This window comes from Equus przewalskii, chromosome 19 (assembly GCF_037783145.1).
Source record: "Equus przewalskii isolate Varuska chromosome 19, EquPr2, whole genome shotgun sequence".
NCBI lineage: Eukaryota > Metazoa > Chordata > Mammalia > Perissodactyla > Equidae > Equus > Equus przewalskii.
The window spans coordinates 14793862-15259625 of record NC_091849.1 but is presented as its reverse complement, the minus strand read 5'-3'; the positions used below and the strand labels follow the sequence as shown (position 1 = coordinate 15259625).

Sequence of the window (465764 nt, the reverse complement as noted above, 5' to 3'; positions counted from 1 at the left end):
AGACTTACTTTTCTCCATTGTATGTTCTTGGCTCCTTTGTTCAAAATTAGCTGTCCATAAATGTGTGGGTTTATTTCTGGGTTCTCAATTCTGTTGCATTGACTTCTGTATCTATTTTTGTGCCAGTACCATGCTGTTTTGGTTACTATAGTTTTGTAGTATATTTTGAAGTCAGGGAGTGTGATGCCTCCAGCTTTCTTCTTTTTTCTCAGGATTCCTTTGGCTATTTGGCATCTTTTGTTGTTCCATATAAATATTAGGATTCTTTGTTCTATTTCTATGAACAAAATGTTAATGGGACTTTGATAGGGATTGCATGGAATCTGTAGATTGCTTTAGGAAGTATGGATATTTTAACTATATTAATTCTTCCAATCCGTGAGCATGAAATATCTTTCCATTTATTTGTGTCTTCTTTGATTTCTTTCAACAATGTTTTGTAGTTTTCAGTGTACAAGTCTTTCACCTCTTTGGTTAAATTTATTTGTAGGTATTTTGATCTTTTTGTTGAGATTGTAAATGGGATTGTATTCTTGATTTCTCTTTCTGGTATTTTGTTGTTAGTGTATAGAAACACAACTGATTTTTATATGTTGATTTTGTATCCTGCAATTTTACTTTATTTATTATTTCTAATAGTTTTTTGGTGGATCTTTTAGGGTTTTCTATATATATATTATCATGTCATCTGCAAATAGTGACAGTTTTACTTTTTCCTTTCTAATTTGGATCACTTTTATTTCTTTCCTTGCCTATTTGCTCTGGCTAGGACTTCCAAAATTATGTTAAATAATAGTGGTGAAAATGGTCATCCTTGTCTTGTTCCTGTTCTTAAAGGGATAGCTTTTAGTTTTTCACCATTGAGTATGATGGTAGCTGTGGTTTTGTCATATATAGCCTTTACTATGTTGAGGTACTTCCCTTCTATACCCATTTTATTCAGAGTTTTTATCATAAATGGATACTGAATCTTGTTGAGTGCTTTCTCTGCATCTATGGAGATGATCATGTGATTTTCATTCTTTGTTTTGTTAATATGGTATATTATGCTGATTGATTTGTGGATGTTAAATGATCCTTGCATCCCTGGAATAAATCCCACTTGATTATGGTATATGATTCTTTTAATGTATTGTTGTATTTGATTTGCTAATATTTTGTTGAGAATTTTTGCATCTATGTTAGTCAGTGATATTGGCCTATAATTTTCCATTTTTTTGTTGTCCTTGTCTGGTTTTGGTATCAGGGTAATGTTGACTTCGTAGGATGAGTTAGGAAACATCCTTTCCTCTTCAGTTTTTTTGGAATAGTTTGAGAAGGATAGGTATTAAATCTTCTTTGAATGTTTGGTAGAATTCACTGGGGAAGTCGTCTGGTCTTGGACTTTTGTTTTTGGGGAGGTTTTTGATTTTCACCTCCTTACTAGTGATCAGTCTATTCAGATTCTCTATTTCTTCTTCTTTTTTTTTTTTTTAAAGATTTTATTTTTCCTTTTTCTCCCCAAAGCTCCCCAGTACATAGTGGTATATTTTTCTTTTAGTTGTGGGTCCTTCTAGTTGTGGCATGTGGGATGCCACCTCAGCATGGCTTGATTAGCAGTGCCATGTCCACACCCAGGATCCAAACTGGCGAAACACCAGGCCGCTGAAGCAGAGCGTGCGAACTTAACCACTTGGCCGTGGGGCTGGCCCCTCTATTTCTTCTTGATTCAGTCTTGGAAAGTTGTATAATTCTAAGAATTTATCCATTTCTTCTAGGGTATTCAATGTATTGGTGTATAGCTTTTCATAGTATTCTCTTATAATCCTTTGTATTTCTGTGGTATCCGTTGTAATTTCTCCTCTTTCCTTTCTGATTTTATTTGAGCCTTCTTTCTTTTTTCTCAGTGTGTCTAGCTAAAGCTTTCTCAATTTTGTTTATCTTTTTAAAGAACTAGCTGTTTTAGTTTCATTGATCTTTTCTACTGTCTTTTTAGTTTCTATTTCATTTATTTCCACTCTAATTTTTATTATTTCCTTCCTTCTACTGATTTTGGCCTGGCTACTAATTCTTATTTAAAAATTTCAGTTTGTTATTAAGTGCTCTCACTCAAAGAGATTTCTACCTATAGTGGTTCAGAAGATGCAGTTTCTGAGATATACTTTCCCTAGGGGAAATCATTTATCTGTGGGGTACAGGATGTGGTCTCCTCTACTCATTAGGGTCCCTACACTTTGACGAATGGAGTCACTTGGTTGTTTATGAATATTTCATATATCATATAGATCCGAACATAGATTAACAAAAATAAAAGATGTTTCCTCCTCTAATGCACTGTATAGTACCTTTTTTTTTAATCTGAGCAAAAAAGACGAGGTTAGCTGCCTGATTACATTTTATTATAGTGTGATAAAATTTCAAAACACCAATAGATGCAGCTCAGATGCCTCTTACTGTTCTTTAATTTGGCTCATGGTGAAAATACTCATTCCCAACTTTGCTGTCCGAAGTGTCACTCCAGATAGTGCATGCCTTCTTGGGCTATTGGCTTCTGTCTCCAGATTTTGACAGCCTATGCCAGGCCCCGCCTCTTATGTTCTTCTTCAACCAGGCTCTGATCTTTGCCGCTGCATTTTGGAATTCCCCTCCTCCACCTCTCTGGTTTCTGTCTCTGCTTTCCTTTTCAAAATGCCATGCTGATGTCATCTTTCCAGCTTTATATATCTTCCCTTATTCTTAGAACTACTCATTGCTTCACAAGAAACACAGCTTTTCAATGGTTTCTTTTGGCATCTTTAAACTCTTAATAGTTAAATCTTAATAATTAAAGATATCAAAAATATTTCCATCTTAGCTTTTAAAAATTATAAATAAGTTAATAACAACACACCATGGATACCTTTACAAATCTAAAGTCTCTGTAACTCAAATGGTGACAATGCCTTCCAATTACTCTAAAAGACCTTGGCCAATAAAGTGGTGTGAAATCTTCTGGATTCTATATCTTCTTCTTTTATAGTATCTTTCTTTTGGTTCCAATTCCACCAAATCTTCATTTATCACTTTGTCTACTGAAAGAATCTACTGAGACCAGGAACCCCCTTTCCTTAGTGAGCGTCCTAGAGCAGTGCTTCTCAGGAGTTAAATGAATATGAATCACCTGGGGATCTTGTTAAAATTCAGACGGTGATTCAGTAGGTCTCAGGTGAGGCCTGAGATTCTGCATTTGCAACAAGCTCCCAGGTGATGCTCATGCTGTTGGTCCAGGGAAGCACCATCATAAGGGCTTCTTAGCAGCTTTGGTGCTTGCCCCAAATGTAATTATCACCAAAGCTTTCTCTGTGCTTAACTAATATGTTCTCAGATCAACTCTCAACCAACTGCTGAATTAAGATTAGGTCAATAGCCTCCAAAATTGATGTTGGTTCTCCAATTGTATTTAAAAACTTTGTTTTTTCATTTTGCCAGTCAATCTTCCTAGTTTCTAGCTGATTACTGTTTCTTAAATCAACACGTCACGTGCTTCAACTCTTGATCCTTAATCATTCCTACAAAACAACTCATGTGCAACAGTAATTTTTTCTCTGTTTTCATTTTTTACAATTTACTTTTGTTTCTTTACAATAGATTGTCTCTTTTTATTAGCACTTATAGAACTTTCACTGTTTGGGATTTATCAGACATGATGAGGTTAAGAATATTCATAAAACACCTGAAAGCAAAGCACAAACATGCCATAGACTAATAAACAGTGCAATGGTCAAGACAGAAGTGATTGGGCACAACAAATACAGCTATTTTTTAGTGACATGCAGAGTCTTTTTGCTCTGATTTAGTCCTTTGTTAGAGTCCATGAAACTTAGTAAATTGAAAGCTTATGAGTAGAGGAGTTTAACTGAATGAAATAAATAAGATTTATTATTTCCCAGTGCAGTTTCCAAATCTACTAGAAACTGAGGCATCTATCTTTATAGATTTGATCATTTGATCACTTACTCTGTACCAGGTATTGTTTCTGGAAGGTGGAGGAGGGCTCAATTAACAGCACCCCTCTCTCTTACTTGTGTGAACCAACTGAGATACAAGACAATAGCATCAGCGTAAAGCAGCCAAAACATCCCTTTTATTTCTGGTAAGGCTGATGAAGCACATGGCTTATATTCATGGGTAAGAAGAACTCTTATTACTAAACCTTAGGTTAAGACTTGCCCACCCAGCCACTGGTGGTGTTCATAAAACACCTCAAGATGAAGCACTGGAAGTCCACACTGAAGGAAGAGAGGGTGGGGCCAGGGCCAGGCTCCTTATTCCCTAGCTTACTAATCACCAGTCACCTCTCCACCAGGAAAGGCCCAGAGTGTTACACTATGGAGGAGCTTCCTGCAAATGGAAGAAAATATCAGCAGTGGGAAAGAGGTGTTGCCTCCAACCATAAGCCAAGTATTTTATCTTATTTAATTCCTACAACAAAACAATCGATATTTATTGATTGTTTATTACATGTCATTCACTGTTTTACATGCTGGGATAGAGAGTTAAATAAGACAGACAAGGCAGTTTATGTCTGGGCCTATCCTCATGCAGCCACCTCACCCACCTCATTCAATTCCAGCCCCATCAGGTCTGTCTTTATTTAAAATTTGGTATTTTGTTCAAAGGTTTTTTTCACTAATTTTGAACTTTTAAATATTTCTTTAAAATATTATTCATCTTGATTACTGAGCTTTTCGGCTGCCTCCTAAATCTTGCACCTGAGATGGATGCCTTATCTGCCTCACACCAGTCCCAGCCCTGGTTTTAAAATAAATGTGTAAATTAATTAACAATTTTTTCTTAATTAAACAATTATTAAATAAATTATCAGCTAGTAACATGCACTAAGTTGAGAAACAGGGTACATATAGAAAGTGACTGGGGTGGTAACTCGAATGATCAGGGAAGGCCTGTCTAAGTAGATGATATGTAAGCTAAGACCTGAATGCCAGGAAGCAGCCAGCCATGGGACAGTTTGGAGAAAAGCTTGTGAAAAGCCCTCAAGGTGGAAATGAACCTGGAATTTTCAAGAAACACACACACACACCAAGTTAGTATGGCTTAAATGTCAAGGATATGATCGGCAAATAGTACTTGCTTTGGATAGAGTATTAGGAAGGGTACAAATTTTAGGACTTTGTAACCCAAGTAAGAAGTTTGAATTTTATTCTGTACAGGAAGCAAATGAAGGATTTTAACTAGGAGAGCAACATGATCTTTATACCAAACTTCTTAATCTCAAGAGCATGTGTCCAATGGCCCAGTCAGCCAAACACTGAGACGTCTGTGCTTGGAGATGGAGAAAGCTTCATTCAACTTGGCCAAAACAAGAGGATGGGAGGATAGGTCCTCTCAAATCTGCCTTAACGAGAGAAGAAAGCAGGAGGGTTTTATAGAGCTGAGGGGCTTGGCAGGAGAAGTTTCAGAGAAACAAAGGGGTAATCTTTTACTCCAGAGAAGCCCTTGGGCAATCTGACCTTTTGGGCATCAGTGGCAGCTGGGGGCTGGTCATCCGGGGATTGCAACTTCCCCAAAGGCATTTTCTTTCTTCTGCAAAACAAACTCACAAGTCTTTGAGACCCCTGAGTCAACCCTCAGGTTCAACAAGAAAACAGCAAATTGACAAGATTCATCTATGTCTGTGTTGGGATCAAGGCCCAAACACCTTGTTCTTATTAAATATCCACAGTAACCCTCAGGTACTTGGCTTCAATCTGATTGGTCTTTTAAATAATTCTCTTTGGCTGCTGTGTCAAGGATGGATTACAGGGGTGTGGATGGCAAAAGAGTAAGATCAGAGAGACCTGACAGGGCTCCTGGTGCAAGATGGTAGTGCCTTCAACTGGGACGATTATAATGAAGATGGAGGAAGGGGAACAAGTTCCAGCAGTATTTCTGAAATAGAATTGATTGGACTTGATGGATTAAATATGGAGGATGAGGAAAAGAGAGGAACTAGGGTGATTTCAGTTGGCTTAACTTGAGCAACTTGGTGGATGGTGGTGCCATTTACTGAAACGGAAAAGACTCGGGGATGAGCTGGTTAGGTTAGTATGCAACGGACTTTTCAATTAGTGGTATGTTGGGTTTGAGATGCCTCATTGAGTAAGCGACTGGTATAAATTGGAGAAGGGCACGGGCCGGGGGTAGGGGAGTGGTAGGACAAGACTGAAGATAAGAGATTTGGGTGTCATTGGTGCCTCCATAGAATTTACAGCATGGTAATGGATAGGATAACCCAGGGAGACAGCATCTATGGAGAAGGGCAGGAGGCTAGAAATGTAGCTTTGGGAGCAGCTGTTGAAAGAGGAAAATAGGAGAAGGGGTGGAGAGGAAGGTAGAGTGGAAGTATGGTGTCCTTGGAGGCAAGAGAAGAACGTTTCTTTAAGAATCGGATAAGGAACTGCCTTAAGAGCCATTGAGAGGTTGAGAAAAAAATCAGGGCAGGCAAATAACAAACGGTATAGGCAATACGGTGGTCACTGGTGACTCGACAAAGGCGACCTCCGTTGGTGTGAAGGGTACAATAGACATGATGGGGTAGGGTGAAAAGAGAACGGAAAGTAAGGATGTTAAATAGTTGATTATTACTGCCATTTTATAAACGAAGAAACCAAGGCTCAGAATGATTAACCACCTCCACCAAGGTCAAAGCCAGTGGGGTCAGATCCTGGACCCAGCGTCCGCGAAACAGTTTGCTACAGGGAGGAGCACACAATGCAAGTAATTGATCCAACTCTCTTTCAAACCGTAAAAACCAACGCTGCACTCAAAAAAGCCCTCGACTTCAAACATTCTTTCACGCTGCCACTTCTATTTTAAAGTGAAAAACGAGACAGCCTGGCTCGGATTGCAAAAAAGCATCAGTCTCTCGCCTTCTCAGCAGGCAGACAAGGACCGCCCCTTTTCCGCAGCCCGAGCCCGGCGCTGCCCACTGCGCCTGCGCGGGCCTGGCGCGGAGGGGGCGGGGCGGGGAGAGAGCGCGCGAGCGGGGGGCGGGAACGCGGAAGGGGCTGCGGCGCGGGGGCGCGGGCCGAGCCGGGGGCGGGGCCGGGCGCGAGTGTGCGGGGCGCGCGGGTGACAGGTGCGGGGGCGCGGCCGCGATGCTGGAGACCCTGCGCGAGCGGCTGCTGAGCGTGCAGCAGGATTTCACCTCCGGGTGGGTATGCGGTGGGGGACGGAAAGGGACCCGGGGGTTGGGCCGGGCCGAGGAGCCGGCGGCCGCACGGGACGCCGCCTCCCTCTCCGCGCGCTGGTCCAGTCCTGTCCCATCCCGCGCCCCGCCCCGCCCGGCCGAGGAAAGTAACGAACTTCGCGGCGTGGGGCGGGCGGCGCGAAGTAACTTAGGTCCCGACAGGCTGCGCTGAGTCTCGCCCCGGGCCGAGGGGTGGCAGGGAACGCAGCGGAGGGCGCTGGGGATGCGCGGACCCCTCCCGGCACCGAGCAGGGGAGTCACGTGAGGGGCGAGCGCGCGCCCCGCTTCCGCCCCCCGCGGGACGGCGGCCCTGCGCCCCGAGCCCCGCCGAGCCCATTACCCCTCGGGCCGCGGCGCTTAGCGGGGCCCGCGCCTCCTCCCAGTGCGAAGGCCGCCGGCGCCGCAGCCTCCCCGGCTGGGCCGGAACCAGCCGGTCGTGTCTGGCTCTCCCGCTCGCCTCTTCCCCTTTTGCTTTCTCTCCACCTTTGCCCCTTTAACGCCTCGGTGAGGAAACTTGGGCAAGAAAAACAGCAGTCCACTAACGCTCTCTGAATACCCAGTGGTTAAGAGCACAGGCCAGGCCGATCCCAAACTTTACTTAGAACCACCCGGAAACCTTTTAACAATCCCGATGCCCGGGTCGCAGCCCAAACCAGTTAAATCAAACGCGGGATGGAGTTTTGAAGACCCCCCCAGGCGATTGCAGTGTGCAGTGAAGACTGGGAACCACCGGCGTAGAACCTGGCGCCAGACTGCCTGGGTTCTCGTCTGTACCGCTTAAGCAGACGTGTTTTTGCAATTTCCTTGAATTGTTTTGCCTCACTTTCCGCTACTCTACAATGGGGATAAAGATGGTACTTATCTCATAGGGTTATTGTGAGGATTAATGAATTAATATGTAAAACACGCAGTAAGCACTATGTCACTATTGTTCCTACTCTGCGTATTTCATCTTAATTTTTTCATTACTTTAGAAAGGGTGTCGCCCTTTATAAAGGATCTGTTACCTTTAGCCTACAGATCCTTTGGAGAATGCTCTGAATATGAGGACATCTCAATCATACTGTTTTAAATTTGTAATGAGAAAGATGTTAGCTGAAATTTTATCTCATGGGATAAAAATGTTTATATTGTTTGCCTTTTGGGTGCGGAGTCGTGACAAACTGGGAAATACTTGAGCGTTTACCACATGTAAAGTATTTTTGATAATTCTGGTTTGGTATTCTCAAGAATATTAATTATAGATGCTGTAGGAGTCATTCATTCGTGGTGTGTTTGCATGCTTGCATTCTTTCCCCCTTTAAATTTAAAAAGTAACTTCTTTTCAGAGTGTAAATTACTGAATTGAAAAATTTTGGTGTGATACTGGGACGATCCACTTGTAGCGTGAGGATGGGCATAGATAAACCCATCTGGTAAACCCCCGCTATCATTACTTCAAGGAATTCCTTGATAGGGTAACAGTCCCTCTGCTGGTAGTTACTCTATTTCTAGGTCATGTGGTTGCCTCGGAACCCACTCATAGTCCTGACCTTTGCTTTACAAGGCTAGATTTACCTAGGAATATGGACTGTGGACCCAAAACTTCCTGACACATCTGGATAACCTGAGTTTAGTGTTTAGTTAGGGAGAGTGTTGAAGGGATCTGGTTAGAACCCCTTGGAAACTGACGTGACTTCTTGAAGATTCCGTAGACTGGCGTCAGTTTGGGATTAGACATCCCGAGAGGGTTTTCATTCCATTTAGGCCCTTTGTTGGCTTCCTCCTTGTACAGGTCACTCTCAGCTGACAGACCCCTGGACTTCAGTGTGTGCCAGTAGCCTGTCACCTGGCAGAGAAATAACTCGTCTCCAAGTGATGTCTGTCTTCCGGGTGACTGGCAGCTCTAAACTCTGATGTTCACTTCAGTCAGGTGCACAAATTCCTATGCAATTCTTACCATGAAAAAAAACCCCACTTAATTCATTTTAGTAAACTCTTCCATATTCAGCTATTTTACGTAATTGAATATTTTGCCTTGCTGAGAAAAGATGAAATTAAACCCAGTACAGGTGTATATTGCATGAAGGCGCTGAGGGTTTCAAAGATGAAAGGGACGTGGCTCTCACCTCCTGAAACTGTCAAATTGAACCTGGCGTTCCTTTGGAACGCTTGGCGTTAATACCCATAGAAGCCAGAGCAGCTGGCTTCTGAAATAATTGGAAACTTCCACTATTCGAGTTGCCCCAGGGGATCCATAGAAGAAAGGCATAGTGCTTTTTCTGAGCTCCTTCAGTGTGACCAGTGTTGCTCTTCACAGTCACCCAGAACAGCATGCTCTCGTCACAGCTTTTCTGCTCGTTTTCAATTTCTAAAAATTCATAGAACTGAAGCTTAAATGTAGGCAAATTTACTTTTTTTTTTTTTTTTAAAGTAAGATAGGGTTATTTTTTATCAGCCTCAGAAGAGGATGTCACGTTAGTGGCTAAAGCATGTCTGTTGAAGACAATGAATTTCTACCTTCCATTCAAACTTAGAAAAAATGCAACTTGAGATCACTTAAGGGCAGTGGAGAGCTTGCTGGTGGCCTGTGAGGGCCTCTAGGTTGTGCATGGACTTGTGGCCTTTTTTGTAAATTTTTATTCATAACAACAGTTATGGCAAAATTGAGATGAACCTAGAAATTCTGTTACTTTCTGACTTAAGTGGGTGGCCGGCTGGCCCAAAGGCCACTGGCCTGAGGGGCTTCGTTCTGGGCCTCTTTTTCCTTCACCTGAGTGAGTCCTGATTTGATTCAACTCCCTCAGAACTCGGGGAGCCTTTTGGAGAGTTCACGTGGAACATCCGCTTGATGTTGGCTTGAGCTTGGAGGAAACTTCTGGATATACTGAAGCTCGTACTTCAAATCTAGTCTGGTCTTTGATTTTTCTCTTTTGAGCCAGTTATGAGCAAAGACCTCAGGATGGAAGTATTCAGACATGCAAAAACTCTTCAGGGAACTGAAAATCAGATTTACTGAAGGTTTACAGCCTCCAGTCACCGGCTGGCGCTTCCTGTTCGTAATTCTCTGGATTCTCGTGGGTAGGGATAGAAAACCTATAGTTATTACTTGTGGCAACTAGACAGTGGGTGTTTCCCCCTCAAAGCCGCCACTGCCCCTGACCTCCACCCCTGCCCGGTATGTTCCTTCTCTCTTCTCCGCTCCCATAGTATGACAACCTGCTCACAGGAGAGGATCTAATAATCTAATTCACAGTGTGGTGAAATAGTGAGGTTTTGCCTAAAATGTTGACTCTCCCAGGATTACTCACCTTTTTAATAAGCAGGAAAAAAAAATCTCAATATTGAATTTGATTCAGTAAATATTTACTGAGTTCCTAGGAAGTGCCAGACACTAGGCTAGGCACTCAAAGTGTCCATTTTCATAGAAGCTTTTTTCATTTTATTAAAAAAAATAGATTTAGGGGCCGGCGGCCCAGTGACGCAGCGGTTAAGTTCACATGTTCCACTTCTCGGCGGTCTGGGGTTCGCCGGTTCAAATCCTGGGTGCAGACATGGCACCGCTTGGCAAGCCATGCTGTGGTAGGCGTCCCACATATAAAGTAGAAGAAGATGGGCACGGATGTTAGCTCAGGGGCAGTCTTCCTCAGCAAAAAGAGGAGGATTGGCAGCAGATGTTAGCTCAGAGCTAATCTTCCTCAAAAAAAAAAAAAAAAAAAGATTTAAGAGGCCGCATGCTCCGTTTTGTGTAGTCTTTATTAAGCAGTACCTATATATTGGGCTAGATCCTGGGCCCGCAGAGTTGACTAAAACAGTTTCTGCCCTCCAGCTACCCTAGACTGGCGGTGCTGTAAAGCAAAGCAGGAGGAACAGAATGTCAAAGATACAGGTGATGTGGCCCAGAGGAAAGTCATTAATTCACATGTGTCTACCGAAGGCTTCAGAGAGGAGGTGGCTTCTAAACTGGGCCTTGAAGAATGAGGAGGGATTGTGATAGATTTGGGTGAGGGCATTTCAGAGATGGAAGCAGTCGTGGGAGGTGAAACTGGAAAGGAAATTTAGTGACTGATAATAGAGGATCTTCAATGCTTGGCTAAATTAATTCATTTATCAGCTATTTATTGAGCACTTCCTCTGTGGCAGGCACTACTCTAGGAGCTAAGGATGTAGCAGAGGACACACCAGACAGGAAATAATGTCCCTGCACTCATTCTAGTGGCAGGAGGCAGAATATCTAGAAGGTCGTAAGTACTGTTGTTAAAAATAAAGCAGGTTAAGCGGGCTGGGGGATGGGGTGATTGCTACTTTATATGGTGTGGTCCTGGCTTATTTTTAGGTTGACTGAATCTTTTGAAGTTTTTTGTGGAGGGGTGCAGCATGAACCTGCCTGTAGTTGTGGAAGAATAATTTGAGAGGACTAGAGATGGGGAACAGGGAGATTATTTAGGAGGCTATAATTATGGGCCAGATGAGAGATGATAAGGCTGTGCTGGTAGAAATTTAAAGGAGGGAGTGGATGTGACAGGCGCTGGTCGAACTTGTCAACAGTGCGATATAGGAAGTGGAAAAGGTAGAGAAATTGAGGATGTTAATTTTGGAGTATCTTAGATAAATGATGTCACTCACCAACGTAAAAGAATTTAAGAGTAGTTTTGAGAGAGAGGGAGCAGTTGACAGTGAATCTGTTGAGACATAACTTATGGCTTGACATCCAAGAAGCCATTGGAAATCTGAGAAACACTCAGGAGAGAGGTCAGAGTGGAGCGCTGTATTTGGGGTTAATTGGGATGGAGATAGTCTAAATTCCTCTCCCTTTCCTGAGTCTCGGCAGCTTTTGTGTGAATCTCTCAGACTTCAGAGCTCAAGAGTCATAGGCACTTCTAAGTGTGATTGATGCTTTTGTCTCCCTGATCTTGTTTTTAAAAAAGAAAGAAAAAATTGATAAATATTAATGGGAAATGTAATAGATTGGGTTTCTATTCGTAAACAGAATTTGAAGTCAGAATAATGGAGACTTGAACATGGTTAAAGGAATTGACCTTAAATGACAAAATATGCTAATTAATATATTTTTATGGTGTTTTAAAGCAATCATCCTTACCTTTCATAATAGCTGGTGAGGTTAAAGGAGTAGGAAATTGAGGTGCAAATAAATGGAATGCCATCATAGTCACCCCATGCAGTCAAGTCAGCTAGAGAAAGCACATTTTCTGCTCATCAGTCACTGTAGTGCTCCATATGTCATTCTGTTTATCTACTTTTTTAAACTTCTTGTCTAAGCAGTTTTGCTAATCACCTCCAATTCTTAATAAGCTGCTTCCATTTTAGTATTTTCTAAAAAGCTTGAAGAAATAAATGTGCTGGTGTCAAGTTAAGGTAAATCTTTGGAACAGTCTAAAAATAAATATCGAAATGTTATGATGAATTTGAGGGTTAGTGCTTTGAACTCAAAAGTATGCATTAGTTGCTTTTAGTGGAAGGTAATTGTCAGGTGGCTCTCTTACGTCTGTATATTAACATACCCACACAGCAGCACTGTTGTCTTCCTGGGGGTGTGTGGTATTACAAAGATTAGGAACGGTGGAGAAGCCTTTTATAGGAACTGGTGCAGTGGGCAACCTCTACTTTATTTCACCTTGGTCCAGTAATGTACGTAGTTTCTTACCTTTCTTGACGTTGATAATTTTTATCTATCTATCATTTGAATTAGCTCTGTAGTTTACAGAATGCGGTCAAAGTCATATTTAGAATTTTATTTAATTCTTGTGGCAAATTATTACGGTCAGTGTAGTATTACCATTTTATTTTCGAGGAAACTGGAGTATTACATCTAGATCAGTATTTCCTTCTCAGTGTGTTGTGACACTGTGGGACTTGAGACTTTATTAGTGGGTTGTTTCCAGCACAGAATCGCTGTGAGAAACTTAAGAAACTCATCTTAAGAAAAGATGAATATATAAAAGATTGTTTTTGTTGTTTAAAATTTTTTTTACAGAGTTTTAAACATATATAAAAAGAGAATAACCTGGGGAACCCCGTATATTCATTATTCAGATTCAGCAGTTCTCAACTGTTGCCACATTTGCTCTGTATCTCCCTTATTTATAAAGTAAATTCAGACTTGTCTATACATCGCTCATACGTCAGTTTGCATCTCTAAAAAAACAGACATTATATAAATGCGATGCCAGTATCATACCTAATAAAATTAACGCTAATTCTCTGATATTATCAATTATCCAGTCCATAATCAAATTTCCTGGTTCTTAGAAATGTCTTTTTACAGTTGATTTGTTCAAATTCAGATCAGATAAGTTCCACACATTACATTTGCTTAAAGACCAATTTTTAAACCAGCTGGTTGTTAAGGAGCCACATGGGGAAGCTCTTATTGACCCTTCCAATAATTTTATTTTCAGCTCCCTGTAACCTTCCTTTTTCCTCTTTTATTCCAAACTAATTTTTTCTTTCTTTTTTGGGTGTGGAGGGTGTGGAGGAGAACCCCATATTTAATGTGTTATAATTGAGAAATTAAAAGTTTATTTCAGAAATAAATATTTGAAGTACCATCCAAGAGATTTTGCAATAAGATTGGTCTAAAGAAGATCTTAGCAGTTACCTTTCAATATCCTCGTAACATCTAATCAAATGGAGTTTTCCTGAATGACTAAAAATAATACTAGAACCATTTAGAGCGTAATGCACTAATGTGTATGACTGTCCTAGTATAATTCTACTTGGGATGTCACACCTAAGTGCCTTTCTCAAATATTGGAGTGGAAGTGGTGGAGCATGGCTATCAAAATACCTTTCTCTAGCTGTTGTTCCCTAGCTGTCTTAGTTTAAACCGGATTTACTAGTTTCCAAGGTAAGCTTGAAAGTTTATATTGTTTCTCTAGGACAGATTAGACTTTTTAAATACAACTCCCTAGATGCGTCTAGAGTGATATATGCAAATTAGTTTTGTATTAAAGATATTACTGAAACTTTTTAACATTATATAGAAATTAATCTCATCAATGTTTTAGTTTTTGAAAAAGAACGTAGAACAATACAAAAATCTTTGTATGAAATTGGCATTCTAATATGTTCGAAAAAGGCATTTGATCAGAATTCCCATTCTGGTACTGATCCAGGCATTATTGACAAAAAACAAGTTGGAATCTTGTGTCAGGGCTTGTGTGTGTGGTGTACAATATGAGGCTGGGGCATTCCTGTGAGAGTCGGCTTGTGTGTTAGGACAGTTTCTGGCCGATGGCAGTAAAGTGTCTTGAAGAAGGACCACCTATTTGGAGTTTTACAAAGGCTTTCTGGGGACGAGCAGTGGTACTGTGGCCTACATATCAGAGTCAATTTAGAAATGAGTATGTGTGGAAGTAATCACATTAAGAACATGTACAACAATATCTCGTTTTATATGAAATTATCTCATCATTTAGCACTTGTTGTTTGGCACCCTCTATTGTATAGTACAGAGTCCATAGCCAAAAGAAGGTGAAAATGGGCCAGTGAAGTGAAAATAAATTGTACACAGTCTAGAATGTCGTATTTTATAGATAGAAGAGAATGTTTAATTTTATGTTGTATATGCATTTCTAGCCCATTTATGTTTTCCAGCCCAGTAATTTAAAAAAGCAAATAGAAGGGGAGGAGGCTGCTGTGGTGAAGTCGCTAGCAGAAGCAGTAAGTGATAGCTGATAACCAGATGAGGATTGGTGAGATGGAAAATGGAAACTTAGGAAAAAATAGACACAGGATCCCAAACAAACTCAGAAAACCACTGTGCCAAAGTTGGTTTCAAGATGGTAAATAAAAAGGCATTCCTAGCTCCAAGGAGAGTACTGTTTTGCCACAAAATGCAGTCAGTGGTATTTATGATAATGATCTGCAGTTAATCAGAAAATGTTAAATAGAATGTACCAAGTCTTCTTTAATGAAAGAGGTTTGTAAAATATTTTAGGAAGCTTTTTGTCAATAGCTAAAATTTCACAAAATATTGGTGCTTAAAGCGATTTGAGTGCCTGGCATAGTATCTACTAATAAAATGTGCTGCTGAGAGATCCTTGTCACCCGTGAAGTTCACCTACATGGACCACTTCTTTTTCCAATGATGCCAGATAAATGAGGTTTCTCTAGTCCGATCACGTTTGGGAATTGTTTCTAAAATAGGGATATAGGCAAGAAAAAGTATAAAAATGTTTGCTACAAATTTTCTGTTTGTGGTGTCTGATGTAATAGTAAAGACTCAAATATTTGTTGTCCGTAGAGATGCTTAATTCTGCTAAAAAAATTAGCTTATCCAACCCCAAATTTTAACAACTGTGAAATTTACTCTTGAAAAAATCTCTCGAGCTGTAAAAATATGATATTTTATACTTGTTGGATTATAGGCTGAAGAATTTAAGTGACAAGTCAAGAGAAACCAAAGTAAAAAGCAAACCCAGGTAAGCTTGTGCTGATTGAATTTACTGACACCAAGTTCATACAACTTTTGGTTGTAGTCATAATAATATAATTACTTTAATGGGTTTTACATCTGTTGAGCGCATCAGACTACAAAACAATTTATTGATTCTTTCTAAATGTTGTGACACTGGAAAATTTTCTGATAAAATTGTAAAATGATTGAAAAAATAGTGAGATGTAATTGTTTTCCTCTATGACAGTCATAGCTGTTGTTTGATCACCATCATTTTTATTTATAAAGAGCAAAGTGAAAGTTTTGCAGTATTGAGAAGCAAATTAATAATGAAATGGTGCTTAGCAAGTGAGCCTCTTCAGCTGTGTTACCTGTTTTGTGTGAAAACACTGGTATTAGTTGTGCAATTTTTTCATTGTTTAATAAAGTAAAGCATATGACCAAGTTTCACTTTAAACCTAAAGATGGGGAGCTTTTAAAAAAAAATCCTTCTTATCTAGCATTATATTAAAGTGTTTACTGTATCATGTGCTAAAAATCTATAGGGCAAAGTGATGGTTGATAGTATATTACAGTATATTAACTTTGAAGTAAAGCAATACATTTCCCTAAAAGTTTAGATAAATTGCTGGTAGTGATTATAAAATATTCCACGTTACAATCAACAATGTCGAAATTCTTATATGTAACTTTTTGTTGTTGTTGGCCTAAATCAGAAACCGTTTTGATAAAATAAGTGTTTCTTTTGGCAGGACTGTTCCATATTTGCCAAAGTACTCTGCTGGGCTAGAATTACTTAGCAGGTAAGTGTCTTCATTTAAATAAGAAGGTTATGCTTCTATTTTATTATCTAAAACATTTTTATAATTTTATGGATAGAAACCTTAAAATTTTATCTTAACATAGTGATTGGAAATTATTTACTTACTCATTTCCCTGAAGAGTTTTTACTTTTCACGGACTAATACAAAGTATTAATTAATTAATACAAAGTTTAATACATTCAGACTGAGCAGGTTGATCACTATTGTATTTATTAGTCAATACTTTATTATGTTTCTGGTTTTTTTGTTGTGAGAAAATTAATTCTGAATTTGAGTCCTCAGTAATTTGCTTACTTTGATTTTAATTTTATACCATTTCTTCTCCAATCCATTCCTATTGACATGCATATTAATATTGAAATACATGATTTTTTTAGATATGACATGAAAAGCATAAGTAACAAAAGAAAAAAGTAGATAAATTGGACTTTATCAAAAATACAAACTTTCATACTTCAAAGAACACCATCAAGAGAGTGAAACAACAATCCAGAGAATGGGAGAAAATATTTGTAAATTATATATCTGATGAAGGACTTGTATCTACAGTATATAAAGAACTTCTATAACTCTAACAATAAAAAGACAACCCAATGAAGAAAGAAAAAAGGATAGGGGCCTGCCCCATGGCCGAGTGGTTAAGTCTGCGCACTCTACTTTGGTGGCCCAGGGTTCGGATCTTGGGCACGGACATGGCACCACTCATTAGGCCGTGTTGAGGCAGCGTCCCACATGTCACAGCTAGAAGGACCCACAACTAAAATATACAACTATGTACTGAGGGGATTTGGGGAGAAAAAGCAGGGGGAAAAAAAGAAGAAAATTGGCAGCAATTGTTAGCTCAGGTGCCAATCTTTAAAAAAAAAAAACAGGATAGACATTTCCCTAAAGAAGATATACAAATGGCCAATAAGCACATGAAGAGATGCTGCACATCATTAGTCATCAGGGAAATGCAAATCAAAACCACAATGAGATACCACTTTACGCCCACCAGCTTGGATATAATCAAAAAGATAAGCCATAACAAGTGTTGGCAAGGATGTAGAGAAATTGGAACCCTTATGCATTGCTGGTAGGAAAATAAAATGGTGCGGCCGCTGTGGAAAACAGTTTGAAAGCCTCTCAAAAAGTTAAATAGAGGATTACCATGTGACCCAGCAATTTTACACCAAGAGAGTTGAAAATTTATGTTCACTTAAAATCTTGTACACAAATATGCTTAGCAGTATTATTTGTAAATACTTAGCAGTATTATTCATGATAGCCAAAAAGTAGAAACAGCACAAATATTCATCAGTGGATGAATGGATAAACAAAATATGGTATATCCATACAATGGAATATTATTCAGCCACGAAAAGGAATGAAGTACTGATCCATGCTACATGGATGAAACTTAAAAACATTATGCTAAGTGAAAGGAACCAACAAAAAAAGCATGTATTATATGATTCCACTTATATGAAATGCCCGGAGTAGGTGAATCCATAGAGATAGAAAGTAGATTAGTTGCAGGGGTTTGGAGGAGAGAGGGGAATGAGTAGTAACTGCTAGTGGGTGTGGGGTTTCTTTTCAGGGTGATGAAAATGTTTGGAATCAGATGGTGGTAATAGTTGCCCAACTCTCTGAATATACTAAAAAGTACTGAACTTTAAACTTAGGTGAATTTTATGGTATGTGAATTGTACCTCAATAAAGCTGTTATAAAAAATAAGTATGTGGTTTAAGTATGTTGTTATATACAGTTGTTATATGCGGTGGTATCACATATCTGACACATTTTACACGTATCTCACAGATAGATGTGTGCAGTAGAGAGTATGCGCCTTTTCCTTACCTGCATTTGTTATGACTCAAACATCTATACATTTTGCTTTCTCTTTTTTAGCTTTTTCTTGGGTTTCTTTTTATGATTGCTGAATCTAGAGAGTTTCTCCTTGTCTGGAATGAGAAGTGCTTAATTTGGTATTAATTTCCTGCTTGTCTATGTTGAGTGAAGAACATAGGTGAATATGAAAGGAGGTAGTATAGTAAAAATTAAGCAGTGGTGTATTGTTTACTATTTACATGTTATCTTTATTTTCTTTAATCTAGTTCTTTAGTTGAAAGAACTCCATTGAAAGATTTGTTTTAGAGGTGTGGACTTCTGTGTGTGGTAGGTTTTTGGAATGGGGTGCATTTTGGGGCTTAATATGAAAAATTTACAGCCGTAGGAGGATGTCTATAATGTGTCCATTCGTTGCAGTGAAGCACAGTCTGTTCTCATTGGAACTAATACTGAGTGGAGGAGACACCATTTTAAATAGCAGATATCTAAATTGTAAATTTTTTTTAATTGTTAAAAAATTGTGGTAAAATACACATACATAAAATTTACCACTTAACCCTTTTTGAGTATGCAATTCAATACTGTTACATACATTCGCATTGTTGTGCATCCAATCTCCAAACTCTTTTCATCTTGCAAAACTGAAAACTCTGTGCCCATTAAACAAAAATTCCCCACTGCCCTCTCCCCCCTCCCCCTGGCAACCCCCATTCTACTTCTCTTTGTATGAATTTGACAGCTCTAGGTACCTCATATAAGTGGAATAATGCAGTATTTGTCGTCTTGTGACTCGCTTATTTCACTCAGCATAATGTTTTCAAGGTTCATCTATTTTGTAGCGTATGTCAGAATTTCCTTCCTTTTTAAGGTAGAGTAATATTCTATTGTAAGTATACGCCCTATTTTGCTTATCCAGTTATCCATTAACGGACACTTGGGTTACTTCCAGTTCTTGGCTTTTGTGAATAATGCTGCTATGAATGTCAGTGCACAAAGATCTCTTTAAGACCTACTTTCATTTTTTTTGGGTGTATGCTAAGAAGTGGAATTGCTGGATCATATGGTAATTCTGGGGTATTTTTGGCTTTGATGTATTTATTTTATCATACCTGCATGATATTTTCATGGTATATGTATATGATTTTTATTTTGGTTATTATATTTTCAGTTTTATCATTCCCATTTGGTTCTTTGGGTTTTTTTGTCTGTATGTTTGTTTTTTATGTGTTTATTTTATTTATTACTTTATAACATTGTGTAATTTCAGGTGTGCATTATTATTTATCAGTTTCTGTATAGACTGCATCGTGCTCACAACCAATAGTCTGGTTTTTATCCATCACCGAACATATGTGCCCCTTTATCCCTTTTCTGCATCTTTCCCTCTAGTAACCACTAATCTATTCTCTTTATCCATGTGTTTGTTTATCTTCCACATATAAGTGAAACGTAGTGTTTGTATTTCTCTATCTGGCTTATTTTGCTTAACATACCCTCAAGGTCCATCCATGTTGTTGCAAATAGGATGATTTTGTCTTTTTTTATGGCTGAGTAGTATTCCATTGTGTGTGTGTGGGGAGGTGGGTGTGTGTATATATATATATATATATATATATATATATTCTTTATCCAGGTACTTGGGTTGCTTCCATGTCTTGGCTATTGTCAGTAATGCTACAGTGAACATAGGAGTGCATAAATCTCTATGTATTATTGATTTCATGTTGTTTGGATAAATACCTAGTAGTGGGATAGCTAGATCGTATGGTATTTCTATTTTTAATTTTTTGAGAAATCTCTACTGTTTTCCATAGTGGCTGCACCAGTTTGCATTCTCATCAGCAGTGTGTGAGGGTTCCCTTTTCTCCACATCCTCTCCAACATTTGTTATTTTTTGTCTTGGTAATTATAACCATTCTGGTGGGTGTGAGGTGATATCTCTTTGTAGCTTTGATTTGCATCTCCCTAATGATTAGTGCTGTTGAACATCTTTTCATGTGCCTGTGGGCCATCTGTATATCTTCTTAGGAAAAATGTCTGTTCAGATCCTCTGCCCATTTTTTAATCAGGTTTTTTGCTGTTTTGTTGTTGAGTTGTATGAGCTCTTTATATATTTGGGGAATTAATCCCTTGTCAGATATATGATTTGCAAATATTTTCTCCCAGTTGGTGGGTTGTCTTTCCATTTTCTTGATGGTTTCATTTGCTGTACAGAGGCTTTTTAGTCTGATGTAGTCCCATTTGTTTATTTTTTTTGTTGGTTCCCTTGCCTGAGTAGACATGGTATTCAAAAAGATGCTTCTAAGACTGGTGTCAAAGAGTGTACTGACTATACTGTATTTTTCTTCTAGGAGTTTTATGGTTTCAGGTCTTACCTTTAAGTCTTTAATCCATTTTGAGTTAATTTTTGTGTGTGGTGTAAGAGAATGGTCTACTTTCATTCTTTTGCATGTGGCTGTCCAGTTTTCCCAGCACCATTTGTTGAAGAGAATTTCTTTTCCCCATTGTATGTTCTTGGCTCCTTTGTCAAAGATTAGCTGTCCATAGATGTATGGCTTTATTTCTGGGCTTTCAAGTCTGTTCCATTGATCTGTGTGTCTGTTTTTGTACTAGTGCCATGCTGTTTGATTACTGTAGCTTTGTACTATATTTTGAAGTCGGGAATTGTGATGCCTCCAGCTTTGTTCCTTTTTCTCAGGATTGCTTTGGCTATTCAGGGTCTTCTGTTGTTCCATATAAATTTTAGGATTCTTTGCTCTATTTCTGTGAAGAATTTCATTGGGATTCTGATTGGTATTGCACTGAATTTATAGATTGCTTGAGGTAATATGAACATTTTAATTATGTTTATTCTTCCAATCCATGAACATGGAGTATCTTTCATTTCTTTATGTCTTCTTTGATTTCTTTCAATAATGTCTTATAGTTTTTAGTGTATAGGTCTTTCATCTCCATGGTTAAGTTTATTCCTAGATATTGTATTCTTTTTGTTGTAATTGTAAATAAGATTGTATTCTTGACTTCTCTTTCTTCTAGTTCATTATTGGTATATAGACATGCAACTGATTTTTGTAAGCTGATTTTGTACCCTGCAACTTTGCTGTAGCTGATTAATTTTCTCATGGATTCTTTAGGGTTTTCTCTATATAGAATCATGTTGTCCGCAAACAGCAAGAGTTTCACTTCTTCCTTTCCACTTTGGATACCTTTTATTTCTTTTCCTTGCCTAATTGCTCTGGCCAAAACCTGCAGTATTCTGTTGGATATGAGTGGGCACCCTTGTCTTGTTCCTGTTCTCAGAGGAATGGCTTTCAGTTTTTCACCATTAAGTGTGATGTTGGCTGTGAGTTTGTCATATGTGGCCTTTCTTATGTTGGGGTACTTTCCCTCTATACCTGTTTTATTGAGAGTTTTTATCATAAATGGATGTTGGATCTTGTCAAATGCTTTCTCTATGTCAGTTGAGATGATTATGTGATTTTTATTTGTCGTTTTGTTAATGTGGTGTATCACATTGATTTATTTGCAGATGTTGAATCATCCCTGTGTCCCTGGTATGAATCCCACTTGATCATGGTGTATGATCCTTTTAGTGTATTGCTGTGTTTGATTTGCCAATATTTTGTTGAGGCTTTTTGCATCTATGTTCATCAGCATATTGGCCTGTAAATGTTGTCCTTGCCTGGTTTTGGTATCAGGTAATGTTGCCCTCTTCTTTAGGAAACATTCTGTCGTCTTCAATTTTTTGGAATAGTTTGAAAAGGATAGGTATTAAATCTTCTTTGAATGTTGGTAGAATTCTCCAGAGAAGCCATCTGGTCCTGGACTTTTACTTTTGGGGGGTGGGGGCGTTTAATTACTGTTTCAATCTGTTTACTTGTGATTGATTGGTCTATTAAGAGTCTCTATTCCTTTTGATTCAGTTTGGAGAGGTTGTATAACTCTAAGAAGTAATCCATTTTTTCTAGTTTGTCCAATTTGTTGGCATTTAGTTTTTCATAGTATTGCCTTATAATCCTTTGTATTTCTGTGGTATCCATTGTAATTTCTCCTCTTTCCTTTTTCATTTTATTTGTTAGAGCCTTCTCTCTTTTTTTCTTAGTGAGTCTAGGTAAGGGTTTGTGAATTTTATCTTCTCAAAAAACCAGCTGTTAGTTACATTGATCCTTTCCACTGTTTTTTTAGTCTCTATTTCATTTATTTCTGCTCTAAGTTTTATTACTTTCCTCCTGCTGACTTTGGGCTTTGTTCTTCTTTTTCTACTTCTGTTAGGTTTAGTTTAAGATTAGTTATTTGAGATTTTTCTTGTTTGTTGACATGGGCCTGTATTGCTATAAATTTCCCTCTTAGCACTGCTTGTGCTGCATCCCATGAGAGTTGGTATATTGTGTTTTCATTTTCATTTGTCTCCAGGAATTTTTTAATTTCTCCTTCGATTTCTTCATTTATCCAGTAGTTGTTCAGCAGCATGTTGTTTAGTCTCCACATATTTGTGACTTTCCCGGCCTTTTTCTTATAGTTGACTTCTAGTTTCATAGCATTGTGGTCAGAAAAGATGCTTGATATGATTTCAGTCTTCTTAAATTTATTGAGGCTTGCCTTGTTTCCCAACATATGGTCTATCTTTGAGAATGTTCCATGTGCACTTGAGAAGAATGTACATTCTGCTGTTTTTGGATGGAATGTTCTATATATCTATTAAGTCAGTGTGGTCTAGTATTTCATTTAAGGCCACTAGTTCCTTGTTGGCTTTCTGTCTGGATAATCTATCCATTGATGTAAGTGGAGTATTAAGGTCCCCTACTATTATTGTGTTGCTGTCAGTTTCTCCCTTTAGGTCTGTTAATAGTTGCTTTATATATTTTTGTGCTCCTGTATTAGGTGTATATATATTCATAAATGTTATGTCCTCTTGGTCAAATGTCCCTTTTATCATTATATACGTCCCTCTTTGTCTCTCATTGTCCTTTTTATCTTGAAGTCTGCTTTGTCTGCTATAATTATGGCACCACCTGCTTTCTTTTGTGTCCAATTTGCTTGGAGTATCATCTTCCAACCCTTCACTCTCATCCTGTGTTTGTCTTTAGAGCTGAGATGTGTTTCCTGGAGGTAGCATATTGTTGGATCTTTTTTTTGGTGAGGAAGATTTGCTCTGAGCTAACACTGTTGCCAGTCTTCTTTTTTTTTGTTTTGCTTGAGGAAGATTAGCTCTGAGCTAACATCTGTGCCAGTCTTCCTCTATTTTATATGTGGGTCGCCACCACAGCATGGCTTGATGAATGATGTAGGTCCATGCCCAGGATCCAGACCTGTGAACCCAGGCCACCAAAGTGGAGTGTGCTGGACTTAACCACTATGCCATGGGGCTGGCCCCTGTGGTGTCTTGTTTTTTAATCCATCCAGCCACTCTATGTCTTTTGATTGGAGAATTCAATCCATTTACATTTAGAGTGATTATTGATATATGGGGGCTTAATACTGCCATTTTATCTCGTTTTCTGGTTGTTGTATATTTTAATTGTTTCTTTTCCCTTGTATTTCTGACTCCTATTTCAGTTTTGTGGTTTTCTTTGATGATTTTCTCAGTTTGCTTTATTTGTGATTTGTGGCTCTGCTCTGCTTTTTTTGTTTAGTTGTTTCCGTGAGGGTTGTATGGAAGATCTCATAGATAAGATAGTCCATTTTTGGATAGTGTCTTATCTTATTGACTAAGCCTCTTACTGACCTAAGCAGGTTCCATCTCTTTCCTCTTCCCCTTCTGGATTATTGTTGTCACAAATTGTTCTTTTCTGTGTTGTGAGTTTGTGACTAAATTGAAGTGTTTATAGTTATTTTTGATGCTTTCTTTCTCTTTGTCTTTTATGTTATAATTAATTGTTTACTAACCTATTCTGATATAAAGGTGCAATTTTCTGATACTGTCTGTGTAATTATCTCCTTGCTGAAGGTTTTGTAAACCTTTGCTTGTTAGTTGCAGATGGGAGGACTCCTTTCAACATTTCTTGTAAGGCAGGCCTAGTGGCAATGAACTCCCTCAGCTTTTATTTATCTGGGAAAGCTTATATTTCTCTGTTTCTCTGAAGGATAGTTTCACCAGATAGAGTATTCTTGGCTGAAAGTTTTTGTCTTTCAGTATTTTGAATATATCATTCTACTCTCTCCTAGCCTGTGAGATTTCTGCTGAGAAATCCACTGAAAGCCTGATGAGGGTTACTTTTCTCCTGCCTGCTGCCCTTAATATTTTTTCTTTGTCATTGAGTTTTGCCACTTTGAATAGTATATGCCTTTTAGGAAGTCTTTTTGCATTGATGTTTTTAGGAGTTCTGTTGGCTTTGTGTACTTGTAAGTCCAATTTCTTCCCTGGGTTTGGGAAGTTCTCAGCTATTATTTCTTTGAAGAAACTCTCTACTCCTTTTCCCCTCTCTTATCCCTCTGGAATATCTATAATCCTTACATTGCTCTTCCTAATTGAGTTGAATATTTCTAGAAGAATTTTTTCATTTTTTAAAAATGTTAGTTCTCTCTCCTCCTCCACCTGAAGCATTTCTATATTTCTATCCTCTCCATCACTAATTCTGTTTTCCATAACATCAACTCTATTTTTTATGGATTCTAGATTATTTTTTATCTCATTAATTGTGTTCTTCATATCTAGAATTTCTGTTTGGTATTTGTTTAGAGTTTCAGTCACTCTGGTGAAGTGTTCTTTCTGCTCATTAATTTTATTCCTGAGCTCAGTGAACTGTCTTTCTGAATTTTCTTGTAAGTCATTGAGTTTCTTTATGACAACTATTTTGAATTCTCAGTCATTAGATTGTAAACTTCTGTGACTTCAGATTGGTTTCTGGAGACTTGTCATTTTCCTTCTGCTCTGAAGTGTTAATGTAGTTCTTCGTGGTGTTTGATGAATTGATCCTTTGCTGGCACTTTGGTGGTAGCATCCATGTCACAAATTCCACCTGCCACTGCTGTTGGGGGCAGTGTGCAGGAGCTGTATTTTCTGATCCCACCCTGTCTGCTGGAAGTTGTGCTGGTAGGGCCCCTCTGCGTTTGTGCGCTGGCTGCAGCCACTTGGCAAGTCATGCATGCACGTGCAGGCAGGACCTCTGTGCTCCACCGGCAGGTTGCTCTGGTGTAGGACTGCTGCACTTGGCAAGGGACCGGCCGAGCTTTTGCACTAGGCAGGTGAGGAGGGGTGCTTTCTTTTGTGCACAGTCTGGCTCTGCGCTTGTGGGTGGCTGAGTTGCTGTGCTTGGTGAGGGCTCCTTTTCAGGGGCTGAGCCACACCATTCAGTGGGGGTCATTCCCGTGGGTGGGGCTGCTGTGTCAGGGTGGGTGCTCCTGCAGGTGGGGCTACCACTCCGAAAGTATTTGTGTGCAGGCTAGGCTGCCCCCGCCACCTCTTACAGTTGCCCTGGCCACTGTGTAAGGACCTGCGACCTGGATCGCTGCCTTTGGGGATGGGGAGAGATGAGTTCACCTAGTTCCACTGCTTCCTGGGGATCCACTCCCCCCACCTTTAGATGTATGGCTGTGTAGATCTCTCAGACGTCCTTTTGTGCTGTGTAGAATATCCTCTGTTGGTTAATGAATGTCAGTTTAGTTGTAACTTAGAGTGGAGAGACAAAGGGAACAATTCATTCTGCCATGATGCTGATGTCATTTTTTTCCAGTTATTTTGAGTCACAATGCACTCATGCATATTTGTTTTATTCTTTGAGTTGTAACCCATTATTATGATTAGTTCTTGCTCAAATTACCCCAGATTTGACCTTTGGAAACCCTTCAAATTGACTTCTGTGTCCTTGCAACATGTCCTAATTATTTTTGACCTTCTCTTTCTGACACCACAGGATGTTCCAGGTTCATCTTTAGGTAGTATTTTTTTTAATGTGTGGTTTGTATTTTGAATTATTTTTTGTTTTTCTTAGGTATGAAGATACATGGGCTGCACTTCACAAAAGAGCCAAGGAATGTGCCAGTGCTGGAGAGGTAAAGAATTGGCTACTCTTCTACTTGTGAGAAGAATATCATTTTGCAATGTTAAATGCTGGTTTTTCAGAAGTTAAATTTGTAATTGTATTAAAATTTTTGCAGGATATGTGAAATTGAATTTAGTAATTGATTATGAAACTCCTTCTACAAAGCACATTTTCATAAATCCTCAGTTAAGTAATTTAGTTTAGTTAGGCTTAGAGACTGTATAACTTTTATTCTAGAGTCACAAGTAAATATTTGGTTCATTGAGATATACTGCTGTGAATTTGAGTTTGATGCCTTTGCAGTATATGTAAATTATAAGATGTAATTTCCTTCTACCTACTATTTAAGAATTCCTTATTTGGATAAAAGCTTAACTTTGCTCAGTCTACCTAAAATGATTAATTTGCTTGGCAGATAAATATAAAAACTTCAGGAGTCATCTTCAGTTCTCTTAACTAACTGTTTTCTTGTACTATGTATACAGTGCATAATGAATAAAAGTGACTTGTAATTAAAATTATTTGGTTACATGTACTTAATGCTTTATTGGTCAAGAGCAAATACTCTGTACTCGTGATGTCAGTCAAACTTTCTTCCTTTTTAAAAACCCTTCTGTGACTCTGACTTTTAATTTAGACTAACTTTGTTTACCATTACCTAAATTAGTAAAGCTGTGGTAGTTATACAGACCACAGTGATACATATGATGAAATTTAGACAGCACTGTTTCTCTTGGAAGTTACTGCGAAGGGGGGATGTAGGTTTCTGGCAGTAAGGCAGAGTAGATACTTTGAAAAGCCCTATAGCTATAAAACACTTAAATGCTGGATAGACTTAAAAAAAATTCTTTTTAGTGTATTAAGCTCATAAAAATTAAGGGAGATCCTGAAGGGCCAAAAAAATGAACAGGGAACTGCAATCAGAGTGGCTAAAAAAAAAAATGGAAGCTGGGGTCAAATACTAAAACAGAAGTTTTAGAAATTTATGGGGAATAGGAGACTTTGGCTGTGGGGAACTGAATCTGAGCCTCCTGCGTAAAGCTCTTGGGTATTTGAAGTGGCTACATCCCTCAGTGAAAAGTTTCGCTAGGGGAAAAAATCCCAGAAAAGCTATTGGCAAAAGGAGGCAACAAATAAACCTGTCTGTCTTCATAACAACTTGGAATACATATATTCTTTTGGATTTGTTTCTGTGGCCTGGGCCTCATATGAGTGTGGGGCTCTAATTTATACTTCCTGCATGATCAAGGAGCCGCTAAATTAATAGATGCAAGGGCAACAGATGACTGCGTTCTCTGACACCCACAGAAACAAACACAAATTCTACATGGATGAAACTGTAAACCTAGGCCCCTCAAGGCTTCTACGGGTTAATTCCCCTGCCCCCAAAATGAGCAAACACACAAAGAAATATATTACCAAAAGTTTGAGAGTCACCAGAACCAGAGTAAGATTTAGCCCTGCAAAGGACTTTAGATATTGCACTCTTGGATATAGAGAATTAAATAGGTATATCCAGTCTTTTAAAGAGACAAAAGATGGATGAAAAATGAATGAGGAGTAAGACACTATCAAACATGACTTTAAAACATGACTTTAGGGGCCAGCCCGGTGGCGCAGTGGTTAAGTGCACTCATTCCACTTGGGTGGCCCGGGATTCGCCGGTTCAGATCCCAGCTGTGCACCTATGTACTGCTTGTCAAGCCATGCTGTGGTAGGCATCCCACATATAAAGTAGAGGAAGATGGGCATGGATGTTAGCTCAGGGCCAGTCTTCCTCAGCAAAAAGAGGAGGATTGGTGGCAGATGTTAGCTCAGGGCTAATCTTCCTCAAAGAAAAAAAAAACATGACTTTAAAAAGCACTGAATTTAGGGGCTGGCCCAGTGACATAGTGGTTAAGTTTGCATGCTCCACTGCAGGGTTTGTGGGTTCCGATCCTGGGTGTGGACCTACACACTGCTCATCAAGCTATACTTTTGTGGCATCCCACATATAAAATAGAGGAAGATTGGCTCAGATGTTAGCTCAGGGCCACTCTTCCTCACCAAAAAAATAAATAAATAAAATTAAAAAATAAAACGTTGAAATTGAAGACCCAAAGGATGTGCTTAACACCAATTATATACAGCTGAAGAAAATATAGTGAAGTAAAAGAGAAAGTCAGAGATTACCCAGAAAGGATCTCTGAGATAAGAAAATGGAAAATATGAAAGAAGAGTTAATAGAGAAGAGTTATAGAAGGTCTTTATGTTGAACCAAGTGAAATTACCAATATTGGATCAGTTTTGATCTGTAAAATTACAGTTTCATATGGGTCAGCTTAATATATCTAATAAACATTCTAGAAGGAAAATGAAAAGACAGTATAGAGAAAGATAAATGGCTGAGAGTTTTCCAGAAATGAGATATGCAAATCCTTAGATCCAAAAAGTACAACAAACAAGCAAGATAATTATCCACACCTAGAGACATCATATTGAAACTACAGAATACCCAAGGCAGGGAGAAGATCTCAAAGCAACTAAGGAAAAAAGATCACTTATAAATGAATGTTTCACAGCAGACTTCTCAAACTGTAATCAAGAATGAGGGCAAAGTAAGACATTTTCAGATAAAAATAGAGTTTTCGATCAGCGGTCTCTAATAAAGGAACTTCTAAAGAATGTATTTCAAGAAAAAGGAAGATGATTTTGGAAGATAGGTCTGAGATATAGGAAAGAATAGTGAGCAAAGAAAATGGTAAACCATAGATAAACCTAAACAAACAGTGACTGTAGATTTACATCAGTTATCTAATTTGTGGGATTAAAACTGATAGAACAAAGATGCTGGATAAAAATAGCATATGATCTGGAAGGCAGATTATTAACATTAAAGCATTGTATTACTTGTGGGGAGTGTGTAGATACTGATTAACCTTAGATTTAAAGTTAAATATGGAGGGTAGACTTTCAAGGGTAACCACTAACAAATAGAGTAGTGTTTATCTTTCAAACCAGTAGGAGAAGAAACTAGAATAATGAGAATGAATTCAGTCAAGCCAAAAGAGGGCAAGAAGCCAAGGGAACAAATCAGAATAAACAGGGGGAGAAAAGTAAAAATAAATCTAAGTATCAGCAATCACAGTAATTGTAAATGCACTAACCTTTACTGTTAAAAGACGCGTAGTGAGAGACCTGGAAAAAGAAATCTAGCTATAAGCTGCTTATAAGAGACACACCTAGAACATTTAGAACACAGAAAGATTGAATATAATTGGATGGGAAAGATATACTAGACAAGTACTAAATGAAAGAAAGCTGATATAGTTATATTAATCTCAGTCAAGTAGACTTAGAAAGAGAAAAAAAGCAGTATTAGGAAAAAGAGGATCACTGTATAATGATAAGATTCATTTCCCTAAGGGGGAAAAAGTCTAAATTGATATGTGCCTAATGAAAGTCTCAGCGTATATAAAGGACAAATAGAATTACAAGGAGAAAGTAGCTAAGTCCATAATCAAACTGTGGGGATTTTAATACATTATTCTTACTTGACAGAAAAAAAAATAGATAAAATAAGTATGGATATAGGAGATTTGACTAATGTGATTAACTAACGCAACTGCATGGACGAGTATAGTATACTGCCCCAACAAATATGTAATGCAAGTTCTTTAAAGCATACCTGGAACACATAAAAATTGATCATGTAAAAATTGGGCCTCAAAGCTGTTTTCAACAAGTTTCATATAAATGAAGACATACAGAATATTCTCTGATCCCAGTGCAAATGAAGCTGAAAGTCAATATAGGAGAACAATTTTCAAAAATTCCATATATTTGGAAATTAAAAATATATATTATGAAAATTTTATGGTTCAAGAAAGGAAAAGATATTGAAAATTTTAAAATAGAACTAAATGATAATGATTACTATGTGTAAACTGCAGAATTTGCCAAAGTCTACTTAGAAATTTTACAAAGAAAAAAAGACTGAAAGTTAGTGAGCTAATCTAACTTAAGAATTTGGAAAGAGAGCAGAATAAACTTGGAAGGCACAATGAGAGATAAGAGAAGTAAATGAAATTGAAAATACTGTAGAAGCTAAACAAAGCCAAAAGTTCTTAGAAAATACTTATAAAATATGGTAGATAAATCTCTGGTGATGTTGATCAAGGAAAAAAAAGCACAAATAAATAATTTTAAGAATTAGAGTGTAAATACAATTATAGCAGAAAGCAAAAAGATGAGTTTATGAACAATTCTATGACAAATTTGAAAACTTAGACAAAATGGCAAAATCCTGGAAATTTTTATCAAAACCAATTCTAGAAGCAATACAAATCCTAAGTAGTCTTATAGCCACTAAAGAAATTGTATTAGTGATTAAAAAAATCTTTCCACTAAGAAAGTACCAGGTCCACAGAGTTTTATAGGAGAGTTCTGTCAAACTTTCAGTGAATCTACCATTTCAATGGTAGACAAACTCTTGTAGAGAATGAACAAAGAGGAAACAAAGCTCAGCTCATTTCATGAAGCTAGAATAACTTTAATACTGAAATGCAACAAGGAAAGTATGAGAAAGTGAAATTGCAGTCCAGTCCTGTTTGTGAATACAGATACAAAAGTTATAAGCAAAATGAAGGCATTCTCTCTCGCCTAACTTCAATAATCCATCTCCGAAAATCAGATTTTCTGTGCAAACATTCTACCAGGAGCCTATTTCTCATATTCTAAATTGAAAAAGTTATAATATGTTAAATGTCAATCCAAAACCCGCAGCCACCTTCCTCAAATTCTGTAGTGTATGGCTGTGTTGGCAAATGAAGTCCAGCAATGAGTAAAAAACAAAATACCCGGGTTTATTCCAGGATTAAAAGATTGGTTTGTTATTAGGAAATCTTTTAAATGTGATTGACCATATTAACGTAGTAAAGGAGAAAAATAGATGATCATCAGATGCAGAAAATACATTCAATAAAATTGTCTATTCAGAGTAAACCATTTTAGCAAGTTTTTAATAGAAGATAACTTCTTTGTTCTGATATCTACCAAAACCTGCAGTATTTGACCTGCATTATGTTGTTCCCATATTCAACCATCTTGCTAAATCCTCTTATTCCAATAATTTGTATTTGGGAGTGGGAGTTGTTTTGTGTAGATGGTAGGTTTTGTTTGTTCTCTTCCAGTCTGTACAACTTTCATTTCTTCACGTCTTTTTATACTGATAGAACCTCCAGTATAACGTTGAATGAAAGTTGTTGAAGATCTTCGTTCAAGTTTTGACTCCATCAAACTTAAATGTGAAAAGGAAAACTATACATCTTTTAGAAAATGGTAGAAGAGCTTTAAGACCTCAGGGTAGAGAAAGACTTCTTAAACAAGGCATAAAAAGCACCAACCTGAAGTAAAATTATTAATAATTTTTATCAAAGCTTCTATTCATCAAACACCACCATGAAAAAGTTAAGGGGGGCCAGCCCACTGGAGCAGCAGTTAAGTGCGCACATTCTGCTTCGGCGGCCCGGGGTTTGCCAGTTCAGATCCCCAGTGAGGACATGGTACCGCTTGGCAAGCCATGCTGTGTCAGGTGTCCCGCAGATAAAATAGAGGAAGATGGACATGGATGTTAGCTCAGGGCCAGTCTTCCTCAACAAAAAGAGGGGGATTGGCAGCAGTTAGCTCAGGGCTAATCTTCCTCAAAAAAAAAAAAGAAAGAAAAAGTGAAGCAAGTCACAAGCATTTCACAAAACAGAGGACAAGTGTTCAGAAATATGAATAACCCCTACACACCAACAAAAAGAGGACAAAAACCCAATAGAAAAGTGAGCAAAAGATATGATCAGGCATTTTACAGAAGAAAAAATACAAGTAGCCAATAAATATGAAAACGTGTTCAGACTCAATTAGTAATTAAAGAAATACAAATTAAAACCACAAATTTATACTCATTAGATTATCAGAAATTTAAGAAGCCTTGAGTGTTCTGTGCAGATGGTCATTATTCGCAGATGACAGTTTTGTTTCTTCCTTTGGAAGAAACATGGTGAGGAACAGCTGGAACTAGGGGGTGTAAATCGATTGGTACAATCGCATTAGGAAAGTGAGTTGGCATTGAGTGGAAGTAGAAGTTTCACATACCTTTCAGACAACAGTTCCGCTCTTAGGGATATTTTCAGACACTGCATCCCAAGCTTTCCCCTGATCATATTGGTATGGCACGCATTTCCTCTGATAATATCGTATAATAAATAGATGAGACTGCGCGAAGTCAGAGGTGGCTAGGCTCCGGAGGTCTGGTTACTCCAAGCCCTGTGGCGCCTCGCTGGGAGGTGAGGAGATTAACACCTTGGACACATCTGTCTCTCACTGTGAAACATCCACGTGTGCACCAGGAGATCTGTGGGAGAATGTTTGTAGCAGGTTTCGTTGAAACTTTAGACAGTCCCAAAGTCCATCTACAGAGTAAAGTGTAGTATTATTTGTAAAGTCAAATACCATACAGCAGTGAAAATTAGTGAACTACTGTACCTATGTGTATCAACGTGGATGGAGCGCACAGTGTTCAGTGGAGACTATCTTCTGTAGAGGAGCTTTAACAGAAACTATTCTTTTGATTGTAAGAAGTATTTCATAATAAAATATGTAGGAGAAAGAATTTCCTGTAAGATCGGTTGTTGGCTTTATGCTATTTGGGGATCTTAAATTTTTTCATAGTTGAGGTACTTGGTTATTTTAAGACCCGCATCTGATCACAAGTGCTCCGTTGCTTTCCAGAAGTACACTACTCAGCTTTAAAAATGAAAATTTATTTTAAAGCCCTCTGTTGTATTGTTGAGGCATAATGTGAATATTTAAAATGTGTATTTTTATTATGCATAGTGTTAAACCTGTCATGTGTTTATTTTGTCAGACTGTGCTCATGTGTCTTTGGTGGCCTTTAACCAAACAGTTTCAGCCTTCTGGGACAAACAAATATACTTAAGGGCAATTCAGTCTTGTTTGACAAATTATTTTATTTTTTTATTTTTTTCATTTATTTGTTTATTTTCAGGTGTACATCATAATACATTTCGAATTCTGTGTAGATTACATCATGTTCACCACCCGAAAACTAATTATAGTCCATCCCCTCACATGTGAGCCTAATCACCCCTTTTGCCCTCCCCCCTCCCCCCTTCCCCTATGGTAACCATCAGTCCAACCTCCAATGCTGTGTGTTTGTTTGTCGTTGTTTTTATCTTCTACTTATGAGTGAGATCATATGGTATCTGACTTTCTCCCTCTGACTTATTTCACTCAGCAGAATACCCTCAAGGTCCATCCATGTTGTCACAAATGGCGGGTTTCATCATTTCTTATGGCTGAGTAGTAGTCCATCGTGTATAAATACCACATCTTCCTTATCCATTCGTCCCTTGATGGGCGCCTAGGTTGCCTCCAAGTCTTGGCTATTGTGAATAATGCTGCAATGAACATAGGGGTGCAGGACAAATCATGTTATACTCATCTACTTTAAAGCTAATTTTTACTATGTAGTCTTAAAATTCAGAGCAACATCATAAAAAACAAACAGCTATCGTCAGTGGTAGCTTTGTTGTCTAGGCTTTTTCTACGAGTCTTTTTACAAGTTCTTTGATTTTTTTTTCTCCCTTAGCTATATATAAATGAGTAAATAGTTAATAATGACTTAGGGGTTCAACTCCGAGGGCAGCTTTTTAAAGTTAGACTTCCACTGCTTGTCGTTCTTGTTCTTGTGAAAACTTTGCTCGCATTCACATTGAACTATTAAGATTCATGTTTTGTTAACTTCACTCTCTTCACGTTCCAGCGTGGCTCTCCTCCACCTGCGGTAAAAAGTGAACTGAACTGGGTGTTGGAAATCCTAGTTTCTGCGTAAATACATTCTCACTTTGGGCAAATAACTGAGACTCTCTGTTTTTAGTTTTCTCGCCTATAAAATCGTGTATAACACCACTTACTCTGCCTAATAAATTAAGCTGTTTGGAAAGCACATGAAATAATGTGCCCCAAATGCTGGACTGTTGAGTTATACAGACAGTCAAGTTCTATTTTTAGCCATCTTGTGAATCATTGTTGTTCCCTGCTTTTTCTTCATCCTCCTAACTTCATTGTCCACCAGAAGGAATTTTGGAATGAAGCCCTATGGGTTAGTCTTGCTACTTACACTTGATGTCCCGGTGTTATATCTGGGTTTATTCAGAATTGTTTACTTGAAGGTGGAAAAATTGGCCTTTTGGGTATAACTCATTTCTTATCATTAAGTGAAGTTTAAGTCCAGTTTTTCAGAATCCCTCTGTTGCCAGCTTTCCACTTTTCTTCTTTCTTGACACAATCCCTAGAATATTGATTAAGGGCTTAAGTGTCAAATTCCCTGGGATTGAATCTAGGGCCGCTGTGGGCCTTGGGAAAGTGACTTAACTTTGTTGTGCCTCAGTTTCTTCATCTGTAAAATGGAGATGGTAATATTGCTCACTTTACAAGGCTTCTTTGTGCTTTAAATGAGATAGACGTAAATTGCTTAGCACAGGGCTTGGCATGTAGAAAATACTTAAAATGTTTTAGTGTTATTACATAATTATTGGTAATGATTTCTGAGAATCCACTCAACTCCCATTCTTTTAAATTAAAATGATATTTTAGTGTATTCTGATATATTCTTTCTGCATATACTTCTTATGTTCTATATTCAGAATATAATTTTTTAATTTTGTGGGAAGCTATGAACTAAACTGTAGTTAGGTTTTAATATTTAATTATATTGCACTTTAATTTTCAGTAAGAAATTGTTAATATCCAAATAGTTTATTCTAGGTTTTTCAAATTATTAGCCAGAGTAATTAACCAGAGTAATTAAGATTTAACAGACTTTTTTAAAGACATGCCCCTTACTAGGGAAAATATATTTATCCTCAAGTCAACCCTGTGGTATAGGAATTATTTTTTCTTTTGTAGAGTTTAAAAACTGAAGCTAAGAGAATTTGTGAGATCTGCTGCCAGAATATAAGCATCAAGAGGGCAGGATTTTTTTTCTGTTTTGGTCACCAGTGTGTCTCCAGTGCCCAAAACCGTGCCTGGCAAATAGTGGTGGTCAGAGAAGTTTTTAAACTACTTTTAATGAATTTTGTGAACACAGATCCTTGTTTCAAGCCTTAGTTTCCATATTATTGCATCACAGCTATATCTCTTAACACTGCTCAGTATTTTTTAAATTACTCTTAGGGATCTTTTAAAAACCAGTTGGCAGTAGGCATTTTTAAGTAAAAAAAATTAATGAGAAATTCAGCTTGGGTAAGCCTGGTGTCGCCTCCCCAGCTCAGTTGAGGCTTGTATCTGAGATGCTGTGCTTATCTCTGCAGTGTCGCTGCCAGACCACAGGGAGCTGTGGGAGACGGGCACAGAGAGGAAACTCAGCAGCTTTCCAACCTCTTTGTCATAGCTTAGTTCTTTTATTTCAATGTCGTGAATCCCCTAGAATATTAAAAATGTAGAAAGGAGAATAACCTAGTACCACATACAAATAATTTTACATCTTATTTTGATATTTTTATTCTTTTAAAGTTCTTTCTTGATGTTAGTGAGATTCAGTAAGACTCAATTGTATTCATGTTCCAACTCTTGAAGAGTCTTAAACTTGGGATGTGTAAATTGCCTTTTATATATATACATGTAGCTTAGCTGCAAACTCTGCTTTACATATAACATTCAAATGCATTTTCTTTTGTTATATAATGAATTTTGCAATCTTTATATTTTTTGTACAGAATGTGGGTATCGATCACAGTTCTTGCTTATCATTGGTGATGTTTTCAAAAGATGACCTCTCCTTGCTCCTTCTAAATCTTATTCTTGGCCCTTTCGCCTCCCACGATGTTAAGACTAAAACAAAATTGTCTGGGAGAAACTGATGTCTGTCATTTTCTTTACAGCCTTTGGGAAAAGTTACAATTATTTTAGGCTAGTCTAGTATCTCACAACCCTGCTATTAGGAACCCTTTACATCTGAATTCTTTCCTTGTTAACATAAATCCTTGTCTCCTTTTTCTGGAATTGATCAGTTGCTTCAATAATTCCTTCATATCCAGATACCCTTTACCTTTATGCAATGTGTCCCTTTTTAAATGTAAATTGAATCATAGTGTATTCTAAATGCATCAGGGAACTTTTCTGTTAAAAGAATTCCTTTTGTAAAGCAAGCAATTACCTGTTAATTTTATTTTGGGTTGTTTTTGTTTTCTTTTCAATTGTTAGTGGTAGTTTTTGTTTTATTTTTTTCTAGATTTGAATTTTCAAATACATGGTTTACTTAAAAATAGGGTATACTTAGAAGTGATTTCTAAGGTCATTTCTGAACTTTCTCTTCTCTGGGTTAAGATGCACTGAGACAAGCAGTAATTTGAGGGTTTCTGTGCTGATAAGTTGGTTCTTTTCTAAGAAAGAAAACAACTTCAGTCGTCTTTAGAGTGTCCTGTTGTCTGCACTCAGCACAGGGGTTTTTAAAGATAACATTGACTAACTCTCATTGTGCTGCCTATAATTTCTTTGTGCCTAAAATCTGGTTTTGCTTTACCCTTGCCCTTCGGGGTTGCAGCTGGTGGACAGCGAGGTGGTTATGCTTTCAGCACACTGGGAGAAGAAGAGGACGAGCCTCATCGAGTTACAGGAGCAGCTGCAGCAGCTTCCAGGTTTAATAGCGGATTTAGAAGCCATGACAGCAAATCTGAGTAAGTTTTATGTTTGTATCTGTACAGTACTTTTAGGAATGAAAATAACTTGGAAAGAACTTGGTATAATGTCAGAGCTTTCTAAGAATATATTAAATTCTTGGTTAACAGGATTTTTTTTTGGAAAGCAGTGAGTTCTAGTTAATTTCATATTCTGATTAACAGATGAGACAGAAAAGGATGTACAGTGTACAAATGGTTTCTAAAATATACCACTAACTTTTTAGACCTCAGTTTGGCTCAGGAAACATAATTATAATTTTGTTGATTCTTAAAGTGACTCAGGATTGTCTTTGTGACATTAGATCTCTGTTTAAAAGTAAGAATGTAGCAAGTAAAAGGGATTAGAGTGACTGTCCTCACTGTAGGATATACTCTGGAAGTTGTTGCTTTTCTTTCTCTCTCTTTTTTTTTTTTAATAAATAAAAGTATGCTTGCCAGGTTGCAATTTCTTATCCTTGGTTTTTTTTTTTTTTTAAAGATTGGCACCTGGGCTAGCATCTGTTGCCAATCTTCTTTTTTCTTCTCCCCAGAGCCCCCCCAGTACATAGTTGTATATTCTAGTTGTAGGTCCTTCTGGTTGTGCTGTTGCTTTTAAAATTAGGTCTGTTTAGAACTTCAAGTCTTGAAATATGCTTTTTTTCTCTTTAAACTGGTGAGAGATCAAACAAATCCAGTTAAATGAGGGTAGCTGTTTGGCTAAATTTATACCTTGTGGAAGTTTATATTTATTTGCATTGGATTGAAATATGCTGATATTCTTTATTTCTTGTGTTTATATTCAGAAAATTAGCTTTTATTTTTTTTGTGTGTTTGTTTTTTGTTTTGTTTTGTTTTGAAGATTTTATTTTTCCTTTTTCTCCCCAAAGCCCCCCGGGTACACAGTTGTATGTTTTTTTTGTTTTAGTTGTGGGTCCTTCTAGTTGTGGCATGTGGGATGCTGCTTCAGCGTGGCTTGATGAGTGGTGCCATGTCTGCGCCCAGGATCTGAACCAGCGAAACCCTGGGCCACTGCAGTGGAGCGTACAAACTTAACCACTCTGCCACGGGGCCGGCCCCAGCTTTTATGTTTGACAGTGCAACATCTTAAGATAATCCTGTGGCTTACTGTTTTCTGACCAACTTAAGATCTTAGTGAAATGAGAAGTATGAGCTGTCTACACAGGAGATACACTTCTTGAGCTAATTACCTTGTCCAGTCTCATGAGTAAGAAATTCCTGTTTTTCAATATTACCTTTTTCCAAGCAAAACACAACTGGTTTACAAAGCAAATAATTAGCAAATCATAAAACAGTTTTTTTGTGTGAATGAAATTACCGGCATGATATTCGGAATGCTGTTGCTGATAAAAATAGTTAATATTCATAGCACCTACTATACGTCAGAGATTGTTGAGTGCTTTACAGACATTAGCTTTAATCCTCATAAGAACCCTGCAAAAGTGGTTTTTATTATTCCACTTTACAGATGAGGAAAGTGGGGCTTGGAGAGGTTGTGACTTGCTCAGGGTCACGCAATTAATAAGATGTGGGCCCAGGATCCCAGGCCAGTGATGTCATCCTCAGTGAGCAATGAAGCAGGTAGGATGCCAGCCGTCAATAGGCCTCGTGAACTTACCGTTATCTTATCTTAACGTTACTTATCTTAACGCCCTGGCTGGGACAAACGTTTTCTGGTGTTGGTGCTTTATTTCTGAAGGCAGGGCATGGAAAAGAGACTCTGGGTCTTAGGAGAAATGTAAGATAGCTATGGTTGCCCTCTGCATTTTTTCCCTTTTGTGTTATAGAATCATCCTTCTCAAGCCTTTGATAACTAACTGATAGAAAGAACCTCCAAGATATTTGGAATTTTCTTTTTAGCCAGTTTCTTTTAGCTTATCTTCCTGCATCTCTTTGAATTGCGTGCTTCTCATTGGTTGTATATTTCTTTGCAGAGATATTCTCTTTTGATAACCTCCTCTCTTTTTTATTTCTAGCTGAGAGTAAATTCTGTTTATAGATGTTCTTTGTTTGATACCACCCTGCTGATTAAATGCATTTTGCTATAATCACTTTTGTAGTTAATTTTGCTTAGGAAATGCAGTTTATATGTCTTTCTTAAAGTAATAAATTTATTTTATTATTATAAAATAAATATATTTATTTCTTAAATATGTATTTTAGAATTGTAAATAGAATAAAATAGAATTGAGAATATTTTCACTCTTATTTAGGATTCTAATATCCAGAAAAAGGTTTGATATTTAATGATGGATGACCTTCCTCTCTAGAAACTGCATTTTGGCTTCTTAAACGAGGGGAGCAGGCCACTCTGAATGCTCATTTGAATTCTCTGTCTTTACTAATCTGAGAAAATCAACCGCTAAAGGCAAATTAAAGCGAAAGGATTCTCTGAAATATTATTCTGGACAGGCAGTCACTTCCAGATAATTTGAATCATATTTTTTTTCTAGTCTGTGTCTGATCTATGTTGAACTCTTTTTGGAGAGTTAATTCAGTTTGTTTAGAAGATACCTCTAAAATCTAGACGGTTGGCTTTTATATTTATTGCCAGTCTGAATTACCATTAGCATTTGAAATATGTGCTACCTTTGTGTTTTAGTCGATTGCTGTTAATTGCCTGACATTTATGCTTAGTAATGAATGACTAGCTGTAGGAGATGGCAAGTCAGAACTGGAATTCCAGAGGCCTAGTGTTTGTTGGCCTAGAATGAACTCAGAGAGGTGTTTTGAAATTGTGAGACTTTTAGATAAGTAACTCAGGCTTCTTGGAATCAGTGCTGACATTACTTACAGTAGGAAAATATTTTGAAGCCAGATTTGGTGGAGTAGGTTGTAAAAACATATATCCATATCATTAATGTATTTTCTGAATTCATGTTAGTAAGTTTATGCATCATTCTAGCTATTAGAGCAGTTAGTGTTTTAAAGGTTTTATTTTTCCTTTTTCTCCCCAGAGCCCCCGGTACGTAGTTGTGTATCTTTAGTTGTGGGTCCTTCCAGTTGTGGCATATGGGACGCTGCCTCAGCACGACCCGATGAGTGCTGCCAGGATCTGAACCAGCGAAACCCTGGGCTGCTGAAGCAGAGCGCGCGAACTTAACCACACAGCCACGGGGTCGGCCCCAGAGCACTTAGTGTTTTAAATGTTTGCTCACATACTAGATTTTTAAATTTTTTTGGTAGCCTCAGAATAGCTCTTCTCATGACCTAAATTCTTTGGTATAATATTACAAGGTTTAAGTAGTCAAGTAGTAATAAAAGATAAAAATAACAGGAGAAACTAGTAACTGACCTACATTTAGTCACAGGCTTCCCCTAACTTCTTTGAACTTTTTACCCTTTCCCTGTGGGATCTGATACTGTCTGCAGTCAGTCCCTCTTTTTTCCAGGCTTCTTCACTCTTATAGTTTTGCTTTGCTCTCTAGAGGATCTTCCCTTATTAAAGAGTAAGGGATTTATATGATGTGAACAATTTGGACCTTTGATGATGCTTTTAGCTGCGTTATCCTATCGCTTAAAGATGACTCCTGATTACTTGATCCCTCAGGAATTAAGTAAGAATAGATAATCCATTCATGTTGGTTTTTGTTTAATGGGGTGTGATCCATCCAGATTACAAAAGCCAGTTTAATAGGTAATTACTGGTAAGGCTTGTCATTTAAAAAAGAAATGCTAAAGATGTGCTGAGACCTGGCAAACAAGAGCTATGGACTGACTCTGAGATCTGGGTTTGGATCCCAATTCCACAACTTCCTGCCTGTGAGGCTGCCTGCGGGTCCTTCACTGCTCCAAGCTTTAGTTCTTCATCTGCACAATGAGGGGGAGAGTGCCTGCCTCACAGGGAGCTTGGAGGGCCGAATGGGATGGCAGCCGTGAAGCTCTCAGCACAGTGCCTGGTACATCTGCTGTGGGCCATGTGCTCTGTGTGGGCTCTGGGGCTGCAGCAGCCAATAAGACCCGGTACCTGCCATCAGGATGCTCACGTTCCAGCGGGAGCCTCTCTAACCTTTACAGGTTTACAAAACTACTGTTCTTTGACAGAAGGGTTTGGATGGATGTTATGCAATTTAGCTTTTACTGTACGGCAAAATAGTTGAGGATGTAAAACCACAGCATGAAATGTGGTGAGACGAGGAGTGTAGTATTCCGTGCATTGAAAGACGGTATGTAAGGATAAAGCAGAATGTTGTCATCCAGATTCTATACACTTTCTCATTGGGTGTAATAACCACAGCATGCCTTAGGTCGTAAAACTCATACAGTGTTTGGAAAGTATTTGTTGAATTCTCTTGAATGTCCACTAGAGGGTAGTCTAATCCTGTTCCTTTATTGAAGTTTAAAATGTCAAGGGCTTGTCTGAATTTTCTCTATCGCTTAGTTTATTTTATATGACCTACTTTAACAAGACTGTTAGCTTCATCTAGAACTGAAGATTCTGTTACTTCGTAGATAACAAAGTGCTATAAGAGAATGACAGCCATATACTGGGTTTGCAGCTCTCTTATGATCTGACCTAGCCTGATGCATTATTGTTTTGCTTTCTTGTAAACGCAATTTGAGAGTGTATCCAGCAGGGAGACTGTCACAGCTGTCAGTGTTTCTTGAACTAGATTATTTTATTGTCCAGGTCACTTTCTGAGATTAGACCCTTGAAGAGTCACGTTAACTCTCCGTAGACACCTTTTAGTGTACTATGCAGACCTCATTTGTTCCATAATGGCTTTGGCAAGTTAATGCACTTCTTAAAGTTCCTTATTATCATACCATCATTACCGTATTACCTTATGACAAAAGAGTAGCGTAAGCATTTGAAGAATGCTGCGGTCTTTTAGTACCTGGCCTCTCTGACCTATGGGTTTGCAGTCAAAGATTTCTTTGTTCCTTGAGGCTAATTATTTTTGTTAGAGAAGTACTTAGTAAGTGTGAAATTATTAATTTTAGTGTGCCACTCCATCTTTCATCTGTCAGTGGCTACACTGCAGATAATATGTATTTGAAACAAATGGCACAAAGGAAAATTCCAAACAGAATCCCTCTTCCTCTGGGACCGTCTTTTCACAAAGATTTGTGAAGCTCTTTCCTGCACAGCTGTCAGGCGTTCCCAGATGGCTTTTCACAGTGAAATTCCACCTATCTTTTCCACTGATCACTAAATGAGACATATGTTGTTGTTACAGTGAGCAAAATGGTGAGATTTGAGCTTCTTGTAAAGGTATATTTGTGTCCATGGAGGCATGCTAGTGTTTTATGTACATGCATTCTAAGTTTGGTTACCAGATTTACTCAGATACACAACTCGTTTTGGAGCAGGAAATGAGCAGGTCATAATGAGGAAGTTAGATTTCTGCCCATTAAAATTCAATATAAAATATTCAGAATACACATATATATGCTTATAGTTATTATTTAAAGAGGTTTTTTAGGTTTTATAATATAAAAGGAAGAAAATTTATTTTTGTCAGTACAATTCTTTTGTATTTTATTACTGATTTCATGCCTGTTGAGTTAAAATGGGGGTAAAAATTTAAAATGGAAAATTTCCATTTATTCTCCTGCTTAAACTCACTGATAATGGGGCCTGGTTTGACACACTAAAAACAAAGTACCATTGTGTTGTTTAATGTTTTCTAAGTTCTCTGTCCTTTTTAAATTTATTCTTTTACAAAATTTAGCATGATCTCCTAATGATGTGGATTAAGGCTGCCCCAGCTAGAGAAGCCCAAGGTGACCTGGCCTACGTGCCAAACTATACGACCCAGTGGACTTTTTTTTATGGTATGAATTAGGACTGCCCCAGGGAGAGAAGCCCGGGGCATCCTCACCTGCATGCCGATCTATATGGCCAGATTCGTATCTAAAGTTATATGACCGCACAATAACCAGACCCCATCTGCACTGAAATCATTTAATGACTTTTTACATCATCTTTTCTTTTTTTCCAGTAAAAATAAGTCACGTACCCATGCCTTATAAAATTAGCCCTAACCCTCAACTCGGGGCAGCAGCAGGAGCTCTGACTGCCCATGGGTCCTGTCCCCATGCAGCGGCAGCAGTAGGAGCTCTGACTGCCCGTGGGTCTTGTCCCCACGCACCAGCTCTGCCTGCCCATGGGTCTTGTCCCCATGCCAGCGGGGGCAGCAGCAGCGGCTCTGCCTGCCCATGGGCTCTGTCCCCATGCCAGCGGGGGCAGCAGAAGCGGCGGCAGCAGAAGCTCTGACTGCCCATGGGTCCTGTCCCCATGCTATTCCACACTATTTTCTAAATAAAAGAGCACTACTGCCAGATCTTGAGAGTCTAAGAAATCTTTCTTTCGACTCCTCGGCTCACCGATCCCGCATCACTAATACATAAATCAGATGAACATGAATCATAGATTTGCTGTCTTTGATGTTATTTTACGTTTCCGGGAGAGAGACTCATTCTATCACCAGAAATCATTCTTAAGTGAATTCTACAGACTAGGTATTAGGGGATACAAAGATGCAAAAATACAGTCCTTACCCTTAAGACCCTTGCTGATTCCTGAGAAAGATGAGAGTGCAAGTAGTTGTGTAAAGTCAGTCAGGATATAAGTCCTGTGTCAGGTCAAAGGCCTGTGGAAGCACAGAAGAGGAGGTGAGTTCTGAGGGCTGCAGGCGGAGAGTGCTGACCTGAGCCTGAAAAGGGAGCTCGGGGTTGGGCGGTGGAGGCAAGAGGAGACCTCTCGGGACAAGCCGAGGCAGGGAGGCAGGAGCAGGCGGGACTCTCGGAGTATTGAGTGCTCCTGAAGGAACACAGTGGTAAGATTGGGAAAGTAGCTTGTGGCCAGGGGCGACAGGCCCCAGAATGCTAGGTTAAGGAGTTAAACTAGACTCCTAAAGTACTCGGAGGGCTTTGAAACTTTTTAAAGGGAAGAACATAAATATGAATTTGGCGGTAGCAATAGAATGACCACTGACTCTCCCTAGCATTTTAAATCTAGATTTGCCATTCAGAACAGAACGTGATGCTGTTGGCCTATTCAAAAGGATGTATGGTGTGTTTCTTTGTCATTAGTAGGTCCAGCTTGCTACTAAACTATTCATATGTTTTCATCAGGCCCCCATTTTATTAACTGAAGAGTGAGCTAGGGCAGCAAGTTCAGTTTGTACCTAGAACAGAATTTCCCTCCATGAGAAATTAATCGGCCTGCTGAGGGATCAAGTTCGTTCAAGTTCCTGGCCTCATTAGCTCTGCAGTCAACCAACAGAGCTGGACTCTAAATGGAAATTGCCATCTGTCCTAATAAAAATAAAAAAGGTAAAAAGAACATACATGTTTCCAAATATAGAGTAATTATTGACCCCATTACATGTTTTCTTTTTAGAAAAATCATTTGAAATTTAATCCCCCTCACTTATGAGGAATCTTAAGTCTAAGAATGTAGCCTTGACTAACATTTACAGGTAAGTAAGTTTGCCAGAAAAAAATGAAAATTTTATTAACATTTTGGTCTGTTAGATCCATAGGTGTAGTTTACAACATGATCATTGCTGGTCTACACAATTATTGGTTTTAAATGACTTTTACAAAACTTAGCTAAGCTTTACAAAATTTTTTCACTGCATTTTTATAGTCGGTCAATTATTTACTTACTGCCAGGTGCTAAGTTAGCTACTTTACCTACTTTGCCTCAGTGAACCCCTTTGACGGCTTTGCAAGAGGTGTATCGTTAGCCCTCTTTTCACTGGTGAAGTACCTCATCACCTCTCGTCTCATCGGTGAGGGGCTGCGCTGGGTTTCAAGCTCGTGCCTCGAAGCCCTGGTCTTCACCAGTCCCCCATATGCTAAAGGTACCATGCTTGATACTGAAGGAAGCAAGTAGCTTAGAGTTAACTGGATTCCATGTTAAATTTAATTATTCTGGTTCTTATCACTAATCAAAGTGAAATAGCCTTTTAAATAATCCTGTTAGCTATGATCATCTTTTAAGACCCTGTCAAACTAGTTTTGTAACAGAATGAGCTGAATCTTGCTTCTTCAGGGCCAATAGTACTAGCTGCCAGGCTAAGTCTCCCAGTGGTTTTTCCATTTAATATAATAACAAAAAATACTTTAAATAGGAACTAGTATAATAACATCATTTTGCCTATTTTCCCCTGCATAAACTCCTAATGTATCTTTTATGACATTATTAAAAATCTTAGATATAATTTTTCATTGATCAAAATTTAGATTTTACAAATTGTTTCAGGTTAGGCTTTCCATAATCACATATAGTAGCTGTTTTATGTGGCCCCTAAAGAAAGATTCAAAACCTTCATGAACTGCGTTATTACCAGCCTTTTCCAGATTTACCAGTGGTTTACAGTGATATAGCAATATGATAAAAGTCACAACCAAAAATGTTTTTGAAGAGGAGTGCTAAACAACTTGTCATCACATTTTTGCTTTTCAGTAAAATTTTATTTTCCCCCGAAACCCATGTCTTTAAGCCCTAGGCCCTACCAAATAGAAGAGGGAGTTTTTATAAGCATAGACACTTAGTAGAGTTAAATTTTAGGATTTTAGAAAAATGTGAATGCTTCTGGATTTAATAGATCTTTAGATGAAAAAAAGATTAATTAAAAACAGGCCAAATTTGCGTCTTAATAAACCTAAAAGTGCAAGTTGAAATTCGAGGAGTTTGTTCCTAACCTAGATGCTCCAAAAGCTAATTTAGAAAGTTATATGAAAATCCAGTGGATAAACGAAGGAATTAGACACCCCGTAATTGCATTGTGGCTGTTTACTTGAAAGCAAAGCTGCACGGCCAGCCTGCTCCTTCTCTGCTGCCCCTTCCCCGTTGGATGGGTGTGACTTCCAGACTTGGGAGTCAGAGCTCTGGCTGAGCCTCTCCCTCATTCATGTTAGGTGCCACTTCTTGAGTTCCCACCGCACCTCATGCCCAGCTCTGTCAGGTTGTGTTATCGTTGAAATATGCCTGCCCTCTAGGTGAGGCTCTTTGAGCACAAGGACTGTCTTGCTCATCTTTGTATTCCAGTGTCTGGCACATGTGGTGAGTGTTCAGTACATGGCTATGAGGCTGTTTGAGTTCTAAAACCTTTGACCTCTAAAACTTTTCCGTTGTCTGAGAAAACAACCAATCCTCGCCCCTACAACTGTGAAGTCTTGGTTTACTTAGTACCCTCTCAGTCAGAAATGATTGCAGTGTAAGAGGTACTCAGTGCGGATTCCTGATGGCCCATGTCTAGCTGGGTGACCTTGGGCAAGACACTGAATTAATTTCTGCAGGCTTTGGTCTTGAATCTTAAATGAAGGATTTGACTAGATGATCTCCATGTTCCAAAAAAGCTGCCGAGCTCTGTGGCCTCCAGGCAACGTAGAGTAGTGGAAGACCAGTAGACGAGTGAACAGAGCTCAGTCTCTGCCCACCAACCACTGACTAGCCCGGTGACCTGTGCTTACGAGTATTTGTACATCTCTACAGTGCCTTGAAGATTTATGTATATGGTGTGCTGAGGCAAAACAAATGCTAAAGTCACTTGAAATCTCAAATATTAAATTATGTTCAGTATAATTTGTGTTAATTATCTTTTGTTGTGTTCTCATTATTTGAAAATTGACTATTCATGTGTGGTATATGGGATCATTAGGCTATTGCATTAGATTAATCAGAATATTCTGTTTCCTCGTCATCTGGTTAATAAAGTATTTTGGGAAGTTCCATCTTGAAAATGTTTGAAATATAAAGATATACTCAAGTTAATTTGAAGTATGTTTTAATGTTGGTCAGTATATTTTATTTTGCTTCAAGAAAGTTTAGTAAAGAATATTAAATAACTGCAAAACAGTCTTAACAGTTTAAGCTTTTAAGTTTTGGACACTTTTTCTTTTCTCCATGATCAAGGATTCTGATTTTTGACGTTTGTTTGTTCTTCTGACCTTCTATACTTTCAGCTCATTTAGAGGCTAGTTTTGAGGAGGTAGAAAACCACCTGCTGAATCTGGAGGATTTGTGTGGACAGTGTGACTTAGAAAGATACAAACACATGCAGTCCCAACACCTGGAAAATTACAAGAAAAATAAGAGGTGAGTTTGAAAAATTGGCCATAATATTCATTCTCAATCTCAAAGTTTTCCACAGTACTTTACATGCTATTCTTTATAAGTTTGGACTGATAAAAAGACAAGTGTTTTGAAATGTAAAGCTCATTAATAAGCTTTCCAAAACATAATTTCTTTTGGTACCATTATCTGTTTCCATTTTATGGAGATGAGTTCAGAAAAGGTAAGGATAGGATGAAAGATGGAGGGGAGCAGAGCAATGGGCCGAGCTTTCCAGAAAGCAAGAGCCCTGACTTTGTTTTCTCCACGTGGCAGACGCCTGAGCTGCTGCTTTCCATTTCTTTCTTTTCTCCTTTATTACCAGAGCAGAAGGAAGAGGAACCTGAGCCCAGGCTCTGGAAAGGGGCTTGATGGGTTTGAATCTCAGCGTTGTCACATACTGGCTGTGAGACCTTAGGCAAGTTATTTAATCTCCATTAGTCTCAACGTCTCCAGCCTACAGTGAGGATAACAATGTACCCACCTCGCAGAGTGGTTGTGAGGATTAAATGAGATAATCGTTAGCAAATGCAATGAGTGCTCTCTAAGTATTAGTTATAATAATGATTGTCATCATTAGGCTGGCCTGAACTGGAAATGAAAGAAAAGTCTAAGGGTAGCAGCTTGCTCAACTAGCTATGGCATCCGAACCTGTACAATGACATCCTGAGCAGAATTGGGAGGTGCAGGGTGGGTCCCTCTGAAGTCCGTAGTGGAGAGGTCCACGGTAGCTGGTCAGAGTGCCTGAGATTGAGTGTCGTCTGTGCTGGGCAGAGCAGGAAGTGAAGGGGGCTTGACAGATGGAAGAAAACAGAGACAGGGAATTGGAGTCTGGCTGAGGCTGAAGAGCAGATTTGGTGGGAGAGAGAGAGGATAGGTTGGGCAGAGTATGCTATTGATTATAAGATCATTGATAAATTGAGTAGGCTGGGTCTAGGATGTGGCAGTAGGAGGAGTGGGTTGCTGTTATGGACAGGAAGTGCTAGTCACTGGCATACAGGAGATTAAAAAAAAGTGAAGCTAATGTACAGATATTCTGGATTATTACACTGGTGTTAAAGTTTTCTAGAATAGTGCCAAGGGTGGGTAGAGATGAAAACTGAGTATTCTGAAATTCTCAGTCAGGTCCATGTGTCCTTAAGGGATGGGTCTTAAATGCTAATAAGCTGTAAGAATCACCTAGAGAGAGTGTTTAAAATGCCGACCCCTGGATTCCATGATCAGAAAGTCCAATTCCAATGGTACTGCTTTAGACAAGTATTGTAGGTGATTCTGATAGGGGTGATTCAGGGATCAGCTTTTGAGAGATGGGTGGGGGTGAGGATTGGGTCATGTATAGGCTCTAAATGGAAGCACTTCAAAAGAGTTCCCAGGGGGCCTTGGATAAAATTGTTTACAAAAGTTTGTAAGTGTATGACTTTTTCTGGAGATCCTTTCTATAAATTTCATTTGACCATAAGGTTACAGGTGGGTATATTGGCAGCATTAAGAATGGCATCCTGGGGGTCTGACCTGGTGGTGCAGCAGTTGAGTTTGCACCTTCTGCTTTGGTGGCCCAGGGTTCACCGGTTCGGATCCTGAGTGTGGACCTACGCACCGCTTGTCAAGCCATGCTGTGGCAGGTGTCCCACATAAAATAGAGGAAGATGGGCACGGGTATTAGCTTGGGGCCAGTCTTCCTCAGTGGAAAGAGAGGAGGATTGGCAGCAGATGTTAGCTCAGGGCTAAGCTGCCTCAAAAAAAGAATGGCAGCCTTGTTAGAGGAGGGACTGTTGAATGAGTGGGCGAGCATCAGCACCCAGGGGATTCCAGACAGATGTGTGGGGCATGGGAAAGAAAGAACTTTCTCTCAAGAAGAAGGTAGCAGAGTTAGAGATGGCTAGGCTGGTCCATAATTTTAAATGAAAAAGTAGAGAAACATTCTGTCGTGAAGATGTTAATTATGTGACTGTGTTTATTTATAATACAACAAGAGTTTCAAAGATCATTGTAGGAAGGCTTAGAATTTTGAAAGGAAATTTTTGCAGGAAGTTGGACAGCTTGGGTACAGGTCGTCTGACCCTAGAAGTTACATGGCTTCCTCATCTGTAAAATGGGGATAATAATAGGACCTTAGACAGTTGTTTTAAGGATTCAATTAGTAAGTACTTAGAGTAGTGCTCAGCACATAGTGAGTGCTATGTCAGGTAGCCAGCACTGGCTGACTTGTATTATTACTTGTACAACTCTTAATAGATGAATATTCCATATTTTTAATACAAGTTATGTTTTTTAGCTAGTTGAACACAAGAATTATATGAATATTGTGGTTTTTCTATCCATATATGTTGAAATTTGATTATTTGAAACATATCTGATAACTAAATTTCGGGTTTTCATAAGTCAAGATGATTAGATAGCAAAGAAAGTAATAAAATTTAGAACTATGAAATTTTATTTGTCATTCTTTTCTTCACTCTCACCCAATGACTTAGATATAGTTTAATTAATGCATTATAATTTACATGTTATAAGATGAAAATTAATGTTTGGAAAACAGCATCACCTGCAATTTAAGTAAAAGCCTAAATGTACTGAACAAGTCTTACTATATTCCACATAATTGAAATGACAAGAGTTTTTGTCCTTTTAGAGGTAGAATTGTGTAGCAGAAAGAGCACTGTCCTCAGAGTCAGAAGACCCAAGTCCTGGCTTCGTTGGTTCCTAACTCTGTGCTCATGGTTAAACCATTCACTTTCCTTTATACCTTATCCTGTTGTAAAGTTTTGTTTGGTCTAGAACCTTCTTGACTAGCAGTGAAAGACTTCTAAAAGATTGCGTCATTTTAATAAGCTTAGATATGATAAACAGATTTGTTGATAAGTGCCTGTTAGTCTGAAATATATAAGAAAAAATAATGTGCCAGTTAAGGTCTACCAGTTGATAATAAGTAGCTTGAAATCTATAGGTAAAATAAGGATAAATATGTCATACTCTAATAGGCCAAATTTTTAAAAATTATAAAATTTACTTTCTGTTTCTCAAGGACAGCAGGAAATTAATGTAAAATGTCATAACAGTTTATAAAGCTAAATTTTGGTGAGAAATTTCAAAGGTGGGAAATTTAAATTAACCTGTACTTTGATTGACTTTCCAAGACTTTGTCTGAAAAAAAATTATGTCTATGTAGATATTAATTTGTTAATACTTATTTCTAGCATCTTTATGAAATATTTATTAATAAATGCCAAAGAATTTTGCATCTAATTATCTAGTAAGATGTTAGACTTGTGATTTAAATTGAAGTCATATGTTTATCCTGAAATGAATACTACTGGTTTAATTCAAAATTAACAGAAATACCATTTGTTTTGGTTATTGTGAAAAGTCCTTGAAGACGTAAGCTTGAATTTCTCCTCTGCCACTTGCTACCTTTATGACCTTTTGCAAATTACCTATCTTTGGCTTACTTATCTGTAAAACAGAGATAATGATACTGTCTTGCAGGGTTATAGAAGATAAGCGACAATTTTTTTTTAATGGACCAAATAAAAGCAGGCCCATTTGGCTCACAGAATCACTGGTAATTCTCAATTCTAGTTAACTCGCCTTTCTAAATACAAATAATGGAAATACCAAATATGAAACATTGCTTAATACTGTTTATAAACTATAATCTTTCTGAAACTCTTAACCTATTTTATTCAGCATATAGAAGGATGAAGTATCTTTTTCAAAGAAATCTTTTGGACGTCATTTATTTAGCCAAGCTGCGCACATCCCCACGTGTGTATATCCATATAGATGGCTGATTAAGAGTTGGTTGTAGTATAAGTAATTTGTTTGGGTTGACAACACTGAGAAAGTAGAGCAGTTTTATTCAGTTGTATGTAGTTTGATCAAAAACTGTGTTTTAAATAATAGATCATGTAGAACATTTATTATTCAGAGATGTTTTATTTACACTTTAAGCTCTTTCTTGGTTCCTTCTGTTCAGTTGTGAGGTATCAAAACTAGGAATATGATGAAGGCTAGTTTGTAATGACTCCAAAATAGTTTTGATTGATACAGAGCTTCCATTTAACACAATGAATTGAACACACTCACTTATCTTCACTGAAACTCTACTAAAATGATAATAAAGAACTTTTTTGAACTTAAAATTCAAAAGAACAAAATGTCTGGAAGAGGAAATGTGATCAACGTTTTGGCAGACAGAAGGTGGGGGTTGAGTGGGAGCTGACTCAGCAGAGCAGAGGAGGCTGAAGCCTGAGCTGAGCCTCAAGGGCCTGTGGAGGGGAGCTCAGACGTGAAGCACGCTAGCGTGTCCCACAGAACCCTAGGAAGGCTCACGAATTGAATGCACCAGGACCCTTAAAAGGCAAGGCATGTTGAAAGTACAGATATGGATAAGTTAGACTCCCTGATCCTCTGCTCAACCACATGATTGCCCCACCCCTAGCTCATTAAGCGACATTGGGCTGTCCCCGAGAGGCTCCAGACCGGAAGAGTCCAGACACATTTGAGAGCAGTAGAGCTACTGCTGTATTGGAAACAGGGGTTGAGTGAAACAGTGAGGCCCTCTCAGCCTCTTTCATCACTGGCTGCCAGAACTCTGGCAGCCAGACTTATATCTCCTGGGCAGAATATTGGAGGCTTCATCTGAGAAACTGACCAGCCCAGGAGGAAGGACCTGCAGGGGTGGACGTTGGGGAGTTCTCTGAGGGAACAGCCCTCTCATGATGAGCCCCACTCGTCTAGACGTGTCTTCTCACTCACCTTCTGGTGCCCCACTCTCAAATATGAATGGACAGCTGAGGAATAATATCCAATTGAGGAAAGCTTCTAAAATGAAAGGGAACAAAATAAATAGAAAATAAACTAATAAATTTTTAAAAACCCACAGAGGAATGAGAGACTATGAGGGAAGCAGAAGAAAACTTAAACACAAAAAGTAATTATAGCCTCAGATATGAGGCCATCTGGTAAAAGACCATTTTGCCTTTATGAGACATGAACAGGATACTATAGAGAAGGAATAGAGAACAAGAAAGAGCTCTTTGAAATAAAATATATGATAGCTGTAGAAAACTTCAACTGAGGCACTGGAAGATAATGTTAAGCTTCTGTGTAAGAGAACAAAAGGACTGAGAAAAGCTAAGAATGTTAAGAAAATTAGAGAATTAATTCATAAGTCCCATATCTGACTGCTAGGAAGGAGATTCAGAAAGAAAGGAGAGAGAAAAAGAAGAGACAAATTTATTAAAGAAATAATACAAGAAAATTGTTTAGGAATGAAGAATACGAATGAGTTTGAAAGGTACAAACTTGTACAAAGTGCTTGGCAAATTGAATGGAAAAAGATCCATTGTCAATACATATTTTTGTAAATTTCACTACCCTAGGAATAACGATCATAAAAGCATTCAGAAAGGTCTTATGTTAAAGATCAGAATTCAAAAGGAGCTTCAACTTTTCAGCAGCAACACTGGAAGTAGAAAATGATATTTACTTTAGCAAAATTTTCATCGTGTGAGAAAAGAGCCATTTCCAGGCATACAAGGGCTCAAGTTTAGCTCGCGGGCACACTTTATCAAGAAACTGCTGGGGGATGTGCTCTACAAACAAGGGAGTAACCCAGGAAGAAGGAAGATCACACCAGGAGAGAGGTGAAGTGCTCTGAGAGGATCCATCCAATCCAGAGAAACAGAGGGAGTTCCCAGGAGGAGTTTCCGCAGGGCTGGAGGGCCGGCCAGACTGAGGCAGGAAGACCTGCTGGAGGATTCCAAGGGTGGCGTCTTTACGGGGAAATAAAATGAAGCTAGTCGATTGTCTGATATGCTAGACCATATTAAGAGGAGTTTTATAAGCTCTATAGAGAGTTTGATGATGAATTAGTGATAAGTATGTTTTTAAAAACTAAGCAAACAAGGCAACTGTTAACACTAAGGGAAAACACAGTTTTAGAAGAAGGACACTACATGGCACAATTATAAAGAGTGTTTTTGTAACTTTGTGATAAACATAGAATGTGGATTTGAGCCAGAATTGTGGTGTAACTTATTGGGAAGATGGGGGAGAGGAAGCATGTTTGTATTGAGAGGTAGGAGGGGTTTAAGAAAGCTGATCCTCATCTTCCACTGCAGGAAATCAGTAAGTAATATTTAAAATAGAAAAAAAAGGAATAAATATTAGTATTGGCATATTATTTAGAAATAACGGAGGTAGATACCAGAAGAAATAGCTGAAAGAATTGAATGTGGCTGCTTGTGAAAAGCAGGATAGAAAGGTTCGGAGAGAGCTGGGGCAAGGAACCAATCTTCTTCCTCGTAAACAAACTCTTGTGGGTACTATTTGACTTAAGGAATGTACATGTACTATTTTGATAAATGTAAAAATTGAATTCAAAAATTTTTTATCTGAGCTGCAGCATTCCCTGAAGTGTTTTACATGGAATACTAGACCGAGAAGATAGCCACTGATGAAACAGTCCAGGATCAATTAAGTTCCAGAAACACTTTATCCTGTATTTGCCTCATGGAGCTTTGCAGTACCTGTCAATATATTAAGGGTTCTGAGAATTCCTATAGTAAAGAAATTTGTTTGATTCGGCATTTCACAACTTACAGAACTAATTACATGTTAAAATTCTGTGACTTGGTATTCTATATAACACCATTTGAGAAATTTCCAAATAGAAATTAAACTTTCTATTATCTGATCCACAAAGGAAGAGTGCCTTAAAATAAACCTCCTTCCTTTTTAACAAGATGCCCTACAAACTAAACTAATGATTTTCCTTTTCTTGCTTTAAAGAAGATAATGTGTGATGCAGAAGGTTGGCTATTTGATATGTGTGTTTGTGTTTACAATGTCTGCATGCTCTGTAGCTTTCTGGAAAATCTGGGGCAGACAACTGGATGGGGATGGAGAGAGTGGGGGAACGGTTTCTCACCCACCTCCGGTGCTGATGGTCTCTGCAATAGGCTCCCGTGCGTTTTCTCATGCATCTCCCATCAGAGCCTGTGGAGTGGGCAGGGCAGCAATTATTGAAGTTGAGGGGGAAATGAGTTACATGAAATCATCAGGCTGCTTAGGGGCCAGCATCCAAGCCTGTCTCCAGACGCTCTAAACTTGTCTTCTTTTTTTTCACTTTTCAATTGGAACAAACTGAATCAGTCCCAGATTTTGATATCAGCGCATCTGTAGTTGAGAATGGAGATAGTGATATTTTGTCAAACATTTGGTGGGCATGCCCAGCACAAAGAATAGATTCCTGCCCTTACAAAAGGAGGGGTAGGACCCATTTCCAGCAGTAATCGTGGCTTACCATGGCAGTTATTCTCGCAGTGGCAGAGGGAAACATCTAGCTTCAGAACGCTCCCAAGGAAGATTCTGAAAGCTCTTATCTACCCTCAGCAAACATTTGAATAGACGTTTTAACCCCATTATTCCTACAGTGAAGGACATCCTTCTTCAGCTGGTTATCTGATGAAAGTGACATATAGGAACTTAGAGTTGTAGGGGAAAATATCTATAAACAGCTTTTCTCATAGATCTTCTGCATATAAAGTGATACTACTGTTACTGATACCTTTTATGGACAGAAATGACACTGCCTTGACAGACAGTCAAACTGTGTAGTGGATAGAATACGGGTGTAGGCGGAGACAAGTGCAGACACCAGTGGCTAAGTTGTCAGATCATTCAGAAGACGAGTTGGCTATACAAGTCTAACTCATGCATCCCTTTCAGAGGCTTCCATAACCAATAGGAAATGTCTTTTCCCTCAAGTAAGAAGAGTTAATGTTTAGTATATGAACCAAAATAAGGAACCTAGAACAATTTACATGAGTTTGTCTAGGTAGCAGTCGGAAAAATTGACTTAGTATTTGGGAGTCAGCTTACATTTTTAGTTGCAGGTTATGGGGGGAAATAGGTGATAAATGTGTAAGAAAAAAAGGATAATTTCAGATAATTATATAGGCTCTGAAGAAAATTAATCCAGACAATGTTCTAGTGGTCAAGTGGGGGAGGGCTGCCTCGGCTAGAGTGAGCAGGGAAGGGCCTGCGGAGAAGACAGTGAGAACTAAGACCTGGGTAAGGAGACAGCCATGTTAGGATCTCGGATTATACCGTTCAAGCAGAAGGAACAACAGGTGCAAAGGCCCTGAGTCATAAACGATGGATAGGTTTGGGAGGTTGAAGCAGCAGAGCTACAAAGACATGTAGAATCTCAACCTCCTAAATTTTTAATCTTTCCGGTCCCGCCATAATATTCCTTGGAACACTTACTGAAATCCTCTCACAATAATTAGTTATATTATACTTAAAATAAGAGAGAAGTGTGTAATTTAATTAAAATATTTCTTATTTCCAAACTTCTGGATCCTTTATTTTCCCCTTCAGTATGTAGCATGCTGTCAGAATTTCTCTGAAAATAGCTACATCTTGAAGAACAGTGTGACTTTAGTAATTCTACTTAATTATAAATGACTCATAATTTTAACAGTCTTCTGTTGGCCTTGAAATTGGCTTAGGGACATACTAAACTCTAGAAACATTTTCACTGATTCATTTAGACTTTAAAACTTAAATCTTATCTCTTAGAAACCCTCTCCTGTAGGTGGGGGTCACTGCTTCTCTTGAGATTTAGTGCTCATGCACATTTTGAGAAAGTCTTTATTCCTTTTGCTCTATTTATTACAGCTAATTCTAGGGAGCTATATTCTTTTGGTTTGTGTTTGGTTTTGTTTTGTTTTTTAGTAACGTGGACCATAAACTAAGTTTAGAAAATCTTTAAAGTGAAGCATAACAGATTTATTTGAGATGTTGGCATATCTTTAGTAGTATTTGACCAGTTGATGGTCCAGAGAATAACCTGCCAAACTCCTGAGCTTTAAGAAGTGACTGTCCAGAGTAACCTTGACAGGTAGTGGGCCAAAGGTCTGACCTGTACTTCCAAGTCAGAAAGTTGGGGATGGTGATGGCCAAGGGGCTTGGCAGGAGTGTGGCACACAGGCCGGGCATTGCTGAGAATAGAACAGAAGAAATAAGTGGCATTCTCCAGGGTAAAGATGGTTCTGGAACCAAAAGAGGAGATCCACAGCTCCTCATCCAAGGGAGATAAGCAGAAAGGCAATAACTCGCGAGGTTCTGCGGTGGAGGTCGGTCTGAATGGTGAATGGAAAGTGGGTCAGGAAGACTTTCCCTCAGGCAATGCTTTCAGAAAAAGGAGAGTGGACTTCTGTCTCTGCCCAAGATGGAGTAACAGGGACCAGGTTTACTCTCCCAACTGATACATCCAAAAACCAGACAAAGTAAATAATGCTTTTTTAGACTTTGGACTTGGGGCAAAGAGGAGTAGTGGTCTTTAGAGCCAGGAAACAAGTGAGGTGATCCCTCTGATTGCCCCACATCCTGCGGTGATAAAGTTCCAGGCTACAGTGTAGGCAGGAGGAACCCAGGAAGAGCCTGGCAGACTCTGAATTGAAGAGACAGCTGAGAGTCTGGGAAGACCAAGGCAGTTAGAGTTTACAGGACACAGTACCAGAGAGGAGAGAGCTGCACAGAGAGAATCACGGAAATCTGCAGAGGTTCCCCTGGAATATCCAGCAGTGTACTGAGAATGCATGTGAGGAAACTACCTGAGGCGGAGGGAAAAGAACATCCAAAGGATTCGTTAACAGTGCCTGGTGTCTACACAGTGCCTATTCCTAATAGCTAGACTGGAAAAACTTATAATTCAAGGGAAAGAGCACTCAGGAAGGTCTTCCCTCAGTAGGGAGTGTAATCAGCCCTTGACTGAGCCCTGCTCCAGACCTGGTTAACAAATCAGAAAAGCAAGCACCAAAGAATCAAATTGTTTCCAGGTAAATTAACTGTATCCCAAAACAAAGCTTGAGAATATTTGTACAAATACAAAAATATCTAGCACCCAACAAGGTAAATCACAGTGTCTGGCATCTAATCAAAGATTACTAGGCAAACGCAAAGAGATAACCAGTCAATCAAAACCAATTAAGAACTGACACAGATGTTAGAATTAGTGGACAAGGACATTAAAACCAGTTACTGTCACTATTCTGTAAGTTCAAAAGATTAAGTAGAGACATGGAAGATATAAAAAAGGCCCAAACTTCTATCTCCTCCATTTTCTTCTTTTTTTCTTCCCTCTCTGTTAGATGCTAGATTTTAGACAGTTCCCAGATGGTTATTGATTGTAAATTATTATATTGATTACAATATAGTAATCACAACCTGCTAGGCCAGGGACCCCTAGATAAGAGACTGTGAATTTGTTGGTTTCATGAATGTGTAGTCACATCTTACATTTTATTTCAAAATGAGACGTAAGCTTATGAGTTGGCCAGGAATTGAACTTAACAAAATTCTTGTTCTAAAGTGTCTGTTAGAGAATAAATCTTGCAGTTTCAGACTTTATATGTAGTCACGAGAACAAACGTAGCTAGAATATTTAACAGGTTATTAGACCCACAGGTTGACAGTAAATATAGTTTAGGACTGATATTTAAATTCTTCAAGCTTTATTTTGAACAATGACTATCTGTTTACCATCAATATTAAAAAGCTCATGTCCTGACTTAATTCTTTAAAAATAATAAATGTTTCTCTAATTGGTTTACAGTACTCTTTTCCTGAACTTTTTCTCCCAGTTGTGTAAATGCTATTCTGTATATTGGGGTTCATAAAGGTTTTTGTTTTTTACAGAGACAACAGAAACCTAAAGTATATATTTGCAGTTGAGAGTAGTCACGATTAGACGTATAGCAATCTTGAGGAAGGTTTATTGAAATTCAGCAAAACAGGGGCCGGCCCAGGGTTGTAGTGGTTAAGTTCACATGCTCCACTTCCGTGGCCTGGGGTTTGTGAGTTTGGATTCCGGGCATGGACCTACACACTGCTCATGAAGCCATGCTGCAGCGGCGTCCCACATAAAATAGAGGAAGATTAGCATGGATGTTGGCTCTGGGACAATCTTCTTCAAGCAAAAAGAGGAAGACTGGCAACAGGTGTTACCTCAGGGCCAATCTCCCTCACCAAAAAAGAAAGAAAGAAATTCAGCAGAACATAATTATGATTATCCTAGGTTTTTAAAAAAGGTAATCCTTTTTCTGCAGATAGATTGGTTATAGCTTGTGTGTTATAATTTATAAGTCTGGAATAACTTTCAATGTTTAAGAATCAGTCTATTAAATTTGCACTAATATTTTACATCTTACATGACCCAGTACCATTTTGGAGTTAGTGTTTTCTCATCAGTTACTGTTTTTTTCAGAGGTGCTTTCAAAAATATTAAATCTATCAGTCATTTTAGTCTTCAGGTGAGCATGGTATAATCCTTTGCGTTTCTCACTTTTCTGGTATTCTTGGAGGCTTCTAGAGATGGGATAGGCAGAGACATACTCAGCAGGCTGCCCTACCTGCTCTGAAGTTGGTGGCAGGGAAAAACTATGGCAAAGGCCACAGTAGGATGGAGCGCTCCTCTGCTGCCGCCCTTCCTCCTGCCCTTCCGGCCGTGCGCCAGCGTGGTTACGTTGGCCCAGTTTTTCTGTGGCTGATAAACAGGTCTCTTTTGTTGCCTGCCTTCTGCCATTTCTCATCCTTAGTTCTGGCTCAGAAAGTTGGCACTGTAATTGTTTCAAAGGGCATGCACTGGTTTGCTACTGGAGACGTTGGACACTGGGTTTCAACGAGGGACATTTTTGCCCCAAGTGTGCAACATTTTCCTTTCTCTCTGAATGTTTCATGTCATGTTTTGTTATGACCAATTTTTATTCTTGCACTGATATCACAGTGCATTGTTGTCGTATAAAATACCATTACTTCTTTGGAGAAGAGAAAATAGAACTTGATACATAGCTCTCAAGGATTAATTCACTTAGATTTGAGAATTATCTGTCGATATCAGTATTCTGTGCTTTTACATGGATTAAAACAAGTTGAAAAGTATCCATTAAAATTATAAAGTAAGCATTGGACTGATTTGAGGAAAGTTAAAACACTATTTTACCTCATAAGCGAACTTTTTTAAAGATTTATTAATTAAAATGAATGGAAAAGATGCATGGCACACTAAAGTTACAATATTGCTAATAGAGAAAGATTGTATAAGGTTGCATAACACTGAAACATTGATAAAGACCAAATCCACGATGTACTTTAAATATTTAATCTATCTATTTCTTCTTAGCTTTTTAGCTAATGGGCTTTTAAGCCCATTGACAAATCAGTCCTTGTTTACCTGACCTCTTGAAACTGTCCCCTCTTGCCTTCCGTAGCACTGGTATCCTGAATTTTCTTCTCTACCTTAGGTTGGTTTTTAGTTTCCATTGTAGACGCTTTAATGTTGTTATTCTCTTGGATTCTGTTTGGTTAGTGCCCTCTCGCATTCTACATACCCTCCCTAGGTAAGCTCTTCCATATCCTTGGCTCATTTACCACCCATAGAGTGATCATTATCAAATCACTGTCTTCAATTTGGGTGTCTCTTTTTACCATCAGAACCAGTTGCCGTCTGGACACCTCTACTTGGATATCCCAACAGACATCTCAAGAGCAACATGCCCCAAATTATCTTCCACGGCAAGACTTGACCTCTTCCTGTCTCAGTAAGGCAGTACCATCTACAAGTTTGCCCAGTCTACAAACATGGGAGTCATAATCTTTTTCTTTCTCTCCTACCATCTCACTCAATTCCCAGTCCAGCCCAACATTTCTCAAATCTGTTCTTGCCTTTACTGGTCCTTTCCTAGGTTTAAGCTCACATTTTTGTAGCCTGAGTTACAACAATAGCCTCCTAATTAGTCTTCTTGTCTATACTCTTGTCCTCAGTCCATTTATGTTACTGTTAGAGTGTTCATTTTTTCCTAAAATGCAGATATAATTAAGGCTTATCATCTTCAAGGTAATTAAGTTGTGATGATGATGTGAATTAGATAACAGTAGCATTTACTGAGCACTTAGTATGTCCCAGGCACTGTGCTTAAAGACCTGAGTCTAAATTAATACATAGAATTCTCATAATGACCATTTGAGTAGGTGTACTGTCCTCTTTACTAAAAAGAAAAAGGCAACTAGGGGAGATTAAATAATTTACCAGGAGTTGCAGAGCCAGGAAGTGGCAGAGCTACACCAGATCCATGTTTTCCTGACTTAAAAGTCTGTTGAGGGGCTGGCCCCATGGCTGAGTGGTTAAGTTCACGTGCTTTGCTGCAGTGGCCCAGGGTTTCACCGGGCCACATTGGGACAGCGTCCCACATGCCACAACTGGAAGGACCCACAACTAAAATATACAACTATGTACCAGGGGGCTTTGGGGAGAAAAGGGAAAAATAAAATCTTTAAAAAAAAAAAAAAAGTCTGTGGATATGCTTTGTATTCTGTTGTCTCCGCACAAAGCTCTCCACACTCTGGGTTTGGATGCTGTGGAGTATGAAAAGGGTCTGGCTTCTCACAGTGTGTTGACCACTTCACCTCTTGTGATGGCTAATTTTAAGAATGGATAAGCAAGGTTTTTAGTGGTGGTGCCACTGGATCAGGAATACGTTTGGATGTGGGATGCATAATTTTTCCTTTAATCCACCTTCCGCCCTATCAACCATAAACTCACCATGCCTGTAAGAACATATAATTTCAGGTGGTGCGGCATGACTGTGGAATGGTGAGAAACGACAGAACACTGATTTGGTAATAATAAGTGATAGGGTAGTTCTTTTTTTAGGAAAAAAAAATTAAAAATTTGAATTAAAAAATCAGTAACATAAAGGAATTAGAATTCTTTTAATAATTTTATAATAAACAAATTTAACCAATCACTTGCCATGGGCTAGTCACTGAACACTTTTCAGTACATCAGTGAGAATAAAGGTGTTTAACAGACTTGGTTTTGAAAATCACAAGATGTCTTCAAGTGCATGTTGGGGTTTTCACTTTAAGTTTACGTCAGTGATGATGGCTTTCAACTTCAGTTTCAACAGTTTCCTTAAAAGAATGTACTTTCACAGCTGGATGGACCCAGATGTTGCCCAGAAATTTGGGGGTAGCTCCGAGTTTCATATCCATGACTTTGGTTTCCAATAGACTTGCTGGTCTACTTAGATAACTTTCTGGTGGGGCTCAAATATCTCAGGTGGGCCACAACCTGCATTCAGTAGGCTGTGTTTGGTCCTTGAGCTGCATTCTGGATGCTAAAGATGGCACAGACTGGGAGTCAGAGAGATGCAGGCTTTATTCCCCATCCTGTCATTTCTTAGCTGTGTGGCCTTTCATCCTCAAGTCCCATTTTTCTCATGTATTAAATGAGGGTGATGGTACCTACGATAGGGCATTGTGGATTATAAGGGATAATGGATGTAAGATGCCTTGTCTAATGTGTGGTATACGGTAAGAATTCAATAAATATTCTTTACATATGTCCCATCCTTCTTTATCCTACTTGCCTTAACCTCCCTCCCCCCCCATCCAAACAGATTTTCATGGAAATCAGGTTTAGGAAAGTAGTCTTCTTGCAAGTTTGGGGGGAACTTAATCCATACATAATTTAGTGCTGCCACTAACAGACCCATTTCCTAGAGCTTCATTATCTTTTTGGAGGCCCATTTTTTAAACTCCAAATCTTCTTTGTTACCGTATCACTCAGATTCTTTTCAGCTTTAAATGCCAAGATTCTAGGATTCTTTCATCTTATTGCTTTCTAAGCTGTTTGCCCAAAGAAGATAAATATATGAAACTGTATTTTATACACACACACACACACACACATCTCTCTCTCTCTCTATTATTATATTAATAGCATGAAAAATATGGATTTAATGCAGTTTTTATGATGAACTAGCAGCTTTTCAAGAGGTTTTGTTTTACAGATAATGTTAAAAATACCTTGTTCTTGAACATATCCCCTGGGCAGGATCTGTGTAAGGAATAAATGACATCAGATGCTTCTAAGATACAGACAGTTTTGAGGGAATTTACCTCAAGCTGGAAGGCCAACTTTCTCCCTCCAAATTCCTCTCCCACCTGCATCCGCCTCCTACCCTCAACCACAAACCTGCCAGGCCTGTAAGGATACACATTTTCCTGGCTGTAGAGTGCTGGGAGAAACAGCAGACTTGGTAATAATGAGTGGTAGGTGGTCCTTTTTGAAAGAGGTCCTGTGAGATCTTCCCTATGAACAGGTCGTCACGGTGATAGAGGTTGTCCATCAGCCATAATGAAGGGATGCTCTTCACGTGTGTCCTATACAAAAAGTATTACCGGTCGTATATAAAAAAATTTTCCCCTAAACATTTTCAAATGTGAAGAAAAATGTTAGAGTCGATTTTGCAGTTGGCATTTTGGACGTGGTGTTTTGCCGGATAGAATCTTCCATTGTATTAGCTTTTTATGACGGCTTTGTCCTAGGGAAGCAGTTTAGTATTGAGAGAAAGCATGCTTCCATCTGTGAGGTGATTGGGTTTATGGAGATATTTTTCCAGGGGCTCCAGTCTATTAAGTTTGCATCTGTGAGTCTCATTTAGTTGATTTCTGTGCATATACAGATTTAATGTACTTCTTGCAACATTCCATAGATTGATTTATTAGTGTGGTGCTTTTTCTGTTTTTATTCTGCCCTCATAACTCAACCCCTGTAGGGAAAATGATTAAATAGCAGTTTCACCCTTTGGAAATATTATTAGATCTTGAGTCTGATGTTATTTGTTGAATGTTTTAGTTTCAGGGTTCGTTATGCTAAATTTTGTAAAAGCATTTGCTGAATTGAGTAAATTTCAAAATATGGTAAAAATCTAAAGGAAAGCATTTCAATTCTTTTTACTTATTTGCTCTTCTGAGAATACTATTAAACTGTGGAAATAAGAGACTCAAATTTTTGAAAATGCAAGTGGAAAACAAGTTATTAAGTGAGATACTATGTGACCAAACTTTTTATAAAGAATAAAATACTCTATAGTTCCAGCGAGGGCTTCTTTGAAGAAGCAGATGTTCTTTGTCCTTCTGCAGCCCAGAAACTTGTTCATCATGGTTTGCTGAGGGTCTGCGGGGTCTGACTCTCTGCATATGTGTGATCAGCGGAGTGAGACGCGATGTCTGTGCTTCAGGAGCTCTGCTGTGTAATGGTGGAGATGGTACCTGTACAGAAATAGCTGCACTAGAGGCAGTGCCTGAGGTGTTGGAACTCTGATGGAGTTAGTGCTCTAGGAGTTTAGATAAGGGGAGGTCACCAATCGGGTGTCCAAGACGTCTTCTTGGAGAGGATGAACTTGAAGACTGTTTTACACTGATTAAGGTCATTATCATTTCTAATAGAGTCTGGAGAGTGACCAGAACTTAAGACTCCTCCTTGCGTATGCTTTTTCATTTAGTTAACTGAGAGCATGACATAAACAAGAGCAAAGTATCTGCCGTGTTCTCAATAAATGTTACCTGTCATCATCGGTTATACTTTCCTTCAAAACTCACTTCAATCCTTGCTCCTCCAGGAAGCCTTTTCTATCAAACCAAAGTGTATGAGTCGTTCCTCGTCTTTATTCCTAGAGAACCCTCAGCAAGTCATTACCAGAGCACTAACCTGTGACATTGGTTTCTGATTGTTGCGTTACTTCTCTTTCTTTCTCACTAAAGTTCTTTAAGGTTATGGAACACGTATATCCTAAATCTAGCATTATTTCTACTGCTATTCCTAACATTATTCTGTGTCTAAGGCTCAATAAATTTTTCTGAATGAATGACTGAACTCAACAAAGATTGTAAGTATAAGAAAGTATAAGAAAATGGATGGGGCTAGCCTGGTGGCGTAGCAGTTAAGTTCACATGCTCCACTTCGGTGGCCCAGGGTTTGCCGGTTTGGATCCCAGGCGCAGACCTACACACCACTCATTGAGCCATGTTGTGGTGGCATCCCACATAGAAGAACTAGAAGGACTTACAACTAGGATATATAACTATGTACTGGGACTTTGGGGAGGAAGAAAAAAAAAGAGGAAAATTGCCAACAGATATTAGCTCAGAGCCAATCCTCGCCAAAAAGCATACCTAAAAAAAATAAAATAAAATGGATATTTATACAAGGTTAGTGGCAGTGATGATGGAGAGAAATGGATGAATTCAGGATATGGCAGGATTTATTGACGGATCGAATGTGGAGAATGAGGGAGATGGATAAACCAAAGCCTGAGGAACTTGCTAATGCCATTACTTGAGATAAGGGAGGCTGGAGGAAGAGTAGGCTCTGTTTTGCAAGGGTTGTTAAGAAGCCTCCTCCACTTTTGAGTAGAGCTAGCAAATAGGCAATTGCATGTGAGTCTGGAGCTGAAAGAAGAGATCAAGACAGGAGATACAAATCAGGAGGTCAGTACCACATCGATGGTATTTAAGGCTACATAGCTGGATGAAATTGCCTTGTGAAAGAATGTAAGTTAAAGAGAGAAGAGAGCCCAGAACCAAGCTAGCAGTGCTTCAGCATTTAGTGGTCTGGAAGAGGTGGAGAAGCTAGAAAAAGAAACTGAGGAACTAGGAGAAAAACTCGAGGAAACTTGCTCAAGGAAATCTCCAGTTGGGTCAAATGCTGCTGAGGTGTTCCAATGAAAAGAGAGACGTGAGCATTGCATTTGGCCACACGATGAGCATTGGTGCCCTTGACTGTGCAGTGGTGGGGTCTGGAAGCCAAACTGGAATCGGTTCTACACTGAATGGGAAGTGAGGGAGCAGAGATCTGTAGGGGCTGAATCCTTGAGAAGGCTACAGGGGATGCGAATCATGAGCAGCCTTAGGTTTCCAGCCTTCCAGATGATTTCATCAAGTCCCAAACTCAGCTCATGCACTGCCCTCCAAAATCTGTTCCTCTTCCTAAGTGTTCTGTTATTAATGAATTCACCTTTCTTCCACTAATCCAGCTAGAACCCTCATGGCTAATGTGCTCGTCTCCTTCCTCCGCTTCTCCCCATGTAGTCAGCTGCCGTGGACTGTTGCGTCCTCTCCCCGGTATCTTTCAAATTGGGCTCCTCCTTTTCGTTGGCATTGCTGCTGATGTTGCTCTTGCTAGGCACTGATCAGCTCTTCTTCAAGCTCCTCTAATGGTTTCCTAAGTGCTCCCTGCTTTTCTTCTCCCTCTTGTCAATACATCATCCATCCGTCACAGCTAGAATGTTCTTCCTAAAGCACAGCTTTGCTCATGTTATTCTCCTGCTAAAAATAAAACCAGATCCTTTTAGCCTGGCACTCAGAACCCTCTGCCGTTTGAAGCGTGTCTCCCACTACTTTCTGTTCATTCAGACTCCTGCTCTGAGGTGTTTGCTCTTTCTGAAATGTAACCTGCAGCGCTTGGCTCCGTGCCTTCAGTGTCACTGTCGCCTCTGCTTGACAGCTTTCCCTCCCTTCTCTTAGATCTTCTGTGTTTCCAAATGCTCATTACGTCTAACAAGTGCTGGAGTCCACCCTAAAATTAGGAAATTCCCAGGCTTTCAGTACTACTGCTTTACTTTATCAGTTCTTTAAAAGTTTCATAACATTGATTTTTACTTGGAACCACACTACCTCAGCCAAGCTTCTTTTTTAGGAATTGGGTACAGGAGTGGTTTACTGTCTGGAAGGAGGTTTCTTGGAAACGTTGCTAACAGTTGTGGGTCGTGACATTCTGTAAATAGAGAGCGCTCTGCCGGGCCTCTCCTCTTTCCTCTGTCGCAGCTTCCCGTTGATTCAGTGAGGCAGCCAGAAGGTTTGAGAGGTGAGCATGGTACCTCCACATGAAAGGCAGCTTTCCTCAACTGGGCAGTTACTCACTGGCAGCATAGACACTGGCTTCCTTTTTATGGTTGTTGGTATTTGAGGGTGGGGAGCAGGGGACCAACAATGTCTGTGAAATTATTACTCTGACTTTCAGCTTTTTAAAACAAGAGGTGCCTTTTAGAAATTTTGTTCACTGTTACACATTCTAACAGAAGCAAAGCAGAGGCTCTCTGAAGATTGTGATCACAGTGAAAAGAATTACTCTTTAGAATGTTTGGCTGAGTGTTCTGTCATCCTTCCACCCATCAGTGGCCTTAGGCAATCCCTGCCGTGAGGGCGTCAGTAAGAAGGAAATTGAGGGTGTCTTTTTTTTTTTTTGAGGAAGATTAGCCCTGAGCTAACATCCATGCCCATCTTCCTCTACTCTATATGTGGGATGCCTACCACAGCATGGCTTGACAAGTGGTGCTGTGTCCACACCCGGGATCTGAACCGGCGAACCCCGGGCCACCAAAGCGGAACGTGCGAACTTAACCACTGCGCCACCGGGCCCGCCCCACGGGTCTCTTTTCAAGACGTTCCCTTATGATGCACGTTGCCTTTCTGTTAGGTATTTGGGCTTTCATCCTATTTTTGGAGTATAAAGTAGGTTTTAGGTATGTTTAACTTGTACGTAATTAATCTTTTAAGAATGAAGTTGGACTGTTGACTGAAGGGAAACAATTGCATGTTTTTTTTGAAAAGAGAATTGAAAGTAACATTCTTTTTCTCGGTTAATGAACTGTGGTGCTAGAGCCTTATTATGAGGAGTTGGTGTTTGTAGAAAAAGAGGACTGAGGTGACCATCTGCTGTAAGGGCCTTCACTGGCTGTCGCAAGAATACTATCTGCCTGGCCTTCCCGTGGCAGTGTGCCAGTCCTCCCACCAGCTGTTAATTGTAGGCAGCTATTTTGGAACTTGAGGGGTATTGTAATTAGCAGTGTGGAATACTGATTTGTGAATTCAAAATATCTCTATATTTTTAGTAGAATCTAGAGTGCAAATAAAAGATAAATGTCTCCTGTTTTGAATGAGATAACAAGCCTTTACTAAATAAACCCACCTCCTCAAAATGACTTTTTATTGGTACTGATGTTGAGAAAAAAATATATAGTTACAAAATTATGAAGGAAAACCTGAGAACAACTCAGTTTGACTTCTTTGCAAAAGATGTTTTGTTTTATGATTGTTCATGTCTTTCCTCCTGCTGTACATTTCCCCAGGAAACTTTATATTCCAGCATCCTTAATTGACACTGACAAAATTACAAACCAGAGAATTTCCTGGAGGCTTGGCGCTTTTGTGTCAGGATGCTTTCCTCTTTTACTTAAAAGGGAAAATAACTGCTCCTATGCAGGATGATTTTTAATTAAAGATCTTAAAAGTCTATTATTTACCAATGGATAATTGCTACATGCTTTATAAACTCACTCTTATATATACAAGATGGTTCATAGCTGACGTTAAAATGCTCTGTCTTTTCTTATAAGTGTTTAACTGTTTCAATAGTTTAAATTTTGGCAGAATTTTTCGAGCCGTTAATAAGATAATAGCAGAAAAACAGAAAATAGTATCTTTAGGCTAATTGTATTGTTAATTTGACTAAAGCGTAATTGATAACGTGAGCATCCAGAAATACCACTCTGAGCATTTAAGGTACATTCATTTTTATTATAATGTAAGAGCAGTTTCTATTAGGAATAGATTATTTTAAATTCGTTTTCTTTTTTTTTCTACAGGAAGGAACTTGAAACCTTCAAAGGTAATTTTGTGTTTCGTTCTTCACTTTAAAGTAGATGAGAGGTAATTGATGTCAGATGTTCTCTCTTGATGAAAGCACTCATTCCTTTTTCTTTAAATCAGACAGTTTACATCAAAAAATAAAAGTTTGCTTAATACTGTTTTAAGTTTTATTTAATCACAAGTGGTTTTGATATTCTCTTTTAGCTATAACACATGCACCAAGTGAGAGTTTCTGCTAATGACCATTATAAGTAATACGTTAGGACCGCATCGTGCTAACTTGGAGGCTGTTGAGAATCATAGTTTAAGAAGATTCCGGTTTCTGTTGTGCAGTCTGGGCCAGATGGAGGCGTGGTGATAGGAGAGATGGCCCCGCGTTGGCTCAGTTGTCCCTTGAGCCCCCTGGGAGGGTTACAGTGCTGGGTCCCACTCGGCCACTGTTTTGTAACTTCAGATAAATCTGTTACCTTTTTCAGGCTCAGTTTCTCCATCTATAGAATTAGAAGCTCTGATGAACTATATTCCAAGATACTAAAAGCACCCAGCATTGCTTTGTAATTTTAGGGAACTTTTGAAGGTGGAGCAGTGAAGAATAGTTCTCGGTCCTGGAGATCGTACATGGTCTTGGAGAAACACTAGTGAAAAATAGGGAAAACCACAAACTTTCCAGCAGCTCAAAGCCCTTCCAGTTTGCCATTTTTCAGTTACTCGTTAACAATTAACTAGCAAAATCACTATTCTCAGAGAGACTCATATCCATAACCAGGAAGACTTTGAATTCTTGCTTATATGTCACATATAAGGAGTTTTATGCTTGTTCTGTTTCACATTAAACTAATCTTGACTTTTAGATTTACTGAACGATTAAAGATTTTCCAGCATATCATTTGCAATTGAATTGTTTGTGTGTATGATCTGGTTGGATGTTTTAGAAAAAATTACTAACCCTCAAGATAAAAGGTATAGGGCCTTATTCTTGCTATAACTGTAATTAAACAGACTTGTTTTGGCTGGGTTTCTGTTTGACTGACTACAGTTATAGTAAATGATTCATGGCCAGTTTGTTGAGGGTTATGTCAAATGATCATGTGATATAGTTTATTATCATAGCTATCATTATTCTTAATCAATACACTATTTTTCATCAGTGGTTTAAAATAAGATTTGAAATCCTCATAAAATGTTCTTTTCCCTCTCATTCTTTTAGTTAACTAGCATCTTCTTATATAACAGGAGAAGGAAAAAAAATCAAGTTAATATTGAAAGACAGGCAGGGACACAGATTATGTAAAATGTCAACTTTATTTCCATCTCAGTACTAAGGCATTCTTTTTTTTAGTCTGAAAATGTTCACAGAAAAAGAAGAGACCAGCAATTTGCAAAAGGTTAGACATTGTTACATATTACCTGATAGAAAAATTCAATTTATGCTGAAATATCTTTTTTATACACACATCCCTAATTATGTACAACGTTCAACAGCACATCTAACCCACCAACAGGCCAATTAAAGCTCTCAAATTTGAACAAACCCTAAATTGATTATTGCATCATATCTAGTTTTTTTTGGTACCGATATTCATTAATAATTCTTTCCTTTTGAGTGTTTTGCTAATATTTCAAAAGCATGAGTAGCATATAATAAAAAAAGATGTAACTGCTCTTCTATTAGTAGAGAAAAAAGAAAAAAAATTCAAACAAGATGTAACAATTTCTTATTTTTGAATGTTGCCTTCCCCTTTGTTTTTCCCTTATAGGTTGCAGAAAAACAAAAGGTGTTACTTCCTCCAATTGTTTCATTCAACTTGTAGTTGTTTTGGAAGGTTTTTTCTAAGTTGGTGAAAAACTAACTTTTGGGGACAAAAACACAAAATTACTAACCCTCAAAGTTAGTAATATATCAGCATCATCCGCTGAGTTCTGGATTCTTCTATACCTCACTGAGGTTGATGAATTAAATTCACCTTTCACTTGTCCCACATATAGCACATCTCTACAATATTATTGGAACTAGTTATTTTTTGTTTGTTTTTTTTTTACTATTGGCAGCAGGAAAGTTTTCTGTGTTCCCCAAACACTGCGTTCGTTTCAACTTTTTAGTGATAGTCACTTGAATATTAGACAATAGAAAAAGAAGGGTAGCATCTTAAGCCTTAATTTTTTATTTTCTGTGGGGACACAATTCCATTATTGTAAGCACATGCAGAGTAAATAAGTTTTCACAGTCCTTAAAGACACGAGAAATTGGCCGTGAATAGACATGCCTGTTATTTAGGGATTTATTCACCATTTTTCCACTTGAATTTTTAAAATAGATTATCATTCCATGTATAAATCTTAAAATCATTCTTAAGGCTTTCTGAGTTTCGAAGTATTGCACTGCCGAAAAGAGAGTAGGGTAAGGAGGTCTAGGGTTGGGCCTTGTTCTTGCCTCCCTGAGACTCCTGGCTTAACATGGCTTTAATATGCAGACTTGTCCTTTCACCTTCACTGAAGGGCCTCACTAAACTAACTATCCTTCTCCACTTCCTCTCTCAAACATACCGCCTGACACCCGCAGCATGCTGGGTGCTCGTGGCTGATAGCCTGCTCGCCAGTACATCCAAATACTTTTGTTTTCGCCAGTTGTGTTGAATGATTACCGGGAGTGAGCTGTTTCCTCCTAAACTTATTCATGCTTGTTATTGTTATACATAGTTTAATTAAATATCAGATAAAATGACGAAACTTCAGTGTTAAGGAGAACTATTTGTAAGAAAACTAAGTTGACTGCTTTGGAAGACAACACAGGTAAACAGCTTTTAACAGTTGCTGCGAAAGGTATAATGAAGAATTAGAAAAGATTTGGGAAAAAAATTAGAAACATCCTCTAAGATTCTGTACACAGATTGTTTCACAAATCTTAAACTCCTGCTCTTCCTTTAAAAATAGATTGGAAATTTTATCCAGTGCAGTATGGGTGTTATGCAAGAATTTTCAGTCAGTGGATCTGATGATCAAAGAATTCCTGAATGAAATTGTGGTTGTATTTTAAAGTGTTTGTATATGTGTGTTTTAAATGGATTGCTATATTAACTGCTTTTTTAGAAGTTAAATGACCAAATGGGATCTAGTTGTAGCATGTAAAAGGACATCTATTGTGACCTTCCTAATGTAAAATTGCCCAGCCATGTCAGAGCTGTGACTGACCAGGTGACAGCATGCCAGGATTTAGGAGTTATCCCTGTCACTGTGAGGGGACCGTCAGGAGAGTACAGTGGGGAAAGGCAGCTAAGGCCAGCTTCACTTTTTTTCATCTCCTGTATGCCAGGTCAGAGAAGCAGGAGAAAGACCAAGATAGCTTAGTGACAGGTAGGCCAGAGAAGAGAAGGATTAAAGGAGAACTGTTTGTCAGTGATCTAAGCGATGCAAAGAAGTTGAGCAGAATGGGGAAATCCCTTTAGATTTGAAAATGAGTAAGTAATTGATGACCGGAAAGAGCTATTTGTAAAGGGAGAATTCAGATTGCAAGTCAGAAATATATGAGAAGTTAGGAAATAAAGGTGACATGAACTCATTCTTTCATTAATGAAAAGAAAGAAATGGAAAGGTAACTTGAGACAGAATCAGGGTCAGGGGAGAAGGTGAAATTGAGGATGTTAAGGAGTTGATAAGATCCTAGAGAAGGTGGAAATAAATGCTGTTCAAATCGGTTATCCTTGGAGAGGATCCAGGGACATCTCTTTCCCTGAGACCCCGGAGAAGGAAAGGATGGCTGGTAATATGGGAAAACGTTGACATGAGGGAGGGAGGAAACCATTTTCTGAGAGTCCATGTAGGGAAAGACAGTCTGAATTTGCAGGCTAGGCTCAAAAGTAGAAATAAAAGCCAAAACAAATATGCTTTAGTTAACAGAGAGTTGAGAATTGGAAGAGCATAGTGATATATCAGCAGAGCTTGGTAATCTTGGATGCTAACGAGTGCATGATTAAGATGATTGGCCCTGGAATTCAGGCTGGAAAGGAGAAGTTGATTAGATCAGTAAATTAAGCAAAATATGGGGTACTGGGGATGGTATATACCAGAAAGGTGAAGAACACTTCAGTGGTTGGGGTGGATCTTGAGGTCACAGAAGGAATTTCAGTTTGAGATCTTAGAGGTGGAGCAGTTCCCAGTGATGATGATGGCCAAATGTGAGTAAAAATGGAAGTGATAAAATTGAAGAGATCATCTGAATCAGAGGATTCTGAAACTGTTAGGAGGCTCACTTGTTGGATGATTCTTGGATATGGACTGTGCGTACTGCTGGCTTGGCAGCCCTTAGCATGCTATAAATCTGGATGTGATGATAGATGATAAACTTGGTAGAGTTTGTTGGTTCAATTCGAGAGTTTGCTTAACATGTAAGGCACACTATGCAGCCCCATTTTGCAATATTTAAGTGAAGGAGACTGAGGTTTGCTAATATCACTGTCCTCTGTCCTCGAGGAGTTACAGCACTGTGGCAAAGCTTATAGGATAGAAAGGCAAATAGATAATTTTAATACAATGTAAAAAATATTCTAATAGAAATGCACACACTAAGGCAGGAATAATGAAGTATTTAAAGAGAGGCAGTGGCACTGGATCTGGATCTGAATGATGAGTGCTCACCAGGCTGAAAAGGGTAATAAGGACATTCCAAGAGGAGGAAAGAGCAGTTGCAAGATGCAGAGAGGTTTATTTTATTTCAGGAATACAAGTTAAAATGTAACTTCTTGTTCAATGAGGGAACTACAAATAATTTGTTACGGCTGCAGCATATGGTGTGTGGGGTGAAGTAGTGAGGGCTGAAGTGAGATGTAGGCAGGGCACAGATGATACCCAGCCTTATATGTCTTGCAAAGGAGTTGAGACTTTTTCCTTTGGACCAGTGGTCTCCAAAGAGCGGTGCAAGTATGCGAAACAATACCGGTGGAGAAGAAAACTGGAACTTCTATTTGTTTCTTTGTTATATCATCCTTTTAGATTTCAGTTTTTGTGTATATTATATAATAAACTAGTACAGGAATTCATGTACATGTTATATAAACACCTTTGGGGTGCACATTAGAAGTTTTTGCTCATGGCGGGGGTGCAGGGTCAAAAGAGCTTAGAGGTTCCTGTTGTAGCTGGTAAAGACAGGGCAGGAGTAGGAGAGCCCAGAGGGTTTTAATGAGGGTTGCAGGGTCAGCTTTGCGTTTTGGGTCAAGTTTCCTGGGATCATATAGAAGATAGATTGGAAAAGAACAGGTCTAGAGTAAGAGAGATTAGTTGGAAAACTATTAAAAAGATTTGAATTAAGGCAGTGGTAGAATGGAGAGAGAGATACAGATTGAAGAAACTAAGTAGGTTGAATAAAAAGAATTTCGAGACTGTCGTAAGGGGCCTGGGACGACTCTTGGAACTCTGGCTAGGACATTTGGGTGGGAGGTTTTTTCATTTACCAGGATATGTAATACTGGTGGAAGGGCAGATCTGGAGAGAATGGCAGTGGATTCTGTTGGGTTGTGGGTGGGGAGGTAAAAGTATCGGTTTGTTGACTGCAGGCAAGTTCACAATAACTCCACGGAAGTTCAAAATGTGTTGGTATCTGATAGTTTGAGGAACGCTTTCTTAAAACAGCTTTATTGAGGTTTGGTTTATATAGCTCAAGTTTCATTCATTTTTAGGTGTACAATTCAGTGATTTTTAGTAAATTTGTTGAGTTGTGCAGCCATCACCACCATCCAGTTTTAGAACATTTTCGGCGCACACAGCCATTCCTTTCTCCCTGTCTGCGTTCAGCACCCGCTTGCACTCCCAGCCCCGGGCAGTCATTAGTCAGTGTCTGTCTCTCTTGATTTGCCCTTTCTGGACATATCATATAAGTGCAGTCATACAATATGTAGTCTTTTTGCATCCGGCTTCTTTCACTTAGGGTTAAGTTTTTGAGGTTTATCCATGTTGTAGCATATATTAGTAGATTGGTCTTTTTCATTGCTGAATTAATATTCCATTGTATGACTATATTACATTTTCTTTATCCATTCACCAGTTGATGGACATTTGGATTGCTTCCAGTTTTGACTATGACGAATAATGCTGCTGCAAACTTTCACCTGCAAGTCTTTGTGTGGACATATGTTTTCATTTCTCTTGGGTGTGTAGCTAAGACTAGAATTTCTGGATCATGTGATATGTTTAACTTTTTGAGAAACTGCCAAACTATTTTCCAAAGTGGCTGTACCATTTTATATTCCCACCGGCACTGTAGGAGGCTTACAGTTTCTCCTCAACCTTTTCAAGGGTTGTGATTGTTAACTTTTACATTTAGGTCTATGATCCATTTTTTTTTCTATGATCCATTTTGAGTTAATTTTTGTGTTTGTGTGATGGAGGAGTCTAAGTTTTTTTCCTCTTTTTATATAGTGATATCCAATTGTCTCAAAACTGGTTTTTTTTTTTTTTTGAGCAAGATTATCCCTGAGCTAACATCCACTGCCAATCCTCCTCTTTTTGCTGAGGAAGACTGGCCCTGTGCTAACATCCGTGCCCATCTTCTTCTATTTTCTATGTGGGACGCCTGCCACAGCATGGCTTGATAAGCAGTGCATAGGTCCGCGTCCAGGATCCAAACCTCCAAACCCCAGGCCGCCGAAGCGGAACATGCACACTTAACTGCTGCGCCACTGAGCTGGCCTGTCAGAACTGTTTTTTGAAGAGACTATCTTTTCCCTCTGTTGAATTGCTTTGGCATCTTTGCAGGAAACCAATGGCCATAAATGTAAGAGTTTATTTCCAGACTCTCAATTTATTTCCTTATTGCCAACACCGCATTGCCTTGATTCCTGTAGCTTTGTAATAAGTTTTGAAATTGGTAAGTGTGAGTCCTACAACTTTGTTCTTTTTTAAAATTAATATGGCTATTTTAGGTCCTTTGCATTTCCATATAAATTTTAGGATCATTTTGTCAATTTCTACAAAAAAAAAAAGCATGCTGGGATTTGACAGGGATTGTGTTTAATTTATGGGTCAACTTGGGAAGAATTTCTGTCTTAACAATATCAAGTCTTCCAATCCATGAACATGGAATGTATCTCCATTTATTTAGATCTTCTTTGAATTTTCTCAGCAGTGTTCTATTTTCAATATACAAGTCTTACACTACCTATGTTAAATTTATCCCTAAATATTTTGTTCTTGTTGAGTGAATTCTGTCCTGAGTATATTAAGTTTGGCAGGGGGTGTCTGTGAGTCATTCCAGGTAGAAGTGTCCAATAGGCCCTGGGATCTCAGGAGAAAAATCTGGGCTAGATTTGGGAGTAGTCAGCATATAGGAGGGAATGGAAGCCTTTGGTTTGGATGAAGTTGCTTATGGAGAGCAGGGAGAATTAAAAAAAGATGACCATGGAGAGAAATCTAGGAAGCACTAAAATTCACCAGGCAGGCATAAGAAGATAACCAGTTGCTTATAATGGAGGCTGAGAACAGTCAGCCACAGAGGTAAGGGGAAGAGTGTGGTGTCGCCAAACAGAGAACGTTTCAAGGAAATGTCAAGAAGCAGTGTCATGTGTTTAGTGAAAAATGATCTGAGAAGGGTCATTTAATTAGGCAATTAAAAGCTAATTGGTGGTGTTACTGGGAACAATTTCAGCAGCTCGGGTGTTTGTATGTGGGAGTGGGAGTGAAAGCCAGATGGTGAGGGATTGGGGACCGAGTGGAATGTTCTTCGTTGTTCCCATTATGACCCTGGGTGCTCGGCATGTTGGTACTTACTAAATATTTGAATGAATGAGGAAGTAGAGACAACGCTTTCAAAAGCTAAGGCTTAGGGAAGGAAAGAAGAGAGGTTAGAGGAGAGGGTTAGGTTGAAGGGAGGATTTTTTTTTTAATTTATGAGAAATTTGAGTACATTTGTATGAAAAGGAAAGAGGCTGTAGAGAGGGAGAGGCTGAAGATGAAAGTGGCTGATTGATGGAGCTGTGATTCAGAGTGGGCCAGAGGGAGTGGGGTTAGAGCATACTATTTTGAAACAGGAAAAGACTGTTGACAAGTGTGTGCAACGATTGGAATTGTGGTAATTTAAGATACTTGTTAAAAATGTATAGCACATACCCAGCCACTGGTTAGCATTGCTGAATTTGAAGGAACCTTTAGGCTAAGGCTGTGTTAAACATGAAGTGGGGGAAATTTAAAGATAACTTATGTGTTACTGAATGAACTATATTCTTAATCTTCATTTTACTACTTCTAGATAGCGAGGTTTCTTCTCTCTTTTGGTGTGTTACTAATGTATCTTTGTGCCTAGATGACAAATTTAGATGGATTTAGGATGTTTTCAGCTCCCCCCCATTTTTGAGCAGCATTTGGTATGGCCCCAGATCTGTGCATACATCTTTGCACACCAGAGCCCTGAGCGCTTGCATTTGGCTTTTATAGAGGCAGTAGATTCCGGTACATGTCTGCCTGAGCCATCAGCAGAAAACTAACAGGCTTAATACAATTTCTTTGGAAAAACCTGCTTCTGGCTTCAGCCTTGCTTCCTTTGTTCTCCATCCCAGAAGATGCACATCAGGGGAGCTGCCTGGTGACTGACGGTTCACTTGACCAGCACTGAGCTTCTGTTTACTTGTTCAGGTCTCACATCCATGTCATCTCCAGGACTCACCGAAAATAGTCAGAGGAATCCCTGTAGGTGGAACTTTATTTTATGTTTTTCCTTCACTGCTTTTCTTTAACATTTTTACCTCCATGCTTGGGTACACTGCAATATTTGCATGGTATGCAGCTGATATGTTATTAAAAAGCAGAAATCACATTTCAACTAGATTTGAACCTATAAGCAGTACATTTTAATGAAAACATTATTAGTTTCTTTATATTACCAGGAAGTAATAATTACTAAATTAATACGTAAAGCGAATCAGTAAAAAATATTGCATGGAAATCTAGGACTTTTGCTTTTATAATATTGGGTCTTAGCATCCATCAGGTAAAATTCACCAGACAGTCATTTTTATGAGGCAGCATTTATATTAAAAGATAAATAGAAAATACCAGAAAAGTAATGCCAGCTATTAGAATAATGAGTCCAGTTCTTATGGTTCAGCTCCATAAAACTAATTCAACATCCCTTGCTGCTTGCTGGTATGTTCATTCTCTAAGAAGCAGTTTAATAGAGTTAAGCGTGTGAGCCATGTCCAGTGACAATGTAAAGTTAAAGTTCATTCCATGCTACTGTATGGGTTCATCTAAAATGGTGGATTTTCCAGATGGATTTTGAAAATGTTATAATGCTGCATGCAGATTAAAAAATATATATTATTTTCCTAATTATACAGAACTTCAATGCACCCTATCACCTGTTGGCTAGAAGCCATGGTTTTAGTTATGTCTGTATGTGGCATTTTTATAAATACATATACAAGGGTATTGGACTTGTGGAATTTACTGCAAAAAAATTATACCTTAAAAATTAATTGGTGGCTTTTTTTGTTTGTGTAATTTATTATTCTATCCATGGAGATAATTGAAGAATAATTTTTAATAATTACTGCATTTTTTAAAACTCTATATTATGCCTTTAAGGTGGCACATTATATATACATGTTACATACCATGCCCTGTCACACAGAAGCCCACTTGTTTTCAAAGGGAAAAAATGAAAGTACGTGTTGTCCTTAATCTCTTACTCCATCGTGATTATTCTGTTTTTGAGGTTACAAATTAGAATAAGGTACATCAAACTTGAATTAAAGGGAAAGTTCCTTCTTTCTCTCTCTCTCTCATGTGCATCTTGTGTGTAGTGTAGCAAAACCCTCCAAGCTCTTTAAGCTTAGATAGACATGTTAACTGAAGCAAAATGATAGCTCAGGAATTCATTGCAATGTTGGAGCATTAATGGAATGAAATTCCAGCTTGAGGTATTACCACATTCTTATTCATTATTTGTTAAGTGTTCAGGAATAAACTGGTAAGAATGGAGGAAGTGAGAACTTCAGTGTTTATTTTTACAGTATTTATTTATAGAGAGTGTATAATAAATGGCGTTTTCTCTTCTTCTCTCAGTCATACTATAGTAACATAGTGGTTCTGAGAGTAAAGGTTTGAATACAGATGTAATCTGGTATTAAATTTAAAATTTTACAGTTATTCATTTCAGAAATTACTCCCTGAAAATCTTGGTTCGTTGGTGAATGCTCGCAAGATTTTTTAAGTGTCTGCTCTTTTGTCTCACTTGTCAATATGTGTAAGTGTTTATTTCTTTTTAAAAGCCAGTTTATATTATATAACAGTGTCTAAATAAAGTTAGTATCTATGTCCTGTAGTACAGAAATATTTATATCCTGTCTGTTAATTTTGGTTCTAAGACAGTTTATTTTTTAAGACTTAGTTGATTCTCTATTCTAATACCCTGTCACAAGATGCCATCCTGTGGCACGACCTGGAGCTCTCAAAGATGATGTTTCATCTTGAAAGAAAATTGGAATTGTAACAGCTTGTTTTGGTATGAAACCACACAAAAGTAGAGCCCCCGGAGGAGGGTTGTGATGTTGAAGTGTTCCCTTTCTGTCATTTCTTATAATAGTTATGTAGCACTATTGTATAATCAATCATTAGAGCAGTAGGGTATTTTAGAAATGTATCAGGACAACTTTTTGTTGTATATCATATATGTTTGGTATCGTGAATAAATACAGCTGTTCTGTTTCATTACCTTTTTGCTGGAACATGGTATAAACTTGACAGCAAAAATTATACCTTTCAGAAAACTAAATTCCAGTACCACAAAAAAGCAGAGTTGTGTGAAAATTTTGCCTGACAGGATCAAAAAGAGATTTTATCTGTTGAATTCATATGGAGCTCCATGATGTTGTCTCAGTTTTTTGGAGGTTTGTACTGGAAAATAACCTATGGGATCTTAGCTCTGATGATTAAACAGTTTTGGACAGCTGATGGAGTTTGACCTTCTCAGAAGCCTGGCAGTTGCCTGATGATTTTTATAGATGTCCAGGCAAGGGAGAAGTCAAGCCGAGCCCTAAGCTCTCTCTTCTACTTAAATATTCGTCTGACTCTCCTTGTAGAGCTATGTCCGTGCTGTAAATAAAAGTATATGAAATTTGGTTGATTTGACTACAGTTGAGGGATAAAACAGTGTTTACCCTAAGACTAGGGAAATAACTAAAGAAACATTGGAACAATACTCAGGTATTTAATTGACTTTCCTATTTTTCTGAAGGATTATTTAAAGTATTTGTATAAGGCAGAAAAGATTAGCATAGGATACTTACTAATATGCTAGTCACATTCACATCTCTAATTACAGTTTTGAAAACTTCTGAAAGAAGTACTGTAGTTGTAGAGAAGATGGAATTGGACAGTCAGAAACTTACTATGTGAAGATAACTCATCAGTTCAAGTTATGTTTATTTTTAATTGAAAGTAACAGTATTTGTAATAAGAATTGTCACAGTAATTTCAATGATGCGATCAATAAATAAATGATAGTTGAATATATGAAGTTGCCATCAAGAATTGTTCTTTTTTTTAGTAAAATTAATGTGACAAGAATACCAGTTTTACCATTATAGGTATGTAAGTATAATCTTGTTATTTCTATTAAAATTATAATAAAATTGGAGAAAAGAAGGAAACTACTACTTATTAAGCATCTGCAGTATGCTAGCTATCTGCTTTGGCTATCATAGTTAGTCCCACAGTATCTCACTTAGTGTCATCATAACCTTGTGAGATGAGAAAATTGAGACCCAGAGAGGTAAAACGAGTCACCCAGCCACGGAGCCTGTGTGTGTTTCTCACTTCATTGCAGGGACTCCCGGGAAGTGCTGGAAAGTAAACAATAAAATTTACACTAATTTTCTGTCGTGTTTCTGTCGCCCCTTTCTCCCATTCTCTTTCTGTACCAGATAAATTTAAATTCACAAACTGTAATCGCTGAGTAGCTCATTGGGATTTCATCTTTAACTGCGTTTTGACTGCTTATTGTTCTTGCCGTGTAGCTGTCCTTCAGTTTTACCTGACTATTTTAAGGACAAATACAAGCAAAATCCAGTGTGAGAAAGACTGCAAGCTGATGGATGTTACAGAGCCCTGGCCAGCCGCCTCTGAATTTGGGATGTGGATTGAGGCTCGAGACAGGACTGACAGACAGACTGTTACTGCCTGCAGATCCCTTCCCCGCGTTGTGCCTGGATCTGACATGAACTATTGACTGTTCTTAAAATACAGACTCCTTTGCGGCACTGATTTCTGCATAACAGTTTTAAAAGAATTTCAGACAGTGTCCTCTTTTCTACTTCTAGAATCATTTCTTAAAAAGCCCTGTAAGTCATATAATCCAACAGCCTGCCCTACGTAGAACCCCTTTTTGGGCAGTTCTGCAGGATGTCTCTGTGGCGTTTGCTGGACGGTCCTTATTCTCCAGTAACGCTCCTAAGTGTCAGAGTCGCAGTTCGCTCAACCTTCTGTTCATAATATCTTGTTGGAGATGCTTTATTTTCCTGGTCACCCTTGTCTAGACACACTTGAATTTTCCAATCCCCCCCAAGAAAATGGTGTTTGGAACGCAGTCCTCTGGAAATGGTGACCAGTATGTAGTTTTTTAGTCACTTTTTCACCTGGTTACCTCATGTTTACCCACAATACCCAGGTCTTTTTAACGTGAGAGTGCCCCATATCTTTATTTTTAAAAATGACTAAAAAAGCAGTGTATTCCCATAGTAGACAATCAGGAAAATACAGAAAGCTACCAAGAAAAGAATTGAGTCACTAGTCAGAAATAACCTCAAAAATTTTGGTGTACACACACACACACACACACACACAAACATGCACATGCACACACAGTATACATATATAGAGACATATCATCCAAAGGTGGGATATCATATAAACCATTTTGCTCCTTGTTTTTTCACATTATGTAATGAGTATTGCCTGGTGCCATTAATGAATTTTTGAAAAATACCGTTAGCCTATTATTGGAAATTTAGGTAGTTGCCCATTTTATGCTAATTGTAAATTCTGCTGTAATGAGCAGCTCTGTGTACATATTTTCTTAAGGTCACTTTTTTAGGATGTAAGGGTATTACATTTTCAAGGTTCTTGGCATGTATGGACCATTAGCTTTTGAGAGAGGTTCTGCCAGCTTGTACTTTGACCAGCAGTGTGACTGTATGTGTTTCACGTGCCCTCACGGGAGAGTTCTTTTCTTGTCTTTACTAATATGATAAAAATAATATTCAGTTATGGTTTGAGGCATAGTGGTGAGGTGGAATTTGATTTATTGTTTGATTTATTTCTTGTTGTGAACTGTTCGTGCTTCTGGCCACTTTCTGTTGGATTTTTGGGGCACTCATTGATTTGAATGAGGTTGTTACATATTAAGGGTATCAAATCCTTGTCATATATACTGCAGATATTTTTCTTAGCTAGTTATTTGCCTTTTAGTCTTGTTTGCTTTTTTTAATTACACATAGAAGTTTAATATTTTTATATGTTCAAATGAATATTTTTAATGATATTCTCCATTGCTTTTATGCCTAAAAAGTTGTCTCCCAATCCTAAGAAATAAATGTTAACTTGTAGTTTCTTCCAGTTGTTATTCTTGCTGAGTTTTTATTTGCTGATTTTACATGAATTAACCTAGAACTTATTTTGATGTGCAGTGTGAAGTGAGTGCTCAGTTTTTTGCCATATAGGTAATTAAGTTTCTGGTCCTATGGAATAATCCTCTGCAGTTCTCTACCTCTGTTGTTGGCAGAGTTTCATTGGTTCAGTTAAACTCTGCCTGCCTGGTGCCTGGACCTGAGCAGCTGAATGAAACTGGAAAAAAGCATACCACCTCTCCCTGCGGTCTGACTTTAAATTTTGTCCACAGTTCCCAGAAAGCCTTGAGCACCAACTGGCAGTTCTTTCACGTTTCCTGCTCCCCTCTTCACAGACTGCCAGCATCCCATCCTGCCCCCTCATTCTTAATTCATTTTTTCTGATCTCACTGAGGAAACAGAAACAGTCCGAAGAGAGCTTGTGTGTGTGTGTGTTGGTGTGTGTGTCCCCCTTGGCTCTCCCTGCTCCCTGTGTCTGCTTTCTCTGTCTTACTCCCTGACCCTGGGGAGTTCTCCCTGTTCTGAAGCTACCCTCTCCTTTCGTGCACGCCATCCCATCTGTTCTCTCCTCCTCAAGGACTTTGCTCTGGCAGTTTTTCCCTCTCTCTTCCTACATCATCAGTTTTTACCTCTCTGCTGAATCATTCCCAGCAATTCTCATTTTCCCCATAGTTCAGTGTTCTCTGTCTCAGTCTCCTTTGCCTTGTTGTCCTTTCTACTCCCCCATCTGAGATAGTGAAGTGCCTCTGGGCTCAATCCTTGGACCTTTTCTCCCGCCTGCTGTGCTATCCTCTCGTCCCAAGGCTTTAAGTACCATCTGATGCTCATGACTCCCTGATGAAACGGCTCCCATCCTGACCTCCCCTTTAAACTAAACTGCTGTATCCAGCTCCCAACGCAAGATCTCTACAGCTGTGCTCACGGCATCCTAAACTCAGTGTCAAACCCTAAAGTCCCGATTCTCATCCTGTACCTTCTTGGCCCCTCGCTCCTCCCCATTTCATTAAATGATACCACCATTCCTTCCGGGGCTTAGGCCAAAACAAACCACAAAAAAGTGCTGCTTGATTCCTCTCTTACTCTCACAACTCACATCCAGTTCCTCAGTAAATCCACTCAGCTCTACCTCCAAACGAGATCCCAAATCTAGCCATTTCTTAGGTCCCTCCCACTACCATCTAGTCCAGGCTGCCATCGGTTCTCGTTCCACGGCTGCGGTGGCTTCCTCACTCAGTCTCTGCTTCTGCTCTCACCCTCCACACAGCCTGTCCCTCCTTGCTCAGAACACTCTTCTGGCTTCCCATCACACTTAGAATACCATCCGAGTCCTTCTGATGGCTTGCAAGGGCCTTCATAACACGGCCCTTTGCTCCCTCTCTGACCTCATCTCCTCCCACTCTCTTCCTGGCTCGTTGGTTCCAGCCTCACTGGGCTCTTTCCTCCAGCAGGCCCAGCACATTCTGCCATGGCCTTGGGCTTCTCTCCCTCTGCCTGCGCTGCTCTTCCTGCAGAGAGTGGCCTGGTTCATTCCTTTCTTCTGCCTTCTGAAAGATCTCCGCCTCTTAAATTGTACATCCTTCTCTCTCTCCCTTTACCTGGCTTTATTTGATTTTTGAGATATCTTCTTTTTTTTTTTTTTCTAAAGTGACATACATTTATCTGGCTTTTCTCTGCTATAGCCAGTGTGTCTAGAACACTGATTGCACAGTACTCAGTAAATGTGCATTGGATGATGGCCTGCTATGATGACAGCGTCCTTTCTCCTTGCTGTCTGGCTTGCGTTCCTTTCAACTCTGTTTTCCAAACACTTGCAGAGCCATCAATCTAAAAGTTCAGATCCAACCGTATTATTAAACCTTGAAGTGGCTCCCCAGCTCTTACAGCAGTGTCTCCTAAACATCAGTCATTTGAACTTCACTTTCACAATTTTTGTCATATCCATGTGCAATCTGTACTCTTTTCAACTGATTTTCTTTAAATCTCCTCATTTTTGAAATGTGTTTTAAAATACACTTATTATAATAAATGGAAAACTAGCATCACTTGACACAAATAGAAACAAATTGTAAAAGAACATAACTATTAAAACTGTCTATACGTCCCCAAATGATCTTGTCTACAATATTTTGGAAAACTGAGTTGCGGGATTAAAGCTCTTTAGCATAGTAGACAAAATGCTTCTCGAAAGCCCATGCCTGCCTCTCCAGCCTCATCATTTGCTCCTCTGTGTCTCGGGCCTCATAATCCAAAAACACCACTTTATCCACCGTCTGGCTTCAGCATTTGTTCTGGCTCTTCTCCTTGGACTCTTTCTTCACCCTCATGCCCTCATCTGGCTATTGCCCATTTACCTCTGAGGACTGTGCAGGCGCCACCTCCTCTAGAAGGCCCTCCTTGACTCTTAAAAGCAGGATATCTATGTGCCCTTCTTTTCTGTTTCCATGGCACCCTTGGGGGCCCCTCGTCTAATTCATGGTATTAAACTGTAGTTGTCTGTACAGTGTTTTTTCCTCCGTGAGTACACTGGGAGGTCCTCATGGACCAGGATCCCATCATATCCATCTGTGCAGGCCAAACACCAAGCCCAGGGCCTGTCAGTGAAGAAATGGCAGATGGGTGAACATGAGCCTTCAGGGTGAGGCATGAATGCAAATAAGGGAGAGTGGTAGGGCTTTTGGGTCACAGTTACTCGAGTAAGATTGGCTTATTTCAGAAGATCCTTAGACATTTTACCCGGTGGGTGTGGGCGAGGAATGAAGGCGGGGGTTCAGGAGGCCGCTTGTCGTGTAGCTGCTGAAAAGGAGAAGTGCCAGGGAAGGTGGGTGAGTTACAAGTCTGTTCTGCCTTGGTCCGTGGCCATCGCTCACTTTGCTTTTGCAGACACTATGTCCAGAGGTGAGTGGAGAGGGAAGCCTGGGGTCAGAGAAGGGCGTAAATCCCCAGCAGGAGTGTCAAAGCTCAGAGAAATGTGAGGAGTAACATAGGGACAAGGGCTGGGAAAAGCATGCACACAATCTTCCTGAGTGCAAGGAAAGGAAAAGATGGGGGAAAACATCGGATTTCTGCTGGGAGAGAGCTGGGGAGATAGAAAAAGGCAGCTGGAGGAGGACAGAAGAAGGATTTAGAGGGAGAGCACAGAGCAGAGGTGGTAGGAGAAGCTGGCCTCTTGTATGTGTGTTACATGGCCAAGTTGAAAATCAGTTGTTTTTTGCATTGAGGTTTTTGAGTCTGTGTTTCCAAAGTTTCTGCTATTTGCAGGACTTGAGGGTTAAAAAATAAGAAGCATAAGATATTCCCCTAAAAAGCATGAAGTGTACCCATTATAGGGCTTACCTAAGAGAATAGAGCTGCCAAAAATGTTTTCTGTACCAAAAACTTTAAGGATATGTACTTTGCTGGGGTTACCTTAAACCAGACTGTTTTTTGAAAAGTGATTTTCTCGTTGATCTATAATAAGTTCAGAAGGAAAATATGTGCCATCCTGGGAGCTATTTTGCCAACAGGCTCCACAGCCTTGGCAGCTGCTCCCCTCTTCTTCCTTTCGGGGCCCCTTTCTAGCAGTGGCTTTCTCACTGCTGTTCGTGCCAGTCCCATTGTTTGTGCCCCTGTGAGACTAAGTAGGAAAGGCCAGTCACACCTGGAAATGTCACCGTACGTTAAGGAGAAGCTGTTCTGTGGGCTCCTGCCCTTGCAAGTGATTTTGGAGAGTGGTGGCAGCATCACAGGGGATGAGGGGGTTATTTTCTTTTTTACTTTTTTGTTTCTCTTTTATTCAACCTCTTCTCAGATCGCCTTGTCCAGCATCGAAAATTACCTTCAGAGGACTTTGTTGTATTATACTCTAAAGAACAAGTGTGTTTTGTTTTCTCAGAACTGTGGTAAGAAGGCTTATATTATTGTACACCTTTTTTCAGATGTAACACTGAAATAGCCCAAAGAAGTGTTAAAAAAAAAATGCCTGCATGAAAGTCAGATGAAGATCTGCCTTTAAATGGCTGATGTGGTTTCTGTCAAGTAGAGTGAAGCCATTGCTGTTTTCTGGAATAAAACGGTTGTGCTCGCTTGGCAATGTTACGTGCATTGTATTCAGAGAACATACAGCAAAAATTATGATTATGTTTATAAAATGTATCTGTTTTCAGTTCTCTGTTCGGAACAATTACTTCTTATAGCCGCATGGTGGAAGGCATTCCACTAGGATCAGAACCCTCCTGCTCCTCATTTGGGGTTGTGTTGAAGAATATTACAAAGCTTGGTGACGCTCCATTTTGATCGAGAGAAATATTAGAGGGTCTTACCACTAACTAAGAAATAGATTTGTGTTTTTTCACTTCCCAGTAACTCCAAGGAAACTCTTCCTTTGAATGGTTAGACACTGCTTTGCCCTCCTCCTCCCCCAGGACAGCTTTTGAGGTTTGGGTGGACCAGCTTGCTGAGTGTGCAGTGCTCTGTGTGCTGGAGGATGCTTATTTCTGTGCGCATTAGAGGGTGTGATAGAATTTTTGGTGAAAACGATATGCTCAGAGCGGACTGAAATTAATGTATATAAGACATCCAGAATTGTATGGATGATTCAGCCTCAGTTCTCTAAGGGGCCTTGTTTCCCCCAAAATATCCCCTCAGGTTGAAGTGCTTTTGATTCGTGTAGTGAACACCTGTGTTCATTCTTGCCCTCTACTCTAGCCAGTGCTAGGGATGTAGAGATACCTGAGGAAGAGTCCACTGGTACTTGCGTCTCTAGCATCTGTTGCACCATCTGGCACACAGTAGGCCCTGGGTCAGTGTTTGTGGAAGGGAGAGGGGAAATGTCATCCATTTATACAATAGCTATGTTTTCTTCTTGTAACTTTTTGTTTATTTGTGACAATGCAAAGAATCGACATGGGGTTCTGGTTTTGCATATGTGTTCGGGTTCTGGAAATACCCATATCTCCAGAGACAAAATATCTTTGTACCTTTGAAGTGCTTCATGGTCTGGATTTATTGTCTTCTTGTTACAGACCTTTAGCGTTAGGAGCAGAGACTCTCTTTTATGTTTTAAAATATTAAGTGCCGAGACTTTGTGTTAACTGCGTACAGCAGAAGAAACTTAGAGAGCAACCATTCTCTGTTTTTCATGTTTAAGAATTTTTCAAAGTTGGCTCTTCTCAGTGATTTATATAAACTCAGAGTTGACTAGCCCCAGAAATTTTATTGATTCGATAAATAAAATTCTTGAATTTATAAAACCTTTGCTTTAGTTTCCTCTTGATATATAGCATGTATCAAAAGTTTCCTGTGTGGTGATAAAGATGGAAAAGAACAATGTCTACTTTTGTAAATTAGTGTTGACCATTGCAGTTTTCCTAATTTTGTTCTTGAAGACTAGACTACAAAATGTAGTTGGAAAAAACAGTGTAGGTGAAAAACAGTAACTTTGCTCCTATTTAGGGGCTGTAGAGGGCTGAGTCCTTGAACTGCACATTTCAGGTTAACCCAGGTACACGTGTACCTGTTAGGCAGTGTAGCAGGCGATTAAGAGCCTGGACTCTGGAGCCGGACGAGGAGTGCTGAGGTCCTAGCTTGGCCACTCACTGGGTGTTAGGTAACCTCTCTGAGCCTTAGTTTCCTCCCTGAAAAAGGAAGATGAGAGTAGGACTTACATCCTTGAATTGCTGTAAGGATTAACTGAGTTAAAGGGTTTCCAACAGCGCCTGGTATTTACATAAAAGAGCCTGGACATAGCAGGTAGCTACTGTTACCACAGAGACAAGGCAAACAGGCTCAGTGACTTGTTTTCTGTTACTTGCTCTCTGTGTCTTGTACTTGTAAGGCATAAAGATAGAGGAACAACAGAAATGTCAAGTCTAAGCCTCCTAGGTTCCAGAGCTGAGTTTCTTGTGCATAATGAGTGTGAGTGGGGGTGTCCGCAGTTGAGCGCACAGGCTGGGCTTAAACCAGCTTCATCCCTTGCAGCTGTGCGTCCTTGGCTGTGTGACCCAGCCTCCCGAGTCTGTTTGCTCATCTATAAAATAGGAATAATAGTAGTACCTACCTCGTAGGGCTTCTGTGAGAATAAATGAAATAATAGTAGTGCCAGCCATCTAATAAATATGCAATCAATGTTAAGCTCTTTGTAATTCTGAATTTATGCTAACTTTAATTCTTATTGATGGGACTCCTAACTGCACATTTTGATTAGCCGTAAGCTGTCTCTTTAATGAAAACAATGGTAAAGCTCTGTAAATTAAGGTGATTGTTCACTGAAAATATTAATTGGCTATTTTTATTACCAGTATATCTTCAGGACTCAACCTTTGATTTCAGAAACAGCTTATTAACAAGTGTGCAATAGTAAGATTAAACTAGGATATTAAAATAATTTGTGGACATTTTATATGTATATTGAAATTATAATATGAACAACCTCAAAATATTTAGGGTTTTAGAATGAGCTACTAATTTTGAGGTTTGCTTGTCATTCCTCAAACATTTATTTTGTACTTGCTTAGTCTAGGCACAGGATGTAAAGATAAATAAGACCAGGTGTCCACCATCACGACGTTCACATTGCAGTTGGGAGACAGTTAGAAGTTACGGTCCCATGAGTGGACTACGGGGTTAGCGTGGGCTGGTACAAGGCTACAGTGGGGGCCCAGATGTAGAAGGATCCTAGCCTGGAGAAAGGTTATCAGACATCCTTGCAGTCATATGTCACCAAACCTGTGGAATTCTGTGTACCTGTCTTTTGAGTGTACATGTATCTTGAGAAAGATCCCACATGGCTATTGAAACCCCAGGAGCAGTGGTTACAGTGAAACTACAAGAATAGAGAGATGGAGGGAGAAACAGGGAGGGAGGATTCTTCACAGATTAGTGATTTACAGTCTTGAAAGAGTGTTGACCTTCAACAAATAGATGGCCAGTTATTTCTCCAGCAAAAATGAGTTTATTTGGGATCAGTAAAGAATTGCAAGTCAGGGTCTGCAGCCATGGCGAGCCACTTGCAAGTCTTCCAGCAGCAAGGGAGTCTCCTCTTTGTAGAGGAGAAGAGGAAATTGGGAAGGCTCTCGTAAACATTGGAGGTATTGAGAGTTCAGGGTGTGGCGGCTTTTCATTGGCTGAGTGGTGACAGTCTCTCATTGGCTGAGCTTCTTGCCAGTCAAGAAGAGGAAGTCTTCCTCCTGTTGAGGTCTGCTGTTGACGTAGGGTGTGAGAGCTCCCCCTTTTGGCCTCCCAACTCCAATTTAATGAGGTTTCTATTTACTAATTTGAGGAGAGAGTACAGTAAAGTTTATATGAAGCTAGTATACCTTTTCAATCTTTTAGTTTTCAGTTTTTTGAGTAAATTTGAACTGACTAGCTGAAATCTCTTTTTTTTTTGAGGAAGATTAGCCCTGAGCTAACTAACATCTGCTGCCAATCTTCCTCTTTTTGCTGAGGAAGACTGGCCCTGAGCTAACATCTGTGCCCATCTTCCTCTGCTTTATATGTGGGACGGCTACCACAGCAAGGCTTGCCAAGCAGTGCCATGTCTGCACCCGGGATCCCAACCAGTTAACCCTGGGCCGCCGAAGCAGAACGTGCGCACCTAACTGCTGAGCCACTGAGCCGGCCCCTGAAATCTTTTCTTTGATCAAGTAGACAGTTAAAAGAATTATTATGCTTCCTCCCCTCCCTTTTTGTTACACAAGTTTTCAAACACATACAAAAATAGAATATACTGAAACTCCATGTCCCCATCACCCAGCTTCAACGGTCCACACATGGCCAATCTCATTTCATCTCTGCCCCGCCTCTTCTCTCCCTCACGGCATTGTTTTAAAGCCAATTCCATATGTGATTTCATTTCTGCAGTAAATATCTCAATGTGTACCTCCAAAAAATAAGACTTTTTAACATAACCACAACACCATTATTATAACTAAAATAGTATAATAATTATAATTTCTTAATACCATTAACACAGAAAGAGGTTGTAATGTTAGGTTTCTTAGATTGATGAGTGAAACAGATGTTAAGCCTTATATTTCTATAACACGTAGTTTACTAAGAGTATGGTTTTGAATTACTTTTTATTTTCCTGTTGTCTACAATTCAGTGAACAAACTGTCTTAGTTCACATTCAAATGTTATTATTTTATCAGAAAGTTTTACCCTCTCTAAGTGGAAATTTGCAAAAAGCTGTGAGTATAGCTGGCTTATTTAAAGCACTCCCAGAATAACTTGAGAAAGAAAAGTGTTTACTTTGCAAACAGAATTGGCTTGTCTTAGGGGTCTGCTGAAAGAGAAAGGAATTTTTAAATTTTTTTATCTGCTGCTGAGTACCCTGGTTTAGAAGGTGGGGTTTCTGGCGCCTGCCCAGAAAGGAAGGAGTAGGCAGCTGCAGAAATAGGGCAGCGTTGGGGTGCTTAGTTCATTGTCCTTACCCAGCCTGAGAAAATAACACGTTTTCAGGTTCCTCGACTTTATCCTCCTTTTGTTCTCTTGGGCAGCAAGGTTAGGCTCATGAGCAGAACTATTTCTGCTGTTTTTATAATAATTTTTCAAAAGTAGGCTATAAATGTCGCACAAAAATCTCAGTGTCTCATTTGCTGTTTCTTGTTGCTGTAACGTGTTATACTGTGACATACAAACGCGTTTGTCCTTGTATAACAGAAAAATAGTAATGTCTTTTTCCACCTTAAAAAAATTCTTTTTGACCTCTATTGCTACTAATAAGTAGAATTGATTTTGTAATTAGCACATTTTAGTTTATTTTCCTTTGCTTCTGCTCGTGATACGATTTTATTCTAACTGCAGGGTTTCGTTGAATCTTCCTGTTGTTTGAGGGTACAGGATGGACACAGAATGGGTTAATAAGTAAGACTTCTCAGACTAAGATACTCTTATGACATTTGCAAGGGGAAAACAGCCTCAGCTTTGAGTTTATACTTAAACTGGAGGAAGAATTGGGTTGCTATTGTAATTAGTTTGGAAAGTTTTACAGTATTTTGTTAAACATACGGATTTCAGCAGCATTGTGGAGTAAAATATGAAACTGCCTTTTTTCTTGTATATTTCTGTTTTCTGTTCACAACATAAAACTGTTTAGGAACTCTTTTATGATGTTAATAGTGTGTGAATTGATTTAAGAGGAAGGGATATTTTGGGTACTAGTCTATTCAGTACATCAAGTAAAAGCATGAAACAACCAAAGGAAGCATTCATTCCATCACAATGTATTTTTTAACAGAATTATTTTTTGCAGAAAAGTGGTTTAAATCCTACATCTTACATTAAGTCTTTATTTGCGAATATGATTCCAATTTTCTGGGAGGGTCTTTTGGCAGAGTGTGCATGGGCGAGGGGGGTTGCTTTTTTTTTCTTGGCTTCGTTTGTATCAATTTCAATTTTTAGTTTATTCCAGAGATTATTGTTAGTAAATCAGGAATTGATTTAGTCAGAATCTAGGCCAGAGTAGATCACGATGCTAAAACATGATTGGGTGAAAATATGGAAAAAGTGTAAACGTGTGGGTTTTTTTCAGATTTTTTTAATTAAAAAAATAATTATTTGGAATTAAATTACACATATATTATAAGTGTATTATACGGAAAGTGAAAGCAGGCTCTTTGGAGATGATGTAGGTGATTTGGCTTTCTTTTCTGATTAACTGTTTTTTAAGCATCCAAGTAAAACCATACCATTGGTATATTGGTATCTGTAATGATTGCCCAAGTAAAAATCAGGTTTTTAAAAAATGAATTTCTGCCATAATCAGTGTTTGCTGATTCAACAAAGATTTGTGACTGTTTCTTTGTTAAGCATTGGGAATTCAGACTTGAAAAGACTCTTACCTTCAAGGAGCTGAGAGTCTAGTGAAGAGATAGAAAAATAGTAAGACAGTTGCTTTAATAAGAGCACATACAAGTGCATTTGGATCCAGAAGGGATCTCTAAGTTGTCTTGCGGCTGTTGAGAATATTAGCAGATATTTAGCTTTGTCAAAAACATTGGTAAGACATCTGGTCCACGCCAAAAGGTCCTTGACATTGGGTCCTGTCCATGGACCACCTTTGGTCCACGCCAAATGGTTTTGAACAGGAACAAATATCAGGGATCTTTTGGTATGGAGCAAATGTTTTGGACAGGACTAAACATCCTGCAAGGGTTGGAAAGTGTACTTGGAAGACTTGGGTTAATGGTCATTTTATTCTGTAAACTTTAACAAAAAGTAAATCATGGGATTCATTTGTTGACTGCCCTCTATGTGCTAGATGCTGTGCTGGTTAGTAGGTATACATATATATAATAGATACGCATGTATATACTAGGTGTACACACGTGTCTATGTGTGTATGCACATATATACGTGTACATGCACGTTAACAAATGTATGTATGAGGAGACAGAGGAGATACCCTCATGGAGTTTGGTCTGGTGGGAAGAGATAGGCAGTTTACAACCATCATCACAGTGGCAGGGTTTAGATTGGTGACAGGAATGGAAAGGGCATGGACTACCCAAGGTAGTAAGTGTTAAGTCTGAGACTAAAGGATGAGAAGGAGAAAACCAACGTGTTCAAAGGTTGTAAGGAAGTAAAGAACTTGGCAAGTTTGAAGCTACTGAAGGCGGCCTGTGTGGCCAGAATGCAGTGAGGCTGGAGACATGGGCAGATGCCAGATCCCAGAGGGCCTTACGGAGAGATATAAAGAGTTCAGACTTCATGTTTGTTGCAATGGAAGGCCAACAAAGGTTTTAAATAGAGTATTGGAGGAAATATCATCTGATTTATAATTTGAAAAGATGAGGTAGAATTAAGAAAGACTTAAGTAGGAGCAGAGACACCAGGGAGAAGGTATAGGAAATGGGACTAGGATGGAGGTAGGAGTGATGGAGAGAGGTGAAAATGCATTCAAGAGGTATTTTGGAAGCAGCATTGATAGAATTTGGAGTAATTAGATACTGGAGTGAGTGGTCAGCTGTGTCGTCCTCACAGTATCACAAAGATTGAAAGATGTCCATTGGAATTGGCACTATGTAGACCCTGGGTGACTGTGAGAAGAGCAGCTTCAGTGGCGTGAAGGGGGTGTAAGCTGTACTGTACATATTTTATTATTGTAGTTCTCACAGCAACCGTAGTAGTCTTGCCCCTTTTTATTGCATTTGAGTGATTTTAAATAACTTTCCGAAATTGCCCAGCTAGTAAGTGGTGAGACAGGTGTTTGAACATTATCCTCTTGATTTGAGAGCCTGTGCTTGTTCTCCGGCGTTAGCGGCCTCTTAGAAAAGAAGCACAGCGCTTGCAGAGGACTCTGTATCTCCCCTCCGAGTGCCTGGCATGCTGGACGCTTCAGAGGGAGTGCTGCAGAAGAGCCACGCGTTCACGTGAGGTTTAGTTTTTGTTTTTTAACAGCTGTATTGAAGTATCATGTATATATCATAAATTTTCCCATTTTAAGTCTACCATTCACTGATTTTTAGTAAATTTTAGAGTTGTGCAACCATCACCACCGTCATCCAGTTTTAGAACCTTTCTATCAGCCCAGGAAGATCCCTTTCTGCATTTGCAGTCAATCCCAGCTCCCAGCCCCAGACAACCATTAATCAACTTTCTGTCTATGTAGCTTGGCCTTTTATGGGCATTTCCTGTAAATGTAATCATAACAATATGTGTAGTCTTTTGTATGTAGCTTCTTTCACTTAGCATGATGTTTGAAGTTGATCCATGTTGTAGTGTATATCAGTACTTGGTTCCTTTTTGTTGCTGAATGGTATTCTACTGTATGAATATACCACGTTTTATTTATCCCTTCCCCAGTTGGTGGACATTTAGATCGTTTTCAGTTTGGGGCTATTATGAACAATACTGCTGTAAACATTCATGTGCAAGTCTATGTGTGGATATATCTTTTCATTTCTCTTGCAAAGATTCCTAGGAGTGGAGAATTGCTGGGTCGTATGGTAAGTTTACGTTCAACTTTTTAAAGAAACTGTCAAACTGTTTTTTTGTAGTGGCTTTACCATTTTACACCCCCACCAGCAATGTATGAGGGTTCCAGTTTTTCCTCATTCTTGACAACACTTGTTATTGTCTGTCATTTTTAATATAATCATTGTAGTGGGAGTGAAGTGGTATCTCATCTCATTTTGATTTGGACTCCTCTGTTGACTAATGATGTTGAGCGTCTTTTCTTGTGTTTATTAGCCATTTCTATACCTTCTATGGTTAAATGGCTGTTGAAATATTTTGCCCGTTTCTTAATTGAATTGTCTTATTATTGAGTTGAAAGAGTTCTTTATATATTTTGGATACAAGTTCTTTATCAGATATATGACTTGTCAATATTTTCTTCCAGTTTGTGGTTTTTCATTTTCTTAATTATATATTTTGAGGCACAAAAGTTTTTAGTTTTGATGAAGTCCATTTTATCAAAAATTTTTTAATGAATTGTGCTTTTGCTTCCACATCCAAGAACTCTTTGTCTAACCCAAGGCCATGAAGATTTTCTCCTGTTTTCTTCTAGCAGTTTCCTATGAGGTTTATTAATAGGTTGGGTTTCACTTAATTATGGAGGTCGTAGAATTCTTCTTTGAGGAAGTGGTACTTAAGCTGAGATCTGAAAGTCGAGTAGGAACTAAGAGGGAAAGGTAGAGATTCCAACTAGAGGGAAGAGCATGTGCAAAACTGAAGGCTGGTGGGATTATGTCAAGTTTGAAGAGATCGAAGAAGGCCTTAAGAGCTGCTGGGAGTGAGTGCAGGTGGTGGTGACCTGATGAGGTGGAGAGGTGATGGGACCATGCAGTCCTCCAGAGAGCAGTGGAGTCAGGGAGGGGTTTGTTAAACAAGGGATGACGTGATCAGATTTGCTTTTCAGAAAAGTCTCTCTGGCTGCTGTGCGGAAATGGATTGGAAGAGGGCCAGTGTAGATTCGGATTGACCAATTAAGAGGCTGTTGACCAGCTAGTGAGAGATAATGGCAGCTCGAACCCAGGGAAAAATGAAAATAGCGAATATTAGGGACGTTTGAGAGCCTGCCTGCCTTGAATTCTGCATGGTCAAGCTTCCCAGCCAGGGGATAATAAGGGCGAGTAAGCCAGCGTCTGTGGCTTCCACCCCATCCCCAGCACACACCTCTTTGTGTTTTTGGCATTGGGTTTTCCTTACCAGGAGCTTAGCCCTGATGGCCTACACACAGCAGTTTAGTTTAAACATCTTCCTGCTTTCCTCCTTCTTCATAAGACTTTGGGAAAAATCACAGACAAGTTATTTATTCACTCATACATCCATTTCATTAAAAAAAAAAAAAAAACTAAGTACTTACTATAGGCCAAGCACTCAGCTGTACACGGGGAAGGTCACATCCCTCTGTTGTGGGATGGGGAATCTTGAGGTGGAAGTGGCTTATAGTCTGGGTTCAGGCAGTCTAGGATTGACCCGCCTGTTCTGTTAGTTCATGAAGTCATCAGGGGAAATGTAAGTGAGTCTGATGAATACAAGAGAACAATCAAAGTGACACAAACTGTGAGCTGTAATCCACTAATTCAACGAAAGATGATTGTAGGACATTTTCAAGGACTACAGTGTCAACTTTAAACTCTGAGCTTTTATTTTAGTTGTGAAATACAAAATGTGGAAGAATCTTTTCTGTGATTTTCCCAGTGTCCTTTAATTGACTCAGTGAATTAATAGAAGCAAATTACCGTTTCTCAAAGGGATTATAATAAGTCTAATTCATTTTATCTTTCAAAATACAGCAGAAAGCACTGGGATTTCCAGGCTAATGGTGAGAAGTGTCTTGCTCAGAAAACTAAAACATGTATTATTTTTACTTAGTGCTTTCCATTCTGTCTGTGAAATTGACACCTGGGAATATGTTTCCTTTTTTACAATTTTCTAAATTATACAGAGAGAATCAAAGGTTCTCTTAAGTTATATAAAAAGGTAACGAAATGCTGATATAAAGAAAGAAAAATAAAACATGATGTTGAAATCATTTGCTGGATCATTGTAGCTTCTTAATGCCCTGAATGGTAAATGTCAGAACTTTTTCACTGTCATAGTTAAGAGATTCTAGTAAGTTGGAAATGATTTCATCTTTTGTGTACGTACCCATGATCATAAATAGAAGGCATTAGGTTTAGGAAAGGAAGGGGCAAAAAAATGAAAAAGATGTGAGAAATTAACTATCAGACTTCTAGGCCTTTTTCTAGGAGACCCACATCTGTTTTTATAAGTAAATTTAAGAAATGGCAAAGCTGTCTGAGCCAAAAAGACAAAGCTCATCTGATGCCAAGAGCGTTCTCATTAATCGCCTTGAGCATGAAGCATAAACAGAGTTGTTCCTGTGCGTACAAGGAAGGGAGTGGAGAAAGAACATTGAAAGGCCTGAAACGATTGAGGCCAGAATGCTGGTCAGACCACTTCTCTCTCTGGAGTACCTTGTGGTTCTATCTTACCTGAATTCAAGACAGAATATTTTCTCGTATGGTGCCAACTTACATAATATGAAGTTTGTTTTTAAGTGTTTAAAAATCTTGCATCTATATCTAGGGCCTTAGTTCGTATGCTAACATATTTAAAGGATGTGCAAATATCACAGAGTGGTGATCCTCTTACATTACGAGCCATCTCAGAGTAAACTTGACTTGTTTTACTAGATTTTTAGGCAGAACTTTTTCATAAGATGGCAAGAGTTTGGGGGGTTTTTTGGTTTGTTTTTCTCTCCTGCTTATGATCATATACAAAAAGACAAAGTGATGAAATGAAATCAATTCTGTTTTGGCTTAGACTAAACTTTTTTTTGAGAGGGTATTTTCTGAATGCTGTGCCTTCTGACTCCTGTCTTGGAATTAGTCATTGATTCATTCATTTCACATCACTTTTGAGTTCCTAGTTTGTGCTTAGAACAGTGGAAGACCATGAAGTACCCCAAGAAAACAACTTATTTCAGTGTAGTGCATAGGTGGGCAAGTCTTCATTCTAAGGAATATTGACATTATCTGGAGAGTTCATGTAAAGGACATTGTTGCATCAGTTTTCAGAACACTCTGGGTCTTATTTTAGGAATGTTCAGCTTGTAAGTTTTACTTTTCTTACAACAGAATAGGCTTCTTGTATATAAATTGCTGTCATTTTAACTGAGTACATATAAGAGAATTTCCATAATCTCTCGCATGTGTTGAACTTGTCGTTGAATGGGTAAATATCCTTGTAGGTTGTACGCTATTCTGAATAAAATCTCAATACTCCTTCAGTTTCTCTGCCTGCTTTCGGCTGTTGTCCACCCCAATGACAAGTTCACTGCATCATTTTGTAAATGTGAATTTTGGGGAGGGATTCAAGGGCTGTATTTTGTTGACCAGTTGGGGGTGATTTATTATTTTTGGAATGCTATTTTTAATGCTTTACAGGTTTCTTGGCCAACTTTTCTGTAGTCCTTGGGTAATGGTGTTTTTGTACTCAAATGGATGTTGTTAAGCTTAGGTGTTTTTGAATGAGTCCTGCACTGATTATATGGACCAACTTGACGTCATTGTCCATTACCAGCCCTGGAAAGCCTGTTGTAGCCACTTCCTGCTCCCACTTTTAGCCGTGATAATTGTATATGTTGTTCTCAGCCCATATAATGGCAGGCTAGAGTTTCCTGTCAGCCTTGCTGCTGTTTCCTGAGCTGCTGTGTGCTGTTTATCTTCTGCATCACTGCATCTTGAACATCTGGCCTGCTCTGACCGCCTTCTGCAGCTTTGCAGTCAAGCAACCAACTAAAAGCTGCTGCCATCCACTTGTGCAACTGGTGCTCCCCTGCTCCCGGACGTTTGGTGTTTACTATGCAGGCTCCCTGTTAGGATTGTTACCAGTTGATTCATCAGACTTTTGCTGAGCACATTATGGGCGCTAAAGCTGCCGAATTGAAAGTGTAGAGGAGGAAGAACTTTCTCCTCTACCTCCTACGTTTAGTGCTCAGGGCCCTGAAAATTAAACTGACAAAAGACCGATTAACAGGAGAAAAGACACACACATTTCATTTGATGTTAATATTTTCATTTTTACGTGTACGTGGGGGCCTTCAGAGAAAAGGAGTGAGGACCCAAAGCAGCAGCTCTTACAGTGGCTTCTAGACCGTTTAAGAAAGGGCGACGCATTGTGGAGAAGTAACTAGACCGGGACAGGGAGTTTGGGCTTCTGGGGTGGTAATTTGCGATAAGGCAGACATGTGGGCGAACCTGATGGAAGGTAAAGGTGTGTAGTACGGTTTGTGATGCAGACTCGACTTGGCGCCTCCTCCGTTGACGAGTGACCCCCAGTGGTTGAGAGTCACCCTCCTCTTTCTGGATTAGGAGACCGAGACACCTTCACAAATGAACATTTCTATTTCCTTTACAAAGGGACATTTATACCCTTCTTTTAGACAGCAAGGGGAAGGTCACAGAGCTTGTCCGGCATCTGCTGTTTCTCAAATGCCTTCAGCTCGAAACAGTCCTTATGCCAAAGTGGCATGTTTTAGGGAGGCGTATCCTGATCTCCTTTACAAGACCTAGTGTCTGCCTTCAAGGAACTTAGGGTCTGGTGGAGCGACAGAGGGCAAGCATGTGGCACCAATGAAGATGCATCTGCCACAGTGGGAGCATGGAGGAGAGAGAGCCTAACGTTTCCTGCGTTTGTCAGAGCAAGGAACAGCCGAGCCGAGACCTGGAGGATGGCAGCTATTTGCTCAGTGCAGGCCTCTGAGCAGAGGCCACATGCAGTCGTGGGATCAGGGGCGCGAGAGGAGAGATGGTTTGCTTGGAGGACCAGAGGATGTTGGCCGTCAGTCATTTGTGACTAGAAAGCAGTTGCTTAGGGATGCTTCCTGAATAGCGGTGTAGTTTCTAAACTGTTCCTACAAAAGTCTTCACTGCCCGTCACGTAGTTGAAGAGCCGGGAGAAACAGGAAGAGCAGAGGGTAAAAGAATCTCTGAACACGATTTTGAATCAGGAATGGTGTATTTTTGACATTTCATGCTTGTCTTTTTCACTTTCTGGTCCCTCTTTCTGCTAGGCATTCCTGTCATGGCTGAAAGTCCCTGCTGAGCCCCCACTATGGCTGCACACTCCTCCCACCTCCACGGCTCCTTTCTTCAAAATCATCCTTCTACACATTTCTCTCCATATCTATACAGCAGTTAATCTGAGAGAAATATTAGAAAGCATAATAAACTAATTCACGTTAAATTTTGAATATTAAAATTTCTCAGAGCTCCCAAATACAGTATTCTACTTGCTTAAAAGGGATATGTTAAAACATATAAATCTCTAATTGGTGAAATTTCAGGAAGTAATACAAAGGGAAGTGAGAAAATTCAGACGACTCAACAGGCTGCCCAGATGTTGCCAGCGGCACCCCCCGGCCCCGGCACTGCTAGTCCCCTCTTCCTGCAGCTTCTTCCTCTGCCTCTGGACTCGTGGATCTACTCAGTACCTGTTCCTGCCAGCCCCGCTGGCCAGACCACCAGCCTGTCTGGGAAGCACAGAGCCCGCGTCTCATCCGCATCATGTTAGCTGGCAGTGAAGGACTTGTGGTGGAAAGAGGGAGGGGACCAAGGCAACCATTCATAACACTAATTTATTCATGTAACTCATTCATAAGCCTTCACTAGCTTGTAATTGAAAGTAATAAATCCCACTTCTAAAATATTTTCTGGAAATGATGAGGTTCCAGCAGATATGGTCAGCTTTCAAGCATGCTGAGATTTGACTGTCACTGAACCTTTTAGAGGCAGAATGTTTCCAACTTGTGACATGAGGACATTAATGAGAGGCCCTTGCATCCAAAAGCATGTTGAGCTTTGTGTCCTATGTGGTAAATATTTTGTATTGCGAATATATGTGATATTCTATTTCAGATGTGTGTAAAATAAAATTGAGTCATTTTTAAAGTGCTACTGAATTCATAATAGATTTTTGTTGTCATGTATTTTTTCAATAAATTGTCAATAAAAGTACATCTACTCAAACTGGGAAAGGTTTGAAACCATAGTTCTAGATTTTAGACTAATTCATTTGAAATCAAGGCAGCATAGTAAAAACATCTGTAAAGATGTTTGTTTTGAATACTATTGAGTATTCTTCAGAGATATTTAAAGTCTAAAGCAATCTAACGTCTGAATTATTCCATCAGCACGGAGAATCATTCTGCTGATGTGTAATCTGAGACTGAAGAGGATTGTGATCTCCTGGCTTTGCACTGATGCGTTGTGGGGAACTTCCCGACAAGAAGTGGGGTTCTCTCACCCTGGGACAGCAGAGTTCCTGGAGTGGAAGTGGGATTGGCGACGTCAGGAGCTGGCTCCAGCGGTGGTGTGACTTGGGCAGTCATGGGCAGGAGCCCCTCCTTAGAAAGATCAACAGCAATTCCTCACTTAGCTTTTACTCCTTGAGCTTTAAAGGGTTTGGGATTCTACAGTGTCCTGTTAAAATGCAAGTGTCCCCGGGAGATACTAAACCTAAAAACACAGACTCTTGGCTCTAACAAGCTGAAAGGATCTCGTCCTGTAAAAATTTTCTGCAGAGCTTAGTTCACAGCTAGCTGAGTGTAAAATGCTGGTAAAAAAGAGAATGCCACCTACTGAGGGCAGGAAAATTAGCTCCAAGGAGGAGGCCCAAGGTAGCTGTGGGGTGCCCAGGGAGTAGGGAGGGCTGACAGAAAGGGGCCGCCCAAGGACGGCCTCACTTGTCGACCACATGCAGCCTGTGTGTTTCTGGACTCCCATATTTCAGATCCCCTGTAAAAGGAAGAAAAGCATTTTTGTTCAGATAGAAATGCTCAAATTATAGACTCTCAGATAGCATTCCTTTGACACATTCTTTGGGGTCAAACATAAAATTGTAAGTGGCGGTGTCAGACTGCATTTTTTTCCATCTGACTTAAGCAACCAAAGTTTATTTCCTCATTCTGATAGTGAGACTAATCTCAGGGGATTGCTGTCAAAATAGTTCACATTTGTCAAATGGTTGCTTGCTCCTGGATGAGTAAGATACAGAAATAAGTTTTTAATAATGAATGAAAATTTAAACTTGGTATCTATATCTCAGATGGTTTTCTCATGATTTAAAAAAAAACCCAAACTGTAGGCTTCCACACCAGGCCCACTCACTACCAACAGGTTTTTTTGTTTCATTTTGTTTTGGTGTTTTTGCTGAAGAAGATTAGCCCAGAGCTGACATCTGTTGCCGATCTTCGTCTTTTTTTTGCTTGAGGAAGATTAACCCTGAGCTAACATCTGTGCCAGTCTTCCTCTACTTTACATGTGAGGGTCACTGCCACAGCATGACTGATGAGGTGTAGGTCCACGCCCAGGATCTGAACTTGTGAACCCAGGCCACCAAAGCGGAGTGCACCAAACTTAACCGCTATGCCATGGGGCCAGCCCCTTTTTAAATTCACATTGCCTTACTTTTAGATGTACTGAGATCTCACTGCTTTCTTTCTCTTTTTTCCCTCCTCCTCCAAATCTCTTTAGACAGGCATATGAGTTTCGTTTTTGGAGATTTCTCAAGATTCTTTTATAAAATAGCAGCCAGTCTAAATCTGTCATCATAGGTATGAGAACTGTCTTACTGAGAAAATTCCATCGACACCACTTTTTACTGAAATCCAAATGTTAGGAGCAAGGGGATGCTTTTAGTTTTTGTGTCCTTAAGTTTCTGTTTGCGTAAATGTTATTCCTTCCTTCCAAATGTTGGAAATTGGAAGAACTTGTTTTCTTTTGTTTTGAAAGTTTAGAATCTGGGAATAGAAAGTATTGACGTGAAACCTTAGGTGTGATCTGTCTTAACCCATGAACAGATTATGTTTAGTGACCATGAATTTATAGCAGGTGGAGCTATTCCAAAACTTTTAAATATGTGATTATTTATGTTACATGACAAGCATATCAGGTTTTCAAGGTTGTGAAGTTTCTGATTAATTCAAACCTTTTATCCATTGATATTTACCATTTAGTCTGTCAAAGATTACCAATTTTCAAAGCAGTAGAATGTATTATAAAATTTTTTACTAATTCAGAAAGGTCTTTAAAATCTTTTAGTGCCTTAGCTTATCATTGTGATTAACTACTTATATTGATGAAGCTCAAAAATGTTGATTAATAGAAATTTCTGGTTATAAAATTTCCAGATAACCCTAAATTTTACTATAGTATTGTTATAAAGTAGTATATTTTAAACTATGAACCAATAAGTTATAGGGAGTTATAGGCACATAGTAAATGTGTTTATCAAATGTACTGAATAAATTAAATGCATTGATGATAGCACATAAGAATAAATGACTAAATACATTCATACATTGAATATTTTTAAATAAGAAATTATTTAATTTTATAACACCACCAAAACCAGTAAAGTATTAGTTGGATAAGTCAAAACACGTATTATTATTATCATTATCATTATTATTATTATTGTTATTATTGGGGCATTAAGATATACTTTGTGTATTTATAGAATCTTATGCTTATTTGAATATTTACTTCTAAATCTATATAATAACATTCCTAAGAGGTTATACCACTGAGGACAAACAACCATCCACAATCTCACTTTATTAGTGAAACTATTTTTGGGGGGAGTGCCTACTAGTCTTTTTTCATATGATGAGTTATACATATTTATCTTTTTATTCTTCTTTCACGTAATCTTATAACTATCCTAACCATGTTTGTTGATGGCTACATGATGGCTCATCAAGTGGAGGTGTCATTTAATACAGAAATGAGCTTCTTTATGTAGATGGCTCTTTTCTTTTTTGTATTATGTCCTTAGCATATATCTTCAGAAAAGCTGTCATTAGGTGAAAGTGTATGAATTTTTTATAGGTTTCGATATATGTTATCAGATTGCCTTCTAAGAGTCTTTTAACAACTTATGCTGTCACTAATGATGACAATGTCTCACCTCACTCTTATTAGGATTGTCTGTATTTGGCTAATATTTAATTGGCCAGAAATGTTACTTCGTTTTTAACATAGGCTGAACATTTTTTTCTTCTCTGAATTGTCTGTTTCTTTTCTATCGAAAGGGTTTTATTGGAGTCTTAATTTTTTCCCAACAGTTTTGTTCCGTTTTTCACTATGGTAAAATAATAGTCTTTTGCCCCTCATGGCAACTTTTTCCTCAGTCTGTCATTTCCCTTTTTATCGTATTTTTTTAAACATCCAAGAGTATTTACTGTTCATGTTACATAAGATCTGTTGACCTTTGGTAGTTTCTTCAATAGTGTGTAGGATCGCTGTGTTGGTAACGTTAAAGATTTAATTCAGTTTAAAAAAATTTTTTTCCATGTATCTTTTTTGGTATTCAATTATTTAATTCATCTGGTATGCCTCAAAATTAATTTTGTAAATGGTCAGCTGGTTTTCACAATACCACTTATTACAAATTTCTTTACTTCCTCATTTGTTTCTGACAGATCCTTTATTATGTTTGTTTAGCATACGGTCGAGTCAAAATCTTTTGGGGATATTCCATTTCAGTGATCTATTCATTTCTTTTTTAATAATGTTTAAATTGTGGTTTTAGGAAATGTTTTAATATCTGGTAGGGCTAGGCTCCCCCAGCCCCGCATTTTTAAAAATATATAATCAAGTTGTGATATCAGAATTACTAGGAAAAATCCATTAGATAGCTTTTCATCCTTTTCCATAGCACCATGATCTTTGAAAACTTGAAATGATTTCATTTTCTCCATCAGATTTTCTCCATCATTTCTTGTGTTAATTTTAAATGGAATTATTAACTTCACTGATGCTTCAAAATGTGTTAGCCTATATTTGGCATGGTAGTGTAGGGGAGGAAACAAAGTTTTCCTTGACCCTCTTAGAGTTCCTGGCTGGGTCTGAAAATTAAACTGACAAAGACATATTAATAGGAGAAAAGTACACAGATTTATTTAATATAAGTTTTACGTGACACATAAGGAAATGAAAACCCAAAGAAAGTTAAACCTGGGTGTATTTATGCTGGGTTTGATGAAGAGTGGACGGTCTTGGAAAGATCTGACAGGACAAAGGGTACTTGGCAAGTGTAGTGAACTGGGGGCGCTGAGCAAGGCCTGTGTGCGCAGATCCTTCTCGTCTTTGGGATGAGGACGCTCCCTTCCTCCAGGGGTGGGGAAGGCCCCTCTCACATGAGGGTCTAATGCCTGCTTCCGGGGGAGAGGCAGGAGGAAGGTCAGAGCGAACTTCCTGCTTCTGCCGTTTTCTCAAACTCCTTCAGCTTGAAATATTCAGTATGCAAGGTGCCAGATTTTGGGGTAGCATATCCTGAACCCCACCATTAGTCACCTGTTTTTACATCTCTTCTGCATCTGTTGGCATACCTTCTCTCATATCTTACTCTGGGTTTGTGTACTTTTCCTTCGCTTTTCTTAATTTTTATTTGGCAGAATTTTATCTGTTAGTTTTAAATACAAACATAATTTTATATTGTTCACATGAACCTTTCAATGGAGATGATTGGAACACCTCTCCGTGTTGTCTCTGGAAATGGAGAGGACGAGGACCCACCCTTGGTTAGATCTGGGTTCAGGACAAAGAACAGATCCGGTCACAACGTTTTGTATGAAGCCACAAGCCATTGAGCCCAGGGCTGGTAAGCGATTCCGCAGAATGGAGGGAATCTTGCCCTGAAGGCGCTTGTCTCTCATCGTTAAAGATGACTGTAGATCGCGCTTGTTTACAATTATACATTTTGGTTGCTGCTGGAGATTTTCCTTTTTAGATGATTTCATAGATATTTTAAAGATGAGTTAAAGAGAGGACGTTTCTGTCATTTCCACGAATTGTGCCAGCTTCCCCATTTTATATTCATTCTTTTCCAATGTATAAATATTTGTACAAAGTGAAAATGTGAATGAAGTGGATGCACAGATAGCATTCCCCTGGCGCAGCGGTTCTCAGAGCCTGGTCCCGGGACCAGCAGCATCAGCATCCCCTGGGACTTAGTCAGAAATGCAAGCTCTCTGGCCCCACCAATGACTGAATCAGGAACCCTGGGCATGGAGCCCGGCAGTCTGTGTTCACCAGCCCTCGAGGTGATTTTGATGCCATTAAAGGGTATGAAGCACTGGCCTGCTGTCTCCATAACCCTTTGAATGGACTCTTTCCTACTTCATTGTCACACTTAGACCTCGGCACCGCTTTATACTTCTTTTTCTAGAGTCTTCTATGTACTAACAAGGAAACACATTTGGGGTTTGAAAGGATTCCTGTAGCGGTCTAAACCTCCCCCATATCCCCCCCCACAAAAATTATTATTAAGTAGATCAATACTCTAAGTAAAATTCAGGAAAATGTCGGATGTAACTTAAAAATTCTAGGAAATTAGGCTCTTGTCTAAATATCCACAACAGAGCTTCTAGCCTGGAGTATTTTTAGTCTTACAAGAAAAAATTGGAAACCATCCAAAGAAGAGGATAACATGATATACGCTTGATTTTTTACAGCATTTTTATGTATTGTTCGGTGAAAAGTACCTTTGGTCGACATATCACAGAATAGTACTTTCACGTGGACTTGAAACACTTCTTTAGCCTGTGGCTCATCTGCCTGTTTAGTTGTTTGCAGACCCTGCAGGAAGGACAGCACATCTGGGTGCTACTTGGACTCGTTTCAGGCTGTCAGGCTCTACTGTCAGCCTCCCAACCTGGAGCCCCTGAAGGCGGAACAGGTTAATAACTTGTGAAGCCTCTGGCGATGGATTGAGTGCACCTCACTTAGCCAGTAATCTTAAGCTTTTTGGTTCTAATCATTCTTTAAGCAATAAAATGACCAGGAAAATGAATGCAAGAATACCTTCAGGTTTTTGTTAATAGTTGAATCTAATTTTCCTGAAATGTCACTAATTCAAAAGGTCCTAAATGCCTTACTGCTAATCTGACTTTCATAGCATTTTACCAAAAAATAGACAGGATTTGGGGTGACCTTTTCCTGCCCCAATCAAAAGTAAGTAAAAATAGAACCATAGTATTTAAGAACTGGAAGTGACCTTCTTATGGATGTCATCCAGCCCCTCCCTTTGACTGATGGGGAATCCAAGGCCTGGGGGTGGGGGTGTGAGGTGTTCTAGGCTGCCTCCCCACCCCATAGAAGGTACGGTGCCGTGGAGCATCTCTAGCTTGCTGTTTTCGGCAGTCCTTGTCCACGTGGTGTTTCTGCAGTGACTATTTTGCCAGTACTCTGGTTAGTGGTCATTTCCTCCAGAGCAACTGATAGGAATTTTAAACGTGTTCCAGAAGTTTAGAGACTAGAATAGTGTTTGTTTCCTATGACATGGATTTAGGAAGCAGCTGTTCCCGGAGCTGCTCCAAAGGACTGAACTTTGTGACTCCTTAGGAGTTGCCATGACTTCTTTGTTGTCTAAAAGAGTTGTTTATTCCGACTGTCTGCAAAACCTGCCAGTATTCTAAACTACTATATTTTAGGTAAGGAGTATCCTTTCTTGGTTGCGTGTAAAAGAATTAAGTACCATTTGGTTCTTGATAAATGTGTGTAAGGGGTGTATGTAAGCGTACATGTGCGTGTTGGAGGGAGGGTGAAAACAAGTTCGGTAAAAAGTCTTTTAACTTTCTTTCAAAAAATAACTTTAGCATGCACAGGAGAATATTTTTCCAAATACCAATTCTGGGGAATAAGGGCTCTATAATACTTTGGAATACTCATAGAAATAATGTATGGTATAAAATAATTATAAATCTGTTTTGGAAACTGTTGATGTAGGCTAGACAGTAAACTTTTAAAAACTGTAGAAACATAGGGTACAGAAGTTGATATTTTTTAAATGTATCTATAAAAAACCCAATTTTAGGAAAATGTAATTAAAGGTCTCTTTTTGGTCTGATCTAAGACAATTTGTGTTCATTTTTTAAGGTGGGGGCAGGAGGTAGGGAGACTTTAGAAATGGTTGAGTGTGCCTTATTTTGAAAACTAAGGTAGAAATAAAAGGTAACTATTAAATGGTAAATAGGTGGGTTTTAAAACTGGAAGGAAATTTTGTGTATTTTGTCATCGTCTGACAAGTCCTCAGTTCATGAACAGAATTTTTCTAAAATTAAACATATTTTACTAAGTCCAAATGTAAAGAAAAATAAAGTAGGGGGAAAAAGTCTCAAAGAACTAAAAATACCTTTGGAGAACTAGAAATCATTGAAAATATTTAAGAGGAAGTTGAGACTTGTTTCTGACAGACACATACTCTGGGGAGGAGGAGGAGGAAACGGGTCTCACCAGATGCCGGCGAGAACGTGGCGGGAGCCGACCACCTCCCCACCCATGACGGGGATAGAAAATGGAATAGTCACTCCAGAAAAGAGTTTGGCAGTTCCTTTCAAAACGAAAACATGTACTTACCATCTGACCCAGCGATTGTATTCTTGGCCATCTATCTCAGAGAAATGGCTTATTTTCATTGAGGAACTGGTACACAAATGTTCATAGCAGCTCTATTTAAAGTAGCCAAAAGTTGGAAACAACCCAGATGTCCTTCGGTGAGTGAATGGTTAAACAGACTGGTACATCTATAACGTGAAATTGTACTCAGCAATAAAAAGGAACGAAGTAGCCCATTTGCCGTGTGAAGATGCAGTGAAAAGACTGCCATTTATGAACAAGGAAGTGAACTCTCACCAGATACTGAATCTCATGGTTTCTCCATAGGAAGACAAGGAAGAGATATTAGTCACAACAAATGTTTTCCAGTATGTTTTCTGTGAATAATATAGAATTGCTATCCAGCAAACGTGACTACCTACAACTTACCAGGTTAACTTCCTTATACTCTAGACCGTCAAGGAAGTCTGTCTCCTGAAAACACCTCTGCATGTCTTGGAAGCACAAATAAGGAGGACTTGCCCTGACCTAACATCTCTGCCCATCTTCCTCTGTTTTTTTGTACGTGGGACACCTTCACGGCATGGTTGGTGACATGGAGAAAAAATTTCTTGATGACAATTGAGCAAGATGTGGGGACTGCTATTTTCCATACCATTCAGTAGAGTCATTCAGTAGATTTCTTTCTTTCTCCAAACTTTGCAAAAATACTGATTAATTTACCAGTTAAATCACTTTCCCCCGTAACTTTAAGAAAGTTTGTAATGAATTTCTGTAATAAAAGTGTTTTATATCTAAAAAAAAAAAAAGGAACGAAGTATCAATACATGCAACAGCTTGTATGAACCTCGAGGACATTATGCCAAGTGAAAAAAAGCTCATCTCAAAAGGATATATATACTGCATTTATGTAACATTTGTGAAATAACATCATTATAGAGTTGGAGAACAGATTAGTGGTTGGGGGAGGAGGAAGGCAGAGAGTGGTCACAAGAGGGAGCCTTGTGGTAACAGGACAGTTGAATATCTTGATTGTGGTTATTACACAAGACTGTACATGTGATAAGACTCCGTGGAGCTCCCCCCAACACACGCTCACACAAGCGCGCGTAGGACTGTGGCATCTGAGTCAGCTCTGTGGAGGGTACCAATGTCAGTTTTTTTGCACTGGATGGATGGTGTGGATGGATGCACCATAATTGTCTAAGATGTTATTACCATTGGGGGATGGTGCACGGGACTGCCCTGTACATGTCTTGACAGCATCCTGTGAACCTATAACTATTTCAAAGGAAAAAGTTAAAAAACAACAATGCAGCTCTTCCAGTGGTACAAAAAAAAGGAATATCGAATATTGCAATTTCATATAGTTCAAGGAAAGAAAAAACCTGATGAGTGTACACCAAAATGCTAGTTGTGGTCATCTATTAATGGTGATTACAGAGGGATTTTTGTCTTATTATTTGTGCTTTTTTAAGATTAAAAATTGTTTATGCATTGATGCATTGTTTATGCATCAAAAAAAGCCTAATAAATAAATGCAAATAAAAGCATAAAAAATAGTGGGTCCCAATTTTTAAATTGTCACACTGACATAATTTAGTGTAGTCTTTAGTGATCATGTAGTTTGACAGCCTGTTGGCAGTTAAATTTTTATCAGAAACAGTTTGGAAAGATATTTGTTTACTAGTTGTATTTAGAAATTTACAGTGATTTCATTTTTCTCCCTTAATCGTATATTTTAGTATCACAAAATTCATATTCTCTAATAATGTAAAAACATCTGAATTGTAAATATTTAAATTATAGATTTTAAATTTATTCTTGGTCTTGTCTTGAATGAAAAATGCTCTTTTTTCTTTTTTGAGGAAGATTGGCCCTGAGCTAACATCTGTGCCAATTTTACTCTATTTTTTTGTATGTGGGACGCCACCACAGCATGGCTTGATGAGCAATGTGTAGGTCTGTGCTCAGGATCCAAACCCGCAAACCCCAGGCTGCCAAAGTGGAGCATGAAAATTTAACCACTCTGCCACCTGGCTGGCCCACCAATCTTTAATATTATGTAGAGATTACCAGAATCTCTTTTTTAACTCTTTTTCTTAACTCTTATTTAATTAAATGTTATTGTTTCTCTTTTAACATTTTTGGATTAAAGAGATTCTCATTAACTCTTTTAACAGAGAGGTTTATCCTGGTTTTCCTCACGTCAGCCATTTCCTTCCTCCCAGCAGCTTTGGGGGCCATTTCAGTCATTAACACCTCACTATCTTTTATTACTTATCAGCTCTGTTAAAAGGCTTAGTTGTGAAATAGGTTGAAAGTGTTCCTGAAATGAACTTGATGGATTTTTTTTTATATTTCATATATCTTCTGCTATCCTTATGCCCCATTAAAACATATAATTGAGAATTGATTATACCATCTTCACTGGTAATAGCATTTTTTGTTGTGTTGAATAATTATCCGTTTGAAATTGATAGTGGTGGCTACAGTGGAAGTTGCAGTCAGATGGAGCTTGAGCAGTGATCTGCAGTTGAGATGAAAGGAGACACAGACCTGGGTTGATAATGGAATTAAGTGATTACTCCTGACTCCTGGTAGAAACTAACTACTGCATCTTTTTCATATTTTTTTTCTTTATAATCTCAAGGCTATTTGTTGAAGTTCTTTAAATCTTTGTATTGGTCTGGCTTTCCCCAGTACAATAAATGGCATCTTAAATGTGAACAAGGTATCATTTTTCCTTGTAGAAAATGTTCTGTGATTTATATTTTTCCATAGTCACTCTAAAATTCAGGTGCTGTAAACCTCTAGATTTGAAATATTCCCTCAGTGTCCTTCCATCATTTCACTGCTCCCAAATGTAGTTGTTTCTTGGCGAAAGCTGGACTGATGATTCCGGGACAAACAGCATGATTAGAGCATCCTCTCTATCGCTCAGGCGCATAGCTGAGGGTGAGTTGTCTTAGCTGCTGAACGGGACGGTTATTTTTCATGTCACTGAGTGCTTTTTCATCATCGTCCTGAGTGGGCGCTGGGGCAGTGTAGTGTCCTCAGTTCCCAGCGATTCCAGCTTAGTGGTCAGCCCCGAGACCTACAGGGCGCTCTGAAATAAAGTGGAGTTGGGAATATTTCAAATAACTAGTGTGGAGCATGTTTTAAAACTTAAACAGTGATTTTTCTCTAAGTCATTTTAAGTTCTCTAATCCAACCCTCCCTTTTGCGAGAGTTGAGACATGATTAAATTTCATCCCAATATAGAAAACCTAAGATGAAAAACTGCAGGCCTTACCATTCAGAAACATGAGAGAATTGAACTTTTGAAGCAGAAGTCTTGAGCAGAATGAGTTTCCAAGTTACATAAATCTCTATAGAAAATCTTAATTCAGTTAAAACAAGATATGCTTTAATGAAAACACCTTTGATGATTTCTACATTGATCTTTGTTTTTGAGCTGCTTATTCTGGAATTATTTTTTTTTAAGATTAATTGAACTTCGTTTGAAGTGTTTGAAGCATACTTAAGCTATTTTAGGGTTGACTTTCCTAATGCACTTGGCAGTCGTGAAGCATTTGAACAGAGAGGTTGACAGCTGAAGTGAAACAAATGAAAAGACATCCTCTTCAGTTCCATTTTTTTCCCCCTCTCACAAGTACACTCTAAATTCCTTACCGATTTATTAAGGGCACCAAAAGGGAACTAATTCTTGAGTGTCTGAGTGGAGCTGAGAGAGTTAGGGTGATCCTCAGTGCTGTACTCATCCTGGTTCACCGTAGGATTTCATATTATTTCCTTTGCAAGAGTCTGTTTTAAATAATGCTGGTATTAATATTAGCTGTCAGCCATGGTCAATGCTCTGTGCCTGGTCATTCTCCTATGTTACCTCATTTAAGCCTGCCAACACCCTTAGGAATTCGGTATTTTTACCTCTTGTACAGTGGAGGAGGTTGAGACTCGGAGAGGTTAAGTTAGTTCTAGCTAGCAATAGATGTGCCAGCATGGGTTTCTCGGGAGCAGAACCTGAGATGAGGATTTTGCGGCGGGTAGTTTGGGAGGTGATCCCGGGAAGTGAGAGTGAGGAAACAGAGAGAGTGAGAGAAGGAAGGAGAAAGAGTCAATAAAGCGATGCATTCTTGAAGTTGCTGCCATAGCCAAGGGGCTGCAGTTGCCCCAGGATCTCTGAGAAGTGTTGAGGGTGCCTCCTCAAATTGTCCATTCAAAGGGTGGGAGACTGGGGCATTGATCCTTCTGTCACCCATTGGTTCAGAACTGCCTCAATTCCCCAGAATGTCTGGGCTCTGCTGCTTGTAGGTTCTCTGGGATTCAGAGAATACTCTGACCAGAAAAACATAGAAATGCATGGGCATGGCCTCGAGGTGGGACCTTGTAGGCACATGAATGAGCTCACCTGGAGCTGCCTTCCAGAGCTGCAGTTCACATCAGAGGGAGGCTAAAGGCATGTGATAGGAGGTGCCAAAAGGGATAGGACCCGAGTCCAGACTCATTCCAAAACCTGTGCTCTTTCCAGACCATCTCCCTGTAAACCAAGATATGAGGTGGGGGTGTCAGTTAGGGCGACATGGAAATATGGCGAATGCACATAGTGATTATAATAGTGTGAGTAGAATGCACATTGTGAGTATTATACATGGAATTACATGTAGTCAGGGAGATTTACTTTCCTGTTTGTGTTGCTTTGGTTAATGTTAGTTTGTACTCCCTGCATATATGTAGAGTTGGATACAGGAAGAATACCCAGAATGTCCTAAGTACTGGGGAGTATAACTGATCTGGGATTAAAAATAAACTCCATGATCGAGTCTTTAAGATATACGCAGACAGAATTACATTGTACTCAGGAGCTGTGAAATGTGGTGTTGGGTGTTTGTGGGGGTAGGAGAATGACAAGGACGACCTTGGAGACCATTGTTTATTGTAAGTTCTGCTGTGGGTTTTTTTGTTGTTAAAAATCACTTCATAACACCCCAAAGATTTTTTATTGCGATATAATTGACATAAAACATTGTGTAAGCTTCAGATGTACAACACGTTGATCTGATACATTTCTATATTGCAGTGTGATCACCACTGTAGAGTTAGCTAACACCTCCACCATGTCACATAAGTAATTCTTTTTTGTGGTGAGAACATTTAAGATCTAGTCTCTTAGAAGCTTTGAAGTATGTAACGCGATATTGGTGGGCTGTCATCACAACGCCGTGCATGAGATCTCAAGAACTACTATCTTCTAATGGCGGGTTTGTTCCCTTTGACCAACATCTCCCCATTTCCCCCTCCCAGCTGCTGGTAACCACCACTCTACTCTCTGTTTCTGTGAGTTCGGCTTTTTTAGTTTCCACATTCAAGTGATAATCATATAGTATTTGTCTTTCTCTGACACATCTCATTTAAATGTAATGCCCTCAGGTTCCATCCATGATGTCTCAAATGGCAGGATTTCCTTCTTTCTTGTGGTTGAATAATATTACATTGTATCCATATTCCACGTCATCTTTATCCATTCATCTGTTGACACACTTAGGTTGTTTCCATGTCTTGGCTATTGTGAATGATGCTGCAATAAACGTGGGAGTGCAGATAGCTCTTCAAGATGTTGTTTCAGGGGCTGCCCCGTGGCCAAGTGGTTAAGTTCTTGGGCTCCGCTTCGGCGGCCCAGGGTTTCGCCGGTTTGGGTCCTGGACATGGACGTGGCACCACTTGTCAAGCCATGGTGGTGTCCCACATGCCACAACTAAAAAAATATACAACTATGTACTGGGGGGATTTGGGGGAGAAAAGGCAGAGGAAAAAAAAGAAGATTGGCAACAGTTGTTAGCTCAGGTGCCAATCTTTAAAAAAAAAAAAAAGATGCTGTTTCATTTCTTTTGGATATGTACCCCAGAAGTAGGATTGCTGGATCATATGGAATTCCTGTCTTCAGGTTTTTCAGGAACCCCCGTACTGTTTTCCATAGTGGCTGCACCAATTTACATTCCCACCAACAGTGCACAAGGGTTTTCCGTTTTCTCCATATCCTCACCAACACTTATTTTCTCGTCTTTTTTATGATAGCCATTTTAACACTTGTGAGGCGCTATCTCGTGGTTTTGATTTGTGATGATTAGTGATGTTGAGCATCTTTCAGGTACCTGTTGGCCATCTGTGTGTCTTCTTTGGAAAAATGTCTATTTGTATCCTCTGCGCATTTCTTAACTGGGACGTTTGCTTTTTGTTATTGGGTTGTATGAATTCTCACACTCCAAAGATGCTGGCACTCCCCAGAGATGAACCAGAAGGAATGGTGCCGTGGGTGAAAGTATTTTTCAGTGTTTTGGGCCCTAAGGCTATCTCAGGACAGTAAGGTAGCTGAAACTGTCCGTTCTCCTGCCTAACTCACCCTTGCATAGTGTCTGCCACTGGGTAGGTGTTGCGAAATATTTACGGGAAAGAACTGAGGTGGTCATTTTTCAGTTCTCCAGCCAGTCGGATTTGGGCAGGGGCAGGAATTCATACAGACGGCTCATTTGGAGTATTCCCACATGGCTGCACAGCAGACCACCACGAACTCTGTGCTCACAGTGACACAGATTAGCTCACAGTCTGCAGGTCAGAAGTCAAGGCCCAATGTGACTGGGTTCTCTGCTCAGGGTCTCACAGGCTAAAATCAGGGTGTCGGCCAGGCTGCATTCCTTTCTGGAGACTCCAGAAGAATCCACTTCTAAGCTCCTTCAGGGCATTGGCAAGATACCAGCGCCTTGCAGGGGTGGGACTGAGGCCTCTGTTTTCTGGCTGGCTGTCAGCCTGGGACTGCTCTCAGCATTCCTTGCTATATGGTCCCCTCCATCTTGAAAGCCAGCAAGGGAGAATGTTCCTTGTGTCAAATCCCTCTCACACTTAGATCTCTTTCTCTAGGAAAAGCCCAGGCCCGTTTAAGAAGCTGGTAAGTCAGGCTCAGCCGGATAACTCTCTTACTTAAAGGCACATACTGTGCCACATGGCATAACCTAGTTGTGGTTGTGAAGTCGATCGTGTAACAGTCCTGGGGAGTATGCAGGGTGTGAACACCAGGGAGCAGAGTTCTTGGGAGCCATCTTAGAATTCTGCATACCACACCCCGTGAGGTACAAAGGCCTTGAGAGTTAAAAGCGAATTTAGAAATAACCCTTGGCCCATGTACCAGGTGAATAATGGTCTATGCCTGACCCTTATTTCATTTTTGTATTCTCTCTGCGTGCCTTGAGGAAAGGTTATACCACTAGAAAGTGATTACGGAGGTGAATTTGGGGTTCTTGTTTGTATGACAAGGCCAAGGCTGTTTATGTTAATAGTTCTTGCCTGGTATTACTAACTTGGCCCTAATTTGAAGGGTCACTGCTCACTTTAATTATAAAGTTGTTTTACATTATTTCATTTAAGTTTCACATCAATTTTGGGTTAATGTTTCTAGGCCAAATTTTCAGATGAGGAAGGTGAGGCTCAGAGGGTTAACTGACTCAGCCGGGCCGCAGGCTATAGACAGCAAAGCCAGGAGCAGACGCTTGTCTCAGACCACCTGGCCACACACCTGCTCTCCAACAAACCTCGAGTCCTTTCTGTGTGCCCAGCTCTGAGCTGGGAACGGGAGAAGTGCAGCCAAGTGGGGAGAGGAGGCTGCTTCTGTCCCAGTCAGAGTGCCAGCCCGAGTGTGACGCTGTCAGCCTTGGAGCGTGGACAGGAGTAGGTATTTATACCCTGTTCCTATCTTAGTCCCTTCCCAAACCCTGACCCCAATTCTTTCTTCTTCCTTAGCTGAACTCGATGCAGAGCACACCCAGAAGGTCCTGGAGATGGAGCACACCCAGCAGCTGAAGCTGAAGGAGCGGCAGAAGTTCTTTGAGGAAGCCTTCCAGCAGGACATGGAGCAGTACCTGTCCGCAGGTTACCTGCAGATCGCGGAGAGGCGAGGCAAGTCTGGGGAGGGCCGCCGGCAGAGGGCGTCGCCCTGCGTGTGCGGAGAGGGGAATAAAGTCCTCACAAGTCCCATTCTGTTACTGGACCCCAAAAATCAGAGTGGACGCATCAGGCCGCTTTGTCTGGCCGTTCTTTTTTGCCTCTTCCTATAGTTCCAGGCTTTTGTTGAAGATACTTAGAAAATGTGGAATATGGAAAAAAAAAGAAGCATTACCTATGATTCTACAGCACAGAGTAATCTCTATTACCATTTTAGGGTGGTTCTTTCCATGCTTTGTGTGACAGAGAGTCTATTTATGTAATTGGTATCAAACTGTACGTATATCTGGCTTTCTAGCTAACTTTAAAAATTCTTTGAAAGGGTATGTTTCAAAAGCTCCATCTTCCTCGTCAGGACGGCTCCTAAGAGACTTAGCCAGTTCCCTCGATGAACATGTAGGTTCTTTACCTCTGTAACTGGTGCTGCAGTGAAGATCTGGATGCATAAATGTCTGTCTGCATCTCTGGTCGTCCCAGGAACGAGCTGAGTTGCGGGAAAGTCAGGCGCCCGCTCCTTCAGCCACCTCTCCTTCCCAAGACCTGGGACCAGGGAGGGCAGTTGGAGTGGGCGGCTGCCGCGGCGTTGGGCAGCTTCCCGGGTCCCTCCGCCAGCGCTGAGAGCGCAGGAGCAGCTGGTTGTGGCGCCCAGTCCGAGGCAGGGGACAGGTGTCCAGGGCGTCCCCGTTTCCCTGCCCTCCTATCCCCCTCAGCGTCTGCTCACCTCCTGGAGACCCCCCTCCTCCCCAGATCTCCAGACTCAACCTTCCTCCTGGGCCCTGGCCAGGCCTCGGCTTATGTTCTCTACGTGCCCCCCACTGCACCCCCCCAATTCATCCCTGTTACCCTCCCTGAGTTCCTTCCTCATCATCCACTTCTATGTCCTCCCCCGGGAGAGGTGAAAGAAATCAGAGAGGAAGGAAAATAGTGTAGAGAAAGCAGATTAGGGGCAGTAGGTCAGCACCTCAGGACGCCCTGAAGGGGGTGTCGTGTGGATACGGCCGTTCACACTGGCAGTGGATGCGTCGATCCAGGTTTCACTCTGTCTCCACCGAGTCAGCTCTCCCTCTCTCTGTCCCACTCGTCTGGACTCCATCTTCGTGTGGAAAAGTCACACTGCATATTCCCTCAGAGGACGTTGAGTTTCTTTAGTGTCTGGTGCTGGTCATGGGGCAAGCAGTCCCTGTTTGCTCCCGGGGCCTGTGTTCTGTCGCGGGCAGGAGCTGAGAAGGACGCCGGCTTGGTCTGCCCGGGCTGCCGTAACGAAGCCCCACAGGCTGGTGGCTTAACCCCCAGAAGCTGATTCTCGCAGCTCTGGAGGCTGAGATCCAGGCGGAGCGAGCTGGCCACTTGGCTCCCCGGCAGAGCCCTCCTTGTCCTCACAGGGCAGAGAGCTCTCACTCTTCCTAAGAGGGTGCTAATCCCAGCAGGGGGCCCCCCTCATGACCTCATCTAACCCTCATCACCTCCCAAAGGCCCCGCCTCCTCGGATTAGGGCTTCGACATAGGAATTTTAGGGGGACACAGACATTCAGTCCGTAACAGACACACGCGCAGGCAAATCTGACCCACAGATTGAGCGTTAGACCGAGAGGACATGGAGGAGGGGGGGCAGTGGCGAGAACAGTGATAGAAACTCTCATTGCTCAACAACTGAACTCTGTCCTCATTCAGTTTAGTCCAGCAGACATTAGGTCTGAGCATCTGCTAAGTGTTCAGCGCACGGCTAGGCCCAGCGGAGGCCGAGAACAGGAAGGTGCCCGGCAAGAAGCCCCGCTGTCACGGGGAGACCCAGAACCACGCTCGGAGAGTGGAGCTGAAGTGCGGGAGGCGCCGCAGGTTCCGGAGGCCCTGTCAGTTGGCGGGAAGCCCGTGAGACGGGGGGGACGAGTCGTGTGTGGCAGGCCCCGTTGTGGCCAGCACAGCACCGCACCGTGCTGGGCAGAGGGGTGCCCAGCAACACGTGCTGGACAGATTTCACCCAAATATTAAGAAAGTGAACTTTTGTGGTTTCAAGCACCTAAAAAACTAATTTTCTTGAAGTTTCAGAAAAGTGTTGGGCTCTTTTTTTCCTAAGGTGACAAAAACAGAGTCAGGAACATGTTGCCAACATGTGTGGCTTTGAAAGCCTCGAAGAAGAAATGGAGGACTTGGCCTCTTAGCTTTCTGCTGCAGCTGCAGCCGCAGAGGCGCTCACAAACAGCACACGGGCATCTCTCCGCAGGGCTGTCCAGAGCCGCCCCTCACACTGCCCAGCCTGGCGCGTCACACCCCCTCTTCCAGAGGGTTCGTCTCCAAGGATGAACACGGGGGTGTTTAATCTAGAGGAATCAATCAGAATTAAAAAGCTCTACAGTGAACATGATATTTTGGACTCATTCCACTAAGTCAGAAATAGTCTGAATTTTTCTCACTTTCCAAAGCATCATTTTTTAATTAAGACAAAGGCATGGAAAGTTTTATCGAGAAAGTTATCAGAGTAGAGGATGGAAGGACATCTGTGCCCACTCGGATTGCGGTGAGGCTGGAGAACCACACAGCGGGGACCTGATGTGCTTGAAGAGGGGTGCAGGCGGTGCAGAAGCCCTGGGGCCAGGGGCCCTGGGCCCCACCGCGGCCCGCAGTGCTGAGCGCCATCAGGACACAATTAGGTACTTGGTCAGCCCCTGACCCAGGTTTTGTCTTCCACCTGACGTGACTCCCGTCTTCTCTGAAGCGCGTTTTTTGCTGAGTGCCGGGATGTCTGGACTGCAGTTAGTTACAGACAGATCACCTGTAGACGCCTCCTCTGCGCCGGTGTGTTCCCGCAGCCAGGTCTCCGGTTCCCGTGGGTCTCTCTGACCTGGAAGTCCAGCAATGTCAAATGCTCTGGAGCCAGTGGGTGCCCTGTGCCCGCAGATGCTCTGACTCAGCCCTTGGGCTGCAGGGTGGACCCAGTGCCAGGGAGGAGAAGGAGGTGCTGCCCAGGCTGTGATGAACAAAGTCAGAAAAGAAAGAATCGATGAAAATGCACCTCTACTAAAATTCAGTCTCCCCCAAGATGCAGTCTGGAATGCAAAAGATCTCAAATAGAATTGCCAGCTTATGATCTTAACTTTGTCTGATTATCTCCCCATGAGGGTTTATTCAGAACTTTGACACTTACCGTGATCCATTACTGGTTTTCATTTTAATTAGGAAGTATTTTAAATATCCAGAGAAGAACTGAAAACACTGTAACGTAGCCCATGTTTCCAGATTTAACGTGTTAATATTTTACCATATTTCCTTTAGATATTTAAAAAATGTTACGAAATATTCCAGACATACAAAAAGGTATAAGGAATAATAAAATTATCCATGTACTGACCACGCAGCTCAAGAAGGAAATCACCACCAACAGTGCAGGCCCACAGCCACTGCGTCGAGGGGCCCGTCCCACAGGACCTCCGCCGTCTCCTTGACCGCACATGGGCATTTCCCAAGACAGTGCGTGGCAGGCTGTGCAGATTTTAAACACGTGGTAGAAACGGCGTCACCCTGTGTGTCTTTTCGCAGCTTGCTTTCTCGGGCAGGCATTTCGAGAATCATCCCTACTGAGACGTTTCACTCTAATTTGTTCATTTTCATTCTTAAATGTATTTATTTATTGTGATGATGAGTATTTTAGTTGTTTCAAGTTATTTCTTATTAAAAACACTGCTGTTGTGGACATTCTTAGAACACGTCTCTCCGGGTTAAGAGTTTTGTCAGGGCAGTGGGTCTCAAGCCTGAGCTAGCCTCCCAGCCTCCCTCGGTGCTGTTCATAGCAGTGCTGGGCCCCCAGGCTTCCGATTCCGCAGGTCAGGGCGGGGCCTGAGGATGTGCGTTTCTAATCGGTTCCCGGGGAAACCACTGCTGCTCTGGGGCCCACACTTTGAGAACCACTTCTTTAGGGTATATAAGTGGGACAGTAATTCCTGAGTCATATGACATGCATCCTTTTCATTTTACTAGATTCTGCCAAATTGCTTGCCAAAGTACCTGCACCACTTGACAATCTCCCTAGCTGTATGTGCCTCTTTCAGTTACTCCACATCTTTGTCAACACTTGGTAGTGTTGGATATTTAAATTTTTGCCAATCTCTGGCTGTGAAATGACATCTTATTTTGGCTTTAATTCGTATTTCCTTGATTGTCCATTCTTCTCCTGGTCGTCTTCCTTTACTGAGTCTTATTCCCTTATTGTGGCCTGGCCTTTGCTGATTACAGCTGATGCAGACGCCCCGTCTCAATCAGTGGCTTTTCTGGAGGGGCCTTTGACAAATGTTTTTATTTTTAATGTGGTCGCTTTACCCATCTTATTGTTTATGGTTTGTGCTTTTGTGTTGTTTAGGAAATCCTTCCCTCCAAGTTACGAGGACATTCTACTATGTTGTGTTCTAAAAGTTTTGTTTTCCACTTTATATTTGGCTCTTTAATCCACCCCCAGTTGATTTTTTTGTGCATTGTGAGGTAAGGATCCAATTTTCCTTTTCTTCCATAGCAGTGACTATTTGTCTCAGCCCCAGGATTCTCTCTCCGCAGCTTCACAACGTCTTCTGTCACTTTCAACACATGGCGAGTCTTTCCTAGGCTCTCTTTTCTGCTCCGTTCTTCTGTCGTCCAGCCTTGAGCCAGATCTACACTCGCTTAACTGTAATTCTTCATTAAGCGCTGGTTTTCAACCGACAGCAGTTTTGTCCCCTAGGGGACATTTGGCATTGTCTGGAGAGTTTTGCTTGTTGTGACTGGGGTGGGGTGTGCTCCTGGCATCTGGTGGATCTAGTAGAGGCCAGGGATGCTGCTAAACACCCTACAGTATACAGGACAGCCCTACAACAGAGAATTATCTGGTCCAAAGTGTTGTTGAGAAACCGTGTTTTATAGCAAGTCTGGTATGTGGTGGACGATTTCTCCATACCGCTACACATAGCAATACATTCTTTTTTCTTCAGAGTTGCCGTGGCTTTTCTTGGCTCTTTATCCTTCTGTATACATTTTAAAGTCAGATTCTGAAGTTCTATGACAACACCCTGTGCAGAGTTTGATTGGAATTGCGTTGTGTCTGCTGTGAGGGAGAACTGGCAGTTAAGTGTTAGTGGATTTTTCTGCACACGCACATGGGCTCTCTCATCACTTGTCTCCTGCGTGGTGGGTAGAACTCGCCTCTAACACCGTCAAGGACCAGGGATTTCTCTGTGGGAAGAGCTACCTATTCTTTTTCTCTGAGGGTTACAGAGGTTTCCTATTTTTTTCTTTTTTTCTTTTTTAGATTGGCACCTGGGCTAACAACTGTTGCCAATCTTTTTTTTTTTTTTCCTGCTTTATCTCCCCAAACCCCCGCTGTTCACAGTTGTATATCTTAGTTGCACATCCTTCTAGTTGTGGGATGTGGGATGCTGCCTCAATGTGGCCTGACGAGCGGTGCCATGTCCGTGCCCAGGATCCGAACCCTGGGCCGCTGCAGTGGAGCACGTGAACTTAACCACTCAGCCACGGAGCCGGCCCCTCCTGTTTAATTGTAGCAAGTGTTCCGTGGAATTTGTTCAGCTTGTCTTTAGTTTTCAAATATATTAGCATAACATTGTCCATATTTCTCTTTTCAATCTTTGTAGTATTTGGGGTTGGGTTTGCTTTTGCATTCCACAAATTGTTAATTTGTGTGTTTTCTCTTTCTCAAATCTTACACAAAACATATCCAAATGTTCTCTCAAAGACCTAACTTTTAGTTTCGTTGTTCCTCTCTATTATATCTTTATTTCATTAAATTCTGGGGTTTTGTTTTTTGGTCTGATTGTAAATTTAAATATTTAGGCTCAATTTTCAGCATTCTTCTCTTAATATAAGGAATTCAAAGCTATGAATTTTTCACTAGCGTACCACATTAACAGAATTCTACAAGTTTTGATAATAGTTTCTGGATATTTAAATTTTTCCATTAGGATTTCTTATTTGACTTGTGAACTGTTTAGAAGTGTGTTTTTAAATAATGCATGAAGGTCCCTTTTGTTACCAATTTCTAATTAAATTTCATTGTGGTTGGAGAATGGGATTTTGGTTTTTTTTATTCAAGACTTACTTTATGGCCTGATTCATAGTTTTTTCCTACATGTTTCATGTGTACTTGAGAGAGAGATTCTAAATGAGAGACATTAAGTTCCATGTGTCAATTTCATCAAGCTTCTTAATTGGGTTGTTCAAATATTACCTATTATTACTAAAGTTGAATTGCTTAATTATCATCAAAGAGGTAGATTAAGCCTTCCTTCCCCCCATGATTATGGACTTGTTACATTTTCCTAGTCATTCTTCCATTTTTTCTTTAAAAACATAGCCACAAAATATATAGTCACACAGAAATTTTGAATTGCTTTCATGGTGAAATGAACCTTTAAAAATTCCTGAAGTCCTGTTTACCCCAATACTGCTTTTGTTTTCACTTAAAGTCTATTTTGTTTGATATTAATATAGCTGTGTCAGCTTTCTTGAAGTTAATTATTTGTTCGCCCACTTTCCATTTTTCCTTACACTGTTAATGTTTGTGTCCTTATGTTTTAGGAGTGTCTCCTATAAACAGAATATAGGTAAATTTTATCACTTTAATTCAGTCTTAAAATCTCTGTTAACTGGTAAATTTGGTTCATTTACATTTACTGTAATTACTGATGTACCTGACTTTGTTACCATCTTATTTGGTGCTTTCTATTTTCCTGAAAGCTTTTCATATGTTTCTTAGTCCGTTTTTATTCTCTCTTGTTTTAAAAGTTAGACTCCTGCCCTCTTTAAGAGGATGGCATGGACAGAAAAGGGAGCCTCTGCTCCTTTCAAAGCAAGGTCATACAGAAAGGCCCCCAAAGCCACAAAAGAAAACCTGCATGTCAGCCCCCAGCAGCCCAACCCTGGCACAGAAGATGCTGAGAGGAACAAGTTTGACCACTGTGCCCTCAAGTTCCCCCTGACAGTCGGCCTTGAGGACACCCCAGGACAGCACTGCCTTGGTATATCAGGGTCAGTCAGGCTGTGGGGCAGCTCTGTGACATCAGCGTGGCCACAGCCAAGGTCAGCGCCCTGGTCAAACTTGATGCAGACCATGCCGAATTCAGCTGGCTCCTGACTACCTTGCTTTGGATGTTGCCACTTCGAGTGGGATCATCTAAACTATACTAAACCTTCCTCCAGCTAAAAATACAAATTACGTACTTATTACTTCTTATTTTAGTGCTGAATTTTAATGATTTTCTGTGCCAAAAGAGAATCAGATTCTGATCTTCCCCCCAAATAAAACAGAGGTCTTGCACTGCTTCAGCTCTAGCACACCAGCCTCTCGTGTGTGTCACTGTTGCTCAGTGCTTTAATTCTGCCAGACTGAATTCCCCAAATTTGATACTGTCATGACTGGTTTATTCAGTTTTATATTTATTCACAAATTTAGAGGTTTCTTCACTTAACATGCTTTCTTGCATCTTAGCCCTTCCTTCTGGGATTCATCACCATCTTCCTTCTTTGTAGTACCGTTAGTGAGAGTAGGTGCATGGTGAAGTGGGTTTTGCCTTGACAGTGCTGGTATCTTATACTTGATCTTAAATGCTATTTAATGCTATATAATTTTAGAGATGACATTTATCTCACCTCTTTGAACTTCCTATTCCACTGTCTTCTGGCTTTTATTGTTGTTGAGAAGCTGTCAGTCTAATTATTTCCTTGTCTCTCCTAATCTGCCCTTTCTCTTTGTTGTTCATCAGTGTCACTGCAGTTGCTGTCACAAGTTCTTTTATCTATCTTGCCTGGAATATATTTTGCTTCCTAAATCTGGGAAGTCAGGTCTTTCAGTAAATCTGGAAAATAATCAGCCTCTTTGAATACTGCTGCTCCCCACACTGTCTCCATTCTCATTTTGGAACTGTGAACATCTTAACCTTTTGCATTTTCCGTCTCTCTTAAGCTCTTTCATACTTCCCATCCTTCTATTTCTTTGCTGTGGAAAATTGATTCAGTCTGTCTTCTGGTTTACTAATTTTCTATTTGGTTGTCACTAATCTTTAGTTTAACTCATGCTTGGAGTTTTAAATTTTAGTGAATAAATTTTTCCTACCTGGAAGTTATTTGGCTCTTTTTCAAATGCCTGCTTTTATTTTTGACACCTTCCGTGTTCGTTTTTTTATTCCATCTTGAATTTTATTAAAATGTTTAGTCATTTAAGATTCTTCGGAAAGGATGCTAATACTGAGATTGTTTCTGCTGACCATCACTCATAGTGACGTATTTCCATGTGCACACTGTAAATTCTGGACTGGATTGGATTTTGTGTCGACTTTATATTCCTGTGAGACCCAGGGTTAAGGGTGTGTCTGCATCCATAAATGCTTTGTATTTGCTTCTGCCACGCACCATCATAGCTGGGGTGACTTAACTGGCTTGTAGTTTTCTGGACCACAGCGACGGTTTACATAGGAACTCCAGATCCAGGAGGCATCCCTCACCAGGGCCCACGCCGAGACAGACTCCTAGGAATCTTGTGCCTCCTCTTCCTGGTGGGATGATTTTTGTTCCATAGTCTGTGCTTTCACTGCAAGGAGCTCTTGGTTCCAACTCACCATTTACGGATGTCCAAACTTTGCTGTGAAGATTGAAGACTAATGTCACAGGGGCAGTGAAAACTTCAGTTGGCATATAATAGTTTGGGGGCAACTGCAGGTGAGGCCAGAGGTGCATCTGGCAGGGAGCTTGCTAACCTCGTGCTGCTGCAGGCATGTCTGCCTCTTGGAGACGGCACCCCACTCCCAGCAGCCAAGGTTTGCTTAATGCAGAGATGGGTTTGTCCTCAGCACCTGCCAGGACAGGGCTGAAGGGGAACAGGAAAACTTCTGTGGACGGGATAAAAGGTCATAGTCACCAGGGTTCATCTAGGAGGGATATAAAGTACCAAAGTGGCTCATGCCAAGTAATAACACAGTGCTTCAAATTCTATTTTAAGAAGTTGGGAGAGGCAGGAGAGATTTTATACCTAGAAAACACAATGCAGCTCGCCTAGCGCAACTGAAATTCACCTTGTTAAAGTATTGGTAAAGATAAAACCTATAATTTCTTCCTGTGCTCGTCTATTTGCAGAGCCCATGGGCAGCATGTCATCCATGGAAGTGAATATTGACCTGCTGGAGCAGATGGATCTGATGGATGTGTCTGACCAGGAGGCCCTGGATGTCTTTTTGAATTCAGGTGGAGAAGATAACACTGTGCTGTCCCCTGTCTTAGGTAGGGGGACAAATGTGCACAAATTTAACCATAGTTATTATTTCCCTTCACAGAGCAAACGTCAGAGTAACGTGAGCCATCACGATGTTCAGATCTCTGAGCTCAGGCACCTCCTGCTGCACTAACCCCGTGTCTGCGCTCATGGGGGCAGGCAAATGGGGCATGACGGTCGCAGTCATGAATGGCTCAGAGATTTAAGTGCTCTACCCAAATGCCTTCAGAGAACAGACAGTGGGGCCAGCCCCATGGCCGACTGGTTAAGTTCACACGCTCTGCTGCGGCGGCCCAGGGTCCCCGGTTCGGATCCTGGGCACGGACATGGCACCACTTGTCAGGCCACGTTGAGGCAGCGTCCCACATGCCACAGCTAGAAGGACCTGCAACTAGGATATACAACGATGTACCAGGGAGCTCTGGGGAGATAAAGCAGAAAAAAAAAAGATTGGCAACAGTTGTTAGCTCAGGTGCCAATCTTTAGGGGGCAAAAAAAAAGAGAACAGCTTTCTTAATTCATGTTTTACTGCCTCCTGTGGCAGAGAAATTAACGTTGATTGGGTTTGTGTGGTTATCTTAAGGTCTGGACATGGGAGCTCCCTGCGTGGCTCACACATCCATCCGTCTTCTTTAAACTCCCCGCCTTCATTCAGCAGATGTTTATTTGATGTCTGCCATGAGCAAGGCCGAGATGTGTGCTCAGCACTTGGCTTCTGTTTTACAAATTAGTTGCAGCCCTGTGTGCACTTTCACGCCATTTAATACCTTTCCAAAATTTCATTTCACATTCACTTAGCAAATATTTACTGCAGCTCCAGCCCTGTATCTGGGCTCAATTTCTTTTAAATTTAGACCACTCCTTCTGGGTGGGTCATCTTATATATGCAACATTACCAAGAAGGTGTTTTAAGTTTTCCACATACAAAAAAGGGGACAGGCCTTAAGCTCAGTCCTTCAGCAACACTTTGTCCCCTCTAGACACTGTCACCAACCACAGGCTCCACTTCCTCTAAAGTCAGATCCCTTGGGTTTCTTGTCCACTTGGGCTGTCTTTAACATCTCAATAAAGCAGCTACATTCTCCTCTCCTGGAAAATATGTGAGAACAGTGTTGTCGTGGGGCAGGGGCCCTGCCTGTCCTGAGAAGGCTGGGACACTGGAGATGGGAATGACACTGGCCCCTCTCCTGGAGTCAGGAAGAGATTTAGAACAGTGACTCCGTCATCTGTGTGGTTGGGTTCCTTTAAGCTCTTACTTAGCTCCCATGAAATGGGAGAACTGCCAAAAGATCAGCACGAGTTTTCTCTTAGCATTGATGTCTCGGAGTTACTTCAAGAACGTCAAGTAGCAGATATGGATTATCCAGGATACATGGAATGCTTCTCACAGAAATGCAGTGTGTGCCCCTGGGCCTGCAGCACAGGATCTTACTGGATATCGACAAAAGGGTTCTGGATCTTTTCATCTGTCACAGGTGCAATCAGCTCAAAAAACCCCTGGGGGCCTCTGGCATCACCCGGCTCAGCATTTCTGGGGACAGTCCCTGCACTGCAATGGGCAGCCTGCTTCTGCAGCCCCCAGACACCGCAACAACAGAGTTACACCCCTTTTATTCTATGCAGGTTCAAACAGTCATCTTCAGTGGCAAGTCTAAATGGCAATACTTTTATGACGAAGTTTTTCCTACTTTATTTTGCAGGGCCTGAGTCGAGTATCGGCCAGAGTGAAGTTACGCTGCAGGTTCCAGATCCCTCTGAGTTCCGAGCTAAGCTGCCTACCCTGTCCTCTGCCAGCCCCGACCCAGCCACCCAGGACCCCAGCGAAGGTGGGGAGTCCCCCGTTGTTCAGTCTGACGAGGAGGGAGTCGAGGTGGACACTGCCCTCGCCACTTTACACACTGATGACAGTGACTCCTAAATCCGGGTGCTTGCGTTCTCTGACCACCCGAGGAAGACGCAGCTCATGCAGAATCCCACTGTGAAAGCTGGGGGTCTCATGGAGGCGCTTGATTTTGACACGTGCGAATAATGTGTGCGAAACGGACTGAAAGAGCAGGTGACAATAAAGCTTGAGGCCTGGAACCGGGCGAGTGCAGAGCCGGTTTGTAAAGAAAACCTGGTCCGTGCGCACGTCCTGTGTACGCAGGAGGGCGGCTCGGGGTCCCAGGGCCACCGGGGGGGCTGCGCTGGGCCGGAAAACGTTAGTCTCCACATCGGCTCTGCACTGGATATAACCCTTTTACAGACAGAAAATCCTGCTGCTTCTAAAATATAACTGTAGTCCAACCCAGCTCTAACAAAGCGTGGGTTCTCATCTGACCATTACATAATAGTCCACCAACCAGCCCCCACTTTAAACTGGAGCACACGGTCTGGGCCCAGAGGGAGAGACAGGAGGCCAAATCAGTCAGTAGTCACTATTCCTGCTGACGAGGAGCTGCTCACGCAGAGCTGTCTGCCTATGCCTCCACTCCTGCAGCCCAGCACCCAGCGGGGATGGCAGCCTGCTCACAGCAGGGGCAGTGCAGTGGGGGAGGGCCCTTGCTCAGGTGAAGGCCAGCTGCAGGGCAGAGAGCCCAGCCCAACCCCACCTGCTGTCACAGTGCTGCATCCCGGGGAGCAGGGCCACAAGCTGGGTTCCCATGGGCAGCACCGAAAATACGGGGAAAACAGCAGCCATTTGGGTTTGCTCCAAGGGGACTCAGACCATCACCAACAGATGGAAAGTGAGCATGATTAACCTGTGTCCTCTGCTCCACTCCCTACCTGAGGGGAGAGATCTCAGCCCTCCGCCCTCTTAGCAGAAAAGAAAGAGCTCATTTCATTCACTCATCTTCCACAAGACAGACAAAAGTCCAAAAAACTTTGTTTTTATTATTAAACCTTGTAGTACAAACCTGAAAAGTAAACAAAAAACTGGCAATAAACAACATGAAGTCTTCCCTCCCAAGGGAGGAGTGCAGAGCAGCGCTAATAAATTAAATGTCAAACTGTAAGCCATAGGCAGAAGTTTACTGTCAAAAAGAGGGAAAGTACACAGCAAGGCCATAAAAACCGGACAACCACATTGGAAAACACTTGACTCTGTTCATGTCATTGTTAAATATTCCAAAACAGTTCAGTCTTCTGCAACAACAACCAACAAAGTGTATCACAGGACGTTCCTGACAGTCCCACTGGCGAGCTCAGTGCAGTATGGGTAGCTACGGGATCGATGAGTCCAATCATGAAACAAAGAACAGCTTGTGAAAACAGGTTCCCTTTTTTATTCCACACATACTGTACACACAACCGGAGAAGGGCAACAGCTACTCCATTATTATTTTTTTGTTGTTGTTCAGTGATGTAAGCAGCACTTATAAATGTTACAAGAAAAACCCTGTAAGCATCCAATCCAACCGATGAAGAAACTGAAATGTAAGGCTTTTCTTCATCTTGTCTTCTCACCCCCCTCCCCACCCCCCACCGAGAAAAAGGCTCAAGTATTTAAAACAATTTACAGGCGTATGTACAAAAGGGATGGGAGTCTTTTTTTTTTCTTTTTTTTACTTTTTGTTAGAACATGAAGAGAAAAAATAGACAAGATGAGGGCAAATGCATTTTCACATTCAACAAGAACTGCAGGCCTCCTAGTGGCTCTAAATGTGATCACAAACGAAACAAATTTAAAAAGAAAGATTAATGCTGACTTGTGACGGTGTCAAATGACAAGCGGCGAGATGAAGATGGAATGTTAGAAAGATTGCACATCTATGACAAAGAAGCACTTAACGGCTTCAATCACTTTTTTTCCTTTTTTTTTCCTTAAGGATGCTATTGAAGGGTTTTTTGATAAAGTAGCCAACAGCACCAAAAAATAACAGAATGGATTTCCTAATGAAATCAGGCACAGGTTTTCCTCACGTGACCCCTCCAAGGCAGGCAGTCTTTTCCTCCCTCGCTCTTCTCTCCCTTCGACAGATGCATAGTGATGTGCTGGTAAAGAGAGCCTAGTCAGCCCAGTCCCCTCAGGTCGCCTCTGGTTAGGAAACGACGTCCGCCTCCAGCTGCCGCGACCGCCCGCAGAAACACAACGGCGGCTCTCCGGTTTAGAAATTACAAACTCATCTTGCACATGACAGAAGAAAAGACAGCCAAAGTAAAGCCATTTCTTTTCAAGTTTTTTGTGTGTGTGTGTCTCCTATCCCTTTTCCTCTCTAGAAAAATCTGCTCACATGACTGATGGTTTTAAAATTTGTTCTCCAAACTTCACCCTCTTCAAAATTGGGTTAAAAAGCCTTTTTTCCCCCAACAGTTACAAAAAAAAAAAAAAAATCAAACAAACAAAAAGGCTTTTGTCAGCCACAGGGGCAATACAAATTAATACAGCCCCTCAAGGGTTTTAAAACAGTGAATATACGGCAGTTTCAAAAATCTGACTGCAGTATCTAGGTATTCTAAGTACAAAAAAAAGTTCAACAGTTTAATGCTAAAACAAAATTAGTTCTCTAAAACCAGAAGAAAATCTTCTTTAGAGCTAGTGCAAAGACAGCTTGTATCCTACAGCAAGTACTCCAAACTAGAATATAATAATTACAAAAAAATAGATCTCGCTTGACCACGGGGGCTGGATCTTCAGGAGGAGCTCGAAGCACTTTTGGCTGCGCTGGAGGAGGAAAGCCGGGCCGGCGGCACGTCCACCGTCGCTCTCTTGCGGGGCCCTCTTTTTGGTGTAGGTTTACTGAGACAGTTCTCAATGCTGCCGTTCTTACCAGATACCTTGCCACAGATCTGATTGACCAGACTGATAATTTGTTCCTGTTGGGGGTTGAAAGGAAGGCAAAGAATTATTAAACCAAAAGAATGTGTCCCCAGAACCACCCAGGAGACATGTAAGCCAAGCTGGGCTGTGCAGCTGGGCAGCCAGTCACCTTCATCAAACCCAGTCAGGACTGAGATTTCTGAGCACCGACTGCCTACAGTTCGGGAACTCCTGCTGGGAGGGCCTCTGAATATCTCCCCTAGCGACTGTGAGATGCAGCCGGCTTGAGGAGTTAGAACACCACTTCATGAGAACGATGCCCCTAACTGGGCCCCTAAAATAAAATGCTTTCCTTCCTCGGGAGAAACTTGCCATCTCTCATCTGAAAGCCAGCGTGACACAGGGCAGGCTCCTAACCTCCCCTTCGTCATCCAAGACTCGAGGGAGCCTGCAGCACCCCCCAGTGGCCGTGAGGTTTAAACACACTGACAGGCTAGGAGCCCCGGAATCCAGGAGTCCCATGACGACACACGGGAGGTACGGAACCGGCTCCTGGGAGCAGCATGCCCCTGGGTCTCCACAGAGCCCCTCACCACGGAGCCAGATCACACCTGAGACGGACGCGGCCAGCAGCTACAGCTGGTCACTGTCCTACTGCCAACCACCAGGGAGCCTCCGTGGGTCACCCCTACAACCTTGGAGCTCAAAGATGTCAACCTACAATGAGGTGTTTGAGAAGACTCATGGGCTTGAGAGCTCTAGTCCTCTCGACTTGGCCCTGGATGGTGACAGATGCCTGCTGGCTTCATAGCTCCCCTCACACTCGAGCCTACTTCACCTGGTCTTGCACATGCAAACATCTGTCTATAAATATTTCTCCTCCTCAGCGAAGGGGAGATGGCAAACAAAACAAGCATTCTTATAGTTCACTCGAGAGAACCATCTAGCTGTTGGTATCAAAAATATTTCTAAGTTTAACACAACTCGTAACCATCTAGTTTTAAAAGAAACCATGGAAAGAGTATCAAGATGGCAGGTGGCTTGACATGCATTTCAGGAGCCTCCTGCTCTGGGCCAGGGACGGATGGAGCCCTGGAGACCCGGGGTGGAGGCTATTCCTTTACTCAGAGCCTGGGGGCCACATAAGGCCCAGGGCCTGCGCTTTGTCCCTCTGGAAACGAGCACCAGAGGCTCTCATTACAGAGACGTGGGAGGTGTTGAAGAAGTTAAAGGCAAACACGGGAGAAGCGAGTGAAAAGAAATACGGTTAAAGGCGCCCCGGGATGGGGCAGGGCTGGGTATTGTAAAAACAATCTCTGTGGTGTTTACAGCACTTCTGATAAACACGCTACTAAAGGATAAACAGATGAACTTAGTAAAAACCCAGTTACGTGTGGCAAAAGCCCTCTCGACAGCAGGAGGAGCCAATGTCGTGCGGTCAGTGGAGGACATACTGCCTTCATCTGTGTGACCAAAGCACCGGGACACAGGATGTACCTGCTGGGCACACCAGGGCTGAGAAGAGCAGCCTATGAGGGCTCATGAGCGATTCCTGAAACCCTACCCTGAGCCAGAAAGTCCCCAGTTAAAACAAAATGCACAGTTCAATTCAACAGGGAACTGACTGCAGACTCTCCTGCAGGAGAACAAGTGAGGCCACAGGCAGAGAGGCGGCTCCGAAGCACCCTTTCTCCTCCTCTCGTCCACCCAGTGAGGAGGCTTCAGACCGACAGCCCCTGTTCACGTGATTCACCTGCCAGATCTGGTCCTGTCACCCCACCCTGCTACCAGATGGGCCGTTTGCAGAGTGTCACAGTCGTGCTGGAGGAGCCCAGGGCCATGCGGACTCCCACCCAGGAGGAGGCGGGCTGGGAACTGAGCCATGAGCGGCCACGCCTTTGCCGAATGCGCTCTTGACAAAAGAGGAGACGCAGAAATGGGTTTCCAGCGTTCTCATCCTACAAGTGACCCAAAGGCCCACCAACTCTGCCCCTCGGCCTGCGCCCTGCAGATGCACGTCCCCTCCCTGGGGCTGGGATGTGTGCCGGAGGGCACGGGCACCTGCCACAGGACCAGCTCCTCGGATCCCGCAGGGCAGGGCGGGTTGTGCCCTGCACACGGACCGGCCACCGCAGATGTCACAGCGAGGGGGACCCCGCTCTGGAAAACCTGGGACAAGAGCCTGGGGCCATCCCGGCGCCCTCCACAGTGGCTGACCAAGGTGGCTCATCACCAGAGACTCTACCAGACTGCAGGGACCGAGCCGTGACACAGAATGGGCTTCAAAGATGCCGTCTCTGACGATGACAGGTTTCCAGTAAAGACACAGCGGGAAAAACCAACCCCGGGCAAGGGGATGGGGTGGGTGGCTCCTCACACTGGGGAGGCAGCACAGCAAGCAGTGAGGACCGGCTGGACCAGGGGCTGAGGCAGCAGGCGGGGCGGGGAGGAGCTGCGGCCTTGAGGGAGAGAAAGGCCAGCCTTAGAGCGGAGGGCCCTCGGGTGAGGACAGAGTCGGCTGGCAGCTCCACCTGCTTCTGCCGCGCTTGCCCTCAAGATTGAGATTAGACGACAAATTCCTATGAAGATAAAGATGCTGTGCTGCTGTCCGCAGGGGATCCACGCAGGAGCAGGCGGGCCTCTACCGTGCCGGCACACAGCTTTCACTCGCCCCTGCCCCCTCACCCTGGCGGACAGCTGGACCAGTTACAATGGTCACTGTGTGTGGTGAAAGGGCAGCAGGCGTCACAGTCGAACGCGCCCTGGGATTCTAAGCTGGAGGGAAAGTGCCCTCTCCTCTCCTTATGGGAGCTGGTTCGGCACACCCTGGCCCGCAACACAACTTCGGAGCACAAACTCCCTCCCGAGGGCTGCCAGCTGCCACTCCAGGGAAGCGATACCAAGATGTAGTTAGCTGTGGCCAAGGGAAGGTACTAACTGATGTCTCAGAGACTCCGTGGGGCTACAGCCAGGAAGACTCCCCTGGCCCAGGACCTGGGAATCCGGCTTCTCTGAGGTCAAAGAGCCAGCCTGGAGGCCCTCAGAGCAGGCACAGCTGCTCGCTCAGCGTGTCCCGTGTCTAGACGGCCCAGGGCCTGCAGCAAGGGAAGACAAGGCCTATATCTTCCCTTGCTGATCCGAACTGGTCACCTTCACTTTGGGTCTGTCCTCTGACAGATGTGCATAGGCAGTCCACTGTCCCCTCCGAATCTGGGCCTTGACCTGGGCCATAGAGAACAGCACAGTCACCCATTTCCTTAGCAGCCTGGCCAGACAGGGTGGTACTCTGGAAACCAGCACCCAGATCCTGAACCCACGTCCCTGGTAAACTGAGGCCCGGGTGGTCAGGAATACTGACTGTGACACTCTAAGAGCTCAGGTGGGCAAGGCAGAGGCGTGGGCCCTAAAGAGCTGCAGGCCGGCTGCAGGGCAGGTGGAGGGGTGGGCAGGGCCCACTGGGACGAAGTGACAGTTAACATGAAGGAGGAAACTGCAATGAAACAAACCTTGTCAAAGTAAAGAAATTTCTACAGTTTCAGTTCCCGGGTGTCTGGAGGTCAGGTGGAACACGAGCTGAACCTACCCATTTCCCCCGTGTGTGGGCAAAGAGCTACCTCCCCATCGAGTCAGGCTCTGTCTGCCAGAGAGCCCCGGGAACCACGCTGGCTGCATCGGGTCCTAGGCTTGCCAAGCTTGCCAAGCGGTACGGACAGAGGCTCACTCGTCCCTATGGTAACGAGGGCAGGTGACAGTCACCTTCCCCTACAGAGGCCCTGGCTGCCTTCCTGGGCACTCGGAACACTAGGCCCCAGAAGCTTGCCTCAGGCAGGGCCCCCCTCGTCCCCCGTGGGGACTGACCTCATCGTAGCGGTACATCAGCTTCAGTCCTCGGCAGGACTTCTGCTTCTCCACGTGGCGCAGGGCACACTCCAGGCAGAACACCACATTCTCGTTCTCCTGTACGACCTGCGGAAAGAAGCACTCCTGAGGCCCCGAAGGGGCTTGACGCACTGCTGTCCAGGGACACTGGTGAGGACAACTGGAAGAGGGAGAGAGTTCCCAGAACAAGCCAGGAAGGCCTGTCCTTGACATCGACCGGCCAAGCTAAGGGATATCATGACTCAAAAACATCAGAAATGGATGAATAAAAAAACAACAATTGTGTAGAACAGAGTCTTCAAGCAGGAAACAACTGACCGTCTCCGAGTTGCAGCTGAGGGCGGCCGTGAGGCCCCTCCAGGTTTCTGCTGCACGTCCCCAGGGGAGGTTCTAAGCACCATCAATCCAGTGAAGACGGGATGAAATAGTGATGCTTGTTTCTAAGTTCTCGAATTCTAAGGGTTTCTGAGACTTTTTGTGCAAAAACTACCCTGGCACAGGAGGTGCGAGAAGAGACCCAGAGCGAGGAGGACTAGACACTGGGGCAGGCGTGCAGGGAACACACCCCGGACATGCAGCAGCCACGTGCTGTGTTCTCAACCTGCTGGTCAGCGGCTCAGTCAATCCAGCTGGTTACATGGAAGCTGCCCCTACACCACTGGGAGGGCCACTGCCTCCATGCGAAATCACCCCAATCACAAGCTCTTGATCCTCTGCAACCCAGACAGGGTCCCCGGCCTGCCCCATAGAAGCCTCCGGGCTGCTGTGGGAAAGCATATGCCAAGTCCTGAGGCCACACGGAGCACATGCAGACAGCACGTGGACAGGCCTTTCTGCTTTAGACATGGGGAGGGAGGTGCGCCGTGGCTGGGCAGGGGCTCCCTCTGGACGCGGGAGGGCCTGGTCTGTGTGGGAAGTGCTCACCCGTCACCCTGACTTCTAGTCCTGTTCTCATTCTGTGTTAAAAAAAAAAAGGGAAAATGCTGCCTTAACACACAAGATCCAAGAGCTTCACAGGCCTTTGTCATGAAGATTTAGGGGAAAGACAGGATTCCCATCTTCTGAGTTTCTAAGCAAAGACAAGAAGAGCTGTAGGAGAAAGGAAGAGACACTTATCGGCAGAAACACATCACCTTTTAAAGACACCTGGGGCTAAGGACAAGAATAGACAAAAACACTAAACAGACTAAGCAGAAATGCAAGAACTTAGTAATCCAAGCAATGAAAATTGTAAATATGAATAAAATCTATTTTTACCTATGAATTTAGGATATAACCTTTTAAAAACACCAATCAGGCTGATGATAAAAGACTGGTCAGAAGTGACAACTCTCAAGGCACAACGTTCTGAAGGAGAGCTTGAAAATAAGCCCACAGGAACAGACCAGGGCCACACACAGAGCTCATGACGGCGTCACTCACGTTCATGGGAAAGAGCGTGGTTATTATTTCCCATGGGAGTAACTCCATCCAGCACAAGGAGAAGGGACATGGAGTTACCCAGCTTTCGTGAGTGATGTTTATGAAACGGTGTTAAGATCGGGAGAAATGCTTGTGACTTATTTTTTTTTTAAGACAGCATGGTTCTCAATTATATCTTTAAAAAAGCACCTGGAAAAAGAAAGACTGGACAGAAGAAAATATGTAAAGTGGGATGCAGAGTTGTTACCGTCTGAATTATGCCCCTCCCCCAACTGCAATGTTGAAGCCCTAACCTCCCAGGACCTCAGGATGCGACTATATTTGCACACAGGACCTGTGAAGAAGTAATTAATGAGGTCTTAGGGTGGGCTCTGGACCAACAGGACTGGTGTCTCTGTAAGAAGAGAAGATGAAGACACAGACACACATGGGGGAAGACCACGTGAAGATGCAGGGAGAAGGCCATCTACAAGCCAAGGAGCGAGGCCTTAGAAGAAAACCCTGCCAACACCTCCTTCTCGGACTTCCAGCCTCCAGACTAGGAGGAAATAAACTTCTGTGTCGAAGCCCGTGGTCTGTGGTGCTTTATTATGGCAGCCCTGGTGGCTATTCCAGAGGCCTCTCCCCTCTCCCAGTGTTCTGACCCCTCAGATGCTACAGTGAGCATCTGACTCAAACAGGAGTGCCAGCCAGGTCCCTCTTGTCTGCGGGGAAGCCGGGTAGGGGCCAAGACATGGGGCTGGGAGTCAGATCTGGGAAGCACTCACGGGACACTGCTGCCATGCCAGGTTTGGGGTGGGCACTTACTATGTAAGCTTCTCTATCTGGAAGAAGGATCTGCACAGGCGGGGAGAGGGCACTGGACCTGCAGGGCTGTGAGTGCCAAGCCGAGGCATGTGACAGTGGAGACAGCTTGAGTGGGAGCTGGGTGTATCCCACAGACCTGTGTCAGGGCAGCTGCCCCAGGGGAAGGTAAGAGACGAGCTGGAAGAAGCAGAGGAGAGGGCTACACCAGTCCAGTTGTCCACTCAACCAAGGTTTTTCTGGCTGCCACTGGCCTGCGATGAGGGTGAGGGGTGGCAATATGGACGTAATTAAACCAAGGCTGGGTGGGGCAGGCAGACCTGAGAAGACTGGCTGGCATGTAAGAAGTCCTTGAAGGGCACTGTGGGAACAAACCAGAAAGGAGGGAAGTCGGACTGACTGTGTTGGCAGATGGAGAGGCAGGAGGACGAGCTGGCTCAGGGAGGCCAGAGCAGAGCCCTCAGCAGGTGCCATGGGTGCACCCGAGAAGCAGCCACGACCAGAGGCTGGGAGGCTGGAAACAGCAGAGTGTTGCTGAGGAGAAACGTTAGTTTTAACCAAAGACAGATTCCAGTGTCCTCTGGGGCAATGTGATTGGTCACACAGCTGAAATGGAAACTGGAAACAAGGAAAGAAAGTGGGGCCCCCACATCTTGTCAGGGGCAGTAGAAAGAGGGAAGCCCAGCACCGCGCCAAGGGGTGGGACGGGGGAAAAGCTGGGCCCAGGGACAGGGGGTGACAAAGCAGTGGCACAGAGGGAGGGCCACTTCTTCCAGCCATGTGACTGTGGGAAAGGGACAGGAGGGGACAGCACAGAGCCAGGGCCTTGCTCCGTTCCCACCCTCGCCTTGGGGAGTTGCGTGCTGCAGGCAAGGGCCCGAGCTCGGGGGCAGGGCTCACCATAGACAGGTAGCACAGATGCTGGCAGATCTGACACCTCCTCTCTGAGGTCTCCAACTGCAGCCACTTTCGAGGCTTTTTCTTCCCATCCGCCACGGTGCTGCTGCCATCGTGGCTGCCATAGCGGGCAGAGGAGTGGAGGCCGGCCTCGAACAGCTGCCGCCGCTGCCGCAGCTCCGTATCCCTGGGCAGACACCGCGGGGGGCGGCTGTGAGGTGCCGGGCCTCCTCACTCACCTTCCCAAGGTCCCAGCTGGGGACCCATCTTTCTAGGCAAAACGTCAGACCCCTTGTTTCTAAGGCAGCTCTGGTTACTGGCCTCTGCCTGTGGTTAATGGGGTGGAGCCCCAGGACCCACGGCAAAGACAAGCTAGCATTCCATCGGGGCGCCCTGCACCCCGAGCCAGGGATGGACTGACACACTGTCTGCCGGTATCGTCAAAGGCTCAACCGACACTGTGGACATCCTGTCCCTCAGCACTGCGGACTCTCCCTAGAGGAAAGATCATGAAGCCACATGGCAGGGAGAAGGGGGTGACACAGGAAGCCGAGCCAGACAGGCATGCTGCAGTTTCTGATGCACAGCTTCCACCATTAGGCGGGCTCCTCTGACCACCACAGGATCAAAGCCAGGGGAGGGCCTTGGACTTGGGCCTTGGACTTGGGGATGGGCCAGCTCCATGCAGGTGCCACATCTGCTGTAGCTGATGCCAGCTGCACGGCAGTGTCACACACACACACCACAAGCAGGTTTTGCAAGAAAACAAGTGGTGACACAGTGAGACCTCTCCAAAACAACTAGGTGCAGGCAGTGACTTGAGGCTGCAGGTCACCATTTCCTCACTGGTGAGAAGCTGCCAAGATCAGTGGTGCTACAGGGTCAAGAGCCCTCAAAGAGAATTAACCTTTTGCATCAGCACATGAGAAAATTCTGACTCCAAACATCAAGCACGAAGAGAGATGGGGAAGTTAATTAACAAAGTAAAACAAACTACACCCAAAAAGTCTTCCTCCATGTGGCTAAGCACCAGGTGGGCCGTGCAGCTCTGAGCAGTGGCCAGCGAGATCCTACAGGGGACCAGCCTTCGCCTGCAGCTCCCGGCCTGGCCCTCTCCCCCCGAAGCCTGGAGGGGGCAGGTCCCGGCCTCCGCCTGGAACCAGCGCCCATGTACCTGAGCTCGTCCAGAAGGGCTGAGATGGTGCTGAGAGTGGGACCGTTCTCCTTCTTGGCTTCCGCCTGGGCGATCTGGTAGAGTAACTTCTCCATGGAGAATGGCTTAGCTATATGGCGACGCTTCATTTCCTGCAAGAGGGGGGCACATCCTTGAGGGTGGATTTCCATCAGAGGCCAAGGCTTTGCTTTATTGGGGAGGGGGTACCCTGAATTTTCAGTTTGAATTCCATCTGGATTCAAAGCAAGCGAAACTCCTACAAAGATCCTGTTCGCCTGTGAGAAAGGCACCAGACACCAGGGAAAGGCATCACTCGGCAATGCCAGCCACAAGGGAGGTGCCACGACCTAAAAGCGGGTTGTGATTTTCTCTGCATTTCCAGTGTTTGCTTTCAGCACCCTCGGTACAGTCATCTGAACACTGCAGTGGCTCAAGAGTGGAACTCAGACACTTTCACGACACAAACAAACCTCGACAACTCTCTTGACCTAGAAACACCTCAGGCGCCTCGTAAAGGTTTTAAGACATATTCTGAAGTGAAACAGTGCACGTGCAAGGCCCTGTGCATTCATGTGCACTCACACATGCACTGCGGGGGCGGTGCAGACGGGCTCCCAGGCTCACCTTGGCAGTCTCAAAGCCCATGCTTGTCCACTGCGTGGTGGCAAAGTGCACGGTCTCAGAGACGCTGTAGCCGCAGCACACTTTGGACACAAAGGATCCCGGGAAGCAGACAACGAACTGGCCGCTCTGCTGCACGGTCCTGTGCACCTTGATCCCCTCTTTGCACAGCACCTCCGGGGAGATCTGGGGAGAGAGGCTTGGGCTGAGGCGCACCCCCACACAGCTGTACTCTCGGCCTTTCTCCTGCTCACTCTCCAGTTTCCTATGCCCCACCTGCCACAGTGACCCCTTCTGTGCAGTTCTGAGAACCAGCCTCCCTCCCAGCAGGGGAGTTAACCTGACACCTGTCACCGAGGTGGGGTAAAGACTTAAGAAGGGGCCAGCTCCCAAGGAGATAGATTATGTGTTTTATTGAAGATTTTTTGGTGTCTCTTCTAGAAAAACAAAGATAGATAATTCCTAAAAAAAGAAGGAATTCCTAAATTGACACTGGCCCAAGAATGACAACAGCCGTCACACTACATGGGGGCCTCCTCTCCCCACCTAGCACTGCAAGTGTGGGAATAGGATGAAGTCACACACCTCCTGGGGAGCTCCTGGGCTGTCTCCAGAGCCAGGTGGAGCCGTATGGGTGCAGGCGGGGGGCCTTAGACCTGGCACCTCTGGATGGGCTGCTGCTCACCTTCTGAGCAGACCAGGTGGCCCAGCAAAGACAGAAGACCCAGAGAGGAGTCAGCAGAGGCCAGGGAAACCCTGACCTCAGGCATCGGAGCACAGCTCAAGGCTAAAAAGACGCCCAGGAACACAACAGCCCCGTGACTTTCTGAAAATGGGGCCTTTTGTGCTCATTCCTGTAATGTTGAGTGTTCCTGATGCACACAGCCGAGGCATCCAGGTGCCCAGCAGAAACAGCAGGCACCAAAGAGGGCCCCAGAGCAGCCCCCTCACAGCACACTCTGCCTCCATCAACAAAACAATCGGCCTGAGAACAGATTCAGGGGCCACCATGGGCATGAGCCCCAACGTCCTGTGCCATCTGAGGGACACGCTGCTTTAGGCTGGTTTTCATACAAGAGGACGTTTCAGTTTGGAGGACTGACCCTGTGGTATTCTCTGCCTCAGAGAGGCAGGTCGGCAAAGACGGCAGCTGTATAAACAACTCTGAGTCAGGCCACTATTCCTGCACCTCCCTGCCCATCACGACCCCAGGGGGCTGCACCCAGGCAGGGAGCCGCACCATGACGTTGCTCTCCAGCATCTGCAGCCCTGGGGTACCGTTGGCCTGCAGCAGGGTGTGGACCACGTCCTCCAGCTTGCTCTCCTCCTCAGCAGGAATGCAATACCTGGGTGTTGGAAATAAGGGCAGAAGCAGTCACTCGACAAGGACCCTCTGCCAGGCAAGCGCGTGCTAGGCCCACCCGCCAGCCTCCCTCAGAGAACGAGCCAACACAGGCCTGGAAAGCAGCCTCAAGCGGCAGGAGAGGAGCACTTTAAACGCAGGAGGAGGGACCCATTCCTGGGACCCAATGGGCATGCTTGCTCGGTGATGGCACCGTGGTTCCCAGGCCCGCGCCCACTCCACTTTCTAGGGCTGCAGTGCTTCTGCCAACACAGCCAACCCGCAGCTACAGCAGCGGGCGGACGCACTCATTTCTTACGTAGATCTGACCTATATGTAAGCCAAAAAGCCTTCAAACCAAAAACAGATGTTTAAAACCTCTTATAAATAAGACCCAGACACATCTGCAGACTCAATTAGCCCCTCGTGAGAGCTCCAAAGCGGCGTCTTGTCACTGTAGCAGAAGCTGCAGGACTGGGATGAGGAGCTGGAAAACACAGGTCCCTTGGCCCTCCAGCCTAGCCTAGCCCACCTCTGCGCCCGAGGTCGCACGGACAGCTAGGGGCTGTAGTGGCCAGGAAAAGTAAAAGAACCCCTCAGTTCTTCAAATTCAGAGAAGTCAGGAAAAGAGTCCAGTCTGTGTACCCACTGCCTCACAGCCAACACTCAGGGTGACACTGTAGCCACTGTGAAATTTCAAAATGGGGGGAGGGCACAACCAGGGGACACGGCCATGCCCCTCACTGAGGCAGCTGTGTGTGCCAAACCCAGCCAGCCGGGTCTCAGGCATGGCCAGCTAGACACAGGAGAGCCAGCACCGGAAAGGCCTGCGTCAGGCAAATGGAGGCGCTGAAGGTGGGTTGAGCCAAGGATGTAGCGGCGGGAGAGGGGCTCAGCCAGCACAGACCCCTCTAGCTGGAGCTCAGCAGCCAGCAGGGAAGAACAGCGGGAGAACAGGGCAAAGATGTAGGCAGAACTTAGCTGAGAGAGGAATGCAGAACCTCACTGCATCATGAGGCGTGGGGGACTGTCACTGGCTCTCAGGAGCACCTACTAGGGCCACACTTGCCACCTACGGCACATGACAGCCTCGTCCAGGCAGTCAGCAGACACAAGGCAGATGTGTGAGGCCTCCTCAAAGGCCCCCATGTCTCTCCAGGGCTGGGCGGGGGGAGGTGGCCCTCCTCACCCACGGGTGACCCCTGCAGAGTGGACGCCTGGGCCAGGTAACATCAGAGCAGGGCCTGGCCTGCATTCCCAGAGACAAAGGACTTTAGGCTGCCAACGCAAATGAAGCCACTGACCACCAGTAAAACTCAGAGCAGCAACAGTAACTCTGGAGGGGGTCGTGACCCCGGCACCTCACTGGTCGCCCCAGGAGCCAGGAGTCCTGACCCTCCACAGGCCTGCGCAGAGGCGGCGTGATGCATCTCCACATGGGGGCCACATCCCCATCTCAGTTGCTGAGCAAAGGGAATGCCAATCACCACATTCAAGGTTTTTTGCTAAATGCTTATGTTATTTCAATGCCAACATATTCTGTTTCTGATTTGTGATTTAAATCCAGGGTTTCTAACCTAAATCACATGTTTTAAGAAAAACCACACACCATAAAGTTCTCTGATCATATCCGGCCTTCTCTTTACTCCCCATCAATGAGGTTCCAAGAATTAGTCTTCAAAGAGCCCACAGAATCTCACATTTCCCTCCCTCTAACTCAACGGTCAAGCAACAAAACCATTCTTTCACCACAAACCCCTCACACACCACAGTCAGGTGAAGAAACCAGGGCTCAGAGGGGCAGGGTGGGACTTCAGGACTCCCACAGGGACGGGTGGTTAGGGCTCAGCGGTTCCCGGAGGAGCAGCCGCTACCATCCTGGAAGCATCCAGCTATCCTCTCTCAGCATCCTCTGCCCGAAAACCACTGTCCCTCTCAGGTTCCAGAGCCCTGCAGCCCCGCACAGTCTCACCACCAAAGACCAACCACAGGGCACCAAGGACCACCGGCCTCCACATGGAGGCTCCCCACTGGGGTCCTGCAGGCACCACCCTGCGTCAGCAATGACTGCCACTCACTATGATGTGGCCTGAAAGCAAGGAAGTCACAATGACAAGACTGCTACAGACACTGTAGCACTGCTCCTTGAGGGGAGGGCATTAGTCCTAAGAATTTGTTCATTTTAATAAAGAATGCCTAATCACCCCATCAGGACAATAACCAGAGTTGGTGTGGGGTGAATGCGAGGCCTCTAGACTGTCAGACAACAAGATATCACATTATTTGTAGTAATTTCCCATCTGCCACCAAAAACAAAGGAACCAGAGAGCCAGCCCCGGGTCAGGACTGGGGAGAGGTGACAGTTAAGGAGCACGGGTGGCTGCTTCCCACGAAACAGAGGAATGTGAGCAGGAGAACAACATGTGCGTCTCATACAGCAGGACCTCCACGTGCCAGGAACGCCTGCTCTCTCTGTAGCCGTCCCTGGACTGTAACACTGACTGCAGAGATGGACAATAACCACTGCCGGGAGGTCAGGGCAAGAACGGTTCATACAGCGCTAGGAGAAGGCCAGTGACACGGTCACCGTTTCTGTCAACTTTCTATGATATGCCTACTGGTTCTTATCCCTAATATGGAACAAACTCTCAGAAAGCAACACCAAAAAAGAACACCCCAGAAGAAAACACAAATGTGCCAATAAGCACATGAAAAGATGCTCAACCTTGCTCATCATCTGAGCAAATTAAAGTGTTCTCTCCCACCTCCAACACATGGAACATGGGACAAACCCACAAAAGCTGCCACCCCAGAGTGAGTAAGAGGAGCTGCCCGGCGCTTGCCCTGCCTCTTCGCTCCCACGGCCACCCCGAGCCCCGGGGGCCGGTACTCACCAAATGCAGTCAGCACCAGTGTGTAAGTAGTCAATGTAGGGAAGGTGGTTTTGGTCTCGAGACCAGCATGAGGTAGAAAAGACCATGCCAATATTTAGCCAGGGAATTGTCACTCCTGAAACATAAAGGGAGAACAGGCATCGTGAGGACGCAGCATCTTCTCAGGGGAACACTCATTAGAAATCGCTTTCCTGTCCCCAAAGAAGAAATAAAAATGAGATTCAAAAACACACAAAACCCAGTGAGAAGAAGGTGCTTGCTCTCTCCTGCTTGCTATACAGAAATGAGCCAGGTGATGGACACAGTTATAAACAGTAGTAAAAGGACATCTGAAGTCATGAGTACAGTGCAGGAGCACAAACCCTCTTTGGTGGGAGAGGCCTGGAATAATGCCTCCCACCAAGGTGTGGAGGGCCCAGGCCCCCTCCCGCAGGGGCCCAGCCTTCAGGGACCACTACTCCCAAGACACCTGGCTTTCCCCAATTATCTGCGAAGAGTCCATCACTTAGAGCTTGCAGTTACCCTAAGAAGCCAGGACTTGAGCTCTGAAAATATCAGTATCAAGGTGAAAACTTGGCTACTGTGCGTCTGCCCAGCTTCTAGATTCTGCAATTTGGCTCAACCTCTCCCTATTTTTGCTGACTTCAATTATGATCCCATTCCTCTCTCTTTCCTAAAAAATTAAGGTTTTCAAAACATATACTCTATACCAAAATTGCCCCGGCCCTTCCCAGCTGTGCTTCAAAGGAACTCCCAGCTCTAGTTCCCAGCGGGGTGGAGCTCATCTACAAGCTGCCCAAGGCAGAGGCCTTGGGACCCCAAGGACAGCGGCTGCATCAGGCTTACCAGGCACAGCACCGAGGTGACGCAGGATGGACCCTGTGTTATTGGGGAGGACGGTGAGGTTCCATCCATGCCTGCAGAGGGAAGCAGAGAGACGTCACACACTGGCAGGACGGGTGCTGTCTAGTCCCCAGAACAAGGACAAGAGCATACAACGTTACCTTGAAAATGGTTCTGATTTTCCCACTGGGAATCCACTGCCGTGAGTGTTGGTGTCCACTTTGCCGCAGTGCACTGCCACGTGGCAGTCCTTCTCTTCCACTAACCTCCAGTACTCTTGCTGTGGGCAGGAGGAAAGGGCTAGTCAGCACCCCCACTGTGTTTGAGCCAGAACACAGTTCTGCCTAACATGGTGACACTAATGCGAGACAAAGGAGCCCATCCCAGAGCAGCTGCCCAGTGCCTCCAACAGAGCACTGAGCAAGAAAGCCAGGAGCAGATCACCTCTGGGGGTGGACCCAACAGAAATAAAAGCAGGGATTCCAACAGATACTTGCACAGCCACGTTCACAGCAGCAGTCTTCATAACAGCTAAAACATGGATCAACCCATGTCCATGGATGAATGAATGGAAACAGAAAAAGGGGACGGTCACAGCAGAATATTATTCAGCCTTTAAAAAGGAATGTAATTCTGACACATGCTGCATACAACCTGGGGGACATACAACCTTGAGGACATTACATTAAGAGAAATAAGCCAGTCACAAAAAAATAAACACTGTAGGATTCTGCCTATATGAGGTATTTAGGATTGTCAAAGTCACAGAGAGGAAGAAAAATGATGGTTGTCATGGGCTGTGGGGAGGGAGGATGGGGAGTTAGTATTTAATGGATACAGAGTTTGGGAAGATGAACAAGTTCGGGAAATGGATGGTGGTGATGGTTGTACAACAATGTGAATACACTTAATACTACTCAACTGGAGAACTAAAAATTGTTAATATGGTAAACTTTATAAGTATTTTACAATAAAAAAAAAAATCACTTCTATGAAAGGGGGTGGGGGAAGCAACAACAGGAAGACCGCTGAAGATATCCCACTGTGATCCACAGATTATAGTAAGTAACAGCTGCCCCGTTTAGCATCTCGGCAGACATGCCTCCATACCTCCAGTAGCCAGCAGTCCTGACTTCTACGCAGGGGCCTCCCCCTGGCTGCATGTTAGGGTTGTCCATGGAGTGAAGACTACGTACACACAGGTTGTGACCCAAGCCATGTAAACCAGAGGACAGCTGCGGTGAGGGCACTGGCTGGTTTAAAAGCTTACCAGGTGACCTTAATGAGTCCTATCTAAACAAAGATGGGGCAAAGCCTGGAGTGGGAAGGCGTGTTGCTAACAGGGAAGCAGGCATGCTCGGCTCCCTGGGAGGCACCTCTCCCACCTCACGGGCACATTTTCATTTTGTTTTCAGTTACCATTCCAGAAGCATATCATCTGCCTGAATCTGGGCAAACCCTACGACCTGGAACCACATGTAAGGGACGAAGCCTAACCAATAAGCACCCGGTGTCACCAAGTACAACTCAGCTCAAAGAAGTGCTGCTGGCAGCGCCACCACACTGTGCAACGTCCACAAAGAGGAACCAGCCTGGAGGTGTCAAAGGGTGCCAAGTCAAGAACGAAGTCCACGTCACCACATGCCTGGATTCCCTCATAGATTTCCTTTAAGCAATGAAGCAATGGTCTGTTTGAAGGGAGTGGTCTGCGTCCCGGCCCTGCCACCCATTCACTAGACTGACAGAACCTCTGGTAGATTAATAGAGACATAGGGGGCGGGAGAGGACCCACCGCTAAGTGAGGGCCATTCCAGTCGCTGACCACCGGCCCAGAGGAAGGCCCCGCCTTTTTTGTGGAACCCAGAAGCCAGAAAGACTCAGACTCAAGAAGTGGATTGTAGTGAATCTTCCCTTTGTGTTTAAGTATTATGCAAATGCTAGAGCAAAAGCAGGACTTCCAAGGAGAACTAATTCCTGAGCAGGAGAGTAAGGAAGCTAGGCTTTCTCTACACCATGGACAGCAACGAACCCTACACCATAGGGAGAACCGCGTAAGTACCGACACTGGACGACAAAGGCCTCTTTTTCTAAGAGTCACGTTCCTTCCTGCTGACATCTCTACCACAAATGCCATGAGCACTTGGAAAGCAACTGTGACGGCCACACATGTCGCAGAATCAGGGCCCAGCTGACATCATGGTTGATGGAATGCAGCTTTAGCAGGGCCAAAGCTGGGGGAAGGAGTGGGGGTCACGACACGATGTGGTGTTCAAAGCTCACACCCGGGTACAGAGCTGGGGCAGCCTGTGCAAATCAGCAGAGACCTAAGGCCTAAAAGAGATGCGAACAGTGCCAGCAGCAAATACTGACTTCACCAAACTAGGAAACCAGGCCTCAGCACCGGGCGGGACCTCCTGGGCTTCTGACCATTTCTATCAGAGGCGTGGCACCACAGAGCACAACTGTAGGTGACCAGGCATCCTAGTTTGACCTGGACTGTCCTGGGACTGTCCTCAAAGTCCCACTCCCAGGACACCTGGTCAAAGCAGGATGGCTGGGCCCCCTAGTGGTCAGCATGGGTTTTATCTAGAAGAGGTGGCATATATCATGGAAGAAAACATTTTTAAAAAGTGGTCTGAAGCTTGTTACCCATCAAAAGATCAGGCTGCAGTCCACACAACCGCCTGCTGCCGCCAGCAGCTGCCCTTAACCAGCGGTCCAAGTTCAGCGGCTCTCCCTGACAGGACCAAGTGCTGCCGAGGGCCCACCCACCCCAGCATCTGGACGTCCACCCTGACCCAGCCGGGCCTTGGCTGAGGGGCGGTAAACAAACAGATCCGGTCTCTGCCCTATAGCGCCTCACAGCGAATCCCCCTAATTGGTCTGGGCACAGAAGTGCTCACTGTCTGTCTGACCTCGTCCTAACTCAAAGAGCAGAGTTGGCAGGCACACAAAAATGGCAACCTGCCAATCCCATTAAATAAAAATAGGAGAGAAGAAAAAGCACAACGGTGGTTTCAAGGGATTCCAAACATTCTCTTGCATAACAGACACATGGAGGATGGGGGAAGCGGCCGGCTGGGAGGGGGAGAGGGAGGGGGCAGCCGGGAGCTCACCCCCAGGACTCGGTCTCACGGCCTCAGGGTTGGGGTCCTTTGGGGCGAAGGAGGGAGGCTCACGCTTCTCATTCTTTCTTTTTCGGCTTGGAACACACTTGGATTAATGTAACACTTCTGGCTGCCCCCGGCACACAAACACGGAGCCAGCCACTCATCTCAGCACAGCAGGCCCAGGAGGGCAGGGGAGGCTGCGACACGCAGGATGGGGGCCAGGGTTAGCTTCACTCACCTCAATTTCAGCTGGTGCAGGCTCCTTGCTGAAGCACATGTTCATGATATTTCTTGCTGTTCGATAAAAAGTCGTTAAAGAAACAGACCTTCCCTGAAAACAAAACAGAACAGAAGAGTAAACCTTAAGAAACAAAGCTGATTCCTCACCCCAGATCAGGCCACACCTATCATGGGCCTCTGCTGTTGCTGCCCCGTGATTAGGGGCTGCTCTGTGTCCCAAACTAATATGAGCAAAGAAGACAGAAAAATATGCTCTCAGAAGGATCCTGCAGGCCGACAAAAGGAGATGGAGGACCGGCCACAGCACAGGAGCAACTGCACCATCCTCCGGCAGAACCAGGGCTGTCCCAGGCAGCTTCCAGCAGACACATGGGGGAGGCCAGAAGGACACCGCTGAGATCTTCTGTGTAAGAAAGCGTCGGACTTTCACTTTATGGAGAAGTGGGTACAATGAGGGAAAAGGGGCAGAATTCCGCAGTTTGCCCCATGTAAAGGATAGGATTAAGGTTGTGGGCCAGCAAAGAAACAAGGGAATCAGGACTCTGAAAGGCTGGCCCTTATGACCAGGAACCCCAGGGCAAGAAGCCAGGAGGACCCTGCAGGACAGAAACCGAGGGTGACGACTTCTACACCCTGAGGAGCCTTGACATGTGGAACCTGCCAGATGAGCAACGGAACCTCTTGGCTCTACGAAGACAGGTGACCTGGTCACTCTCTTGCCACAGAAGCCACTCGCTGTCCCACTTGCAGCTTCTCAGGGAGGGCACCGAGCGCCTCTGATGTCTGATATACGTTGCCCTTTCCAAGTAATAATCGAAATGATCTGCCCACGTGGATAAAAGAGCTCACTGTGTTAGTCTGGGCACCCCAGTTTGGTCCTGGTGTTACCTGTCATACAGAATATGTTCTATTTTACAGAGATGAGCCATCTAAGATACATGCCTCTCCCTCTTTCGTGACCAGGCACACACTGACCCCATGATTGCAGAATCATTTACTGAGCACCTACTGTATACTAGGCTGAGTGCTAGGGACTGGAGACAGAGCAGTACTCAAAACCGACATCTCTGAGCTTGTGTGGTTCACCTTCTGCCTGGAGGGCACAGCCCTTAAACATAAGTACAACGGTGAGGTGGCGCTAAGTGCCAGAGCCAGAAGCAGAGTGACAGGAGTGGCAGGGGACGGTGGCTTTTACCTGAGGTGGTGAGGGAAGGTTTCCCTAATGAGGTGACCCCGGAGCATCCCCAGAATAAGTAACAGGTCTAGAACGGGGGCAGAGTCTTCTTGCCCTTGGAAGGACACTCGAAGCAGTAGGCATGAAGAGGCTGGATTTATTTTGCTGTCCAGCTTTGTAAGTGACTGTGTGGGGTTCAAACTAAAAGAAAATACTTCTGTTCAATTCCAAACTTCTCCCAACATTCTCTTCATTACGAAATAAAAACCTAACTACTAGGAGGGACCTAATTTTGCACTAAGGCAGAGTGCCCCCAATTGGAGAAGGTAACAAACACCAAGGCTGTAGAGGGACCTTGAGAATCATGAGCTTCCAGCCTCCCAGTATGCACACAGCTGCCACTATGGCCAACAGACCACTGCCACAGCCAAGCTCTGTTAGATTGTTGTGATGAAATCTAAAAATACCCTTTACAAAGCATGTTAAAAAAAAAACCTTTTACTCAGATCCAACTCATTCTCATATAATTGGCCCTCTTAAATAAAAAGTAACCAAAACAGAAAACATCTCATGAGGTGGCTATTCAGAGTTACAAGATTCAACAAGTGGGCTTCTCAGGTGAACATTCAGGAATCACGCCCAGAAAGTGCTCCTGAGTTTACAGTCCATGGGCCACCTTCTCCTTTTCCATAAAATGTTCAAAACGTGAAATACAAGGAGGCCATCAGCAGGCCGCAAGTAGCCATTCCCCACCCCCACCGTCTGCAAGGGAGCACTGGACAATGACAATGGGACACCAAACCCTCTACAGGTCTAGTAATAGAAAAAGTAGTAGGCAAGCAGGGTGTCTCCTACCAGAAAAGGGTGCAAGGGCTAAAATAAAGCAGGAAAATCAGAAGAGTGGCAGAGGGTGTATCTTCCAAGCTTGGAGTGAGAAAGGAAAGAGGCAGGACTCAGAGAAGAGTCACAGGCTTCCTTCAGGTCATGGACAGGCCCAGACATGCCCACAGGTGGCAATGGGAGCCTGGGGGTGTGGGTGGGGCACAGTGATAACCCACAGCAGATTTCCAAAAAGCAGAAACCCACCATCCCCTCAAACCCAAGTGCCAGGCTCCGCGGGGAATGGGGGCATGCGGCTGGGCGAGGGCCACCAGGACCTCTCCAGAGCACACTTCCCTCTTGGCGCATCCAGAACTGGGTCACCGGGGGCAAGCCTGTGCCCCCTCAAAGCCTGGTCAATTCAGCCTCTAGAGGAGGTCGCAGCTGGGCTCTGCCACCGGTGCCCCAGTGCCCGGCTCCCGCTGGCAGGCAGGCAGAGGAGGTGGCCTGAGCCTTGCTTTAGAACCAGCCCCGCAGGCAGCTGCAGTCTCTGTGGCAAAGCCCTGGCAGGCGGGGTGCGGGCGGCAGGCAGAGAGTCCCAGCACCTCGGTCTGCTTCCTGGAGGAGCAGTCTTGTCAGGAGGGGTGCTGCTGCAACAAGACTTGGCAGAGGCATGGAAAACACTGTGCATGCCTCAGTCTGCAGGCTGGCTCGCTCCCGCCTCCTCCCCGGCAGCAGGTTCCCGGGTAGATGCGTGTTGATCGCTTTATCAGGGCCTACTCTCCGCAGGAGAGACCTGGCAAAGGTGGCTGGAGCTGGGCGGCAAGCTGTGCAGAATATTAATAAGGAGGCAAACAAAAGGAGTGCTCCAAGCCATGGAGGGTCTGGGGCAGTGTCTGAGAACCGCAAGACCTGACAGGGTAGCTCCCACCTGCCAGAATGAGATGGGGTGTTCCGATGGGCAGACTTGGAATTGTGGATGTAGGAGAAACTACATGTGCATCCTCAGTACTGCGTCCCAGGCATGTGGGCGTGGGCACATGGGCACGTGTGCACACACACAGCTCCTTTCACGCAAAGGAAACCCAAGGTCCAGAGCAGCCAAGCAAATCAGCCAGCACTCATGGCTGGCAAGGGGCAGTCAGGGCTGGCCACAGCTGGCCAGATGCCCCGAGGCCTGTGTCCTGACCACCCAGCCTCCCTGGAAGACCGCAGACGTTTCTCTTTATGGCCAACACTTCCCAGAGGAAGCTGTCTGGTGGCTGTAGGACGGCCAGAGCCCATCACTGCAGCCAGACCCCTCAACTCCATCAGGCCCCTGAGGACCTCACTCAGGCCATTCCCTGCCCTCTGCAGAGGACCCCTACCTTATATATACATTTGTGGAAGTCACTGAGGACGCCTTTGTCCTCCTCCTCCTCCTTCACCACTTCCTTTTCCTGAGCAAAGAGTCGCCGCCGGCCCGTCTTGAGCTGGGCCTGGCCCACCTCTTTGAGCTTGCTGCGGAAGCCGTTCCTGTGTGCCACGCCGTTGATGAGCCCGTTCTTGGGTTCAAAGCGGGGCAGGGGGTGGAACTTGTTGTAGTCGTGCTCCGTGTGGCCCTCCAGGGGCCCCTTCCGCTTCTCCAGGATCTCCTTCTCCATCAGCACCTCCTTCTCTAGCCGCCGGTGCTCCTCGGGGGACAGGGAGTCGTAGGAGAGCAGGTACTGGCAGTAGGCCTCCTGGAGCTTGGCCAGCCGGTCCTGGGCAGTTTTGGGGATGCGCAGCATGTCTGCTAGTTTGTTCCATTTTTTGAGGTCAGTCACTTGCTGCATGCCGCCCATCTCGTTAATCAGCCGGAAAAAGCAGGCCAGGTCGAGCTCACAGCCTCCTGGGATGGTGAGGGGAGAAAACAAGGACAGTGGGTAAAAAGGATCATGAACAAGACCTTCTTCATTCAACCCACAGGCCACAGGCACCCACCATGTGTCATGGACACTGCTGAGCTCTTGGGTCAGAGCAGCAAAGAGAATCATTCTTGGCCCTCAGGAAGCCTAGTCTCTGAAGAGACAGACTTCAGACAATCTTGGATGCCATGGACATAAACAAAACAGACGAAGAGCTGGAGAGGAACAGGGGCCACCACCTTAGGTGGGATGGTCAGGGAATTGTGTCCCCAAGCACGTAGCATTGAAGCAGAGGCCTGAATGGAAGAAGAGAGCTGGCTGTGTAGATCTGCAGGGAGAAACATTCCAGTGTCCGCTGGAGCAGAGGCAGTGTGTACGTGCTGGCACACACCCTTCTCACACACCAGGAGCAGGTGTGATGAGACAAAGAGCAGGGTCCCATCCCTGGTGAGGGGTGGGCAGGGCCTGGGTTGTGCTACCCGGCCATACTCACGTCCCAGCAACACCTAGAACAGCTGTGATGTCAGCAATCATACACAAACAGCACATGCTGTCAGTCCCAACTCCCTTCCAAACCCCCCCGCACACTTGGTAACACACACAGCAACTCATTTTCGTTTGTTTGTTTTTGAGTTTTTTGGGGGTTTTTTTGAGGAAGATTAGCCCTGAGCCAACTACTGCCAATCCTCCTCCTTTTCCCGAGGAAGACCAGCCCTGAGCCAATATCCATGCCCATCTTCCTCTACTTTATATGTGGGATGCCTACCACAGCATGGCTTTTGCCAAGTGGTGCCATGTCCGCACCTGGGATCCAAACCAGCGAACCCCAGGCCGCCGAGAAGTGAAACGTGCAAACTTAACCGTTTTACCACCAGGCCGGCTCAACAACAACTTATTTTCAATCCCACTGGATTTCCACAGTGAAAGGCAATATTTGCATGAGAGCACACGGCTGTCTGTCTGTCCCTCAACTCCTTCCATCGCCCATTCACAGGGACTGCTACCCCAAAAGGATGTTTAGGCTAGTTCACATAGCATCCTTGATCAAGTTATAGAATTGAACAAAGGCACATAAACTCAAATACGTTTGAATGTCCTCCCAATGACTTCTAGATGGGACTGGAAAAGCAATCTCCCCCTGGCCAATAAAGGGGGGGATATCTTCCAAAATCATCAACCATGGGCTCTTAGGAGGAAAACATGCAACAAGACGCTGGGTGAGCAAAGAAAAAGTAAGACAGTGTTAGATCTTTGTGGGTAGAGATATATTTACATCCAAAATAAAAAGGAAAAGTAGCAGGACTCCCATCAGACTCTAATGGCCACCTGAGAGCAGCACCACCATGCAGGGCCAGCTGGCACTGCAGGACTGCCGGGTGAGTTCCTGGACCACCTCGGCTGGCTGTGCAAGAGCAAGTCCCTAGACCCTCAGTAAGACCAGGGATGTGCGTGTGGCAGCCTGAATTCCAGTTACTCTACTTGGTGGGAGGCTGGATTTGGTTGGTTGTGGCCAACAGAGCAACATCACTGAGGACACCTGCCCCGACCTCAGCCAGGAGGGACCTAAGGGCCGCACATTCTCTGACTCCCTCTAGGTCTCTGGCTCTGAGCCGGGAGATGTTCCGGGGCTGGTGGCACTCTGCCTGCACTTGTAGACGTGGAGAGCAGAGTGAATCACACCAACCAGGCCACAGCTGCTCAGATCACAGGTCTCACTAGAAGGGAGGTAGTCTATACTTTTGTCTTTTTCTCTAAGTCGATCATTACAATCCAACAGCACTTACAAATTTACAGTTGCAGCAAATCCATTGTTTCACAGCTCCTCACCTGCCATGATCAGCCCATTCACAGGGCCACCAGGCTGCTAAGTGGCAAAGCGCCTCCCTCACCTTAGTCTGTGCTTGCTCCACTCCCCCAGGGGCTGGGGTACCCATCTACGTCGGCAAACGCAGACGGAGCATCCGTTTTGGTGGGTTCTGGGAAACTGCTTCAAAATTACTAAGTCCCTTGTGCCTCAAGATGGCTGAGTTCAGACCCACGGCCTGAGGCCTCTATGGGTAAGAGGCCAGGTCAGCACCCCTTCTACGAGCTGTGATGAGGCTTCACATTTCCAGACAATGGCAGAGAGTGCGAACACATACATGACAGCAACACATCCGCGTGCCTTCTGGGGCTACAGGAACGAGCCACGGTTAAGAAAAGCTACTCTAAGAAACGGTGGCTGGCTGTCATCATGACGTCACCTGAGTATCCCACCTGTCTCTAAAAGGTTTCCCCCAACCCCAGCAGGATGGAGGGACTCAGGACCTCTCACTGCAGCCAGGAGGATTTGGGGGCTGTTCTGAGTCACCCAGCGGTCCAGGTAAGCACAGGGTGAAGCCAGCACCAAACTGAGATGCTCTCAACTGCTCAACCTGTTCCCGCAGCCCCATGTTACCGTCTATCACGAGCCATCCCTGAGAGCAGGCCACAAACCAAGAGTTCTTTCAAATAAAGTGATTCACACTCAGGCACTAGCCCTGACAGGCACCTGCTGAGAGAAATAATGAAACCTCCATCTTACGAGGAACCCTATCTTACTGCCAACTCTTGACACTTAAATGATGGTTAAACATCTCCTTTCCTCCTGCCTTTGAAAACTCAGGATCTCCACAATGGAGGCAGGAAGACAGGCCGCTTCCTCTCGTGGGTCTAGAGCTGAAGGGAAGTGTGTGAGCTTACCTGGCTGTCCCAAAAGGAAACCCTGCTCTGCAGAACCCACTCGTGCCTGACAGAGTGAGTTAATCCTAGAAGATCCAGGAAAGGTAGGGAAGGAAAGGGAGCTCCAGGAGGGTCTGTGAGTGCGCTCTGCCTGGGGGCCAAGGGTCTTCACAGTTACCTGGATGGACAGTCACTAGAGGAGTCACTGAGGCAAGCTTGGCAATGCTCCCAGCCAGAGCTGTGCCTGCCCTTGGGACAAACTTAAACACGTTCCCAGACTTGTGGGCTCCACAAGGGCCTGGTTGGTCACCAGGGAAATAGAAACTCAAGTAAGAATGAGGAGTATAGAGAGGTAAAAATCAGACAAAGAATGTGCTGAAATCCACAAGAGCTTATGGGCTGAAATGTGTCCCCCACCAAATACTTACTGCATGTTGAAGTCCCAACCCCCCATGCCTCAGAATGTGACTGTATTTGGAGACAGGGTCTTTAAGCAATTAAGTTGAAAAGAGTGGGTCCTAACCCAATATGACCGGTGTCCTTACAACAAAAGGAAGAGACATCAGAAATGTGTGCACAGAGGCAAGACCACGAGAGGACACAGGGAAAAGAGGGCCGTCTACAGGCCAAGCAGAGAGGCCACAGGAGAAACCACCCTGCCGACACCCACACGCCCCACTGAGACAGGAACTTCCCGCAGGTTAAGCCCCAGCGTGTGGCGCCTGGTTAAGGCAGCCCAGCAGACGAATACAGAGGGCAGAGCTCTGTCTCCCTGGATTCTGCTCTGCCCTGCATGGGGAGGCCGTGCACTGCTGGGCAGCAGGTGCCAGCCAGCTGGGAGAACCCGGGCCCAATAGCACCCCTCCTCTGCCACCAACGCCCAGGACCCGAGAAAAGGGGCTTCAGACTCCTGCTGCACAGCAACTGTGCCCAAGCAGTGGCCCTCCGAGAATGGGGAGGAAGCCCTTACCGATGAGCGGGAGCTCGTCCATGGTGATGCCCTGAGATCTGAGGTGCTTCTTGATGCAGGCCAGCCGCTGCACGTTGGGGCCCCAGCGCCGGCCCAGCTTGTGGATGTGCTGAATCTGCGTGACGAAGCGCATCTCGTCATTGAGCTTGCACTCGGGCCGCCAGTCCGGAGGGGGGATCACCCTGCACATGCCGTACTTCTCCACCTGAGCGCGCACCGACTCGATGTAGACGAGTGGGTCGTGGAACTCCTTGGCCGACGGCCGGAGCACGGGGATCTCGTCCATGGCCGCCCAGCCGGCCCTGCCGCCCCCCTTCTCGGGCCTGGCCGAGGTCTCGTGCGGCTTGTGCAAGGTCTCCGATTGCGAGGTAGAACGATTTTCACAGGAGGCGCCGTCCGGCTTGCCGTGTGCTTGTCTGCCCGGCGTGCTCTTCCCGGCCGTGGCCCGCTTTGGCCGGGTCCGCTCCGCACTGCGCTCGGGCACGTCCTTCTTCCCAGGGCCACTCAGGAGGGCCCTGTCCGCCGGGGCTGGGGCCAGGGCCGGGGCTGCCGCTGCCTTCCTGCTGGGGGCTTCAGCACAGGCAGCCGCCCCTTTCATCTTCTTGGGGGGCGACTGCGGCTTTTCCGCCTGGTGGGCCTCTTCCAGTCTCCTCTTGGAATTCCGCAGCCCCTCCCTCAGCTGCCGCCCCCCCACCTCCTTAGTGCATGACTTTGGGTTCAACCTGCCACTGACCTTGAGGCCATTGACGGCGGGCCCGGTGGACTTGGACGCCCCCCCGAGGGATAGCACCTGTTTGCGGGTTTTTGCATTGCTACTTTCAGTTTTCCCTGAGATTGTGTGGTTGACAGCTGAACTGGGCTTGTGGTGATTGGGTTTGGTTTCCTTGACCAGTTCTCTCTTGGCTTTGGTGTATGTGACAGTCCCCTTCGTCACCGTTGCAGTATACTTCACAGTTTTGGACGGTGAAGGTCTGACTTCGCGCATCTTTTTGGCACTGGTTGCACTTGTACCCAGAGATGACATTCGAGTGACTCCGTTTACCTTAGAAACCTGAGAGGCAGCAGGAGAAGCAGAGGGGGAGAAAGCAGAATTAGTACCTGCCAAGGGGAGCTCCACACGCTGGGAGCTCCACAGAACCAGCGCCCGCTTCAGAGAGAAGACACGGGGTTACTGCAAGAGCTAACGAGATAGATGCACAGCCATCAACTACACTCCGATATTCAGTTTTAGAATCTCTGTACGACTGTGTGCCTATCCTCCTGCACAAAAACACGCCACCGGACGTGGTGCAGCCCCCTGGGGTTTCCTGAGTGTGTTTTAACATTCATGTTTGTTCCCATGGCTCTTCCAGGAAATCGGATGCTTCACAATGAGGACCACTCCAGGTGCCTGCAAATCACCTGTCTCAGGTTAGTAACACTCACAACAGGAACCTCTCACCCACTGGGGGAAGAGTGGGACACAGACACATACTCACATGTTGATGTCCCTGTTCAAGAAAGGACATGCCTGCTATTCTTTGTGTGCTCCCCATAACAGCATGAACTGCCCACTGAACTTTTAAATATATGTGCTAAAAAAAGAACAAAACAAAAATACCATGGCAAGAAAAGAACACGAGCACTCGTGGTTCAGCTCTGATGCAAGTCAGAGACCAAGCTCAGGTGTCATGGCCGACTGTCGGGATCTTCGACTTCGAGGCTGGACCCCATTTGGCGCCTTGCGGGGAAGTAAGATGGATGTACCTAACCTCATCGCTGAAGCAAACACACCCAACCCTCTCCTGCACAGGTGGTTCCTATTTTCCCAGCCTCAACAAACTTCCATTTCTGGTTCTACTGGAACTGGGTAAACAGAAGCAGCTTCTCCGCACAGGCCGTCTTATAGCTTGGACGCCACTGTAATTGTGTGACACATAAAAGTCACCCTCATTTATACAGAGAAACCAGAGAGTGACGGGGTGGACACCAGAAATGCATTAACTTGAGAGAACAATGAAGGGTCCACAACAAGAGCTGCTGCTGGGCCAGCTGGTTTGAGGTGGACATCGCATCGCAACTCTGCCTCTCAGAGGCCTTTGACACGGCAGTATCTTGGGTATCAATTTCTCATCTGCAACATCAACTGAAAAACAGGGACTTCAGGGTTCCATAAACACCACCACCTCCAAAAGAGGCAGACTAAAAATTGCAAAATTACTGGGCAACACAGATCAAAACAGGAGCCCTCTTTTCTCACCAAAAACCCCTCAAAAGAAGGTGACAGGGTGGAGGGAGCCTGAGCTCCGGAGTGAGGAAAGGTGAGCAGCCACAGTCATGCAGAAGTGCCTCCCCGCCTCTAGGCTGAGCAGACAGCTGAAGCAGCAGGCTGCTTTTGACACCCAGGGCTCCCACAAGCTGTACAGCTGCCTCACGAGGGCCTGGGTGCCTGGAGGACAGAGCCTGAGTCTCAGTGACCTCTGCACTACGGCCAGGCCCAGCCCAGGAATATACACACTTAGGTTAAGAAGCAAAACACAACAAAAACAAAAATCCAACTTTCCCACGGGTACCCACACCAGTGGCTCTCAACATGCCCTGGAAGGCCTGTCAAAATAGGTCACTGGGCCCACTCCCAGAGCTTTTCACTCAAGTAGGTCTGTGATGGGGCCTGAGAACTTGCATTTCTAACAAGGTCCCAGGGGATGCTGCGGCTGCTGATCCAGAGACACACTTTGAGAAGCTAACTATTAGTAGAAAGTTCTGAAAACAGAAAAAGGAAAGAAGCCACTGACATTGTACTTCTTTATATGTCACCAATTATACACATCTGATCAAAGCCACAAATTCTCTGTATGAGCTTGTGCTCCATCAGCCAACCCCAGGCCACAGTGAATCAGGTTTCAGGTGAGCCAGCCTCGACTTCTGGACTCAGTGAGCTCCCAGGCCCCACAGGAGAGGCTGCAGGGAAGGCCCAAGATTACGGCCTGGATCCTCCACTGCTCGCAGGACTGACAGATCAGGTGGGAAAGAGAGGGGTCTGGAATAAATAATGGGAAATTAAAACGGACAAACAAAAACCCAGCAGCCTGGCAACAATAAATTAAAAACAAATCTTAAAAACCAGAGGTAGGGGCAAAGACAAATTTTCCATAGTAAGTAGCACTAATTCAGAATAGGAGGCATGGTGAGGAATGCAAATATCTCTAATTTTTATTGTTCTTTCAAATGCTTCCACTGACTAAAAACAAACCAAACCATTTGGGAAAAACAAAAGCAAACAGTGAAATCCTGCTGTGGCTCACAGAGAGATTCTTCCATCATCAAGACACTACAGGGGCCTCCAGGAATACAGTATCTTCAAAGAGGGCGCCACTTCCAGAAAGTAGAAGACACCGCCCCTTGAGGCCTCAATCTTCGGTTAACCATTTAGACTACAATCTGTTCCAACTCTTGACCCAGTTCCCTCTTAAACAGATTTCACAGGACAGTGTCATCTCTTCTTGAAGATGAGGACTCCCCTGTGAAAATGGCAAACGCCCTATGGTGCAGGTCAGCACCATCTCCCACCAACAGACAGTTCAGCAGCTGTCAGCTGTCACCTCCTGCAAAGCTAGTTCATTGCTTCTCAAACCTGGGACCTGAGAATCCCTGGGAGAGCTTGAAAATAACGCCGGATCCACAGTGTAACCCCCTAGATTCTGATCTAATCGGTGAGGGCAGAGAAAGGGGATCGGTGGGCAAGGCCCCAGAAGGCTTAGTGTTCCCAGAGATATTTTGCCCTGCCCTTCCCCAGCATCAGTGCTCACCTGCAGGAGCCTGGGAGGCCAAATTCCACATCTCTCTGATTCTACCTCAAGGAAGAGTGTAAGGCCCTTGGGTCCGTCCATCCTGGCTTCAGGGGGCACCTGACCTCCTGGCTTTCTCTGTGGCAGGGAGGTCAATTTTCTGCATAGTGGAATTCTATGTATTTCACCATCTTCAATGCCAAAAGGATCACTTTCTTGTTTATATATATCTATAATCTTAAATACTGGCTTTCTGCGAGGATGTGCAGCCAACTCACTGCCTCTACCAGAAGAATGAGTTCCTCTATTCCCTTTCTTCCTCACTGTTATACTGTTATCTTCAAAAGCATCCAATGCTTGTCCATCTAACAAGCCCAACGACTAATGTATCCCCCTTGTTACCCGTTAGAACTCTAATTTACAGAGAAATCACAAAGATTGGAAAGGGCACGTTTCACTAACGGTATCCCTTCTTCACTCTGTGTTTTAAGCCTACCCGTAGAGGCCATGATGCAGCTGACAAGCTAAGAGAGGAATTGATCCATCCCACCAGCTGTTCCATGTGTCCTAAAGGTAGGGATGACAAGGAACCAGCAACCCAGGAGGCACCTGTCTAACACAGAGATGCCTATTCCTTGCTCTGTACTTGCCTCTAGGGGTCTAATGCTTAATTGGTTCCAAAGAAAACAAAGGGATCGAGGAAGGCATTGTTTTACCTTGCTACTGGGGGTCTCCCCCCAACCACCACCTTATCTAATTGAACCAAACACTGAGTTTCAGCTTAACACCCAGGTCACTCAGCCAGCTCACCAGACGGGGGTCTGCTATCACTGTTGTACATCCTGAGGAAGTGCTTACACCGAGCACATTGGATAGAGGCCATTTTAATTCATTGATGAATTAACACAAAGTTGGCTTATGGCAGAACCTTCAAGTGTGCAATAAAAACACTTTAGCTGAATAACTTTACACACACCTCTTCACAATGTTCCTTCTCTCAGCTCTGGTATGGATTTCTGACTTTGCTTCACAATCCCCACAACTCTCACCTGGCTCTGCAGGAAGTGGGGTGTCTGCGGCTTGTTTTCCGTGGCCCACTACCACCCAACCTGGTGCTCAGGTTGCCCCAGGCCCACAGCCAATAGGTTTTATAGCAACCAGTCCTAGTCAAGGAAGCTGTCCTTAGTGCAACCAAAATTCAATAGTCAAGCTCTTATTTTCCCCTAGAGGGAGCCATTGAGTCGGATGCCTCCGCCCATCCTTTCAGAATCCAGAGGCAGCTAGGGAGCCCAAGAGAGACACATTTGTGGGTTGGGGATAGTCCATTTGGACTCTAACACTTGAATTAAAAAACAAAAGAGCCTGAAATGAGCAGAACTCCACTGGGCAGCCAGGGAGTTAGGGAGGGGAGGGAAGGCCTGCTGGTATGGCAGGCCCCTTCATTACAGAAAGGGTACAGACCCAAGTTTAGGAGGACAACAGCATCAAAACATTCACCAAAGCAGCAGGACAAGGCTGAGGTTTAGCTCCACTCTCAACAAGGAAAACCTGGTTCTGGCGGGAGTTCCAAAATCTCTTTATTACACCTGCTTCCACTACAGGCAACTTAACTGAGTCATAAATAGCACATGACCAACACGTACAATTCAAATGACACACGTAACCTGATGAGGAGTTGTGTAAGACCCTAAACATTCTTGCAGCCAAGGCAATTTCTCACATTTTCCTCTCTGGATATTCACTTTTCACTTTGCAGAACTTTAAAAGAATAGTCCCAATTCTTTGGCTTAAACAGAGCTTAAAACTCCTCTCTGAATCTTAGGAGGCCAAGACTTTTCAGCTACCCCCGCACGTTTTCCCTTGTGGCAGCCTATGCTCCAAGGTAACGCAGCTCAGCAGATATTCCGCCTGAGCGTGTCTGCTGGCTGCCCAGGCAAGTTGCTGATTTTCTTCTCCATGCTTCAGTTCAGCCACAGTGCAATAAATACGAACAGAGAGGTGACAGTGTTTGGCACAGCCTAATAATCCACATCCTGGCTTACCCACCACAGAAATTTCTATGCAAGTGAAAACCTCCTCATGACACTCTTGGAAAACTAGCATTTCAAAACCCTCTCTAGGTGTAAGCTCATTTGTTTTACAATCCTAAATTCATGTCTCTTAATGCATTAAAACGGAAGTTTAATTTCTATTTTAAGGAAATGAAAAGCAAAACATCATTAGCCCCTTTGGCAAACACTTACCTCACACCCACATTATTATACAGGGACAACCACCGCCCTGACAATTCCAGGGGCTGTTACACATGCATGTGCATCACAACAGACACAGCGTGTTTGGTATTATAAGGCTCGAGGTATGGCAAGGGCCCTCACAGTGAGAAAAAGGCAGAGGCAATGCACTTATCCACATGCTCTGAGTCTCCGAGCCTAGGACCACACACAGCACTGTGCGAGGTGGGGGGAAGCAGATATTTAGGTAAGAAGAGCAAGTTATCAGAGAGCGCTTCCTAGTACATCAGAGCCAAGAGGATAAAGTTACTTCTCAACAGCAGCCCATGAACACTGCATACCTCCATCCTGCCCATCCACACTCCATACAATCACATTCATCCTTTTCTTTTAGAGCGGAAGGAAAAAACTAATCATATTTGGAATTAAAGACCAGAGTATCCTTTGTCTTCTATGTAGTTGAAAAGATGAACGGTCAGATTCTAACCACTTGCACCAGGCAGTTAGAAAGGAATCTTCAATTTGCTTTTAGGGACCTTATTTTCAGAGTATAGCTGTCCCTCGCTATCCACAGGGGATTGGTTCCAGCATCCCCTGCGGATACTAAAACCCACAGATGCTTGAGTCCCTTAGTCAGCTCTCCATATTCACAAATGCAAAACCCATGAATGCAGAACCCATGAATACAGAGGGCGAACTGTACTTAATTAATGGGATTTGATGGTCTCAAAATTACTCTTTTGTTTCTCACACTATCCCTGTGAGAGGGCTTGGCATGACTGTTTCCAGATGAACAAGAGGGCCCAGGAGGGGTAAGCATCACATCAAAGTCTGAGTGAAGGTTGTGGTCAGAGCCAAACCAGAACGGGGAGCCCTGGGCCACCCCTCCTGGGTTGATGAGACAGGGAAGGGAGGGCAGGCAGGGAGGAGTAGGGCAGAGGAAGGAGTGATGGCAGGAACCCCTTGAACACCTGCACAAGTTACACCCACCTGCAGACGCGAATCTGAACAAAGCAAGCAAGCCAGGCTCCTGCGTTCACTCATGTGACAAGAGTCTGCTCTGTAAGGGGCACCCTGGATCTCCCCTTCAACTCCAAGCCTGTGAGTGAGACAGGCCACACCTGCACGCCATGGAGCAGGGGGCAGGGGTGATCCCAGAGCAAGGGGTACCTTCTGCTCCCCTCAACTCTTACTTCCCACTGTGAGAATTCCTCTTGTTCCGTTACAAAGTGGAATTCTGAATTGAAGAGTAAGTACTCAGAGCTGAAGATAACCTGTGACCTACTGAGACCAGAGGTTACTCAATCCAGCCTCATACATGAAAGTGAAAGAGAAAAGAAGGGGTGTGTGTGTTTGTGTGTGACTACAGAGTCACATATTCATCCCTTACCTGGGCCCCTTACAAGCCCTTCATTGCTGCCCCACAGATTGGTCCTCTCCCCCTCTGGGTCCCTTGTAAATTATTCTCTGAATAAACACCCGTAGAAGAACTCTGCACAGTGCCTACAAGGCCGACACTGGAGTGGGAATAATTCATCACAGACAGAAACCAAAGGGCTGGTGCTCCCTACGCTTTGTGCCTCTTGGTCCTGAAAGTCAGGCACCCAGGCTTAGGGGCCAATTCCACAATGATGCTCAGTTGGTCTCGCCAAGAAAACTGTGAGGTCTGCCTTTCAGGAACAGTGGAAAATGTTTAAAATATGCTAAAAGCACTTGGCTAATGTCAAGATAACACTGCAAAGGATGAAGAAGTCGCTATCTGAGGCCTGCAAAAACGTAAAGCTGAGGGATTCTACCTCATCCAACCACTCAGGCCCACCTCATTTTATCGTGCTTCACTTCATTGTGCTTCACAGATATTGCATGTTTTACAAACTGAAGGTTTCTGACAGCCCTGCATCAAGCAAGACTATCATCACCATTTTTCCAACAGCATTTGCTAACTTTGTGTCTCTGTGTCACATTTTGGTAATTCTCCCAATATTTCCACCTTTTTCAATATTATTACATCTGTAATGGTGATATGTGATTAGTCATCTTTGATGTTACTAACTGTTCTAATTGTTTCGGGGTGCCACAAGCCACAGCCATAAGACAGTGAAGTTAATCGATAAATGTTGTGTGTGTTCTGACTGCTCCACTGAGCAGCCCTTCTCCCATCTTTCTCCCTCTCCTCCAGCCTCCTTATTATAAGCACAGTAATACTGAAATTACGCCAATTGATAACCGTACAATGGCTTCTAAGTGTTCAAGTGAAAAAGAAGAGCTGCACGTCTGTCACTTTAAATCAAAAGCTAGAAATGATTAAGCTTAGTGAGGAAGGCATGTGGAAGGCTGAGACAGGCCAAAAACTAGGCCTCTTGCGCCAAACAGCCAAGTTGTGAATGCAAGGGGAAAGAAAGTTCATGAAGGAAATTAAAAGTGCTACTCCAGTGAACACACAAATGATAACAAAGTGAAACAGCCTAACTGGTGATGTGAAGAAAGTTTTGGTGGTCTGGATAGAAGATCTCACCAACCACAACGTTCCCTTAAGACAAACCTAATCCAGAGCACGGCCCAAACTCTCTTCAACTCTATGAACACTGAGAGTGGGGAGGAAGCTGCAGAAGAAATGTCTGAGGCTAGGAGAGGTTGGTTCATGAGATTTAAGGAGAGAAGCCCTTTCAAGAAGATCAAAGTGAAGGTGAAGCAGCAAGTGCTGCTGTAGAAGCTGCAGCAAGTTCTCCAGACGGTCTAGCTAAGATCATTAATGAAGGTGGCTACACTAAACGACAGATTTTCAATGCAGACAAAACACTGGAATTATATTGGAAGATGCCATCTAGGACTTTCACAGGTAGAGAGGAGAAGTCAATGCTTGGCTTCAAACGACAGGCTGAGTCTCTTGTTAGGGGCTAATGCAGCTGGTGACTTTAAGTTGAAGCCATTGCTCATTTACCATTCTGAAAATCCTAAGGCTCTTAAGAATTATGCTAAATCTACTCTGCTTGAGCTCTATAAATGGAACAAAGCCTGGATGACAGCCCATCCATTTACAACATGGTTTACTAAATAACCCAACAGATCTGCTCAGAAAAAAAGGATTCCTTTCAAAATATTACTGCTCATTGACGATCCAGCTAGTCACCCAAGAGCTCTGATGGAGATGTACAATGAGATTAATGTTTTCATGCCTGCTAACACAACATCTATTCAGCACCCCATGGATGAAGGAGTAATTCTGACTTTCAAGTCTAATTATTTAAGAAATACATTTCATAAAGCTGTAACAGCCATACGATAGTGATTCTTCTGATGGCTCTGGGCAAAGTAAATTGAAAACCTTCTAGAAAGGATTCACCACTCTAGATGGCATTTAAGAATATTCATGATTCATGGAAAGAGATCAAAATACCAACATTAACAGGAGTTTGGAAGAAGTCGATTCCAACCTTCACGGATGACTTTGAGGTGTTCGAGACTTCAGTGGAAGAAGCAACTACAGATGTGCCATAAACAGCAAGAGAACTAGAATTAGAAGTGGAGCCTGAAGATGTGACTGAATTCCTGTCATCTCATGATAAAACTTTAATGATGAGGAGTTGCTCCTTATGGATGAGCAAAGAGAGTGGTTTCTTGAGATGGAGCCTACTCCTGGTGAGGATGCTGTGAAGATTGTTGAAATGACAACAAAGAATTTAGAATATTACATAAACTTGGTTAATAAAGAGGTGGCAGGCTCAGAGAGTAGTGACTCCAATTTTGAACAAAGTTCTACTGTGGGTAAAATGCTATCAAACAGCATCGCATACTACAGAGAAATCACTTGTGAAAGGAAGAGTCAATCAAGGCGGCAAACTTGATTGCTGTCTTATTTAAGAAACTGCCACAGCCACCCCAACCTTCAGCAACGACCACCATGATCAGTCAGCAGCCATCAACATTGAGGCAAGACCCTCCATCAGCAAAAAGATTATGACACCTGAAGGCTCAGATGATGGGTAGCATTTTTTAGCGGTAAAGTATTTTAAGGCATGTTCATTATTTTTCTAGACACAATGCTAGTGTACACTTGACAGACTACAGTATAGTGTAAACATAACTTTTACATGCACTGGGAACCAAAAACTTCATGTGACTCGCTTTATGGTGGTGGTCTGGAATGGAAACTGGTACCTGCAATACGTATGTGTACACACAATTCCCTCTCTGTGTATTAACATAGTAGCATATTCAGAGAGAAATATTTCAAACATTACGAAGCACAGAAGGACCATGGTAAAGAACATTTCAACAACAGGAGGAATTCCACTATTTTCACACCATAATGACCATCTTTTTAGCCATTCTACAATACTACCAGTCAAGAAACCTCTTCAGTCTACCCACACCTTGCCCTGAATCAGTCTTTAAAGATTACAGCCTCTGGTCTATTCCAGGGAAAACTTTAACTCTAAGTTAAAATTCCTGGTGAGGAGAGTGCATCTATCATATGATCCCCATAGCTAGCACACTTTAAAATGGACTGAGGAACAGAAGCATGAGGGGTCAATGAAATGCCACCTGACCCGCTGTCGCTGTATGCCCCCAGGTACGTGTCTTTATCCCTACGATCTCCCTCTCAGAGTCCAGAGAAATCACTGTCCAAGGACATGAACACTGTGACAGCAACAAGGGCTGAGCCCCAGGCCATTCGTAAGAGTGTCCCCAACAGGATCTGTGTTATCTAACCCGACACTGCAATGAGGGGCAGTGGGAGCACTGAGCACAGTGTGCACCTGCCCTCAGCTGATAGGCAGGATGCAGATGCACTCAGCTGAGTAAATGCCCCACTGCACCCTGAGGCCCACCACATGCAGACCGCTTAGCGATGTGTGCACCCACGTGAGTCTTCTGCTCACAAGTCTTAGTGGAGAGATGGTAACTTGTCACATTGAGAAGAACAGATAAACAGCCCAGGACCATCTGCTGACAACACTGGGCAGTCTGCAGGCCCATTTCAAGGTGGAACTTATCAGCTGTCTGCCTAACCTGAGAAAACAACCAAATCCTCCCAGCACTGTGGAACTCATCTGGTGCCCAGGGCGCATGCAGTGGAAGAAGCACAGTGAGGAGGCAGACTCCCTTCCAACCCTCCTAATACATCCCGACACACACGATTCAACAGATCGCAGCACTTGGCACCTGCAGCATCCTCTAGAATGAATGCAAATCCCCCCACAGCCCACGCAGATCGATCTTCACAGGAAGAGAGGTGTGCAAACTCGCATCTCTGTGCAAAGGTACCTTCCTCTCTCCCGCTCTCACCTCAGAGCATCACTTCCTGCTTTTAGAACCCTCGAAACACGGATTTTGTCCGGCTACCACTCACATGTCCCCTTTAATTAACTTGGTGAAATGACGAGGTAGCATCTGGCAGGCATCCTTTGGGCCAGACTACAGTCACAGGTGCGGCACGGCCAGGCTTTACCTGTTTCCGTAAGTCCTGAGCCGACCGATGCAGAGGGGGGTGGTGGTGGTTAGCAGCGAGCCCCTTGGCCGAGGAACCCGGGGAGGGGGCCGCTGGGGGATGGGTCGCTGAAGCCTGCTCCCTCCGGCTGTCAGCCCGGTGATCGCTGTGCTTCTCCTTGCCGGGAGTGGCCTCTTTGCTTTTGTGTTTTTGAACAGGTTCTTTCTCCCGTGATGACCTGCTGGAACCATTGAAAACTGGAAAGGAAGAGAAAGGAAGAATGAAGTCACTACACTGATTATGAGGCCATGTAACCTAAACATCCTGATGTCAAAAAGAGACACAAAAGGAAAACATTCTGGAAGACTATCAAGTCTCATCCACTCTCAAGAGCAACCCCAAGTCAAAACACAACCACCACCAAAACGCAAAGTACAGAATAATCCTAAACACCTAGAGACCACAAAAATTTATGTTTCTAAGTCCCTACTAAAAAACCCCAGCAGCCCTTAGAATATCAACATCACACTTTAAACAAAAAGAAATGAAAATGAAAAAACTAATACAAATAGTCACATACCAAGAACAAGAGTACCTTGTGTATAAAGATAGAGGGGACCTGAAATAATATATTCTCAGATTTAACAGTTACACATTTTGAGGCTGCAGATGTGCTGACAGTTATGGGTCAGGCACACAACTGTTTTACCTGACCCATCAGTGACCACAGATGAAGGAGAAAGAGACATGGTAGCACTGAGCCAGACCCTTTTCCTATTCCAGAAGTCAGAAGAGCAGTAACAGCTAACACGTATTAAGTGCTTACCATGAATTAGGTGAACCACGCTAAAGCTCTGAGGTGCACTCAGCCTCTGAATCCAAAGGGAGAGGACATTGTTGTCATGCCCATTTTACAGATGAAGCCCAGAGGTGTGGAGAAGGTGAGCGCCTCGCCCAGGCCATCACCAGCACACCCAGGTAGGTCTGGCGCCCAAGCCTCCTCCCCTCCCCAACGCCCAGGTGGTTCTTGGTGCCAATGTGCAAAGTGTCTGTGGGATTCCACTCACTTACGGAGTTCAAAAGAGAAGGGTGATGCTCAGGGTTTCTACAGTAAGCTTCAATTACAGTGCCGTCGTGAGTTTTCTCCTCTGCTTTACAGCTGGGACTTGCAAACGTGGACAGACTCCTCAGGTCTGGCTCATCCATGGAATCAAGGAGCCTTTCACATCTGTTCCCCTTGCACCCACAGGGCCCCCCACTCCCCTCAAACCATCCCAGCAGACCTACTTCTTCAGGGAGGGAGGAAGGACACCCATGCCTGGTGCCTGGTCTGCTCCACCTCACAAGCTCCAGGCAGAATGCTAAGGGGAAGCTATAGTAAGCCCTTGTAGCTGTCATTTTAAAAACGCTCCTGTGCATTTCGTCACAGATGAAGCTTGAACAGGTCATTGTGTCTACCTGTCCATCAGGCACCTCCACTCCACACCCTCCCCACCCCAGAAGGGACTGGCAGAAGTCACTACCTGACCAGGTAGCTGTGAAGAGAAAATTCTTCCTCCTTCAAGTTGAAATCTCTTCCTGCTGGCTTGAAGAAGGACAAATCAAACTCACCCACTTTTACTGGCCCTTCAGACAGCTGAAAAAGGACATCTCTCTTTTGAGGATGCCTCCTCCAGACTTCTATCTACAGTTCCTTCAACACTGTCTCTCACCTTGATTTGGAAGGATCCTTTAAATTACGCTCATGCCTCACAGGCTGCAAACACTTTCCTCTTATCTGTCGTTTGATTTTGCATCTGCTGTGGTGCTAAATCTGTAACCCATTTTTTAAAGTTTCTCTCTTTGCGTTTATGCTTAGAAAGCCCTCCCATATTGTCCAACGGTAAAATATTCCTCCAAATTTCCTCCTTTCTGATTCAATTGCTTAGATTTACTGCTTCAGTCCACTTGTTATTACTTGGGGTATGGTACCACAGAGAGATTTACATTTTCCATATCTAGACTGGATGTGAACGTTGATTGCTACAGTAACGTTCAGTGCCAGTGATTACATATTCTAAACAAAATTTCAATACTGAAGTACACGTCATGCCACATCAAAATAAGGTATATGATCCCGTGTTGTGTGTGGTTCTACTGGATACTCTCAGTTACACAGAAAATGGAGAGCCTCAAATGGCTGGCATTTATGCTAAGTGTAAGTAATGACATATTGTCAGAAACCATCAATCATGCCCAAGCTGGCAGAATCTGTGCTTGCTTTCAAGACAAATTAAAAGCAACATCCGTAAGAAGTCATACTTCAATGTGATCGAAAATCAAGCTAAGAAACATGAATCCAGGCAATTCTTGACCGTTCACCAATTTCCTAAAGCAGCGAACACAGCTCCTTTACTGAAACACAGCACAGGAAGTTGTCGCATTTTTTTTTTTAATCTCAAATATCCCATACTCCTCCATGCTTTGTTACTACCACGAAAAAGTACCAGTTCTAAAATTACTTTCTCTTTGTTCAGTTAATAAAAATTGTATCCTATGGGTTTGTCCCCTTTAGTAACACCGTATTCTAGGAGGTCAATGCCTAGCCCTGTTGTCTGTAACTGGACAAGTTATTTAACCCTCAGTTTTCTCACCTGTAGACTGGGGATAACAGACGTTCCTATGTAGAGATTTGGGAAACCTTATTACTGCAAGTTCAAAAGAACCATCTCAGGTTACCATGTGATCCGACTGTGGCAAGACCTCCTCTTGCCTCTTGTGCACCCTGCAGACAGAGTACCAAGAAGGGCTTCCACACAGCCCAACAGCTGGCCTGAGCAGACTCATGGCAGCCTCTCCCACTTGACCCCAGCTGCCTCCCAGCATCCATTTCATGAGAAAAAGAAATGTTGCTAATGCCCTGACCGAGCCAGGAGAAATACAATACTGAAAACACATTCGACATTTTCTACTAGGTTAATGAGTGACTTGTAGGACCCTTGTGGGACCCAGAGACCCTTTCAGGGGATCCTGTGAGTCAAAACTATTTCCATAATTATACTAAGACAGTAATTTGCCTTTCTCACTGCAGTGATATTTCAATAATGGTGCAAGACCAAAGGTGGATTAGCAGTCAGGGAAATGCTAATCAAAACTGCCACAAGACAACACCTTCACTCACATCCACTAGGATGGCATCCTCAGAAAGACAGCTAAGGGGGGGTGTTGGTGAGGACACGGAGAAATCAGAACCCTCACACACTGCTGGTGGCAATGGAAAATGGTGCAGCTGCTTTGGAAGACAGGCTGGAAGTTCCTCAAAAGGTGAAACAGAGTTACAAGACAACTCAGCAATTCCACTCCCAGGTATGTACAAGAGAAATGAAAAATATGTTCACACAAAAACTTCTATACAAATGTTCAAAACAGAATTTTTAACAATACTTAAAAATTGTGGGGAAAAATCCAAAGGTTCATCAACTGGTATTTATATAAACATAATGGGGTATTATCCATCCATAAAAAGGAACTAAGTACTGATTCATGCTCCAGCTTAGATGAATGTTGGAGACATTATGGTAAACGAAGAGAAGCTAATGACAAAAGGTCACATACCATATGATTCCATTCATATGGAATGACTCAAACAGATCCATACAGAGAGACAGAAAGCAGCTCAATGGTGGCCAGAGGTGGGGAAGGTTTCAGGAAAATGAGAATGACTGCTAATGGGTATAAAGGTGTTCAGGGGGAAGGTGATGACAATGTTTTAAAGTTGATTGTGATGATAGTTGCCCAACACTGTGCATATATTAAAAACTATTCAATTGTACACTTTAAATGGGCAAATTTTACAGTATGTTAATTACATCTCAATAAAACTATTATGTTTTTAAACAACAGCAACAAAAGGTGGGCAAAACTGTAGTTGCCTTAACAGAAATCAGTGCAGTGGCACCAAACCATACTAATAATTATTGTATTCTTCATCACCAGTTATTAGCAGTTAAAAAAAAAAGCCAGTTACATTTAAGGGTGGAATGAAGCAGTACCAAGTGTTAAATGTCTTCTTCTGCATACCAAAATCCAATGGCTGTTTCCAGGGAAAAGCCCTGTTGTAACTGTTTAAGTTGCAAGCTGGCTATACTTTTTTATGGAATGATATTTCTATTTGAAAGAAGGACTGCTGCAGTTATTTGTCAGTCATTTTCTCAAAAATGAATAAAGGGAGCCTGTCAAGGAAAATAACTAACAGTTTTTGCAAAACTGCCACTGATAGCATTCACAATTTCAGGCCAAAATTACAATTTTGGAAAACCTTTATCTGCCATCATGAGTTTGACAGCCTCTCAACACTTAAAGACTTTTCTGATGAGGTCAGAGGAGAGGAGCTACGGGATCCTTTGATACTGTATAAGGAAAGGAGCCGACAACGGGAAGAGGTACAGAACTCAGCAAACCATTATTTTCAAATGATCAATACAAGATGTTACAAAATTGTGCATGGGTAAGAGATCCACTCAAAGTGGAAGGCAAACTGATGGACTTTAATGTAATGGAGTACGAAACGTTCACCCATGAGGTTCTCCATGAACCATGGAGGGTCAGACTCCCATTAACAACTGACCTTTAAGAAACGACCACTGGATGAGTCTGGGTGTAGTATAAAAGAATAACACCATCTACAAAGGCTCCTCCATTTTCCAACTGCGTATTTGTCCAAGATTGATTTTCTTCATATACGCCAACCAAATCTATATACTGCAGACGCTGGTGCAGAAGCAGACATAGAATCTAGTTGTCTTCTACTAAGGCAGACAGCAAAGAGATTTGCAAAACTGAAAAAGGATGCGACTCTTCTCACCAGTAGCTTTTTGGTTTAGGAATATAGATACTGTTCATAAAAATGTTGTGTTAATATGTAATGGGTTTTAAATGAGTATTTTTAAATTTTGTTTTACTTTTAATATGGTAAATAACAATAAAACAATCCACATTAACAAAAGCCATTTGGGCATCACTCAATAGTTGGTAAGAGTAAAAAGGGGTCTTGAGACCAAAGGCCTGAAACTGCTGGGCTACATCAATCTCCATCAATCTCACGGTTTCCCGGGGCCTTTGATGGACCCTGTACTTATGTCTATACCTACACATCCCGCAAAAAGCTCAGGCTCTGAGATGAAGCTACCTAAGTTTGAAGCCAGAAAAATCATTTGCTGACCATTTGACGCTGGGCTGGTGACTTGTCCAAGTATTCGCTTCCCCATTTACTATCTATCTCACAGACTTGCTCTGAGGACTCAGGGAGAAAGTATTAATGCAGAAAGGGGCTGAGCGGGGCATGAAGCAAGACCTGGGTAAGTGTTAGCTTGTTAGGATCACCACACTAATTCCAACAGAGTCAATGACCAGACCCGTAACAGGGCACTGCAGGAACCAGTGTTCAGTTCTACATCACTCCTTTCCAAATGAACCAAGGGGCACAGCCAGTTCCTAAAGTGAAACTTAAAGGAAATGCATTAGGAGCGACACTGTGGTTAGCCAGCAGTATCTTCCTGAGATCTAATAGAAAACAGAGGCTTCCTCAGCATTATCTGTACCTGAAATGGAATGCACAATTCTTGGATCCTATTCTAATGCCTTGGAGGAGTTTTAACGACCACCAACATCACCAAACCAACTCCTCAGGAAAATGCTCTGGAAAGTAAAGCCCTGCAAAACAAAGACAAATCTGTGGGGTTCTGGGATTAGACAAGAAAGTGAATCAGAGGGGAGAGGGGAGGCAGGTGCCACCACCAACACAAACCAATCTGGCTGCTCTGTGAAAGGCAGCCCTATTCTACTAAAGACTATGTTGATCAGACAAACAGAAAAGGAGAAAGTTTTCAAGGATACAAAAATTAAAAATTGAATAAAATTAACTTTCATTTGCAAACAAAGAGAGAGTTTTCAAATGAATCTACTTTGTCATCATCTTGCTATTTTACAGCAGCAATAGAGCCAAATGGTAAACACAGCCAAAAAGTCAAATCAAGTGTTAAATGGGAAGGGGGAGGGGCGGGCAAAGACGATGGAGCCAGAGACAAGGTATATTTTGTGCTCAACAGCTCATTAATTTTAAGTGTCGTGGGAACCTGCCAGTTTTGCCCCTCTGAGTAATTATCTTTTGTCTTAATTTGTAAGATTCTCCAGAAGGGGAAAGGAAAAAATACTCACTCTCCCAGGGAAAGACTAAACCCCGTGAACATGAGACAGACAGACAAAGTTGGATGTATGGAGGACCTACGCACATGGACCCAATTAAAAGGAATAATAGGGCTTGTTTCTTTAAGGAGAGAAAAAAAAACATTTATCACAGAGAGCCACATTAGGAAATTGTATTGTACCCAGATACAAACAGCTTTACATTAATGAACAGAGACAAACATATTGATTTGTATACACATACTCTGAAAGTTAAATGGCCTATAGACAAATGTTTCCACACCAGGGCAAGCAAAATCTTTAAATCCAAAGGCTGATATTTTGATTTCAAGTCACTTCATGCCTGAGAAGGTAAGATTTGCTCCCAAGAATGGATGAAAAAGAAATGGGCAAGAGAAATTATTTCAGAAACATCTTTACAGCAATCCCATGATCATCTGAAAGGTGGAAAGCTACCCTCTCCAAGGAAGAGCCCACATTTAAAGCTCCAGGGAGTTTGTACTAAAGGATGTTCCCCATATAAGCTCTGTTCACACAGTTGGACCCCGACGAGATTCCTGCGGGAGACCCATAAGGCAGTCTATGAAAAGCCAATCACGAGGTCTTTAAAAGCCTCCCTAAATACACGACCTCTTGCAGGGCTGTGATTTCTAGCTCCCAGATCAGCGAACACATCTGTGCCTCAATTCCCTCAACTACAAGCCAGCTGCCTCCCCTTATCTCGCCTCCAGGAATCACTGAAGAATTCAAAATAAAGTATATAAAATGCTTTGTGTTCTTCAGAGAAAGGAGTTATGCAAATATAAGAAGGATGATCTTTTTGAAAGCTCCTGCTGCAATGGCAAAGACAAGAACCACGTGTGAAAACAGTAATTCCCTTCAAACAGAGCTGACAGGGCCAGCAGTCCACTTCTGCTTGTCTCCACACCCTTCCCATTTCCAGATGCCCCGATCTTGCTAATTATCCATGCTAATAGGGGCACCTCATCTAAACACCAGGAGACAATCTGGACATTTTTTATTAGGTATGAATAGGAAAGCAGTCCTCGTTTGGCATCTGACAAAGTTACATGGTACCCTGAGATGACTCAGTGTCTGACCTGAGCTAACAGGGTTCTGAAGCCCTTATCTCCTCGAGAGGGAAATAGGGACAGAGCCTGTAATGTCTGCTAATAGTGACACAAAGGGCAAGAAGGAAAGGATGAGAAGAAGGCCCGAAGACTGGACTAAGCACAAAATTACAGAAAATAAGACCCGCTCCCTGCCCCACCCCAGACAAATCAAAGGGACAAAACCAATCATTGTAAATACAGAAGAATGGCTTACAAAAAGGAAAGGAGAAGCACGCCAAGTTTCTTATCTTGAGCCAGACATTTAAGTGTAAGCTTCATGTCATTACATGGCGTCCCTACTTGGGGAAGACAGACTCCATCAATTGGCTGGTATTAAATCCTTGTTACTGTACAAAAGCCACACTGGCTCCCTGGAGCCAGTTCAACTTTGAGTCACTATTGTCTGAAAACAATGGCATGTCTGCCAACCTGTGCCAAGAGTTCAAAAGGATTTTAACGCAGCATGTGTGAGTGCTGTAACCCGGTCTGCCCTGGGCAAAAACAGCTCCACTAACTTAGCCACAGCATTCATGTGTAAAACTAGGAAAGCAGCAAGGACATGTTTAGGTCAGCAGAAGCTCCATTATAATCTCGAAGGGAAGCTCACACTGGGAGCCCACGCGAAACCTACCGCGGCCTCCATGCACCCTGATTCCAGTATCACAAGCAAGCTCTGCTGGTTTATGCGGTGTTTGTGGAGTACCACTGGAATTTCTGCACGGTGAAATCTCTCCACCACTTTGGTTATATATAAAAAACAGGAAAGAAATCTATACACATAAATTTTAAAGCAAATTGAATTTTCTTTCCAATCAGAATTTGGTTGCCACAATCCCAATATATAAAACTGTGAAAACATTATGTGTAATGATGTAAAATAACTAAAAGAGTCAGATTTGCCATAAAACATGTTTCTTACATATGTTCCTAATAACTTCTGATACTGAAGTTTAAACGGGACACATGACCTTTATGAGAATATAAAGGTCAGGGCAAGAGAAAGACCATAAATCAGGATGAATGGCTTCTGTCATTGAAAAATGGTTTCCTGGCCCACTTGGCCCCCAAAGGACTCAAGGAAACAACCAGGCTGATGGCCTGATAGTGACTAACCCTCCCCCAACTTCCCCCCACCCCTGCCCAAATCCCCTAGCCTGTGCCCACATCAGGTGGCTCTAAGGCATCTGCATTCTCCAAAGGATGGGGGGGAGGGGCGGGGGGGGGGCCGGGGGTGGCAGCAGAGGATGTCTGAGAAAATGGCCTTTTAGGACAGCAGGCAGAGGGCTAAGAGGGACGTCACACTTCATCACTCTCAAGAAACAAGACAAGGAGTACAGAACTATGGGTTATACTCAGAAGAGGACATGCATTAACTTTTGAACAGATGATGAATAAAGTGTTTTTCCAGTTTGGGTTTCATAAAACCTTGTACAGTCAAGGATGGATGGCACATAATGATGGCGGTCCCATAAGATTAGTATCACACAGCCTAGGTGTGTAGTAGGCTATACCATCTAGGTATCTGTGAGCACGCTCTATGATGTTCGCACAATGACGCAATCACCCAATGACACATTTCTCAGAATATACCACGGTCATTAAGCAACACATGACTGTATTCAAGGGGATGAATTCTCAAAGACCAACTACATCTGAAGTAAATGGTAAGATTTCTGGCCCACCTCTGAATTTGAACAAGGAATCTGTAACTATTCACAACACACTAGGAGAGAGAGATCTTAAAAACGTGCACGAGAGTTAAACTGGAAGGCACCCCATATACACAGTCAATTATACAAGTTATAGAAGAATTAGCAATTTTCAGAATAAAAATATTAGAATGAAAAACTAAATACAACAATATTTGCATTATAGTAAGGATTGTTTTCAAGGTTCTCCAAATAAATATTATGGATCCACTATTCTATCACATACACCTCCACTCACCCTCCAGGAAACAGATGACTTTCAAAACTTCTATACACACATTTTATAGTCTCTGGGAACAGCAAGACTTCCCAAGTGGACTAAAAATTTCCCTTAAGACAGCTCAGATGAATTTAGCTGAAAATATTAAATACTGAGCAGTTTGGTGAACAGCTCACCAATTCAATTTACAATGTGCATAATATAAACATATCCCACCCAATTGTGGACAACAAGACTAATTGCAGATTCTGAAAATCTAATACATTATTACTAATTTCTTTAGAACTGCAGGGTATTAGAGTTCTTTTAGAAGAAAGAGTCATGGAGTGTGAGGCCAGGAACGGGACAGCAGCCAGCCTCCACTTTTTGAGAACTTACCAAGTTCACCACAGTGCCTGGCTCTATGCATCTGTCACTCATTTAGTCCTAACAGATTTTAGTTTATCTTTAATAAGCTATAATTCACATATCATGTAATTCGCCAATTTAAAGTGTACCATCCAATGGATTTTTGCATATTCGCAGAGTTGTGCAACCATTACAACAATCTAAGTTTAAAACGTTTTCATCACCCCAAAATGAAACACGATGGCCAATAACGGTCACTTCCCCTCCCCCCTTCCCAACCCTAACCCTAATGGAAAAAACTGGGTATTATCAGCATTTTACAGACAGGGAAACTGAGGCTTTAAAAGGTTAAATAATTGGCCCAATGACAGCAGATTACGAAGACACATCTGAGCCGGGAGCTTCTCGTCCATCATCAGGCACATTGACTAAGTGGGCTGTCACAGAAATCTGTATGGGCATCTCACCATAGAGGAGAGGGGCTCTAACATTCCCAGGAGGAGACATCCCCAAACCAAACACAAGAGGTGCAGGCCTGCTGTTCTATGTATGTCCCTAAAGGTCCTGCGTGGACCAGTGGAACCAGTGCTTAAGGAAAATGAGAAGAAGCAGGACAGGCTGATTATACTGATGGACAGGTGTCACTGGGGACCTTCTACCACACTTGAAACAGCTCACTCTGGTATGGTCAATAATGTCACATACTCACAGTGGTAAGAGTCACCTCTCAGAAAGCCCTCACTGTGTGCCAGGAATGTAAAAACACTAACTTTCCAGGATTCTCTTATCAATTACAAAGTTATTCTAGGCTTCCACATCTTTTTAATCACCTGTGGTGTTAATGTAACAGCCAACAGGCAATTTCTACCAGTTATGAACTCTTTCAACATAAAATAACTCATTTAGTTCTCACAAAAATCTATGAAAAAGGCACTCCTATTATCTCTTCTTTAAAGGTAAGAAAACTAGGGGCCGGCCCGTGGCGGAGTGGTTGGGTTTGCACACTTTGCTTTGGCGGCCCAGGGTTTCACCGGTTCGGATCCTGGGCGCGGACCTAGCACCGCTCATCAAGCCATGCTGAAGCGGCATCACACACAGCACATCCAGAAGGACCTACAACTAGAATATAAAACTTAGTACTGGGGGGGGGGGGGGAGGTTTGGGAGGTGAAGAAGAAGGAAAGAAAAAGAAAAGACTGGCAAGAGATGTTAGTTCAGGTGCCAATCTTTAAGGGGAAAAAAGGTAAGAAAACTAAAACACAGAAAGCTGTCCCAAAGTTGCAGCCATAAATGGAAAGACAAGATCCAGCACTATGCTCTCAACCACGGTGCCAAGTGGCCCCGAAGGCGGAAATGGTGGATGGTTAGGAACAAATACTTTCTAGCCCAGCTCCATGTGTACTCCTGCTCTTAAAAAAAATGCTCCTAGACCATATTTCAACTTTTTGGAATATTCACTTGCCTCAACAGGAAAAAAATGGAGCTGCCAAGTTAAAAATAGTAAAAAGGATATCTTATGAAAACACCTATCAAAGAAAACAGCATTTGTCAATGACAGAGTGTCTCCTCACTGAGCAGGGCTATGGCAAGAAATGCTGGCCCTGCCTGCACATCCCACGCCTCCACCAGCAGCTAGAGAAGGGGCTGAGTGCACCTTGAAGGCAACCACAGAGCAGAAACATGGTAAACTCATCCAAATGATTGCTTTCCAGCCCTTACACAACACAACCCCAGTGTGAATCCAAAAGCAATTAAATCATTCCAGCTGGGAGGCCCATGATATGTTGTTTAAAAGGTCTTCTGAAAAATGTCCCACTTCAGAAAGGGAGGAGCACAAAAAAGAACAATGGTCTCTGCTCTTCCTTCCACTTACCCTAAGTGCACAAAAGCATTTGAAGAATATACAAGAGGTGGTGATGGGAGCAATGATCTTTCACCAAGTTCTCCACAAAGGACCATGACACCCCTCCACAATGACAACACTTAGGAAAAACCAAAGCCAAATTCATTCCAAACAAATGTATCCATTCCTCCAGTCTACCTCACTTATCACACTAGAAAAAAATAACCAACGATGAGAACTTTTGAAAAACTAGGCAGTTTCAAATATTAACTTGTAACGTAAATACCCACAGAACAGTGTTTTGATTGTGTTGTTTTGTTTCCAAATAGTGATTACCTAAGGACTCTATTGTTAGGATCATTTGAGGTTCTGTGTATGCAAGAGTATTCTGGAAACTCTGAAGAGCTATCAAAATAGAAAGTTGCTGGAGGCATTGTTATTGTAACCCTTGAGTGTTAACCCAAGGTTAAAAGCGTGCGTGATGCTGTCCATGTCATTTCAGATTATGTATTTTAATAAACAAATCCATTTCCATTAGGATGCTCAGTGGATTATAAATGAGGACATTAGAGTCCTGTGTAATGTTTACGAAACTGAACATCTGCCTGGGGACACCAGGCTCTTGCAAGAGACTATTGGGGTCAGGGCTCCCACCACCAGAAAGACATGTGCTGTCACAGACAGGCCCGATTAGACATGACGGCAGCACAGTGGCAGAGGGCGAGTGGGGAGTGTGTTCTCTCTTGGCACTTCCTTCCCTGAGCCAGGCCACTGCTCTGCAGGGAACCCTGCTGCTTCACTCAGGGGCAAGTTCGGGGAGAAGCAAGATAAAGAAGGCTGCCAGTGGCAATTTGGGTTCCAGTTTCTTCAAACTAGCACTGCCTAAATAAAACTATAGACCTGGACATGCAGCCTAACCAGGGTGTTGGCCTCAGCTACCACAGTATAAAGTATTCATATCCCACATTTTGTCTTCTGGGCATTTATTTCCCCACCTTTCAGTGAGGGTGGTCCTCCTGGGTAGGATACAGATGTTGCTGATTTCCCAACATACCTCAACATCTCCACCATGCAAGGTAGGGAAAAGCGTCACTCTGACAGGAGAAACACCCTGTCGGGAAGAAGCATGAAAAAGCAGCTGGCTCTCCACCTTCTCAAGTGAGAAAGCCAAGAATTCTGAGGATGTGCTGGACCACACAATTACTGTGCCCTCACCCAGGTTCTTCCTGATAGAAAAGTGATTTTAATGCTTGCACATTCTTCTCCCAAGTGAGAAATCTAAAGGAAACGGAGATAATCTGTCTCGAGACTTTACTTTTGGGAAAAAGGAGGGCCCTCATCTCATTCCCAAACTAGACCCAGCCTTTTCAATCTGGGCAGGCAGATAACTTAGGGGAAGCTCAAGAGTGCTTCTTTTTCTACTTACGCTCATGAGTGCCCTCTAAAATCAGAGAATGGGGGTGAGGGGTGGGAGAAGCCTGGGGAGCAGGACAAGGGCTTAGAAAGGCTCCCAATGTCACAAGTGTCACACTGCAGGGCCCTCTAACCCATTCTGGGGACTGGCAAGTCCAATCACTCACCCACATGACTCAAGACCCTCTCACAGCAGCCTGCTGTTCCTGAGGGGCACCAAGCCACTAGTGCCTTGCCTTACAGCTCTCCGCAAGCCTGGAGCTCTGCAGGTGCTCTCGGAAACCAAGAGGAAAAGGTTCAGTCTTCTGAACATGAACTAGCCCTCCTCTGAACCCCAGACGGAAGAAAAAAGCTGGCTGGGGCAGGTCCTGGGTGAGCCTGGGGTCTAGCATTTACCTCATACACACAATCACCTACCATCTATCCACTTTCTTTAAAGATAAAACTACTGGTCCAACGTCATGCCAATAAACTAGGTAAACACCTTCTGTACTCCCACAAAGGACTTTCTATTTCAAAACAAGTGAACCCTGCAGGAGTATGTGTCTCATTCTGTTGTCATATATCACATGTACACAACCCCTTTTATAACTAGTAGGTACTCATAATGAAATCCTATCACAAGGAATTAAGGAATTCTGCTCTATATTCACCAAGAAATGGGTTTCAGTAAAAGCAAAGCAGGAAAGACAACTTCTAGCTGCCATGGGAATTGTTGCCAGCGTTTGACCTGTAGTTAACTGTAAAAACAGAGTTCTTAGTGATCCTTGCCTCACCACTTGGAGGACTCCTGTGTAAACCACCAGAGTCCTGGGTTTCCCCGCTGACATTCTCATCCTCTGGAGGAGGCACCGTGTACCAATGGGCTATTACAGGGGCAAGAAGACCATAGACAGGAATGTGAAGGAGCTGAAAACCGGGTGGGATATAAATGTTTTTAATTTGAAAAAGGCACTGCAGTCTCAGGGAAAGAAGAACGGATTACAGAAACAGAATTTTAGTTAGGGCTCTTCACCAGGCAAAACAGGTGATTTTGGAAAAGCCACTTCCCTTGCACACACAGCAACGCCCATCATCCATTACAAGAGATCTCAATGGTAACCATTCCTGTACATGAGACATGCAGTAATGGTTTCTTAATGCTGGGATATAAACGAATGAATGAACAAATGAATGCTAACCCACTCCATCCTGCTCATTTTATGGAAGAGGAGGAAATTAAGAATCAGAGAAGTTAAATGCTTCACCCAGGAACACACAGCTAATTAGCAGCTTTAAAAGAGACATTAAACAAAGCTCCTGGGGACTATTAATGCTGATAAGGACCTTTGCAGGAAATGAACAGACAAAAAAAGAAAACAAACGTGTTGGGCAACGTAGTATTACAGCATAATTTCAATTATCTAGAAATGGTTGGGGAAGGATCAATATTGAACAGGAGAATACTCCACAGCTGAAAGCTCAATTTTCAAAGATTATGACATTTGAGTTGTACCACTTGTGGGTGACGAGCTTCTGATATCTATAACTCCTTTCGCCATTGTTAAAAATAATACCTTCAGGAGTGTCATTACATTCTCCTGTCTGGGGACTGACTCCCAAGCATTGCTAGGGCTTGCTTTACTAAACTGCTGACAGCAGTTTGTTTCCTTGTCATCTGCCTTCTTTAGATAAAAGCGGACGCAGAATAAAGAGGGTGATGCAGCACACCTAACGAGGTGAGGAGAGCTCAGTGTGTTTCTGAAATACTGACCTAATCTGAGGCTGAAACTGGCCTTCTACAAAGTTAACTTTTCTTTTATCTTTTTTTTCTTTTTACCTTTTGACTTCTCTTTTTCAACAAATCACCATCTTCCTCTGACTCACCCGAAATTGGAGGAGCATTCCTAACAGCCAAGACATTTCTGAGCTGGCTTCAACTCCCTCTCCTCCACTGGCCTCACAAAGAAGACTGCAATCCTGTGGGTTTTCACCATTTGGCTTCCAAAGACAGGAACACCATGTGGCAAGAGCACCAGGAGACCCAAGCAGAGCTGTGTATCCCAGGCCGTGGCATATGGAGCTGGCATTTCGACGTTGTCTACCTGACAGGAGAGCGGTAACTCCACCACCACAGCGCAGACTCTACCCAGCCCAGAGTGCAATTGTTCACACTCTCATCCTTACAACAGAAAGTGTGTGGGCCCAGAGGCATTTCGAAAACTTTGATGCTTGGCTGCAACCTGCCACTTCTGGTGAAGGGTGCAAGACATCCGATCTTCTACTCCCTCAACTGTAGAGCAAGAAAAGCACCCGCCCTGACCACCTCAGGTCCACGCCGTTGTAGAGCAGATAGAATCTAAAGAGATAATGTAGGTGAACACATCCTGAAAACTCTAGTATTCTTATTGTCATGCATGGAAAACAGCCCTCAATCACACCCTCTCACAAAGGAGCAGACTTCTGAGAGACCACCTCCTAAAATAAAATTAGAAAAGCTACCCACGAACTATGAACACCCCTGCATGTGCGGGGAACAGACAGCCTACACACACATCTCACTTAATCCCCACCTTACAGAGGAGGAGCTGGAGGATGAGAAACGTTAGTACTTGCTCAAGGGCAGGTAGCTGGCAACCGGTAAAGGCAGAATTCAAAGCCAGGTAGGCCAGAGTCAGAGGCCTATGCTTTGAATCACTGTGCTATTCACTCCTCACAGCCTCATCTCCCAGTTTTATCATAAATGTCAAAGGTCAAAGGCTGACTTAACTAAATTGGAATAAGCAAGAATGACTCAAGAGCAGGAAACTTCAACTAATTCACTCACAGCCTCATCCCATGTCAGTTTAGCCCACAGAGCACTGAAGACTGACATTTCCAACTGCACTTGTATTTCCAGTGACACCAAGCCATCCCTATCTGTCAGCTATCTGTCTGCTTTGACCTTTCCGGTTCATTCCAGTGATGCCTCCTTGATTAAAACTTTGGAATCATGTAAAGATTAGTGCAGCAGTCTCTTCACGGTTTTTCACCGCTCAGCTGCGCCCATTCCCATCTATCTTTAAGTTCATCCTTCCAAAATACAAGTGTGATCACAGTACACCTTTGTCAAGAAAAGTCCTTTCCTTCAGAAAGGAAGACAAAGAGGCAAAGAGAGAAAGAACCAACATGGTAACCTTTGCATTAGAAGACTCCCTAGCACTAAAAGTCGGGGCATACTTTCTTTTCATAGGATCTTATAAAAGATTTGGTATTCACATGCCAGAAAGTGAAAACAAACTCAAAAACCCATGAAGACACACAAAAACCACAAAACACCATTTTTAATAGAGCCCAAACACTTGAGAGTACCTCAGCTGCTTATACCCGACAGCTCCTTTTTATGGAGAATGTTTGTACCTGAGTATGAGAGAAGGCTTATAAAAGTCATATAGACAAATGGCGTGACACAACAGGGGGACACATCGGAAGTGACAGGAAGTGACTATGTGAGAAACACAAAGTGACAGGGGCGGGGGGGGACGGGACGGACGGGTAGTGTCCATGAACCAGACATTAAAACCTGTGTGATCAGGACAACACGTGGCTGGAGCCTGAATGTCTTAGGGCAGTTCTGATGGGTTTGCCAGGTGGCATCCCATACCCTAAGCTCCTTTAAGGAAGAGCATATATGCCTTGTTCATCCGGATTATATTCCAAAGCACTTAAACTAGCATGGGGTCTTACACTGATTTTTCACACGCACAGAAGTTAAACTTATTTTATGTTAGAAACAAAAGTTAACTCCATAAAATTCCATAAGTGGTTAATATGGCAATATCTTACCCTCAAAGAGTCTACAAATATATTTTAGTGCTTTTCCCAATAAAATAATTCCCAAAGCTCCCTTCCAAATCCTCCAGAACTACAGTAACTTCAGGGGCACGCAAACACAATATCTTCTCCAATACTTACAGGCATTAAAAATGCACAAACTAATTTTGCTTTTCTAGTGAAGTTGGTTTGGTGCTTCTATTTGACTTGTTTGATCTTTTGAAGATCCCAAAGTGGAAAGACTTTACTGACTATGGTGTTTGTTTAGGATATAAAAGGATGTGAAAGGTCTTCATGCCCATGGCAACAACAAGAAAACCTTAGACAAAATACAAATTCATACTTTCCTACAGGGCTACTGAAGAGCAGATGAACTGAATTCCAGAGGGAAATGCCCACAGGGGCCAGGCCCTGGTGTGGCAATGGGCACACTTGTCGACTGAGAGACCATGCACGGATGAGCTGGGGCATTAGACAACAGTATGGTATTGCATACTGGAGTCTGGAAGACACTCAAACATGAGGACAGATCACTTTGGCCTGCAGTAATCTCCCTCTCAGCCATCCCCCAAAGTTTAGGTGTGTGCATAGCCCCATGGGTTCTCACTATGATGGGTTCTGGGACTCTACTGGAGCTGAATCCAACAGCAAACTTTGGAAGTGCTGCCAACTCCTTTCCAGCTCAAATACTGACATGATCAAAAAGGCAGAGGCTTGGGGTTTGGGAGCTGAGTTAACTACAGATGAACTCAATGTAAGTAAATATATAAGGCAAACACTCTAGGGGAAATCAGAGTGGTCAGCTCTTCGTCTCACCTGCCAAAAAAGGAAAGAGCTTCACTCCCTGAGAAACAAAAAATTATACTGTAGAATACAGCACACAATACAATTCACAATATCTGAATATAAATTTTTAAAAAAGAATACAAGACATAACTAGGACTCATAATCAAGAAAACACAGTCATTAGAAGTAGATCGGCAGATAAGAGAGTTACTAGAATTAGCAGATAAGGACTTCAAAAGGGCCTTGAAACTTTGCTCTCTACAAGACTCACTAATGAAAGCACAGAAATGTTGGTAACTATGAGTGGAGTTAGTGTACTGATGAAGCCCAGCTGGCTTGGGGATGGTCCCCATTGTTCCTCTATCTTACGCTGTATCTCTCCAGAGGCACAAGAGAGGACACCAGAATCAGGGAGTAAGAGTGAGGAAAATGAGAAAGAGAAGAGAGAGTAGAAGAGCAAAGTCAGAAAAGGCAGTAAGAGGAGGCCTGTGGGTTCTCACACTTCAGACTCCCCCCATCTAGTCCTTGCAAACTAGAACAAAAGACACACACCATCCTAAGCCGCCCCAAGTGAAGAGACATAAAAATTCATCAGTACACAAAAGGACCCAAGGGTATTTCTGACAATATTTGAAATAAGAAGCAAATCCTGCAAGTGAAACTTTCAAAACCTTCTTAATTGCCATGCTATTTTTTCACTCACACAGTACTATTTAAAATAGTAAAAATCTCATAACATTTTTCAAAAATTAGAAGTTTACCTCTGTGTTCATGCATGTGTAAATATATGTATCTGTAGATACAGACACACCTTCCTGGACTTCTAATGACAAGAATGGTCAATGCAAAATTGTTATCCTCTTGCCTTAGATGAGAGAACACAGCTAATTCCATCACCCTCATTCCACCCGCTTCACATAACTCCCTGTCATGTGCTGCCAGATACTCATGGCCCCTTCACATCATCACCTTTGGAGCTCATGGAAAAAGAGAATTCAAGATAATAAGATCCACACACATGAAAGATGACAATTGTTGACTCTGGAAGGAGAATCTATGAGAAAATTATCTAGTGAACCAACAAGCTCAAATAAGCAGGAAAAAGAAAGGTTTTGGAGAAGCCACCAAAACTGCACAGGTACACATGGAATTAACTCACCTGATTGACATGACTGAGGAATTCACCTACCAATCACAGTAAGAGAATGAAAATTAACATCTCAAGGAACCATTCTGATACTGTACTGATGAAACATATGTCTATCATGGACAAAGACTAAGAGATACGAGCCTAACTTCCTATTTTGCTCGTATTTATCTCTCTTGATTCATATAGAAACAAAAGTAAAACTAGAAAATTAAACCCTCTAAAGAACTTTTTTGAAAAATCCCTAAAAGTCTGCTTCCTTGCTTCACTCTATCTCAGAAAGCTCACCCATTCTGTCCGCTTCAATCAGCAGCAGCTCGGTGATGATCAATTCCCAGTCTATTCTCTGTATTTCTCCTGTCCTTCGCCATCACCACAAACCTAGCAGATGATAAACTTCTTTACTACCCCTACACATCAACTCCCTTCCTAATTCCCTTTCTATTCCCTTCAACCCTGCCTCTCTAGGCAGCTGTGAAAAGCTGATCATTTTTGCTTCAAAGGGTCTCTTGAACTCATCAAACCACTGTATGTCCTTAAGTTCAACCTCGCATCAGCCAGTTTCCGGCTGGAATCCTTGGACTCTCATCATCTTTCATTCCAGACTAAACTGTGTTGTGGGAAGAATCATTCTGCACTTGATCTATGTCATCTTACTTCCACATCTAAAATCATCAACAGTTCCCTATTCTCTACATTTGAATTCTTCTTCCTGCCTAGCAGAACATCTCATCAGCACTATCCTGTGGCTCCCAGTCACCCGAAAGGACACGTCCCACACTGGTGAGTCAGTGTGCCACCACCCCCACAACTAGACAACATTCCACATTCCACAGTTTATGTGGAATTTCACCATTCATTACTTCCCTAAAAAGTTCATCTTGACACCCGAACCTGTATTCCAACTCATATATGCAGCTCTCTTTCAATTATCAAGATTCCTGATAACCACAACTCCAGGTAAAAAAAACTCTCTTGAAGGGTTAAAATTAAGTCACCATTTTTAATTATACACTGGGAGTGTTAAGTCCATCTCCCAAAGTAAACCCTAAGTCCTCAAAAGACGGTCACACCTTTACCACGTCTATATGCCACTGCAACAGCCATAAGCAAGAAGCAGGAGACATGAGCAACCACTAAATCGACAAGGCAGAAACGCCCAACAGTAACAAAAGCTGGACCCAGATTCCCACAGTGTCTAAGCTATGCTTGCCCTGAGCCTCTATTTCCCATGGAATCCAGAAAGACAAGTGGTAGCTCAGTGCATAGCCGTGGGGTGAAAAAAAATGAGTAACTTTCCTTTGCCTCAATCACATATCAACAACACTGATTTTCTGCCTTTTGTAGATGGGGACTCTCTACCTCATAGGGTCTCTCTGAGCCCTATATGAAATATGTTGTCTAGCAGAGAACCTATAGGAGCTTACTAGAAAACAGCCATAATATCTCCCTACCACATTCGCTCTGCTTCACTCTCCTTTTCTTTCCTCTTACTTCCTTTCCCCATCCCATGCTAATCCAATTAGTTATCAAGTCCTATCAAAACTACCCCTGCAAAATTTCTGTATCTACGTCCTCATTTTTGAACTTATAGCCTCCTCTTTATATTGCCATAACCAACTTCTAGTCCCTTGTTACCTACAGCCAGGTAATTGCCTGTAATTACAGCTTTTGAATGTGTTTCCTCTTCTTCAAATCATTTTCCTTTATGTAATCCTCATAATCGATGCCAGCTTAATCTTTTCAAAACACAACTCTAATTAAATCACTTCCCTGTTGAAAAGCCACTGGGCACTTTCCACACTCAACTTATTTAAATAGTTTTCTCTCTGATACCCAACCTTTTGTCCTTCTCCTCTTCCTCGACACCATAGCACTCGAGGAAAAATTGGTCTGGTTCATAATATACACACATTTACTTTATTTCACATGCTGAATAATGGTTCTTTCTACATGTGTTAAAATCACAAAAACAAGGTGATAACAAGTTTCTACACAAAATCTTCTTGACCATCCCTATTTAGATGTGATCTCTTCCTCTTCCGATTCTACGATCTGCAGCTCTTATGAACTTTATCATCTCCAAAACATAACAATATCTATACTCATCTTAACAATCAATTTGTCTAGAACATACTGTGTTACTCTAATCTCTTTGCCCTTAAACATGTCTGGCACTTAGAGAGTATACAGAACTTCCTTTGCCACTAACCAGCTATGAAGTGTTCATCTTCATCATCTTCTCAACAGATGATCTATTCTAGCTCTCTACCTAAAGCTTTGGATTTTATAATTTTTGGCCCAAATTCAACATTAGACCTACCATGCCCATTGTGAACATGCTTGTGGGTTTTTCCTTTCCTGGGGGTTGACTGGCATGAAGATGAAGCATTGTTGGTGGCTGTTTTGACGTCTTCCGTCTCATCATCTTCCTCCTCGACGTCCTCCTCATCCTGAGAGCTTCCGAAATATACCATGCTGTTGGGCAGCGCAGGAGAACCTGGTGGGTTTAAGAAAAAGGCTCATAAACACAGACCTTGATCCTCACCCCTTCCAGGAGGAGAACTAAAAACGAAGGCATTTATTGAGTTACGAACCCAAATCCTCATGACTAAGCAGATGAAACAAAGCTATTTATCTCTATTGCCATTTTTAATTTATTTTTCAAATATCCCCCAGGAAATATAACTCCATCTGTGTCCTTAACAGATTTCGAGCAAAACACCCCAGCAGGGGGATGCTGCTATTCACCAAACATAACAAACCACAATTTACAAAATCTCATCTGAATAGTTCTTGTGAGGAGGGAAAATAAAAACTACCAAGGATTGAATTGAACAAGAAAAATCAATAAAATAAAAAACATCTACCCACAGTGTTGAGTAAGAAAGATTATTTCCTAATGTAAGGTACTGTCTTGTACTCATATGGGGTGAATGACAGACACAGAGTCCCAAAAATCGTAATATATTTGGAAGTTACTTCGATATTATGATCAGGTTAATAGCATGTAAAATTATTAAAATAAATTCCTACACAGCACTATCTAAAGTGCTGATTAAAAAGAAAAAAAAAACTCCTCATAGAAGAACCCACATTCCTTATTCCTTTATACCTTAACCTCCTCATCCCCAAATGTTTTCATTTCTGAGCTGATCTTAGAAGCAATAACACCAGAAGATAAGTTCAATATTATAAAGACAGACCACACAATTCTTCCTTATCAAATAACAACAATTTAGAAGTAGATCAGTGAACTCATTGGTGTATTATGTGGGACAAAGAAAATCCCCCAAATTAATTTCCAGCAGCAACTTCAATCTTCTTTCTCCTTCAGTATTTTTCGGAGAGCTAACTACAAAGCAGCAGCAGAACTAATAAATGTGAAATTCTTTACTTCTCTTGCTCACTTTCCTGTGAATCTGCTAACATTCCAGGTAACATCAATAAAGATACAAGCAACCAGTTTAGTCTCCTTCCCAAATACAGATCTCAAACTTCAAACACAATGGTTAAAACCATTCCTGTCTAATTTCGGGGCTATGAGCTCTAACAAGGAAATGGAAATGAATGAGCAGCAATAGGGAGCTGAAGTGGCAAACCAAATCCCATCGCACAGAAATGCAAAGACAAAACAGATAACCTCCAGTCCCCTTCCTTCTGTCACAGTCATGACCTACCAATAGCCAACACGGTAAAAAGTTATGTGGGTAACACCAGTAGGTGGAGATGAAGGGATCCAAAAAGGGATGTATGTGGCAAAAAGACTCTTAGTGGAAAGCAGAGGTGGATATAGTTTGACAATAGCCATTTCCTTTGTTTTGTTTTCTCCCCTTTGATCATTTCCAATTAGAAGCAGGTTTTCAACAGAAGAAAGATTCTTAAACCTGACACAGACTTTGGGGGAAAATCATTTAATCAAATAGGAGTTAAAGATGAAATAAAAGAAGGAAATATCTAGCCATATTTCCACTGGAGCAACGCATTTACTCTTGTTTCAAGAGGTTTTACAATTAGTGCAAGACTGACTAGGGAAAGAGGAGACATCACCCTTACTAGCTTCCTAGTCAGAGGTTGTCAATCAGGACTCACCATTCACAGGGAAAATACCAATACTGTTTGGTTCCTTCTTCCCCAAATCTAACTTTCTAGGTACTGCAGAAAAAGCAGGAGAAACTATTTCAACACTCAAAAGAGACTGTGAGGAAAAAAAACACAGAAATTTATTTTACCATAGGCTCCAACTCATTCTAGCATGTAACACAACTTAAGGTGATAGGTCACATGTTGTCAGACAGACACAGCAGGGAACGTAAAACCTTCGCAAGTGCAGACTCAGCCATTAAAATTTCCCTCTTCAATAAAATGAAAACATATAGGTTGAACAATCTCTTCAAGTTCCTTCCAAGTCAAAATATACATGTCAAATTCCTCTAAAGAAGAGCCTCCCTACACCCTGGACACTCTGACTTGCAGTTAAAATCAAGCTGCACTGGTATTAAAAAAGGCCGGTTTCTGCGTAGAGCCTGTGGTAACTTCCGCAGCCGGCTCTGCCATCTATTGGAGGAAAGCAGTAAAGCGCCAAGGGAAGGACCAGAGGGCGTTTCAGGAAGTAGGCTACTACCCTCGCCCTTCCTTTCTCCCCTCAGCAGAAAATGCAACAAACTCTGCAACTGAGGCCATTCGGGAGTAACGTGAAAATAGGGGAGAGTTAAGATTGATAAATATATTCTGTTTCAAAGAGAAACTGGTAAAATCTATGTGGAACACATGAGAAAGAAACAAAGAATGAACTTCCACTAAGAGAATCTGTTGAGGATTTTTTGAAACTCAAACCTTGGATAAGCAGCATGAAGCAACAATCACAATCTTTACACGAGATTTTGAGAAAATGGGGTGAACATTAAGTTCATGTTCCAAAGAACGCAAATGGAGAAAACGTCTAACAGCTTCAGGATCCAAGTTTCACTAACATCCAAAGAAAGTGTATAGGATCATTTCTTCAATAAAAACACAAGTTTAAGTACTTTCTCAGCAAATATAAATAGACGTAACCTGCTAGGTATTCTAAACGAAAGTCAGAGGCTAGTGTAAGATAGGAAATAGAAGACCAATAAGGAATGGGGGGAGGCAAGGTGTTTCTGAAGGACTCACTCTCAAACCAAAACTTATAATAATACAAAGTCCTTCCAATGTAACCGACTCTGCATCAGAGGTGGAAAAGGACACGATTTCTTCTAAGTACGGAAGCATGGAGGATAAAAGGAAAGTGCTTTCACACTAAAAGGTGATTTGGATTCATGTTGGTCTGGACCTAAAGATAAAGCATCAACAAAGAAAAAATGGTTCTGAAGGGTCTCAAACCAGATGGGGATTGGAGAAGCTGGCATGATAAAGGGAAAGAAAACTTCTGGGAGGGGGGAAAGGATCAATGCTCAACAATAATGAATCTCAGATGGAGAGGTCAGTTAACTACTAACGGAGGCAAGAAGATGCCCTTAGTTCAAATATCAGCCTTGCAGCAATTGTCTCATCCGGCAGATGCCACTCACTAGGAGAACCCATCTCTCCCTGGGTATGGCCTCACTGCCCTTTCAGGTCTTGTTCAGGAAGCCACTGCCAATCCAGAACCTGCCCGCCAGGAGTGGTCTCATGAACTATTAGCTTCTCCCCCAGGAGGAACTGACCTCCAGAATTTTACTGGGAACCCTCACACCTGTACACTCAGAAACCTGCCAGTCAAACTGAAGCAAATAAAAAAGACTAAATCCAACAGAGTCTAATGCCATTTACGCCAAATCTCTGTTACGCTGTCACTATTGTAAATCCTCTAAGACCTTGCTGGCATGTCCGTTTGCAAAGTAATGGAGAGGCCAAGCTAGCATTACAGACCAGGAAAACCACAGCAATGGCAAAACTGAAGCAAAAGAAGCTTCTTTCCATCTCATTAAGACAAAACCAGTAAGATCATCTTATATTTCATGCCAAAGTAAAGATACCCAACATGATAGGGAAACACTGACTGTTATATGCTAATACCTAGAAAATCACTATACAACACCCTCAAATACATAAAAGAAGACATAAAGCACCTGAGAAACCAAAACTAGTACATCGACATTGATGTAGACTGTATTTATTTCTGCTTAGTCTAGATACAAGCTCGATTATCGCATTTACACTTAAGTTTAGAGGAGGAAGAATCTGCTAGACAGAAAAAAAACATGAAGGAAAGGATATTTTAAAGCCATAAAAGCACACAGCAGTCTTGGTTATTTATCACGAGAGAAAACTATCCTATATTCTTCAGTATAAAACGGGTGAATGCATATATTACATAATCATATTGATGCTGAGTCAACAGAAAGTTAAACCAACATCTAGTATTTGAAACTGGAAGACTGTATTTTTTAAAAATTTTTCATTAAAAATAGTTTGCAACTTAGAGATCCTGGCACAGAAGAGGTAAGCTTCTTCATCTCTAGAAAATTTATTAGGGGAAGGCTTTCCTCCAAAAGTCAGATGAAGCACACTTTTGAGAAGCTCATTGTGGGTCCAAGCATTCAGGAAAATGGGGAGGGAGCTCCAGGGAGGAACTAACAGGGAGGGTGAGCTGGGAGACAGGGGATTCACAACTTGAAAATGCTTCCTCAAAACACCCTCTCTTCCACAGCACGGCTCACCACCACCTGCTGCAGAACACCGGCAAAGGTGGTACAAACAGGGTCTCCAAGAGGGCTAAGCTGACTCATTTTGACTCACGCCCTGGTGTCCTCAGGGTGGCCTCTCCCTGTTGAGGTACCAGTCCCATTCATGCAGTTCATTAACACGTGACAGCTGCTGACTTATCCCATAGAATTACATCACACGTCTCTTGTACACACTGTAGTTTTAGACAAGCAATCAATGAAAGGTGAATGTTTTAAGAGGGTTAAGGATGGTGTAGGCTATTTTGGGGGGAGTTAGAGGGGGGATTTTATATCCAATAAATTATAAAAGTATATTTAGTATATAAAGTTTTCTATTACAATTACAGGCAGATTTTCTCTCCTGATTATTCAAGTGCATTAGCAAATGTGAAAAAAAATCTGAACTTGGATCAGATAAGTGGAGTCGGGAGTACAGAACGCATCTGCGCTTTGCCAAAGCCGTATTTCATTACTTTTCAGAATTAGCTGGCAATGTCTCCACAATATTTACTGAAGTGAAAACCAAATGTTTTCATCTGGACAAAAATCAAACTGTGGTATGCTACAACCACAACAGAAATCATTTTAATCCAAAAGCTTGCTTTCTCTAATTTAGGCTGTGGTTTCTATAAAATTGGATTCTTTTCCATGAATCATGTACACATACAAGCCCTCCTTCCCATTATCTTCCCTCCCCGATCAGTTCTTTATCTTACCAAGCTAAACATAGCTCAGCTCTATTTTGGAAAGACCCTAAAGGGATTCCCTGCACACTGTCACTGAGCTGGGGGTCAAGTTCTGTAGCTTCGCCCAGGAAACCCTGGGCTGGTCCACTGAGTTGGTATTTTCATGGATGGTCTTCAAAAGGCACAAACAGAATGAAAAGCAATCAGCCACTACTATCGTATTAAATTACAAAACAAAACTTCAAAGTGAACAGGTAGGGATGGGGAGGGGCACAGACGCAGAGTTAATTACTACTTCCTAAGTTAGAGGAAGGGAAAGCTCCATACATTGAAACTAGAGGGCCGTAGAAGAAAGTAGTTGCAACAATTGCCTTGGTTCATTAATCCAACTATGCATGTCCCAAGCACTGTTCTAGGCACTGTGACCCACACAGAGCAGACGTCTACACTCATCCTGCACACTCATGCACCCACACACATTAACAGCAAGTGCTTTCAAACACTGTGGGACTACTGTAACACTGTAAACGGCAATCTCTCTCTGTGTCTCCCAGTTCGGCCTTTACATTTTACCAGGGAAGAAGAATTTACAACAGGATTTCCCAAGCTTCATCCATTTCCATGGGCCCTAAGATATTGTGCCATATCCAGATACTCCAGGTGCTCCTACTTTCTTTACAGTGATTCCCATTCATGACTTACATGATTTATCTCTATTATATCAATTAACTCTCCTAAAGGAAACGTAACGAAAATTACAATAAAATTTTAAAACATTCAGTTAAAGTCACGTCTGGCACCACCATGGGCACATGCCACAGGGCCTGGGGAACAGCCATCCAGGCCAAAAGCCAAATACAAAGGGAACGCCTATTCCTTATGAGATAAGGAACTGCCTGTGCAATGATGCCCCCCCACCAGGATTGCCCTTCCTTTATATGTGCATGTCCACAACAAAGATGCCAATCATTGACAGGAACTCTACAGGGAATCCAAAAATCTAGGGTGACGTGTCAGCTCGACAGTCATGTGCTTACTTGTCATGAACTCAGTTTACTTATCTGTACAATGAGCATGTCTTCAGCCACAACAATTGTGATGACCCTGAAGACTGTGAGGTAACATATACAAGAAAGTAATGTACCATAAGCCACACACAATTAAGGCAATATCATTCAGCTAATGAGTGGCTTCACTGACAAAAACAGCTCCTAACTATAAAATCCCACTGTCACTTTACTTAGGTAAGAGCAAAGGCAGTTTATTTCCTATCTGCTTTCCAAAGTAGGAAAGTAAGTAGACCGGTGAAAAGAATCTTGGGGGGTGTGAAAATGCAAAATGAATTCAACAGTTACAATTTCTGGAACTTGGGAATGTGCCTCAGGAGAATGCCATGTGACAGTTGGAAACCTTCAGCCATGAAAGTCTTTGTTAAGAAAGAAGGAGGGAGAAAGTAATGATCTTCTGGCAGCGTGGCCTGTCTTTCCCTCAGCGTTCCTCCCCTCTTCAATGACAACTCTTGGGCACTGGCCTGGCACATGTGCTCCTAGGTGTGCCTATCTGACTCCACATTTAGAAAATTACCCACCTCATGGCACGTGTTCTGTCTGCAAGAGCCCTAAGAGGACGGACTCAGCATCTCCTAACAATGTCAGCCCACATGCAGACCTGGCCTATAGCAACGGGAGAAAAGTATCTTTTAATTAACAGCTGGAATACTCCCCTTACAATCTTTTCCACACTGTTATCTATACACGTGGCTTAAAAACACACATCTAATCAAATGCAATGAGGTCTCTGGATCTCTTTATCTCAAATGAATGCACAAATCACACCATAGAGCAACCACTAGGAGCTCAACCTACTTACCTTTTGCCCATCAAGTTTAGAAGTGGAAACAACGTAGAAAGGTACTTCAAATAATGGCTGTGTGACCTTGATGACCACCACAATCTATACTCTCTTCCCCATGCAAAGTGTCCACAAATCCTAACAGAATACCAAGGGAATCTCTAGAAACTAAGGAGAAGGCTGGAGATGACTGTGAAAAGTACTACTGAGCCTGCACCAGCAGCCACTGGCAGGGAAAAGGGTGCCAACGTTATCTTCAGGGAGGGCAAAGCCTGATCAGAGGTCAGCTGGCCTGGAGCAGGGCCAAGCCTCTGAGCAAAATGTCTTGGAGTCTGAACAACTGATCAAGGTCACAGAGCAATTAAAAGGGATCCACCCTTCCCCTACTTGGGGCTTAAGAACTCCACGGTTTCATATTTCTTCATAACTAGCCTGATAAACTATCCTGGCAAAGAAACTGTAGCTCAGCAGGACTCGGCCAAGTAACACAGACTTGATTGGAAACTAGGCATCTGAGGAACATAACGCTGGTTTGATTTGGAGGAAAGAGAGGGTGGCCACTAAAACCCTCAAGGTGGCATTCTGGACCACCATTATGGCTCTCAGATATTAAGATGCAATGCCACTCAGAAGGATCCCACAGATGAAGTTGTGTACCACTGTGACGGTATGCCTTCCTCTCCAGAGAGTTCATATAATGTAACAGCATTTCCACTTTGCTCAAGGAAGTTCATTATTAGCACCACAGTGTTCCTTGCAATTGGAGGATTACTTAATTGCTTTCTAGCAGGTTAATCCCCTTTCACTCTGTGACCTCTAAATCACCCCAGGCTTTTGCATTTGCCCTACTTAGAATTTATTGTCCTCCATACCAAAAGCCAGTACTGTATCCAAATATGCGCTCCTTGCCAATAAAGCTGGCAACTGTCTTTAGAGAAAACTCCACGGGTGGGATTCTTGTCTAATACCTGCAGTCTAGTAAGCTGGTCTTCTAGACTGTTCCTCTGAAATTTCAAACCCTCCTCTCCTCTCTGCTAAACAGCTGCCTAACCTCCCTGGGAAATAGTTACGTAGTATACTGGGCTGACCACCACAGGCTTCATCTGGGGCTGTTTCACACCCATTAGCTTTCGTTCACCACCACAGCGACTGTGTGCTATAGACACTACATAGCCACTTTACAAATTAAACTTGAGCTGAGAGCCATGTAAGTCATCTGCCCAATATCCACCAGGCTTCAGCCTTCAGCCTCCTGCCTGTGTTCCTACAATAACCCCTAGGATGGCCTTCCTATAGCCTCAATCCATTTTCCTTTGCTGCCAGAATCATCCTCCTAAATAAAGGTCTAGGCATATTAACCCACCTATCAGCTAAGGAACCTCGACAGTGCCCTACTGTCTAGCTCAGGGACCACAGAATCCGACACATCTAACTTCCTTCCTCTAACCTGGGACCATCCAATCAACATACCCCAACACGAATCCATGCCTTGGCGGGGGCTTCTGCAGAATTTCCAAGCCCCACGCCGTTTCTAGAAGCCAGCTCAAGCGTCCTGTCCCTTCCAGAGCCATCTCAGGCAGGCCTGGGCAGAGTGCCCCTGCCTCCCTGCATGTACATGCTGTGCACCTCTACCCTGGCATTTTCACATGTTTACTGTTATCCTCTCTTTCACCTACCAGACTGATACTACTTTCCTGTTTCTAATCTCTGTCTTCTAGGTGTCTAGCATATAAAAAGCGTTCAATAAAGGCTGGCTGGCTGAATTAATTAGCAGTTGAATGACAGCTGATCACTGAAGATTCTCTAAGACTTGGGAAACAAAAGGCAGGCAGGCCCAAAACAGAAAGCAATCCTTCACAATGGCTGCCAGTGCTTTCTTTACTAGGAATTCCCCAAGAAGCGCTCTTTATCTGGCTGAACTCTGACATCCACGGTCAGAAGAACCACAGTCAGAAAAACAAGCTGTGTGTAGGTGTGTGTATGTTTCAGGAATCGCCTTTGGGAATCCCCCTTGTTTGCAGTGCCCCATAAAAAGAAAAATGTAAATACGAGAATCATTTAACCTGCTACTGCTCTGCTGTGTTAAGCTTTTTTAATCTGTTAATAATCAGAGTCAGAACAAAGAGAAGACGACAGAACTCATTAAGAATAACGAGAGAGGTGACAGCAAAAACAGCGAGAGTACGAATTGCTGCATGCAGCACACGACACGTACCCTCTTCCTCGCATGTACCTGGGGAAATCCTAATTATACCTCTGGTGGGAGACATGTGGACCCTGCTTCAACACAGCTATTTAAAGATAAATACACTGCAGGCAAACACTTCAGGCCCGACTCCACTATTCATTCCATTCTCCTTTCCTTTAGAAATTTTAGCTCATGATATTAAAGAGGAAAGGAGAGAGCCTTGTCAAACTTAGCTGAAAGGTCTCTGAGTGCCTTGAAACAGATTTTAAAATCTCTGAAGATTTTTATGTCTGAATGACTGGCTAGTGTGTTTACACATACACACTAATCCCAGTATTATTAGTGGCGTAGAGTTTTTATTGCTCACCCAAGGTTTCCACTGAAGATACTTAAATGGAGTTATGTGGAGAAAGCATGGTCTGGGGCTCACTGGGGGTCATTAAGGGACAACAAAGAAGAAGGCTTCAAGAACTCCATTCGCTGTCTTTCCCTCAGTCTCAAGCTTTATTCTCTTCCATATTACAAATTACTGCTGAGACGATTACAAGTAATAATTGGGGAATGGAGAATACAATGATCGGTAATCCTTGGCAACAAACATCACTTGTAGTTTTTGATTTGATATCTTGACTGTTTTTGTAGTCAGACTTTCTTTCCTATAAATAATGAGCTTATTAAAGACTGTCCTCTTTACCCCTAACAGTGACTGCTGTCACCCAGGGGTGATGGAGTGACTGGGCTCTTGATGCTGAACATGAAGTCTGGGGCTCTGATAAGCTCTATTTGGTTTGGAATCCTCATCGGAAAAGAAGACACAGAATTAGAATGTTAATCGGATTCCCAACTGTCAACTCCACTTGAAGAGTCTTCAGACAAGGCAAAGATTTCAGTGAGGCTATGCGTCATCAAGCAGTTGATATCAAAAAGTTAGGAATACATCTAAATGTCAATAAGGTATTAAGCAGATAAATGATAAGACATCTGCAAAATGAAATAGATATGTATGTGATACAGTGAAGTAAGAAAACCAGACTGCAAACATAAAATATACTATAATTCCACTGGGGGGAGGATACATGTATTCTACATGCATGCAGAAGGCTTAATTTTCACCAGGAGCTGGTTAACAGTGGTTGTCTCTGGGAGATTGGAGGGAAGGTATTCTGAGGTCACTCTTTTACCTACTTCTCCATCTTTTCTGCTCATGTTCCCCAGAGGAACACGAAATACTCTTAGGAGTAAAAAAAAAAAAAAAAAGTTTAACACCTTATTTTTCTTTTCTTTTCTTTTTTTCTTGAGGAAGATTAGCCCTGATCTAACTGCTGCCAATCCTCCTCTCTTTTTTGCTGAGGAAGGCTGGCCCTGAGCTAACATCCATGCCCATCTTCCCCTACTTTATATGTGGGATGCCTACCATGGCATGGCTTGCTATGCAGTGCCATGTCCGAACCCAGGATCCAAAGCAGCGAACCCTGGGCCATCAAAGCAGAACGTGCGAACTTAACCACTACACCACTGGGGTGGCCCAAACACCTTATTTTTCTTAATTTAAAACTGAAAGAAAATGATTAAAGTACCACTACAACAGGGATCATCTATTTAACCCTCATATGCTTCAAAGTATTAATTTTTATTTAACTCTTGTATGCTTCAAAGTATTAACTTTAACTACCTCATGCAATTACATATTAAAATATGCCAACTAATGCACCAAATCATCAGATTTCCAGGACCATGAAGGTACTATACAAATCACCTACGTAGGGGAACAAAATTTGCCACCCCGCAATGTGTCTCTTTGTCATGAGGAAGTTCTTCTTTTACTTTTCCCCTAAGTGCATAAAAAAACATTCAGACAGAGGACCTGTTTCAGGAAGGGAGATATCACCACAGATTACTATAGTATAACATGAAGTAGCGTGGCAGACAGGGAGGAACCTAGCAAGACTTGCTTGATCAAAGTTCTGTGTCCCAGAGCCAGCCCTGATGGCCTAGTGGTTAAAGCTCGCCCCTCTCACTGCTTCAGCAGCCTGGGTTCGTTTCTAGGTTGCAGAACCACATCTACCATCTGTCTGTTGCCATGCTGTGGTGGCAGCTCACACAGAAAAACTCACAACTAGGATATACAAAACCATGCACTGGGGGGCTTTGGGGAGGAAAAAAAAAAAAAGTTCTTTGTTCACATTGTTTCTGTATGACTCAGTAAACATTTATTTACCAAACATTTACTCTTTTCATTCTTTCTGTGAATTGCCTCCCTTCCCTTTGAAAGATGAGAGGTGGGTTGCACCTGAAAGGATAGATCAAATAAACAGATACCTTACAGACAAAAGGAGCCAGGTTTCTCAGTGTTCAATGTGGAAAGGAAGAAAAATCAGAAAGAATTCTTTGGGTTATACTGAACTTGGAGGTACCGGTGCTGATTTACAGATTTTAATACACATGGCTATACATCTAGACATATTAAATGAGCCTATGTGTACATATACACATATATGCCCTTGTATGCATGCATGCACGCACATGCGCATGTGCACACACACACACACACACACACACACTACATGCAGTCATAGAGTGCCTAGGAGAAATGACATTCCAATAGATATGAGCACATCTCAGGCCCAGATCGTGGCTTCTAAGTAGTAGCTGTCATTTAAAAAGACAAGGGTTCTTAGAGAACTGGGTGATTCCAGGGCTGAGGGAGGGAATGTACAAGATGAGCCTGGAACATGTTGTGCCAGGAAGCATGGCTGGAAGGATGACAGGGACATGTCAAAACGACAAAGAGGCTACCCTGAAGGGGCTCCACTGATAAAATCTGGGATGATCTAAACTTCAAAATAAATGATAGTAATAGATTATAACCCTTTGAATAAAATAGTAAATGAGAACATACAGATACCCCAAAAATGGGTAAATTGAGATTGACGAGAAATGGAATATGGAGTTTCAAAGAACCTCCCAACAAAATAGTTATAAATTACAAAGGCAGAAAAGGGTAACTTTACAATGGAGAATACCGACAGACCCACCTTAATCGAGCGATCAATAGGAACACTATCAAGAAAAGGATGGACAAATTTTGTACCACCCAACAAGACACAATGAATTCTGTGATATTCTTCCCCAGATGCAAAACCTGAATCTACTCATGAGGAAACACCAGGCAACCCAAATTGAGGGCCATTCTACAAAACAACTGGCCATTATCTTCAAGTGTTAAGGTCAGAAAGACAAAGACTGAGAAACTGTTCCAGAATAAGCAACAACGGACAACAACTAAAGATAACACCCAAGGCTGAACGGGATCCTTCTGCTCTAAACTCACTAAGACATTTGAAGCAATCTGAGATGGGGGGTTGAGGATTAGACTGTAGTATCACTGAAATGTCCTATTTTTGATGGTTATGAGAATGTCCTTAAAGAAGATACACACTGCGTTAAGGAGTGAGGGGGCATCAGGTGGAAATGATCTCTTGAATAGTTTAGGAAAAAAACTCTTTGTACCATACTTACATCATGCTGTAAATTACTTCAAAAAAAATTGTTTTTCTTAAAGTACATAACCCTGAACCTCAAGCCCACCCCCTGCACCCAAGCAGTGACCAATAGCAAAGACCCTCTCCTGCTGCTCACCTTCCCTCAACCAACCTCAGCAAAGGAACTCTCCAGGTTCATGCATTCTAACACTCCTCTCCATTTACCATTGCCACAAGCTCTTCAATTTCTTTGACAAACTTTTGTGTTCTTCCTTCACAACTGTTAGAAAACTTAGTTCCTGTAGTAAATACTTTCCCAAATAAGGCCATGTAAATCCAAACCCATACTCTATTACAAAATTTTACCTCACCTTGCACTATTGGTCCTGGTCACATATATGGACCAATATTTTCACTGTTAACTACACTTGGAAAGAACAACAACTCTTTTTCCTACATAATATAGGGCTGGGAGAAAGAGGCCCCTCCGTCAGAGTGGCTTCTCGACACTTAGGACACTTAGGAAAGGCAAGCAAACGAAACTTCATACTCATCCACAACTCCTCTGCCAAAAAAAAAAACCCAATAAACAAGTCAGCAGGGCATGTGTGTCATGGCGATGGGAGAGGTGGTAGGGGTCTTAGAAGGGTGACAGGAAAAAGTCAAATTATAAAAATTAAAACTAGAAACTAGAAACCGTGAAATTGTGAGTTGAGAAGCCAAGAAAGGAGATTGAAGAGTCAAATGAAAATAGAAGTAGAAGTATGAAGACTCAAGTACCCTCTCAGGGGGATTTCTCACTTGAAACTCTCCCTCAAACCAGGCTGGACACACAGACACCTAAGCTAACATCTATCCCTATGTGCAATGTTACTCCTTTTCCTTTCAAATAGGCTGTTCCTTCCAAACTGATGGGCAACACAGTCTTACCTCGAAGGCAGAGAAAAGTAAGAAAATCTTCTGTCTTAGGCTTCCTTTTAGAGAGGTCAGAAATTTGAGTAGCTGGAGGGGGTAGCAATGGCTCCACTATCTTTACTGGAGTTGTGCTGGGACTGTTCGGCTGAGATTGAGCAAACTTCCTTTGTGCTTGCAGCCTGGGCCTGTAAAAGCAGAAGAAAATTAAAAATAAATTAAGCAGAGATCGGAGGATATAGATCTATGTGCGGCAATAAAATCATGACAGAAAAGGGAAAAAAAGACCCTATTTCAAGCAAACTCTTTCTTTCTAATTAAGGTTCTATATCTCTCACACTCTCAAAAACCACAGGCTTGCTTTAAAGGGCAATAAATTTGGTTGAAGGGCTGTGTTTTATACACTGATATAAAATACACACCATGAGCATTGTGTATATGTGTGTGTACCAGCACATGCCTGAGCACAAACCATTTGTGACCCTGTGTATTTCAAAAACCACATGTGGTGATTGATGACATAGGTTTAATGGCTTACGTGTACTTCTGATTTAGCTCATAGTAAGGAGGAAAACGCAAATCATCCAACCACATTTATACAGTATTCTATGCTTTAACATGAGACGATCTCAAATATACACATGATTCCCTTCATACTGTGTCCTTACAACCAATCCACCTTTTCCTGCGCATCCATCACTGACCCAGTCTTATACCTCACACCTCTAATCTCTTCTGACTCCAATTCAGCCACACAGGTTCACTACACTAATTAAAGCGTGTAATGCAGAAAAAAACTTTTTCTGAAGTCTATCTAAAACCCCTCCACCCTCACCAAATTATGGATTACCCTCTGCCTATAGGGTAAATCCAGACTCCTTAGTTAGGGATTCAAAAAGCTGGCCTTAATCTACCTTTCAGGCCTCTTCCCAGTGAAAATCCTACCTCGATAGTGACCTAACTTACCCACTTCGTGTCCACACATCATAACTTTCCTTAACTAGACATCTTTCATTTACTAAATCTCACATGTAAGACATTTCTATCAATTTGAATACTAATGAATCTTGCAAAAGTTTCTTTATGAGTTTCTGAACACCATAGCTAATAGTTAATTTCCCTTTCTCTAAATGAGTAAGTATCCTAACATATTTCTTCTTTATGTATAACTAACCTTAGATTTACCATAAATTGTCTCATATGAGCAATTTCTTTAATTGTAAGGCTTTCAATCCATAATAGAAGCGAGCACCACTGAGGGTGAGAACCTGTGTGTGTACACCCTAGCCTGCTCATTCGAGATGCTCAAGAAACAGTATTTCGGGGGGGGGGGAACAAACAAAGATGAACCAAAAAGCAGCCCTGCAGCAACAGAGCTTTACAGAGATCTCATCAGAATCCCAAATTAGAATCAAGCACCGTGTGGGACCGATAATGCCACCCCAACTCAAGGTTGCTTTGAGTACTACATAAGAAATTAAAAGAAATCAGATACATTTGTAAAGCATGAACAAGCCTTCCCTTAACTATTGTTGGAATTATTAAAAATAGTAATCATAGTATCCAAAACTGCTGATGCTCAAAATATATAGCATTTTAAATTAACATCCTAGTATTTAACAAAATACTACAGCAAACAACACACACCACGATTTTCTGCTTTGTAAAAACTAGCACCTCTAACTTTAACCTCCCGTGTCCTGACCAGTCTCTTCTTCTGCCTCTCCTACCACCCACCAAAAATACTACCATATAGATCATATTCCCAATACAAATTGACATTGGATCATAAGGGAGACCTCATGACCACTACTTATTTACTGGGTAAACGTCAATCCATAAAATCTAGAAACATTACAGCTAATCAAAAGCACTTTAGAACCCAGGAATAACCAAAATGAAACAGCCACATTAACAAGGTATCTGTGGAAAGCTAAATAAGTTTAACAGAATTGCCCAAACGTTATAAATGGTAAGGGAATAAGGCAATGCCACTGTCCTCATGTAACGGGGAACAAACAGCTTTTTTTGCAACCAACTGATGAGACAGACCAGAAGTGTGTGTGGAATAACCCACTCGGCCCAGGAGTGACCCGCAAAGAGGGATACTGAAGAATCAAATCCGAGGGGTAGAGGGGTGGCACTGAGCCTTTAAAGTGTTGCTTCTCAAACTCTGTGGGATGAGGATCAGCTTTGTGTTTGGTTATTTTTCCAGCTTTCAATTTTCTACCTATTGCAAATGGGTATTTTTATAACATAATTAAACCAGGGTAAAAATGAAATAAAAGACATAAAATACGAACTCAAATGTTTTACTAGATTCAACAGACATAAAATCACTCTATCAAACTGCTTTAAGCTTCTAAAAACCTCACTCTCAATTTCTGTATTCAACTCGGTGGCACCAGGCAGCAGCCCACAAGTTGAACAGCATGGCTTCGAAGAAGGGACAGACAAGGCTAAATAGAAAACCGCATCCCAACAAGGCACACCCTGCAATGCAAGGCCACCACCAGAGCAGATGGACCCTAGCAGAGCCATCGTCCTCTTCTAACCTAATTTCTCTCCATCAACCTTCTCTCTCTGTGAAAAGAAAACTCATTTTATTCTACTAAAAAGTGTTTTTTGGGCAATTTTATAATGTTTACAATCTTCATTTAAATGGATACAACTCATAGCGAACATTAAAGGAATTTTACAGAAATACTGCGGGCATGGGAACAGGATGCTCAGTGTTTATTGCTTTTTCAAAAGTCAGCAACAACAAATGCCACACATTATAAGAAGGCGGCGCAGCCATAAAGGAAAACAAACACACAAACACAGATGAAGCACAGACGATGGAGCGGGACACGGGAAAATATTCTACAATTTCAGGACCTCCAAGATAAACTGCTCTTACCATTGTTCAAATAAAAGGCACTTTCTGCCTGATGACTTTCTCAGGGAGACTTAAAAAGAAGGCAATAACAGATTAAAAAGTGGCAGTAAAATAAATTACCCCTCAGAGGAATAAGCCAAGCTCCCAAGTGATTAAGTATTTGCGAGACCCAGATGAAAGCAGGAGCTAAAGAACACGACAAACCACTATCTTTTTTAAAGAGACCAGAAGAATCCGCGCTTCGCAGGAAGGGCAGGTCTGCGGTTTGGCTTTTCATCCTGCAGGGTCCCAGGGGATTACAAAGGTGTTGGCTTGGCTCTGCTGGCCCCACACAAGAGTCTGAACGACACAACTGAGAGGCCAAATCCGAGGAGTTAAGCGCGCTTAGCATGCAGGCATGTTTGAGGGATAGGTGATTCATTCTAGAATGTTGGATACAAGGAAATGAGTGTATGCCATTTTAAATTGGGGGGGGCGCGCTTCGGGGCAGGGCAAGGGATCCAGATGTGGTGAAGAACCAGAATATCGCATGTGGAGATGTTGGAAGAAGCAGGTTAGCGCGTGGAGCTGAGGCGCAGGCCAGACCAGACACCAACCAAAGGGTGAAGAGGTGGGGGGTGGGGGGTGTGCCACTGGGAGGGTCTGCATTCAACTGCTGGTCCTCAGCAGTGAGCAAGCAAGGTGGTCCATCCACCTACTGCAGCATTTACTTCGTCCACCCCTTCCAATAGCTGACTGACGTTTTAACCAGAAACAACATCTTCTGTTACATTACTAGACCAAAATGCCTTAACAAGAAAATAGTGATTGTTTGAACTAAAGAGGTTCAGAGTCACCTTGGGGGTGGGAGTAGGGAGAGCATGGGGTTCCTGCTGTTAAGGGAAAACAGAATGTGGTGGGTTTCCCAAGCCTTTTTGGCCTTGCCATTTAGCCAAGATAGCCAGTACTGGCCATTGGTAATACACAGAAATGCCAGAATACAGAAGATACAGAAGGTGTTTGTCCCTCATGGAAACCACAGAAGTATCAACTAGAGCACTTCCGTGTCTGTATTTTATTAACTGCTCGAGGAAAGAGTTTCCCTTACAGAGGGAATCCTACATTCTAGGAACTCTGGGTGAACCTCTACATCAACAAAGCCTGTTAAATCAAACTCTCCGGCAAGCCTAGTTAAACAGATGCAATAAACTTAAATCAACTGAGGAAGAAACGAATAAACTTATTTATATATGGAAAATACATCGAGGGTAACATTTTCTTTACAGTACGTTAAAATCTAGGGTTGGGGGCAAGTGGTTTCAGATCAAATCATTGCTGCCACTCACCTTACCTGATGTAAATGCATGCTGTGAATTAAAGGACTAAGAAACTCAAACGGCAAGCTCTCAGAATAGAGATATGGTCTGCTATTTCTGTTTGGTGTTTGAGACAAATTCTAAAAGCTAATGGCTTTACTTTTTTGAGGGATCTTAAAAAGATCATCCTCACTGCAAAGACGAATCAACTGCGAGCAGGGTGAGAGCTGCCAAGGGTCACACAGCATGGATGGAAGAACCAACAAGACCAGAAGTCAACCTTTGGGTCCTCAGGTTAGAGTTTTCTCTGTCAAGCCACGCTGCATCCAGGCGAGAGGTGAGGCATAGCCTCGCCATGGGCAAGGCCATCTGGCATGCCCCTTCTCTAGAAACTCTTGGGTCCAGGCGCCACAAGGTAATTCAGTCACAACAAATAGCAGCCATACTGGTGTGAATCTCATTTAAGCTAAAATGCCCAAAATGGGGGAAAAAGATGTTGAAATGAAAGTCAATTTACTGATCTTTTCCCACAGTTTCACTATATGTAGAAATAAATGCCCTAAGATAGAGGCAATGGGGGGAGGAGACCTTGCTTACTGGAGGCTGCTCTCTCCATCTAGAATGCTCTTCTCCTGCATCTTACCATGGCTGGCTTCCTCCCATCATCCAGTGAGGGGATTATTACAGGTCTGTTACTTTTTATGGAAGTCACTTCTTCATGTGGCTGTTGAAAAGTCCCCTGCTCAGAGACTGAGCCATCCTAAAGTAGAACAGCCCTGTGACCTAACACTCAACCCCAATTCCACTCCTCTCCCCCACTGTGGGCCTCCAGAATGGGCTCTACTGCAGTCTCCTCAGCACACAGGTGTCACTGTATACAGAGGACAATCCTCCCTAAATACAGGGAAGGAACAGCAGAAACACTATGCTGCTGTATTATGTATGAACTACACAATTCATCATTCTTTCTTTAGGAATCATACAATTAAACACATGAACCTTTTTTGAGCAGAGACAGACTGAACAGCAATCCAGAGATGCCAGGGAGATAGCTGGATAGATCTGAAACAGATCCAACAGCAACGGGAAAAGAAGCAAGTGGTTCTGCCCCAGGTAAAGTTACTGGCCATTCCAGTGTAAGTCTACTCAAAGGTCGACTAGAACTCACTTTCCACAGGAATCTACTAAGCATCTGTCCATGTGACTACAATTTCTAGCATCACCACGCTCAACACTTAATAAGAATTTGCTGAGCCACTTACCCATTATCAGCATCATCTAACAAAAGACAAATCAGGCTGGTTCTGGCTTTAAAGCACCATGTGCCACAAGGTGCCATCACATCCCTGGGCACCCAGGTCACGCCACTGCATTCCATGTGCCCTCACACAGTACAAGTGCCCAGGGGCCACAATCTGCTGGAACCAAGATAGTCCTGCCTCAAAACCATGCACACAGGACTACCATATATCAGAGATTATTTGTATTTTTTTATCAAGCTGCATGAGCTCCCAGGTGGAAGGTCCATATTCTTCCTCTTATCCCTTCCCCCTCTAAGGTACACAGGAGGAGGCATTCTGTTTAGCCTGAGCCTTCTCTCATTTGGGGTTGGCTGGCATGGACTGCACCCCAAAGAATGTTTTGCTTGCTCACTTAAAATTCTACCCAAATAAGTCTTCAAATATGTTTCATATTTAGGTTAGGGAAAAAAAAGTATAGCACCTTTATGGAAACAAAGAAGCACACCAAAACAAACAGTAGATTATTTTGAAAGTTAACAAATGAATTGCAAGACAGTGCTTCTAAAGAAACTCCGCTGATGAGCTGACAAAGTCCTATGCCAAATATTCTTTGTTGTATAATACCCTCCCTGTGCCCCCTCCTGTCCTCCCCAAAGCATGCATTTAGGAGCTTCCTGGGCAGGCAGCCATTGGAAGCCACAGAAGAGGGTGGCACTGTTTCTCCAGGCTTCCTCTAACGGTATCAACAGGAGAGACTTAACCAGCATATTGCTATCTGTGCAATCTTTAGGGCCGCCCTAAACATGGCACAACAGCAATTTCTAGGTTAATTCCATTTCTGTCCAGGATTTCTGGTAGTTTACAAACCCAAGGAGAACACAGTGTATGTACGCACACAATTCGATTGGCGAAAGCAGGAGCAAGGGGCACGAGGCAATTTAAAGAAATGCTCAGCTGGTCCCTCAGGGAGGGGCGTGTATGCCAAAACACCATTTTATTAACTCAATTTTCCAATATTAAAAACCTAAGCTGGTAAATCCAATTATTTAGATTACATCTCAATTCTAAACAAAGAGCAAGGAATGGGTGGGAAGGGAGGGTCTGTTCATTCAAAAAATAAGACATGTTGTGTCTGGCAAATGCAAAATGACCAGCATGGCTGCGCTCTTTGTGCCGGTGTGGGAGCCGGCCCTGAAGCTTTGCCAGCTTGCTGAAAGGCCTATTCAAAAAAAATTTCCTGTGTTTCCACCCCCAAAATAATTACCCACTCTATTCTACCCCCAGACACACACACTACAAACCTGGCAGCTACTCAAAGAAACAAGAGAGTGCGTGTGTGTGTGTGTGTGTGTGTGCGCGCGCGCGCGCACGCGCCCGCGCGTGTGCAAGTGTGCGTGTGTGTGTGTGTGTTGGACATTGTGGGGGGTCGGGCAGGGGATATCCCCTGCTCAGGGCAAGATGCCCACCAAATTCAAATGCAAGTGCAGTTGCAGGCAAACCACACAGGATGGCTGTAAACATCCTGTAGAGTAAAGAGAAAATAAACACATCCTCAAGTGAACCCAGAGGCTAGCAGAGACCAACTCATACTCAACTCCATAACAAGAAATCCTGGCAAAAGACTATAACCTTCTATGCTCATGTCCCACCCTCTCCAGAATTTCCACCAGTGTTTGTGTAACCAGGTTGTGAGGACATCACACAGTGACAGAAAAGGGAGGTTGGCTGGCTCCAAGAGAAGAGGTTTGCTACAAAGACTGCCTGCTTCATGGTATTTTTGGAGAGCTGGCCGCACTGATTCAGAGGCCTCATTTCTTGCTTTACATATAAACAGATGAAATAGTTTGTTTATGCTAAAAACCGCAGGATGTTAAATATTTGCAGCACTTGTCTTAATTAAATTACATAGGCAGCTATTTAGAGTAGAAGTTTGCTATTAACCAGGTTTACCTAAAGGAACTTTGTTTTGGTTGAATCCCCTCAAGATGAATCTTTCGAAGTTTGGCTTGGTCAGAGACGAAAAGAAGTGCTAACACAAACCTGGGCTTTAGTTCAACTAACTTGTGATCCAGGGCAAGCTGGGCCTCCATTTCCTCATTAAAAAGGGGGGGCTACAAAAAGGATAAAAGTGGGGTTCCTTCCAGGTCAGTCTTGCATGCCTTCATCTACAAAACTTGAAGATAGTAATTCCTGTAATTATTCCTTTTGGATCTATGAGTTCATAGTTCTAGATGAGAAATACTGATCTTTTTGGCCTGTGCCAAGCAGAAAATTAGACCCTAACTCTCCAAAATGCCTGTGATGCAAAGCTAAAGATTCCTAGTACCAACTTTCTCACTACAGGTTGTCAGGCAAAACAGCAAATATGACAACTTTCAGATTTAGAGATAAGTATATGTGTTGCCCTCTAAAAGATAGAAGTATATGTGTTGCCCTCTAAAAGATAGCGGTGGAAAAATTAAAAAATATAAACTCTTTTAAAAGATGGAACAATTCCAAAAGTCGTCCCACAATTCCCTTAAATTACTAAATAGTAACAATAGTATCTATACTCTCCTGCCTTAAAGCTTAATCCTGCCAATTAGAAATGAACCACTCAGCGAAACACACTAACCTCCTTCAGAACCCCTTAGCAACAGTAACAGAACTAGTTGTAAATATATTCATCGGCTCTACCCATCAACACGCTGGGTCCAGCACTGCACACCCAAACATCACCACCACTTGAGAAGAGCTTCCAGTGGCTCACCAACAGTGCGCTCCCTCAGAACTCAGGCACTGGGAAACAGACACCGGAGGGAAACTGAGCCTTCATCTTCCTTCACTCAGGGAGAAGATTAGAGGAGAGTGAGGAGAATATCGAAAGTCACTCACAGCCCTAAACATCTAGAAGCTCCAAGTGGCATCTTCCCAAGGACAACATTACCCAGGCAAATACGTGTCTGGGGGATGGTGAGATCCCACCCACAGTAAGAAAAGTCATATGCAGTCAAGCTTTTGATTCAATTAATTAAAAATTATGCAACTATGTTTTTTAAAAAGCTTATGCAGCATCTTAAAATGTCAAAGAACCAAGTCTGCCTGGAAATCACGACTCTGTCATGAACAAGGTAATATTTGACACTGACTTCTTCTGTGTTCTGGAAAGCAACCATGTCAAATTTGAGAGGAATCATCATTAATCAACAATAAGGCGGCAACAAAGCCCTTTTGTTCTGTCAGTCACCAATGTCGCATGTGCTATAGTTTACCACCTATGGAAAGCGGCCTGCTTTGCCACCCCTAGGCAGCCCAACTCTCTTCGTATCAAGGATCTAACTGCTGCAAATGCTCTTCTACGCAAACACTGTCCTGGCAGGTCAGTCTTGAGCAAAATCTATCTTACAGCATAAGTGAACAAGGATAACAAGAGTCAGAAGAACAACATACGGAAGTTAAGTATTTTAAGAATCCGGCCCAAGAAATTACTAATACATTATTGTAGTTACAAGGTGTGAACAAATTATCTAAAGTACATTCAGTTTTAAAAGTCTCAAAGAGCCAGTTAAAATGTTAATCTGTCTTTCCACTCTCTCGAGATGAAATTGCCAATTTTGTCTTTAAAATATTATTTCAACAAAAACCCCAGACGTTTCTCAATTTCAGGTTACCCAATACCGACTGCAAACTGCCAGAATCTCCCCAAATCCTGGCAAAGATGAAGGTTGGGAAGGGAGAGTGAATGACTCTGTGAGGCGAGAATCATGTCGTACTTTCTTCTTTCAAGGAAAAAAGAAAAATATATGAAGCAATCACATCCTACAATGCTATACAGCTCATTTCTTTAAAAACCAAATCCAGTGGAACCCTAAGAGTAAAACTGAAAAGTCAGTCCTGTAGAAACTTCCCACCAGAAACATTCTCAACGGAGTTGCGCAGTGGGTGAACTTCTAAGCTTCAGGGCGTGACAGACCAAAGCACTGCAGTGGCACTCAAAACGCCGACCAGTCCCAACAACTAGTCCTGCACCAGGGTCTGGAGTAGGTTTCAGCTTCTCACATTGTCTGCCTCTCAGACAGTAAGTCACCTAACAGAGATCTGCTTTCTCTACAGGGTGACAAATAGAAAAGAGATTCTGGACAACTTCCCCGCCCACTGGAAATCCCATGAAGTGGCCACCACCCACCAATAGATGGCATTAAAGAGTCTTTAGAATCTAGCTCTGGGAACGCCACTGAAGAGAAAAAGAAATTGTGACTTTCATGAAGTTATGACAAGCCTGGGCACTAACCAGTGTTAGTACCTATGCTAAAATCTGATGCCAGCTAAGAAACTAGCCACTAGTTTTACAAAAAGTAGTACATGAACCATGTTAGCAAGACTCTTTCATCCCATCAACTCAATTACGCTCAAGTTCCTTGTGTGGAAAATACATAGAAGCTCACAATCTAGCATTTTATACTGTAAAAATATGCCTAGAACAAAAATCCAAAGGATTGTTGTCTGAAATATGCCCCTCTCAAAAATGACTTTTATCACCAAGAAAAGATAAGAAAAGGCAAAAACTAAAGCAATGGACCATGGTTCTAATGTTTCTGTCACTAAGAAGCACTAAGTACTCATTTGGAGGCCCTGAGAGAAATTTATTTAGTGGGCCAAAACATAATCATGAGTAATTTTCCAAGTACGAGGTGTAACTACCACCAACCCAAATGCTGAGAAGTCCACACATTGTCTCTTCCTGACATTTACAAAAGAGGTCTAGGTTTTTATGACAACTACCGGAAGATGAGGAAGCACACTCATAATTAAAGAATCTGTTAAGAGCTAATGAATATAAGAGGAGCAATTATCTCCCCTTTTACTGTTTGTGCTTTGTGACCCTGGAGGAATGGCACATTCTTGCACTGGAAAACGGGAGAGTTCATGCAGCATCCCAGACTCAGGAACTCACCTCAGCCTCCACGTCACTGACGGCTGCCATGACAGATCTAGGAGACACATCAGTGGCATGGAAATTTAAATAAAAACCAAGGAAATTGTATCAATTCAAAGTAAGCAAGAGGGAGTCAAGGCATGGAAATTACCTTCCTTTCAACAATGCCCAGAGCATCCTCCAAACAATGCTGGCTTTCTACCCATGAGCAAGGCTGCACAGAGTAACCATGTGTCAGGCCAGGCAACAGAAACATCTTTCTGAATGCCATCACTGAATCAAACCAAACCAAGGGACCCCATAAAACAGACCAATACAAGGGAATGAATGGGAAGGAGGGCCGACTCATACCTTCTAACGAATTCACCATATTCTATCTCTTTTGTGTGCTTAATAACCATCCTAAGGCCTAAGACATCTCTCCCCCCAGTACAAAAGTGCTCCCAGTTTTTCCTCATCAGCTACCTGGCAAGCCCAGTCTTGACTTTGCAGGATATAAACCCACAGGGCCTTAGACAATGTCACGAATGCACTATGTGGAAACAGGTCAGGTTTGTGGACGGCAGCAGCAGATGACGAGCAGATCTCAGTTAACATCTGCAGGACATACACGTCCACCGTAGCTGTGGGTGGCTTAAATGAGCCTTGAAAATCTCTGGGGAGAATGTCTTCTGACTAGACCTCACTGACATCACAAAACAAAAATTTGTCCAAGAGGGGAAAGCCATTCTCTGACTCAAGAGGCGGCTTGTCGTCAAACATCTTATCTTACAGCCACTTTACCAACAAGACCCTGCTGTTAATAAAACGAGTGACTTATCACTCTTTTCCAGAGACATCAGCATTTGTATTTGTTGTGAAGGTACAAAAATAGTTCAATGGACTTTTAAAGGATTTGAGTAAAGCCTGTAGCAGAAACCCCCAGAGATGAGACCAGAGGTATGCAGAAACAAGCCATCCCCTTCACCCAGTGCTGTAGCTGACTACTTACTCCTTCCCTCTGAGCATTTAAACTCCTGACAATTTCTGAACCCCATTTAGTTCCAAGAAACAACCAGAGAAAAGTCCAACCTCTTATGGAGGACTCAGGATAAACACACAAGCCGTATGCACCACTTTAGCAACATGGACAGGCTGGAACACCTCTGTTCAGGGAAGCCCTTCATTAATCCCTACTGCTTGAGCCCGTCTTCCTTGTCTACAAACAGGAAATGACAGAGCTACAAGGTCAGCCTCTTTCAATGAGGCTTACACCCTCCCAAGAAAGCCAAAGCCTAGATCTGTCCTGGGTGCTGTCACAATACTTCAATATCGTCTGGCTCCACTCATTTTCTCTGTATGGCAGTACAAAAGAGAGGGAACAAGGACAAAAAGTAGAGAAAAGAGTGAAAGAAAGGGCAGAGAATCCAAAAGTTCTCCATGATGCTAAAACAAGGTGAAAAAACCAGGGGATATAAGTGGGGGAGGAGGGTAGAGATCATGCAACAGATGTAAATCTCCAATAATAAAACACGTTATCAATAATTTCGATCAGTTACAAGTTTAAGAAGTGACTAACTCCAAAATCTAATGGGGGGGGGGGGGCCACACCCCAGCATGTGCAGAGTCAGAGACTGGCCCTGAGCTAACATCTGTTGCCAATCTTCTTCCTTTTTTCTCCCAAAGCCCTGGTACATAGTTGTGTATAGTTATAAGTCCTTCCAGTTCTCCTACATGAGCCACCACCACAGCATAGCCACTGACAGACAAGAGGTGTGGTTCCACCCCAGGAACAGAAGCCAGGCCACCAAAGAAGAGCGCTCAAAACTTTAACCAGTAGGCCATCAGGGCTGGCTGCAAAATCTAATTTTTATTTTATGCGTTTATTTTTGGTGAGGAAGAGTGGCCCTGAGCTAACATCTGTGCCAGTCTTCCCCTATTTCGTATGTGGGACGTCGCCACAGCATGGGTAGACAAGTGGCATATAGGTCCATGCTCAGGATCTGAACCCACAAACCCCAGGTGGCTGAAGCGGAGCAACAAATTTAAACAGTACATCACCAAGCTGGCCCCCCAAAATCTAATTTTTTGACCCCCAGTCTCAAACCCAGCTTCAGTGTGTCCTTCCACAAGTCAGGAGGAATTAATTTTTCTGATGCTTTCTATATGATCACCTTCTCTCCTACTCTACTGCCCAGCCAAAATTAGAATAAGCTATTTCAATTGCATGGATGAAGCACTCTGTCAAGGGAACTCTTCCTGGTCCTCTTCAGCTAACCTGCACCAACACTACAAGGCAAACCACCTGTGAAGACAAAGGAGAACCCAAGGGGCATTTTTAGGGAGGGCACAGGTAGGGACCACACAATGAAGGAGCAGGTGGGAGATTGAGAAAAACTGTCCTATCTTCCCAAACATTCAGAAACAATGACAGATATTGAGGAATCATGGAATAAACCACACGCTTCTCTCCTCTGCAATCCACTGATTAACTCAAAGAAACAGAAGCTAAGTGAGCACATGCTCCCTTACATCTGGCTTCAGCAAAGGGCTATGCCAGCAAACCGGGCACATCAGAGTCATGTTCATAAAGATGTGGGTGGCAGGCACTGGGGGCCGGGAGGTGCGTAACTACTCTCTTTGTAATGAGTCTCTTCAATTCCACCAGCCTAAACATGCCCTCATGGGCTCCCTTTGATCTAAGTAGCATCCATCTTCAGCTGTGTCAATACGATGCCAAACACCACACTCCCAGCCATGCATCAGGCCTGGGAAGGGTCAGTAAGTGAGCAATTTGTAAGTGAGCCTGGTAGGAGAACATTTCCACCTGGATGTGTAAGGCTTCCTGCCACCACCCGTTCAAGATATCCTCAGAGAGCAGCTATGATAACCTCACACCCAAGACAGTGGCCCCGGGGAAATTACTGGTTTCACAACGGCAGGAATTCGCTTTCCCACCTTATTCCTTCAACAGATCTCTTCCTCAAGTTTATCTCTGGTCTCATTTCACAAAATTCCAGGTATCCCAGATTTCATCCAGTACTTTCTGAAATGGACATTTCATCTGAGATGCAGAGTACAGTAGTTTAACTTCATAGAGGTTTGTTTTTTGTTTTTCAAATTACTGTTTTTGTCTGCTTTTTTATGGTATACGAATTTAAAAGCAGAAAATGTTACACAAATCAGTACTGCAGGTAGAAACGGGACACACCATTGGGGCTGTTGGTGCCACCAGGTAACTCAGATTTCCTTGTTCTAAATTTCGGTATCTCTCAGTTCTAGGATTATAAAGCACCAACAACCTTGGGCTAGGAATCATAAAACAAAACACTCAGTGACAGAATCAATAAGCAATAAAAACTGTAAATATATTTCACAGAAGACTAAGGCAATGACTGAACAGGAAAATCAAACACAGAATAATACCCATCCTCTCCTCATTCAGCTTCTGCTTCAACAAAGAACAAGAAAAGGATGAGCCCAATAACTAATTTAATAAGGCCTAGGGAGGACCCTCACAATGTAAGCACCAGTAAGGGTGCATTTGAAAAAGGAACTGAGGCAAAGAAATCATGATATGACTGAGCAGGAAAGAAAAGGGACCCCAGGGACTGGGCAAATCAAGGACACACACGTCCTGTGTTCCAGTTCCACACAAGAAGCCTTAGGTTTTAAGAGTGCAGTCGAATTCAGCCACAGCACGACAGCATAAAACTTGACCTAGGCTACACCAGGGAGTTGGCTGGAACTTGGGTTTTTGCCATTCCCTGCCAGCCCCTGAAACAATTTCCCTCTGAGATAGAAACAGACTTGGGAACGCAATCATTCACCACTAGAGAACTTTCCAGGAAGAAAGGTACAATTTATTCCTTCCTGACCTCCCCTTCTCAAAGTAAGTAACTACACAACAAAGACAACCTCACACCCCAGGGCTTCCAGGCTGATTGGCTCAACAATACAACAACCCAGCTGGAGACAGGGGCAGGGCAAGCAGCTAGGCTCCTAGTGGGCCTGGAGGACTCCGGAGGGTCCATTCAGAGCTCCAAAAGTCCCAAGCGCCAGAGCCAGACCTAAGAGGCACCACACAGCAAGCGGGGAACCAAATGCTATCTCAGAGGAGGACAGTCCCCCAGAGTCTCATTCTCAATGAGCTGAACTCATTTTAAGTGAATGTGAAAACACAGAATATAAATATCATAATAAGAAATAACTATGGGGGGCAGGCCCAGTGCCCGGGGTTTTGCTGGTTCGGACACAGCATCGCTCGTCAAGCCATGCTGAGGTGGCATCCCACGTGCCACAACTAGAAGGACCCACAACCAAAAATACACAACTATGTACCAGGGGGCTTTGGGAGAAAAAGGAAAAATAAAATCTTTTAAAAAATAAACAAAGAATTATGAGAGAAAGAGAGAAGTGCTGGCAAGGATGTGGAGAAAAGAGAGCCCTTGTGCACTGCTGGGAATGTAAACTGGCTCAGCCACTATGGAAAACAGTACGGAGGTTGCTTAGAAAGTTAAAAACAGAATTACCATATGATCCAGCTACACCACTTGTGGGTATTTATCCAAAGGAAATGAAATCATTATCTCAAAAACCTACAACTCCATGTTTATTGCAGCATTATTGACACTAATAGTCATGACATGGAAACAACCTAAGAATCCATTGAGGGACAAATGGATAAACAAAAGGTGGTGTAAACATGAAATGGAATATTATTCAGCCATAAAAAAGGAAATTCTGCCATTTATGACGAAGTGAGTGGACCTTGAGGGCATTATGCTAAGTGAAGTCAGTCAGACAGAGAAAGACAAATACTGTGTGACCTCACTTAAATGTGGAATCTAAAAAAAAAAAAATCAAACTAACAGAAACAGAAAGTAGGCTGGCAGTTGCCTGTGTGTGTGTGTGTGTGTATGTGAGTGAAGGTGGCCAAGGTACAAACTTCCATTTGTAAGATAAATAAGTTCTGGAGATATAACGCACAGCATAGTGATTACAGTTAATAATGCTGTATTATATACTTGACTTTTGCTAAGAGAGTAAATTTTAAAAGCCATTTACCACACACACAAAAGGATGGTAACTGTGTGAGGTGACAGATGTGCTCACTAACCTTACTGTGGTGATCAGAATATATTCTCACATCAAATCATAAAGCTGTACATCTGAACCTTTACACGATGTTATATGTCAATTATATCTCAATAAAGCACGCACAGGGCGGGGCGGGTAGTGACACGGTAGTACCTAACATTTGAATGCAACCTAACATCCAAGAAATCTAAAATACACTAGCCAGAATTAAAGATTTTATTCGGTGGTAACTTAAAGCACTTTTATATTGAAACAAACGCAAATCTATCTATGAAGTAGAAAGTAAAACTTTGATGAATTAAGACAGACCACAAGACTTCAAAGAAATGTCCCGCGAAGGAAGGCTCTCTCTATAGACCCTAGATACAGAAAGTTCAGAAATATTGTTCTCCTGTCGAGCAGCTTCTCACCTACGCCCTGAGAGATGAGGAAACAGAGGTTCAAGAAGGATATTTGGTCACTTGAGCACAACAAAGCTACTATTGAATACGATTAGAGAATACACAGTAACATTCTATCAAAATACTTGAACAGTCCATGGAATTCACATAATGGAATTTTGAAACACTTGGATAAATGAATGGGTTCATTTCTTATTGTGGGTTGGGGGGGCCAATGGGGATGAGAGAGCCTCTGTTGTCATGGCAATGGTAAACCAATGCATTCCCTTCCACACTTCACAGTGGTTAAAATAAACACAGATGAGAGCTGACCCTATTTGCCCTTGCAAGAATTTTGTGGAAATCTCTCTCCCCATCAGCCCCTGGAGGGAAGTGGCTCCATCCCAATCTCTATGCAACACTCTCTGGGAGATACCACCAGCCCTAAAAAACCCCATAGGCTAAAAATACAACAAATTCCTTTTTAAAAGATAAGCCACTGAGAAAATGTTGATCAGTGTACAGAATTGCCCTTCACAGCAAACATGACTAGCAGCGTGACTTCTGTGCACCGAGGGACAGCTATAGTGTTATTTAATGTCATCTCTCTTTCTCTGATCTCAAACACAACTTGCTTTGTAAAACACAGAAACGGTTAGGCACATAGTGAAAGGTGGAGACAGACTTATGGAGGTGTGTGTGTTTTATGAGTACATTCCCCCGCTGGGTATAAATTAAATTAAATCTTGTGCAAGCTGAAGCATGTGAAATAGGGGAAAGAATGAGAGGTACACTGGCACACACATATGTACATATTCTCAAGCCCATTCTACCTCTGCCATACACACACATATTCACACATACGCCCTGGAAAGGGCTATGGGAAAAACTCTTAAAGTCTGGAAGAAACATATAAACAGGGATATGATGGATATTGCATTGTCTGACTGTCAGCCAGAATGCCATCCATGAATACTAAGTATAAGACGAAGAAATAACTTACAGGGACATAGTATGGTTTTCAAGTTTTCCTTCCCAAATCCCCTGAAGAATGGTGGAAAACATCCCCAGACAGAGCTGTGGATGCATCTACGTGGCCAAAAAGAACATCACCTACTGTAAGCTTCAGGGAGCTGGGAATAATCTGAGAGAGACAGAATTAAAATCAGCCTACGCCACTCCCTTGCAAAGGGGATCCAAGATGAAATCACCGTCTGCTTTGATGAATTACTTGCAGCAGGAAAGCACTTCCACTCAGATAGCATGCCCTTAGGTAGGGCATATGAAGAGAAGCAACTATCTACAGTAAAATTACACCAGAAAGAGGAGGTGGGGGGGTGGGGAGGAGGCAGCAGGCAGCCAGAGACTGGTCTATAAATAATTTCAAATAAACCACAGGGGAAGGAAAGGCATTATATTATTACTCTTCTGCTTCTGCACAAGGCAGATGAACATGCTGAGGAAGGAAACATTTGGAGCCACATAAAGAAAAGGGTCCCAAAAGGCATGGTCTCAAGTAGGCAAAAGGAGATCTGCTAAGGGCCTAAACTCAAAATCTATGAAGGAAAGAGGAAGGCAGAAATAGATGGATTCACACCACACTTCACCCAGGGGTCTCAGTAAAGGTTTGTACAAAGGAGAACCAAAATCAGAAAACAACAAAATGATCACAGAGCACACCAAAGGGGGGGCGGGGGGGGGGGGGGGTGGAGAAGAGAAAAGAAGAAAAGAGAAAAGGAAAGAAAAAAGAAGAAATCAAATGAATTCATTTAAATTCTTACCTAAAGGAGTCAATATCAAGCAGAAATACGAGAAGAATGTTCCTGTGAGATCAAGCGTCCTGGGATCAGAGCTTCATCTACCTGATAAAGGCTAATTGGTCCAAAAGACCCTAACCAGAGGGGTAAATCACTGTCTTTTTACACAGCAACTGTACAGAGAATGGATATTTACTTATTGAAGGACAATAATATGCCAGGGGCTTTAAAACATGTACAGTACTTAGCCCTTAGAGTAGTGTGATCCTCAAACCAGCAGCTGCAATCACTTGAGAACTTACTAGAAATGCAAATTCTCAGGCCTCACCTCAGACCTAGTGAACCAAAAAAACTGGGGATGAGACCCACCAAGCTGCGTTTTCACAAGTCCTCCAGGTGGTTCTCACGCGTGCTCAGGTCAGAGAAGCCCTGGGATGGAGCCACCCCTACAAGGTATTACCGATGCCATTTATCAACAATGATTTGGAAGCTCAGAGACTTTAAGTACCTTTCAAGAAACATCTGCCGTTGTCCAAAGCCGATGCTCCTTCTATTCCACCACATCAGAGGGCATTCTGTCCCTGGTACTGGACACGGAGACTGCTTTAAGTGTCAAAGATATACTTTTTAAATTTTACTTTTTAAATTAACAAGAACAGATTTGTCCAAAGTGATTTAATTCTGGATTTGTCCTCTCACTTTCTTTTTATTTTTTTTTTTTTTTTTAAAGATTTTATTTTTTCCTTTTTCTCCCCAAAGCCCCCCGGTACATAGTTGTGTATTCTTCGTTGTGGGTTCTTCTAGTTGTGGCATGTGGGACGCTGCCTCAGCGTGGTCTGATGAGCAGTGCCATGTCCGCGCTCAGGATTCGAACCAACGAAACACTGGGCCGCCTGCAGCGGAGCGCGCGAACTTAACCACTCGGCCACGGGGCCAGCCCCTGTCCTCTCACTTTCTGATAAATGCTGCTCCCAAAAGTAGCACCATAAAGAGTGCCACACTGGTGCCATAAGAACTGTAGGGTCCTAGTTTGCTCAGCAAACTCTCGGACACTGCTCAGCAGGGTTAGCCTGCTTACCTCGCCAAGGAGGCCTGTGAGCTGGCCCCTGCTGGTTTTATTTAGTAAGAGAAGTGTGTCCGTTCCCAATGGTGTGTCTTCATCGGCTACTGGTTTAAGGGGGTTTCAACAAAAGCAGTTTCAATGTTCCACGATGGAGCTATAACCTCTTAGGAAAACCATGGTGTCACTACCCAAAGTGCTATCTGGAAGTTTCTTCATTTCCTAAAATGCTTCCTTGAAAGTAAAAAACTATACTGGCGGCCTTAAATACTTTCTTTGTGTGCTAATTTGATGTTTTTAAGTAGGAATTTAAAAACATCTAGATGAGCAAACATAGGAGACTGGTAAAGATGGGTCTTTTTGACTGAGGACCAGAAAGCGCAAATGTTTGTCCTCGAATAGGGATAAAAGTTTGTCCTGCCCATCTGAGACTTAAATCAAGAAATGCAAACAACACGGACAAGCACTTGTTTATACCAAAGGAAGTGGGGGCAGAGGTAGTGGTGGTGGTGAGGTAAAGGGCAACACAAAAAGTGACATGAGCAAGCCTCCAAAGCACCTGCTGTCATCACTCTCCCTAACCTTCAAAATAACCTGGTCTCCAGAAGAAAGGGAAAGCTGTACCTGCCACGCCCTCCTCTGGCTTCCAACAACAGCTCCTACTCACAGCAGGAGGGCATCTTTCAAGAGACATGGGATTTCGGCTCTATGGAAAACATCAATGAGAATTTTGATTCCCAAATCCTTTCAAACAGTAGACATCCTCATCGTGAGGACTCACAGCGCCCCAGTCCTCTCCAAGCCTTGTGTTTCTCATGTATGGAACAGGATGATCTCACATTCACATCATCTATAAGGGCGTTATTTATCCCAGCCTAGTTCAATGAGCCTGGACGGTAGGAGGCATAAGAAATGATAATCAGGAGAGAAATTATGGCAAAGGCAGCTGAAATCTCTGCAAAGGGGAATAACTACAAGCTCCAGAAAGGCCAAGTGCCAGTCCACATTACACAATGGCATTTGCCAGAACAACAAGCAGATTACAGCCCTGCAATGTACCAGTAGTCTGCAGGCTGTCACCGTGAATGCAAACATACTTCTTGGGGGCAGAATAACAGCCTGAACAAATCTGTAACTCTGTTCTAGAGAAAGAATGACTCTGAAAACAACGTACATTTGAAAACTGTTAGAATCTCATCCTGCACAGTTCCAAGTTGACAGAATTAAAACAGAAGAAAGTTAATGAATATACCACAGGCTAATTACAAAGTTCCCCCCACCCCACCCCCACCAAGTTCGGCCTTAATCATGCCCCCTTTACTGGAAGCATCTTCTCAGGACATTCACTCCCCAGGAGTATGCAGGTGCTAAGGTGTGCTTCAGCCTGGAAAGAACGGCGGAGCAGTCCTACTACTCCCAGAGAAGTAGGCAGTGACAAAAACAGCCTTCCCACAAGATAATAAATAACCACTACACGGATTTACATCATACTACATCACAGCTACTATTGGCTTCGTGTATTTTTTAAATTATATTATCAGAGAACAGTTTACTTGATTCAGTAAAGCACCTGGCCTATTATACTATTAGATACTCAACAAAATAGTGCATCATATGAAAGAAGCAACATCTTAAAAGGACTCCATTCATTTCAAAATATGTCTGAAAGCAAATGAACAACTGGACAGACTCATTTTTAACACCTGGTTTTATTTTCCATTTAAATGCTTTGATCTTTCTACATTTCATATATGGTAGCTAACAGAAATCAACATTAAAGCTAATTCTACATAATCAAAGCTTTCTATAAAGTGGTCATATAAACTTTACAGAAATTTTCTTTAAAAACTAAACTCAAAGAACACAAAGAAACAAGAGTTAAGTTCTACTTCTACCTCTGGGAAGACCAAAATCTGAGAGCCCAAGAGAAAAAAAGGCTGGGAAAAAATGCCTATCATTATCTTTATGGGAGAATAATGTTTATTACCATAGAATTAGACAATCACAATAAATATGTTAAAATTTTAAAGTGACCAGAAAACTGTAGTCAAACTTAAGTTGGCGCCACAGGAAGAACCACAGAGCCTTTGGCAAGAAGACATTTTCCTTTTTCCTTCTCTTGGCATCACTAATTAACTACGGCTGATGCAAAGTCAGTGCCCTTATACTGTAGTAGTTTGAGGACTCCAGAACCTACTGTGAAACTAGAAACAAGCACGTCCTTATATCCTAATCAGATGTCACAAGAGAGACCCCAAGGAATAAGTTTACAAGTTATATTTTGGTTTCTGTATAGACCAATGTGAAATTCTGGACCCAGGGAGCATTTACAGAACCAGAGAGAGATCAGAAAGATGGAGAAACAAGTTGGGGAGGAGGGAAATGAAAGAGAAGAAAATTAAATTACTACTAAAAAGCAGTCCACTTGGTTCTTTCCTAACCCTTTAAAACCAAGCAATTAACAATGGGTAATACTTGAAAAAACACACAACACACAGACACACACATATGCACACATCCACCTTCCAATATGATAAGATGGTGTGAAAGACCTGGACAATTCTAAATAGGAAAATATGCTTCTCAAAGATAACACTCCTCTAGGAATGTTTCCTTTCCTTAGACTTTATTTGGCTACTCTTAGAATTGGTTTGCATTCAGAAAAACAAACAAATGTTTACCGCATACCAGATACTCTGCCAGCCACTGGGGATATACAGATAAGAAGGATGATCCCAACTCTGAGGAAGCAGAGGGCCAAACCCTTTTAAAGCTTGAATGTCAAGTGAACCACACACAGCTTGCCGGCGATGATACCCAAATCCCCTTTCCACGAAAACACAAGAAAATCAGACTGATGATGCTGACTCTACACACAGTCTGGGGACAGGCTTTAAGCTAGCAGGACAAACTTATCAAGGTATTTTGTGAGGATTACACACTCTAAAAGATTCTATCTTTGCAAATCAAAGCAATCGAGCCCAAAGCAAAAGAGAGAAGAAACTTGCCTGGTATTTAATTTACTCCCCTAAAAAGCCAACTTATTATCATGATCTCTTCTTTCAATTTCTAATGCCGAAATGACTCCAAACCTCTCCCCTAACAAGTCACTTAGGTTGCTGCCGACCCCCCTCAGCCTATACTTTAGGACCTCTCCAGGGCCGGCCTGGTGGCGCAGGGGTTAAGTTCGCATGTTCCGCTTCTTAGAGGCCCGGGTTTCGCCAGGTTGGATCCTGGGTGCGGACATGGCACTGCTTGGCAAAAGCCATGCTGTGGTAGGCGTCCCACGTATAAAGTAGAAGAAGATGGACTTGGATGTTAGCTCAGGGCCAGGTCTTCCTCAGCAAAAAGAGGAAGATTGGCAGTAGTTAGCTCAGGGCTAATCTTCCTCAAAAAGAAATTAAAAAGAGCCTCTCCAGCCGACAACTGCCCCACCCCCGCCCACTCACCCTAAAAATGAAAGGGAGGGAACACAAATGTGAGGTGGTGGTAGTAAGAACAACACTCTATTCCCATCTGAGTGGCAACAATGTGCACCACTTTTAATTGAGCTGCTGAATAGCCAAGTGAGTTACTGACATCAAGGAACATTCTGCCCAAGAAGCCATGTCTAGCAACCCCTGCAGAAGCACTCACATGTGAACCACAAGTGACACTAATGGCTGTCACCCTCTTCACAGACAAGGTGACTCTAAACCCTCACAAACCCAGCATCTAGTGCCTTTCATGTGAGACACCTGGAACCAGTGTCTATGTGGTCGCTGTCCATTTCATCAAGGAAGATTTACGAACTGATAAGACGGTTTGGGGAGGGTCATACACTACTGAAAAGATCAGGGCCATGTTTACGTTTGTCCTTTGAGAGTGTAAAAGGCAAGGAGGGCAAAAATACGTAACAGAAACATTCATATTTAAAAGACTAGGAAGAGCCATGATACAGGAGGAAGGAAAGACACTGGCACCCAGTTTCCGTGGCAACCACAAAGCATGCTAGACCATCATTTGCATGGGAGGTGGAAGTGATATCCCTGCAATCAGATCTCCGAGGTAAGAGAAAAAGGAAAAGGCCAAAGCAGTAATAAAACTGCCTCAAATGAAGTTCTAGCCAGTTTCCTTAAACAAATACACGCAGCAGAAGTGTGCGTGCTTACCAGGAGCCTTAAGCAAATTATGGGGGCAGATGCCCATTCCTTCAAGTGTCTAAAAATTTGTCCTCAGCAACAACTAAAGGACAATTAAATCAAATGTATTTTGCCTATCTGTAACCATGCCTAGGACACACGGCTCTGGAACAAGCTCCACACTTCCTGTTCCTTCCTTCACACCAAGACCCACGTGCACTGACCTCTTAGGACCGTGAAGTCCGTTTATGCAGAACTGAGTATCTACGAAGACTTCTCTAGACAGAACTCCACATCGAGCAGGAAAAACAACTTGTTAAGGAAAGAGGACCCCACTGTCAATAATGAAAAAGCTTAATACACCACAGTTCCAGGAAGGTAAGCATTGACAGTAAATTTAAGGAGACACTGCACAATGCCAGAAAGGCCCGATCATCTCTCCCTGCTTTAGATTCCCACGCAGTGTTGCTTCACACACACCGAGGTACCGCCCCACCCCAAAGTACCCAGGCCAGACATGTGGCACTGTAACACACACTTCTAAATGGAAATTCCAGGATAACTTTAAAACTCAAGATGGGATGGAGCCAATGTAAATTTATACTAAAAGCCTTCTGATCAAAACCAGAAAACGACAGTGATAAGCTTTCAAATAGTACAGTCCTCCTGAATCCCTTTTAATTAGCCAAGCACTTCTATGTTTAAGTCAACTCTTCCTTTGGTATAAAGAAAAGAAATCAAGATTAGGGTTTGTTTTCCACTTCCTAAGGTGAAGACAGACGCCTGTTCCTTCCTCTAACAGACAGAAGCTAATGCTGTCCTTCAAAACGCATTCAACAAATATGAATTCAGCGCCTCTAGGCACATCTTAGCTTAGACTGATTCGGGGGTCAATGCTAAAGCATACCAGGCTCCTACCCAGTGCTGATAGGTTATTTCGTTTAATTCTAAGAATCACCTGGGTTCTTGGTAATTGTTAAGTCTGCCTACCTGGGCCCATCCAACCTGGGGCCTGTACTTGAAGCCTGTGAGGCCCCCAGCCCACTGCAGTCCCTGAGGGCTGTCAATGTGTCGTTTCCGACCTCAGGAAGGTGTGGTGTGGGCATGTGGGGTTCGCCCTGCTCTCGCTGCGGGTGATTCTAACACCAACTACAAGAATACTGTGTCAATTCTGAAGCTTTTACAAGATAGAAAACTGGACTGGGACCTAATATTTTCTCCCCAACAACCACATATGTCCTTTCAAAATATCAGCTAACCTCTTGTCTCAAGCTCACCACCTTGGGAAAGAAAAGTTAGTAAATAAACAGTGCCCGCTCCCGGCCCTCGCATGATTCGGTCAGATAAAGCACTGAAGCACCCAGGCAGCCTTCGACCAAGCACAAAGAACCACTTCATGTGTCAGGGCCCAGCCCCACCCAAGGATAACCAAGAGGCTCGCAGGCATTCAGTGCTGGCCCTTCCTGCACTGCAGGTCTTGGTAGCTGTCGTCTCCTCCCACAGGCAAGCAGCCCAGCACCCAAGATGCTCATCATGTTATTAATGTTGCTCCACCACATGCAGCTACCGGGCTGATGGAGCCCTAGGCACTGGGCCTGTCTCTCTGCATTATTTTGGCTGATAAGCCCACAGCTGACTCACATCACAGTCTGTCAGGAAGTTACAAGAAGAGCTCCACCACAGGGTCCAGAGGACAGCAAGAGTTAACATCTCCCTCACTCTCACTTCTCCCCACAGAAGGAAAAACTAAGTGCACAGGTCATCTTACTGAAGATGCCCCAACTTCCCGACACATTCCCTAGTCAGTGGGCCCCTGTGTCCCACAGAGGTCACATCTTCTGTGGCACTCTCCACGCTACATTTGAAATTACGTGCTTCTCTGTTTCTTCTCTCTGAAATGGTGATTTCCTGCACTGCAAAATCCTTAGATCCATCCAAATACCTGGCAAACAACTCAAATTTTGATAATAATTTAGCCCCACTGGACACTCCTTCCTTGAGGGTCACCCTCCTCTGAGGGTTACAGTGGGATCACTTTGCTCAGCTCTCAGAATCCTCAGGCCTCCCAAAATATTTTTGAAAACACAACTCTTCCATCTCTCATCATCATCAGTGTTCCATGGTGGCTCCTCACTAATTTACTCAGGGTGAATAGAAACCATTTACTGAGTCCTGACAATATGCCAGGAGCTTTATCTCTTAGGCAAAGTACAGTCTTCTGTGGCTTACTTTTCACACCTATAAAATGGGGGTGATAATGAAAGACCTATCCCAAAGGGTTTGCTGTGAGGATTGAATAGGCTAATATATGTAAAGAATTTAGAACAGTTGTCAGCACATCACTATATTACGTATATAAGCACTATGTAAGTGCTATACAAATATTTGTCACAGCAATTCTGCAAAGGGGGACTAACTCTCATGGACAGTTAAAAGTAGGAATTGGGATTTAAATCCTATGTGATTCTAGAATCTTAAAAATTTTCTCCTTTCTCCTGAATGCGAATCAAGGACCTTGTCATAAAATTGTGCCAGAAAAAAAAAAAAAGTTCCACCTTAAACCATCTCATTCTGAGGATCACTCAGGGATAAGTCTCCCACCCTGGTTGTCACTTGCCTTAAAATCAGGAGGCCGTCAGGTATGGATACAAAATAGTCTACAGACGCCTGTGAGGTCCCAGGGACCCAGAATCAGTCTGACAGTTTAGAGAACCTCATGCACACCAAGGCCTTGGAAGGCTGTCTACCTGTCCCAGGAAAGATGGCCTCATGGAACGTGTGGGAGACAGCTGGGCTCAAAGGGAGCTTTCTCCTCCTGGAAGGTCAGGGAGCTCCAAGGGCCCAGGCTTGAGTCCTGATTCTGGGGACACATCTATTTTGGGAGTGCCAGGCAAGAGGCAAAGTTAAAAACATGGGCTGAGAAGGCTAAGCAACACATCCTGGCCACACTGCCTAGAAGACAGAAGGGAGGAAGACTGGTCACTAGGAAAGGAGAGTGAAGCTGCAGAAAAGCTCTCCAAGGAGACTGCCTTGAGGAAGCAGATCTGGACACTGCTCCAAGAACAGGGAACTTGGAAAGGGCAATTGCACCTTAAAGGACAATCACAGTTCCAAGAGCCCTAGGACACTGCTCTTCATAACTATTTCCAATCCCCCTCCCGACCACGGCACTAAGGAAGACAAGGCCAGTAAGAGTCCGCGGGAGTGGAGATGAGAAGTGACAACCTTCCCGCAGCTCCTGCGTCGGGGATATCCTCTCTGGGAGGATGTCAGTGCTTTGCCCAGGCGGATGTCAGGCACACAGAGGCACCTCTCAGCCCTCATCATCCTGGTTTGGGTAATAATTTTCCTTTGCTTCAGCTGGAGGCAAAGGGTAGAGGGTGCGAAGAAAACACTCCAAAGGGAACCTGCAGTCGACCCGCCATTTAAACCAAACCAATCTACCCATGGACATACCATCAGAGTAACCCCAATACCAGCCCAAGTTTAGTCAATCACCCAGGAACCTCATTAGCCACCCAATTCCACATTCTTCCTTCTTTAAGTCGAAATCCACCCCTGACTTTAATCCTCTGGACTTGCATCCTCTAACAACCAACTACACCTCCCACCCCTCAAAACCACCTGGCCCTCAGCTTTCTTTCTTCTAAGAGGTGACAGAGCTGTACCTTTAGGCCTCCGTAAAGGGGTCTGCCTGGCACCTTTAGACACTACTCATGTGCACAGAGGCCGAAAACATAAGAAGGAAGACACAGATGGACGCCAGAAGATGCTTTATTGATGAGAAAGAAGATCTGCCTCTTGTAAACTAAAGCAATGCATAAGGTTGTTTGTTAACCCCCAAATCGTGCTATACAAGTAATTAAGTAGTTAAAATTCCTCCAAGACAGGAAGAGGAGATGGGGAATCCCACAAACCTCCCATAAATAACTTCATGTGCAAAACCAGTTAGACGTTATGTTTATTACAGCAGCTTCCTTCCTTCTGCAACCAGGCTCTATTTCACCATGGGGACAGAAGAGAGGGGGTTTCACTTTAATAGAGACAACCAGTGCCTTGGGGAGGTGAAGGGAGCGTGGAGGGGAGGGAACTCATGAAAGTACGATGTGAGAGGTAGGAACAGAAGCCCAGGGGATGTGGCTGAAGGGAAAGAACCTAACCATGAATGTGAATGAGCAGCATGTGCCATCACGCAGTAAACAGGACACGCACGTGCTTCAGCCAGAGAGAATTTCTAACACAATCAGAAATGCTCTCTCGGCTCTCTGCTATCCAACTTAAGACATTTTGACCCTCAGTTTCACCTTGGAGACCATTTTATCTGGGAAAACACTTAAGATCAAGGTTGGTGTAGGGAGCTGAGAGATACAAGCTCCCCTCCCAAACCTGAACGGTAGGAAAGGTGAAGTACATCCATAAGCAGGCACCATAAGGTGAACCAATACTTTTACTTTGCCCCTCTAAGCCACCAACTCCAGCCAGCTGAGCGAAAAGTGAAGAGTATACTCCCAGAGGGACGTAGGACAACCCACTAAAATCACAGATCTGTTTAGAACAGCCACCTGAAACAGAACAGTCAGCTAGGTCCGGAATGTTCTCACATTCAGGGAGAACAGCTCTCCCCATGCCCTTCTGCATGAAAACCGTGACCTTTAACCTCTAATATTGGAGCACTCCAGAGATAACTGCAAAAGTAAAACATGTTTTGCTCAAGATAAGCTAAGTCTTCCGCTTTCCTTCTACTGCTAGGTTTACAGTGAAGAAAAACTTGGTTTCATTAAAGAAGGAATACAAATACTGGCAGAGAAGAGAACACGTACTAGGTTTCATAATCTGAGGGGCCACAAGGGATGTGCACTGCACAAAAGGTACGCAGCTGAGGAGGTGAGTGGGGCTGTGATCCAGCCATGGTTGAGCTCAATAAGCCAGGTGCTGCTGGCCCAAAGGGAGTGCCATTCTGGAATCTGTCTGTCCAAGAGGTACCTGAAAGAATAAGACCTACATGTGACACCCCTGACGGAAAGTGACACGGTGTAGTGGGAAAGATCAGGCATTACAGATATGAAGACTTGGATTCAAATCCTGAATGCTACTTATAAGAAATATGTCATTAGTCAAGTATTTTGAACACTTGTTGACTCAGCTAGAAAACAAGGATAATAAAACCTTCCAGGTGTTTCATGAGGATTACAGTATGATTTATTAGTACACTATGTTTTATTCACTAAGGGGAAGTTCTTTTAAAGACAGAGGTTCTGGAACTTCAAAGAGGCTGAAGGATTTCTAATAGTCACATGCTCTCTGGTGGAGTGAGATTTTTCTATTTATAGGTTAACTGCTTCTTTATTTTGAAATTTTCTTTTTCATTGCATCAGGGCTTACTTATGCAATTCACTTTTTTCTCTTTTAATGACTAACAAAATTAAATGAAAAGGTTATGGCTGTGACTAAGATAAAGTACAAACGTGGTAGTTCCATTTGCTGGCAGGGCATTTCTTTCTCTCTTCCAAACATTCAAAGAACAGACAGAACTTCTGCTTCTAGTTTAGATAGAGGAATAGGGACAAGATTTACTTCCTGCCTGACAGAACTAAAAATCTACACAATGACCATCACAGAACAAAGCACTGCAATCCCTGAAAGATGGGAAAAAATAATTGCCCAGGTTACTGACTTTACAGAGTTTCCAGCCACAGCACATGGAGCGGAAATATAAGCAAGGTCTAGAGGAATCTGAGTTGAGATTGTGGGGAGGCCAAGATATTGAATAGAATCTCTAGGTCAGAGTACTGCTGAGGGGTAAACCACACAGAAAACTCTGGAATCTGCCATGGGTCCTCCTCAAGTATTTGCTGAGTACTGGGGAAAGCACATGTGTGTGAGGAAACTACCCAAAAGGAAGTATCACAAGAAAGGATTAGAGGGTAAAGGCCCCAAATCCTACTCAGGGCCAGGAACAGTGCCTGTACCTACTAGCCAAAACGGTAAACATCATAATTCACAAGTCACTGAGTACATTACTCGTTCGGGTTTTGCCTGAATAGTGGGAAAAACTTAGCCCAACACTAAACACTGCTCTGGCCCTACCTAACAAGGCTGAAAAGCCAAGGCCCAAAAGTAACTTAATCACATCCTAGAGGAATGCTCAAGAACAGGTAGAGAAATACAAACATATCCAGCACCCAACAAAGGAAACTTTACAATGCCTGATACCCAATAAGAAACTACCAGGTAAGCAAACTAGCAGGAAAACGTAACCAAACTGAGGAGGACCATCAATCCAAACTGGCCCATAAATAGCACAGATGATAGAAAAGAGTAAGCATATTAGGAGAGACACTGAAGATTAGAAAAATACCAAAATCTAACTTCTAAAGGTAAAGACAACAATCTCTGAGATAAAAATTACATATCTGCAGATTTTGGATAAAAACTATCTAAAATGAAACAGAGGAAAACAAGACTGGGATAAAACAAACAGAGTATTATCGAACTGGGAGACAACTTAAAGCAGCATCTGAAATCCCTGAAGCAGGGAGGAAGGACACACACAAATATTCAGAAATATTGGCTCCAATCTTTCTGAAACTGATGAAATCTACAGATTAAGATTTGTGTTAGGAGCTCAATGAACTCAAAACTCAAGAAACGTAAGTGAAACTACACCAAGAAACATTGTATGATAGATTAAAAGAAAATCTTAAAAGGATGTAGACTGGGAAAAGATAGAAAAGCTAGACTGGGAGAAATGACACTTCTTGGAGATGACGCTTCTTGGAGAGTCAAGAATGACTGTCAACTTCTCATTAGAAACAATGCAAAGCAGGAGACAGGGGAGTGGAGCAGTATGGGGGCGGGGGCTGGGGGAGGGTTCTATACGCAGCAAAAATATCTTGTAAAAATGAAGGCGAAATGAATTTCTCACAACTCCAAGTGATTCCACGTTCTCATAAAATAAAAATATTTTCTTTAAATGAGAGTGAAATAAAGACATTTTCAGACACACAAAAGCTGAAAGATTCATCCAGCCTTAACAGATCTATACTAAAAACTTTAAAGTCTTTCAGGAAAAAGGAAAGGAAAGGGGTACCAGAGAATATAGGAAAGAAAGAAGGGCTCCAGAAATGGCAACTATTTGGGAAAATAGAGCAGATTGGCTGGACACATCTACATTTACTTTACATTTAATTCCACGATTATTTCCTGGGGTAATTAAAGCTGTCACATAATATTCCATTCTTCAATTTTGTCCCTTCTTTACCTTCTCTAAGTAGAAAATATGTTTCAGTCAAGATAGCTCTAGATTTTAAAAATTACAACAGTACTAACCTCCACTTTGTAACATGCTCTTCATAGCTGTAACAACAAAACAATCTGCAAATAGCCTGGTCCAGGAGGCAAATAAACATAACCCAAAAGTTAAAAGAAATATATCTGAGCTGTTTGTTGCTTGCTTTGCTTTCAAGTTTGGCAATAACAGCAAAGTGCATTTAACATTAAACTACCCTACTAACGCATTTTGTTAAAGGGAAATGTAAAAATTATTTAGGCTTTTAAAATGTAAATTCCTAAGGATGTTCACATTGAAAAACTCCAATTTCTAACACCGCATGCTGCCAAACACGAATCCTATGCATTTGGGCCTATCTTCCTTCCGAACTTGGAGGTATGAAAGTATTTTATATCAACAAAGTAACTCAGAACAAAAATAATAAGGAAATATTAATACTGACAATTCACCTGTGGCAGGAATACTTATTAAAAGCCTAGAGAATTCTCATAATCTTCAACACGTATTCATATCCAGAAACAAAACTGCAATAAGGCATGGAATCCTTGCTGTTAAAATAATTCCTGACATTCCAAATCCAATCTACTGGAACAGGACTATCTATCTTTGAAGTCAGTGAGTCGTATACTGTCAAAGGCCGAACTAAAATACAGCAAGTCTTTAATAAAAACAAAATAGTTATGTCTCTGTAGAGGCACAGTCTGCCCTTTTTCACTAGTTCAGTAGATTCTCTTGGAGTTTGTTTTCAAAAGTGTGTCAGTGATCTGAGCATTAAATACTAGCAAATAGGGGCCTCGCCCCTAAGGTGAGGCAATGAGTCATGTGTGAATAGCTGGGATGGAATCTGCTCACCGACATCCCATCTTTGCAAACTACAACCTCACCCCACTCGTGCCTACTCCATGCAATCAAATACCTGGTCACACTAAGCTTTGCAGAGGAAATTCACACTATACAGCACAAGGGTCCTTCCTGTGACTCAATTAACGTCAAAAGAGGGTCACGCGCCCACACTTTTCCAGCTGCCCACAAATGGCTGTGATCATGGTGTCATGGAGGGAGACATAAATCACAATTTGTATAAAACAAACTTCCTCTAACACACATTTGAGAAGTCTTCAATGACTGTGCACGTTCTCATGTAGCAATTCATGTGTCACATACACAAATGATATCTAATAACGTCTAACACATTATTCATTATAAACCTGAGTGCTCTTCAAGAATTAACCTGTTCAGTATACAAAACCACCATGAGGTGGTTACTATTATCAGAGAAATTTTACAGATGAGGAAACTGGGGCCCAACAATGTTACAGAATCTGCCCCAAGAGCATGTAACAAGTAAATGGTGAGCCAGAATAATAAAAAACACATGTGGGGCTGGCCCCGTGGCCGAGTGGTTAAGTTTGCGCGCTCCGCTGCAGGCGGCCCAGTGTTTCCTGGGTTCAAATCCTGGGCCCGGACATGGCACTGCTCATCAAACCATGCTGAGGCAGCGTCCCACGTGCCACAACTAGAAGGACCCACAACGAAGAATATACAACTATGTACTGGGGGGCTTTGGGGAGAAAAAGGAAAAAAATAAAATCTTAAAAAAAAAAAAAAAGAAAAAGAAAAAACACGTGTTGCACCAGTCTACACTCTTAACCACTATGGCACACACAAGGTCCCCATGACACATCCCTAAGAATTACCACTGTCTACATTTTTCCTACTTATTCCCTCTACCCACTCAAAGAAAAAACAACATAAATACACACAGTTAATTTCGGTATACATTTGGGTGCTCAACTAATGTGACCCCCGCTGTGGACTACTGATTTTGGGTCTTCCATTTACTTATACCTAAAAGCATACAATAACCAGCTTCTTTGTACAACACCTTCCTTTCCACTGGTCACACAGATACTCCCTATCTCCATAACCATTATTCCAGAGTTTCTCAAAGTCAGTCCCTATCTGACTGGCAAAATCTGTCCATTCTGGCTTCTGAACTTCCTTCACGAAACATAAATTTTACAACAACCAAGTAGAATGGGATAGGCGACATAAGTGTGTGTGTGTGGTGGGGGGTGTATGGAGCTAGGCACAGCCACTATCAAATTCAAAAGGGGCTGATTAAAGACTGAAAGTCTCTATAATGTTTCTACTCTAAAATGTAAAAACTACATTAATGTATAATTTTTAAACAAAAAACTTTTTTTTGACTCACCTACCACAATGATCAAAAGCAAAAGAAAACCAACACCTAGGAACACCCAAGAGTGCCAGGTCTGTCAGATATTCGATGGCTGGGCTGCCCTATCAATCAAACAGGCAAAGAGCTTCTAGAGAGAGGTGGGCTTTCCTTTTAGAAAGAGTGATTTTAGATGATGACCTTCTAACGGCTAGGTAAAAAGACACCTTTTATTTTTGCCTCAATAAACAAAAATAAATCCTATCGAACTCTGGGTTCTACTGCTTTCTGTGCCAAAAAAGATTCCCAACTTCAATTAAAACAAATGGCATCAAGTACATAGAGCCGAACACATCTTAGGGGGTTTCCTGTAGAAAAATAATACTTTCTAAACATGAGGGATTGTTTTGACTGAAGACTTATCATCAGAAAATGGAATCAGTTCAATGTGCACTTTGGGAACTCAAGGAAAGATCCAAACTGAGGCTGGCATAGTCTACACTTCAGATTTTAATTTTTCTTAACATGGAAGTCAAATACATGAATTCCCTTTCTTTCTTCCCCAACCAAAAGGCCTATTAACTGAAGACCCTAAAAACATGTACCTAAAAGACTAATTAACTGTTTGAGAATAGGGAGCAATTCGTATCATTCTACAAAAGAGAGAGAGAGAATGCATTTTCCAAAGCAAATACACAAACCATGACTCTGGGGTTTTAGGATTCAACGATTTCTCCTAGAAAGTCTAAATGCCAACACACAATGCAAATGGTTTAACTATGAAACATGCTCTTCTCATGTATATATGAGGCTTAGGGAATTTTAGACACAAGGTAAAAAATAGCATCTAGTCAACAATCCACCCAATGCTTGAAGCAACATTTCAAAATAACCACTTTAGGTAGTTACTCTGGCCTTGACTTACCAGCAGAAATAGCACATTCTAAGGTGCCACATATGTAAGATGATGTATTGTAGCTTGAACAATACAATGACTAAGCTCCAAAAATTCAGGCGCCAGTTCATACATCCTGCCTTAGAAGGCAGGATTCATACAAAATTACTTATACCAAATACCAATGAGAGATCAAAACAAATGAGCTCTTAAAAGTTGGAAAGTCTTGGGGCTGGTCCAGTGGCATAGTGGTTAAGTTCGTGCACTCAACTTCTGGGGCCCAGGGTTTGCAGGTTCAGATCCTGGGCACAAACCTACACACCACTCCTCAAGCAATGCTGTGGTGGCGTCCCACATACAAAACAGAGGAAGATTGGCACCAAGATTAGCTCAGTGGCAATCTTCCTCATCAAAAAAAAAACACAAAAGTTGAGAAGTATTAAAAGTTATTATTTTGTACTAGCCATGTACCCTGCAACAGGGCAACAAATGTATGCCCTAACTAAAAACCCCTCTTCCTATAATCCAGGCCACCCACAACCAGCCCTAAATCTAGCCTAACCTGTCAAAAATCCTTAATCTATGTTATGTCCCTGATGGATTTCACTAATAGAACATGACCATAACCAAATAAAATGCTGCTATGACTCATTACTTCAGTAAGGCACTTGGCACACTAATAGTTAAAGCAGATTAGCAATGGTTAAGTTTTCCTTAAATTCACCCTGAACAAGGTTTCTCTTTTCCACTGTCCTGGAGAACTAAAGTTAAACGACTGGTTTGCACACAGCTGCCAAATACTACCACAAAGAGGAAGCCAGCAGCACTGTCATCTGAGATAGGCACTAGGAGCCAGGGACAAAGGACTCCCCTGCAAGAGAAATGAAACCTCCTCTTCCGTCATCACACTCCCATGCTGATTTTACCACAGGTGAGGGTCACAGCCAGCCACACAGCTAAAGGATTGGGTACTGTCATTTCCCACCACACACTCACACAATTTTGCTCCCTAAACAGAGATGAAAGAAGACACGAGATGCATGACCACCCACCCATGTTTGGAAGCAGAGATATTATTATTACACATTCCAATATATTTACTGCTGTGATTTTTTTTACACACACTGGAACTCTCTCTCTTGTGATGATGCATTTTCAAAGTGGCGCAGGCCGAATTTTTCTTCCAGGGGATCTGAACCCTAACACGCTTATCACTGAGACACTCACCCAAGTGTCTTCAAAAAGAGTGACACACAAAGCACACTCAGTACACTGCAGAGAGGCTTGGTACGTATACCTGCTAACCATATAACCACAAACCTAATGATGCCTTCTAAGACACGGTGCTAATGATTAAGAGAAAAGGAAGATGGAAGTTAACACAGACTCTGTTCAAGGGCTTTTTAAACAAAGACACTGCATAATGGAGGAAAATAAACTAAGACTGAGCTACGCATCTCAACTTCCAGATCCAAAGTACAGTTCTCTTAAAGATTTTAAATATCTACACAGGGCAAATCTTGTCCTTTCCTCTTAATTTTCCACCATATTCAGTTCTTCATTACATTACACACATCTAGATAGTTTCCAAAAAGTAACTAATTCCGTAGAAAGAGTAAACAAAGAAGACCAGATGAGGGGAATTTCTTTTCCTTTCCCCAACCTTTCAAACTAAGAGATTCTAAGAAAAAGTCGTTTATCTAGTCCTCCAGGACAACATCGAGTATGAGAATGGAAAAGGAATGAAATGAAATATAAATGGGGGGGGAACCCCCCCCCCACACACAACACATGAGAGATAAAGCAGACAACTAACAAAGGGTTTTAAAAACACCCAATTAAAAGCATTATTATACAATGTCACTAACACTGTTTGACCATGAAACCACAAACTCTTACCAAACTACCATAGCCAACTTCCTTATCAAACTATCTTATTTAGGAAAGTCACATTTAAGAAAGAAAAAAAAAAAAAAAAACCTGCTGGTAAATTAAAAGTTTTAAGAACAAATTCCACAACTACTAACTTGGCTAAACATGAAGTGGATTTTTCCTTTCCTGATGAGGAAGGACAAAATTTCAGAAAATACCACATTTAATTCTTCAAGATTTTTAGAAGCATCTCTCTTGAGAAATGGCAAAATATCACCTAATATACTCAAGCATACTACTGATGAAAATCAATTGAAATGAACAGTTAAGTCAGGAATTACAAGTTGGCAACTGTTTGACCATTTTTTATGACAGGAACATATTTTGTTTGGCCCACAGCATTTTTTTTGTTTATTCCTCTTTATTTCTAATTAGCGGACAATATTTAGAAACCAGGGCTTTCGATACAAAACTCCAGAATTCTGGCTCTTCTATGAAAAATTGGGAGATCAGGCGAGTGGGGCCAAGTTTGGCCCATGTGTCAAACACTGGCACCTAGATTGAAGTCCCTGATTTAAGGCATCAGTTATTTCAGCCTTGAGTACTAACCTTTTCCTCGACGGCCCTTCTTCAAAATCTGAAGAACTAACATCGTTGCTAGTAGAGGACACTTGGGATGCATCGTCCTTCTCATTCTCTGACTGTTCTGATGCTGGTCCTAATCCCTTAGACTGGCCATTACCAAGGAGCCCTACAGGTGAGAAAAGGGGACAAACACTTCAATACATGACATCAGGAAGCAGCACTTTACCACAGGTAACCTACACAATGGCTGATGAGGACAGACAAGAATTTGGACAGAGGAGAATTAAAAGGCACATATCCCTTTTGAAGAAGGAAAAAATTCACACTTCATCCTACTTTAGACCTTTTAAGAGAATGAAATGCCTAACAAGGAAAAATTTTAACAGTCAGAAGTTCAAGGAGAAATTGGTAATCATAATGTTCTGCAGGGTTCTTTTCTGAAGTACATAAACATCTTTTTAGGGCTGGGGCGGAAAGGAAGAAAGGCATCTCAAGTATTACCAATTCAAACTAGTTACGCTTCAAGGGCTAAATATTTAGTCTAGAAAAACTGGAATCATTTTTGGAATTGCCTTCAGGAACCAGAACCTGCCGCAAAAGAAAAAGCATCATTACTTTGTAGCCATATCTCAGTTTAACCAGAAATCCTACTACACAACTTTCACTTCATGGCAATCTATTATATTAGACAGTCACCATATGTGCCTTTGATTATCTCAAAGAACAAGGATTCTCTCTGACTGCATATATGGCACCAAGCACAAGAGGGAGTCTTGGGACCCCAGGATGTGTTTTCAGTAACCAAACTGGAGAAAGGTCCTAGGGAAGGGGCTGTGCCAAGTGATATGGAAGTATTTTATCCAAGTTATATGGAAGTATTTTAACAAGCAGTAAGGCTACACTAATGAGTGACAGCTGAATAATAGCCTGGTCTTCTAGCAGTTGGATGTCCTTGCATCTAGGGTTCTGCATACAATTCAGGTTCCACCAATGGGAAGCATCCACAAATACAAGTGTCCACAGCAACTGGCCACCAATGTCACTGTTTAGTCACCAGCCTCGTGGGCATCAGAAGCTAGGCATCAGGAGGAACGGTAGCAAGGGATCTGCATTTTCACAGCCAGAGCATTTGGCTTTAAAGCAAAGACCAAAGTGCAGGGCGGCCCTTGATTTTTGTTCTTTCAACTCTTCCATCAATTTTGTAAGCACTTAATTCCCTGTATTAAATCCCTTTTTGGATCAAACATTTAACAGTAGCTCCTATTGGCTGCACTAGACACTATACAGAATATAGTATATATAGTTGGCAAAATTTTCTGAAAGAACATAGTACACTGCAACAAAATCCTGGCACTTGGGCTGTTCAGGCATGCATGTCCCCAGGTATCTGTTTTTCCACCATTTCAGAGTATGAGGTTAGAAATCTAATACAATGCAGTAAATAAAATCCCATGGCTATCATATAGACATGTGGCTTTAGGAGTCGTGACTACAATATGGAAATGAAAACACATACAGCTTCCCAAAGAAAGACAAAATGTAGGGAGTTTGCACTATGAGGAGAAAAGAAGGCATAACTGTGTGAAAATCTGAGTCTACGGGGAGAAGTACACCCAAGAATTCAAAAATTAGAGTTGTTCTATGCAATACAGTGGCCACTAGTCACATGGAGCAACTAAGCATTTGAAATATGGCTACTGTAGATAAGAAAATAAATTTTATTTTTATTTAATTTTAATTAATTTAAAATTGAATGTAAGTAACATTTCATTAATAATTTTATATTGATTAATTCTTGAAATATTTTGGGTGTATTACTAGGTTAAGTCAACTATATTAAAAGTAATCTTACCTGCTTCTTTTAATTTTTTTAATGCAGCTGCAGAAAACTAAAATTACATATGTGGTTGAAATAATCTCTGTATTGATCACCACCAAATTAGAGCACTTTAGTAATGTCACACTGGGTTTGCTGGCCCATGCAATCACTAGGATGACACAGACAATACTTAACCAAGGTTAGGAAACTGGCCAGGGACACAATATAAATCATATTTGTAAAAACTGGAGAAGATGGATGAATCGCCACACTTGAAAAAGATGGGAAATTCAAAGTAAAAATTCAGGTTAATCAGAAAAAAAGGAGATATACATCTTAAATATTAAGTGTGCTCTTGGTTGAATTCAAATTTTTCAATAGTATGTAAGTACATAAAGGAGAATAAGCAGAAAAGGAGAGAGAGAATCTGACTTCATTCATTCGTGCAACACCTACCACATGACAGGACACTGGGGATACAGGCATAATCAAACAAAACCTAAATTCTAGTGAGAGGAGATAATCAACAAACCACATGTATGAATCAGTTCGTAGTATGTGCCAAGAAGAAAGTCTGCACTTGTAGGGCAAGGAAAAAGTGACAGAGGAGGGCAGTGAATATGAAATAATGGAACCAACAAGCAAGCGTGCAATACCAAAAGAAGACTAGCAAAGTTGGGATTTGCAATGTGCCTAAGAAACAAAAACCAAAAGACAGGTGATGGTGGGGGTGGTGGAAGTCCAGGAGGAGAAGGAAGAAGAAGAGGTGATTGTTTTGAAGCTCAATTTGGATCAAGGAGGAAATAAGGAAGGACTAAGTGCTGCTAGGTGAAGCCAGGAAAGAAATGCTGCTGTACCCTTCGGCACACGACAGATCTTAAGTATTTGCTGAGTGAAGCAGCGACTGAGTGAGTGACTGAGTGAGTGAGTGAAATGATTCAGCAGAGAAAAGTTAAGCTATTCAATACCCTTGTCCTTCTGACAAGAATGATCTCAGCAGATTGTAAAGGTAGAGATTCTCAAACTTGTCCATGAATCAGAACACCGGCAAGCCTTGTTCAAACAGCCCCCTAGGCCTCAGCCCCAGTCTATCCTCTTCTAACAAATTCCCAACTGGTGCTGTTGCTGCTTTCACTGCTCCGGGGAACACATTTTGAGAACCACTAGTGCAAGGGAAAGCAAGGTTCAAGTCAGTAAGAGACCTAGTTGCCCTAAGACACAGTAAGGCCCTGGGCAAATGTGAGTTAGAGCCCAGGAAACCAATTATGATTGCACAGTCTATCATAACACAACTCAATAAGGCATCCAAGTTCTGTTGGGGCATTCTTCCACTTTTTATCGATAATTTTATGAAGGGGAAGAAGATTGCTTACAAAACTTGTCACAAAGCTATAAGAGTCAGCTAATGACAAATACAAACTATAATAAGTAACACACTGGAAGAAAGTGTTCATATCTAAGAGGCATAAATGTAAAAAGGTATATAATGTTTCTTCCCTTCAAAAAACTCAACTGTCCAAGCACAAATTCAGGGAAACAGGATTATGAAATTTGACATGAAAAGGGGGGACTTTAACTGTACGTGAGCTCAATGAGAGACAAAACGGATGGGGATGCTCTGAAACACTAAGGCATGACTGAGCTACATTAAAAGGATGAAAGTGGTAGGTCCACTGTCCCAAGCCCTCAAGCAGACTAGGATCTTCAAAATCTTTCACATTCCAAGGATTAATAATGACTGGTTTACCTGAACTAGAAGAGACATGGGTCGTTTGATTCACTTTCCAAATAAGAAAATGGGTCCATACATAGGGAATTGATTGCCTGGTATACAAACTGAAGGACCTCTGCTTTTCATAGCTTCTATTAAGAGGCAGGACTGACTTGTTCTGCTTATGATCGACTTTTTCAATTTGAGTACTTCCATCCTGTATATATCAGCACAGAGAAAATTTACATTTATTTTTAGTTAGTCTACATGGCTGGATAAAACTGGGCTTTCTCTTTTTTGCACACTTCCGCCCCCTTCCCTCATATCTCCAGTGTACTGGCTACCCCATTTCATTTTGAATATTTTAATCCAAGTCGCACAGCCTGCCCAATCCAGAAGAGCCAGGTCAGCAAGATGGAACATGATGCCACAGGGCAGGACAGCCATTATTATACTGTTAGACAAGCTAATGGGCGCTGTCTTTTCTTTCCCCTGCCTAACAAAGCCCTGCCATCCAGTTTTTAAATTACTATTTTTAGTCAATGAGAAATAATGAAACGGCATCCCCTTCTTCAAACATACAAACTGATTTTTCTCCCAAACCCCTCCCCCTATCAATACAAACCTTTGTTGGGGAGAGGAGGTTAAACGAGGAAACTGAATGGCCCAGAGATTCAGTCTCCCCACATTAGCATTTGTTCTCCTCTATTAATATTCAGTAGGTCGAACTTAAATTAAACCCTGTCTATTGTCTTTCACAAAAGCAATAAATATGAGCTGAAAATTTCAAATCACTGCCATAAAGACAGCTTGGAGACTGCCTGAAACCTGGGCTAGTCACCATCATCTGACAGGAGCAGCATGTCACAGGCCCGAGACCACTCAGCCACCACAAAGGCAATGCCCATTCTCACAGCTGAGAACTCCAAAGAAATCAAATACAGCAGAACCCTGCCATCCACGGGGCTCTGCAAATTCAGGAGTGTTTTATCTCATCTCCCAAATTAGCAAGAAATGAAAAGGATTTCAAGGCAATACACCAAAATTGGCTTTTTCTCTGAGCCTGGAACAGCAGCAGCAAAGGGGAATAAGAATTCTTGTTCTTGGAGGCTGGAGATATATGGGCACGATCTTCTCCCTCCTGCCTTAACATAAAGGGGGTTGGGAAAACTGAAACAGAAACGAGGCCAAAGATTTCTAAGCAATTAATGAGAGCTACAGATTTCACAACCCAAACATATAAAGAGAAGGTAATTCTTTTCTAACATCTGAAAAAAAGGACTACAATGTGCGGCCCTTGTAATTTTATGATGTTTGAGACACAAAGAAGTTTCACCAGTCCTCCCATTAGCTATACATACATGACAGAACACGAAACCAAAGGAAAATTTAATGCCTCTATTTCACAGAAGCAATGCCTAAAGAAGGGTTAAAGAGAAAGGAAACACAAGGAGACCTTTGAAGCTGTTCCCCAGCTTCCAAAACATCTGGAGCACACCAAACTTATTAGCATATTAGGGAGAGTCAATGTATTTTGCTTTGTTGTTGAAGAGATGCACAAAAGGTAATTCTGTATTATAGAGCCAACGCCGTCTGTCACCCTGTCACTGTGAGACAAGGTATCACATTACATATTAAACAGTTAAGCATCCAAAGAGAGCTTTTATTTTCAGCAGTGTGTGTGTGTGTGCGTGTGTGTGTGTGTGTGTGTGTGTGTGTGTTGGGGGATGGGGGTGGCTGCAGCACTTCGAATTGAGAGAAAAATTATAAAAGCAGCCCCCTTGGTTGAGGTAGAGACCCTATCTGAGGTATTCAGAATGCAGAGTTTGCTGCCATTACTAGTAAAAAATAAAGCCTATTTTCACTCAAATTTTGAAAGAAAAATTGGATTGCTTGCTTTTTTGCATTTTGATGTCCGGGAAAATTTGGCTCAGGCCAGTTTTGAATGTTCACCGTGAATATGGACTTCAAACCCAACTGTACACACTCAGGTCAAGCTTAGCTCTCACATGAATCCCAGGGTCCCAGGGAAGGGGTGAGCAGTGCAGAGAGATCTGCGAAGCCAAGCCCAGGCTGGTCCACTGACATCCTCTCCATATCAAAATGCTGAGGTGGTTGAGAACAAACGACGGTAGTGAGGCATGATGTGCTTCCATGAGTGTGGCAGTGACAAATGAAAGTGGTTTAATACCTCTGCTTATGGAAAATAATTATTCCTTTCCCTCAGGAGAATGGCCCCTGAGCAGACTAGGGCTCCCCTTTGTCTGCTCTCAAATCAGGTATGGAGATTTCCCATTCCAGCCAAGAAAATGTAAGCCCAAAACAGTCCCAATGACCACTCAAAAGAGCCTCAAGATAGAGCACCAACACAAGTTTTTGTTAGTTTAACACCCAAAAAGTGGTTAGACAGACAGATAAATCGATAATCCCACAGGAGCCCTTCACTGCCACTAGACTCTTGCCCCTCAAAACCTTCCTGAACAATCTAAACCTTTTTGGCCTGGGCAATTTTTTGATAAAAGGTTTTAGAGAAAAAACCGGACACACTGATAATTAATAACATGGAAAAGTTGAGCCACTGGGTAGGCAAGGATAAAGGCAAGACCCTATCCTTTTTTCCTATTTCAGAATCAAGCAAATGGCTAAATTTGAGAGAGACAAGCAAGAAAAAACACAGACAAAACCCTCAGCCCAGGAGGCATTTCCTCACCTTGAGGCACAAAGGAACAAGCCCAGCAGACATGTCACATTTACACACAGGAAGGGTGGCCAGATTGCCGCAATCACTAAAACAGGCCCTATTCTAGCTGTCTAAACCCCAAGTGAGTGAGCACCACCAACGAACAAAAGACTTCGCCTTCCCGCGGCCTGACCAGGAGTCACAAGAGGAGAGAAAACACTCCTCCTAGAGTGGCCCCAACAACCCAAAAAAGCCGCAGCTGAACTTCATTCTTTATAAGAACCACTCAGTGAGAAAGATCCATGATCTCGAGGAAAGCTTTCTGGACCAGCCCAGAAGCTACTGAAACTCAGATGATCACAATAGTGAGCAAAACACACAGTGCATTTTGGCACAACTCCCTTACCTCTTTGGCACAACGGTTCTTCCTCCCTACACTCTCGCACTTTTTATTCATTCTTCATCCTTGACATGATTTGTATAGTAATCAGAACAGGTACAGTATCTTGAATAATAATAATTAGGGAAAATATCCACATTGCTCTACAGTGACAAGTTCTGCTTGTGCATCCAATCACAACTCCTCTATCCCAGGCCATAACATTACTTCTAGGTCCATGCCCCATCCCAGCACCTGTTTAATTTTACACTGGCAAACCAGTCCAATGCATGCTTACCAGGCAACCTAGTTGTAATTGTCCATCAAAAGCATAAATCTTTGGGATCCCCCAGGACATGCAATTCAAGGTTTTATCAGTGAAGTACAAGGGTTCCACTGTACAGATGGCCCAGCACTGAACACATCAGAGCTGGGAAACTGCTTTCCCCAATCAGAAGAAAAGTGACTAAAGACAATGTTGGGCTTAGGCTGGTGTGGAAAACGAGCTACAGAACAATGGCATCACTGCAGAGCACGGGAACTTAGAGTCATACATAGTAGAGGTAAACATGGAGCATTTTTAAAGAAATTCTTTTAGAAAGATAGATGAGACCAACATGTTCAAAGTTTTATGCTCGGGTAACCTGACATGCCAAAATCTCACTTTGCAAATAATGGAATTTGCACTTCTCAAAGGGAAATTTCCATATACGTAGCATGTTATTAGACAGCTAGTGTCTACCTTTAAGTAATTACAATGTACGTGTGTACACAAGTACATATCTTTAAAGGTTCATATCATCACTACATTTACCCTACAAATCTAAGCACCAGGCTCTTCAAATATTACCAGGTCTTTACAAAGGTGAGTAAAGCTGGCTTTAACACAAATCAACAAATCCCATAAAGTTACTAGTTTGTGTACTAGTCTGTGATGATAAGAGACTCCAAATACTTTGTGTCCAAACATCATAATTTGTGGATAAGTAGATAGCCAAACCCTTACCCCAAAAACTCTCTTGGCTGCCTTTATTCCCTAAGATGATAAAAATGGACCCCACAGAAGTTCTAAATTATGTTTGGTTTGCAGTATGATTGGGAGGGGCAGAGGCTGCCCAGTGCCCTCATTACCTCACTCAAATATTGACAATCAACTGCACATCAACTTTTCAGATGAATATAATAAGAAAGGATTAAGTGAGCTATTCAAAGTCAAAAAAATCTGCTGACAGCAAGTTCAGAGAGGCCTACTGCCTCCCAAGCAACATTCTTCCCCGGACTGAAACCTAATGGAAGCAATGCAGAAAGCAGAACTCGAGGAATGTTGCCACAGAATCTGCAAAGATTTGAGGCACCTAAAACTGATGTCGCATAAAATTCATTTGTGTTTATATCTAGAAATACAAACATGGATTAACGCATGAAATATGGGAGAAGAATTGAGAGCACTTGAAGTTTAAAGCTTTAAGATCTAACCTAGAATCACTCAGTATCTATTTACATGCCTCAGTTTCCTCCATCTTTCAAGGAAAGAAGAGGTAGAGAAAGAAAATATTAAGGGAAATGAAACCATGCATGCTTTTTATAAAGGAGACCAAAGCTATGGTGAGAATGAACTAACTTTAATCAAATATCTATTTTTAAACACTGGGAAATGATCACATAAACTGGCAATAAAAGAAAGGGACCAGCTATAGCTGGATGGCATTCAGTCCCCAGAGAAATGTCTAAATTCATACAAGCTAAAACTACAGATTTGGCCAAAATGGTCAACAGAGCTGAATGCTTTAAGAGCGACATTATTTCTCTCTTGTAAATTTCCATAGTGCCTTTGCAGGAGCCACCACTGCCCCTAGGGAGGATATCAAAGCTAAAAGAATATTAATATTAAGCAAATTGCAACACTTTTTACATACTCATATATACATATAGACACACACATACCTTGCCATCCATAATGGATTTAATCAGAACCCCAGCAGGGAAACCCACAAAAGGCCTATTTCTCCAACAAAAGCCATACCATCCTGAAACAAATCTAGAGCTATTTGGTTTTTATTTTATTATAGGAACAGACCTTCTATCCCAGGTTCCTCAAGATAAGCCACCAAAAACTGCACCTGACAGACCCGTGGAGCAGCCATCCTCAGAGCTGGATCATTGCAGAGAGACAGAGAGGAAGAAGGACAGAGGGAGGGAGGGAGGAAGGAAGAGCGCGGCGAGGCAGGCTCCAGAGCACTTGTCAACAATCCTCCCCTGTACGTAATAAGCAAGCGGCAGTGCGGATTCCGGCAGTGCAGATTCCGCGCGGCAATAGGACAGCCAAACAGCACTGGGGCCGAGGGGGAGGGGAGGCGCCAGGGAGAGAAGGTTATTTATGTGGATGGGAGGGAAGCTAACACTGAAGAGGAGGGGTCTGGGGCTTTTCCCCCCATCCTGATAAAATGAGAAAAAGGAAATGAGCCACTAGCTTTTCATCCTGCAATTTCCCCAACCTGCAATGCACACAAATCCTTATTTCAGAATTTCGACATGGGGGGACACCTTTGAAGGGGGCAATCAGTTTAACTGTCCCCACTTTTGTATGCCCAGTCTGTCAGATCACAACCCCCTCCATGCACACACTTGACCCCCATGGACAGCAGGGTCCAAGGCACATTTTCAATGGCATCCCTTTTTAATATCATAATCTGTGTCATTCAGCACTTGCCTTTTATTTATTTTTATTTGTTTTTTTGGCTGGGAAACCTGGGCAGCTCTCCAGGCAAACTGCAGAAATCTCTTTCCACATGCTCCTCCTCCAGCCCGCCCCCTCCCTCCAATTCCAGCTACTAGGGAGCTTCATTACTTATGTGATGACCACATGGGCCATGGCTGCCCTCCCCGCCCCCAACACACGGACACCCCGCCCCCAGGCACATAAATTCATCTAATCTAATAAAACAGAAGCTGTTTTCCCTCATTGTTTCTTGAGGATCTTTCACAAAACAGGCTCTGTGGCCTGGCAGCTGCAGAGGGGGAAAAAGGCAAGAATCCCACAGGGCTGGCCAGCTCCCTGGCCTCAGATAGCTGGAGCACACATCCCTCTTCACATGTCATAAATTTTTTTATTTTTAACGTTAATTCTTTTGAAGCTTTTGAACTTCAGCTGGCAATCATAATGTCCAAAACACACACTCTGAACACCATCCCACAATCTTCTTCTTTATGCTTTTCCAAAGAGGAAAAAGGATGATGGCAACACCCTCAAAGAACTCACAAGGCACTGAAAGTTTTCCTCACAGATTCATCCAAGGGAACGGGGAAAAGAATGCCCCTTACTATTACTTTTAGTTTGTTGTTGTTATTTAAGCATTGAATGAGCTCCTTCTGGGCTTTACACAGGTTAAGTTATTTAGACCTTACCAAAACCCTGAAGGCACATGGTAGCTTGGTCAGGGCACCTAGCTGACAGTTACCAGGGCTGGTGATTGTTCTTTCTGCTGTGGCTAACTCCCGTTTCCTACATCACCAGGGAATATCTACGCGCCTCACTTTCAAACAAAAGAAATATCATGAAGTAGGTGATGGTCTTCCCTAATCTCTACTTGATATCCACCACTTTAAAATCAGAATTACAGATAGTAGTAAATCCCCCGCTTTATAGATGAGTAAACTAAGGCATAATTATGCAGGTATGGTTCTTAACCAAGATCACAAAGCTAATTCCTTATCATAAAGCTATTTCCTTATAAGGTCTCAACAAACAGAAGAACATCCAAGAACCCACTTCTAATTGGAGACAGGGAAAGCTAACACATTGAACAACTTCATGACACAGTTCCCTGTAGAACACGCAGGGTTGGAAAACCCCTCTCCGATTATTTCATGCCCAGTGTGAGCCGTCAGGACAGACCCTCATTCAGTTCTCTCCACTGCAGTATAGCCTATAATGTTGGACAACTGTCTGGCATGTATTCCACTGCAGCATAAGTCACACACAGTCAATTAAAGGACATTTAAGGGATGACTATTTGGCTTTTTTCCTCTTCCTTCTACAGGGACTTGTCTTTTGGCACCTTTGCTAATCAAAAGCACCCAAAACAGAGAACTGGAAAGGAGACGTGAAGCAGATATTCTGGAGATATGGTAATTCTGAGAAAAGGTTAATGAGAAAGTAGAAACCACGGACACAAACAACTGGCCAGAAACAAAGCTTGAGAGTCATCCATGGATACTGGTCATCCTTAACATCCTCTGCTCCAACCAATCCCATGAGAATGTACACAGGCAAAGGAGTATTTAGCCATCAGCAGAAGGGGTATCTGCTCTTTTCCTACCTCTACTCTCCTCCACTTCACAGCTGCTTCCTCTTCCCATCAACTAAAAAAGTAACCAAGTATTTAAATTAAAAAAACATAAGATGTTGGCCTCAGGCTTCTTTTACTTCCAAAACCATCATCAGCATCTGAACATGCACTCAGCATTTCCTAAAATATATGCTGAGTTAGCCCTGTGCTCTGCTGTTGAGCTGGGAAGGAGAGTCCCAAGACTGTTGCCTATGAACATCAGCAGGTTTTGGACAGTTGAGATAAAATGCTGGTTTAACAGAGAAGCAGCATATCAACAGTGCCAAACAGACCAACCGCACTCTCTGTGAGACACACAATGAAACTGAGAAGTGGGTTCAGCTTAAGAACGGCAATACAACTTTCCATATTTAAATTCTGAAAAGAAGAGACGATTAGAAGAGTGAGACTGGCAAGGACTCTTTCTCTGCTCCAAGTTAACATGACTGACAGCACCACGAGCCAAGTTTCAACATTCAGAGTTCAGAGCAAGTCCCAATCCTTCAATGAAAACTCCCCCAAAGATTATCAACTTCAGTTTCTTTACATTTTATTTAATTTTTAATAATGTGAAGAACAACTGCAAACCCACGGCCAAATACAACTATTAGAACATTACCTATGTCCTTCCTCCCACCCATATTCATTATTTTCTAAACTATAGCCACAAACACATACGCCTATTTCACTGTGCTTGACTATGAACTTTATAAAAAGGGTATCACACCGTGCTAAGTCTTAGGGGACTTGTTTTTTCCCAAGTCAACCCCAGGTTACTAAGATGCACCCGTGATTTTCCTTATACTTTACCCATTCATTTTCACTATTATTTATCTACTCTATTTTATGACTACTCCACAATCTATTTTGATTCTCTTGTTCAAGGGCATCTAAATGTTGTCAGTTCGCTATCACAAACCATGCTGCCGCCAAGATACTTCTGCTTGTCCCCTGGAAAGAATGCACTAGAGTTTCTTTGGGATACACACCTACAAGCAGAACTACTGGAAATCCTTATATATGCAAATACCCAAATTCACAAGTTAATGGCAAACTAGTTTCCAAAGCAGAGATCAATTTTTGCTCGTGCACCTGCAATGTATCATTGTAATCTCTAAGACTGCAGAGAACAAAACACTCCAACTGCTACTTCAGGAGATCAGAATTTCATAAAGGATCTCCTATTCCAAGAACTGCCAGGTAGGCAGACAGGTACATGGCTGCCATCTACCCAATTATCACCTAAACACCAGGACATCCAAGGACACATTGTGCCTCTGAGAGCTTCAGAATCAAGGATCTACCAACATACACAACCATTTCATTACCTCTAAGTTGGGCTAACTGTGCAGCAGCTACCAGCTGCACTTAGCATTAAAAATATATGACTGGAGCAAACCCTAGTCTAGGATTTGGGTAAAATACGAGCCAATTCATTTGGAAATTGAAGAGGATATCTAATAGTATCCTGTGCTGATTAATTAAAGAACCTCATGCCTCAGAAGCAGTAAGACCTTGTTTTATTCATATATCCAATCAATGTTGTCAGCCCAAATTGAGTTGGGACCCACCTCATAAAGGAAAGACAAGCCTTACAGAGTACTCCTTATCACCCATGACTCCTCATCCATGATCTGCTTACTAAAGCTCTCTGATGTCCTGCTCTCCATACAAGTTACTCTGTATGAAGGGGGCACCTTAGCATTTCAGTTGCATGCAACTAATAACAATTTCCCCAAAAACACTTATTATAGAGGAGGGGTAGGGTGGAGTGGGCTGCTGTGTGTGAGAGAAAGGCATATAAGGTTGTGCAGTCTGAGAATTTCCTATAGGGGAAATAGAGGATTTTAATGATCACACTGCATTAGCCATGTATTCATAAAGATATTTCTCTGTTGTTTGGGCTGAATTACATTGTATTGATCCTATCACCTACCTTGTGATAAAAATCCAACAAGAAAAGTGATCCACGGTGCTAATACTTGACTTTCAAAAACATTATCAAAGTGTGGGCACTTTACAGCAGCCATCATAATAATAATAAACATTACTTGTGAGAATTATATTTAAATAAAAGCTAATACTCTGGCAATACACCAAGTAGAATTAGGTACACAAGGAGTCTGGCTTGGACTCTTTCCAAGAGGGCTTGGTAATTCCTGAAGCACCAACAGCGCTCAACTGTATAATGCATGTGGCTGGCCCTCTAGCCAACGTGACTTCAAGGCCACACTGTACAATTATAAATTAATACCAATAATTACAAGAACACAGTAGAGAGGATCCGGGCTGGGTGATCATGTATTAACTAGTGAAACAAACCTGGTTGCTATGGATTTTACTCACACTTCCAATGAAATAGCACTACAATTAAACCAAGAAGCTCAAATTAACAAGTCATCAGAAAAGATAACATTCCATCAGATTTAATTAAAAACAAACAAACAAACTGGTTTATTTGGTAAGCATCTAGCACTAACAGCCTTAATGGTTCACAGCAAAATTTGGAAAAGTTTCCCTGGTTCTCATCCTACTCTGGCTCTTCATCAACTGTGTGCATTTTAAGGAGAATCACCAAAAGCACTTTATGCCTCAGTTTCCTCATCTGTTAAATGGACATAAGGACAACCATGGTTGGTTAAATTAAGGCCAAATATATATGTAGAAGGGTAAGTGGTACATAGTAAGCACTTTATGATGATCACCTATGTGCCTTAATACACTTGGGTTCTAATAAATTATTCATAGAATTTTTGCTCAATATATACTTTTAATTATTTGGTTGTAAAAAGAAACAGAAGTTAAAATACATTTCAGCTTTTAATGTATTTTAAGATGGATTCGGGTGATGAATTTGAAAAGGTAAAACAGAGACATGAGGCCAAGTTAAAGAAGATTATCAACACAGAGATTACTGTGAAACCACGAACCACAACAGCATAAAGTAAAATTTAACCAGAATCATGACATGGTTGTTTTACGTACCCAAGAATAACGAATAATAGAAAACAATGTTTGAAAAGTACTGAAACGAAGAGCTGACTCAGGTTACAATTGAAGTTGATCCCCTTTTCAAATGACTGATTCCGACAAAATCTATACTCTCATACACTGCGAGTATGGTAAGAAAATGATAAGACATTTCTGGAGAGCAACTTCGTAAAGGATGCCAACAACTTTTAAAAGTTTAAGTCAGCAATTTTACTTCTAGAAAGTAATACTAAGAAATTAATCAAAGAACAAAGATTTATGTAGAAGGATTTCAATAGTTTGTTTTAATTACTTTGTTGCTTCTTTTACTAGTTTAAATTCCATCTGCATCCATTTTAAAAAAAGAAAGACAATTCTTCTACATCAGCCTGCTGAGCAACGCAATAGACTGACTAGCACTGCTGTGGTTTTCAGACCTGAGGACACTCCATGACAGATAGTCCGTGAAGGCACTGAGGCAGCTGGCTTGGGTCCTACACATATGGGAAATGACACATTCTCTTCATTACTTGATTTCACAAGCCTCAGTGCCCTTGCACATGCTGTTCCCGCTTTTGGAATATTCTCTCCTCTCTGCCTGCCTAGAAAGCTCCTATTCACCTTTCTGCTCAGTCTCCAGTGACACCCACCACCTGCCCTGCAAGGGATACACTTCACTGTAATACCCATAGAGATGAGCAAACGTTTGCCTGATTGTCAGGTTTCCCAAACAAGAGAATTTAGTCTTGCTCATCTTAATAATCTTCAAAACCTAGCTCGTGCCTACAGAAAATGGCTGAGGTCCAACAAATACTGTTGAGAGAGTAAGTTGCTCCTTGGGGCCATTTCAGGGCCTTCATAAGCCTGAAGTGCTCATCCTTCAGAGGCCCCACTCTACAACCTACCAAGCATTCCAAAGCACCCTTTCTTCCTGGAGAGCAAAATGTTTCAACGAATTACCTCTGTGTTTAAAAGTATGTGGCTAAGATTACCTCATGCAATTTGTAAAAAAATGATTTCTCAGCATTCACTGATCAAAATTAGGAATTCTTGAAAAGTAAACTTCAAATTTTAAACTAATGAAATAAAATTAGAGCATTCATAAATTTAACACTCAATAACCTTCATTATATTATATTATGTCTTCCAGACATTTAACCTCTTATTAATTTGCCAGAACCATGTGCCAATGACCCCGGAAGCACCTGCCGAGCACACCAGAACCACCTGCTCGACTCGCCAGAACCACCTGCCGGACACGCAAAAATCACCTGCCGGCTACGCCACAACCAGTTGGGGAACACTTCGGAATCACCTGCCGGGCTTGCTGGAACCACCTGCCGGTCATGCCAAAATCACCTGCCAACTACGCCAGTACCACTTGGCGGACACTGTGGAAACACCTGTCGGGCCGGCCGGAACCACATCTCAGACGTGCCAGAACCATGTGCATGAGATGCTGGAACCACACCCCGAACAGACGGAAAACACCTGCCAGACCCGTCTGAACAACCTGCCGAGCACGCCGGAGCCACCTGCTCGACTCGCCGGAACCACCTACCTGACATGCCCAAATCACCAGCCGGGTATGCCAGAACCACTTGGCGGACACTCCGGAATCATCTGCCGGACATGCCGGAACCAGCTCTCAGACACACCAGAACCACGTGCCGGAGGCGCCGGAAGCACCTGCCTAGCATGCTGGAGCCACCTGCTCGACTCGCCAGAAACACCTGCCGGACACGCCAAAATCACCTGCCGGGTACGCCAGAACCACCTGGCGGACATTCCGAAACCACCTGTCGCGCATGCCGGACAATTAAAGTTTCCTTTATTTGGAGTGAATAATTTCTTTCTGTCTCTAAAGCTGTTCTGTCTTTCTGAAAGTATTTACCTTTTATACCCTGCTAACTTAAATTCTTTTTATTACTAATATGATTCAACCAAAACTGAAAAACAATAATCTTCCTTTCTTTTTATAAAGTGAAACTAAACAATCACTGTTAATTTTGTATGTATTTTTCATAGTATTGTCCCGAAAAGTCTCATGTACCATACTGAAGACTAATGCTAAATATGAACATATTTTTTAAATATTACATGATTTTGAAAAATCACACTTTCAAAAACTTAGCAACATAAGACTCACAATGTTTAAACTGTAGAGATTCCACTGTACAAAATATGTTTTAAGCATACAGAAATCAGACCAGAGCAAATAGAACAGACTAGTAATTTTAAAAAACAAAAAAACACTGTATTCTCCCCAGCAGCAATCTTTATAATTTTCTGAAATTTCCACATTTTACACAACTAAAATAACCTACTCCAAATGCACAGTAAAAAGGGAATCTTAAAAATTATTTAAATGGTATCACAGGGAAAATAGGTGTGTTGCCATCATAGTAGTAGTACCTAATCACAAAAAAGTGGTCAGTGATGAAAAGAGCCCACATTAAACACTGCTTATGTGGAGCTAAGAAAAAACCTGAATAAAGTAAATGAGAACAGCAGACAAAGACAATTTTGAAGCCAGTAATACATTGATAAATTGAACTCAAGGATAATACAAATATTGTGACTTTAATACCCTGGACAAAAATATTCTGAAATTGCCCAAAACAGTAAAAGGCATTTGAATAAAATATTAGTATTTTTCACTATGTCAGAACTGTCTCATACCATGAGGGTAGCTAAAAGAGAATGTTTCCGAAATCAACAACACTGGCTATCTAGAAGGACCTACTGCCAGAAACAACAACAAAGAGCATGAGGATCAAAGAGAAGAAGTTCCCCTCTATGCTCATCCTGCCTCTAAGAGAGGTACTGTCTAACTCGGTAGCCTCTAGTCACACATGGCTTTTTAACTAAAACTAATCAGGCTAGCTACATAACAAGGACTCATGAGTCACAAGCGACTAGTGACTACCATACAGGGCAACACAGATATAAAACATTTCCATCACTGCTGAAAGGTCTACTAGACAGCACTGATGTATAGATTTTTCACACATTTAGTCTCAAGACCCTGTCGCCAAGTGTACAGGAGCAGCAGTCCCTGGTTTCACTCCTGTCCTCTGCTAGGAGCTTAGACCCAGCAAACAGGGAAAGTCAGACAGACGGTAACTTCTTTTCAGAATGCAGGGTGAAAGGGAGAGGAGGGGCACACAGAGCAGCAAGCTGACAGATCCCCTTAATTCAGCAGCAGATGGCTCACGGGGCGATCAGTCCAGCTTTTACAAGACGAGAGAAGGGAAAGCGGTGCTTGAAACCATTAAAAAGCCGCAAGCTTATTCAGAACACTAAGAACTGTAGGAAAACTTTCTCTTTGCAAAGCAATTACTCCAAAGGGTGATTTTTATCATAAACGGCTTTAGGTGATCCTGATGCAGCCTGAGGGTAAAAGGTCAGCAATCCCCAACTGAGCCTCACGAACAAAGTGCTACATGAAATTCTTCTGACTTAGACTCACATTCTGCCACCCTCAAGGCTACCAGCACAAAGGCGGAAACCCACACACAGATCAGTCTGGGCTTACATCCTTGGTTCCTACACACACAGGAGACCTCCAGAAAGAGGTGGGAGGAGGATGCACACACCACAGGAGAAAAACAGTGACCAGATAAGATACACTTCCTCTAGATTACCTCCTACCCACTTCCCTACAAATTCTGTAAAAGCATCCAAATGCTTTCTAACCCAACAGCACAGGGGATCCAGCAAGTTGGAAGCAGAAGAGGAGCATGCCATAAACATCAGACAGCAACACATCACGAATCACCAAACACAACCAAATGGGACAAAGGGATGTCTAGTGTTTTATTTTACATAAGGAGGAAATCAGTGAAGGGATGATTGCTCGCAGTGATACCCAGTTACTGGGAGAACAAGAATTATAACCCAATGTCAGTGCTCATTACAACGTATCAATTTTTTTTGATGCACACAATATTGCTTAAATGGCTAGAATCCAAGATTTTTGGTTTAATATGATTTGACAGATTGCAATGTGAATGGTTACATAACATAGCCTCCATCACTTCTAAAAAGCTGCTCAAAATATATAAGCCTTAGAAATTTTATTTCCTCGACCCTAACTAAAGTTTCATCACCATCCTGATGCACTCCATAGTCACTCTCTCCCTCTGCCTGCCTCAGGCCTCCCCCTTCAACCCAACTGGCACAGATCCATCTTCTTTGGCATACCACAGGCCAGCCCAGAAACTCTCCCCTTGGGCTCCTCAGAGACTAACAAATCAAGTGGTCTGTGCACTGGGAAGAGCATGCCACCGATACAAACAAACTCATCCTATCCCTATAGAATAGGTTTCCCAACACCACTGAGGAACGAGGTGGTGGGGAAAACTAAAGAGGGATCACTTCCTTTCTAGCTCAGTCACAGCTCCTGCTCTCCAAGTCCTAGGGTGAGGTCTAATTACAGGGTGCTGGCATCCAGACCCAGAGGAATGAGGCAAACTGATTTTAATACAGTCCCTTAAGTGTGGTGCTTTGTGACACAGCTACAGCTTTTATGGAAAGCAGTTAGATAATGTATACCTAGAACCTCAATAATAATTACCCTTTGAATGCTTACTTTCTGCCAGGTTCTAAGGACTTTAAATAAATCATCTCATTAATCCTAAAACTATCACTTCTGAGAAAGAAATTATTACTCCATTTACAGAGCTGAGAAACAACAAACAGGAGCCAATAAGAATGGCTGAATTGGGTTTGTTAGTTCTTTTCACCCCTTGTGGGGCTGTGGGGCCGGCCATCCTCTCAGGGATGACAGTATGATCCTCCCTGCCAATTTCCACGAGTAGAGTTGGAGGGCCGTGGCCTCCGGGCCAAGCACAGGCAGGAGGATGAATGCTCAGCAGTTCTCTCCAGTGAGCCTCCACATCAACTGGGTTCACAGCTCCAGGGCCCACTGCAACTGAGCCTACCTACAGTTTCAGAGTCCACTGGCAAGGTACAGTTTTGGTTCACATAGATGCCCTCTCTGAAGATGTACAATATATACAAATTCTGAGCTCTCTTTGCTCCCCTGCCTCTGCAAAAAGAACAAGTCAATTCCTCAGAGAGCACTCCTGAGCTTGATTATTCTTCACAGAGGGGTCAAGAAACTGAGGACAATGTGTGATGACTTGGCCAGCAGTGGTGGCCAGTATCCTCCCATCCACTACCAAGAGCAGCCACTTGATGGCAATCTTAACCTATTCCCTTGGAATTCTTCCATAAAGGGAGACCCCAGGAGGGTAGAAGCACTAAGAGTGGGTTGCACAATGTGGACACTGCTGGAAAAGGCATCTTTGCTTGACCTGAGTGTGCAGCGACAGGGGTGTAAGGGGATGGATAAAGAAACTGCCAACATTCTCCCGTGGGTTATTCCCCATGTTCACAACAGACTTCCCTGGGGCCTAGGTGGAAGCGGTTATACAGGGTCTGCAGTTAGACAGCTCAGAAAGATGGAAATCTCTCTGGCCCCATGGCACGTTCACATCAGGCTTTCCATCAACAGATTGAAGTGCGAGGCAGACATATGGTAACAAACAGGATAATAAATCAATGGCAAGCTCCTGCTTCTTATCTCAGCACCTTGTTCCTTGAAACCATAGGAAAAAAGCCAACAATGAAAAAAGACAACTTTCCTTAGTAGAAGGTGCACTTGTTGAATAAAGCAGCCCTGCTCTTTCCTTCTTATTTAAATTGTAAAAGAGGGAAAAAAAAGGAAAAACACTGCATCTTCTGGAGAAAAAGACTTCCTACCAAAAAAAAAAAAAAAAAACACCAGGAATACACTGTAAAGTGCATTCACTACATGCTTCTATTTTTCAGAGGCAGGAAGATTAACACCAAACTGCAGGGCGAAGGGAGAAGGAAACAGTCTAGTATCTCAGTATGCATAAAGACATGTTCCCCGGCCCCCTTCGCCCTCACAGTTCAACCTGGCCCTGTGTGACGGCTTTGGAACTCTTGGCTTCTCGATTTATAAGAAGAGTTCAGGCAGAGAGTGGAGAGTTTGCCAATATTTTCCTCTGAGGGATTCACAAAGTGCCAGCTGAGAGCCTTCCAGCTCACCCTTTAAAACTCTGTAACACTTTCCAACTGAGTAAACTGGAAAGGCCCTTTTCAAATAACACTAGTAATGTGAAGTTGGGTAAACTGCTAAGTGAGGACAGGGTAAAGCCACTAGGGTACAGGCTGGGCAATTTGCAACATAGATCCCTCTAGACATTACCAGGCCTCCTGCACGCCAAAATGATAAATGCAGAATATTTCTACTGGCATGTCACCTCCCCTCATCATGGCTGAAGAGGATAGTCTAGAAGGTGAGATGCAACTTTCAAAAAGATGGACTTAAAACCATGGATCCCTTCATGAATACCTCAATCATATCAGAAGGAAGGAGAGTGTCAGAAATAACAGAGTTAAAGGTTTCCAAAGTGGAGAGACCTTGAGTTGCCTTCATGCATCAGAAGGCAACATAACTTGTTTAGAACAATGGAAAATTGGAAGGAAACTGCCACTTCAGACAGCACCAGAAACTGGCCTGGGAGTCTCAGGCCCAGATGGCTTTCCTTGTCATCAAGACCCAGTGCCAAGCATGACCAGGACACCTACCTACCTGCCAAAGGGAAATGTGGACCCAATTAAGGAATAACCCAGAAAACAATGGTGGGGCAGGTCACACAGGAAGAGGGCTTGTATGCAGAAAGAGCTGAATCCTTAGATCCCAAGTGTGAGTGAGTCAACTACACCAGTGACAGGTCAGGGAACAGTGCAGAGAAAGGAGGAACTGTGTCCCAAGACATCGGGCATGAGGAGCCCTAAAGCTCTCCTTGGCACAACACAGGGACAGCCTGATTGACAGTCTGGGCTGACACTGTTGACTCCTCTCCTTGACAGGCAGGTCTAAGGTTATAAAATAGCTCATGTTTCCCTCATTGTCCCCAAACCTCCTCGAATCAGAGACCTGTACTATTTTATGATCTTTTGAAAATATATTATGAGAAAATTAATTTGGGGACCTAAGCCTATAGAGAAAGCCAAAAGGATATATGAGATTTTGGCAGCAGGTGAGATTAAGTAACGAATTGTAAATTAAGGGATTTATGGACCGCAGGATAATTTGCCCAAAACATATCTAGTTATCACTCTTCTGGCTTTAAAACTATACCACACAGGACTCTAAACAATTAATGTGGTTCAAGTAATAACAGGTTATTTCTAAGAGCTAAGTAAAAGACCCTCTAAATTTGGGGGAAATGGGATCTAAGAAATCCACAAGCAAAGCAGAACTGCACTATTCCATTGCGGTAAATATGATAGTAATTAAAGCTCCATAAATACACATGGCAGAACCCGCATCATGCAATGGGTCAGACTGAGCAAACACATGAAGTCTTCCTCCAAGTAGGAGGTGGGTGACACTATCATTAACAAGAGTGAACACAGATAAATTTCATGCCTGAGCAAGTCACCTCTGGCTGAGTGCAGCCTTATCTGGTGACCCACAGGGTCCTCTTTTCTATACATGTTGCCAAGTAAAAATGGTTGGAAAGCACTGCCCTTAATTACATTTACAGTATAATATTCAGGCAATAAGATGAATTAGTATATAACAAATAGGATTCCCTCAACCTCAAATACTTCCACGATTTTTCCCAAATCGACAATAGAAACGTCCTCCCAGGGCAATCTCAACTGCCATTCACCTCCCAAACCCTTAGCGCGTTTGAAAGTCCCAGTGTTCCCTTTCTAAGGGCTCCCCTTGCACATGAACCATATTTCAATCCCCACTGAAGTAAGGGACTTAGGTTAACCCAGACAGGCTCACAAAAGCAGGCACTCAATAAATCAAAATCCAAGTTTAAGTCCATCCAATTGAGAGGAACAATAACTTCTCTAAAGTCAAACAGCTCTTAGGATTTCCTGACATAGCAGGAAATTGCTCTAGTATCACATAAGCACAAAAGGAAATATGTTACAGAGTAATATGGAAATTAACTTAACCTAAAATTAAAATGAAATAAACTTGTCACCATCTCAAAGCCCTATAGAGTACTAGACTGTTATGGACTGAATGTGCCCCACTAAAATTCCTTTGCTGAATGAAGCCCTAATACCTGATGTGACTATTTTTTAGAGACAGCTTGTGCAGCGGTGATAAATGTTACACGAGGTTATAAGGGAGGGGCTTAATCAGATAGGGCTAGTGTCCTTATTTACAAGAAAAGGAAGAGACATCAGTGTACACTCTCTCTCCTTCTCTCAGCCACATGGGGACACAGCCAGGAAGCAATCCCTCAGCAAAACTGCACTGGCTCGCACCCTGCATCTTGCACTCCCAGACTCCAGAACTATGAGAAATAAATTTCTGCTGTTTAAACCACCCAGTCTATGCTAGTCTCTTATGGCAACGCAAGCTGACTAAAATACAGACTTTCACCAAAGCCACAAGAAAATAAACAATGATTAGCAGTCTTATCATGCTGCTGCCACCATGTTTCTGCATCCTCCATTAGGAAGACCATGGACTCCTCACAAGAATTAATCTAACTGAAACCACACTATTGGCAGAGAAAGAACATGACCTATGGATGACTCCTTGGCTTGCCTTCGGGGGAAAGCCGGGTTTGGGACCCCAGTTCAAAAATTTCTTGAATTACAACATTAAGGTTAAGATTTCTTAACATTCACAAACTAACAACAGTGCCACAAGAGGAGGAAAAAAGTGACACTGAGGAGGATGAGAACTAAAACTGTTCAAAAGCCCATTTGGTCTCAACTTCTACAACAGCTCAGAACCCCAACTGTAATGCCAGTTTAAGACAGAGCATCTGACATTCCGCGAACGTCACTGCAAGATGCTGAATCTCATTCACGAGAACGTCCAATTGTGGGGTTCTTATTCAAGCCTGGTTTATGCCTACCTAAGCTAGGGGGCTCCAAGAGCTGCACAAGGGCCTCTGGCTTTGAGGCAACTTTCAAGTCTCAACAGACACTCTCAGGCATCTGGAAAATTCCAAGGAACACCATAAACCCGTGTAAAATCATAAAAGTTTCTAAAAACAGAGACAGCCATGTAGACAAACCCCAAACTGAGTACATAGTTTAAAGATTAGTCAAATGAATTGGAAGAGGCAGGAGAAACTTCTCTAGGATGATGGAAAAGTCCTCTATCTACACTGGAGCATTGGTCAAACTGGTCTATGTGCGCTTGTAAACTCTTCGAATCGTACACTCCAGATAATGTAATTTCACGTAGTGTAAAGTTTTCCTCAATTTTAAAAAAAAGCAAGATCTGGAGTCAGAAGCCTGGGTTCAAAGCCTGACTTGACTACTTCTTAAGGTATATAGCCTTGTGCAAGCTGCTTAAGATCGGAGACCCACTAAACAAACCGACAAAATGATGACGGTAATAGTATGATTATCATAATGGTATAAGAATTGAAAGTGGTAACATTTTTTTCTTAAAAGCTCAATTTTAACTGAAACTACCAAGCAATGTATCTTGTACCTAAATACACATTCAACAAACGTGGCTAGGAAAGGATACAAGGGTGACCCAATTCCAAGAATCTTTATGGCGAGACTTCTAAATCTATCACCATTATGAATAAACATGCACTTTGGGGACAGGGAAAATAGCACGGGCTGTGAGCTGGGGCTAGAGTGTTAGAGTGTGCATTCCCGAGATGGAATCTGGAGTGAGAGGTAGAGGCAGAACACTCTCAGACCACTGAACAGGGAGGAGACGGCAAGAGCATGGCAGAGGGCTGCTGGGGAGGGGGAGCGGGAACTGGGCCAGTGTGCAGGTGACCTGCCTGCACACTGTTTCACACAGCACAAGCTTCAGAGCACCCAGGAATTGTGCATACAGCAGCAGTCAACAAGGACAAAGCTTCTCTCAAATGGAACTTACAATATACTGTGGGGAGAGAGCTTATCATAAAAACAGTAACACAATGTCGGGCAGTGAGAAATGCTATGCAGACAAATATTACAAGGGAAGGAGCTAAAAGGGTAGTAGACAAAGGCACGATTTTTAATAAGATGCTCAAGAAAGGACTCTCCAGTAAAGGCTCATTTGAACCAGAGCCTAAAATAGAAAAGGATCAAGTCACATAGGTATATCTAAAGGGAGAGAGTTCGAAACAGAAGCAGCAGCAAATGCAAAAATTCTGGGGGAAGGGTATTCTGGGTATTTGGAACAGTACGAAGGCTAGACTTGGGGGACAGAGGCTAGGGGGAGAGGAAGATGAGACTGGGGACCACATCTAGTGGCCAGGGGAAGGATGTTTAACTTTCATGCCGAGAGAGATGGGGAGACACTGCAGAGGCAGAATATGTGCTAATTGGCATTTATCAAGGAATGGTTTGGCCTGAAGGTGTAAACAGGCAGAAGCTGAGAGAGCATTAAGAGTCCCAGCCCAAACCAGAGGTTACAGATCAGTGGTAGTGGCGCAAATTCAGATTCAGAAGATATTCTGAGTTTAGAATAAGGAGGTTTTGCTAAAGGAGAGAATGCAAAGGCTGGAGAAAAAAGAGACCAAAATAACTCCAAGGCTTTGGCCAAAGCAACTAGAAGAATGGAACTGGCATTTATTAGCAATGGGAAGACAGGCAGGGCAAGAGCAGGAAAGAGTGGAGAGAGAAAGCTGGCTTTGGGACAGCTCAAGTTCATGAGGCCTACCAAGAAATCCAAGTGCACAAGGCAAGCAGGCAAGTGGGGTCAGGAGAGATTCAATCACGTCAAATGCTGATGAATGGCAACTACGGCCTCACTGACTGAAAACTGGATTTGACAACCACGGTCATTATTAGCCTGGGTTTGTAGCCTGACTGTGGGTTCAAAAAGGAATGAGGTAGAGAGAGAGGATATTAACATGAATATAAACAGTAAGGGGAAACAAACTGGTTAGACGTTTTCTTTCAAGGAATTCTGCTAACCAGTAAGAGAAATGAGGAGCAGGAGGAGATCAATGGAGAGAGTTTACTAAGGGAGAAATTACAACATGTTTTCTTTACGGATGGGAAGGATCTAGTAAAGAAGTAAACAATCATGAAGAAAGGAAGGACAATTTCCAGAGTAATGTCCTTGTAGAGAGGAGAGAAAGAGATCTGGTGCACAGAGGGAGAGACTGACTGAAGACAGAAAGATCCTTATAGGTAGAACAGCTTTAAAAACTATCCCAGACCACAGTGGATTCCCATCCTCTGGCTATCTGCACCTCTAACAACTGTGACAAGCAGGAAAACACTGCAGGGCAGTCTCAAGTTCAGAGATCACACACATACCCCACGTCTACCCTAGCCACAGACACACTCTCCTGGATGACACTACCTGTGTTGTATGCCCTTCTTGCTGAAGAGCTCCAAGATTTCATGACATCAGTGATGTAATCAGGGAAACAACCTAGAGCTTACAGAATTGACAGAGGCAGGCTGAGAGAACTGGAGGGGGAGCAGGCCTCAAGCACAAAGAGACGGGAAAGAGGAGCATGAAACACATTAACCTCCACGGGCACCTCCATTTTTAACTCTCCATGAAATCCTTGCAGGCAGCCATGCCTACTGGGAAGTGTGGCGCCTCACTGTCACTTAAATTGGATTTCTGGTTCCAATCAGTCTTCAGCATGATCCATTCCTTCCAGTTAAGCTCATCATCCAGGCTCAAAATTCCTCATCTGTAAAATGTGAGTCTGACCTATATACCTCTAAAGGTCCCTTCCTGCTCTAGCAATCCATAATTCTGTGGCCAAGAGGGCTGCAGTTATACTCACCACTTCCTTGGTGCCAGAGCAGCATAAGGAGGCTGGCCACAGAAACCTGCCATTGCAGCTGGACTCTGAGAACAACACTCCTGTCAAATATCTATTTCCTGGTCCTCACCCCTGCCCCCAACACCACCCTGATCCGATCCCCAGCCCTCGCTCACCAAGTCCCACAGCACTCAAGGCTCATCAGGATGCAACTTCTTTAGCTAGGCTTTTCCTGGTAGCTAGGCACTGGGCCTTTTGCATCATCTACCTCCCTGCTAGCTTCTCACACAAGACCAAACACAAAGTCACACATCTCTCATTTTTACAGCTTTGCTCCTTCAGGACTATTCTATGCTTCACTGATTGTGGGTCACACTCACATTTCTCATGTTAAAACATGCATATCTAAAGTTAGAAAGCATCTTACAAATTATGATGGCTTACACTTGTAATTGGAAATATTTTTTCCCTTTCTTATTAATACATAAAATAATGGTGCATCTCTCAAGGGCATCTTAGATGGGGTGAAATAAGGCATTCTGACTGCTCCAACATAAGCCACTTGAGTTCAGTTTTATTCTCACAATACCTCCTACATACTAAAGACTCTATCAAGTATTGATCAGATGGAAGCTCTATCCAGAAATGGCCCAGCTGCATTACTTAGGTCATAAAGAGACTGACCACAAGAAAGCTAGAGAGAAAGAAATCAAGCCTTCTCAACTCTACCTTCTTCCTACATACACCTAGCTTTGTTTTCAACAAAGAATGGACTTAAGCGGTTTTCAACAAAGTGTGTTTATTCCCATTTCACCCAGCTTTCTTTCACGTGGAGTGTTGTCTGATACATCAGGGGAGACAGGGAAGAAAAGTCTCAGTGATTGCAGTGTTCGAGTAAACTTAACAAACTACCCAGCCTGCAGCAGTTGCCAGGAGAGCAGCCTGAGATGGTGCTCCCTGCAGCTTACAGAGGCCACTGCACTTACACCCCAGCAGCTCAAGTGGAGGAAAGCGTAAGGGAAAGCCACTTTCTCCGGAAGAAAGAAATGGTCATTTTTGTTGAAGTAGGGGCCATCTTTAGAAGAGCCAGACCTGAAAGCTTCAGGCTGAGGCAAGGCAACCATTCAACCACAACCTCCATTTCAAGTATAGACCTCCATAAATAAACTTCCAGGCACCACACAAGGCGCCTTGACTTTTTTGATTTTGACTCAAGTCAATGTTTTATGCTGTGAACAATGAATTTGCAGCAGTTGGACCAATATTTCACTCCACAAACATCAGGAATCTGCAAAAAGGATTTTGAAGGGAGTCCAAAATTCTACTCCTTCGAAACAAGGACGGGGACAGGGGTCGTGCATCTGCACTTCCAACTTTGGTCCCTGGCTACCAGCTGCTGCCAGAAAGGCTACTGCCCTCTCTCACCACCACAATGAGATGACTGGTCGCCCTCCTGTGATTTCCAACCTGCTGGTTCGACAACAGCACCTCTATCGCTAGGTAAGGAAATGGAAGGAAATGATGAGTGCATTTGCATGCCTGTGACTGAAGTAAAGAGGGGAACCAATCCGAAGGAGTACAATATTTTTATTTCCTCTGACTACCCATTCAATTATGAGCTCTAATGAAGCCTAGAAACCTGAACACATTAATAAACACTTTCGACTCTCCCCTCTTCTGAGATCTCTTTCCCAATGAAAGATTTCACGTATCTCCTTCAAAGGAAATTGCTACTAGAAAAAAAGTCCTCCTACAAATTCTTATTTTTAGAATCCTATCTACATGGAGGGTTCCGCAATTACTTCTATTTATCTAAGTGGTGGTTAAAAGCACGGAGCTCTGATGCAGAAAGCCAGGGATTACATCCTGGCTCTGCCAGGTACTACTTATGTAGGCAAACTGCTAATCGACTCTGGCGAATCACTTCCTCATCTATAAAATGGCTGGTTCTGAAGATTAAATGCTAGAACAATAACTGGCAAATACTAAGCACTCAATATGGGTTAGCTATCACAACTACTGTAAGATTCTAAGAAAAAGGATGCAGGTTCCCTTAAATCTAGTCAAGACTCTGTAGCTGGCCAGAGGGCTTGCTGGATCTCAGATGACATTTATAGGAAGCAAATGAAATTCAAATACAGCTAATAGCTCCCCTCTCTTACTATGTAATTATGTGTACTCATTATTTGTGTAGCATGTTATTATTTAAATGTCCCTAATTTCAGCCCCAGCGGGCCAAGGGCCCTCAAAGAGTGGCCGAGCCTTCAGCCTCTGCCAGCCCTTTCCTAAGCTTTTGTCAATTTATTACAGCCAGAAAAAGTGGCATTATCTACAGCAGGAAGTAGACAGAAGGCTCACAATCAGCAAAAATCTTAGCACCGCCTCCCCACTAAGCCTGGCTATAACCAACAAGCTGCAGTGATGGCTTCAATTCCTACACAGGCAAATCCACAAGGCTGGACAAGACTCACATTCTCCACCTCTAGTAGGACAAAAGAAATTCATTCCTTGTCACTTTAGAACCGCGAAAGCAAGATTGATGGCAAACATGGATTTTATGACATAAAATATGAGGTCTCTCTACTATCTTCTGTCTGTTTGGGTTATTACTACTATCCCAGACCTGCAGAAACAGGGCAGCTGAGCTCAGCAGCTCAGATACAAGCTGCCACTGTTTTGACAGTTTTAACAGACACTCAACCCCCTCTCCGACAAAAGCTAAGGGCAAGAGGCTGCTTGCTCATCATCCTAGCACGCCAACGATTTAGCAGAAGTCATGTCAATAAGTTTTCAAATTAGATAAAAAAATTATATCGACCCCATTCTAATGTTAATGCATAACATTATTTTCAAACTGAATTTTCCCAGGAAACTCTAGCAGGGCCAAAAACCCAGAAACATCTTTGTCAAAAAGCTATAGGGAAGAAAACAAAACATGTTGAATTCAATACCACTGTTTCAAAGACATAGTATAATTTTCATCCAGGCTGTGCTCTAAAGTAAGTACTGGATTCAAAGTTACAGACTTGAGAGGTAATTCTGATTCTGCTACTGTATAATAAACAGATGTGTGACCTTAGGAAAGTCACTAACACATATAACACTACAAAGCCCCACAAGGATGCTTTATTCAGCTAACAAATGAAAACTCTAGAGGTCTCAAAGGTATGTCACTACCCAAGGTCCCCAAACTACAAAGCATGAAAGGTACGGCACGAGACAGAAGTCCCCCTGCACCACCATCTCATCACTACAGGCACATGCTCTCACCCTTGCCCCATACAGTTTCAGAGCCCACCTCCCAGTGAGGGCTCCGTACTGGACAGTATCAAAACCTTACCACTAGACAAATTTGTCACAAGTAAAACTGGATCAGTAGAATTATTTCGACTTTTGAAAGGGAACCTCAAAGAGTTGAGGAACTAACAACTAATCAAATTAAAAGAAAAATATGTACCTTGCATGACTATTGAAACAGCTCTCCCCTACTCCCTTTGCTCATCTATCTTCACTTGCCACCCAAGGAAGAACACCAAGATAGTGTGCTGTGACATACAGCTTAAGACAAGATCATTCTATTGGAGAGTATATGAATGATGATCTACTATAAAGCCTTCAAACTCAAGTGATGCACACATACACCCGCATATGCATGCACATCAAAGATGACACTGCTTGCCATTACCCCAACTCCCAACCTCATCAGCCAAAAGAGTCTTGGATGCTCCCCGCTATTTCAGCTTTCTCTAGGTCACAACCCCCAGGAGAGCACTGCTGAGATTCTGGGACCTACAGCAAAGGGGTTATTCCCATGGTAACGACTGGTTTCTTGGGCTTTCCGGTAGCCCCCAAACAAGAAAGCACACTTTGTTTAATGTGTTCTCAGCCTTTAAAAAAATTTTTTCTTAAGACACACTTAAGTTTTGAAACAAGAAGATGTGTTTACTTAGAAATACTATTGAAATCCAAAATATGGAATAACAAAAAGGTGGCCTTGGCATGTTGCCTGCACAAACAGCAAACAGGAATCAGAAAAATGCACACTCACAGCAATTTCACAACCAAAAGAAGCCTTGGAGTCTCAGGACTTCAAAAAAGAGAGAGAGACAATTCAGTCTTCATCAGGGTGAAAGCCAAACTACCACAACAAAAACTACCTTTTCTTTATGAAGGTGGTACAGGAATTACCTGAAGTCTTCAACGATCCCGATACAAATGTCTTTGCCAAATTTTGTCAGAATTCCTTTCTCAGTTATCATCAAAACCCTTGACTACGTCAATAAAAACAAGAGCTGGCAGTGCTACTTGCTTCTTGAATGACTTGTTTTACCCAAATTCAATCTTTATTCAATCCTGGATGCCTGGCTAACTTCTTATCCTAAAAGCTGATTATTCCCAGTTGAGTTGTTTTTTAATTGTTAAGAGATTCCAAAAGCAGTAAGGCGTTACCACTCCTGAATAGCAGAATGAGAGCATCCCTTATCACACAGTAAACTCTGAACCCCACAGCAGCCATGGTCCACTTTAACTCCAGGTTTCAATGATATTCTCCCCAGTCACCATCCTCCCAAAAAAACTCATCATCAAGCAAAACACTGTATTCAACGTGAAGCAATGACAACAAGAACTACCACATCAAATGCTCTCTGATAAACACAGGGCTTAGAGTTTACTGTATCACAGGCAGCCAAGGAACGAATGGGGTCTCTACCTGTTAGAAACTCATGAGCATATAGGGGACCAAATTATATACTTGTGGCAACAGATTTCACTACTTATTTTGCTTCTGAGATTGTGAAAGAAATTCAGAAAGACTCTACATGTTGGTTCAGATATCAGGGGGTTCCGGTTTCCAGTCACACCATACTAGAAGGAGAGGGTGACAGAACTTAGGTGGTGGTATGGCAAATCCAGGTGGAGTTCAGGGAGGTCAGCTCAGAAAACCCTGCCATGGCCCCACAGAAACAGAGCAGCAACAGGTCCTGTCTGTCTGTAAACACTAGTTCCAACAAGAGGCTACCAGACAACTCACCTGCAACTGAGTAGACTGGAAAGAAAGTGGAAGCACTGAATGGGCCTGTGACTCTGCACTCTGGCAAGCTACCAAGTGCCCATGTGTGATGACTTTAACCCCATGACCAGAGCAAGACTCTAAAAGTGGCAGAAACTCCTCTTCCTCGACTCATTGCTCTAAGCAAGTACAAACCAGAACATGGTCAATTCATTCACATTTATCTATAATTCTAAGAGATTAATAAGTACAAGCGATACTTGGAATGTCACCACAGCCACATCCCCTGAAATGCAATAACTATAACCAAATGCTTGTCCTGAAATGGTTTTCATTGGATGATTTCATCTGAATCATACTAACCCTGTTAAAAAGAGACATGAGAATAAACTCAGAGAGGAGCAAGTTTCCTTCCCGGCTTCAAAGATTCATTTAATAACCAGACCCAGGAAGACCACTTATGGATGCAGAGGAATTCTATGCCACTGTACACCTGCTGCCATGTAGCAACCTGCCCAGGGTGATCAACAAGGAAGGAAACAGGTACTTAGGAAGCTGCTGAGCCACAGAGTAGGAAGGACAGTAGGTAGACAGTAGATTTAGACTACTTTCTATACAAACAGGGGATAAGAACCAAAGTCTCCAAATTTCAGCAAGACCAAAGGCTTCTGCCGTCATACTTGGGTAGAAAGATATCCACAGCAAACTCTCTAAGACAGGCTCCATATTTCAACCCAGGACCTAGCAGAAATCACATCGCAGCCCGGATCGTGTCTGTAAAAAACGGACTAAGGAACCTTGCCAATTATATTGTGCAGCGTATAAAGGACCACACACACAAAATCAATCTATAAACCCAATCAGATGTCCAGAATAATTGCCATTAGAGGCTTAGCCTGAGAAGCACAAGCCGCCAAAAACACATCCAACTCAAAAATGAAGCCATGCCTGAGACATCATCCAAATCCAACCAAATAGTCAACTCACCATTCACTGTTTTCAGACTCCCAGCAATGCCTTCGCCATGCTGCCTCTTCTGGGCATTCTTGAACTCCTTCAGAGACAAATAAAGAACTTTACGTACCACCCTTTCTTCTGACCATGGAATCCCATCACTGTCATCCTGAAGAAACAAGAAAGAAAGGGGAGAAAGGGGGTTACTTAAAAGAAAGCACCCAAACATCAAGGGCCAGAACAAATTTTTTTTTTAAATTCCAAAGAAGTATTGTGTGACTGAGAGCCAGTACTGGAGATCAAAATCCCATCATGTGGTAAAGGGACAGTACTGGCCCTTCCAACATCTGGAGAGACCTCAGGCAAAAAACTACCCCACAGGCTGTAGAAGGGACTGGAAGACACGACCATCTCAGTTCCTTTATTACATACTCACACCCAAATACTTTCATTAACCGGTAATCATGAGGTTTTATATTCCTGGCGAAGCTTAGAAAAAGGAGTTTTTACACCTACAACCAGAGGTGTAAAGAACCATTATACTGAAGTCTTATGAAGTGAAGAGTGATGCCAGAATGTATACTGCCTTACAAAATAGATGCTGCGCTCCTTGGAAACTGTTATCGTTGTCATTGGGGGTTGGTGCTGCCTTCAAGGAATTTACAATTCAGTCAGAAAATGAAATTGGATCTGCAGTGGCCTCTTAAGGAAATGAGTCAGAATGAGAGAGAAGAGAGAGACCACTGTAGAAAAGGGTAACAGATCTTGATGAAGTGGGGGAAGGGCACGATTTTTTTTAAACAAGAAGAAATACACACAGGTTAATAATAGGTCTTGAAGGTCTAATTTAAAAGTGTGGCTCCCTTGATGGAAGGACATTCCACGTACATGGATTGGAAGAATAAACATAGGTAAAATGTCCGTTCTACCTAAAGCAATCCACAGATTCAACGCTATCCCAATCAGAATCCAATGACATTCTTTACAGAATTAGAACAAAGAATCCTAAAATTCATATGGGGCAACAAAAGACCCTGAATTGCTAAAGCAATCCTGAGAAACAAGAACAAAGCTGGAGGCATCACAATCCCTGACTTCAAAACATACTACAAAGCTACAGTAATCAAAACAGCATGGTACTAGTACAAAAACAGGTGCACAGATCAATGGAACAGAATTGAACGCCCAGAAACAAAACCACACATCTGTGGACAGCTTATCTTTGACAAAGGAGCTGAGGACATACAATGGAGAAAAGAAAGTCTTTTCAACAAATGGTGCTGGGAAAACTGGAAAGCCACATGTAAAAGAATGAAAATTGACCATTCTTTTTCACCATTCGCCAAAATAAACTCAAAATGGATCAAAGACCTAAAGGTGAGACCTGAAACCAGAAGGCTTCTGGAAGAAAACGTAGGCAGTACACTCTTTGACATCAGTATTAAAAGGATCTTTTCGGACACCATGTCTTCTCAGAGAAGGGAAACAATAGAAAGAATAAACAAATGGGACTTCATCAGACTAAAGAGCTTCTTCAAGGCAAATGAAAACAGGATTGAAACAAAAAAGCAACCCACTAACTGGGAAAAAATATTTGCAAGTCATATATCTGACAAAGGCTTAATATCCATAATACCTAAAGAACTCTCACGACTCAACAACAAAAAATCAAACAACCCGATCAAAAAATAGGCTGGAGACATGAACAGACATTTCTCCAAAGAAGATACACGGATGGCCAATAGGCACGTGAAAAGCTGCTCATCATCACTGATCATCAGGGAAATGCAAATCAAAACTACACTAAGATATCACCTTACACCCGTTAGAATGACAAAAATATCTATAACTAATAGCAACAAATGTTGGAGAGGTTGTGGAGAAAAAGGAACCCTCATACACTGCTGGTGGGAATGCAAACTGGTGCAGCCACTATGGAAAACAGTATGGAGATTCCTCAAAAAATTAAAAATAGAACTACCATACGATCCAGCCATCCCACTACTGGGTATTTATCCAAAGAGCCTGAAGTCAGCAATCCCAAAAGTCCTGTGCACCCCAATGTTTATTGCAGCATTATTTACAACAGCCAAGACATGGAAGCAACCTAAGTGCCCATCAACAGGTGAATGGATAAAGACGTGGTATATATATACAATGGAATACTACTCAGCTATAAAACGACAAAATCATTCCATTTGCAATAACATGGATGGACCTTGAGGGAATTATGTTAAGTGAAATAAGCCAGTTAGAGAAGGATAATCTCTGTACGACTCCACTCATATGAGGAATTAAAAAAAGTGGACAAAGAGGACAGATTAGTGGCTACCAGGGGAAAGGTGGGGTGGGGGGTGGGCACAAAGGGCGAAGTGGTGCACCTACAACATGAACCACAAACATTAATGTACAACTGAAATTTCACAAGATTGTAACCTATCATGAACTCAATTAAAAAAAAAAAAAGTGTGGCTCCCTTATGTCTGTTGTATTAGATCCAATGCAAGTTCCTGAGAGAGGAAAGAACAAAAGGAAGGCCGGGCTGGGAGGGTGGGGGTGGGAGAAACCAAAGAACTAGCAGCCAGCACAGAAATCATTCCAGCAATACCAGTAGTAGATATAAAGCAAGATTACAACTGAAGAAGCACTGGGGGGCTGGGTGGGTTGGGGGGACACCAGCAGGGAACCGAGAGAACATGAGCCAAGTCTGTGAAGATGGAGATGGTTGATGCTGATGACTAAACTGAGGTAACTGTGTCAGGTTTTTAAGGTTTAAAGTGTTGATGCACATGGCTAAGGAAGGTTCTCTTCTGTGAATCTGTCTACTGTTTGCTAATCAAAGACGTCTTCACATTCACACACCTACTTCAAGACTTAAAGCATTTTATAAGAGAGTTCAATTTAGAGATGGAAGTATTTGAGCTTCTCAGATATTCTGGGCCTTACAAGAATAAGGAAATCATTAATACTTTAGGGAAAAGCAGATTTTGGATATTCAGGTTTCTTTTGTTCAAACCGGAGGCTGAATACCTCAGAGTCGGACTGCTGCTGTTGTACTGGATGTCCAACAGAATAGGTTTTCACTCCCTGCCACTAATGGGTTACACAAAACCTCCATGAGACTCGATGAGGGGACTAGATGATCTGAGGTCTTTTCCAGCGTAAATTCCTAAACTCTGCATAAACACAAACGACATCTTAGAAATCCAACCACATAGAGACTCTAAGCCCTAAATAACTTAAGCTGCACTCTTGTTAAGCTTCCAGGATTTCCTAGAATGAGAGTAATTCTCTATCTTCTATAATAAGGGGAAGAGAAGCCCTGGGAAAGGAGAGAGCTAGGATTTCCACCTTCCTCTCTGCATCCTTTGCTCCTGTAGACCTGCCAAGTGAGATTTCCGTTACCTCTGGAGGAAGATGACACATCCTGTCTTCCTGGTTGCTCTCCTGAGAGAGCCAAGACATCTACAGACCAGGGTGGTGGTCAAGGTTCAAACAAGGCTCAAAGAAGCCAGCAAACTCTGCCTCAACCTGACAGGAGGAACACAGACAATTTCTTAACGAGTCAATAGAGACCTTCCAACTACACAGTTAAAAATCGGAAAAATGGGGCCGCCCAGCGGCACAGCGGTTAAGTGCACATGTTCCGCTTCAGCGGCCCAGGGTTCCCCGGTTCGGATCCCGGGTGCAGACACGACACCGCTTGGCAAGCCATGCTGTGGTAAGCGTCCCACATATAAAGTAGAGGCAGATGGACTTGGTTGTTAGCTCATGCCCAGTCTTCCTCAGCAAAAAGAGGAGGATTAGCAGCTGACGTTAGCTCAGGGCTAATCTTCCTCAAAAAAAAAAAAGGGAAAAATGAAGTACTTTGACCAGACCCATTTGAGGAGCCCAAATAACCAGCCTGAGTAAAAGGCAGACAAGTTAGCTACACAACATATGAAAAGCACAATGTAGTTGAATTTACTCTTATAGCAACTCCCTTGAGTTTGCATGAAAGCTCCCCTAGCTTATTTGTTGCAACTGAATGACAGTCTTAACTTTAGGAAGAGTTAATACTCATTAGGCTGAAATCCACCTTTTCAGCATCCACAGTCTATGCAATATAGGTTGTCTAGCAGAATTCTCTTCATCACGACCAGGTTCCTATTCTCATCACTTGCATCTCTGCAACAAACAGTGATGTGACCATAAACTACCATTTTCTTTTTTTTTTTAAAGATTTTATTTTTCCTTTTTCTCCCCAAAACTCCCCGGTACATAGTTGTGGATTTTCACTTGTGGGTCCTTCCAGTTGTGGTATGTGGGACACTGTCCCAGCATGGCCCAATGAGCAGGGCCATGTCCATGCCCAGGATCCGAACTGGCGAAACCCCGGGCCACCAAAGCGGAGTGGCCATGGGGCTGGCCCCCTAAACTATCATTTTCTACATATATGCAGAATATAAATTATAAACCCCCAAAATAGCTTTCGATGTAAAACTCCTGTGATGATTTACTGCATCCTGTTCCGTATGGTGCCTTCATTCTGACTTAAGTCGCCATGAGAGAATTACACCCCCACAACTAATGTCTAATTAAAACATAAACCATGTGAGATGAAAAACTCCTGGAAAGGAAGACGCATTCAAGGTTTACTTACTCACACAAGCAGCTTCATTACACTCATAAAGTACTTTTACAGAACAACCAAATCCATGACACAGATTACGGTGTTTCAAATTCTAGACACTAAAAAAAAAAAAAAAGGGCAACTTTTTTTATTTTTTAAGACAAGTGTTCTTTTATAATCTAGAGTACTGGTCAAGACTTGACACCTGCCTCAATGTTGATGCAAGACACAAAACTAGTAGGTAATAACATGGCTCTGTTCTGTTTCCAAAATTACAAGAGGTAGGAAATAATTCAGAAATTAAAAATTGACCTGCCTTTCGCAGCTAGAGTCATGATGATTCACCCAACACTAAGCTTACACCCCTCCCTAGCAGAATGCTAGATGCAGAAAGCAAAGGTTGCCGGCATGCAACCAGGAGGCAACACAGGGCTATCCACATCTGGTGTCATGGAAGGCCATAAATAAGGTACTTCAAGTCTAACAATGGCTCTGCTGTGGCCTTATCGCTGTCAGAACAGCTCAAGGACCCAGTGCTCTAGCAGACAGCCCAGATATAACTCTATCATTAGAAGGCAGGCAACTGAAAATGCAAACACCTCCTCTCTCTCTCTAAGAGTTTATATGACCTCTAAGTCCAGGCCTTCCCTTTTATTACCCCTTTTCAATAGCTGTCTTACTTAATCAGCCTTTAAACAATGTCTGCATGGGGTCCAGAAGCTATTTCCCCTGTTCGCCACTGTTAGCCTAGCACCTAAAACATGCCTGATAGAGTAAGACCTCAATAAGTATTTCTGGAAACAGTAAAAACTCAATCTCACACCTCTCACATACTTTTACCCAAACTTGGCCCACCAGTGCCTACTCTTACCAACACCTAGGATGTTTTAAGTGAAGTGGCTGAAATCTGTGCCACTTTCTTGACTTAAATCACTGCCACCCCCATAAAACACGCCCCACAGTGACTAATCCAAAAGGGCCAGGCTTCGCCTCTCACTCTCAGCAGTAAGCTCGTTGAGGTACTAGAGACATCCCTACACAGTGGCTGCACCACCCCTTCCACAACCACCCAGCTCCCTGGGAAAAAACACAGTGCCTGTCTGAAAGTCCACATGGTCTTATAGGGCTCAAACCCTAATAACCCTGCCACAGTCCCTTACCTTCAACTAAATACTAACCAATTCTTTCACAAAATACCTCTTTCAGGTTCTCATTGTTCCTTTCCCTACCATCCTCATCACATTTACACAAGCAGGATCTCCTAGTATTCTCATTATAGTCTCCCCTCCGTTATCTATATTCAATTATTCATTCCCAAATTACTATTTTCGAATCAACTGATATCGCACTCATGCCTCAGTGTTGGAAACTCCACATTTACCCGCTTCTGACCTTCCCAGAGCACTCTAGGGCATGTGGTTCTCCCTCATCTCAGATGGCATCATTCAGGATTTGAAGGAGGCACTGAACAGAGAGATCCATTCTCGGCTTCCTCCAGAATGGTCCACAAACCAAGTACTCTGTCCATTCTGGTTTACGGGTCAGCTTAATAAAGGAGAATACAAGAAGAGTTGGAGCCATTGAGACAGGAGTCCAGCAGGTTTACTCTGATACAAAATCATTTTCCCAGAGTGTATGTCAGTTCTTATGAACTGCATTAAAGATCGGAAAACAGCTATTGCCATCTTGAGTTTTGGTAAGACCTAGGTTAAGAGCCCATCAAAACTTGGGGAAAAATGATACAAGCTCCCAGAAAATGCAACATCTTTCTTGATTCCCATCCCCCAATCTCTTCCTTGTGTGTCCCCAACCCCAAAACAAAAGCTTTGCAAACGGTGACATAAATACAAGTATTTGGATCAGCTGACAGGAGGGGAAAAAAACAGAGAAAAGAAAGAGAAACCCATCATATAGATCTAGATTCACTTTGCTATTAACTGCTAAAAATCACTTCTTTGGCAAATGGAAGATTGACTAACAAGGCCTCTAAAAGTAAAGGTGACAGGGTTTTCTCTTCCTTTGCAAAATGTTTGCCATCCTTAAAAATAACCAAATTTCTTAACAAAAATGACAACGGGTCAGGAATGAAGCTTGAACACTTACAGAAAAGGAAGAAAAGCAAAACATCACCTCTAGCTGCACCAAGTTTTCTAAGATATGGAAGAAAAAGATGCAGAGAAAGTAAGCACAAGAATACACTATACTCCTTGTAGCAGACAGCAGCCTCCAACAATTCTCCAAAGTTCACAGTCCAGGTTAGAGATTAAACAGCCTTATACCACATCTCCTTCCATATCCTCGCAACTCCAAATGTGGTCCAAAGACCACCATGCCTTAACCACTTGGCATCTTCTTACAAATGTTGACTCTTGGGTCCCACCCCAAACCTACTGAATCAGCATCTGCACTTTAAGAAGATCTCCAAGTGATTCCCACACACATCAAAGTTTCAGAAGCTCTGCTATACACACTGGCTCCCCATACCATGGCCATTTCATATCACTTTCTAATTTCCCTCAGAATACAGGCAAAGGTAAAGGCGACCTAAAATCCCAAGATTAATACTTCTAACATCCATCTACTATTGCCATTCCTACTGCAAGAATTAAGAAGTCTGTCTATTAACATACCCTGAGAAATCTCTTTGACTTCTCTTCAATGAGCTAAAATAAGTGATCAAATAGCACAGGTGAAATCAACAAAAAAGAAAGACACTAAGTAATGCTAGTTTCTTAAATCATTCCTTATATGACATGGTCTCTCAAACCTTCATCCTCCAATTACCCAATGTGGGACAAATTCTCTCTAAAATGAGTCACCCAGAATCAAACACACATTCCAACATATGAATAATACTCCACAACAGGACCAACATATGCAATAAGACCATTTCTATTTCCATGCACAAATCCAGAAGTTAGGATAAATTTTAGCAGCCACATTACACGGTAGGATCTCACTAGGCTTGCAGTTAACTATACCTCCAGGGTGATTTTATTTGTTTCTTGGGGGCAGGGGGAAGGAGTAAATTTTTTTCATTACAATGAAATAAATCCCAAAGGAAGGCCCCAACCCAATGAAAATCACAGCTCACAGCTGTAGAATTCTTTCTCTGTGATGCTCTCCTCACAACTAAGGCAAAAAACAAACAAACAAAACCAACACAAGTCGCTAACAGAAAGCCACGTGTACATCATAATATGAACCAAGTTGTGCTCCTTAACCAGGTTTATTTTACAAGACAGAAAAGAAGGTATAGGATCTGTTGGGTGCGGGTTGCCATGCCTTCTATCTACCCACACATCCTCATGGTAAAGGGATGGAGTTGTGGGCATAAAGCATGAATAACTTAAACTGTGATTGTTTTCAATGTATTTGAGTACCTACCCCAACCTACACTGGATGGTGTAAATTAAAATCAAGGTTAGTTTAAATAAAGCCTGGAATTAGGCATCCCAACATAAATAATAAATTCGGTGACCATTCAAATTGTCTCTCCATGATCCAGTTTAACACACAAGGTTACTGATAATGACAAACTATAACTACACCAAGAGGTCTTCTAACATACTGTCTTAATACTGATCGGATCACTGATACAGTAAAGTCATCCCTCCACTCAGTCACAGGCTTTGCTCTCCAGTGATAGCCAGCTCTTCACCAAGAAGGGCCTTCAAAGACTCTTCAGAGGGCTAAAATACCTTAGAGCAAAAAAACAGAGACATCCAGGTCAGTCAAGCTTGCAAAACAGGTGCTAGGCAGAAGACAATACTCTTGGAGTCATAAGGGGAGAATATAAAAAGCGATAATAACAATAAAGACAGCAGATGTCTGCTGGCTGCTGACTATGCTATTGGCCTCAGCACTTACATGCAATTAAAGTTCATGATTCTCTCTGCTCAGCCTCCCCTTAACACAAGGGCCACACCACTGCTTTCTCCCTTTAGTTTAAAATGTGTGGGAAAGGAAGTAATCATGAAACTCTTAGTTATTTTTTTAGAGATGAGTTTCAGTGCCTTGCCCAAAGGTCATACAGCTGGAGAGAAAAAGGAGCTGGTGCACACAATCAGGTAGCCAGTCGGACAGGCCACTATATGGCGGTGCCAGACTGGGAATCGAAATTTCAAAACTCAGAAATTTGTTAATAAAGAGAAAAATATCAAAAATGTGTAACTCGCACTGACTCCTAAATAAAAGGAAAATTGAAATTACTAATTTCAAGAGGCAAACATAAATGTTGTATGAAAAAACGAAACACTTCATGAGCAGCAGCTCTAGCCAGAGACTAGGAAAGAGAAGGGGAGAGGGGAGGAGAGGGGAGAGGGATGACTATTCTCTTACTGGCCTCTATGACCACCCTGTGTAACAGAAAGAATATCAATTCTAAGGTCATCTCTCAAAGCATCCTTACGCAATTTGTCCAAGTCTCGGTTTTTATTATGGTTTCAAATTCAGGTCATCTTGATTTACGAGAAGGAAAAAAAGATTGAAAAAGTATGGGTTAGAGGGAAGCACATGTCTAAACAATTCAATAAAAAATTTCTTTCTAACAATTACAACTATTTAAAAATGATATTGGGCCCAACGGAAGGTGGTTAATTTCCTATCACTTGTGAGCAAACTTTATAAGAGACTCGCGCATCACAGGTAAAATGACTAAGTAATGTATCAACCAAGGGCACTGTTAATGATGCAGGGACAACTGGTGGAAACTGGGACGTAGGTCAACCAATTGCACTAGGTCACTTCCAGCAAATCTGAATCCATAAAAAAAAAATGTCTACCACAGCAGAGAGACTATTTTTAACCACATCACCAAATAAAAAGCCAATAACCAAGATATACCAGGATTGAAGTGTAATACACACCTGTGTTTTAAATTGAAATCCAGAACCTCCCACTAATATTTTAAGTGTCAGTCTGCTTATAAGGAGGGATGGGTGGGGGACAGGGACAGGCACAGCTACAGATGGCATTACATTCCGCAGGAAACACTCCTGCTTCCAAAGGCAGGGGCACAGCAAGTCAAATGCTCCTCACAGCCTCTTGTAAGTAATACAAGCAGCTGCTGGCGTGGGGGTTGGGAGGGAAGAGAACATTCAGGTTCACAGTTAGAAAGACCTTCTCCTAACATGAAACTGCTCTTGTTAAAACTTACACAAGTGCTAAGACAAATGATTATGTGTTTGGATTACAGGAGCCACAGGATGAGTTACCCATAGCACCATGTGCATATATTCTATTTCTGTACACCATATCAAGGCTCTGGGCGTGGAGGGATTTGTGACTTTCCACCCCTTTTAAAAAGAAAATGAAGTGCAACGCCCAATTCCACTGCTCAACCTTACCCTAAATTAGATTACCAGGAAATGCCACATCGTAGGAGGAGGACAGTGGATTTGACTGACAGGTGCACAGAGCTGACCAATAAGAAAGCAAAATTTGAGACTGGGCCCACACGGGAGGTGAGGAGAAAGAATTGACAGCCCTTTCCTCCTTTCAAGGAAAAATGACTGGAAACCTCTACATGGATGCCTCTTATTTTCAGAAGAACAAGTTCCACATATACCTACTGTTAAATCATCCTACTTAATACAATTTGTTGCTGTCTACAATGCCAGCTCCTCCAGCAACAGTTTGAGAAGAGAACAATGAAAGCATCAAAAAAATTTGTTGGGGATGTTGATTCTTGGCACGAATTCAGTGTAAACAAGGATTTACAGAGCCAAAACAAGAGAGAGAATATTGAAGAAAAATGTGAGAGAGGTACCAGGTAGACTTACGCTAAAACTATTGTTTCTTCCCTTTTAACAAACTACTATTTCTCCGTTAGAAATGAACTCACTTTCTCCAATCCCCTCGATACTAATTCTTCTTTCCTTAATTCCATACAACAGTTCAACTGTCAATACTCAAACATCAAAGAGAAAGCAGGGGGAATATTCACACCAAGAAATAAGGTAAGTGGCCAGGAAGCCAGACTTACTGAACTTGTAAATGATGTTCCCTCGCCCTGATTTTAAATTAAAAAGTGCTTTTATAAAGCACTTCAAGCAGCAGATTTCCTCAAACAGACCTGCTTCCCAGGATAAAGTAAACGGTCTGAAAATGCTTATGCAAGGAGAGTTTTACTTCTTCCAAACTCCCATTAAATAATGTGTACTTATCTTTGATTACTGCCTATTAAAAAAAAAAAGCTACAGCTGAAATTGGATTAAGAACTTCTGCTGAAAACGATTTATTGCATAACACAACTCTGACAGCCTGAATCTCCGGCCACCAACTGAGCCTTTATAAAAATCTGCTGGGCAGCTGCCAAGTCAGCTCTTTTGCGTCTGAGCCTGTCAGACATCGCCGTTGTCAAGGCAGCAGCAGCATGGGCTGTGACATCCGCACGTTCATGGTTAAACGGTGCAGTCAGGGAACAGCAGCCAGGGCCACGCAACACAGCGTTCGATGCTTCTGCAGCTCTTCGTCTGACAGTTTGTTGTTTCAACATAATCAAAAAAGACCCAAGATCTCTAGCAGGATTATCTCTTAAGAATCCAGCAGAAATCTGGATTGATGATCTACCTTCAGTGGAGGGAAAAGGGAGAAAAAATTAAATCAGGTTACAAATAGCTACTTGGCCCACATCTTGGAAGAACCAATCACAATGAAGGATAATTCAGTATCAACAAGGCCAACATGTGACAAAAGAACAACTTCATTTGGGAATAGATTATTAACAAGCAGGTTCCCAAAAGAATTCTAACTGATTTGGATCTTTCAATCATCAAAGCCCTTTTGTTAATAAGAACACCCCAAAAAATCCCCCAAATGGCATATCCTAAGCTGCACTAGCCAACAGAGTAGCCACTAGCCACATGCAGCTATTTACAATTAACTTAATTAAAATTAACTTCCTTCAGTCTTACTGAATACATTTCAAGTACTCAATAGCCATATCTCCCAAAATGGGCAATACAGTTATAGAATGTTTCCGTCATCACAGCAAGTTCTCTCGGACAGCACTGTTCTAGAACATACATTTGCATTTATTGCATAGGGTTTCAACTGACTGTGTTACTTGCATTGCACTACGTCCCTGAGAGTCTCCAAAACATGTAACTTTATGCTCTATTCAGCTTACTAGGAAAATTCTGAAATATGAGAATATCTTGCACAAGAAAATCAGAGTCTCAAGTAGGTAAGAACTATTTGAATTACACGTGTACACCCATGCAACTCTCAGGAAAGTGGTTCCAGTCCTCTCTGCTACATCTGGCCTTTCAGTTTTGCTGGAAATGTATGTGAAATTCTGAAGATGAATATAAGATTCTTCAGTTTCTAAGTAAGCCCTGAAGATACTCACTGCTTTAGTATGCCTTCAAATCATTTTCTAAGGAATCCCCTACAAAATAAATCCTCCAGGATTAAGACCAGACAAAAGCTGGTCCTCCACCAGGCAGGCTCGCAGCACTAACAGAGTAACCCAAACCGCTGAGACCGATTGCTGCCCGCCTCCTGCTAGGGCCAGTCAAGGTCATGGGCCTGTGAGCCAAGGCAAAGGGTTAGGGCAGTTTCTGTCCCTCAGGCCCTAGAACACTGCTGGAGTCATTTTACGAGCTGGATCAATAAGCTGACTTGCTGGCTTTTTGGGCTCAACTGCAGTAACCCCCACAACCAGGAAATAAGCATAAGTGTACACACATTCCTAGGGGACTGGTTCTCTGGTCATGCCACATTAGAAACCATTAGGTTTATTTTTGGTCATTTTATGAAAATGTTCTAATTATAGTAAAAGATACAAATAAACCCTGCCCTTGAATTTAAGACAAACTGACACTACACCAATGTTTGTTCTGATATGCCTTACCCCTTTTTCTTGTACCCTCCAGTCCTCCCCAGAGTTAAGGACCACCCTGGGACTGGTTTGTACCCTGTCATTACAGGTTTGGGTCTCCAGAAACAATTTTAATGTCTGTTTTCCCTCCAAATAGCACTACCCACTAATGATAAATGTAGACCATTGTGTGGCAGGCGACATACTACTTGTTTCTTGTGCACATTCTCCTCTATGTTTTACAACTTACCTATGAAGTATTATCACACACACATTTCTAAATGACGAACCTGAGGCGCTGAGAGAGATCACAACTACACTAGTCTGATTCCTCGGTACCTAACGAGTGACTTATTCACGTTTGCGTTTCCAATACATAAAGTTGAGTCTAGCACACAGTAGGCATTCAAAAACATTTCATGAGGGCGAACACTTATAAACAGTTGGAAGGTGTAAACAGAACAGTGGCCTCAAGGTAAAAGAGACCTGGATTCCAGTTCTGAAATTCTGTTTCCTCACGTGCAAAACAAACGACCTAAGGGAGTGTTGCCTACTTGAGTATCCATGACAACCAACCAACCAAGGGCTTGAAAAACCCCAGACTGTGGGGCCCCACCCCCAGGCTGTCTCCCAGGTGGTGCTATCGCTGCTGGTCTGGGGATTGCCCTCCGAGAACCACAGGTGTATGCCAGCCTTGCAATGGATGTGACTCCCACCTTGTCTTTCCATGAAAGCTATTCTCAGTGCCATAGAAAACATTATAATTGCCAGATCTAATGCAAACTTTTTACTGGCAACCTGACTCTCCCTGGTCTTCCTGTTTCCACTGCCCCAGCACCTTCAATTCTGATTTTCTGCCCTTCCCAATCTCTAATGATCTAAATACTGACAAGTACTAAATCATTCTCTGGACAATCTCCTCCCTCTTGCCCCCACCTTCTTGTGTGATTCTGTCTCAATCAACCACCTACCACCCTCCTGGCTACCGCTGTTTAGAATTCTGAGTGGGACTTGGCATCTTCTTTCTCACTGTTCACGTGAACTCTCTAAATCAGGTAATGCTCTCTCGCTCCCTAGTTCTCTCTCTCCAGTTCTCGAATACAGACATAAAAGAGGCTCTCATCTCCTATCTTACAGAATAAACCTTCCAAAATGATTGCCAGCAACCAATTCCCATTCCAACCACCCTGCCAACACTGCTTCTCTGAAAACACAGCCATACTGCAATGAGTTACTTTCTAAAACCATCAATCCATGTCACTCCTTCCCCTACTCAAAATTCTTCGATGGGGTTCCCCAATAGCTACTACAAGGGAAATTTCCAAACGTCTTAGCATGCCCTACAAAAACTCTTTTTTATAATCAACCCAACTTACCATATAAGCTGTAATCCCCTCACCACTCCCAATACCCCTAAATGACAACATGTGAGCATCAGAGGCAGAGGCAACAGCTCTCATCTTTATCCCCATCTCAAAACAAATACCAGGGAACAGGAACATTGGTGCTTATTAACTCACTACTGATCATGACTTCAACAATATTTCAACAGTAAAGAGCAGCCTTTCTCAATAATCAGTTGAAAGTCCATTCTCAATTCTCTTTTTTCTATAAATACTTTGGCACCAAGAAATACATAATCAACCAGTTAGGCTTGATTTACCAACTACGTCTGTTTCAGTACTTATCACAGCTCTTGGATTTCATACTGCATAGGATGCATGAATTCTATGTGACCAGGACCCTTAGTACTAGATATCAACTATATTTAAACTGCTAAATGTCCTACAAATTAACCTATTCCTAGTCCAATGACAAGATTTAACTATAATACTATTTCACAATGGTTTGCAAAGACCACAATTATTTCTGCCACCTAAACAAAACTGGAAAGCTCACTGATTCCTGCATCCAAGCCAGTTCTAATATTGCTTCTTTTGTGCAGAATGAGATTTCCTGCAGTTATTTCGTTCTATAAAGCCTGATATACCAGTGTGTGGGTTTAATGAAAAGATTCATGCTTACCTAAAGAGTGACAAAGCTCTCACCAAAGTTATGAAGCCTGACCCCCAAAAAGATGACATGGCACATGTACAATCTCATTTTAAAGCAACGGTTTAGGGAAAGCAAATACAGCTATCTAGAAGCAAAGTCATGATTCTTCCTATGTTGACACTTCATAATGATAAGAGCACAATGGATCTAAGTAGAAGTTTACCACTTACACTTCAGGTAATGCGTGTAAAAGAATAAAGCAAAAGTGGGAAGATGAAAATTTTACTCTAAATGGGAAACTGCTGGAGAGTTTTGAGCAAATAAGTAACAGAATTTGATTTACATTTTTTAAAGCTCCCACAGGCTTCTGTGTGGAAAATAAACCATGGGGGGTGGGGGGAGGAGGTGAGGATTAAGTAGGAAAGCTAGGAAGGATGTGACAACTGCCTACACAAGATGTGAGGATCTGGGTGGCAGCAAGTGGCTGTGACAACTGGTTACATCCTGGAAACACTCAGAAGGCTGAGCCAACCAAGGGCTGCTGGAGAATGTGTGAGAAAGAGGAGTCAAAGAATAACTCCAAAATTTTTCATCTCAGTAAATGTTTTAGCCTCTGGTGAAAAGGAGGGCGCTTCTGAAAAGAGCACTTTGGAGCAGAGAGAAGGGAAGGAGGAACCAAGTGTTTAGTTTTTAGACATGCTGAGTTTGAGTTGCCTATTACAGCTGCTAGGGGAGAGGTCAAACTAGGCCATGTGTCACAGCTAGAGATCTGAATATAGCTGGTAGTTAAAAATCAAACCTAGAATCCAACACTGAAGGGCAGAAAAACAGAGCTTGCCTATTCATTTAAAAGTTAGATGTGAAGTCAGTTAAGGGTGGGCTGACCTGGACATGGACAGCTCATTTGATAGCTAAAAAGGTTTTCAGGGCCTTAGGAAAAATGATCCTTTAAAATAAAGAGTGAATGAAGACAGAGAACTGAACATGGAAGGAAGCAAAGAAGGTTTCACATACTCAAGAGTCATTCTATAAAAATCTACATTTGACATCACTGCCCTAACTCGTAAGTGATGGTGTTTCAATAATGTGGCAGTGGAGGCCTTAGAAATCCACCACTCAACACGGGCGATGCCTTAGCTCAACAGCTGCTGCTGGTAAGGAAGTTCTATTTAGCCACGTGAAGTCATAAATCACTCACTCAGTCTATCTGTCTCTGTCTGCATGTATGCATGTCTCTCTCTCACACACATACAGATACGCACACACACAGCTTCTTATATTTAGGCTGTACATGCAAATAACAAAAATGACTGACAGCCACTCCTAGGCAGAAGCAGGCCTGAGGCCCGCTCTTCACAGGTAACCAAAATACGCTCACAAGATACCCGACAGGGCAACACTGAGACTATGCTGACAAGTTCTGGAGTGGTCATGAATCAGAAAGGTGTGTGTAGAGGTGAGACAAACTGCAAGCTGTTGTCTCTCAAGTGAATTCTGGAAGCATCCAGAGCAGTTAGTTCTGGATGTCAGCTACTGGCTGGGCCTACACACAGGAGAATGTCACGGCCAACAGGGCAAAGCGGTACAAAATCCAAAGGAGTGTAAACTCTAAGACTCAGAGACAGAATACAGAAAACAATTCCCACTAAGTAATGAACATTATTTTTTCTTTTACCCACCTATGAGTTACACACCCTGTTGCCATTCCTACGCTGTGCTTTCTCTTTGAATTTCTCCTTCAGTAAACCTCGAGGCTCCTGAAGCAAAGATTTGCTCTCCTTACAACACTCTTCACAGGGGCTACTGGGAAACCATCTTCCTACCTTCCTATCGAGTCCTTCCCATCTCCACTGCTGGTGAGTCTTGTTCAAGTTTGAACAGCACTAGATGCACTTCTCTAGACGACTAGCTGTTGAGCTTGGCTGACCTGGAAACCCCCTGGGGAGCGTTATCAAGCCCAGACCTCACTACCATTCTGACTTAACCGGTCAGGGTGTGGCCTGTGCCCTGAGATCTTGATAAACTCAGAAACATGGCTGAGAACTCACTCCTGTGACTACCCATATATTGACACCCCTGCCCTTGATACAATCACAGTTTCACAGCATTTAAATTGGGAATGACAAGAAGTTTTGGCTGACGCTAAAGGTTTTGCTTTCTGAAACATAAAATGAGTCCCTTACTAGTTCTTCAAGGAACTGAATAAAACTGCTATAAACTATTCGAAACTTCAGTGCCTCCAACTGAATGAGGAAAATCCTGCACATCTATGAGTCAGAGACAAGCGATGATTTGCTAATAACATGTACAAAAATAATGTCTCAACACAAGCATCAGGAAACTAGGTTGAGATTGCTCATTGATTCAATTATACTGGGGAGGAGAGATTTGAAAGGCAGATCATCTTTGACCCAATATCCTATCCTTGGGAATTACAAACAAATTAAGGTCAATTTACGGGGGGGGGGAGGGGGGGGGACGGGACTGCGGCGGCACCTTCTTATGTTCTCTGAGGTGTTTTTTTTTTTCCTTTTTCTCATTAACCCAAAACTCAAGCTGCTGCAGAACAATTCCAGCCTCAAGTTACCTGAAGGACACAGCTAAAGATTTTGTTCCTCTTTTTGAGCCATCAGGGCAACGACTGTCACACTCTACCCTGAGAAATCTCCTGCCCACTTTAACATACAATTCCATTTTTGTTTCTGAGCAAGTAACCTCTAGAATACATCAAGAGACACTGAGCTGCCTGCCCAGTCTGTTTTTGTTCCTAACATTCCCCAGTTAACAGAGCAGCTCTCAAAAAGACCTTTTCCACCCCCCACACACACGAGAAAAGAGATCTCGTCCTTCCAACAAGATGGTAACGGACTGATTTTATCCTTAAAGTTGATGATGCAACGCTCAAAAGGGAAAAAAAAAAAAGAGAGAGAAAGGAGGAGGGGAAGGTTATCCTACACAAGACAAAATTTTTTTTATGGCCAGTTGGGGTTTGACAAACTTTTTCAGTCCATTTTACAAAAGCCCTGACCTCAAAGAAAACACTTTCCAATTTTAACATACATGCCCACACAAAGAAACACAGCAGGCACTCCCCGAGGGCCAAAATAAAATGCTCTCTAGTAATTACCATAAATAGAAAAGGAGATGGGCTTCCTGAGGCAGAGTACAGAGCACAAGAAAAACCACCAGCAACAAAAACATCATAAACAAAATTACATGGCCAACAATAAACTGGGAGGAGAGTGCAATTGCTTCTCAGTGAGAAGGAAGGAAACACATCTGGAAGATGCTTCAAAAAGAGAAGGGTGCGCATTCATGAGCCTGCAGACGCAGAACACACTGCTACTTTCCTCAACTACAAAAACAGAATCTAGTCACAATTCATTTTCTGTAGTACAAACAGGAAAGTTTCTGAAAAACCCAACGAACAAACTATACCTTAATAAAACATCGGAGAAACGATTTCTCATTACTCTGGACATTTATTATTTCCCCTAAATTTAGTACAAAATTTCTCAATCAACTCTGATTTCTTGCAATTTTTTCATATCAATAAAATCAATAAATAAAATTACTTAGAGTCTCCCTAAAAACCAGTGTGAGAGCCTCTGAGGACCTCTCCAATGAACACGTACGGCAACTGTCCATCCTTTAACCACACTAGCACCCAGTGTGATTATGATGTTATCAGTTTGAAATTATGATTTAAGTTCCCTGACATGTACTGTTTAAATCTCATCCATAATGAACCTGTGATTAAAAACAGGAAGCACAGAAAATACTAATAATGATAGCATAAACATAAGCCTGCTCATAAGCATACTCATAATCCTCACCAGTCTGTAAACCGTAGCCATGTGACCAAGAAATGTTCTATTATGAAAACTAGGATCTTCATTACTGCAAAATCCAGTGTTATCTCTCCTTCTGGTTGCACTCATTGAGCTTACTGTATTCTGGGCAGCCTTCTAAGAGATTCACATGAAACAAGGCCCTGATAAGGAACCAGACATCTTGCCCAGGGTGTGAAGTAAGAGGCAGCGGGGGCAGAGCCTGTGGTCTGGCACTCAGGGTCTTAGGACCTTCTGAGGCCTCTCTCCCTAGTGATGAGCTTTCTGAAGCATTCCCTCTTATCTTAACCTTTAGAAAGAAAACTCTGAAAAGAATACACTTCAAAAGGATGATTTTCTATTATATGAATTTCAGCGTCAACAACAAAACAACTTCTGATACACGGTTCAATTCGCTAATCTCAAAGCACAGTGTACTCTAACTTACTGTATCTTGACATTGAGCATAAATAAATTATTAGTATTTTATTCCCATGTGAAAGTTGTAGAAGTAATGTTACTGGCAAACTGGGCTTTAGTTTAAAGAGGCCTGGAAAACCATCCAAACAATATGCAAAACACAACCATAATCACTTTTTACTCAGGAAAAATTTAACAATTTCTGAATACAAAATATATCATTAATATTGCAACCTGAGCGAACCGAAGTATCAGCTTGCTGATTTTGATTTTCTCTTGTTCATTGGAAACTTCTAACAACACATAATCATCAAAATAAAAATCAAAGAGGGCCAGCCTGGTGACGTAGTGGTTATGTTTGCGCACTCTGCTTCCATGGCCCAGGGTTTGCAGGTTCAGATCCCAGATGTGGACCTACACACCACTCATCAAGCCATGCTGTGGCGGTGTCCCATACACAAGTAGAGGAAGACTTGGCACAGATGTTAGCTCAGAGACCATCTTTCTCAAGCAAAAGCAGGAAGACTGGCAACAGATCTCAGCTCAGGGCCAATCTGCCTCACAAAAATAAATAAAAATAAAAATCAAAGAAATGTACAGGGAGACAATTCCTTTCTAGTTTATTCTAACTACGTTTTGATGTTTTGTTGCTCACAAACTTCCTATTCACAAAGGGCAGGATGGGGTTGTGTGGGGTTTGCTCCCTCAATAACCAGTCTTTGCCTGACAAACAGCAGTGACCAAACATATACAAAGGGAGTATTCCTGTCATTTATTGATACAAGGGTCTCGACGAACATTAGTCTCGATTTTCACTATTTCTTTCTTTGCATCCATGCCATTATCTGCAATGGTTTGAAGCCATATCCTACATAACTCTTTTGCACTGTGTTACCTCTGTAACTCTCTTCCTCTTGATCTCCCCTTATTACAATATTTTCAGCCAAATGTCACCTTCTCAACAAAGCCGTCTTTGACCATCCTACCACAAAATCTAAATAACTGCTTTAACTTTCTTCAGCATATATCACCCATAAAATTCTCATTTGTTGGGAGTATGTACTATACAGTTCTCTAACTAAATTACTAGCTGAATTCCACCAGTAATATGGCCAAACCTGTATATGCCGCATTCAATACATTCAACACTTGGTTTCTCGAGTGATAGTTAATTACTTTTCACCCTAAAAAAATAACGAGGGTCCCAGAGAGAAGCTAACTCACATAAGTGAACAAATTCAAGCTTCAATCCCAATCTGCCTATGAAAATGATGGAGCCTGGAGCCACTTACCAGCTGTGTGATCTTGCGTAATTTACGTTACCTATATATGCCTGTTTCCTTATCTGTAAAAGGAGTACCACAGCTTCCGTAATAGTGTGTCTTGCAGAGGGAAGGTATTTAATGAGCGGCAGCAGCAGGAGCAACTCACATGTCCACCCCTCTGTTAATGAGGGACAAAGACAACATTTAGCCTTGTTTCCTATTGCTGCTGTTAACAATTACCACAAACTAGTGTATAAAGACAAAATTTATTCCCTTACAGTTCTGCAGGTCAGAAGTTCAAAATCAGTTTCACTAGGCTAAAGTGGAAGTGTTTGGAAGGGCTGGATCCTCCTGGAAGCTCTGAGGAGAAAATCTAATTTCTTGCCTTTTTCAGCTTCTGGTGGCAGCCAAGATTGCTTGGTTTGTGGCCCCTTCCTCCATCTTCAAAGAGCACCACTCCACCTCTGGGTCCTGTTTTCACAGCTCCTTGTTTTGTCTCTGATCCTCCTGCCTGTTTTATAAGAAGCCTTGTGATTACACTGGGCCCATCTGGATAATCCAGGATACTTTCTCCCTATGAAGATCCTTAACTTAATCACATCTGCAAAGACTCTTTTACACCACGTAAAATAACGCTTCCAGGGATTAGGGCTTGAAGATATTTGGGGGGGCCATCTTGCAGCCTATCAGAAAGTACATGTTGATATTTTCACATCTGAATAAGAGAGCAATTGCTGCAGCTGAAACACACCTCATTGCTCAACACTGGAATGCACAGAACGGATGTGCTAGGACAGAGGGGAACGCTATCTTAAGCTGCGTATGAGGAAGTACAAGGAAAATGAGTGGCAGAATTTTTTCCCTTTTTTTTTTTTTTGTAGATACACAATCAGTTCTCTGGGTCGCCCACTAATGAAGTGGGAACACCTGAGTAGGTCAACAATAACGGGTGGAACTCCTAGGCTGATGCAAAACTACCATCTCTCGAAACTTATTATATGTTTCCCTAGAAAGAGAAAAGTAATTGAGTGTTTTGATTGAATAGACTTTTTTCTGTATTGAAATCATAGCGGGTAGGGGATTCATGAACTGGTTGAAGGGTTTTACTATTGTTCTGACTCCTCAATAAAGAGGAACGTGGGGTGCACATTACGAGCTAGATCATTTAATGTGATAGGTTCTTCCCTCCTAAGCCTGCAACTGATTGCTAGAACGTTATTCTTAATTTCCCTGTATCAAATGGCATTAGATTTGGGGCTCTAATTTTACATATTTTTACTTTGTTGTTCAAAAAGAGCCCTGCCTGGATAATGATTTTTATCATTTCCTAAATAAAGCATTTGTTTTCCATCTCCAAACTGCTCTTTTCAAAAGTAGCACTAAAGCAGAAATTTAAATAAAGAAGATACGAATGTTGAAACTTTCTCAGAGGTAACAGGATAATAATGGATTAACCTCAAGATTTCTACCCTAAGATATACAAATGGATAATAAACACATGAAAATATGCTCGACAGCATTAATAATTAGAGAACTGTAAATCAAAACCACAATGAGATACCACATCGTGGCCACTAGGATGGCTATAATCAAACAGGCAGACAATACCAAGTGTTCACAGGAATGTGGAGAAATTAGATCTGTCGTACACTGCAGTAGGAATGAAAAATGGGCCAGCAGTTTTGAAAAGGTCTAGCTATTCTTCAAAAAGTTTAACAAAGTTACCATACAACCCAGCAATTCCACTCCTAGGTGTCTATACCCAAGACAAGTGAAAACATCTGTGGACACAAAAATTTGTACAGGAATGTTCCTGGCAACTTTATTTGTGAAGGCCAAAATGTGGAAACAACTGCAAGTGATTTGTCCATCAGATGATGAATGGACAAAATGTGATATATCCATAAATGGCACTGTTTAGCAACACAAAGGAAGTACTGATATATCTGAATAAAAGTGCCTTTTGCAAATAAATAATCTCTGCTGTGTTATACTGCATTTATTTGCAAAACTTACTGTACTCTGCACATTCAATGTGCATTTACTCTATAGTGAATGCAGACTTAGAATCATGTCTGACAGGGGAGAAGCTGGAATTGCATGCTACCTTTCATCTGCTCTGCCAGCTGGAAGCATGCCGTCCATTGTCTGTTGCCTACATGACAGGACCGCCAAGGAAACTACATAACAGACATTCAGAGAACCTCATGTTTACAGCAAGTTAGGGGAGAGAAAAGGAGAGAACTAAGGTGGGGAAGGGAAGTAAGCCTGAAGATGCAGCAATTTCCTCTGCATCCCAGACACAGACCTCCCACCCATGCCCTGCTCCGGGAACAGGCAGACAGGCAGGTGTGGGCCTCCTCAGGGCTCCTTTTACGAATCTCTACCAGAGCTGGGACAAGAATTTCTCGCTGACAGTGACAGTGCATGTATTACTAGGAAACAATTCACACACAGAGGACAATGTGACATTAATGTCCAGGAAGCAGGTTGGGGGAGGGGAACCTAAAAAGAGTTTCCTGTTAACAATCCAGAGAGCTTTACTTGTGAAAACCCACAGCCTCACAGGAATCTCAGCTAAACATGATTGCTCAGATTTACAGCAGCCTTTAGTGTTTTCTGTTATAAAGAATTACATGTCAATAAATTAATTTGACTGCAAAACATAAGTAGGATTTCAGGGAGGAGGGGAACTGAGAAGATAAGCTAGCAATAATGAAGACTACTGAACTCCTGCATATCCAGTCCTGTTAGGAGCTGGTGGGCAGAGTTACTCCGATACATCTGAGAGAAATGAGGAAAACTATTCATGAAAAAAAAGATAAAAAGAAAGATCAACACAGACTTTAAATACCTCATGGCCTCAGACTCAGCACAGTAACTTCCCTTTTAAAAAGGGACAGATACTGGAGTATCTGCTCCTTTTTACCAAACTCTCCAGCCAAGCCCATACTAGTTTGCAGAGACAATCTCCTGGGATGTGATCAGCAGAGGGGAGCGAGGAGCAGAGAGAGCTTGGAAGACGCACCAGGGCAAGTGACTCAGGCTGTCTCTCTCTCCCTGCCAAGCCAAGCAGCTACTGATGCCAAAACATCCAATTTATAAAGCTGCACAAAAGCATGTGCATAGAGGGACCACACAGCAACTTTTTAGAAGCCTAGAATAACTTCCAAGTTTAACTCGCAAAGTGATCATTTCTTTAAAAAAAAAAAAAGAAAGAAAGAAAGAAAGAAAAGAAAAGGAGGGGGATAAAAGTAATGGTGAATAGGATTGGCCCCCATAACACCGCTGCTTCTCAAAAGCTACAGTATCCAGGCTGGTGAGATACAAAGGCACCTCTTTCTACCCAAAGAACACACTTGCACCAAGATTTACACACGAGGACCCTGAGACCTAGAAAGCCTCAACAAAGGTGCGAAAGGCTTGTTTAGTCTCTACCAAGAAAGGTGGGGATGAGAACTCAGACCTCCTGCATCATTATTCCACTGTCTGTCCATGACACTACACCGCCCCCAGCTAGAAGAAAGGTTTTCTGTTTGACTATTTAACAAAGTGATCTCCACCTGGTAGCTATCCAGGGGGGTAAAACACTTTTACCCAAACTCTACCAGCTTTTCCCCTAATTAACTCATATTCACCTTTCAGGTACCCGCTAAAAATGTCTCTTTGCATCAGAAAAGTTTTCCTCAAAGGCAAGACTATTAGTACGTTGTTCGCCTATTAGAACGATATATTTCAGAGATTCTAATCAAAGCTCAGCTCCCCCACTAGACGGTGAACCCTGTGGGGTGTGTCAATTTTCTCATTACTGATAAGCACAGTAAATACTTGTCAGTGTTCACACTTAGCAACATCTCTTCCTTCTCCAAAAAGGTACCTTCAATTAATGGTAGACAAGTATGAAATTCACCATTAACACTAAGGCTGAAAACACTACAGTCAATAACTGTGTCACAATCCCTTAATCATGCTCCAAGATATCAGATTTTTGCTTTGAATTTTCTTTAAAAGTCCCAAGATGGTGGCAGTTTCTCCTGCCTTCAGGTGCCCTGGAATGGGCAATCCTTGTAGACGTAACATAAACTCATCTATTTGGGGGTCACCTTTCTGTTTTCAGGTTCAATAAAACACTTGGTAGTTGCTTTGCAAGAAAACATGAAATTTGGCCACAACAAATAGTTATTTCACTAATATCAAATTTATAGCCTGCTGCTTCATTTCTATGCCTTTGTTTAAAATAACTTTACAATATGATCTGGCATTGAAGTGAAGTCTTTTTTAATCTTGTTTAAATAGGAGTTAACCACAATATATGAAGACCCAATAATGCAGGTAACTTGACTGAAGTGACGGCAATATGAACAGTGATCAACTTCACTCATACTGTGGAAACTATGTCACAGGTACCACTTGGTTATTTCTTATTTTAGGCGTTTAAAATATGAAAACTAAGTACATCTTAAATCAATGAAATGTAATAATTACTGAGCACCACTGGTCAGTAACAGTAACATCCCTCCCAACTAGCTATATGGTCTTCATGTTATTAATAAAGGACTATCTGCCAGGTGGACACGTAATTAGATACATGTTTTCATAGAAGTCTCCCGACAGAGATATGGAGAAACAAAGTGAGCTAGACCAGGAAGACAAACGGCTTGCCTTCATCATGGATACAGCAAAACGTAACATGGCCACTTCAGGTGCCTGGTCATACATGCCTCAAAACAGAAAGGCAATCATATATGATGGCTGCCCAGTCTACCATTATCTTGCTGACGGTGAGTCTGAGATGTACCTTTGCTCATGCCAAAGTTTGATGGAAGGGCTATCCATCTCCCCAAATTCTGAACCTGCGTTAGAACAGATGCTATATATCCAAAGAGCTAAATAAAATAATCCCGCTGATTTACCCAACGCTGAGCTCTAAGATAAAGTGGGCCCAGTTACCACCTGTGAATCAATCTCTGTAACTTTCATCATCTCATCAATGATGGAAGGTCACTAAAACTTAAGAATGACCAGATTTGACATCTGTGACAAAAGATCAGGGGTCAAGGTCTTGGCAGGGTAAACACATGAAAATGGTGTTTGCCTTGTCCCCAAAACACAATAGCGGAGGATTTTAACTAGGAAAGACATGTGTCAAAAGGAAGACGACCAGCTCTTCAGCTTTCCCTCGCTCTCACTGATATACCAGCACAACTGCAGCCCAGGGAGGGGATGTGGGGGCCTTCATGTTTCCTCCCTACTTCAGACCTCCCTTTATGGTCTCCCTTCCTCTTTTCTTCAGTGTTCCCTCAGGAGCTCCTCATGTCTGGCGAGCTGAAACCCATCAATGATCTTCTGCCAAAACTGCAATTATCAAGCGGCCAATGCCAAAACCCAATCCCACTTCTAAAATAGTGCTCTTTAATTTGTACTCTACCTCCAGACTGAACAGCCCTGGAAATAGAAACGGGAATTTTCCAACCTGCAAATAGTGCTGGCTGAAAACTTCTGTCTACTCATTCTCTTTGGATAACCCAGTCAGGCCCACTTCACTCACATGCACCCAATTAGAGCACATACTGTGGTTGTGGCAGTGGATGGAGACACTAAAGATTTACCCACTCACAAGATTCCACTCTCAGATGGAACATTTTCACATTTTTGTTCAGTATCTTTCATCACTAGAGAGAAGTCACCATCTTGAATGAGAGAATAAAGGCTGAAGTGGTAATTAAGTCCTTCAGAACTAATCAGTACTAAGCTACCACATCACCCAGAGATGAGTTATGACCTCATGGAGATGGGATCTTGTTTTTGTTTTTTAGTTTTTTTTCTTAAAGAAAAGTGTTAAAGCAGGGAAATATAAACTGCAAGGTCAAAAAGAGGAGTTCACATTACAATATGGTCTAAAGAATCTCACTGAAAATGTTTTCCATCCATAATACACACGAATTAACATGAAAAAAACCTTTTCAACTATGTGCCTGGAGTTCCTTTCATGACCTTAAGGAGCCTTAAACTTCCACTTCCACCCTGTGTGCCCTAGATGGTAGACTACGTCCTGCCTCTTCCACTGAAATAAATTAAATGATTTTTCTAGCCAATAATTGGCTTAATGAGCCCCCAACCACCCACCCAAAGAGGCAGAAATAGTAAATGCTAATCCTCAGCAGCAGTGTGTGTTCTGGTTAGCTCTTCCCATCCTGATCCTCCTGATACAGCTGCTTCTTATCTAGCTGCACGTTATTTCTGTCTGCAAAGGGTGGATTGTGTGGGCTTTTCACTCTCTAATGGCTTCAATGAAGAATAAAGGGTAACTTCAAGTTTGACATTTTTATACTTCAGAAGAAATCAAGAGCAATTCTCTCTGCCCTTTCAAGTGTAACTAGAAAGGAAAAGAAAATCTACTAGGTTAACATCTGGAAGAAAATATTAAATCAAATTAAAACTTTAAACCATGTCTGTGAGCTTATGAAACGTTTGAAACCAGTCAATGGAAGTTTTCAAAACACATTTTAGAAAATAGTGACTAGCCTCTCATCCTGCAATAATCTGCTACAATGAAAATTCTGAGAGAAAACAACATACTGAAAGAGAAATAATTACATTACCTTGTCCCGTAAAACAGATTTCAAGTCACCACCACCAACATACACAAAAACGTCAATTTTTAAAACCAAAGAGAATGATATTTTTAAAAGTCATTGGTGTGATAAATAATGTCTCATTCTTTGTCTCATTTTTGTTCACATCCTCAAAAATAAAACATTACACAATATACCCAGGAATCTAAAACACACATAATGGGAACTGAAACATTTCTCACAAATGCTCACCAGCCACGTGAGTAATCAGGAAAGGCAAAATGGATTCTGAAGGCTTAAAAGGTTAAAATACTTAGAGGAATGCTTCCTTGCTTAAAACAAAAATCACCATTTCTCTCATGAGTAAGCAGGTGCCATCTTCTCCCTTTATTGCCACATCCCCCCAAGACGTTTTCATTAAATATCGCATTATATCAACAGTCACTTTCTAGCCTGAGAAGATTCAAGATAACATATTTCCCCTGGGTTCTGCTTTCCCCCATATCCTCATTCTCCACATAATTTATAGCTAAATTCTCAACCTCAAATCCTTAAAAATAGTAGCTACTGAAGTTTAGTTGCTTATCATGTGTTCTTGCTTACTCAGATTACTTCATCGCCTAATACTGCAGGGTGGGAGAGTCAAATACTGTTTTAGGAAATCGCTCTCCCTGGCTTTGTTCTGATATCGAACAGTTCAATTACATAATTTTGACCACTGTATTCAAAACTTAGTTGGAACTGCAAACATCCAAATGCATACGTCCATCGGGGCATATTGAGGACAAACGAAATCAAGCAATGCTGGTGGAGGCAGCCAGGAAAGTTTCTTTAAAAGATGACTCCATATCCCCTCTCCCAGAGAAAGGGAGGGGAATTCTTTTCTTAGAGACATGGACACAGATGCATCAACCAAATGCAGAAAAGCAGGAAGGAAGAAGGAAACAAGCCACACCAAAGCTGGCTAACGTACCCTACTAACCAGACAACCATCAGCATGGTAATTGAATCCAGAATCTGAGAAAGCCAAGAAAACTTAAAAGGGGTGCAAACATTTATAACAAGAGGAGGAGACTCATGGATTTAATTACTTCCACTATACATGACAATTAAGAATAAATGGGGGAAACCACAAGACAGCAGACAGTGAAGAAAAAAAGTGAAATGTTGATTGCCATTAGCGTTAACAACAGGAGTTTCTAACACCTGCTATAAGCTACTGTGTAATAAAACATGAATTACTCTCCTAATGAATAAATGAATACATTAACGTTAGCCAGGTTCTTTGGGAAGCACATTTAAACTCCCTTAAACCACCACCCAAGTAACATTCACCAAACATACTTCAATGCCCATTTAACGGGACGGAAAGAGGCTGAGCCTCTTCAAAGCTTCCAGTCTACATCTGACAACAAAACACAGAATGCAGTATGATCAGACAGGAAATTCACTTAACTAAAAAAATTTATTCTTTCAAGTACAAACAGCTGAATAAAACAACAAAAACAATAAACATTTATTGAATACATTTTACATGTATCGCTACAATTAATTCTCAGAACAGCTCCATGAAGGAAAGGCTTACTTGACCCGGACTGCAGTTCGTAAGTGGCAGAGGAGAGGAACAAGCCCAGGCAGTTCCCTTCCACAGCCACCTAACCAAGCGAGCTGAGTGAGGCTCAGCCTTCTAGTCTACCCAGGGTTCGAGGAGACCCAAACAGAACAGAGCAACCTGAGGGCTATATTAAACCAGACCTTACCCATGCTACCCCCCAAAAAACATAGAACAATGAAAATCCTCTTCAGAAAATTTCCATCTAAAGGGAATAAAGTCAAGCCAAAATTTGTAATTTTAAGGAGAGTAAATTTATCAGAGCCATAAAACTTATAAAATGCACAGATGGTCTAATTTCATTCCCAACAACACACTATTAATAAAATGTCAGCTACATTTAATTATAAATTGAATTTCGGTTGAATCACAGTCTCTCCAAGGACCTCTCAATTACTTTCCCATACACTGTCTAATTCACAGGAAAAGCTTTCTCAACTGAACAGGTGAAAGACAGGAAGCCAATGACTAGACCAAGATAAATCAGTAACCTTGACCTTCAGACTTTCAGTCCAAAGACTGAAATCATTCTCAAATTAGGGTGCAGCTCCAATCATGATACCAGGGCTCTACTCTAACTATTCCAAACCAGAGTAGCAGGGCATAGAGCTCATGCTGTAGAATTTTGTAGTTGTACAAAGGATTCAGATGCACATCCCTGGTCGTTAGACCATACGCCATGCATTCCTGAATCTACTCGAGCCCTCCTTGAAAAGGCTTTTGAAAAAAACCTGTCTACACATGTAGATAAGCGCAGTGTGTTAAGTCCCTAGAGCTTAAAAAAACAAGAATCTATACTAGAAGCTTCAGACAAATGTAGCAAGAAAGCAGTAGGAACACTCGCCAACTATCACCCCTGAGCCTGGAACACAGCTGCAACAACAAAAAAAAACAAATTATAAGCAGTGGCCATACAGAAAGCAATCACATTTGATGTGCATTTTATGATTTTTGCAACAACAGCAAATTTACTTTTCTAATTAAATTAGGCTTTGGCAAAAAAATTTTAAATGTGTCCTCTGCTATCCTTGGTAAGGACGGAAGATGATAATACAAGATAGCAAATAATCTAAGTCTTCAAAAATGTATTATGATATCAGTAGCATTTTTACAGCTTAAGTTATTAATAAAATTATGTATGTATAGATGTCCAGAGTGTTATAACAGTTGTAAGAGGTGACTGTTACAGAAAACTGAAGACCAGAAAGCAGCAGACAACCTGGGATTAAAAATTTTCTGCAGAGAATATACAGAAATGACATAAAAAGCAACACACTAGGTAGGAGAGAACTCATCAAAATAACCACAATCAACACTAAATAACCTATATTCATGGAAAGAAACAGTCATAGACAATTTACTTCTAAAATCAGAGAGACTGAGGGTTGGGAAGATGCTAGAACTACATTATGGCAATGACTGAAGAATCTTGAGAATTTACTAAAAATCACTGAATTGTACACTTTGAAAGGTGGACTGTAGGGAGTGTAACTTTTCTCTCAATAAAGCTGTTTAAGAAAACAGCAGATGGGGCTGGCCCCGTGGCCAAGTGGTTAAGTTCACGCACTCCACTTTGGCGGCCCAGGGTTTTACTGGTTCAGATCCCAGGCACAGACATGGCACCACTCATCAGGCCATGCTGAGGCAGCATCCCACATGCCACAACTAGAAGGACCCACAACTAAAAAGATACAACTATGTACCGGGACCTCTGGGGAGAAAAAAGGAAAATATCTTCAGAAAGCAGCAGAGAGCTCATCAGACTTTTGTATGAACCTCTTTCCAAAACTTCTTTGAAAAAGACAGTTTTTCACTACAACAGCTGAGTCACCCGAGCTACACATACTCCACGCTCAATCCTAACCCCAATGCAACTAGGAAAGTCTCTAATCTTTAATCTTTGTTACACGGAACATGACAGAATGGAAGAGAGGAAATTATATACTCAAGCACCACCCACTGAATAAAAATAGAGCATCAGTGAATACCTCCCTCTTTCATCTTCTTTCCAAAATTGCTCCAGGGTTGACCACTACTTTATAGAAGCAGGAAAGTCAGTTTCACAGCCACCACTGGAAACTACAAAACCACCACTTACTCCCAAGTGTGACAGAATATCATGTACTTCCCCTAAAACTCAAGCCAACTTTGCATTCAGCTCTATAATACAAATGCATTAAGTTAACATTAAGGAAACATTGGTTAAACCGAAGCTCCAGGACAAGTGCCAACAGTGAGGTGTCAGATAGCGGCAAAAACAACCAAATGGATGGTCGTCTCCGTGACCTCCCTGGAGCTCTGACAGGACGGCTGGCACTCACGCTGATGCCCACATCAGCAAGATCAGCAGCATGTTTCTTAATTCTCTGAAGCTATTTAAAAGATCCTCTCAGGTAAATCTAAATGCAGCATATATCAGAATGAATGGCTATAATGAGTCAAGGCCACCAAAGGTATTCTCCAATTATTCATTGCTTTGTTTCTTAATCTAACAATCCACCAACAGCTTTTCCTTGTGTAGCTGGCTTATAGTCTTCTGATTACTATGCCAAGATCAATGTGCATTAGTCTAAACAATCTGATCTTAACCAGACCCTGCTTCTGTCAAAGATAAGTGAAGGGCAACATTAACTCACAGAACATCTGCTAACTGTTGGAGGGCACAGTGACAGGATATCAAGCTGCCCTTCCTCCCCTCCAAAGACACTGATGGAACCATACTTAACACAGGCCTCTTTGATGTACAATAGCCTAATTTTATACCAAAGATGATCATACTCTCAACACACATCCATCCATTTAATGTAACCGCAACCCAGCTTTGGGAGAGGTTTTAAATGATATTCCCGATCTTTGAATTCCACCAGCAATAATGATGACTACCAAATTATAAGACTGATTTGGTTGCATTTGAGAAGAATAAATGACATGCTTCCTTTGGAGTTAAGTGGAAAAAATCCCAGAAATCACAAAACCAAATTTGAAAAGCATTTATAACAGCATTTTTTTTCTTTTTTGCTCAGGAAAATTCACCCTGAGCTAACATCCATAACAGCATTTTTCAAATCCTAAACTAGAACTGCCTAAATAAAGTGGTTATTCACCACCACAATCTTAATTATTTTGCCTAGGACTCAGTAAATGCATCTTAGAATGTGGACGAAATAAACTCTAAAATCAAAGCATCTAACTAATGACTAATTTACTATTATACTCATATTGGGGTAGAGACAGGTCACAGTACACAGTGATGTTCTTTTTGAAGTAGGACAGGTTATTTGAATAATTCTTTGTCAACAAAAACCATCTCCTAAATTTTTCTATAATTTTAACAAACGAGGAATCTTCCCAGGATATCTCCGTGAATTGAGAGTTATGTAAAAATAAGACTTATCAAAAGACATTTTTTTAAAAATGTATATAAGGGGCAAAATAGGTGAAGGGGGTAAGAGGTATCAACTTCCGGTCATAAAATGAATAAGCCATGGGGATATAATATACAGCATAGGGAATATAGTCAACAATATTGTGATAACTTTGTATGTTGACAGATGGTTATCAGTCTCACCAGGGTGAGTATTTTGTAATGTAAATAAATGTCAAATCACACTATTGTACATCTTAAACCAAATACAATAATGTATGTCAACTCTTTTTCAATAAAAAATAATAGATAAATGCGTATATTTTGACCAGGAACTTTACGCCTTTTTATCCTAAGGAGGTTAATTACGAAGATGCACTAAACTTTGGGGACATGCACTACTTTACTAAAAGCCAGGTGTTAAATTCTAGCAGGCAACAGCACAATGGCTGAACTGGGCCAGCTAAATGCAGGTCTGGGTGTCAGACCACCCTGAGTGTGTGTGCGCTCTTGCCCCACGTTCCCACAGCCACAGCTACCCTCTGGGGTTGTTCCAGAGTCTAAACAGGCTCAAAAGAGTGAGGCAGGGATCACACTGCACAATGCCTTGGGGAGGGAGCTTGTAATGATTCAATTATGCTGCACTGTGGAACACTATACAGCCTGTTACCAAGAAAGATGAAGAAAAGTATTTTAAAACAAGACGAAGTGAGAAGAGCAACATGTACAATATGCTTTGGGGACTGTTTCTCTTTTATTTCTTTATATTTCAGCCCACTAGATGAAAAAAGAGAAAAATTGATAAACACAAATGTTAACAATTATCAGAGTGGGACAAATGTTGCTATTTTTATTTTCTTTTTAAAGCATCCAAAGTTTCTAAATGTTCTAAGATAAAAATAAATTACTCATGTAACATAAAAAGCTACTTTAAATAAATCAAACACAAAACAGGGTGTCAAAACTGTACCAAGTTATACTCTTCCTCTTTCTGCAGTTCCTAATAGACATTCTCAGGACTGGTACCCTCCTGATAATATTTAATTACATAATTTCATTTCTTGAAACACTTATTGAGTATCTGTCAATGAAGGTACTATGAGGAGACTGTGGTTCTGCCCGTGCCTGGGCACTGCTCCAAAGCCAGCCTTTCATCCATGTGATTTCTCATCCCCATTTACTGAAGAATAATGACTAATCCAGCAATCAGGGGCAAAATTAACTGGCATCCTTTCAATAATTCCTAGAGTACAGTATTACCCAAAGAAGAAATTTCCTACGTAAATATAAACTTTACTAATGACAAAATAGAAGGTCCAGTCAATGCAGTGCAGTAAGTCTTGTTTATGGCAGGCCCAGGAAGACTCAGCAGCCTTTCTGGCAAATTGAGATTTGAGGCTGGGACCAGACTGTGACCACTTCCCTATCTGCTCTAGAGAAACTGAAAGCCTGTCTGCTTATGAAGGAAGCCTTTGTAGATCTCACGTCTGCTATTTCAAAGAAAGATCCTAACTGTATTTAAGAACAATTTTTTAATTTTCTACTCAAGATGTGGATGAGTGGGAAACACATATGGGAGGAAGAATCATTCATTCTGTAAATAATAGGTACCTATAGCAGAAAAAAGAAGAAATAGGATAGGGAGAGGGCACTAGTTCTTCATGAATATTTCATAATTTTCTATCGACAAGGAAGCATCTCAAAATTGCACAGAGGAAACTATCAAGAACTTTTACTTAAGAGTGAAAATAACACTTTTTCTAACATCACATGGAGCAGGAAGAATAGCGTGGGTATAGAAGAAAAGACTTCCTTTTGCAAAGAGTCTCTTTCTTTCACTTTTTTTTTTGTTTTTAAGACATAAAGGTCATTGGGTTTATGTGAAATACATTAGCACTGCACATCTGCCTTTTGCCTCAGGGTGGCCAGGACTCTGCCCATGTTTAGGTTTAAATTATCATGGAGAGACACACACATCCCAACACAGGACTTGGAAGCAAACTTCAGTTTACATCCCACAGGCGACTTCAGGCCTAGATGGGTCACAAGATCATCTGAGATCTGGGAGTGTTATCTACAACTATCTTACATTCACACTCACCTTTTTGCCTACTGAAGAGGAAACAAGATACATTTCCAATGTAGAAGGAACTAAGAAGGATTTTAATAAAGACCAAGACATCAACACTATCAGTCGACCTGCCCCATCACAGATACAATTGTAATAACCATACAGAACACCACTAAGTCACACAAATGGAAATCTGTCAGAGAGAAATCAAATGCTTCCTACATATCAATTCAATACCTCTTCCAATATTCATCCACTAAAGAGACCAGTCAAAGCAAGATGGAGAGAGGACTTTAGAGCCTGGAGGTTGGCACATCTACTCAAGGGATCTAAACTAGCACCAGACTGACTGCTCCTAACTACTTCCATGCAGTAGGTAAATTACACGCCAAATTAATGACAAGCAAAGTACCAAAAGTACCATTCATGTCATCTAAGTCACAGAGTCAGAATTAGGCTCAGAAACAAGCCCATGATTTTACCTGCCCTGTGACCTCAGTGGGCATCAGCTGCCTTCGCTTGTGAAGTAAAAAGTAAAGGAAAAGTGACATACAAAGAGGAAAGGTTATGCCAGGCACCTCACAGGGACACTAATCAGTTAGTCCTTACTCTTTAATAACTTTATAGTTACGGAATTGGAATATAGCATCTGCATTAGTAGAGATAACCCTATAATCTGTAATACATATGAAAGGGGTGACTAGAAATAACAAATTCAATATTAACACGTGATCTACAGAACTACTTTCAATGCTGAAAATAAGTTAACCCTTGCCTGACAAAGAAAATTTCCTAAAAGCCCACTGCTAGTTCCCAATCCTGATGCACATCACAAGTAACCTAGAGAACATGTTAAAATACATGATCCTGGTTATGTGTTAAAATGCATGAAACTCACATTTAAAAATTTTACTTCATAAATTTTTTTTAGAAACCATAATCCTGTCAACCACTGCTGAAATGGAACACTGAAAGGGGTGTGTTTTTAATAAGCTCCAGAGAACAGTGTTCAACATTTGGGAATCAGTACAACATTCTTTCCCCGGGCAAAATGGTTTACTTACAAAAGCCTTAGTATCTATCATGGTATAGAGGAATTTACAAATGTTGTTTTAAACGTATGCTTAACATGCATGCTACAATGCTAACTCAGGGTTAGCAATTATCAAATTCTGAGGTTGACAAAAGTAGTTCATTCCAAAATCTGAAAAGCCAAAATGCTTAATCCTTGGATTCCTATTTTTAACAACACACTGAAATGTTAGAATCAGCGTCATAAAACACGTAACTAAATTAGTTAGACTTGAAGTATTTTTCCTGCCCTCCCAAAGGCAATCTATCCAGACCCCTCGATGCTGTTCACTGCACGGTTTCTGCTGCCAGGATGATGAAGGGGCCATGCTTTGGACAGCTACATCTCCCAAAAGGAAGGGGAGGACACAGAGGGCCTGTTCTAACTGCTGTTCAACAGGAACAGTGGGCAAACAGGAATGGCTGTGGCTTGGAGAAAAGGCTGTCAACAGAGAGTCAGGGGGTCTTCAACACACTCTTGCAAGGACAGTGGACACCATGAGTAAAGAGATGCTCAGGGACACCTCAACATCAAGGGTCAAAGAGAGAAAGAGGAAGTGCAAGTAGAGAATGGTCAGAGACAGGAAGAGAACAAGGGAAAAGAATCATGGTGTCCCAGACACAAAGAAAAGAGAGAGACTCTCCAGGAAGAATAGCCAAATGTGTCAAATCCTGTGTTATAGGTAGCACTAGAGAATAGAAAGAGCCCTGCCCTAAGACATCTGGGTCCACAGCAGACCTCCGCCCTAAGCAAGGTGACCCTAGTGTCTCAACACCATCATGCACAAAACAAGGGGTGTGGACAGAATAAGACACGGGGATCCCTCCAGTTCTACAGAGCTATGATGTACTGACTTTCAATTACCATTTACAAAATCAAGAGAGAAAAGGCCGGTGAGTGTTTAATAGTCTGCATCGAGAAGAAATTAAATATACCCCACTGGTTTAATACCATTAATTTTTGAAAATTAAACCAATGAAAATAAATTAATAGCAACACTGATGAGCGTAGGTGGTGTCATATGCTATTATATTCCAGTTCTTTAATTGGCAGTAGGAGTCAGTTCTGAACAGGAACTAGAATTTTCCCATTCCCACATTAGCCTATATTGTTACTTCATATAGAGTTTCAAAAAGATCTTCTGTTCCTATAGTCATACACTAACACAAATATAATAGTTTTAAGAATGTAAGAAGAGACATATGGAACAAGATATAACATATTCCAGATGCTCAATGGTAACAAGAGCAAATACCTGCTTGACCCATCTGGTAGTCCATGGGCTCCAAATGCTGGCTGAAGGAGGAAGAAAGCAACAAGCACCTGCTCGATAATGAGTGCAAAAACTGCTGTGGAAGACAAGCCAGCCCAGCTTAAAAATTAAGAGGAGGTCAGGAAATTAGCGAGTGGAAATACATGGGGAATGAATGGAAAATTTTATTCCCTTCAATGTATATAAAACTCTTTAAAGTACTTATCCACATAAAACAAAATCTTCATATAAACAGAATCATCAGGAAGCATTCTCTAAGATCTAAGTTAATTCAAAGTAACTCAAGTGGGGCTCACGTTCCCCTTGCTGACAAGAGCCGTCACCTCGTAGGAACTCCTGCGATTACAAGGTCAAATTTTGTTCCATTATGCAGCACACTGACAATGACTCTTCAGAGACATGATCTGTTAATGTATGATTTATTGTAATTAAGCAACACAGTTTAATGTCATCAAGAGGCTTTAATTAGAGAAGGCTGCCGTGTCTTCACGCTGTCAGATCAATTCCTGTTTGCACATCCATACAGACTTACACATGCTCTGAGAACACCTCTGCTTGTACTGAGCAAGACTTCCTCTGGGGCTATGGACTTCCACGTTGTAAAACACTGTATTTTAAAGGTTTGCTCACTTAATGCGTTTTGTATGTTCATCGGTAACAGTAACCACAGATTTTAAAAACAAGACAAGAGGCTGACCTGGTGGCCCAGTGGTTAAGTTCGCACATTCTGCTTCGGTGGCCCAGAGTTCACCGGTTCTGATCCCGGGTGTGGACATGCCACCACTCATCAAACCACGCTGAGGCAGTGTCCCACATGCCACAACTAGAAGGACCCACAACAAGAATATACAACTATGTACTGGGGGGCTTTGAGGAGAAAAAAGAAAAAAACTAAAATCTTCAAAAATAAAAAAAGAGGAGGATTGGCAGCAGATGTTTTAGCTCTGGGCCGATCTTCCCCCTGCCCAAAAAAATCTCCTCTCCTCTCCAGAATGTCCTGCATTGTAACAGACTCCTTTGGGACTTGTTTGAACTCTGAATTACCATGTCTGTAGTATGTTACATTCCCATGTTATGGCACAAGCTTTGAATCTCATTTCTGCTAACACATAACCCAACCTCCATCTCCTTTCTCTTTAACCTACATGTTCCTGAACAAACATAGATGCTGAAGTAGCTATAATCCTCTCGGTTAATACCAAAACTCATTCATATGGATTTGAGAAAGAAGAGGCATCCAATATATATCCCTATTTCCATGACAGTACGGGAAGAAATTATTTGCAAATCATAATATATCATATACAGGACCTATATACAGAATACATTAATAATTCTTACAACTCAACCATAAAAAGACAACTCAATTTAAAAATGAGAAAAGGATTTAAATAGACATTTCTCAAAAAGATGTACAGAAGGGCTGGCCCCGTGGCTGAGTGGTTAAGTTCGCGTGCTCCGCTGCAGGCGGCCCAGTGTTTCATTGGTTCAGGTCCTGGGCACGGACATGGCACTGCTCATCAAGCCACGCTGAGGCAGCGTCCCACATACCACAACTAGAAGGACCTACAACGAAGAATATACAACTATGTACCAGGGGGCTTTGGGGAGAAAAAGGAAAAAAAAATAAAATGTTTAAAAAAAAAAAAAAGATGTACAGAAGACATATGTAGCTAACATATGACTATCAATTCCACTTCTAGGTCTCTACCCAAGAATATGTGAAACCTGTGTCCAGGCAAAATCTTGTACACAAATGCTCATAACAGCATTACTTGTAATAGCAAACAAACGAACACAACCAAATGTCCATCAACTGATGAATAAATAAAATGTGGTACATTCATACAATGGAATATTATCAGCAATAACAAAGAACAAATTCCCGAAAATCGACGGCGGTGAATGGTTACACAAGACTGTAAATGCAGTCAATGACAGTGAATTATATTCCTAAAAATGAGTTTTGTTACGTATATTTTATCACAATTTTTAAAAATTAAAAGGGAGGGGGATAGGAATGAAGTGTTGATTCACGGTACAATGTGGATGAACCTCAAGAGCATTACCCTAGGTGAAAGAAGCCAGACACAAAACGCCACATACTTTATGATTCCATTTATATGAAATGTCCAGAATAGGTATATCCATAGCAACAGAAAGGACATTAGTGATTGCCAGGGCCTGAGGGGGAGGAAGGGAATGTGCAGTAACTGCTAACGGATATAGGTTTCAATTAGGGGTGACAAAAATGTTCTGAAATTAGATAGAGGGGACGGTTGCAGAACTGTGAATATACTAAAAACCACTGAATTGTATATTTTTGTGAATTTTATGGTATATGGATTATATCTTAATAAAGTTATTATTTTAAAAGATAGTGGGAAGCAGCTTAAGAAACTTGTGCATGTGTGTGCATGTACAAAAAGACAAGAATGTATGTATTGAAAACTACTTCCCCAGTTTGGATTGGTTTGTTTTTCAGGGCAAATCCACACAAAGGATCGTCCCATTCCCAACTCTGCAGGGTCTTAACAAGTGCAACCCTCAAGTCCTGCCACAACTTAGAGGGCCCATCAGACTGGCAGAAGACCAAGGAGGCCAATGGCACTTGTCTAACTAGCATCCACCAATGCAGCAAGCCAAATCCTTTTCAAACACCTTGGTCCCTTCTTTTGGAGCTTTACTATAGGCCATTGTCACTACAACAAATAGTCCTTCAGAAGTATAGAGACATTATGGGATAATTTGGAAGACGGGTTTTAAATTTTGCTCCTTCCACATAATAAAACTGTTCCTATACAATGCAGCTTTCAAGAGACCTCCCGGTTTAATTAAACGAAAATAAAGATTTGGTTTTAACCTTGAGTCTCTTATGTTAACATATTACGCAATGTATTTTAATTCATTAATAAAAGAACTGTTTGACAAGTTTGAGCTCCAATTACTATTCAGATATATCTTAAAAATTAAACTCATGGGACAAATTGCTAGGTTGTTTTCCTGAAATAATGATTTGCCCTCCTCCTGTAAAATATCGATAAATTATCAATGAACTAGTTTGCAAGAATATTCACATCAGGCTTTGCAGGCCTTTTTTTCCTGGCCCATTTTAATCCTCCCACCTTCTTCTTCCTTCTACACTCTGATTATGGCTAAGTTAGAGCTGCTGGTTTTTAGTTTGGCACTACTTCTTTTTACCAGCCTTTCCAAATTTTTCACTCATGACCCGACTCTGGCTCCTATGCCAGAGCATACATTTGTACTGGATTACCCTAGCAGGTATGCTCCCAAATCTCTGTGGTATTTCATAAACTCTTGGTCAAATGGATAGCTTCAAGTACTGGGGTAGAGGGGCTTTTTCTGCTTTCCTTTCCCAATATTAGTCTACACGTTTGCTCTGCTTTTTAAATGGGGAGTGGAAAGGACAATGTATTTCAGAACCACCACTGATTTCTCAAGACAATGAAAATGTACGTTTCATTACCTACTGCAATGAATAGGTAAGCACTTATCAGACTGTCTTAAGAAACAATTATTCAATTACAGCACTTAACAATATTTCACAGAACTTGAATAAAGTCACCTTCTGAAAACATCTGACCACTTTGAGGTATTCAGTCTTCCCAAGCAGGAAAGTGGAGAGCTGATTTTTTTTTTAAACCAGTTTAAGAAATCTTTTGATGTCACTTTCCTAGTATTAAACAACACCTCTTTGCAATGCATGCATCTTTTGGATAATTCACTAAAAATAATGACTGAACAGCGAAGTTTCTGACTATCCTATTTCCACTATTCATGTCGTGGAGTGTTCAAAATGTTAAGTGTTTTGAATACTTTTTTATTTTATCTATTTTTGAAATACACATTGTCCCTTTAATAACACCATGAACTAACCTAAGGCTGTCAACGTAAGCAATTTATAATCATATTTCTGGTGAAAGAAAAATGCACTTAATTAACATTATTGGATATTAAAACAAAAAAAGAAGAAGAAGAAAAAACCCACATACTGACACCACATTTCCTCCGGTAATTTTAACTCGTGACCACTGTGTTGTATCAAGCGCTGGCCACACAAGTGGATCAACTTAACCATTCCGTTGCTGGCGGAGGATGTGGACGCGGTGGTATTAAAGAGGGCGAGAGCTTGTAGAGTAACCTCACCAGACCAAATAACCTCCTGGCCACACAAGTAGAAAATAATTAAAACAAGCACGATTCCAATTTAGCTTTGTAACCAGATGGTGAATGAAAGCAGACAAAGGCTCATTTTGTGAATAACCTGGAGAACAGCTCCTAACAGTTTCTTTTAAACTTACAGCCTGACTTGTGAAACAAAAAAAGGAAGGGGGGAGGGAGGGACCGGTGGTTTGCACTAGAATTCACTCCCAGAGCACATGCATGTCATTTTCCCTAGGTCATGACCAGAGAAATCACAATTTATTCCTTAAATGAAGGCCAAGTTTAATTAGAGTAAAACCCAAAAACTCAGTAAAAATTAAAGGACAAGATGCTGCTACACACCTATTTCACTGATCAGCACTGAGCTGTACATGAACAATTATACAAGGTAAATTTTTCAAATCAGCAGGGCTCTAAAACAACACAAAGCTCCACCAACATTCTACAAAGAATTTTCCCAAAGAATAAAATGAACAACATTTGCAACTTAACACAAAACTCATGTTCTGTATTTTCCTCCCCCAAGAAGGATAATGGTATTCCACGAGTGGGCAAAAAACAACTTCTTAAAATAAAACCCAGTAACTTTGCTAACACTGCACAAAGACACTGACATCAGTCTGGAAATGGGAAGACAAAATCCAAATGGCTGCCTGGCCTTCACAAACTAGACAGAGTGCAAGTGGTTAACCTGCATATTAAAGATGGAAGTGCTTGCCCATGAAAGGGAGATGCCAACTAATCTGTGTACCCTCACATGGGGACAGCAAAAGAGACCATAATCCTGTACAGAATGCTCCACCTACACACATACCCACTTCCCTTGGTTGACAGCGAGTCCGCCATGAGTGAAGAGGCAGAGACATAGAAGAGTTCATTTCAGCACATGACCACAATCATGCTCAGACCTCTGTGAGATCCCCGCAGGTTGTCAACTCTCCCTATCCATGAACAGTTGGCAGCAGCTGACTTCCCCAGGCCCATCACTCCCGGAATCCCACCCGCCCTGACTCTCCGTCCACCCTCCCACCCCGCAGGATTAATCACAACCACAGGGCAGAAGAATCCCAGGCCAGAGTCCCAAGGGATGGTAAGGATGATTAAGGAGGGAACTGCAGGGCTAAGGGGATAGCAAAATAATGCACACATACTAAAGGGACATTCGTTTCTGCCTCATTAAATTCCAGCACCAACACAGAGATTGTTTCTCAGGGTGCCTAAATTCTGTTTCAGACCTAGTTTGCTTCCTTGAGCCAATGGATTCACAATGGGTGTATGGACACTCATCTGGTCGCAAGAGCAAGATGAGAACCCAGCAAAAAGCCCATTTTGAGGGTATTACATTTGGAGGCCTAAGAGTCACCTCTCTAGCTTTCACTGCTGACCACTGTGCACCAGCCTTGTGAACAGGGGCTATGCCCCAAGCCCATCCTTACAGGGCTGGGGCCTCCAGAGCTATAGATCTAATGCACATCTGAGGAGTAGCCTTCCTACAGCAGCAACAGTCATGCCCCACAAAACACATGCTGCAGTGTTGTAAATGAAGTCCTTAACGACTTTAAATGGAGCAAGGGGGTCCCTGACAATTTGAATCTCTGCTTTGAGGTCACAGCAGCACACAGTCTCATTATGAGTGTATGTATGTTCTGAACATTAGAGTAACACACACTCCAGTCCTGGCTTTAGCACTTACTAGTTAGTTAATGTTACATTGCGCAGCTTGGATCAACATTTTTGTGCTTTGAATCCCTCTTCTGTAAAAACAGGAGTAAGCATTCAATAAATGTTAGCTATGTTCTAAGCACTGTACATGTAGAATCAATTAATCTTTCCAAGAACACTAAATAATAATAGTAATAACTAAAATTTACAGCACCTCTTAAGTAACTTGCCCAATTCCCACACACAGAGGGAGCAGAGCAGGAGAAACAGCCCCCTGCAAGCAGAGTTGAATTGTAAATAATACCTGTGAAGCACACCTCACAGAATGCCTGGTACACAGGACTCACCTAGGTAAATAGTAGCTACTAAGGTATAATTCCTGATGAGTTTTGGAGAGTTTGGAGACGCTCGTGCAAGTTCTGTAAGCCGCCTGAATTCCGTACCCCTGCGGGAGCATTGTCTGCTTCAAGAGCTCAGAACACGGTAAGGTTAGTGTACTCCAGCCTGTCTGTCAGGACCTCCAGGGGCCCACATGGTGCGGAGAAGCCCTCCCTGGGTGCTGCAGGAGGCTGGCCCTGACCTCACCTCTGGGTATTCTCCCTTCATGAACTCTCACTGTGGGTGATTCTTTCATTGGGCCAACATTTATTTAACAGCTACCCGTGCCAGGTCCGGGGTAAACAGTCACCAGCAGTCCCCTAACAGGGTAATGGATCAAAGGGGGCCATGGCAGCACAGAGAGGAAAGGCACCTCTGAAAACAAACAACAAAGAGGCTATGTAGTTCGTATTGTGACAGAAATATGAACAGGGCAACATGAGAGAAATACAAACATGAATGATACATCTAACTGGGGGGGACAGAGAAGGCTTCACAAAGAAAAGGACCTTAAATCTTGAACGATGAGAACGTAAAAAGGAAAAGGGTGGAGACCTCGTTTGGGCCCTGTTCATCTCCAAGCACATTAATCTGATTTTGGTAAAATTTGCCCTAAAACCACATTTCTAAAATCCTATGGGGGCTTGTTCATACAAGATCCTTCCTTCCACTGGCTTCAAGAGTGCTTGCAACCTCTCCTTCACTCAGAATCCTCTTTTCTCCTCCCCCAGCTCAGCCCCCAAAGCACCACCCAAGCCCCGCAGGTCAACCAGCATTCAAAATGAGCCTCACTGAATTCAGCCTCACTCACATTTACACCTGCCTAAGGTCCCATCATCAGATCTCACCCTCAAGACGGTTTCACTAGAGGTGCATTTCTGAGGCAATTATGAGGTCGCATTCGTGCACCCTCAATCACACTACTCAGCCATGTGCGAAGGCACTCACAGACCCAAGGAGTTAACTATTTTGCAGAAGTTGCCAGATACCAATTGAACACCATAAATACCATACACTTGTGCCCCCGAAAAGGTGCAGGTGAGGGACTGAAATATGAAAATGTGCAGGGGATAAAGTGGAAGCCATCAGAAGGGAAGAATGAAATACAAAAAAAAAAAAAAAAAACCCACAAGGATGGTCTATCCTCAAAGCAAAATCCTATCAACAGGATTTCAGATCTGCCCCAAAGGGTGCTGGCAAATTAGCCCACACACCTGCACGCACAAAAGTTATGCCCCTCAGGACAACTGACACTGTTTCTTCAACAAATTACAAATTGCAGAGGTGAGGGTAGGGACGGGGGTGTTAGACTGGTAATAAATTTGTTTTTATCAACCAATCTCAATGTATGCACCTTACTTTAAATCAACTGTTAAAAACAGAATGAGAGACAGCTGGGCAAACTGGAACACTGACTAGCTATTTGATATTAAAAACTATCATTTATGTTATGGTATCCTGGGTGTGTTTTCTTTCAATAGAATCCTCATCTTGGAAACATTACTTTATTAAAAAAAATTACATGATATGATGTTTTGTGATTGGCTTCAGTACAATCCAAGGGGTGGAAATAGAGGTATAAGTGAAACAAAACTGACCACGAGGTGGATGTTGCTGCAGCTAGGATGGGTATGTGGTAGTACAATATCTTCACTACTTTTGCATATGTTTGCAATTTGCTATAACAAAAGTTTCTTAAAGGCGGAAAGGTGTTTACTCCTCTAGAAAAAAGGTTTTAAACCACACAACATGTCAGTAGAACAGCAATTATCACAGTGTTGGGTCTCAGAATCTCACTGCACGCTGAAAAATTACTGAGGACCCAAAAGAGCTGTTATTTACTACTTGGGATAAGGATATTTAGATATTCACATTAAAACTGAGAAAATTTTTAAATATATACATATTAATTCATTCAGAAAATAACAAAACCATTACATCTTAACATAAATAACAGTCCAAATTTTTAACTTTCAAAATTAAAAAATTTAGTGAAAAATGTGGCAATGTTTTCTACTTTTGCAAATCTCTCTTAATGTCTGGCTTAATATACTGTCATCAGGATTCTCATAACTGAATTCAATCAGACGTGCTATCATGTAGCATGTAGGCTCTGGAAAGCCCCGCTGCACAACTGGGACGGAATGCGAGTGGAAAAGGAAAGCGATGTCTCCGTGCTCCTGTGATAATACTTTTTACCTTGCAAACTCCCAAAAAGGGACTCTGAGAACCCCAGGAATCCCTAGGTAACACTTTGAGAACCAGTGAGGTGGAAGAAAAAGTCTGTGGAAAAGGCAGAATTTCCTTGACACTAGGCCTATGGAGAACCCTGTACTCCTCTTTATTCTAAGTCCAATGAGGCACAAGATTTAAGTGCCCAGAGTTGGCAAAAAGAACACTGTGTCACACTTAGCCCTTGTGCACACAGCACCATTAGGAGGAAGGGCCTCTGTGTAGCAGTGACTGGCATAAAGTACCTTTAAACAGTGACATATATAAATCCAAGACAAGCTGTGAATATCTAAGAAACACTGTTTTCTAGACTGTTGATCCCTAACAGGAAATCAATATACTAGGTCTCCTGACAAGCATTTTTCTTTTAAGTGAAATAGAAAAAAACTGAACAGATCAGAGCATGTCATAGATAGTAATGACAGTAAGGCCAAGTTTCATGAAATTTGTTTCAGTTGTATGCGTGTGTACACAAATTTGGGTCTTAATTAAAATTTTCTTAGTGCAAATAAAAGTCAAAATTTTAAAACACACTATGCTTGGGTAACAAGGTACAGATTCTAAAAGTCTTTGAAAAGAAAGAGAAAAGGAAGAAAAACAGTATTTGAAGAGGAAACAAGTAAAGGTGGTGGGCCTGCTGACTAAATAGGAAAGAATCCAACTTCTCAGGGGACAAAACAGGGTACAGGGCCAGAAGAAAAGAACCTAGAGTAGTAGATTCTGCAACTCCTCCTGGAAGCAGCTAGCCTGTGAATTTATTTACTCAGAAAGAGACACACACAGAATTACACAGATAGATGTGAGAGGATGTTCAATGACAGAAAACGGGAAATCTGACAGTCAATAGCAAACTTTTTTATTAAGTACAATACACCTGCCTGCAAACCAAAGGCTACAGTGCAGCCGTTGCAAAAAGATGAAAGTTGAGCCATACACAGTACAAGAGACATCTACGATACACAAGGACCTGTCCTCACAACCTTTCAACTCATAAATTTTTAGTGTAAAACATGGGCACCCCTGCACCAGCACCAGACAGCAGTAGTGACCATCAGCAATGGGCCTCATGTAGGGGCCACCCGCAAGGGGCCCTACATTCTTCTATCACCACCTGTTGAAATGTAACCAAACAGACTCAGGGGCCTTCTGTAAATTAAGTGAAAAAAACAAGTTTCAAAACTGTGGTACGATCTTCACTTTAATAGGAGGAAAATGAAATTATACGCACATACAAATACAGAGAAAATCTGTGAAAGAATTTCCTCTAGCGAGAGAGATGGAACAGGATGGAGAATTTATTGCTTTAGTCCCTTCTGTACTGTTGAAATTCTGTGTCAAAGGGAATGGATTATTTTCAGAGTCTAAAACCAAAAATAAAACAACATTCATTTAAAAAAAAAAAAAAAATCACCTTTGACCCATACTGTGCACCAAACAAAAATTAATTCCAACAGTGGTCGTAGCATAAAGGTAAAACAAAATTGTTAAACTCCTAGAGGAAACATGGGAGATTAATCATTGCAATCTTAAGCTATACAAGATTTAGGACACAAAATAGGATGAATAAGATAAATTGGGCTTTATCCAAAAAAAAAAAAAGGTTCTGTTTCTACGAAAGACAATGTTAAGAAATGTTATGGCCTGAGTTGTGACGACCCCCCCCCCAACAAAAATCCAACTGCCCTAACCCCCAGTACCTCAGAATTTGTCTGTATTTGGAAATAGGGTGTTTAAAGAGGTGATTAAAACGAAATGCAGTCATTAGGGAGGGCCCTACAACAAAGTGACTGATGTCCTTATAAAAAGGAAGTCTGGATGTGTACAGAGGAAGAGGATGTGAAGGTACAAGGAGAAGACAACCACAAATCTTGGAGGCAGGCCTCAGAAGAAACAAACCTGATGTCAGATTTCTGGCCTCCAGAACTGTTGGAAAATAAATTTCTGTTGTTTAAGCCGCCCAGTCTGTGGTCCTTTGTTACGGCAGCCCAAAGCAAACTAATACAGAAAATAAAGAACACATGTGGAAAACACATCTAATAACAGACTGGTATCCGCAATACATAAAAAAACCTCAATACTCCATAGGAAAACAGCGCAATTTAAAAACGGACAAATTGCATGAAAAGATGCTCAGCATCATTAGTCACTAGGGAAATGCACAATAAAACCAGTGAGATTCTACATCATACCTATTAAAATGGCTAGAACTAAACAGCTGATAATACCAAACACAAAGGAAGCCGCAAAAGCAAACTGAACCCTCATACATTCCTGGTGGAAGGCAGGAGTACAGTCACTGTGGAAAAGTGGCATTTTCTTATAAAGTTAAACATGCATTAGCAATGAATACCTAGCAATGACCTAGGAACAAATACCACAACCTCACAAAAACCTATATATAGCAGCTCTATTCACAATCATCAAAAACTGGAAACAACCAGATGTCCATGAACTGATGACCAGATAGACAAACTGTGGTACATCCACACAACAGAATACCACTCACCAATACAAAGAGATGACTTTCTAATACCAATGACATGGATGAATCTCAAACACATTAAGAAACTATACTCACAAGGCTACATACTGCCTGATTCCACCTAAGACATGCCAGAAAAGTCATAGAAAATCTAGGAAAGAGATCAGTGGTTAGAGCGAGGATTAACTACAAAGGGGCAGTTGACCTGTGATGGGTTATACCATTACTTGCGTTTGTCAAACTACATAGAACTGTACACCTAAAATAGGCAGATTTTACTGCGTGCTAATTATACCTCAATATAAGTCTATTTTACTCAGGGCATAATGCCACAGGTGTGCCCCAAGATCCTTGCACATGACAAACCAGTGTTGTCCAACAGGTATATAACATGAGCCATGCAATAACTTTAAGTTATCAAACAGCTATAGTAAAATTGTTAAAACAGGTGAGATTAATTTTAATAACACATTGTATTTAACTCAAATATATACAAAAATTATCATATAAACATATAATCAATATAGAAACCAAGTGATTTAGTTCTACTTTCATAGTGCTAAGCCATAGAAATTTCACGTGTATTTCACACGTATACAGACCATGTCAATTCAGACCAGGCCTACAGTACAAGGTCTCACAGTGGCTAGTGGCTTCCTTCACATGTGAAGTAACTTTGAGCCCTAAAGTGCAGGACAAAGCCTATTTCAGAGGAAAAGCACAAAAGGGAGAAAAGGTAAGGTGTGTGACTGAAAGCCTCTGTTGCTCTTACTCTTCAGGGGCAGTAGAGAGTCACCAACATATCTACGACAGCTGTGGAGTCAAGCCAGGGAACAGGACTTCCCTGGTGCCGCAGCACACCCAAGCTAGGCTAAGATGAGTCACTCGGGCACCCGCAATCACACACACACACACACCCAGCTCACTCTTCTTATTGTAACAAAGGAAAAGCAAACAACAAGACAGAGCTACTCCTACACAATTCACATATGCTTAATGCATGTAGAAGGCAACACAGGAGAAATGGTTTTGGAAAACCAGGTTGAGCCTGCTTGCCTACCAGGCAAAAGCCCACCACCACCCACACGGATCCAAAGTTCCTTACCATGGCCTGGGAAGCAGAACATTCTGTCGGAATACCAGACAAGCCCCATGCTGTGGGAAAAGGTAACCTACAGTCCTGGTGCTTGCTACCTTAGCACTGAACTGAACTGCATTTCTAGAATGAGCCTGCCACTACAACCAAATCGCACAGTCCAATCTCAAATGAACCAGATAATTCAGACCAGCTTGCAACTTTTCTTTTTGTTTTAAGAATAGCATATGCTGGGGCTGGTCCCGTGGCCAAGTGGTTAAGTTCACGCACTCCACTTCGGCGGCCCATGGTTCGGATCCTGGACGCAGACATGGCACCGCTCATTAGGCCACGCTGAAGCGGCATCCCACATGCCACAACTAGAAGGACCCACAACTAAAAATATACGACTATGTACTGGGGGGCTGTGGGGAGAAAAAGGAAAAATAAAAAAAAATCTTTTTTAAAAAAAAAAGAATACCATATGCTATTAGGTTTATATGACAGTTACATCTGATATTCTGGAATGGGGGGGAGGGGGTTGGTTTGAAGACATAATCTGGAAGTAGCTAAGAAATCATCTATCCTTCTCTATCCTGAAATCTCCCCCTGCCACTCGCCCTTAATGTTACAGATACCCCATACAAAGGATCACCTCAAGAGAAGTTATCTTCTTAGCTAACTAAGAGAAAGTAAGCCTGGTTCAGCCACTGGCTGATTGCACATGCTCCCTGACCGCTGGCTGAAAACACTGCCCAGGACTGGGGTTTAGACAAATCCCAGAAACAGTTCTTGAACACTTACAATATATGCCAGGCACTATTATAAGCACTTCTCCTGTGATGCAACGTCACTTAATCCTTCAAGTTAGGTGCTGGTATTCAGTATCTCCCACGCTGCAGAAAGGCGAAGGACTCAAGAAGTGAAGAATGTTACTCCAAGCACACACTTAGGCATCTGTCCAGACCACCATGGGCACAGGGAAATATACAGGGTGATAAAACATTTTTTAGGCTACTGCAAATCAGTAATGCATACAGCGCTATTTGAGCACCCTGTTCTTTAACCAGATCAGAACCAGAGGTGCCAACACAACTTCTCCTTGCCCTTCTTAATATCCCTTGAAAGCTAAGGTCCAAGAAATGGTCATCAGATTATTCTATATGCTTCTCGGTATATCTGAGATTACATTTACAAGTTTTTCATTCTACCAACCAATCAGGACCTATGAAGATTTCCCACCCTCCCATCAAACCCCAGACACCAATTTTAATAGTTAAGAACCCTTTCAATTATAAAATTAGAGTGGTAACTCACGCTCTACTATTATTGACTAACTTCTTATATCCTCAAGGAAAGTATTTTTCTTGTTGTTACCCTGCTTAGCCATTGACCCAAAGAGAGCAGCAATTAGTTTGTAAATACAAGGGGCAGTCATACAAGATGCTGAAAAAAATGTGTTTTCTGCTGACAAGTTATGAAATACATAACTCCCCTGACACTCACGGTCTTTGGTTCTGAACAACTAGATTGGTTTCACTGCCATCAATATTTGATGATAGAAATAGAGCAGAAGCAATAAAATGATACAAACCAAATATCTCAGACCCTCCCAAAAAGATTTTCAACCTTGTTATACACTTCCTGGTCAAACATCATTTGAATTGCACTGCTGTAACACTTCAATCCTTATCTAAGTGTGCACTTTCACATTAACGAAATGTGTTCTATAATTAATATTCTGAACACTCACATGGGCACAGCGAGCCTCAGTTAATGTACAGATTAAACAACTCATGAATAACTATTAAGAATTAATTTATGGGGCCAGCCCTGTGGCCGAGTGGTTAAGTTTGTGCACTCCACTTCGGTGGCCTGGGGTTTCACTAGTTCGGATCCTGGGCGCGGACCTAGCACCACTCATCAGGCCATGCTGAGGTGGCATCCTACATAGCAGAGCCAGAAGGACCTACAACTAGAAGATACAATTATGCACTGGGGGGCTTTGGGGAGAAGAGGAAAAAGAAAGAATTAATCTATGATTTCTTTAGTCAAGGCAAAAAATGGCATGCCCTTTATTCCTACAACAAGAAGGCGGCTGATTATATTGATGATAAAACTTAATATAATATAAATTGGCAATGGCCTAGGTCTTCCACCATTGGAAACATTCAGAAATCAACCTAAAATTTTGGAAGAAATCTAGTCATTTTCTTCCCAAAATTCTTTTTATACATTTCTGGCATTTTCAATCTGCTCACAATATGCAACCAGTGCCCAAAATATTGCTTTGTACAATCAATATATATCTCGAGTAAATGTTACTCATGATACACTGCCTCCTCTCCCCAAATTAACATACTATAATTTCATAAAACTCCCCAAACAAGATGGGCGAATGCACCAATACTATAAAATTACTCCAAACTGGAGATCATATTTCATATGCAGTTTTTAAAAAAACACACAAACAGTATATCATCTTCTTGGGTGCCACTGGCTAAAAATACTATAGACTGTTCTTTATTGGTTTTAAATTTCATATGCAATATATGTAAGTTAGAGGCCATATGGTTAATTTCACAAATGAAATATAGTGGGTAATTATTTCCTATATTATCCATTCTGAATAACATCTAATCTAGCTGCTCAAGAAAGATTCCTGATTAGATAAGGAGGAAATGTTTTATGTCATTAGCTATACAGTTTCGTCTTGTTTAGGAACTGCACTGTAATGAGTACCAGATGAGTTTAAAGTACAGTAGGTTTCAAAACAGCCTCCAAATCACCTCTATGTAGCCTTTTCATAAGGAACAGTGAACCCTCTTACATGATAAAGGCCCCAAGATACTAATCCACTCCAAGATAGTACAGAGACAATCACCAAGTTTCTTAAAGTACATTTTTCCTATTTTCACCCATACATTCTATGAGCTGCCTAATTAAATTCAAGGTTTTCCTCTTTCCTTCTAAACCAGTCACAGTGGAAACAAACAGGGTTAACCTAGCTTGGATTACTGGTATATAACCAAGACTTTACCTGTGTCTTAATTAAATATTAAGTCACTGGAATTGTGGGGAAAATAAAAACAGCAATGACATTTTCTGTTCTCCTTTCTAGCCTCTCCAACCACAGTGTAAGTTTCTTCCAGTCAGCTTTCCCCGAATACTGATCCACACAGGATCAGACGCTACCAGTGAACCATACTGAAAAGGGGACGACAACAGTTTTAACTTTTGAGACATACTGAAAAACTGTGACAATGGAAGAAGCTAGTGAGCCGAAATTAACCAAGTTCTAATAATATAGCTGTGTCTATTTGAAATGTCCGACTTGTATTTACATAGAAACACTCCCTAAACAGGGTGTGACTGAAATATCTCAGCACCTAGCTCCAGTTCAAATAAGGAAAGTGTCACGGGGCTGAACTTCTCTGAAATCAAAATGTAAATGATGCAGTGGAGCAAGAAGCTTGATTATTGCATCAAATTTACATAATTTGCAACCGTTGATTAGGTGGTTTTTCTCATAGAAAGTTAAAAAGCCATCCCTCAGGTTCAACTTCCCCTGCTCCTCCCTCAAGTACAGACTCCATTTCCCAATTTTGTTCCAGAAACCAGACAGATAGTCCATCTGACTCACAACATAATGGTCACCGCAGAACTATGGAGGAAAAAGGTTCCACACAAGACAATGACTGTCAGACCCATCCTTATGTTTAAGGCAGCAGCCCCTCGTGGTCCCAAGTTTCCAAACAGAATCAAACATCTGTGTTTGAGTTGCACGAATCTCTTCAATGATTTATAACATAACATATATATATATATCCCTACTCCTCCAAGAAAGTGAATAAGCCAGAAATCCAGTCATCCTTTCTCTGAAATTACCAAAGGTCTGCTTTCTTTTTGCCCGTTAGCTCAGAAAACTGATTGGAACTGAACTTCTAGGCTGCTTCCTTATGCCCTTTTAATAAAGGCAACCACAGCAAAGAAAACAGAAATTAGTGTCAAGTACAGAGCTTTTTGCCACTGGGATTCACAGCAGCCTTTGGACAAGCCATTATGGTTGTCTGGCTCCAGCTCTCTTCTCAATAACCACTACCCCCTTTCTTGCCTACCCCACACCACCCTCCAAGATCAAAGGCAGCACTTACTGTTTATAACATCCTGAGCAATCCAGGAATCCCAAGAGGTTTTTGTTACCTTTCCCATCCCTTACTGTCTCTGCTCCAAAAAATATTTCCTAATGAGGGAGGCCAGCCCTGCCCTAGTCACTGGCCCAAATGACGCTCCTCTGAGATGCCTTATGCTTAACAGGGGGCTGTGGGGGTGTCTCTGGTCAATGTTAGGACAAGTTCTTCAAGAGCATGTGGTTCCCGGCCTCTACTTCCCAGCAAAGCAAGTTTCTCTCATTGTAGACAGGTGGCAACAACAACAAAAAAAAACACCAAGAAATCCCCAAAAGTTCTCGCTGGATAAATAAAATGTCCCAAGTATCCTACAACAACAAAATCCTTTGTGTGTGTTTCTGTAGACATTGAGATGCACCTTCGAGAGGAGGGCGAAACTGCAGGGAGCACAACCCAACCCGAGCAGCAGGGCCAGAACACTCCTTTCTCCCTTTCCTCCTCCATTCACCTTTGAAACCCCAAATGCTGGCTCTCTAGCCCTGACACCAGTCAGACCCTGGACTTCAGCTTTTTCTTTGCAGTTTAAATACAATCGCAGAGCAAGATGTGTTTGTGTACTCATTCTCATCCTCACAGCTGTCCTGTTCGCTTTTCAGGGTGTGCTCCATGCCCAGGGACATCAGCAAACTTCCCAGCGCCAGAGAAACAGACTTGCCTCGGCCTCCCTGTGCATTCTCACCTCACCTGCTGAAACTGGTTGGCGAGGCCCAGCCAGCAGCAAACATGGCAGAAGGGAAGCCTAACTACACATGTTTGGTGGGAGGAGCAGTGGTATTGAAAAAAACCCGACAGGGGGGGATCATCACCTCCCACTCCTGCCCTCAGTTAGCTCTGTACATCCTAGCTTTGTGTGGTGCCTTGAAGGTATAAAATGGCCTCCAAGGGCACATCCGCCATGGGGGTGAAAGGGAGGTGAGGGGGGAATGGGAGGGCCTACAACAAAAACCCAGACACAGCCATGGCATTTCCTCACATTAGAAACTCAGTAAGAGACACTAATTCAAACTGAAATGCAAAAAACGCACTCCATCTAAGGCAACACCTCAGACATTCACAGGGCAGTTCTGGTTGGAACTCTTGAGTCCACTGGTTACATGATAAGCGATCAGGTAGAGAGCTTTGAGAAAACTCACTTTTACTGATTTCGGAAGCAGGGCAAAACCTAAGTTCAAGAGGTAAAACTCCAGGTTTACTAAGTCAAAGGTAAAACTTTCCTAGGGAGTTTTGGGGGAAATTACTTAGCACAACGTTTCCTGAACATCTCAGATTTCAAACAAAGTGTATCTTTACCTGCAAATCCACGCATCACCTTTAAATGACTGCCAGAGTTACACCAAACCCTGACTACCTCAGAAGCCAAATTATTATCTAGGAGACTTGCATTTCCAAGTAAGAGAAAAAAACTGACATGTTAACATTCTCTCTACATTTTACAGACAGAGTATTTCTGAACTGGTTCTTTCCCCTTTCTCAAGGGGGTTTCACGGGGGGGGGGGGGGGGGGCAGGAAGAAATTATTTCTGACTAAAAAATTCTATTGCTAAACTGATCAAATCAAGTTAAATACTGCAACAAAGTACCATTTCTAATTATAAATAACTGCTGGGAGAAGGAAGTTTAAAATCACAACCGCTAATACTTAAGATGTCTACAAGGATTCATGCTAGACCAGACACTCACTCAAACCCCACAGCAATCCTAAGCCAAGGGTGCCACTAACTATACTCTCTCTATATGAGGAAACTGAGGCACAGACAGGCTAAATGACTTGCCCAAGGTCATTCCACTAAAGGCAGAGTTGAGATTCAAACCCAAGGTATCTGGCTCCAGCAATCCTTTTAACCAAATCATACTGCTCCAAGGGTCTGTTAAAAACTAACCAAGAGGGGTTGGCCCAGTGGCAAAGTGCTTAAGTTCACACGCTCCACTTCAGTGGCCCAAAGTTTGCCGGTTTAGACCCCGGGTGCAGACCCACACACCACTCAGCAAGCCATGCTGTGGTGGCATCCCACAGACAAACTAGAGGAAAATAGGCACAGATGTTAGCTCAGGGCTAATCTTCCTCATCAAAACAACAACAACAACAACAAACACTGAACAAGAGCTGAGCTCTTAAAGCAGATTACGACAATCCAAAAGCAGTACCTAGCTAGCTAGATAGAAGGATAATCTTTGCAGTGAGAGGAATTCTTCATTTCCTTCAGCCTCTGACTACGAGACATTGATTTCAAGTGCTTAATTTAATAGCAATTACAATATTGTGGCCTATGGGTTCACCCCAGAATCACTTAAGGTGCTGGTCTAGAGAGAGAGGCTCCACACACAGCTCACTCTCACCGGTTTCTCCCTCCTTCTCTGTCAACTGGCCCATGAGCGCAGCAAATACTAAAATATGTGGTGCTTCCCTGTTAGCACTATAGCCATCTCCTATCACTTGAGAAAGGGAAATAAAAGTGGTTCTCCATTTTTTCTGTGATACCACTACTGTTACTGGCAAGAACGGTCCAAAACATCTTCACCTTTAAGCAGTACAAAGCATAAGGAATTCCACTGTCCTTAGCAACAAACCTTAAAATTATTCAAGAAGCAATCTTTTTATAAGATATTCCTAACTGGTAACCTCTGCTGAATAGCAACACAACCTGTATTTCCTATCTTTTCAAGCAAGCAGCTCTCCTTTTAGAATCAAAACGTGCACAGGCCCCGGCCTCAGTTGTACTTTCGATATTAGTTGAGAAAATACTTAACAAGATGACACTTATGGAATGGAACCAAAAGAAAGAAAGCAGTCATGTAATTTATCTACGTTCTAATCCTAGCTCCAGTTTACGTCCTCAGTCACTAGGGAATCAATATGAAGATAGAAAGAGTAATTTAAAATTTATCACTTTCTTCTTCCATAGATTTGGGAACCATAAAAAAAATTTTATTTCAAAAGTCAGTAATAGCAGGTACTGACTATATCGACAGCACACTGTGTCCAGCTGGCACACACCACATGACTCACTTCATCAAAGAACTTTCCCAATTGTTGTTACAGTATCAGACTGAAAATTCAAACTGAATTAGACATGAAGAAAGAACTGGGCACAAACTCCACTTAATCTTCAAGTAACTCAGGACTACCACAACTAATGGGGACCTGCAGCCCAGAAGTGACCTGCAGCAGCTGAAGATACTTCACTCCTTTGGCCATATTCCATCCCAATTACTAAGGTATTCTAGTTGCACTATAGACACACCACAGCTCCTAAATACACAAGTGGTATGCGAAGATTCTGCTCTTCACTCTAGGGTTTATTGACTCTGCTATGCTCCCCATGCTAAAGATCAAAGCTATGTTTGAAACTAATTCTTCAAGATGAGGCAACAAGTCACACAGTCATTCTCATTACTCTGGGAAGCCTGCTGATACGGGTGGGGAAAAAGTAGGCATAAGCTTTGCTAAGCCGCCATAATGGAGTCAATCAACCCCAATTCCAAGGGACCAACACCGTTTCTGACCCTCTGTTGTCCTATAGAATGTCCACTAGCCAGCGTCCTAAAAAAGTGCTGTTTGTAATCAAAATGTGTAAACTCTGCTTTCTGACACAATCGACATACTTTAATACAACAATAATTTTTGGACTAGCATACTACTCTTCGGTTTCCTGTGAAAGGCTTTTACCAAGGCAGCCAGGACCGAACCAACTACACCAGATATGGACATTTTTTGCTTTACCAATGTGCTCTAGACACCAAGAATGATAAAAGTAATTAATAATAACTCACAATTTATTATTGCCAATTCATTTCATAGTCCCCCACGATCTACTTCTGACATCCGTGTTGTATAGATTCCCTTTGCCATTTTGCGAATTAAAACTTCCTCTTTCCTGCTACTCCAAGAGACCTCAACTGTATTCCCAGGGCTCTGTCAGCCGCAACACACAAGTACGGAACTATATGAGTTCTCTCTGAGGCATGGTTTTACTTAGCTCCCAATATTGAGAAAGCTAACACCAGAAGTCATAATGTGAACTAGAGCAAATTTCAAAGTACTATTTACTCTGTCATTCATTCAGCAAATACTTACAAGCACGAAGCACCAGGCTTGCAGTAAATCTGTGAGCAAGGACAAAAAGATTCCTGCTCTCATGGAGTTTATATTCGGGTAGAAAAAACAAAAACAAGTGAATAACAAATTCTGAGGTAGCGATAAATGTTAGAAATAAAGGGTAATGGGACAGAATAACTAGCAGGGGAGCAACACGAGTGGGGGAAGATGACATGGGCCATCCCAGGAGCCAGAGAATTCCAGTCCAACTTTGCCATTCAACACAGGGTTACGTTAAGCCTCACAGGTGTCCTTGCCTGTGAGCAATATCACCTGAAGAAGTACTATCCAGAATTAGTTGCTGACCTGGACCCAAATGCAGTATTTTCTCCCCAAACAAGACAATGAAGAGAAAAAAACAAAGTGGGGCGGGGGGGGGGCCTCCATGAGAGCTTCAGGGCATCCAGGGGCCAGCAGAACATTTACAGCTATTTGGGGAGAGACAGGCAGAGGTAATTACCCACTCCCACCTACTAGGCCCAGAACAGGGCTCTGCTGCCCTAAGAGAAAAGGCTTATGACAAGTGGATTTAAGGTACTTCTTTGTCTGAAAAACCCCACGTGGGAAGGAAGTAAGTTTCTAATAATCAGTTCTTAAAATGCAGTTAGGTCAACCAGTTCCTATCTATCAGACAGGGAATGTTTCCACCAAGCCTAGTTGCAGACTTCCTGCTCTTCTCCAGATTTGCAAGTCAAAAACTAATACCACAGAGAAGAACACCCAAGTTCTGAGAGTTCGTGCAAATTCAACAGTGGTAGGACTCAACACTGCACTCGCACACCCACCATTCTGCTGAAGCACCAATGACCTGCATGCTTCGGCCAGCAACGTGTATCATTTCAGTCTTGACAGCAGATTTCTCAGAAAAGCTGGCTCTCTTCAAAATGTGACGCCACCGATGAAGAGGTACAAGGCGAGATCTGTGAGAACTGTGTCCCAGTTCCTAGTGTTTGCACAGCGCCTCCTGGGCAGGAGCTGGCACACTTAGTGATGCCAAACCCAGGCCACCCCCACTGCCGCAGACAAGACACTTGCTCAACACACCACTTTCTTCACACAAGAGGAAAATGACAAGTTACCGTGTCCATCAACCAGGCACAGAGATCCAACGGCATGGGACTTGCTCATCAATTCAAACTACATGAGCAGAAATTATTAGCCATTTTCCTGTTTACTTAAGGCTCCGTGTTTAGTGTCAGTGCGCTTCTCCCTGCCTACAAGACGCAAAAAAGTAGGAGACAACTGCCCAGTGATAAACTCTGATGTTCAGCACTGAATTCTTTTCCAAAACAACTGTTTCAAAACAATCAATAAAATAAAAAAAAACTCACGTACTTTGTAGAAATGGAGGCTGCAGCCTGACTTAAGGGAAAAACAAGAAACAGAGTGAGAACTCCAGCGTTTAGTCCCAGTTCTGATACTACAGAACGAGACTCGGGTCTGCTGATGGTTGCTTGGTTTTTTCCCCTCATCTGGAAGGGGGAGGGTGCAATCTACCTGGATCATCTCTCCAGTTACTTGGCTTTTTCAGTCTACATCAAAGATAAAGGTTGCTATAATGCCCAGTCGAGAAACAGACCCTACACAGAATAATGGAAGAACAAGGGGAGGAAAGGAGAAGAGAAAAACAGAAAGAGAAAGAGAGAGGGAGAGAAAGAAAAAAGACTATTCAGCCATAAAAGGAAGGCTCAAATGACTGGTACATGCAGCACAGGCGAATCTCAAAAACACAGTAAAGCAACCTAGACACGAGAGTGCTTCCATTTGTATGAAGTTTTACAATAGTGCTAGAAATCAGGTCAGTGTTGGCCTGCAACTGTGGGACAGGTGGGGAGGACTGACTGCAAAGGGTCATAAGGGAACTTCCTGAGGGGATGGAAGTGTTGTATATCTTGATGGGGTGGTAATACCCAAGTGTATGCAGTTATCAAAACTTATCAAACTGTACACCAGAAATGGTTGCACTTGTAAACTGTACTTCAATATATTTGATTTTTTTAAAAATCTGAACTGATTTACAGTTGTTTCAAGAGGGGGGAGGGTATGAAGATAGAATGAGTTGTGAGAACTTACTAGGTTAAACCAATTGTTCTGGAAAGTGGCCACCCACATTAAATAAAAATCAATGCCAAAAGCCACACCTTTGGTGACACAGTTCAGGGACCTGGTCCAAATGTGGAAAATTCCCAAGTTTCATGCTGTTAAAAGTGACTTATTAAAGAAGTATTTACAATACAAACTCCCTTTCAGGGCTTGAGACACTTAAAGGAATAGCAGATTTTCATCATAAAAAAGACAAAAAAGTAAAAGACAAAGAAAGCTAAGAAGTCACTTTTTTGCGAGTTGCATCAGCTCACCATTTGTGGTTTGTGTTAAGGGACTTGCTTCGGGGGTTGTGCAGAAAAGCAAATCCCAATATTGACCTATGGACAGAAAAGGCTTGCTCACAGCTTTTCATGCTTTTTCAAACCCTGAAATTTACTCTGAGGGAGGCTCACCACACTCCAGATTCGCACTAGGTGGTGGGAAGCAGGCAATCAGCACTCCCGGAGGAGTTACCAGATTCAGGGTGGGGCAGCATGAATCCCCTGCCCCAGTCTATCCTCCACATGGAATGGTCTCTGAGCCGAGCAGCTTGTTGTTACAGAAATATTACAGAAAACTATACCAGGGCAACACAAAAAAGTACTGTGGTAAAGAACCGTAGCACCAGTGAAACTGAAATCTTGGCATCCCAAAGGAGCTGAGTCCTCGCAGTCACGTCAAGAACTCTGTGAGGGTTCCCACAAGGGAACTGTGGACAGACAGCCCCAGGGAGACACAGAAAATCAGAACATTCCCAGAGCTGGAATCAGCAGCCCACAAACCAAAGTCAGCTCAGTTCCTGGTACTAAATGATTTACAAGTCATCCTGGCAGGGGTCACATCCAAGATCTATTTTAAGACAATAATCTTGGTCTAAATCTCAACTCCCAGAACTGGGCCACCTCCAAGCCAAAGGGTATTTTCAAGGTTGAAATCCCATCTCCTAAAGGGTATCAGTCAGAAGACCTAGGCCCATACCCTTTTGGCACCTTAGCTTCTGCACATAGGTGAGGGCATCTTCTTCTCTCCAGAACCACTCTGAAATGCAGAGGGAGATGAATGGGGCAGAGAAGGGTGACCGGTGGGGATGGGGGGGTGGGGGGGGGGGGCAGGGTGTGTGCACTCAAAGAAAAGAGAGTCAGCAGTCGCAGCATAGCTTGTGCCATCTTGAGAATCCCTACACCAGAATTCAGGGCCACCTTTGTCTGACTTACCCGGGTGGTATTCTGTTGTGTAAACCACTGGTTCCATTTTGGTTGAGGTAATGTGGAAGGGGGCGACTTATTAATGCTATCTACAAATAGTAAGTTCAACAGACAGTGTTCTCCACTGTGATTTGTCATTGGAAGAATACTGATTTTCTTAATTTTATTCTGCAAAGTAGCCACGGCAGGAAGCATCCCTTTCACACCATTCTGCAGGATTATGATAAAAACTAATATTCAGGTATTTTTATAAATCACACACTTGTTTTGCTTCAACCAGTAGTAGGAGGCAAAGGCATTTAAGCAGCACTTCTACAAACTAAATTAGCTATCTAGTGTTCCTCTATTTCAACAGAGACACCAGCCCAGGAAGTCGGTCCGGGAAAACCTCCCTTGCCTCACTATGAGTCCACCGTCCACAGCTGGCTTAGCTGCCTCTCCTTAAGGAGATATGCTACACGGTCTTCCCACTGCTTCCCTGACTCTTCGGAAGAGAAAGAATTCTAGATATCATTGTTTCAAATTATGCTGTAATAAATGTTTCTTGGAGAAAATACAAATAAGCCTTATCTCCTGAGCATCCCTCCCTCTTTCCAAACTCCTGCATGCTACTCCTTGACTCTGGAACGCACTGCTCTCCACACTCGTCTTCACCTGGCTAACTCCTGCCCTCCAAGTCTCTACACTGTGAGGTCCAGAAAGTCTTCTTTCATCCCTCCGTACGTATTGGTTTTCGTTCCAAAGGAAGCCCGCCACACCTGGACCCCTCATCTATGAAAGCACTTATCTCTCCCTCTACAACGCCGGAACGGCCGCGCACCACCACTGAGCGCCTGGCATTCAGCACGTGCCCAGCATACGGCAGGAGATCAGTAAGTATTCCTCAGATAACCAAACAAACATAAAACAATTTACTCTGACCATTCAGAGATAAAACAGTGTTGATTTTGATATGTTTCCTTTTATGGTACTTTTCCTGAACAAATATACAATTTATTTAAATTTTACCCAAAAAAAATAAAAAATAGTAAGATTAAACTGCACATACTCTCACTTGCTTTTTTCACTTACTACATTATGTTATTAAATATCCTTGTACCATATCATTTTAATGACTGCATGGAACAGATGTTCCCTAATTTAACCAATCCCCTATTGGTTACAATTTTTCCCTGTTCTCACACAGAAAAATACACTTGATACACATCCCTGTGGCCAAATCTAAATAAATTCCTAGAAGCAGAGAGGTCGAGTCAAACGGTAGGCAAAATATGTTAGTTACAGTATATACCAAAAGCTTAAAACGGGTTATCATTTTGTAAGGATACTGGCAGGATCTCCACACCCAGAATAATGAGGCACCTGAAATCTTCATTTAAAAAATGGCTGAGGGAACACAGGGCTCTTCAGACCAGATGAACAGCCTGTTGGATGGAAGATAATGTTTAGTTACTTCTGAGGACAAAACTGGAACCAGCTGACAAGAGACGGAAAGAAGAACTCTGTTAAAGTCAAGAAGAGAACGGAATTTTCCCGAAGAGCTATCCCACATGAACGTTGCAGTTGCGTCCAGTACGTGGGCTGGGGCAGGCAGGAATACTGACAGGGGAAAGATATTGGGCCAGCGTCACAGGAAGGTCAGTCAGTCAACCAAAAAGGTCACTTGTGTTCAACTACTACGATTTCAACCCTCCAGAGGGCTCCCCACTGCATTCTTCAAATGAAACTGGAGAAAAGCTATGACGAAACTTTCCTACCTTAGCCTAAATACCATCAGAGCACAGGGCATATTTAACGCACACAAACTGCTTATGAGAGAACCAATTTCACCAATAAGCAAAAGGTCATGGCGGCCCAAACAGTGGATTCAGCCACTGACTACAGCACAGTAACACATTTTACTGTGTAGGACTCCCATGTTTTCAAAATGAGAAGGGTCTGACTTAGCCTCATTGCAATATATGTAATAAGACTAAATGACGCTAATGATAACATCTGTTGTAATAGCCTAATCTCCCTGATTTTTAAAGAAGGAAGGTACTCAACAGATCAACTGTCACTATTTAAGGGGGTTATGGGGGATCGGGTTCTCTCTTCCTCAATTTTTACCGCACAAATGAAGTATGTTTCTAAAAGATACTTGAAAGTAAAGGAAGGAGGAAAACAACATTGTATTTCCACTTCTATGAAAGTCTAGTTTCTTTAGAAAAGCAGGGGGATTAACGAAATGACAAACAGTGGAAACATCAAGTGCCCAGTGGCTACAGACAAGGCTCGGGAATCAGACGGCCTGTGATTTGGCCCCTCTGGCTTCTAGTCTGCATATCTGACACAGGCTAATAGTACCACGCTGACACGGATGGAAGAAGGATTCAAAGAATTAACATACGTAAAACTTTCAGACTAGTGCCTGGCACACAGAATTGCCACATAACTATCAGACACTTATTTTCACCATGAGAGTCATTTCGACGTGTACTTAAGGAGGGATAAAGACCAGGACAACAGTGCAGGACTTTAAGTAATTGAGAAGAGCTGATGAAGAAGTTAATTTAAAAATACAAGCAGAGTCGACTTCAAATAGCCCACCTTCTACAAGTTCATTTAACCACCAGCCATTGAAAAGTGAGAATCCATTTCATCGCAGAATGGACGTTTCAAATGGTGGTTGGGTGCCCAAACCAACACAAAGGAGTTAAAACGCACTAGGATAATAACGAACAAAGAGGGAGAAAAATCAAGGAAGATGACTAGAAGCTGTTAAGGGACATTATGGGGGTGGGGGAGAGCAGAATTCTCTGTGCTGATCCAGGAGACTGGAAAAATCCAAAGAAAAAGCACTGTCACCACCATGCTGTGGCATGAATATTAGAATAGAAACTCAGGTTTCAATGAGAAAAACCAAGTTTAGGAAGTGTTGTTTTAGCTGTCACTTGACTGGCTCCAGAGAAAATGAGTTTTAAGCTACACTGGCTGGGAGTCTGGATTTCTTGGACCTGATGAATTAAACACTATAATGAATTCTACAAATTAACTGAAACCAGGCTCTGCCATCATAGTAAATTTGGACAATGAATGTATTTCTCATGGCTAATAGTAATAAGCCTAAAATTAATCAAACAATTAAAGGGAAAAACAAGCTAACATACAGAAATATGCAAAATGTCCCCCCATAAACAAGTATTCTTGATTTACGATTTACGGAAGTACATCATCAGAAAAGGAAAAATATCCAGAGCAAATTCCCAAGCCTCAAATACTGTATAATGAAATTCCAAAATGGAAGGCCAAATTTGCTGGTGGAAGAGATACGTGCCATTTTTAGGAGCCACAACCTCTTGCCCAAGCAGAGCTCCAAGAAATTTTAAAGTCTGAACGTAAATGTAAATGTTAATTGCAATCTAGTAAAAACAGAACAACAACAAAAACGATATTTAAACTTCCAAGTATAAGGATGAGGTCAGGAGAGAAGCTGGCTGTCCATCTTCCCCACCTTCCGTTTGACCTCCCGTCCACTTGCCTCTCCTGCTTTGATTGCCACATTCCTTGTACACTGTTCTGCCTTGCTCTTGTGAAACGTCTTCTCAGGCCTGTTTAAAAGTCCAAACAATTCAAAACTAAACTATAGTGGTGAAGACAGCTGCTAGGGAGGAGCTGATTCTGCTTCTTGATGGAGGTCCTGGTGAAACAGGTGTGTTCATTATGATTTGTACACACTTCTACGTGTTACTTCAATAGAAAGTTTAAAGGTCTTTTAAAGTATCTGAGAATAAGTTTAAAGAAGACAGTATTCTTTTCTCTTTTCCTCAGAATTTGGACTAAACAGCATGACCCCTAAGGTAAACTACTACCAACCCACAACCACTATATCATTGCTAATGAGAAAGGAGGTGGCTGGGTGAGTGGAAAATCAGGACCAAGATTCTGTGGTTGTTGCTGCTGCTGGGGCTGACGTACTCAACTCCAAAGGACACTCGGGACACATCACACAACTCTGCCCCTCAAATATAATAACCTAACTGCGAAGCACTGAAAGCATCTGCCGTCTGTGATCCCAAAGTATGAAAATTGTATTTACTTGCCAGCAGAAACCCAGGAACAGTGTAAGCCTTGATTGAGAAACTGCTGGTGCAGCTTCAAAGAACCTGACATTTAGAAAGGAGACAGATTTGGTCCCACGAGTAGGCCTCTAGAAATGTAAACTGAATTCTTCGTTGCATTTTAAAAATTGTAGCCAAAACCACAACAGTGAATGCTAGTAAATTCCTTCCTTAAAAAAGTTCAGAATAATGTATGTATATGTATGTGTATGTATAGAACAAATACCCTAAAGACCTGAGATACCTTGTAAACATTCATACACTGTCCAAGTAATTCTTAAGACTTCATCTGAGCTGGTAAGTACATCTCTTACACACACAACAGTAGGTAGTGGAGGAGTACTCCAAAGAGACCAGAAAAAAACACCAAGGCCAAGAACCCTTAAGACCCCTTAAACTCTGTTTATGCTCAGTCAATATGGACATCTGCTTCTTTCTATTACCCAACTGCGAGGTCATAGTCTACAGGGAAATAAGCTGCTTTACTCACACATCAGAACTCCACTGTAGCATGAATCTAAACTCATCCACAGATGGAAGAAAAGAAGAAGGGAAACATCACCAGAGAATGAAATCAATTTTAACTCTAAGCTGAACTAGAGTTGTAGGAAAAGATGATGGTGAAGAACAACGGAATTTAGCACGGTGAAAACTGTAAATCAACGACCAAAGGCATCTAGCTCTTTGGGAGCAGCTACAAATAGTGGGGCCTTTACCCCTCCTAGTTGGAGTGATATAATTAGCCAGTGTCAGGACTCTCCAGCATCCCTTGTCCCAGCTCAGCCCCTGGGGCTGCTGCCTGCAGGGGAGAGCCCAGATTTGAACTGCTCTCAGAATAGGAAATCCCCTTGCATTACATCATATAAGGGGGGCGGTGTTCAAGACAACCAGCAAACAACAGCCAACTTTAAGTCTTCAGTGGACACTTTTAAAATCTTTCCTCACAGCTGCTATAACGATGCTAGCAATATGGCTAACATTTCAAAGACAGAAGGCCTTACAAAAAAGCCAGCGGCAACTTCCTCAGCACAGGCTCATTTTCCAGTTGGAAATTAAGAGGTAAGAAACCCTATCCAACAAAACCCCAGGGTTGTGCTTGCTCCCAGTGGGTGACACCTCCCACCAAATGCCCAGAAGGGTAAACTTGATAGTGGTGACCCAAAAACAGCTTTCAGATGTTGCAGCACAACTGGTCATAAAAAGCCTTCAGCCGAGAGATGAGACCTAATACAAGGGATGAAACACATGGTGAAGGGTTTGTTAGGCCACTCTCCACACCGCACCAGGCAGGGAGGATGCCCTCCACAAACCTGGAACTACTGGCTGCTCCCTTGCCAGCACGTACCCTGGACACATATATTGACTCTGAGGAAAAAACTGAGACTGCTCAGCTCCTGACCATAATCTAAAAAAATAGACACTAAATGAATTGGCCAGGGCTGCTGTGTGCTCCCTGGATGAGAGTGGGATTCAGGGCAGAAATCCAGAGTAGCCTGTGGGCCTACAAGGAAACGTTCAATAAATATTTGTCGATTGATTTTTTTAAGAGATGATTAAAGGGTTAGAGGGAAAAAGCCTCGGTACAAAGGTCAAAAGTACAGCATCAGTCATCTAGAAATGGGAATCCATGAAGGGCCATTTGATAGTGGTCTGGCTGTCCCCCACGAGCTGGCTTCTTCCCAGCGTCTGCAACATGATGGACTGGAACAGGCTGCCAGGGGCCTGGGAATTCTCCTGCTTTTGAGTCCCCTAAAACATGAATAAATTACCACCTCTCCAGGAGGTTACCAAAAGTGCAGGTTCATCTACCCAAACGATAGTGGGGAATCTAAACCACGTCCATTCTCTACCAACTCCACAAGGGAGGGAAAATGAATGGGGACAGAGAAGGGCGGGGACAAGTGAAGCTGGAAGCATGAGGGCAGAGATCCAGGGCAGGTGATGGCAGCTGGCTATCTGGGGGCATCACCACTACCACCTGCGTGGACTCCAGGAACCTTTACAAGCACCTGACACATTTATTACCTCCTTTAATTACCTCCACAGCAACCCAGTCAGGAAGACACTATCATCATCTCAGTTGAGGAAACTGAGGCACAGAGAACATAAGCCACTCGCCCAAAGTCTCACAGCTTAAACTAACGGTAGTTAGGATTTGAACGCAGTGCTCATAACTATAAATTATGCACTGAGTTTAGTCCTGGGTTCAAGATTACCCGCTACTAAATCTACAGCCAGGATTCACCCCAGATGAACATAAAGAAGGCATCTAACACAATACAAATAGAATAACCTGTGCACCGGAAATACCATTGTCCAAACAAAGTTGAAAACTTCTATTCCCTTCAACTACTGCTTTGTTCAACTAGCTTACTGTGTTTAATGGTGACTGGGTTTGGGGTTTTTCTTGGGGACAGGATGTTGAGACCAGTATTAAAAACACTACCATGATTTTAATCACAATCATTTAAATAACAACAAAAGGGGGCAACTCTTCTCACATTAGATTTTATTTGGGAAAAGAGGGCAACGAGCATTTTTTTTTTTTTTTTAAAGATTGACCCTGAGCTAACATCTGTTGCCAATCTTCCTTTTCTCTCCAAAGCCCCCCAACCAGTACATAGTTGTATATTCTACTTGTGAGTGCCTCTTGTTGTGGCATGTGGGACACCGCCTCAGCATGGCTCGATGAGCAGTTCCATGTCTGCACCCAGGATCTGAACCAGTGAAACACCGGGCCACTGAAGCAGAGTGTGCAAACTCAACCACTCAGCCACAGGGCTGGCCCTGGCAACGAGCATTTTAAACAGTGCTTTCAATAAATTAATGAAAGCAAACAAAACTGTTCAACTTGAGAAAATCGAGCCCTAAGGTAAAAAAGCATCCTAAAGAGAAAAGGCCAGCAGCAGCTGCTGCAAGTGGACTTGCAAGTAGGGAAACAGGCCACTGACACTGCCCACACCCACTGCTCAGGACCACTCAGGAGCTTGCTTGAAATGCATACTCTCAGGCCCTACCCAGGCATTTCAACAAGATCCCCAGGTGACTCTTATGCACACTTGAGAAGAGCTTCCCTATGGGATGTACGCCTTAAGACATGACCATACCTTCTACCAGAAAGCAAGTGGAGGCAGAGAGGTCAAGGAACCAACTGCTACAAGGCTGTCCAAATAAGCCCCAAATTTCTACAACTTACCTTCGTAGCTACAAACAAGCATTACTATTTTATTCTAACTCCTGCCATCAAGCGTGAACGAGAGGAAATTTACTGAAAATTCTTTATAGTTCATAACTGTCACCTATTTTGAAAATTAACCACCAGAAATCCTGTGATCACAATAAAGGAGGTTATCTGTTATTCTTTGCGTTAAAACTGTCCATCGTCGGGGGCCAGCCCCGTGGCGGAGTGGTTAAGTTTGTGCGCTCTGCTTCAGATCCTGGGCACAGACATGGCACTGCTCATCAGGCCACGCTGAGGTGGCATCCCACACGTCACAACTAGAAGGACCCACAACTAAAAATATACAACTATGTACCGGGGGGATTTGAGAAGAAAAAGGAAAAATAAAACCTTTAAAAAAATAAAAACTGTCCATCCTGGGCATTATGCAGGAAGCCCTATTTCAGATATTTAAGAAATTCCCAGTTACTAAAAGTGGACCACTATAAAAATCAATAAACCTAGCAAAAAAAAGAAAACATGGAAAAGAGTGAAGAAACCTAAGTACAGTGACCACACTAAATCAATATAAAGCATATACATAAACTATCCTGAATATCACCAAGGCAGAAAGAGAACTTACACCACTAGGTTTTTAGCTACTAAAGTTGCAGTGAACAGCTTTCTTCACCATTCTTTTTTTTTAAATATTCCTCCTTGAAAGGAGTCAGCGAGTTTGTTTTGTTTTGTTTTGTTTTGTTTTTTAAAGATCGGCACCTGAGCTAACATCTGTTGCCAAGCTTCTTCTTTTTTTCCTCCCTGCTTTTTCTCCCCAAATCCCCCCACTATATAGTTGCATATCCTAGTAGAGGGTCCCTCTAGTTGTGGCATGTGGGACACCACCTCCACATGGCCTGATGAGTGGTGCCATGTCCACACCCAGGATCTGAACTGGCGAAACCCTGAACCACCAAAGTGGAGCACGCAAACTTCACCACTCAGCCACAGGGCTGGCCCCTCTTCACCATTCTTAAAGTAATACATTCACAGTAACTGTAAAATGAAGGATTTGGACCTCATGAATCATTATTACTATTTTTCCCCCTGAGGAAAGACTACCCCTGAGCTAACACCTGTTGCCAATCTTCCTCTCTATGAGGGTCACCACCAGAGCATGGCAAACGAGTGGTGTAGATCCTCACCCAGGATCTGAACCTGCAAACCCAGGCCACCAAAGTGGAGCACGCCGAACTCAACCAGCATGCCACAGGGCTGGCCCCATGAATCATTATCTTTCATGTAAAACATCAAAAGGTATCCCCTCCTATGTACAAGGAGTTATAAACTTTTTTTCCCTTCAAACACATACTTTTCCATAAGTGACCAAAAAACACACCAACATACAATTTGCCAACACTGCCGATCTATGTTAAAATTTTTACTACACCAGAAAAATAAGGAGCTCTCCTTATTATGGCCTAAGTCACTAAAGCAGACATTTCCTTCCCAGGCTAATAATAAAATGTGTCCATCAACACACCCAGAGAGCAGCCTCATTTCCTGATCTGAATTTAATACTCAAGTATATCCATGTAATTTCCCCTTATGTTTCTTTTTTTTGTTTTTTTTGAGGAAGATTAGCCCTGAGCTAACATCTGATGCCAATCCTCCTCTTTTTGCTGAGGAAGCCTGGCCCTGAGCTAACATCTGTGCCCATCTTCCTCTACTTTATATGTGGGACACCTACCACAGCATGGCGTGCCAAGTGGTGCCATGTCTGCACCCGGCATCCAAACCAGCAAACCCCAGGCCGCTGAGAAGCAGAACTTAACCATTGTGCCACCGGGCCGGCCCGCCCCTTATGTTTCAAATATACAGGGCAGCTGTAGTTCTGCATTCATTCTTCCTATCAAACCATGGTGGGAAAGATAACAGAATCAAACCATTCTTAAGGACTTACAGGCTGTAGAGTTAATTCTATAAAAGAAACAAAATTTGGCCAACATTCCCTTTCAGTTATACTCTCAAGATGGGAAATGGATTGCAGTTATCCATTAGTGTAATCTAGCCTCCATAGTCAATAAATAAATGTCACTTCCAGTCACTCAGATGAACCCTGGGTGAGAGGGCTAGGAAGAAATAAAGATATAAGTGAGATTCTGTAAACATCTACGGAACATACTGTTGACTGATTTCAAGCCAAAATTGTCTAGAACTCGTGACAGAAACTGAAATGCCCATGATTAATATGGTCTCACTTTTAAATGCATTAAAGTTATGCTAACACTCTCATCACTCTGAAAAAAGAGAAAAAAATTTCTATGTGAAAAAGGGCTCAAGTGCCAATTTGCTAGCACAAGTCACACCCTATCATTTTGTACCTTTCCTCTTTATGTGGCCCTGCTGTTCCTTTGGAATTTTTTAAGACCTGAGATTTGAGTAATTATAGCCATTTCAGAAATAGTTACTGAAAACCTAGTTACCTATACACTGCTTTAAATGTTTGCCTCTGAGACTTCAGTTTGTAGAGACTATTTAGGGAACCTCACCTTAGTTCTTTTATACCCAGAATCTTCTCACCCTAAAATATTCTGCTTCCTGGATACCAAAACTCACTTGCTGAAAAGTTACCTACTGACTGACAAATGATAATTCTATCCCTCACAGAGTCTGGGTAATCCTAACCCTTCTTTAAAAACTATTTCAAATTAAGGATGCAAGTCTTGAGGGGCTGGCCTGGTGGCTTAGTTGTTAAGTTCACGTGCTCCCCTGTCAGCGGCCTGGGGTTTGCGGGTTCGATCCTGGCACGGACCTGCACACCGCTCATCAAGCCATGCTGTGGCAGCATCTCACATACCAAATAGAGGAAGACTGGTACGGATGTTAGCTCAGTGACGATCTTCCTCACCAAAAAAAAAAAAGGAATGCAAGCTTTGGGAAACACCAGAGGATTGCCTGCTCCCTTTCTACACCCCTCTTATACATACACACACACACGAACACAAGCAGCAGCAGTGACAACATGGGGGCACTTGGTCTTCGCAAACAGGCTCCACCATCCAGTAATTGGCTCATAAATTTCAATCATAACTTGAAACAGAAAGGGCTCAAAATGAGGGATCTGTAATTTTAAATGTTGTCATTATTCTCCTGTCTGCAAGCAGTTAAAGAAGGCCTTGCGAGCTTATGAATTACGGGCACAGTTTATTACTCTGAATGAGCTCAGAACAAGCACGGTATCTCAGGAAGCTGGTGATGAGAGGGGAAGGAGGTCGTTTGCAAGCCCAGATGCTTCCATGGAATGAAGCTTAAATGTCACTTATCCAATCATAGTGGAACTATCCTTTCTGCTCCCCGGCCCTCCTCCTTCCTTCATTGCCCACAGCATACACTTAAGGTGGAGAAATTTTACACACCTATTATGCATCTTCCCCTAAAACATATTTCACTCAGGCCTTGATAATTTATTAGTCTTTAAGTAGAGGTTTTTAAATGCTTATAAGAATAAAAGTAAAGCAGTCAGAGAATTAGGAATAACACACATCTAACCATCACTGCTGAAAAGTTTTCTAACGGGTTTCAGTCTGCATCTAACAGTTCCATACCATCCCCAGCCCAAACAGAGGGTTAAATGAACACACTCTGGAATCAGTGATTTATTCCTGCAAATACTAGACCAGTTAGAAATCATATTTCAGGCATAACTGGAATTCTGTGAATGGAGACATCAAGAATCACAGGTTTGGGGGGGGGGCACATTTTAGGCAGTCTAAAACTTATTCAGAAGCCCACATGTATAGGGCCTGAGATCCTAGCAGTAGCCAGACAGAACTCCAGTTCTCTTAAGGAACAGCAGGAGACTAAGTGATTATCCTCAAGACGTGCATGTCAGACCAACAGAAAAAATGATTCAATACTAAATATCTCATCCACCCACGCCCACACCCACCCCTTACAAGTGAGGAAACAGGCAGAGGTTGCCTCAGTAACTTCCGGCCAAATGAGGATTGCTCTGGAAACTGCAGCAGGGCCATCTGTGTGGCCCCCAAGCTACGAGGCAGTGGAAAAAAAGGGAACCAAGGTGAAGACCACAGGTCTGGGCAGAGGTAGGTTGACTTGCTCTTATTTCCCCTTACAGGCCTAAGTGAGCAGGAAACCAGTACTTCTGACTACAGGCCAACCTAACTCTGAATTCCAGCTCTACCCCTTCTCCAAACTTCAAATTACTTACTATAGAAAAGGGGATAATATCAATTTCTGAGAGCTGATGGGTGGGCTTAATGAGAAAAAAGCACAAGCGCAGATGGAGGACTCAACAAATGTCTCGGTTCCCTCTAAAACTGGCCCCCCACCCCTTCTCAAACAAAGTATTTCATCAGATGCACACCTTCTTCCTCATGACCCAACTCAGAGATCCGTGCCATTTCTTCCCCACGGCAAACACTCCTGTACCTCTGTTGTAGAGAAACCTGAAATTTGACCCTACTGACGCCTTCATTTTACAAATTAGTTGTTGGTAGCAGAGGCATGATTAGAACATAGTCAATGCTCTTTACACTACTTTACACTCTTTCCCATAGGGGGTTCCAGAGAACCCTAGGTCCATGGATATAATTCAAGATCGGAGTTCACCGATAAATTAAGTTTAAGAAATGTCAGGTTTAAACAGGTTTCTTTCCTTTAGGTTTGTTCATGGGCACTGAGACGCCACGAGAAAGCCCTAGTACGACAAAATTACACTGAAGCTTCCTCCCCTTGGCCTCCAAAAGTATAATATATTTCTCAGAACATACCTGGGATACACCACACTACCTCGTCTCATTCAATTTTGTTGGTGGTTTGATTCGGGACTCTATTTGGGGGGAGGGTGTTTTTCTAAGTAATACATGAATGAGTGTGCACTGTAAAAAGTAAACTATATTGAGTATATAGGGTAAAAATGAGTTTGTTTTCTACAGCTCAGAGAAACTGAAAAAGTCAATTATCCTAAGCCTTTGAGGTTTCAATTGTACAAATAAAGTTATTAACAAGACATAACTAGAGAAACTCATGGAATTTTAAGTTCTCATTATGGTAGTGAACTCTTAGGACCCTTAACTGACTGCATTACAAATTGTCAAACAAAAAATAGTAGTCACTTTTTAAGAAAATACTTTATTTTATCTTTACTACCCATAAAGATACTAGGAAAACAGAGGAAAGTCCTGAGAAGCTATCTAATAAAGCAAATTAACAAACTGAAAAAAGGACTTGAGCTACAATTTAAATGGAGTTTTGATAACATTGTGATTACCTCATTTTCTGTCGCCATATAAGAAAAAGTTGAATGAACTCCTCAAAATGTCTAGGTTACTAAGTTTCTGCAAAAGACTTCCTGAGGAGAGTCTTTAAGGAAAAAGTATTACATTGTAAATGAGATTTAACTGTCTTGGATCTATCTGAATTACTGTAAAAGAGCAGTAACAATATTCCATATATTTCCCCAGTGTTTTTCTACTTTCTGAATTTTCTGTACTACATATATATATGCCCCTTTCAAATGGAAAAACTAACACATTGCATTTATCGAGTAAATACAAGGTTCACTAAATAATCGAATACTTGCTTTCTTCCAAGTCTCCTGCCAATTCTGACAAATCAGTAGGGAGGGCTACCAGGAGTGCTGTGTGGAAAAGATTCCGAAAAGGAATCAAAGAGAGCTGGCACCTGTCACAGCCGTTGTCCAGAGGAAAGGAAAAGGATGAAGAGCACTTACCAACCCTGGGGGGTAGGAACCAAACATCTCTAACCAGACCTGTGTGTATTTTGGGAAGGATACCTGGGAAAGGATGTGACTTATAAAAGCATAAGCAGATAAATAGTAGATGGGTGACAGCTAAAAAGAAATACATAAAAACATCAAGTTGAAACAACACCTATGAAGATACCTTAGCTTAACTTAGTTTAGAAATTCTGAGACTCGCTACAGTTACCCAAACTGGGTGGACACTTCAAGGATGAAGATGGTCAGAGGATAGAAGCAGGAAGCCACGATATGACAAAACCACCCCTAAGGCGCTCTAAGTGCTGCAGCGTAAACCAAAATGGAAAACGAAATTTGAAAAAAAAGACTTTTACAACAGCATCAAAAACCCTAAAACGGTGAAGGTACATAAGGGGCTGAGAAGGTACAAGGTGAGCCTGACACCAAACTGTGTCACAGGAAGTGCTCAAGGAATAATGAGGACAAGTTACAGGGACACAGGAGGCAGCTTAAAGGGCTTCACAGCATTAATTTCCTCATTGATAACTGTCCTATGGTTTTATAAGAACATTCTTATTTCTAGGAAATACACACTGGAGTATTTGAGGACAAAGGGGTATTATGTCTGCAACTTACTCTCAAATGGTTCAGAATTAACTGTGTGGTGGAGGAGGGACAGAGAGGGAGAGGAGAGAGAACACAAATACAATAAAATGTATAAAGGAATTTCTTTATACTACTTTTGCAACTTTTCATTTAAAAATAAATTTTAAAACATACCACAAATGAAGGGGGAAATGCATGAAGGAGGAAAAACAGGCAGTGGGAGATCTGAGAGATGTGAGAGGCTCTCAGAGTCTCACCGCTTGAGACAGATGTGCTGCTGCTGTCTTCTCCAGCACAATCTACAAGCTCAAACATTCCAAAAATGATACCACTAGCACGTACACTACAAATGCCCAACTGCAGTAACTTATGCCAAGAATAATTTAAAAACAGCAGTTACTTCCAACTAACAGAAATGTTACTGACAAAGCCACTTATGAAAATGTTACTGACAAAAGCATCTCTTTTTGTAAGTTTTTTTAAGAGACAAAGGAAATTTCTCTTTCTGGACTGAAAATAAGCAAGATCAGAAAATGAAGGAAATTGAAAAAGACACCTTTCTAAATGAAGTTCTAGCCTCACAAGAGGGAAGAAAACCACAGGCCTGGCAGAAATAGTCCCTCTTTTGTATGTTTATGTGAGACAAAATGTTTTTTTCCTTTTTTTTTTTTTGAGGAAGATTAGCCCTGAGCTAACTACTGCCAATCCTCCTCCTTTTGCTGAGGAAGATCGACCCTGAGCCAACATCCATGCCCATCTTCCTCTACTTTATACTTGGGATGCCTACCACGGCATGGCTTTTGCCAAGCGGCGCCATGTCCGCACCCAGGATCTGAAGCGGCAAACCCTGGGCCCCCGAGAAGCGGAAGATGTGAACCTAACCGCTGTGCAACCGGGCCAGCCCCAAAATGTTTTTAAAACATAAAACCCTAAACAGCTAGAGAGTTATTCAGTAATGAAATAAGACATTTCTTAAACTATTCTTCATCATATAGCAATCTCCTCACAACAAAGACTTCCAGCCATACCAATGTTATGTTTATTATACCACGAAGCAAGTACACCAACCAGCATTCAACTACACAAGCTAAGATTAGTAAACTGCATGACTCTGGTATCCTACAGTCAATCAGTTTAGTTACTTAGATCACACAATCTTCAGTTAAGGGCCAGAGTAAAACAGCTATTCAATTAAAAACAATTTTTTTCAATTAAAATAGCCTTTAAATGCTAACTGCTTCACACTTCTTGAAATCTTACTACTTGCATTAACTTCATTAACATTAGAAATGACATGTCTCGTCACACCAGTAGAATGCATAATGCAGTGAGATGGTTCTATACCAGGGAGAATTTACAGAAGACCAGGGTGGGCAAGTTCTAGTTACCTGTTAAGGTGCTTTTAAGTTTTCCAAATCCTTGAAGCAATTTATAGGTTTCCTCTTTCAAGAAATTATATTGGTGATCCACCAAAAAGATGGGGCCGGCCCCGTAGTTAAGTTCACGTGCTCTGCTTCGGCAGCCCAGGGTTTCGCCGGTTCGAATCCTGGGCACAGACATGGCACCACTCATCAAGCCACACTGAGGCGGCATCCCACATGCCACAACTAGAAGGACCCACAATTAAAAATACACAACCAGGTAGGGGGGTGGGGGGAGGAGGGGGACTTTGGGAAGAAAAAAGAAAAATAAAATCTTAAAAAAAAAAAAAAAGGTCCTCTGAGTTCATTCCATTCTCTCCTAAAACAATTTCTGCTCCAGGATCCTCCCTCCGTCCCAAGCTCCGAGATGACGAAGTCGTTCCCCTGTGTCTCTTTTCTATTAGGAAAGTTCAGGTTGAGGGGCCCTAACACTGAAGCTACACCCCTCCATCAGAGTTAGGATGTTTACCACCCCATACTACGTCCCTTAGTTCACCACCACCCCAAAGTCCACCATTGATTCTTGATTACGGACAGGAACAAGTTATACCTCTCCAGCCTCATCTCCCTCCATGCCCTGCGTTGACCTCTCCACTCCAGCAAATGTCCACACTAACACACACAAGCGTGCACACAAGCACACACACAAGCGTACAGGCTGCTCCAGGTCCTTGTGCTTTCACTCCTCCTCTCCCCTGGGCCTGCAAGGTTCTTTCTGACTCTGCTTCTCTAATCATTCAAGCCACAGCCTTTTACCTAACTTCTTCTCATCCTTTTTAAGATATTGCCTTCCCCCAGGAAGCTCTCTCTAACCAACCCACCTCACTCCTACACGGGTTAGATGCCTCCTGGAAGCTTACATGATGGCCTGTGCATGTTCCTCAGTTCACTGTCATTCTAATCATCAGTTTGTGTACCTGTCTCCCAGGCTGAACAGTGAGATCCTTAAGATAAGGGACAATCTTACTAGAAAATACTAAAAAACAAGTGATGTTTACTAAACAAATAAAAGAATATTGAATAAGGCCTTATCACAAATATTTACAATGTCCATTCAAAAGTAATGCCACTAATCCTTTTGTGTACAAAATATCTGTCCCTTTAAATATTCTAAAACACGTTTTTAGTAGAAAGTTTAACAGGTGTCACAATTTAGGTAAGAAAAGGAAAAAGGATGATTATCCTTGAAATGTGGTTAAATTCCCTTAACACTGTGAATTCATAGTATCTTAACAAGGTTTGGCATTTCTACAAATCAGCTCAAGATCTGTAGGGAAAAAAATGCAAGCAGACCTAAATCCAAACACAAATCATCAATGACAAAGGTTAATGACACTGTAGCACACTCCAGTCCAGGGACCTCCTAGCAAAGTAGGACAAGTGCAAGGGCATCAATAGGCACCAGGCCCTGGAAGGGAAAGCCAGCTAGTCTCTCTGAGGGCGTTCAACAATTTCAAAGTCCTGTGCATTTGGAGGCAGACGTAAGAAATTAACAAGCCTATACAGCTAGCTGCCTAACTTTCTTTCAACTGGTCAGTTTCTTAGATTCTTTTACAGATACACAGCTTTCAAAAGAAACTGTTTTCAAACCTTGAAGGGAAATGACAGTCCTGAGAGGATCCACCAGAAAACCTTTCGTACTTGCCACTACACAAGAAAATCTTTCTAAAATGGTGTCTTGCCTTAAATTAAGAAGATATCGCAATTTAAAACTTCCAGGTGACTCTGGACTTCATAATTTTAATATTTAAATATTCCAGTGGGCTCTGGGGAACTGTGGTAAAACAAGCACTCTGAGCCTTGCTGGGGAGCACAAGTACTACACTTCTGGTGAATCATTTGGCAAAATGTTACAACAACAGGCCTTAAGATGTCCACTTTCATTCACCCAGGGATTCCGTCTCTAGTAATCTATCCTAAAGCAAACAATAAAAAGTTTAATACATAAATGTGGCCATACTCATGTAGCACTGTCAAAATTCAAAACAATTTAAAATCTTTAAATACAGCAAAATGGTTTTAAAAAAAACCCAAAACTTGTGATTGTACATTCACTGAATAGATATGTGCCCAATGAAACTGTTACCATGGAAAAAATAAAGAACAAATACAAAACGAAACCTCATCCCACAGGACGGGCGAAGACAAGAAAGACCTAGGATTCACTCATTATGAAAACCTAAAGTGAGAGGGTTGTTTCAGAAAAGGAAGAGAAGGCAATGAGGTGGGGTAAAAAACTGTTATTATGGAAAACATGTAATAACACGAGAAAATACTTATGATAATATCTAGTGGAAAAAACAGAAACAAAATTGTATATACAGTAGGATTACAAAAACATTTGCATGGAGGGGAAGAACAGCTGTAAAAAGAGAAACCAGTAAAAGGTTTACGACAGTTGTGTGGGGTAGCGGAGCTAGGGATAACTGCTTTTCTGCCTTTCTGTGGTTTCTGCATTATTACTTGAGGAAAAAAACATTATTTTAAAATGTCTGTGTGTACTGTGCAAGAAGGTGGTCACGGCACTGGGATGGGAGTCAAGCTGCCCGTTCAATACATTGCTCCACATCACAACGACCTGGGCTGTCACGGGCTCTCTGCTACATCCATTCATTTGAGGGTCAGCAATCCCTCAATCTTTAGTCCAAGAAATTCCCCTTCTTGACTTAACTGTTACTTCGAGTCTGATACAGGCTGAGAAACCAGACCACTTAAGTCCCTCAGAACTGTAGGTGAAAACAACAGATTTGCCTCTAACAGTTCCTTCGAGTCACTCAATACAAAGGTATACCACGTGTGAAAAGTGAGGTTTTTCTGGTAGTAGAGTCAAAACTTCAAGAAGATGAATAAAGGGGCATTTCCAACCTAAGACAAGAAGACACTTTAACCAAGATGTTACTCCATAGCTGTACAAGTTCAATCTGATGTGAATTTTTTAAACATTTTTAAACCCATTTGAAAACCAACTTTTCTTCACATGAGCTTGACTCTGGCCAGATACTAACACTCCTAACCATTTAAAGAAAGCAGTAAGACTGGCAATACTAAAGTAGACAAGGACAGGGAGCATCTAGAATGCTCAGGATTTCAAGATGGTGCAAGTGCTTGGGAGAGCTGTGTGGCAGTTTCTTATAAAGTTAAACATGTACTTATTTTATGACCCAATGACACACCTAATGATTTACCCATGAGAAATGAAAATGTTTGACTACACATAGCCTTGAACTCAAATGTTCATAGCAACTAACAGCCAAAAACTGGAAACAACCCAAAGTCCATCAACCAGCAAGTAGAACTCAAACTGCAGTGTAAGCGTACAATGGAATATTATTCAGCAATAAAAAGGACTGAACAACTGATAATGCAACAATACGAATGAAGCTCAAAAGATCATGCTGTTAAGAACAAGCAATACCTGTCTTTAGGGACAGAAATCAAAACAGCGGCTGGGAGAAGATACGAGTAACTAAAAAGGAAACACTTTCAGAGCTATAAAAACATTTTAACTGAGTAGTAGTTACATAGGGGTAAGAGGATTGTCAAAATTCAAAGAACTGGGGCCAGCCCAGCGGCGGAGCGGTTAAGTTTGCACGTTCCGCTTCAGCGGCCCGGGATTCGCCAGTTGGGATGTCAGGTGCAGACATGGCACTGCTTGGCAAAAGCTACGCTGTGGTAGGCGTCCCACATATAAAGTAGAGGAAGATGGGCAAAGACGTTAGCTCAGGGCCAGTCTTCCTCAGCAAAAAGAGGAGGGGGGCCGGCCCAGTGGTGCAGAGGTTAAGTTCGCACATTCCGCTTCTCAGTGGCCTGGGGTTCACAGGTGCGGACATGGCACCACTTGGCAAAAGCCATGCTGTGGTAGGCATCCCACATATAAAATACCAGGAAGATGGACATGGATGTTAGCTCAGGGCCAGTCTTCCTCAGCAATAAGAGGAAGATTGGCACTAGTTAGTTCAGGGCTAATCTTCCTCAAAAAAAAAAAAAAGAAAATAGGAGGATTGGCAGCAGATGTTAGCACAGGGCTAATCTTCTTTAAAAAAAAAAACCTCAAAGAACTATACTTAAAATGAGTGTCTGTATGTAAATTATATACCAACATGTTTGTTAATTTGACTATCAGCAAAACTAATCATTTTTATTAAATAAAATAAAAATTAAGATTATAAAATTGATAATCTTCTCCCTCCCTCTTTCAATTATATGTGGTTTATCTATTTTTTTACCACAACTAACGCAACAGAGTTTCTTGCCTCAATTAAATCACGCTGTTAAAACACGTAAGAGTAGAAAAATTGGCTTTATAGCAAATTAACAGCCTTTCTTTTCAGACCTTTCTCCTCTACAGAAGCACACAGGTATCAGTGGTCTAAAAACGCGATGCATTAATCACTGCTTTTTATTCTTCTTGTTCACCTTAATCCTTCCCTTAGATGGACCCTTCTGCTGGAGGAAATTACCATCACTTCTTACAGGCCCAGTTCAAGTGCCACCTCATCAAGGTGAGTGTTAACTGGGATTCACCAACCCTAGCCAGGATCATTTATCTGTCTGTGCAACCAAGTGTTCCCCAACAGAACTGTCCCAGATGGTGACAGTCTCCCTCTGGCCTCTCTCTTCCCTCCAAGGCTTGGATAATCTCCCCTGCTCCATGTCCCAGTCCCTCAGCCTGAGCCCCACTATCAACTCGTACAGGCTCCACTGCACCATAATAAGAAAAGCTAACCTCAGGATGAAATCACTAGCTTGGGTCCCAGGGCAATTAGCATCCAAAAGGCTCCAAGGGCCTTCTCCTCCCCTACACAACAGCCGTTTTAGCGTCCATTCTTACTGTCTTTCCCACTGCAGAGGGCAAAATCCAAATCTGATTCACCTTTATAACCCAAGAGGGCCTACTTAATGCCCTCTGTAAATTCTCAAACTATAGAGAGGAGAGGAAAAAGCTTAGATAGAAGCTAGGAGGAAACCTCGTTTTTGCAACTGAGCAAACTATGGCCCAAGTTAAGTTACACATGCATACATTTAATAGGCACTGCACACCACTACAGCCAGGCACTGCAAGTCACTGCAACCTTTACCGACGTGTGGATCTTACATTTCACTGGAAGGGATTCAGACAGACAAGCATAGCATCTGCATTCTTTCCCGGCTATGTTCTTGTTCATCTCTCACCATACCCACTGACACGCCTGACGCATGGCCCTGGGTGTCACTGCCTGGGATTTTCACACCTCCTGGGCTTTTCTCACGTGGTTTGTTCCCTCTGCTTAAGGTGCTACCTACATCATCTAAGATACAAATATTTAACAAGTGCCTCTGACATTGTGCTAGGCACTGGGGGATCAGCAGACAGTCACTGCACCCTCAAAGCTCACAAAGGCACAGAGCTCCCATACGGGAAGCAGGCATCACACAATGTCATAAATGTCCATGCTTCAAAGTGTTGCAAATTAGAGGGTGCTGCTAAGCTATGTGTAACATGGGCTCCTAACCTAGAAGGCCGCCCTGAGGAAAGGACTTTCAACCTGAGGCCAAGGAAGACTCTGCCATGAGAACAGTGGGATGAAGAGGGCTGCAGACAAAGGGAACAAGTGCAGGAGAAAGGCAGAGAGTCCAGGCGGTTCAAGGAGAAGATTCACGGAGGTTCTTAAGTCTCTGAACTTGGCTAAGGAAACAGATACATGTTCATTTTTATTAACCTCTTACCGAAATTCAGCATTTCCTTAAATTATGAATGTAGGCAATAAACCAGAGATAGAAGTACCTGTGAGTGTGACATCAAAAAAATCATAAATATTCTTATATCACATTACCATGGATGCAGATAGCATGAAATACTGTTTTCTATCACTGACTTGATATTATAATAATTAGACCCACCATTAGGGCTTGTTATTTAATAAGGCATTCAGAAGCACATTTTACCACATCACAAATTTGCTTTTTAATATTCTTATACATTTCAATGTAGTAGAGCTGTGTGCTGCTTAACAATGGGGACACCTGACTAGTGTGCCAGGCGATTTCCCCATTGTGCGAACACCAGAGTGTACATACACAAACCAGAAGGTATAGCCTACTACACACTCAGGCTACACGGTGCTAATCTTATGAGACCACCGTCGTCTGTGTGGTCCATCAGTGAACAAAACGTCGTTACGCGGCTCAAGGCTGTAATGGAGTTCCCTTTGCAATCCTGTGTATTTTACTTTAAGCATCTGGAAACATTTTAAGAAAGCAGTGAACAGATTTCACCAGATTGCAAAAGGTTAAAAGTACCTTTGGTATAAGGAAAAGGACATGTGGTTGAAGCAGAGAGTAAGAATGGCTCAAATTTTTTTTTGGAGGGGGTTAGAGGGAGGCATAGTGCTGAACTCACAGTAAGAGCAATGGAGACCCTTGGAGAGTTTTGAGGTGGTGATATGATTACTTTCACTGCTGTGTGCAAAAGAGATGAAGGACCAAAGGGGCAGGCAGCAAAGCTAAGGTAGGTATAGGGAAATGAGCTAGGAGGCTAATGCTTCCCAGTGGGGGTTTCTGGTGGGCTGTACTAGGCAAGGCAGCACTTTTAGAAAACAGAATAATTTTCAGGGCCACTAGGCCCTGTTGCCTAGTGGTTAAGTTCAGTGCACTCCACTTTGGTGGCCTGGGTTCAGTTCCCAGGAGCAGACCTACACCACCTGTCAGTGGCCATGCTGTGGTGGCAACCCACGTACAATAGAGAGGAAGACTGGCACAGATGGTAGCTCAGGGTGAATTATCTTCCTCTGCAAAGAAAAAAAGGACGAAAGAAAGAGTAACTTCAATAGAAACAGTGAACTAAATGGAAAAACTACAAACTTAGTACAACTGATATATAAAGAATATTCCTAGTTATACTTCTGAAGTTGCAGATTGCTGTGTTAACCAGCGTAAATCTACTGTTCTTTCATCAAGTGGGTTTTAATACGTAAGTCTGATACATAATGCCTGTTTTATGCCAGCAAAAATTCCTTTATAAGAGATTCCAAAGGCTTTCCAAATTGTTTTACTGCATTATGAATTTAATGGAGACAAAAGGTTAGAAGCACAAGATCTTGCCTTCTTTTCTAAAATTCAGTTATCGTATAACCTCACTTATTAGGGAATATGCTAGAAAAGTAGAAAATCAACAGAAGATCTCTGAGGAATCAACAGCAATGTTAAAGTTCATGCACAAAAACAAGGACACTTACCACAGAGGCATGGTCTCATAATCAGGAACTTTTTGGTTTTATTTCACAAAGTAACAGCCTCGTTAACTGGTTTCCCATATTTTAATTAATTACGTGATGAGAATATACTTAAAGACACATTCACAGTACCAAGAGTAAGTAGCAAGAGTCAAAAGAAAAAAAAAAAATTCAGGGGGCTGGCCGGTGGCGCAGCAGTTAAGTTCGCACGTTCCACTTCGGCAGCCCAGGGTTCACCAGTTTGGATCCCGGATGTGGACATGGCACCACTTGGCAAGCCATGCTGTGGCAGGCGTCCCACACAGAAAGTAGAGGAAGATGGGCACGGATGTTAGCTCAGGGCTAATCTTCCTCAAAAAAAACAAGAAGAAGAAGAAAAGATTGAGTTAAGGAAAAATATACAAGTCCAAAGCAGCTGTTCTAAAAAGCTTTCAAAGCAGTTCTATCCCTTAAAAGAAATCTCATGGATAGTAAATATGTACAAGAGATGAAGACAAGCTGCACTGGCTGCAATCTAAGCAAGGGGCTCAGAGCCAGTCCTCAAAGTGACTCTGATCATTGCAAATTTGGCCGCAACAGAGAGCTATTTTAAAGGCAGACTCCTAGTTTCATCTGCTAGTTTTATCTGTTTTCTACCTTGCATGCATATTACACAATGGTACAGTGGATATTACCCCGTTATCTCATCCTTGGTTTTGTCCTTTATTTTTAAGGCTATAAAATTCATAAACAGAACTTATGTAGATTTTTATGTACTTAAATGGATTTAGAATCCATAAACTCAGGGCTGGCCCAGTGGCATAGTGGTTAAGTTCACACGCTCCGCTTCAGCAGCCCAGGGTTCGCAGGTTCAGATCCTGGGTGCAGACCAACACATGCTGTGGTGACATCCCACAAACAAAACAGAGGAAAACGGGCACTGACATCACCTCAGGGACAACCTTCCTCAAGCAAAAAGAGGAAGACCGGCAACAGATGTTAGCTCAGGGCCAATCTTTTTCACCAAAGAAAAAAAGAATCCAGAAACTCAGACGTAGGCCAGAGCTGTTTTCTTATACATCCAATGGGAACATTAATACACTATTTAAAACAGGATAATGATGGTCATGACAATAATTGAGTACCAAGACTTTAAAAAGTATACATTTTAATCTCTTTGGTATGTAGGTAGGAATAAATCCTAAGGTATCCATAAAATGTGGCTGCTAGAAGAAGTCATTACCAGAAGATTCCAGAGAGCTGAGGTTTCATACCATTTTAATGGCTGATCTGAGAGTGCAGAGAAGATTATGAAATTGGAGGGTGGTATTTAACTAGATGGGAAGTAATAAAGAGAAAGAGAAATTCTTAGAGAATATTTTCATATTCTTGAGGTCAGAAAAGCATTCCTAAACAAGACACAAAACTCATTAAGGAAAACCAAACTGGACTACAGAAAAATTTAAAGCATCTATATGAGAAAAGACACTCTAAGAAATACATAGAGACAAAATATTTGTAATATGTTTAATAAACATCCAGAAGATAGAGTTCTGGCAAAGAACAATAAGAAAATGACATCAAAATAAAAATGGGCAAAGGTCATAAACAAAAAGAAATGCGGATGGCCAACAGACCAATGAAAATGCTCAATACAGTGAAATGCAAATTCAACAACAATGATGAATTACACTTAATTCATTAGTAAAAACTAAAGAAGCTTTATAATACCAAGTGTTGGCAAGAAGGGAGGAAAATAAAAACTCTCATACACTGTTGGTGGGGATGTAAATTGGTTAAACCTTTCTGGACGGAAGAAATTCTTCCTACTATAAAAAGTGAGCACATACCCTTGGACTCAATACTTCCACTTCAATCCTATGCCAACATGCCCACACGTGTGAAAAATGCATGGAAAGAGATTTGTTTTCTAAGTAAACAAAACAGTGGAAACAACCCTAAATGTCTGAGTGCCTCCCAAATGCCAGGCTCTCTTCTAGGAGGGGAAGCATAAGGAAGCGGTTAAATAAATTACAGTGCACTGGTCCTGTCAGATACCACGCAGCATTAAAAAGGATGGCATGCAAAGATCTTCAAGACACAGTTAAGTGAGAAAAGGCTAAATCACAAAAGGAGTCCATTCCATTTATATAAACAAGCCAAAAAAAGAACAAAAGAACCACCTCTGTGTCTACATAAATGTGTGTGTAAATACACAGAAAGTGGACTGACTGGGATGTGTGGGGGATAGAGGCGAACTTCCTATTTCACCCTGAACAGTTCTGAAGTTGATCTTGAATGTTGTATCAAATTCAAACTTAATTTGAATTTTGTACACCACGATTTAATCACATTATTTTTCTCTTGGACACAAAGTTAGATCTTATTGTCATTACATGAATCAAAATGCAGTGTAAAGTGAAAGACAGGTAATCTGCGGCAAACCCAAAAAGGCTTTCCAAGTCACTGGCCAAACCAGTCACTTCCTACCAAGGGTCTGTGGCCCATCTGCCCTCCAAGGCCCTTGTGCAGGCTGCCTGGAAGCCATGTCCCACAGGCATATTACATTTAGCTCTCCCACTTACAAAATCAAACACTGACGCACTTTAAACTCCCTAAGCTACCCCCAAATCAGTCTTTCAAATACTGGCTAAGGCATAATAACACTGAGTTACCACTAACACAGTGGCATCACTTGATGTAACCTGGATTTCCAGGCTAATGATACACATGCATAGCAGAAAAGCAAAAATCACATGTTAAAACCAAAGGGTTATGGCCCTTTACTGACCATTTTATGGTTCAGAAGAAACCGTACTGAATTAACTACCCTCAGTACAGGTTCAAACACCCTATTTGAAGATTATCACCAACAACCACCTCCTATAAACACAGTAAAGTCGGATCTTTGCTCCTTCCACTAACATCTTAGCCAATTCTTCAAGATCCTTTTTAATGTAGGAGGAGAGAACCAGAAGAGGATTATAGGAACAAGAATATCCAAAATCCAATTTTTTTCTAAATTGGAAGGGAAAAAACCGAGAAACTAATTTCTCAACTTGGCCCTGCTTTACTTTAACTTGAAGAAATTGAGAGAAGCTACATTACTACAGCTGAAAGAGAGCCAACATTTACTTTGGCAGAAAAACACCAAAGTCGTTGAAGTTATTTTTTTATTACCACTCAAGTGCTGCAACAGGAGCAACAGCATGTTTATTTTTATCCTTTTTTAATGGATAACCAAGAGCACCATTTCAAATTTTCCAAAGTCAGGTCTGAGGGGAAGAAAAGTAGACACTAGTAACACATACCCCCAACATTATGTTAAGCTTTGAGTCTAGGTGACAAGTGTCCAGGTGTTGGTCATACTGTTCCTTCAACTTCTCTATGTGAAATTTTTCATAATGTAAAAATTTGGGGAAAAGGATTTAATCAAATTCATCTGGATGAGCCTTGGGTTAATAGGAACTAGTATAACAACATTTACTGACTGCCTGCCCAGTGCCAGAAGACTCAAGGATGAACCGTATTTGCCTGTCAACGCGACACTGCCTTTGCTCATGCTGTTCTCCTAGAAGAAGGCCAAGGGCCCAGCACAGAGAAGCTGCTCACTAGCAATATCAACAGTGCCCAGTGGGAGCAGAGTTCATTGAAGCTGAACCTTTAGGGGGAGGCAGACGTGGACCAGCGGTGAAACGGAAGGAGCAAAGGGGTAATGTAACCACAGTCTTCAAGGACCACGACCTTGATAGGACAGAGACAGAGAAAAGGAACAGAAATGTCAGACGCAGCACACGAGACTGGGCTAAGAGTGGTCTAATCAAGAGTTTTAGGTAAGGCTTGAGTTGTTTAGATTTTACCCCATAAGCAATGGAGAGCTACCGAAGATCGGAGCAAGAAAGTTAGCTTTTTCTTAAAAAAAGATAACTATGACGACAGGAGGGAGATTAGAGAGGAGTACTTCCTCAACACTGACCAATCAACACAAGTGCCAGTTAACAATAGTATAATTTAAGTTCGAGCAAAGTTGCGCTGGGGGAGCTAAGGGAAGTGACAGCAGAATTTAATGCAACCGGTGTTAGTAAAGGCTCCTCCAAATTAGCAAGGAGATCAAGAGTAATACGCCTGGACAAAACATTCACCAGCTCAGAGTATCACTTAAAACAGGAAGGATGCTGTACCGTGAACTTCAACCCGTGAATGCAGACATGTTAAAGTCAGACTCAAGAGAAAAAAAAAACGTTTTAAAGCCCTGATAATACCAAACTTCAGGAAGAACGTGCACCACTTGGGACACAGATGTTGCTGGTAAATTGTAGTGCTTCAACGATTTCAGAGAACATTGTAGTAATTACTAACGTTGAAAACGCACACAGCCTACGACCAGACAACTTCCTATATATGTGAATCAGGAAACATAAAAATTAGGGTCACAGCTACATTGAGCAACAAAAACGAAGCAGCTTATGGTTCATCATCAATCGGTATACAAATTAGTCTTTCTCAGGAGGGGAAAAAGGAATTCAATCTCAAAGCATTTCCACCCTAAACCCCATTTCAAATGTGAATGGTCTTTTGCTTTCTAAGGTAGGCTGCCATCGGCCCCACAGCCTCTCTTTCCTCTGCCTGGACACCTGCCACGTCCCCTCTCCCACGTCCCCCTTCGCTATCCACCCCCACGTGGCCTCCCATATACTCTGCTGTGAGAAGGCAAAGAAAAAACGTCTTTTTAAGCAAATACATAAAAGCACCCCCCAGGGCTGGGTTCCAATACCAGCTGTGTTCCGCTCTCCTAGTGCTGGGTGGGACCAGCATCTCTGCGCTCCAAAGGGGTGGCCCTTCTTCCCCACGCTCAAGTTGTGAGAACCAGAGGTCTCTCTCTTTTTCTTAATTTTGGAATTCTTTTTCATCCTCGAGGAAATCTCGCTTTCCTGCCCCTCGAATTGTGCAACATTCATACCCGGTCCCTCCCCCCTCTTCCGCTTCCTTCCCACCTCCCCCCTTTACTCCCTCCCTCCCCGCGACCACCCACCACCACCCATGGGTCTCATGAAGTCAAGATCCCAGACAAAACGAGGCATCCAGCAGCCAGGGCTTTGGTGGTGGTGAAGTGTCCCGGCCACCAGCAGCCACCAGTCAGGGGCCCTGCAGAGCGGCTGATCCTACAGCTGGGTCACCTCCCCCGGCCCCTCCTCCTGCAGTCAGTCCCCTGGTGCTGCAGGTTTCGTGGATGCGGGGGGGGGGGGGGGGGGGGGGACCCCAGCTCCTTCCTCTCCTGACCTGCACCTTCCTATCGTTAGTCAGCCACACTGGGCCTACTAAGTTCACGTTCCTTACTGGGCTCATTTTGCTCCTTGCACTTTTTACAGCACGCTCCAGCAGCGGGTTCTCCCCGCAAAAGGAGTGGTTTCTGCTCTCTCCGTTTATCCCTACTGCTCTGCTAACTTTCCCCTGAAATTTCCCCCAAGCACTTCTAACCACATGAATCCTTGACTGGTTTTTTTCCAAACTTGGTTATCTACTAAGAAGCTATATAGTAGAGAAATTTTACCTGTTTTCCTTCTTAAAATATTTTTTTGTGAGGAAGATTAGCTCTGAGCTAACTACTGCCAGTCCTCCTCTTTTTCCTGAGGAAGACTGGCCCTGAGCTAACACCCATGCCCATCTTCTACTTTATACGTGGGATGCCTGCCACAGCATGGCTTGCCAAGCGGTGCCATGTCCGCACCCGGGATCCGACCCGGCATACCCAGGCCGCCAAGAGGCAGAACGTGCGAACTTTAACCGCTGTGCCACTGGGCCGGCCCCTTAAACTATTTTTAAGTAGATATAATAAATGCAATGCTTCAGTAATAGCTAAGCAATTAAAAAAATCATCCTATTGCCTTATATTAAATTATTATTTTCGACAGTTCCCTTAAAAGGCCCCGTGAGGCCGCCTGGCCCTGGAGGAGACACCCCAGTGGCGGCCATTACTGAAAGAAACCCTGACTAAAGTGGAGTCGCGACGGCCTGCAGGGGGCGCTCTCGGCGAACCCGCACCGCCTCAAATCCACCAAACAGGAAGCACCGGAAGGCTTGCTCTTGGACAGGAAGTAGAACTACTTTACTACTGAGGGAAGACTGCTCTCTCCGCCCAGCAACAGCCCAGCCAATGAGAAAGGCTGCGGCTCAGCCAATGAGAAGCTGTTGCAGCTCTGAACTGTTACTTTTCCCCCAATGGACTTCCTTTACAACGCCCCGCCCTACTGCCCCGTTTTCTCTGTAAGAGCAGCTCCCTCCCTTTGTTGGCTTTGCCTATGGTTAGGTATGCACGTTCCAAATTACAATTCTTTTGGCTATTCCCGAATAATATAATTTTGAGATAAAACAACAGGCAAATTTGCTTTTTTTAAGTTGGCACAGCGTAACTACTAGTTCCTCTTTTCATTCGAGTATCCTGAAAAAGAGAATGGCTGATAACCTGGCGGAGCTTTACCCAGGAGAGGTAGGACTCAAAATCTCTAAGTCTAGGGGCCAGCCGGAGGATGTAGTGGTTAAATTCGCACGCTCTGCTTCGGTCGCCTGGGGTTCCCGGGTTCGGATCCCAGGCACAGACATACACACCACTCATCAAGCCAAACAGTGGCAACATCTCACATACAAATAGAGGAAGACTGGCACAGCTGTTAGCTCAGGGCCAATCTTCCTCACCAAAAAAATAATAGCGATAAAAGAAAAGAGAATAAATTCTGCTTTGCAAAGGTGTGTGAGAATAAACATAGTTTATATCCTTTAACACTTAATCCTGTTATTTAACAGACAAGGCACTCAAAAATGTGGTAGTTACTACCGTGGAGAGCATTCAACAAAGCACTTTTACCAAGAACCCATTCATGAAGAACTGAAAATGTAAAGGAACTGTAAGTTTTTAATAAATACATGGTAACAAGATTTGCTTTGTCAAGTGTATTCCCTCTTTCTTAAGGTACATCTAGGGCTTGCGTGCTGATGGCCTTCTAACTTGGGGGAAAGTCCAGAGAACAATCAAATTGTGCCAGGCCTCTTACCAAAAAGATACCACAGCAACATTGTATTGAATGTCACTGGAAATACCAGGTGGCACGGATGAAACACAGAAAGAGTAACACCCCAGTCTCTCCTCCAAGGCCAGTCTCTGTCCCAGTCCCCCACCAGAGACAGAGGCCAACAAATACCCTTGCTTTATTCATTCCACAGGGCCCCAAGATCTCTGCCCCAGTGCAGAACAGGCACAGGATAAATGCTAAACAGACTCAGGTTCTCTAGTCAAGGGTCTGCCAACTGGCTGTATATCCTTCTGGGAAGACAGGGAAACGGAAGGACTAGGCTGAATGGACTATTTCATTGTCCCAATGGTAAAACTGCCACTACCAAACAGCTGACCAACCCCAGAATTCCTTCGGCTCTTCCAGTGCTCAGTAAATGACAGTGCCAAATCCTATGGGACACACTGACAGTGATCCCTAAATGCACTGACAGGTATATGCCTGTCTCTCCAGGGACACTTTAAACTCCTTTTGGACAAAGATCATGTCTCCTACACTCTTTTAAATTTCCCGGAATGCTTAAGCATTAATAACAGGCATGCAAATTCTGATGGGTCTGCAGTGCCCTGGTTTTTCTGCAAGTCAGCCAAAATTGGACACTCGAGGGGAGGCGAGGGACTAACAGAAAACTAAATTAACTAGGACATTTATCAACTCAAACTTTAAGTCAAGGTAGGTACCTTAAATAGGGAAAGGAAGAAAGGAAACATCCATCTATCTTCTTCCCTCCAGCACTGCCTCTTTTCCTCATTAGCATCATGGAGAGAGAAATGCAAAGCCATTTTCCCTCTTTTTTTCCTGAAACTTAAGGCAGTCATTTTTTCCCTACAAGCCGCTTGTTGAACATTCTGCATCTATACAGGAGCACTAAACAGCCTCACCATGGCACTTGTTAACTTTTTTTTCTCTTCTAAGAAAATATCCCCACTGCCCGAAAGCCCCACTATTCATGGCTTAATTTGCAAACCCCATTAGACGAAAGTACCAGAAAATTGCTTGTCCCATTTCATGCAGCACCTTCCCTGTAGCAGTGACACAAGCAATTAGGCTAATATGCCTGTGTCCCAAGAGGAGCAAAGGGGACAAAAGTCTCAACTTTTCTAAATGGAATGAAATTTCCCCCCACTACAGAAGCAAGGTTCAGAGGGTGAGAGAAGGGAATTGCAATACAGTTAAATTCACTATTTAATAATACAAGACCATAATCAACTGCAAGTCCTTGAACTTACATTATGCCTTTCTACTGGGATGCTCAAGTAATTTCAAATGTATTACTGTAAAATCCTGGTCATTGGAGAGGCAAGAGACTGGGGGGATAAAATGGACTTTAATTAAAATATGAATAATCCAAGTCCAGCTAATTCAAAGCATCTGATTCAAACACCTAGTCAGCTGGGAAACAGCAGCTGCTTCCAATTACAAGTGATTTTGAATTAACCGGTATCAGTATCTAATGAAGGTGGATGTAGGAAATTTTCTAATTCCGCTTTGAACACAGCCTTTTAAAAGAAAGGAGACGCCAAAGATCCAAAGGTTTGTCTATATAACCTCTTTCTAGTTCAGGACCATGTTTTCCAGCTTGTTCTTGGCTTTGCCTCTGACCCCGAGGGTCAGCCTTTCTGCTGCCCCTTGCACTGTGCTTCTCCAGTCTTGCATCCTGAGCCCAGACACTTCACCAGGGAGATCTGACAGCTCTTCCTGCTGCCTAGACACCACCTGCCACTCCTCTGGCCCCAAGGTTGTGACCCCAAGTCACAGGGAACCAGGTAACCCAGCAAAACTCCTTTTTAATCCTGTCCCACAAACTGGGAAGCCTAAAGGGCTCTTGCAGTCCAATGGCCTCTCCAAAGACTGCAAAACTAAAGGCCTAACCAAAACCTCCTTCAGCGCGGAGACTCTACCAGCCTCCTGTGGAAAGAGCATTCCAGAAGGACAGCCAGCTTCTAACTGCAGGTGGAGCTTTAGACTATGGGATTGTCAATAGCTTTTTAAGAGTGCCACTGATGTGAGCAGGGACTAGGATAGTGGGGGAAAAAAAACAAGAAAGAGGATGTAAAGGGATTGTGGGAACCTCTCTCGTCTCCTTCTTAGACCCAACAAAGACTAAAGGCGCCAAGGATCACCAGTAAGAGAAAAATCCAGAATCAAAAGTCAGCCAACAGAATTGCTGGCTCTGGTCTTCTAAATCACCCCCTTCATACATAAAAACTCAAGTTCTAAAATCTCCCTCTCACCTCCTGGGCTGCTTAAATAAACCACTCTGGAAACATCGGTTACTAGGCTGTGTTAAATTATCTGAATGAAGGCAAATTAATTTGGATCTGAGAACCCAACATGCTGCTGAATTGCCCTTTTCCCACACATTTCCTGTTTTACAAATAGAACATATTTCCTCAGAATAAAATACTAGATAATACATAGAAATCTTTAGCTTTTCTGTGAACATAAAATCCTCTTAGAAAAAAAGCACCCGTTTCTTCATACACTTCTAAAGAAACACACCAAAACAGTAAGGACATCCCCAAAATTCTCAAAAAAAGCCAAGAAAAATATTTCTACATGTCCAAAAACCTATTTTTCAAAAGAAAGGGAAGGAAAAAGATATAGACAAATATTTTGAAAGAGATACAGAAGGGGGGAAAAACTAAAACAGTATGTTCTTCATTAAGTATCCCCACAAGAATAAAACTGACCTTTAGGGTCTGAAAACCAGGGTCCTACTAATTTACATTACTTCTGGAAAATCATGCTTCAAAAAAAGATCTCTGAACAAAACATGCTTTTTTTTTTTCTTTGAGGAAGATTAGCCCTGAGCTAACATCTGCCGCCAATCCTCCTGTTTTTGCTGAGGAAGATTGACCCTGAGCTAACATCTGTGCCCATCTTCCTCTACTTTATATGTGGGATGCTGCCACAGCATGGCTTGATAAGCAGTATGTAGGTCCACACCCGGGATCCAAACCAGCAAACCCCGGACTACTGAAGCAGAATGTGCAAACTTAACTGATGCACCACCAGGCTGGCCCCTAAAAACAATTTTTGACAGAACACATTATTTAAAGATCACTTCCTTACTTTTATAAATAAGAGTTTGTCCCAAGAGACACTAGTGGGGACAACTGTAGAAGAAAAGGAGATTATAAACATGCATCTCATTCATAAATCTTTAATCATTTGGCTATTCAATTTCATATATGTTCACAGAGAACCCACTATGTGTATTCAATATTGTTAGCAAATGAAAGATATTTCATTAGTCTCAAGATGGCAGTGAACATTAGCGTGGGGCAGCCCAGGACACGCAGTCACTCTTAATATGAGGAAGCTGCAATGTTTCCAGGCAGGAATTCCCCACACACATCAGGAAACTGAGTGAGTAACAAATGAAGACCCACAAAACCTAGTAAGAATTGTCCAACTTCCTTTTTCATAAATAGCCACTTACTAGGTTTTATTTTGTATGTGGGTAACAATACATAAATATAATCTCTTAACCTAGCATGATACCTTTTAACCTGAGAGAAAAATCATTAAGAGTCTGCTTTTAATGCTCAGAAGAATGATTTTTAAAGAACTAGTGGGGACAGAATGTGATAGGGAACCAGGTTTATAAATCCGCTGACTGTGTGGCAATAATAAATAAAACCATAATAATAAAAAAATGTAAAAAATAAAACATACAATAAGTGCCAGAGATTCAAATTAAACGATACAGATACTATACTTATGACACCATTTTACAGATAAAGAAACTGAGACTTGACAAAGAGATTAAGTACATGAGGAGATTAAGTAAATGACAAGAGTCAGAATGGAACACCCAGGGCTCTGGCTGCATAACCTGGAGGCAGCACAGCCTTCAAGGTGAACCATGACCAGGATTCAAATCTCACCACCTTGGGGAGCGGGGAGGGGAGTCAGCCCTGACCCCTTGTCCCACCTAGCCTTGTTTCCTCAACTGCAATTTGGGGGAAATGGGCACTTCACAGGGTTGTGGTTAGACCTGAATAGCTAAAATACTGTATATAAAACATTTAGGTAGATATGCATTCACCCAATGGTAGCTATTACCCAATAGAGAACTTTCCTTTTTTTTTTAAACTCATATAAGCTTTCAAGATGAGTTCTGGATAGAAGCCAGCAAAACAGCAAGGGATCCACAGAGAAAATTCCTGAGGCTGCTCTGTGTTTACCAAATGAGACATGACAAGAGTTTTGGGAAATGCATAACACTATACAGATAGTGCAGTATAACTAGTTGTCTGTAAAGAATCGACACCAGGCTTCCTTCCAGAATAAAAACTGAAGAATGGTCCTCAGAAAGGTGAGCATACTGGACACTGGGCCACAAGAGGCTTTTTCAAGCAACGCTGAGGCTTCACAATCCAACCACTGTTTTGAAACATCTTTCAGTTGTGGGAGAATGACTAATATGGTCTTCAGTCCCTGCTGGTTTAGAGAGCTGGGTCCCCTAAAGTGATCGTTTTCAAACTATTTTTGCTGGCAGAGATCTTCAGAGAACTCCCCAATGAAAAAAGAGCTGCTCTGGTTGGGGCAGAGACATGAGAAGAGAGAACCAGCACAAACTACCCACAAGAACAAAGCTAGTCCTAAACCCTTGCTACAATGCACGACGGTCCATGGAGCCTGTCAGAAATGCAGATGCTCAGGCCCCCCTCAGACCCGCTCGGTGAGAAGCTCCCTGTGTGAATAGTACTCACTGGACTAAACCCTCTTGAACCTTCCTTGGTCTCAGTCCTGGAGTCCCTCCTGGGTCCTTCCCCACCACTAGAGTAAAAAACATAATATTGGGCAAACAACAAAAAGTAGATAAATACTTGTGTAATTAAAACTGAGTCAAGTGAAAGGGAAACCGGGCTACAAACGTCTAGGAAGACAAACAGCATAGCATTCTGGAGGGGAACTCTGCTCCAGTCAAACACCAAGACTTCGCAACTACGGACACACCAACTGTAGAAAGGGAAAGTAACTTACCCGCAGTCCCACAGCTTTCTCAGGGCAGAGCAAAAACCTAACCCAGAGCTCAACACCTCTAGAACACAGTCAGCGTAAAGTTCAAGGGTGAAGTTTCAAGGTCTAGCTCTACTGCATATTATCCTGACAGGACTCGAAACCATTAAGTTTCTTAAGCTATCAATTCTATATCTACAAAACGAGAAAAGGAGATTGCCAGACCACAACAATGGCTAGGATCAAATACACGATAGCGAAGAATGATCCTGAGTAAAGCATTTCCTGAGTCTGAAGAAAAGAAGTGCTAGGACCTACAGAAGTACTAAGGAACGAGTATGCTGTTAAAAAAAACAGAAACCACACACACGACTTCTGTATAACTACTCAGGAAAGAAATTAAAAGGTTAGAATAGAATGAAGCCAAACATCTCCTGGAAAAACTCAATTTAAAGCCATGTCACCAAATATTAAATTTATCTAATCTTCAATCTGTGAGGCAAATTCACAGCATCCTTCCTGTTGACAATCCAGGTCTGACTAGACCACAATTCACTTCTGGACCCCGAGTGGGCTCTGGTCTATACTGAGCTCTGGTCTACAGTCAGTGAAAGCACTACAGACACCCATAAATACTGCCTGAAAAACAGAGGGTATTTTCCTCCAGAGCAAATGCAGCTGTTTGTAAACATTTGTAAAATCTCCAAGACCAAAACTCTGGCCTGTCACCCAAAATGCTCATGGGTACTTCTAAAGTAGACTTAAAGATTAAAAATCCAATGTTAGAAGGCTGTTACCAAATCAGCAACTTCACCTTTTACATAAATTTTACAGCCCAGTGGCTTGGTCTAGGGGACCGGGGGTGGAGTACGGCTTGTGGGGCATTCAAATTGGGTCGGGAGAAGACAGAAAGCTATTTAAGGGTTTTCCTCCTCCAGCAAGGAGGAGGCAACCTCCTAACAAAGTGGCAACCATTTCGAGGCCACCAGGAGATGATGGCTCAGCACATCTCTTGATAAACTCTAGCATGTTCCCCAGGCACAAACCAGACCAGGAGGCCTTAAATTTCCTCACTGGGAACAGCCGCTGGCATTTTCCACCTTGCTGGCCATTGGCACACGCCTGACTTTTAAGAGGTTTAACAAAAGAGTTATAGCCCCCGACTTCCTTGACTTTAATTAAACTTGGCTTCCACTTCTGAAAAACCCTCAAGTTTTTATTTTGTTTTGTAGTCCCACTAATGCTTTTAAATGAGAGATGCTGTGAAAAGGAGAAGCAAATTCTTTGCAGCTGCGTGTGAGCATTCTGCCAACTGAAGCACAGGAAGAAGCTCTCCCATGTTAACAATTTCCAACTGGGAGATTTACAAAACAGCAGGGGAGAATGGATGGAGGAGAGAAGACATGTGCATGTGAAAGATCTGCAAAAAGCTCCCTTTTTTGTTTTTAAGTCCCAGGGGCCTTTGGAGGCTTGTCATGCTTCAGCGATTGCTACCCCCTCCCATTTTACCCCCTTTCTAAAGCCACCATCCTTTCCAACAGGCCTTCCCTAACGGACCGAAGGACACACTCTGCAGAACCACTTCTTAGCTGTTCCTTTATTTTACCCCATCTCCCCAGGCCTCCCCCAACAGTTATTCTGCCACAACTGGATAATGGAAAGAAGCTTAACAGGGAGGTAGCAACCATTTTCCTCTGGCTAAATGCAGTCCGGGAGTTAAGCCGCACTCCTAAGAAGGAAATGACAATCATTTTGGCAAATGAACTTTTTAGTTTCCATTAGCAGCAGCAAGATAACCACAGTCAACAACAGTAAAAGCTCAAAGATGAGCTTTTCAGTTGTGTTGTTAAAGCTCTTCGAGAGAAAAATCTAGCTAAGCCCTTACAAAAGGCTAATTCAGGTCAAATATGTGGTCCGGGAGGGTTTGGAGATTTTGTCTTAAATTTCTACATCAAGTGATAGGTATGGGCTTTCCAGAGAAGGAAAAAGGTGATGGTCCCTACCCCTTATCACAATTTGCACCAAGCAGGTAAGATAGGCAGTTAGGAGCAAAGGTTTCATTATCGTACGCCATCCATGCCCCCCACCTCTGGGGTGGGGAGGAGTCCATATCCCTACTATGGGAGTATAAGTGACCAATCCCCCTCTCACGGGGGGGGGTTAAGATGTAGGAGTTCTGACCCAGCAGCATTCCGGGAGGCTGTGTGAATGCACATTCCATGGAACCACCTTTCCTCAGCTGAACCCCCAGATGGATGGAGCTTATTCCCAGGGCCCCAAACACAACAACATCCTCAAGAATGTAGGTAACATACACAGCCCTCTGGGGATCAGCAATGCCACAGCACAGTAACCCTCCAACCCATCCAGATGGATGTACAGTAACAAAGAACTGTCAGACTAACAACCAGGAGGCCCTCTTAAGGTGCTCAACGGTGAAACCAAGGTGAACACTCCTTCCTACATCCCAGCAGACTTTTGGAGGCAGGAAAGCCAATGAAATATCTTCCCAGAGAGAGTTTCTGCAGCAAAGGCTGAAACAGTCACCCAGAAAACTCACGGGAGCCAGCAGCAGACTCCATTCTCAGAGTATGCCAGGTCTGTCCACATTTTACCATCATTTGAAACCTGATTCTTCTACCTGGACTATTTCACAACTGACGCCCTTCCAGGGAGCAGCAGTTTCCTCCCCAGCACCTACTGCTGTTTACAGCCGGCTGGTTAGGACCGGGCCTTCCTTTCCCAGTTGCTGCCCTCCCCAGGCCTTTTGCTTCCCTTCAAGCAGACCTTTGAGCCACCTCTAAGTGGGAAAAGGAAAGGCGCTCTACATCTCCAACAGAGGGTCCACATCGGATGCTAGTGAGCTGCTCGCCTGAGACTTTTTCTCTTTTTTTGATGGATGGAAGACCCTGAGGTCAGGAGAATGACACTCCAGGAAGCTCAGGCTCTCCGTGGACAAATTTTTTATGTTCAGAGTGGTGAGCTCACCATCTCTCCCCATAGCCAAAGGAGAACAATTAACTAACAGTTTGCCATTCAGTAAGTTGTGATACATCAGTATGAGTCCAAACCCTCCATCACAGCAGCCATAAGAAAGCGACACTGATGTGCAGGTGGAAGGGAATGCCTACCGTGGAGGGGGCACAGTTCTACCTATAAAGAACACCTACTCTTTGCTCAGGGAGGCCTCTGCAACCCATCTCACAGTGGAGAACACTGAGGCCAGCTTTAAGATGAGGCCCAGTGACCTTCTAGGTCATTTTGGCAGGGCGGACAGTTCGAGCATTTTTCTAGGAGGCAGGCAACTGAGGTCTCGGAGGTCATGAGATGGCCTTCCTGTGAAAAGCACAGACACACATGCTCGCTCAGATATGTATTCCCAAAACTGTTGTAAAAAACTGAGAATGCAGTACTTTCAAACAAATGAACACACGAACACGTTTTTGCCTCAAAATGACAAATAAAAGCAGACGGGGCTTTGAGAAAAGATTCCCGAAGCCAAAATATACAACCAACACCCTAGTTAGGAGAAACAGGTTAAGCGCCGCGTTTCCTGAAGTGCAACCAAGCACTGCTAGGTGGAGAACAATGACCATGAGACTGCTGTTTCCTTCGAGGCCCTGCAAATTAGCCTCTCCCCCAGGGGCAGAGGATGTCGAGTTCACTGTTTGCTGTTTGCCCTTTCATCGCTACTGTTCCAGGGTGAGAGTGTGTGAGGACAGGTGGGAGAGCTTTAAGAAGACAGTAAAAAATCTAGACTGGTATTTGAATTTGTTCTCTGTTGGAAGTTCACTGTAAGAGTTTATATATATATATCAGAGACCATCCTCTCCCCTCAAGAGCTCTTTTAAAGAGAGGACACAGGAGGATCCCCAATCTCTGTTTAATCAGCACAAATACCACATGGGATTCATCGGACCCATTTGTCCTCTTGGGCTCCAGGCACTTCGGAGGGTAAAATGTGGAGACATAAGGGAATTAACAAGAGCATATGTGACAGTTATTTGAGATAAAGCTGATCAGTATTGACCTTTAATTTGGAGACCCTGAGCCTCATGCCATCTTTTTTATGAATATGGGAGAGCACTTTGGGACCTTTCCAGCTAGAAGGAAGGAAGCACCATTATTCATCTCCATTGGCCCAGAGACCTGACAAGCTCCACTTTTAAAACCTGTACAAACTGGCCACCACCACGGCACTCCAGCTTCCATGAAGCATGTCTTTCAGAAAGACCCCCAAAAGCTGAGAAGGGGGCCGAAAATAAATCAGGTTAAAATGAAAGGGGGGCTGGCACAATTCCACAATGTCCTGTGAAAGACCATAGATGCAGGTCCCAAACTTGTCCTTGCCCATCCCAAAATGGACTGGACATGCTGCCATGGCTACAACAGAACCGAGGGGAAGGGGGGGGGTCACACCCACTGAGGAGCCCTTCAGGGATACCCCCTAATTGGCTGGAAAGTGACCTGTCCAGTGGCTCTTTCTGTAGCCAAGAAGTAGGCTTAACTTCTGTATCCACAGGGAGAAATGAGGGCAATTCCCAAAGCAGTATCACTCCACGAAATGAATCCCATAACTGGATCTGGAATGTTCCTGCACAGATATGTGAAGTCCCAGCTGACAGGCCTAGACCTATTTTGAGCTAGGAGGATTATTACGGCTTTAAAATTCAATTACAATTATGAAATTCTAAATAATTGACTAAAAAATAAGGATGCAAACCTACGTTTGAGATGCAGAACTAAACGGACAAGAATTCAGTATCCCCACCTTGTCCAAAAGAGGGTCACAGTCCCACAGCACAGAGTGGAACAGTGACTGTTAAAGACAAGGGCTGGGCTGGATCCGGCCAACATTACAAGGACAACCAACTGGTCCTGTTCCTTAGTCTTGTGCTCTTAAAGGGCAGTCGATGTGCCAACTATTTTAAAGCTCCAACACACTAATTCTGTAAACAATAATGGCTACAGCCTGCACACTGCGCACTGGAATGGATTCCTCAACTTGGCCTCATCACTTATGCAGCTGATGAAACAAACACTGACAGCTTTTTTGCATTTGTAAAGGCCCCACAGCAGCTGTGGTGATCCCACCATAGAGCAATGAATTAAGCCTGAAACCCAGCTGGGTCTGAACAGAAGCCTTTTTTGCACAATACAGCAAGACTATCATTGTTAACCTAGGCATTATTGGGAAATATTCTGCATTACATTATAGGGCAGTTCTAACTCAATTCTTAAAATTAGCTCTAATAAGCAATTTTAGTAGGAGGGATGTGGCATTCGCTTTTGAAAAGGCACAAGTATGTGTATAGGTTATAGGTACACCACACAAAGGCAGCCCAGCCCAGCCCAGCAGAACAGAACACAGATTTCCAGTTAAACAATGCAAAGCTTAAAACATTAACTCCTTAGATATTCACGCACGCACGCACAGGAACTCACCCGCCCCTACCTTCTAAATTGAGGCGTGTATTCAACCTTGCAAATTCTTGGTTATTTGGCCACTACAGAGAAAGTATCAAATGTAGTCAGGGGTCTCCATTACGTAAAGCAAATCAATGACCTGAGCATAAGGTCAATTTGGAACAGAGAGCCATACTAGAAAAACTGGAGTGTGAGAAAAAGCATGATTAACACCATTACTAAGGAATTTTTTGACACTGAACCTGAGCATTATGTAATAAATAAGATTCCAAGCACTGACAGACACAATGGTCTTTGGCTTCCTATCACCAGGAACCTCCAGGAAAGGTACAGACATCCACACCAAGAATGTGTACTCCTAGAGAATCAGAATGCGCATGCCCATGGGCCACATGAGTTTTTCAACGCAGCCCCCCCATTCTACCTCTCTTCCATTGCCTCATACTTTATATGAACACTCAAAAATGAGGAAAAAGTGCCTGACTCAAGAGACCAATCTCCACCTCAACAATTTCACACCAACTTGGGAAAAATAAACCTGGTAAAAATCAGAAATATCAAAAGAAAACGTGGCACCATGCCTCTTCCTCAAAAGAACTCCCACTTCTTAAAGGAGTTCATTACAAAGGCTCTTTCTTTTTAAAGCATTTTTTCATTTAGGTAAAGTGGGCTTGCAAGGACTAAGAAAATCAAGGAGAATTTCTAGGTATATGGCAGTTCTAGTCCCCACTGTCTTTTGCCAAACATTAACATAAGTAACCACAAGAAAGGCAAAACTGAAGGTGAGGCAGAACAATGGTTCCTCCGTCCTTCTCTGTGCTCCCAGAGAGGAGCCAGGGTTTCACTCTGGCCCCTGAAACCTCTATACAGTAAATGCTGTGCAGAGATGCAGCTGAAGACCCACAATGCCAGCCCAAATCACCTGAGCAGCCACACAAAGTAAATCGTCCCATGATGAAATGTGAAGTCCCACCACTTTTTCACACCTAAGCAACCAGAGCCTATGGTTCTGGCGTCGGCGTGTGTGAACAGCATTTACACTTTGCAAAGGGGTAGAGGAAGTAAGACCACTCTTGGCCACCCACACACACAGTGAGGGTGGCGTCAGGTAGCAAGGAGATGAGGACCCCGCCCCCCAGAGGCATGGCAAGTGCCCCAGGAGAGGGCTCAATATAGCACTCAGCTGACAGAACACAGGAGGCTCAGGGACACGAGCTGAGAAATAGGCTAGTCAAAGAGTAGTAATTAAATTTAGTAATAAGGTACATGTGCACAATTTTCTAATTTAAGGCAAACATCATCCACACAAAAACTGCTACACAAACATTCACAGCAGCTTTATTCACAATAGCTAAAGTTGGAAACAACCCAAATGTCCATCAGCTGATGAATGGATAAGCAAAAGGTGGTATATCCATACAATGGAATACTATTCAGCCATAAAATGGAATTAAGTATTGATACATACTACGATATGAACGAAACCTCGAAAACATGCTAAGTGAAAGCAGCCAGTCACATAAGGCCACAAACTGTATGATTCCATTTATATGAAATGTCCAGAATAGGCAAATCCATACAGACAGAAAGTAAATTAGTGGCTGCTAGAGACTGGGGGAACTAGGATCAAATGGGGAGTGACTGCCAATGGGTATCGAGTTTCTTTTTGAGGTGAAAAAAGTGTTCTAAAATTGCTTGTGGTGATGGCTGCACAGCTCTGAATATACTAAAAACCGCTGAATTGTTAAGGGGGGAAAAAAATCACATTCGCGTCCAAAATCACTCAGGGAAAGACTGAGATGCCTAAGATGCCTTTCGTCTTGAACTACCACTGAAACGCCAAAAAGAAATAGTTGAAGAACTGCCAAAAGAACTGGAATAAGTCGAGAATAAGAGAGTTTTAAAAAGAGAAATGCTAAAAGGGGCTGACACTTTGCTACAGATACAGTGACAAAGGACAGCAGTGCACGCCAAGAACACACAGACAATGCAGTTGGACTGCAAAGAGCGAGGAAGGGTGACTTTAACATCCCAAAAAGTAAAACCTTCAACTTAAAGCTTCTACTCCCCTGCAGCTCTACTGTGGGCTTTAATTAAGAGCGCGAGAGTCTACTATTTAAATATTTACTCCGTGCCAGTGTCTCTCAGACGAGTCTCTTAAATTGATTCTAAAACCGTCTTTGAATTTATAAATTTGGCAGGTAGGAAGCAGTTAGAGAGGAGGGGACTCCAAATTATCTAATTTAGATATTAGTTATCAGCTTTAGAAATCTTTTAACACTCAGCAGTGAGGATTATTTGCTGTTGGTGGTAGGAAAAAGCAACCACGAACCACCCCCCAAGGCCTTCCCTGGATCATAGATGAGGTCTGTCCAGAGAAACACAGTTACGCCTAGGTAAGGTGTTCTGTTCTTTATTGAGATGACCTCCGTGTACAAATCGAGTAAAATGACTCCTCTTACAACAGGTACCATTAGGGTCTCCATTTGTATTAAACAACTGGAAGCAAACAATGTTCAGCTGTAAAAGCTTTTGCAAGTCAAAGATAGTGGCCTTCCCTGGTAAACTGACTGCTCTCTATAATCGTCATTATTTATACTCCCAAGTGGCTTTCCCTACTGCTCCAATAAATTCTGGAAAGAAATAACATGACAACTTCAGCAAGTCTCATGGAAGAAGGAGAGGAAAAAAGGCTAGCTGAGTAGAAAACATGTTTCATTTTGGGCTACGTCAGTGTTTGGGTAACGATCCTATCACTTAATTAGAGCAGGGAGGTGAATCAGAAGAAGAGGAAAAAAACACCACTTTTTAGCTTGAGATACTTCCAAGGCAGACCCATCCTCCCCACCTCCCAAAGCGTTCTAGCTTACCAGGGCCAAAAGAAAACCCATTTTGATAGCATCATTAGAGTTCTGATTTACCACAAGGACAATAGACTGTGCTTCTCATCCTGACAAGAACTTGGTTTAACAGGAAGCTTTGCCAGTCCATATGTGTAGCAGGAGTTTCTGCAGGACTAATTGATGGTGTTTATATTGAGCTGGAGGAAAACCAGCCCAGAAGAATGGAACAAGTATTCCCCGACCTCTTCAACCAGGAGGCTTGGCCCCTGGCTCAGATATGCCCCAAGCCCAGACTCTGGGACAATTAGGCAAGCCAAATGTGTTCTTTATTTAAAGGCTTCCTTTCGTTCCGTCAGCCACCTTTCAGATTCCAGCTAAGTTTAAACCACAATGGTTTGGAATCCTAACAGTAGTTTTGAGGATTACGATACAGAATGAGTATTTGAAAACATTTTTAAAGACACAGAACGTTAAATCATGCAGTAAGCATCTACCAATCACTCCCCTTAAAGAAGGTCATTATTAGATCAAGACCCGCCCTGGCCCCCTGCACTGCAGGGGGGGGGGGGAGGGGGGGCGGCCGGAGTGATAAACTGCCTTGGCATTTAAACAGAAATCTGATCTCTACTACTCAAAAATGTAATCACCACTGGGGATTACTTTCATGCATCTTTAAAATTCTTCCAGATTAAAAGTTCTGTCAGGGTGTCAATACCAATATTACTTAACAAATCTCGCCTTTAATTAAAGTTTTAGGTCAAGTTATCAAAGCTAAAAACAAAAAGCTACTCAGCCCAAACATGGCTGGGTGGAGAATGACAACTGCCCACTGCCCATGTTTTAATCTGATTGTCACTTTTGGGATTTAGGATGAACTTTTAGCCAGATCAAAAGCAAAAATCATTTGCTCCCAGGATGACTGCTCATCATGGCCCTAAATCCTTTTTGGACTGGAGTGGTGTATATAAGTATATATGGAAAATAAACCCACCTCCAAAAATTGCAACCAAATACAGATCCCAGCAAAAAGACTGTAGAACAAGTGGAACTGAATGTTAAAAAAAAAACTACACTAAAATAATCAGGCTCATTAATAAGACTGTTTCCTCACCCCCACCAAGGCACTCCAGCCCTCTCCTAAATGCACATGAACGAACTCTTTGTAGAGCCCCAAACATTTCACAATTTTCAAACTATAAAGAAACCAAGTCCACGTTCGTTTCGTATCTATCAAAGGCATTGGCCTTTGCCAGTAGAATCATCAGTTTGAAAGGAGTCACGTAGCATGTGTGGAGGGCCAAGTTTTGTGGTGTGGTGGCAGACACAGCTCCAGGAAGATAACACAACGAAAGCCCTTCAAGGCAGGTGAAAACCATGTGCTACCAATTTAGCTGGACTCCAGATCATGGCTCCTCATGAAATGCCTTCCATTCACACTGGCCCTTTCATCCTCCAACATCAAGACATTACTACAAGCTGACACTCGGAGCTTTATACTCTGGGTGGCATAAGATTGGGAAAGGGGGCAATTTGGGTAAAACCAATTAGCATTACGTTTTACCTCATTTCTGAAGGGACATCTTGACTGGAGAATTAAAAAGGCAAAGAAGCTTTTCCAAAAATACTCTCTTAAACATCAAAAAGTAATGCTTTTAGCAGCAGTGTGACACCACCTCATCTTCACAAACCACGGGGGGGGGGGGGGGGGATAAAAATCCATCATCTGAACAATCAAAGAGTGTCTGGTGTAAAGATCACACTGCCATTTTTCCTGAAGTTAGGGACAGAAAGCAAGCCTTGGCACCAAGTATCTATTAGTTTCATTTCTAGCCTCTTCTTCAGACAACCCGGATATGCTGTAATCAGCAAAGATGACCCAGAAACATTACGTTCCTTTTTCAACCTTGAGGCTGGAGAATTACAACCAAAGACCTGTGGGACTTAATTAGAATAATACTGTCTGGATTGTTACAGTTTGCAAAGTACTTCACACCTTAACACTTGATTGTCTCCCCTGAATGACCTTGAGAAACCAATAATGAAGGTATAATTCTCCCCATTTTATAGATGAAGAAACTAAGGCTTGGAGAGGTGACATGACTTATCCAAGGTCACTTGCTCTCTTCCCAGTGTTTTGCATCCCTGCTGTCAACTACACTATAAATTCTCTGAAGACAAGGATAACATCCTATTTTCTAACACCTAACAGTGCCAGAGCATGGTAAGCAACCAGAATGTTATTAACTGTATTTAACTGAATGGTCTTCCATGCCAGAGTCCAATGGAGCCTTTGTGACCATTCAAAGCCCACCTCACAAGGCTGAAATCACATGTGAAAACAATGCGATTCTGGGTCATCTTAAAGTATGTCCTGTCCTCACAAAAGAGCAATTCATAAATATAAAATACCTAATTGTACAATTATCCATCCTCTCCGCTCCCCTTCACTACTACAGCCATTCTGACATAACACAATGTGTCCTTCGAGCGATTTTGTTTCACAAAGTGCTTTCACATATCTTATCTCATTTAGTTCGAATGCCCTGAGAGAGAGGACAAGGAAGGAAAATAGAAACTTAAATAAAACTCAACTGACATCTTTACTACTTGTTACAAGTGCCTGTATTGGTTTTTAAAAGCCAACAAACAAACAGACCCGCTGGCCTTCACACGCACTACCTGGGGGGCCATAAATTAGTACAGCCTTTCTCCAAGAAAGCATGCGGCAGGAGGGGGCTAAACGTAAACACCGGCACTTCTAAGTCAGCAATGCCACTTGGAGGAATTTGGAAGTAAGTATAAGAAGACACGAGTAAAGCCAACTGGACACATCATTTTGTCCAACAGCCCCAAAACTGTGAAAAAGCCATCAAGAAAGGACAGGCCAAGTAAACTATACTATAGCTCAACCGAGTGCCTCGAGCCATTAAAAATAACGATGTGGGGTTGTATTTTGATAACTGAGATAAGAAATAAATGCAAAAAGCACGCAACAGAACAGCACTTAAGAGCACGAGACCACAGATGTAAAACGACGTATCTACAAGTGAGGGAATGTTGGTTCCCAGTTGCAATGGTTTTTATCTTTGTGTACTGGTCTGATTTGAACGATTTCTTACAAAGCAAAAAAAACATTTTCAAACGGGGGAAAACGTTATTGGCCTAATTAGGTATGGGGATTCCATGTGGATTTTATTTTTCCATGAAAATGAATCAATTACTGCAGTTACCGTGGCGAGCTGAGAATCCATGTGGAAGAAGGAACCATCTCTGGAGAGCCCTGTCCAAGGGCAGAAACACAGACGGCATTCCACTGTGTCAAGGGCTGGATTTCATGCCCGGTCTCTCCCTGAGAAAACATGGGACCTCAAACGCAAGTCGCCCAACAGTACTAGACACCTCAGCTTCTCTCAACCGTAAAATTCTGATTACTTAAGTTCATTTTTTCCACTAGATCCACACCAATTCTCTCTCACTACTAGGCAGTATTTGAAATACTCCAAAAGATTTAACTCAACAAATATTCTTCAACTGTGATAACTTAACAAAATTCAGCCCATATTCTTGTGTGGTTACTAGATTAGGAGACATGGAACCAATAATTCCAGTACCTAGAGGTAGGTGTGAGGAGTCAGGGCAACAGAGAGAAGGCAGGGGCTTGGCTCTGCCTGACTGGGGAAGGGGGTGGCAGGCTGTCCCGGAAGGCCTGAGAGGCCAGGTGGGCTCCTCAGACAATCTGTTCACTGAGCAGGTTGAGGAACCAGGATGTGCAAGTGGCTAGGCTCAGCTGAAGTGGAATGGGTGGCGGGAGAGGCCGAGGATAGAGCAAGAAAGGTTTTTTATGCTGTGCTGAGGACAAACTTGGTTTAGACTTGATCCTGAAAACCAGAGGGAGCCACCGAGGGATCATGATCAGATCTTGATTTTCAAGGATTATTGCTCCAACATCTAGTTTAAACATCTTTGATGAAACACCTATGTGCACAGATTCAGTGCCACTCTAATCTTAATTCTCAATCTGTCCCTCTTTCTAATTCACCACCCAGACATGCTTGGCAGTCAAGTACTGGATAATACAGAGATTCAAGTATTGGACAATACAAAGATTCAGCAACCAGCAGAGGGTGGGGGTAGAAAGCAATTACGCCATCTTCTAATCTTTAAAGCCTTGTTCTAGATCCCAAAACGGACTTTAGAATATCCGCTCCTATTCATTTGGTTTATTAAGAGGCAAAGTGTAGAATTCATTTGATCCATTTATTTCTCAGTCAGCTAGGAAGGCTGCTGGCAGGCCTGGATGTCTCCACATTGGTGATTTCCAACAGTATAATAACACCTTGAGCATTTGCACAGTAGTGTGCAGTTTACAAAGCACTTCCACATCAAAAATCTCACTGGCTCTCCGAGCCACAAGCCTGTGAGGCGCATGGAACAAATGAGGAAGCAGCTCAGCGAGGTTATGTGTCTTGCCCAGGGTCACACAGCCACCGTAACGTAGGGTCCAATCTTGAATTCAAGCTCATCTTCCCCATCTGGCCCATTACCACAGAGGTACCCTATACATTCAAAACAAGCCTGTGCGAATCTGAGGCACTTCATTACTGAAGCCCGGGTACTAGTAATAAGGCATATACACAAAGCGCAAAACTCTCCCCAAGTTTTAATAACATCTATATCCAACTGCTGCTTAACAGAATAAGCATTCATTCAGTCCCCTTTCTGCAAACCTATGGAAGGGATAAATAGAAGAAACACATGCTCAGTCCTAATCCCTTCTCATTTCCTCCTGGCACCTGTTTCTGCCCCCACAGACACCAAACACTTTAACAGCTGGCAGAAATGAGAACCAAGAGATAACACACTCAACCATTGTAGACCAAGTCCTAGCCCAAACTGTGGTTAAACAAGAACGGAGAAAGAACCACCCAGACTTTAAAGAGACAGCAATGCAACAAGGCGCCAAAAGGCCTCCCACATTCTCGTGGATGATTCAGTCACTAGATACCTGGCCTGCTGTCACAGTAAACCAGAGAGGGTCTCCTGATGGAAAACAGACACACACCACCCACCCCTCTCACACCTACCCCCCAAAAACATGACAGGAAAAGAAGTCCTGGTTGTACTGGAGAAAATAGGCGTGTGAGGAAGAGCTGTACTAGAGAGGGGCAAATTGGGCCGTGTCTCGTTAGTCTTCTAGGATTCACGGTAACTAAACACGGCTGTTGATAGCATTTCAGCGCTCACTCGCCTTCCTCTTCATGGGTGGTGGAGCTTGACAGACTTACAAAATTAGAACTTAAAATCCAATTTAGGCGTTTTAGGCAGCTCCGGCTCTCAAGAACAAAGTTCTACCAGTAGGGCTCCCCTCACAGCCCCGTACATCCCACGAAATATGTGAGTAAATATGTATAATGTTCCTATTACTCATGCTGCCTCATTAACATATCTGGGCAGCCTTTGTTTACCGGATGGCCCAGACCCTGGTGAGGACTTGAGGGCAAATGATTTCCCCCAGCGCCCCACGGTGCCCTTAGCAGGAGCAACAACAAAAGTGCAAGAGAAAGTATCGAAGGCGATTTGTCACAGCCCCTACGAAACCAAACAGGCTCTTGGAAGCCTGCAGAGCTAATGCAGCCCTCGCTGGCCCTCAGGTACACCACGGAGGGTGTCATGGAGCACTCATAATACTAGAGAGCACAAACCAGCTAGTCCCCAGGGGTACTGGCATCTCGGCTCTTTTTCCACTGAGGACTCAAGGAGACAGCCAGCTGGGGATAAAGGGGTAGCTCCACCAACTGGTGTTTAAAAAAACAACAAACACAAACATGCTCTTAAGATACACTCCTGTTCCAGGAGACTGACAAACTGCCTTAACTTCCCCAACTTTCTCAAGCAAAAAAAACCTCTCCAAAGCCTGCCAAGAGCCCCTATCATGACCTCCTTTTCCCCTTGCGGCCACAGTGATGATTCATTTTACCTCTGTTTCATGTGCACTAAAAAGTGGGAAGGAGTTACGGTGTGTAACTCTGGCCAGGGTCTATTCGCCTCAGTTTTCTCTTCTGTAAAATGGGCTCAACAGCCTCTTTTTCTCATGTGAACTCACTACGGAAACAACAAATGTGGGCGGTTATTTCAGAATTGACTGGGTCTTCTCTTCACGATGCTTTCAGGAGGGGTGGGTGTTATACGGCCATCGAGAGTGTTTTCTCCAATCCAAGCTCTTCTGGCACATTTCTTCAAATGGAAAGAGAGCCCAAGGAGAGAGGGCAGCATTTTACAAGAGTAGTAAAATCTGTAGCAAGACAAACTGTGGTGGAAGTGGAAAGAAACCCAGAGACCTGGGGGCCCAAGGTTGTAGTCCAGCTGCTCCCTCAGGTGTGACCTCAACTTTGCCCTCTAGGACGAGATCGACATCTGCAACACATGGGCTGCTTCCCATCCCAGACATCCTGATGAGGAGGAGGAGAAAGATAAAGGCCACTTGCAAGCAGTGATAGGAGCAGGAAGTCCTGGAAACAGGCAGGATTCCTCCACCAGGAGCAAAAGGGTATCCAGCCAGCACCACCACATCCTACACGGTTCAGCTCTACTCTGAACGATTTTATTCTGAATGAGAAGTGAACGAAAAACCCCTTACTTAAAAAGCGTGAGGGTACCAGAAGGCTCTAGAGTTGACTGAAGCCCCAAGAAAGATTAAAACCTAAAAGGATAAGAAAAATCTCATTCATTCAAATTGTCTACAAAAGAGTAGACAAATAGCAATACTGAACCACAGATTTAGATACCAAAGTCATCAGAGTCCTCACCTGGAATGAAAGGAGCCCGTAATGATGAGGCAAGTACATATGCACAAAAGGAACCAGAAAAATGAGGAGTGGGGCCTGGAAAAGCAACTGAGGCTTGGGAGAGACGGAGGGGGGGAGGGAGCTGAGGGGTATCAGAAGAATGAAGAGAACAGTTACCTGGGAGATGGAAAAAAACAAAAGATAATTGATTCAAACTAAGAAACTGAGATTCAATTTGTCTCATTTCCATTAACAAGCAGGCTTAAGGATTTGAAATGCAACAGACATTCAGCAGTATTTCCTAAGTAAGACAAAATAATTAAAATTGCTGGATTACAAGATACAAGCTTCTGAACTCCATATAAATTAGGTGTAAAATCACTAATCTTTCCGCCCCCTACCATCCAGTGAATGACTCAATTGTTTTTAACTCTAAAAGTAATACAGATTACCTCAGTAGGACCACTCTAAACTGATCCACGTTTCACCTATGCTACATAGCATGAACTAAGGAAGTCTAGTTTAATATTTGGGGATTAAGGTTAAATACAATGAAAGCACTCATCAGATGATAGGGTCCAGAAATAAAGTTTGTAGGCAGGAAACCATAAAACATATATATATTTACTATACACACACACATATATTAACATGTTAACTGAAACACACAAATGTACTTTCAGTTAGATTTTTCTGAGAATTCTGGTGTTCCATGTTATGCTTTATTGTTTGCTTGTTGGGAAGGGAGTTTGGGCATAAATGAAGTTTGGTTCTTAAAAGGGGATCACTTGCAAAGCAACATGTGTGAAAAATCCTTACAGTTTTTCTCCAAGTCTCTTAAATGTCGGGCCCACATCTAACTTAATGGCCTAATTCAGGCCTTAATTCACTTGTAGTGAGAATTCCCAAAACATTCAACTTAAAGTTTTCATAGAAACCAACTCTCTTTTCACATTCGTACAAAGGTTTACATAATATTTAACTGTAATTGCAATAAGAAGTCTAACTGGAATAACCAGATTTGGAAACAACTGACAGTTGGCAAGCCTTCTATGAGTGGGAGCCAAAGGGGTCGGAGACACACCACCCCCTAGAGCTGCCCATTGGCCAGGAGCTTCCTACTGGGTATTACAACCAGGAAGTTCTGCAGCCAAGCAGGCAAGTGGGTTGGGTGGGCAGAAGGTGGTTACGAAAGCTGTCAGTGAAATCCTGGGGAAGACTTAAGAGCTGGACCAGTAACATCCAGAGCATTACAACAATGCAACTAGAATTTCAGAAACTACATTTCTTAGGCTGCAAAACTTTTTAACCATTCAGGTAAAAATGTCAGGAGTCTGCGTCCTCAGACCATCACGATCAAGGGCAAATTTTAAAAATACTCCAGCTTAGCCTTTACCACGTGTTTTAATGTAGTAGGCTTAATAGGACTTTCCCATACGGTCTTTGACAGGAGGAAAAGAAGAAAGCAGTTCTATTTTGAATGTAACAGACACCAGCTATATACTCCAAAAGATTTTCTCTTTCTGAAGGAGCAAAGTTTAAATAACCTTTGGAGCAGGGTATATATTAAGATTAACACTGGAGTTATTTCTAAGGCACTTGGAAGGGAGTCAATAGCCCTCAGCCCAGCAACAGGAACTGGTTTAACCTACTATGAGAGAAGAAACAGCCATTATACCATCTACATACTAAATAATTCTAGTTGGCTATTTCAGCCATTGGCTTTGGGGGCCACACAAGTCAGATACTTGTCTACAGTAAAGCAGTAATAACCCAGGTAACAGGAACTCAAATTGGAATTTTTTTGGACATCATTTACTTTTCCTTTTAAATTTCAGGGATACACTTTGGATTTGTAACTTGACAGTATTCCTTCTATAATCTCTCCATACAGCATTAGCTGCTAAATTGTCTCTGCACTACACTCATGTGACAATGAGAAAGGTTTTCCACTACCAGAGACAGGCAGAAAGAAAGCCAAGGGAACAGTCCAGTAAAGGAAAAACTTAGCAATTAAATAATGTGTACAAGGCTTTTCCCCCCAAAACTGTAAAATAACACAAATGGGTGTAAAACTAGGTTTGGGGTGGGGGAGGCAGCTCATAAATCCTATCAATATATTTTGGTGGAGTTCTACTTTTTTCTTTACAATTTTTTAAATCCTGCTTTTAAATCTTGTAACAAATTTTTCCCAGTTTCTTTAATCATAACCACACTTTTAAATCAGAAAATTAGATACTTAAAACTTACACCCTAGTGGTACAAATTCTGCTTGAGCTGTCCTAGAAGTCCAACTGGTAATTTGTTTTCGTACTAACTGTATGAATCATATCTTCATGTGGCAGACATTTTTATTTCCAACTCCTACCTGCTATAAACCATGAAAGATCAAATGGTTTTGAAGCCCAGATAGCATCTATGTGATTCTCCCTAGGAATAACCAACCAGTGCAGTGATGGAAATGGCAGAAAACACCCAGAGAGCAAACATGCAACTGTGTTTATTGTCCAAGTGGATTGGGGCTTTGAAAGGCAAATGTTTTCAGTTATTTAAGGTATTGTAGTGGGAGTCGTACCCAGCACAATTAAGACAGGATTACACTGCAATTTATGAGTTTCTCAAGGATGTCATTTAATATGAAATACAACAATCATTTCTCCCAAAGCCTGCCGTCTACAATCTCACCCCCAAACCTGCTTTGCTAAGGCAATAAACTAAATGGCAACGCGGCAGGCATCTAAGGCTTTTGAGACCAATTGTAGGAAATGTGCTGCCTTCCACCAGCTCAATAATGCCGTCTTACATAGAAACAGCATATTGTTTTACATCTTTCACGCCCGTTATCACACACACATGATCTTCTCAGATAAAGTGAAGTAGCAAAGGCAGGTATTACTTTTTCCATGTTACAGAAGAGTAAATAGACTCAGATCGCGAGCCTCTTATTCTCTTGTTCCTAACTAAGCGCAAAACACGTTTAGTCTTAAGAGTCCAGTCCTCTTCTAAACCCTCTATTAATGACAAGCCTTCCCTCTTCCGGCCCCCCAAAAATACTCAACAGGCATGAAGAGCTGGCATAGCGAAGGAGCGCCACTCCCCTCCATGGTATTGCAAGGCTTCCAGAAAGAGCAACAGTTGCTGCTGTGCAGCATCACCCAAAAAGGCATCCCGCCACATTCTGCAAAGACACCCCAAACACGACTTAAAGTGACAAGGTGACCAAATCCACAACAGGGTCCTCCTACAGAGCAAAGCTTTCCCTGAATGAAGTTTCCTGGCTTTTCCAAAGCGTTAGTGAGAGAATACAACTACCACCGTAGTGCCGCCACACCATCAGCTGACCTGGAAACAGAGGAATCATTTCTGCAGAAAGGAGGCGTCTCCTCCTGTTCCCCATCCCCTAAATGGAACCAGAGCTGGGTCGGGGGCACTCCTTTGGGGACCAAAGGCTCCCCGCGCTCACCTGGAGGGAAGCGCAGCGTTTCCGGACGGAAGGCAGAGGCCGATCGCATCCTCCTCCTCCTCTTCCTCCTCCCACGCGGCAGCCAGCTCCGCCGCAGCCCCCGCCTCCGCTCCGCTCCCTCCGCCCCCGGCGGCCCCGCCGCCCTGGAACCTCCCGCCCGACTTCTGACGTCACGGAGGAGGAGGAGAAGGTTCCACCCGGGCCCGTCCCTTTGTGACGTCACAATGACAACAGAACGCGGCCGGGAGCGTCCGGGAACCCGAAGCCGCGGGGGGCGGAGGAAGGGAGGAAGGAGAGGAGAGGCCGGCGCGGGGCGGGGGAAGAACCGGGGGCGGGGAGGGGGCGCGCTGACGTCTCGCCGGCTTAACCTGTTGCTCTCGGGACGGCCCTGGAGCCGCGGGCAGGGCCGCAGGGAGCCGGCCCGGGCGCCGCCGCCATGCTCGGCCGTGCGCGCCGTGGGGGGCGCCCGCCTCAGCTGGGCGCCGCGCCGCCCCCGGCCCCGGCCCCCGCCCCGGCCCCGCCGGCCGCGACGCCCCCGCGCCCCTCCCGCCAGCCCGCGCCCGGCGCCCGGAGCCCGAGCCCGAGCCCCAGCCCCAGCCCCAGCCCCAACCCCAGCCCCAACCCCAACCCGAGCCCGGAGGCCGCCCCCTACAGGCCGCGCGCGCGCCCGCCCAGCCCCGGCCCAGCCCGCCGCGACCCCCGCGCGCCCTCCCCGCGCAGCCCGCTCGAGCACGTCGGGACCACGGGCTGCGCTCCCCCAGCGTCAACGCGCGCTCTGCCACCCGCGGCCGCCGCCAGCCCCGGGCTTGCGGCCGGACGCCCGGACGCGACAGCATCCGCTGCCCACCGGCAACAAAAAATCCCACCCCACACTGCTCTCCAACTTAGCGAGGTCCGGGCTGGGGCGGGGTGGCGGGAGGGGGAGAGCGGTTCTTGTCCAAGTTCTAGCCCATTTGCTTTGTGGCTGCCCCCGAATCGGACGTGCCCCGGGAAGGCGTCCACGCTCCCAGGCAAGGTTGTCTCCATGCAGTTTCTACAGCCCGAGTTTCAACTCGTCCTTTGCATTCTACCCAGCCCTCTGCAATGCGGATGTATTTTAATTCTAAATTCTTTAGGGAACAGCTTTTTAAGTTGGGCTCGATTATTTAACCTAGCATTTCTTTCATAGTTGAAGTTTACGTGTCTTGATTAGAATCAGCCCTCTAGAACAGGCATTCAGCTTTTCCATTAAATGTATTTTTTACAAAACCAGTGCCCCGAAGGTCATCTCCCATTACACACATCACATTGCTCAAAAAGGGAAAATATTAACACCAATTTGCTGACTCGAGTTAAATAAAACTTTCTTATCATGTTGCATTATTCCTAATGTATGTTCATTTGGCCTTTAAAAAAAAATGAGTTCTTTGATTTAAAGCATGCTGCTAATCACGGATCACTCGAGTGCATATTTGGTTAATCCCTCGGTCCCCCTCATCCCTCCCTCCCCCCAAACTTAAAAAAAAAAGCCACCACACACAAAACAAAAACACTCCCCATGCCAATCAAAATGTAGCTGTACTATGCACAAAACAAATTTAACTATTCCAAACCATTTAAATCTCTGAAGAAACACCCAATTTTAGAAGCCCAGTTAACAGAGAAAAATTTGTAGTCACTTACATATGCATTCACATACCTACTTAAAAACATTAGCTATATTGTATGTCTTTTCCCCCTAAAACTGGAAACCATGAATTTTTAAACAAAACCAGTCCCATTATTAAAGTCAATCCCAACAAATGCATTCGCTGTAACATGATTCCCAACTGGTTTATGTTGCGAACCAGATAAGCCAAAACGACCACATACATTAAATTTGATGTGCTCGTGCAAGGAACGAGATCGCCATAATCGGACCCTCGATTGCCAACTTAAAGGGCTTCCAACACACCCGCGTTACACGATTTTCCAAATAACATTAATAATAACAACACAGGCTCATTTGCATGCAAAGTGCAATATGGGGCCAAATCCGACCGAGAATGCAGTTTAGTTACATTACGGCAGCCCCCACCCCTCCAAGCTCCACCAAAATCCCTTGCCTTTCATCTAAAACTAGATTATGGTTGTGTCATTCGAGGTCAATTTATTCACTTGAGGTATCGCTACACCAATCTGTTTTTTCATCCAAACTAGGCAGACACGACTTTGCCTGAAAAGCCCTCTTTCAGAAAAGAAAGAAACAGCCTTATCGGACGCTGTGTTTAAAACCCTTCAGCTGCAGAATTATCTATAAACTTGACATTCACAGCCATTGCTTAAAACTGCAAGTCAAAGGATGTGTTGTTACGAGCACTTACGTATTTCTTCTGAATGATATTCCTCTTGGGTCTTTCCTTGCTCATTCTGAGATCCAAATGCTGATTGCAAAAGGGGACAATTGCTTCATGAATTTAAAGCCGTCAGAAATTTGCAAAAAAATATCCTGGTGGTTTTTATTGTTGTTGGTGGTGGTTGATCTTGTAATCCGACTTTTCTTCCTCTTCCCCCAAAGCCCGATTCGCCTTGAAATAAATCCGAAATTGGGAAGGAAAAAAAAAGAGCCAAAGACGAACGAAGCAAACAACAAAAAAAAAATTCACTTTAGTAAAACACTCATAATGGAAAATTTCCCCCGAAACACACACACAAAAAAACCGACGCCCTTCACTCCCCCCCTTTTTCCTCCAAAAACTACATCAGCGAAACGTGAAGGTCCTTAGTGTCTGATCTGTAGTTACATCTTGGAAAAGAAAAGGGAAAGATAAATAAAAAATGTTGGAAGTCACGTTTGTGCTGCAGCAGCAGTGCGAGCAGAAGAGTCAACTCCAGCGGCGGCGGCGGCGGCGGCAGCACCACAGCGAGGGCTCGCCGAGTCTCTTTTTTCCAAGCCCCCTAACCAATGAGAGAGAGGCTATCCAGCCCAACTTTAAATGGACTCTGCTTTTATACAAGTTAGGGCTCCTCGGGTAATTCCCCGCCGGACGCTAGCCGAAAACTCCCACAGCTGAGCCACCGGGCGCCCGCCTACCCCGGCGCCGACCGCCCCTGGCCCAGTCCTGAGGACCCCTGCAGCCCCGTCGACCAGACACCCGAGAAGCCTGGACGAACCCTTCCCAGGCAAGCACTCAGGCATCGCTCCCACGCCGAGCCTCGGAGTGGAATTGAGAGAGGCTCCCTAGCTCAATGCATGGCACGCTCGGTCGCTCCACCTCACCCCCTTTCCCCAGCCTGCCGCTCACCCCACCGCCGCCACACGCTGGGCCTCGCCACTGCCCTCGCGTCTACCTGCAGCCAGGCTGCTGGGCACGAGTGCCCCAGGACGCCCGGCCCCGGGGAGAGCCGCCTATTCCCGGGGCACCTTAGAATGGTCCCCTTGATCTTCTGGAAGTTGTAGTCCCCCGACTACAAAATGGCTATGGCCACGGGAGCTGGGAACTACAATTCCCAGCCTGCCCCGCAAGCCTGTCACTCAACTCCCCTCCCTCCTTCTCGCCCCCTCCCCCTCACCGGCCGTGCCAGCAAACGCTTGGACGTGTCCCGCGTGCGACACTGCTAGAGGCTGGCTCGGGATTGGCCCGCAGAGCGTGTGGTCCGCGAGCGAGGAACTCCCCACGCCGGCCCGCCCCCGCCCCCAGGCACCGGCCCCCCTCCCCCGGCGGCGGCCGGCCCCCTCCCCGCGCGCCCCGCCCCCACCCGCGGCGCGAACCGCCTGTGGAATCGAGGAATCGCGCGCGCGCGCGCGCCGGCCCGAGCCGAGCGGCGGGGGGGGGGGGGGGGGCGCGCGAGGCTTCCCGGGGGAAGGCCTCGGAGCGTGGCGGCGCCGGGGGGGCGGTGTCAGCGAGGGGTTGGAGCCCGTCCTAAGGAAAACTGGGCCACGCACCAAGAGGAATCCTCGGTGCGAACTAGTTGATCGGCGGCGCCTGCTGCCTCTGCCGCGCAGCCGGTGTCACCTCAGGACACCGCCTCGCGGATTCGCACGGAACGCGCCGCGGCCGGGCTCGGGGTAGTCTGAGGTCACCCCGGCCCGCGCCCCGCAGCCGCACGCGCGCGGCGGGCGGGATGGCCGTGCAGAGAGGCCCCCTCCGGGCGCGGCACGCAGCCCGGCGGCGAGGACGGCGCGGGGGTGGCCGAAAAGGGAACCTCGGGCGGCTGCCTCCCACAAAAGACAAGCGCCTTGAAGGAGATCGGACTCGATCTTGGCCTTCTCTGGCGCGTTTTGCGTCTGGGGTGCCCATGAGCGAGACCACAACGTGGAGGTAAAAATGAGTGGAACATGGAGACCGAGCCACCCGGACATGCAAACTGTAAGGAAGCATCTGGAACACGAGTGCCAGGAATATCAACTGCGCTAGCCACCCGAGAGCCCGCCTCTTACCTGCCTCTGCCCCTTCTTGTGCTTATTTAATCGCTGATAGAAATGAAGAAGCAGGCCCCGGGGCATCTCTTCGGGCCTCCGCCTTATTAACAACTTCGTCAAGTCTCAAGTAGCCATTCTGCATTGTTAATTTCCCTGCTTTAGAGAAGTGATGTTTGCAATTACCTCCTCCCAGGCTATCCTTGGAATAAACGAAAGTGGGGTCAGTGCTTGCTCATCCTCATTCCTCTACGTTTTGTTTTCCTTCCCATTTCCGAGATTCTCCTTGCCTTAGGAAGTATAAATACTCGGGTAACACCATTGTTACATTTTATTTGCAGTACTGTTGGAAGAGAGAAGCATGGTCTAGAAAGGTCTCAGAAACCGGTCGTAAGAGACCTGTATTCGAATCACACTCTATCCACTTACTAAAAGGTAACCGATGGCTTCTCTGAGCTTGTCAGTTTCCTCATCCACGAGTTAGTGATGACCAAACCTTGCGGGGAGGATTATGTAATAACGTTAACCCAGCCGAGACCCGGACACGTTCTTGGAAGCCTTCAGTCAATGAAAGAAAATGCTTTTTCTAAATGCTTTTTAATTATTCCTGTACCTTTTAAAGAATTCTGAGTGCTTTCTAAAATGAAGTCGTTTTGTCTTATGTTCTTTTCACAATCGGAAAAATAAAGGAGCTTCTGTGCCTTTACATTAGAAAAACTTGTTGGCTGGTGCCATTTGCTGGGAAGGACTCAATAGAACAGATGCCACTTTTCAGGATTGGCCACCCAAGTGACTTTATGGTTAGGTTACAACGAGGTGTTTTCAAGGCTTTCTGATCATTATGACCTGTGTACTGGAGGTCTCCGCTTCTCCACACTGTTATGGTTTAACCAGCTTTCTGGAGGTTTGGTGTCAGATCTGTCATTCCCCAGGCAAAATATTAAAGAACAAAGGTGGGTTTCTTCTTGGTTCCCTTAGCTGGCCCTGAGACTGGGCTTCTCTGCCCCGGCCTGTGAACTCCCCTGCTGGGCTCCCAACTCCAGGTCACCGCATATTAAAGACCATTCTCCTAGCTGAGGCTTGAGCCCAGGGGTAAGGAAGGAATTTGCTCCTTTCCGAAAGATTTAGATAACATTGGTGTTGTTTTCCCTGAAAAGGAAAATCGATTGGCCTCTTTAGCAGTTGAAGGCCCTTCCTGCTGTGGAAGTAGCTGTCTCCTGATGAACATCCTTTCCCTGTCCTGTTGGCGAGGCCGCCTGTTACCTTCCCTTTCTCTTTCCTCCTCTTTTTCATTTTCTATTAGTCTAATTCGCTCTCTCTCCTGCTAATGGTAACTCCTCACAGTACTCCTCTTGACCTCGTCAAGTGCAGGAGTGGGTGGGGGCGGAGGGAAGACCTCACTAGGCACTTCTGTGGGACCTATGTGCCAGCACTGTCCTCAGCCCTGAGGACAGAGAGCATCCGAAAGTCCTTTGTTGAGAAACACACAGCTCAGTAGAAAAGGCAGACTTGACAATCGATTGTGATACCTCTAAAAAGTGCTATGTTGGCAATATGGAAAAGATGTTAAAGGGATGCATAGCTGAAGTGACCAGGTATTAGGAAGTTTTGAAAGATGAGTAGGGGATTCAGCAGTTTGAAGTAAGCCAAGCAACTTTCCAGCCTGAAAAAAAATCATGAGAACTAAAAAAAAAATACCACACTTCTGGATGGGAGTCAATTCTTGTGTGGAAGTGACCGAAGATGAGACCAAGAGGTAAGCAGAAGCCAGGCCCAGAAAGGTCCTGTATGCCAGGCAAAGAGTTTGGACTTAGCCTGTACTCTAAAAAGAACCTTAGAAGGAGTTTTACTAGAGGTATACAGCAAATTTTCATTTTTGAAAAGGATTTGTGATTGCGTGAGAGGTGAAATTGAGGACTGGAGAAAAGAAGGGCTGGAGTCAGGGAGACCTAGAAAATAGTTGCAACGTTATTGCACAAATGAGGTGAGACATGGTTCTGATCTGAATCCAGCGGCAGAGAAAACGTTATACGGAGCAGAGAACAGGTTGAGAATTATTTACAAGGTCAAAAGTCCATAGGGCTTGGGAACCAGTTAGCTGGAAGGAATGGTGACTAACAGGGTAGAGTCTAAAATGATTCCTTAATCTTACTTTTGTGCTCTTTTAATTAGATCAGTTATCCGCTCTAGGAAGAATGGGAACATGGTGGAGGTAAAAGAGGAAGAAGCAGCAAATCGTCAGACACAAATAAGAGCAGGCACTTAACTATTCTGGGTTCAAATCTGTACGGGCAACCATATTTAATTAAGCATTCTAGTCCACTGTTTGGTTTACTATAAAAAACTACAGGGAAAACAATTTAAAAGTTAATAAAGAACAAGTACAGAGGAATAAATCCATAGTTCTATATCATATGCATATTGAAAATTCCCTCTTAATGCAGTGTTATCCCACATGCTTCCCAAGGCCAAGGACATCCATGGTTCTCCTAGGAGACAACTCAAGATTTGTCTTCTCCAAAAATCATTTCTTAACAGCACATATTTCCTTGTGCTTTTGCATTGTATACTTATTTGCTTATATTCTCCAATTTTGTCTTATGTCTTCTGTTCCCATCTCTTCCCTCCAAATAAAAAAATAAGCTTTCTAAAGTCAGAGACCATATTGTCTACTTCTCATATCCTCCCCAAAGCTCCAGAAACTTCATACAATCTGGAAGTGTCCAGTAAACGCTTACTGTTGAATATTTCACCAAAACTGTGATGCCTGATTATTTAGACTGTTGCCAGCCATTTAATCTGTTACTATCATCTCCAATTCCATTTTGGAACTCTACTATTTTTCCTCTTAGTGTATCCAAATCCAATATAGTGTTGTACATTCTTCAAGGCCCCAAGCTCCAGTCCTATCTCCAATTCAGTCTGGCTGCTTGGCTTACTCATTACTGAATTCTCTTTGCCCCTGTTACTTCAGCCACATTTTTTTTTAAACAAAAATTGTATATATTTAAGGTGCAGAACATGATTTTTTTGATATGTATATTCTTTTGAAGCAACTACTATAGTCAAGCTAATCAACATATCCATCACCTCACACAGTTACCATCAGCCACATTTTTTAAACTTTAAAATTTTGTTCCACGTTGTCTTGTTTTCTGATTATGTCATTTGTATATCTGTCTCTCCTAATTAGATTGAAAATTTCATGGCGCTATGATTTGTCTCATATTTAGGCAGCCTTGGCTATGAGGCCAATCACTGGATGGGAATCAGATGTTTCTAATATTAACTCTCTGAGTGACCTTAAGCCATTTATTTGACCCCTCTGGGCCTCAGCTTCATCATCTATAAAACGAGAGGTTTAAAATCAACTATCACCAAAGACATTTCTGGATCCAACATGCTCTCATCCTACTTTGACTTTTGTAGTACTGTGCTTCCTTGTTCCCCTCTCAGTGCTGGCCCCTGAGTAGACTTAAATACACAATAGATGAGTAAGGATTGCTAGAGCAAGTTTCTTTATACTTGCACCTTGTTAATTTCCTAATATAACCTTATATTTCTCTATGATATCCAATGATACCTTTCATTTGTGTAACTTTTTATGGTGTTTAAAACACAGTCATAATAATATCATTTAACCGATAAGACAACTCAGGTTAAGTATTATCGTCCTCACTCTTCCAATGTGAAAATGAAATATTAAGATGTTGTGATTTGCACAAGGTCATACAACTAGTAGGATGGCAGAGGCAGGAGTCAGACCGAGGGCTCCTGACTCCACATCCCTCGTGCAGATCACCTCCCTGGTTTTCCAAAACATGCTCAAAGACATATTATTCCATGAAATGTTACTAGATATGGCGGGAACGAAAAGGATGCTTTGATGAAATAGATTTGGAAATTGCTAACTTATACCACAATAAGCTGATTGCTTTGATATAGAACTTTTAAAATCCCAAAGAGGCATATAATTTTCAAACTAATTTGGCCACAGAAGGCTTTTTGAAAGAAAAAGCTGGTATCCGTGGAACAGTCTTAGAGGCATGCCTCACCCAATATGATGAATATGTGCTTCATAAATCATTGCTGACTGACAATAATTTTTACTTAAGTGACTGAATACTTTATGTGAAGTTTCTAATTTTATGTAGGTGTGTCCTCATATGTGGGGAGGAGGGATGTGAAAAATAATCTTTGACTGACATCAGGTTTATAAATAACTAGGAACCGGTGTACTCAGAAGGTGGGGGCTTCTATTGAAAGCAGGTAGAACAGCTATTTCAAGCTGACTGAGATTTGCAAGAGTATTTTAAAACACACTAGGAGGTAAACTCCGAAGTAAACAGCCTTCTTAAGACTGAGCGATGTCAAGGAGACATTAGTTCTTTTTGTTATTCATTGCTTCCTGTCCCTGAATTCACACTCTTGTTTGTCAAGCCTCACTAAAATGCCACAGCACGAACCAGATGCAATAAAATGATGTTTTAAAATCTACTGGTTAACTGTGGACCCTGTTTATACAAGTCACTGAAAGCTGTCGGTTCTTTGGGTTATTTAAAAATTGTGCACTATCATTACGATTCTGGTTAGATTGTGTCTCATGTTATTGAAAGAGAGCTGGCCCTGATTCAGAAACTCTGGTAAGGCAGCCAAGACGGGAAACCTGCAGTTCCTAAGAATAGAAGTTACTGTTTACAATAATACTGTACTCTCTGTTTGGGGGGAAAAATCTTATCAGTGATCAACTGATCCACAGGGGATCATTATGAGGAAATTGAGGCACAGAGACTGGAAGTCTCTCCTAAGTAGGCAGGGAAAAGGGGGAGGAACTGTATTCATCAGGATACCTTCTGTTGCAAGTGAAAGATGCCCCCAATGAAAATGGCTGATGGAAAAAAGAGGGAGGAACGGATGGTTCACCTAACTGGGAAATCCAGAGTCCTAGTTCCAGGGCTGCAAATGATGTATCGTCCTTCCGTCCCTCCTTCCTTCTCTTCCTCTCCCCATTCATCTCAGCGTTTCTTTCTTCTCTCAGCCTCTCCACGCAGTCAGCGAAGATAGCTCCAAAGAAAACCATCCTTTCCCCCCGTGGACATGGAGGTAGTGCAGAATTTGCTATCAAAAGGGGTGGGAGAAAAATAATCTGAGCAGCAGCAAAGCAATTGCAGGGGCCAGCCCGTGGCGGAGTGGTTATGTTCGCACTCTCCGCTTCGGTGGCCCTTGGTTACCCCGGTTGGAATCCTGGGCAGGGTCGTGGCACCGCTCATCAAGCCACGCTGAGGCGGCGTCCCACATGCCACAACTAGAAGGACTCACAACTAAAAATACACAACTATGTACCGGGGGGCTTTGGGGAGAAAAAAGGAAAAATAAAATCTTTTAAAAAAAAAGCAATTGTGATCACAGTCCACCACAGAGGTCATTAGTTCTTCACTCTGTCAGGGTCCCAGCTGTGAGTAGCATGGGAGAAGAGTACTCTCTCACCACTCAGAAGTATAGAGATTCTTTTAAGTCCAGCTCAGTCCAGGACTACACTCTCATTCACCCCAACTTCCACAGTGTGAGGTTGTCACAGGCGTGGTGATCTCCAAGATGCTGGTTAATGTCCCAATCAGACACTTCTGCCCACAGCTTCTAGGAATCCACGTACTGCTAAACAAAAACCGCCTCTCTTCTGCAAAAATGTAACTTCTGCAAAGCTCATATTGTTTTCTGAAAACTTAATGTTTCCAAAACCCTAGATTCATCCATACCTTTACAGAAACCCAGGACCGTCTCCCTTTCTGATCCTACACGTATAGTGAAACAGAAGAGATTCAGACGTCAGCAGTTACACTGCAACTAAAACTTAGTGGATTATTAATTTCCAGATGTTTGTCTTTCTCTCAATTGTCAAGCATTCATTGAAAAAACCGTTTGTTGAACACTTTTTAAAGATGTAAAATTAAGTAAAACACAGACCCTGTCCTCAAAACATGAAGACAAGCGCTAAGAGTTTTTCCTTGTGAAAGGAATGTCAAGGAGGAAAGAAGAAGTGGAAAGACATTTAAAGGTGAAAGAGAACCTCTAGGTTCTACTCACCTGAGTGCTGGACATGAGCTGCTTTGGTCTTGAGCCTCCTAGCAGATGGCAGAAGAGGCCGCCATCCCTTCCCTCCAGCCCTTGTCCACCCATCCCTCAGCCCCAAGACTCACAGATACCAAGGATCCGCGAAGGTCGGCCCCCTCCCCTTCTTTTTTCTTTTCTCTCCTTCAAGCTTTTGTTTGTTCATTCATTCATTGATTCACTCATTCATCCAAAGAGCACCCAGTGATTGCTTACAATGCTCCCCTTACTCTGCACTTTCCTTTCTCTCTGGTTCCTTGCAGCCTTCCTGAGTGAGCAATGTAGAGCTTCTATTGCCTTAAGCCCAACAGTCCCCAGATAGGAAACGCAGCAGGAATAGGAGAAGGGGAGGAGGGACTGAATCTAGTTAAAGTCCGAGGAACCCAGGACAAGGCAAGGGAACCCAGATCGTCAGAATCTAGCCTTTGTTATTACAAAACGACAATGTCTTTATATGCCCACATGTGCATGTGCAGAACATAGGGGAGGCGAGGGCTTTCCATCAGTGTATGGGTGTCTAGAGGACTTTGGGCATTTATGATTGTAGACAAATATAAATACAAAGAGAAAACCCATAAAATCAGTGTGGTTATTTCATACAGTATGGCTTGATGGCAAAACTGTACTGGGAATCTGAAGTCTTGAGGTTTAGTATCAGCTTTTTTTTTTTTAGGAAGATTGGCCCTGAGCTAACATCTGTGCCCATCTTCCTCTATTTTATATGTAGGACGCCTGCCATAACATGGCTTGGTAAGCGGTGCCATGTCCGTACCAGGGATCTGAACCAGCAAACCCCAGGCCGCCGAAGCAGAGTGTGAACTTAACTGCTGCACCACCAGGCCAGCCCATAGTCTCAGCTTTTTGTAACCTTGGACAAGTCACTTTGCTAGGCCTTACTTTCTTCACTTGTGAAAAAGGGATCTGACCTAGTTGTGCCCTAAAGACCCTTCCAAATCTAATATTCTATGATTGTATACAAAACAATACTAATCTTGGTAATTTGGGATCATACCGATTTTATACAACATGGTTAATGTTGTAAATTTTAGGTACAACAGTAAATTCTTACATATGCACACAGTGCATACCATAAACCATGAAGATAGTTTATGCTGTGTTCATAGATTCATGGTATATAAATAGACATGCTTATCAGAAACTTATAAAGAAATAGATAGATGGATGGATAGATAGATGATAGATAGAAAGAAAGAAATAGGACAGACAATGGTCACAGCTTATGCTTTGGGCACTCTATTTGCATTAATATTTTTGAAGATGAGACTAGGGATCCCAGTTGATAGGAGAATCCATATTTCCCAAGCAACCTAGGACCCAAAATGAGTCCCAAGGGATTCTCTCAACCTAGAGGGCAGGAGAAACCAGGAGGAAGGAAGCTGGATTTTCTTAAGTTTCTATAGAGCAAATCCGTGGAGATTTCTCTGCCCTGTCAATATGCCTGCAGCTGTCCCAGACCTTTCCAGGGCTCAGACATAGATGGTAAGAATCACATTCCTTATACTCTGCATTTACCCACTTATAAAGTAGCTAGCACTTACCTAACAAAGTATCTATCACATAGCAGATAAATGCTTCTTAAATAAATGAATGGAATTTGGCACTGTGCCAATTATCATTTTGTTCACAAATAATTCTCTGTATCTGGAGTGCTCTTTCAAACAGGTCAGCTCCCACCAAGGAGCTGCAATTATTGAGGAAGTGAGACTGCTTGACAAGTGGCACTTAAAAGATCTCCATTTTGCTTTCCAGCCAGCACTTCTCTTATGAAATGTCCAAAGAAGAGAGGATGAAATGAAAAATTTCATGTTATTTCAGTAGCATAACACGCCCAGACATTTTCATACAGTGAGTCTAAAACTCAAGACCACTATGGATATACTCATCTGACAAATGATATTTGCCTGCTGCTGTTATGGACTGAATTGTGTTGCCACCAAAAATTATAATGTTGAAATTCTAACCTTCCTACTCAGAATGTGTCTGTATTTGGAGATAGGATCTTTAAAGAGATAATTAAGTTAAAATGAGGTCATTAGGTGGACCCTAATCCAAGATGACTAATGTCCTTATAAGAAGAGGAAATTTGGGGGCCGGCCCTGTGGTGAAGTGGTTAAGTTCGCAGGCTCCGCTTCTGGTTCAGATCCTGGGCACAGATGTGGTGCCACTCATCAGGCCATGCTGAGGCGGCGACCCACATAGCACAACCAGAGGCACTCACAACTAGAATATACAACTACGTACTGGGGAGCTTTGGGGAGCAGAAGAAAAAGAAAAAGAAGATTGGCAACAGATGTTAGCTCAGGTGCCAATCTTTAAAAAAAAAAACAAGAAGAAATTTGGACACAGACACACAAAAAGGGAAGACCATGTGAGGACACAGGGAGAAGACAGCCATCTACAAGCCAAGGAGAGAGGCCTCAGAAGACAATAATTTGGCTGACACCCTGGTCTCGGACTCCTAGCCTCCAGAAATGTGAGTAAATAAATTTCTGTTGTTAAGCCACCCAATCTTTGGTATTTTGTTATGGCAGCCTAGCAAACTAATATAGTTGCCTTGCAAATTTAACCTTTCATATATGAAAAGGGAAACGACCAGTGGCCAAATGAGCCTGACGTTGAGTTTTCCTAGTAATAGGGATAGGCTGTGTGGATGTATGGATGTATTCTCATATCCACTTCCCGTGACATGAATTTGTGAGATGACATGAGATTATGATGACACCCCCAGCCCTTTGTCTCTTAGCCACAGTCTACTTGATCCAAAGATTTATAACTTTCTTCAAGTTATGATGGATATTAGGAGTAGGGCAGGTGGAGGGGAAGGGATGAAGCTTCTCAATTTTCAGTATTGTGTTCCAAGGGTGGGCCCAATATCCACGGCTGGGACAAAGACTTCCATTTTAAGAAAACTACCTTGTCCTCTCCAGCTTTCATCATAGATTCTTGCTTTTTCCCAAGAACTAGCACCATCAATTGGCTATTTGAGGGTTTTTTGCTCCTAAACAATAGGGAAAGAAGAATTTCAAAAAGATAGACTGCCTTTTCTGCCTAAAAATTTTCTTTTCCTTCTAAAATTTTTAAATAAAGAAGCAACCAAAGTATTTGATTTTGTTGATTTAGTAGATGGGTTTATACTGCAGTAGAATACTATTTAAGCACAACTTAAATTTTTATGAGTTGATAATAATTTTAAAAGCCCAACATGAATAGCCTTTACAGCTCAAAAAATAACTGGCTTATGTTATTTATCCAGAGCCCAAATTATTATCTAGGTGAAGAGAGGTACTTAATGAAATATCTCCTCTCTCAAATCTATGGTCAAGGTGGACCACAGATCATTTGCTGCCCTTTTCGGTAGTTAATTGGCCTACATAGTTAGAGTTCTACAATTAGAATATCATCCTTGAAAAAAAAAAAAAGGAAAATTTATCCCTCTGGGATAAGGCACTCTAAGATCTAGGGATCTGTTTTTAAATGAAAGTTCTATGAGAGAGTTATTAAACCACTATCAGTCATTAATACATTAGCATGAATTAAATATTAGAGATTAGCAAACCAGACTTCTGGCAAGGTGTTAGGAAACAAAATGAGGAAGTGTTGACATGTACGTAAGTTTCTAAAGTTACACTTTAGAGTAGGCAAGAATCTTTTAGGACACTTGTTTGAAATGCAGGTTCCTGGCCACCAGCCTAGAATTCCGCTTTAGTAGGTCTGGGTGGAGCGGGGGCAGGACTTTGCCTTTGAAGGAGTACTGGAGGAGTTTCTTATGCTGTAAATCTTGTCATCTATACTTTTGAGAAACACCGGCCTACATGACGCCCCTCTGGTTCTCCATGTGTCTCCCAGGCCTTTCAAAGCAGGATTCTCCTAAAAGCCTCACTTGGTCATTTAGAGAGGTGTCGTAAGGGTGGTAGACCCTATGTCAAAAGGGTTCTCTGAGCCAGATCCAGAGTCTGGGTCAGGTTCTGCCTGGGGAAGGTTGACCCAAGCTTAGCTATTTGGGGAAACAGGCATTTGGAGGACTGGGGATTTGAAGAGACCAGGAAGGGAAGGTAAATGAAAGCCAGCGATTATTTCTTTTAGGTGAGTCCTGCCTTATAGACAATTGCTCTTCATCCTACTTATTCTTTTCTGAAAGGTACAATATATTAAAACTATCTTTTCAAATACCATGTCTACTCAAGCAAGGGAAACAAAAGAAAAAAATAAACAAATGGGACTACATCAGACTAAAAACTTCTGCAAGGCAAAGGAAACCATGAACAAAACGAAAAGACAACCCACCAACTGGGAGAAAATATTTGCAAAGCATATATCTGACAAGGGAGTAATCTTCAAAATATATAAACAAGTCATACAACTCCACAACAAGAAAAAAACAAAAAGCCCGATGAAAAAATGAGCAGAGGACATCAACAGACATTTTTCCAAAGAAAATATACAGATGGCCAACAGGCACCTGAAAAGATGTTCAACATCACTAATTATTAGGGAAATGCAAGTCAAAACTACAATGAGATATTACTTTACACCTGTCAGAATGGCTATAATTAACAAGACAAAAAAATAACAAATGTTGGAGAGGATGTGGAGAGAAGGGAACCCGCATCCACTGCTGGTGGGAATGCAAACTGGTGCAGCCACTATGGGAAACAGTATGGAGATTTCTCAAAAAATGTTAAAATAGAAATACCACATGATCCAGCTATCCCACTACTGGATATTTATCCAAAGAACATGAAATCAACAATTCAAAGAGATTTATGCATCTCTATGTTCATCACAGCATTATTCACGATAGCCAAGATATGGAAACAAACCAAGTGCCCATCAACAGATGAATGGATAAAGAATATGTGGTGTATATATATGATGGAATACTACTCAGCCATAAAAAAGACAAAATCATGCCATTTGTGACAACATGGACCTTGAGGGTACTATGCTAAACAAAATAAGCCAGACAGAGAAAGACAAACACCATATGATTTCATTTATATGTAGAAGATAAACAAACACATGGATAAGGAGAACAGATTATTGGTTACCAGAAGGGAAGAGGGGTTGGGGGAAAGGCAAATAGGGTAAAGAGGCACATATGTATGGTGGTGAATAAAAACTAGACTATTGGTTGTGAGCATGATGCAGTCTATACAGAAACTGATATACAATAATGTCCACAAATTTACACAATGTTATAAGCCAATATGACCTCAATAAAATAATTAAATTTTTTAAAAAGTACCTTTTATATCTCAGCTTTCTTATCAATAAGACACAGAAGTTATCACACTCACTAGTATGGATTTTGATCAGGGAAAAATAGTGGAAATAGAAAAATCAACTGAAACCAAAAGCAGTAGAGAAACATGGATATCATTGTAGATGTCCTTTAGTGTGTGACACAGATATATTCCTGAAACTTTGATTGTGAAGCAGATTCTGCATAGAGAATTTCCTTTTCCTAGGTTCTTATTAGAATACTGAAAATGCATTCTTCTGGGAAACGATGTAAGTGTAAACTCATATCCAATCTCTGAGCACCCTATCGGCCATTCTACATGCCATGGGCTGGCGTCCTAAAATACTCATAATCACTCTCTTCCTCAAAACCTGATATCATGCCCTAATTCATTATAAATGTGTGTGATGACCCACGAGACTGTTGCTAGGCCGGGCATCAGGTGACTAGAACAGGTGCTTTGCCACCTTCTGTCAATGCCTTCAAGCCAAAGGCCAGTCCAAGAGACTCTTCCTTTACCTTCCCTGTACTCTGATTTCTTCAACCCAAATTGACCAACTCAAAACTGCTGTGTTCTTCACATTTCCCTCTTACTTCTTTTTACTTTGAAAGTGATTTAAAAAAAAAAAAAAGCCTTATCTCCTTCCTGCTAAAACCATTCTTCAACAGAGTTGCTAGTCAAGAGTACACCTCCCTTTCCTTCTCACTCAGCTTTCTTGGTTTCTGTCTAACTTTTCTCTCACTACCCTATATTTCCAGAGCTCAAAGCCATATGTGGCTACCACTAGTGGCTACCATTTTTAACAGGGCAGCTCCATGCAAGAAGAGTAATTTATTATTATGGACTCTTGAGCCCAAGTTCATGAATGACAGCCATAACCAGGGAAGGTTGGGGCCAGGTAAGAGTGTACCCTTTGGGGTTGGTCACCCCAGCTTAGAAAGACATTCGAGACTGTGAGTTCCATGCGGGTAGGGTCTTTGTTCCATTCTTGACTGTGATAAATAAATGACAAGCAATAGGATATATTGGAGTATATGAGGAAGCCATCTGGGTTAAAACTAATCAGCCTGAACTTGCTTTTCCAAAAGGGCCTGACATGGCCTGTTCAGCATGCATTGTATGTTTGCTTTAAATATTTACAATGTCCCAAATACAAGAATGATGTCCCTAAAGATAAATATGTAACTTGCCCCTATACTGGCATTTCTTTAAGGATAAGCATCTCTTCCTGGGAACTAAGGATTAATTACTGACCTGCTGTGTTCACCTTATGCCCCCCAACCTGCTGACCGCTGATCTGTTGTGCCAGCAAAGCAACCTCATGACTATTGTAAAAGGGACGTTCCTGTCATGTGTGATGTATGCTCTTTTTTCTAAGATGGTACATAACCACTCTGTACACCCCACTTCCTTGGTGCCCTTCCTTCCTTGGGGAAGGAAGGCCCCAGGCTAGTACTCAGATCTGGCTCGTAATAAAGTCACCCCAGGGGCCGGCCCTGTGTTCGCTTGTTCTGCTTCTCAGAGGCCTGGGGTTCACCGGCCCGGATCCCGGGTGTGGATATGGTACTGCTTGGCAAGCCATGCTGTGGTAGGTGTCCCACATATAAAGTAGAGGAAGATGGGCATGGATGTTAACTCAGGGCCAGTCTTCCTCAGCAAAAAGAGGAGGATTGGCAGTAGTTAGCTCAGGGTTAATCTTCCTCAAAAAAAATTAAAAATAAAAAAAAATAATGTCGCCCCAATTTTCATTTACAGATTGGTTATGGATTATTTGAGTCAACAATTGTACATCCAAAAGAAGGGCAGAACAGGCACTCAACACTATTTTCAGAATGACAAAATCAATGAATGTCCGCCAAACAAAGACTGTCCTCATTGTACCCATTCCTCTGAACACTTGAGAGATAAGGTATGACATATATTCCAGATACCAGTGACCATCATAATGCATCTGTCCTCTCTAGTCCACGAAGGAGTCTTTCTCCAACTGAGTTACCTCTCCAGGACCCCCAGGAAATTCTTCCAATTCTTGCCAGCCTTAGCCAAATGCATCAGTCTCAGTGCAGACCCAGAAAATCTTTCAAAGCTGCGATTTTAAAGCCAGCTGCAGAGGAGAATCATGGGAGTGGCACAACTTCCAAAATCCAAGGTTAATAGGCTGTGAATTGCCACTTTCTTCGCTCATTGTCTGTGCTTCAGCAGTTCCTTTAACCTACTGTCATTCAGCTTGGGGAGGAGAAGAAAGTGGAAATAGCACCAGCTGCGAAGGGGCAGCTGACAACAATGCTCTCTCCTCCCCTCATCCCCACCCCTCCCAGCCCACTTGCCCCCCAAAAGCACCAGGCATTCATTTATACAGTAGATATTTATACAGCCAACTCAACACGAATTCAAATTTATTTCCAAGTCATTAGGGCCAATTACTCACCTTTGGGCCCTCTAATATCATTGGTTCCCTGCCAGACTGATTGTTTTTCCTGTCAAAAATATGATAAATCCTGCATAGTGCTGCTCAATCATGTTTCAACCGATTCAGATTGTTGCCGGGTTGGGATGAATGAATGAATGGACTGAGTCATGAGGTGTAGATCTCATGGATGATTCTTTTAATCCAAGAATAATTCAGTCCTATTGAGGAGAACTGGCTCACTAGGAAGGAATTGTATGAATACTGGTACTATTTATTTCCTTTAATTTGGTCAAGACTTGAAAGAATGCAAATATTTTCTTTTGCCTTTATTTATGCCATTAAGGATCCAATCTTCTTTCTTCTCCAGCTTTCACAGATGTGTTGAATTACACTCTGAGTATAACACTGTGCTAGGATTTGAGGATCTGAGGAGGTTAGAAAAACAATGATGAAATAGTCCCTGTCCTGGGGGAGATTGCAGTCTCCTTGAAAGAAAAGATAAGCACACAGGGAAAAAAGTACCAACGGAAAACTCAATGATGTCCATGATTGGGCCCCAAAATGGTCGTATCCATTGTTTCTCCATGTGTGCCCCCGAGACCAGCAGAATCAGAGTCCCCTGGGCTTGTCAGAAATGCCAATTCTTGGGGCTGGCCCCGTGGCCGAGTGATTAAGTTTGCGCGCTCTGCTGCAGCCGGCTCCGTGTTTCGTTGGTTCGAATCCTGGGCGCGGACATGGCACTGCCCATCAAACCACGCTGAGGCAACGTCCCACATGCCACAACTAGAAGGACCCACAACGAAGAATATACAACTATGCACTGGGGGGCTTTGAGGAGAAAAAGGAAAAAATAAAATCTTTTAAAAAAAAAAAGAAATGCAAATTCTTGGGCTCTTCTCTAGACCCACTGAATGAGAAACTTAGGGGTGGGGCCCAGCCATCTGTGTTTGAACCAGCCCTCTAGGGTGTCGTGATGCTCACCCAGTTTGAGAACCTCTGGTGTAGTCAGTTTCGTTCTTAGAAGGTTGGGAGAGTGATGGGGAAGTGGGAAGGGAATGTGAACCAAGTTTAACCTGACAGCTCCTCTCTTGATTTTACTTTCCCAAATTACCTAGTAAATCTCTGTATAAATAACTCTGTTTACAACTATAGTTTTTAAGAAATCACTTGTGTTAGTAGGCATTTATGTGTGATTGTCTTAGCTCCCTTCTTCAAGATGTAGCTTGAACCTTCAAGAGAAGAACAGGACTCTTTGGAAACTATAATCCAGGAAAGTTGAGAAAAACTTTCTTCCAAAAGGTTCCGGCCCTACCTCAATAACTTTTACTGCTTGTGCTTTTGTTTCAAATTCCACAAAGGCAAATCCTTTGGACTTCCAGTAGACTTATAACACAGTAGACTTACATAAACAACATTGCCATATTTCCCAAACTCTTTCAATCCAGCTGTGATGAACATTTTTGGGAAGTAACTCCTATGATAAATTAGAAGCGGTATTAAATATGTAAGGATTCTTACTCAGAAGGTCAATATATTTTTACTTGAATATTAAAAAAAAGGTAAACCCCATGAAGGCAGAACCCTCATTTCTACTTCCTTCCCAACTCTTGACAGTTTGCTGAAGATAAAATTTTAATATGTTTCTTGCTGAGTTTTATATTTCCATGATTTTATATTTTTCTATGATTTGTTAAATATATATTAAGGGCCTGAAATGTGCCTGATAGTGATATTGAAGGGAGTAAAAAGTGGTGTAAGAAATGACCCTTCCCCTTAGAGTCCAGTTGGACGGAAAATATATTCTCAAGAAAAGTTAAAGAACAGCACAAGGTGGCATATAGTTAAGTACAAATAAATTGTTTAGATTAGATTAATAAATGTCATAGAATTCAGAAGAGAGAGAGAGAGGCAGATCCAGCAGGTGAGGCGTCCTGGAAGGGGCAGGGCTTCAGCAGGAATTTAAGAAAAGACAGAGAGGTGTAGGCTGGCCCAGAACAATGGGGAAAGGAAGAGGAGGGCTGGAACAAAGGGAACTGGCTGGCCTGGAGCAAGATATGTACATATTCAAGGAGCCTCGGGGTAACAGCTGTCCTGAAGTTGGGAGAGTGGGTTGGAGTGGAGAATGGAGGAGGAGTAGAGTCTGCAGAGCCGTGAATGCCAGATTCACCTAGAACTTTTCCCTTAAGTGTGTGTTTTGTTTTGAGGGCAGGGCACTTAATGAAAAGAAGAGTAGACTGAGAGCCTTGTGCAGAAGGAACCAGACGTGGAGAGGAAAGGATGAAAAGAATACTTAGAAAGGGGCTCTAGTACTGGGCTCAGTCATTCGACTCCATTTAGGGGGTGCTTGCTCTGTGTCCTGAGATAGAAGAGAGCAGCTCTTCCCTGAAGGAGCTCACAGTCTAGTGATAGGAGACAGAATATTCTCATGCAGTGCCGTGAACACTACCGTAGAAGAGTTAGGAATTCCCAGCCTGGGCCATCCGGGAAGGCTTCCCAGAGGAAGAGACACCAGAAGGACTAATTTGCAGGACTAAATAGAGTTAGCTAGGTGCAGAAGTCGGGGAAGAGCAATCCAGACAGAGGATCAGCAGGCGCTCAGGCACTGAAGCAAGAGAGAGCAAGAGGCATTGCAGGAACTGCAAGCAGATTGATTGGCTCAGGTGAAGGTGGGACATGAGCAAGCGACCAGAGGTGAGTCTTGGAGAGGAGGGCAGGAGTGACATCATGAAGGGCCTACAAGAGAGAAGCCTGGGGCTCATTTAGAAGGTGTTAGGGAGTGTGACAGGGCCAGGACAGCAGTCTGAAGCCAGCACTCTGATGTGGGGCTGAAAGGAGGGAAGGTGCTAGCAGGGCATGGTGGGGGTGGGGGGGAGAGGCAGGGACTGTAGGAATGTCACAAAGATTTAGAGTAGAAGAACCAGCAAGACTTGGTGACAATGGTTTCATGGGACAAGGGACAGGGAAAGGACAACATAAAAAAATTCAGTTTTTTGAGCTTGGGCAGCTCAGAGAATGCTGTTACTGTTGAGAGAAATAGGGAAGTCAGGAGGGGAAACCGGTTTTTGGAGGGGAAACTGGGGGTAGGGGGGAAGATGATTTCAGTTTTGGACACGTTAAGTTTTCTCTCTTGAGCTGCTTTGTTTGGTGTCTGTAGTTGTTCCTTCTCCCCTTAAAACTTAGTTTTGGTGCTTAGAGAAAAAAAAAAAAGAGCTCGGTTTTGTATCTTACACAAGATCTGGGTGCAACTCTTTATACAACCTGAAGTGACCCGAGAACCTAAGGGATCAATAAACAACTGAGTTGTTCCAGATTTTAAGCAACCAAGTGCCAAGGTGAGGAAGTGCACGCTGTTCCACCCGGAGTTTCGTTGTCATCCCGGGCTGCAGGTGAAGGGAGACTTGGGAACCTCACTGGCTTGGCTAGACTTTTGTTTTTCTGAGGAGTCCTTGCTCCAAGAATCAGGGCTTCCAGATGGACCTGTCTGACTAGAATCACAGGTCTCTCATCCCGGCCCATCCAGGCTCAGCTTCCTGAAGATAGAGCTTCCTGAACAGATTCCTGCGCTCTGGGGTCAGGAGTTAGGGCTTCTGCAGCCTCGTAGACATTCACGTACTCAGGTATTTTAGAGTCCAGTTCCAGCTGGTGGCTGGGGCTACCTATCAGAGAGAAAATGGGTCAGCCTGACTTTCCCAATTGCTGAAGTGAAGAAAGTCCCATGGTGAGGGGTCAAGGCAGGACAGAACAGCCTGACCCTGGCTCCTCTCCATGGGGTTGGAGGAGAAACGGATTGGAATGGGGCCATCTGACCTCTCTGCTTCCCAACCAACTTTTTCAAGCTACCAGCCCTGATGTCTCTTGACTGTCACAAATATGCAGAGTGTCCCTGACTGACCTCTTTAAGCACAAAATGTTTAACTTGGATTTCTTACAGTCAAGCTAACCCTACTTGAGTGCTTTCCTTAGCAGGACTAAGTGTTGCTGGAAGATAAAATTCATTTAGGAACAAGAATGACTTCCTTAGGTTGGGATTTGATGGAACTAGGGGCAGCTGCTCTGAAATCAAGAAGGAACCCTGGTGTCATTCTTGACTCTTCTCTTCCATTCTTCTTCTGGCCCCAACTGCCAATCAGCCACCTGACTCTTCCTCTTATAAAGCACGTTCTAACCCGTCCACTTCTCTCTGTCTTCACCACTGGCCTAGACCTGCAACTCTGGCGTGTTCCATTGTAACACCCTCCAAACTGGCTTTTCTGCCCACAGTCCTGCATAGCGACAGCCCATTCTCTGCAGTGAAAAGAGATTGGTCTTCCCACAATGCAAATTTGGTCCTAGCCTGTGGTGGATTGTATGCGAAGGTGGCCGCCGATGCTTACTTCCATCCCCATACATGAGCTCTTCCCTTGAAGAGATGGAATCGATTTCCTTCCCTCTTGAATCTGGGCTTTATGACTTGCTTTTACCAACAGAATATGGTGGCAGAAGTGATATTCTGGGACTTCTAAACCCAGGGATTAAGAACCCAGCTTCTGTTTTCCCTCTGTTGTGAGTCAGCTGCCGTGGAAAGTAGTTGGGGCCAGACTACTAGATAAGAGACCAGATGAAGGAGACAGAGAACCAGCCAGCCCCGACATGTTGTAACACCAGATAAGTGAGTGAGGCCATATGAACATTCCAGCTCCAGCAATCAAGGATTCTCCAGTCTAGCCAGAACCACACAGAGCAAAGAAGAGCCAGAATCATGAGCAGATAAATGGTTGCTGTTGTTTTAAACCACTAAGTTTTGGCAGGGTTTGTTACACAGCTGTAGATAGCTGAAACATGTCCTAGTCTCCACAGTTATACTTTTATCTCCATGAAGGTGGGGACCATCTGCCTTTTTTAAAATAAGCATACCCCTTATTCCTAGTATACTATCTGGCGTGGTATGTGCTATTTAATGTTTAATGAATGAATGAATGGCCAATTGAATAAGGGTCAGAACTATGAAATGTTCTTTTTAGACATGATCTTTTTCTCCTTACTTTATACCATCCCTCGTCATTCCTAGCACATATTGTCTTCTAAATGCTTTGTTCCATATTCTCTGCATCTTAAATTTCTCTTCTCTATCTTAGCTGTTTCCAAAGGGACAATAACTCTTGTCATGATGATGAGTCCTGGGATACGATGAAACCTTAAAGTGACGAATTGTCAGAGATTAAAGTATAGTTTTAATTTTTGAAAATATAGTAAGCCAATGTGTGACAATCTACATCGGTAACTCTTTATCAACTCCAATGTTAAAAATTCCCAAACAATCCAAACGTTTGTCCATGCTGTGTAAGAAAAAAATCCCCTGCTTTTGTAAATATTTTTACTTTCTCAGAGGGGATTCCGTATCTATTATCCTTTTGCTCCTCACCATAGCTCTGTGAGGTGAGCAGAAGAGATGCTGGTGGCATATTTCTATTTTATGGGTTTGGAAGCAGAGGTTGTGTGGGCTTCCAAGGCCATATAGCTGGTTAGTGATATAGGAGAGAAAGGATCTGTTCTGCAGGTGGCTAACTAGTCTGCTACTTGTGACAACAGTAGGAAAGTCTAATTTATTGAATAACTGAAAGTTGTATTTGACATTTGTATTTTTCTTTATAGTATTCATTTATTAGGATTTGCTTTCCATTCCTTATTTTTTTAAAGATTGGCACCTGAGCTAACATCTGTTGTCAGTTTCCTCTTTTTTTTCTTCTCCCCAAAACCCCCAGTACATAGTTGCACACTCCAGCCATAGGTTGTTCTGGCTGTGCTGTACAGGACGCCGCCTCAGCACGGCTTGATGAGCGGTGCTATGTCCATGCCCAGGACTCGAATGGGCAAAACCCTGGGCTGCTGAAGTGGAGTGCGAACTTAACCACTCAGCCACGGGGATGGCCAACATTCTTTTTTTAAATTTAACTTTTAATTATGGAAAATTTTAAACATACAGATAACATAAGTATATGTAATAGTATGATGGACCCTCATATACCACTCCCAAATTCAACAGTTACAAGTATTTTGCCATTCTCCTTTCATTTATCCTCTCATTTTTTTTCTAGAGTACTTAAAGATAACTCCAGCCATCATTCCATTTTACCCAAAATTCTTACTTATATGTCTGCTATATGTCTAATAGATGAGGGGCCTTTTCTGTCTGTCTGAAACATAACCATCATACCATTTCACACTGACCAGAATCAGTAATAACGCTTTAACATCATCTAATAACATCATCCAATGTGCTATCCATATTCGCTTTTTCCAGGACTGTCTTTTACAGTTTATTCCTTGAAATCAGAATCTAAAGAAATTCCATGCACTGTCTTTGGTTGATACATGCCTTTTTTTTTTTTTTTTGAGAAAGATTAGCCCTGAGCTAACTGCTGCCAATCCTCCCCTTTTTGCTGAGGAAGACTGGCCCTGAGCTAACATCCATGCCCATCTTCCCCTACTTTATATGTGGGTTGCCTACCACAGCATGGTGTGCCACCCGGTGCCATGTCCGCACCTGGGATCCGAACTGGCGAACCCCGGGCCACCAAAGTGGAACATGTGCTCTTAACCGCTGTGCCACCGGGCCGGCCCCATTCGGTTGATACGTGTCTTTTAATCTCTTTTCTTTCATGTTTTTTTTTTTGTTGAAGAAACCAGTTTGCTTGTCCAGTAGAATTCCCTAAGATTTGGCCACCTGCATCCTCATGTACATAAAAAACTATGTTTCTGTATAATGCGTTACATATAATTCATCCATACAGATTAAATATGTTGGAACACTTTATGAACACTCTACTACAGATATTAAACACTTCCACATTCACCAAATCTTTGTTGAATATCTTCTCTGTGCAGACTTCTCTTTCTAATCTCTCAATTATTGGGTAACATCTCCCATGCAAGAAGTCTTGGTCAGATCTTTGCCTCCTTGTTTCCTCTATTTCCACATCATAGATCTGGCCATAAACCCTGCCTAACAAACTAACTCAGACATACAGCTTATTCTTACTTAGTTTCTACCATCAGAACTCTAAGAGCTTCTCAACTCAAGTTAAATTCCCACAGTGGACTCCAGCTAGATTGTAAGCTTTGTGTAAGCTTTATAGTACGTTATCTGTTTACCAAACGGTTAGATAAAGATATTCTTAGAACTTAGCATATTCTCCTATATACAGTAGATACTCAATAGATATTTGTTGAATATGAGTGACTATATAGGCTTCTTACCTTTAATGGTTATTTCTTATCCAACCAGAACACTTAGACTGGATTAATCTTCCTAAAACATCAGCATCCCTGTCTCTTTACTGAATACATTCTATGCTTAGTGGAGAGCTAAAAGCTGCTCATATTGCTTCACAAGAGCCAACTGTTAAATGTTTAGGAATTTTATGAGCTGGTTACCATCACATCGGTAGTTTGAAATTGGCTATGATAGTATTGACACCACAGAAATAGGCAAATGCTACAAATTACGGCTTTCTTTCTCTTGTTTAGAGAGCACAATATTAAGCACAGTCTCAGCCTACGCTCGGTGCTATATGACACAAAACCTGCATTAGCTCTGATAAATATATGACAAGCAATAGGATGTATTGGAGCATATACGGAAGCCATTTGCTTTAAACCTAATTCAGCCTGACCTTATTATTCCAAAAGGGCCTGACACGGCCTGTTGAACATGCATTGTACATCTGCTTTAAACGTTTGCAATGTCCCAAAGACAAGAATGATGCCCTTAACGATACGGATGTAGCTTCTCTCCATATGAGCATTTCTTTAAGGATAAGCATCTCTTCCTGGAAACTAAGGATTAATTACTGATCTGCTGTGCTCACCTTGTGACCACTCACCTGCTGACCACCCACCTGCTGTGCCAGCAGAGCATCTCATGACAGTAGTGAAAGGGACATTCCTATCACATGTGATGTATGCTCCTTTTTCCAACACGGTATATAACCACTCTGTACACCCCACTTCTTTGGTGCTCGTCCTTCCTTGGGGAAAGAAGGCCCAAACTATAGTCCTCAGACCTGGTTCATAAGAAACTCACCCCAGTTTTGACTTACAGATTGATTATGGATTATTTGTGCCGACAGCTCCCACTGTCTTCTGTGAATGCAGAAGATGCTCAGCTTGGTCTGGGAGTCCCTCTGTTATTGGGACTCATACATCCAAAAATTTTTTCTATACTCTCTCCACATGAATCATCCAGATAATTCGACTGTCCTCACTGCTCCACACCCCACCCAACAACTTGCCATCTTCTATTTAACTCTAAGCTTCTTTAGAGCAGGTATTCACCTTTGAAAACCAGCTCATAGCACAATGCTTGGAATATAGCAACAATAACTAAGATTAATCTGAGCAGGTAGTATGTGCCTGGCTTTTTATTTATTCATTTATTCATTTTAAATGCAGGTTTTAATTTTTATTTATTTATTTATTTGAGGAAGATTAGCCCTGAGCTAACTACTGCCAATCCTCCTCTTTTTGCTGAGGAAGATTGGCCCTGAGCTAACATCTGTGTCCATCTTCCTCTACTGTATATGTGGGACGCCTGCCACAGCATGGCTTGATAAGCGGTGCTAAGTCTGTGCCCAGGTTCCCAACCAGTGAACCCCAGGCCGCCAAAGCAGAGTGTGTGAACTTTCCTGCTATGCCACCAGGCTGGCCCCACTTTTTATTTTGATTAATCATCATAAGCTTATGAGTTAGGTACCACTGTCCCCATTTTACAAATGAGGAAACTGAAGCATAGAGATGTTTTCCCTGCAAAAATTTTCCATCCGTCCTGGAATCTCCATCTCAGTAAATCTCACTACCTTCCACCCAGTTGTTCAAGACATTACAATTGATTCCTCTTTTCTTAGTCTCCCAATGACCAATCCATCGTCAGGTCCTAGGGTCTCTACCACCAAAATACACCCTGAATCAGAATCTGTCCACTTCCTTCAATGCCCATTGCTATTATCCTAGTTTAAGCTACCATCACCTTTTATATGAATTACTGGTTTCCCTACTGGCACTCCCCCCTTAATCTATTCTTCAACAGATGGTCGAAGGGGTCTTCTGAAAATGTAAGTCAGATGGTGTTATTCCTCTGAGTAAAATTTTTCCATGACTTCCCATAGCCTTTGTTAAAGTAACCAGATTGGGCCCAAGATGGAATCGCTCATGCTAAGCCCCACATTGGCAAACCAAAATTTAACTAAATTTCTATGCTCTCCCACAAAAGGAAGGCTTAGGTCAACCACTCAGCACAAGTTACTTAATCCGCCTCCAAGACTTCCCTTTGCTCCATACAAAGAAAGTAATCCTGCTTCAACCAATCAGCAAAAGGCTAGTTTAATTCCTTGTTCCTGCTCCCTTTGGTGTATAAAACGCTCTCAAATTGTACAACTCTTTGGAGCTCCTTTCTATCTGCTAGATTCAATGCTGCCTGGGTTGTGAATTGCTGAATAAAGCCAATAAGATCTTTAAAATTTAGTCAGCAGAATTTTTGTTCTTTAACACAATGAAATCACAACTTTATCTCCTACTACCTCTCCCTGGCTTGATAAGCAGGAGTCACCCAAATCTCCTTGGGCCAAATTCCTGCATTTGCACTTGTCATTCCTGGGATTTTTCTGATTTCCCCACCTCTGAGCCCTTGCTACAGGTCTGAGCTCAAATATCACTCTCTTGGCAAGACCTTCTCTGACCTCTGTCCCAACTCTCACACATTGCTCCATGTTGATTTTCTTCATCGCACCTATGTCATTCATTTTATTTGATCATGTTTGGTCTCCATCACCAGAATGTAAGTTCCACAAGTATAGAACCCTTGTCTGTCGTGCGGACTGCTGGTAACGTCCTAGAATAAGTGCCTAGAATGAGTAACTGGCACACTGTAGCTGCCTAGGCTGATTTTTAAAAAATTAATCAATAAATCAGGAAAATAAATCATCCAAGACTCCAAAGATGCCTCCAGAGCTGAGCTCTTTGTTAAGTGGAGAGCTTTTGGTTCAAACCAAGGAGCTCTTCTGGCCTCCGTTGGAGGCAGTTGGCCAGAGAGAGGAGGTATATGACCTCTATTGTCAGTCTGTATCTCTGAGTACCTGAAGCACTTTTGCTTTGCGTAATGTTTCTGAAGTTGGATGCCCTTCCCTTTCACCTGAAGGGTGGAGGAAAGGGAAGAAGTACAGAGGTGACATCCACCCACAGTAGAACATTCCAGAGAAAACTCCATTTCAGCCTTGGAAACAGTTCTCAGGAGAATTAAAAATATGGTGTGACTAAAATAAAGTGCTTGAGGGCGAGGCGGGGAAGGAGGTGAATTATTCGTCTTTGGGAGGGTTTAGAATGAAACGAATGGTTTAGAATGAAACGAATAGTTTAGAATTTGGATAATAACTATAGTTTTCTGAAAGAAGTCCTGAGGCTCTACCTGTGGGCAAAAAGGAGAGAACCTACCAAGAGAGGCAACGGGGGAAGAGGAAAAAGAGATTTGGGGAGATTTCACCCTTTGGAGAATGTACTGCTGGTTCCCAGAACATGATATTTTGGAGGGCTTTTCTTTTTTAAATTTTATTTTGTTTTGCTTATCGTTGCCTTTGCTAATCTTGGCGACTTCCCCCTCCTTTGGGTTTATATTGTCAGGATATTTAAGGGAAAGATTTTAAGAATTTCCACTTCCCGGCCCCAATTCTTTGACTATTTCCTTCAAATGCAAATAAAATCATTTAGCATTTGGATATACTATCATTAAAGAGAGGAAGGGGCAGTTTCCAGAACCTGAAAGACTTCCTTTTTTCTGTGTGGGGGCTTTCAGAGTCATTTCAAGGCAATGCGAGGACCCATTGAGAGGGGGTGGGTGACGGAGGGTGGCGGTGGGGATGTTAAATTCAATGACAGAAAATAATTGAAGCTGGATCAAATTATGAGACATCAAATCCCACGCGATTTGACATTAGACAACTCTTTATGATAAAATGTTAAGTACTTCATATTTTATTTTCATTGCAGGTCATCTAGCATCATCCCCCAAAGCTATTTGTTCTTAGAACAAATGTGCATATGCTTATTAGATTTAGCAATCGACTGCTTTCAGTTAGTAAAGAGGTCAAGTTAAACCTGACTCCCTCGAATGAATAAGCCTCATTTGCACTTGTCGTGACAAAAACATTAGTTCTCAAACCAAAAGGATGAGAGGGGGCTGTAGGGATAATATGTGAATAATGCTGACTCAATCCTTTTTTCTCTTTCATATATTTTATGTTCTCGTGCCCCTGTGAGTGTGGACTATCTCCTTCCACGTGTTTAAATTTGAGACTGGTTTATTACCTGAGAAGTAATCAAGACAGTTCTAGAACTTAAGCCAAAGTGAAAAGCTGGTAACCACTCAGCCTCTCGTCTGCAACCACGTCTCTATAGAAGTGGCTTTTAGTGATTATTTGATGGGGTAAATGCCCAGAAAGGGGAAGAAGTTATAGAAAAAACCAGTTATTTTACCCATTCTGCTGACTTTTATCTGTTCAGAAGGAAACTTGATTCATTTCCCTAGACTTATACTAACTTTTGGATTCTCTCTCTCGAAAAAAAAAAAAAAAAATCCAAGAGCTGAATCATGTGTTCAGTAGGAGGTGGACCGAGCGACACAATCGACTAACTGGGCTGCACTTCTCAGCTCTTCCAGCCACCTCGTCACAGCCCTTCTCTGGGGATGCGAGGGTGGAATTCTGGGGATGAGGCTCTTTTCCAGTTGATGAAATGCTTCGTCACTGCTGTCATCATCGGCTAGGGTGAAGACGCATCTTCAGTAATAAGGCATGACTGTAATTCCTCACCCTCTGGCTATTATTAATCATGATTCATTTCATGAAAGAGGGAATAAAAGCCTCTGTGGGCCCGAAGCACATCTAAACTGGAAGGATTTCAGGTTTGGGCGTGCGAGGCCTTCCCTTTATAAAGCAGGGGAATGAGTGTGTTCTCCTAGGGGAGAGAGGTCTGACTCCAGCAAACAGACAGCCAGACCGGCCTCTCGCACAGCAAAGATCTTACTCATAATCATGAGAGAATAAACTCACCCTGTTCTGACTCTCCACTAACAATCGGCATTGACTTCATATTCTGTAGGGATGTTATTTGCCCTTTTTTTTCTCCTTAGAAAATAAGACATGTCCAAGTGCCTTGGGTAATATACCTAGTCCTGACTTCGCCTGGAATTATTTGAGGATTATTCACTCTTGCTGATGAATAACTCAGGACTACATAGCGGCAAGGAATCTTAGAGATCATTTCATGTATCTCCTCAATTCAAAGATAAGGTTAAAAAGCAAGGTTGATAAGATTTACAGCTACCTGCTCCGCAGAATTGAGGCCAGGCCCCAGGGCTTTTGGCTTTCTGGCTTGTGCCCTTTCCATTGCACAAAACTTCAGCTGAGTGTGGGCTCTGGAGAGTTCATGTGCCACCGGAGCTCAGTGGGAGGGGTGCCTAATTACTAACAGAGGACAACCTGGCACATGGGAAAGATGCTCTGTGATCAAGAGGGCAGGTTTTTGGGAATCAGAGAACTCGGGCTCAAGTGGAGGCTCTGATTGCTTGACTGCATAGTCTTAGGCAAACTATTTACCTTTAGTCATGCCAAAAAACTAGAAAATCTCAGTTTCCTCATCTGTAAAATGAGTATAATAAAATTCTCATTAGGAAGCAGTGGTTGTCGTAAACATTAAGATAATGCACATGAAGTGCCCAGCGTAGCGCAGGCGTAGTTAGCACTCTGTAAACAAGCTTGTACTGCTATTGTTAATAATAAAATGGTTTCCTTACTGAGGGCTAAATAAGATTAGGGGGTAAAGAGTATCGATTTCCTTCTGACCGTGTCTTGGCATGGCTTTTGTTCCTTCTTTGTCAATGGGACAGTTTTCTTTGCAATGGAGTCTCTGATTTTTCCTTCCCCAGCCTAGCCATCCTGAGGATGTATAGTGTGGTAGTTCCCCACCTCTTGAGAGAGAAAGTGATGAGTTCTTATGATTCATCCCTCCTACCCTGGCTCAGGCCCACATTCAAAGGGCTGGGAATCAGAGAAGGCTGGTTACTGCTGTGCCTCCTACTTCCCTTTTCTTCTTATCCCTTCTCCTCCATCTTTCTCCTCCTCTGTCTTCCTCTCATCAGTTGCTACCACTGACCCAGCACCGGGAACCCTAGGAAATCTTCCAATGTCATCTTTTTCCTAGGGTTTAAAAAGGAATTTTCTAGTGTTTATCAAAAACAAATTTTGGGGGCCGGCCGGTGGCATAGTGGTTGGCTTCGCTCGTGCTACTTTGGCGGCCAGGCTTTCATAGGTTTGGGTCCCAGGCACAGACCTAGCACCTCTCCTCAAGCCATGCTGTGGCAGCGTCCTATGTAAAGTAGAGGAAGATGGACACAGATGTTAGCTCAGCAACAATCTTCCTCAAGCAAAAAGAGGAAGATTGGCAACAGATCTTAGTGTGGGGGACTGGAATTGGCCACCAGAAAATGTGTCTCTTTGGCATGAGGATTATTTTGGGATGGTTACTTTTAAAAACTGCAGACATGAGAGAGGCTCTGAAAAAGTAGAATTTAGCCCTTTGTAAGACATTTACATTTGTAAGGGAAACCTCCTTCTGGAAAGGTGTCTCCCTCTCTGTACTGGGAAGAAGAGGGGATGACCTTATCTCTAGAAACTCTTATCAGTGAGGAAGGCAAGGACTTAAATCTACATAATAACCTTACTCTTGTTTACTGTGCTTTTCTGGTAATCTCCAATAACTGACTCCCTTACCCCCAACATCTTCCTTTGTCTTGAGCTGAAGATGGCATTTAAGATGAGAACCTCCACCATTTTGGCCGTTGTTCAGTTTTCCTGGGTTTCTCCCATGGATACATGTTATAAAGCTTTGTTTGATTTTCTCCTCTTATTCTGTCTCCTGTCAATTGAATTCATAGTCCAGACAGAAGGACCTAGAGTGGATAGGGGAAATGTCTTCCTCCCCTACATTAGCTCAGGGGCAATCTTCTCCACACAGAGAGAAAACAAACAAGCAAGTTTTATTTTCAGAGGCGTGACAGACCAGAGATGTGCCTTTAAGAAAGGACTATGACAGGCCATGCTGTCTCCTCGAGGACCCATCTCAGCTTGAGGTCAGATTCCCAGGGCAGCGCCTGTCACTGACTGTGTAAGGCGGTGCTACAAGGGCTAGGCTATTTCTGCCCCCCGAGGGATTCCTCTAATGGGCATTCTTTGTTCCAGGGCTCCCTAGGGTTGGCAGAGACTCTGGCACATCTTCATCCTGGTCTGAAGGCTTCCCCTGCTCAATCCTGCTTCTGCCCTTTGCTTTCACAGGTGCTCCCTGAGAAACTCCATTCCAGCTTCTGCTTCCCAGAGAACCCAAGAAGATATGCTAAGCGGCATCACACCCCTAGGGCCATATGTGGGGGCACATACGTGTTGCGAAGGGGAGCAGATGACATCCACTGGGGACACGGGCTCAGAAAAGAAGCAATATCTGAGGACCAACTGTGTACACGTGGGGCACTGAACCACGCCCTTTATATAGCTGATTTAATTCAGTTTTCATAGGGAAACTGTGATGTAGGTTTTATTACCTCCATTTACTGTCACAAACACTAAGGCTCAGAAAGATTAAGAAACACGCCTGAGGTCACCTGGTTACTATGGGGTGGAGCCAGGGTTTGAACCTAGACTGTTTGACGCCAGCGTTTGTGCTCCTTTGGCCTCTGGGCCCAGTGTGTAGCAGAGGGTAAGGCACACAGGGGCCCTGTTCCCTTCCCTGAAGCACCTAAGCCAGGAGCATCTTCATCCACACCCAGTAATTCTCTCAGAGCCCCCAGAGCCAGGAGAATCATTCAGGGTGGTGTCCGGGAGAGAGAAATTTGCATTTTTCATTGCACGCTGCAAACACCATCCAAATCTTCTACTATGACCGGCCCCTTGCCCTACTTCCCCTTTCAGACAAAGAGCTAAGCCCAATAAAGGTAAAAATCATCAGAATTATTGTAAAGTAAAAATAATATAAAGTTAGCTTGCACTTCCTCTGAGAGCACTCACGATACATACCTTGTCATCCACATACATACACACATTTTCTTGCTTCCTATTTGTTCTTCCATCTGCCTTGCAAAGAATTATCTCCCCTTGTGAGTGTTCTTGCGGGTCTGTCCTCCTGCTGACCCTGAATTTCAAGGAGGAGGCAGATGCTCAGCTGCTGCTCAGCCCTCCGGCTATACTTTGAGCCTCAGAGAGACAAGCAGGTACATGATTTTCTGCCGCGTTACAAATACGGAAACATGAAGGAGGAACTTGGGTTGTTGTATTATATACTATGGCTCTATGGGGCTTGATTGTCTTCCTGCGCTTTGGCCTAAAGGAAATTACAAACATTATTAAGCGTTATACTCTGTCTCGTGGGAATTTCATTTAGACCCTTGATATATAAATGCTAGCTCTGGCCTGCAAGAAAAATGTTAGTACCACTTATTACTGATTTACTATGTGCCAGGCACTACGACAGGTACTTTACATGCATCCATTCTTTCACAGCTTTCAACGTAGTCATGATTGTCCCATTTTACATAGGAGCAAACAGAGATTCAGAGCTTAAGCAACTGGGTTAAGATCACACAGCTAGTTAGAGGCAGAATTAGGATTCAAACCTAATTCTTTCTGACTTCAAAGCCTGTTCTAGGGGCCGGCCCAGTGGCACAGAGGGTAAGTGCGCACGTTCCCCTTTGGCTGCCCGGGTTCGCTGGTTTGGATCCTGGGTGCGGACATGGCACCACTTGGCAAGCCATGCTGTGGTAGACATCCCACATACAAAGTAGAGGAAGATGGATGTGGATGTTAGCTCAGGGCCAGTCTTCCTCAGCAAAAAGAGGAGGATTGGCAGCAGTTAGCTCAGGGCTAATCTTCCTCAAAAAAAAAAAAGAGAAAAAGCCTGTTCTATGTAGCATGCTATATAGCTTTGGGAAGAAATGGGTTTATGATGGCCTGAATCTTAATGTTTTAAAATAGATATTAAAGCTATTTAACCTCTGTTGTAGCCTCAAAACAATTTAGTGAGATGAACGACAATATTTTCCATCCTGAAACATCCTTCCCTTTTTACTCCTCTTTCTCCTCCCCTGACTACCCCTTTCAAGGCCAAACTTCTGAAACCAAATTAGAGTCCCCACTTCCTCACATCCCATTCTCTCCTCAGCCTTTTTCCATTGGGCTTCCATGCACCTTGTCACAGAACCCGCTCTTGTCATTGCCTCCAAGGACCTCCATGTTGCCAAATCTACTGGACTCCCCCCCCACCCCGTCATCTTTTTCAGATGTTTTAGGACTATTTGACCCAGCTGATTCCTCCCTCCTTGAAAGCATCTCCCCCTTTGGCTTTTGGGACACCACACACTCTGCTTGTTTTTCCTCACCTCTCACCGCTCCTGTCTCCTTCGTGGGTTCTTTGTACCCACTGGTGGCACTTAGTGCCAGCTGTTTATGCCACGGCCGTTTCTTCCTTCTTCCTCAGGAATCAAACCCCAGTGTTGTTCAGGGCAGCAAAGTGCCTGGCGAAAAAGCCTTCCTTTTTTGGACTCACTTGGAGTTAGGAGTGGACACGTGTCATAGGTCTGGCCAATGAAAAGTCGGCTTCTAGGACAGCTTTCACTTCTTGATAAAAAGGGGCAGCCCTGTCCTGCGCCCCTTTTCCTTTCTGCTTGAACTCGGTTGTGCACTTAAAAGTGCAATTACCATTTTGTGATCATGAAGCCACAAGCTCAAGGACAGAGACCTCCACGTAAAGATGGCAGAAGAGGAAGATAAAAGAACATGGGTCCCCAAAAGTGTAATTGATCAGCTGCACCCTCCATGGGCTGCCCCACTCCAGACTTCATGATATGAGAAGAATACACCCCTGTCTGGGACACTCGACTAGTGTTTTCTGTTATTGGTCATCAAATACATTCTGAATTGATATACTACCTGGCCTCTGAATCTTAGAAACACACCCAGGATTGAGTCCTTGGACCCTCTTGTATCTTTTATCTTTCTAATACTATATAAACTCCTGGAAAAGGAAGCTCTCACTAGAGGAGAGAGTACGTATGAACTCCCTTAGCTTTAAATAAGAATTATATACCAGTGATATCCAAATTTGTGCCTCTAGCCAAGAGTTACTTGGTACCTACATTTCAATGTCTTAGTGAGATTTCTGGGTATTGTTAATTCTTCCCCGTGTCTCACAATCTGGCCCCACAGGAAGTCCTATATTTCCTGCCTGTTAAATATCTTGAGAATCCATTTGCTTCTCTCCATCATCACAAGACACAGAGAAAGGAAACCGTCTACCCCTACACAGAGCCAGGACTCAGAACGAACCTCCTCTCCCACAGCTGTCCACATTAACATGACTTTACTCTCCATTGTCTTCATTAGCATGACTTTACTCTTCCAGGAAATACTTGCCCAGGCAAATACCTTGATTGTTCCTTACAGGAACTTCCTGGAAGGTCCATCAAATTTTCAACATAAAACATCCTCAGACATTTTATGCCTCCAAATTCTTTGAACACCTTGCCTTAAGATTCTTCCCTTGCTGATTGGAGCGATCCTAAACTGTTGCATCACTGTCCTTACCTGATTCTAATCAAGCCACCAACTGAAAGAAGTGCCTTAAACCACACTCCAAATTCTCAATAAAACTCCCCCTTCCCTTTTCCCTCCTAAATGCCAGAATTCTGTTCTGCTTTACCATCGAAAGCGACAAACTCGGCTTTGTCTTGTCAACAGACTGCGTTGGGAAGGCAGCTTTTGACAACACCATCACCTCCACACCAGGACCACTTCAATAACTTGTGTAGGGGTTTCCATTTCCATCCTTGCTGTCCTCAAATCTATTCATATCAGCCAGGGTCATCTTTTTAAAAACACAAATTGGACCTCATTATTCGGGATGACAGTTCTGGGAGGCCTGCTTTACGCTTCTCAGGGGGTCTGCAGGGACAAAACCCCGCTGCTTCTAAGGGGCAAACTGATCCATTGTTTTTTGCCCCTTCTTTATCTTAATCTCCGATCGCTCCTCTTTCCTGTGATCGTTCCAAGGAAACTACCTGTACATGAGTTTCCATTTCAAGCTCTGCTCCCTTGGGGAACACAAGCAAAGGGGCCCTATAGCAACTTTCCTTTTCACGTGAAATAATCCACATTTTGCCAGCAAATCGCTGCTCACCTCTTCTGTCTCATCTCCTTCTGTTCTCCCCTCTTGTACCACACTGCAGCTATATCGGCCCCCCCTTAGTTTCTTGAATACACACAAAAGTAGAAATACCAGTGAAGAGTAGCAGAATGTGCCACGCCAAAATATACCTCTTTGGCGTAAGGACTATTTTGAGTTGATTATTTTTGAGGAAAAGCAGACACAGGAGAAGCTCTAAGAAACAGTACAATTTACCCTTTTATAATAGAAATTTGTATTTATAAGGGAAATCTCCATTTGTAGGGTATCTCCTCTCTACCAGGAAGAGAAAGATGACTCTAAATTACAAGAAACTCTCATCAATGGAGGAGGTGCCAGACTTAAATCTCTGTAACAATCTTACTGTACTTTTCCTGGTAACCTCCCATAACTGACCCCCACCCCCTAACATCCTTCTTTTGTCTGTAGCTAGAGATGATATTTAAGGTGATGGCTTGGGCCATTTCTGGGAAGTTTTCCTGGGTATCTCCCATGTATACAGGAGGTAAACATATTATTAAACTTGTGTTTGCTTTTCTCTTGTTTATGTGTCTTTTATTGGCAGGGGGTGCCGGTGGGGAGAAGTCTCAGACACAGAATCTAGAAGGGTAGAGAGAAAATTATTTTTCCTCCCCTACACCAGTCTGCGGATTTCAGCTAGAATTTATCCTGACGGGGAAGCAGGGTTGTGCATCTCCAGAATAAGAAGGCGCGTGGAGGAAGCCGCGGCTCAGTTCTGGAGAGTGCCTGGGGAGCAGGGAATGGGAGCAAAGAGGAGAAAGAGCACTCAGACCCCCTAGAGGGCCACTGCACCTGTGCCCTTCTTCCCTCCAGGATCTTTCTGTGGAGATCCAATAACACCCAGTGCATTGGAACTGGGACTCTCCCTTGAGCAGCAAGGCTGACTTAATCAACAAAGATTAACGGGCGTTCGTTCTTTTCTGTGGGAGCTCTGCAAAAGCCCCTTCCCTCTCTACCAGGGACATTCTGTCAGGGCCACTTGGTCTCAGATATGTTCCAATTAACCACATTATAACCTGGACATGGCATGTATGTTCTCGTCTGTTTCACGTGGTTTGAGACACATCCTAGTCTCCTCCGTGAAGTCTGTACATTTCCTGGTTTCATCAGCAACGTATTTTATTTTCTAATTAGTTCTTGTGATTTTAATCCTGCTTTGTCAATTTAATACAGTTCCTTGTGGAATGTTGGAATATACAGAAAGGTATAAAGAAGTAAACAAACAAACATACCATAATTCCACTAGAAATCAGGTAGTTTGGTATGGGCCCATAGACTTTTTCTAAGAATGATTTCCATGTGCATAAAACCAGCGACGTGCTTTAAAAGTCTCCACAGTTGGCCACTCTCCTCCCGGCCCCTGGGGGGCACTCAGGCCTGCCGGTCACTCTGGCAGTGGGGGTGGGCACACCGCCCAAGCAGGTCCAGTCAGAGTCCTTCCCTGGGAATGATCCATGGACTCTGGAAAAAGAGAGCTTCCTTTTTCCACTTGAACTGCTAGGCTGGGATGTGGAATGACTGGCAGAATTGGTGGACATTTTTCTTAAGATAGATGAAGACAGGCAGGCCCCGTGGCCGAGTGGTTAAGTTTGCTCGTGGCAGCCTAGGCTTTCGCCAGTTCGGATCCTGGGTGCGGACATGGCACCGCTCGTCAGGCCACGCTGAGGCGGCGTCCCGTATGCCACAACTAGAAGGACCCACAACTAAAAAATATACAACTATCTACTAGGGGGATTTGGGGAGAAAAAGCAAGAAAAAAAAAAAGATAGAAGAAGACAGAAGATAACTTCTTTTAACATAGAGGAAGCCTATTGTAGAAGGAGAATGAATCCAATAACAGGGTAAAGAATAGCCAAGAAATGAAGAGACAGGAGAGAAAGAGGAAGAACTATTGTTCACATGTAAGCATCTGTGTCTTTTCAAGCCAGTCACATCTATGGACTTCCCAGTTTATAGGAGCCAAAAAATACCTTTTATAAAAAAATAGTTTTGGGCTGGCCAGTGGCGCAGCGATTAAGTTCACACATTCCGCTTCTCGGTGGCCCAGGGTTTGCCGGTTCAGATCCCGGGGGTGGACATGGCACTGCTTGGCAAGCCATGCTGTGGTAGGTATCCCGCATATAAAGCGGAGGAAGATGGGCACGGATGTTAGCTCAGGGCCAGTCTTCCTTAGCAAAAAGAGGAGGATTGGCAGCAGTTAGCTCAGGGCTAATCTTCCTCAAAAAAAAAAAGGATTTTATTTTTTCTTTTTCTCCCCAAAGCCTCCTGGTACATAGTTGTATATTTCTAGTTGTGGGTCCTTCTAGTTGTGGCATACGGGAGGCCGCCTCAGCATGGCCTGGCAAGCAGTGCCAAGTCCGTGCCCAGGATTCGAACCAGTGAAACCCTGGGCTACCGAAGCAGAGTGTGCAAACTTAACCACTTGGCCATGGGGCCGGTCCCTCATCTTTTTTTTTTATGGCTGAGTATAAAAAATTAACTTTAACTAGGTTTCTAATATTTGAACCAAGTGAGTCGTGATTAGTACCATGCTTATAGACATCTCACTCAATCCTTCAATGACTCTGTGAACTGCATTTTAGCCATGTTTTAACAGATAAGGAGAATGAAATTTAAAAGAGTTAAATATCTTGCTTAAAATCACATGGACAGAGAGTTTATCAAAATCTAAACTTGGATTCTTATTCTTGTTATGTCACTGTTCCACTTTTATTTTATTTTTAAGTGATTATTTTAAAAGTCTCAGTTTTCTTGACCCTGAGCTAACATCTGTGCCCATCTTCCTCTACTTGATATGTGGAATGCCTACCTCAGCATGGTTTGCCAAGTGGTGCCAGGTCTGCACCAGGGATTCATACTGGCAAATACTGAGCCGCAAGCACAATGTGCACACTTAACCGCTGTGCCACTGGGCCGGCCCCCGGTAGAGTTGCTCTTTACGGGAGAAGCCTGCTGTAAGTATTCCTCATTCCCCCTCCCGCCCAACCACAGCTCCCACCCACTTACACACACCAGGCAAAGTACAGCCTGGCCTGTGTCTCTCCATCATGGCTGAGTTCTCAAGGTGAGTTGAGCACATGCATTGACATAATTCTCATCATAATCAGTGACTTGTAACAACCATGGTGTGGCGAAGGGTCGGGATGAGGCTTGTCCAAATCAGGGGATTGGCTTGGGTGCCTTGAAGAAGTTTCAAGTATGATCCAGAAACACATCTCTGAAGGGGCAGGCTCCACTCTCCCCCAGTGCTGGGAACCCACCTCTCCTGGAATTCTTTGACATCACTATCTTCATACTCTTCTCCTCTCAGAAAGATAGTAACAACATAGCAGGTGTATGAGTTTCCTAGGGCTGCTGTGATAAAGTGCCACAGACTGAGCGGAATAGAAATTTCTCTTCTCACAGTTCTAGAGGTCTGGATGTCTGAAATTAAGGTGACAGCAGAGTCATGCTTGTCCAGAAGGCTCTAAGGAAGAATCTTCCCTTGTGTCTTCCAACATCTGGTGGCCCCAGGTGTTCCTTGGTTTGCGGTAGCGTGACTCCCGTCTTTGCCTCTGTCTTCATACAAGCCTTCTTCCCATATGTCTCCATCAGAGTTTCACTTTGATTGTTAAGATATCCATTTTTGGGGGGCCGGCTCCGTGGCCGAGTGGTTAAGTTCGCACACTCCGCTGTGGCAGCCCAGGGTTTGGATCCTGGGTGTGGACATGGCACCGCTTGTCAGGCCACGTTGAGGCAGCATCCCACATCCCACAACTAGAAGGATGTGCAACTAAGATATACAACTGTGTACAGGGGTGGTTTGGGGAGATAAAGCAGAAAAAAAAGAAAAAAAGATTGGCAACAGTTGTTAGCCCAGGTGCCAATCTTAAAAAAAAAAAAAAAAAAGATATCCATTTTTTCCTTGTAAGAGGTCTGGCTTGAATGTAGGAACTGTAGGATAGGAAAAAACTTTTTCTTCTACCCTCTTATGGCTAGTTCCTGGAGACTGCAAATTAAACTGACAACAGACAGATTAACAGGAGGAAAAAAACCACTGTTTATGCCAGAGTACTCAGTGATGAGTAACTCAAGTGGTGGTTAGACTATGGGGCTTATATACCATCTTAACAAAGGGTGATAAATTTATAGAAGTGACAAGACAAAAGAAAAGGGTTTGGGCTCCTGGGAGTGGTAAGTTGTAGGAAGGCAAATATGTGGGGGAAGCTAATAGAAGATAAGGGTTGTTTTAGTAAGTTTTTTTTGTGCAGACCCATCTCAGTGCCAACTTTCTGTCTCTAGTGATAGTGATTGTTTTCCTCCTCCTTGTGTGGGAGACAGGAAGGGGAACACGTTCACAAATGAAAATTCATGACCTTCTTTTAGATGGAGGAAGGCAAAGGGGTCTTTCGGCATTTGCTACTGCTTAATGGCTTTCCGCTCAAAACAACCTTTATGCCAAAGTGGCATATTTTGGGGAGGCGTCTAATCTACCTTCTCATCGCCTTCGAAATAAATCACCTGATGAAGCATGTCAGTTACGAGGATGCCTCTGTTTATAGGATTATAGACTTCTAAGTATGAAAGGACTTGAGAAACTATTCCCATATTCTTATTTTAGAGGCACCTGGTGTCCAGGGCCATCAAGAAACTTGCTACTTATTTGTCCCTTGCCTCGTATCCTTCATGGCTCCTCCTCACTACGTGTAGAATAAGTTCTAAACATGGTGTACAGGTTCTTCAGATTCTGTCTACCTTTCTGGACTCATTTCCTACCTATTCACTCCTCTCTTTTGTTGCTTTCATAACAGCACAGTTCTTGTAATCCCTCTGTGAGCATCATATTATTTTATGTCTCGCTGGCTTTGCCCATGCAGGTTTTTCCTGACTAACTCTTACTCAGGCACCAGCTCCTCCTAGAAACCTCCTCCAAATCCCCAGGTTGCTCTAAACCCCCACTGTTGTACCTGCGTAGGATCTATGCTTTGATTTGATATAGCAATTGCTCCAAATATTGAAATTAATGGACCCTCCCAAACTATAAACCCCTTTAAGTTAGGGATCATACCACACTCATGTTTATGACCCTGGACCTAGCACAGTGTCTGGTACATAACAGACCCTCTGCTAATGTTTATTAAAGCCAGGCCTGGAGGTCTAGTGGTTAAGATTTGATGCTTTCACTGCCACGGCCAAGGGTCCCGGTTCGTTTCTGGTCAGGGAACCACACTCCCCATCTGTTGGTTGTCGTGCTGTGGCGGCTGCATGTTGCTGCGATGCTGAAAGCTAGGCCACTGGTATTTCAAATACCAGCAGGGTCACCCACAGTGGACAGGTTTCAGCGGAGCTTCCAGACTAAGACACACTAGGAAGAAGGACGTGGCCACCCACTTCCAAAAAAACTGGCCATGAAAACCCTATGAACAGCAGTGGAGCATTGTCTGATACAGCGCTGGAAGGTGAGAGGATGGAGCAGGGTTCTGCCCTGCTGTCCACAGTGTCGCTAGGAGTTGGAATCGACTCCATGGCACTAACAAGAAATGTTTATTAAATTAAACTGAATTACTTTTACTCATAAGTTAACGGGATAATCAGGATGGTTATTTTGCTTTATTTACTTTGTCATACTTTAGTTTTAAAAATACTTTATTTTTGTTCCCAAATTCAATTAATATTACTAGAATTTGTGGTGGACATTTTTTCTGTTTTTCAGTTGCTAGGTTGTCTATTAGTGAAGAAAATGCAGTTTCCTTCTTAAGCCTGCAGACCACCTGGTGAGGTTTCTCTTTCATGCATGTACGTCTCTGTGAAGGGAATCCTGCTTATGTATCTGGCCATTTCTAATTGATTTATAACACCATTCAGTCCTACAGTGCACTCCCAGCTGGGGAACATCAGAAATTAGTAAGAGAGTTCCCCTGTTTTTGATCATCATTATGAGGAAACAATTTCTTCTAATATTTCTTGGAAAGTCATGGTTTAGGGCAGAGAGAGCCTGTTACAAAATGCACCCTCTTTTCTTTCCACTCTAGCAAAAACTAACAGAAGCTAGAACACAAAGGATGAACTTACCCCAACTACTGACAGAAAAGCACCTAAAATCCCTTCTCCAAACCCCGCCATGCTGTCAGTTTCTAGAAAATGCTTACCATCCTGAGACTTTAAAAGCTATGGCAGCAAGAACACACAAAATGAGCAGGCAGTCTGAATCCAAAAAATCATTGAAATCTTAATTTAACTGCAAGTAATGAAATTTGTATTCATATTTTAAGATGACTGGTTGTTATTGAAATGCAATCAAAAATTTAAAATAAGGGGCTGGCCCCGTGGCCAAGTGGTTAAGTTCGTGCACTCCGCTGCAGGCGGCCCAGTGTTTTGTTGGTTCGAATCCTGGGCGTGGACATGGCACTGCTCATCAAACCACGCTGAGGCAGCATCCCACATGCCACAACTAGAAGGACCCACAACGAAGAATATATACAACAATGTACTGGGGAGCTTTGGGGAGAAAAAGGAAAAAAATAAAATCTTAAAAAAAAAATTTTTAAATAAGTTTATGATATTTTTAATTTCAAGAAAAAATAGAGAAAACTCAATAAATTGGAATCTAGAAATTACAATGTTTGCTTTGGCTACATATACAGGAGACAAGAGCCATCCTCACAACTTAACACACTCAGAAATTGTTCAAACGGATGATGTGTCACTATTTCACTTTTAACCATCAACATTAATTCAAATGGGTCAAAAATACTACTCTAAAAAATGAAATATGAAAGTTCTATAAAATATGGATGATTGAGAAAAGTAATTTTGGGATGGAGAACACTTTTCTAAATATGCCACAAGGGTTGAGGGAAATTTAGGAAAATTTTTGCAAAGACGGTGACAAACATAAGGTTAATATTGATAACACACAAAGAACTGTTTGCCTATCAACAAGAAAAAACAGAAAAGAAATAAACGGCAAGGGGTATAAGCAGGAAATTCACAAAAGAATAAGAAGAAATAACCAATAATAATCAGATTTGTATACTTATTAGTGGGAGAAATGACTTTAATAATCGAAGAATGCAAATGAAATGTCATGTTATTTCTATAATATTGTCAAAGATGAAAAGCTGACAAAAGATTGGCAAAGAAGTAGAGAAATGAATGTCATGAATTTATTGATTGCAGTTGAAATTTACGTCACGTTTCTGGTTCCCAGTTGTATAATACATACCAAAATTTAAAATACGCATTTTCATTGACCCCCAACTCCCACTTTTTGTAAATCAGTTTATCACAAGTTCAAAGATATGCATATGAATATTTACTATATTGCTTTAATTTTTTTCTGTTTTCTTTGGTGTGTGCATGTGAGGAAGAGTCGCTCTGAGCTAACATCTGCCCCAGTCTTCTTCTACTTTTGTATGTGGGACGCCTCCAAAGCATGGCTGATGAGTGGAGTAGGTCCACACCTGGGATCTGAACCTGTGAACCTTGGGCCATGGAAGTGGAGTGCGCACAAGTTTAATCACTCAGCCATGGGCCCGGCCCTTCTGTTTTGATTTTTATTAAAATTACACATGCACATAGTTTTAAGAGTGAAGTAGTTCTACAAGGCTTGTTACTAAAAACAGTAGCCCCTGACCATCCCTACCCATTTCCTGCTCCCCAGACACCTTCAACACTGTTAGTTGACCATTTCAGTATTCATCTTCATGATTTTAAGCAATAAGTTATGTGTTTACCTCTTGAGTTTCTAGAGTTAGGAATTATTATTATTATTTTCTAATTTTTAAAGATTTTATTTTTCCTTTTTCTCCCCAAATGCCCCCAGTACCTAGTTGTGTATTTTTAGTTGTGGGTCCTTCTAGTTGTGGCATGTAGGATGCCCCCTCAGTGTGGCTTGATGAGCAGTGCCATGTCCGCACTCAGGATCCGAATGGCGAAAACCTGGGCCACCAAAGCATAGCACGTGAACTCAATCACTCAGCCACGGGGCCAGCCCCTCTATTTTTAATTTTTGAGAAGTCTCCATACTGTTTTCCAAAGTGGCTGCACCAGTTTGCATTCCTACCAGCAACCTATACTGTGGTTTTAATGTAAGGAATAATGATTAATTGAGTAGCAGTGTTCAGTACTCAGTAAATACTTATTAAGAGCTGTTAGTTTAATTATTCTATGAGAGTAAAAGGAGTAGGAATTCAAGAGGCTAATTTCCATGCAGAAATTCGTTAGTTTTTCCCTTAATTTTTTTCTTGGTTAAGCAATACATATTCATCAACAGAAAAATTGAAAAGTACGCTAAATTGTAAAGAAGCACAAAGGAAAACTTCTCATAATCCCACTGTACAGAGGCAACTGTAGTTAACTTTTGGCATATTTTGTATCAGTTTTTTTATTTTATAGGAACTTTTTTGTAATTTACATGCTTATGATGATACTGCTTACGATATTTTGAATTTTGCTTTTTTGTTGTTGCTTAACATTATATGAAAAACACTTCCAATATCATTTAAAAAATCTTTATTAGCATATTTTAAAATGAAAATTGCATAGTAATCCACCGTATTGCTGTAGGGTGAAGAACTGTCCCCATTTGCCTACGTCTGAGAGGGTTCCTGGGACACGGAACTTTCACTGGAAAGTCCACGGCAAACTAGGATTGAGTTGGTCATCCTACTTTTCATTGGATAATTAGGATTTTTTCCTTTTTTTTTTTTTTTGAGGAAGATTAGCCCTGAGCTAACATCTGCAGCCAATCTTCCTCTTTTTTTTGCAGAGGAAGACTGGCCGTGAGCTAACATCCGTGCCCATCTTCCTCTACTTTATAAATGGGACGCCTACCACAGCATGGTGTGCCAAGTGGTGCCATGTCTGCACCTGGGCTCTGAACCAGCGAACCCCGGGCTGCTGAGAAGCAGAACATGTGAACTTAACTGCTGTACCACTGGGCTGGCCCCAACTTTTTTCCATTTTTTACCCTTATAAACAACACTGATGTTAATTTTTATAGCACTTACTGGCTTTTTGAATTGTTTTTGTAATAACTGCCCTCCTGCAACTGCTTGAGGACAAATACTATATGTTTGGGCCTTGATTTTTCTGTTTAACCCACAGGCTCAAGCAGTCACGTAGATGTTCAACAAACATGGTACCAACCCGATGACTGAGTGACTGTTTAGTGTTGCCATAGGTGGAATTGTATCCCCTAGAAAGATATGTTGAAGTCCTGACCCCTGGTATCTGTGAATGTGATCTCATTTTGGTTTTTACAGATGTAGTTAAGATGTAAGTTAAGATGAGGTCATACTGGATTACAGTGGGCCCTAAACCCAATCTGTCTGATGTCTGTATAAGGAGAAGAGCCTCAGAGACAGACGAACACAGGGAGGCGATCGCAGGTGAAGACAGACACATGGGGGAAGATGGCCATGTGATGACAGGCAGTGATTCGAGTCATGCAGCTGCAAGCCAAGCATCTTAGCCTGTTCTGGCTGCTGTAACAAAACACCACAGACTGGGTAGCTGTAGAAAACAGAAATTTACTTCTCACAGTTCTAAAAGCTGGAAGTCCGAGATTAGGGTGCCGGCATGGTCAGATGAGGATTTTTTCCAGGTCACAGACCTTTCATTGTATCCTCACGTGGTGGAAGAGGCTGGGGATCTCTCTGGAGCCTCTTTATAAGGCTCTAATCCCGTTCATGAAGTTTCCACCCTTAGGATTTAATTGCCTTTCAAAGGCCCCATCCACTAAAATCATCATCTTTGGGGTTAGGATTTCAACATATATAGATTTTGTGGGGGACACAAACATTCAGGCTGTAGCACCGAGGAACGCCAAGGATTGCTGGCAGCGACCAGAATATAGTGCAGCGGGCATGGCCCTGCTGGTAACTCAGTTTCAAACTTCCAGCTTTCAGAACTGTGAAAGAACAAATTTCTATTGTTTAAATTTCTGTTTAATAAAATCCTGTTGTTTGCCAGTTTGTGGTAGCTGGGTATGGCAGTCCTAGGAAACGGATACAGGCGTCTTGGCTGAAAATGGAAGAAGGTAACGTTGTAAACCCAGCAACACGCTCGGGACTGTGTGCGAGCAGAATGCTTCCAAATTAGTTGGTGTCTTAGTCCGTTTAGGTTTCTATAACAGAGTGCCAGAGACTGTGTGGCTTACAAACAATAGAAATTTATTTCTCACCCTTCTGGAAGCTGGCAAGTCCAAGATCAAGGCACCAGCAGATTTGTTGTCTGGTGAGGACCCATGTCCTGGTCCATAGATGGACAGCTATCTTCTCTCTGTGTCCTCACATGGCAGAAGGACGGGGGAAGCTTTTAGGGTTTCTTTTATAAGGGGAATAATCCCATCCACGAGGGCTCCACCCTCATGACCACTTCCCAAAGGCCCACCTCCTAATACCACCACCTTGGGGGTATAGGTTTCAACACATGAATTTGGGGAGGGACACAAACATTCAATCCATAAGAGGTGGTATTTTCCATTCCCTCCTTTGCTCCTGGGCTTTGCTTGAAGAGGTGCTTCATGCCTGCCCTCACTTTTGAAATGGCTTTCCCTGAAATGAGGACAGAAACTAATCAACTTCTTGATTAGCTTGTGGTTTTTTTTTTTTCTTTTGGTGAGGAAGATTGGCCCTGAGCTAACATCTGTTGCCAATCTTCCTCCTTTTTTATTTTCTCCCCAAAGCCCGGTACAGAGTTGTAAGTTCTTCTATTTTTCTATGTGGGATGCCACCACAGTGTGGCTTGATGAGTGGTGTGTACGTCCATGCCCAGGATCCAAACTGGCGAACCCTGGCCTGCCAAGGCAGAGTGCATGAACTTAACTACTATGCTAGCGGGCCAGCCACTTTATTAGATTTTTTAATATTCTAATTGATTTATGACTTTTTTCCTCTGGATGGTCCCTTACATTAATTATAAAGACTCCCTAACTATTGCTAGTTTTATGGTTTTACATTTCTGGGGTGGCCATAAATTGATGGGTCCAATGGGTATTGGTCACATTCTGGAAGCTTTTCTCAAGGTAACAGTGACAGACATTTCTATTAGCATCCTCTTGCTTTCCCTGAGCACATTTGAGGTTCCTTGTGTTTACCTCTTGTATCTGGAGCCTTATCAAATTAAAAGGAATAGGTTGGGCCCATCTTTAAGACTTTGACAAAAGCACTTTTAGAGCAGTAGACAACGGGCAGCTGTTTTTCCTCATGCTTGTTCCTCAGGCAGTAGGAGAGCCCTGCCCTCCCCTCGCTCCACTCCTGGAGACCACCTAGGTCACTCACTTTGATATCTGAGTCTGGCTCTTTCTCTGATATTTATATAGACAGAAATAACAGAAAAACACAATTCGACTTCACTTCTGTGGTCTGCTTTAATTTTTTAGTAGAATATTAATGCTAGAAGTTATTTCAAGAGCTGTGGTCAAGACCTTTGCCCCACGACATCTGAGAACGTGACCCATCCGAGGCCTGTGGTGGACCATCCTGTCTACACTGAGTGCTCTCTAAAGATGGAGAGGATGGAACTTTCCTTAGTTGCCTATTCTAATGTTAAATGACCATTCTAGTCAGTAGATCTTCTTTGAGTCTCCCTACCGTCTTTGTGGCATTTAAAGGGTTTTTTTGCTTTATTTAAAAAATTACTATTTTGTGACTTTGGAATGGGAGAGTCAGTGACTGACATTTGGAGAAACAAAAAGTACTCAGGAGACATACTAGTTACCTTATTCTTTGGTTTAGAATTTCATGATTTAGATTTCTGTTTCCAGAAGACAATCATAGATTAGAGCTTCAATTGTCTAAGAATTCTTTGAAACAGCACGTGTTAAACATAAAGGATTCTCAGAGACAAAGAAAACATTGTATGAGGACTAGATGCCAAGAGTATGTGGCCTTCTCTGGCAAGGTCAATTATGTTTTAAAAGCAACAGAATATTTTGTAACATATGTTCTTCGAATGTACTCTCTGACAGAGCGAATCCAAGATGTGCAAAGAGAATTTTTTAAAAGCAGCTGGTATTACTATAATTTGTCAGCAAACGGATTATGGAAAGTCTTTCATTCAATCAAGACGGTGAAGGCAAAGGCCTTAGTCCCTGCTGATCAAAATAATAGCATCAGTCAATAGTAATTTATATGATGATCCAGATGCCGCTTCTTCCCCAGGAGGAGCAGGTAAGCAGCTCCTCTCTACAGGACCCACACGATCTTCCGAGCTGAACTCCAAGGTCAGATCCTATCTGTGGCCTGCAGACGTCATAACACTTCTCCCCCAGCCCCGTCCAGTACTTCAGCCTGCATCTTCTAAGAAAAGGGATACTCTTCAACTTAACCACAATACTACTTCCCCCACAAGGACATTAACATTTATTTAATAATTCTCATCTAACATATAGTCTATATTTAAATTTTCCCAATTGTCCCCAAAATATCATTTGTACTTTTTTCCTGATCTGGAATCCAATGAAAGTTTACATATTACATATGAGTACTCTGATTTATTCTTAGATGCAAAATGAGTTTAAGCAAATTGTTTATGCCCATGATCAAGAATCTTTTTGTGAACACCCTGACTTTTTTTGAGGAAGATTAGCCCTGAGCTAACACCCGTGCCCGTCTTCCTCTACTTTATATGTGGGATGCCTGCCACAGCATGGCTTGACACATGGTGCCATGTCTGCACCCGGGATCCAAACCGGTGAACCTAGGGCCGCTGAAGCGGAACGTGTGGACTTAACTGCTGCGCCACCGGGCTGGCCCCAGCCCTGACTATTTTTGAGATAGGAAGTCGGGTTTGGAAACAAAAGCATTGTTATATTACAGTGGAAAGAAAACCGGGCGAAGCATTCAGCATTCTGGATTCCAGGTCTTGTCCTATCACTAATCATCTGCCCAAAGTCAGGTAAGTGACTTTGTCCTTCTGGGCCTCACTTTGTCACCAGTAAATGTTCGAAGACCTAATTTTGTTCTTGGGTCTGCATTAATTGTGTGCCCTTGAGCACATGCCTTGCCTTCCCCTCCGTTTGTGAATTGATTTGAGAAATTCACCTTGAGCACTTACCAAGGGCCCTTGTGACTAAGACAGGCTCTGTCCCTGTCCTCACAGAGCTTCCAGCATCTTTCGAGAGGCAAACACTGCACACGCAGTCGCATCAGTGAGTCATTGATTTCAACGCTGGTAAGCGCTCTGAGAGCAGCGCGGTTCACACAGGGTAACAGGGAGACCTCATCTAGACGGGGGCTTCAGGGGGTGAAGGGAAGGAAGGGAAAAACCCAGGCAGGCTGCTCTGAGGAAGTGACTTCTAAGTTGAGACAAGAAGGATGAGTGGGAGTCAGCTATGTAAGTGTGGAGGTGTTTTCCCTCTTTGAGAATCAGTTTTTCTATTTCTTTGTTTTTTAATTTAGAAAGAGTAAAATGTATGTGGCAAAGATTGCTAGGGGTCCCCCAATAGATGCTCTAACCTTCTTCCTTATCATAGAATCCCACTGTCACTCATAGTGACAACATTTCCAGCAACCGCTGCAGCTTCCTGTGGCCTTGTGGTTAATTCTGGCCATCGGAAGTGCCACTTCTGGGAGGCAACCTTCCAGGGAGGTGATATGCCTCTTCTTCTCGCCTTCCTCTACCCCGTGGCCTGGAACAAGGACTTGGTAGTGAGCCATCTTTGGCCATGCGGGCAGGGCACCGTCTAGGGGTGGCAGAATGGCAACCGTCTACACTTGTGCTTATATCTGAGACAGAAATAAACTACTGTCCTGTTTAAGCCATTTTGGCCTGGGGCTGGGGAGGTGAGATGGATCTCTGCTAATTGTGGTTGAACTTAAATCCTAAGCAATACAGTGTACCTGTCAAAACATTCAAATTCAATGAGAGAATATAATGAAAATTGTTTTGTCAACCACACACCTCAGAGTTGCTTTTAAAGACATCATAATAACCAGAGCAGAACACCAAACTTCGTGTGTGAGGTGACCAGTCCCTAAAAGATTAGGATCAGACTCTCCTTTGCTATGATCACTGCACTTTATCAATGTATTTGGGGACATCACTCACTTGGTGGGCCCCCAGTTCATACTGCTGACTTTTTGTATTGCTCTATGACATCTAAGGTCACTTCCGAACTCCACCTCCATTGACTGAGCCATGTCGCAGGATCTCAGGTCCAGAGCTCTGGTTTTACAGCATTTTGGGATCTGTGAACCATCTTATGAAGCAACAACTGAAGCGACGTAGGCCACACATCCTACCTTACCAGACACATCCCGGCCCCCTAAACCAAACGTCCATTGGATGAATGACTTTTGTTAAGAAATCAATATGGTGGTTCTTGATGTTTACTATTATTTCACATTATAAAGAAAAGGATAAACGTGAATACCAGAAAGGTTAAACAACCTGGAGAACATGTGGATATTATGTATGGATCCTCTCGTGAGAACATTCATGGCACTAGTGTTCACCAGCATTGTGAGAAATAGCCAAACGCCACCAGCGTGTTAGACTAATCTACACACGCACACAGCATGCCATCTATTTCCCTACGATGGAACTGGGTTCAGGTGGGATTAAGACTCTTTATAGAAATGAACAGATTATGGGCTGCCTCGTCATAAAATCATTCACCTCTGGGTGGGCCCCGAGTCTACCTGGCACCACTTTCACCACAACAGAGGGGATTCAGCCCGTGTGACAGAGAAGGCAAGCTGGAGAGTTGCATGCAGAATCTCATAATCAGATTTGTGCTCTGGCTTAGTCGATTCTGAAAAGAATTCAGTCAAAAGCTATGCATTAGAGAATACTATTTCAAGCAAGAGATTTTATGAAATAGCATAACTCCATTGACTATAAAGAATGAGTCAATGGAGTATTCCGTTACTACTTATTGAACACCTGCAGACTGAGGGGCACTCTTGTGGGAGAAACATAAGTCTGGGCTCACCACAATGTGTGTACATCCTCTAGTGGTCATTTCCATTAGCGCCCGAAGTCTTTGCTGTAAAAACATAGTTTTCGAGTAGTTGCTTAAAATTACGTTAAAGTGGACACTTTAAGAATGACAGTGATGTGGCCGGCCCCGTGGCTGAGTGGTTGGGGTCGCGCCCTATGCTTTGGCGGCCCAGGGTTTTGGCAGTTTGATCCTGGGCATGGACATGGCCGTGCTGAGGCAGTGTCCCACATGCCAAAACTAGAGGGACCCACAACTAAAGATATACAACTTATGTACCAGGGGGCTTTGGGGAGAAAAAGGAAAAATAAGATCTTTAAAAAAAAAAATAGTGATGAGAGAGATTCAGTCTGACATCTGCTTTTAGCCTCAACTGTCCATTCCCCACGGCATGTGAAGCCCCTCAAAGTCCAGCTTCTGCCTCTCTTTGTGGCCTCAGATCTCACCACTGGCCTCCTCTCTTTCTTCTCCAGCCGTACCGAGAATAAAGCGCCTCTCCGTGCCTTTGCACAAATTGCTCCCTCTTCTTGGAATGCTTGTCTTCTTTTTGCCTTGCGCATCGCACAATTCCTGCGCATAGTAGGCATTCAATAAATGATAGTTCTTTTTCGTTTCCCTTCATTTTACAGAGAAGGGAATTGAGGTCCACAGAGGTAAAGTAATTGGCTCAGAGTTAAACAGCTTAGTAATAGAAGAGACAAGGCCTGCATCTTCTGGTCCAGTGAATCCTTTTTTTCTATAACATTGGAAACATGGGATGAGGGAATGCCCCTTGACCCCAACAGTAATAGGTTTACAAATAACTTTTTATTATTCAAACGTACACAAAAGTAAGGAGAATAGCATTACGAGCTCTATGTACCCATCACTCAGCAACAACAATGATCAACTCCTTGTCAGTCTTTTTTCATCTATATCCATCTGTATCTCCCTCCCCCCAAGGGTATTTTGAGGCTAATCCTAAACACCTTACCAAATTCTAACTGTATTTTTCGTGAAACTCTTTTTCATGTGTTTAATCTCTAGAAAGGGTCAACTCAGTTGGGAAAGATTTCAATAAGATGAAACCTCAATTCTTCATTAAAAGATATTGGAAATGAGACCCTCAAAGCACCCATGGTATGTGCAGACCTTTAGAATCTTGCCAAAGCGGGTATGCCAAACGTAAGTAACATCTGATTTGCCTTAATCTCTGGAGCTCAATAGATTTCTTCCAATTCTTGTATCTCTGCTGGGTTTTCCCGTCTCTTTATTATCATTCCCAACCTGTCTGTCATCCTCTGGACCCACCCCCTCACAGCAATCTTTGTGCTTTTCTTTGTGTAGATTTACTTCCTCAAATGCCTTTTTTCTTCCAAAATCTATCAGTCCTTCAAGGCTCATTTCAGGAACTTTCTCCTACATGAAACCTTTTTGGATTATCTCATCCTTGGGATGAGATGGTGTTTATAGTCACAGCACAGCTCTGCACTTAATTCTTATTTAATTGTTTCATGTGTATCAGTTTTGCCTCCTTAACACGATTGCAGGTTCCTTGATGGCAAGGATTCAGTCAAAATATTTTTCTGAGTGTTTCTTCTCGTTCCTCCTGCCCTGTCCTAAGGCCACTGACAGTGGAGAGCTCACACTAAGTTACTCACCATAATTTGTGGAGTAACCTTTGCCCACTCACGTTTTGGGTCAATCATATACTCTTACAGAGGTGTAGTTGAACCTATGCAGTGGTCTTGCCAAAAACATCAAAATTGAGTCTGATCTGCTATCTTCATCCAACTTCTAAAGTTTCAAGAAGACAGAGAACAGAGGTCTCCACAAGGATGCAAACAGCAAAACCTGGACTGTGGAAAACTTTATAGGAAAAGTTCCTTCCATAAATAAATTGCAATGGGGATAAAACCAGATGGGGACGTGGAGATTTAAAAAGACCTGACAACCAAGCACAGTATGTGAACCTTATGTGGATTCTGATCCAAGCAAACAACTTGAACAGAATTTATGATGTTTATGAGATAAAGCCTTAGGGAATAGTTTCTGAAGTGAAGGGTTTCATTTTTAATTTATAATTTTAAAAAATTGTGTAAAGTACATACACCTAACATAAAATTTACCATCTTAACCTGTTTTTTTTTTTTTTTTTGCTGAGGAAGATTGGCCCTGAGCTAACGTCTGTTGCCAATCTTCCTCTTTTTGCTTGAGGAAGATTTATCCTGAGCTAACATCTGTGCCAGTCTTCTTCTATTTTGTGTGTGGGTTGCCACCACAACATGGCCACCAAAGAGTGGTGTAGGTCTGTGCCCAGGAACAGAACCCGGGCCACTGAAGCAGAGTGCACCGAACTTAACCACTAGGCCACGGGGCTGGCCCCTATCCTAACCATTTTCAAGTGTACTGTTCAGTGGTATTGAGAATAATCACATTGTGGTGCTACCAATCCCCACCATCCAGCCACAGAACTCTATTCGTGTTGCAAAATGAAACTGTACCCATTAAACAAAAACACCCATTCAGTCCTTCGCCCAGCCCCTGGCAACCACCATTCCACTTTTTGTCTCTATGAATTTAATACTCTAGAAACCTCGTGTAAGTGGAATCATACCCTGCTTGTCCTTTTGGGACTGGCTTATTTCACTCAGCATAACGTCCTCAAGGTTCATCCATGTTGCCACATGTGTCAAAAGGGTATTTTTTTAGGGGTAGTAATTGCTTTGCATTTTGTTAAAAATAAAAATAGACCTTATCTTTTAGAGATACACACTGAAATATGTATGAATGAAAGGATAGAAAGCCTGAGGTTTACTTCACGACAGCACAGTGTAGGCAGAGTGGTTGGGGGCACCATTCAAATAAGATTGGCTGTGAGTTATTCATTGTTGCAGGTGGGTGATAGGTACCAGGAGATCATTATAATATCATGTCAATTTTGATCGCTGTTTGACATTTTTCATAACGAACTGTTAAAAAATAAAAATCATTGAACCCTGTCTGTCCACTCTGGCTCTCTTCTCTTCGGCAGTGAGGACGTTTGTGATCCAGGAGGACGACGACCTCTGCTCTCCGTCGGGCCGGGACTGCAGCCTGTGCAGAACTGTTTATACCGGCACTTTGTGCCAATGATACACTGCTAAGGGTGCATATCAATCAGGTATTCCTTAGCCGGTCTTGTTGATGGATTGATCCGGCTATGCTGTTCGAATCCAGGGGGGTGTTTACAATCCAGACACACAAAGTCAAGGGATTTGTCCTGTGTCTGTTCCTTGCATGCATGGATTTATTCAGCATTACCCAGCCCACCTTAGGCCTAGAGGGGCCTGCACCAAGGAACGTGAGGTGACCCTCCCAGTGCACCCCATCCTGGGCTTGTCAACTGTCAGGGGTCCTTCAGCCGGGGAGCGGGGAGCGCAGGGGAGGGGAGGGCTGGTAAAAAAACAGCCTCATTGTGTTAAGCTCTGTAAGAGGCTGGCTCATCCTCCTGGGGAATAGAAAGTAAATTGCTTCCCTTTAGGAGTTGAATTAACTCTTTCAGGCCAATAGAATTAGTTCAGTAATGACTATCCCGGAGCCCTAGGATTTCCCCGAATGGTATTTTTAATGAGCCGTGTCTACCCATTGCTACCAATGCCACAATTTAACGGAATTGACTGGTAAACTCAGCCAACAACAGGTTTGACTAATTTTTTTCTTGGAATAGACCAGGTGTTCTTGCGAAGGGATCAATTGACTGCTTGTTTCAGAACTGTGAAGGCGCAACCTCATTAGAGGCTGCCAGTAGATGAGCTCTCTAGTCTTTATTCATTTTCAGAGCAAGCATCGTAGTTGCTGGTGTCCCGGCACATCAGCGGGTCTTTTGTGTTGCTATCAAGTCTTAGTTCCTTGTTTCCAATTTGCTACATAATTTCTCTTCAGGCTGGTAGCTTCGGAGAAAAGGAGTAACAGTAAGCAAGTTTTAACTGACAGGTTTTGAAACCTGAAAGTTAAACATCGAGACAGGTTAGCAGTTGCATTGAAAAAGCTTTAAAGAAGATTGCAGTTGAATTGATTTCCAACTTTGCAGGTGGCAGGGTTTCTAATTGAACAGCTCTGAAATTCGAAGAAAAGGTCTACTTTTATTTGCAAAATATCTCATCTCCCCCAGCAGCACAGAAGGTTGGAGAAATAGGAAAAATCAGGATTAGTATTTTTTAATTAAAAGCAATCTTGGGAGGTTTTAAGGACTTCTCACTTTCTTTGAAGCAGCAAAGGCGATCTTGCCTGCATCTGGCCTCTTAAAGAAAAACTGCCTAACGTGGGAGATTGATGCCTGAAGTAGGTTAGTCAATGGCTCCCATCTGAGAGAGAAACGTATTCTGTGAGACCATCCGAGCGCCATTTGGTACCCTGGAAGAGATAATTAAACCAAATGTTAGCCCGGCGACTTGAAAGGGTTAATCCGTCTCTCAAGGCCACGTAATTTAGTAATTTATTTTTAGAGGGCAATCATCTGAGCCACCTCCCCCTACCCCAGGATGGAGCACTTTGTCCCAATCCTCCTCCGAGGTGGGGCTGTGCGGCCGGAATCAAATAGCCAGGACTTCCCAAGGAATTAACTGCCTTCAGACTCAAGCTCTCTCTGCACAGTTCCCCGTAGGAGGCTGCAGTCTGTTGGATGTGAGCGCACAGTTTTGTTATTTGCATGGCTGCTGTGTGTTGGTTAATTCTTTTTCTTTTTTTCTTTGAGGAAGATTAGCCCTGAGCTAACTACTGCCAATTCTCCTTTTTTTTGCTGAGGAAGACTAGCCCTGAGCTAACATCCATGCCCATCTTCCTCTACTTTATACGTGGGACGCCTACCACAGCATGGCCTTTGCCAGGCAGTGCCATGTCCTTACCGGGGATCCAAACTGGCGAAACCCGGGCCGCTGAGAGGTGGAATGGGCGCACTTAACCGCTCTGCCACCGCGCCAGCCCCCGCTGGTTAATTCTTAATGAAGTCATCCGTCCATTAAGCCAAGAGAGCATCTTGCCGTCGGATCTTTGGCTTTGGAGTAGGCACATTTGGGTTTGGATCCTGACCCTTACTAGCTGGGTGACGTTATTCAGCAACTCTAAACGTTAGTTTCTTTCCTTGTAAAATGGGGTTGTTTGGACTACATACCACTGGGGAGTGAGGGCTTTCCTTGGAGGAAGACTCAGTGAGAGCTGTCGCTGGAGGCCTGACACTGAGCTGTTCTCATTGGTGTTAGCTTTCGTCAGTAGTATTCCAGGGTCCCTAACTCTCTGGGCCCTCCCTCCTTCTCCCCTGATGAAATCCTCCATCTTTCCTGTGAAGTCTCTGCAGGTTCTCCCCTTACTGTGCTCCCATCACAGTTTGTAGGTGCCATCGTCGGAGCCCTTACTTACCATATGGTATTAAAACTGCTGTGTACCCTACCTTGATGGTTACTGTAGGAATTATAGTGATGTATGTGCCTGGCACAGAAGAGGCAATCAATGAAGTGTACCTTCATTTCACTTATTAGGTCTCAGGAGGCGCAATTTTATCCAAGAAATGCTCACTGAATGACTACTGTAAGCAAGTATCTCGTGTAACCCTTACAACAGTCCTAGGAAGTAGGCACTATTACCTGCCCTGTCTCACAATGGAGGAGAATGAGGCTCGGATGGGTCAAGTAAGGTGCCCACAGGCACCTAGAAGTAGGGGAGTAGAGCTAGGATTCAGACCCAAGCCTGTGAGAGCTGGGACGATGTTATGGATCTTGGCCTTCTTAGCACCTAGCACAGTTCCTCAGTCCTGGTGGATGCTCCTTAGATACTGAACGGATGCATTGGAGTCAGTTATCGTTCTTTACCCTACCAAGCTAGAGAGGACTCCGGTGAGTCTTCCTAGTTCAGCTCTCTGCGCTGAGCGTTGGCTGTTGGTTCTCAGATCCAGTCCTCATACTTCCCCCGATCTGCTTTGGATCATGCATAAGGGGCTAATCTGCAAACGACACTTCCCAGACTCCCTTGCCAACTGCCTTCCAGCTCGGTTCCGCCAGTGGGAGGTGGCGCTGGGGGAGCTGCAGCCGTGGAGGCGGGGCAGCCGTGGACGAAGATGCTGCCTGAACCAGAGATGGAGCCGTAGAAATACTCTGACTTCTCCTTTCTTCCTCCTTTCCCATCAACTGAACATAACTGGATGCCAGTTGGCAAGGGGACGCAAAAGATAAAGTTTGCATGGGTCAGTTCCCCTGTGATGCAGAACAGAGCACCCATGAATGGGTCTGAGAGCAATCAGGCAAACTGTCCCTCTTTTTCTGTAGGTCAAAATTTCTTCCAGTCAGGAGCTTTGCTCAGATATAGAGGGTCCTCAATCGAGGGAGGCTATCTGGAAAAGGAGGGGGGAGGTGGGTAGGGGAGGGGAGCCGAAAGCTTCTCTTTTGGTGTCCTGTTATTGGTATGTTTAACTTTTGCTAGTTGATTGGGGTTTGTGGAGCAAGTTAAAGTGTATCTTGATACGTGTTTTTAACTTGCACGTTTAAAAGAAATTGCCTGTTTTACCCTGTGAAAAATGGCCACTTATCCTGAAGATGTTGTATTCACTTAAGACTCCCACTGGAGTGGCCACGGGGACGTTGTTCATGAATTTGTGGCAAAGTGAGACCATCAATAGCTCGCTTAATAAATATAGATTAAAAGGATATCCAATATCTGCCTTAAACCCACAAAGGAATATAAATTTGCAGAAAGAGATCAAGGCTCTAATGAAGGCAGCAGGAGACGGCCTTAAGAAAATTCCCTGTTGCAACTTGATGATGAAAATCAGCCTTAACTGTGCATTTAATTTCTTTTGTGGGTTCAAAGCACATCCCTAAAGTTTTATTCGAGGAAGGTTAATCACGATAGTCTTTGGAGCCCATAAAGCTTCTAAGATTGAGTAGAGTTAGTAAAAGATATTTGGATGAATAAAAATGTTTTGCTTATTTTAAGTGAGGTGTTATATATACCAAAAAATAAGAACCTGAAAAAATACCATCTTTGTAGAAATCCTTGACGAGAATAATATGGGAAAAGATACAGGATTTGTAAGTATACAGCATTTATTTGTAAAAAATATCCTTCTCACTCTCCACAAAACCCATATTTCCTTAGCAAAATTCTGTGCATTGAATAGAGAAAGAAATCTTTGTACATAAAAAGGAAATAAAGAAGAAAGGAAGAAGGGCGGGCCTGGTGGCACAGCAGTTAAGTGTTCAGGTTCCGCTTCAGCGGCCTGGGGCTCGCCATTTCAGATACTGGCACAGACATAGCACTTCTTGGCAAGCCATGCTGTGTTAGGCGTCCCATATATAAAGTAGAGGAAGATGGGCACGGATGGTCATTCAGGGCCAGTCTTCCTCAGCAAAAATAAAAAAAAAAAGAGAGAAAGAAAGAAAAAAGAGGAGGATTGGCAGCAGATGTTAGCTCAGGGCTGATCTTCCTCAAAAAAAAAAAAAAGAAGAAAGAAAGAGAAAAACAGAACTCCTTTGATGAGCTGGCAGAGACCTATTTAATGTAGAACAACGTTTTAGAGGCCCATGGCAGGTCCATAAAACTTGTGCACTCTTTTTTTCTTTTTTCTCATTGATTTTCCTTTGTGGCCATCTCTGTGCTTTCTAAGACTGGCTTAAATTGTCAAATAAGCCATACGTTATGAGTGTTTACCTTTGATTCCACATAAAACCCCAACCTCATGTCTTCTGTTCTTGCTTCCTCTTTTCTTCTCTCTCCCTCTAAGCTGGAAGTTCTCACATATCACTGTGTATAAGGATCAAATGAGAATTTTGGTTAAAAATTCAGGTTCCTGGGCCCCGGTGCCCAGGATTCTGATTCAGTGCTTCTGTGGTGAGGTCCCAGAATCTTGAGGTTTTTTTTTTTTTTTTCCAGCTTTTAAAGATTTTATTTTTCCTTTTCCTCCCAAACCCCCCAGTACATAGTGGTGTATTTTTAGTTGTGGGTCCTTCTAGTTGTGGCATGTGGGACGCTGCCTCAGCATGGCTTGACGAGCGGTGCCCTGGCTGGACCCAGGATTTGAACCGGCAAAGCCCTGGGCCACTGAAGCAGAGCGTGTGAGCTTAACCGCTTGGCCACGGGGCTGGCCCACAGAATCTTGAGTTTTACCAAACACCTTAAGTATTTCTGTTGTGGGTGTTGAGATGTGCTGTTAGGTTATCGAATGAGACATGACTTTTCACCAGGGTGTTTTCATTGTATCGGCAAGGAAGGAATCCTTAATTGTTGGGCTACAGGCGTCAGCAATCGCCGTGTCTAGAGAGTTTCTGTGAGAAGCACAGCTTCTCGACAAGTCCTGTTGTCAGGCCTGCAGTTCCCTGCTTCTCTTGCTGTTCCCCGCTTTCCCTCGTGGCAGTGGGGGTGAGGTGGGCCCCCAGAGGTCTAAGGATGTCTCTGGTTTGGAATTCAAAGACTTGGAGAATCCACGATCCTCATTCTTTGGTAGATTACTTTTGAGTTTTGTTAGGTTTTTAAACTTTAAGACAAGCTGAAAAGTAATCAAAATCTGTACTCCTAACTTGCCTTACATATAAGAAGTTACTTCTGTAACATGATTTGAGGGGAATTGACTCCGGTTTCAAAAATGGCTCCCCCACCAACTGTCAACTTTGTGAAATCTTACCATTACAAATGATGGCCTTTGGACCCTGGGAAAGTGTTAGGCCTCAAAAGTCTGGCTATTACAATGTACATACATCTAGGTCAATATCACCTTAATCTGGAGCATTCTGGTGATAGAATAAGATGGTTGGAATTAGGACAAAAAAGAAGAGGGAGAGCTTAGTAGAAAGGAGAGTTTTACTGGAGGCCGGTTATGCCACCAGGTGAGAAAAAAGTCATCTTTTTTCTCCTTACTTACATCTAATCACTTGTACTAGAAGCAAATAAGAAAATTTAAATTGAGGAAAAAAAAACTCAAGTAGGAGTAGCTCTTTGGTGAATTCCAGACAAACTGAAATAATTCCTACAACACTGCAAATCAACCTTTCAAAATCTCAATATTTTGAATCGTGGAAATGTGTTTTTATTGTATATGTTTCTTGATATCAATATATCATAAAGTAACAGTACACTTATTTTTGTATGACATAATACATATTGAAATCAATGTAAAATGTCAGTTTAAAATATGGAAGGCCACTGCATTAAGTTTGAAGCATTAAGTGAAAGTATTCAACATAACCTTAAATTCTGAAATTAGAGAGGGCAACTTCAGGAGAGACGTATGTATTTGAGTCATGCAAGTCGTGTTAAATTATGCTGAAGCTGGACTCTGAAAAATGATCCCCTTTTGAACAGTTATAGAAATAACTTCTTTGAGGAGTCACCGATCAGCCTTCATTTTCCTCTTTAATTTCTTTCCCTCTTATTTGGCCATTTACCTCGGTCAGTACATTTTCTACAAGTCACTCGAAGCTTGTGTGCGAACAAAGTTGATTTCTGAGCTGAGAACATAAGATGGACTCAGAGATGAGCTTGCCCTCTCCGGGCCCAGGTGAGATGCACTGTTAAGGGTTCTCCTTTCTGCTCGTGGCTCTCAGGATTCTTATGACCTTGGCAAGTTATGTTTGGATGTCTTGATTTCCCCACCGATAAAGTGGAGGTGACAATGCCCATTATTCAAAAAGGATTCATAAGATACCATCTAAGAACTTTCCTAATGAATGAGGTAAGAGCATTTTCTAAGTGCCATTGTTTCTGTTCTCATTATTATTGTGGTTACACCACGGACTTTAATTTGGCCTGAGGTCCTCCAGTAAGCAGTTCCTTTATAAGAACTGGTTGTTTTTAACATTTGCTCTGAGACCAGGTGAAGGGGAAGGAAAGCCCCTACCCCACCCCCCAAATCAAAGTAAGAACTATCTTACAGCAGGCTGAAACTTTCTGTTCATGTAGTTATCTTTAATTTCAGCAAACATCATTTCTGAATACAATCTCCTGTTTTGATAGTTTCAAATTTTGTGTGTCATTTTAAACTCCACTTTCTAGCACTTGTTTTAAGTTGAAGCATAAGTTACTAAACTGTGAAGTAAGTTACGTTGTAGCCATTGAAATTGAGCAATTCTTTTTTTTTTTTTTGAGGAAGATTAGCCCTGAGCTAACTGCTGCCAATCCTCCTCTTTCTGCTGAGGAAGACTGGCTCTGAGCTAACATCCATGCCCATCTTCCTCTACTTTCTATGTGGGACGCCTACCACAGCATGGCATGCCAAGCGGTGCCATGTCCGCACCCGGGATCCGAACCAGCGAAACCCAGGCTGCCGAAGCGGAGCGTGCACACTTAACCCCTGTACCAGTCGGCTGACCCCTGAAATTGAGCAAGTCTTATTCAAGGAGTTAAGGCTGAAACAATTTGAGCCATGCATGTTATGTCTAATCAGATGGGCTTTTTTCTCCCCAAGACAATTTAGGGAGTTTGCTTTCTCATTGTGTAGGCTCCGAGCTATGACAATAATAAGTGCAAACAAAATCCAACCGTGGGTATGTTTTTGATTCTCTATCCACGTCACCAAGTGTGTGCATTTTGCTTGGAGAATTGCACACTTTGCAGCAGGCTCTTGCACATTTATACCCGTGCACAGCCTTAATGGGAAACATTTGAGTCTGGTTGCAAAGATTTGCTCAGTGTGAAATCTGTTTCTAACACAATGGTCAGATTGAAAGGAGTTTCATTACATGGCTGGGCATTTCTTCTTTCTTTGGGGAATATAAAAGGTGAATGCAATACTTTCCAGTTTAAAGTTACCACAAAACTTCATAATCTTAACCTCAAAATCGACTCCTAAATTTATACAGAGAACCAGAGGCCTTGAGCTGGCTGCAACTGCCTGTTTGATCTTGGTTAAGTTCCAAAAAAGCCAGAGAGAGTTCAAAGCAGGGCCAGGGGCAACTCCACACTTTAATCCACGCTCTCCTTTTCCTTCCCTCTTTACTCTCTCTCTCCATCCTCCGGTATGAACTACAGTATATATCCATTTCAATAATCCTAGACACCGTAGATTCTAGAACAATGAGGAAAGCGTCTTTCCTTATTGATACTGACAGGCCCTTTGGTCAGAAAATGTCCCTCAACAGATGTTGGAGAATGTGGTCATAAACTAGAAAGATATCTGTTACAACTTTTAAGGCCATTTTATTTCTAGCTCTCTAAATTCCACTGGATAAGGTTTAATTTTTTTTTTTTTGCCTTTTTCTTCAGAAACCCCTCTTGAGGGTTTAGGATACAGGAAAAGTTGTTACAGCTTAAGATAAGATGCTGACTTTGCTTTTGCATTACACCCTGTCCCCATCTTCCTAAAAAAAGAAATAAAGAGAGAACACAAAGGACAATTATGAAGCAATACCGGTAACAAAGCAGGAATGAGTTCTTTAAATTTATTATTCAAGGAACTGTATTTGGAAATTGAAGAATGCCATTTTTTTTCAATCTAAGCACTCTGGATATTACTTCAGTCCAATCATATTGTTGAAAGAGGGTTTTAGATGATTTTGACTCTGGCTAATGAATACATCCATTGATATTAACAAGAACAGAAATGCACCCTGACTTTGAGGGCCCGGAAGTGAATTTCTGCCTGAGTGCTGACCTAGGCTGAAATTCACTTCTTATCAAATGGGCCGCTGAGCATAAACAAATTCAGCTTAAAATTCCTAATGATGCCACATGTATTGTCCATAAGCAAATAAAACTGGAGTTTTTAACACTGTACGGTAATGTCATCTTCTTTCCCAAGAAGATTTAGTCTCTATAGCATAAACCAAACAGGTAGGACAAGTAAACAATGAAAAAGAAGAGCAATAAGGAACAGCAATGGTACACTGACACAGGTGATAGTGGCGACAGTTGTATGTGGCTTTGCTCCCAAGTCACCCAGAGCCCAACTGAGTCCTCTATTGCTAAGATGAACATTCCTACTGCCCCACTTTTGTTCTCCCCCTCGCCCCATTTCTGAGTTTTGGCAGGAATAGGAAGGAGTGTTATTCTTATTTTCATTGCAGAGCTCCTGAACGATGCACAAAGAACGTGAAGGTTAGGGTGCAGATGTCTGACAATGTGAAAGCAGGGGAAGGTTCGGGGGTTATGGCTGGTTGTGTTTTTCACCCTACATGTTCTTTTTGCGATGTGATATTGACCTTCCTCCTTTGGGAAGGTATGTTCCCTGTCTTTGAACTTGGGAAAATCTTTGTAACTGCCTCAGCAAATAGAAGGCAGTGGAAGTGATATGGTTTGACCTCTGAGGCTAGGTCACAAAAGGCAATATGGCCTCTATCTGGCTCCCTCTCTCTCAAGATGCTCGCCTTTGGACCCCAGCCATTGTGCTGTGAGGAAGCCCTGACCACATGGAGAAGCCACTTGCCCGTGTTCCAGTCCATAGTGTTAGCTAAGAAGTGTTCCTGGTAGGGGGAGGATGGAAAAAAGAGGTGAAAAGGGGAAAAAATGAGAGGAAGGAAGTGATTCAGCTGCTGCTCAGTAACTGGCTCCATGAATATTATTGAGTTTCCCATGGAAGCCGTTCTAGAAGTTCTAGAAGCTGGGCTACAGCTATGAACAAAACAGATAAAAATAGCCACCTTCTTAGCTCTTTCTGTAGATTCTGTAAATTTAACTTACTGAGACTTCTACAACTGGGAGAACCAAGCTCAGATCTTATATAATCCTGACCAAATTTTGTAATTGCAGTGAAAACATTTCATGGGAATCAACTTGTTCTTTGAAATAGAGTTCCTCTTTGTTACAGACGCATAAACAAAGCCTAGGGAAGTGGGTGGTGATTCCTCTTCATATGACTCTTGGGGATGGTAGCTAACTCATCTTTGTCCCTATGTTTTGCTATTTCCATAATGTCACTGGGGTTGTGCTCGGCCAGAGAGCAGTTTGTGCTTAGTTAGTTACATGTGGACACACCTGTCCAGAGGTGCTTAGGTGGGAAGATAGGAAGATCCCTGCCCCTCCTCCCCACCCCAGTGGGGCGGGGTGCCCCTCCTCTGTCCTACAGCTCCTCTGCTTTCTTCTCGGGGCGTACTTACTGTGTGCGCATCTGCCTTCCTTCACTGAATGGCTGTCCTTTGAAGGAAGGTACAGTATGAGCCTTGTTTCTGGATCCACAGTGCCTAGTAGGGCTCTAGGCCCAGGAAAAGTGCTCAGTGACTGTTTGAGAATGATGAATAAATGAATATGTGCTTGGGTGGCACCATCCCTTCCCTGACTCCTTTCCCCTGCGGTATAGAGTGCTCCATTTTCTTGGCCACCGCTGCTCTGGGAAACATGGAAATGCACTAGCTAGTTCCTCCTTCAAGGAAAGACTTGCTGCCCAGCTGTGGAGAGTGTGATTGGAAGAAAGCCTTCAGGTGTCAGCTCCTTCAGGGTCTGCTTTATCTGCAAGCCACCTTGCCCAAGGTCATGCCCCATGGGGACATTCTGTATCCCATGACTGAATGCAGAGAGGATATAAAGGTCTGGCCATTTTCGCCCAGTGCGGGCCGACTGGGATGGTTAATATTTATTCTAAAGCTCCTTGCCTCGTTAGCTGAAACTTCCTTGAGCCTGCATCACATTTCAACTTCCCCCTCTGCGGATTCCTTCCTCTCATCTTCCTTGCACAGGTGTTGGTCCTTAATAAAAAATTTTATATCCCAAACTCCAACTCAGCATCTGCTTCTGGGGAACCCAACCTGCAACAATTTTCTCTTGCCTTCAGTTCATTTGTAAGGCTCTTTATCTTTGGTTACTTGACTATTCACCAAGTTAACTTACAATGTTTGTTTTGGTAAGGCTTTTAAATATTCAATTCTGATTATGGTTCAGGAGAAAATCGACAACTCCAGATGAAGGCCAGGCATGACATCAAGGAGAAGCTCACTGAGAAAGTTTGGTTAACACCTTTCTTATCACTGCTAGTAATCTGTATTTGGCTGCAATGAGACTTATTTTTATGAAATCACTGAATCAACTGATAATGCACGGATGGCCGATTTTCTTTTTTCTTGACCACTATTCTGCTGTCTTGGATCATCAAATGGCCTGAAGAGAAAAACTGTTTCAGATGACAGATATCAGGCTCACACCTAAGAGTCCTTTCCCTCTGGAATATTGTCCCCTCAGGTCCTAGATGACTTTGTGCCTTCTGATGCCCTCAAACGGACTCTTGTCTCCCATCTCCATTTTTTCCTGGGAGGAGTGTTGGTCTGTTACAAATTAATCTGCCACAGCTGGAGGCAGAATTGTCCAGGATCACCTTCCTTCCAAATCATTAATCTTGACCAACAGGAGTGATTTGAAAGAGTAAATGTTATCTTTCAGTAAAGAAGAGGAACTCAAAAGGTTATTAGAGGAAAAAATGTAAGATTGAGCAGGTTCTAAAGAAGCACGTGTTGCTTTCTCAATCAGAATTGGATTCCTTAGATTCATCCTTAATTAGGAAAACATGACTTTTACTTGCCCATAATAATTCAAATTTTAATTCTTCCTGTTACTGGTTTTTGTTTCCTTTTGTTAATTTTTCTTAATTCCATCATTTTAGTTATACTTAACTGAAAGTTATCATGAGTTAAATTTTTAAGAACTCACTCCTTTATTCTGAAGATGCTTTAATTCTCCAGTTAACCCTCAATTATTTACGGTAACGTAGGAGGATTTTGTGTTCCTAATTCAAATCAATGAATAATTAAAATATTTTATCTTTGGCTTTGAATGCAGGTAATATTTTGCTTAAGATTTATCTTCCTGATTATATTTTACTTAAATATATTGACTTTTAAATCTTTCTTGGCCAATTTTTCCTTTTTACTGTGTGTCAGAATTTACACGTGCTTTTAAGATTGTGTACATCCTTTATCAGTTGTGTGGCATTCCATGGTCTTCTATGAGATACCCCAGAGCGATTAATTATGGTGATTTGGAGTCCTTTGTCAATATTGATGCTTTCTGCTGTGCATACAGTTAAAATTTCTTTTCCTCCTCTCTGTCTACATTAGGTAATAGCAATATTTTGAGTTTCCATTGTGTTCGTTTCATATTTAAGGAATTTCAGAGACTCCACGGTCACAGTGCCAAACCCGTGATGGCCAGTTGGTGAAGATCTCTATTGTCAAGATGAAGGAGATGAGGTAAAACTCAAAGGTAAAAAAAACAAAAAAACAAAGAAAGAGAAAGCCTTTCTGGGCAGATAAGAGCAGAATTCAAGTCTATCGACAAATGCTGCTAGAAGACTGACCTTACCCCAGACACCTGCTGGGATTCAGTGCCTTTGAGAAGGAATTGGAACAAAAGTGATTAGTTAGATGTTTCCTTAAGGAGAGTCTCACTGCTACTGTGACATGAGAATTGCTTACCTGGTCAACCAAGGCAGCCCTGCTCAAGTGGACCCAACTCCTGCCAAGATCTTTATTTTCTTAATCTAAAGACACTGACTATGATTTTCTGACTTATACTTAATTAATGTCCAGTTGACTCATTCGCTTATTCATTCATCCATTTATTCAGGGATTTATTTCAGACCTACTCTATGTAGGCACCACCCAGTTACCCATGCATCATATATACAGCTTTCAGTGTCTTCCCTTTTAAGACCCATCACTTCCCTGCCTACTTCCTCCTCCTCCTCCCCTGACCAGTCCCACATCTACTTACTGGCACCACATCAGATCCTGGGGCAAAAGGCTAATGATGACTCAAGAAAGGAAAGGGAAGTTCACTCCAGAAGCTACTTCCATCTGACTGCTCTTGGCATTTCTTGCCTCTATTCCAATTTGTTTTTTAGCCCACAGCTCTGATCCCTTAGCTTTCATGTTAAAAGACCCATGATATATGATCTCACTTTTCTTTGAAATATAGATGAGTTTTACTTTGAGTCTTTAATGTACCCAGGCTCACCTTTAATACCCGTGTTTGGCCTTGTCATTCCATATAGAGGCAAAGTAAACAAAAAGAAGGGAGTTGGAAGAGGAAGCATTTTGTTCTTCATTTCTTATTGCTATAAGTAGTACAGATCTTTAGAAAACTTCTAAGGGACTCTATACGTGAGAGACAGGAGGGTAGGGAGAAGTTATTGGACCATGTCGCATTCTGTATCGGGCCAGGGAGGAGAGAGACTGTGGTCATAAGCACAGATGGTGGTGATGGGACGGGAGGTCCAGGACTAATCCTGGGACCATCAGAAGAAAATAAAAGGCTTATGGGGTACCATCTGTACCAGCTCACACATGCAGGATCTAATTTAGTGTTTCCAAATGTCTTCCTTGGCTCACTAGTCCCAGGAGATGTTCTAAAAGAAAAGGGGCCTGGGTTTAAATATGTTTAGGAAAAGCTGCATATCACATTCCTGTCTTGAAGAAGTCCTGCACTAAGAAATCAGTTTAATCTCCCCCCACATCTCATTAGCAGGATTGCTGTGTCAAAGGGTATGTGCATTTAAAATGTTTCCATCCATTTCTATGTCCACCAGTGATGCATGAGACCTCCTTGGCATGCAGCATTTCCCATTTTGCTAACACCTATTAATATCCTATAGAGCTTGTGTTCCAGAAAACACAGGTTTGCTATACTGGCCAATTTTTGATCTTCTTCCAGCTTGTGTACATTATTATCCTCTTTCTGTGGATGAAGAACTGAGGCTGTTTACCCCCAACCTGCTGGGACTCCCTCCCCCACAGATGCCAGCAGAGGGCTGTACTTGGAGAAGCATCCACTCCTACTGCTGGGAGTACTGAGGGTTAAACTCTGGATATTTTCCTCTAGAAGCATTGTTGAGTATAGGATTATCTATGGTCTTCTTAGCACGGTTGTTTATTTCTGGTAAATAACAGGTTATTAGCTATCATGGTTTTCCCCTGCGATTCTAACTGCCATATATAGCAGGGTTTTAGCAATAATAATAATAGGCATCATTTACTGAGCATCTACTGTATGCCAGGCACTTGAGAGACATCATTATTTGTCACAACAACCCTGCAGTGGAGACTCTTTTCCGAGAAGGTATCTTCATCTTCATGGGCAGCTCAGAGAGGTTGTTACTTGCTCAAGGTTACGTGGAACCAGGATTCACTCAGTTTTGTCTGACTTCTCTGAATCACACTGCCTTTATTTGAAAATGTGCTTTGAGCCCCAAGCAACAACTAAGGTTTGGAAAACACTTTGTTGTATAATTCGAGACTGCCCTCATCTAGGTCTCATTGACGATGGTTGACTGCCTCTGTCTCCAGGTATGACTCTTTTTATCACCGGAGTCCTATTTGCCTACCCATTGATTAAGATCTGCTTTGGGTTAAACAGAATTAAAGTATGAGATTATGATGTATTCTTATTCCCCACCCCTCATTATTCCCTTACTCTTCTCTTTTTTCTTGTCCCTCTGTTCTTTCTTCTTTCATTTTTCATGAGACTGGTGAGGTTTTGTCTTCTTTCAGAATATAACCTCTTTGTCTTCAGCCCTGCTGGGCATCAAATAAAAGACTTTGCGAAATACATCAAGATGGGAGGGAAAGCCAGTAATTCTCAATGTTTGTATCCTCCAACCCTCCTTCCCCCCCTCTCCCCTCGTTAATTCCATAAGCCAACGAGTCTCCTACATCTTCCTTCACCTTCTTGCTTCCCTGTTCCTCCTAAATAGGGAGGTATTCCTTTGAAGGGACAAGAGATAGGGAAGGATAATAAAGGCAAAGAGTAGACCAGGTGTGGGAGGGACGTTAGAGTTGGGGACAGTCAGGCGGGAACAAGGATGGAAGTGAGAGGAAAGGTCTTTACATCACAGAGAGAGCCGAGGCTGTGCAGCTGAAAGCTCCAGCAGTGACGATGAAGAAACCGAGGACAGAGCAGCGCCAAGGGGAGGAGACAGAGATCAGGAGGCTGAAAGGAGCCTGCAGGAGAGGTAAGCCTGGGAGCAGACAGGACAAGGTGGAGGCAGGTGACAACACAGACATTTTGGAGAACAGAAGGGCATTCAGGGGAGGACAGCCAAGGCCACATAGGGTCGACTGTTATTTTTTTATAAGGATTAAGGATGAATCACTGTTTTCATAAGTATCAGTGCACATGCCATATGTTAGGTGTTGCTAGAGTAGAGAACACGTTACACTGACTTAGAACAGGCCCGACAGCCTTGTGCTCCACCCTCACGGAGGCTTGGGAAAGAGCCCCGTGGGTTTAGATTCCCCCAGAGATGAGGTAACGCTTCCCAGGCGTCTCTTGGTGCATGACCCCCAGCCCCTCCCTCCTATAAAGTGAAATCCAAACCAATGTAAACCCTGTAAACCTTCCTTGACTGCTCAAGGGTTAGAAGAGAAGTGGGGCTTAGCTGCACCACTAATGACAGATTCCATGGTATAGGCTCAATAAACACTTGGTAATTAATTACAGAGAAAGGAGGAACAGGATGCTGATTTAGGCCATAGACTCCTTTGAAAATCTGATGAAAGCTTCAGACCTTCTCCCCAGAAAAAAGCATATGTGCATATACACACACAATTTTATTTATAACATCAGGATGTTCATGAAAATCCTGAAATCAAGGCCAAGGAGGTTCACGGAACCTTGGGTAAGAAGCCCTGACTTAGAGCGTATGAAATACTTTTGCATCCATGAACTATTTTATCTGAACAAACCCCGGAGGTAGGGCAGATGCTGCCAGCATCGGACAGACGAGGAGGCCTAGGTGCAGAGGAGGCTGACTTGCTCCCGTGTCTAAAACTTAGAGCTCCTACCCAAGGCTTTGCTCCTTTGCCCACCGGAAATCTGGAACCTGCTGTTAGGAAGAGAGACTTTATTTTTTTAACTTTTTGGTAGTTATCAGGGCTTTTAGAAAAGGGAAAAATTAGACTGTATTTCTTTATCCTTTGACTGAAGCAACAGCACATTTTTCAGCTCTTTCTTCCTTCTTCTACACTGTAAATAGAATACGGGGAAAGTCGAGTGGATTTGAGATCCAGGGAGAAACTACCACATGATGAGAGAGAACATTAATAACAACTAGATACACACGGCTGCTGTATCTTCCCTTTGTCAGAAAGACCTACTATCGTGGGGTCCATTTATGATTGGATGACCAATATTACAGGGAGCAGAGTTCATAGAAACCCCGCGATGCATTCTGGATGTGCTGACTTCTGGGCAGTCTTCCACCCGGTGCGCAGACCAGGCGACATTCCAGACACTGGCCAGTGTGAACACTCTTCTTGTCAAGCAGGCCACCCGTCTCCTTCAGGCTTTAATAATGGAACAATGTATTCTGATAACTGGCGAGTCACGGAAAATAAGTATGATACTGAGTAGAAGTTTCATTTCCTTAGATAATGGGCTAGTGTGAGTTTATGTATGATTTTGTTGAAATTTTAATAGTGGCTTTTTTTTTTGGCTTTGGAATATTCCTATTATAACATTGTGCATACTCAAATCTCAAGAATTTATGACTAGAGTAGTAGCTCTCAATGTACGATGTGTATAAAAATCACTGAGGGATGGGGCTGGTCCAGTGGCTGAATGGTTAAGTTCACTCGCTCCACCTCGGCTGCCCAGGGTTTCACTGGTTCCGATCCTGGGCATGGACATGGCGCAGCTCATTGGGCCATGCTGGGGCGGCGTCCCACATGCCACAACTAGAAGGACTTACAGCAAGAATATACAACTATGTACCAGGGGGCTTTGGAGAGAAGAAGGAAAAATAAAATCTTTGAAAAAAAAAATCACTGAGGGAGCTTGTTAATACCTCTCAGGCCCCAAGCACTAAGCTAAGGCTTGATTCCATAGGCCAGGCATGGGGCTAGGGGTCTGCGGTGTCAGACGTTCCAGGAGGAACTTTGTTGCAGAAAGTCTGAGGACGGGCTTTGAGAGTCTCTGACCTGGAAGATTAGAGAGGCATCCAGTCTACGCCCTTGGTATACGGACTCTCATACCGCAATTCCTGCTTTATTTTTCCACCCCCTGCTCATCAATGGTGATGAACTCCTTGAAGGCATAGACAAATCTGCTGCTTATATTGATATTCCTGGATCCTGGCACAATTACTGGTTGTTGACAGAGTGAGAGAATAGGAATCGTGGTTGAAATGTCAGAGGATGAATATTAATATGTTGAGGTATTTCGATTTAACACTACAATCATGAAAAAGAAATCTTTATTTAACCAGTAGAAATCCCATAGGCCAGAAAATCCTGAAAAGGAGGAGTCTCAATGGTGCATGGTTTGGCGTTCAGAGTAATTCACCGCTTCTACCCTTCCCCATACTTTCTGGACGTACACCTTCCTGAAGTAAGACATTTTCTGCTGCTTGGAAAACATAAGTTGGAAAACAGCAACAGCATGTAAGCACGTACTTTGTATGTAGGTGCTGTGGCAGATGAAAGAGCAAAAAGATTTGGTTCCTGCCCTCCGAGAGATTATAGTCTGGTAGGGGAAATACGATGTACACAAGCGCACAGTATCTCCTCATCAATACAAGATGCAGAGCTTGCCAGGAAGGGGAGGGAATTGGTGTCCAGGATGCCACTTAGAATTGTCTGGAGGTGCCAGAGGGCACTCCAGGTTTAAGCAAAAGCAGGAATGGGAGTTTATGAACATCGGCTTTTGCTGGTCTGGTGTTGTTTTTCCTTTTTCTGCTAACAGCACCTCCTTTTACTTTGGATGACTCCCGTCGCTGCTGCATGTGGTCCACGTGGTGTTGGCCTGTATGTGGATGAGGAGCGGTGTCCGCGTAGACTAAGCAGGGTCTGTTTCCCTGGAACTTGGAACTTGAACCCAGAGTCTCTAAGATCAGAAGCCACTGGACCTGATTTTTCCTGATGGCGGGATTCTAAAAACGCTGCTATTGTGCTCCTGCTGCCTGGATCCAGGTGTCTACCCTTCATAGGGCCTGACTCTATATCCTTTCCTTCAGTTCTTCCCAGCAGATTTCTTTTTTTTTTTTTAAGATTTTATTTTTTCCTTTTTCTCCCTAAAGCCCCCCGGTTCATAGTTGTATATTCTTCGTTGTGGGTCCTTCTAGTTGTGGCATGTGGGATGCTGCCTCAACGTGGTTTGATGAGCAGTGCCATGTCCGTGCCCAGGATTCGAACCAACGAAACACTGGGCCGCCTGCAGCGCAGCACGCGAACTTAACCACTCGGCCACGGGGCCAGCCCCCCAGCAGATTTCTTGATTGCTTAAGGTAATCAGAGTTGGGATCTGTTGCTTGAAGCCAAAGGACCATAACTAATGGATGTAGAGAGGGAGAAACCACGTTTTAGTCAAGGTACATGCAGAGCGTGTGTTTGGCTGAAGTGCAATGTTCTGATACAGGAAAAGATGGAGATCAGGCCGGATGAATAATTAGAGAGCAGACTTGAGGAACTTGATTGCTGTGGGAGGTAATGGGCTCCTTGTTACTGGAGATATTCTGGTCTTGGCTGGACGATCACTTGGGAGGGATGCTACCTAGGAGATTCAAGCATTAGGTGAAATGACCTTGATGTTCATCTTCATCCTAAAATTCTAAAACTCTTGCTAGCCACTTATTGGCAGTGACTGAGCCCTATAAAATCTGTCCGGGCAACCCAGGACAATCGCAGCATAGAGAGATGAAGAATGCCTGGATCCGAGTGATCCCAGGGCTGTCCGTGGTACCTTTAACAGGCACCTCAGCAATTGTAGAATCTCACCTCTAAACGTGTAAACCACCCCATAGGATTTGGTCAAGTGCACATCTACTTGGAGAAAAATAATTTTGCTTTCCCTACATGAGGCAATAATTTGTCAGCCATATGCGTTACGACTGGCTTTTAAAGCAGCAGTCGCCGTAATAAAAAATTCAACTTATGGGAAATTTCAACCATCTCTCTGCATAGTTCTTTCATTCCCAGTGGGGTTTGGCCGGGGCCTCGAGAAAGGAGGAAATTTTCATAGTAGTAGTCATTTCAAACCAAGCTGTTACAGCATAGTCACGAATGAGGTTGGGGTGAGAAGCAGGAAATAATGAGATGAATTTATGATTTATTTCAATGGCTTCACTTCTCAAAGTGTGTTTTTAAATATTTTTTTTTCTGGATATCAACTTACCTCCCCACAAAGCTTGTTGTTGTGTGCTGCTGGACTGGGAAAGAAAAACATTTTGTAAGGGTCTGTTTTGGAGTCTTAAGGCTCCTAGTGATGGGTTACAACTCAGCCTTTACGCTTACTTTCTGCAATTTACAATCACCTGCCAAAGATGATCAGGAGCAGACCGTTTTTCTGCTTTAGCACATCTGTGAGGGCATACGTAAAAATATAATTGCTTATGTTTCTGTGTCAAGATGGCCTGTCACTCAGCAAGCACATAGGCATTTTCTGTATGCTAAATGTGGCACAAGTTAAAATTTGGTGGGATGTCTTATAAACCACATGGCTTCTTCTGGAAACTATTGAACATGTGAAAATGAGAAAGAGCATGGGGCCAGTGTCAATATTTGTTCAATGAACATTTATTGAGCACGTATCGTATGCTGGATGATAAATAAACATGGCCCCTCCTGTTGGACAACTCAATCCTGCTGGAGACACCAGCATGTACAAACAACTAATTACAATTAAAGGTGGTTAGGAATGCACAAGTAGAGTCTGGTCTGCAAGCTATTCTTTTTGCTTAGTGCTAAGATGGGAGCTCTGATCATTTGTACACAGGAACTGAAATGGTGTAGAATTCACAGAGAGAAGGTAGGGAAGAATATTGTAAGCAGACGGCTTGTATGAGCAAAGGCTGAGAGGTAAGACCATGTGTGTCTTCTTTAGGGGATGATGGGTAATCTAGAGCCTTGTACTCAAAGTATAGTCTCCAGACAAGCAGCATTTTCATCATCTGGGGATGTTGTTAAAAGGCAGATCCTGGGCCGGCCCGGTGGCGCAGCGTTTAAGTGCCCACGTTCCGCTTTGGCGGCCTGGAGTTTGCCAGTTCAGATCCCAGGTGCTTACATGGCACTGCTTGGTACACCATGCTGTGGTAGGCATCCCATGTATAAAACAGAGGAAGATGGGTGTGGATGTAAGCTCAGGGCCAGTTTTCCTCAGCTAAAAGAGGAGGATTGGCAGCAGTCAGCTCAGGGCTAATCTTCCTCAAAAAAAAAAAAAAAAAAAAAGACAGATCCTTATTTAGTACATCTGGGGAGGGGCCCAAGATTCTGCATTTTCTACAGGTCCCTGGATGATGCTGATGCTGATGGTCCATGCACACAGTCTGAGTAGCAAGAAACTAGAGCATCTGAGCATAAGATTTGTGATGTGGAGTGACAGGATCCAGGTGTGAAGGTCGTCCATGCCATTCTGAGGAGTGTGGAGCTGATCCTGTAGGAAACGTCTCTGGGGTAAGGACAGCTGAATTCTATTTTTACCTTTGCAATTCTCTCCCCTTATCCGTAAACATCATTTCATAGGACTGTTAATTATTGTCACTCATCTTGAACTACTTTGAATTCCCTGGCTAAGAGGTATTATTGAACAGCTATAAGTATGCTGGTGCTTGGGAGGTTGGAGAGAGCTACGAGAAATGACTAAAACAAACACCGTGAGGTGTCAAGATATAAAGCAGATGGCCTGTGTCCTAGCACACTTGACACAGCGCCCAAACCTGCTGGAACAATTGTTCATTTATTCACTCAATCATTCAACCCCGTGCCTAGCTCTATATGCTAAGTACTGCGGGTTTTGGGAGGGGGTTGGTGGTCAGATGGTGAGGAGGGAAAAAGGGACCATTTTGACCTGGATTTGAACCCAGACTTGGAAAACAGTCTTCTTTAGCCAGATAACTCTGACACAGAGCAAAAGAAAAAGCAGGATCTGGGTTATACGTAGGATTGGAATAATTGTAGGATAGGAGTTCAATATAGGGGACTGATGAAGTGTTGCTGAAATGTGGATGGATGATGTACACAGTTGTGGGCAAACCACAGTCTGAATGTGTACTTTCTGAGCAGTTTTTGAAGCATGACAAGAGATCATCTAGATAAGACCTAATGTGATCAAGACATGGCCCCAAACACCATCTTGGAAGAATGACAAAATATTAGCTTGACCCATACTTGGCCTACTTTACAATCTTAGAAGAATTAAGCGTACCTAGATGGATAAGATTTATTTTTTGATTATTATTACTTGGCTTTCAGCCTGACTAACATGGAAAGGACATGAAAGTTTGCCAGAAAATGGATTGCTCGCTGATGGGAAGAGAAATGTAAAAGCGATTGGGATTCCTCTATCCATCGTTCCACTTGGACCAAATAAAAGAGTGTGAGAGGGATAAAGACTGAAATCCTTTACCTTGCGAGAGGTCTCTCATTCATTTGATTAAATAGCAACTTCAGGCCGGGTACTTTTTATAGGATATCCCACTTAACCTTCAAACAGCCTTATGATCAACTACCATTGCTAATATTTTACGGTTAAGAAAGTTGAAACTCAGAAAAGTAAAGCAGCTTGCCCAAGGTTTCCCAGCTTGTAAGTTGCGGAGTCAAATTTGAATTTAGGTCTCCCTGGCTACCCACAGATAGCAATCTGTGTCATGAACACTTTAATTTGTCTTAAAAGACATATGATCCAAAACTAATGATTTTAGGATCAAGTCAAGGTCCCTGTACTAGTGAACCTAACGAAGTCAGCTGTCTCGGGGATGACGGAAATTCTCAGTGAATTCCTGGAACAGTTTCTTAATGAGAAAGATGAGTGTCATCTTGAACCTCTATAGAGACTTTTATCCCTGTAGGAAAGGGTGAGACTTGGTAGTGTCCGAAGTGTCTTAAACTCTAAGGAAGCTATGTTCAGGCTTCTAGGAAGAAATAATGCTTTCTTTGAGAAGCTTTTCCAAAAGGACTGAAGATGGCTCATGAAATTCTCATTAGAAATCTAGGAAATTAAGATGAATCAAAGATCAGGCATGTTCTTGAGCCTTTAGACTAAGTCTTCCCTTTTCTGGGAAGCATCCCAGCGGATGTGAAGAGAAGCGTAAATTAAGCCCCTGGCACAGGGTATTCTCCTATTTTATTTGGAAAAGGTTTGATGGTCCATTGGCAAGTGAAACTTGAAGTAGGTGGATGATCCTAAAGGCTGTTTGCGGACCTGGAAGAAGGCTCAGAGATAGTGTGGTTGGGTAGAGACAAACAAATAAAATTAGGTACAGAGTCGATGGACCTGAGTTTTCAGTTTTTAGTTCAGCCACTTAGAACCAAGTGAGTTTGAACAAGTTATTTAAACTCTCTGAGAATCAATGTCCTCAGCTATAATACTAATAATATCTACCTTTCACGGCAGATACATGAGATGATGTCTCTGTAAAAAGCCTAGCATGAGGTCTAATATCTAGTATGCTCAAAACATGGTGCTACAGTGAAAGATTATTTACCTAGGAGTTTAAACTTTGAAATAGGGAAATAATAAAATTATGAAATGGTTTTAAAAGAATTTTAAGAAGTAATCATCCATTAAAAAAATAGAAGCACTGTAATAACTGAAGAACTATTTGTTAGGATCTTTTTTTTTTAAATTTTATTTTTTTCCTTTTTCTCCCCACAGCCCCCCGGCACATAGTTGTATATTCTTAGTTGTGGGTCCTTCTAGTTGTGGCATGTGGGACGCCACCTCAACGTGGGCCACCCACAGCGGAGCGTGCGAACTTCACCACTCGGCCACGGGGCCAGCCCCTGTTAGGCTCTTTGAGTTGAGATGATAGGGAGGTGATGGAGGCCCAATCTGTGAGATGCAGATGGTGGATGATACATTGATGCCATGGGGCCTCTGTGGGTACTCACGCGGAGTCTGGTCCTTGCTGACTAACCTGTTTTGATGGGTAACAGTTGTTTTAGAGCTTTAAATTACTAGTGGGCAAGCATGTATCACAAGAAGTAAGTTTGAATTTGCTCCACAACACACGGATGCAGGAAATCTCACTTATTTAATTTTTCTAAATTAAATTGAATTTGGCTCCTTCTGGGGCTGGTAGTTTGACTAATATCCATTGTCCTTGGTGGACTTCTCCACATCCTTAAGTTTGTAGAAGACTTTTCAACTTTTTGTGGCCTGAATGTCTGTGTCCTCCCAAAATTCAGACACTGAAATCTTCACCCTCAAGGTGATGTGGTCATGAGGGTGGAGCCCTCATGAATGGGATTAGTGCCCTTATAAAAGAGAGCCCAGAATGCTCTCTCACCCCTTCTGCTATGTGAGGACACAGCGATGAGGAAGTAGGAAGAGAAACCCCACCAGCCAGTGAATCTGCTGGCACCTTGACCTTGGACTTCCCAGCCTCCAGAACTGTGACTAGTACATTTCTGTTGTTTATAAGCCACCCGGTCTATGGTCTTCTGTTAGAGCAGCCTGAGTGGACTAAGACACTACTCAAAGTGTGGTCCTCAAAGCCTGTTAGTAATATGGAATCTTGGGTCCCATCCCAGACCTGTTGAATCAGATTTTGCATTTTGACAAGAGACCCAGGTGATGCATATGCACATTATAGTTTGGGAAACACACATGTGAGAGACTTGGAGTCTGATGCAGTCCTGAAAACTTAAGGAAGGGCCAGTGGTCTTCAGATCTTCATGATCATCGCTGAAATACTTACTGTTCAGTCTTTTGAGGTTGATTAGGAGGAAGGCATTTCTGCTTCCTCCCGGCTGGTATGGCTCCATCAGAGGTGCTGCCACCGCTGAGGAATAGGGTGGGTAGGTCCCTGCCACCCTCAGAGGAACAGCATCCATTTCCCCCTCTTGAGAACCATCATACCCCAGATACTTAGGACCAACAATCTCCTCCCACATCACTGTTCCTATTCTAAGGAGGTGAGGGGGTAGCGCCCAGGGGAGGCTCTACATAGACTGGTTCCCAAGCAACCTGCAAGCCACTTTTTCTTTCCTGCCACACTCTGAGAAATGGGTCTCAGGGGTGGTTGGCCAGTGACTCTTCTTAGGAGGAAGGACACCTAGTTGTAGTAGCCAGCAGCTCCACCACAACCTGGGGAAGCTCTCAAAGAAGTCATTCCTGATTCAGGTTCAGGCTGGACCAGTGAGACCGGGGGCTTGGCTGTGTTGTTTTTTTCTTATGAAATATCCAGGTGTGAACGGGCCACTAAAACTCTTTCTGAAGGCCTGAGTGAGCAGTGCCTATATTTCCTGAATCAACATCAAGACGTGCTATCTAACACAGGGTTTCAGTGACATTTAGATGCTTCCCCCCTCCCCAGAACAAACAAACAGCTAAGAACTTCCAGGACATTCTAATTACTTATTGTGAAATGGCAACAGAAAATTTGAACTTGAGGCTGATTCAGGAAATTCACAATCTGAGCCTTTTTTCGGGTAGGTAATTGATGTTTTGGGAAAAATAATTTGATTAGAACCCCTAATCCACTTTTATTGTAATTGAAAATAACAAAACAGATGCTGTCACTAATGTTTAACTGACTAAGCTTTCAAGAATGCATTTATTGTTACGAGGTAGCACATCTTAAAGAGAAGAGCAAACATCATTACAAAAACTGAGCATGAAGGAAGTTTCAGGATAAATATTCATGAGGTTCCAGGTTTTATCTTTTTGCGAGCAAAGGTGACATCTCAAAAATCTGCTCGAGCCAAATCTCAGGTGAATTGTGCCTGGATTGCCCCGGTCTAATCTCTACTGACCTTTTGTTCCCATAATTAGAATCAATGCCACATCACTATTAGTTAAGGAGACCTAATATTTAGATAGATCTGTTTTAAAATTGCTATTAAATTGGATGCAATCAGGATCTCCTGTGAGCTCACAAGTCTTCAGACCAGGGTGAAGGCTGTTTCTCGTTTAAACGTTGTCAAACGAAGAAGAATGATGCGATGGCTGCTGAGTTTTGCATATGTCAGCATAGTAGAAGCTTAGTCATGCAAATCCCTATTACTTAGCATGTCCCAAGCCCAGAAATACAGAGCTGTGTTTCCATATTTTATCTGTGTTTGTATTTGAAAGCATGCTTTCTATTGTGCTTTTAAAGAACAGATGTCAGGACAATGTTGAAAGCACATAACCCAAGTATTGAAAAATGTTTTCTTCTGCTTTAAAAGAAAAAAAGAATCCACAATAATGAATTCAGCCTGCCAATTTGTATTTTCAAGGAATATTTTAACTGTTGAGGGAATTCCCAGCTCCTACCCTTTAAATACTGCCCTCATCCCGTCAGAGAAGGCCAGCCATTTTGAACTAACAGTTTCTTTTGTGGACTCACCAAGACAGCAATGCCTAAGTCAGTCTTTCAAGGATTGAGGCTCCCTTAGAACTTCACTGTTTCATTCTCATTCATTGAGCAAAGAACCCATGAAGGAAGCAGTAATGGGCACATTTATTTTGAAGACCTAGATGAGAATGAACCAGAGGCAAGCTAGTGCTCAGGAAAACTCAGTGGCAGGGGCAGTGAGGGTCAGAAGAGAGATGAAGGCAGGGGATGCACCATCTCCCTGGGGGAAATGGTGGGTGAATTGGCAGGAACTGAAGGAGTAGTGGGTGGAACAGATGGTCCAGGGTCAGGAACCAAGTGTGATTCTGTGTAGGGTGGTGATGAACTGTATTCAGACAGGAAAATGAACCCGTGGGCAGAGCACACCCAACAGGAGGGTGTATAAAGGTCACACGCCTATTTGCCCACACCTGGCAACCATTCGCAGCATTGGTCTAAAGATAATGCCTGGTAGGATGGGCCCGGTTCCCAGCAAGGAGAGGTGAGGTTCCTTGCCTTATCTCACAAGATAGTTTACAGAGCGAAGGAAGATAACAGGCAGGTAAGCTGCAGTCAAAAGCATGGAGCTGGAATAGACTTTTGAGGTAGACTGGAAGTTTCCTCTTTTTGGGAGATGAAGAACTAAAGTCTAGTGTAAAGGTAGGTTATTTAATATCCTAGGGCCTCAGCTTGTTGTCTGTAAATCAAAAGGTTCCATTAGAAGGTTGTCATATTTCTAATGCAGCGGCAGGACCCGGAGTCAAACCCAGACCTCTCCATTCCTTATCTGGCATTCCACTATATCCACATTTTACTTCTTTTAGAGTGACTTTGCAAATTAGCACTCGCCCATAATAGGGGCCTGGAAGGCAGAAGAGATGTGGTCTAAAAGGTATGATGCTGTGAAGAAGCAACATGCTAATAAGTTTAGAAAGAAGCTCTACTTCCCAATTTATCTGGGTAGTGAGTGGGTGTCAGGTTTGGGAGAAAAGTTACGCGAGGGAGAAAGCACGAGTCTGGCACCTGGGCCCTGAACTACTCTTTGACAAGCAGTGTCCGTGGGATGCACATGAGAGTACGATTATGGAATTCCTCTCTCCGGAAAAACAAAGTGGCAAGTTCTTCGGGCATTTCTCACAGTTCTTCCTGAATAGCTGCTTTTTGTTTCTGTTGACAGTGGAGTCAAGCAAGTGATTTCAGGGACATCGAAATGAAACACTGACAGTGTAGAGACCTGTTTCAGAAGCAGGCTTCCTAGTGGCAGGAGCGGTGCAGGGCAGGACATGAATGGCCAGGAGAATTGCACTTGGTCAACAGCTCAACCATCTTTTTCTTCTGCAATTTCTTCTCTAGACGTTCATTCATTTGGCAGGAAGGTATAAAATATCAACTTCACGCCTCTGCTGGAAGTGATGGGGGCAGTCAGTGTAGGTTCCTGCCCTTAAGAAACTTATGCTCTATAGAGAATCTGGAACACAGATTTGAAGTACTTAGGAAATAATTACCAGGTAACTCACAATTTCTCCTCCTCTGAGGTAAAAGATCAAAAGGGCTGTGTTACAATGGGTCATCGTGTTGGTGCCTGTCTGAATTGCCTAAGCGCTCCGGAGGCATTTGGACTGGAGATGAACAGGGGCCAGGACTAGGTTTCAGCAGCTCCTGACTTTCCCATTCCCTCCCCTGGATCCCTTTCCTCACCAGGAGCCTGGGAATTATATTCTGGCTCTCTGACTCACCAGGATGTTGTAAAGATGGGCGAGACGGTCTGTCCCGTACCTTTTGCCCTTTGACAAAAAGGCACCTCTGGAGATGAATACAGGGTGTTAATGCTGATTATAGCAGTTTCGATTTGCATTTCCATATGCTAGACAACCTAATCCACCCTGTCTAAACATGGAAATCCCATAACTCTGCCCAACTCATCACTCCATTAATCCACTTAACCCCCCGGCTAATACATAATCTAAATATTTAATCTTGTCTATTTGTTATCTGTGTTTATTTCATGTTGATTCATGGTCTGAATCTCCTCTCTGTTCATCCGTGTTAGGGGTCTCTAACTTCAACTAGGGCAGGGAGGGAGAATGCCTTATCCATTTCTTTCTTTTCTGGCACCTAGTACTGAACTTGGCACGTAGTAGGTGCTTACCAGTTGTTCGGTGTTAAAGGGCAAGGAGCCCTCAGAGTAACTGCTCTTTTTTTTGGCGTCTGCAGAGAGATCTTTTATTAATGCCATGGAAGAATCTTACTGTTTCAAATGCCTATCGCAGTGCCTGGCACATAGTGGGTATTTAATGGGAAGTTGGATGAGTGATCTTTGGTCATAGTATAGAGCAGTAGAATATGACAAAGGAGGACTGCTCTAGAAGGCAGGAGACCTGGAGTCTGTCTTTGGTTTTGTTGTAAGCTGGTATAGAGGGTGGTCAAGGCCTTTCCAGCCTCTCCCCTCAGTTTTCTCATCTGTCACGTGGACAGATGCGATTATGTGAACTCCAAGCTGCTTTGACTCTAACGCTTTGTCTAGTCCCCGGAGTCATGGTATGGGGAGGGGCATGAGGACCGGGTCACCAAATGTTGGAAGGAGCACTTCTTCCTACCATTGGCACTCAGGGATCAGGGGAATGGGCAGGAGAAGGGGGTGCCTGGTCCCCTCTAAGCCTCCTACTCACTCTCACTGTCTGTCCCTCACAGCCTGGGCTTGGGACTCCAGACATCTGCTCATTCCATCTGCATCAGCTAATGTTTATCCAGTGCCCCTGGATGCCTGGGCCTGGAGTCACCTGGGGGAGGGCATGTGCCGAGAGGGCCGGGAGTGGGTCTTGATTACGCCAAAGACTCCATATGGACTGTGTTTTTTTCCCGTGCAAAACCCAAGCGTGTGGGAGGTAGAAGGAGAGTGAAGGAGATACTAATTTATTGCTCAGTCATGTTTATTTTCACTCTTGGCTGGTTTAGGGCATTTTTCTTAATGTATTAGGGTCACAATTTTATCGACTTCAAGGATGCTTGAAAGCTCTGTGTATAGTGTGTGTGTGTGTGTGTGTGTGTGTGAAAGAGAGAGAGAGGGAGGGAGGAAGAGAGAGTCTCTTTTTTTCTCATGAATTTTTTTCCAGTAAAATTTTGATTTTTGACCTAAATAATGAGCCATCCTAGCTAAATATGATTCCCTTCTCACAGATCACTACACCTATCACCATCCTTTCACCATGAGTTTAGTTTGCCTACGAGGTGACTTAGCTATTTTTAAAAGAGCCTTCCACAGTTTCTGCTGTTCTTCATGAGTCTACACTGCTGGATTCCTCCGCAGTCTTTAATTACAATAGTACTAATTACTATTTAGCTAGGGCAGGCCCCATGGTAAGTAGTTTCCATAAGTTGGTATAAGAAATCTCTCCATTTTACAGATGAAGAAATTAAGGTTCAGAGAGGATAACTGGGATTAAAACACAGGTTTGCTGGATTTGTTCATCTCCTGCACATTGGAGTCCTAGGAAAATAGGATTGAAAGCATGTTTTGGAGAGCCAAAGGCAGGAGGAAAATGCGCCTGAATTGAAAGGGGCAAAATTGGCAGGTGCAATTAGGGCTCTGAGCTCTTAGGAAGAAAGGTGGAAAGAAGGAGAAGAAGTTTGCCTGCAAAGAAGGAATTTGAATGCTGCGGTGTTTTTCCCTGGGCTGTGCTAGTGATCAATAGAGTCAGCCTCAGGTCTCGGGAAACAATTGTGATCACACTTGCTGCCCTGAGACGTCTTTCGACATCGGAAAACTTACCCTGCAACTTTTGACTGCGTTTTAGTTCATTTGTCCACAGTGTTAGGCCCTGTGCTAGGGGCTGGGGTTGCAAAGATGAGTAAGACCTACTCCCTACCCTCCAGGGCTCACAGTTGGCTTCTACCCAAGATTTCTCAGCACCTGGCTGGATTGAGAACAGGGCGCCCAGTCGTGGGTGTGTGGTCCCTATGGTCCTAAATGAATCTCAGCTACATGCGAGCCCAGATCCAGCTCTCTGCCTAAGCACAGAGTTCTGCTGTGATCCTACGACAGCCAAGTGAGTGGTTTCAAGCATACCCAAGTGCTTGTCCCCTCAGAGGCCCTGGTGTTCACTGCAGGGCAATGATTGCTTTTCTGAATATGTGTCCCATTCAAGGGCCATTCAGTAGTAACTTGTTCTGACAGCCCATGACAATGTCTTCTGTGTTAAATTTATGCTCTTGCGCAAAGAGCATTGTCTGCCAAACTATCAAGATATTACCAGGATGGTACCTTTAAAAATCACTTTTTGATGGTCGTGGAAAAGATGTCAAGGTTTTCTAAATCTTGAACTGTGTTCCTGATTTTTTCTTTTTTCTTTTTGCTACTGACCTTTTCCCTCTGACTTCTTGGAAATAGCAGAAGGGGAAAAGAACGTTAGGATAGGCAATTTCAGGGTGATAGGGATGTGGCTACATGTACAGCCAGGGGATATATCGGATGCTTAATTTAGAAGTGATTCTGAAATATTGGCCAAAATATTTCTTGTTATTTGTAACAGTATAATTTATTTTTCACAGTTGAATTTCATCAAGAAAGGTGAGGATGATTTAACTTTTGGTTAAAGAGAATTTATAGAAGGGATAGTGTTTCTTTCTGCCTAGATATAAGCAGGTAGAGAATGGTTCATTCTGACATTATGGGTGACATTAAAACTGGTTCTAAGACATTGGGTGGGAAATTTATTTGGACTATATTTAGATGTTTATTTTGGTTTTGTGTGTATGTGGATAGTTGTAGGAAAAACTTGGTTAGAGGAAACTGACCTGTATTTCTTCTTGGGCAGAGCATGCTGAGACCATGTAGAGACTGCTTTGCAACAAGAAGGAGGCACATGGCCTAAGGGGAGCAGGGACTTGGGGTTCACTTAAGAAACATTGATTAAGGAGCTGCTATGGGCCAGACACAGGGGGCTCTTGACAAATTACTGAATAATTGTTTGGTCGAATGACACTCCTCAGTGTTTCTAATCTGTCCACCAGTGAGAGGTGAGGAAGGACCAAGTTGGTGTTTAGTTCCTGTGAATAACAGTTGCCCTGTGTTTTTGAGATCTCTGGGCCTATATAAAGACTGCTGAACCTTGCTTTGGGAAAAAAAAAAGGCAGATACATGTCAAAGCCTTAAACTTTGGTACACCTGTTGATTCAGTAATTTTGCCTCTAGAATTTATTCTAAAGAAATAGTTGTGGATGTACCCAAAGTTTTAGCTGCAAGAATGTCTAGCTCAACATTGTTTGTAATAATGAAATTTGGGAACTACTTAAATGCCAGCAATAGACAGTTGGTTAAATAACATGATAAATCCGTATCATGGGATGCTATAACACCATTTAAACTGGTGCCGAAGAAGAACATTTTGTGACAGCAAAAGTGTTGATAATATACTGGTGTTTTGTTGTTGTTGTTGTTTTTTACTAAGGGGGATTTGCCCTGAGCTAACATCTGTGCTGGGCTTCCTCTATTTTCTATACAGGTTGCCACCACAGCATGGCCACTGATGAGTGGTGTAGGTCTGCACTCAGGAACTGAACCCAGGCCACTGAAGTGGAGCATACCAAACTTAACCAGTATGCCACGGGGCCAGGCCCTGACAATATACTGTTAAGAAGAAAAAGGTTAAAAACTGATATGCATAGGATTGCATTGTCATTAAAGAATATATACTCATGCATAGAAAAAAGGCTAAATTATGTGGCAAAATGTTAATGGTTCTCTTCAGTTGGTGAGGTTATGAATGAAGTTATCTTATTGTTGAATGTTTATTATGATCACACTTCTTTGTGCAAAAATATGCTACTTATAAAAACTGCAGAGAAAAACATTAAATGGGACTCTCCTTTTAGATGGAAGCTCAAACAGGTGGGTGTTTCTACAGCAACCTCCAGGAGCGCGATTTGATTGTAACTCATATAGTGATAACACGTGGAGGGAAGATGTTTGACTTCGGGGGCCTCTATATTTTCTAAAATCCAGAGTTTGGAGTTGATTTAAGAAAAAATGTTACCCAGAAACAATTTTTCCTCTCTTACAACTCTGAAAAGCACACAGGAATTAACTCAGCTGCAATCAGGCAAGTAAATGGTCATGCATGCAACTGTCATGATTACAGCAAGTACACATATGGTGTATGTAACGTGACGAATGCTACCAGAGAGGGTTAGAAGACTAATTTTGTTGTAATGAATGTGCTATTTTATTTCCTTTAGTTTCAAGACATAAAATAGCAATCTTTACAAGAACTTCTAAACAGAGAGCTTTTTTTGAGTCTACCATGCAATTCTGATGTTAGGTTTTCATAAAAACAGATTTTAGCAAGCGTCAACTGCTAAGCCAGCAGTAACGCACTTATTATGGTGAGGTCTTATGAACTCTTTGGTCCGGGGGCTGCTTTTTGTTTCTTTCAATGGGGGTTGCTGGTGGTAAGAGAAGTGCGGAAGCTGACAGATGTTTCTAGCAGGGCTGGGGGTGTTTGTACCCTACTGCCTATTCCTCGCTCTAGTCAAGATTATTGTGGCTATTGACTAGCTAGTGGGACTGGAAGAATAATGGGTTGTGAACTAATATGATAGGTAGTATTTCCCCAGCACTTTTACTTCCACTTACATTATTGCATTCGACCCTTTTTTCAACCTTGTGAATGTTACTATTTACACGTGAGGAAAGTGACTCAATATGGAAATCTGTAAGTGACATAGCTGAGATTTGAACCCAAGTCTCTGACACCAAATCCTACTCTTTTCCACAATTTTCTCGTTAGAGTCTCATTAGGGATGAAGTATGACGTAATATTTGGCCAGAAATTTCCTGGATTAGGTTGACATGGTTAGCTTTTATGGGTTGAAAAATAATGTAATAGATATTTCTTTTACATAGTATATTTTAAATAAATATTTTTCGAATACTTATTTTATATTAGCTATAAAGGTAAATATTAATGTGATATTACTTTACAATATGAACAAAGTTTTTAATTTATAGCATCCCTAAAAAAATTTGCAAACCTCAATGCAGTGAATTTTTAATCCGTTTTGCAACTTGAGAATCTGAGACTGGATTAATAGGTAAGACTCTGATGGCAGATAATGGAAATGGAAAATATGAACCTTGAGTGCCTAATTCTGTGTGAGACATTATCCATTTGGCAGGCTTGCAATAGATTTTCTGTGACTGGAGAATCAGTTTGAATACAGAGTTAGCAAGTGGCGAGTTGGGGGTTATGTTTGCATTTATTGAGAAATTTGACATCATTAAGGTAATATTCTTTTTTGAAAAAGATGTCTCTAGGGGATTGACACATGTTATCCTCCTACTCCCAAAATTACCTTTGAGGGTTAGAAATTCCATTTGTCAGTTATTGCCATCATTATGACCAAGGATAGTGTTAAGGAGAAACTGAGGCTCTGAACTGAGAGGTGAGGTGCCTGGGGCCACATAGGTAGCGAAGGCTCACAGTGCATCCTCTGAGGAGGATTTTTAGGACCTAGATGGAAGATAACTTAAGCACTAAAGTGTTGGGAGTCAAAGACAGACTCGAGTAATGGCCCTCAAACTTTACGAGGGTGAGGACCCCTTGTTAATATCAAAGAATTTAATGAGCCGCATGCGATAGTCTATACTTTTAATTATCTTATTGCTGGAAACTACTTGGTACGAGTATGGGTTTGCAACCTCTGCAATTACCCCCTAGGGACCTGTGGCTTACAGGGTATGAGTCACTGGAGAGGAGCAAGGAACCCTGGC

At 42.5% G+C, this 465764-nt stretch overlaps 2 protein-coding genes across 13 annotated transcripts; one reads left to right on the top strand and one right to left on the bottom strand.

The window, feature by feature from the left end:
* The first annotated feature begins 6989 nt into the window (after positions 1-6989).
* DTNBP1 (dystrobrevin binding protein 1) lies at positions 6990-125793 on the top strand. 2 transcript variants are annotated; one of them, XM_070585088.1, is made up of 10 exons: positions 6990-7171; positions 15577-15630; positions 16358-16408; positions 26192-26252; positions 36837-36969; positions 46891-47023; positions 67540-67562; positions 114270-114425; positions 123576-123683; positions 125412-125793. In XM_070585088.1, exons 1-10 carry the CDS (start codon positions 7116-7118, stop codon positions 125627-125629), a joined length of 993 nt encoding a protein of 330 aa, XP_070441189.1. In that variant the 5' UTR covers positions 6990-7115; the 3' UTR covers positions 125630-125793. The 2 variants fall into 2 exon arrangements, with proteins under 2 accessions (XP_070441189.1, XP_070441187.1); XM_070585086.1 differs by having other exon boundaries at positions 123576-123719.
* Positions 125794-126565: 772 nt separating this feature from the next.
* On the bottom strand, positions 126566-382559 carry JARID2 (jumonji and AT-rich interaction domain containing 2). 11 transcript variants are annotated; one of them, XM_070585077.1, is made up of 19 exons: positions 382371-382559; positions 380809-381012; positions 266221-266356; positions 234592-234733; positions 199035-199204; positions 185532-185708; positions 164678-164913; positions 153228-154278; positions 149039-149541; positions 145677-145769; positions 142490-142608; positions 142332-142402; positions 141486-141600; positions 138490-138595; positions 137253-137435; positions 136629-136759; positions 135458-135641; positions 132311-132418; positions 126566-128508 (listed from the first exon to the last, which is right to left on the bottom strand). In XM_070585077.1, the coding sequence occupies exons 2-19, from the start codon at positions 380851-380853 to the stop codon at positions 128326-128328; spliced, it is 3753 nt and encodes a 1250-aa protein (XP_070441178.1). In that variant the 5' UTR covers positions 380854-381012; positions 382371-382559; the 3' UTR covers positions 126566-128325. The 11 variants fall into 11 exon arrangements, with proteins under 11 accessions (XP_070441178.1, XP_070441176.1, XP_070441179.1 ...); XM_070585075.1 differs by lacking the exon at positions 382371-382559 and adding an exon at positions 381776-381932; XM_070585078.1 differs by lacking the exon at positions 382371-382559 and adding an exon at positions 381730-381872.
* Positions 382560-465764: the final 83205 nt, after the last annotated feature.

What these genes read in the sequence shown, in the direction of transcription:
- DTNBP1 (XM_070585086.1), top strand. Translation starts at nt 7,116, where the DNA reads ATGCTGGAGACCCTGCGCGAGCGGCTGCTGAGCGTGCAGCAGGATTTC. An exon ending in CAGCAGGATTTCACCTCCGG is followed by an intron (nt 7,172 to 15,576) that starts GTGGGTATGCGG and finishes GTTGGATTATAG; the next exon opens with GCTGAAGAATTTAAGTGACA. An exon ending in GCAGATCGCGGAGAGGCGAG is followed by an intron (nt 114,426 to 123,575) that starts GCAAGTCTGGGG and finishes GTCTATTTGCAG; the next exon opens with AGCCCATGGGCAGCATGTCA.
- JARID2 (XM_070585077.1), bottom strand. Translation starts at nt 380,853, where the DNA reads ATGAGCAAGGAAAGACCCAAGAGGAATATCATTCAGAAGAAATAC. An exon ending in GCATGTTCACAATGGGCATG is followed by an intron (nt 164,914 to 185,531) that starts GTAGGTCTAATG and finishes CTTCCTTTCCAG; the next exon opens with TTTTCAATGGTTCCAGCAGG. An exon ending in CTCAGGACTTACGGAAACAG is followed by an intron (nt 154,279 to 164,677) that starts GTAAAGCCTGGC and finishes GCTGCCTCTCAG; the next exon opens with GTTTCTAAGGTAAACGGAGT.